General features: G+C 47.1%; 12 protein-coding genes and 3 long non-coding RNA genes across 50 annotated transcripts; 6 read left to right on the forward strand and 9 right to left on the reverse strand.

Moving 5' to 3' along the window:
• Positions 1-12,220: 12,220 nt before the first annotated feature.
• On the reverse strand, positions 12,221-28,939 carry pfkpa (phosphofructokinase, platelet a). 10 transcript variants are annotated; one of them, XM_058060220.2, is made up of 23 exons: positions 28,692-28,938; positions 26,899-26,972; positions 26,352-26,429; positions 25,888-26,077; positions 25,557-25,722; positions 25,448-25,492; positions 25,252-25,360; positions 24,396-24,491; positions 23,226-23,318; positions 22,885-23,010; positions 22,561-22,625; positions 22,346-22,415; positions 21,722-21,868; positions 20,523-20,593; positions 20,367-20,454; positions 19,687-19,839; positions 18,898-19,050; positions 16,268-16,432; positions 16,001-16,062; positions 15,790-15,901; positions 14,869-14,968; positions 13,531-13,636; positions 12,221-13,226 (listed from the first exon to the last, which is right to left on the reverse strand). In XM_058060220.2, the coding sequence occupies exons 1-23, from the start codon at positions 28,783-28,785 to the stop codon at positions 13,070-13,072; spliced, it is 2,520 nt and encodes an 839-aa protein (XP_057916203.2). In that variant the 5' UTR covers positions 28,786-28,938; the 3' UTR covers positions 12,221-13,069. The 10 variants fall into 10 exon arrangements, 8 of the variants coding, with proteins under 8 accessions (XP_057916203.2, XP_057916199.2, XP_057916198.2 ...); XR_013627359.1 differs by lacking the exons at positions 18,898-19,050; positions 24,396-24,491 and adding exons at positions 14,680-14,779; positions 24,755-24,850 and having other exon boundaries at positions 13,077-13,226; XR_013627360.1 differs by lacking the exons at positions 18,898-19,050; positions 24,396-24,491 and adding exons at positions 14,592-14,779; positions 24,755-24,850 and having other exon boundaries at positions 13,194-13,226; positions 28,692-28,939.
• Positions 28,940-64,158: 35,219 nt separating this feature from the next.
• Positions 64,159-73,634, reverse strand: LOC131109024 (uncharacterized). Its single transcript, XR_013627361.1, has 11 exons — positions 73,500-73,634; positions 73,125-73,259; positions 72,991-73,040; positions 72,711-72,909; positions 71,871-71,993; positions 68,629-68,742; positions 67,503-68,421; positions 65,508-65,555; positions 65,180-65,250; positions 64,443-64,475; positions 64,159-64,328 (listed from the first exon to the last, which is right to left on the reverse strand). It is a non-coding gene; the product is annotated as an uncharacterized LOC131109024 (long non-coding RNA).
• Positions 73,635-74,141: 507 nt separating this feature from the next.
• Positions 74,142-75,381, reverse strand: LOC144898492 (uncharacterized). The gene is made up of 3 exons (XR_013627362.1): positions 75,059-75,381; positions 74,635-74,672; positions 74,142-74,549 (listed from the first exon to the last, which is right to left on the reverse strand). It is a non-coding gene; the product is annotated as an uncharacterized LOC144898492 (long non-coding RNA).
• Positions 75,382-83,760: 8,379 nt separating this feature from the next.
• adarb2 (adenosine deaminase RNA specific B2 (inactive)) lies at positions 83,761-178,538 on the forward strand. 2 transcript variants are annotated; one of them, XM_058059849.2, is made up of 10 exons: positions 83,765-84,105; positions 152,035-152,121; positions 153,542-154,473; positions 166,159-166,273; positions 171,189-171,357; positions 172,551-172,702; positions 172,778-172,946; positions 175,399-175,580; positions 175,816-175,997; positions 177,409-178,538. In XM_058059849.2, exons 1-10 carry the CDS (start codon positions 83,793-83,795, stop codon positions 177,583-177,585), a joined length of 2,478 nt encoding a protein of 825 aa, XP_057915832.2. In that variant the 5' UTR covers positions 83,765-83,792; the 3' UTR covers positions 177,586-178,538. The 2 variants fall into 2 exon arrangements, with proteins under 2 accessions (XP_078646652.1, XP_057915832.2); XM_078790526.1 differs by having other exon boundaries at positions 83,761-84,105; positions 172,551-172,946.
• A 758-nt stretch (positions 178,539-179,296) lies between these two features.
• On the reverse strand, positions 179,297-189,835 carry LOC131108614 (WD repeat-containing protein 37-like). 5 transcript variants are annotated; one of them, XR_013627364.1, is made up of 18 exons: positions 189,124-189,286; positions 188,443-188,689; positions 186,238-186,334; positions 186,012-186,107; positions 185,646-185,710; positions 185,353-185,491; positions 184,779-184,850; positions 184,651-184,695; positions 184,513-184,583; positions 184,199-184,433; positions 183,854-183,995; positions 183,392-183,526; positions 183,015-183,129; positions 182,768-182,944; positions 181,301-181,510; positions 180,078-180,134; positions 179,784-180,004; positions 179,297-179,691 (listed from the first exon to the last, which is right to left on the reverse strand). XR_013627364.1 is itself a non-coding variant. In XM_078790536.1 (15 exons), exons 2-14 carry the CDS (start codon positions 188,593-188,595, stop codon positions 182,813-182,815), a joined length of 1,497 nt encoding a protein of 498 aa, XP_078646662.1. In that variant the 5' UTR covers positions 188,596-188,689; positions 189,124-189,286; the 3' UTR covers positions 181,178-181,510; positions 182,768-182,812. The 5 variants fall into 5 exon arrangements, 3 of the variants coding, with proteins under 3 accessions (XP_078646662.1, XP_057915732.1, XP_078646661.1); XR_013627363.1 differs by lacking the exon at positions 181,301-181,510; XM_078790536.1 differs by lacking the exons at positions 179,297-179,691; positions 179,784-180,004; positions 180,078-180,134 and having other exon boundaries at positions 181,178-181,510.
• On the forward strand, positions 189,569-192,043 carry idi1 (isopentenyl-diphosphate delta isomerase 1). Of its 2 annotated transcripts, XM_058059753.2 has the most exons (7): positions 189,569-189,699; positions 190,091-190,249; positions 190,703-190,845; positions 190,931-191,023; positions 191,103-191,233; positions 191,304-191,408; positions 191,526-192,043. In XM_058059753.2, the coding sequence occupies exons 2-7, from the start codon at positions 190,104-190,106 to the stop codon at positions 191,736-191,738; spliced, it is 831 nt and encodes a 276-aa protein (XP_057915736.2). In that variant the 5' UTR covers positions 189,569-189,699; positions 190,091-190,103; the 3' UTR covers positions 191,739-192,043. The 2 variants fall into 2 exon arrangements, with proteins under 2 accessions (XP_057915736.2, XP_078646663.1); XM_078790537.1 differs by lacking the exon at positions 190,091-190,249 and having other exon boundaries at positions 189,594-189,699.
• A 283-nt stretch (positions 192,044-192,326) lies between these two features.
• Positions 192,327-198,927, reverse strand: cpne3 (copine III). 2 transcript variants are annotated; one of them, XM_058059748.2, is made up of 17 exons: positions 198,743-198,927; positions 198,130-198,270; positions 197,844-198,023; positions 197,293-197,367; positions 197,159-197,230; positions 197,009-197,089; positions 196,752-196,841; positions 195,569-195,667; positions 195,353-195,439; positions 195,215-195,274; positions 195,017-195,150; positions 194,866-194,920; positions 194,747-194,798; positions 194,543-194,676; positions 194,188-194,424; positions 193,309-193,421; positions 192,327-193,083 (listed from the first exon to the last, which is right to left on the reverse strand). In XM_058059748.2, the coding sequence occupies exons 2-16, from the start codon at positions 198,259-198,261 to the stop codon at positions 193,311-193,313; spliced, it is 1,599 nt and encodes a 532-aa protein (XP_057915731.2). In that variant the 5' UTR covers positions 198,262-198,270; positions 198,743-198,927; the 3' UTR covers positions 192,327-193,083; positions 193,309-193,310. The 2 variants fall into 2 exon arrangements, with proteins under 2 accessions (XP_057915731.2, XP_057915730.2); XM_058059747.2 differs by lacking the exon at positions 193,309-193,421 and having other exon boundaries at positions 198,743-198,916.
• Positions 198,928-199,185: 258 nt separating this feature from the next.
• On the reverse strand, positions 199,186-205,891 carry LOC131108611 (copine-3-like). Of its 6 annotated transcripts, none has more exons than XM_078790529.1 (18): positions 205,648-205,891; positions 204,576-204,732; positions 204,318-204,502; positions 203,778-203,960; positions 203,517-203,591; positions 203,373-203,444; positions 203,075-203,155; positions 202,896-202,985; positions 202,489-202,587; positions 202,290-202,376; positions 202,144-202,203; positions 201,937-202,070; positions 201,623-201,677; positions 201,476-201,527; positions 201,129-201,262; positions 200,820-201,056; positions 200,571-200,685; positions 199,186-200,492 (listed from the first exon to the last, which is right to left on the reverse strand). In XM_078790529.1, exons 3-17 carry the CDS (start codon positions 204,498-204,500, stop codon positions 200,575-200,577), a joined length of 1,653 nt encoding a protein of 550 aa, XP_078646655.1. In that variant the 5' UTR covers positions 204,501-204,502; positions 204,576-204,732; positions 205,648-205,891; the 3' UTR covers positions 199,186-200,492; positions 200,571-200,574. The 6 variants fall into 6 exon arrangements, with proteins under 6 accessions (XP_078646655.1, XP_078646656.1, XP_078646659.1 ...); XM_078790530.1 differs by having other exon boundaries at positions 204,318-204,505; XM_078790533.1 differs by lacking the exon at positions 204,576-204,732 and having other exon boundaries at positions 203,517-203,577.
• Positions 205,892-207,480: 1,589 nt separating this feature from the next.
• LOC131108421 (copine-3-like) lies at positions 207,481-213,919 on the reverse strand. Of its 2 annotated transcripts, none has more exons than XM_058059350.2 (16): positions 213,720-213,919; positions 212,820-212,995; positions 212,567-212,746; positions 211,891-211,965; positions 211,671-211,742; positions 211,514-211,591; positions 211,353-211,442; positions 210,316-210,414; positions 210,160-210,240; positions 210,032-210,091; positions 209,770-209,903; positions 209,628-209,682; positions 209,500-209,551; positions 209,283-209,416; positions 208,756-208,989; positions 207,481-208,181 (listed from the first exon to the last, which is right to left on the reverse strand). In XM_058059350.2, the coding sequence occupies exons 2-16, from the start codon at positions 212,976-212,978 to the stop codon at positions 208,074-208,076; spliced, it is 1,611 nt and encodes a 536-aa protein (XP_057915333.2). In that variant the 5' UTR covers positions 212,979-212,995; positions 213,720-213,919; the 3' UTR covers positions 207,481-208,073. The 2 variants fall into 2 exon arrangements, with proteins under 2 accessions (XP_057915333.2, XP_057915332.2); XM_058059349.2 differs by having other exon boundaries at positions 212,820-213,023.
• Positions 213,920-214,278: 359 nt separating this feature from the next.
• Positions 214,279-220,281, reverse strand: LOC131108423 (uncharacterized). The gene is made up of 8 exons (XM_078790527.1): positions 219,058-220,281; positions 218,383-218,439; positions 218,240-218,304; positions 218,090-218,164; positions 217,770-217,923; positions 217,119-217,226; positions 216,992-217,040; positions 214,279-216,607 (listed from the first exon to the last, which is right to left on the reverse strand). The coding sequence occupies exons 1-8, from the start codon at positions 219,238-219,240 to the stop codon at positions 215,553-215,555; spliced, it is 1,746 nt and encodes a 581-aa protein (XP_078646653.1). The 5' UTR covers positions 219,241-220,281; the 3' UTR covers positions 214,279-215,552.
• A 3,175-nt stretch (positions 220,282-223,456) lies between these two features.
• Positions 223,457-226,539, forward strand: rmdn1 (regulator of microtubule dynamics 1). The gene is made up of 10 exons (XM_058059352.2): positions 223,457-223,760; positions 223,870-223,981; positions 224,053-224,137; positions 224,340-224,499; positions 224,576-224,665; positions 224,737-224,792; positions 225,119-225,206; positions 225,275-225,305; positions 225,378-225,511; positions 225,618-226,539. Exons 1-10 carry the CDS (start codon positions 223,635-223,637, stop codon positions 225,657-225,659), a joined length of 924 nt encoding a protein of 307 aa, XP_057915335.2. The 5' UTR covers positions 223,457-223,634; the 3' UTR covers positions 225,660-226,539.
• Positions 226,540-226,742: 203 nt separating this feature from the next.
• On the reverse strand, positions 226,743-238,895 carry LOC131108419 (NEDD4-like E3 ubiquitin-protein ligase WWP1). Of its 2 annotated transcripts, none has more exons than XM_058059335.2 (25): positions 238,615-238,895; positions 236,885-236,941; positions 236,481-236,572; positions 235,616-235,754; positions 235,232-235,356; positions 234,986-235,138; positions 234,501-234,573; positions 233,929-234,110; positions 233,315-233,708; positions 233,024-233,119; positions 232,681-232,855; positions 232,498-232,552; positions 232,186-232,270; positions 231,479-231,607; positions 231,240-231,312; positions 231,090-231,161; positions 230,880-230,968; positions 230,464-230,623; positions 229,973-230,106; positions 229,402-229,542; positions 229,198-229,318; positions 228,613-228,717; positions 228,291-228,387; positions 228,137-228,209; positions 226,743-227,981 (listed from the first exon to the last, which is right to left on the reverse strand). In XM_058059335.2, exons 3-25 carry the CDS (start codon positions 236,548-236,550, stop codon positions 227,882-227,884), a joined length of 2,841 nt encoding a protein of 946 aa, XP_057915318.2. In that variant the 5' UTR covers positions 236,551-236,572; positions 236,885-236,941; positions 238,615-238,895; the 3' UTR covers positions 226,743-227,881. The 2 variants fall into 2 exon arrangements, with proteins under 2 accessions (XP_057915318.2, XP_057915319.2); XM_058059336.2 differs by lacking the exon at positions 238,615-238,895 and adding an exon at positions 238,446-238,597.
• LOC131108418 (partitioning defective 3 homolog) lies at positions 237,845-421,003 on the forward strand. 5 transcript variants are annotated; one of them, XM_058059327.2, is made up of 26 exons: positions 237,845-237,888; positions 239,738-239,831; positions 241,023-241,405; positions 255,496-255,597; positions 282,744-282,918; positions 294,270-294,454; positions 297,030-297,167; positions 304,968-305,071; positions 305,763-305,846; positions 308,908-309,033; positions 309,933-310,130; positions 310,247-310,434; positions 312,933-313,072; positions 313,337-313,465; positions 321,477-321,665; positions 321,992-322,162; positions 327,491-327,635; positions 332,987-333,173; positions 336,475-336,623; positions 340,721-340,942; positions 344,090-344,306; positions 362,085-362,216; positions 368,374-368,685; positions 410,277-410,397; positions 414,713-414,828; positions 418,369-421,003. In XM_058059327.2, exons 3-26 carry the CDS (start codon positions 241,286-241,288, stop codon positions 418,739-418,741), a joined length of 4,023 nt encoding a protein of 1,340 aa, XP_057915310.2. In that variant the 5' UTR covers positions 237,845-237,888; positions 239,738-239,831; positions 241,023-241,285; the 3' UTR covers positions 418,742-421,003. The 5 variants fall into 5 exon arrangements, with proteins under 5 accessions (XP_057915310.2, XP_057915315.2, XP_057915316.2 ...); XM_058059330.2 differs by lacking the exons at positions 237,845-237,888; positions 239,738-239,831 and having other exon boundaries at positions 240,458-241,405; positions 321,483-321,665; XM_078790538.1 differs by lacking the exons at positions 237,845-237,888; positions 239,738-239,831; positions 241,023-241,405 and adding an exon at positions 249,980-250,368.
• A 33,134-nt stretch (positions 421,004-454,137) lies between these two features.
• Positions 454,138-502,691, forward strand: LOC144898455 (uncharacterized). Its single transcript, XR_013627328.1, has 6 exons — positions 454,138-454,622; positions 454,700-454,766; positions 454,927-455,018; positions 494,115-494,542; positions 495,186-495,266; positions 502,637-502,691. It is a non-coding gene; the product is annotated as an uncharacterized LOC144898455 (long non-coding RNA).
• A 1,521-nt stretch (positions 502,692-504,212) lies between these two features.
• On the forward strand, positions 504,213-572,372 carry LOC131108420 (neuropilin-1a). Of its 9 annotated transcripts, XM_078790540.1 has the most exons (24): positions 504,213-504,296; positions 504,415-504,591; positions 506,649-506,793; positions 508,318-508,359; positions 508,425-508,484; positions 508,573-508,696; positions 510,535-510,612; positions 516,375-516,792; positions 518,147-518,321; positions 536,193-536,374; positions 542,376-542,603; positions 544,275-544,430; positions 547,199-547,365; positions 556,402-556,557; positions 557,764-557,908; positions 560,274-560,605; positions 562,286-562,430; positions 565,525-565,635; positions 566,380-566,433; positions 568,059-568,202; positions 568,560-568,837; positions 568,898-568,994; positions 569,175-569,228; positions 570,506-572,372. In XM_078790540.1, exons 8-24 carry the CDS (start codon positions 516,726-516,728, stop codon positions 570,790-570,792), a joined length of 2,778 nt encoding a protein of 925 aa, XP_078646666.1. In that variant the 5' UTR covers positions 504,213-504,296; positions 504,415-504,591; positions 506,649-506,793; positions 508,318-508,359; positions 508,425-508,484; positions 508,573-508,696; positions 510,535-510,612; positions 516,375-516,725; the 3' UTR covers positions 570,793-572,372. The 9 variants fall into 9 exon arrangements, with proteins under 9 accessions (XP_078646666.1, XP_078646670.1, XP_078646667.1 ...); XM_078790544.1 differs by having other exon boundaries at positions 508,318-508,484; positions 565,525-565,614; XM_078790541.1 differs by lacking the exon at positions 508,573-508,696.
• The last annotated feature ends 3,559 nt before the right edge of the window (positions 572,373-575,931 follow it).

Genomic DNA, 575,931 nt, shown 5'->3' on the forward strand with positions numbered 1-575,931 from the left:
GATCCTTATTGATCCTTATTGATCATTCAAGCTCATTGCAGCAAAGCAGACCTTCTGGTCTGGAGCTTTCATTGGTTCTGATCAGGCAAAACACTGCATGCAAGAATCCATGCTGAGCACCAGTGAGGGGGGGGTAGGAGGGGGTGGACTGCAGGTTATGGGATGTTGAGGAAATAGGAGTTTTAGGGTGGGGGGGGTGAGAGATGGCAAGGGAGTATTATTTTAGAAACTACTAGCTGTAGTCCGTCAGCATCAGCATCAGCATCAGCATCAGCATCAGCATCAGCATCAGCATGAGCATGAGCATGAGCATGAGCATCAGCATGAGCATGAGCATCAGCATCAGCATCAGCATCAGCATCAGCATGAGCATCAAGTGAGGTTTGTCCCTCAGGAACACGAGGAGGACTTCATGAATCATGAACCTCCCTACTAAGCTGCAACCTTTCTAATGGGGCGGTAAAGCAGAAGAAGACAAAGGAAGCAGCTGTTCACCCCATGCTGGCCGTTGTGGAGGACAAGGGTGGAGGGTGGGGGGGGGGGGGTATTATGTATTCTACACGTCTGCAGAAGGTGATTACGCGTCATAATGGCGTCCCGTGCAGCCGGCTAATTCGTGCTAATGCCATTCACATCTCGACATGCTGCAAAAGTTAAGGAGGACTTAGAGGCATCGAGTGTCAACGGATGAAGGAACAACGAAGATCCAAGATGCTGCTGCCAGTGGGGGTCAGGCTGCCATCGGGGGACACCTGCAGACGTGATGAGTAGTACTCGTGATGCGAGTAGTACTCGTGATGCGAGTAGTAGTAGTGAGTGCTACGTGTCGTCAGCCCCCATGTTTGTGATTACCATGGCGTGAGCGGCGAGGGCAGCGTCTGATTGGCGGTGTTATTTCCATGGCGATTAGCACCATTGTGATGATGTCAATCACTTCCTGATGTTCCATCCTGCCTGGCGTCTTCTCGCTTTTACAGTACAACTACTTTTTAAAAATTCATGCTCTCCTCGCCTCTAGTGCTATTACCTTAGCCGTGGCTGGCTCATTCCAAATGACTGAGGGCGTGTACACACCCCCATCATCATCATTTTGGTGGGGGGCAGTAATAATAGAATCATATAATCATATAATAATAGTTAGGTTAGCTCAGGGCTTCTGCTTTCATCTAACTACTTCCTGGATTATTCATGTCATCTCCTGGCTTTGACTTTTCTCACACAAGCCTGCATTTATAGCCAATTACTACAATTGCCCCCCCCCCCCATTTTCTTCATTATCATCACCACCGCCATCATCATCATCATCTATTTACCCCTTGATTCAATTAGTGAGCCATCAGATAAAAGGTCACGCTTGTAATCAGCCCACTGAGGGCATGTTTTCCTAGCTTAGCCACCTTGCTAACCAATCAAACTCCCGTCATGGTATCCATCACAACATCCAACATGCCGCTGGCAAGTACGTTTCATACATACATAAATACAGTATATCTCATACATTCATATCTGCACTCAGCATTCAACTCCATCATGGAAGAGCGTTACAGTGGAAAGTTACAGGCCCACTTGGAGGCTCTCACTTGGCAGAAGTACAAGCAAAATAGTGCAATCATTCGTCCATACATATACAACATACTATGCAGTGGGACAAGGGCTGACAGGACGGGATGATTGGGCAATGAAGGGGGCAAGAAGGGGGCAACACTAGGACAGGGGAGGGGAAAAAACAACAACTCCAAACCAGACTCTTCAATGAAGGAGCACATTGTGGGACCTCGGCATATAATTGGCATCCAAGTAAATACATTGTTCACACGCATGGACACAAGACCAGCACCACCAAGGGAAAAATAGCCCAGACGAGCAGCAGCCAGGCTACCTGCAGCCACTTCATGCAGGTGGTTGCTTGCTACTTCTACTTCCCGCTGTACACGCGCCCTCATACTTCTACTTCCCGCTGTACACGCTCCAGTACAGCAGCAGCAACACGGATATGAATATGAATAGCAAAATGCTAAATACAGATTGTACTCACCAAAAGTGCTTATGATTGACAGGCCAGTCTGCACTTCTTTGTTGCTTCTTACCTTTTATTATTGGACTGTCCTGCTGGGATAGGCTCCAGCATTCCCCGCCACCCCAGGGAGGATAAGTCACTCAGAAGATGGACGCTGGATGTCGGCCCGTCCACCAGGCCGGCATGCTAGCATGGCTGCACTGCTAGCATGGCTGCACTGCTAGCATGGCTGCACTGCTAGCATGGCTGCACTGCTAGCATGGCTGCACTGCTAGCTGCAGGTGAGGTTTCCCTGGTTAGAGCAGGAAGAAAGAAAATGTGTTAATAATCACTCATCTTATTACTGGCTTTGGTCAATGATGATGAAGGTGAAGGTGATGACGATGGTGAAGGCGATGACGATGGCGAAGGCGAAGGATTGTCTTCGTCGTCCTGCTTGCTGCAGTCCTGAGGCTCCCCTGTCAGCACACCTGCATGCAATCAACCAGGGACCATGGATACGGATATCGATTCCATTGATACCAGCCCTTCATGCCTGCTGTCAAATCCAAATGTCGATACCTCTGATACTTCCTTCACTCAAGCTCAAGTTTGTCTGTCCAAAGAAGGAGGGATCACAAACGCCGCCATGTGTGAATTGTCAATAAAGTTATGAATCAACCATCATGTCTTTCTGTGTTTTTATTGTTTCATATTTCATATCGTGTTCGCATCATTGATATATGATATGATATGATATGATATACGTATATTGTACATCTGGACACCCAGTTGGTTTCCAATCAATCAATACATGACTTCCATTCATGATTGACGGGTGTCATTATGAAACATTCTTGATTCTGTGATATTTAATAACTACCATATCAAATTGAAAATTGAATACCAGTATCACCGATACCAGTATCACCGATACCAGTATCAGTATCAGCTCAGAAAGGAAAAGGGTGGTATTGCACATCCCAAACGTGCACAGCGATACGGAGATGCCGATACCACGTCAGGGCGGGAAAGTACGTTATCAGTCTGGAGAGCATCTTAGTTCATCTGACATCATCACAGCATTTCATTGGTTCAATCATCTCCATGGCAACGTCTACATCCCTTCATCAAACACAACCCATGCCACATCTACAAAGTGTGTGTGTGTGTGCGTGTGAGTGTGTGTGTGTGTGTGTGCGTGTGCGTGTGCGTGTGTGTTTTGTGGTGGTGAAGAAGGCAGGGTGAGGATGACGATGGTGGTTCAATGCTCTGAGAGGCTAATTCCATGCTAACGAGTCCCACCCGCCCTTGCCTACAGCCCAAATGGGCCAATTATACTGTATACAGTATACAGTATACAGCATACAGCATACAGTATACAGTATACAGTATACAGTATACAGCATACAGCATACAGTATACAGTATACAGTATACAGCATACAGCATACAGTATACAGTATACAGTATCCTGGAGACTGTATAGTTGAGGATACTTCAGGTGCAGTCGTGGAAAAGACAACCACAGGTAGATTTGGCGGCAGCAAGAAAGCCGAGAAGGGAAGCACACAGCTGCAAATCAATAGCATTCTTGCTCGGTCCCAAGTCACTAATCCCTGGTGGACGGAAGGAAGCACTTGTGGCGTAGTCTTTTGACCTTTGACCCCAGCTGCCGCCAGCATAGAAGATCAATAGCGTTCTTACTGCGACATGGAGGAATTACCACAAGCGTTTGAACACCACTTGGGAAGTACCCGCTGGAGTGCTGACAAGAGACCTCTTTGGATGGGGGCCAAATCCTACATAATCCTGGGGGGGGCATTCAACGTCTCACGTCTTCACTTATTCACGGATCCTTATTGGCCCTGCTGGCGGGCCCCTCCTTCACAAGATGGCCGTGCTCGCTACCTGGGCGGGGGTGCCATGCCCACACGTGCCAACACACCCCCCCACCATTACTACCCGTGGGTGCGTCCATGGGTGCACCCGTGGGTACACCCGTGGATAAACCCGTGGGTGCGTCCATGGGTGCACCCGTGGGTACACCCATGGATAAACCCGTGGATAAACCCGTGGGTGCAACCATATATAAACCCGTGGATAAACCCGTGGGTGCACCCATATATAAACCCGTGGATAAACCCGTGGGTGCACCCATATATAAACCCGTGGATAAACCCGTGGGTGCACCCATGGATAAACCCGTGGATAAACCCGTGGGTGCGTCCATGGGTGCACCCGTGGGTACACCCGTGGATAAACCCGTGGGTACACTCATGGATAAACCCATGGGTACACTCATGGATAAACCCATGGATACACCCGTGGATAAACCCATGGATAAACCCGTGGGAACACTCATGGATAAACCCGTGGATAAACCCGTGGGTACACCCGTGGATAAACCCATGGATAAACCCGTGGGTACACCCGTGGATAAACCCATGGATAAACCCGTGGGTACACCCGTGGATAAACCCATGGATAAACCCGTGGGTACACCCGTGGATAAACCCGTGGATAAACCCATGGATAAACCCGTGGGTACACTCATGGATAAACCCGTGGATAAACCCGTGGGTACACCCGTGGATAAACCCATGGATAAACCCGTGGGTACACTCATGGATAAACCCGTGGATAAACCCGTGGGTACACCCGTGGATAAACCCGTGGATAAACCCGTGGATAAACCCGTGGGTACACTCATGGATAAACCCGTGGATAAACCCATGGATAAACCCGTGGGTGCATGCAAGTGAACATCCAGCAGGTGCGGAGAGCAGCGCCCGAGCGCGTGTTCCCTTGAAATTGTTGACATGAATTTGACAAGCTGCAGACGGAGGAGTGCGAGCGCGAGTGCGAGCGCGAGCGTGGGTTTTACGGCGGCGTCACACGAGCGAGTCGAGCGAAGACGCCGCGTGCTTTTCATGTGCTGATTGTGTGATGTTTACTCACTGAAAGGTGACGGAGGTGGGTGTTGGCAACAGAGAGCCCCGTGGGACGGCGTCCACGGGGCTTGTCACTTACTGTCACTCATGTGTCAGCCTGCCCCCCCCCCACATGAATCCCAGCCTCCCCTGCTCCTGTCACTCCAGCACTTCCAAAGGAAAGCGTGTGCAGGCCCAGCAGCTGATCCGTCATTCCTCCAGTATTTAACCTCTGTTAGCACTTCCCTTTGCCCCCCCCCCCCTTTTCCCCCCTTCTATTTTCTTTCCCGCCTCGACTGAGACTTACCGTCCATGACAAGAATCATGCTCCTTTATTTCCTGGCGGCAGCGCGGCCCGGTTCCGCCAGCACGTCGGGCTGGTATTACACTCTGATATTCAAGCGCTCTGTATTAAATATGCATGAACCCTGGAGATGAAAATTAATTTTGGGAATGTTTTATCCCCTCCCCCTTCTCTTTTTCCTCCCTGTGCTCGCTCTTTGAATTTTCAAATACGCCTTCATGTGCCTTTGTGCCAGGCGGGGAATTCATGATGCGCATCGGCGGTGATGCTGGCATCCCAGACAATGTGCAAAATAATAGACGCCATATTCCCAGCTCCTCTTCTCCGGCAGCGGGAAAACAAGCTGGCCAAGGAAGAACTTCCCAGCAAGTCCGCCTTGAGCTTTTCTCATTCATGAATATTTACTTCCAAATCTTATATGAAATGGAATTATGCATGGATGGAACCGTGCTACGGCACTTTTCCTGCAACTCATCACTAATTCCACTCCTGATCTTGGAATGGAACCTTCAACCTCCACGTTCCAGCCGCTCGCATCCCACGGCACATGGCACCATGAAGATGATAACCCACCCTCTCATGAAGGCAGCATGACCCGTACGGTGCGGGTGAGCAGATCAAGCGCTCCTTTTTCCTCCGGCCTGTGTGGTGATTTCCCTGAGCTCCCTCGGAATCAAACATCTACTCTAAGAGGAGGACGTTTGTTGGACCAAATGCTGGGGTTGAACTGCAGCGTTTGGAAAAGGTCAAAGGTCACGCCGGCTGCTGGGAGCATGTGCCCGAGTACAGCGCACATCGCTGGACCGCAGCAGTCCTTCTGACCTCCGGGGGGTCATCTCCATTTCAAAAGGGGAACCGCATGGCATGGGTCTTGAGAAGTAGGAAGTGGGTGGGGGGTGGGTGGGGGGGCGTGAATAAAGATATGGCGAAGATGAGGAGATTCCTCCTCGGGTCAAAGCATGAAAACACTGCAGACAAAAACATGAAGGCCAGTTAGACAACAATCCTTTCAGGAAAAACTGCACAGCACTAAGAAATACACTTCACACCCACGCAAGCTTTCTCCTCCAGCCGTCTTCATCTTGGCTTTCATTTGCAGATGAAAGCCTCCTCAGGTATTTATTCCATGGAGGACATCTTACACCTCCTCCTGCTTTCTACGCACCTTTTCTTCTACCTGGTCTATGCTTACAGGCCAGAACCAGTCCAGCTTTTCCAGAGATCATTAAGTGTGTGTGTGTGTGTGTGTGTGCGTATATGTGTGTGTGTATGTATGTGTGTGTGTGTGAAGAGGAGCCATTGGCTTACTGGTGATCATCTACCAACCTTTGCCTACCTATGGAACGGAGGTGCTGGTGGGGTGGGGGGGTGGGGGGGGTCCACTTGAGGGTTCCATGGAAACGGCAGGAAGCGTTTGGGAGGAGGAGGCGTGGCCAAAGCGCTCCATGGGCTCCACCTCAGCTGGAAATGAGAAGACATGGAAATAAATGTCAGCATGGAGACAACCATCCTGGCAGGTTAGCCCGTTAGCATTAGCATTAGCATTGCTGCAGCATGTAAACATTGTCAACAATTGATGGGATTCATCTTTCTTCCACCAGATTGTTGCAACGTCAGCGTCGTGACGCTGTGTGTTGAATAAAGTTATTTCAAGGTGCGGGTACGTGGAGGAGTAATGGGAGGAGTGGGGGGGCAGAAAGAAAAGGGAGGTTGGGCCGGCATCTCCCATCCCTCCCTCACCTATGTGCCCCCCCCTCCCTGGGGGATCTGTGTCAGCAAGGAGAGAATGTGCCACTGGTCGGCGTTAGATGACCCCCCCCCCCCCCCCCCCCCCGCTGCTGTTATCAGTGAAGGAGGTTTTGATTGGTGTTAATGGCTGCCACTAAATAACCAGCAGCCATTGGCTCCTCCTGAGGTGTGTGTGTGTGTATGTGTGTGTGTGTGTGTATGTGCATGTGTGTGTGCGTGCGTTCAAGGGCATGCTAGCCATCCGTCCTGCTGGGAAAGCCACACACGCTTAGCAGCGATGAACACGCTACGTGTGTCAGCAGCAGTCGTCCTTTGCGGCCAGAAGAGGAATGAAGATGAAAAGTCAAAATGGTGGAAATGTTGTTTGCATCCATCCATGAACATCACCTCATGGCCCCATGATGCAAGGATCCGTACACCATTCTTGTCATCCATGGAGCATGTTTGGGATGTGCTTGATTGGCGTATACGACAGCGTGTACCAGTTCCCACGGTTGGTTATCCAGCAACTTTGCACAGCCATTGAAGAGGAGTGGACCAACATTCCACAGGCCACAGCTGACAATCTGATCGACTGGATGCCAAGAAGATACGACAAATGCACCGACTGGTTCTGAGTGAAGGTGTGTGAGCTAGCCAGTAGCGCTAGCTGTGTTAGCAATGTACCAGTGATATTTGTGGCTGAGTGAAGGTGTGTGAGCTAGCCAGTAGCGCTAGCTGTGTTAGCAATGTACCAGTGATATTTGTGGCTGAGTGAAGGTGTGTGAGCTAGCCAGTAGCGCTAGCTGTGTTAGCAATGTACCAGTGATATTTGTGGCTGAGTGAAGGTATGTGAGCTAGCCAGTAGCGCTAGCTGTGTTAGCAATGTACCAGTGATATTTGTGGCTGAGTGAAGGTATGTGAGCTAGCCAGTAGCGCTAGCTGTGTTAGCAATGTACCAGTGATATTTGTGAAGGTGTGTGAGCTAGCCAGTAGCGCTAGCTGTGTTAGCAATGTACCAGTGATATTTGTGGCTGAGTGAAGGTGTGTGAGCTAGCCAGTAGCGCTAGCTGTGTTAGCAATGTACCAGTGATATTTGTGGCTGAGTGAAGGTGTGTGAGCTAGCCAGTAGCGCTAGCTGTGTTAGCAATGTACCAGTGATATTTGTGAAGGTGTGTGAGCTAGCCAGTAGCGCTAGCTGTGTTAGCAATGTACCAGTGATATTTGTGGCTGAGTGAAGGTGTGTGAGCTAGCCAGTAGCGCTAGCTGTGTTAGCAATGTACCAGTGATATTTGTGGCTGAGTGAAGGTATGTGAGCTAGCCAGTAGCGCTAGCTGTGTTAGCAATGTACCAGTGATATTTGTGGCTGAGTGAAGGTATGTGAGCTAGCCAGTAGCGCTAGCTGTGTTAGCAATGTACCAGTGATATTTGTGAAGGTGTGTGAGCTAGCCAGTAGCGCTAGCTGTGTTAGCAATGTACCAGTGATATTTGTGGCTGAGTGAAGGTGTGTGAGCTAGCCAGTAGCGCTAGCTGTGTTAGCAATGTACCAGTGATATTTGTGGCTGAGTGAAGGTGTGTGAGCTAGCCAGTAGCGCTAGCTGTGTTAGCAATGTACCAGTGATATTTGTGAAGGTGTGTGAGCTAGCCAGTAGCGCTAGCTGTGTTAGCAATGTACCAGTGATATTTGTGAAGGTGTGTGAGCTAGCCAGTAGCGCTAGCTGTGTTAGCAATGTACCAGTGATATTTGTGGCTGAGTGAAGGTGTGTGAGCTAGCCAGTAGCGCTAGCTGTGTTAGCAATGTACCAGTGATATTTGTGGCTGAGTGAAGGTATGTGAGCTAGCCAGTAGCGCTAGCTGTGTTAGCAATGTACCAGTGATATTTGTGGCTGAGTGAAGGTGTGTGAGCTAGCCACTAGTGCTAGCTGTGTTAGCAATGTACCAGTGATATTTGTGGCTGAGTGAAGGTGTGTGAGCTAGCCAGTAGCGCTAGCTGTGTTAGCAATGTAGCAGTGATATTTGTGGCTGAGTGAAGGTGTGTGAGCCAGCCAGTCCTAAACGTAAATAACGCTAGCAGACATGAGGAGTGAAGCTGCTCAGACTGAGCGCCATCTTTGGCTGTGATTGCCTCTCGCCGTAGAAAGACAGCTTGCGGCGGCAGCTCGCTACATCGTGTGGCATCTGGTGCGGCAGACAGCCTGGCATGCTAATGCCACTTGATATTATTCTTATGAACTGCCGGTGACTTTGCATGTTAGCGAGTGCTGTCACATGAACGTCACTGCCATGAACGCGCCGCATCCACCGCGTGCTGGCATCAGGGCGTGGCCCAGGATGAAGATGCAGGCCTGGGAAGGCCGTTTTTGCGGCACAGACGAGATGGGGGGGGGGGGTTTATCACATTGCTACAAACGTCCGGATGCGGTGAAAATGTGTGGTGAGGAGCATCAGGCAGATATGAAGTCCAATGCATCAAAGCCAACTTTGTCATTTCCCAGCAAGTGTGAGCATTCATCACCCCGGGAAAGTCAATAAACACACAGATTCCCATCTGAAGCCACGCACGGCAAATTCCACCAGCCCTTCTGCACAGTGGGGGGGGGGTTCTCGTGGACTTTCGCTCATGGCTTCCCCAACAAACGCGGCAGGCTGCTGCTAATCAGCAAGTGAAGGCTGAGTGGGCAGATAGCGAGGAACAGCGGAGACGCTAATGGAAGCTTTCATGGTGCCGTGCTCGCCTGCAATGGCAGCGCCACCCCCTCACACCCGACACTTCCTTCACGCCAAGCGCCTCTCATTTGCGTAAGCTGGACCAAATCCCTTCCTCGTCCCTTTGGCCCGTCTTTAGTCCTTCAGCAAAGTTCCTGACGCCGCCCGATGGGGGCGCACTTCATCAAACATGTCTTCCTGTCTTCCCAAACACCCTGAGGCACACCGACACAGTCACATGACACATGCACATGCCACATGCTACATGCTAAAGCTAGGCCACGTCTACAATATACTATATGTATGTACGTACATGCTAAATATAGGCCATCTACTATATACTACATGTACATGCTAAATATAGGCCATGTACTATATACTACATGTACATGCTAAATATAGGCCATCTACTATATACTACATATACATGCTAAATATAGGCCATCTACTATATACTATATGTACATGCTAAATATAGGCCATCTACTATATACTATATGTACATGCTAAATATAGGCCATCTACTATATACTATATGTACATGCTAAATATAGGCCATCTACTATATACTATATGTACATGCTAAATATAGGCCATCTACTATATACTATATGTACATGCTAAATATAGGCCATCTACTATATACTACATGTACATGCTAAATATAGGCCATGTACTATATACTATATGTACATGCTAAATATAGGCCATGTACTATATACTATATGTACATGCTAAATATAGGCCATGTACTATATACTATATGTACAAGCTAAATATAGGCCATGTACTATATACTACATGTACATGCTAAATATAGGCCATGTACTATATACTATATGTACATGCTAAATATAGGCCATGTACTATATACTATATGTACATGCTAAATATAGGCCATCTACTATATACTATATGTACATGCTAAATATAGGCCATCTACTATATACTATATGTACATGCTAAATATAGGCCATCTACTATATACTATATGTACATGCTAAATATAGGCCATCTACTATATACTATAGTATGTACATGCTAAATATAGGCCATGTACTATAAGTACTTTATATATGTACATGTATATGTTCCACCTCTCATGAACCCTTCAGACCTTGGACCAAGACCTCGCCTTGTTGTCCCTCATCCTTTTATTGTAGCCATGGCGTCAGGCAGGTGTAGAAGAAGAGGATGAAGTATGGATGGCAGCGTGATATTTGATATTCTATGAAGATGAAGCTGGGGGGGGGGTCGGGGGGGGGGCTTTAATCAGCCCAATGAGATGGCATTCATTGAGGCTGGAGAAATAAAATGCTAATTAGTATTGATTACCAATGTGCATATGACCCTTAACCCCCCCCCATCCTTAAATCAAGCCAAATGATAGGCTGTACTAATATCATGGGGGGGGGGGACCACGTGGCGAATGGACATCTTATTTCAAATAATTCCATTCATTCCTAATTGTGCCAGCACACGCACGCGTAATGGAGTAAAGTGGGGAGGGGGAGGAGCCAAAGCGGACGCGGACTGATGAAGGAGTCACGACGGACCGGATGAACCCACACACTAGGCGCGTGCGCTGGTGCTTTGGCGCCACCTGGCGTCTGCTACTGGATCTACAGACACGCCACAGGCCCCCACTCTGCTGTTTGGATAGCTGGTCTACAGGCCAAAGTACTACATGTTACTACGTGTACTTTTGGAATCATGTACTTTTGGAAATCATATCCTTGTCAACATGACAATTGCTGGATTCATACAAATTCATTCATCCATTCATCCAATACATTATCACACAATACAGACGTAGACAAGATGGACAGATACATATACATAGACTATAGATAAAGACACGATATACATAGAGAGAGAACATACAGGTAGATATACAGTAGATAGAGAATATAGAGGTAGGTAGATAGATAGATAGATAGATAGATATAAGGGAGATCGAGCGTTACGTTGCTCCCCCAGGATGCAGACAGCAGGACCACATGCAGGTAAAAAGTATGTTGATACTTTCAACAACCGGCGTGAATAAAACGAATAAAGACGACAGCCAAGGATCCATGGAGGAGAGAAGGACGCACCGGAATCCAATAGACAACAGAACATTGGAGGCACGTGCGTGAAACAACAAAGTAAAGGCAGGAACAAGAAAGGAAGTGGCTACAAAATAAGGGCATGTCCAGTAGATAGACAATATAGCGAATACAGCGTGTACATGTATACGTGTGTACATGTGTTTGTTGTGTACCTTTACACAAGTCGCTGACGAGATCCCCAATGGTGTGATGCATGAATGTACACGCCCACACGCCCACACGCCCACCCCCACGGATGCCTTCCTGCATGTTTATTCCCACAGCTGAGTGCCAGTCATCATAACATAAATATTGTGCTGTCATGTCTTCCAGCAGCCATGTTGTCTTCTTCCTAAAGATGCTAATCTGTGCTTGTGCTTGTAGTGACCTCCAGTCCAGGTCTGAGGTGGAGGTGCATCATCCTAAGAGGAGCTTTAACTGAAAGGGGATTATTCAAAACACAATCATCATCCACGGGTTCCACGTCCTTTTTAATGTGTGGGGAACATGACACGTCTAACATGATGTGCAATGTGACAACAGCAGCGCATTAATAATTCATAATCCGTCATCATACAGGTCATAATATTCATAATCAATCATCACACACGTCTTAATATTCAGTCATAATATTCATAATCCATCATCATACAGGTCATAATATTGATAATCTGTCTTTATACAGGTCACAATATTGATAATTGATCATCATACAGGCCATTATATTGACAATCCGTCTTCATACAGGTCATAATATTGATAATTGATCATCATCCAGGTTATGATATTAATAATCCATCATCATTTAGGTCATAATATTGATAATCCATCCTCATCCAGGTCATAATATTGATAATCCATCCTCATCCAGGTCATAATATTAATAATCCATCCTCATCCAGGTCATAATATTAATAATCCATCCTCATCCAGGTCATAATATTGACAATCATGATGATATCATCCACATGGAGATAGAGCATGTTAAAAAGATAAATATCAGATGTCAGTGGAAGCCTGGCTAGCAGTGGTGTTGCTTTGCAAGGTTAGCCATGTTGCAGCAGTCACGTGCACACGCACACACACGTGCACACACGTGCACACACCCAGACCGCAGTGGCAATGAATGCGTGAAGGCCTGGCCAGGCCCCTGCAGACGTGGACAAAGTGCAATGGAGAAAGGAACATGACACTAATAAACACCCGTGTGTGTGTGTGTTATTAGGAATGCTGAGGTCAGGTCAAAGGTCAACAACGCTGTCCAACAGGGAGGTTCTACATGACCACATGGACTAGGCGGCGGCCAGACGTGTTCACATGGCGACGGAAGCGTCGGTGTCTTTGGGCCGATTGTGCACCACGTGCTCCAGCTGCCCCGAGTCCGACACGTCGTAGCTGGTCTTGTACTTGGCCAGGATCTTCATGAGAGGACGAAGTTTCAACCACCACTGCTCCTTGGGAATCCTGTGTCTGCAAACACGCAACCCGGATCACCTCATCACCAACCATTCCCTCCGACCGCGCATGGTCATCACCACTACCAACCATCTATATCATATCTATATTATCAATATCAACCCTCTATCAAGCATATGAACTATTATTATTATTTATTAACACCATGTGTTCCGTGGTGACATCACAAAAGAGCCAAAGACAAAAGAAAGCTAGTGGTAGAGCTGAAGTCCACCAGCATGTGATGTCAGCATGATGACATCATCAGTGTCTCGGTGTGTGTGTGTGTGTGTGTGTGTGTGTGTGAAGCGGCGCGTACACAAAGTCGGTGTCTTCCTTGAGTTGCAGCACGGGCTGGAAGACGAGAGCTCTGCGTCGCATCCCCAGCAAGCAGCAAGTGTCATCCGTGTTGGCGAACACTCTGCCTGCAAGGACAAGCATCACATGCTGAGGAACGGACGTAGATAGACAACATATAGAATCCTAATGTACACCAGCCCATAAAGGTCTTATTCCATATCAGCATCATCATACAATGTAAACATAGCATCCTTACATAACATACATAACACTTACTTATGTCACTATCATGTCTTATTTTATTTGCTAGAGTACTTACTTACTAGTGTACTGTGTATATGAGGAAAGATGTCGGCATACAGTATGTGGATATATGTAGTGTCTTCTTCCTGTTTGGGCTTTTCGTCTCTCTCACGTCCTCCTTCACTACATCCATGAAGCTCCTCTTTGGTGTTCCTCTACGCCTCCTACCAATATGTTCACTATCTCTCCTCTGGACATCCCAACCATCTCAGTCTGGCCCATAACTGACTTTGTCTCCAAGGCCTCGAACATGTAACGTCCCTCTGATGTACTCCTTCCTGATCCTATCCATCCTGGTCACTCCCAAAGACAACCTCAGCATCCTCATCTCTGCTACCGCCAGTTCTGTCGTATGTGTTTACAGTAGACACACTGCATATACTGTATGTATTGTATATACTGTAATACAGTGTTTACAGTATACACACTACACATACGTACAGTGTGCATGTCGTGTATAGTGTATAGTACTGCAAATAGACGAGTGTACTGCAGAACCAACGTGTGGTCCATCATATTGGCAAACGTGAGGTGACGATGTGTGTTTGGAGAGTTGGGGCGTTGCTGTGAGAGAAAGCATGAGTACTGTACATAGTAGTACTACACCAACACAGTACATGCCATAAGCATTGTGAGGTAGCGTGAGCATCAACAATGTCCTGTAGGTACAGTGGCATTCAGGTGGCTATGGTGGTTGTCATGGCAACATGGTGATGGACAGAGAGGACATGGAAACACGGAGATGGAGCCGGCGTGAAGAATAAAACACACATTTACCTTCATCTTATGTCATCCGTGTGGAAATGAAACCCATATAAGAAAACAGAAAGACATATTTGGACTTTAGTGAAAGCTTGAAACGTACGCAGTGTCCCGTGAACGGCTGTTAGGACCCTTCTGGTCCTTGAAGGAGCCAGTTGAGGGAGAACTTTCATGTGGGCACGTCACGCTGTGGAAAGCATTTCCTGTCACATGATCAAATAAAGACGCCAGACCTCACTGGTGGTGGGGGTGTGGCATGGACCAGCACGGACGGAAGGCATTGTTGGCTGACCTTGTCTGAATGTCTCCCGCAGCTTCTTGGTCACCCACTGCATGGCCTTGGCTGAGATCTTGGTTCCAAAGTTGCGGTCAAATGGAGATGGAGCTCCTCCCTTCAACACATCAAATACTTGAGGTATACTCCACAAATGTCATGCTTAAGTACTCCATAGTACTCGCGTCCAGGCAGGACATATTTCATGGCATCTGGACAGCACTCTGATAGGATGTAAAGTAGTCAGTGTACAGCTTGTGGAAGGGCCTACCTGTGGGACAGACACACCTGCTCCACTAACAATGCCAACAATGGGGTGTACTCACTTAGTCGCCAGCGGTTGAAGCACGAATGCTTATGTGGTGATGAGCTTTGAGAAGAAAGTACTATAAGCCTGCACTGCCACACAAGCTGTACATAGACTACTTTACCTTATACTAGAGTATGGACGTGTCATTTCTTCCACATGAGTTGGGACTGTTGAGAAATGGTGGATAATGAAATATCCGTCCATCTTCTGTTATGCTTATCCTCACTCGGGTGGTGGGGGTATGCTGGAGCCTATCCTAGCAATTGAGGGAAAATGGCATGCACTGCTTTGCTGCCACCAGCAGAGGCGCTGTTGTTTGCCAAGATGATGTCAGCTACTACTAGTTTAGACAACAGTGTTATTGACATATACCTTAACCTATACAATACAATAGAGTGCACGTGTGGCTGGGAATGTTACTGTAGAGGAAGGATTGCAATAGCGTGCATCTGTGGTTGTCAAATGTTACTGTAGAGGAAGGATTGCAATAGCGTGCATCTGTGGTTGTCAAATGCTACTGTAGAGGAGGGAGTGCAATAGAGTGCAATAGAGTGCATCTGAGTGTTTCATGAAAGCTCCAGAGCTGGAGGAGATGCTGATGTGATGATGACCATAGAAGAGCGTATTACCTGCTGCATGTGTCCCAGCACATTCTTCCTGCAGTCAAACACGCCTTTGCCTTCTTCCGTGTACAGCTGGTAGATGAAGTCTGTGGTGTAGTTGTCATTGCAGTTCTCATTCCTTCAAAGTAAAGGTGAGGTCAATTACGTCCTGTCATATAGAAATGTTTTAGCAGGCCCCAACTAGTACATTTATTTATCAAAAATATCAGTGTATTACCTGAGTACCAGGCCTCTTTGAATGCTGGTCTTCATTTTCTCTGTCAAGTGCTCAACGTTGGCCTGTGAAGAAGCAAACAATCAATGCTGGCAAGATGCCACCTAGTGGGTGAATGAGAAGAAACAATAATGACGTTGAAAGATTGGACATTGTTATGTCTGACAGAGCTGGCGTGATGCTGCATCTCGTATCTGTACTGTCTTGGACATATCATAAAAACACGACAAGGGAAAAGTGGATGACCTCAGACAAGAAGGTGAAGCTCACCTGCAGGTCCCTGATGTCAAAAGGCTCCTCATAGATGTAGGCGGCGTCGGCGCCAGCGGCCAGGCCAGCGACGGTAGCCAGGTAGCCACAGTAGCCCCCCATGGTCTCGATGATGAACACGCGCCTCTTGGTCCCGCTGGCTGACTGCTTGATGCGGTCGCAGGTCTGATGCATGCATGCAGAGGTGCAGTGTTAGTCAGGGAGTTCATCACCTGCTGTCGTTCAGCCTCTACGTGTCTGCACGAGTAATTGCATGCACTGTAATAGCTTTCTGCTTCTCGGCAGCCATATGATGCTAACCTGATAGAAATGCCCACAACAAGCATCTAACATGCATTTATTCATGCGGTTGGACATTGCAGACCGAGTGGAAAGTTATTCTTGGATGAAGGTTTTTCTCGGTCAGAGGGGGGGCTAGGCCCCATTTGCTACTATTGTAGTGTGTTTAAAAGGCTGGGAGTGCAGGAGGGGGCAGCGCGGTAGGCAGCCTGCTCGCCTGGAGTCTCTTTGCGACACGCAGGAATCCTGCATTAACAATGTAAAACACAAAGGAAATGCATTTAAACACGCAGGAATTGGATGAGGGAGTGTTTGATGAAGAGACAAAAGAAGGAACGCAAACTTGTTGGTATGAAATATTCTTCTCATTAGAAAACATCCACGCTGTGGTGTACGTTGTTGTTGTGCTCTGGCAGATTTGGACATTCTTGGCAAACACCACGTGGATTTTACATGCAGACAGCAATTTGTCTACCTTTATACATGACTCAATCTGTTTAGGATGTTTGTCATCTATTCTCCATGTATCTACTCCATGTTTGCCACTTTTACTTCTCCGTTGTGTCGTTTCTAGATAATACGGAAATGGCTGAAATGGCCTTGGAGTTGGGTGCTACCTCACCACCAGTGTGCCAGCCTACAGACCACGTTTCTCTTTCCGCCCACATTTGCTACAGTGGGGCAAAAAAGTATTTAGTCAGCCACCAATTGTGCAAGTTCTCCCACTTAAAAAGATGAGAGAGGCCTGTAATTTTCATCATAGGTACGCTTCAACTATGAGAGACAAAATGAGAAAAAAAAATCCAGATAATCACATTGTTTGATTTTTAAAGAATTTATTTGCAAATCATGGTGGAAAATAAGTATTTGGTCACCTACAAACAAGCAAGATTTGTGGCTCTCACAGACCTGTAAGTTCTTCTTTAAGAAGCTCCTCTGTCCTCCACTCGTTACCTGTATTGATGGCACCTGTTTGAACTGGTTATCAGTATAAAAGACACCTGTCCACAACCTCAGACAGTCACACTCCAAACTCCACTATGGCCAAGACCAAAGAGCTGTCAAAGGACATCAGAAACAAAATTGTAGACCTGCACCAGGCTGGGAAGACTGAATCTGCAATAGTTAAGCAGCTTGGTGTGAAGAAATCAACTGTGGGAGCAATTGTGAGAAAATGGAAGACCTACAAGACCACCGATAATCTCCCTCGATCTGGGGCTCCACGCAAGATCTCACCCCGTGGGGTCAAAATGATAACAAGAACGGTGAGCAAAAATCCCAGAACCACACGGGGGGACCTAGTGAAAGACCTGCAGAGAGCTGGGACCATATTAACGAAGGCTACCATAAGTAACACACTCCGCCGCCAGGGACTCAAATCCTGCAGTGCCAGACGTGTCCCCCTGCTGAAGCCAGTACATGTCCAAGCCCGTCTGAAGTTTGCTAGAGAGCATTTGGATGATCCAGAAGAGGATTGGGAGAATGTAATATGGTCAGATGAAACCAAAATAGAACTTTTTGGTATCAACTCAACTCGTCGTGTTTGGAGGAGAAAGAATGCTGAGTTGCATCCAAACAACACCACACCTACTGTGAAGCATGGGGGTGGAAACATCATGCTCTGGGGCTGTTTTTCTGCAAAGGGACCAGGACAACTGATCCGTGTAAATGGGAGAATGAATGGGGCCATGTATCGTGAGATTCTGAATGAAAACCTTCTTCCATCAGCAAGGGCACTGAAGATGAAACGTGGCTGGGTCTTTCAGCATGACAACGATCCCAAACACACCGCCCGGGCAACGAAGGAGTGGCTTCATAAGAAGCATTTCAAGGTCCTGGAGTGGCCTAGCCAGTCTCCAGATCTCAACCCCATAGAAAATCTTTGGAGGGAGTTGAAAATCCGTGTTGCCCAGCGACAGCCCCTAAACATCACTGCTCTAGAGGCGATCTGCATGGAGGAATGGGCCAAAATACCTACAACAGTGTGTGAAAATCTTGTGAAGAGTTACAGAAAACGTTTGATCTCTGTCATTGCCAGCAAAGGGTATATCACAAAGTATTGAGATGAACTTTTGTTTTTGACCAAATACTTATTTTCCACCATGATTTGCAAATAAATTCTTTAAAAATCAAACAATATGATTATCTGGATTTTTTTTTCTCATTTTGTCTCTCATAGTTGAAGCGTACCTATGATGAAAATTACAGGCCTCTCTCATCTTTTTAAGTGGGAGAACTTGCACAATTGGTGGCTGACTAAATACTTTTTTGCCCCACTGTATGTGTCAGTTAGCTGGGAATTGTATAGGCTTAGCATAATTAGCATGTCCAGCAGGATAGCACCACCTTACCTCCACGATGGCATTGAGAGCCGTGTCAGCACCGATACTGAGATCGGTGCCAGGTACATTGTTACTTATGGTGGCGGGCAGCATACACATCGGGATGCAAAACTCCTCATAGGCAGCACGCGCCTCGTACAGCTGCAGCAGACTCTCAAGCGCCTGAAGCGGCAGTGTTTGGAAAGGTGTTAGAGCCTTGCTAGAGAGGCAGGTTTTTCCCAGGTTTTTCCCATGGTATCTGCCGTTCCGGCTCTTGGGGAGTCATAGCAGCTCTGGCGTCCCTTTGGCAGAGAGTGGCAGTGAATGAGCAAAGGATGAGGAGAAGTCAAGTAGATGGACAAGAAGAGACCAGCTCAACCAGGCATGAGCTCTGAAAGAGCTTGGTGGCCATGTTGGTGTGTGAGGTCGTACTGATGGAGCCTGCATACACATGAGGAGGTGCATGTGCACGTGCGGCATATGGAGGCACAAAGACTTCCAAGATGGGAAAATGCTTGACATGAATTGAAGCAGACGTATTGCAAGCTGAAGGCAGCATCATCAGCATGCCGTCACGCCTCGAATGCAGGACATGTTGGAGAGATGGACACGCTGCAGCACGTCGCGCTGCTGCTACAGCACGCCGCGCTGCTGCTACAGCACGCCGCGCTGCTGCTACAGCACGCCTTACGCTTGGCGTGTTTTCTAAAGGAACGCGCCCTGAATGAACATGATCCCATTGGAGTGTAGAGTGTGTGTGTTTGGTACGCTTGCGTGGGGCTAAATTCAGCTCCTCCGTTAGCGGGGCCCGTGACTTACAGTCGTAATGGCATTGAGAGCCGTGTCAGCGCCAATGCTGAGGTCTGAACCCGGCACATTGTTGGACACCGTGGCAGGGACCATGATCATGGGCACACAGAACTCGTCATACTTCCCACGCGCCGTTAACAACTCCAGCAGCGACAGGAAGGCCTGCAGGCAGAGCCCAGTGCTTTAGTGTCGGCACGGGGGGGGGGGGGCTTTTGGAGGGATGGTTTGAGTGGTGCTACTTGCCACAAGGAAGGGGAACACACAGGTGGGGGGTGCCAAAGGGGGGGAGCCAAGCCTATGATGAGCAGGAAGGCAGATACCACTCGACATCCATTCCAAAAACACACCTCATCACACGGTACACTCGCTCACAACAGTCAAGAAACCCCATGAGCGACAGCGTGAAATGAAATGTCACCTCAGTTCCAAAATAAAACTTTAGATTAGATCATTACTAGCTTTACCACAAAATAAACCCACCTGAACATTTGCTCGCACTGCAGTCACAGAACATAACATAACGTCAGTCTAGTAATACTAGCCTACATCCATCTAGCATTAGCAGCAGTAGTAGTATTCCTCCATCAATCTAGTATTAAAGTAACTGACAGGGATGATGATGAAGTGGCTCATGATGGGGGAGGGGGTTGTACTGTAGTACTGTACTGAAATGACATGATGTAACGTACCTCAAAGCCCCCGATGACGAGCAGTGCGTTTATGTTGTGCATTCGCATCTGCTCAGCAATTTTGCCAACATGCTTAGCGGGGAGCGTTCTAGGGCAGAAAACATGAACACACGTTAACACACGTTGGCAGACTGGTTCCCGTCGTCATCACGCTACCTTTTAGTTCCCAACAGAGACCCCCCCTGTCCTGTCCAGCCTCCAACGTCAGCCCATTTGATCTCCTTAATCTGGGGGATTAGAAAGGAGCAGCAGGTAAAATACAGTATGTAGCAGCCTGGGAGACTTTGTCTTTCGCTGCGGGATTGCTCAGTTATAAAGCATGCCATCCTGGGGGGGGGTCACAGAGTTAACAGTAAAGGGTCTTTTTCTACCCCACAAGGGCAGCGCTGCGGTAGAAAGAGCTATTACTCCCTGCTGCTCTCATTTTCTTTGGGCCGACTGGATCGGCATGGCGCGTGAAAGGGAAGTTTAACTAAACCAGCGACGGGAATTAGCGACGGTTTGGTGAAGATGAATGGCCACATTGTTCATTATCATGCTGGCCTTTGCATCGGCTGCCACTGTGTCTGCGGAATGAAGCTAGCGGCTGGGAAAAGGCCAGAAGAGGATAAAAGAGGAGAGGTGTCCAACCAGTAAGCCCAGTAAGCACCTTTACCAGTCTGGAACACAGGACACACAACAACAACATTAGCATCCGTTCTCCTGTCCTCCATCATTCAGAATGTGTGCTCGGCGGTCTGTTATGCTCTGACGCCCTCTACAGGCTGGTTGGAACGCTACACTGGATGTGGCTCAACGGCCAAGAGGGAGATGATTACTGTCGTTGTTCATCCTGGGTATTTTCAGGGAGCTAAGAGTGACTGCCAGAGGCCATCTTTTCTCAGTTCCTTAGTGAATAAAGTGTGAATGTCACACATTAGATGGTCCCACCTTGGTGGAGACAGACATCTTAGTTAAAGGATCTTTGACATTTGACCCCAGTGGGACGCTATAGTAGGTTTTTTTACTAAAATATCTTGTGATATCTTATGTCAAGTTGCGTACAGAATAATCCGCATTCTTCTCCTCTTGGCTGACATGTTTGATTCCACCGCCTCTGCTCTGATTCAATTGGTCGGGGTGGAGGGTCCACCCCTTAAAGACATTCATTTACTTCCTGTGTTGATACAAACTACTGAACCAAACTGAAGACAAATGTGCAAAGGTGGAGGCAAGGAAGAAGCCAGTAAAGGCGTGGATGTGGAATATTCTCCAAAATGAGCGTGAATAATGGATGACTTGGACGTTGATCCCAGCTTCATTTCCATTCCAAGATCAACATCTCCTGCCAAGGCTGTGAGGAAGTCGGTACTGACCTGACCTTTGTAGAAGCCCTCGAAGCCATCACTGACAGCAAACATCTTGTGCCCCTCCGTGATGCCCACCCTGACAGCTGAACGGACAGCTGCGTTCATGCCTGCAGCGGGGGCGCCCACGTTCAACACCGCCACGTTGAAGTTACTCTAAACGACAGAAAGAAGCAAGCCTACTTTAGCTACCGTACGCCACAACCAGGCTCGTTTTACGACTGAATCAGCCGACCCATCTGGAGCGACTTTGTTCCAACTATCCGGGGACAGGCGCTACTGTCGATAAAAGAATGGATAAATACGGCATGTTCTGCCCCCAGGTACACGCTTGATGCTTATCACAGAGGGAGTGCACCCCCCTGATGGGAGCTCCGCAGCACCAGCCTGGCAGTGCTGCCTCCACACTTCACTGATTTTTGCTCCACGTTGCCGCCATGGCGAGGCACATGGCTGGCATGGCCGAGTCCTCACGCATCAGGGCTCATTGATCTACCTGCAGTTAATATGCTTTGACGTTGAAATGCCTCATGACATGAAGCTTCCAGGTTGAAATCCCGCTTGAGGACACGCGCCACAGAGGAAGGAATGAGTGACAGCAACGTCCAGGTGACGCATGCTGGGGCGACTCACCTGCGGCAGTTCAGACTCTGGCTTACGATGGGCCAGCAGCTTGTAGGTCTTCAGGTTGTTCTCAAAACTCCTGCGGTAAAAATCAACATTAACGTGACATAGACACGTTAATTCCTGCACATTAAATAACAAAGCAGTGTGCAGACTGTAATTCCCAGGGATTATATAATCCATACATGTTCAAGTGATCACAGACACCACGGTCGTTAAGATACCTGCCCCGAAGCTTCACTGCCTCCTCAAACCTTTTTTCATCCATTGCCTTCTGCACCTCCTGGGTCTGCGGATAAGAAGCACAAGTACTACTCGTAGCATACAGTACACATTGTATCATAAAAACTTCACTCCAATTTGTCCCCCAAAGCATTGGATATATAAATAAAACTGATCTGTTTTTTTCTACTTCCTAAGCCATGCAAGAATACACGTTCTGTTGATGGGAATGAGGGAAGCATGCACTGACACAGTAAAAGCACGTCTGCACACTAAGCTGGCTGTAGTACACGTTGGGATACTACTACATGTTGGGCCAAGCCTACCATCTGTACACACTCCATCAGAGGCAAGCGCACTGACTGGTTCCCACACAGAGACACCACACAGGCGGGTGTGTTGGCGGTGGTCTCCAGCAGGGCCAGGACGGCCTCCACACCCATGCGACTGGCCTGCAGACAGACACACACACACATGCGGTAAGACAACGCTGCATGACTAAGACCAGGCTCTTCTCTTCTTGGAGGTGTGCAAGTCCTGCGCTTTCTTCATAAGATGGCTCCAGGTTTAACCTAAAAGCTGGCACACTTGGATTAAGGGGATCATGCCCCGCACTGCTTGACTTTCCAGTCATCACACGGCTTCAGCATGCACACTGCAGACATACCAGAATGCGATCGAAAGCGGATGGGGTCCCTCCTCGCTGCACGTGGCCCAGGATTGTCACTCGCGTGTCGAAACCCAAGCATCTGACAACAAGCTAGAAGGATGGAATGATAATGAAGCTGTAACATACGTACTTGCTAATATACTAAAATACAGTGGAACCTTACAACACCCATCAAGCTATGCATTTACAATCATTCAGTTTTGGAGGAAATGTGTGATGATGACCATAGTACTTTCATTGACAATCCTTTTTACACTTTTTATACACTCATACATACAGTCATTAACCCTCATTTGCTTATTGATTATTTTAGGCTTTGTTTACCTGAAGGAAACTGAAATTATCAAATGTGAGCGAATGAAATATTGTATAAAATATGGTGTGAATGAAATCCTCTTTGGGGACCTCACTGTACACGTCTGAAAGAAATGAACCATACCATCGCAGCTCTTACTCTGGAATATCTGACTAGTGAGTGATGCAACATCTCATTAAGCTACCAGCCATGTTTTGGGTTTCTGTTTACTGCAGCACCGACCAAACTAGCAAAGCACAAGTGTGAAGGAAGCCGCAACAGGCAGTGCAGCCTAAAGTGAGGGACACTGAGGGTCCCGTGAGAGGTGGAGGTAGGTTGAGCGGTTCCACTGTAAGGTATGATGCAGATACAGTACAAACAGCTGAAGAGGAGGGGAAACAGCAAAGCACAAGCAAGCCATTCTCATTTTTCAGTCATGTTAGTCGTGTGAGGGGGGACTCGAATTCAACATCAAATTGCAAAAACACGTTTGGATGGTGGAGAAAAAAACATTTCGAGGAGAGAGAGTGCGGGGTCAGGATAGGATAGGAGCTTCTGCAGTGAATGAAAAGAAAATAGTCCTTGTTTTGTACAAAAGCACATGTGCTTTGTTATGGCGGGGCCTAACTGCAGCGGTCTCACTGCAGCGGTCTCACTGCAGCGGTCTCACTGCAGCGGTCTCACTGCAGCGGTCTCACTGCAGCGGTCTCACTGCAGCGGCCTAACCGCAGCGGCCTAAACGCAGCGTAAGAGTCATACCCTACAGTGTCTGACAGAGCATTCCAGAAGGACAGGGACAAATGAAAGTCACACCAGGGCAGCAGCATAGTGTAGAGGTCAGAGGTCAGGAGGGAGCGCCAGACTGTACTTACATCCTTAATGGAGTCAGTAGTAATAAGCTTGTTGTTACGATCAATGGCGCCTTCGGCTACTATTATGATATTCAGCCTTTTCATCCCTGCTCGGTTCTACAGGTGCAGCGGAGAGACAGCATGACAGAAAAAATGAGATTGTGGCTCGAATGTGGGCTTTCAGAAGCACAGGGACCAACGCTGAGTTGACATTTGCAAATGTTGGCTCTTTCTAATGATGGACGTCCTGCCCAGCATATCGCGTGCCACCAGGACACGGTGGATCGTCAGCTGCCGCGGTGATGCCTCTTTTGGCTTGCTGTGCTTCAGTCAGGCCTCTGTGCTTCTGGCTTCCCCTTTCTTTGCATTCAGATACTCACATCCTTGACATAACTAGACGTTATAGCCTTCCCGTGCCTGTCAATGGCGCCCTCTGCCACTATGATTATATTCAGCCTGGTGCCCCTGGAGCGGGTCTGAATCATACAACAGTATCATTTTGCCAAAGCACAACAAGACATGACATATTAACTCCATCCTAATTCAAATAGCAACAGTATCAGTGAAAGGTTTCCTTTTGCTCCCATGTTTTAGGACTGGACTTAAAGTGCCTTCTACTTTATACCAATTCAACTGGAAAACAACAACAATAGGAATGAAAAAGTCACATGAAAATGTTGACCATAATGCTTTGGTGTCTCAGGTTGGATTGGTGTGAGCACCCCCAGCCTTCGGTGTTGACAGATGATCTGAAAGCTTTATAGGTTCAGGTCCCAACTTGAAGATATTTGAATACAATTCAGCAAATGGGAGCAAAAACCTGCTGCTATGTGTCTCATTAGGTTTGAGGATTGGAAGCAGGGCAGAGTGGCGTTACCGCAGACAGTTTCTCACACATCTTCTCTTCCCAGCCGTCATCTGGAGGCATCTCAGGGATTAACACCCAGTCTGCACCACAAGCCAGAGCGCTAACCAGGGCCAGGTAGCTGAGGTCACATGGAGAACAACAGCTAACTAGCTAACTGGCCTTTCAGTTCTACTTGTTAGTCATCATGTTAGTCTTTCAATCTCACCCGCAGTGTCTGCCCATAACTTCCAGGACAAACGTCCTCTGGTGACTGAAAGACAACACACCATACCTTCATGCAAGCGCGAAGATGGAGACCGGAGTCAATGTCTCACCTCTGTGCGGTCGTCATAATGGCATCAACCACCTCAATGATTCGGTGCAGGGCGGAGTCTGTGCCAATCGTCATGTCCGTTCCACAGAAGTCGTTATCGATGGAGCCAACCATGCCGACAATGTGAAGGGCGGAGTAGGTCTGAACAGACTGGGGCTCAATGGAACCTGACAAGATCAAATGAAACGGCGTCGTTCTACACTTCTGCTTGTTGTCATAACAGGACAGCTGAGGCCGCCTAGCCCTGGGTCCTGCTGGGTCCTGCTGAGCTCAGGAGGAATGCATGCTGCTGTGAATATAGAGTAGATGAGCTACTACCAGCACCACGCTACCTTGCTCAACCAGTTCTGTCAACAGTCCACTCCATTCCTCCCTGAAGAGGTTGGCTCCGGTCAGGCTGCCGTCTCCGCCAATCACACACAGGTTGGTGATGCCCAGAGTCACCAAGTTGAGCGCTGCCTTCAGACGTCCCTCGTGGGTGCGGAACTCTTTGCAGCGGGCACTGCCAATGACAGTCCCACCCTGACCATCGTAAAACACAACACGTTATTGTTTACCCACATCAGCAGTTGCATTGCAGCATATCTTTTCATATTATAGACATGAAATGCCTGGAAGTCAGAGGTTTAGCTTTACTATCCAGTTACTATCCAGTGAAAATGCCAAGGTGATTAAGTCCTTGAGAGCCTGTGAGGCATCCTCAAGTGGAAGGTGGAGGAGAGCAACACTCATACACAAGCTGTGGACTGACGACTCCAAATGATGTCCAAGTGCTGTGCTTTGTGCTGGAACTCACCACTTGGAGCATGCTGGACACACTTTCCCATGTGGCTTCCTTGATGTTCTCCCCACCATCCACCATACCCTGATAGCCCTGAAAACACAACGGGATCACAAGAGGGTTGCCTCAAATATAACAATTACTCCATTTAAAATACCACAAATACGGTAAGAGCTGTTCAGCCTGAATCATAAACATCTTGCAGGACGAAACGCAGTCCTCTAGCAACTCCTCCAAAGAGTAGAAAGCATAGCTATTCTTCACTAATGAAAGAAGATTTCCACATTCCTTGGCAGTGGAGTATGAGCTAGGCAGATTTACGGGTGTTGCCAGTGATGAGAAGATGAGAAGATGAGAAGATGAGAAGATGAGAAGATGAGATGCAGTTGTCATGCCTAGCCTGCTCTGCATGCTCTGCAGCAGTGTTATCATCCGCTCCCGTTGCTCAGGTCATAATCAGCAATGGTGTGGGCCTACAACACGACCCGCTGTAACAGACCGCCCCCTCCCTTCCCAGTGCACGGCCTCCTCAGACAGGACCAGGGATGCAGTGTGGACTCACCTCCCGAATGAAATAAACTTTAGCTCCCACGTATAAACCCATTCGGACCACGGCACGTACAGCAGCATTCATCCCTGAAAGGACAAAAGCAATACAAGATCTTACCAATAAGCTTACACAACTACAGTAGCATTCATTCATACAAGTTCAGATCTTATGATGGATATTTATATTTGACAGAGGCAGTACTGCTTGGCTATTGCTATTGCTATTGCTATTGCTATTGCTATTGCTATTTACATCTAGCCTATGGGTGTCACAACATCAACTCATTACTTTCATATGGCCTCACTTATACTGTACACCCATAAGGGATTATTATTATTCCACTTCTTATTATTCCATTTTGGTGAAAAGCTTCCTTGCTCCTCCTCCAGTCTAGCAGCTCCGCCTCCTGTGCTCCTGTGGCGAGGCAAGGGAGCAGGGAGCAGTAAGGAGCTGCTGTGTGACTTGAATGGAAATGGAAGGTTAGTGTAAACGCTGTCAGAGTCAGGATGATTCCAGCAGGAACTCGGGGGGGCCAGGGGAGACACACAATGACACAGGAACTTTTCCCCAAGCAGAATTGGCTGGTGAGGTGGTTACTAAGCAACACGATGGCCATTAGAGGACAGGCAGGAGACGTTGTGGGTAAAGGTCCGTGGGAAAGGAACATGCTGACTGGAAGCGTCGGGAAGGTTGCTCATTCTGCATGAATGAGACTTTGTGGTGCAGAGTGGCTGTGAGGGCCAAGTTGCAGTGACATAACGCCCTCTGACACGACTACTGTTCATCTCCCATCAGGCATGTCTATCCTCTTCCTCTCGAGACGCAACAAAAGGAGAAGGCAGACAACACCGAAGATGGGGAGATATGTAGAAGCTGTACATAGGATACATCCTTTTATATAATATCTAGGATCCCAATACTTTACGGTACCAATAGCCATTTTGGATTTCTTTTAATGTTTAGATGGAAGTGTAGTTTGTGCACAGCTGGAGGTAGGAATGACTGGAAGGAATGAGGATGTGATCCCAGGGCACATATAGACAAACAACCATTCCCACCCACATTCATCCCTAAGGACAATATGGGGGGTCAATGAAGCTAGCATGTTTTTGGAAACATTTAGGTATTGGTACGCATTGTACTAAAGTTACTTACAGTCACATTTTGTGTGCAGCATGAGCTGAAAAGGCCGTTGAGGCAGTAAAACGCCAAAAGGAATACATGCCACATTTCTACTGTAAATGCTCTAATAAATAAACCACAAATGACAAATACCGGTTCAGTAATAATGGCTGATATTAATATCGTCGACAAGTATTTATTTGCGATTGCAGCAGTCCAATGAAAAGCTAATAATTAGCTGGTGGGATGCTGAGGGTTTCCTGTGACGTCATCAACAGAGGCGGACATCACGTACACAGGATCCACTTTTCCACAACACTCGGCCCCCCTCGGGCATTGCAAACCACGAATGGCATCCCCCACAAATGCAAATATTCAGGAGTGGAAATTCACAGTACGACCCAGCATCCCCGAAGGCGACCAAAATGCCACCAAATGACGGCACGATGCCTTGGCAGCGTACACGCACACTGGGGACGTGTTAGCTAGCTAGCCGACGGCTCAGCAGGACGAACGAGGGCGGCAAAGGCTATAAGCAAATGGCGATAGCAAAAGTATTTGAGCTCGCCTTTCACTGCTGCGCACTCGCACTGTATTTGGGTGAAATGACGTGGGAGCTTTGGTTTGAAGTCCGCAGACTACGTTGAAATGTTTGATATGAACCACGGCGTCACTGCAGTTACCTTGAGCATCACCTCCGCTCGTCAGCACGGCGATGGCTTTCCCCGCTCCAGACAGGTTCTCAAAGAATATCTTCTTCGTGTCCGGCTGCGCCATCTTCGCAGCTTATAGGTATACCTCAATTATATACAAATGCCACAAAAGTGTACAAAAGTGTGCTGAAATGACCGTGAAGGGCAGCGGTCCCGCTAAGCTCTCCTTCTCTGTGTTCCGCATCTATTCGCTGATTTGCATAGCGTGAATGACAGCGGAAGTGATAGGCCCTTGCGCCAGCCAATCACGTCTCAAATTGAATCTTCGCCACAACGTCTAAACCAATACAAATAAGGATTGCGGAGGTTGTGGGCGGTGCCTTTCGGATCTCACGCATGCTGTGACTTTGAGAATCCTTGACAGGAAGCTACTTGGCATGTTTACATTTAGTATTGTCACCATAAAGTCATATTTGGCATACATTTGTATTATATCATACATGTTACTGACTGGCAATGTATTTGAGTGAAAGAGTCAGAAACATTTCTCTTCATGGTAAAGTGCATTTCTACGTCAATGTAAGATTAGTTGTAGTAGTAGCATGTGACCACAAGGCGGCAGGCCTCACCAAGTTGAAAAGAAATGTTACTGTTTACACTCAAGTCAAGCTAACTCATTGATGACGTGGTTGCTCAAAAATTGCAAACGTCGTTGATCATAATGAGTTTTGAACAACACTTACTTGGAACAAACGCAACATATTCTATACTCATATTATTCTAGTTTTATTGACAGGAAATCTTCACCAGAACCGGAAGTGGCAACAACATCATCTTCCCTTGAAGGGGCTAAGCCCGGGTGCTGTGTAAAACCATCATTAGATCATTAGAAGAGCCAAGACAGAAACAGAATCACACCCTCCCATTTGAAGTCATGTTCCAAAGGCTTGGAATCAAATGTTGTCATTATGGAAATGTCTGGGCTGACATGCAGACATTGCGTGTGGACACAAAGAAGGGTCAAACATGGCAAGCAAGGCTAGCACCTCCTCATCCCGCCACGCCAACAGTGCTGATGAACTCCGGCTCCAGAAGAACCAGGCGCACTTCCTGCTTGGAATTGAGCAACCCAAACATGCTTTCTTGTCCATCCTGAGGGAAATCATGTCCCGTGTTCCTCTGGGATCTCGTAGACGCCTCACATTGATTGGTTGCTGAGCAGCCATGTCAGGACCGCTTTCTTATGCTCCACTGGCAGGAAGGAAGTTCATGTTGTGATAAATGCTGTAGTCATTGTGTGCTTCCTGTCCACTCTTATTTTCTCTTCACAGTGTGTACCATTTGAAGACAAATATTTCAACATGGCTACTTACTGCATGTTTCATAGTACTTGACTCTTGCATCTATCTACTATATTGTATAGTAAAAAGGAACTCGTGGCATATTTTATACACCTTTCATACGCCATCATCCTCCTAAAAATAATCCAACATTTCAGTCAAGGAATCACACAAGAGGGGCTTCCATAGTGAAGCCCACAGATGATTTATTATTGGTTGTATGAATGATATCACCATGATTAGATGATTTATTATTGGTTGTATGAATGATATCACCATGATTAGATGAATTATTATTGGTTGTATGAATGATATCACCATGATTAGATGATTTATTATTGGTTGTATGAATGATATCACCATGATTAGATGATTTATTAATGGTTGTATGAATGATATCACCATGATTAGATGATTTATTATTGGTTGTATGAATGATATCACCATGATTAGATGATTTATTAATGGTTGTATGAATGATATCACCATGATTAGATGATTTATTAATGGTTGTATGAATGATATCACCATGATTAAATGATTTATTAATGGTTGTATGAATGATATCACCATGATTAGATGATTTATTAATGGTTGTATGAATGATATCACCATGATTAGATGATTTATTATTGGTTGTATGAATGATATCACCATGATTAGATGATTTATTATTGGTTGTATGAATGATATCACCATGATTAGATGATTTATTAATGGTTGTATGAATGATATCACCATGATTAGATGATTTATTATTGGTTGTATGAATGATATCACCATGATTAGATGATTTATTATTGGTTGTATGAATGATATCACCATGATTAGATGATTTATTATTGGTTGTATGAATGATATCACCATGATTTAATACTGCTGCCAATCATGTTTACCAGTGTACATAAAGTAGGCTCCTCAACTCCTCCTCCTCTTCCTCCACCTCCTCCCTCCCCTCCTCCTCTTACTTAGCCTCCACCTCCTTCCTCTCCTTCCCCTCCTCTTCCTCCACCTCCTCCCACTCCTCCTCTTCCTGCACCTCCTCCTCCTGCTCCAACTTCTCTTCTTGCCGCTCCTCCACCTCCTCCACAAGTGCAAAGATTTACAGGCTGTTTTCCTCCCCACTAGCCACTGACTGACATTAAAATCAATAAGAACTCCGTTGCCTCCTCCTCCTACTGTGATGATGATGATGATGACGATGATGATGATGATGATGATGATGAACACAACGTGGGAGCAGACAAAGATGGACCTGCTCCTTCTGATTGGGTTAATCACCTCATTGTCCAGCAACACTGTGACACTGGACTAAAGCGAGGGAAGTAAACCTGAGACCCCCCCCCCCCACCCCATGCACCATTACCCCCATGCCTCCATGTGTCATCCATCAACTGGCTTTAATGGCAGCTCATAATTATTTCCATCATTATGTGTTGCAAGCCATTTAGCATGCTCAATGACATATGCTTCATTGGTTTGCTACTGCTACAACACGCTATAGTACATGCTGTATACAACGTACTATATAGGACATACTGGATAGAACGTACTATATAGGACATACTGTATAGAACGTACTATATAGGACATACTGGATAGAACGTACTATATAGGACATACTGGATAGAACATACTGGATAGAACATACTGGATAGAACGTACTATATAGAACATACTGTATAGAACGTACTATATAGGACATACTGGATAGAATGTACTATATAGAACATACTGTATAGAACGTACTATATAGGACATACTGGATAGAACATACTGGATAGAACATACTGTATAGAACGTACTATATAGGACATACTGGATAGAACATACTGGATAGAACATACTGGATAGAACGTACTATATAGAACATACTGTATAGAACGTACTATATAGGACATACTGGATAGAACATACTGGATAGAACATACTGTATAGAACGTACTATATAGGACATACTGGATAGAATGTACTATATAGAACATACTGTATAGAACGTACTATATAGGACATACTGGATAGAACATACTGGATAGAACATACTGTATAGAACGTACTATATAGGACATACTGGATAGAACGTACTATATAGAACATACTGTATAGAACGTACTATATAGGACATACTGGATAGAACATACTGGATAGAACGTACTATATAGAACATACTGTATAGAACGTACTATATAGGACATACTGGATAGAACATACTGGATAGAACATACTATATAGAACATACTATATAGAACATACTGTATAGAACGTACTATATAGGACATACTGGATAGAACATACTGGATAGAACATACTGGATAGAGCGTACTATATAGGACATACTGGATAGAACATACTGGATAGAACGTACTATATAGAACATACTGTATAGAACGTACTATATAGACGTACTGTATACAACGTACTATATAGGACATACTGGATAGAACATACTGGATAGAACGTACTATATAGAACGTACTGTATAGAACGTATTGTATAGAACGTACTGTATAGAACATACTGTATAGGACATACTGTATAGACCATACTGTATAGACCATACTGTATAGGACATACTGTATAGACCATACTGTATAGAACATACTGTATAGACCATACTGTATAGAACATACTATATAGACCATACTGTATAGAACATACTATATAGACCATACTATATAGACCATACTGTATAGATATAGTATGATCTATATAGTATGTCTATAAGAAGAAATGAAGGAAGGAAGGAAGGAAGGAAGGAAGGAATGTTTCTTGGCCTAATGGAAGGTGTCTCGTTGAGCGCTGAGCCCAGGTAGGAGAAGGTGTCATCGGCCAAGCCATCAGGATGTCATCCTGCACACAAACACGCATGCTCTATTTAGCATCAGGACCAGTCCAGTCACATCTGGTGGGAATGGTCTTCACACCTCATCAAATACTGTTTGCCCGATCCTAAACGTCCATACAGTACAGCGGGGTGATCAGCAGGTGCAATATACTCTATCACCACAAGAGGGAAGTATTACATCGCTCATAGCAGCTCTCCTTTCCTGGCTCCAAAAACTACATTACTGTCATTACTACAAGATCTACATTCACTCCTTATTTTGTATATTTGGGTATACTGTATACTGTATACTGTATACTGTTACCCCTATGAAAAATGAAAATTCCATATTTTACTGCTTGGATTGAAGTATTGTATCCTGCATGCATCCCGTCCACGCTGCAGCGTTTCCTCATCACGAGCATCCTTAATATACTTCCTTTTCTTACACGATACACACGCACACGCACACGCACACAACTTCTCATGTACGTATCTGTACGTAAAAAAAAAGAGTACATATTTGAAGTAGTATAGAAGAATAGAATAGAATAGTCCATATAGTCTATAGTCTATATGCTTTTCATAACAATAATAAAATAGCACAGCTGTGGTGAACTGCTGGCCAAATTCCTCCAGCGTACATGAATACATCTCTCCATCTCTCCATCTCTCCATCTCTCCATCTTTCCATCTCTCCATCTCTCCATCTCTCCATCTCTCCATCTCTCCATCAACATTTGAGGGAAGCCAACAGGTCCCTTGGCAACATCTCAAACTGAAGGATTCAGGCTTCATAGCAAAGAAAATATAGCACATGTCGTATGTATTCATATGCAGTCATACTTTAGCCTTGTTGGTCCCCAAAATATGAAAGGAAAAGGAAAATGCTCCCTTGATACTTGATACTTTTGGATCATTATTGGAAAGGAGGTCAGGAAAGGAGGTTGCCGCCACGGCTTTTCCTGCAGGTCAATGATATTCACACTACAGCAGGTTATGTAAACGCCATACATACATACATACGTACATACGTACATACGTACATGCGCTATATAGTATCTATGAAACATCACCTAATGTGTTCATCCCTTGGAGCATCCCGCCAAGCCACACCCCTTTTATGACTGCACGCCATCCTGTGGCGCCTTTGTCTTTATTCTGACCTGAACTCAACAGCAGCACAATTCCAACACCATGTCTGTACTACAGTATGCAGCATACATGTACAGTACATACTAGCACATACTAGTACATACAGTATATACTAGCATAGTATGGCTCATCCTGTATGTACTTTGTATGTACTTTGTATGTACTTTATGTTTCTGGAGTTGTGGTATATTCAGGCTGAAGAGATTTCTAATTACAAACAGTAAGGCGGCACCAAGTGAGTCAGAGCTTTTTTCCTATCACTCACACCCAGCATGACCCGCTGAGACGTGCGGGATGAGGAAGAGGTCATTCAAGGTCATTGTCATTTGACTTCCTAAAAGGATTTCAGTCAAAGGCTGATTACCTGCCAAAGCAAGGAGAGCACGGCCAGCATAAGTGGGGGGGGGGGGGGGGGGGGGGCAGGGCGAGGTGTAGGTGGTGGCGTTGGAGGGGGTTTTGGGGGGGGGGTTAAGTTGAGTGCAGTATTGCTGATGAACAGGATGATTTCTATTAACCTGTCGTCTTCGCATGAAACAGACTTCCCATTCGGATGCTGAGCAGGAGGGGTGGGGGGGTCACGGGTGGGAGGGAGGGGGGGGGGGCTGATTTTTCCAGCAAACTTTATGAGACAGAAAGTGTGCATAATGGAGCGGGAGATTCTTTCATTCCACTCAGTGCGGGAATAATATGAACCTGCTCAGTGTTGAGGAAAAATGGCTTCTCCCACTTTGGTCCCTCGGAGGATTGGAAATTAGGAAATGATTAGCAGAGTGATCAATCATGGACGAGTACGTGCCAAGGCATGAACCTTCCCATTTCCTCCCAGATGGCTTTGGGAGCATGGAGAGAAACTTCACCTGAGCAATTATCCAATCATCTGCCTCGTGACCTCCGGCTTCTTGCATGGACCCCTGGACTTCAGGAACCATGGACCCCAGGAACCATGGACCCCTGGATCCATGAACCGATGGACCCGTGGGCCCGTGGACTTGTGGACCCATGGGGGATTCAGACTTGGGAATGCATGATACCACATTCTTGGATGGGTTTGGTTATGGTTGGGGTTGAGATTAGGATGGATGGATGTTTGGTGGATGTATGTATGTATGGATGTATGTATGTATGTATGTATGTATGTATGTATGTATGTATGTATGTATGTATGTATGTATGTATGTATGTATGTATGTATGTATGTATGTATGTATGTATGTATGTATGTATGTATGTATGTATGTATGTATGGAGGAGGGATACACGATGCTGTTTAAAATTGGAATGACAAAAGGATTTTGTTTTCCCCTTCTTTTCCTTAGACAAGGTGTGTATGTGTACGTGTGTATGTACGTGTACGTGTGTATGTATGTGTACGTGTGTATGTACGTGTACGTGTGTATGTACGTGTACGTATGCTAAAGGTGTTTATGAGCAGAGTAAGTAGTCAGGCAGGGATGAAAGTCGGCCTTGTGATGAAAGATGTTGCTTTGTATAAATACTCCGTATGGAGCCAGGATGAGAGGTGAGGAGACTCAGTGCGAGTAATGGCTGGAGAGCTGCATGTGTGTGCGTGCGTGTGTGCGTGTGTGTGCGTGCGGGCGTGTGCATGCATGTGTGACAGTGCACTGATCATTCATGATGGCACCTTAGAGGCCGTCCTGTAAGGAAGAAAAATGAAAACTATTACAGGCTGGCCGGGTTGTGTTGGCTTTGATGTGTCAGCAGTTATTAGCTGGGGACGCCAGGCTTTACGTCCTCTCACACGGCCAAGAGGCGAAGAGGCGGCGTGCAGCAGAGCAAGGAAGGATACGGGAACATGGTTTATATTGTGAAACCTTCACACTGTGGGGTTACTGAAGGTAAATCACAGTCAAACTGATTTTTATAGAACATTTTTATAAAAAGTGGGCTTGGGGATTATTGGGCCGATAAAAAAAGTACTTTACAACATGGTGGCCTGTGATTGGCTGGTGGTCTACCCCAGCTCTCGCTAGGAATGAATGAATGAGCAAACGAATGAACAAACGAACGAACAAACGACTCCCTGATTGGCTGGTGGGCTTGTGGGGCCTGGCCCTTTCGGAGGGCAAACGGCTGTGAAGGAGTCTTGGGGTCTCCAGGACAGTTTACAATTCAACTCAAATGCACCAATTGCAGTTTCTGCTGTTTTTAATAGCTTACAATAAATTGTGATGGTGGGTCATGTTTCTGCATGTGTTAGCATGTTCAGCGACACGGATGGAAGCGTGACCATGAACGTACGGCCTGCCGCTCATATTCATACGCCGCATATTAAATGTCAACTCGGTATCCTTGGATCCTGGCAGATCCCGAGTGGACAGACCTCCACCACTTTGGGTCATGTGCACGTTTCCTCAGGCTGTGGGGGAGGCGGGCCTTAAAGGGGCACCGCCCCCTCACGCAGAGCGCTCCAGCTTTTTATTGCTAACGTTCTTCGCCGTGTGGTCTGCAGGGCTGGTGGTTTCGCTGGGAGAGAGACAGAGTTAGCGAGAGTAAATAAAGCATGTTTAGCAGGAAGGTGATGCACGAGGTCAGCGATGGTAAACGTTGTTTCCTGGGACGCGGTTAATCCCTCAGGCAGCGCATCCCAGCATGCATCAATCACAGTGGTGTGTGCGCTAAGGTGAGCCAACACGCATTAACCTTCAAGCACAAGTCACAGCCTGCCTGTTCCACACCCTCACCCCCCAGCCATGACACACGGTCCACACGGCCCACACGGCCCACACGGCCCACACGGCCCACACCGCCACACGCAATATGATGAGTGGTCATGTCACATGATCATACTGCATGCTTGTCACCTTTAGCGTTATGCCCATCCATAGTCAAATATTCATACTCTTCACGCTCTGACCTCTGTTCTCCTATCAAATACTAATATCCATACTTGGATACTTGGGTACTCGTCATTTCAGGTGATGTTGGTATCAAACAATGACTGATCATGTGTACGTGTACGTGTACGTGTACGTGTACGTGTATGTGTATGTGTATGTGTATGTGTATGTGTACGTGTACGTGTACGTGTGTACAGTATGTGTGTGTTATTGGCATGCATAGTGTTTTATTGCATGGAAGCAAGATGAAGAACGAAGGTAAAATCAAAAAGTAAAGAAGGTAAAATCAATAAGTACGAGCGTGATCTTCAAGGTCTGATGTTAGAGTTTTTCCTGTTTTTTCTACTGTAAGAATTGTTTGGCCTGAGGTGATTTCATCAAAAGTACTTTATTGCTGAGACGTAATCGTGTTTCCTCCAGCATCTTATCAGCACGGGCAGGCGGAGGAATCATTCCCAGCATCTCCGATCATGGGAAGGAAGGGGGGATACACAGCTGGAATTGCAACCGGGTACGGAAGTGTGACGGCATCAACCATTTCAGAAGCTTTAACTTCCTACAGCGTTTGAAGAACAAACACTTGATGGAGGATGGGGACTTTTGGGGTCAAAGGGCAGCGATGGCGGCCAAAACACAGGTCAACACCCGTGCGAGGGTGAAGGTCAGAATGCTAATACGCTAATAAGCCAATCAGTCCCAATCAGACGAGAGCAGACCTTGTCACCAGTGGAAGACAGCGAGCTCACCAACCGCTTGGACGTGCTACCAGGAAGTCCTGCTGGAGCTCCACCACCCTATTCTACCATGCTTCCTCTTCTCGTATCCTACAGCCAATAGCAGGGCTGCAGCTTGGAATTTTGGGCGCCATGAAAAGGACCCCCCCCCTTTCATTTATAACAATTAGCTACCTTGGAATTGGAATTGTCCACATCATGCCGCACCCGTGGACGATATCAGTGGTCAGGAATAGTGAAGAAGATGTACAGTTCGTCCACGTGCTTGGGATCGGGACTCATGGAGGATCCATGTCACAATTGGCAGCATAACACCAGGATTGGAGCATCCCTGCACAATAGCTGCTGACCTGGCTTGACTTCCTTCCTTCAAACTCTTAAACGTGGTGTGCAGTACCATGTACTATACACAGTACATGCAGTATTCATACTGTATGTACATCACAATATTGCAATCACCCGATGACATAAGATTGGATCATAGATTGGTGACGGACTGGCACTACACACCCACACACACGTGCACTACACACACACACACACACGTGCACTACACACGCACTACACACACACGCACACGTGCACTACACACACACACGCGTGCACTACACACACACACACACGTGCACTACACACACACACACACGTGCACTACACACACACACACACGTGCACTACACGCACACACACACACGTGCACTACACACACACACACGTGCACTACACACACACAGACACACACACACACGTGCACTACACACACACACACGTGCACTACACACACACAGACACACACACATGCACTACACACCCACACACGTGCACTACACACACACAGACACACACACATGCACTACACACCCACACACGTGCACTACACACACACACCCACACACACATGCACTACACACACACACACCCACACACACATGCACTACACACACACACACCCACACACACGTGCACTACACACCCACACACACGTGCACTACACACACACACACCCACACACATGTGCACTACACACACCCACACACACGTGCACTACACACACACACGGACACACACACATGCACTACACACCCACACACACGTGCACTACACACACATACACGTGCACTACACACCCACACACACGTGCACTACACACACACACATGTGCACTACACACACACAGACACACACACATGCACTACACCCACACGTGCACTACACACCCACACATACACACAGACACACACACACGTGCACTACACACACACACACCCACACACACGTGCACTACACACACACGGACACACACACATGCACTACACACCCACACACACGTGCACTACACACACACAGACACACACACATGCACTACACACCCACACACACGTGCACTACACACACACACGTGCACTACACACACACAGACACACACACATGCACTACACACCCACACACACGTGCACTACACACACACACGTGCACTACACACAGACACACACACATGCACTACACACACACGTGCACTACACACCCACACACACGTGCACGACACACATGTGCACTACACACACACACACGTGCACTACACACACACAGACACACACACATGCACTACACACCCACACACACGTGCACTACACACACACAGACACACACACATGCACTACACACCCACACACACACACACACAGACACACAGACACAGACACATGCACTACACACCCCCACACACACACAGACACAGACACACAGACCCAGACTGGTGCAGACATTCATTGAGTGGTATTGATGTCAACCTTTTGCACGGACTTATCACGTGCACGCAGGCATGCTTCATATGGAATCAGGAGGACGTGTGGAATAAAAGTGGAAGCCTTTCACTTTTAATCCCATCCAGCCTCCAACTTGCACGCCTGCGCCAAAGATGGAGGAGATAAGAAAGGCTTTGCTTCTGTGCTTACGTCTTTTAGGACGTTTCCTCCACTCCCCTCCAACATTTTCACATCATTTTCTTACCTCTCAGCTGTCCAGCAGCCATCTCCTGAAGCTGCGCCTCGCAACGAGTCATGTGACACGTCCAAGCCTTTCCAGCGAGGGCTGCATAAGACAGAAGACAGACAAGCTGAAGAAAACCTGCTGGCGGAGTTGGAGAGGAAAAGGCTCATGATAGCCTGGTAAAAGCATCGGGAATGATGCTCTGTATTGATTAATAACCGCTCAATGGATTGCATTTGCCCCCCCCCCCACCCCCCGGGGACAAATGTGTTTCACTTGGGCGAATCCAATCCTGCACTATTGTGCTGGTGTTTAGTGTTCCCTCGGCGCCACTGACTGCCTGCCTGTTTAGACGCCAATAAACGTACATCACACCTGTTGGCGTCCATCCAAAAAGTACCACTTCCACACGTACCCAATACCACACCAGACGCCGTGACGGGGTCCCGGCAGTGCAGACACACACACCATGTACACAAGCACATATACACAATATATACACAACAACTTTCATTTCAATACACACATGAGCAACACATTTTGTCCACTGTTAGAACCAAGGCCGGACCTTGGAGAACCTTAGTCAGAGTCCAAACGCTGGAAGGGAACTTACTTTGTGTGCTGTGATTCCCGTGTTGGAAGAAAGGAAACCGGACTACTACTTCCGGGTCAGTTAAATACTTCCTGTTCACGCTGATTGAATAATAGTAGGTGGAACGCTGAAGCCCGGTGGGAGGGGCCTGGCATTTATGGGAGGAGCTTGTTCAGTCAGTTAGAGGTCGACCAGAAGTTGACATTAAATCCTGTATACTGCAGCCTATATCCTATATACTGTATCCTGTATCCTATATACTGCACCTTATATCCTATACTGTATACTGTATCCTATATACTGTATCCTGTACCTGTACCTGTACCTGTGTGGTGTATCCTGTAAAAGAAAGAAAGCGTATTTGTTAGTCATCATTAGTGTCTATTTTTCCTCTCGATGGTCTCTCGGCTCCAAGATGTGACCTTTGCAGTCTACCAGCAGCGAATCGATGTCACCTCTGGTGCTCCCATTTGTCCCCTCGCTGCACTCGAGTGCGAAAGATAATTACGCCTCAAATGACGCTTTGCACTTTGTGTGTTTAAAGCTCCCTGTCGCTCCTTCCCTCCGCCTTTGTGTCTCGCTCACAGTCAATGGATGCTCCTCTTATTTACAACATGCGTCTTTATCTAATGCGGAACATAATCAATAGCTTAGCGGCTGGGAGGAGTTAGGGCTGGACTCGCCATCCTTGGGAACGACTCGACGCCGCATCTGCTGGTGCTTTAGTGGGCGTGAAGGCAAGCGACACGCGTTCTCATTCTTCTCAGTCCAACTAGGAACCTTCAACTCCTGGCGTCTGGCAGCTGTCGGCTGGAGAAGCGGCTCTTTTTGGGGGTTACTGCTCTTTTGGTGGAGTTGCCATGGCAAGGCGTGGAAAGTATTTCAAATATCGCAATAGAAAATCTCACCGACTTATATTTGTTTAGCTTTGCTTAGCTTTGTTTATTTTGAGGAAAATAAGGAGAAAAACAGAAAGACGCCATTCATGCTTTTTATTTTCCAGGACCTTTGCTTTCTCCACTCAACCTGCCGTTTCAAGACTAAAATGCAGTGGACGTCACAAAATAAGCCCAACACCAGCAAATCTTCCTCCATTTTGGCTTTTTTCTGGTTCTTTGCCATTTGGGCCATTTTGTTAGCCTTTCATGATGACCTGATGATGAAGCCCAGGGAACAGAAGCAGCAATCATTCTAGCTTTTTGCTTCTGCATGTTGGTTCATTGACATGCTAAGAGTACAACTGCTCTCATTAGCACTGTTAGCTGGGTGGGAGGACCCCATGTTTATTGGAGGCGGCTGATAATTGGACGCTTATGGCAGAAATATTCAATGCCATAATGCATAACAACTTCATTCAGTCACACCAAGAACAGCTGGCCACGCATGGGAAGGTCGACTTGGAGACTGGAGTACACACAACACCTCTATGTACTACACTTGCATGTAGTACATTTGCATATACTGCACTTGCATGTAGTGCACTTGCATATAGTACACTTGCATGTAGTGCACTCGCATGTAGTACACTTGCATGTAGTACATTTGCATATACTGCACTTGCATGTAGTGCACTTGCATATAGTACACTTGCATGTAGTGCACTCGCATGTAGTACACTTGCATGTAGTACATTTGCATATACTGCACTTGCATGTAGTGCACTTGCATGTAGTGCACTTGCATGTAGTACACTTGCATGTAGTACACTTGCATATAGTACACTTGCATATAGTACACTTGCATGTAGTGCACTCACATATAGTACACTTGCATGTAGTGCACTCGCATATAGTACACTTGCATGTAGTGCACTCGCATATAGTACACTTGAATGTAGTGCACTCACATATAGTACACTTGCATGTAGTGCACTCGCATATAGTACACTTGCATGTAGTGCACTCACATATAGTACACTTGCATGTAGTGCACTCGCATATAGTACACTTGCATGTAGTGCACTCACATATAGTACACTTGCATGTAGTGCACTCGCATATAGTACACTTGCATGTAGTGCACTCACATATAGTACACTTGCATGTAGTGCACTCACATATAGTACACTTGCATGTAGTACATTTGCATATACTGCACTTGCATGTAGTGCACTTGCATGTAGTACACTTGCATGTAGTACATTTGCATATACTGCACTTGCATGTAGTGCACTTGCATGTAGTACACTTGCATGTAGTACACTTGCATGTAGTGCACTTGCATATACTACACTTGCATGTAGTGCACTTGCATATAGTACACTTGCATGTAGTATACTTGCATGTAGTACACTTGCATGTAGTGCACTTGCATATAGTACATTTGCATATACTACACTCACATATAGTACACTTGCATGTAGTGCACTCGCATATAGTACACTTGCATGTAGTGCACTCACATATAGTACACTTGCATGTAGTGCACTCGCATATAGTACACTTGCATGTAGTGCACTCACATATAGTACACTTGCATGTAGTGCACTCGCATATAGTACACTTGCATGTAGTGCACTCACATATAGTACACTTGCATGTAGTGCACTCGCATATAGTACACTTGCATGTAGTGCACTCCAATGATGAAGGAAGAAGAGTCGAAGATGGAGTTGTTGTTGACGGTTGCAGGCCCATAAAAGCGTGCGGTGGGCCAGCAAGGCTTTGAGGACGTAATGGAGCAAGTGTGATGAAATTCAATGACATCTCTTCATCATGCGCTCCTCTCCCTTGACAAGGCGGGTTAATATCCTCCCCTCTACCTTATTTCCTGGTTCCTTGCACTTTGAATAGATCAGCACTTAGGAATGGGCCTCAGCTGCTGTGCTCACGGTGTGTATCATTTAGGTCCAAAATTCACTTTTCCCCCCCAGTAAGCACTATCTGCCTCCGCCCTTTGGTGAACCGGGACAAAGACCTTGCCATCTGTCTGTGTCGTTTGGCGCAAAGTAGCCGGGATTAATTGAAAAACAATGACAGGGCCGTGCGGGAGGGTCAAAGCAATCAGCGCCGCGGCCTCGCCCGGTCACCCCCCCCATTTCCTCACGGTCACAACGCCTCGTCCTGGCATTAGCGGGGAAGCCGCAGCGTCACTTTGCTTTAGCATCATCCCTTCTCAGCCTGCCTGAGGATTATCAGGTGAACGCATCCGCCGCGGCCTGCGTTCCCATCGCCGCATCCAACGTCCTCATCGATGCCACGGGGGCTGCGAGCGGCCCCCCACAGAGCTGCTCGGCGTGAGTGACAGAGGTCAGACCGGGTGACTAAAGAATGGGAGCACCTCCAGATGTTATTTTCAATCCTCCATGAATCTCAAACACCTCGGCCGGCCGACTTTCCCTTTCCCCGCCTCCACGTGATGGCCTTTCCATCCCGGCACATCCCGATCGTCCTCCATCACGTCAGGCATGAGCGCCCGGCCTCGTATAATATACCGTATATACTGTATACCTTCTATATCTATACACTATCTACATAGTCTACTGTATAATATACCTTCTATATCTATACACTATCTAGTCTACTGTATAATATACCTTCTATATCTATATACTATCTAGTCTACTGTATAATATACCTTCTATATCTATATACTATCTAGTCTACTGTATAATATACCTTCTATGTCTATACACTATCTAGTCTACTGTATAATATACCTTCTATATGTATACACTATCTAGTCTACTGTATAATATACCTTCTATGTCTATACACTATCTAGTCTACTGTATAATATACCTTCTATATGTATACACTATCTAGTCTACTGTATAATATACCTTCTATGTCTATACACTATCTAGTCTACTGTATAATATACCTTCTATGTCTATACACTATCTAGTCTACTGTATAATATACCTTCTATATGTATACACTATCTAGTCTACTGTATAATATACCTTCTATGTCTATACACTATCTAGTCTACTGTATAATATACCTTCTATGTCTATACACTATCTAGTCTACTGTATAATATACCTTCTATATGTATACACTATCTAGTCTACTGTATAATATACCTTCTATATCTATACACTATCTAGTCTACTGTATAATATACCTTCTATATGTATACACTATCTAGTCTACTGTATAATATACCTTCTATATCTATACACTATCTAGTCTACTGTATAATATACCTTCTATATCTATACACTATATAGTCTACTGTATAGTATACCTTCTATATCTATATACTATCTAGTCTACTGTATAATGTACCTTCTATATCTATACACTATCTAGTCTACTGTATAATGTACCTTCTATATCTATACACTATCTAGTCTACTGTATAATATACCTTCTATATCTATACACTATCTAGTCTACTGTATAATATACCTTCTATATCTATACACTATCTAGTCTACTGTATAATATACCTTCTATATCTATACACTATCTAGTCTACTGTATAGTATACCTTCTATATCTATATACTATCTAGTCTACTGTATAGTATACCTTCTATATCTATACACTATCTAGTCTACTGTATAGTATACCTTCTATATCTATACACTATCTAGTCTACTGTATAGTATACCTTCTATATCTATACACTATCTAGTCTACTGTATAGTATACCTTCTATATCTATACACTATCTAGTCTACTGTATAATATACCTTCTATATCTATACACTATCTAGTCTACTGTATAATGTACCTTCTATATGTATACACTATCTTGTCCACAGTACTTAGGTACTTATGTACTTCGGTACTTAGGTACTCAGGTACTTATGTACTCAGGTACTTGGGTACTTATGTACTTCCATACTTGTGTACTTAGCATGAGGGGGTGCGGTGTGCTGGTCCAGGACCAGTGTGGAGGCCCATCAGGGGAGGAGGTGAGGAGGTGAGGAGGTGAGGAGGTGAGGAGGTGAGGAGGACCTCAGGTGAGCATCAGATTTGTCAGAGAGAAGAAGCTCACGGCCGAGGGTCAAAGGTCAACGGTGGTGGTGATTCCGGCCAGCAGACATGAAGGTTTTCCTTTCAGATCGGGGCTATGCATGAGGACCGGCGTTCCGACGTCAAGATGGCCGCAGCGCACTTTCATCCATCACCGCTTTCAGGGCGGGGGTGCGCCTGAGAAAGCAGCTGGGTGGAACTTCCACGCAGGCCAGGGATAAACCACGCTGCTCACGCTGCCATCCCAGCCATCCCAGCCATTGTTTTTCTCCCGTATGGATCGCCATCTGTCAACCTTACAGCCAGAAAGAGCCAATGATTTTTTGCTCGCTTGAGTGAACATCCAGCAAAGCAATATTTCACACGGGGGCTCGGAAAAAAGTCCCATCTTGGGGGATTTTGCTTACTGGAGTGATGTGTAAAAATCAAGAGTGATAGTGGTGCCCGTGGGATGGGCAGGAGCTCCATCATGTCTGCTTAGGCGGCGGGGGCCAGCCCGCCAAGCGGGGCTTTATGACTGTGTAGGCGTGGCTTCAGTGCCGTCTTCAAGCGGCCAACCAGTACAACATTCCCAAATGCGTCAACCTGCCAGTCAATGCAATACATCGCATGTACCGTGAGTAGTGTGGAAGTGGTTTGATGGCACAGACGCAGTACCATGGGAAGTTGGAATATGTATGTAGCGTCGTGAATGTGAGATCCGTCTCTTCTAAATCCTAAATCCTAAACCTCATCCAGTGCTCATCAAAACCAAAGACGCGGTGCCTGGAGAACTCACAGAATTCCTCACGGAATACAGCCCAGTGCCTTCTCCAAGTCCCCAAACGTCCACAGAAGACGGGCGGCCAAAGACCCTGCCAAGGAAGAGCGCAGCGTCGTTCCTCTGGTCAGTTTCCCCCATGAGCGAACTTTGAACCGTGCCAATGTGAGGTGTTCTTTGGCGGGAACGCTCTCATGCCCCGCCCATTGGCGGCGCTCTAAGAGGGTCTTTCTACGGCTGTAGGCGCAGGCTTGGATTTATGTACTTCTAGAGCGTACACCCTCAAAGTGACCCCCCAAAACAATATGTCACGCTGTCTGGCAAGTTGCGTTGGAGGTGGCGGCCCCGCATGAGGCCAAGGTTCGAGCATCACGTCATTAAGGAGGCCAATGATCATTTGGAAGGAGTAATGAAGTATAGAAAATGCCTACATTACAACTTCCACGTGTCAGGAAGGACACTTGGCAAATTGATGAGCCATTAGCTAACGGGACACAAATAGACCGAGGACCACATGGCTTCTCAGAAGAGCAGAATGTACTACCTTATTGTGTTTTTACAGTACACGTAGCAATGTATGTAGCATACTGTGTACTTGTAGTTCTACCGTGTGGATGTACTGCTGACTCAGTGCTGGGGCAGCTGACATAATGACGACTTGTCATGTTGTCACGTGTTGTTCTATGCACGTGGGCACAAGTGGAGCAAACACACATTGCGCAATACTCAGTGGGTGTCTGCATCATGCGTGGATTGGTTTTGGAGGCCTGCAAAAAAGGTCAGCGTTGTTAGTCCAGCGAATGGCATCATACCACGTCCATCACGTCAACGTCTAGTTAATGTACATATGTACTATATGTTCCCATTTCGTAGACCAGGCGCCAACGGGGGCCACCCTGCACCACCCTGGGCCACGCTCCGCCACCCTGCGCTGCTCCATGAAATTCGAGCCCATCATCTCAATTTCAATCCAGTGGTCACAAAGGGAAAGTTGATTCTCGCCACCTTCATAGCCTGCTGTGGTGTTCTCATGACCTTACGACCAGCAGATCGAGAGCGAAGGAAATCAAAAGCATTTGAACGTATCACCTTGGACCTGCGTGTCTAGGTCTAGCCCACGTAGACGATGCCACGGTATGCTCCCTTCTGGCTGGACTTTGCACGGGGAGGTCTTATCTAAATGATGGAAGTACAGGTGTACCTTTCTTGGTGCCAGGCTAATGGCATTCATTAACCTTTGAAAATGTTTCATTGGAATTTGCCATTTCTTCCTCAAAGGCGCCTTTCATTCCCAAAGCTATTCATCTACTTCAAATACCAAATGCTACGGCTTCCAAAGTCTACTTTATGGATGTGTATCACCTTACCTCATTACACCTAACATCTGGATACGCACGCACACACGCACACGCACACGCACACGCCAGGGGAATGGCGTGACAAAGAGTGTTTTCCTGTTTGGTCCAACAAGAGCAGCCTGGGCCCCATCGTGGAAAGGAAAGGATGCGACCTTGATATTTTGTAAAGAACATTATATTTTTTGTACTCGTACTTGTATTGGTACGTACACTTATTTCAAGAATAAAGTAGGTTATTCATAAAGGTTATTGTGAATATCAAGTTCAGTCTTTGCTCCTTTCCAAATATGTCAGCCTTCTCCTTCAATAACTTTGCTAAATGTTCTTTTCACAATATTGTGACTTTACTGTGAGACATAATCTCATTCTAACGTTGGGATGATCTCCGTCTAATTGTGCTGAGTAACTAATGAGCTGCAATTATGCCAGCAATGAAGTCAAACTATCAAGCTGGGTTTGATTTCAATGATCTGACTTTGTCAAGCTAAACTTCCACTCCACAGTACGTGTACCGCATACAAGAGTCTGGTGCCTGAGGCAGCAGAAAACGGGTAGAATAACATCAAGTACGCGTGGGGTGTGTACATACACATAGATACAGTATACTGTACATAGCTAGGGATGCTACCCCCCCCATGTATTACAGTGGGAAAGACTTGGCGAAATAAAAGTCTGAATCCAGACCTTCTTGTCCTTTGCTGACCATGCGTGCATACGCGATAGCGCTAGAAGGCTAATGCTGTAGGAGCTGAGAGCCAAATGGAATAGAAGACGAGCGAGTCGGAGCCCAGGGTGCAAAGACAATTAGCGTCATGTGTCCCATAAAGGTGAACTCTCCGAAGGCTTTCATTCATTTAGCTTGGCTGATTTGGCAAAACGCTGTCACATCCTCGTCATTGTCAGCCACTAATTGCGTTTGTCAGCGACGGCGGCTAACGAGATGCTGATTAGATCTTCATAAATTCACTCAGAAGTGATTTGCTGTTATTTTACCACAAACATTTGGGATGATTTGATGGCATGAGTTGCTTAGTAATTATCCATAACTGCTTCATGAGGGTGCTGCCGCCATGCCTGCATAATCATATCAGCATCACACACATCTTCGCCCGCCACAGAAGCAATTGGTCCAACTGGTATCACAGAGAAATACATCATATGCAGTACACTCTACATGGACGTGTACGCATTCTGTACTGTACAACGTGTTCATATACCAGGTATGGCTTCATCTTCATGGCCATCATACCAGGTATGGCTTCATCTTCACAGCCATCATACCCGGTATGGCCTCATCTTCACGGCCATCATACCCGGTATGGCCTCATCTTCACGGCCATCATACCAGGTATGGCTTCATCTTCATGGCCATCATACCAGATATGGCTTCATCTTCATGGCCATCATACCAGGTATGGCCTCATCTTCACGGCCATCATACCAGGTATGGCCTCATCTTCATGGCCATCATACCAGGTATGGCCTCATCTTCACGGCCATCATACCAGGTATGGCCTCATCTTCATGGCCATCATACCAGGTATGGCCTCATCTTCACGGCCATCATACCAGGTATGGCTTCATCTTCACGGCCATCATACCTGGTATGGCCTCATCTTCACGGCCATCATACCCGGTATGGCCTCATCTTCATGGCCATCAGAAACATGGCCGCCATGGCATCTGCAATATGATGTGCTATTTCTAATATAAGTCCTGTCCACCGTGTCGGCCCACAGTCCTTGACAATAGACAATGGATTTCAACGAATCTCCGTGAAAGGACACGGAGCTCCACAACTGCGAGAACTGAGCAGATGCAGTAAAAATGGTCGCAACTTGTCGTTCAAGCAGCCATGCAGCGGGAATCAATGGAAAGGAAAAGCAGAGTCCCCACTGTGGGGCTTAGCGGTGGAATGTCGGAGGCTGTTTAGCAAACACCGTCCCCCTGCGGAAGATTCCACGCGGCCCGGTGGGCCTGAACGCAGCAGCAGCAGAACACGGGCTACACGATGTGGGTGTCTGTGAATGACGTGTGTCACGGTGACAGCCGATGAACGGCGACGATGACCCGTTTATGTCATCTCGGAGCGTCCCTTTCCCAAGCCGGGCCTGAATGCTCGGACCATCCTGTCCAGCCAACGGGTGCCGACACTAACAGTAACGCGGACGGAAGCGCTGGCGAAGGGGCCGCCCTGCGCCCTGGGACACATCCAGCCTAGTTTCACCAGAGCAAACCTTGTCTGTCATCGCGTATTAGAGCGGACGACGCCCTGTCTGATTTTACGGCCAGAAAAGTGGCCGGCTATTCAGGAAGCCTGTTTTTCATTTGACTTGCAGCAATCTATGCTCCTTTATGCGGGCCATACGATAAATACCCCAAACTGCCCCGTAATGGGCTCATTTACAGCCACCCTGCCACGGCTATTGACAGCGCTCTGTTCTGTGGCAAATGTCTGGCATTTAGCAAATCAATGGCATGAATTATGAGGCGCCTCTCGCTGCTCTCCATTCTCCTCCATGACAAAGAGGAAGTGCATTAAATACAAACATTGATGGGCTGCTGGGACGCGCAGTCGATGACTTTCACATGAAAAGCCTCTTCTGGTGAAAATTGTTTTCTCCGCTCGTCTGTCACCTGCTGAAGGATGATTAACGAGGCGCTAAAAGGCTAAGGAGTAAAAGATGCCACTGAAAACTTTCTTCCTGATGAATGAACGGCGGTCCGTGTATTTATCCCGGCCGGCCGGGAGGTAATGGCGGCACTTGGGCCTTGACCAAGCGTTATGGCTGCGGTCCATAATTTCATCTGGAGAATAAGCATGCGGTGGATCTTCCTTATAGTAATTGAGTATTGATTAGAAAATAAACAGCGGCAAGAGTCCGGCTGGACTGACAGGCCCATCTCTGGGATGAAATGGACAATAAATGGTTGCCATGGTTTGAGAGAGCGTTTATAGATCAGGATGATGCAGGGTCCATATCGGATTCACATCAGCCCTTTATGGCCCCCATGCGGAAAAGCAGACGCGGGGCCGGACTTGGCCGAGGCAGCTGGACGCATCAGGCCACAGGCACGGCGCGTGCTGGGGTTTGAACACGATTCCGCATTATTACTCATAGACTGTATTAACTCGGAGAAGAGTACGAGATAAATGTCACTGGACAAAGACTGATTGAAAGCTAAACACTCGGAGTGTCAGCATTTCTAGAGACGGAATATACCAAATATACGAATATTAAATGTAGACTAAATAACAATAACATACCATAATGATGCATACTTCATCATCTTTGACATTATTGTTATTATTGTCATCTTTCACTTAGACTTTGTCCATTTTCTCACCTGCAATTTCTACTGTTTAACATTTGCAGCATTTCTTGAAATGCTGACTTTGAGCATTTCTGATGACTGAATGGTGTGATCCCGTCCTTCACCTCAGTTCTTCTGTCCGGGGTAGGCTCCAACTCCCTCATGCCATTTACGTTACATCTCAGGTTTCTGCTCCGGACTTCATCGAGAAATTGGGAAATGCAGACAAAGTTCGAAGTGATCGGAATGGTGGGGAGGTGATGGTCCAACGCCTGAACATCTAATGTGGAGCCCGGACGTTAACCTCAGCATAATGGCTGCTGAACTACGCTCACACGCTTGGCCCCTCCCCCACATGACCCCCGACTAACGACATGAAAAGGCGCTATTTGCTTTCATTAACCACAACGTAATTTTTCATTGTGGGGGAGAGTGGGTCACCCTGGGGGGGGGGGGGGGGGGGGGTCACGGTGGAGGAGGAGCAACCTGGAGGTGGCGGCTGCTGGTGTGGTTTCCGCCATCTCCACCTGCCTCATTAACAGCCTGATTGGCATGGCAAAGCTTCCTGCCAGGCCGCCGCCATGGCCGCCGCACGATCAGCCCGTCTATATTTATCTTGTCCATTATTGATGGCGTTTCCCACCGAGCATTATTATGAATTTGACGAGCGTGTGTCAAGCCGGCTGTTAGTCATATTTAAACAGATAGCACAAGATAAAATCAATTCCCCATTATCCTTGAGGTTTGCCGTATCCGCCGAGTGCACTTGAGAAACGGCGTACGCGCGACTGAGCGGATCCTGAGCAGCGCAGGGAAATAATCATCTCATTTACGCTTAATAAGGAAGCGGGAGAAAGACGGAAGCCATGGCTGTCATTTGTTGCTTTCTAACCTCTCAAAAGTCATTTCCACTTGTTGCGGCCACAGACCATCCCGAGTGTCATCAACACTCCAACGCTCCGACACTCCAAGATCTGTGGAATGACTGACGCCTTTCTTTTGGCTTCCACGCTAAGCATCTCTTCCCAGGAACAAAGCAGGCCGCTAAGGAGCTCCGGGAAGCTAATGATGCGCTAGCAGCCCCTGAGAGGATCCAAATAGCTGGACTTGAATAACGGGGTTGGAGGTTGCTAGCGCGGTGAGATTCATGTTCAGACAAGCCGCCTTTGGTGCACGGACATCGGAAAGCCCATAAAAGCTAGAGAATAAAATACTCCGCCATTGCTTGCAGCTAATAGGATCTCAGGGCTTCTGGAAGGCACATTTAGCATCCGGCTCACGGCAGCGGTCTCCACTTCACACCCGACAAACTTCACAAGTTCAGGACTTTTGCAGGACAGGAAGCGGCCGTTTGCTTTGGAGCCTGCCGATTGATTGCGCAATCCTGCGGAGGCCGGCCTGGATGGCTGGTGGAGCCGGGGAGAACATGCAAACTCCGCACACAGATGGCCGAGGGGGGAATTGAACTCGGGTCTCCTAGCTGTGTGGCCACAATGTGAACTAGAAAGCAGCCTGTGTGACATCATCATTCCATAAACGTACCAGAATGCACTGGGGGGTGAGGGGGGACACCTTGTACCCAATTCCCTTTGGAGGGGAAGCCAGGGAAGAGATGTGAGGACAAGGCTGACCCTGCCAGTGGCGTTGGGTCCATGGAGGTCTCGGTGCCCTTGTCAGGGAACCAGCTTCCCTGCATCCGCCAGGCTGAGGGATGAGGGATGTTCCTCGGGTGGTTGAAGAAGGTCTTACACGGATATTTCATCTTGGAATACAACTTGTGTTCATAAAGGAAAGTAAAAATGGGAGGAAGACTCATAATAAATAGGAAGAAGTTAAGGATGGTTAAAAAGACGTAAATCAGGAAAAAATAGCATTAAAAAATATTCACAAATATTGCTAACAAATGAATATGTTCATATTGTTGGATTTAAATAGGTGAAAATGGCTTTAGGAGGAAATGAATGCTAAACTTTATCCAGTAGCGCTTTCCGTGTATATTTCTATATGTACTTGTATATTTCTATATGTACTATATGTACTTATATTTTCTGCAACGAAGAGAAGGATGGCTTCATCTGACCTGCAGGAACGTCTCCAACTTTTAAATCAATCTTTGGATTCTGCTCATGAATGTCACTGTCCATAAACACACACACACACAGACACACACACACGCACATGCACACGCACACGCCATTGTGTAGGAATGGAGCCATCCAGCACAAGTGTGTTTGTGATGCCCCAAGTGTGAGGTTAGCGTGTCCTCCCCACGTGGGCATCAACATTCCATTTGTTATCTCCTCAGCAGGCGGCCGCCTCGGGCAAACGCGGCTGAAATGGGAAATTAACGACACGGAGGGGAGCGCGCTCGTTGCTCTGCCGGCCCACGGGGCTTTACGTAAATAGCTTTAACAGGGGGATCGATAACGCTAACTTGTGATTAAATAGATTATTACATTGAAATGAGCCCCCCCCGGGGGCCGCCGCGTGTTTATGGCGCCAAAGGAGAGCAGACACGCTTTCTTAGTCTTTAAACGACAGCTAGTCAGTGCTGTGATGGGAAAGTAATATTATGTCATCACGAGTGTTTCCCTTTGACCCCCCCCCCACATGCATCAACATCGGCTTGTCTCAGCGTCCTCGCATTGTTAGCATCTTTCGCTAACCATTCGGGGTGGACGTTATGGCAGGCTAGCGTAACGCGGCCCATACGAATACAAAAGCTTCTTCTGCCGTCCAAACATCAGACCTTGTGTTGAGGTCAGTGCGGTCCCGGCATGGGGGGGCGGGGGGGGCCCGAGGCCTGGCTTTGCCTTGAGAGACGCCCCCGTTCCTCCGTGCAGCACAGGGAGAGCTTCACTCTCATCCTGGCAGAAAATGGAGAGTTGCTGTGGCGTAATAGCGAGCTTTTTTCTGGGGTGCTGATAAGTGGAAGATAGAAGTTTTACACTTGGCCGGAGCGTATCAGTAATAGCTCTGGGAGCAGCCGTGGACTCACTCCACTCCAGGACTTGCAGGGAGACCAGGAGCTGCCTGTCTAGTTCAATGCTTCGAGATGGCCAATGGGGCTCGTGCCCGTACCATGCCATACCATACCATACCAGACTATACCATACCATACTATACATACCATACTATACATACTATACCATACCAGACTATACTATACATACCATACCAGACTATACCATACATACTATGCCATACTATACCATACCCTACCATACCGTACCATACCATGCAAGTTAAACCCTTTTCCCAAATGTAGCATCCACCCAGACATCTGTTACACAACTAGTTGCTAATTTCAGTCTTTTATCAAGAACAAAGCATCATTAAGATGTTAATTGTGTACATATACATACAGTATATGCATACATTCATTTACATAGATACATTTCTTCCATAAGGTCTTTGCCTTTGATGGCACATTATTTGGCATGAACTGGCGCCATGTTTATGACAGTGAAATGAAATAAACTCTGCTTCTTCCTGCTCCTTTTCCCTCAGGTTGGACTGAGCAGTAGAGCATGTCATCTTCCTTTATTATCCACCTTTACTTCCACCAAGAAACATGATAGATTCTTTTAGTGCAGGAAAGATATTGAATTAAAACAAATAAAATGAGAAGCTCCACCCCCCCCCCCCCGTCATGACAATAAAAGGGAAAAGATGTGAAATGCATACATGAATGACTTTCCAGCTAAACTGCAAATATTAAAGTCAGCATTTCATCCCGTCATCCTTAAGCACGCTGTCCAGAAGTGCAGCCATTTGCACTTTTTATAAGCTTTATCCCCACCTCGTTATTCCAAGATCTGCTGCTAAATTTGTCCCTCAGTCGCTCAGCCTAAGCTTTAAGCCGTCAGCCTGCTAATGCACATCTCCTGCCAACTTATTTATTTCTACGCGGGGCGCGGCGTCAAGTGCTGCTGCTACTTCAGCACCATGGCCAGCGTTACCTGTGGAGCATAGACTTGCTTGATGCCAAAGACATGAATACTCTCCTAATATTGATGTATTATTGACAGAGGAAGGGCGTGGCCTGCATTCTCCACGCTGTGCTATGAAAGACACGTTGTCATATCGTATCGGTATCATATCTGCATAACCGATACCATACCCGATACCTGAATATGACCCAGTATGGCTTGGCTGACCATACCTTCTGGCCACGCCTGCTCGGGTGCGACCAGAAGATTCAGATCTTCTGATTCAATGTGTGCTGTGTGCACGTTCCTCTCATTGTTCTTCTCAACGAAGCACTTCCTGTGTCGCCCTTCCCTTCCCCGACACGTGTGATGGCAACATGGCCGCTGTGCGTGTGGCTTCCGCCGTCACGTCTCATGCTGTTCGTCTTGCCTCAAAGCACGGAGGTAATATTTTGGTAGCTGCGAGGCGGGGAGGTACAGCACCAGGAAACACCACAGCGCCCCCGGGGGGGCGTCAGCGAGCATCACGTCAGGTCTGGCTTCCAGTGAGGCAAAGATCTCCAAACCAATCAGCTCTGGACTCTGCACACTTGGACACAATGAGGTCTGAGGAGGAAGACTTCCTCTTCGCCTGAGCCAACCACGGGACTAGCCAATCACGGCCCAGGCCTGCCTCCAAAAGCCTCACGGGAAGCTGACAACTATCTTCTGTGGTCCACAGTCTTCTGGGCCACGTGACGCCCACTGCACTCTCACTGCATCACTCACACAACCACGACACACAAACACACACAACTAACATGGCCGACACCCCTAATACACTTATACAGTACATGTACATACTGTGTGTTGACATATGCAGTACATGTACATACTGTGTGTTGACATACAGTACGTACAGTATACAGACATATGCAGTACATGTACATACAGTACGTACAGTATACAGACATATCCAGTCCATATAGAGAAAGTGAAAGTGAAAGTAGCTGAACCAGGCCAGGCTTTGTGTTCCCACTGAAGGATAAAAGGGGGCGTTTGAGGTCATCCAATCGTGGACGTGAAAAGTTATCCGTGTAGTCAGGAGGTGTATGAGCATGTTGCACGGCCATGATGTAACATGCTAATGCAATAATGACTGGACTCGGCTAACGTTCAAGTGATGGGGGGTGGGGGGTGAGGCTGCGGTTCCTCGCCAAGGCAGGTGGCCACGATGAAGTCATTAGTGACTGATTACTAATCACTCCGCAGCATGTTGTAGCACATTTTAATCAACAACTCAAAGGAGGAGCATCACATTTGGATTGTAATTAATATCTAGGTTCATATTCATATTCATCATTGGCAGAATACATTACCATCATTCCTATTTTAATAAAGCACATTGGAATAAAGGTGGAATTGTTCCCTGATATTTCATGTGATCATGTGACATCCCTGATGGCGGTTCACTGCTTCCACGGCCCACTACGGTCAAATTATTTCATATCATATTTCATATTAATTCATGGAACATGTTCACAGAAAACGTGTTTACAATCTTTATATATATATATACAAATACATACATACAGTATAGATACATGCACATACAGTATACACAGACATTATCAAGTAGTACCATGGACAGTGATCATTTGTCCAACATCCAGTGAATGAAAAAAGTCAATTCTAGTCAATGATGGACTTTAAAAAGCCCCCCCCCCGGCCCCCCCGGGCCCCCCCGGTATGTTGTTTACTCATTTCCAAAATGGGCAATAAATCTGACATTGCTGATCATTTCTTGCGATGATGCGGAGGCGCAGTAATGGCGATACTTTAGTGTGTTGTAAATAAATAGTTGGTCATCTGTCAGCCCTGCTCTCCAAGATGGGACACTCCCTCTAGGAAAATAATTCAGCGTCTGGATCTCCAGCCACCGATTATCCATGCAGCCCTAGAAAAGATGATTTAGCGCGTTCATAATTAAATGTGTGATTCTGGTAGTGGGGGGGAGGGGTCCCAGGCCATTTAATCAAGTCCAAAGGGGCGGTGGTGGGAGGGGGCGGAGCTGGGGAGCTCCTGCTGCCTTTTGGTGGACGAAGCCTACTGAGATACCAGGAATGCTGGCCATGTCAGCATGTTGAATAACGGCTGAATGAAAGATTCTCCTTCGTCCAGGACCAGCGGATCAGTCAGCTGACCTCCATCCAGAGCACACAATGATGTCACAAGGAGACAGGCTCCAGCTTGGTGCTCCTCACAGTGCTGTCTTCTACGCCACTTATCTCCAGAAAGCAGCTTTGTAGAGCGTAATTACGTTTGGTCAGTTCCAGTGTCGAACACGTCCTGTACGTGTCCCATCACTGCCAGCACATTTTGAAAGGGCAAGAAGCCAAGCAAAGGGAACCTCCTGCCTTTTGGAAGCAGAAGAAATGAAGCCCGGCGTCGAGGGGCTCGGCCACCACCTTCGTGTCAGCGTGGCGCTTGAAGCCGCCAGTCTCCATGTTGTCCTGCAGTGGCAGGAAGTCAATACCCATGTTCAACACGCTGGTTCATCCAATGTCCACTCAAGCTCGTCCTCTGCAGTTTGGGAGAAGGTACGTACGTAGAGTCGGCGTCTAGGGTACGCCGACTAGGGTACCTCCTCGCAGCTTCTTTGTCACGTATGGAAACCTTGGTCTGATCCGCTTCTCTACGCTCAGGATGATCGCTGTGAAGATGGAAAGATGGGATTGGCAGGAAAAACGGGCCAAACTCGATTCCTCAGTCAAGTCATGAACGGATAGTTTATGCTAATCAACGAGCTGAGCAATTTACTTCTGGCTCGTACGTCTTTAGTCAAACGCTCCTGATAATGAGATGCGGCTCATTAGCATGATTCATCAGCACAAACTACCGCTAGTCTGATCTTCAATTCATCAACATCTCATTTCTTCTCGCTCTTTCAAGTCCTCTTTGCAGCCGTACCCTCACATAGCAAGGGTACCCTAGGGTACCGTGGTAGAACTTGGATCACTTGATACCATACCATAAGGAACTATACCCTATGATACCATACCCTATGATACCATACCCTATGATACCATACCCCATGATACCATACCCCATGATACCATACCCTATGATACCGTGGTATGACTTTAGAGGACAATTTTTTCCATCAAATATTGCATACATTCCAAAACGTAAGAAGCACTTGAGCTTGGGTTCCTGTGTGGTTCCTTTGTGTCTCTGCCTCTAGATCTCCGCTTGGGGGTCATCAAACTATGCACACCCAAGCCACGAGTGGGGTCCGTGAAGTTCGTGAAGTCCCAAGCATGTCCCGAGGCAGCGTGCATGTTGTTGGTGTTTTCACTCAGCTGGTTGCCAGCCTCAGATGGTTAATTATCTTTGGTCTGAGCCGTGATGGCATCCCTTGGGGCTCAGCAGCACGGCTCCGTATCACAGCCGGCCGATCCGGCATCGTCTCGGCAGCACGCCGGGGTGTCCAACTGCCGGGCTAATAACGATTCATGCAGCTGCCAATCTGGCTGGACCGTGCCATGGATGTTCTTGTCTGAAGAACACCATCAATTAGCAGGCAGGGAGGTGAGCATTAGCACGCTGGACAAACATCATCGGCTGCGTTGGAAATGGCAAGAGACCACGGAGGTAATATTGAAGCCTAGCGTGCCAAGGATGCCAACGCTCCGCTTCGGTTTGCAAGTGGTGGCATGGAAAAGAAAGCGGTCTTGATGAAGCGGTCTGCCACCATCAAGTAGTTTTGGTGTCACATGACAAACACGAAGGAAAGACACTTGGGATGAAAGTCAGGTAAATGAGACAAAGGAGTCGGAATCAGCGGCCATCTTAATCATGCCGAACAGCGGGAAATGCCTCGGAGCCCCGCTAAGTTAATGACAGCAACAGTGGGGGCAAGAATGTGACAGAAGCGACCGGCAGGGACCCCCAGGCCCTGCGACGCGGGCCGGGGTTATTATATGCAATTACCCTGATTACTGAGCCCTTCATTTCAAAGACTAAGGTGAAACTCATTTGTTGCTCTTTACCAATCAGCACATTCGGCCCTGATTGAATTTATTGTGAAAGGGAACAGGATGTGCTACTTTCCAGAAAGTACTACTGTACTGACTGAGCCTTGCTTCCTTTGGCTTGGTACATTTATTCCAAACATTGACCTACTTATGGCCTTCCTCAAAGTCACATCCTAAAATAGTTCTTGCTAATTCTCCGTGCTTGCTCAGACGAATGTTGCCGCACGGGAACGCCGCACGCAGTGATCGATCAAATCACCTCTCTGGGCCGCCAAGCAACTTTTGAAAGTGCTGAACAAAAGGAGCGAGGATACATTAAGTCCAGAAATGTGATAGGAGCCAACCTGACATGGTATCAAGCTAGCTGTTGTGCGTACATCGACGTCACAGGCCCCTCAGCCAGTGACGGACATCTCGTTCCTTTGTGTCATCAGACTCTGATTTGGTCTTGACTAATTAGTCTTTACCATGAAGATGACCCTCGTGTCTCGGAATGACTTCTGTGTGGGGACACGAGGGACCGTACTATGCTCCTTCTTATCATTGGATTTTCATAGAATTATGGAATTCATGTTCCATCATTAGCATGCGCTCGGCCTCAGGCATTATTTGCCTGTTTTCCTTCCGAGCCAGTTGAAGAAAGAACAGCAAGCAATAAAGCCCATGTAGAACCGTCACTGTGCTCTTTGGCTGCAGTGGCGACGTACAAGACTATTGATCCCACGTCACGTCTCTTTCCATTCCTAGCAAAATGCCAAAAATGTACGAGCAAAGGACATTGAATAGTCGCCATACTTATGAAAGTGATCATGGGAAATCAATGCCACCACCAAATATACTTACTCATATCTGCCACACGACCTTTACAAATACAATTTGACATTAAGCTAATGTGTGCTTCATCAATATGTATTTCCCAATGTAAACACAGCATTGATTGGGGGAGTACACTAGCAGCGCAGGACGTGGCAGGGATTCTATTTGGAGACCAGGAGGTTCATAAAACGACATTATTTCATGGTCTTTCTTTCTGGTGTCATCCGACCGCTTCCTGCTCTTCAAAATATGATTTTGTCTCTCCTGCAAAAGTCAATTTGTTGAAAACAAGATGGAGCAAAAATCAATATTTGATTAAAAAATGTGTATTTCTTATCTATGTTGTGACAAAATTGCGTTATCTTGAAAAGCTCAACCTTGGCAAGGTTATGACGGATTTACTGATGGGGTGAGCTTGTGTTCTGCTTGTTTAAATCCAAGGATGAATGCTGGACCGGGGAGACTATGGAGCAAGGACGGAGCCGAGGATAAAGTCTTGGAGCCTAAGCACCATGGCTACCAAGCATTTGAATCTACCAACTGTACACAGGTACAGCATCCGCTCACTTGGTGGACCGTATGGGGGAGGGACTCGCCGCCACTTCATGTTCGTCTGTCACATTTCAGCTCCTGGTTTCCTACTTTTGTTTTCAGTGGCACCCATCACCTTCCTCCTCCCACGACATCGCCGTACTTCCAGTCATATCAGGATTCCTCACCTCCAAAAATGAACAATTTCATGACAGCGGCACAAAAGCAAAGGCGGCGTCTGATGGAAGCAAGACGCCAGGAGGCCAAAGGCAGCATTTGTAAAAGCAATCAGTCAGCCACACTTTATGAATTTCAAAGATAAAGGAAGGCTTTGCTCGTCTCCTGTGGCGCACAGGAAGTCATGCAGCCACATTTCAAACGCTTTGCCCATTTCCGGGCGGCGTCTGTGTGCCAAAGATACCGAGAAGTTCACGAGCGGGTGGTATCATCGGCGCAAGGCCGGCATTTAAGTAGAAAGAACCTTGTGATCCACGTCTGCCGGGGAAGGAAATGCTGATGAGCCGCCATGCAAACTCCATCTACCAATTTCCTCTTCCGTCTTTGGTGTCTGAGATCGGTCGCCCAGTTCAGAGCAAAGCTTGACTGTCGTACGTTGGCATTGATGGAGGCACCTCAAAAAGCTGCCAGGACCAAAGAACCCATTCATCAGCATGCTGATGTTCCAAAGGCACGGACAGTCGGCATCCTGGGGAGTTGGATGCTGCAACAACAAACCAGGAATATCCAGGATATGAAATAGCGGTAATACGTATGTTTGGGTGCCATAAAGTGTGGCTTAGTATTGGCTGGAGAAATTCTCCTTAGCGAGAACAGAGGTCAGACATTTATTGTAGTTGGGGGGGGTGGGGGGTCACATCCTGAAAAATGAAAGGATTTGGTGACCATTTTGATCATCAGGCTAACAAAGCCCTTCTAGGAACGCTGAGTATGCTTAAAGCCGGCATGTCAGCAGAAGGATATAGTAGCGTGCATTTACGCTCATGAGCATGGCATCTTTATGGCTAGCATGAACCCAATTAAGGTAATCTCCTCCATCCTTTGGTTTGACGACAAGCTGACGAGACCTTCCCGTTGCAGAAAGGACAAGCTTGCCTCATCGGGAATGTTTGGGAGACCTGAAGTGGTCCTTGGGGGCACCATTAGGACGACAAACTGATTCAGGGATGAGTAGTCGTCAGTGTCCTAAAGACGCGTCAGTAGCTTGAATGTTCTTTTTTACTGCCACCAGCCAGGTCCTTCAGCCAGCTTCCATGATGGCCATCGCTTGGAAAACAACAGTTAGAAGATTGAGAGCCTGAAGCTGGTCCTGCCCAAACCTGACACGCTGTCAAACGCTGTGGCTCAACCGGAGCTAAAAATCCACGTTAATCCCCGTTTTAAGCCCTTCATTTTGCACGGGTTCTTTCGCTGACAGGTGAGGAAAAAGATAAGGTTCTTTTGAGAGACACGGCTACATATCATGCGTTTATGTTGAAGAACGTCCTGCCACTGTCAGAGGACACCTTGTGCAAGGCAGGCCATAAAACTGACCAGAAGGGTCCAAGTAGAGTCCAAGTAGAGTCCAAGTGTGTCTAGTGTGGCAAATGGTTACAAGTTGTCATAAATGATGTATTGCGTGTACATTTATGTCATTTATGACAACACGCGAGTCTAAGGACAAAGAGCAACGACTAAGATGATGCTGTCAGGAGAAGGTGGACTCCAGGTCTTGACTGGAGTCGCTGCCATGCTGCCACCTGGCTCAGTGTGCCACCAAAATACCAAAGACACTCGGTCTTGAACACCACTCCTGTCTGGCCCGTCAGACCAGAGCGCTAAGACGACACAGAACCTAATTAAAATATTCCTGTCCCACGTGTCAACTGGAGAGGAGTCCCTGCTCTCTGGGCACCTTTTGGACGTTTTCCTTGCGGGCTGCTTGCCAGGAGCAGAATGGGGACGGCAGCATATGACCTTGGTGGGGGCTGCTACAAGGTTATCCCGAGGCCAGCCCTCCTTGCTATTACTTTATTTTGATGTCTAAAATATTCTCACCGTTTGGGACAAAAGTGTGAAGAGCGCGAAGGTGCGTTGGAGAGGTCGACCTGACGCTGACGTACATGCACGCTACAACTGTGACGTTTTCCAGGACCTCCGACACGGATGGGGCATGTGTGGGTATTTTAGGTTTCGTCCTAGTTGTGCTGATGTTGAGGCTGTCAGCCTTTCCAGACCGCAGCGTGCTGATATTTGCACGGCTCCCTCGCCCGCTCTCACCTAGCAAAGGAACGAGTGCTGCTAATGTGTAAAAACCAAGCTGGCTAAGAAGGCACTCGTATTCTACATCATCCAAGTTAGCTGGTCCATCAAGAATATTCAGTGGGCCGTGTTGAGAATAAAATGTGTTTCCAGGCAGTGTGAGATTAGGGTGAGGATCTCACACGTCTGGAAGGAAATGAGAGTTTGTCAAGAGAAGGAGCCAAGGTGGTCATGGAGTGTGATTAGGATGCCTCCTGGTGCTCCGCTGTTCCATGCATGTTCAACGAGCAGGGCAGACTGAGGACATGCTGGGGCGGATTATGCAGCTCACAGGGCATGAGAATGCTTCAGGCTTTCCTGGAGAGCGATATTGGGAACAGGGTGCCTAAATCACCCCATGGAGGTTTCAAAAATGTTGAAGAACTCGATACATTTAATCCATCTTGTGACAAGCCATTCTTCCTGCCGACGACGTGTTTACAACAAAGAGCAGCCGAGAAGGTAGCTTTTGCATCCTGATGAAGACACGGCTTAGCGTCAGCTTTCCCAATGCAAATCCGGAGCTATCAAGCTACTAACTGCAGACAAGAACTCTCATGCTAGGAGGGTGCGAGGACCTCCAGGAAAAGCAGCCGTAATCGGGGTGGATTTTCATTTCAAACAGCACAGAGCTCATCTGCAACAGTATTGGGAAGCCTGCAAGAACACATCCGTTCATTCATTCATTCATTCATTCATTCATTCTACGTATTACTCCCTTCAATCAGTCATGCATTCATCCATGCATTCTATTTGTTCATATTACTGGAATTAAGCCTGTGACAATAACACCAACTGTCCTAAATTATTTCTGATGAATCATATTATGAAGAAAAAATCCCACAATGATAAAAAATGAGGGCAAATGTGTGAAAATGTTCAAGAATAAAAAAGCTAGTCCATGAGTCCATAAAAGCATTGCAATAAAATATGAATCTTAGGAACTACTATAAGAATGAAAAGATGGCTGCCGTAACCATCCCCTTTCCCACAAATATCACCTCCACGGACCGATGTGATTTTAGAGTACTGCTCAGTGAGAACACGAACTGGACAACCATTGGCTGTCTCCACATGCTCAAGTCTCAGACTGCAGAAAAAGTCACTGGATTGCTCTCTAGTTGCTTGGCAAATTTACACAACACAAAATACAATCCATAAAAGAAAAACATATACTATATTTACATAGTCTCCATTTATTTTTATAGGGATGTTGTCGCTGCCTAAACGTCCCTAGAAGGTGGATGTGTGGTCACCTTGCCTTCTTTGACAGGAAGATCTCGACAACATCTGTATAGCCCAGCTGACATGACACGTGACAGGACCATCACATGACCACTCTGATGAAGACCGCGAGCAAGCATTCGCAACTGTCAGTTAAACTGTCTGTTAAAGGGGACCAATGATGCTATTTCCACTTTTCTGACCTGAAATGTAGTTAGAATGTTGCATTCAGGTGTTAAAGGATTCCAAAGTGTCAGATCATTAGGTTTGTGCATTTGAAAGTGCCCCTTCCATCTGTCACGGGGGGGCGGACTTCCTTCTATGGTTAATAGTTAGGAAGCACTTTGGGCACGTGACCAGTCACAGCAGAGTGGGAGGGGGGGGGGGGGTGGAGGCGGGCCGTGGGTGGAAAGAAAATACAGCTGGAATAGGCGCAGACTCTGCTACATCTAAAACGTTTTCTGTGTGGGTTATTGTGTGGAGCCGCTATAGAGCAGCAACACACCTCCAGCATTGAGACCACAACTCAATACAAAGGGTGGAAAATGAGCATCATAGGTCCCCTTTAAAAAGAATGGCTAGGAATCGATGTAACATATATTTGAGGCGGCGTGGCTAGTGGAGGTCCCAATGTGTCAATCAGGCCCAACATGGCAACAGCCAATGGAAAGCTGTCCAGCTCTTGAAAGACCACCTGGCCTTCAATCACGATGCCCATGTCATCCGGTTTTGAGTTGCAGACTGCTTTTAGGATGTAAATGCCAACATGGATGTTTGCTTTGGTCTGAACTCTAAATGTATCCGTTTTAAAAATAAGACGAGCTAAATTTGGGTGATGAATATGCAACACATTCCATGTTTTAAATGTGCTTAAATGTGCACACTAAATACGTACATGGATAACGGCTGGTATGTCCAAGGTGTGGATACTTGCGTTTAGAGTGGTTCCGTAATGCCAGTCTCCTACCACTGGGCCCAGTTTACGCTGCCACATACACTGGTGAAAGAAAAAATGACATCTAAGCGGGAGAAAATGAATGAATGAATCAGAAAATTATCAAAGTGATGTAATGAACTGAAGATAAACAATAATTCCTGGAGACATACTCACCACAGCAGATCTTGATGTCATGTGCCAGTACTGCTGAGAAGAGGAATCATAAAACCTGATTATGCTTTAGCAAATAAAACTTACTCATCACATATGGATTCAGCAAAATCCTATCTTTATGTGCACAAGAAAGATACTTAATGTGTTTATGTATCTCATTTGGCAACACCTGAAGCCTTTTGGTGTTATTTTACCCCTAAATGCCGTAACGTACCAGAAAAATAGTACTAGTAGATCTGAGACAGTCAATTACTCTGTTGACTAAAAACAAAGTAAGACCTGCTGTTTATCTGTTTCCCGATACAAATCCAGTGTTTCGATATATAAAATTACATCAACAATAATTAAAAAATAAAGACATAACGCAAGTCTCGACCACAGTCTCCCTGAGTCGCTATCTTTATTACAGCTTGTTCTCCAAACAACATCGATTCAGAGTTATCACCTGGCAACTCCGTTGACGTCAATACGACCTAAATGCAGTCTACAAAAGTACGCAAAATGGCATAATTTGCGAATATATGAATTAGACAAATCGAGGTAGTATTTCACAACTGTTTGACAATAGCGAACGGTAATTAGCGATTAGCTCGTGGTATCACAGCTAGCTAGCTGGCTAGCTGGCTGGCTAGTCAAACTGAGGAAAAATATAAATGGAAATAACACAGAACCAACCACACGAGATTAAGTGTGCCATTCTCTCCAATACAAGTTAATAACAGTTGAGAGACACTTGCCTTTTTTACAGTAGCCTGGAGATTTACACTTGAAACGCAGGATGGATGCAAAATGGCCAAAAATGGACTTCCTGTTGTTCTCCAGGGGGCGTGGTTTGTGGGAGAGAGCATGACTGTTTCACAATGACATTTTCCTAAAGGGTGAACATCCTCCAAAAATGTGTACAAGTCGAATGCCAAAATGATATTTACTATTCCAACATAAAACAATCATGTCAAATGGGAAGGCTACATTCATCTAAAGCCCCCACCAGACCTTTTTCAGTGTACATATATGACATGTTGAATAGTGAATTCTTGGTGAAATGAAGACATTGGTTTCACTCACCTGTCCGCCTGCCTGCTGAGATAGGCTCCAGCTTCCTGATCAGCCAGCCTGGGGGGCGGGGACAGACATGATGCTACATGAAACTGCATGATACCACATGATACCGCACAATACTGCATAGGATGATATCAGTCGCCCGGATAAAATGACTCCCATGAAGCGGAAGGTGCAAGGCAAAGCTCAAGGACACATGTGGGCCACGCATGAAAGATTCTTTGCTGCAACATGCAGCAGTGAGATCATCATTTCAACTAATTGACTTTTTCTCTCCTGGAGATGAATGGGATGCTGGTATTGTGTAATGTTGTGTGTGTGCCGCCCAGCTGTTTATGCAGTCCACAAGCATTACTTTGCTGCAAGAGTGGGAGACAAATGTGGAAAGACACCACACCAGAGGGTGATTTGTTTAACTTTGAAAGGTTCTTTGCTTTGTGTTCCACTTGCTGGGAGCCAAACAGCAGTGGATCATCTCGCGTGTTCTCCCATGTGGGCAGCAGCCAATGGGGCCTGGGCGGCAGGCGTGGGTACACCCCACCAGGGACCGCATGGCAATCCTCATTTACACTCTCACTTGCTTATTGCATATCCATATTTTTAAAATAAATGACGAGGTTGAACTCTCTCAGGAGGGGAGATGTTCCCTCAGCAGCAGAATGAAAGACTTCCAAGTAGCTCATGAATCACATTAGTCGTCCTTTAACCCTCTCCAGTTCAGCTCTCGGGAAAGTGAGGAACAAAAACAAACTAAAGGGGTGTTAGGTTAAAAAAAACAGCAAAATAAAGGCCGGGGATCCAATGTTCAACCAAGTGGAGCAAGACCTCCTCAGTACTCTCCTGCTAAAGTTGTCCAATTACTCTTACTTGGTTGAAAAATAATGTATGTACAGTCACCACTCATTGATCACACTTAATTGGTTCGTCTCAGCAGTGGAACGCTCATCTCAGCCACGGCGTGTCCGTCTCAGCCACGGCGTGTCCGTCTCAGCCACGGCGTGTCCGTCTCAGCCACGGCGTGTCCGTCTCAGCCACGGCGTGTCCGTCTCAGCCATGGCGTGTGGACTGGATCTGCTGGCTCAGCAGCCAGCCTCCATGTTATGTTAAAGGTAATGCCATCTGGCGTCATGTCTCATAACAACCCTGATGCCTGCTTCTGGTGTAAAATATGTGCCTTGGCTAAATAGAGCTTGGGAAAGATGGAGGCACAGGCAGGCACGCGGAGGTGTGTGGTGTCAGGCTGCACAGCTGGATTGAACCTTTTCCCGATGGGGTGACTGCTAAGGAGCTTCCTCAACCATGCCTCCTAATCCCATCTAGGCGGCCAACCGAAGAGGGGCGGTGGAGATCTGTGGGCGATGAAAGCCATTTCAAGTCTTAAGAGGGGAAAGCTGATGTAACAAATAGAGGTAGATTAGCGGTAAAGACCTGACAGATGCTAATGGATGCAATCAGAGCAGGCATGCTTGTACAAAGTGCTGCTGCTGGAGGGGGGGGGCAGTGAGGATACGCGCTCCACAACAGGGTGGGCGCTGCCTTAATCTCGCAGGCCCGATGTGAAATGTAGCATAGGAGCGTATCATCGCTGCTCATCCCAAGCAGCCATCTTTCAAAGCACACGTTGGAGATGGACTTTGACAAGTCAATTGCTTGCCTCTTTGCTGGCGGCCCCCGACTAAAATAAAGAATTGTTGGTAATAGCTACACAAATAACACACAGCACGGTGACAAGCTGGAAAGACTTACGACTGCCGTGGACACTTTTAGGGATCCATCCTGAAACAAAATCAATCAGCGGACGCACTAAAAGCATCGCAGGTGAAACAAGGACAACCTTTGGATTTATTCGTCAGAGCGCAGCTGGATTATTGGGAGGACGAGGGGGCATTTTCGCCCTCAGAGCCCTCTGGGATATTTCCCAATAAGATAAGAGTCTCTCAACAACCTCCACGATCCCAAACACGCTGCCAACATGTACACACGTTCCTAGGTATTTCACACCTTGGATGCACTTTGCTGCTCTCCAGGTCCGTCGTTGCACGTCCCTGCTTTCACTCCAGTCCACCCCAGGGAAGCTCATGTCTCTGTGACGTGCTCCTGCAAGCAAAAGCTGAAGTCTGTGATCGGTCGCCTTGTAGTACATTATTTCCTGTGAAGGCATACAGCCCACCCTTCTCCACAGATTTCAGATCAACATTAGTAATAAAAATGAAACTCCATCCAAAACCCCCCTTCTCTCTTTAAACACCATTGCTTATTGGCTAAGGACGATAGCAAGCTAAACAGTTGCTCTGACAGAGAGCTCTAAAATCATACAGTAGAAATATGAATATATCAGGCCTGGGGGTCCGTGTGGCCTCTGGCTCCAAGGACCAGTCCCATATGGTCAGATAGAAATCTATACTCTTGTTTCATGTGCGACAAACATTGGAAGGACTGCATCTGCTGCAATAGCAGTATCTTTAAAGAATATTCAACTCATCAAGATTGCTTATGAGAAATAAATGACCAGTCATTTGCAATTAAATTTAGGTTATGGGATTTAAAACCATCAATGATCTCCAGTTACCACAATGAGGTATTATCTCTGGATGGGCGATATGAAAATAATCCACATTAAATCCATTAACCTTTGCATTCCAGATCTAATTTGATGTCATTCAAGTTAGACTGCATGCGATACAACGTCTTAACGACTTTATCATTATTACGACATCAAAGTATCTGTCGTAAGGTAATGTCCGTGTTTTCTGGACTACCGAAATAGAACCCATCTAATTGGTTTTTATGGTGGCGGCATCCTGGGTGAGTGCTTGGCAGGTCTGCCTCACAGTCAGGAGATGCTGGTTGAATTCTCCCTGGCGACTGGTTCAAAGACAGCTAGGATCGGCTCCGGGGTCACCTCTGCTCGTTGACCTTTCTTTTCACGAATGGGAAATAAAAGACAAGAATGATTGGTTTATTTGAATGTCATTTTGAAATACAGAAAATAAAACTGGAATTCAACTTAAGTTAACTGAGCTAACTTCACTTAAACCTTAAATAACCTAACCTAAGTTTTGCTCTTTATTTGACATTTCATATAACAAAACCTTTTAGAGTAGAAAAAAAAGCTACAAATCCATGCCTGTGTTAGGAGATAATGGTCCCAAGCTGGACTGGAGTGTCCGAATGCTGGGTGGTCTACGTACTTTGAAGATGGAGGCTTCTGACACAGCATCAAAGACTTCCCAAAGAGACCCTGAAAGAAGAGTTGGAAAATAGCTGGAATTAGCCAACATGAAACAAAGGACCCATCCTGCATCTCGCTACCAGCAGCCCCCTCTGACTCCCAACGCTCTCATTCTGACATGAAGTGGATGATGACACTATTTTGCTGGGCCCCAGAGCCACCAAAAACCTCTCGAATATATTTGTCTTTTACTTTGATTTCCTTCTACGGCAGTATGTGGTGGGGGGCTCGCATCATTATGTTAAAAGATACCAACATGCAACAGTCAGATTGTATGGCCCAAATGAGCTAAATGTTGATGTATTGCATACTTAAATAGGATGAGTACTTCAATTAAAGGAGCAATTACATACACGTATGTGCTCCTACATGCAATTTTGGGTGGATGGCGAGCAGCACGCACGTGAGTGTCCATGAGTATGTCACGCTTGCAACCTTCTTCCTTTATGTGCTGGCTACCGCCAACCCATTTCTACGTCTTATTCGGGAATAGCTGATAGGAATGCTGCTTAAAGCCATCCTTCACACTTGATACTCTTTTTCATTTTCATGTACGACATGAAAAACAACCACCCGTATTTACTTTTCCCCTCTTGTTGGTCTCGGAAACGGCTTGTGGCTCCTTCTTTGTCTGTTGTCTCTTTCTCCAAAGAAGACATCGACTTAGCGGCGCGGTTTGTACAAATACTCGGTGTCGCACATCCCAGGGGGGAGGTGTGGGTAAAAAGAAAGAAAGTTGAGTTTTATTGCTTGAAAGAGAACCGACCTGCAAAACACCAGCTTCCGTCCGGAGATCACACACAGGCAGTGTCACAAACACTTCAAACAAGCGCCGCGTTCCCTGCAACGCTTCACACAGGCGACGGAAGTAGTTAGGGAAAGGACTAGAAAAGGTTAGAAATAGGACTAAAGAGGGAAATATGCGTCAGAAGTGGAAGTATTGGCTTCTGGTGTTACACAACCTGCTTGGCTTCAGCGTCTAACAAGGAGCCGACTCTCCTGCACGGCTTTGCACTTTGATTAAAGCGACGTGAGCGCACGCTGTAATCCTTGAATCCCTTTTAGTCTCGCTGGGATTTAAGTGAGAACGATTTGCTCTCAGCAGTGAGACTTGCAGCTCGCTCGCTCTCGCTTTGGGATAACATTTCAATGTTTATTCCCACTCTTCTTTGGCTGCATGGCCGTCTAGTCGAGCGGAGTTAAATATCAAGGCTGATGGGACTTTACAAACGTGCAGCACCGGGGTGGCGATGCAGCGCAGTGTCTTTGAATGATACGTCATGCTAATTACTCCGCAGCGCTAACATGACAGAGGGGCTATTTGGAAGGTTCAAACACGGCCAAGCGGGGCTGCTCATTGGCTCCCAAGTGTGATTGATGGCGCCTCACTGCAGGACAGCGTATCTGCGTGTCTGTTTGCAAATGCTTGCTGGGAATAAATAAGCTTGACTCCTTGACACGACTCCAAACATTTCATCGTGATTAATTGGAGCATGTTGAGCGTACATTTCCCAACAGATATGTCGTGTCTATCATCATGTCTCTCAGAGGCAGACCTCGCAACGTCTCGGTACGTCTGTTGAAGAACACGTCGACTGTGAGAGGAACATCATCAGATGGGAATTCTACAGCAACAAAGAGATGGCACATAACCATTGACACATTCCCACCCCTGGTTGGGCCGCCCATACAGAAATCCCACAGTACTTTCTACAGGGGCTACTGTCTCCCCAATGTCACGATACTGACTCCTGGGGACCAGTGGAGAGTACTGCATATCATCATCTGAATGCCTTAAATTTCTATTTCATTTTGTCATTAGTATGCTTTAAAAGGCTTCATTCAGGCCACAAATACACATCAAATGTGCTGAGCCGCATACATTTTGTCCCAATAATACACCACACAAGATAAAGGAGCTGGAATAGAAGGTAGAGTAACGCCAGGGAATAGTGTGAGACCAGACCAGAGGGGCCTGCGAGTCCAGCCTGGTCTTCGACGGACTTGTTGACTACAAGTGTGAAAAGGCCACCTGTAGTCCCACCAATCCAGTAATGGTATTGTCCAGGCTGGTCATTCATACAGCGATGTGTGTTAGTGGAAGAGTGCTGTACTGTGGATTAGTACTGACGGGCGATACTGCATGGGTATACAGTACATCAGCATGTAGAGTACAAAGCGTATGTGGGGGGAGTTTAGTCAGGCTTTGCCTGCGGAGCCTCGTCATTTTAATGGAGAAACATTTTTCTTGGTGAAATTGTGGACTTCCATTAGGACTTCCTAAAAAGCAGGATGAATAATTGAAGGTGCCGTGATGAATCCGCTGGCAGAAAGCCTTGCTGAGATATAAGGTCTCTGAAGGTAATGTTAGCCCCAAGAAAGATGAATGAGAAGGTTTGGCACAAAGAAACCTCATCTCACCACCGCCGTAAATCTTCCTGGCAGGGGAGAAGTTCATCTTTGGAGCAGACTTTTACGTACAGCAGAGTAGAGTAGAGTAGGGTAGATTAGAGTAAAGTAGAGTAGGGTAGAGCAGGGAAGGGTGGAGACGCTGCGTGGTGTCCAGTGTGTAATGCTGCTGCGTCTACTTGGTGGATGAGCCTGCCGGGCCTGCAGTGCCTTAAAGACTAGCGTGCTGTCACTTTCTTGTAAAGCTTAGTATTGGAAAAGTTTCTCAAGGTTTGGACAAGTTGGGGGATTAGAGCGCTAAGCGCAGAGAATTCCTTCCTGTGAAGGTTGGAGTTGGAAGAGGGTGCACGTTTTCCCCCAATAAATACAGATGGCACCCAGGGAATCGGTCTATTGGTTTACAGCATGCAAAACACAGCCACAATCAATTTCACAATTAGCTACTTCAGTGTTTTAATTAAAAAACAAGTGGCCTTTGAAGAAATCAATTCCAGCTAAAGAGGCAAAACAGACAATTCCCTCGACACGTCAACGTCCCTCGGCTCCATCAGACACGTCGCTGTTGGGCCTCCGTTATTCATCTCCAGCTCGATCTCAGCACCACCGTTTCATTTCATAACAAGTATTTTCCAGCAGACATAATGTCACGATACTAACCTTCATACACGGTAAAGACCCCCCTTTACTTGGTTTATTCCACCTGTCCACTACCTTTTACTGAGGCATACCAGGGCTGACTCGGTGATCTATCCATCATCTGTTCCATGTCGCATGATGAAGGCACGCATGTCTTGGCAAGCCACTGTTATGATGGCGGGGGTAGCGTCCACGCAATCTAACTCGCTTGTCACCTGAACACATCTCCAGCTGTGTCCACCAAGACACAGAAAGCCATATATGTGCATATTCCCATCTCTCACTCAGGAAAACTGGGATGCAGTCAGTCTGTGTTTCATGGAGCGGTGTCTGCCATGAAGTCCTAAGACCTGATGAAGCTCACGATGAGATGTAAGTGACTCATTCACTGATTGCACAGATAGAATTTTCCAATGTATTGTCTCTGACACAGACGTGCTTGCTCATTTATTGATCTGCCAGCTTTAATATCCATCTGCCTCCTGCGTGCCACATGTACAATGTTGACTACCACCATCTACTGTTCACTCTGAGAACTTGTCCTGTCCCCGCTAGGAGCCTGTCTCCTCATCTCCACATGAATTCAATCACGGAACATGATGATGCTGCAGTGTTGTAATATTATATTGCATACGTCCCAATCAAGGATGCACCCCATCTTCATTGACATCACATAAAAAGGTGCTGATCCTCCTGCAGCTTTGTGTTTCTCATGAATTAACATAGCATCATCTCTGTGATGTTTGGAACTTTTATATTGTATCACAAGTTTTCACCTCGGGAAGTTTCATTAAAACTAGTCTGGCGTTGTGAAATCTGCATTCTTCTCCTCTTGGCCCGAGGCCCCACCCCCCACAACCACTCTCTTACGATTGGTCAGGGGTTGTGACGGGAGAAATTCAGACATCTCATATATGAACGTGAGCGCTCACCATATTTAGGAGTGGCATCAAATGAGTAACAAGAAAGGAAGAAGCCGGCATGTTCATCTTCCCACACCCCCACGTCCTGAGGGACAGCGGAGGGAAATGGAGGCTGGCCTTCCTGGGTGTTCCACAGCATGGCTGTCCCGCCGCCTCTGTTAATCCAGCTAGCTTGGACGGGTTTTACGCCTTTGGAAAGCATATTGGGCTGGAAATGGCAAATATGAAAAGTTATCATCCATAAAGTCATGCCCTCTACAAAAGTGTCACATTGGGAGGGGGTTAATACCTCTTTAACCACATGGCAGAGTCCAAATTAGATGATGTTGCAGTGGCGTCCTGTTGACGAACATCCCATACGGTACAAGATAGTACATACGGTATATAACACTACTGTTACATGTTCGTTCATTCATTTTCTACCGCTTATCCTCAGGAGGGTCGCGGGGGATGCTGGAGCCTATCCCAGCTGTCTTCGGACGAGAGGCAGCGTACACCCTACACTGGTGGCCAGCCAATCCCAGGGTATATGGTCCAGTATATAACACTATTGTTGTTCTGTACAGGAAGGAAAGGATAAAATGGCAGAAGGTCAAATAGAGGCTGCGTGGAAGTCACCTTCTCGGATGAATTTGGTTATTTTGTGGTGAAGCAGGAAATATGTCCACTCCTCACGCTTCCCAACCACACCCTGCTCCTTACCAGCCTTTTTGCTCCCCCTCATCAGAGTCCCACAGAGACCTCGCTGTCAATCAAACACACTCCCACCCCTGATTGGATTAAACACTGATCACACACCATTTACTCCGTGTCGTCATGGGGGGGCAAGCCGATCAGGGCCGGGCAATGGGGGCTTGTAATCAGTGCCAACGCCTGCCAGGAAAACCAGGAAAATCACACACAACTGATGCATCATATCCTGTATAATGCAAGGTAGATTTCTTACAGTCAATACATTTGTAACATAGAAGCTGTACAGTCATTCCTCCCTATATAGGATCACGGCTACAATATTGCTTCTTCATCGCGTTTTTTAAAAAAATAATTCATAAATATTCACTGTCTGGTGGTAGACCGTGGCCTATTGTTAGTCCCAAAACATTCAAAGACCAGCTCTATGTTATATGCCATGCACTGAAAAAAATGTGGAGGGCCATTTACTTGAAAAAAGCTAGGTAACAATTTGCACGCACAATTCCCAAGTAGCTGTTACCTGGGAAATATTCAAGTAAAATGTACTTGTCAGCAAGGATTATTTGTTTAATTAAAAATACTCTTTAATATTACTTGAGATGTACCTAACAATCCATATAAATATACTCACCTTTCAGGATTGTTTAACTAGGTTTCCCTTACTTCATTTGGAGCAATTTATAAGTAATATTTACATGAGATTTAAGCTACCACCTACACCACTTTTCTAATATGATTGTGTTGTGAGATGACCTTCTTTGAATTAAATGAAATTATCTTAACACATATTTTACAAAACATTCTTTCAAACCAGAACACCTTTACTACATTTGTAGTTGTTGTATTTGCCAGCCACATTGAATGAAAACATTTGGCAGAGGGGCTGTTTATATATGTGGTCACCAAAAGGAAGGACATACTTGATCACGGTGCACAAAAATACAACACATCCACAGGTTGAGGAACCTGTAAAATAAATTAAACATTCCATAACTAAACCAAAGACCTGGCTTCGATTCTGCGTTGCATCTCTGTGTGGAGTTTGCCTGTTCTCCCCGTGCATGTGTGAGTTTTGTGATTGGCTGGCCACCGGTCCAGGGTGTGCACCGCCTCTTGCCCAAAGTCAACTGGGATAGGCTCCAGTATACACACACCCTAGTGAGGAAAAGCGACATAGAAAATGAATGAATGAATAACTAAACCATATTGGTGTTATTCAACTGCTGTACTGTAATCTTACCTCGACCAAATTCTTGAGCGTCAACATCCTTCAATATTCTGTGAAATGGATCAAGAAATTATTTTAATTATGACAACAATACAAAATCTAAAATCATCACAATGGTTTCAGATTGCGTGCACATTAGTCTAAACTACAAAGCTGCTTGACAATATTTGTTGTTGTTGTTTTTTTAAACAAAACACTCAAAATCAACTTAGTTTTTAATACAAATATTTATTCATCTGTGTCTTGAAACCTAACCTAAACAAAACTACAACTTTCAAAATAACAACTTATGGGTAAATCTTTTTTCCTCACTGTTTAGGGGATATTGTTGAGGAACTCCATTATCCAACTCTTTCAAATCAAACTAAAACTTAACAAAAGGCTAAACTGCCATTTACAGATTCAAATAACCATATACGTATTATTGTAATGTTACCTTCTCAGTCAGGCGCCTTTGTTGGTGCAAGCGGCTGCTTTCCTAATATGTCAAATTAAAACAAACGTTTATTTGGTTATACTTGGATCATTGGTCGAACACTGATGACACATTGTTCCCGTAAAATATTTTTGACATTAAAATGACCACAGATGCGGGAAACTAACCTGGTTCCAAAATGTCTAATCCTTCCAGGCAGGTTTAAGTCATTATTGATGTCAGGGCCTGAAATTTTGCAATGTTTCCACTTTTTGGTCAATGGAATACTTGTCACAAACCAAAACTCCCGCTCCCCCACGGTTTCCACAAGACTCAGGTCGATAGCATACTTCAACAAATGTTTAAGCTACACGCCGTCCCCATGGCTTAGAGGACACTGCTGCTGCGCGACCGCCAAAATAATCAAATAACATATATGACGAATTCATCCTTACAGATTTAATAAACATAGAAATCTCCTGTTCTGCAACCGAAAACACCTCCACAAAGCTCGCAGTCCATAGCTAGCTAGCTGGCAGGCTAAAGGTAAGCTAATGCTAACGTCGAGTATTTCATATTACAACACTAACTTAAACAGATGAAGAAAGGTGACAGAAAAAAAGTCAGGAAAGCATATGACATACCCATATGGCTCCACATCGATGAATTTCCTTGTTCAACGACCGTCCATGTCGTCTTCCACCGTCTTCCCGTGAAAACATGGCGCCCTCAAACTTTGCCTCGGGAAGTCTGAGTGCAAACGATCCTCTGACGCATGCGCACAATGACCACAAGGTGGCCAGGTTCACTGCAATTACCCAAGTACATTTTACTATCTGGTGTCAGTGATCAAATTTACATATAAATGTGAGGATACAAAGTTACACACAATCATCAAGTAAGGCATTAAATAAAGAGTGAGATTTTAGAATAAAAGAAGTGAAATAATAAATCCTTGTAAAATTAAAATTAATATTTGAGGTAATAATTACAGGGCCAAAAAAATCATTTTTTTCAGTGTGGCTGAGACGGAAATGCCATGGCTGAGACGGACCTGCCATTTGTAAAATTAAAATTCATATTTGAGGTAATAATTTCAGGGCCAAAAAAAAACATTTTTTTCAGTGTGGCTGAGACGGAAATGCCATGGCTGAGACGGACCTGCCATGGCTGAGACGGACCTGCCATGGCCTAATATTAACTCCAACATTGTGAGAATTCACTGATTGCAGTTGGGTGTGGAACCAATGAAAAGGGACGACTGTGACGCAAGCCATGGGACGTGATGGCTTCTTGCTGTCTCCACCCAGCATAGGCCGTGACGCCCCAGTTGAAGACACAACCTTTTCCAGTAGCGGCGCCCATCATAACCATCAAAGCCTCATCTGTCACATTCATAAATCCACAGCAGTGGTTTCTGGAGGATTTGCAAAGCAGAGCAGCGCCATATGCTGCCATTCTGTACGTGCACGCTCCCGTGAACAAAGACAGGGGAAATTAATTAAAATGGTGCCTTGCAAATATCACACTGGGACAACTGCAGCTCCGCTCTGATCTCTGTGCTTATTCCAAGAGGTATTAGATGGCTCACAAGCAGCAATCCACAAGGGCCTAACCCCCCCCCCCCAAAAAAAAAAACAGCAAATCAGTGCACATGGTGAGATTAACCAAGTCTTTTCCATGAGAAGCAACATTGTTGATCCGGGTGCTTCCTGCCATTCACACAACGGCGACTGTGTTGTACATCAAACGAGGCTCGGGTAATTCAGGAAAGCTTTAAAGTGCTAATGAGCTGGATGTTATGTCGTAAAGTCGGGAGGGCCGGCTTGACTTGACGTGCAAGCTTTAGCGGCGTGTGAGAGATGAATGGAGGCTCCCTGAGACTGCCGAGCACCAAATAGAGGCACTTCCAGAGATGAATGTGTGCCGGGAAAAGAAGCCATTCATCTGCGTCGCCTCCAGGAGATACAGCAGAGGTTCAAGGCCTTCAGGATGAAATGATGAGATTGTGTTTACTAATATGTCTGCTGATGCGGGGAGGGGGGTCTTTTACTGTCTCACCTGATCACCTTCATCAGTCATGCATCGGGTTGCCAAATGTCCTTGGAAAACAAAATAAAAGTAAGCGTCCGTATCGGGTTGACAAGGGACGCACTTTGCCTCTAATCGCCCTGAGAATGGCAAATATCAAATGTCCAACGCAATGATGGACAGCCAATCAACGACCTTTGGGTCTCATTCCGTTCCACTCTTTGTTGACACGCGTTGCCTGGCTGTCCCGTCTGTAGCTGGCGACTTACTGACCCTCCTGGTCCCTGCGCTCGCTTTCATACTGTCCTCTGTCATCGTATGACGTAGAATAATTCTTCTTTGGTTCTGTCAATTGTCTTTTTCGAAGTCACTATCTGTGTATGATTGAAGAAACCATTTGCCGTGTATTGCATTCTTCTAAAACAGGCATCACATCCAGTCAGATACGTGTCAGATGACCGGCCAGGCTCAGCGTGGACAGCCGAGTCAGCAAGGTGTCCTTATTCATTCCAGAGAAAGTTGCCGACCTGAGTCAGGCATGGCGGCTTTTGTTTGCTTTCATTGTTATATATTTGTTATATATATCTCATATACGGCCGGTTCCTGGGAGCAGGATCAGATTGAGCAGGATGTTTGTTCAGAACTAAACCGTCCTGCTCTCGTCCCCCTCTGTGGGGTCTCATGTGCACGCACCACAGATACCGGCACTGAATTATGCCCACAGCATCATAGCGGCGGCGCACGGGATTTGAATTTCATAAGCTGGACGTGGGTGACGTTTGCTATCCCAGAGGTCAGGAGTGCACCCGTCTGACACCCCCACCCCTCCATGCACGATTCAGCTTGATCACAGTTGGCACCGCCAGCCGCTGCACCTTCAGGCTCTAGCCACCTGAACGCATCGCTAAAAACAACAAGAAAGTACTTCATAGCTCTGTGTACTCATCCCTCGTTCACGCCAGCTGATTGGTAAGTGAGTAGGATTCCTTCTTTAGGAACGGAACATGTTGGTAATTACAGCACGGAAAATCTGTTTACCCAATACTCTTTGTAACATCATTATCCATAATCCATAACTCTACCGGTCCATGCCACCCGATTCATCAATCAATTGTAAAAACACTTTTCAATGGCTCATATTGGTCATTTTTAGACTTGAATTAGGTAAAAAAAAACTATGTATAGTTTGGTTTTCTTTCTTTTGCTATTGTTTGTCGCATTCACACATGAAGCAGCATCCATCCATCCATCCATCCATCTTTTATGCTGCTCGGCCCTGCTAGGTTTTTGAGTGCAAGTCAATGCTGAGGTTTTTAACGCCGTTGCGTTGGATGCCTAAAATTCCGTTGAATTCCTAAAACATTGTGTTAGGAATGGAATATTTACAGTCTGTCTGAGGAGCGATTAGCTGAGAAGTGTGGCGCCTGGCATCCTAACCGCATCATGAATGAAGTTGATAGCCATCCTACCGCCTCTCGGACAGAGGCACCACAGCGTTCCTCTTGGAAGATCGGTCGGCCGGCCGCTATCGTGCAATCACTCGTAGCCACTCCTGTTTGCATTCAATTGTAAACTGTCCTTGAGACTCATTTCAGAGCTGTTAGCATCCAATGTTTTCAAAGTTTGTGTGGTGAAAAGCACAAATATGCAGCAACTGCTTTGACTTGCAAAAACGCCCTTGGTGATTTCATCATCCCAAGTTTGGGAGTTCATCGGTACCAGACTAGGGTTTCTGAAGAATACTATTTGGAGAAATCTCTTTTCAAAACAGAGATGGAATTGACTTTTATTCTATTCATTTCTCCTTTCCTGTCTTTCACTGATAAGCCCCCCCGTCCCACTCAGCACAATGGCTCTATTGTACTAAAGCACACACATTAAGGCCAATATGTTAGCTTCTATTCACACAGACATTTTGATTGGAATACAAAGAGCACATAGATTGGGAAATGAAAAAGTCCCACATACAGCAGTATCACCACAGATCTAAACAATTAAAAGGGATTGTATTCATGCTAATACAGCTGTAATATTAAGATGATCTCCAAATACAATTGTGGAAAGACTTGTGCTCCTAATGTGTTCATTTGAAACCTAGCCTGCCAATTTAGCCACACAAAGGTTACAAAAAGCTCTGACATTCAGCCATCCTCAAAGAACTCATTTGTTTTCCCTCTTTATTGGATAATGATATTCATATTCATATTCTCCCTAAATGCTGACCCAAGAAAAAAAGAGCTATTTCAGAGCTGTCAGAGCATCATCTTTATCTTCACTCTCCAAACGTTGGGGTCAGCCAAGACGGGCGCCGGGCGCGCCATTCTCCCAAAGACTTCCTGTGATTAATGGGTGTCAATTAGGGAGGGTGGGGGGCGGTTGCAGGGAGAAAACAAGCCATCCAAAGAAGATTGGAGCTGAAGAAAGGCTGGCCCAAGAATGTCTACTTCCCCGACTGCAGTGACAGTCTCTCAAAATGAAGTTTTCAATGTCACGTTCCCAGTTTTCCTTTGGAACCAACTATGACTTGTTTGAGCACAATCGCCTTTACAAGCTGCTGAGGAGTCCAACAGGCTGCTGGGGGGGGGGGGTACCTAACACACGTAGCGGCCTTACAGTCAAGTCAACCTAAAAGGTGCACCGTGGTTAGCTTCACTGATTAGGAAGAGTACATTTAGCCAGTAAGCGCTCATGGTGGAGGCTGGCTGGTTTGGTTGGGTTTTGACTTCTTCCTTTGGAACTTGACTGTTTCTTTGTAGTATTTGTTGTACTCCACAAAGCTGCTGTAATGAAGGATATGAAGGTATATTCCAGTATAGAATGATTACTTTGGGGCGGAGTGTGTTGGGGAGATGAAGGTACGCGTTTCTCCCAGTTGGCCGTTGGGGAGATGAAGGTACGCGTTTCTCCCGGTTGGCCGTCTGAACACATGATAAGACCACAGCCAACTAATCCCCCCCCCCCCCCCCACCATCACCACCACCGCCAAAGCCCCACCTTGGAAAAAGCAAAGCAAAGCTTCCAGTCAATATACTCCCAAAGACTAATGGGGATGGGGGGGCTCTCAGGCTTCCATCTCTGCAACTTGGCTGCAAGGTTTGATAAGCAGACACCCCCCCCCCACACAACAAATAGAATATGTTGGCATTCTGCTGTTTGTGGGATTTAGAAGAACCTTTGGAGCAACGGCATCTTCTCTTTGGTTTGCCGATGGAAATGTTAGAAATTGGTGACATTTATTGTTAAGCGCTGAACTGTGCCTGTATGATGTACGACTTGATGGGGGGGCGGGGGGGGGGGGGGGGGGGGGGGTACATCAGCCAGCATATAAACAGTATGCCCACCATCTATTTCACTTGGCCTAAATAAATGAAAGAGGGCTATATTTTCATTGGAACGTTCCTTGGAAATCAAATGGGCTGTAGATGTGTGAGCGGAGCACTGATTGGCCCCCTTATCTTAGATGGCAGGGGGCTGATTTGACGATGCAAAAAAGCCAGCGTTTCCACCATGCGTTGACTTTAATCTCACTTTAACATCTCTCTAATCCACAGATATGGCATCAAACCAATGGCTCAACACAAACACGACTTCACAGCAACAAATATGGGCTTCCTCGTGTACTCCATCACGCTGGCGAGCAGAAACAGAGTGTGCAAGCACTCCTCATCCAAACGGTCAGATCACCTGACCGGATCTTGAGGAGCTTCTAAGCAGAGCCTCAAAATGCAGAAAGAAGAAATGGGAGCCATTTATTGCAACCAGGCAGTCAGGTCAAATAGGCTGGTCATTAGCTTAAGACCACAGGGCGAACCCCCCCCCCCCCGAGCCCCTAAAACAGAAATGAAATGTACATGAGGAGTAATGAGTAACTTCCTGGTCATGACGTAAGAATGTCTTTGGGCATGCTTGATGCCGGTGGGAATGTTGCTCCAGGTGCTGACAATGGAACTCATGTCCATGCCAAATGTTCTCCACTGGATTTAGATCCAAACCAGTCTGGAAGAAGTCCTTTGTGAAGTGTTGAAGAAGCCACTTCCATTTGACACACCTGCACAACCTGCAGCTCCATTGCGGCATTGAAGGATCATGATGATGCCCATCCTACTTTGCGGCATGGAAAACATCTCCTCATCCTGCCAGTAATGCTGGAAGCCATCAGGACCACCATTGCTCCATACCTTCTCATCAAGGAGTAAAACTTTGTCCCAGGTTGGGTGGGCTCCTGCAAATTCCAAAAGGCCAGTTTTTCCAGACACTGACGGACACGTGTAAGGAGACGTCCGGGTATTTCTGCTACCTTGCTTGGCGTTGATGGAAGAACCAGTCACCTTGTTGTGTTGTGTTGTGTGTGCATGTGTGTGTAACCTGCCCCACCCAGCCTGTTTGCCGTTATCTATGTGCACTTCAGGCCCCCCGCCAGCACACCTTCATTACTGTCCCAGATAGCGGCATTGGCAACTTGTCACTCGTATTGATTTCTCTTAAACTGCAATTTACATGGATATTTGTGGGTGTCCTGGGGGCAGGCGGCAGGCAGGCGCACGGCCCGACACCCCCCCTCTTTTTGCTCTCCTGCCCGAAGGCCCGGGTGGGAATGTTCCCATCCAATAACGGCTCCACAAAGTGACTTTTTAGTCTGACATCAGCAAACGTCCTGCTGTTATTTCTGCACAGTGGATTGACTCTTCACGTGATGAGTGTGCGATGCCTTCCAGGAAACTTGAAACTTTTTGGTTTCCCGGCCAATACGAAAGCATAGAACGTGTACGTGATGTTTTATTGAGGACAGGACAAAAACAAAGCCATTTACGGCCACGGCCGAGGGCATGTCCGGCAGTGCCTCCTCCTCCCCGCACCCACCACCTGACCTTCTGCATTAGAGGAAATAAAACAATAACCTCCAGCGAGGCGAGCTGCAAATGCTTTGTGATAGCTCTGACACGCCGCTTTCACACAACAATGCCAACATGTCAGGAAATTGCAAGTTTGCAGCTGCAACGCACTGTCCACGCTGTCAGGGGAGTTCGGGCCGCACATTGAACGTCACATGCAAACACGAGCAAAGCCGCGGATGATGGCCATACGTACGCTAGCCGGGCTTCCGCTCCAATCAGACGCCGCCGTGATGAAGCTGAATTTGACTACATTTGATTTCTGGAGAATATCAAACATCCATTTGATGTAACCCGTTTGTTGCCGGGGGAAATGCTCCATTGAACATCATTTCAAGCTTCCTTTGTGGATGGAAACCCCGTGGGCCTTCACAAAAGACGCTGATTTATTTCAAATCCATAATCTCACAGGACAAAAGCTGAACAAGGCGAGAAAAGCCTCCATTGCTGATTGTGCTCACAACTGTCCACCGCATCCTTTCCTCCTCCGGCTTACGTCTCGGTAGGGATGGCCGAGACCTTTCCTTCCGTAATCATCGCAAAAATAAAGGCCATCGATGACCGTGAAAATGGGCCGCAGCGGCAACCGCAGCGACGATGCAACAAAGCAACTTCCGCTCAAACGGAAAGGAGTGGCACAGACCCAGGCTTAATGGTAACCATCGACCATCCATCCGACCATCCATCCAACCATTCATCCATGCGTCCATCCATTCATCCAACCATGCGTCCAACCGTCCATCCATCCATCCAACCGTCCATCCATCCATCCATCCAACCATTCATTCAGCCATCCATCCATCCATCCATTCATCCAACCATGCGTCCAACCGTCCATCCATCCATCCATCCATTCATCCAATGTGTCCATCCATCCACTTCACCCCAAGGGACCGATGCAGAGTCCGCATCACTGCAGGCGTAGCGCCAAAGTAGCGTTAACCCAACTAGTAGAAACCTACTCCAGCTTGCTGATTCCACTTGGGAAATAGGATCTTGTCCACGTGCTCGGAGATGAGACGAGAGCGCAGCCTAGCGGCGAGCAGTCCAGCAGCTAAAACAGCTGACACGACACTGGATGCGATCAATATGTACATTCTCTCTCGTCCAACGGTGCTGTCAATGGTAGACTGAGGCGCTCAGCTAAGCTCTTTAGCTCTCACACGCTAGCTTACCCATGCAATTCCAGACGAGCTGTTGAATGCAAAAATACAAGAAATGCTGAAGCATTTCTATTTACATTAGTAGAGCCAAACCTAAGAGCCAAAAATGCACCACTTCCACACGGGATGAGTGGATGACCTTTTTCCCTAACCCTAACCCACTGACCAACTAACCAGTGTGCCACTAACCAGTGTGCCACTAACCAACTAACCAGTGTGCCACTAACCAGTGTGCCACTAACCAGTGTGCCACTAACCAACTAGCCAATGTGCCACTAACCAACTAACCAGTGTGCCACTAACCAACTAACCAATGTGCCACTAACCAACTAACCAGTGTGCCACTAACCAACGAACCAACTAACCAGTCTGCCACTAACCAGTGTGCCACTAACCAACTAACCAACTAACCAGTGTGCCACTAACCAACTAACCAGTGTGCCACTAACCAACTAACCAGTGTGCCACTAACCAACTAACCAGTGTGCCGCCCCCCCTCTGACCTTGCAGGGATGAAAGTGCGGGGAAGGTAAAAAGGGGGTGTCGGTAAGTAAGTGGGTGTGCTGGTGACGTCACAGCTCCCAGGCAGGAGCCTAATTAGGAAGCCGGCAGAGGACGAGATAGGCGTCACAAGTCGCGCTCGATCGAGTCCAAAGTAGCTGACGCCGAATGCGCGGAGAGGCGAGCGGAGGACTGCGAGTGAGAGCTGCCGAGCACACGCGGACGTCCGGGGGGGGGAGGGTTGCGGCGATACCGACGACTCCGACGGCACCCCGGCTCGTCTTCTCCCGAGGCGGGGGCAGACGCCGCAAGTCGAACGTCGCTGAAGAAGAGTCCGACCACAAAGTTCCTCCGACGAGTCGCTCCGACCGAAGGCGGATGGCGTCCGTACTTGGAAACAGCAGCCGCGCGTCGGGGGCTCAGGGCGGCCAGGTGAAATGCAAGCTGAAAAGGAGACGGAGGAGGAGATCCAAGCGAAAGGGTAAAGCATCCAACTTTTCTTCGTCCTTCCGACCGTGCTTTCTGGAACCGGAAGAGACGCGGAGGTCGTGCGCACCTTGACGGCGCAGCTGAGCGAAGCGGCCGGCGACCGTCCGCGTCTCTTTTATTGTCTCCTGCAAAGTTACGAAGAAAGAAAAACCTCCGATGAAAAGGAACGTTTCAGGGAATAAAGTTGAGAGTAGCTGGTCCGTGAATGCCGCATGTGGTTGGTTGGCCAAAAACAAACCTTCTCCATCCGGCAGATAAATGTGCTTTTAAGTTGACCAAATCTCAGCTTCGTCAGCAAATGAAGCCAATTCAAGTCCCAAATGAAGTCGCTTGACTAAAATGAGCTCTTAAAAGGAAAAAAGGCCGCCGTTGTTGTATTTTAAATGCCAAACAAGCAATATCCTTTTTAATTAGCAATGTGTCATAATTACAGAAAACAACTGCGCTTAGCCCATTAAAGCCTCCCGCACTGAAATCCAGTCCGAAGGCCTTCAAAGAGACGGGGACAATATTCTAGTTGACACCGGAGCCTTTACCGGGACCCGGTAATTCCACACCTCATCTGCTCTATTATATACTATATTATACCTCATTATCTATATGTCTATATGTCCTGGTATCACCCGCCCGGCACTCCAGCTTTTGGGTGGATATATGATGTACATGTACTGTAATATATGATGTGTAGATATACTGTATATATGATGTGTATATATATATACTGTATATATACCGTATGATGGTGTTTATCATCCCACATGTCCCTAAATATTTCATCCACCTTTTGGATGTATATATATATATATATATATATGATATGATGTTATGTATGAATATTTGATATCATACATATCACCCCACATGTCCCTAATTATTTCATCCATCTTTCGGACGAATGCATGATGATTTTATGAAATATCCTGTGGGACATATCCCATGTCGCGGTGTGTTCAGGGCATCGCTTTTCACACACTTTTCTTCGTTTCCTCCCAGTAAGAAAGTGATATCAATATCAGAGAGTAAAATGTATTTTGGTCATATTTCCATGCCCTCCCCCTTCCCCCCGAAAAAATTCTAGTGTAAATTAAATCCACTCTTGTGTCCCAGCCAAATGAAATGACATCACCTTTACCCCCCCCTTCCCCCCAGATCATACACGAGTGCTAAATAACCCCCCAGGCCATCCTCGCAGGCGCCGGGCGTGTTGACATGTTCCGATGCAACAGAATGTGTAACGAGCTTTCATAAACACTTAGTAGATGTCGTCAAACTGCAGCTCATTTCCATAACCTCTCGCTTTTTAATAGCCCAAATAATTGAGACAAGGGAGACAATACATTAAAATATAGCACTGAGGCAAATGTATTTACATAATGGAAATGACAGAATCGGTTCCACGACATTAAGCATTGCATATGAATATCAGACAATCACGCACATTAGCTGGCAGGCCTTCACAGCGTCTTTCCCCACCGCTCATTTATCAGCGCTGCTGATTCATTCTGATAACACGGAACATTAGGGGCCGTTCAGGCACCCCGTTGGAAATGAAGTGTGTCTACGGGAAGTGGCCGCCGCCACGCCGCCACGCCGCCGCCGCTGAAACGGACGCCGGTACATACACGGCGTGGCTCGTTCCAGTCAAGGTTTTGGGAAGGATGAAAGCACAGCTCATGATTTGTTCTGTTTGAAGGCCACCAAAAATAAGACAAAGCTGGACCCCCCCCCCCCCATCTTTATCTTACTGGCCGTGGACGGACAAAACACCAAATCATCTTCATCTGCACATTATTACAATCATTTTCACGGACCCAGAAAAGTCCTGGAGGATTAGCACGTGGGGTTTAATCCCGTGAAACGCTGCGGATGATTTAGTCGATGGCTTCCCGGGACGCGGCGCTCCGCGTGGATCCCGGAGCCGGTTTCCAACTCCTGCTGCTCTGCTCATTTCTTGGCTTCTCCTTTCTCTGGGAGGTTGCAGGTTAGGGAGCGGCGCTGCGTTCCCGCGGTCTTGGTTCAGGATGACAATGTTCTTGCTGTTCTTGGCGCGGACGCACGTCACACGCCGGCTGACCCCGGAGCGGCACACGCGCGTCCTAAACAGACGTGCTGCATACCTGCCGGTAATTGGCGGCAGGCAGGGACTGATGCTCACGTCCCCACGGAGAGCTGCCGCCGTATTGCTGTCACAAATGTCCAATATGTGACAGTCTGGTGACGCACGGGAACATCTGGGGGAAAAGTGGCGCAAAGCCTGCCGGCGCAACGCAGGGCGCAAGGCAGGGCGATGTCTGCCACATCCTGTCCGTCAACCCCGTCCATCAGTGACCTTTTTTCCTTCCCTTGCCTGTTATCGCATGTTCTCATACGGCATATGGAGCACATATTCATGGCTTTTATAAGGGAGCGGACGCACAGCCCAGATTTATAGACTCACATTATTCTTTTACAAGCAGACTTAGCACCCTGCCCCCCCCCCCCCCCCCCACGGTGTACAGTACAGTAAATCAGCGTATCATCAGCAGCGGCGCCGGTGGGGGGTGGGGGGGGGGGAACACAGGAGAATATAATTCATGTTGCAATTATTGTTTACACTCTTCCTCCGAGCGAGGGGCGGCGGGGGGGTCGAGTGTAAGAAGGCAGGTGTGGGGCAGGGCGAGAGGACGGGGGTCATTGCTCTCTCAAGAGGGGTCACAGCCACAACCATTAGTGGGGAGGGGCCCGCGTTCCCGTTCACGCACGAGCGAGGATGTCCATAAGCAAAGAGGGTGTACACGCCGATGTGGGAACGCCGGCCACGGCAACCAAGACCATCTGATCCGTGCTGGTCTTCCGAGAACGGCCATCCATCAAATATTGGATGATCACTGATGGCTGATCAATGTTTTGGCTCCACCGTCAGCCTATGAATACGGCATGGCTGCATTCATAAAGGCTGGATGAACATGAATATTTATTATTATTATTAATGCAGATAGTAATATTTATTATGAATAAAATACTGCAGATAAGAATGCATAAATAACATTTATTATTATTAATAGTAATAATATAGATAGTAGTAGATATTTATTATGACTAATAATCCAGATAGTAATACAGATACTAATAATTAAAAAAATATATAATTATTATTATTAATACAGATAGCAATACAGATAGTAATGCGTATTATTATTAATAATAGTAGTAATCCAGATAACAATATTCATTATTATTAATAATAATAAAGATAAAAATACCACGCTCACAACTCATTGACAAATGTGGCTCCTCAACTTGCGGAGGTGGAACTAGCCTAGGTGCTGAAATGATGACTTCATTGTGCCGCTCTGATAATTACCGGGGGTGGGGGGGGGGGCATGTGTGTGTGATGATGCTGCCGCACAACAAGATTATTTTTATCCAAATACTCCAAGCGTTTTCTTTACTGGCTTCAACTGGTTCCTTCCAAACATTTTAACCACGCCCTTTGTGGGCGGGATCACGCTGTCTGCGTAAACCACCAGCATTCAGTCCCTGTGAGGAGAACAAAGCTTTACCAACGTTGGTAAAAAGGCAACTGAAAGCTAAAATGCTGCCTTGCCGCGACGTGTCGCCACGTGTCGCCACACCCAGGATGCCGACTTCCTGCCCTTTGGTCTTGTTCCCCAGGCCACGGCGCCATCTTTGAAATGGAGAGGCGGTGCCGTGCAGTCAAATTAGAACAACATTGGCGTCTTTGTGGAAATATTTGGGGAGTGTGTGATGAAGTCGGCAGCTTTTGGGAAACGTATGCTGTGTAGGAATAGCGTTGGAATAAATCAGACTCCGAACTTTTGGATCAGGGATCAGATCTCATCCTGATGCTCCATTTGTTTTTCTTAGGGTCCTAATTGAAAGGACAACTTGGCGGCTTACACAAACACAGCAGGTCGGAGTTGTCACCAGGACGGTCCAATGTCAGACGGCCTGTGTGTTGTGGGGGGGTTGGGTTGGGGGGGGGGGTGCTCTCATAGACGTAAATCTCTGCTTTCTGCCCTGAAACTCTTTAGTCACATGTTTGTTTGTTTGTGCTGATAAAGGCATTAAGGCAGAACGACTGGCAGCATTTATGAGGTTAATGAAGGTCAGCGCCAATGGAAAGTGCACGCCGCTCTTCCTGCGTGCGTGTGTGCGTGTGTGTGTGCATATGTGTGTGTGTGTGTGTACAGCATCCTGATGAACGGGACCGGTGCTAGAATAATGCAGCTCAGGACAACGTGTCCTCCAAGTGACGGAGTGTTTGGCTGAGGGGGAAACGCTTCCGACTGACTGTGGTCTCTCGAGGACGGATGATTAAATGACCAAGGAGAAGAAATAGCAAACACATTAGCATAATTAGTAATTATCTTGTAATAGTCCCTCTTGGCTTTTTACAGCACAGTCGTCAGAAATGTACGTTTGAAGTCAGCCAAAAAGGAAATGTTGAGGTGCTGCAGTCACGTGCATGCCCCCCCCCCCCCCTTTAAAAGGTGCAGAAGGTGACACTTGCGTTAATTAGTCTGTTGTTTGATGACTCTCAGACTTGGAGAGATAAGGCTATGACTCGCATCTCCTGTTGCACGTGTTGCCATGACGACAAGACAGAATGCTGTGCGACTTCATCAGTCCAACCTGACTCCATCAGGAAACATGGCTGGACTCCCAAGAGCGCGCACGTGACGCGTGATGCTTGCCTCCGCCGGCGTTGGTACGGTGCGTGCCGCCGTGTTGGACTTCACAGTGAGCTGTCAGTCTTCATAAGGACAGACGTAACACAGCCAGTCAGCGCCATTATTGCCTTCCGTCAGTGTGTGCGTGCGCGTGCGTTCGTGTGCATGCGTGTGCGTGCGTGCACTCCGCCAGACACAACACTGAGGAAGAGAACGGAGCCGCCCGGAGCGACTGTCAAAAGCTTTGGGAGGTGCTGCTGGCTGCAGGGAAACGTGGTCGTGTCAAACGCCAGCTGCTTCCTGCTCTTTGACTCACACTTCAACTCATTTGTTCAACTCGGGTCTTTTGCTTTGCTTTCTATCTGTTCTATTTCTATGGCGTCTTTTCCCTTCTGCGCCGGCGGCATGGCTTCCACTTCCACTGGCCTACACCAGTGGACTTGGACATGGCCGTCTCAGCAGCGGTGTGCTCTAAACCGGTTCAGAAATGTCTTTCCTGTGTAAACACGGCCAATGCGAGCGGTACACTCGGCTACCCGCGGCGACCAATAAAAAGCTTGTGTTGTCTTTGAACGCTTGCCGTCTAGCCTGAGTGGCCAAACGCTCCTCCCGTTTATGATCCTAATTAGCTGTAACTGCGCCATCATCCCGAGTCATCGGGCCTGGAGACCGGCCAGATGCTTTGACGGGCCGCAGCCCGACTCTTTTATTGCCACCTTCGCTCTGCCTTTCCTCACTCGCGCCCTTCTTCTCGGCAGGAGGTCTGCCACTGTGCTAAAGAGCATATTTCAAAGGCAGGAGATGGCACAGGGATGGGATTAAATATGAAATATGTACTCTGCAATATTTAAAAACACCAAAAGAAAATCAATATACGCTAATTCCTCATTGATCAATTGTAAGAAATGGAATATTTCTTTGGAATACTGCTGGTTCCTGTACGGTACTTCCTGTGCTGGCTGACATAATGCCACCTAGTGACCAGGGTGGAGTACTACATCCCCTAGTGACCAGGGTGGAGTACTACATCACCTAGTGACCAGGGTGGAGTACGACATCCCCTAGTGACCAGGGTGGAGTACTACATCCCCTAGTGACCAGGGTGGAGTACTACATCCCCTAGTGACCAGGGTGGAGTACTACATCCCCTAGTGACCAGGGTGGAGTACTACATCCCCTAGTGACCAGGGTGGAGTACTACATCCCCTAGTGACCAGGGTGGAGTACTACATCCCCTAGTGACCAGGGTGGAGTAGTACATCCCCTAGTGACCAGGGTGGAGTACTACATCCCCTAGTGACCAGGGTGGAGTACTACATCCCCTAGTGACCAGGGTGGAGTAGTACATCCCCTAGTGACCAGGGTGGAGTACTGCATCCCCTAGTGACCAGGGTGGAGTACTGCATCCCCTAGTGACCAGGGTGGAGTACTGCATCCCCTAGTGACCAGGGTGGAGTACTGCATCCCCTAGTGACCAGGGTGGAGTACTGCATCACCTAGTGACCAGGGTGGAGTACTGCATCCCCTAGTGACCAGGGTGGAGTACTACATCCCCTAGTGACCAGGGTGGAGTACTACATCCCCTAGTGACCAGGGTGGAGTACTACATCCCCTAGTGACCAGGGTGGAGTACTACATCCCCTCGTGACCAGGGTGGAGTACTGCATCCCCTAGTGACCAGGGTGGAGTACTACATCCCTCAGATCGGCAGAGGGATGCCGTTTGTTTCTTTACTGCGTCTAGATATTTAGGAAATACGTAATTTGGGCTAAAACATAACATTTGCTGAGATCTTTGAAAGCATCGCTTTATGAATGAATTTACGGTCCCGCAGGGCGAAGCAAAGTGGCGAGGGATGAGCGTACGCACGTTGATCAGCAGTGATGTCGTGTCTCGCCACACGGCAGCGCGGCCGCCCGCCGGGGTCTGCTGACACGGCAAAGACAGCGGATACCTCACCTCGTGGCAATCATCCAGTCGGATGAAGCGCTTAACCGCCCCTTCCCTCGCCGTGGCGCGGGGCGCCTGTTGGAGATAACGTTAATGAAGGGGGCTTCAGCCAAGAATAGACGCGTCTTGCTGGGAGGGGCGGGTGCCGAGGGCGTGGGGCTCTATTTCCACGCTTTATTATTTGGCTGAAGAGCATCCCTGAGGAGGCCAACAAGCCAACACTTAGCCTACACTTCTCCACCGGGACGGCCTGCAGAGCCAACCGCACCAGGTCCCCGTGGGGGCGTTGCACCGTCACACATCTTCCATTTGATTGGCGGCCTTAGGCTCCACCAACGCCAACAGGTCCGGGTCAAAGCTCCGGGAATGCTTTGCTTCCGTCCATCCCTCCATTAGTCATCCTGTCGGGGTCGCTGGGAAGCTGGAGCCTATCCCAGGGGACTTTGGGACACTGCCATGCTTTCACCTGATTGCGCCCTTCAGGCTGTCGATGAGTCGGTGTTGGATTTCCAGGTGAGTGTGGTTGATGGATGGCAGATGAGCCCGTTATTGATTATTATGATTATTAGTAACTAATAATCTAACCAACTAATAATAAACGATTCTCTGTGGACTCCAGCATCCTTGGAGGCTCCTCCTAAGGGAGGCTGACGGGCTTATCTTCCAAGTCCTAGAAAAAGGTCCACACCCTGGTCCGGGGAAGGGACCGGAAGCCGACTTGGGAGTTTTCATGACCTCCAGGCCGTTCCGTGTGATGCACACAATCCTTTCCCAGTTGGTTAACAGTCACACGGAATGCTGTTTATTTTCCCTCCTTTCCGCCCTGCTTTGATTTGTACAGCTTGAAGTGCTGGAGCGGAGTGGATGTGTTTACCTTTGCTGGAAAACGCAGAGTTCCAATCACCCGGCCATTGCCTTTGATAGCTCAGAGTGGATTTGGTTTGGCCAGATAAGACCCGAGTCCACATCAGTTGAGATTCAGCTGAATTGTTTGTACGTACGGTCCATGCTTGGATGGATTTGGCATGAAGGTTAGGGCTTTTTTCCTCCTCTGTGGGGCGGCAACCTTCGCTGATGGGGGGGGGCGGCAGGACTCTGGGCGATGAATGCTTCCTTGTAAAAAGGACAAAGACAGGAGAGTCTTCATGTGCGAGTCCATAGTCGGCCTCTGGATCCCTTTGGCAGCTTCAAACCTAGTAGGCGTATCTGCAGGCCAACTGCTCCAGACTGGGGAACCAGACTGGGGAACCAGACTGGGGAACCAGACTGGGGAACCAGACTGGGGAACCAGACTGGGGAACCAGACCTGGGAACCACTTCTACCGATCAGTGGCGTTAGTCTGTCAGAAATGATTGCCAATAAACGCTATTATTGCCAACATAGTTTAACATAGACATTTTATGTAATGATAATATTTACCCTAATAATGCGAGTACGCCACAGATGAAGGGAAATTCCACGTGCGTCACTCTGTGTGCTCACTCGCCAGCGGCCCCGCCTCCACCCACTGGGACAAAGAGATGTTTGGTAGAGAGAGGAGGAATGTCCATTCACTTCCTTTTCCATTGGCGTGCGGTTAATTGATTTATTGATTATCAGTAGGCCTGACGCATACAATATATTGATCATTGATCAAGTGTTTGTTTCTCTTTGATTGGCTTGAGTGCCCCCCCAGCCCCCCCTTGATCAGACTGATTGATCACATGTGGACAAAGCATAACCCTTAATACACGCAGGATCAATACCCCGGCATCAAACAGCAATTGATGACGGTATTATGGCCATGCCTGTCTGATAGCTAAGTGATTTTTACATAAAAAGCCAAATGAAGCTCATTACACGGTCTGGGTCTCCTATATGAATAAATGCTCTTCCTTTGAAAGATGCTGCTTTGTGGAAGTCAGAAGCGATCATCTGTGGATGATTTCTCCAAGCAATAAAGTGCGTGTGTTTGCAGTGGAAAGCGAGAGTGGCAATTGGCTTTAATGATAATAGCCCTGACGAAAGCCATGATAATCCCGCTGCTTTTCCTGCAGAACGCACAGAGCCGGCGCTTTGTTCTCCACTCCTATTAGCGCCAGCCATGACGCTAATTTGACGCTTTAATTTGAAAGGAGCATCGGTTGGAGCGGTGAAGTCGCGCGTGGCGCTGAGGAATACACCAGGCTACGTGCGTGCTGCTTCTGCGAAATTCCAAAACAAGGCAAGAATAGGCCGACGCCCACCGGTCAACGTGTTGACCTCCGTGGTCTGTGTGGCCTTCACGCGCTTGGCCGCGGCAGAAAAGACTAGAAAAAACCTGCAATTATTCTCTCATGGTTTTTCAATTTGTGGTTGTCTGAAACAAACAAGTTGGATTTCCAGGATTTGAAACTGCTTTGGTTTGTCTTCGTGTGGTTGGACTAAACGGGCGGTACCGCTGCATCCGCAGCAGGAAGTCAAAAGAACGCAGGCATGGATGTATCCCTTCACACCCAAAGCATCGAGTCCGTGGCTCAGCGACGCCGTCCTGCGGCGGGCGGATGCCGAGCGTATAAACAAGACCCGGTCCCCGTGTGGCTCGTTTGTCATGGCTGTGACTTCAGGGCTATCTAAATAGCAGCACGGGGGCGTGTTCATCATCGCGCTCATCCTCGTCAGGGCGAGAGATGGATGACCTCGCGGCCCACCGGGTCATGAGTTATCACACACCGGGGGCGGGTGGGTCATTCAAAGGTCAAGGGACTATTTGTCTTCAGGCAACGCGCGCACACTCGCTCCTCATCCCATCTTTTTACGATCTACGTGTCCCTGGAGCGCATCTAGCGTCAGTAGAAAGTCAGTGGTGTTATGGAGTCAGTCAGGTGTGTTTGTGTACGTAGCATGGAAGCTAATGAATAATTCCCTCAGCTATTAGCTCCAGACTATAACGTTTAACAAATACTTCATTCCATGGCATGAAATGACCACGAGCAAGTAAAGAGCGTTTCATTTGACTAGCCTGGGTGTTTGCAGCTGTAATAGGTGACGCCGTATTGCAAGCGTTGCAGCGAGCACAATGACCAAACGCTTACCGTAATGAAGCGCATGCAAGCAGCAATGAAAACAAGAAGGCCATCAGACATGAAGACAGCATAAGCACACAAAGCCATCTCCTGCTGAGGCACTTGGCCGTGCTGGCTAACGAGCGTGAGGCCGTTGCGTCGACCGACTCGACTGACTCTTTGTTAAAAGACGGAATGCATTATCATTAGCGACGTGGCAGCCATCCCCGAATGGCCAACAGATCCATTGTCTTTCAGTCTCACTCATTAGACTCCCGTAACCAAGACCGCTTGATTCCCGCCGCAAATGTTCCTCTTTGACAAGAGCCACCAACATCACCTGTTCCACAAAGATCACATCACATGAAAGCTTAATTATGCCTGCGGGGGGAATGAGAGCGTTACGCTGCATGAGAATCAAGAATGGAAGCCCCGGGAAAGTGGGACCAATGAAATGAGCCCAATCTTAACATTATCGTTCAATACCTCATTGCTGAAATATTCCCTATTCATACCTCGTACATCTGTACGTGCTCGTGTACGGCGACATTGCACCTGCTAGATTGCTCCCACCATGACGCATGTTCTTCATGACAAACCTGTGAGCATCCCGGCGGTGACCAAAGGATTTCCAATCCAGGGGAACCTTGGTTAGCATCCTTTGCTGGTGTTAGAGGGATGCTAACCCAAAGGGATGCTAACCCAAAGGGATGCTAACCCAAAGGGATGCTAACCCTGAGGGATGCTAACCCAAAGGGATGCTAACCCAAAGGGATGCTAACCCAAAGGGATGCTAACCCAGACTGATGCTAACCCTGAGGGATGCTAACCCAAAGGGATGCTAACCCTGAGGGATGCTAACCCTGAGGGATGCTAACCCTGAGGGATGCTAACCCAGACTGATGCTAACCCAAAGGGATGCTAACCCTGAGGGATGCTAACCCTGAGGGATGCTAACCCAAAGGGATGCTAACCCAAAGGGATGCTAACCCAAAGGGATGCTAACCCAGACTGATGCTAACCCTGAGGGATGCTAACCCAAAGGGATGCTAACCCAAAGGGATGCTAACCCAGACTGATGCTAACCCTGAGGGATGCTAACCCAGACTGATGCTAACCCAAAGGGATGCTAACCCAAAGGGATGCTAACCCAGACTGATGCTAACCCTGAGGGATGCTAACCCAGACTGATGCTAACCTAAAGGGACACAAACCCTGAGGGATGCTAACCCAAAGGGATGCTAACCCAAGGGGATGCTAACCCAAAGGGATGCTAACCCAGACTGATGCTAACCCTGAGGGATGCTAACCCAAAGGGATGCTAACCCTGAGGGATGCTAACCCTGAGGGATGCTAACCCAGACTGATGCTAACCCAAAGGGATGCTAACCCTGAGGGATGCTAACCCTGAGGATGCTAACCCAAAGGGATGCTAACCCAGACTGATGCTAACCCTGAGGGATGCTAACCCAGACTGATGCTAACCCAAAGGGATGCTAACCCTGAGGGATGCTAACCCTGAGGGATGCTAACCCAGACTGATGCTAACCCAAAGGGACACAAACCCTGAGGGACGCTAACCCAAAGGGACGCTAACTCAAAGGGATGCTAACCCTGAGGGACTTAAGTCCATGAAGAGAAGTACTCTGTTGTAGTAGTACCCAGAGTAGTGCCGTTCGCAGCGGTAGCGGGTGCTTGGCACGGAATGAGCAAGGCTTTCCAGTCTCGGCTGCCCAAGCCTTTCCCACAGGAACCGAGTGGAGCGGCGGCCATGACGGCGAGTTAAACAGGTGTTGGGACTTAGCGCCGCTTCATCACAACGCACATCTTTTTTTTTTCTTTTTTGCGGAGTGGCGCATCAAGCAATCCATTTTTCAATTTGGTCTCCTGCCTGGGATAAATGAGCAGATGTCCATTGATCTTCCTTCCTGCGCGAGCGTGAGCCTTGTTTAGCGCTGACAGACGAGCTGTTCTACCTGAGCAGTCCTTAAGAACCAACAGCAGCCTTTTAATTAGCCTGCAATTGCCAGGCCAGCGAGTGGCTTCACGTTGCTGACGGCCAAGCAACTGGTTGGTTGGGGAAAGATGGACGCCAGGGCGTACCTGCACACGAGCAAGCGCCAGAATGAAACACGACGCTCCTCTTTGGGCGGATGCCGCAGCTTCGACCCCCCCGGGCTTTGACACTCAACTTGATGCAATTGTGAGGCCCCCCCGGTGCTTTCACAGCTACCCGTGTTCACCAGCTGGTTATTACTGCTAAAAATATGCGTGTAAAAGCGCCGTAGCCTGGCACCATGGCGCCTAATGATTGGAGTCAAGTGGTGCGCGGCAGATATGCCCTCGCCCTCGCATGTGCGCTGTCACAAGCCATTGGAGCCGAGTTGAGAAATGGGGGCCGGCATTGATTTGCTCTGCGACCCCGCCTCTCGCTCACATGCGGTTTCTTCACTGCCGTCTTCTGATCTCCGTGGTCGCCGTGATGCCGCGTTGGCAAGTGTCAAGACCTGCTTGTCTTTTCTTTGGGGCTTTCACTTGGAATGGCGCGCCAAAGTAGGGCTGAGGGCGATACTGCAGGCCACGGCAAAAACTTGGAGCGCATCCTTGAAAATGTTCAAGGATCCTTCAACATCTGACTAATGAAATTATGGGATGGTGTTTGTAACCACGAATCGCCATCAGCCGTAACGCCGCAAACAGAGTCCCACGCGTATCAACTGAAAAACAATGATGTCATCAATGTGATACTGGTACTGATACTTGGTATCAGTACTGTGGATATTTGCATGGATCTGCCCCCCCCCCTATTTTAATTGTTGATTGGGAATGTAAAAATGACATGATGGATTGGGAAGCCTTCCATATTAGCCACAGCACAGCAAACGGGGGGGGGGGGGGGGGGGGGGGTAAACAATGTCAACACATATTTTGAAATGCAATTCCTACAAGAAATTGAATGCGGGTGGTCCTCCCTTTAAGACCCTCCGTGGGTGCGAAGGCAGTGCCATGAACTCATCCCAAAGGTAATGATTGGTGGGGAACATTTACAGCGCCGCAGTGGGAGCGACACCAGGAAGGATAACTTATTACTTATTGCTTATTACTTCGCCTATTGACACCCCCCCCCACCCCCCAGCGAAAGGCAGGCGCTTCTATGTGCAAAGCTGGAGGGGGGGTAACGTGTACGGTTAGCGTGAGGTGTGGCTTATGTTCTGGGAAAAGTCCATCATCCACAATCCTTTGGCCAGACAAGAACACGCCTTTCTTGTCTGTGCATTCTAAAGATATAAAAAGCGGTAAAAGAGGCAGCTGATGATTGCAGGTAATGAGACGCACCTGCTCTGCCTCCAAGGGCGGCTATTCGAAGAGCTCCACCAAGGTCTTCCATGTGGAAGTGGAGTCTTGTTGCCGCTTTATGGAGGTTTTTTCCAGAAGGCTGCAGAGGCGGGATGGATGTCTCATCACGTGCATTCTTAGCAGCCGCTTTTTAGCCGTTTTTACATCTGGAGGAAGACGTGTGTTGGTGCCTCATGAAGTTTGGGATGTTGGGCCTTTAAGGTTGAAGGTCAAGCTGCAGGTTGGTCCGATCGAGCGTCACATGAGTGAGTTTGGTCACTGACATTCCGGTGCAGGTTTTCCACAGCCAGGATGGCTTTAGCAGCATTCCCCGGTCACCGAGGGGACTTCCAACTACGTCCCAGGCTGCACTGAGCGGCATTCCACAGAAGACGGGAGGCGGCGTGCTAGCTGGCCCCCTCCCCGACACCAGAGGAGGCGGAGAGGCTGAGCCAGATCAAGATGGGAAGTCTCCCAGCTCCTTTGTTCTTCCCTGTTGTTCCTTGCACAAGTCGGCGCCGTGGCCAGGAAAACAAGGATGTCGGGATTAGCTTTGGCTGATTTGAGGCCAATTGCCAGTTTTGCGGCACGTCAGATGAGAAGGGGGCGGGATGAAAGTGTCAGTGATGATTAGAGGGTTTGGAGGACGAGTGAAGAAGAAGACTAAAGGGTGTTCTTGCCGGGGCTCAGCGTGAACATGACAGACGCCGCCCCCCCCCATGCGCGCTGCCTGGCTGCCGGTGGGCCTCGGAGCGGGTGTTCTGGATCAGTGCCCGCGGTCGCCTTTTAAGAGTCTGCCGCCGCCGCCGCTGCTGTCACTGCGGCGTATTTAACACTCGGCCCCAAAAGCGGGCGCACAGCCGGCTGGTACCGGCTGGTACCGGCAGACACGGCGCTCCTGCCCTCCTTTCTGCTGCTCCCAAATAATAAGGTCAGCGTTGTTGTGTCGGATCCAAGCGGCATGTAAACCAGGTTTAATCCCTGCTGCCAGGTGCTTCCTGTTAGATGCTGACCTCTGACCCCTCATTAGCATTAGAAGAAGAACAAAGTCCTTCCCTGCGTGTCGAGGCTGCTTCTACGCTGCCTGATCAGCCACACGAGCAGGACGTGTGAAAGAGGACGCCACGCCGTCAGCGGCTCCCGGTGACGCTTTAAGTCGACGATACGCTTCGGGAAGCTGGCGGCATGGCGGACCCTCCCCCGACGCTCAAAGAGAAATCAAACGTAAAAATGGAGCACTAGAGCGAGCGAGCGACAAATACAGAGCAGATGTTCACAGAGATGTCAACTATTTGTTTGGCCTCATCAAACCTCCTGGAAAGCCACTGGGGGAGGGGGAGGGGGAGGAGGAGAGAACAGGGAGGAGCGGGTGAGTTAAAGCAGAAAAGGGAGATGGGTGCTGTCGCTGGAAGTCAGTGAAGGGGGCGTCGGATGGCAGGAAGTGGGACAGCCGCACAGCTGTGTTTTGGCGTCCAGGGACCCGAGATTGGTGTCGCTGTATTCCGTTGTCAGACAAGAGGAAGTGGGGGGGCGGGGGGGCACTTAAGGCACGGAAAGGAGATGAAGCAGAAAAATGAAGTTGAAGAGTCGGACCTTCTTCCTCATTGATGGTTGGCAGAACCTCTAAAGGTGAACGCTGGCCATGTTTGTGTATCAGAACTGGCATCAGAACTGGTATCAGAACTGGCATCAGAACTGGTATCAGAACTGGTATCAGAACTGGCATCAGAACTGGTATCAGAACTGGCATCAGAACTGGCATCAGAACTGGCATCAGAACTGTATCAGAACTGGCATCAGAACTGGCATCAGAACTGGCATCAGAACTGGTATCAGAAGTGGTATCAGAACTGGCATCAGAACTGGCATCAGAACTGGTATCAGAACTGGTATCAGAAGTATGGACGTGCACCTTAGGAGTGATCCCCACGTTCTCCTGGCCCGATGACATCCACCTGACAGTTTTGCTTCCCACCAAACAACAAACGGGCCGTTTGACTTATACGCCATCCTCGCTGATCCGCCCCAATTTATGATCCGCCATTATTTCTCCGGCGTGCTGCCGACCAGCGTGATATATTCCCGTGGCAGCAGTCGCCGTGGGAGCCATGCTCCTCTTCCTGTTGCTATTTCATGTTTATTCACGCTTATCTGGGGGGGGGGGTCGCTGTGTGAGTAATGCCCCTGAAGGAGAGCAAGCGGGGCTGCCACAGCGCAGGTCAGCGCCTCCCCAAAACTCTTTGCAGCCATAACAGGAAGACCCTCCCGTGGCTTGCAAAGACCCCCTCCACCCAAAATCATCATCGCTGTCCTCAAACGTGCGCTGCAAATGCAGGAGCAGGGGGCGGGGGGGGCAGTAAATGTGGTGTCATGATTGCTTGCTGGCACTCAGGGGGTTCTTAAGCGTGAATGATGGCATCCATGATGTCCTTGGTCGGATATATGGGACAGCTAAGGTGACCAACGTTACAGCAGACCCTGAACGCCTCGTCTTAAATCAACCCTGATTGAGACCTGCCGGCCGTGTTGCAGCACGCCGCTTCCTGTTGAGCCGAGGGGTGACGCCTCCAGAAATGTAGTCAAAAGTACAAAGGTATACTATCTAGGTATACTATACTATAACATACTCAGGTATACTATCAAAGGTACATGATCTCCCCGGAAGATTCCTGTTGTTTGGATTTTGGATTCTTTCCCCACATCATACATTTTACATGATACAGAATTATACATGATACAATATTATACATGATACAATATTATACATGATACAATATTATACATGATACAATATTATACATGGTGACATGAGAACTGCTATGTTGTCATAAAATGATGCATAGCAACTTTGGCTATTCTCTTTTCCGTGGAGCAACTTTTAGCTCTAATTGAGATGTTTCCATCAGCGTAATGATGATCTACTGCAGTATAGTCATCAAAGAAATAATAATAATAATAATAACCATACATCCGGAAATGTGAGAGAAGAAAGGTGAAAGTGAAAGTGAAAGTACAGCCAGAGGTAAAAGGTGCAGGATCAAGCAGGCTGCAGGGTTTATTCCCACCGTTTATTTAAGCCCCAAATGGGTCCTGATGGAGTCTTCAGCCCCCCCTTGCTGTCTAATGCTTTAATGAGGTCCATCTGGAGGAGGCCGGGGGGGGGGGGGGGGGGTGCGCTAGCATTGCTCTCCAGTCGTTCTTCTGCTCATTTTTCTTGTGGCGTGCCACAGACTGGCACGTTGATGGTGCGAAGATGCAACCAAGCGTTCTTATGGAGATTCATGCCACCGTCTGTCTGGCGCACAAACCTCGCCCCTTCCATACCGGAACGCCGCTTAGCTCCGCCCTCATCACGGGATGGGAAGCTCCACCAAGATGACGGTCCTATCTCACCCAAGGGGGGCTTTCAGTCTGCCGCTAATCCTGGATTTGTTGTCGTTTGTGTTTGCTCTACTGCAGAGTGTATCACTGTGTGTGTGGGGGGGGGGGGTGACCAAATTGGAATTGGACTGATTGATAACGAGGTGTACGGACGATAACGAGGTGTACGGACGATAACGAGGTGTACGGACGATAACGAGGTGTACGGACGATAACGAGGTGTACGGACGATAACGAGGTGTACGGAAGATAACGAGGTGTACGGATGATAACGAGGTGTACGGACGGTAACGAGGTGTACGGACAATAACGAGGTGTACGGATGATAACGAGGTGTACGGACGATAACGAGGTGTACGGATGATAACGAGGTGTACGGACGATAACGAAGTGTACGGATGATAACGAGGTGTACGGATGATAACGAGGTGTACGAACGGTAACGAGGTGTACGGACGATAACGAGGTGTACGGATGATAACGAGGTGTACGGATGATAACGAGTTGTACGGACGATAATGAGGTGTACGGATGATAACGAGGTGTACGGACAATAACGAGGTGTACGGACGATAACGAGGTGTACGGACGATAACGAGGTGTACGGACGATAACGAGGTGTACGGGCGATAATGAGGTGTACGGATGATAACGAGGTGTACGGACGATAATGAGGTGTACGGACGATAACGAGGTGTACGGACGATAACGAGGTGTACGGGCGATAACGAGGTGTACGGACGGTAACGAGGTGTACAGACGTACAGCATCCTCGTTAAATGTGGCCCATCGCTTCGTTGGTGCAACACCATGATGGGCGGGGCTTCGGCGTCTGAGGGCCAACATCATTGTGTCTTGGCTGGGCCAAGGAGAATGTTTTTGTGCAGTGATACGGCCCGTGGAGGAAGACGGGGTGGGATGAGGCGGGGGCGGGGGGCGCTCCAAGATGGCAGCCATCGGGGAACGCTATCGGCCTCAATTATGATGGGCAGTGGAGCGGCGCTGAGGGGGCAGATGAGCTGCGAGCCGGCCACGGCGGGAAGTCGGTAACTGATAGGCGATAATCCCCAGAATGAAGCCGGCCGAGCGGTCCCAGATGGAGCCGTCCCGTGGTCAGGTGTGACGCTGCCTCATGAGCGTCGTATTCCAAGGAATGTCCAGGCATCCACATGGATGCTTTTTCCCTGGTGGTGATGTCTTTCTCCGGGCTGTTGTGTTTTTCCCAAATTCCGGCGTATGAAATGAAGTCAGTGGAGCGCAGCTTGAGATGTCGCAGACAGTCCATCCATTTGTATTTGCAGCTGCTGTCATTCCACCGCACACTTCCAACCTCCAAAGGTTTTTCCATGTACGCCACCTCTTCTTCCTGGGCCGTGCTGGGACAGAAGGTTCCCCAGATGGATCGATAGAATGTATCGTGTGTATTCTGATGGCAGTACGTGCATTAAGCGCCTGTCTTTTTTTACCTGTTTTTATATCTTTAAATCATGCAGTAAACAGAAATTCCCCAAAATTGATCCAGACTTTGAGATAAGCGTGCAAAGCATCAGTCCAAATAAGCATACGCACAAAACGATGAAAAGGCAGCCCCTCTCCTAAGATGATTTGGGCTTTTCCTTGCCCGGATTGGCTGACATCAGCGGCTTCTCCCGCCTTTCCGAACCCTTCCAGCTGCCGTACGTAGTCAGCCCCTTCCGAGCGTCCTCACTCGTCGGTGGAACACCCGTCTCACAGAAGCAGGCCTTCGATTGGCTGGGAGGGTTCTCTTCCTGTAAGTCTTCTTTAACGAGCCGGCCAGCACAATGAGACCTGCACACTGTACCGGCGTGGCTAATGCAAAGCTAGGCGTGCGTGTGCGTGCGTGCGTGCACGTGCGCGTATGAGATGGCTCATCATGGCCAGATGCGTCCTGATTAAGGGCGAGCAGAGCAGTGACAGAAGTGCATTAGCGTGATGTATGTGTTGTTAGCCAGCAAGCAGCTAATTCCAAATTTAACACCTGATTCATACAACACAGTCGCACCTGAGTGCAAGCCAAGATTTAGTGGCCTTGTCAGGACACCGATGGCTTTTAGAAGTATTTTTTCCTTCTTCCGATTCATTTCCTCCGACACGCGGCTGATAATGAATTATGATTCTGGGTCAGGTTTGGGCTTAAAAGCCGAGTGGTTTAGAAAGTGGGTTGGCATCAGAGAGTGCCTTCGCTGGAGGGAAGCCCCGCTCCCCAGCCGCCCCCCCCCGAGGAACCTAGAAAGGAAGCCGCCACTGTTTTCACTCTCAAAAGTGGCATCAGACAGCCAGCATCAACACGCGGCACAAATAGCCGGCGTTGCCGAGCTAACAGGCATCACAAAGCCGGCCCTGTTTAGCGCTCATTTCCAGTGATTCACTGTGACAGCGTGCACGCTCCTCGTGATGGAAAACAAGGGTGCCATTCATGTCAGCCACTGCGGGCTTTTGTCTGCTGACAGGTTGTGTTATTCCGAACAGGTGTATGTGCTGCCTCGGCCCATCTGGCTTTGGTATATTTCCCAGCCTCCCATTTCTCCTGCTTGACGCCGCTCACAGTCAAAGAGGCGTGCGTGTGTTTGGATGCAGTAGCTTGTGGTGGTGTTCCAGGTCCGGAATAGTCAAGGTCACCCTGACAATGACCCGGACAATTTTCCAATGTCTCCGTTCACTTGATTTTCACGTTCCCTTTCCTCGTCTTTGCCCTGCAGCGTCGTAGCCGGCGACGCCGCGAGGAGGAAATAAGCAGCATTGGTCAGAGGACGGCCTCATGAATGTGACACCAGCTGCTATTAAAACGCTGCTGATGAACTTGCTATCTAGTTAGCGTACACTTAGCCCATCGGGCTAATGAAATGTTTGTTAATGTGTGTGTGTGCTTGTTGTGTTGCCGTGCATGTGTGACTGTGTGTGTCGTGGGTTCCAATCTCATCCAATCAGAGCGAGCGCAGCTGCATACCACTCCAACACTCCTCCGATGCACACGCACACACACGCACACACGCGTGTGTCCTTTTGTGTAGGAAGTTTTTGTGCAAGTGAGCGGGTTTGCATATGTGCAAGTGCGTGTTTGCCTGAGGACAACATCCATGCTCCATTAATTAGCACAGCAACCTTCTGACTTTCAAGAGGCTGGCAAAATTAGAGCCGCGTGTCTGATACCAGCCAGCAAAGGCTCCGTTATTCCAGCCTTGATTACCACTCTTATTACTTGATTATGTTGACGTGGGTGCAAGCGTGCGCCAGCGCCGTGCACGTATGCATGCGCGTGCACGTGGGCGTGACGTGCCAATATCATCTCCCAGCTGGAGGTCCCCTGCTGAGTGACTGAAAGCATAAAAAACAACCTCAGACTGACTTTCCTTTCGTTAACAATCCCATCAGATTGGAAAATGTAATCATAACAAAGTGGCTGCTAAATTGTATTTTTTCCGGGGGGGTGGGGGGGGGTGTTTGGGAGAGCACTGGATATGAAATAAACAATTCTGATGCATGCAGCCACGGGAGAAAATGAAATACTTATTCATGAACATTTCAAACACATGACTGTCTTCCCACCATGATGGTACCGATGCATGCATCCATCCAGCCATCATCCATCCATCCATCCATCAATCATCCATCTATCCATCCATCCATCCATCCATCCATCCATCCATCCATCCATCAAACCAACCATCCAACCATCCATCCATCCATCCATCCATCAAACCAACCATCCATCCATCCATCCATCCATCCATCCGTCCATCCATCAAACCAACCATCCAACCATCCAACCATCCATCCATCCATCCATCCATCAAACCAACCATCCATCCATCCATCCATCCATCCATCCATCAAACCAACCATCCATCCATCCATCCATCCATCAAACCAACCAAGACGTTGTTTTCATGGCATGTGTTGTTATCGTGTCCGCCATTGTTTTGGCACATGAAGGGAAGTAGCAGGAGGATGCTAACTAGCCCAACTTGGTGTTTGGACTCTGGGAGGAGACCCGGGGGGGGGGGCAGGACTCATCCCCCATCCTCCTCAAGGTACTGGAGGTACTCTAAGAACTATGGCTGAAAGGTGCAGTTCAGCTGCGGAGCCACAGAGTTTTTGTGCGATGAGACACTGCTCACAACACCCCCCCCACCCACCAACTTCCCACTCCGCCAGCCATTGGTTAAGCCGAGTAGGGGTTGGCTTTCCTCAAGCATCATCTGACCGTCGGGATGCGTGTTGGCCTCACACTGCAGAGCAGCAGTACCCGCCCGCTAGCCCCCCAGCACCGCGGTGGCTGTGGTGGGTGGCGTGGCCGCACTGACCCCCATGGCCGTCTGGCAAGGCACATGTGGGGGTGGTGGGAGGATGGAGAGTGCTGATGGCAGCAAAGGTGGAATGGAAGGGAAAGGCCTCACATGAAATTGCTTCTGTCAGAGAGCTATGATTTGGCTTTCTTGTTTATGTTCTCGGGGGAATAATGTTGGGGGGGCGAAGGGACGGGGGCTCCCAGGGGGTCCAGGGCGCCTACATTACTTGTGAGTCATGGAGGAAATGTGTTTGGTATTATTTGCCTTGAGTCTTCCACCTTTGAACAGCCTGGTCTTTGTGGTGCTGAGCAGCCATGACGTGCTCACGTTTATTGGCACTGTCCATGATGATTAGAACCCAGCCTGTGGCTAGCCGAGACAACGGGGTGGTTACAAAGTGGGCGGGGCACCGAGGCTTGAAAAGCCTTCTGGCGCCGCTTGAATAAACGCGCGCCGTTCTCGTCCCTCAATTGACGCCATCTTGCCATTGGGTAAACACTGTGGGCGAAGTCCAGGGAAGAGAGTGGCCTTACGTCACGGGGTGACGTGTTTGGGAGGAGACGTGAAATATGAGGTGTGAACGTGGCGGGGAAGCTGACAGGAAGCGAAGGCGCGGGGAGGCGGGGCTGTAAAAATGGAAGCCAGAGTGGACTTGAGAGCGCCGGACTCCTTTGCTGTTTGGATGCCGTCTGCTGTCATCAGCGGGATCCCGGCTGAGTGGCAGTGACAGTGGAGCTGGCCCGGTCGCTGTCACATGTCCTTGTCACTTGCCTCCGAGTATGAGGACGCACCTCGCCGTTGTCAGCTTCCATTACCTCCTCCCACCAACGCTGGAGTGCGCGTTACGACGGGACCTCGTGACCTTCCTTGTCCCGCGCTTCCTGCCCCAGTTCATGTTAAGTGTCAGCTCCTGCTTCCTGCCTTCGGCTGCTTCTGCCTTCGGGATCAGGACGGCCACGCCGGACCGAGTCCTGGCTCAGTCGGGGGGGGGGTTGGGGCGTTCCATCGGAAAGCGGCTGCAATGGCCTTTCAAGTAAATTGTCTTTATTGTCCGACAGCAAGAAGGAAGAGGCCCCGGGGGGGCGGGGACGGTGCCCGGAACGCTGATTGAAACAAGAAGGGCTTGGTTTGCATGAGCCCGAGCTCCTTCCCGGGATGTTTTGCATCCCGGTCCTAGCCCGTCCCCGGTGGAAGAGAAAGCGCCGCCCCGTCTCACACTGACAGCGGCGTTGTCACATGCAGTCTCGGGGGGGTCAATAAGGCTGTCAGGCGTTTCACGGGCCCCGTCACTCATCACATGTGACCATGGACATTTAGCATCATCATTTTTACGTGTTGGGACTGTGGAGGTCAGCACGTCTGGCTGCACTTCTGGACCCCCCCCACCAGCTCAAACGACTTGCTGCAAAGGATTTCACTCCGACAGAGAACCGTAGTCAGCAACAGCAAAACACTCCAACAGGCCGTCTGGGGGGGGGGGGGCGCTCGGATGTCCCACTCTTACCTGATGTAGAGAATGACCTTCTTGCTGACGTTTGGAGGAAGCCACCAGAGGCCAGAGGTGTGCTTCCCAAATAATATACAGCATATTTTTGCCCCCAAGTAATATACAGCATATTTTTGCCCCCAAATAATATACAGCATATTTTTGCCCCCAAATAATATACAGCATATTTTTGCCCCCAAGTAATATACAGCATATTTTTGCCCCCAAATAATATACAGCATATTTTTGCCCCCAAGTAATATATAGCATATTTTTGCCCCCAAATAATATACAGCATATTTTTGCCCCCAAGTAATATACAGCATATTTTTGCCCCCAAATAATATACAGCATATTTTTGCCCCCAAATAATATACAGCATATTTTTGCCCCCAAGTAATATACAGCATATTTTTGCCCCCAAATAATATACAGCATATTTTTACCCCCAAGTAATATATAGCATATTTTTACCCCCAAGTAATATACAGCATATTTTTGCCCCCAAGTAATATATAGCATATTTTTGCCCCCAAGTAATATACAGCATATTTTTGCCCCCAAGTAATATACAGCATATTTTTGCCCCCAAGTAATATTTAGCTATATATAAAGTCAAGTCAAGTCATCATATTAGTTAAAATCCCGTCTGGTTTTATGGATATGTTCATGGAAGGCGTCTCGGTCTTTAGATTGTAGATCTCAGCAACGGTATCAGCGCTAAGGAGAGACAAGCCAGTGTCAAATAAGAGGGGAAAAAACACCCCCCAAAGCGACATCCCAATAATTAGCATAGCGGGAGCGTGAGAGGCCCGGTGCGGGGGGGGGGGGGGGGGGATAATCATAGGGCCTTAATGTCTGCTGAATGCTATTAATCAGCAGCATTACGTATCGTGCCCTGGCTTTATCTCACAATGCCGGCCAATGAGGAGCCTCCCCTGTTGGTCCGGGGCCATGTCAGACACAGCGTGTGTGTGTGTGTGTGTGTGTGTGTGTGTGTGTGTGTGTACGAGTACATAGACAACGAAAGGGAAGAGAACACGACTCAACCAGTGTGAAGTGGAGTGGACTGCAGGGCTGTGATCCCAAAGACAAAGTAGAAACCTTGAACATATGTGGCACACAAAACTTTGCTGTCCTAGACGTGAATGGCACGTGAACGCACCGCAACCAAAGCCATCCTCGGTGTGTCCGTTTCTCTATAGCGTCTCGGACCTCCCTCGTCGATAGCGTACGATCGTGGTGCCCGAGACGTAACCATTCCTTCATCTTGTGCCGATGCTTTTCAAGCTCTTCACGGGTGCCTTGTGGACAACATGGAGGCATCGGAGTCGGCCTCTCAGGAAACTGAAAGTGTTCCATTCCAGCGATCTGTCAGTTTGCAGCATCGCCATCTCAACTCTACCAAGATGTCAAAGCTTCTCTTGCATCTTCCTTCCTTCCAAACACAACCTGTTGGGGGCCGAGTCCAGGGGGGCCACTTGTCACTCTCCCATTGTTTTCTTTCATCTTAACATCTTAACTTCCTGTCTGATGTCTTGCTGATGTTTCCCCATCAACGCCGTGGGGGGGTGTAATCCAGTGGTGTCAAACTCCTGCCATGGAGGAGAACCTACAGGCTTTCTTCCCAGGTCGCTAAAGCAGCTAATTTGAATGATGAACCTCCTTTGGTTTGAGGAGGAGATGGCAATGACGTCACCTGCTGGGGTCAGTTCCAGCGAAGCCCTTCAGGGGCGGGTTCAAAGACGTCCGTCTGCTCATACATTATATGAAACCATCTCTTCCGTCACGGTCGGGGGGGCCTCGGTGTCCATAATTGCAGAGGAGATTGAAAATAAGCCACTAAAGATTTTGACCTTTCCTTTTAGTCGTGCCACAATGTCCTTTGGAGGCGGGTTCCTCCGGAATGATTCCCAGGCAAAGACAAATCCTTGTCCACTCGGCATGTCTGCGTTTCATCACACCTTTAGCTGGGGGGGGGGCACGTTAGCCACAAGTGAGCTAAATACTTCCCCACGTGAAGGTTCCGTCTCCTCATGATGACATCATTTCATGGACATGACATCATTCCCATCGGCGGCGTCTTCCTGTTGCTGGGACATGGCCGAGTGTGGAAACGGAAGGTTTTTAAAAAGTGTCTAAATCCTGTCGGATTGCTTCCCAGTCTCAGGTAGACTCCAGCACGATGGGATGGATAGGATGATGCATGCATTTTACTTTCTAGCGGAAGTAGCATCTGATTTCACGGTGCGGTATGGGGGAAGCCATTAGCATGCTAACCTTGTCTACAAATGTCATTTTTTTATTGGAAGAAAATGCCACCATGTAGCGCAATGCGAGGAAGGCTTATCGGGATTACCGCCTCATGTCCTCCGGAAGTTCATATTTGATGTGGGACAAGTTTAGAACATGTATTTAAGAAAGGGTGAACTCAAACAGGCCCCCCCGCCCCCATCCTTCTCAGCACCGTGGGGTGGCGGCGTCCATCATTCTTCACCATGAACATTGCTCGTTGCTCCCGGTGCAAATATGCTCATTGTGGCCGCCCCCCCCAGGCCAAGCACTGAATGGCTTCCCTCCCGTTGTCGGCAGCGAGCGTATTGTGAGCCAATCAAAGCTATTTCAAGATAATGGACTGATGGAGGAGAGAAAAACATCTCCCAACATCTCCAAGGTACAAACATAATAGGAAGTCAAACAGAATGCCTTCTCGCCCCAGCTGTTGTAAATTCCCCTTTTGTCAATCTCGCCTCGGCCATGGCGGCCATTGTTCCGCTTTTTGGAGAAGGAATTGGATTTTTTTTCCCTTCCTTGTTGCTGACTTCCCTCGCTCACCGATGGCCGGATTTAATTAGGACGTTTGTGAGTGATTTATTCACGCTAGCTGTTCCTCTGACCAATTCATCTTGACGAAGAAAGTACAATGGCCTCCGAGCATCGCTAATAACGCCCCCCCCCCCCTGGAAAATAAGCAATCAAGCCGCTTGCCGATGAAGCAGAAAGACTTTTAGTTGTTGCATCATGGATGGAATCTGATGTGACGGGTCAAAGGATCAGCGTTCAAGGGAAGTCTACTCTTTTTGGATGTGAGACCTGAACACACAGCGTTTTTTTTTCCATGCCTTCTAAAGATATAGAAACAGATAAAAGGAGGCTGCTAAGAATGCTTGTCATGGGACACACCTATTCCGCCTAAAAACATGGTGTGTTCCACGACAAGCATTCATGAGCTGCCTCTTTTACCTCTTTTTATATCTTTACAACACTCATGACGTGTGCTCATGTCTCATATAAGACATATTGAAACAAGTCAGCTGGGGTAGGCTCCAGCCTGTCTGTGCTCGGCAGGTAATGGAAGAAGGAAAGAGTTGGGACTACGGTCAATTGAGTTAGTGTACATTTTCAAAGTCCCCAAGTGACATATTGGCCTTTCCGTCACCATCACACGCTAGAAAAACCCAATCATGCAAGTTAATGCAAGTTATTTGCTCCTTTTTCCCAACACCCCCCCCCCCCCACCAAGGGAAAAGGTCAGAATTTTAATGGCTTTGCCCACTGTGGTAATCGCCTTTTTGTGTTAGCCTTTCACAAACTAAATGAAACGGTTAACCTATGCCGCTCCATTTTAATAAGTGATGTGCCATTAAATAGCCCCCCCCCCACCCCCCACACTGACTCGTTCCGCTGCCCTGCTGGTGGCCGCACATTCTTCTATTCCCATTTCGCCGTCTTGTAGCAGTGACTACAGACGTGGAGACGCACACCAGGCGGCCTTCCGTGGGTCCTGGTAGCGTAGAGTGGCTGGGGGGGGGGGGGGCACGTCTCCCACGGTGCAAAAACTACATCATCATACCACAGACCTCTGTGGGGGGTGCTGGCACAGGAAGTCGCATACTTCGCTCCGCCTTTGATTTGACTTCTGTGTGTTGGTGCTTTGTGATTGGCCGTGTGATCCGTGATTTAGCACGGCTTGGTGGAGCGCTACGTAGCGCTCATTCCGCTACGTAGCGCTCATTCCGCTACGTAGCGCTCATTCCGCTACGTAGCGCTCATTCCGCTACGTAGCGCTCATTCCGCTGCGTAGCGCTCATTCCGCTATGTAGCGGAATGAGCGGAATGAGCGCTACCGAGCGGAATGAGCGCTATGTCACGGAATGAGCGCTATGTAGCGGAATGAGCGCTACGTAGCGGAATGAGCGCTACGTAGCGGAATGAGAGCTATGTCGCGGAATGAGCGCTACGTAGCGGAATGAGAGCTACGTAGCGGAATGAGCGCTATGTCGCGGAATGAGCGCTACGTAGCGGAATGAGCGCTACGTAGCGGAATGAGCGCTATGTAGCGGAATGAGCGCTACGTAGCGGAATGAGCGCTACGTAGCGGAATGAGCGCTACGTCGCGGAATGAGCGCTACGTAGCGGAATGAGCGCTACGTAGCGGAATGAGCGCTACGTAGCGGAATGAGCGCTACGTCGCGGAATGAGCGCTACGTCGCGGAATGAGCGCTACGTAGCGGAATGAGCGCTACGTAGCGGAATGAGCGCTACGTAGCGGAATGAGCGCTACGTAGCGGAATGAGCGCTACGTCGCGGAATGAGCGCTACGTCGCGGAATGAGCGCTACGTAGCGGAATGAGCGCTATGTCGCGGAATGAGCGCTACGTAGCGGAATGAGAGCTACGTAGCGGAATGAGCGCTACGTCGCGGAATGAACGCTACGTCGCGGAATGAGCGCTACGTAGCGGAATGAGCGCTACGTCGCGGAATGAGCGCTACGTAGCGGAATGAGCGCTACGTAGCGGAATGAGCGCTACGTCGCGGAATGAGAGCTACGTAGCGGAATGAGCGCTACGTAGCGGAATGAGCGCTATGCCGCGGAATGAGCGCTACGTAGCGGAATGAGCGCTACGTAGCGGAATGAGCGCTACGTCGCGGAATGAGCGCTACGTAGCGGAATGAGCGCTACGTCGCGGAATGAGCGCTACGTCGCGGAATGAGCGCTATGTAGCGGAATGAGCGCTACGTAGCGGAATGAGCGCTACGTAGCGGAATGAGCGCTATGTCACGGAATGAGCGCTACGTTGCGGAATGAGCGCTACGTAGCGGAATGAGAGCTATGTCGCGGAATGAGCGCTACGTAGCGGAATGAGAGCTACGTAGCGGAATGAGCGCTACGTAGCGGAATGAGCGCTACGTAGCGGAATGAGCGCTACGTCGCGGAATGAGCGCTACGTCGCGGAATGAGCGCTACGTAGCGGAATGAGCGCTACGTAGCGGAATGAGCGCTACGTAGCGGAATGAGAGCTATAGCGCGGAATGAGCGCTATGTAGCGGAATGAGAGCTATGTCGCGGAATGAGCGCTACGTAGCGGAATGAGAGCTACGTAGCGGAATGAGCGCTACGTAGCGGAATGAGCGCTACGTCGCGGAATGAGCGCTACGTAGCGGAATGAGCGCTACGTAGCGGAATGAGCGCTACGTAGCGGAATGAGCGCTACGTAGCGGAATGAGCGCTACGTCGCGGAATGAGCGCTACGTCACGGAATGAGCGCTATGTAGCGGAATGAGCGCTACGTAGCGGAATGAGCGCTACGTCGCGGAATGAGCGCTACGTCGCGGAATGAGCGCTACGTAGCGGAATGAGCGCTACGTAGCGGAATGAGCGCTACGTAGCGGAATGAGCGCTACGTAGCGGAATGAGCGCTACGCCGCGGAATGAGCGCTACGCAGCGGAATGAGCGCTACGTAGCGGAATGAGCGCTACGTAGCGGAATGAGCGCTACGTAGCGGATTGAGCGCTACGTAGCGGAATGAGCGCTACCGAGCGGAATGAGCGCTATGTCACGGAATGAGCGCTATGTCACGGAATGAGCGCTACGTAGCGGAATGAGCGCTACGTAGCGGAATGAGCGCTACGTCGCGGAATGAGCGCTACGTCGCGGAATGAGCGCTACGTAGCGGAATGAGCGCTACGTAGCGGAATGAGCGCTACCGAGCGGAATGAGCGCTACCGAGCGGAATGAGCGCTACGTCGCGGAATGAGCGCTACGTAGCGGAATGAGCGCTACGTCGCGGAATGAGCGCTACGTAGCGGAATGAGTGCTACGTAGCGGAATGAGCGCTACGTCGCGGAATGAGCGCTACGTAGCGGAATGAGCGCTACGTAGCGGAATGAGCGCTACGTAGCGGAATGAGCGCTACGTCGCGGAATGAGCGCTACGTAGCGGAATGAGCGCTACGTAGCGGAATGAGCGCTACTGAGCGGAATGAGCGCTACCGAGCGGAATGAGCGCTATGTCACGGAATGAGCGCTACGTCGCGGAATGAGCGCTACGTCGCGGAATGAGCGCTACGTAGCGCTCATTCCGCTACGTAGCGGAATGAGCGCTAGCAGGCCTCCATTAGCCATTCGTTCGGCTATTAGCGGACCTTTGAAAGTCTCCCAGCTTCAAGTGTCAACACGATACTCGGCTCATTTGTGTCCCGGTCCATACGTTTGTTGAACGTTCTCATCGGGGGGGCTAATGTTGGCTCGCTCTTCCATGCCGCCAGAGTCGGCGTTTCCGTCTTCCTCTTTCACGAAGGAGTCCGGCGGCTTCCAGACAAACAAGTCAAGATTGCTTCCCAAATCAGCATCCAAGTTTCAGGGGAGGCAAAAGAGGAGTTAATAGGAGTAAATAGACCAACTGGGTTGAAGAGAGCGCAGCTGCTCCCCCCCCCCCGCTGCGCCCCCTGATTGCTTTAAGAATGCACGCTTCCACCAATCATCAGCATAAATTCACCAGCGAAAAACATTCACACCACAAGTGTGTCCTTGAGGGAGGAGAGAGGAGTGACGACGTCGTCAATGTTGTCGCCACTCTTCTCTCCGGCCTAATCCTTCCCCCTGGAACGCGGGCGGCGCTAAACTGCCAGCAATGAGCGGCGTGCGGGGAGTAAATGGAGGGAGACCAGCGACCACAATGGCCCCGGAAAGTGGCTGCTCTTGTAAAAGGGAGGATTAGAGGAAGAGGGATGCTCTGGTGTAGGCGTGCCCACCGAGACAAAGTCCGCCTGAGCACTCCTGAAGTTGGACGCTGGGGCTTCCTGGGGGCTTGTTGGCTATCCATGCCATGCCACGAGTGGCTCGTGTTGATGTTTATGTTTGTGTTGTTTATGTTTGTGTATGGAGTGGCATGCTTTGTGTGGCGGGGGCATGCCCACCAACACAGCAGTCATTGGGTCTCGGTGCCTCTCGGCGGCAGAAAGGCTGTCTGTACATTTGTAGAGGAAGATGCCCTGACGCTGGTGCTCCTTTTATGACTTCCCTTGCAAGCTTCCGGTTTGCTCTTCCGGTGCGTCGGCATGGAATGGAAGCTGGGAAGTGTTGACTGCCTTCCAAATCGGAGCAGACCTTTTGTAGAGCGGCTTGTCGTCTCTCACGCTGCAAACATTGACGCTAAGATACAATGTTGATTTATTTGCGAGTGCGGCGGTAAAAGGGGGGTGGCCACGTCGTGTGTGTTTAGGTGTGCATGGGGGGGCATTTATGGGTGATGGGGCTCCCAGGTAATTATAAGAGACAGCTGCCATGACTTCATGCATCAGTCCCGCGTCGGCGCCACACAAACACACACACGCCCCCCCCCCCCACATCAACATGGTGTCGTTATTAGCGGGCTGATGCACATAAATGTGGTTTTACGCAGCAGCTAAAATAAGCCCGGACACGGAAAGATGCGCTTCACCTGGACAGAAGCGGGAGAACGGCACCCTGCATCACTTCCTGGCAGGGTGGTACCCGCGTTGACTAGATGATGGACAAAAATAGGTCTCGCTGGTTATCATCCACCAAGCTGGCCTGGTCCCCACAATGCCGCCCCAAACACAGCATCCGTGTGCCGGCGTTCCCACTGCAGGCTGTCGTGTCCAATTTGGATTTGTTTCCAAATTCCCTTCTTCCTGCGGTCGTTGCGTTGCGTGTTTTGCTGAGTGTTTAGGGAAGTAAAGACGGCTGCGGCTCTCCTTTCATTTCAAGCATTTAGTTGCTATTTTCTCAAGCAAATGATTCCGTGTCGGAGATCAAGACGCTTCACTGACACACAAAGGTCCTTTATGGATGACAAGGAGAACCTTTCTCCACGTGCGGCACGGTCAACGCCGCCCTTCCATGACGTGGAATTGGGACGCGTGGTCAGATACATATCAGCTGGTATCTCCATATGAACCTGATATGGGATGGAATTGCACTGACATTAAACATCTCATTCAGTCGGCCTGCGGTGTGAACCTACCCTCGGAGTTGGGACACTATCAACAGATACCAGCAGCGGAATCCTTTCATCGTTTTTCATCAAGTTTGTGTGCTTTGTCCGTCCAACTCACACAGAAGGATGGATAATTCCCTGGAGCACCTCTGCTGGGGTCCACACCAGGAGATGGGGGTGTAGTTTGTTCCTGATCCGTGGGCGCCTAGTGTGTGTCGTCTGGCTCCTGTGTTCTGTCTCCGTGTGGTGTCATGGCTGCATGCATCACGGACCCGCTAACAAATTAGGTGGAGTAGCCACTCCGCTCCCCCTCTCACTCAGCTGTCAAGTGGAAGCAGCCAAGCGTTCCCCTTCCTCTCCACTCCACTGTCATCTCGCCATCTCGCCAGCTCGCCTTCCTCTTCTTGGCACGCCCGCCATCCCCCATCATTTCCCATACCTGTCCATCGGGGATGCAGGAGTGACCCCCCCTCCATCATTCTCCTTCATTAATCCATCCGTCCCCGTCCCTCCACACACAGAAGATATCAAACATGAGTACAGCCGTACCGTGGAGTACAGTAGTATTATGATACTTGCAGTCCTTTGGGGAAATGTATGAGTAACACTTCTTAGTCTTATTCTGTAGTGGGAACATCTTAAGGATTTTAAAAAGGTGGCAAACATTAAAATAGTCTCAAGCTCCAAAGAGAGGAAGGGACACACACACACAATACCACACACACACACACAGTACCACAAATACCACACACACACAGTACCACACAAATATCCTTAAATCCAAGAATGAATGAAGCTTGGCGGCGTGCCAAGGATGGACGCTCCGCCCGTCATGGAAGCTAGCGTCAGCTAGCAAGTACATTTCAGTGTGACCGTGACCCCTGAAGGTCGTCAGGTTTTTATCTGTTTGACGAGTCACATGAGCGCACACATCGCTAAGCGTACACAAGGACGCACACATAAGCACCGAAACGCACCGCTGCCTCCGCTCCGGGCGGGCAGGGCCGAGGTTGTGTGTTGTTATGCTAGCTCTCGGAATGCTTGGAATATCAACTCTACCGCGAGCCGAGCCTGAGTGACGGCAGGCCAGCCATCATGAAGACGACGCAGACACGGATAATAGCCTGGATCAGGCGGGGCTGCGTCCGCCAGTCACGGCAGCGGATCCATCACACCTCAGAAGCCGGCCTGCCGACAGGAAGTACCGATCCAGACTGGAGTTTTGTCTCTGCATAACGTTCCCATGACATCCAAAGCCCACGGTGTGACAAGCAGCAGGTGTATGCTGGAGCCCACACTGGACACTAGGTGTCAGTAATGTCACATGGATGACATCATAGCCACCACAGGAAGTACTGCATCCAACAAAAATAGTCTTATGTTGACTAATAGGAGTGTAAAGATGACTATAGGGCTGTTATGTCATGTCGGGAGGGTTATATTATTATTTATATAACTTTATTTTCCATCTTAAATTCATATTTATATTATTATTTATATAACTTTATTTTCCATCTTAAATTAATATTTATATTATTATTTATATAACTTTATTTTCCATCTTAAATTCATATTTATATTTTTATTTATATAACTTTATTTTCCATCTTAAATTCATATTTATATTATTATTTATATAACTTTATTTTCCATCTTAAATTCATATTTATATTATTATTTATATAACTTTATTTTCCATCTTAAATTCATATTTATATTATTATTTATATAACTTTATTTTCCATCTTAAATTCATATTTATATTATTATTTATATAACTTTATTTTCCATCTTAAATTCAGATTTATATTATTATTTATATAACCTTATTTTCCATCTTAAATTCATATTTATATTATTATTTATATAACTTTATTTTCCATCTTAAATTCATATTTATATTATTATTTATATAACTTTATTTTCCATCTTAAATTAATATTTATATTATTATTTATATAACTTTATTTTCCATCTTAAATTCATATTTATATTATTATTTATATAACTTTATTTTCCATCTTAAATTAATATTTATATTATTATTTATATAACTTTATTTTCCATCTTAAATTCATATTTATATTTTATTTATATAACTTTATTTTCCATCTTAAATTCATATTTATATTTTTATTTATATAACTTTATTTTCCATCTTAAATTCATATTTATATTATTATTTGTATAACTTTATTTTCCATCTTAAATTCATATTTATATTATTATTTATATAACTTTATTTTCCATCTTAAATTAATATTTATATTATTATTTATATAACTTTATTTTCCATCTGGGTTACACTGGTCCTGAATTGAAGAACAATAGCCTTTGACTGATGGATCAGCTTTATGGGGGGGGGGGGGGCTTTGGTACAATTTTTAGTTGGTGCGTGAGCGCTGCTAACCCTGATGAAGGACAGCCAGGCGGAGACGGCTTGAAGACGGGGTCCTGCCCTCTTGGAGGTGTTGCAATGTTTGGTCTTCATGCCTACCGTTGGAGGAACCGAGCCAGCGAGCAGGAGATGTGCCGCCTGCGCCAGCTAGCATGTGGCGTCCAGTCACGGGCAGCCATTTGTGTCATTTGCATGAATTCAGAAAGCCGGGCTCCTTCTAATGGCGTCCTAGCATAGCAATCAAAGCGGTGGCACACATGGCAGCTAAATGGTAGCTTTCAAACTTCTCAAGATGATTTGGAGCGTTAGCCCCTCCAAACCTTCTGTGTCTGAAGCTTTAATTGCAGCGGAATGATGACTTAACGAGGCCTCGTGAATCACCCCAAAACCACGCCAGCGGCCATAATCCTGGTACGCCACGTGGAAGGTGTGAAAATGAGACTTGTTGACCGTCCTGGTGACTAAGCCGAGAGCAGCGCCACGTGAGGCCAGGACGCTCACATGGGCGAGCGTGCGGCGTGCGGCGTGCGGCGTGTGGCGTGCGGCCGCAGGTAGCGATGACTGATTAGGCTGCTGGAAAGCGGGGACAAATGCACATCATCAGCGAGCCCATTCACGAGGGAGCGTCTGACAATGGCTCCTAATTAAGCAGATAATTGCTGGAGATGGCAAAGATTCCTGCACTTCTTTCTTATTTGCATGTCTTCTTGTACACTTTAGCTCCTCCCTCTTTGCCTCGGCAGCGGAACAGTCACCAATCATAACACGGGGGGGGGGTGCACGGGGTCAATGGCGATATTTGGGTTGACTGTCTGAACGTCGTTGCCCTGTCTTGATGTTTGCTCAAAGTTGGGTTGCAGCCGAGTGCTCGCTGAGTAACGTTCGATTCCTTTCATTGTCACCAGGTGACTCTGGTGATGCCGTTTGGCTTTTGATGCTTTAGAAGAAGATGATCTTGCCTCGTTTGTGTTTATTCTTCCATGGAGTCCACTAATGGGGCCTCCACAGCTCATTTGGCATGTGTAGTCCATCTACACAAGAAAGATGTTTATCTCTCCTTCCTCCAATTATATTTCTCAGGATTAAAGCGTTACACCGGCACCTGTTTCCTAGGCAACGCCAGCATTATTACGCTTTTACCAAAGCATATCAGTACATGGAGGAAGCCAACCTATGCTGACGGAGAGCATGGTTGTTGGGCTCATGGCTGATTATGGCTGGTTATGGCTGGTTATGGCTGCTTATGGCTGGTTATGGCTGGTTATGGCTGGTTGTGGCTGGTTGTGGCTGGTTATGGCTAGTTATGGCTGGTTATTGCTGGTTATTGCTGGTTATGGCTGGTTATGGCTGGTTATGGCTGATTATTGCTGGTTATTGCTGGTTATGGCTGATTATTGCTGGTTATGGCTGGTTATGGCTGGTTATTACTGGTTATTGCTGGTTATGGCTGGTTATTGCTGGTTATTGCTGGTTATGGCTGGTTATGACTGGTTATGGCTAGTTATGGCTGGTTATTGCTGGTTATGGCTGATTATTGCTGGTTATTGCTGGTTATGGCTGATTATTGCTGGTTATGGCTGGTTATGGCTGGTTATTGCTGGTTATGGCTGGTTATTGCTGGTTATTGCTGGTTATTGCTGGTTATGGCTGGTTATGACTGGTTATGGCTGGTTATTGCTGGTTATGGCTGGTTATTGCTGCTTATTGCTGGTTATGGCTGGTTATTGCTGGTTATTGCTGCTTATGGCTGGTTATTGCTGGTTATGGCTGGTTATTGCTGGTTATGACTGGTTATGGCTGGTTATGGCTGGTTATTGCTGGTTATTGCTGGTTATTGCTGGTTATGGCTGGTTATGGCTGGTTATTGCTGGTTATGGCTGGTTATGGCTGGTTATTGCTGGTTATTGCTGCTTATGGCTGGTTATTGCTGGTTATGGCTGCTTATGGCTGGTTATGGCTGGTCATTGCTGCTTATGGCGGGTTATTGCTGCTTATGGCTGGTTATGACTGGTTATGGCTGGTTATTGCTGGTTATGGCTGCTTATGGCGGGTTATTGCTGGTTATGGCTGGTTATGACTGGTTATTGCTGGTTATGGCTGGTTATTGCTGGTTATGGCTGGTTATTGCTGGTTATGGCTGCTTATGGCGGGTTATTGCTGGTTATGGCTGGTTATGACTGGTTATTGCTGGTTATGGCTGGTTATTGCTGGTTATGGCTGCTTATGGCTGGTTATTGCTGGTTATGGCTGGTTATGGCTGGTTATTGCTGGTTATGGCTGCTTGTGGCTGCTTATGGCTGGTTATGGCTGGTTATGGCTGCTTATGGCTGGTTATGGCTGGTTATGGCTGCTTATGGCTGGTTATTGCTGCTTATGGCTGCTTATGGCTGCTTATGGCTGGTTATGGCTGGTTATGGCTGGTTATTGCTGCTTATTGCTGGTTATGGCTGCTTATGGCTGGTTATGGCTGGTTATGGCTGGTTGTGGCTGGTTGTGGCTGGTTATGGCTAGTTATGGCTGGTTATTGCTGGTTATTGCTGGTTATGGCTGGTTATGGCTGGTTATGGCTGATTATTGCTGGTTATTGCTGGTTATGGCTGATTATTGCTGGTTATGGCTGGTTATGGCTGGTTATTACTGGTTATTGCTGGTTATGGCTGGTTATTGCTGGTTATTGCTGGTTATGGCTGGTTATGACTGGTTATGGCTAGTTATGGCTGGTTATTGCTGGTTATGGCTGATTATTGCTGGTTATTGCTGGTTATGGCTGATTATTGCTGGTTATGGCTGGTTATGGCTGGTTATTGCTGGTTATGGCTGGTTATTGCTGGTTATTGCTGGTTATTGCTGGTTATGGCTGGTTATGACTGGTTATGGCTGGTTATTGCTGGTTATGGCTGGTTATTGCTGCTTATTGCTGGTTATGGCTGGTTATTGCTGGTTATTGCTGCTTATGGCTGGTTATTGCTGGTTATGGCTGGTTATTGCTGGTTATGACTGGTTATGGCTGGTTATGGCTGGTTATTGCTGGTTATTGCTGGTTATTGCTGGTTATGGCTGGTTATGGCTGGTTATTGCTGGTTATGGCTGGTTATGGCTGGTTATTGCTGGTTATTGCTGCTTATGGCTGGTTATTGCTGGTTATGGCTGCTTATGGCTGGTTATGGCTGGTCATTGCTGCTTATGGCGGGTTATTGCTGCTTATGGCTGGTTATGACTGGTTATGGCTGGTTATTGCTGGTTATGGCTGCTTATGGCGGGTTATTGCTGGTTATGGCTGGTTATGACTGGTTATTGCTGGTTATGGCTGGTTATTGCTGGTTATGGCTGGTTATTGCTGGTTATGGCTGCTTATGGCGGGTTATTGCTGGTTATGGCTGGTTATGACTGGTTATTGCTGGTTATGGCTGGTTATTGCTGGTTATGGCTGCTTATGGCTGGTTATTGCTGGTTATGGCTGGTTATGGCTGGTTATTGCTGGTTATGGCTGCTTGTGGCTGCTTATGGCTGGTTATGGCTGGTTATGGCTGCTTATGGCTGGTTATGGCTGGTTATGGCTGCTTATGGCTGGTTATTGCTGCTTATGGCTGCTTATGGCTGCTTATGGCTGGTTATGGCTGGTTATGGCTGGTTATTGCTGCTTATTGCTGGTTATGGCTGCTTATGGCTGGTTATGGCTGGTTATGGCTGGTTATTGCTGCTTATGGCTGCCCATCCTTGCCATGGAGTAGAGTAGAGTTTCCTTTAATGGCCCAAGCAAACACGGTGCGTTTGTAGAGGAGGGATGGGGGGGGGGGTGGGGGTGGGGGGGCTACCTCTAAACTGATGAAGCATGAAGGCTGTTAATAATGTAGAAGGTTTTCAAAATTCAATCTTGAAAAGGTGCACCGTTAAAGAAGGAAAAAAAGAGTCGGACACGGAGCCGAGTGTATATTTGACAGGTGACATGATTCTTTTTCATGTAATTGATTTGCTCTGCCATTTGTTTTCCCCTTTTTCCGTGTTTTGTGGAGCATAGGAGGCAGCCGCTGTGATAGATGAACCTGATGGAGTTCATTTTTTCCTCTCCACACGGCCGAGTAGCCTCCAGTGCAATGAACGTGCTGCTTTCCTGGGCAGGTTATGGCGGAATAATAATGTCCCCGCTTACTAAACATGTTGCTGCTCCACGCTTTCCAGGCCTTCCGCGGCCAAACGGGAAGCAGGGCGACGGGCAAGGCCGTTATTCCTCCACAAGCCCCGGCTCCCAATAACGGATTTCCTCATGACTTTGGAAGCCGGGCTGAAAGAAGACCTGGCCAGATGAAAACCTGACAAGTCTTCTCGTGCTGCTTTCACTGCTTTCAGCACCTCGCTGCTTTGTTCCATAGAACAACAGCATGAACGGAGTGAGCCCTTTTGACAGGCATGCGGTCTGGGCGGGTGGAGGCGGGGCCGCTAGCGTACACACAGAGTGCAACCTGGTAGAAATGATGGCAGTACGTTGGCATTTATTTGTTGCATATTTTCATCAAAAGTCTCTTAGTGTGCGTGTGTGTGTAGCTGTGTGTAACACTTAGTGTGTGTGTAACACTTAGTGTGTGTGTAGCTGTGTGTAACACTTAGTGTGTGTGTAGCTGTGTGTAACACTTTGTGTGTGTGTAGCTGTGTGTAACACTTAGTGTGTGTGTAGCTGTGTGTAACACTTAGTGTGTGTGTAGCTGTGTGTAACACTTAGTGTGTGTAGCTGTGTGTAACACTTAGTGTGTGTAGCTGTGTGTAACACTTAGTGTGTGTGTAGCTGTGTGTAACACTTAGTGTGTGTGTAGCTGTGTGTAACACTTAGTGTGTGTGTAGCTGTGTGTAACACTTAGTGTGTGTGTAGCTGTGTGTAACACTTAGTGTGTGTGTAACACTTAGTGTGTGTGTAACACTTAGTGTGTGTGTAGCTGTGTGTAACACTTAGTGTGTGTGTAACACTTAGTGTGTGTGTAACACTTAGTGTGTGTGTAGCTGTGTGTAACACTTAGTGTGTGTGTAACACTTAGTGTGTGTGTAACACTTAGTGTGTGTGTAGCTGTGTGTAACACTTAGTGTGTGTGTAGCTGTGTGTAACACTTAGTGTGTGTGTAACACTTAGTGTGTGTGTAACACTTAGTGTGTGTGTAGCTGTGTGTAACACTTAGTGTGTGTGTAGCTGTGTGTAACACTTAGTGTGTGTAACACTTAGTGTGTGTAGCTGTGTGTAACACTTAGTGTGTGTGTAGCTGTGTGTAACACTTAGTGTGTGTGTAACACTTAGTGTGTGTGTAGCTGTGTGTAACACTTAGTGTGTGTGTAACACTTAGTGTGTGTGTAACACTTAGTGTGTGTGTAACACTTAGTGTGTGTGTAGCTGTGTGTAACACTTTGTGTGTGTGTAACACTTAGTGTGTGTGTAGCTGTGTGTAACACTTAGTGTGTGTGTAGCTGTGTGTAACACTTAGTGTGTGTGTAACACTTAGTGTGTGTGTAGCTGTGTGTAACACTTTGTGTGTGTGTAACACTTAGTGTGTGTGTAGCTGTGTGTAACACTTAGTGTGTGTGTAACACTTAGTGTGTGTGTAGCTGTGTGTAACACTTAGTGTGTGTGTAGCTGTGTGTAACACTTAGTGTGTGTGTAACACTTAGTGTGTGTGTAGCTGTGTGTAACACTTAGTGTGTGTGTAACACTTAGTGTGTGTGTAGCTGTGTGTAACACTTAGTGTGTGTGTAGCTGTGTGTAACACTTAGTGTGTGTGTAGCTGGGTGTAATATTTAGTGTGTGTAACACTTAGTGCGTGTGTAGCTGTGTGTAACACTTAGTGTGTGTAACACTTAGTGTGTGTGTAGCTGTGTGTAATATTTAGTGTGTGTGTAGCTGTGTGTAACACTTAGTGTGTGTGTAGCTGTGTGTAACACTTAGTGTGTGTGTGTAACACTTAGTGTGTGTGTAGCTGTGTGTAATATTTAGTGTGTGTAACACTTAGTGTGTGTGTAGCTGTGTGTAACACTTAGTGTGTGTGTAGCTGTGTGTAACACTTAGTGTGTGTGTAGCTGTGTGTAATATTTAGTGTGTGTAACACTTAGTGTGTGTGTAGCTGTGTGTAACACTTAGTGCGTGTGTAGCTGTGTGTAATATTTAGTGTGTGTAACACTTAGTGTGTGTGTAGCTGTGTGTAATATTTAGTGTGTGTAACACTTAGTGTGTGTGGCTGTGTGTAATATTTAGTGTGTGTAACACTTAGTGTGTGTGTAGCTGTGTGTAATATTTAGTGTGTGTAACACTTAGTGTGTGTGGCTGTGTGTAATATTTAGTGTGTGTAACACTTAGTGTGCGTGTGCGTGCGTGCGTGTGTAATATTCATTGACTCTTGACCGCGGTGTGAAAGCGAGCAGCTTGGCGGGCGGAGTGCAGTAATTACCACGGTTATGTGAGGCGGCGTTGAGGAACATTGCCTGGGGAGGGAAAAGGCGGCTGTGTAGTGATGCCCCCCTGAAATGAATGGAGAAATGAAATGAATCAATAACTAATGAAAATGTGTGTTCCGTCTATTACCGCCTTCGTGACGGCGCTAGCCTCGGGGCCAGGACGCCGTGTCCACGGGCGACACGGCGAGTGGCGGCGCCCGGCTACGTTTCTCCCGTTCTCCCTCTCATCATCTCCGTGTCTCCCATTTTCCTCATCATTTTCTATTCCGGCGAGTCGCGTCCCGGTTTTCTTCTCTTCTGCTAACTGGTTTTGGTGCAAAACTGCACAACTCATCATTTGGTTCAACTTCAGGCTTGAACCAAATGCCGCACTGGCGTCAGGAAGTACCTTCCTGCTGCCCACTGATGCCCCCCCATGATACTTCTTCCACTCCCCAGTGCTGTGTCTACCTTGCAGGGCTGTGGGCTGCCAAAGTAAACAAAGCTGACGGCTACGATGAAAACCAAATGTGGTCCAGATTAGAAAACTGATGTTCGAGTCATGCTCACCTGGAGGTCAGGAGGCCAGGAAGAGATGAGGATGTGAGTAAGGGTACCGGAGTACTAATGAAATACTACGGCATGACGACTACAGGAGAAGCGGAGCCACCAGCAAGGTGCGCTGTATTCAGGCACATGCTCCGAGCAGCAGGGCGACTATTGGAGAAAAAAGAAATAAAATTAAAGAAATAGTCTCCCCTTAATCTCCCTTGGCTGCATCACCAAGGTACCGCCCCTTTGTCTGCCATCTTGAACCAGGAAGTAGCTTGCTGTTAACTCATGAAGACATCTCCCTATGCGTTGGAACATGCTAGCATTTAGGAAGAAGATAAAAACGTGTTTTTTTGAGGAAAGAGGACTCGGTGTTTGGGCGCCATAGTGGAGTTGTGGACGTGGGCGTACTCCACTGTACTTTCCGTCCACGTCTCCAGTGGAGGGACACAAAGCTCAGTGCACATTAGTGGACCGCTCCCTCAGGATTCACAGATCATTTCTCTTTCCTGACACGGAACATGCGGTTCTACCCCGGGGGATCTGACACACTGTGACATCACCTGTGTGTGTGTGTGTGTGGAGAGGAGAGGGGGGAACGTCGGTCCGTTGAAAGCCGAGTCAAGTCTGCTCCTTGTCCGACTTGTCTTGTCTGTGCTTTGGTGGTTGCATCATCTTCCACGCCTAAGAAGAAGACGACAAAGGATGTCAGCGGGAATGACCATGGGATCTCATTCGGCATCCTCTCATCTTCATCAAGGCCCGTTTCCAAGTGACGTTTATTCGATTACAAGTGTGCCGCACGCGTTGAACAAAAGCCGGAATTGGCAGAACTCCCGTGGGAATATGTTTTTCTAATCCATCCATAATGAGTGAAAGTTAAGGAAATGGGAAGCGCTTAGCGGGAATAAGTCATTGGACATGCTGAAGCAGGCCGGGGGGGCCGGGGGGGCCGGGCTCCTAAATGAAAGTGACGTGACAGCGTTAATGAGACGCCTCACAGTACGCCCGCTCCCGCCAGGGGGGCGCATTAGAAGTGACTCCGCGAGGGGCCGTATCGTACTCATCCGCGTACGAGGCGGGGAAGGAGGGCGCCGCCGGCTTTGCTTGCGAGGTACGCGGCACGGCGGCGTGGGAGTGCTTTGTTCCCGCCGCTGACAGGATGGCGACGTCCAATGATCAATGCTGAGAGCGAGTCATGTGACTCCTACTGTACTTGCCAAACGACACTCGGGTTCACATGAGTCAGTGGAAGTGGAAGTGGAAGTGATAGGCTCCAGCTCGGCGCCACTTTAGCGTCCCTGCAAGGCTTTCCGACCGCAACGCTAGCTGGCTGAGAACAATACTCTCCAGTCGGCCTTGAACGCATCGCAGCAACACACCTACCCCAATTAGCCTGTGCTATCTCTCGGGCTGACGCCTTCTCTGGAGGCGGGGCTAAAATCAGGAAAGGAAGTGGAGGAGCTGGAGCAACGTGATGGAAGATGCATGTCCTCCTGCCACATACAGGAACCGGCAGCAGACATGGACGCCCGGCCCGAGACGCCCGGCCCTTCCTGTCCTGACACATGTGGCCGGTACATTTGAAAAGGGAGACAGCCACATCGGCTGCTCGGAGCGTGTGCCCGAATACAGTGCACCTTGCTGGGCCACAGTAGGCGGCTCCTTCTATACTCTTCTACTTCTACTTTTCCTGGTAGTAGTCTTGTAGTACTAGTACTTATTTCATGGCCTCTATACTCTGCTTCTCCTGATAGTACTCTTGTGGTAGTAGTACTCACTTCATGACCTCTATACTCTCCTTCTCCTGGTAGTAGTCATGTAGTACTAGTACTCATGCCACGGTATTTCACATGGGTGTGGTATCAGTCTGTAAAAGAAGCTTGAATATGTATTTGACATATATTATAGGTACAAATACACATACATATAGTCCATATACACATACGTGTACATCCACATATAAAGTGCGGTGTGTATAAAAAGAAGGAGCGTGTGATTCGGCAGCCGCGTGCTTTCACGCCACAGTAAACATTTCACGGCCACCCCAAGCAGGTGTTTGCTCCCCATGCAGGCGTGGCAGACAGCAAATACTGTAGTAATATTGGGTATATCTGAGCAAGGATGAGCAGAGCGAGTGCTAATGTATGCATCGCTACTTCAACTTGTCGCCGCTCTTCAGCGGCAAGGATTTAACTTCCAGTGTGAAGAGGATGGAGGGGGGGGGGGGGGCAGGAGAACGGGGGGACTTAAAAAAAAAAAAGCAGGAGAATGTGAGCGTGATGCAGCTCGCAAGTGCAAGCGTGGATTTTCCACTTGCTCTCTGACCAAATCCCACCATTTCAGGAGATTAACCTCGGCATGCGATAAATGTTGGACTTCGTCTTCCCCTCCAATTTCCTTGAAGCAAGAACCTCCAGAAGCCAGCGTGGCATGTAAGATAAAAAATGATCACCTAATTCACTCAAGCACAAAATACAATTTTGGAAGGAAGAGGAAAAAGGCAGCAGAAGTCTGTGCCCCCCCCCCATGCCCCCCCTTCACAATACTCCTCATCCAATTCTTATTAAACAAAGTACTTATTCAAACATGGCAAATGGGTCACTCTGATGGTCTGTGGCGTTTCTTCCTTTTCTCTTATCCTGTGGGATTAATGGCATTGTTCCGTGCTCGCCACTACCCATAATGCACCTCACACGTGGCAGCCGGCGCTGTTGATTGCTGAAGGTGCCCTCTGCAGATTGCCGGGATCCGCTAAGCCACTTAAAATGAGCTGCTAAAATGTTGCAATGATTGCCTTCCACTTCCTCCCCGTCTCCGCTTTGACAGGGAAAATAGGAATTTTCTAAATGTCAAAATTCCACTTTGTGAAATGCAGCGTTTGAGCGAAGGTCCCCCCCCCCACGGATGCTTCAGCATGAAATAACAGTTATGCTACCCAAAATAAGAAAACAGCAGGTTGCTTTCGCCGAGGACGCTTGGAGCAAAGTCACATGGTGATGTCAGGCCCCGCCCCTTTTTCTCTGCCGTCACTTCATCCTGGTTTTTTGTGTCGCGGTTGAATGCGGCCTGGGATCATCCAGAGAAGCAGTTGTGATGACATGTACTGTAGTACTGTAGTATTGTAGTACTGTAGTATTGTACACCGGCCACTAGGTGTCAGTAATGGCGGCTGAGACACACAAGCACCAGACTTAGAATGATCCCAACACAGGCTGCTCTTGCATCTGTAGCCCACTCCAAGCTAAAACACAGCTCTCACGCCCCTGACTTCACTTCCTGCCCCCCAACCCACTCAGCTCCCCCAGCACCCAAACACATTCACAGCAACACGTCTTATATTTTATATTTTATATTATACTGATGTCTCATATTTTCTCATGATGTCTCCTACACTGAGTGTCAAGGTGACTGTAGGGGTGTTATTTCATGTCTAGAGGGCTCTAATAATATTTCACATTGCATTTCGATGGTGGTGAACGGTTTTCTATTGCTTTTAGAAATAATCCTACTTGATGGAAATTGACTTATGGTGGTTTGGCCTGGAACCAATTAACGGAGATAAACGAGGGATTTGTGTATTGATAAAGTGATCAATGTGTCAATCTTTACAGCGTTCCCAATTGACTCAAGAAACTGCATGTAAAGCATTAGCGCGTCACACCAGGGTTTGTTTGCTAGTGCGGAAGGACCTAATCCACTCATGGCCGCTCATTCTTACTTTGGGTGTCCAACTGTCAGACTGGCAGTTTGTTGAGTGATGGCATCAATTCTTAACGGCCTCTTCATATTCTGGCCTAATCTGCATGCAGCAGCAGCCAATGGCGACTGGCATCGGGCCTCCGCACTCCATCTGAAAGCTCACTGGGGATGCTAGCTACATGCACACGTCGTCCAAGACGCTGGGATCTGCCAAGCGTGGCCTTGAGTGATCCATTAGCGCTCCACCATCTCCTGTATTTATCCCTGCATGGCATTTGTTTACCTGAGGGATCCTGCTAGCGTACGCATTGTGGATAGCCTTCCCGCATGAACTTCCCGCCTGCAAGACGGCCACGGGACTTTCTCTTGGGTACTTTTGACCCGACTGCAGGTTTTCCTGAACAAAACACGCTAATGAGCCCATCGCTCAGTCGGCCGGTGTGGAGGAGGTGAGTTATGATAGCGAGTGGGTGGGTTATGATTATGATGACAACCTTTGGGTCACCAGGGCTCATTGAATTGTCATCAGTGCCCACGAGCTAGCGGCCCGCCGTAGTGCCAGTGGGCAGAGGCTTTTCAATGTTGCCGCTGATGAGAGCAGCACAGAAACGCTCCATCTTGTTGGCAGGAAGTGTTTGTCTGTCCCTGCGGAGCGCCGCCGTATGCCGCCGCGGTGCCGGCCTGCATCCTGCTGATAAAAGCAGGGAAAAATGACAGGCTCTTCCCGGCCGGACCTCAACATATTCATTAACCGGGAATACGCCGCTACCTCTTCCCGGCCGGACCACAACATATTCATTAGCCGGGAATACGCCGCCACCTCGTCCTTCACGCTAATGACCTTGGAGCGTGTGCTCCATGGTGGTGGGAGATGTAGGAGATGCTGGGACTGAGACTGATTCATGGAGTCCATCAAGCTGGAGCCTATCCCAGGCCTTGCCTTTTTGTCCTGGTTTCACCCGTCACTCAAGGCGGCCATTGCTCTCCATCCCATCCGGCCCTTTCTCCCGCCGCTTCCTCTCTTCTCCGTCTTGATTTATTCACCGGGCTCAGGGTTCATTTGCCGAGCCCTCTTTGTAGATTTAAGATGGCAAACAGTGCTGCAAATCCACCAGAACAGCGTTAGACCAAAAGACATCCTGCTCCGCCGCCTGGTTAATCGGAAAGACAACAGTGGCGGATCACAGCTAAAGACGCGCGTCTTTAGGCGCGTATCGTGCGGCGGCTCTCTCAAGTGTTTGCTGGATGTCACATGACTTCAGAGGAACACTCCCCTCTCTCCGTTATTATTTATGGAGACCCGCACAACACCGCCGGATAACTCTTAGGGATGGGATCCTAGACCTAGAACATGAGAACACGCATACATAGAACCCTGGTGCTGGTTCCAGGTGGCTGATGGGGTTTTTGTGCTCCATGTTTCGCCATCCTGGAGCATTCGGGACATCCAGCACGTGAAGAGAATGTTTACAGGTGAGCTCAGGGGACGTTGACAGGAGAAACAAGGAGTGCTTGATCTTGCCTCCTTTTAGTAATGATGGCTTATGGGAAATATCAGGTTCATCGCTACGATGTCATAATCCTGATGATGATCTGCGGCCATATCATATTTTGAGGTGCCCTGGGGGGTCTCCCTTTGATAGGAGCTGATATTCCCACCACTCTTATCTCCTTAGCTACCAGTCGCCTCCATCCAGCGTCGCGTCCATGTGGCCATGCAGTCCCACGCATGGACATCTGGAGGAGCTGCAATTCCAGTCCAAAGTTTGTGGGATGAACGCACATCGGAAGAGAAGACGAGCTGCTGAGCCCAACGCAGGAACGCGCTGGAGGCAGGAGACGGGCTATTAAAAGATGAGACGGAAGACGACAATGAGCCGAGGATGGAAGTGTGGGTTGGCCTGGCGCAGACTCAAGAGCACAGATTTAGAACGGCGCTTTGCTCCAAGAAACGATATTAAAAATGCTTTGTTATGGTCAGCCAATTAGCTCTCATGTCTTGAGTCAGATATGAATGAGTGCCATGCGCCTACTCGCGCTTGTATATTTAGCTGGAAAAACAGATTGTGCGCCACGCTACAAGTATTCAGTGGAAGCCTCCTCGTGCCAACGTGATATGGAGCTGGCAGCCATCGGCGGCTGTCATCATCTTCACTAAATACATCTTAAGGTATCTGGCCCAGCGGCTCCCGTATTAATACCCCAGTGATGGCCCCCGAGGAATAAAGCAGCTATGTTAGGGTGACGGGACTTGGCAGGTGGCGGCTCAACTTCTCCAAAGTGTGAGCCTCCGCATGAAGTTACAGCAGGTCCGTCTCCGCCGTGTCGGCTCATGGACAGACACAAGCCCCCCCCACCCAAACTTAGCAGCATGACAGTAGTCACGCTTGGCGGAAGGTGGATGTTGCTGTCAAGAACCAGATGTTTGCGTGGGTGGCGTCCATTACCTTCGTGTTCGGATGGTCGCATTTTAAATATCTGACAAGCTTGGGTGTCGCCATCCGTCCATCGCATCGTCCACCCATGCGTCCCTCATTCATGCATCCTGTCATCTCCGTGACCTCACGGATTCGTCACCTTGTCATCTGCTCACGCGTACCTCCAAGTCAGCCGTGCGTACGCTGTCTCCCATCCGGCACGCACACAAGCATCCACCCATCCCGGCTGGAGCACGAGCAGTGACCCAAGCCGGAACCCACGCCGTCTATTTGCTACCTTCCTCAACTCGCAGCAGGAAGAAGCCTAAAGAACATTTAGTGAGGATCTGGATACCTGATTTTAGTGACTATGACATCATTGGAAGTGTCCACCCCCACAGTCAGAATGGTACGAGCCGTGTGGGTCATCCTTCCTCCAACAGGAAGTAGGTCCACTTTTTACCCTTTCACTCATAAATTGGAGTCCTGGTGGAGGTCTTAGCCGTACTGGCTCAGCGTTAAGTTGGCGGAGATAAAGATCCATGCGTTCCCACGCCAATCCCGGCTGGTGTCCACTCATCTGTGCTGGTATTTAACGAGGTGACATCGCTTGTCAGGTTTCATTGGCTGAGTGCATACAAACAGATTTAATTAGGCTCCATGCTCGCCCTCACAAAATAATTGACACGTTTACACGGAAGCATCTCGCCGACTGTAATTAGTCAGGCTTTCTTGTGTTTTGGTGGTTTTTCATCGTTTTACAGCAGAAAGTCGAGCAATATGACAAAAAGCAGATGTAATGGCGGTCGTCGGAACCAGTCCTGATTGCCTTGTTTGTTTTCATCCATCTTCTCTTTGGACCCCTAATTTGTCGGAGCGAGCCGGCGTAAGTGAGCGCAGCGTTGGCAGCGCCTGAATGCGACTCCTTGTGGCTGGCTTGGCTCGGCCGCCGCTCCTCCAGGCAAGCCAGGTTCTGTGTGGAGCAGATGGCGGAAGAATGGGCCTTCCTCTTGGTGCCGTGCTCGGACACATACAAATGGCCGCCTCTCATCATGGCTCATATCATATCCTGAGACCACGGCTTCGGACCGCCAGGCCGCCGTCCCATGTGGAACGTGTCGCTGACGTATTGATCCCGTGTCTGGTCTCCTCATCCTCTGCGGGAGCTCTGCTGTGATGTCATGAAGACTGATTGACTTCCATGTGCAGTCCTGGCCATCGATACGTAGTTGGTCAGCCTGGCGGTTTATGGCGTTGGACGGAGTTGCTGGGGTGGACTCTGGCGTCATTCCATGCTGGGATGAGCGTTCCTGTTGTCATCTTGGAGTCTTCTCGGCACATCGGCACACGGTGAGAAGCCGAGCCGATGCAGAAGCTGATGTCTGCACGTGGTCGCTAGCGTGTGCGTGGAGAGCAACATGTGGCAGGCCGGGGAGGAGCAGGAAGGAAAAAAGGCGAGTGACAAAGGCTGGCGTCTTTGAGCGTCTCCCTGCCAAAAGAGGAGGGAACATGAATGGCGGCATGATTGAATAATGTTAGCACAGCTCTTCGGGTGTTGTTTTGTCTTGGAGATGAATGGAGCAGCTCAGCGCCGCCGAGATATCTGTGTCGCCTCGGCTATGTGTTGTGCACACAACCTCACCGACGGTAATTAGAGCGCCGTGTCGGCGTCTGGCTCGGCCTGCCAATCAAATCATGAGAGAGTTGTGCGTAACTAACAGCGCCGAAACGCCTCTGCTGAAATGCTCTCAAACGCTTTTGATTCAAAGTCAAAAACTCCACAGGCTCCCGTTTCAGCTCAGAGGCCATCTTGCCAATGTTCCTGCTGAAATGAGGCCCAACGCATGAAATATGGCCGCCATGTCAACACCACCTCATTCTCACACAATTGGCTGAAGGACAAGGCTTGGCTTTGGACCGGACACGGGGAACAGGGGGCACCCTGGGGTGCTCCTCCCAGGAAGGGAGGAAGCAAAGAAGGAAGGAAGGAAACTTGTGTCACCTGGTGGGGTCTTCAGGAAAGCAAGGCACATGTTTGTACAGATGTGATCCACATCTGGTGGGGGGCGGGGGGGGGGGTGTTTGACAGACAAGTGTGAAGGCTGACGGCAAACTGCTGTTCATCTTGACAGCTCGCACCCGTTTTTCCATTCCGTGTGTCGACGCGGAATGGCGTTCCTGCCGTTCCTTCGCTGTTTTGCACGTGTGGCGCCATCCTCGTGTGACTTGCCCCCACTCGCTGCTTTCACAGCGCTATTTAGCTAGCTGGCGGAGTAAACGATAACATCGCTGTGGGCGGTGCCGACAGCAAGAAGCAAGAAGCTAACGTTCAAAGCGGATGGTTGAAGCCCCTCCGTGTCCAAGACCTGGTCAGACCGTGACAACGTAGTCACCCCCCCCTTCCTGCTTCGACTCCCGCAGAGACAACTGCAGTGGTCGAAGGAACGGGGCTTTCCAAAGATGGCGTGCCGTGGCCGAGTGGCACCTGAAGGAGCTTCCACCTGATAAAGGCCATTATTTTGAAGAGCAGCATTGTTTACCATGCAGGGACACGCCGCCCCCCCACCCCCCCCACCCCCACCCCAAGCAGAAGAATGGGCTTTTGCTGCTGTGCGGTGTTATCAATGTGCTAAACGCTGATAAGGAAAACTTGCTTCAGGACACCCGCGGTAACGATAACCTATGCCAATCGTGCCAGATTGTCACAAATCATGATTGAAATCTCCGGCTTGTAAAAAGCCAATCAGCATATCAAGGTTTTCCTGACGTCTGCCGCTCCCTCATTCCATGATGGAAACGTTTGTTTTGCGGCATGCCGGATGTGGAGGAGCTTTGCAAAGGCGGCTGCAGGCGGGATGGAAGGCCAGATTGTTGCCAAGGTTAGAAATTCCCAGGAGCAAATTGTATTGATGGATGGATCTATGAAGAATTCAGGTCTGACCAACGGCAGCTGGCTTGCGGTCTGCAGGATCTTTGGCTTGCGGTCTGCAGGATCTTTGGCTTGCGGTCTGCAGGATCTTTGGCTTGCGGTCTGCAGGATCTTTGGCCAAGATGACGGTAGTCAGCATTCGAGCCATAAAAGGCAACATGTTCTTCTTCTCTGCTTTTCTCTTGGCCTTTTTCACACAATGACCTCATCCACCCTTAGTGGCCAATCACGGGGAAGAAGAGGTTCATGTGAGCGAGCAGGAGTGCAGCCTCAGTCCTCATAAGTATCAGTCAATCAATCAATCGATCGATCATTTGTGGCTGAGATAAAGATCCTCATCATCTCAGCCATGCTTTCATTTGTGGACATGAATCCTAAGATTCACTCTTTCATCACACAACGCTCACATGGCCTTCATGAGCCAACTTGTGCTTATATTAACCCCCCCACGTCACCCAGGACCCTTCCACTCCCCAACCCCCCCCCCCCCCCCCCAACCCGGGCTGCCACTTCTTCTTTTTTCATTCTCTCCTGTCTCCATGCTGACTCTGTCAGGCAGGTACCACTATTATTAACTCTCCTCTTCGCTGCCTGTGTGTGTGTGTGTGTGCGTGTGCGCGTGTGCGTATGTGTGTGTGTGTGTGTGCGTGCATGTGTGTGTGTGTGCGTACAGGGTTTAGCAGGAGGAGTAAAGCCGGGTCGCACGGCGTCTGCAGCTGATATTGGTGCGGCCGGGGGGGGGGTCATGCCGGGCTTACAGGGGGCGCTGCTGAAAGTAAATGAATGATGACACATGCTCACACGGCCCCCCCCCCAGCCCATTTTGTCAGCATGTAAAACTATCAGATGAAATGCTCATGTTTTGGGAGCGTGGAAGGGATGAATGGGATTGCAGGCGTTATTCCTCCCTGTGGGAAGAATCCTCTTTGTTTCCGAGGTTTTGGAGGAAATGACTCCTGAAAGCCGAGGTAGCAGGGTGTCCCGCTGGTACGTCCTCATGCTGATACGTATGATATGTCATACATATGTACATCATGATATGGACATGCTGTAGTACAGATTCCACCAAACGGGTCTATATTGGACGTACGTGTAGGAAGTTTGCAGTGTAATGTAGTACTATGTGGTACTCCATGTACTACTACGCGTGGCCAGGACAAGTAGTTGGCTAAAATGAGATAAGATAAAATGGTGTGATTGAGCGGGAAGGGAGGGGGGCTGGCCTTAGCTCGCTATTAGCTTCTAATTGGTAAAGAAATGATGCAATTAGCTCCGGCGTGAGGATGTGGGCCATGAGAGAGGACGGTGTAACCTTCGTTTCATCTGTTCCGCAGCAAGGCAGGCGACAGGGCGACCCGTTTAATGAGAGAATTTCTTAGCCCGAGTGTCTGAAAGTGGCACTTTAGCTTCCCTTTGAGTGCTTTATTTTTCCTATTTATTTCTCTAATACAGTGAAGAAAATAAGTATTTGAACACCCTGCTATTTTGCTATTTCTCCCACTTAGAAATCATGGAGGGGTCTGAAATTTTCATCGTAGGTGCATGTCCACTGTGAGAGAGATAAACTAAAAAGAAAAATCCAGAAATCACAATGCATGATTTTTTAACAATTTATTTGTGTGATACAGCTGCTAATAAGTATTTGAACACCTGAGAAAATGAATGTTAATATTTGGTACAGTAGCCTTTGTTTGCTATTACAGAGGTCAAACGTTTCCTGTAGTTTTTCACCAGGTTTGCACACACTGCAGGAGGGATCTTGGCCCACTCCTCCACACAGATCTTCTCTAGATCAGTCAGGTTTCTGGGCTGTCGCTGAGAAACACGGAGTTTGAGCTCCCTCCAAAGATTTTCGATTGGGTTCAGGTCTGGAGACTGGCTGGGCCATGCTAGAACCTTGATATGCTTCTTACGGAGCCACTCCTTGGTTTTCCTGGCTGTGTGCTTCGGGTCGTTGTCGTGTTGGAAGACCCAGCCACGACCCATCTTCAATGCTCTGACAGAGGGAAGGAGGTTGTTCCCCAAAATCTCACAATACACGGCCCCAGTCATCCTCTCTTTAATGCAGTGCACTCGTCCTGTCCCATGTGCAGAAAAACACCCCCAAAGCATGATGCTACCACCCCCATGCTTCACAGTAGGGATGGTGTTCTTCGGATTGTACTCTTCATTCTTCTTCCTCCAAACACGCTTATTGGAATTATGACCAAAAAGTTCTATTTTGGTCTCATCTGACCATAAAACTTTCTCCCATGACTCCTCTGTATCATCCAAATGGTCATATGCAAACTTAAGACGGGCCTTGACATGTGCTGGTTTAAGCAGGGGAACCTTTCGTGCCATGCATGATTTCACATCATGACGTCTTAGTGTATTACCTACAGTAACCTTGGAAACGGTGGTCCCAGCTCTTTTCAGGTCATTGACCAAGTCCTGTCGTGTAGTTCTGGGCTGATTCCTCACCTTTCTTAGAATCATTGAGACCCCACGAGGTGATATCTTGCATGGGGCTCCACTCCGATTGAGATTGACCGTCATGTTTAGCTTCTTCCATTTTCTAATGATAGCTCCAACAGTGGACCTTTTTTCACCAAGCTGCTTGGTAATTGCTCCGTAGCCCTTTCCAGCCTTGTGGAGGTGTACAATTTTGTCTCTGGTGTCTTTGGACAGCTCTTTGGTCTTCGCCATGTTACAAGTTAAAGTCTTACTGATTGTATGGGGTGGACAGGTGTCTTTATGCAGCTAACGACCTCAAACAGGTGCATCTGATTCAGGATGATACATGGAGTGCAGGTGGACTTCTAATGGGCAGACTAACAGGTCTTTCAGGGTCAGAATTCTAGATGATACACAGGTGTTCAAATACTTATTTGCAGCTGTATCACACAAATAAATTGTTAAAAAATCATGCATTGTGATTTCTGGATTTTTCTTTTTAGTTTATCTCTCTCACAGTGGACATGCACCTACGATGAAAATTTCAGACCCCTCCATGATTTCTAAGTGGGAGAAATAGCAAAATAGCAGGGTGTTCAAATACTTATTTTCTTCACTGTATGTGTGTGTGTTTCTCTTTTGGAAAATACTCATGTCCTTAAAACAAAGAGGTAATTTGTCTGTGCATATGAGATAATATTGTCTGGGGAACAGAGCGCTTGCCCCCCCCCCCACTTGTGAAAGTGAGGGGAGGTGATGATTTCAAGGTGTGTGTGCATATTGTGTATATTATTCCATGAAAACACTGGCATGGAGGACGTGTCATGAAATAGATATTCGCTCCAGTTGCATGCCATCATGTCGTGAGATCCAGTGCGGGTAAAGATCCAAGATGGCAGCCGAGGCCGAGCCGCTTCACCAAGGCAAGAAAATCTATTTGCTCCAATTTTAAGCTTTTTTCCCCACATTGGACACGCTGGACAAATACGCATATTGACTGGACAGCCAGTGTTGTTGTGTTGGATTGTGACGGAAGTACACCACATACTCATATACTGTACTGCTTATACAAAAACAAAAAGCTCCAATTAGTCTCTAGGTCACTACGCCAGTAAGGTAGTTCTTGGGCATAATAATACTACCAACTATGTACTTGATATGCAGCTCACGTGATGGATGTGGAGCCTTCTTGACTCTTTTTAGCTGTTTTTATATCTTTGGAACACACGGAGAACTCGCATAAGGATTGTGAATGGTGGCCACGTTCCCTTGAAGTGATTGCAGTTACGGTGAAGAAAAGCGTGGATGGATGGTGGACGCATCTGGTCACCATGATGGTGGTCAGCTCTTATTGTTGTCAATATTAGATTTGTCCTCACAAATAGACAAGAACAAGAATCTAAACAAACGTGACTGCAGATCCTGAACAAGCAACGTGATATCAGATGATGATGATGATGATGATGCCCCCAAGATGGCATTCCTGCCATGGACAGCTCGTTCTCCGCTGCTCCGGAGAACGAGCAGGTTCATTTTTAAACGCGTTGCTGTAGAAGGTGTGTCACGTTCATCCCCTGACGCTGTGAATTGTGGCGCTTGACGGTAACTATGGCAACTGCAAACAATACAATCTTATGAGCAGCCTCTCAGACAAGCGACCCTTTGATTGCAAAAGCCGTGCTTGTGGATCGGAAGCCGGCGTGACGCGTTCACAGGGCGATCCACAATGGAGCCAAATAACGAGAGCTGACCTCCTGCAAGGCTAAACATTCGTCACCTGTGAAATCCATGCCTGAATAGACGGGGGCTGAAACTTGCTATCGCCATGGCACCCGCCCCTGCTTTGGGCAGACTCCTGCACCTGCAACAATCCGGCTAACGTCTGAATCTCCGGGACGGGATTTATACCTTCAACTCCAACCCCGCTAACGCACTTGGCCGTACGACGAGGTGGCATCATCCACAACGCTTTTTTGTCATGGCGTGGAACCCTCACAGCTTCCATGCATCCTGCGCTCCAGCGGTCCCAGTTTGAGGTGGTCTCGCCGTGTTTCCATGCTGTGGGAATATGTTATCATGGAAATCTTTCCGATGATTATCGATGTGCCACATGCTTCCACACAATGGAACGCCCAAAGACGTCTATTATGTGCCGCCGCTTAATTAGAAAGCCTCCTTTCATTGTCATGAAATCCTGGCACAAAACCCCTTTCACCATTCCGACATCACGCATAATTGTATTACGGACGACGGGACATTGTTCCCGTTTAATTCACAGCCCGCAGCTTCCAGCGTGCGGGACAAAGACGGGAGCATATGCGGGTTCCACTGCTGCTCAGCCTCACTTTGAGCGCGTGCGAAGTCGTTGACGCTTGCCTCCATTGGCTCCTCGGACATGGACCGTGGCCGTGGAGGTCGTCCGTGGGAACATTCCAACAGGGGCTTGTTTCACGTCAGTACCATGTCAACATCATCTGGCGGTCAGTCCTCGTGGTTAGCATGGCTTGTCTGAGTACTCAACATCCACGACCGTGTTCCAGGGTACAGCAGCACAGGAGACAAAGACGCCGACTCCCATGAAGACACGTTGTATTCCGAGAGGGGGGGGGGGGTAAATTGTGTAAATGTGGAATATTAACTTTGCTCTCAGCTTGTTTGCTTGTTGTTGCCCTTTGGAGGAAATGCTTTGCCAGACTTGATTGATTATTCCTCATCTTAACAGCTTTTAGGAAGTCGACTTTTAAGCTTTTATTGCTTATTTACATTTTGGAAGACAGACTTTTCATTAGTCTTTAGGAATATGAAGTGACTGGCGATGTTGCTTGGTCAGGGTCTTTCATTCACCGAGGCGTTAATGCGTGTCTCGCTGCGGGTGTTCCGCGGTTGATTGACACGACGCTCCATGCTGGGAAAGAAAAGTGATGAGGAGGGTCTGTTTGGCGAGGGCATCGACCATCCTAACCTCCGACTTCACACTCGGCCGTGCAGCCAATGTCGCCTTTTGCACTGCCAGGACAACTGGACAACTTGGACATCGCCATCCTACAAGGCCCTGCACAGCATAAAGATGGCCGCCCCCAGGTGGATGTCACCAAAGATCTCCAAAACCCAGCTTGGTAAAACCCAGCTTGGTAAAACCCAGCTTGGTAAAACCCAGCATAAAGCTGAGTCAAATCGTAAAAGAAATAAACTAAGCGTTCCGTGTCAGCGCAGACGCCATTGGCTGGACACCAGGCCCGAGTGGACCCCGCCTCTGGCCCAAAGACAGCTGGGATAGGCTCCAGCATACCCCACCCTAGTGGGGATAGGCGGTAGAGGACGGATGGATGGGATTAAAGAATTCATTCATCAAAGCAGGACTATTTTTTTATTCTGAACCAGAAATGTTTTAGTCTTGTGAGACCTTGTGACACCCGGCGTTTCCAAGGACATTTCCAAGGACATTTCCAAGGACATTTCCAAGGACGTTTCCAAGGATGTTTCCAGGATATTTGTAAAAGAGCGGCATGTCGCCTTAATGCGACAGGCGTTTTTCACCAGCTGAGGGTAAAAAGCAAAAAGCGGCCCCTCGGAAAAGGACATTACGTCTGCCAATTATCACATCCTGCGTGCAGCACGGCAGCGAGCAGCAGATCATGTAACAGCTTCGCCTCCCCGCGCATGCCGCACCACGCCAGCCGCCAGCATCCAGCGCTAAGACACATCTGGCACCTCCGCATTTGCCACTTAGCCAAATGACATTACTTCTAGCTTCTTGCCTCTAACAAGGTGCTGCGAGTGTTTGACTGGGAAAATACGAGAGGAACACGGCAAGAGACAAAGAGGCAGAGCAGCTAATACGCTGTTAACGATTGCTCATTGAGTTCCCCTGCTTCCCATTACACACACCGTGCACCCTTTAACCTTGTTAGCGGCCCACGGCTGCACGCCGCCACCGAGCGCTTGTTGCGGGATGCGCCGTGGCTCAGGTGCTCCATTCGTGGAGATTTACCGGCCTGTAATTAAAATAGAAATTTCATTCTGCTAATCTGGCAGAGGTGAGGGAAGAGGAATAATGACTGGGGGGGGGGGGGTGTTGGCTAGCCACATACTAGCATTAGCGGGAGATACTTCACACACGCTGTTCAAACATGACTTAAAACAGGCTTATCTTCACAAAGGTTAATGAGGAGACACGGACTGCGCCTGCTACAAATGCACAACACACGGCTCATCTTCCACTGCGCTGCACGTCTATCACATGCACGCACACGTGCACGCACACACACACACACACAGGATAAGCTCCAGGCGTCACACGATAGAATCCTCAATTCCAATGACATCCTCGGACGATTTAATTACTTTTTCTTTTGATACAACTCACAAGAATCAGCAGACTAGATTTTAATCTCACTTTTCTCCATCTGTGTGTCGCTGCCTCATCAGACAAGGCTGCTAATTACGCTGTGGCATTTCTGGTGACGGGGCAGGACTCCAGTGTCACCGTGCAGGTCACCGTGCAGGTCACCGTGCAGGTCTGTGCTTTTATGTCTACTAGATGGCTGCAAATACGGCCGTCCTGCGCTATATCACAGTTTCAATATCACCACCAAACTATATCGCGGCCAAGACGGACATGCCATGGCCGAGACAAACACGCCATGGCTGAGACGAACACGCCATGGCCGAAACGGACACTTGTAAATGACGCATGACGTTACCACAGATGGCAGCATCCAAAGGAGCTTAATGTGTTGCTTCTATCATCATTTATAAGCCATAGAACATATCACGGTATATGTTATGTTACACATGATCTTGAACCCGGGTATGTCTACGTAGCAATACGGTCCCACCTAAGAAGTTTTGGGTTTTCCTGTACCGTACCTCCCAGTGCCACACAGCATTGAATATGAATGTTGTTCCTCTGCTGTGCGTATGCACCCCCCCCCCCCCCGGAATGAATAATGCCGGGGCATTAAGTCATGCATATCCTGACACGCACATGCTGTAGATTTATGTTGATGCCACAGTGCTTTTATTGTAAATGCAGCACGCTGCGTGGGGCCCAGTATCTGGGCGTCCACCTTGTTTTTCACCTGCAAGCGGCTCCTCTGTGTTATCAGCAACGCAGGCTGCTGTTTAGGGCTGGGGGGGGAGAAGGGAGAGTGGGAGAGGGTGGGTTGTTCCCATGCAGAGTGGCTCGCCGATAGTGAAATACTCTGGCATATTATATGAAACGGCGCGGTTAGCACAACAAATCAACCAACAGCTTGTCCTGTTCCTTTCCAGGAGTTTTTGGATGGCCGTTCCAGTGGTCAGCACCACCCTTTGTGGCGGCCCCCGCAGATACAGATGCAGCAGGACCAACTGACCCTTCCTTTTCCCAAACCAGCCACTTGCTGGTCCACATGGAAATCAGCACCAGTCTAGAAGCCGTTTTCCAAGGAAATACAGTCCCAGGTTACCCAGAATGCCGTTTGAAGCAACCAAATACTTTCGTCTGTGACCCGAGAGCGTTTCGGTGTGGATATTCCCCCGAATGTGAAGGTGACTGGGGCCGTTTGGGGGTCCTCCCAGCATCAGGAGTGCACTCCCAGTGAGCGGCGTCTCCCGGACGGGTGGGAATGGCGTTGCTATGTGGCGGAGGTTGCCTGCCGCAGAGATGAATAGCAGCCCGCCCTCAGCCCACGAAGTAATCCAGCCAATGATAAATCACCCCCTTGGCTGACACCCAAATTACAATCATTGGGCAAAGTTGAGGGGTAAAAAATAGGGCCTTTAGCCGCGGCGTGGAGTCATCTGTTACCGTGTCGCTCAAGGGCTCCAATAAATAGGAAAGACAAAAGGCCGTTCAGGGATGTCACACGGATATCCTTCCCTGTTCAAATGGCGCCAACATGAGTTTCGTTCCCCCAAAAGCATGCTGGGATCACAAACATTCAGGTGCTTTATTAATATTTCATTAACCCCGAAGCCTAAATGCTTAATGGTGTCTGTGGAGTCTCACTTCACCTCCATTCTGGTGGGGGGGCTCCAGTCTATTTGCAGTGCATGTAAAACAAATCCCCCAACACACGGAATGACTTAATGAGGTTTTGTAATTACAGCGGGAAGTTAGCCTGTGTCAAATGGACCACTTCCTGCCGTTCTTGACGTGGATTAGCCGCCAGGCTATCACATCCAGACCCGCGTCGGCGCCGCCCAGAGACGCAAAACCTTGTCCGTCATATCGGCCGCAGTTTGTCTCTGGTGCATTCAATGACCGTCAATAAAAGTAGGATAAATCGCATTTATATTTATGTAATATAATGATGAATTTGAATGTTTTAAAAGAGAAATGAGAAATGAAATGACATGAGGTTTGTCATTTGGATGAAATGCGTTATGACTATTGGCCTATGTTAGCTATTTTGAATTGTACGTTTCATGCATTGAGGCGATTCTTTAATAATAATCCTTTCTGAATCACAAACATTTAGAATGCTTGAATGTTTTTTGAGTTTTATTTTAGGAAGTCTCATTTTACCCCAAGAACCGGTCTCCTGTCGCCGTTGTTCTTATTTGCTTGCCATGTCGCGCGTCTACGCTCTGCCTCCGTGTCTGGCGTAGTGGGGGGGATAATTAACTTTGTCATCATTAACACATGAAATGTGTGTATTTCAAAGTCATCGTTGAAGTGATATGCTTAAAGAGTAATTCATTTGAAAAACATTCCATGTGTTTGTTGTGGAAGTCAGTGCTTCCTCCGTGGCGGTCCAAATCCTTTCTGTCGCCGCAGCTCCAATTAACTGACGTGCTGCATCTCCTTGCATCCTTTGAGGATGTAATTATCTCAGCAAACAGGCTGCGGCTGTGCTGAACATACAGTAGCATTCTAGCAGGTTGCAGGCTAGCTGTTTCATTGTGACCACGGTTGGCCCGCCTCCTGGCACCGGCACAAGCACAAACAAGTCATGATGATTTAGTGGGCTTTAAAAGAGATGATGACATTTCATCAGGGGGATCCTGTCAATGACTGTGTGATTAATTTGAGGATAACGGCGCACCTTATGTTTGAGATATGTCTGCGTTCCTCTCTTGGCAAAGGTTATGTTTGTGATTGGCCATGTGGGATATGTTGCATTTCTTACGCTGGAATTGGATCTTTTACCGTGAGACACCGGTCGCTCTTGGCTCAGATGGGCGTGTCATGGCTGAGAATGGAAAAAAAGGTTGTCCTCTCATTCCATGTGGAAGTGGTTTGAGAATAGGTACATAAATTGGAGAGGCTAACTCGTTAGCTTGCTACAGTACGGTACCAAATGTGATGTAAATGTGCGCTAACTATGAAAACATTGAGTTTATTAATATGAAATTGTGCTTGGAGGGAATGCACCTATCGCGGTGGGGCCTGCAACCAATCAGCTGCCATAAATGAGACACGACGTCTCCTGGTTTGTGGCGTTTAAAAATACAGCCATCCCGTAAAGTCCACCATGATTATCAGGTGGCACCATTCCACAGCAAGGCAAGGGGGGATCTGAAGGTGTTTTGACAGACGAGGCGGCTGCAACACACACACGCACGCAAACTGATACACGCCTGTTTTGCACAAAGACAGCATGAGCTGCTGGGGGATTTTCTCGCCAGCGGAACCCCTGAAGGGAAGGGGGCTGGCATAAATCAGCTGGTGTCAGGGCGACAGACACCCACGGCTCCTTATCGCCACATGCAGGTGGCCACGCTCAGATTGATAGGTAGATAGTGGCTCTGACAGGCAGGGCGACACGCAGCCAGGTAGAGGGGCTTAGAGGATCATGTGACCAGGATGGAGGCGATGAAACACGACAGCACACGGCCAAACATTGCCGGGTGATGGAAAGTCCCGCTTTTTCAAAGCATCCGTAGCCCAAACCTTTGTTCTTTGTCATATCATAACGTCATGGCGGCCTGCTTGGGGCTAGCATTGTGTGTAATAGTAGCTGATGCATTATGTCAGGGGTGTCCAAAGTGCAGCCCGGGGGTCATTTACGGCCTGCATCTGTTTTTTTTATTGGCTCTTATTGGCGGGGGAGTGTAGCCATTGAAAAAGCACTCGTTTTTCTCCTTCCTGTGACGTGAACGGGAAGGAGCGTCTGCCCTAACTTCCCTGAGCTTCCCATCATCAAACATTCACATGCCGAGGAAGACATTTTGCATGCTAGTTGTACCAAATGTTCCGTGATGAGGGACAAAAAACCCACGAAGAACACAAAACACCTTACCAGCCATACGGAATACCATCGGAGCGTGTGCCCGAATACAGTGCACCTTGCTGCCTCCTCCACTTCCGGCCATCTTCCTTCTACATTTGATAAAGTAGGAAGTTGTTGGTATCGTATCGCTGCTGGTTATAAACAAGTACTGGAGCTGTATGTTGTGTCCCGTGTGTTGTGTTAATATTCCATGTCAATACCAAGGGACGAGTGCCAATACAATTTAGGAAATCCTTGGCGCAACAGGGGATTGATATTTCCAAGATTATACAAAGTGTAAACACAAAGTAATGAAACAGGAAGATTCAGGCCGGGCCAATACAGCTCAGGTTCAGATAGATTGCCCCCCTCCCAAGTAGAAGAGAGGCTTAAAGGGGGCCTATTATGCTCATTTTTTACCCTTTGTGATGAGTTGGGGACTCCAACGGAGCAGCTACACACAATAACCAGCACAGAAAGCTTTCTAGATCTTCCACAATCTGCACCTATTCCGGCTGTATTTCCTTTGTGCTGCCCGCCAATTTAATTAGACCTCACTCACGCTACTCAGGTTCACTCGGGTTCTATCCGCCCCAACCCCCTTGGACCCCCCCCCCCCCCCCTCATGGAGCATCACGTTGAAATGTCTTTGAGGCCCACATGTGAATCATTTAGCATCTTTAGCTAAAAGTGGAAAGGAGCGGGAATGGCAGTCATTCCACATCAGGTGTGCGCTGCACTTCAACCTGGAAGAAAAGAAGTTGTGAATGTTGCCCAAATGAGGCCTCCGGTGGCGGCATTGAAACACGCAGGCGTGCGGATAATGACCTCTCTGCAGCGTGATTGCTCATCTTCAGCGACACCCCGCCGGGGTGGGAAGGTGGGGGTGTCGTGTGAAAGGAAGCCATTTTAAGGATTATGAGCATGACTTTCCCCTTCATGACTCATTCTTACAATAATAGTCTCTATTGTTCCAGCCACGTTTGGGCGTCTTCCATCGCCAGTAAACTTCGTAGCCTTTACGTCTGACTTCGTTTCCGTGGCTGACGTTGGATTTCTTTGCCCTTCTCCGTCTGCGCTCCATACTTTGTACTCCGCACGGTAGAACTGATCTCAGGTCTTTTTGACCACTGCTTGGCCACGCTAGGACTACTGGAAAATCCTGGCCTGCTATTGGGAACCTAAACGTTACATTTTATACTCTATTCTATTTATTCATAGAATGCTAATGGATGGATGGAAAAGTAGCATTTTTCCACCCTCTTTGGCTCCCCCAACAGTTACGGAGCGCATTGAAGTATTCCAGGCTAAATATCCATCCTGCTGTAACGTACTACATCGGTATAGTACATGACTAAAATAGCGTTTGTATTTTTGTGTGCAGTTTGCCAAAGGTTATTAAGGTCATCACGTGATGCGTTGGCTTTAGCTTTCTTTGGTGACCCAGTTTTCCAGCACCTTTTGTTGGATGATCCTGGAATCTATTGCCATAAAAATTGGTTAAAAGTACCCCAAATTCGGTGTGCATAAAAAGGCTGTGAAATAAAGTGACAAGGGAATGAAAGATTGAAGAAATAGGAGCGTTTTAGCGCGTATTAAGGTTGTCACGTAGCGCCCAACACACCTGCATCTTAGCGGCAGCAAGTCGCAGAAATACAGCAAAAACCTTTTATGACGTCTGAATGCTCCCGTTCTACCATTTCATTATTTAAGCTACTTCTCGGAAAGCGGCGACAATTTGAAAACTAAATATACTTTTTTCATTTCGGGCTTTCTCTCTCTCTCTGCTCATTGGTTCATCCCTGGCTGGTTTTTCCAGGAGTGAAAGCGTCCTTGAACGCTACTCGGAAATATCCTTTACATTTATGACGTGGTGTCCAAAGTGTGGCCTGGGGGCCATTCCTAGACAGCAGCATTTTTGTATTGGCCCCTATTGGTTAGAAGGGCCACACGGCGGATGAGTGGTTAGCATGTAGGCCACACACTCAGGAGATGGGAAGACCTGGGTTGGAATCTCCACCTGGGAATCTCTGTGTGGAGTTGGCATGTTGTGATCCAGTCCGGATTCTCCTCCACTAACCCGACCGGATCATCATTTCCAGATAGTCGGGTGTAAATGTTGCCAAAGATGACCTGAAGGCCCGAAGCATGCTTGTAACGTCGGGATGGAAATGAAGCTTAAAGTTAATCAGAGGAAATGTGGAGTGATGTAAAGTTGCTTTGCAGCCTCCATCGCCATGGCAACATCCCTCCCCTGCAATATTCATTTCTTCTTAAGTAGTCCAGCAAAGTGCTTGTCAACAGATAAGAGGTTTTTTCTTACACGTGAAAGATTGTTTTTTGTGCAAGCACCAAGTCATTAATGTTCCACGCAAAGCAAGGATTTCCACCCGCACTTTCGGTCTTCTGGGTCACATGATCACAAAGCAAGGAAAGGCCGGAATGTCATCCTGGGAATCCACATACGGATTTGAAAAATGACAATGACTTTTTCTATGCATTTGGTATTTCCCTCCATGCCTTCCACATCCATGCTGAAATACTGCATGTGGTCTACCTGTCGTGTATTCTACCTGTCACATGGTCTACCTGTCATGTAGTCTACCTGTCACATGGTCTACCTGTCATGTAGTCTACCTGTCACATGGTCTACCTGTCATGTAGTCTACCTGTCACATGGTCTACCTGCCATGTAGTCTACCTGTCACATGGTCTACCTGTCACGTAGTCCACCTGTCACGTAGGTAGACTTCAAGGTAGTAAACATTCATCAGCATCAGTACCTTGTGTACATTTATTTATATTTATATTTACTATATAAGACGGCTGGGATAGGCTCCAGCACCCCTCGCGAACCTTGTGAGGATAAGTGGTAGAAAATGAATGAATGTATTTGATATATTGGATATATTTCCCCCCACTCTTAATGCCCCCCCGTGCGGGTCCCAAGCGGTCCAAACAGCCAGCCTGCCAGGAACCTGTGACTAAGCACGTTCCTCCAGCATCATGGCGCTACCAAAGCATGGCAGGATGACAGATCGCCCCCCCGATATATAGTGACAAACAAATTAGTGAAAAGATGCTTCTCGCTGCCGACCAGATGTGTTGGGCTCCGCGATATGGAACCCCCCCATGAAAAAGTGTCCGCGTCCCATCTGTGCTTTGCCCAAGACACGGGAGCGGTGCTTTGCACAGGGGACGGGAATCTAACGTGCACACGCGTCTATCTGGTACGACAGGAGGGGGGCCACGTTGGGGAAATAAGCATGAATTCATCACGACGAGTTGGTGGGGGGGGGGGCCGAGAGATGCGTCGCTCACAGAAGACATTCTCATGCATGAGCACGTGCACAATGCAGACGTGTGGTATAATTCATGCCATCCTTCCTCCTGCCAGTTATTAATGCCAGCTGCCGACACAAGCAGCAGAAAGCTGGGGTCCTTAGTTACTATTACTATTACTGTTACTGTTACTATTACTGTTACTGTTACTGTTACTGTTACTGTTACTGTTACTGTTATTGTTACTGTTACTGTTACTACCAGTAGTTAGCTTGGAAAGTCCAAGATGTTGGAAGCGGTGAGAAGAAAGTTAGGAAAGAGTGTCAGATTTCGCTGACGGTAATAGCAAGTTAGCATTTGATGGAGTAATCAGATTACACAGCCTGAGGGCCCCCGTGTGGGGACAATCGTCCCAAAGGAGGATGAGATTCTGGGGCCTCCCTGGGGAAACAGAGCTCCATTTTATTGTCTGACTTTTGACAATTTGGTCATGTCCCACTGGGGGTACGCGCTCCCCTGGTTGGGAATCACTGGAAACGGTTGCTATGGATTTTAAAATATGTTTGGTATTATATCGGCACCATTTGACACACGATTATAGTTTTCTATTGTTATTATTTTTATTGGATGCGTCTTCTTTGGTTTTTTCCATTCTATGGACATTTATGTCTTTTTCTATTTATTGGCTTTAATTTGCTGACCCGAGGACATGCAAGCCTGCGTTTACATCAAGCAGCCGTGGTCCGCAGTCCACACGTGGCGAGGCATCGGTGTGGCGTGGCATCGGTGTGCCGAGGCGCAGACATCCCCGACCCGCTTAGTGTCGTTACGCCGCAGACTTATCTTCCTCACGCTGCCTTGTAAATACGCTGGATTGCTTGTTATCAAACGAGCGAGGCGACAAACCTCATCCAGGTTCCTGACTTCCTTCCGCCGGCTTGTAAATGAGTCGTTCTCATGGATGGCAGCCTGCATGAATATTCCCTTCAGCAGGAGACGGCGTGCATGATATCTGCCACTTATCGGGCGGAGATCATGCTTTGTGCTGAACTCGGCTCCTCGCTGCCAACGTGACTTATCTTCACACGTCATCACGCGTTCTTTCTGACGTTTCACCTGCAAGTTTCTTTATTTTTAGTTTCGCCTTCCGTCCCGCTCGCTGACACGGCAGACGGAGGTCATGTCATCCAAAAGACGCCAGAAGAAACACGCTGTGAAAATTCCAGTTCCGATGCTGTGTCCATCACCGCCCCTCCTACATCAAAAAGCCTTTAGCGGCCTTTTTTACCCGTTTGACCTGAGGTCCGTGCCAGGAGGCGGGGCTCCGTGGGCGTGTACCACGGGGATGTCCACATTCAAAATAAAAGACAAACGAACAGCACGTGACATCTCCACACGGCCAACATTTGTCTGAGGGCCTTTGTCTAACAGCCTTTTGGCGTCTGCTCTATGCTGATTGTAAACGTGCGTGGAGATGTTCTTCAATGTCTGACGGTGTTTCCATCATTAGTTCCTGTTTGACTTTTAGTTTGTAGTCCTGTTTCCTGTGTTGGCTGCAGCTCCCCTTCTGTCCTCAAGCTGGCAGCGCAGCTGATTCTTATTTGTAATTAGCAGACGAGTTGACTGCTTCTCCTCAGTTTGATGTCCTCCTGTGCCTGGCCTGACGCTCTTTGCCTCCACTAAGTAGTAGCCAGTACTACAAGTATCTGTGTCGAGCAGATTTGTGTGTATGGTCTAAGAATCGACCGATACATCGGCCAGCCGATATTTGTGTTCTTTACTTGAATCGGTATCGGCTGATACGGGCGTGGGTTCGCCGATATATTTTTCCGCTGCATGATTTACAAACAGGCATCCGCCGGGCAGCTATGTGTTGCCGGAGGACCCTGCAATACACGCAGTTGCGGCATCGCTGCAACACCATAACAAGGGTAAGTTTGAAACTTTTAATTAGCCTCTAACAGTTAGGCTTGGTTGAAATGTTGTCACCTGCTTTGAAATAGGTAACATGCATACATTATAAAAGAATAAGCTTGCTTATTTACGCCATACTAGCCTTTCACATTTCACTCGGTGATCGCTAGGCATAACAGTTTAAGTCATGTATGACAACTAGAACTCCCAAAAACATCACATACCAACGCAACAGACGAATAAAAGCACTAGTTGAATGAACAACTATGCAACTTTAACTACAAACTGACGAACTATTTACATCGACGGTGCCGCAAAGCACGCCGGGAACCAGGAAGTGCTCCCAGCGACGCTACTATATAGTTTAGTTTGGGTCTGAAAACCAGGAATGCTGCTGAATGCTTCATCTTTAAAAGTGCTTATCGTTGGAATTAGGGAGCTGTTGATGTAGTTGGCAGTTCAGTTCCATGATGTTTGGGGGCGTTTCATCCACCGAACGCCGGGCTCAGGTGAATGCGTGTCGTGTTTTGTGTGTGTGCTCGCTCCGAGCACGCATACACGCACACACACACACACGCACACACACACAGAAGTAATTGGAGCAGCCGTGTCTGCTTATGAGAGGTCTTTAGTGTGCGAAACGAAATGTTTTGCACATGGTTGAATATTTACTCCTTTTAAAGTTGATAATGCTGTTTAAATGTGTGTTTAAGAAAGCTGAATCCTACTGTGTTCAGTGTTTACATTTCAATAAATATTTGTTTAAACATGAGACCTGTAATATTTGTTATCATTGTCATTTTTTCATATAAATTTAGCTAAGGGTGATGGGAAAAAAAAAAAATATATATATATATGTCATTTTCATGTGTCCAGGAAACGTGCCTTTGGAATTATTGTTGAGAAAGTATGAAAAATTTCCCGCGCGTTCAATCATCCACAGCCTCAGAGGGTTTTGGTAACGTGATTGGTGATTGAAGGAGAAGCTCCACCTGCCCGGCCCGTGATGACGTGATTAGTGCCAATGAATATTTTCCTGTTGGGGCTGCTCCTGCATCTACGAGGCTTGTCAGGAGAGCACGTGCGCTCGATGATATGCGGCACGCTTGGGACTTCCTGTGGTGATAAATGTACACAAGAAAGATACTTAACGCCGCACGGCCTTTCCAAAGGAACCAGATTAGAGATGTGACAGAATCTGGTTTTAAGTGCTGGGGGAAAACAAAGCAGCCTCTCATTTAGTGGCTCAGTGGCTTTCGATGTGAGGCTTGCAGAAAGACATTAAGGAGAAGTGAGCGGGGGGGGGATGCGGTGGGGGGGGCAGGCAGTCAATGATTTCCCCCAGAGCCTGTTTCAATAGTGTCTGCCTTCACTCATCTGACCCATTCGTTATGCTGAGCCATGGGGAAATCTGATTGGGCTCATTACCCTCTCCTCACCACGGAAACGGGAGGGGGGTGGGGGGGGGGCAAGGAGAGGCTCACATTGTGAATGGACACACATCACGAGTGTTGTCCGTCTGCCAAGGCTGTCCTCCGCTTCCCCGACTTTGCGTGGTGGAAACAAATGAGCGTCACCTCATCCGTCTGCGCGGCGAGGGGATGGACGCAGCGAGCCGGGACGTTATTGGCATGCATTGTCTCCTTCATTCATCCACTGATGAATGAGACGGGATGGATGAGAGATAGCGTGAAGGGCACGCCAGGTAACGGCTCCACATCCGGCCCCTCATCTGCTTCCACTTTAGGAGAGGCCTTGAAGATCAATGTGGGCTCTGTCTTGGGTTAGGAGGATGGGACTGACTGAGGGACAGCAAGTATGGCTGCCCAGAATCAGGCTATGTCAACACGTTGGGGGTAGGGGGTCGGGGGGCTACAGGGCAGCCGGCCCTTGGAGCTTAAAAAGCAAGTGCTGAGTAGGGGAGGGGGGCTACAGGCCGGAAGCGCCAATAGAGCGGCCCCTCGTTGATACCTGACTGTGATGTCCAATGTAGGATTCAATCCTAATCAAGGAATCTTTCTGTAGTTTGAGCATTGAAAGCATGGACTTTCTAAATATGGTTTGTAACATCATTAGAGTCCTGCAGACATGAAATAACACCCCTATAGTTACCTTTACACGCCTGTTATTCATTGTTTACACCACATTGTAACTCTTATGCTGCAGAGACTGGAGACGGCCACAGGCTAGCACGTTAGCAAGCTAATCAGTTGACCTTATTAATGGGAGGGGAACCTATTTCACTCGACGATGTGGGACGTCCCATGGCTGGCTTCATGCAGTGTTAAGGCCATGTCAGCTACGGTCATTACTGCCACCTAGTGGCCACAACACTACTGAACAAGACGCGTGCAGCGGGGGCGCCGCAGACATGACCTGTGGGGCGGAGCTAAAATATCTTCCGATGTGTCGGACGGGGAAGAATGCGAGCAGAGCTCTCCAAGGGCTCCTTGTTCTTCTGACGTGGAAAGGGCTTTGGGGACGGTGTTCCACTGAACAATAACCTTTAGCAGATGCACTAGTTCTTCTCAACAACAAGAGGGACACGTGGCGAGGAGGTGGATGAGTCAAGGTCCTGCTGGAGTGTTTATTTACTCGGACCGAAAGATCCCTGAACAAAGAAGACCTGAAGAGGATTATCCGTGCAAACTTTTGGCCATCCGAATGCTTGGCAAATCTGGTGTGGCTTCGTTAGGTTGTGGGTTTGATTACAGTAGGGGGAATACTGAGAGCACTAAACTCTGGACTTTCAGGAGCAGATATACAAGTATTATATAACAATGATATTTTTGAAGGTATGCTTCCAAAACTCCAAGACCGCCTGAACCTTTGGCCGGCCTCCAGCCTGCCTCCCTGTTTCCTCCCCTTCCAAACGTTGCCTTCAGATCTGGTTTACCGATGATTAGCTGATGCTCCAAACAGAGGGAGTGTAATTAAGGAGCCAGACCGGTCTGTCAATGCGGCTCAGTACTCCATGAAGAACACCAGACTAAGTGTTTGCTCTAATAGGCCTTCAAACTGCAAACAACACGCATACCTGGAAAGCACGAGTCCCTGGGGGGGAACAGGCGAGAGCAGCTGTCTGCAAGTTAGCTCTAATAAGAAGCAAAGTTTATCAGCAAAAGTGAAGGCTGGCTGTTGGTGTTTGGCAAAGCCTGGCCTTCCCTTGCTCGTCTGTGACCAAAAGCCGTCATCTTTGTTTCCTCTCCTTCATGGCCGCTCATCGATTCCGCTATCAGGCCGTCGCTGGTGTTGACTCTGCGTGTCTCCTGTCTCCTCCAGAGAAAGTCAGCATGCTGTCGGCATTGATCGCTCCCTTCAAGTACATCAGCCCCGGGACCAGCGGCACCGAGGACGAGGACAGTTTAAGTAGGTAACATCCTGTCTCTTTTCGCTCCTTCTATCAGTCGGCACCGGGGGGGGGGGGGGGCGGGGCGACACCGTACATTTTGGGGACATGTTCCTGTTCATGTGTCCGTAATCAAGTCAATCAATTAACTGCACAAAAAAATAGAAAAACCCGCTGATGTTGCCACCCGCAGTCAAGCATGTTGACACGTGTTTGATTTCCTCCTCTGTCTACCAAACAGGCTGGAAGACAGGAGGGTTCACTCTGTGCATGCGTCTCACCATCGGCCATCTTGCTCTATGGCGGAATGAACCCTCCTATCGGCCATTCAGTTCCTTTGTCCCACAGGGGAGGGGTGCTGTCCATGGTAGCTTGGCTGCTAGCTGTGTGCCTGTTGTGTATATGTGTGTATAAAGCCCCATCTGATGTCAATCTGTGCATCCTCGTTTTGTGACACATCCAAAGCAACGTCCCACAAGGCCTTCCACCTCATTAGAGGCACACGGCGTATCGCACACACTACGTGGTGAAAAGTCAATCAAGGCGGCGGCTATGCAAATGAGCTGCATCGACACACAACGTCGCCGTCAGTATTTCTGCTTGTTGTGGTTTTGTCAATATCGGACAATAACGAAAGTGAGACTGATTCAAAAGCAGGAATTATCCTGCAGCCAAATTTGTTCTGGTGACCGACCGAACGCGCGATGAAATAAAGTCAATGGTGTAAAATAAGTAAGCAAAAGACTCGGAGCGGCGGAAATGATTGCTCTCATTTGGGCCAAAGCATGTGTACGAGCCTATGAAAGCAGGCCGTTCCAAATGAAATGTGAAGGAGGACAAATGATGATGAATGAGCCGTGAGACAGGTGTGTGCAAGGCCGCATACGCAACCGTGCAAACCATGGAAGCCTTCCAGAAACATCCTTGTTGGGAGCTTTCCTAACGCAATCCGCCACCGCTCGCACGACTCGGTCGGCGGTGTATGGCAGCCGCTCAGCCTCTGCTTTCACGGGTGGAAGTGTGAAATAAAGCGGGCCGCAGACATTCCTCTCATCCTTTCTCACTGGCGGAATCCCCACCCCGTTACAAATAGGATTTCTGCTGCGCGTTGGCCACAGGGACCCATGTTTCTCACTTACAGCACAGATTCCCAAGCAATTTAGAGGCAGATTACAACATGATTTGGCAGATAGCGTCCCTTTTAGGGGATTTGTATTTTAAAACACTTACATATCATCAAGCCCTGCGGTATGAAGTGGGCTCAGCCAACAGAGATTTGTTCATTATGGTTTCATTGTGTACCAAGTGCTTCAATCTGCCTGGGGAGATTTCCCTTCATTCCTTTTGTTCAGCAGAGATGAGAAGAATATCACACACATCATTTCCTCATCGGGCGTCCCATTAACCACGTGGGTTTGTGTTTTGGGGGTGTCTTCTCAGGTACCAGCAGTGCCGAGGTGAAGGAAAACCGCAATATTGACAACCTGGAGGAGTGTCACTCACGGTTTTGCTCCGACTCTACGAGGAGCGGCGGCTCTGGTCTGAAAAGGAAACGCCCCCTGGAGGAAGACAACAACGGCCACCTGAGCCGCCTGCGTCTGATCTGTCAGAAGGTGTCCTGGTCGGAGGCGCCCAAGAACGCTTTGGTTCAGCTCAACGAGCTGCGGCCGGGCCTCCAGTACCGCGTGGTGTCCCAGACGGGGCCGGTCCACGCTCCGGTCTTTTCCATCGCGGTGGAGGTCAACGGGCTGACGTTTGAGGGAACGGGTCCGACCAAAAAGAAGGCCAAGATGAGGGCGGCAGAGCTGGCCCTGAAGTCATTCATCCAGTTTCCCAATGCTCCTCAGGCCCACCTCGCCATGGGAAACATCTCCAACCCTTCAGCCGACTTCACTTCAGACCAAGCTGACTTCCCTGAGACGCTGTTCAAGGAGTTTGAGTCCTCGCCTTGCTCTGACGGCCTGGCCTTCTGCAACTCGGGAGCAGAAAGTCACCTGTTATCCAGTGAGCTCCTCAGACACGGACGCCTGCTTCGCCACACCCTGGACCTGATGGTCCAGGCTCAGCAGAGGCTGGGAGGCCTCGTTCCGGAGCCGAATGCAGCCAAGAGTCCCGTGGTGCTGCTCAATGAGCTCCGGCCGGGCCTGCGCTACGCTTGTCTTTCTGAGCGAGCCGAGGGCCGACGGCTACGGAGCTTTGTGATGGCGGTGCGCGTGGACGGACGGATTTTCGAGGGCTGCGGTCGCAGCAAGAAGGTGGCGAAGACCCAGGCGGCCCAGTGTGCTCTGGAGGCCCTCTTGAACATCGGGGCGGGCCCTGAAGGGAGGCCAGGTGTCAAAGGCAGCGGGAAGAGATGTCCTCATTTACCCCAGGTGAGTGTTTAGCTTCTTTGGCAGACGCGCTACTTCCTGCTGGGGCCTGGAATGACCGGCAAAGTCAGCATGCCGCTAAAAGCAAAACAGTGCTAACAAAGACCCCGAATGTGAGACAAAGTATGTTTTGGAAGAATAGTTAACACCGTAAGTCACTTTTAAAATGTCTTTTACAAACTGTGACCAGTCAAAGTGCTGAAAAGCTTTACTGGGTGGGAGTGGAAATTCTGGAACATACTGGACTTCTTCCTCTAGTCTCAATCAGGATTATCAAGGATTTGCAGTTAAAAAAACATCAGTTTACTTCCCATTTCCAACCTTAGAGGCTTTCAGCTTCGACGGCTCCATTGTCGAGGCAAAATGAGGAAATTCATCACATGACCATCTGCAGGTCTACTGTGGAAACACTGCAACATGGAATTAGCGTTGAATACAGTCGTCCTTGGTGTACCGCGGTTACGTGGTTGATTGGCATGACAGAGGCTAACCGTGGACCATTGATGGTACATTGATGGTCTAAGATGGTACATTGTTAAACACCATATCATTTCAGATATGAAATGGATTGCAACCTACGCTATATTTGAACCCAGCCCATGAGCGTGTTGGCCATTTTCCACAGCAGATGCATTAGAATGGAAGGCCGGAGAAGATGAATGTTTGTTTCCTGCTGCAGCGTCACATTGACGACTAACAGAAATTCAATCGGTTGCCCAAAGCTGAAAGAAAAGCAAAGAGAAAGGAGGTAAACAAAACACTGGGCCCATCTCGTGCTCATTTACCCAAATGCCCAAAATTGCAATCAGAGCTGGGAAATAGTTTTTGAGGAACTTGGAAATTGGATGCCTAAAGTAACAGTTGCGAGATTGTTTGGCACCTGTGGACGCTCTCGCCAGCTTCATTTCGTCTGAAGAAAGCTTCCCTAATGACATAGTTGGGCTGATTTACTCGCTTCTGTGGGCAAACTTATGGGCGCTGGAAGAACTGAACGCTGCCTGCCCGCATCCTGCCGGACTGAGCGGACTGATGGAGGTGTCGTTGTTAAATCCTGTTGTTGGAGCTAACTTTGTTGTCGTGACACGCTTGTTATCCGAGCTGCTGCTGGATGATTTCTTGGACGCATCCACAGCCTTGGGGGAACTTTTTATTGACACGCGCTTGTGTCGGACTCACGTGCTGCGGTATTAACATCCTTTTCCAGCCCGGCGAGTGTCCTTCCCCGGAGCATGACATCAACCCAGCAAACCTGTACGTTTGCCTGGGAGAAACCTTTCCTTTTCTCCCTGCTGCCACGGTGTCTAAAGGGATTTGAAGAGGATTTGCTGCACCAGTTTAGTTCCAGGGAGCACTCCTTTGTGGAAATTTCTTGAAAGTCAGGCATACTGTCTGCCAGACTCTCAGGGAATTCATTTCCGGTCCTGAAGGAGAAAAGTTCACCAGCATGGGTGCGTACGTGTGGCGTGCTTGGGCCTGCAAGTGCTGCTTTGCGTCCTCGGGCCGGGCACCCATTGCACAGCCAGCGGGTTGAGATGTGTCGTAGCTGGGGGGGGGGGGGGGCAGCGGTAGCTTTGGGGGAACGTTATGGAGCGTTGCCAAGTCACACCTACCCAAGGTCAGTTTGAGGACGAATTGGAGAAATCCTGGTCCTGGTAAACATCGAAGTTACCACTTGAGAAAGCTGTTGACCATATCTTCACCGACACTACTTTATTTTAGACAAGGAAACACCCTCACGGCTCCAGGACACCGCCGTGACCCTCGTGAAGATAAGCGCTCTAGAAAAGGATGGATGGAAAGCAGTCTGCCACGTACGACATGGGAATCATCCTTTTTTCCTTTCCTTTAGTGAACGTAGCAGATTACAAAGACACGTATGATATGAAGTAGGTTCATCCAGAAGAGGACCGGTGTACCCTCGGGGTACCGAGTGTTTTGAGTACTGTCTGTAATTGACTGCAAATGGCTGGGAAGTTGAACCACAGCTTCAACACCACCAGGAGTTAATATCAGGAGCACATGAGTAGAATGGAAGGGAAGAGAGGGATTATATCCTTGGCCAGGCATTAACCTCAACGAGCCTTTTCCAAATCATTTTCCTAATTGCCTCTAAAAATACCGTGACTTTTTCCAATGAATCATCCTGCACTATTTGCCCTATTAAAGCCTGCACACTGACTGAGGAAGTGTCGGAGTCATCCTGGCACTTACTTGACCAAGTGGAATGATTAGCCTCCCGTTCAGCCCATGATTGGCCACTTCATCTCCCGCCGCCGTGTCGCCTGAACCTGAGACGTGCGTGCGCAAGGACAGCGCAGAGGCGAGCGGCGGCGGGACGCTGCCCTCTTCCGCCGCGGAGGAAAGTTCATGGGATTAGGGAAACGTGCTGGGCAGCAGAGCCCAATGCCAGTTTGGGTTAACGGAGGAGAAGGTGAAGAAACACGGCAGGCCAAACGCAGACCGTATCACCCTCTGTGTAAACAAAACCCGAGCAGCCAATGTTTGTATTGGCGCTGATATCATCGGAGATGAAATGTGACAAAGTGATTTGATTCACTTGTCTCCTCTCCAGAATGGTCAAGTGGAGTCATTTGTCTGCCTCCGACACAGCAAATGAAATATGATTTCACATACGTGAAGGTGACCCCTGTCTTCTGCAGATTGCTTTCTTTGTCTAATCTCTCCCACTTCTAATCTGTCTCACTATAAACAGCTGTGACAGGCCCATCATTAATTAATATCGCCTCAGCAAATTAGAGACAGCCATCGCCCGGCCGAGCTGCCCGGCCTCTTCCTAAAAAGCCAGAAGACAGCCGCTCTCAGAGGGAGAAGGTGAGAACGACTCGTGATGGCTGGTGGTGCTCCAGCCTCGGCACGTGGACGGCCGTGGCAGCGTCAGCTGGGGTTGACACCGGCGTCTTGCACTGCAAACCGCCCGGCTGAATATGGGGGGCCCCCTCCAGGGGCAGCATCCAGCATCCTGATGATGAACATGGCGGTCACCCTTTTGCTGTCTTACCCCAGTTTGTCCTTCTCCCCCGTCCGCTTTCTTCAGCTGACAATAAGTCAATTGGAGAGGCTAACCGCTTAGCTCGCTAGCTTGCTATGCTTGTGTGATCCCGTAGCCTATGCAGTGCGATGTAAGCCAATAGGCGTGTGAAAAGTGATTATAGGGGTGTTATTTCATGTCTGCAGGGCTCTAATGTTAAAAGACATATTTAGAAAGTCTAATATTCCGCATGTTAACATTGAATCCTACTTTGTGGAAAGTCCAATTAACCGTGATAAATGAGGGATGACTCTATAGTATTTGGTTAGCCTTTTTGCCAAATCAGAAATGTACACATAAATATCAAAAGGGTCGGGCATCCATTGATTTTTTTACGTGCAGCCCTTAGTGGAAAGTTTGTAGAAGACGTGTGTGCGGTCTCGAACCTGCTGCACCCCTCCTCCTGTTCAAGGACATGTTGGCGAGCCAGGCCGGCCACAGAAAGCCGCTTGCTTCCGAAGCATCGCTCAAATCCAAAGCTCATAAAAACATAGCATGTGTTCATCTGCGTTTCAAAAAATAGGGGCGTTAAAAATGATGTCAAATGACTTCATTAAAGTTAATTAGTCATAAAGCGGTGAACTTAACAGCCCTAATCAAAGCTAATTATTATCTGTGACCTCTATGATTGAGTAAAGGGGATGAATGAGGCGGCATAGTTGACATCATCTCCTCCACCTGCGGACCGCCAGTCTGCCCTTTCGCTCCCGTTTGCTGTTTAAGAAGCAGCAGCATGAAAGAGTGCATTTGTGTGTCAAAGCGCCAAACGCAAACATTTGATCCCCGAAATAACACAGAAAGGTTAGCCACTGTCTAATACGTATGTCAAATATGAGCGATGAAAGCAGTGTAGCGCGTCAGCACGCGGCTTGGAGGGGGAGTCCTTTCACGGTGCAACCAAAATGTGGCTGGGGTCACGTCACTCGCCAAATCAAGGCAGAACGCCCCTGTAATCTTCCTGTGACTTGCCTGCACTCAGTCTTCATTGTTTGGGAGCGGCCTCCGCTCCTCCTGCCCTCCGCAGCCGCCCTGCCCTCCTGCAGCCGGTGCCCCGGCACGGCAACAATCAATTCCGAGGAAGCGCTCACACTCCATTAAAAGCATAACCAAGTTCATTACAATTTCATAGGCGCTCAGGTAGCAAATGGCCGCGGATAAATCACGGCTATTGGTCCTGCGTGGCCTCTGTGGCGGGGGTTTATCTCTGCCTCTCAGGACCCGGTGTCTGGCCTTTAAACGACCTTCCCGCCTCCGGCTACGGACGGCTATGCACCAAGGCATCACAGTCGGGAAATCAGGGGTTCATGAAGGCAACATGTAACTGTTACATGAGCGGACATGCAACAAATAGATGGAGAACACGGATGGATAGATATCGATATCATACGATGGAAATACCACGGCATTGATTTGATGGATCTGAACCTCGGAATAATAGTTTTCACTTGATTGACATGGCTGGTATCAGCGATACCGATCCAGTTCTCATACTTGGGCAAAGTCGGGCTGGTACCAGTGATACCGATCCAAAAGTGATACTGAAACGGACCTGGTGTCTGGTAAATGAAAATATTGTGTATTTCATATCACAGCATAAAGAATAGCAGACATTCAGTCAATTGATGATGAAATAGATGGTTATTATTCCCAATCAGTGAATCATTAGTTTGTTGAAGCCTGAAGGGTATTGATGGTGGTGATCCACCATAGAGTCCAGCTCATCCACGGCAACAGAAATATGTGAAAATGGTATCAAACGATAGGAGTCAAAGAACCAAAGCCCTGAAATAACCATTCACGGCAGGCTGCCTTACTATTGGTCATCCTTTCAACAGACAAAGATCACATGACTGAAGTATTGATGGTTTGACAATGGAGATAGGAGGTATGGATATCCATATGGATGTGTACATTCACGTCTGCTGCTTTGTGGGACTGGACTGTGTGGGTGATGGAGGGGGTAGGGAGAGAGGGGGGTGAAAACCTGGCTGAATGGACGGGGGTATGGACAGCATTGGGGGGGCCTCAGCGGAACAAAAGACCTTCAGGATTAATTAGGCGTCACATTGGTTGCAGGGCATGGGTGGGGGGCGCGGGGCGCTTTAGCATTCTGGAAAAAGCTCATGTCCTCAGCCTTCATCTTTCACAGCCCGCCCGCCCGCCAGTCGGCAACAGCACTCAGGTGGGACCGGTGCAGCCCCCGAGACCCCTGGCTAGTAGACCAGTCACCTGTTTCCATCTTCATTCTTCATGCATCGTTACTCCGTGGCCCTGGCTAATAAGCAAGCTTCCTTCTATGATGTATGATATGATGGACGTTACATTAGATATTACACACGATATGCATTCTGCTTCTCATACCCATACGTACCTTATTAGTTGTTAGTTGTGTGTATTCCCATGTGACATGTGTCACGTGTGTATTATTGTGTCTTTTGTATGTTGTTGCGTTTGTAGAGAAATTCATGGTGGGATGTTGTTTTGTTTTCCGTGCAGGTCAAAGGTGCCACCTTAAATATACAGGTGGCGCCACAGGTGTCTGTTAATGGCGTGTGTGTTGTTATCGTCACACAGCATCGTGTCTCTGGGGCGACCTTCAATGCGACGCATGCCGGCGACAGCTCGGCTTGCCGGCGACAGCTCGGCATAAAGTTCATTGATAATATTCCATCCCTGCTGCAGAAGCACTTAGCAGATCACATCCTGGAGGCTGGAGCGGAAACACAGGACTATTTATTGATCCATCAGTTGCCGGAGCCTATCCCAGCAGGAGCGAGAGGCGGGGTCCACCCTGGACTGGCGGATGTAGGGATGTAGGCTTTTCCCTCCTTGGAAGCTGACTGGGCCTTCAGCGTGTTGTCACTCATCTCCTTCCTTCCTGGGTCGGCCGCTTGCGGCTGCCGACGATGAGGAGGCGGAGCATGTGCAGAAAAGGAGGCCAAAAGGAGCAGAGACATTTGTTCCAGTCGATCTAGCGTACTGTGCTGACGCCACGTATAATGGATTTTTAGTAAATGTTAAAAGAGCAAGGGTCGGGTAGTTTTTTCACATATACAAAAGGCTTTCTACATCATTTCTCGTATTCTTCCTCAGGCTGCAAATTTTATATTTCAGTGTGCGTGGGTGTGCGTGTGTGCGTGCACGCTAGTGAGCGACACCATGCGGGTTTGAAGTCGCTTCTGTCAGGGGGGGTTTTGTAGACGTCGTGTTCATCAGCGAAAGAAAAGAGCAGGGCTGCTTTGTGGAAATGGCAGGTGTAAACTTCTAGCGTCTGCCTGCAAGATAAACATTGGTGTTCCTGGGAAACCCTTCCAGCTCCCAAATGTCAGCTGAGCAGCAACGCTTGCAGCTTGACGTCTTGCGTTTGCTTTGTCCTGAGGCGTTCAAGGGTTGTCAGAAAAGTCAGCTTTTTGACCTCCACAGATTCTCAGGGTCTTACACCTAGTGACCAGCAGGGGGAACCACTGGAAAAACGTACGGTCGGAAAGCAGAATCCAGTGTCGGAAGAAATGATCTGCATCCGTTCCTTCCATGTTTGACTTTCGGTATTAGTTGAGTATTTCCTGCTGGATTTTTGTTTGCTCAGGCAGCGATGAAATATTGCAGTTTCCATGCGCGACTTCTCTGCAGGGAGATCTCCAACAGTATGAGACTGATAAAAGTGTGAGAGGACACAACATGGCAATATATATGACTTTTATTAAAAAACACCCATAACAGCCGGGAGGCCCGCCTGCCTGACCACAGCAATATCGTGTGTACACTTCTTTTCTATATTCCGTATCTGGCCTCAGGTACCCTTCCTGGCTTTCAGAGAATGATCTGCCTAAAAGCCCCCAGGCCCCCACTTCAGTGTCCATCATTTTACCAAAACGTTCCATTGGTTAGAGACGATAGAACGCATGAAGCCTGGTGTTTCCCACTGGCGGACACCAGGATGTGTGTTCCCGTTGTAGGATCGTCAGAGGGGATTTATTCTCCACGAGGCAACCACTTTTCTTCCCGTCGTTTCCCGTGCCGTCCTTTGCAAGAGGCTCGGCGAGCGTGCGGAACGCAGGCCCGTATCGGGCGGCATGAATCCCAAGCGGCTTAGTTGAAGACGAACCGCAAACAAGGACGCACGGCGAGTGTTGACAGGGAGCGATGGCGGGCCCGGCATCCAAAGCATCCAATCCAAACACCATGTCACAGATGGGCCGGGTATGATAGCGACTCTTTTGTGGTAATTGGCTCTGCTTGTTTGATTAGATGAATAGAATTTAGATAATGGCTTCCATCGTCTGCCATGCTTGACGTTTGCAGTTTGTGGTCATGATTCATTGGCTGTACTTCCTGTTGGCTTCCATGTTGGGGGGCGTGCATTTCCCTGATGGATGTTTGCTGAACAGCTTAAGAGCACTCCTGGATTTGAGCAGATGTGGCCAGTCAAGCGACGTACGAAGTTAGCTGGGAACAAAGTTGGAGTGCATTTGATGGCATCCGCTGCCTCACACCACATCTGACTTCCACGACGTACGTGAATAATGTCAAGAGTCACTTGGACTGCAAAGATGGCCGTAATGATCTTTGTCAGTCAAGCATCGTCGTTGCATGTTCACTGCTGGAGGTCTGCCGAGTCCTTTGCTACAGCTCACCAGGCATTTAGGTGGGAGGACACGGCTGGAGGTCTCCACTCTGGCTGCAATGACGGCCTTGTGTGAGTCAGGTCATTAGTGAGACATCCTGGGTTCTTGGATGCTTTATTTACTGCGTGGCGTTGATCATCTTTGACTTTCATCCCAGCTCAGGTTCCAACCATGCTTAGCGGCTCGGTCTTCCAACCTTTCCAAGCTAATGAGGAATCTCTGCTTGAGTTCCGCTCGGCTTATACGGAAGCCTGCCGCGCGTCATCCAGCCTTCCTCCACGGATGGGTGGGGTGAGATCCGGCAAAGGCGGATTAGATCTCTCACCGCATCTTCATCTACCTTTTGTTCCGCTCCTGAAGATCAAGCTTAAAAGGAGGCATCGGCATGGGGCGGCCTGGGAGCTCCATGTGACTGACGGCTTCGGAGGAAACGCTGGGCGCTCGTACCGAGATGGTTATTGTCCATCACGCAGCCAAAGGTTAGTTCGTGGTCAGAGCTGTGTTGGCATGGTCCGCCTCCGCTGATTTGCGTTGGCCTCTTTTCACGCTGAGAAGACCAAAATAGCCACGTATCTGCACCTTCATCTCGTGACTGGCCGGCGTGGGAATGAAGCGGGAGCAGCGCTACACGTCATGTGGAGAACAAACACCAGGGAAATCTGTGGCACGGCGCGGAGGCTGCCTCTTTTTACATTTTCAAAAGCCCCCAAAGGCAACGCTTCCGCCAAATGAATAGATATCATTTTCTAAAGCCTCTTGCTCGCCGTCAGACGCTGAGAAGGGAAGGTGGTGTTGGTGCTGCTAGGAGTAGGAGGGGAAATATCCGAGCGGAGGGCAGACACTATTAAAACTCAGGAGAATGAATTGTTAAATACCTCCATAAAGAAATAAGACATGGCCCCGTTTTATGCTGCCTTGGCCGCTCTGCAGGCGGGTGATAAGAGGGTGTGTTGGGTTCAAAGTGTGTACGTTTGTGTGTGTGTGTGTGTGTGTGTGCGTGCGAAGGAGGTAAAATCAAGGCAGCAGTGAACATGAGCAGCAATATTCATAATGGAGTAACACACATGGTGATGAACATGATGGCTGCACACTTAATAGTAGTACCCAAAAGCAAAGCATATGCAAAATGTAAAGAGGCGTTAAACCATCACCTGTAATAAAGCACATTCCTTTTCATCATTCAATCCTTGTACCCTCGCTTGTAATGTTATCTTAGGACACGTGTACTCCTGCGTCTACTTCAAGGCCCTCCGGGGCCCCTTGAGAGTTCTATATATACATATACTACATATGTGTGTGTACATATATACAGTATGTGTATTTATACATGTGTATACATATGTGTATATTTGTTGAAGAATACTAATCTCGACCAGGCTACGTCAAGTGATGTTGAGGAGGTTGTGTGTGTTGTGGGGGGGTGGAGTTGTTTTGTTTGTCTGAAACGGCCACGAGTCATTCGTGCGGTCACGGCAGGTACGGCTTCCTCTGAGCGACTCGTAGGACGGCGCGGATGTCAAAGAAAGGGCGGTGCTGTGACAGATGGATAAGAGCTTTGAGGTGACATCCCGTCAGTCATTGTGCTTCCTGCATCTTCACCATGGTTACTTTCCAAGGCCGTGTTTCCCTCATTTACTGGCCTACTTGGACGCTCCTGTCAATCATTAAAGCCCAGTCACACAAAAATGAGATGATCTCGGATATTGCCGATTGAGGCACCACTTAATATTGTCATCTCCTGATGGCTCGGGAAGTATTTAGTACTATTTTGGCACAAGGGTACGCCGGCAGAGAAAGCTCAGCCTCTTTGCAGGACATCAGCTCTCCTTACTCGTTTTTTATTCATCGCCTTTTGGAGGAAATGTCAACGCAAACACTAACCACCCACAATATTAGCAAGTAGAAACTAATGAGAAGGTCTCCCTTACTAATGTGATATCATAAAAGCTCCTGGATTGGATGATTAGATTCTGCAGGTACTTAATGAGGTTTGTGGTGAGCGTATAAAATGTTTCACGTGCTTGGAAGAAGCCCATCTAACAGCCAATATTTCTCACTTGACAAATGGAGATTATGAGTGTACGCCTTAACGCACATGTGTTTATGGAAGCGCTCCTCCAATAAATCCTCCCGTGCCGCCATGGCGGTGACTAAATAAATCCTGCAGCTTGTTTTCTCCATCCTGAAGCGGCCCGAAGGGATTGCTTGTTAAACTGTTCAGAACTAATGCAGCAGAGACGAGAGACGGCAGGTGGGGCGAGGCACACAATGGCCGCCGTTTCTCCACTGAGCCACGCAGCTGAGACCGCATCACTTCACTGGAAACCACTTTGGAAACCAAATAGCCGCCCTTTGCCACAGGAGGGGGAGGGGGGCGAAGACGGGTGTTCAGTGGAGAGGAAGACGGCCAGGCAGCCGGGCACGCCACGCCGCTTCTCACGCTTTGCAGCAGGTTGCCGTGACGATCTTTGTGACTGTGGAGCGCGATCCTTGGCCCCATTTTTCTGCCACATTAGGCCCTCGGTGAGGTCGCACTCAACCTCCATGAAGGAGGAACGGGGGAGAAAAGAAGTCCAAATGAGACATCAACAAACGTGTTGTTTGCGTTCAGTGGTGACCCAAAAAAGCACCGTTTCCTCAATCGCACTCTTCCTCTCTAGAACCTTCTCGCAAGGCCCCCAAGGGCAGGGGCCCAAACCTTGCAACCAAGGGTCGCAAACAAGACAGCCAAAATAAATAGAAATAATTAAAAAAATTAAATGACTCTGCGAGTGAGCAAATCAAGCGCTCCTTGTCCTGCCTGGTGCCTCATAACTTCCCCTGAGCTCACAAACGTTCACTCTCCGAGGAAGTCATTCTCCATGCTCGTTGTACCAAACGCTCCAGCAGCCTTACCAGCCGCCTGAAACGCTGCTTGGAGCGTGTGCCCGAATACAGTGCACCCTGCTGGGCTGCAGCGGGTGGCTCCTCCCCCTGTATACTCTGCTTCTCCTGGTAGTGGTCATGTGATGATATTTCATTAGGACCCATCAACATTACCTCGTGTAATGTGTACTCGTTTGTATACTAGTGTACCAATATTGTGCATTCACGGCAGAGATGGAAACGTGCAGGGTGCTTGTCTGTTACTCGGGAGGCTGAAGGCGAGGAGCAGAAACGAGAAGGTGGACGGGAGAAAAGGAGAGGCGGGGGGGGGGGGGTGGAACAGCTGCTCCGTTGGCCGGGGTCTATTCCGCATTTGCTCCGCAGGCCTTTTAGGAGCCGCCACCCACCCTCACCTCCGGTCTACCATCAATGGGAGGTCATGGAGGACTTGACTCGGGGTTCAGGCTGTGACGGACAGCAGCTGATGCTGGCAAGCCAGGCGGGGTTCTGTAAGAATTAATTGCATGTCACTTTGGGGTAGAAGGAACAAAGGCTGGAAGGAGGGCTTTTTTTCTCCCGCACGGAATCTTTCCTGTGTAGAAACACAAAGAGCAAGGAACATTTCACCAACACCTTTTCATTTCACAGCCAACCATGCTAAGGAAATCTACGTTTTATCTTTGCTAAGTCAGAGCACCGCAGATCACAGCAACGCGTTTGCATTCACGTCTTCCCAGCAGCACCCTCACGCCGCCATCTTGCTTTCAGTCTTTGGCCCTATGAGTCTTTAGGTCTTTAGCCCTATGGGTCCTTGGGTCCTTGGGTCCTTGGGTCCAGCCTTCACTTGCTTAAAGTCCACACAGAGGTGGAAGATATCACTCAAGTGATAATAAAACTACTGTACTCATTCTTAGTGTCCACTCTACTGCTACTACTATGACTACAGACTACTACGACTTGTACTACTACGAGTACTTGTAGCACTACAGCACGGCCGAAATGGTCTACCCTTAAAAGAGCGCTAATGAGTAGAATGTTAAACTGTGAAATAGTACATATTATGATTAGTCCAATGTTAATAACGTCATGAAGTCGTTTCTACAAAGTTACGTCGAGTAGAAGTAAAGGTAGTGTTGGCTTTTTTTCCAGGACTTTGCTGATTGGATATTCCACTTGGTGAGGGAGAAGTACCGGTCACTGGTGGGCGGCTGCCATCCAGCGTACGTACGTCAGAAATCCCTGGCGGGCATCGTAATGACCCGAGGTATGGAACATTTCATTGACTTTTTCATATTTGGCTTTGAATTATTGAGGTGGTGCAATATAACGAGCGAGGGGAAGGAAACAGAAGACAAGGAACTAGCACCAAGTCTAGACCGGAAGATACTTTATGAACTGGGAGATTTCTGCCAGTTGTTACCCCGCCGATGAATTATTGAGTGCCAGTCGGTCTTCTCCTGCCGGCTTGGTGGACTTTCCGTTCTCCGCTCAGGCAGCGATGACACGAGTCAGCCGATGCCCCGCTGGGAATGTTAACAAGATCAGCCGAGGGCCGACTGTGGGATGCGGGGAGGCAGGGGGGGGGCGGAGGGGGGCGGAGGACACCTCTCGCTGTGATATGAAACAATGACTTCTGACTGCACATTTATCTTTTATGCTTTATTCATCTCTCATGTGCTGCTCCACATCACGTCAGGAGCTGCCACCCACACCAAGCATCATCTGCCTTCGTAGAGTAGACTTGATGCCAAATGTCACCAGGTAACGCTTAGGCTAAGGCTATTGTTAGAGTTGACAAGAATTCAACAGTAGAAGTACGCTGGACCGAAACAATGGATCAAAGCTGCTAGATGCCACTCACACTTCCCCTCCATTGGCCCAAGCTGGAGCCACAGAGACGCCGACACGCAGCCGAACACCCCCCATCTACGTAGGGGAGGGCTCGGGAACAGCACGACAGGGCAGGCACTTCCGACTCGGAGCGCTGAGCTTTGTGCCATCTTCCAGACAATGACGTCGCTACACATTGAACATTGAGAAAAGTGCGTCCAACTGATCAAACGTTCCACCATTTTTGGTTGGGTCAGCCAATCTAATGGTGGACTTAGACCGGCTCCGTGGGTCTCCAAGCAAAGTAGTTCATATAAAAAAGTGGATATCATTTCAAAACGAGGGTGTAATAATACATTCCCGCCCACCCAGAGCGTTATCTTCCTCTGGTGGCTGCAGGCGGTGGCGGGGGGGTTGCAGGGGTCACGGAGGAGGGATGGGTATCTGTGCAGCCTTTGGAGAGCAGCAGCTCATCAGTTTAGACTTCAGTAAGAGCAGCGGCGCTCATCCTGTCCTAATCCAATCCCTCTCCTCTCCTCCGCCTGCCAGTAATTGCTTGTGTTTGTTTATTAATAGCACACGCTATCTTCAAAGATCCAGACAAACTGGCTGTGCGTTTGCAGAGAGGTGGCGGCGCCGCTCGTGCAGACACACAAGTTGACAGGAACACTGGGGAGTCCTGTTCTCTGCTGCCCCCCCTCCTCCCGTCTTTTTGTCTCCTTCCATGTGTCTGATGCCTCGTCTTGCGCCTGGAGAATCTTAATCAGGGTCCATCTTTGAAGCGCAGACAGACAGCAAATCCCCCGTCCGCGTGGCGACTGAGTCCTGCTGAGGCGGTTGAGATCCAATGCGATGGAGATTAGCCCCGCCGTCTCAGGGTGAGAGTGGCGGGAAGCGAGTCCCAGTAAAGTGTGACACGGTCTGATGAAGTCCGCGCCGCATCAGATGGCTTCTTGTTGCTGATGTGTTTGTCATGTGGCCGAGCGGCGAGCGCGTGTGGCGTGCGCTAATGGGACTTAAGCAAGACGAGGAGCAAAGGGCTGGAAATAAGTTGACGACAAATGACGGTTAAGTTATGGTGTTTAGCCTGCGGATCCATTTCCAACAGGGATTTTTTTAATCTGCTTTTCAAGCTGCCTGAAATGTACAAGTCAACAAAACTCTCTCAAAGTGAAAAAGAAACAAAAAGGCAGCGATGCGCACATTGTGTCGCAGCCCAGGGAGAGATTTGGGAGCTTGAATAGCTTTTCACAAAGACGCCCTTATGTGCTCCGAGCAGTTGCCTGCTAAAGCTAATAAACAATCAACAGGGTGCCGCTTCTATTCCTGCCAGCGCTTTGCTTTTCTATCCCTGACAAAACATCAGCCGGCATGGAGGAACCCACGTGATGAGCCCACTCCGGTATGGTAAGGACGGCCGTGGTCGGACCGCGACTGAAACAACGGTTGTCCACAACGATAGCCTTTATAGTCAAAAGATATCAAATGGAGGAAGAATCACGTCAGCTGCCTGGGTCGACCTTGACCTTCAGGCCTTTGGGATTGGCCCTTATTGTGATTGGTGGGTCATGAGGAAGTGTGTGCGTGTGTGGTAGTTCCATCCCGTCCAGCGCCGTCTGTCGGACGTTTGTACGTGAAGCCTCGATGGAAGATCTCCTGCTCAGGAAGCGCAGCAGCACGGCTGAATCAGGACGCCATCTTGGACGCTGCCGTTACGGCCATTCCACCTTGGTGCTTCTCACCTGCTTTTTGTGTTTGTGTGCACGCCGCCTCTGGGTGTGCTTCATCCTTTACTTCTTTCTTTGCCCCCTCCCCGCCCTCGCGCTCTTCTGCCAACCAACAGCAACCTGGCTGCCAATTTCATGGCAGGCTAGCGAGTAGCGCTGCAGAAATTATCCACTGCAAAATTGATCTAAACAATTGCAAAGTGGAACGGCGAGGGAAAGCAGGAGAGTGAAATTGGGAGAGTCTGTTACCTTTTTGAAGTGACTTTATTGCTGTGAAGGAAGGCTAACTGGGAATGCAAATATGGAATAAAAGCATTCCATAAAAGCATTCCTGCCTGCATTCAGGTTACAAATAATGTGGGGATTTTGTGCAGGGGACCGGCCGGCTTTTTGGGATGTTTCCTAGCCTAGCCTGTGTGGGGAAGAAAGGCAGCAGACATCGGTGCCTCTTTTTGCTGTTAAATTAATATTTACCATTCATTCATCATGAACTCATAAAGTATCGTTCACTGACTGGCGGCCAATGAGGGACGCGCTAATCTCTCGGCTATGTTGCTTAATTGGTTCCAGACCCCACCATGATGAGTGACCACCTGCTAAATATGCTTGTTAACTTGATTAGAGCCCTCTAGACAGGAAATAACACCCCTATAGTAGACATCATAAGAGAAAATAAGACATAATATCGACTTATACGTGTCAGTATTGGGAGAGGTCCTTGTTGTTCTTTTTCCAACTTGATTAGAGCCCTCTAGACAGGAAATAACACCCCTATAGTAGACATCATAAGAGAAAATAAGACATAATATCGACTCATACGTGTCAGTATTGGGAGAGGTCCTTGTTGTTCTTTTTCCAACTTGATTAGAGCCCTCTAGACAGGAAATAACACCCCTATAGTAGACATCATAAGAGAAAATAAGACATAATATCGACTCATACGTGTCAGTATTGGGAGAGGTCCTTGTTGTTCTTTTTCCAACTTGATTAGAGCCCTCTAGACAGGAAATAACACCCCTATAGTAGACATCATAAGAGAAAATAAGACATAATATCGACTCATACGTGTCAGTATTGGGAGAGGTCCTTGTTGTTCTTTTTCCAACTTGATTAGAGCCCTCTAGACAGGAAATAACACCCCTATAGTAGACATCATAAGAGAAAATAAGACATAATATCGACTCATACGTGTCAGTATTGGGAGAGGTCCTTGTTGTTCTTTTTCCAACTTGATTAGAGCCCTCTAGACATGAAATAACACCCCTACAGTCACCTTTACACTCCTATGAATAAGACACAATATCGACTCATGTCCATGTCCTTATTGTTCTTTTTTCTGCCATGATTAGAGCCCTCTAGACATGAAACAGCACCCCTACATAGTAGACATCATAAGAGAAAATAGGATTATAAAATAAAATACAAATATTGACTCACATGTTCGAATTGGGAGAGATGTTATTTTTACTTTTCCTGCGGTGGCTATTGTGTCATCAGTGTAACACGACTGAGGCCTCGTGACCAGTGTAGTACATACAGTACATAAAATAATACCACATAATGACCTGCCAAAAGCAATTCTGCCATTTGCTTGAATATGTCTCATCTTTACCAACAATAGGTGGTAATCAACCACAAAAGATTTATTTGTTCCTAGATTCACCTTCATATGGTTTGATAGTGAAGCCGTGAAACAGGAAGTTAAAAGTGTGGAGAGTACTGCAGTACCTGTTAGTAGTTAGTGTAGTACCTGCAGTGGTGAGGAAGACAAGCAGGCCACAAATGGACATTTTCAATCCTCTCCTGTTTTTCCTCAAGCCGCAGCCCCCCAACCCCCCCCCCCCCCCCCGACATTCCATCCTCATCAGGGAGGTGTCAGGTCTCCTGCAGGACTCCTACCTTCCACGGTGCCGTCTGCGTCCCAGCTGATAAAAGCCGGCGTGCCGGGCCGGCGGTGCCCGCCAACACAGCCTGACTCGGGGGGGCGAGGGGAAGTGATGCCAGGCCGCTAAGTGGCGAGGTGGCGCCGTCATCTGTCAGCTCTCCCGACTTGGCGTTTTCCATTTGTCTTGTTTTAAGGGACTGCCGTGCAGCGGAACCCGCCTCCGTCCGTCAGCAAGGTGGGGTTCATACGCGGTCTCCTTATTACGACGGAGTATGCGGGGGGGGGTAGTGGAGGATAATGGAGTGAGTTGCAAGGAGTGGCGTGATGAACCAGAGAGGGAAGAGGGAAAGGTGGCTGGCAAACGAGCGGGAAAGCCGGGAGAGGCGACCCAGGAAGCAGGAACTTGATGATGAATCCCACCAGGAACAGGAAAGGCTGAATGCCGTCGCCACGGACAATCATCTGGCCCAAGCGAGGGTGGGAAGCCGGCTTGGAGGATCAGGTGGGAGGGAGGAGCCGGGCGGTATCCTGCTTCTGCTGTTGGATCATGGCAGTGTGCGGATCCACGGGAAGGGAGGATGGAAGCCTGACGGGTCCAATCAGGCAGAAGACGCCTGCTGACCTTTAAGAAGTCAGAAAGGTCTTCCGGTTTTTGTCTTGTGGTCCCGTGTGCTCCTTCTAAACCTGGTGTCTGCTTGAGGAGGAAGGCCAACGTCAGCTGCTTGTGTGTTGTGCAGGTCTGGACATGAGCTTGGCCCAGGTGGTGGCGCTGTCTACAGGCACAAAGTGCATCAGCGGCGAGAACCTGAGCGACCGAGGACTCGTGCTCAACGACTGTCATGCCGAGGTGATCGTACGCCGAGCCCTGCTACGCTTCCTCTACTCGCAGCTGGAGCTCCTCATCAGGTAAACACCGCCTCCCGTGGTGGCGCCCCGTTCAATCTCCCTTTCCTGGCCCAATCGCCATCCCGGATGTTCTTCAGAGGGGGAGCAGGTTCAGCGTCGTAGCTAGCGTAGCTAGCGTAGCTAGCGTAGCTCCGGGGTCACCTGCAGCAGTGGGCTTTTCTTCTTCAAGTGAAAGCTGATGAAAATGCTCACATGTCTGAGCCAAAGCGTGTTTACGTGGCGGTACTTTCCAGAACGCCTGCAGCAACAAGACTGTGGATTAATAGCATTTAATAGCATTAATAGCATTTAATAGCATTTAATAGCATTTAATAGCATTTAATAGCATTAAAGATGATGCTTGGCGTGACCTCCCACTGCAGATCTTTCTTCTCCAAGGAGCTCCATCACTGGTGCCTCCCCCCCCCCCCCCCCCCCCCCCCGGCTCCATGGCCAGGTTGATTGATCAGATTAGTGTAAGAAGTGTAGACAGCAGAATGTCATATTTGCATACGCAGCACTGACTTCCTGGTCTCAGCGGCGGGCTGGACGGCGGCGATAGGGACAGCACGCCACAGCAAAAAGGCGAAAGGAGGAAATAAGTCCTGATGGAAGGAGCCAAGAAAGGACGTGCAGACACATGACGCACCAGTTCAGGCTTACGTTTCGCTAGCATGCACATATTCTCTACATTTGATACTACTTTAATATTTGTAATATATCAGGCCTTCAGGAAGGCCCTGAAGGCAACGTCATCTTTCACTAATACATCTGGTATTTATTATTCATCTATCACATAACATGACTCAATAGCCCAAGGCAGTCAAATAATAATATAGATAGTGTAGAAATACTTCATGTGTTAATGATGAAGAAATACATACGTCCACATTCAGAAATACTGTAATGCAGTAAAACAATGACTACATATGTACATAAACACATGAAGTAATGACTGAAGTAATACTGCAGTTTTGCATACTCATAATATGTTTGTAATACTATGGGGGGTGATATTTAATAAGAATAAAGTAGTAATACTACAGGACAGAGTACTTTTTAAGTAGCAATAGCAGCAGTAAGTCTATAATGGAAATTAAATGTCATATTTTGCCTGTTAGGCAGCCCCCCCATAATAAAAAGTCAAATGGAATACACAGAGCAGCTGTGAATGGTGCCCCCCCCCATGACGATGTCTGTGTTTGCTGCCCCAGCAAAAGGCCGGGCGACTGGGAGGAGTCTATTTTTGAGCGCCACAAGGAGCGCAGCTACAGGCTCCGAGACGGCGTCCGCTTCCACATGTACATCAGCACCTCGCCGTGCGGCGACGCCAGGCTCAATTCCCCCTACGAAATCTCCACCGACCGTAAGTTGGCCTCATCTCATCCTGCCTGCTTTAGCGTCCAGGCTGGAGCCCATGAGTACTACTTCCTGTTTGCAGTACACAGCAGCAGACGGCTGGTGAGGAAGCACCGCTGCCACCTGCGGACCAAAATCGAGTCGGGCGAGGGAACGGTACCGGTCAGGTGTCGGGGGTCCGTGCAGACGTGGGACGCCGTTTTACAAGGGGAGCAGCTCATCACCATGTCCTGCACCGACAAGATCACCAGGTCAGCCGTCACCCGTAGGAGTCCATAGCAGGCCTTCTATGAGGTCTATCTATTAGTAGTGCCAAGGTGACTGTAGGGGTGTTAGTCCATGTCTACGTGGCTCTAATGGTGTAAAAACGTGTATTTCCGAGATGGTAAGCAGGTTTTCTGTACTGTAAATAGCAAAATATTCCATCTCTAAAGAGGAAATGGACTGATGACGCAATGAATCATCCATCATTCTCCCCCTGATATTCATCACGCAGCCTACTGAGCAGCAACAGCAGCAGGCATGGCAGCCGAGGAGATAAAGCTCCACTCTGTAATAATGGGGGCGGGGGGGCATGGGGCAGGACGTGGAGGGATGATGACATCATGCCATTCATCTCATACCAACCATTGTAAAAACATCAACATGGCTGTGCTGTACGCCCCCTTTTGCTCCGGCCTGTGGTGCTAACGGCCTGGCGGAACTTCCCTGAGCAGACATTCCCTTTGATAAGAATTGGAATACTACTACTAGTAGTACTAATAATAATAGCAAATATTAATAGTGATAGACAAAGCTGGAGAAGGTCTGGACATCCGCTCTGGAGTACTTGTCATATGTAGAGCAAGGGACATCCATGTGTCAAGTTATTGTGGTGGGGGGGGGGGTAGCCTGTGGAGGTGAAAACTCCTCCTGCGAGTCTTTGGTTCATTTCACCAATTTGATCCAGTTGGAGGAGGCTGGTGGTGAGATGCTGCCATTAAATATAGCCAAGTCACTCACACGAGTGAAAGCAATTACTGTGGGAAAGGCTGGTGTGTGTGTATATATCTATATATATATCTATATACTGTATATATATATATATATAGATATAAATATATATAGATATATAGTGGCAGGAGAAGGGCCACGCTGGTCCTTCCATCATCACCATCATCATCTCCACTCTTTGCTCTGCAGCCTCGGCTTGATATCGCCGTAAATCATCAGTGTTCATCGTTAAAGCCAGTGGGTCACCAAGGGCCACTTTATCAAGGTCAGGCTGGGGGGAGTGGGGGGGGGCACACACTTGGCTCCTGGACTGATCTTGGATGCTGTGTTTCCTCTCTAACAAGCATCCTGCACTCCTATGACTTTGTGGTCCCCTCTTGGTCCAGGACCTGAAGACTAGTGAAGACTAGTTTAGGGGCCGCCAGGGTTTTTATCAGGGTTTTCCTTCATGCTAACGATAAACATTAGCTCTCAGCATAGCGCCATGACGCAGCCGTGGATCGTCAGCTTCTTGCCTTCGGATGGTGACAATGGGAGGTGCAGGAGGTGCAGGAGGTGCAGGTCACCATGCTTGACTTTGTTGTTTGCTTTTTCTGAGCTAAGTTCTAAGGAGGGTTTAGCAATCTGGCTGTTGGCCGTTTTTACACTCCAATCTAGCTAGCTCCTTTTTAGCCATTGCAGGTCCAGTCTAATTAAAATAAGACGTGATTTAAGGTCCACGAGAGTGTGGACTCCACGGGTTCATGGACGCGCGCGTTGCTGTGCCGATGGCGGCCATCTTTTCGAAGCAAGGCGGTGACTTGATGCCCTGATTTGCCAGCTGGATCTGACCAGGGTCCTGAACGGCTCATGATGATGATGATGATGATGATGCAGTTGCATGCAGCCCATCACGTGACCTGAAGAGCAGTTCAGCGAGGGTGGGAGGAAAGGGGGGGGTGGAGGTGTCCTGGCTCCCTTGGCTCCCTTGGCTCTTTAAATTCCCAGGCCAGCAGATGGCTGCCTTTTCTTGCATGAGATTAGAAGATGTCTGTGATTCACCGTGTCGCTTTCCGCCTAAATTAATATTTCAGCCTCAACCATTTTGCTTTGGGCGGTGCTTCCCTGAGTGTGTGCGTGCGCGGACAGATTGCAGGTAACTGTGGCCGCCGCATGGTGAGCCCATTTAGCGATTCCCAGAAAGCCACTAATGTTAATTGACTGCTTAGGAAGTGAAAGGCGGCGTAATGAGTGATTATTAAGTCAGCCGGGGAAGCAAAAAAAACAGTCGTCACTGTAATTGCGCCTGTGATGAAGCCGCGTCCATGGCGCCCGTTTCATCACGCTGGAACCGTACGCCTGCTAAAACATACCTGTTAGCTTCTTTACAGACACCGCATTAGCCGGCATGTATGTATTCTGGAAGAACAATGTTGACATATTAGGAACATTACATGAGCAAAAATGGGGGGGGGGGGGGAATCGGGACGGCCAAAGGAAGCTTGGTGGGTCCATAAGGAGGAGGAGCTAATGACCAGGTTGGGCTCCTGGCTCCAAGCTCACCAACCCCGGTGATGGCAACGCTGCAGTTGCATATTCCTGCCAGCAGGCGGCGCCACTGCTCGTTTTTCTTCCCCTACTTCCTGTGGAACACCAACCCAAAGCATCTCCTCCATGCCTCCCGTGTCCTCCATGGAGCTTCCGCTACATCAAGACTTGTCTTCTGCGCAGGTGGAACGTTGTGGGCCTGCAGGGGGCGCTGCTGAGCCGCTTGATGGAACCCGTGTACCTGCACAGCGTGACCGTGGGCAGCCTGCGCCACCCGGGCCACCTGGGCAGAGTTCTCAACCAGCGGCAGGAACGTCTGGGCCCGCTGCCTGCCGCCTACAGACGCAACCAGCCGCTGCTCAGTGGTAACGTGCACACGCGCTAAGGTGGAATAACATGGGGAATATCGTGGAATAGATTGGTGATATATCATGGAATAAAGTGGGGATATATCATGGAATAGATTGGTGATATATCATGGAATAAAGTGGGGATATATCATGGAATAGATTGGTGATATATCATGGAATAAAGTGGGGATATATCGTGGAATAAAGTGTTGATGTAAATGAGTGAAGCCTTTATGTGTGTCTGCTGCAGGTTTGAGCTGGGCGGAGCCTCAGCGTTCGGGGAAGGCGTCCTGCGTCAGCATCAACTGGACGTTGGGCGACACGCAGGTGGAGGTGGTCACCACGGTAACGGGAAAGAAACGCGACTCGGGGACGCCCTCGCGCCTCTGCAAACACGCCCTGTTCACCCGCTGGAGACGACTTTACTGCAAGGTGAGGACGTGACGATGAGTCTGGCCCCGCCCCCCCCCTGCCCCGCCCACTTCTTTCCTGCTGTGAGGTCAGATGACAGCTCATCATGGCCTCATCATCCCAGGCCACAGCGTACATCCTTAGCCTCACGTCCACGCGCACCGTGAGCGCTCCGTGATGCGCAGAGGGAGCACGCGTGAGCCGTCCCGTTTCCACCACAAACTTTGACCTTCTTACGCCCCCCCCCCGCACCCACCCCCACCTTTGTCTCTCTTGCCGTCAGAGAGGAGAAAGCAGAGAGGATGTTCAATTGCTTGTGAAATTTAAATAGGGGAAATTACACAGCTGTTGAAGACCGCCCATCAGCCCCCCCCCACACACACACACACACACACACCACCCAAATGCATTGGTACCACTTCTTCCTCTCCTTTCCCTTTACCCCTTTTATTACACATATTAGTGTATTATTATATTATTATTACATCTTTTATTACACATTGTTATTCACTTATTATTATTATTACATCCTTTTACTATTACACATTGTTATTCACTTATTATTATTATTACATCCTTTTATTATTACACATTGTTATTCACTTATTATTATTATTACATCCTTTTATTACACAGTTATTCACTTATTATTATTATTACATCCTTTTATTATTACACATTGTTATTCACTTATTATTATTATTACATCCTTTTATTATTACACATTGTTATTCACTTATTATTATTATTACATCCTTTTATTACACATTGTTATTCACTTATTATTATTATTACATCCTTTTATTATTACACATTGTTATTCACTTATTATTATTATTACATCCTTTTATTACACATTATTAGTCACTTTATTGTTTTGTCCTTCTATTACACATTATTATTATTATTACATCATATTAACATATATTATTATTCAGTTCTTATTCTTATTTCATCATTTTATTACCTATTACAATCATGTATCATTACATAATACATCTTTTTATTACATATTATTATTATTACATATTATTCAATTACATCCTTTTATTACATATTACATATTATTATTATTATTACATACTAGTATTTTTTTCTTACAATGACATCCTTTTACTGCTTATTATTGTGATGACATTCTGCCACGGTGTGATGTTTTTATTGCCTATGTTCTATTCTTTTATAATATACTGCATATGATATTGTTCCCATTGCCATAAAACAACCCACAATATTTAATAACTAAATCCATGTAGTATCAATCTGATCCCAATGCTAGCCTTTGTATCAATATTTGAAAGGGACCCCCCCCCCCCGCCTCCTCCTTGTCAGAGCGCACGCTGCTGCTTGCACGAATGTTCTCCATGTCAGACACGCTTTTATTTCCCTGCATCGGCTCTCACTCCGCTCTCCTCTCCCTCTTTTTGTCCAGCTGGGGTTCCCGCCGTCCTGCTCAGACGACGGCCATCTTGTTTACTGTCAGGCCAAGATGGCGGCGCGTCCTTACCAGACCGCCAAGCACCAGTGGTTCCGCTCACTGCAGGAATCGGGCCTTGGCGCTTGGGTGAAGAAACCACCCGAGCAAGAACAGTTCCTGCTGGCGGACTAAAGAGTGTGTGTATGTGTGTGTGTGTGTGTGTGTGTGTGTGTGTGTGTGTGTGTGTGTGTGTGTGTGTGTGTGTGTGTGTGTGTGTTAACCTTTATTTTTTTATTAGGGCAAGGTAGGGCCATGATCTTTGCAAACAGCTTTATAACTGCGAGTGAAAGCTGCAAACTCACAGCTGTCACCCTCGTGTGTGTGTGTGCGTGCACGTGCACGTGCGCGTGTGTGCACGTGTTTCTGAATGGCCCACTCCCCCACTCGATAGAAAAGCCGGAAGGTCACCTGGACGTGCTGAAAGGAAGAGGAAATAAAAAGGATGGTGTGTTTTTCTTGGTCTCCTTTAAACACGCGAACACGTACACACACGTAAACACCCCCCCACCCCCCATGCCCCCGCCCCTCAGGTGTGGCGTCCGTCAAGAAAGGGTGGGGTAACCTTGAGCGAAGTGAAAGGCAGCAGCGGCTATCTTGTCATCAGCTATTTCCGGGCCCCGAGGCTCCCGTGGAGCGCCGGGAGGAGAGAGCGAGACAGAAAGGAAAGAGAGAGACGACCGCGTCCAATTACCCGTCCTGTCAGGGTGACGGGTGATGGGGGTGGGGGCGAGGTGGGGGGGGTTGTGAAGAAAAAAGCGGGACAGACGATTCAATGCCATCTCAGGCGACCCGCTTCACCTTTTTCTAGCTTTGTCCTTGTGCCCTTTTTCTAAAGATGATGGCTTTAACTCCCTCGCTACATCCCAATACTACGTGATGACGAGTATCCGCAGTACATAGAAATACTTCCTTATTTGGCATCTCACTTTTGAACCTGAAGGCCTCCTGGAGCCCACATCACGACTATTCTAAGGGAATGATGTTTGCACTCCTCAAAGATCCTCAAGATGACAGGACATATCTGCTGGTTGTAGAAATCACTCGTCAAAGATCCTCTATGACAGGAACAACTGACTTCAACAAAGCTTTTTTCTTCAATTCGTGACATTTTATGAAAGGTCGACTGGCATGTAGTTCACCTGTTTTACCACCAGGTGGCGGAACTACATTGTAATTGTCATCTCATTCCTCCACAAAAGACAATTTGGGCCTCACTGACAACACACACGGAGACGCATGCATACATACATACACATCGGCAGGTGGCGCCAAACTAAATAAATGACATAAATGCACAAATGTTTGCTTAAGGGAACCGTCAGGTCTTGAACATCCAGTCTTCATGATTTCCAAATCATCATTACTTCCCGTTTGGTGGGTTAAGGTCGGCCTGCACGTTGATTGGCACCAGCGAGCAGCCAATCAGCTTGGCTCAGCTGACAAACGTATGGAAGATGCAACAGTGACATCTAGCGGCCGTTCTGTGCTAGGACATGTTCACTGCCTCCATTAATAATCGGCTATTAATAAGCCTTACATATTAAGACTCGCTGCTCTTTAGGGTGCCAAACAAACAATATTTAATATTGATATTGATCACTTCTTGATCTGTTTTATTTTCTAAACTTAACATCCTAAGAATGGTCACACAACATTGAGTATTATTTTCATACCTGATCAAAAATGTAGCGGTTGTGTCATAAAAGTATTGTGAAGAACGTGGTGATTATTATGATTACTGCATTATCGTTTTCCATGATGATAAATATGATGATAAATATATATGATTCTACAGCCTTATCAGGAGAGTACACCCAAGCACCGCTACTGTATATGACATATTACCATATTATCATATTACCATATTACCATATTACATATTGCTGTGGTGCAGGCCAGTAAAGCCATCAAGTTGCTTTGACGTCCTCTGCACTCACCATAGTCTTTCACTGGGATTGGGTGTGTGTGTCCCATTAGACGGAGGAGTGTACATATTGTATGTAACAGAGGAGGATGGTGTACATGTAGTACACCATGTACAGCATGTACTCTGAAAGGTCAATGTCTGTACTTGCATATGTGAATAAAAGCACAGCATCCTGATTTTTATTCTGCTCTGATTTGCCAAAAGTAGCCTGAAAAGGGGGGCCACTCGTCCATGCTGCCCGACCTACCCCCCCATGGGAAAACATCGGAATCCATCGGAGGTCTCATGGCAGATGTCTTCAGCCTGGACGCCTGGGAACGTGGGGGCATGTACACACTAGCATCTGGTCTCAAATAAGCATTTGGAATAGAAATAAAAATACATGAAATAAATAAAAATAAACCTTCATCGTCTCTGTCTGTATCCTGATCATGACCGCCGTTAGAACATCATGGCAGACTTCTTATTTAGTCCTGGTCATCACCGGCTGGATGGCTCAGGTGGTAGCAGCAGTGGCGCACGGTGCATGGGACCAGAGTTCAATACCCGATGGTTATTTTGCCATTTCTTCAGATCCAGCATGGATCGTCATCATCACCTCATAATAACACCTTGCATGGCAAGCTTGGGGAATAGAAGAGGTGGGTCATGGTTCAGACTCTGAGGGTTCAATACCAAGTCAGGGTAGACTTCTTACTTTGGTGTTTTGCGATTTCTCCACCAAGTCATGGTGCAGGGGCTCAGGGTTCAAATCCTGGTTAGGACAAATATAAATGTTGGTCATTGTGTTTTTTCCAGGTCCATCATGCATCGTAGTCATCACCTCCGTTATAACATCCTCAAGGCTTGCCGGCTGGGTAGCTCGGCTGGTAGCACCACAGATTAATGGTGCAGACGATCAGGGTTCAAATCCTGGTTTGGACAATCATGGCTGGTGTAATTTTTCCAGGTCCATTATCCATCGTACTCATGACCTCCGTTATAATATAGACATGTTTGTCAGCTGGGTAGCTCGGCTGGTAACACCGCAGATTCATGGTGCAGAGGATCAGGGTTTGAATCCTGGTTTGGACATATATGGCTGATGTAATTTTTCCAGGACCATTATCCATCGTACTCATGACCTCCGTTATAACATAAACATGTTTGTCAGCCGGTTGTCTCAGCTGGTAGCACTGCAGATTCATGGTGCACTGGGTATGGGGTTCAAATCCTGGTCATGCTCACAAGAAAAAAAATAAATGCTTAATTTTATTAACATTTTTTTTTGTAATTTTTTTTTAAAAGCCAGCTGACTAAGCCTATCCAACCCGCGCGCGACCTCCCTCACGACCGCCATGCCCCACCCCCCTCCCCACCTCGCCACCCTCCACCCCTCCGGCCATCCCCCACTATACGATTTTGCGCTCACTTAACTCCACCTACTTCTCATTTTATGTTGACTTCATCCAGTTGAGGCACATATTTATTTAACAATCCCTCTGGAGGCGGGATCAATTTGGAGGCGGGATCCCGCATAATTTCAAGTCGAGGGGGGAAGTTACACACACCCCTCATTGTGCCGACTGGGAAGGCAACGCCCTAGCACTTTTGTTTTGTTTTTTGGACCGACTAGGATTTGAACACAGTACTCCAGCACCATGAATCTGCGGTGCTACCATTGGAGCTAGTCAGCTGGCAGACACTCATGATGTTATAACGGAGGTGATGACTACGACAGGTGCTGGAACTGGACAAATGGCAAAATGGCCTACACCTGCCCTGGCCGGGTATTGAACCTCACACCCCTGCACCATGAATCTGCGGTGCTACCAATGGAGCTAGTCAGCTGGCAGACATCTGTGATGTTATAACGGAGGTGATAACTACGATAGGTGCTGGAACTGGACAAATGGCAAAATGACTTTCAACTACACTTACCCACGGTGCATGGGACCAGAGTTCGATACCTGGTCAGGTCAAATAAAGTTTCTTCGGTTTGCTATTTCTCTCTTTTTTTTCTTCATGTTCATGTTCTTGATCACCACCACCACCATTATAACATCTAACCTGCTTGCTGGCTGGGTGGCTCTCATGTGACAGCACCGCTAAGTCATGGTGTGGGAGTTCCTGGTTCAAGTCCCAGCAGCACTTGTTCAAACAAAAGAAGAAATTGAAGAAAGCTTACTTAAAGATTTTTTTTTTGGTTTTTTTTTAAGCCAGCTGCCTAAGCCCCTCCACCCCCCCGCGCGAGGGGACCCAAACAGTTGACATGGTTTCACCCTTCACGGTGAAGGGGATAGTATGAAAGATGTCAAAGTGGAAAAGGAAATGACATTTTTATTGGAAGGTGTGGAAGAGCACAATAAATGATGCAGAGAAGATCAGGTAACAAAGCCGCAGGTGAATACCACCTGCCATGGTCAAGCTTTCTGAGCTTCCCAGCATTCCATCTATTAGATTGCATCATCGTCCCTCCCGGGCGGGATTCAGATGGGGGCCCAAAGTCTTTTTTCCACAGGAGAAGAAGTCAACGCCCCGTCTGCAGCGTGCAGCCCAACACACAAACTTCTTTAGCAGGAACGTACGGCCGCTAGCTTCCTCTAATGCACGGCAATACGGCATTTGACTTCACAACCACACACATCTACAGCTAGCTCATGTGATCAATACTTGCTAACCTTCAGTGTTTCTATACAAGCAGTAACCAGAGGATGGAACAACAGCAAAAGGTTCCTTCAATAATAATAATCATAATCATAATAACACCTAACATGAACCCTTCTTAAAGGCGTACAGTACTTGAAGGCAGCGTCAAGACAAGACACGGAACAAGGCAACTTGCATGGGAAGTATTGACGTCAGCGTGTGGGGAATGACGAGAAGGAAGAGGAGGAGCAGGTCCTCATGAGGTCCTCATGAGGTCCTTTCACAGACAAAGGACCCCCCCAAGCGCCCCTCTGAAATACACCTCTTCATACCACAACCGCCTAACTCTTACAGTACCTGTGCTGTGTCACGGCATGTTATGTTTTCATGTTTCTATGTGCTGCCGTGTCATCGGCATGTTATGTTTTTACGTTTGTATGTGCTGCAGCAGGGCATGCTATGTTTTCATGTTTCTATGTGGTGCCGTGTCATCGGCATGTTATGTTTTTACGTTTGTAGGTGCTGCAGCACGGCATGTTATGTTTTCATGTTTCTATGTGCTGCCGTGTCATCGGCATGTTATGTTTTTACGTTTGTATGTGCTGCAGCACGGCATGCTATGTTTTCATGTTTCTATGTGCTGCCGTGTCATCGGCATGTTATGTTTTTACGTTTGTATGTGCTGCAGCAGGGCATGTTATGTTTTCATGTTTCTATGTGCTGCCGTGTCATCGGCATGTCATGTTTTCATGTTTCTACCTGGACTACTTGGAGGGACGCGTGCATGCATGTGTTGGCCAGGCTTCATTTGTCCTGCAGCAGGGCGGCGATGTTGATGTTCCATCCGATGGCCTGTCGGTCGAAGCCGCAGGTGAAGAGGTTGCATGTTTGGTTCTCCTCGTTCCACGCGGTGCAGCACACCATGCGCCTGTGGCCCTGCGTTCACGGACACATAGGGTCTGTGGCTACCATGTGCGCCACGATGAAGACGTGCTGCCTTGCTTACCATCCTGTTGCTGCGAGGCAGTCGGGCCAGCCGCACGCCGCTCATGTCAAACAGGCGCACTTGGCGATTGTCGTGAGGCAGGGCGATGATCCTCTGGTTGGTGGAGACGCTTATCCTGAAACGTTGGACGTTCATCAGCACTTCCGCTTCTATCAGGCCTGTCAGGTTACTTCTACGTTGGCAGAACGCATGCTGAGGTCGCCTTGGTTATTGTACACTGACTTGGTTTACATCCAATCTTGCGTCTGTTTCCCTGTGCTCTATCAGGCAAAGCAGCTGTTGCTGACGGTTTGTGACGTCGGTTATTTGGACAAATGGCTCTCATCTTGGTCTTTGTAGAAGCTGAGATAGCACCGTACTAGCATGACATACGCTACCTGTTGACAGCGGAGTCTGTGCGGATGGTTGCTATGGGCGACCTCATGTTCTTCAGGTCCCACACCTTCACTGTGCGATCATCACTGCCCGAAACCACGTTATCCCCCACTGTGAACACTGCCGACGTCACCGTGCTGCCAACACACACACACACACACACACACAAAATGGCTGTTCAGATGGTTCTTTAAGAACTGGCAGTTCTTTATTTTAAACTTTGTTACTAAAATGTTATTTTTTTATTACAACTCTTGTGTCTTAATGTAAAACGACCCTGGCCTGCCGTCTGAGTGCACTCAGTGAGTACACACTGCATGTGTGTGTTTTCCTAAGTGCACACACTGGCTGTGCTGAGTGGGCGAGTGAAGGAGGAGATGAAGGAGGAGATGAAGGAGGAGATGAAGGAGGAGAAAGGACTGAAGGAGGGATGAGGAACGGTGGTGAGGACGTGTGTGACTGACTCCGTGTGTCCCTGGAAGACGTTGACGGAGTGTATGGACGGATCTCTGAAGTCCCACAGCCGGAAGGTGGTGTCCCTGGATGAGGTGACGACCAGGCGCTGGGTGGGGTGGGTGCAGCAGTGGGTGAGTTCCTGGTCGTGGCCTGCACACACACAGCAACGCCAAGGTAACGGACCGATATTCATCCCTTGCTTTGTTCGCTGGAAGATGTTTGTCTTCCATGATAAAACTAAGACGGCTCATCAACGTCATTATGAAAGATGACGATTATTAGAGCGTCCAAATGTACAGTATGTACATGTACACACTGTGCATTCATGTGTACAAATACGTGTACGTATTTACCGGTGAGCGTGTGCACCAGTTCAGACGTCTCCACCTCATAGAGGTTGGCAGCACGATCCCAGGAAGCCGTCACCGCCTGCCGGCCGCCCACCAACCAATCGGCGGCGATGACAACACCCTGGTGGCTTTTCAGCGTCGCCGTAGCGACCCGGACCGTGGGGACCTCGCACGGGCCCTCGCCGTCCGCCTCGGCCTCTTCTCTGTCTGAGGAATCCTGCTCGTCCTCGCACGGCGCCTGCACGGGACAGCAAGGTCAAGCTGCAATGTCAGATCCTTCCGCTGGGGTCGTCCACAATGAAGTGACTCTCACTGACATCTGGCGGGGGCTGGGGGGCGGGTAGCTGCACCATGTAGCGCCAGATGTGAGCCGTCTGGTCCCCGGAGGCTGAGGCGACGCAAGGACAGTCCCGTGACGCCATGCACGTGCACAATAAACACATGGGAGATGTTACCTGTGAGGGCCATCTGCTCCGTGGGATGGAACTTGATGGAGTTGACTGTGGAGGCGGCAAACAAAAGCGACAGACGTCCCATAAAGTGACTTTTGATCATCTTCCGAGGATGAATGATGGAGGACTACCTGATCCTGCATGGCCTCCGTACTTGAGCAGACACTTCCCGGTTTCTATGCTCCAAAGCAGGGCCGAATGGTCTGCAAAGGGAAGCAGGGCCTTTAACCTCCTATTTCATCCTCACCTCAGAGCAGAAGAGGCGAGGCTCACAACGGAACCATTTGAGGCCTTCGTCTCCGTCAGGCATCAATGGCAAAGAAATGCATGGATGCTACTTAGTGCAGGTGGTGCGCCCTCTAGCGGCAGGGAGCAGGATGGCAAGACGGGAAGGCGTTACGTTCCGGCATTCCCAGTCTTTCCCCGGCTGTTCTTTCTCAGGGCACATACAATAACTACACTTTATATTGTTACACTAGCTATACTGTCTACTAGTACACCAAGTATACAGTGATAGTAGTACGATGGCTATGAGGCGTCTTTAATGGAATGAGAGCTGTGGATTATGTCAAGTCTTTTATGAGGAGATACTTCATATACTGTATGTACTATGTAGAAAAGGTACTGCTATACTACCCATATGTTACCAAGTCTTTTATGAGGAGTTATAGTAATACTTGTACAAAGGTGGGAGTATTGGGGGACCTGCTGATGCCGTTCCCAGAACCACGGGCTGAGTTCTGGTCACACTCAGGTCCCAGATTCCATCCCGGTGGGCGACGTACTCCTTCTGGAGCTGACACAACGCCCTGGACCCTGTGGTGGCCTTGAAGCTGGACACGATCTGGACGGGAACACAGACACAGCCAATCAATCACGGGACATTACCCGCCTTTCTCCTCCCTCCAACTCCCAGGTGGCCCCGCCCACGTTTAGCCGCAGCCTGCTACGTAGCTGCTACACAGTGGCACCTGGAAAGAGAAGAAGGAGTGGCGTACCTTGCTGGTGGAGGCTTTGTAGGTGGTCTTCAGCTTCTGTGACAGCTGGCTGGTGCTGTGGCTGGCTGGAGGACACACAAGCAGCAAACACCGCATCAAAAGGCGAAGAAGTGATGCAAGCAGACGGTGGACGTTTAGACACCTGCTTTGAGGAGGCTCATTCAGGTTTAGGTCTGTATGTATCTCATGCAAGGCCTAACGTCAACTTCCTGTGGCATAATTGTGACATATTTCCGGTACCAAATAGATCAAAGCGCCCAAAAGCGTCTTCCGCTCCACTAGTTAGGTCATCTATTATTTACGAGAGTCAGATCCGTCAGATGGAGAAGATCATGACGCCAAGAACTCCCACAGGAAATACCCGACCTTTAGTCTTCAGGGCTCCCTTGGATGCATCTCCTCCCTCCACGTTCTGGCCGTCGCCGCTCAGACGTTCGTTGAGGGATTCAATTTCCCGCCGTACTGTAATGTTAGCACAGAGAGCGGGCTTCAGTCTGCAAACACTGACGTCATCCTGGTCAACCAATAAAAAGACGCGGCCATCGTGGTGAGGATGGACTCTTCCAGCACATCCCAAAGATCATGTACTCACGTTCAGTGTTTTCCATGTACAGGTTTTCAAACTCCCGTTCAATCTGGCCAAAAAGATCCAGAAGATTGTTACGCAGGGAGGGGGGCAGCTTCGAGTCCTGTGAAAAGACACGAGATACACCATCACTCACACTTACCAAGCACACTTTGTCAGGCACGCCTGCCGACCTAATGACAGACAACCACGCTCAATGCTGATTGGCTGTACAGTAAGCCCTAATTTCTTTCATAGAAAACCTAAATACAGGAATAGAGCCCTCCAGACACTTCATAACACCCCTATGGTCTTCTTTATACCCCTATTATACCTCAATATAGCAGACCTAACAGACAAACAACCATTCCCACCCACATTCATACCAATGGACAGAAAAGCCACGCATGCACAGGGAGAACATGCAAACTCCACACAGAAATACCCAAGGGCGGAATCGAACTCGGGTCTCCTAGCTGTGTGGCCTGCGTGCTAACCACTCATACTAATAAGCCATATTCAACCATGAATTTTTCAAACCACGACAGAGTGAAGTTTGATGGACTACTGTGCTAATACTAACACTAACACTAATACTAATACTAATACTAATACTAATACTAACACTAACACTAATACTAACACTAATACTAATAACTTAAACAATGCACAGTGCGGCGTCCCACTGAGGGGTGTGCAGGGAGGCAGTGTGTGAAAGAAAAGGAAAGTGAAAGTGTCCACATGGGCTGCAGGCTCATCATCAGGTGGAAGATGCCAAAGTAAGCAGCAAAGTGGTCTCCCTCCCTTGCAACGCCCCCCCGGTATGCAAGACAACCACAGCAGTAAAAGAAGGCAGTACCATTACTGCTGGCCAAGGCGGGACGTGTGACACGAGATAGCTAAATGTTGTGACTGCTGAGGGCATGGAAGTAACACGATGCAGCACAAGCAGGGTCTGGCGAGTTGGCCTACCTCCATGGTGAGAGCTGGCAGCTACCGGGTGACCCCCCCAGGCTGGGCCAGACTAAAGAGACGACTAAGCAAACCTCTCGGTGAAGAAGAGCGTTAAGAAGACAAGGAAAGCAAGTACTTCTTCTGACACCAGCTCCAAAGCAAGTGTTCTGTCAGCACCACATGCCAGTAAAAGGGGGGGCAGGGGGGGGTCAATTAGGAAACAACAGGCAGCCATTATGTATTAAGCTTCTTAGTTGTTCCTCCAGCATGCTGCGTGTTATTTGTGAGTTCATGAAGATATTTATGGAGATTAAGGGGTCAGGAAAAGCCTAACCAGACGTGGACATGAAGCCCACATGAAAGTTTCATGAGGCAAGCTGAGCTCTCTTGGAGGGAGGCTGATAAGACCCAAAGAAGAAAGTGAAGGCTGAACGACTTACGGAGTACAAAAGCAACTACACTGATAACATACCAGCCCATGACAACTACACCGCTTACTACACGTGCACAAGATCTTGATTTCACACACCCCGACGACGTTTTACTTCTTTGAAACGGGGATGGAAGTGGAGTTGCTGCTCCCCTGGAGGTGAGAAGGACTGGGGAATTTTTAATGAGATGAGCAAATCTCTTCCTGAATGTTGTGAGCCAGTAGCGCTTTGTGAACATGCCTACAGTAGGGTAGAGTAGAGTAGAGTAGAGTAGAGTAGAGTAGAGTAGAGTCTACTACTCCATAAGATAGCTAAGAACTAAGACAGCTAATTAATAGCATACCTAATTGCTATCGTGCATAAAACAGCAATGGAGGACGGCTTCTTGTCTCCGTCTCTTCTTGACTCATTTGCCTGACACTTTGCAAAGTCCCTCCCGCAACCCCTGGTCACCTTATCAAGCAGGTGACAGCGAAACATCTCCACCTGCCTAACAACCAGGATGTGCTTGATCAAACAGAGACTGCAAATAAGGAAGCCGTGGTAATCAATCAGGTGTCATAGTTGACCACCAACTTGGTAGAGCGGGGGTCTGTGGAAGAAAACAGCAGGTTTGTGAACCTGACATGGTAGCGCTGGACTGTTTCAATCTTATCCTGAACGGGATCAGAAAGCGGCTGGGAAGAGAATGCAATCCTTCCAGGCGGAGCATGGAAACAGCCGACATTGCAACAGAGGATAGAAAATGAGAACAATGCTGCTCTACCGGCCAGGACTCCCGATTCGCTGAACGGCTCAACCGGGTGACAGCTTGCACTCGCCAAAATATGCACGAGGAGCTCCTCACCTGTCCCTCCAGCATGTCTGCTCTCTGGCTGCCAGGCGGCCTCTCCTCGGTGCTGTTTGTGCGTCGAATGGACAGGCTGTGAGCCTTGCGCTTTTGTTTGGGGTGACGAGCAGCCGAGGCTGAGCCGCCGCTGCTTCCACCCTCCACGGGCATCACGCCTACTCGGCGGGGTGGTCCCGCCCCCTACCTGAAGAGCAGGCAAACACGGGCTGACGGTGGGCGGCGCCAATCAGCTAACACCATCTGCCTGCAGGTGAAAAGAGGAAGTTGAGCTGCATGACAAGTGCAGGGCGGGACTTCCCTGAAGGGATGTCAACTGGCAAAGCCATGTTATATAGAACTTATATAGAACAATATGGCAAGGATTTTCATCTTCCATATGAACATGTTTATGTGCATTTTCTGTTCAGTTAGTTTCCTACATTTTACACACTTCTATTCAGATTGCTGACGTTTGTGCAGGTGTGAAAGGTAAGCAAATAAATACGCGAATAGACTGATAAACAAGTACATGGATAATAGATTAACAGTAGTTTCATGTCGATCTGGAAGAAGTCGGTGTCATAACAAGACCGAATGAAAATGCGGCAAAGCACATCTGAAGTCTATCCGAAGAAAACCGCAGAATTCATTTATTTACGTTACCCGAAACACGGAAGAAGACGCAAAGAACAGACTCACCGCTGCCACAGTCCACTGCCACATTCAAGTACACCAATACTGTGGCAATGAAATGTCAATTATACTTTTAGCAATCGGAATACATTCACACAAAAGCCGAAAGAAACAAAAAAAACAATATATTTAAAGGCACAATGACTTCCGTGTCGTACTTTTAGTAGAACCAATCAGCACTCACGCCCTTGATATGGCAGCCAATAAAAAGGCAGTGGTGTCAGAAACAGGGGTCAAGTAAACATAGCCCCGTGGAAAAAGGAATTAATAACACGACCTGTGGGCACCGGTCCAACAGAGCAGTACGTGAAATGTATACAACCAGAATACCTTTACATTCTTGACACGTCATGTATTTACATTGTATATGCTTGAAGGTGCAGTAACTTCCGTGTCACGTCACGTTTTACTACGACAACCAATGAACGCTCGCGCCGCTAATACGGCAGCCAATAAACATGCAGTGAAGGCGGACGCAGCGGCGCGTAGTAGTCGTGCTTCGCTCTGCTCTGGTCGTGGACGAAGGCGAAAGAGGACATAATTAAGTGCTTAGCTGTCCAACACAAGAAGAAACACGGCAAAGTAATTGTTTTCATTTAAGTTTTATACGCCCTCGATAAATGAGATATTGACATACTTGAGTTATCAGACGCTTGGGTGGAGCGGCCCACACTGGATGCAGTGGTCCGATGGCGTGTTGACGAGCAGGGGCAGGCGTAAAACCAGACACTGTTTTTACAGGAATGGAATGATAGCTAGTCTTACATTAAATTTGATCTAACGCATCACTGCACTCAGGTTTATCTACTACATATTTACTGAAGTTATGATATTGCAACGTAGACGTATGAAATTGTGAACGTTAATGTAGAAAAGTATTGCCCGGTGGGCATTTCGGTTGTGATCCGACCGGGCGATATGATTCCGTGTTTTAGCTCCAACCAAATGGTGAACGCCTGTGATTGGTTTGTAGTTTTGGTCACCCGATGGTGCGGGCGGCGTGGGTGGTGCTGCGGACGGTGGCCTGCCAGGGAGCAACTGCGTTAAAATCGAACGTACCCGCTCGCACGCGCACGTCTTGGAACAGCGCTTTTCGTCCACCAGTGACTGCGTCTTTCCGGGCTTTATCCAGGTAAGCCTCCATTATGTCGCCCGAGTTACAGAGTGTCACAAAGTCCGATAATTATTTCCCTCCAAGCTCAGAGAGAGGTGCAATGCTTCCCTGTTTGCAGTCCTCCTGCCACACTGCGCGGTGGGATTGGGTGGATCGATCCAAGTAGGCACAGTAACGATACCAAGGACGGTATCGGCAGCATTTAGTTATTTTCAGAATTTGTTGTTCATAGCGCATTGTCTTGGATTGTATTTATACATTTGATTTGTCCTACATCATCAGCAACAAATTAAAGGCAAAATTACGGAGGTTGGGAGGGAAAATGGGGAAAAAGGAAGAAAGTTAGTTTGAAAAGGATGAAGAAACAAGAAGAGAGTATGAGCAGTTCTGCCAGGGCTTTCCTGGGCACTGCAGTGTGTAGTTCCGGTGTACACGAGTGTGCTAAATGTTTGGCCTGGTGTCTTCTGCCAGGATGCCTGAGATCACGGTGGACCACCTGGACCAGAAGCAGGTGCAGCTGCTGTCCGAGATGTGCATCCTCATCGATGACAACGACCAACGGGTGGGCGCCGACACAAAGAAAAACTGCCACCTCAACTCCAACATCGACAAAGGTAACGCGTCCCCTGCCTGACGCCCGCCTTGCCTTGCTGGAGGACGGCCTCATACCGAACCTAAAACGTGTGAACGTGTGTGCAGGTTTGTTGCACAGAGCTTTCAGCGTCTTCATTTTTAACAGCGAAGAGAAGCTGCTCTTACAACAGCGCTCTGATGCCAAAATCACATTTCCAGGTTGGTAGCGGGTCTTCTACTGCACCTAAACCTGCCGTGGTAGTACCCCGTGTAGTAAGTAGTATCCTGTATGTTGCAGGCTGTTTTACCAACACGTGCTGCAGTCACCCCCTGCACACAGACAGTGAGCTGGAGGAGAGGGATGCTATGGGAGTCAGGAGAGCTGCTCAGAGGAGACTCCAAGCCGAGCTGGGTATCCCCATGGAAGAGGTGGCGTGTAGGAGGAAGAAGGTTTTAGGAGTTTTCTCTAATCTAATCTAATCTTTGTTTTGCCGTGCAGGTGACCCCTGATGAAATGACCTATCTAACAAGAATCCATTATAAAGCCCAATCAGATGGCGTTTGGGGAGAACACGAAATAGACTACATCCTCTTCATGCAGAAGGTACGTGTGTCAAGATGACTGCTGTTAAATTGACACTGTTCTGTGTTCTCCCGTGGACACATCAAATATTGTACTCACCGCTGCATCAGCCCAATATGTGTATTTATGTTTTGAAAGGATGTGGAGTTGAATCCGGATCCTAATGAGATTAAAAGCCATCGTTACGTGAGCAAAGAGGAGCTGAGGGAGATGCTGGACGAGGCCGGGCGTGAAGAGCTGCAGATCACTCCCTGGTTTAAACTCATCGCAGAGACCTTCCTCTTCCAGTGGTGGGACAACCTACAGAACCTCAAGGGCTTTATGGATCACTCCAACATCCACCGCATGTAAGCGTAACTAGCCTAACATTTCACAGCTGATGTGCTTCACAAAGACGCAGAGGAGCTGATCCCACAGCCAGACAACCGCTGGCCTGAATGCTTTTTACTCCAACCTTCTACAACCACCAATGTCCTCCTAGTCGTAGTCATGGAGGAAATGGTAGCCTTATTCATAGCATCGTGATGAGGGAAGTATTTCTAGAGTAAATGAACTCTTCACACATCATTAAAATGATATTATTACAGTTGCCTCCATACTGGATGTATGGAAGTTTATCTTTGTACTTTCACATTAAAGTGGTGTGGCTCCATGCAGTATGCTGTACTCTACTTCCTGTCTCATGCAGTATCCTTCTTACCCCAGCAACACGATTGCTGCTAAAATGCCCAAACCCTAACAAGAGTCCAATATACCTACAGTATGGGTTTGCAGCATTTTGGGCTGCATCCTGGACCCTGTACAGTAAGACCATGTCAACGTTCATCCTGCCTCTGGGAAGATGGAAGACCTTCACACGGATGCTACAAATTCCAAAGATCTTTTCTCATCAAACATTGATATTTTGCAGCATAATGACTAACAAGTGTGAAGCACAAACAAGTGTAGCATGGCTTTATTTCATTTCTTCTACATGCCTACTGTATATTAATACTGGTTGATGTCTTCTACCGCTATGACATGTCATATTAACCACCTCCTGAGACCCAGAAAGACGTGTTTCTTGTTCCTGGGTGTGAGGAGGCTATGTGCAGTATTGATAGTAAATCATAGTAGAAGCTATTAGGTAATACAGGCACAGCAGTAAACTTGCATAATGGTGATATTGGTACAAAACAGCATTACAAATATACTTGAATGTTTGCAGAGTAAAAAGGCATAGCAATGCGACAATATAGAACCTCTAGCGGGTCGGTGTGCAGGGTAGCTGACAGCTATACGATGGGATAAGTCAAATGTAGAGCTAACTGGCTGTTTAATGCCATCTATTTGTGGCTTTGTCGTTACCCGTTTGCCCTGATACTTAGAGGAAAAAAACAATCTGATGATCTAGTGAAGAGACTTGGCGACCCTAACATGAGAGCACGTGTCTCAATGAGGACTGACCTGTCACCTCCACATCTGGATTGCAGCCCTGAGGGAAACGCTGTACACGTATATTGGCATCATGGCGCTCTAAGAACAGTGGCAGGATGTGGTATGGAGCCGTGGCGTGTTTGCTGCTGCATCAGATGGTACCTGCAGGGTTCGGGGCAGGATTGGTGTTGGGCGGAGCCAGCTTCATGACGTTGCAAAACTCCACAAGCTGCCCTGGAACCTCGGCCAACACGCTCTTTGCCAGTGCTTCCTTCGGGGCCTGCCGGAGCCACAGGGAGACAGCATCAGTAAAGACCAAAGAAGGATGAGATGGGGGGGGGTTATGTTAGGAAATATGGACTTAGGATGTTAGCAATCAACATGCTGACTTGGATGTGAAAAATCCTCACAAGCATGCCAACTTGGAGAAGCAAAAGGACAGTGCATGCTGAGATCAGCGAGGCAGAGGTGACGGATGGGCTTATTGAGCAAATAGTTGGGGTACCCCTATGAAGGATGGGGCTCATGGGGAGGCTTCAGTTGGAATAATCCAAAGAAGGACGCCACTTGCTGAGGTAACTCTGCCAATACGCTTTGCGCGAGAGCCTGGCTGGGGGCCTGCAGAGACATAAGGCACAAAGGTGTGCTACTATGAAGGCCATGGACACCCTGGCTGCGTGTGGCCAGGAGATGGCGCTAAGAGAGGACACTAAAGGCGCTCGTGAAATGCTCCAACTAGCTGACATATCTGCACTTTTTAAGCAGCAAGTTAGTGAGAATGACCCGTCATGCCGCTCGCAGCCTGCCATTTACATCAGGGGTGTCCACTTTCAGCCTGCAGCTTATTTTCTTCACACAACTGCTGTGCTGAGATAGCTTGGCATACACTGACACCCTGGGTTGCCTTTAGCATCTTTAGCATGCAAAATCTGCCAATCCTTTCCTTTGTGGATGGAGCTCGCTGCAGTTTGGACGCCCCCGATCTAAATCTTGGAAGAAAGAAAACATCCTCCACAGTCCTGAAGTGAGAGATGAACACACGTCTTTCTCTTTTCTCTGCCTTCTAAAGATTAGGGAACCTCCTTCCTGGGTGCCTGCATAGGAACATAGGAAGGAAGGAAGGAAGGCTACACCTAGCCTCAAAAAACAAAAAGCTCCAATATGCTTTTGGCTGGTGGCCTGAGCGCGGTGTCACTACAGTTCCTAAGATGACCTGACGGGACTGGTGTCCCACGATGTGCATTCTTAGATGCCTCTTTTCATCTTTAGAAGGCCCAGAAAAGAAAAAGACGTGTGTGCTGATGTTTCACCCGAGGGCATCATTTCGAGGGCGCCCCTTTCCGTCAGGTGTTTGTGTACGTGAGGGTGGGCTGTGTTGGCTTACGTTTTTAAACTGCCTGAAGGGAACAAACTGGACAATGTCCCGCATGGCCGCCTCGCCGGTCATAGAGCGAAGACGCCCATCGTCTCCGTCCAGGAACTCCATAGCGGTGAAGTCGGCCCCGCCCACTCCCACGATGATGATGGACATGGGCAGACGTGAAGCGTTGACGATGGCGTTGCGGGTGTCGTCCATGTCTGTGATCACGCCGTCGGTGATGATGAGCAGCACAAAGTATTGCTTGAGGGTGGGGTGGGTGGTGTGGAGAGGGCAACAATGAGAAGCCAATTTCCGTATTTTGGGAGAAACGGTGTAAGAAAGTGAACTTGTGGTTATGGAGAGCGAGGCAGACACTCACAGATGCAGTGCTCTGCTGCAGGGCTTGCTGTGCAAAGCACGCTACGTGGTTGATGATTGGAGAGAAGTTGGTGGGGCCGTAAAGTTTGACCTGGGGCAGGCAGACCCTGTAGGCCTCCACGATCCCTTCAACACCTGCACACCAACAGCAGACTGGATCAGACAGGTCCTAACTAAGTCACAGCATGTGTGTCTACGTGTGTACCTGCACAGAATGGATTTGTGGGGTTGAAATTGAGTGGGAATTCGTGGGAAACCTGTTCAACAAATCACCATGTCAACACGTGCACACATCACACAGGGGTCATTCAAATGAAGTCGGACCTGCCACGTCGGGGGGATCTGCGCCCCAAAGCCAAAGGCTGGAAACATCTTGTCGCTACACAGCAAAGCCCACGGATAGGAAGTCACCACTTGGCATTGAGACGGTGCAAAGCATCACATGACTGGATCAAGTCGTCATTGTCATGCATACCTGTCATAGTCCTGGATGACGTTGCCTACGGACCAGATGGCCGAGAGGTACTCATTGACCCCCTGCGGGCTGATGTAATGCAGGGACTGGGGTGATCTGGGGTCCCCGTTGGAACCAGTGAAGTCCACTGCAACCTAGCAAAAACAGCCAAGTAGCATTGGAGCTGTGCAGATCCAGGATGGAGATGATCCAACTCACAGTGAAGTTGAGCTGACAGCCTCCCATAATGTAATCCAGGAAGGTGTACTCCTTCACCACCTTTACATTCAAACACGTGTTGGACGTTAGAGACACCATGATGACATGTTGAGTTAACATAGACAAACAATGACGTACCTGGCATTGTTTCACGCTCACAATGCCGGAGTTCTTGTAGCCTTTCTTCTTCTGCTTCTTTTTACTGTTGATGCATTCAAATTCAGCCTGTTGGGGGAAAACACCATCCCAGTCACCATCCGGCACTACACCATTAGCGGTACAGTGCAGCCCCATCACGTATTACAGCAGCGTAGTACTCCCATGGTTGTACAGTATACATCAATATGCTCAAACCGGAGAGGTGCGTGCTGCTTCCTGAAGGCGTGTCATCGTGGTCTCAAAGGTCCCAATCAGATCGTGTGAGCCGTCGTTGTCGTAATCAAAACAGTCCACCTACAAACAAGCACATTAGGATGAGGAAGCTACATTCATATATGCATAGAAATATTAGGGCTGTCAAAGTTAAGCCCGCTGTTTGTTGGAAGCACGTTGATGTGCATGCGTCCTGTTATGGTGCTTTCAAGGACCATTGGACAAAGTGGGACAAGTCTCCACTCGGATTAAACATTTGTGTTTCAGGTCATGGCCCGTATTTCCACATGTGATATCCCTTTACAGAAAAACACCTGAGGGTTTCCTGCGGCCCGGTGGTTGGAGACGCCTGCCCCCCAGCAGGCTTGGGAGGGTTTATGTTCTTTTACACATCTCAATACTTTATATAATGTATCATTCATGGTTGTGTCAACGTCTCACTGTACATGGTATTGTTGATACAGTATTGTTTTGGAACGCTATGTAACCCCCCCATGTATCTCAATGCCTGGCATTATTTTCCACAAAGATTTACACCCCTTCTTATTCCAAATAACTATGATCTGTGATTAACGACGGAGGAAAGGCAACAAACTGCCCTATTTTCATCGATTGACAGGCTTAATATAGTACATATAAATATAGAAGTAGCACACAGGGAAAGAAAGGCAGTGCTGTAAAGGGTTGCTCCACCCAAAATAAATGCTGGTTAAGTGGCTCATTCACATGGCTTTGTACAGACATGTCATTTAAGAGTGAATCAAGTCTTTAAAGCAGAAAGACATGCAAAAGTGTGTCTGAAGGCATGAGTACTGATGTACAAGCACGCAGTACAGCAGTACTTCCCCTCAGACCAACGCTTCCCGCTTCCCATCTACTCTACTCACACCCGATGTTAGGATGAACAACAGCAAACAAGACGCTCTGCATCCCAACTCACTTGTCCTGCCTGCTCGGAGGCAGCTTCCGTCCTCGCATGTAGGCTTACAAGTTGAAAGAAGGCGGAACATCAGGCTGAAGGCACTCATCAGGTCACCAAGCGTGCCAAGTGTGACTTAAGACGCCATATTCGTTACAGCGCTACCCCGCCGCACAATCTTACCATGACCATATCCTTCCCACTGATGTTAACTTGTATATACGGTATAGAATCATAGAACAGTACTTTGATAGCTTTGTCCATGTCTCCTCCACAGAGAGACTGCAGGGGGATGCGGAAGGGTCTCCACGTGGGATTCAAGTTGTTCTTTACCACCTGTGGATAAAACACACGACAAAAGCATCACCACGGAACATGTGCATGCATCCCTGTGTGTGGAAACTGTCCACATTTGCTAGCACAAACATGCTGCATCCTTTGACAGTACTGGTGATGGTACCGGTGTACTAGAGTAGTACTACATAGTAGTGTACCTACTGTACCTCGGTCCTGTGCGCCAGCTGCCATCCAGTTGGGGTCTGCTTGTAGAATTCCAGGTACGGGTCAGACTTCCCGAAGAAATCCTGGACATGATTTGTCAGAAACAACGTATCAGAACATTTCCAATCATTCCGGTCACATGATCCAAATACCTTGTTGTCCAGTTTCCTCGCCTCCACCTCAAAGTTGGCCACCCTGTTGTCTTTAATCTCTTCAGCAGCGATCTGCAGCACAGCAGACAATCCTAAACATGAGCGGCCAAACCACCGCAACACTCAACACTCACTGTGATGGTGCCTTTCCCTGCGGGGGATTTGTTCTTTAAGACCAGCGGACGGGTCAGCTTCCTGCTGGACACCACCTGGATGGCATGAGAAGACACCTAGGTGTAAATATGACCTCATCCTGCCGCACGGTCTACCACACACACACAACCCATGGAAACACATCATATCCATGCTGCACCATAATCCACGAGGGAATCATCACGTCATCCTGATGAATCCAGCAATGTGATCAATAGATCCCACTTTGCAAATGACTTTACAAATAATAAAATACATCACCATTTCTTTCAATAAAACTAATGCGCAAAAAACACAATCTGAATGAAAATACAAACCTAAAATAAATAAATCAAATAACAGCAGCCGTGTGTGTGTGTGTGTGTTCCTGCAAGAGCACTTGTGCTTGTGGAAAAACGTATTTTCTAGATTAATCGATTACAAAATTTATCGTTGAAGCCAGCCCTAGTGTAAATATACAGCTAGTATTCGCAGTATATATTATATGATTATGGAATAACACAAACATGCAGAGGGGGTTGGGAAAATGTACCTGGCCCAAAGTACACTCCAGCTCTCCTAAGAAGTCGTCATCACTCAGATCAATGGTCTTGTTATCAATGTCATAGATTCCAAATTTTAATTTCTGCACCATCTCAAAGTAGTAGTCGATGACAAACTTTTTGGCAAACTTTGGGCAAAGACAATTCTGGACCTTCTCTGTGCGTTCCACCTGGAGAGAAATTCATCATTTAGTCATTTAGTCCTTCTCTTCCAACATTCCCCATCAGCTGTCCTTCCAAGAGCTCCAAGCTGACTTGGCAGCAGGAATAACTGACCTCATACCAGCGGGAATCCGGGCTGCTCATCAGCAGCACACACAGAGGGTCCGACTTGGAGCCGATGTCTTTATCCAGGAGGTTCTCACAGGACACCGTCAGCTCCACCTTGGTCACACACTGGGCAGCCATGTTGGACTGCTGGGGTCAAAGGGCAGCAAGCAACACGCCGATTCAAGTCACTTATTAAATGCTGAAGACGAAATGGTGCGGCTCACAGGAAATACTGCAATATCCGTGTAATACATGAGTTACCAACAGTAGGTTTGTTGTTGCTTTGATTTGGGACGACATGCACGCACGGAGCGTTTTGACTGTTTAAACATGAAAGCCTCCAAGTGTTGCTTTTATATTATGTCAACTTTATCGCTGCTTATAAGCGCTTAGTTAGCAAGCGTGTTTTAGCATAACAAAGTACATTTTTCCTTCCCAACTATGACGGGGTTGGTTTAGGTGTAGTCAACATGTTGCAATATGGAAAACGTGACACAATAAGTTAGATTTACCGAAGCTTCGTCGTACTAGCATGCTAATAAAAGGAGTTTTAGTGCTAGCTAGCTCGCTACTTGGACTCTACGACCGTGATTGAAAGTCCATTTACGATGAGACGTACCGTTAATAAACGCTGTCAAATCCAGATGAAAGCTAATCGTGTGTGTGTTTTCCGAGGCGTGGCCGACAGCTAACGTTCTGCAACAAGATGTTCCCTTTTGCTGTCAACTGCCACAACGTTGCATTGCTGGGTTGTAGGTATGTCTTGAACGAACTGTTAAAAACTCGGAAATGCAATACTGTATCGAGACTCACGGGCACTCGTACCGGTTCCACCCGGCCTCGATCTTAAGTGGAAAATGGGTATTACTCACCTCTGGTGCAGGCCATGCAATGTGTCAAGGCGCGATCAAATGCGGGACAAGCAGGCGGGGGGTGGAGCCTGTCTGTCTCTGTGACGAGTGAACTGACGACCGGTTGACTTCAGTGAATGACCCATAAGGACTCGGGTCAGTAAAAGGCATCGGATGGCCGGATCGAGCCAAAAATCGACACACACGCTGCCCGTGTACAATTGTCTAAACGCATATCTTTATATTGTTGAACATACACTAAATCATATCCAAATACATGTAGTGTTGCTTATATTACATATAATTTGAGGTGACGCACCAATAAAGCTTGAAGGTACAAGTATCATTTCATTGGTGTGTTCTTTTCAAATGAAAGATGAAAAAGATGAGGTAAAACACTAATGCATGAGAAATGACACATGAAGCAGCTTGAGACATGTACTGAATCAGAGAGTCACGTTAGTATCTCTTTCATTTCACGTACAACGATGTACACTTCCAAACATTAATCACTCATATTGGTACATATAATGTGGCATAATAAAGTGTTTACATACTGTATATATTTCTCATTGAGTCAAAGTGCAAGGTTGAAATGCAAACAGTAGAGTAATCCCTGGTTTATCCTGCTGGGCTGCTTCCAGGCCTGACTGATGACGTGCAAAATACCCTTCCTCGTTCATATACGGAATAGTTGTGTAGAAAACCTACTTAGGGGTTCCAAAATACGGTTCTAAACATTATGAGAGCCCTCGAGGCATGGAATAACATTTACATGAGGCTATTTAGGCATTTCAGTTCAGCCTTACCTGGGGTGAAATGTGGCAACGTTGCATAACAAATGGCTTATTCATCCAGTGAAATGAGGCCATTGGATCACGCTGACGAGTGCTGCCTTTCTGGTTCTGTTCTTGTTATCAGCCACATTAGAAGTGGAGGTAATGCAAACTTAGCTGTCCAGTGTCTGTCCCAGATGGACAACACAGTCAAAGAAAAGTCCGTCCATCACAGCATACTTCCATACTAAGAGGTATACATTGTGCAGTGGGTGTGTAAACATTTCCAAAAGGCACGCACCTACTCGTACTTTTTTCATGAGGAAAGAAAAACCAGGGGCACTTAAAACAGAGATGAAAAGTACCCAAATGGGCAGCACGTTGGCAGGAACTCCGAGATCCTAAAACATGAACAAATTGAGCGTGTGCCCGCATACAGTGCACCTTGCCGGGCCACAGCAGGTGGCTCCTCCCCCTCTATACCCTCCTGATAGTCGTCATGTGATGTATTTCACTAGGACTCAACACACGCTCATTTCTTCCCATCCTTACCTCCAGGTGTGCCCCAACTACACTTACGTCGAAATACAGAAGTTATTGGCTATCGGTATCATTTTGGTCTTGATAAACAGAAAGTTATGGGTATTGGTTTGATAAAAAAATATCATACATTGATTGATTGGCAAGCACTTCAGGGTGTAGCCCACCTCCTCCCGGGATAGGCTCCAGCCCAGCTGTGTCCCTATTGAGGATTAGAAAAGAATGAATGGATGAGTTGAGTCATTCTCAGTAAAAAGGGGGCGCAGATGCTGGCGCTCACATTTCTAGGTAAGACTGGCATCGCTGGGGGGCTTCAGGCCGGAGGAGTTGAAGAAGGAGACGACTTGGTGGGGTAACTCTGCCAGGACACTTTGGGCAAGGGCAGCAGCACCCGCCTGAAAGCACACGTGTCCACCTTAAGATACGTCACTCATCCCCCAGACTGTTCCAGCAGCGTCATCAAAGCTACATAGCACGAGAGCACGTCTGCCACTAGAAAGCCTCCAGGCATTAGGACGAGAGTACTTACGTTTCGGAACTGTCTGAATGGGACAAACTGGACGATATCGCGCATGGCAGCGTCGCCTGCGGCAGAGCGTAAGATGTTATTGTCGCCATCCAGGAACTCCATGGCGCTGAAGTCAGCCCCGCCCACTCCCACGATGATGACGGACAGGGGAAGACGCGAGGCCTGGACGATGGCGTCGCGAGTCTGATCCATGTCGGTGATGACTCCGTCGGTGATGATGAGCAGCACAAAGTATTGCTGCCGACGACAAAGATGCACGAGAGACGATGACATCGGACGCCGTCATGTGACTCACTCCTTTACACTCACCGAGGCGCTCCGCTGCTCTAAGGCCTGCCTGCCAAAGCGGGCAACATGGTTGATGATGGGGGAGAAGTTTGTGGGACCGTAGAGCTTCACCTGAGGCAAACACTGCTGGTAGGCTTGGACGACACCTTCTATACCTGCATGCACACGCACACTCCAATTACTCAACAAAACGGCACAATATGACAACAAAGCATAACATAAGTTATTAGTTGCAATTTTAGAAAAAAAAAATAGCCACCACACGTTGGCTGGCTATCACGTATTAATGATAATCATCATCATCAATCCAAGATGGTGTGCAGGTGAGCGTCCTACATTAAAAAGCATGGCCTCCACGTCATCATTACCTTCACAAAAAGGATTTGAGGGGTTGAAGTTGACAGGAAACTCATGGCTGACCTGAAAGAACCAAACCACCACACTACTGAGATACTAATGAGATGTGATAGGAAACGTTGGTGCAGTGCTGAGGAGTCAAGGAAGAGGAGGATGACCTGCCACGTCGGAGGGATCTGAGCTCCAAAGCCAAACACAGGGAACATCTTATCACTGTCCAAAGCACAAAGACATCACACATCAGACATAGGATAGATACCTGATAGGACTACCAAGCCCTGCTAAATGCTTCCTGTGATGCCGTCTTATTCCGATTTCATTCAAGCGAGACAGTTGTAAAATGAGAAAAGGTTTGTGTGCTCCGTGTCAAACATGATGTGTTTAGTGTGGTTTCAAGTGGAAAAAGAAATGTGGCCCTACGTCTCAGTGATAGATGGACTTGATCCCTGCGGCCGCATGATGTTCCACCTACCTGTCATAGTCCTGGATGACATTCCCCACCGCCGTGATCGCCGACAGGTATTCATTGTAGCCGCCAGGCTGGATGTAATGCAGCGACTGCGGAGTCCTGGGATCCCCGTTGGATCCCGTGAAGTCAATGGCGATCTGGCCCAGGGCATCGGTGATCTCATGTCATCCAACACCGGCCTCAAGATATATTCACTCAACGTGTACTCACGGTTACGTTGATCTGACAGCCGCCAAAGATGTAATCCAGGAAGGTATACTGCTTCACCACCTGCAAGGAGACATTCACCCAGAAGGTCCAGAAGATACAACACTTGGGATGAAGCCCAGGTCGTCAGGGCCAACAAACACCACTACCTTGCATTTTTTGATGATTATTATACCAGAGTTTTTGTAGCTCCTCTTGCTCTCTTTCTTCTTCCTGTTGATGCATTCAAACTCAGCCTGAGGATGGGAATTCCACACCATTAGTGGGATGCCCTTGCTTCCTATATCCACCTCTATAACACTATACTCAATGGAGGGATGACTGGACTTTGAGTAGGCGGGGCCTCACCGCGTAGGTCTGCGTCGCCTGCTGCGTTTGGCTGAGTGTGGTGTGGAAGGATCCTATGAGGTTATGAGAGCCGCTGCTGCTGAAGTCGTAGCAATCAACCTGGAAAGACAACAGACGCAAACCCTCACTGAACCCTAGCAGATAAACAATCAGCGTCTTCTACTCGTGCTGGATGGCACCAGGTCACACCCCCATGCAGAGCATCTGATATCACTGCAGAATGGGCTAGAGCTGGGATAGGCTCCAGCATAGTGAGGATAAGCGGCATAGAAAATGGATGGATGGATGGATGATGAAGCTTGCACGTGCACAATCCAACATGTCGTGCTCGGAGTAGGAAGACTCCATGTTGACCCCCTGGTTTGAACATGCATCCATCACATGTCCATGTGCTTTCCTTTACGTACCTTGATAGACTTCTCCACATCACCTCCACAGAGTGCCTGCATTGGGATCTGGAAAGGCTTCCATGCTGGGTTGAGGCTGTATTTCACCACCTGCACAAACACATACCCAAATAGCATCATCCTTTGGACAGACATGGGACAGCCGTTCCACCAACAGGAGATAATGCTAATAACTGCACCTCTGTCCGATGAGCCAGCTGCCATCCCGTGTCCGTCTCCCTGTAGAATTCCAAGAATGGGTCGGACTTTCCAAAGAAACTCTTGAAGGAAACGACACACAGTTGATATTCTTACACCAGCCAAACTCACCAAGCGCAGGTTCAACCTCTTTAAACGCCATGCATGTATTTGCCACAAATGAGGAAGAACTACACTCCGGTAAAGACACTTTTGGACTCACTTCCACCGTCAAGGCAATTTGGTCAAATCCAACAAGTGTCCAAAAACAGAATATGGAGCTTCAACAACAGTTGGTACCTTCTTGTCCAGCTGTCGACCTGCAACTTCAAACTGCACCACCCTGCTGTCTGTTCGTTCCTCGCCGTGTATCTATCGGATAAAGCACCGTGCTGACTGGACAATGGGAAGAACTCCATGCTGGTGTCGGAGAAATGGACTCACAGTGATGGTTCCGCCTCCTGCGGGCCTCTTGTCCTTCATGACGAGTGTTTTTTTAAGATTCCTGGAGGACACAATCTGGATGGGTGGGTAACATTAAGTCACCAGAAATCAATCATAACACCTTAAAAGTAGCGTGGACTATTGGAATTCTCTCTTGAGAAGACACAGCAAAGAAAGCCACGTGTGTAGCATTGACTGCTTTCGTTGCGTTTTCTTATCTGCTGAACTACCAGAGAGGAAGGAGAAGTCGGAATAACATACCTGTCCCAAAGTACACTCCAATTCTCCCAGGAAGTCGGCGTCTTGCAGACTGCAGGTGACATTCTCGTCAATGTCGTACACTTCAAATCTCAACTTCTGCACCATCTCAAAGTAGTAGTCGATGCAAAATGTCTTGGAAAACTTGGGATTGAGGCAGTTCATGATCCTCTCTGTGCGGCCAACCTAAAACAAGAAAACTCCTCATGGATCTCTCCTTGTGTACGCAACGCCAGCTCATTCCAACAGTCCTGTTACAGGATGACCGGAAGCATGAATTGTTTATGGCAAAACAGACTTCACAGTGCTCAGTCATCACCGCCGCATCGGCCAGTGAAACACCGCCATGTGTGCTGATCACATGCACCAAACACCACCCGTGTTTGGTGCACGTGGGGGCCTGATGCCATGTGCAGCCTGCACCTTGCTGTTTAACAATACCTCAGCCAAAGCACCGACGACATGATCTTCTTGCTAGAGAGGCCACAGCCTGGCAGGTACTTCACATCCCAACATCAGACACGGGTTTGGATGCCTACTGACCTCCGTCCAGCCGCTTCCGGCGGTGCTCATGTAAAGCACACACTGTGGGTCCGACTTGGAGAAGACGTCCATGTCCATCAGATTCTCACAGGAGACACTCAGAGCCACGCTGGTGACGCAGCTCGTCATCCCAGAACCTGGGACGGCAGACCCCACCATCGGGGCAGAAGGACTCACGTTCATAACTACTGAGACAAAAACACTAATTACTATCCTTATTGCACACCAGGATGCAGCTTTTCTTTTAAGATACCATACATGCTGTTGTGTTCCACAGTGGCCACTAGGTGTCAGTGATGTAGCATTAGGTTACATTGACAGCCAGCCAGAAACCAGAACCAGGAACTGATGTGTGGACATTGAGCAATAGGAACCTGTAGGTGAGGTCTGGGTGTGATTCCAGGTCTATGGGGCTCTAATAACGTTAAACAGTGCCGTTGGAAAGCCGTAAAAAGGTTTTCTATACTCTTACTTCCTAAATAATCCATTTATAGAGGAGTCATAGTTTGCGTAAATTCAATATTGCTAATACTGAGTTTTTACATGTACTTTTTCAAGATCCTTCAATTATTTTGTATTTAATCATGATTATGATAAATTAAAATTACACAGGACTATATTTTAGGGAAACATTTGTCAACAATTCAACATAAGGCTCAAGAAAACTATCCGTTTGGAATCATGTGGCCATTTTTATAAACCATAAACATGAAAAAAGTAACAAAAACCTACAGCAATGCTTGTGGCACCGAAAAAAATCGATCTCATCACGCTAGTGTCGAACCGACGGTTGCTCCAGCCGATGGTATCGGCATCGTCGATAGAAGATTGGTTCCACTCCTACTTGACAGCGCTTCCCCGAGTTGAACCTCCCTTAAACGAGCCAAGACGTCCAACTGGGCTGCTTATTTGTCCGACATTGTATTTCATGACGAAGTAAAGCCCGGCCGATACCGACAAAGTACACCAATCTGGGAGGATTTTGAACCTTGCCATTGATACCTAAAGCAGAGAGCAAGTCGACGATCTTTCGGTTCATAATATTCAAACTAAAAGTAAAACAAGCTTTCACTTCATGTTTTACAGTTTTGTTTAAAACTCAATGCATCAGCATTGCTGAAATAAGCCAGCTGCCTAAAGTTGCCATCTAGAGAGCCGTTAGTACTTTTGATGAAGTTTTAACGTTAGCTAACGCTGGCTCCACAAACGGCAGTCACGTGACAAGGCAAAATATTTATCGGCCAAATGAAACCAAATTCCGTTCCGCTAATTTAACACCACTGACACCGTTATGTTACTAATGCAGTACCCGTATTCAATATGTACTTACTGATATGTACTCAAAATGCCGTACAGTACATAGTACTTGAATTTGACGTGAATGTTGTGTTGTAAAGAAAACTGGCGTCGCAGTGCAGATCCCACCCAAAGCCAGGCTGGTCGTTTACAGGGGTGGGTGTGGCTATGTGCGCTCGTTTTGATACACGGGGTCACCCGTTTCACTGCCCCGCTGTTATTCCAGTTGCATTAAAAGCTTAAAAAGTCTGCCTTTTTAAAAGTTTCGAATAAAATGCTATGAGATGGGATCATTCCGTAAACAGTTATTTTATTATTTTAAATAAACTACTATCAGAAGCGTTTAGGCAAGACTCTGGGAGAGAGGAGAAATGACCCGGATACACAATCTGAGTTTGCTTATGCAGTGTATTCAATATTTACATGCATGGGCATAAACCCCAATACAACCAAAAAGAAAATACAAGATATATAGTTGACAGTTAAGGTTCAAAGTTCAAGTGCTCAAGGTTGTACATGATTGAACGGCCATTCAGTGGGTGCTATTTACAAGAATATACAAGGTATGCAATGTGTGAGATTGACAATGTTTTCCTTCAGCTGATACCAACTAGTCCATCAAGGCTTGGTGACACCATAGTGAAAACCTCGTGTGAGAGGCAGTGACCAAAGGGGGAAAAATTGGGGAACAGTTCGGCTGATCTGCTGTGCAGCCAGCCTCCTACCAGCCCTTAAGGAGCAGGTGGGTAGTCAGTCCATTCCCGTGGAGTCCAAGGCGCTTCTGGCTCTCTGGCTCCTTTGCTTAGCGCGCCATCATTTTCCTGTTCAGGGCCACAATCAATGAAATCAATCAACACTGACTACAGGCAGTAGATGTGTTATTGTCAAGGGTCAGTGTGCACACAATACTCATACTAATTGCATAAGGTGTCTAGAATATAACAATATATTTAAATCTGACATAATATTGCACTCCATTATTCATCCCATAATTCTATACAATAGTGAAGTGCATTCATCCATAACTCATTCACAAATAGTGCTTATGTACAATTGGTTCAATAAAACCTTTCACAGAAATGTAACAATTCTACCATCAACATGAAAGTGGATGTTTATTCCATTTCCCCTTTGACAATATGACATTTGCTGTTCATGCTAACCAGCCCACACAATGAGGCTGGGTGGCTAAGCTCGGTGAGGCCAATGTTAGAAACACTTACCACTTCCGTTCAATATATCGTACAGGCAGTGGATGCCTACAACGTATTTAAAGGCAGCAGTGTTAAAACATATTATTGCTCTGAAATAAATTAGCACACCTACCTGTGCAGCAAGTGTTTCTCCATGTGTTTGAGAGGCTTCCTGTTAGCTATTTATTGGTTATTGGGTGTCATGTGATCAAGGGGTGGAAACCCTGATAGGGTTCACACAATCACATGACTCAAATCACATAATTCAAATCACCTGATGCTGAGTGTTCATTTATTGAAACATTTTATTTATACTTTATATATATACATGTGTAATTATATGAAAGGGTATTATAAATAAATAATATATAGTATAAAAGTATATATAAATAAATGATATTACCATTTTCACTTGGGTTACACTTCACATAAAAATGGTTTGCTTGTATAAAATGAGCCCACCATCAAGACCCCTATTGAAATAAAACGTCTTGATAGGGAATCTATGCAAGCTTGTAGTGGTCATTTAAAACTTCTAATGGTAATTTAGGATATATGGCCTACTAGTCTATATCTAAATACAAGGAGTAAACATTGTCGCATAGAGTATGCCTACATACCACAACATAACAAGTACAAATACATTTCTAAGGAGACAAAGGAGTCATTGAATAATAAACTTTTCTTTTCCTTTTTATTGTGTTAATCTACATGTCGATTTTAACACTTTCACAATGCAGCTAAGTCAACTAAACTTACAGAAATAAATGAAAGAAATATCATGAAATTGTATATTAGAGTCTGACATGTGCAAAGCTAAAGAACAGTTTCTTGGTCAGAGGTAATATGGAAGTATAATAACTCCTCCCATGGAGTCAAATATCAATATAATTAGTGGTACGGTAAGACTCCAAGTGGGAAGTATGACTTCATAGGAGAGTAAACGTTGACAAGTATCGACTATCGATACTGGGATGAGGTGAGTAGGACTCCATAGGAGAGTAAACACGTATTAATATCATTAGTGATATTGGTGAGACCGTATATGGGTGATGGAAATGTCATCTTTTGGCTTCCGGGGTGGCTTCAAATGTATTTTCTGCCAGCGCCACTAGAGGGCTAGAGGGGAGGACAGTCGACAATCGGTTGTGGCGGCCATTACGACAATCCTGTCCATTCTAGTTACAAATATGTTTCATGCGATATAAGAGACACAGAGGGTGATGGGGGGATGCAGACACACTGGACCAGATTGATACCCAAATTCCTAAGGGGCACATACATTGGGAGGTTTCAGCTTGTAGGAGTTGAAGAAGGATGACACCTGATCAGGAAGCTCTGCCAGGACACTGTGCGTTAGCGCCACACTGTTTCCCTGCAAACACAAATTGATAACAATAACGGGTGACCTGAACCCCCAACACGGAATGATCCTTACCGAGGCTCTGTCATGCATCTGAATAGCTTTTTGTTACTCACACTTCTATTCATACCACAGCCATGAAAGTTGTGTTTTGGTCAATTGTAGCCTAAATCAGCACTTTAGTCACAGAACCAAGAAGGCCTATCAAATGTAGTCATGAAACATACAGGAATTAAACATTCAGAGGAGAAGAGAGAGACCTCCTGGAAGTGACAATGATGCATACAGTGGAACCTCCCAGGCCCAACACGACCCATCCAAATCATTACTGGAAGTGAAAATGGTCCGTCCCAGGGTCAAACCATTGCCACCACAAAGCACCCAAGAAAGAGCAAAGCATTGCAAAGCAGTAGTAGTTTAGTGCTACGTCTGTGCAAATTTAGATGACTCCCCCAGATTCTGATTTATACGATGGAGGGCTGGTAATTATGTCCACCTGGTGATTGGCATGTCCTACATGCACGTGTCGCAATCAGACGCCATGAAACATGCCAAAGCAGAAACGCTGAGGCGGGTTGCCACTTACGTGGAAATGTCTGAAAGGCACAAACTGGACGATGTCTCGTGCCGCTGCTTTGCCGCTGGCTGAGAGCAGGGCTTTGTCATCGCTGTCCAGAAACTCCATTGCGCTGAAGTCTGCGCCGCCGACGCCCACGATGATGATGGACATGGGCAGGTGAGAGGCCTCCACGATGGCGGTGCGTGTGAGGTCCATGTCTGTGATCACGCCGTCTGTGATGATGAGCAGCACATAGTACTGCTGCAATGGGGAGGAGAGAGAATACATATATCCCTCAAGTAGCTGCTAGCCAACTTCCTGTTAGCCTGGCTAATGTCTGTTTTGTCCCTCATGCAGTTGTTTTTGCAGCATTTTTCTTTTGCATTTGTTTTTCATCTTGCCGCATTTATGCAATTGCAGCTTTTTTCATTTGCAGCATGTTCCCATTGCACGTGTTTCACTGTGGTTATGGATCATGTCTGTTTTGCTTGATGACCCGTATGAAGAGATGTATGACTGATAGCATAGTGACGCGAGTACTGAATTGTACTTACAGTAGCTTTGTGGTGGTAGAGAGCTTGCCTGGCGAAGCAGGCCACGTGGTTGATGATTGGGGAGAAGTTGGTTGGACCCCAGAGTTTGAGTTGGGGGAGACACTGCTGATAGGCACGCACCACGCCTTCAATGCCTGCAATTGCACACAGTCACCACTAGGAGCAGCGCACAGGCCGGGGGACCATGCTCCTTTTTAATTGGCACACCAGAACTTACCATCGCAGAATGGATTTGATGGATTAAAATTGACGGCAAACTCATGGGAAACCTGTACACATATGAACGTGAAAAAGAAGAACTGATTTAGTGGCACCATTTGTGCTAACGTGTCTTTTCATCCTCACCTGCCACGAGGGAGGCACCTGGGCTCCAAATCCAAAGACAGGAAACTTCTTGTTACTAAAGAGACGCATGGAAAGAATCCATGACTACAAACTCCGGTGCTGAAGAGCCATGCAACCCAAAGACGCTTTTGGCAGAGTTTACCTGTCATAGTCCTGGATGACGTTCCCCACGGCCCAGATGGCTGACAGGTATTCATTGTAGCCCTCAGGGTTGATGTAATGGAGGGAGCTGGGGGACTTTGGGTCACCATTGGAGCCAGTGAAGTCAATAGCAATCTGGTGTCATTCCCCAAAACAGCAGATGTAAATCAGATACTGTATTTGCTTAAAATAAAACAAATGTCCAAAATGGCAGTCTGCTACATATCATGGCAAGTCACAATCTGTGATTGAAAGGATCTCACAGTGAAGTTAAGCTGGCATCCGCCCATGATGTAATCCAGGAAGGTGTACTCCGTCTCCACCTGGTGGCCGTTATCATTATATCATCACATTTACTGTAAAACAAAAGACATTTAGAGGCACCACATACCTGACAGCGCTTGATGCAAATGAGCCCTGAGTTCTTGTAGTCTTTCTTGACCTTCTTTGGGTTGATGCACTCACACTCAACCTGCCAGTGAGAGCATGAGCGCTGTGAACTCTACGATCAAACAGCACAGCCAGGAACATTCCAAATACGTCTTACAGGGGAAACGTGCGTTCCGGTTTGCATCTGAGCCAGGGTGCTCGTAAAGCTCCCAATGAGCGCATGGGAGCCGTTGACGTGATGGTCGTAACAGTCAACCTGAGAACAAACAACAAAGCTAAAAGAGCATGCATGCCGTTTCCATTTGTCAGTGACAAGCACGGGCGAAGGATGACAGCCCAATTAAATGTAAGTATGAGACCGAGTCCATGGTGTGGACCACAGTAGAACCTGCTTATCTTGGCTGGCTAACAGCCATAAGCAGGAGAATGGCTGATATTGTTTAGGATTATTAGGGCTGTCACGAGACGATACAAAGGATTTTAACATTACATTCAATGAAAAACATGCTCTCAAAATAATGATAATAATCATTTGTGGACCAATTAGTGTCCAGCAAAGGTTGTTGGTGACGGGCCAATCAGTATGTGTACTGGCTGCTCATATGTCCTTTCCTTCTTCATCAACATACATGTGTATCCTGAACGACGACATTGTTGGCATTACACCTTTTTGAGCAACCTCCCAAAGTTTCCTTTCCTGCTTCCTTCCTTGGCTGCACCCCACCTAGCCTCACATCCGTGACGTATTCAACCAATCGTACAGTGGGCTGGCGTATGCTCCAACTTTGAATGATACCACCTCAGGAAGTATTTGTGTATGCATTCCAATGTCAGACACACACACACACACACACACACACACACACACACAGTGCATGCAAGAAAACCAAGTGAGTGAAAGGAAAAAGGGCAAAAAGGCAGACCTTTATCTGATGATGCGGTCAACTGTGCATACACACACACATCCAGCTGGGCTGCAAGCACCCCCTTGGTTTTAATTTGGGAGCGTTGTAAGATGAAGGGACAACAAAACCAGCAGATGACTCATTAGTATCATTATTAGTACGTGGCTGTAGGATGATATTTCAAACATAAGTCGAGGGAAAATGTATCACATTCCACAGGAAGCCTTGATGTAAAAGTGTGATGTTAATAGGCTGCATTTTAAACACTCAGTAGAACAAAACATTTTACCTTTATAGTCCTCTCAGCATCTCCTCCACACAGAGATCGCAGAGAGATGCTGAAGGGTCTCCATGTGGGGTTGAGGTTCTTCTTTATCACCTACATCAAACACACAGAGATAGCCTTAAAATATATTTCTGTGGAGGCAGGAGTAGTTGACACGTGGCTACCTCCGTCCTATGAGCCAGCTGCCATCCGGTCTCTGTCTGCTTGTAGAATTCCAGAAATGGGTCGGACCACCACAAAAACTAAATTGGGAATTTAGATGATTGAAAAAAATTATTTCATGTCAACTAAAAAAAAAGTCTTTCCAATGAGCCTTAGTACCTTTTTGTCCAGCCTGTGCGCACACACTTCAAAACGTGCTACCCTGGTGTCTGTTATTTCCTCAGCACTGATCTAGAAACACACAATTACCTATCACAACGGCTGCAGAAGCGGTAGGCAGCACAGGGGTACGACACCGCCGGCTCCCGTTGTGCCGTTCACACTACTTGATGGGTGTGGATGGCATGTTGGAACTTCCACAAGTGTTGAAAACACTTACTGTGATCGTACCACGACCTGCAAGCCTCCCATCCTTGAGCAATAAAGGACGAGTCATCTGCTTGTTAGAAACAATCTGGACACAAGGCGAGCAGACACAAGATTAACAGTTGGTGCTAGAATGCCAAGTATCAACAGTATGACACTAGCATATACATTAGAGTAGTCAGTGTACAGCCTGTATAACATAACATATATACACTGTCCACTGAAAATGACACAAACAGCCATTAGTGTCAAGCCTGGTGGTGGCATCATGGTGTGGAGCTGCACGAGTGCTGCTGGCAGACAGAGCTGAGGTTTACGGGCCGTGACATGGTGAGGCAGAGCATGACCCCTCCATTCAGGAACTGGGCCACATGATAACAACCCCAAACACGCCTTCTAGTGTCCTCCCAGGGAAGCTGAATGTGAACGTGATGGAGTGACCGAGTACATCTCCACGGCTGTACCCGACTCAGCACCGATGTGGCAACCTCAGGTGGAGGCTGGAGGAGCATGAGGTTGTGTTATTGCTATTTTTAGAGGACAGTAAATGTATACTGCTGTATACCAACTACTCTAAGTGATATCAAAGTGTCATTTCTACAGTGTTATAGTTATGACAGTATTTCTGTGAAGATAAAAATGAAAACAGCAGAAATGTGAGTCGTGCATTCCCTTAAGACAATCCTCACCTGGCCTAAGGTGCATTCGAGCTCCCCGAGAAAATCATCATCCGCCAAGTCGTAGGTGTCGTTGTCAATGTCGTACAAGCAAAACTTTAACCTCTGCACTGTCTCAAAATGATAGTCAATTAAGAACTTCTTTGCAAACTTTGGATTCAAGCAGTTCAGGATCATCTCCGTGCGCCCTAACTGCAAAAAATAAATAAAAAATCCTAAGCGCGCAGCTGAAGGAATGGAATGAATGCTTTCATAGAGTTCACACCTCATGCCACTGTGAGCCAGAGGCATTAATATACAAGGCACACAGAGGGTCGGATTTTGAGAAGACATCCATATCCATGAGGTTCTCACAGGAGATGGTCAGCTCCACCCTGGAGGGCCAGTAGGAGCCCCCCACTTGTGGGACCCCACCGTAGGCCATGGCAGCTGGTTGATGATCTTAGGAATGCAACACCAATAAAAGTCACTGCAGATAGAGAGTGGCATTTGGCATGGAAATATAGGCACTCATGCTGGAACATTTCAACATTTCCCTGTTTTCATGAAATGGACAACTTTAAGTCATTGCATCAGTGAGACCGGTCTTTGGAAATATTTTGTATAATTTAGATCAATTCAGTTTAATTTTTAAGTAGCTCATTGTTCACGTATTGCTTATAATTAACACGTGGAATATTATAATTATGCTAACGACAGTTTACCGATAACTAGCTAACATCCGGGATATTTCACAGTATACTTAGCTATGTAGCTGAACGTTAACTAGCTAACATCCGGGATATTATACAGTATACTTTAGTTATGTAGCTGAACGTTAACTAGCTAACATCCGGGATATTATACAGTGTACGCCAGTTATGTAGTTGAACGTTAACTCGCTCACATCCGGGATATTATACAGTGTACGCCAGTTATGTAGTTGAACGTTAACTCGCTCACATCCGGGATATTATCATTGCGGTAGCTGAAAACAGTTTAACGTTAACTCGCTGTAACATCCCGGAATTTGGCGATTTTACCACCTCAGTAACACCCTTGACATTATCCTTAGCGAGAGACGGTTAGTTCTGGACAGCTGAGTGGGTGTGGTACGCCCATCCACCGTCATTATACAAACAAACTCTGGCATTCCATAAACTGTTAGCGCAAATGTCTGCATTACCTGGCACGTGGTTCCGTAACGAGCCACTTCTGTTTCGGCCCTAATGGTGACACAAAATGGTACACAAAAGGTGAGGTATGTAGGCCGTAATGGTAACGCTAGCATACAGTTGGTGAGATGTCTAGGCCGTAATGGTTAGGCTAGTATACAGTAGGAGCATTGTCGGGGCTATCTGACAACAACAGCTGAGCAACCAAGCCAGTGGGCGGGACCCGTCACTAAGGCCTTGGACTAGCTCATGGCTGGTGAGGAAATCTTTTTTTTAAGTTCACAGTTGTTCGTAAGGAGAACAAGGACACTAAGTGTTGGTTTCAAATGGCAGAACTCAATCCAAATTAGTTTACATCTTACAGGTAACATGTTACATTTATGACTAATTTGATATTTTTCTGATTCTTTTTTTCAGTCATATACCCAACACTGGCCTCTAGTGACATTTTCTGGTCCTGCTGGCCTCTTTTGGAGACTAACGTGAAAGAACTTGTGGCTCTTCTCAACGAGCAGCGGGTCTTGAAGTGGACGTTTGGGCACCCCCCATTAAGGAGTGACTTGACACAGGTCCCGTCTAAATCTTTTATTCATCCAGTAAGTTTAAAACACACATGGAAGATGATTCAGGCTCTTCGTGTCTCTTTAGTGTTACATTGCAGCAAAAGTGAGTGTATATACATAGTATACAAAGGCAGATATACAGGAAATATACAGAATAGAATGTACAGCGTTCAGAAAAAAAGTAGACATGAAATTCAGTCAAAGCAGTCATACCAACATAGTCGTGTTCAAGCTGAGAAGGTAACAGTGGGTCATAAAGCATGAAGGTATAAGGAAACAAGCTGTTGAGTGTTTTGTCATCGTGGAGAAACTATGAGACCATGTCCCCCGGTCTGACAAATATTTCCATCCCCTTTTATCGATTTCTGAGGTGTGCAAAACCCCAAGTGTTGGTAAGAGGACCTCAATTGATTTTGTCTTTCCATACTTATCGTGGGGAAACATAGGACATATCTATAGAATGGAAAACTGGATTCTCTTGCACATTAAGGAGCCATAAAAGTTCAAGAAATTTGATACAAAAATACATGTATATCTTTTTGGAAAACTAAATTTTTTTTGCACGTTACGAAGCCATAAAAGTTAAAGAAATTTGATACAAAAATACATGTGTATCTCTTTGGAAAACGGAATCCTTTTGCACATTACGGCGCCATAAAAGTTAAGAAATTTGATACAAAAATACATGTATATCTCTTATATCAAAAATGCAGTCATGTGAAAAGTTGACAGATTGTTTTGCAGCTGAGCATACAATTAAAAACATATTAGAATAAAATGGAAATTACAACCTTACGTTGTACTTTCCGATGCGTACATACGAGGAACGGTTAATGACAGATAGCAAAGTAACACTACTGTACATATTCACAAAGCTCAAGCGTTCTATTTTACATTTGAACAAATCTGCATCATTCATCTGAATGACGACTCACCCAATTTCCAGCTGCGGGCATCATCCAGTTGAGAATATTCCATTGAAGGGTGTTCATCCCTGGCTTAGTGAAACATAGTAAGGAACATATCTACTGCCTGTTTTCCTTCAAATAGCCGAGCAGTCAATGAAGCTGATCATCTACTCCAGCCAATATCTATTTGAGGTTTTCCAATGTGTGGGGCAGGCCTCTCCTGGGTCACCTTCTAAGCGAGCCTGTGCCTTGTTAGTTGCCGTGATGGACTCCTGGTGTAAACATCGGTGCATTCCTTGTCCCCACGTGTCCCGCATCAACAGACGCAAAGCCAATCACAACTTCATAGACACTCCATCCTCCAGCAGGACACTTAATGCAGCTCAGGAGATAACTGTAGCTCGTCACCAAGACTCAGACACTGGAGGAGGTCTCCCTCTCTTGACTCTTCTGCAGCGGACAGGCTCTGGAAATATGGCAGTGGTCCAGAAAGGTTTTCTAGAGACTGAATGGATAACCTTATTTTCTGACTCTGCACAGGAAGTTTCTCTTCCTTAAAGCTCCATGACTGTCCAGCAGAGGAGGTAAGTTGATTGCCGACATTCCCTGTTGGTATTTGGAGATCTTCGTCTTTAATGGCGAGACTGGCGGACTTGGTCTTTGCTGCGTGGTAATGCACAGCATGGGCAATGGACATCTGGGCTATTTCCTGACCGTGTATGGCGAGGGGCAGTTGGGCATCTTCCTTTACACTGACTGCCATGGAGGCAGGAAGTTCCAGATGTTCCAGTGGTATTTGGACATTTACCTCGGGTCTCATGGCCCCTGCCACCATCCTTTGGCTGTATTTGCTCAGAAGCTTGGGGGAGCCTGTTATGGCGTGACCCTGCACAGCCGGGCCCAGTTGAGTTTCTACTTTTATGTTCCCTGGTAGCGCAGGGTTGTCAAATAGCTTGATGATGAACTGCTGGGATTCCTCTAAACCCAGAACCTTACCGGACTCCTCAGTCTCGGCATGTAATGCCAGGGGCTCAGGCTCAAAATGTTCCAGTAACAACTGGAACCCATCCCCGACGCTCTGAAGCTCTATCTGAGACGCAGGGGACAGAAGCATGCAATCTAGGAGATTGAGCGCCTGATCATTCTCTAGAGCCTCTCCCTGCGTCTGTCCATCAGGAGCAATCGGAATGTCATCGTTGACGCATGGAAGCTGTGTAAACTTTTCTTCCAGCGTCGCCGCATCCACCGACTCTTCAGAACTGAGCGCCGAAGGAGGCTGGGAGCTGTAATGCATCGTCTCCGGCGTGTCCGCACCAGTCGTCGCTGAAGAAGAGTCCAGTTCTTCAGACCCCATCAAGCCTGACTGCACCGGGGCAAGACACATGCTCATACTGTTGGCGTGTGGAAGTTCAGGATCCGGCGTATCCTCTGCAATAAGAACATGCAAGCCAATCAACCCACTGTGATGTTTGCTCCACCTACTCAACCTGAAAGCCAAAGGAAGTTGCAAGTGGCAGCATTTTGAGAAACAAGGTGAGAAACATTGAATTCAAGAAATGACTCGGTCGGTTTTGATCTTCCTGCCATATCATGTCTTTGGCAATGATCAGTGAAGATCCGGTGAAGGGAAAGGAACGTTAAATGAGCATTTATCCTTTTCACTCATCATTTCTACGATTTAACAATTCTATAATGCATGTAAAACTCCAAAAACCTGTTACCAAAGACTGTTACCATGTATTAGCCAGCTAATAGGCTGCTAACGTAATAGACATCACGTAACCGAGGTTCCACTGTATTGATACCACTTACTTGAAACATTGGTGGGAAGTTTGCTTTTCCGCCGCTTCCTGCGTTTCCCCTTTTAAAAAAGGAACAAGGTGTTATCAGTTTCACTCATTGGTTTGTGTTGACATACAGAAAATCAAGTTGCACTCACATAGTTTTCACACGTGGACCAGCGAGGATATAGCTGAGCGTGGCGTCGTTTCTGAGCATCAGCCTCTTCGTAGTATTTATCCCGATCCGCCTGCGGCAGCAGCTTCCACTGCGTACGCAGAAGAACTTACTCAGCCGTGCCCAAAACACAAACCACACACAAAGTAGCGTGACACACTCTCCATGGTTGGGTATTTAACACAAAATAGGGTGATGCACCCTCCATGGTTGGGTATTTAACACAAAATAGGGTGATGCACCCTCCATAGTTGGGGATTTAACACAAAATAGGGTGATGCACCCTCCATAGTTGGGGATTTAACACAAAATAGGGTGATGCACCCTCCATGGTTGGGGATTTAACAAAGGATGACGTTAATATTCTTCTCTGGGACTGCTTGTGTTTGCCAGCGTTGCGACGCTGTCTCTTTATACGTAGTTTGCTCTTCTCCAGCAGGCGTCTGCAGCTGTGTGTCAGATGGATCGCACCTCGGACATGGCCCACACGTCATGGTGGCATAGCCAGCCAAGAGCACATATTTTGGCCAGTCTAAAGTGAGGGCGTAACAGCCCTGACTGGTCCTTATCCCCAGAAGTATGACAATGGCATATGATATTATGAAATGTGTGCAACTGAGGTGAGCCAACCTACCATTTTACCAAGAGCCACATGAACAGATGCGCTGTCTCTCTTTTCCAGCTGCATGGTGACTATTTCTCTGTACTTATTAGCAAACAACATGAAAGCATTTGGCGGTTTCTTTATGTACGGCCGATCCCGCACGTGCTCGGTCTTCCTGGAATTACTGAAATAAGCGTAGCAAAAGGGTAAACATTATTTGTCATTTCTCAGGGTGCCGATTAAGTGTGTCCTAAATGTAGACTGCTGCGTATTACAGTTTGAAACAGACATCCATCACTTAGCAGCCAAATAGCTTGTTGCCTTCTTTCTTTCTTCCATGGAAATCTTACATTGATGTGAAGATGTTTTGGGGAGGAGCTGCAGACATTAAGGGATGTACCTGCTCAAACAAAATCTCTCCATTCCTACATGGATATGAAATAGAAAGGTCAACAGGGAGGCTAAGAATATTCCAGTACCAGTTTGAGGCTTTGACTCACATAAAGCCAACAGGAACCATCTGAGGGGTTCCAGGCGTCATCATCATCCCAGACGGCGCCCTCATCTAAACAAACACACAGGAAGTGCTCAGCACCAACGCTAGCGTAGTTTTCGAGTGCAGTTCTCGATAAAGGAGGCCTACCATTGGTTGAGGGTGTGGTCCCAGGATGTTTTGGACTGGCCATTGATGCTGCAGTTGCTGTCGTTTCAAGGGGATATGAATTGTGACATAAGTTTCAAAGGCTTTAGCATGTCATGTTTGCAATGATGACCACACATGTTTACATCCATTTCCTTTCTGATTTCCAGAAGAATATACTGTCATACCATTCTGGCTCCATTTGAACATATTACAATCCCAGAGAAAAAGGCACTTCCAGGACGGCCCAATGAAAAAATCCAGTATGTTTAAATGCACTAAAACTTTTGTTTGTCTCGCCATTATACACGCCTATGTAAATGCAGTCCACAGGCAGTATCTGTATCTGGCCAAGGCATGTTGTAGAAGACAATGCTACGTGGGATGTGCTCAGGCTTCTTCTCAGATATTATTACTGAACGACAGGGCAGCTGTACCTCCACAATAAGAGCTCATCTTATTGTAAATCTTTTCAAGCGATGACTTTCTGACAACAGAGCCACCCCCTGCTGCCCTGGGCCTCGCCAAACGTGGCAACCATGCTTGCCACCATGGGCGGTGGCTGCTGGAGACTGCTGGAGACTGCTGGAGGCTAACGCAAGCCAACCTCCACAGGACCAACGGGCGGGCTGCCAATAGGGTAGTGATGGACTGGCTTGGCAGGGATTGGTTACTCACCTGGCTGTGATTATGGAAGCTGCCGTGACTACTGAGGTGAACCGCCGGCCTAATTTGCTGCGGTACGTTGTACATGTTGGGGGTGGTCATCATGGTAGCCGGCTGCGGAAAGCGGGGCCCCACGGGGAAGGTGGGGAGCAGAGGTCTAGAATGACAGTCTGGCCTGATGGGGTGCATTGTCATTCAAATCCTGTTAGAAAAGCCTGATCTTGATCCTAAACACCTGCCGCCGATCGATTCAACCAAGTAAAGATACCTGAGTTACGTAACGCTGCTAAAAATATGACGGGAACTTTGCCAAACGCTCATTTTACTACGTCTGTGTCGCCTAAAGCATGCTAAAAAGAGTAAACAATGGAGTCTCCAATGCCATACCTGTTCAAAGTTAACCAGCACTGCTGATGTAACTGGATGTCTATGCGGGCATGATGTTTAGTGACATTACAAAGGAACCAAGGTAACAACATAAAGCCATTACCTTATGTCAAAGCCTCCAAAGAGGATGGTTTTTTTCTACCCTGAGTGGCAGGTGCCAGGTCAAGTGCAGGGCAGCGTTGCCAGGTCTGCTTCCTGTAAGCCACCTTTTCTTCTTTGAAAGCCACTTGCAGGAGGTATGGACTGTGGTCTCCTGGGCTGGCTTTGGACAGCGTGGTTGCTTATTTGAGCTTTTCTGTGACTGTGAATGCCCCCGATAGTCTCCCAGCTCCCCACAATAAACACAACATTGTTTGTCCTGGTCCCAAACGATGATGGCTCTTTGGCGGAGGCCGGATCCTGAGGAGGCCTTCAAAAGACTTAAGGCCATGTCCACACAGAAGTGGGGGTGGAACAAAACGTGCATCCTTGCTGTGCATCCAGATGGGAACTTGATCACAGTGAGACAAGGATGTACTACACGAGGCACACACAACGTGTGGCGCTGCAAACACAGACGCCACCATGCAGCACAGCCGACAATAGAAGCACAAAGTCCGCTTTCTCAGGCTCACCTGGACTAGGACCAAGTGGAATGACCTCTGGCTCGTTTAGGAGTTGGAGAATGTGGAATATTCAGATATTACGTTGCCGACGGGTCATTGACGTCATCGTTTTCAGAAACAAGCGAGTTGCTTGTCTACATGGAAACTACAGATTTTGAAAAAATACCATTTCAGCTCACCCAGTGTGGATGAGAAGCTGAAAGCAGGAAATACCTTCTTCTGAAGAGCTTTCCCCGTGGATTAGTTCATGTATTTTGTACAAGTTTTCTTTTGCTCACGGCTGCAAAATAAGACAAAATGGAGCCAAGAAAGTTGCAAGTGGCAGCACTTTGCTAAAGAACAGGACTAAACACCTAGCAAAACACCAAGGTGGTGTCATCGTTGATCTCGCTACCACATCGTGTCTTCAGTGAAGGTCAAAGTAACCTTAAATGTTCTTTTATCTCTTTCATTCATCATCCATATGCACGGCCAGTTGTTGTATGCATGTCAAACTAAGAAGGACCCTGGCCAAAGAAACCTGGAGGCTCTTGGGTTCAGTTTGCCTACCAGTTGATTCTGGCCGTGACCTTGGTAGGGTCCAAGAAAGTCTGGTGTCAGTGGGCTTCACGTGACACAGATCCTTAAGAACTTCCAGTTCATCTGGAGGAAACCAGATAAGACCATCTTTACTTCGCATGGTATGGGTGGCCTGCATCAGACATCCATCCATTCCATCCAGAACTCCACACAGCGATGCCCGACACGCAAGGTTTCTCCTTGGAAAACCTAAGCATTTAAGGATACATTTAAACAACCTTTCTTAGCAAAAATAAACACAAAGCATACCGCATATTTGCTCACATTGGAATAAACACACTCAATCATCATCATCATCATAACTCATCATAACTTTTATTTGGAATACCCTTAGGGTATTAAAGGGTATGAAAGTTTACGCAAACCATCTCATTTTGGGAAGGGAGGAATAAAACAGGACAAGCAGTTTTGGTAAAGTCACAGGCCCTATCCCCTATAGTCTCGGGGTGTCCCCCATGGTCCTAGTATGTCCCCCATGGTCCTGGAATGTCTCCCGTGGTCCTAGGATGTCACACATGGTCCTGGGATGTCCCTCATGGTTCATGGGGTGTCCCCCATTGTCATGTGATGTCCCCCATGGTCTTAGGGTGTCCCTCATGGTCTTGAGCTAACCACCCCTCATAGTCCTGGTATGTCCTCTATGGTCCTGGTATATCCCCCATGGTCCTGGGGTGTCTCCCACGGCACTGGGGTGTCTCCCATGCTTCTGGGATGTCCCCCATGGTCCTGGAATGTCCTTCATGGCCATGGAATGTCCCCCATGGTCCTGGGGTCCCCTTCTTGGTCCTGGGGTATGATGTATAATCTACTTAAATGTGGATGTAAGTGTAGTGTAAGTGTCGTGCACCGCTGGAGGTAAGAAGTAGTGGAAGGAATGAGGACGTGAGTAAGTGTACCTGTGGATGAGTGTTTAGGAGCGTGCACTGTATTCGGGCACACGCTCCGAGCAGCCGGTGTGCCGCCACAGAGTTGTCTGACAAACCTTTTGCCCTTTTAGGGGATGTTTTCCGTACTCCGTGTTGGTTTTTTTCTTCTCATCAAGGGACATTTGGTCCAACCGGCACACGAGTGCCTTCCTCAGAAAGTGAAAGTTTACTTAGAGGACGTTACGACAGGCCGTTAACGTCACAGGCAGGGGAAGAAAGGAGCGCTTAATTTGCTGACCTGTCAGGGCAGTCTGCCCTCTTTGGGGTCTTTTGTAAATGATCAGCTATCTGAGCTATTTTTACTGTGGATGTAATTTCCTCACATAGGTCTGATAAATATGGCACAGATAAACAATACAGCAGAGATCATGTGGCCTTTTGGGGGGAGGCCCCCACCCTGACATACAAGATGAGACATAGTGAAAAAGTAGAAGATGACAAACGACTTCTTTATGCTTGCTAATCAGCAAATCAACTGCAAAAACTTGGAATTGATCTTTAAATTGGTGCCTTGGTCTGAACTGAACGCCTGAAGTCAAAAGTTGCATAACATTCATAAGTTGCATAACGTCTTAGAAGCATGCAGACGCAGGCATGTAGGCCCCTTTCCAGACATCTATTTTTGTACTTGTACCTTCAATAAGTAGCAGCTGTGTATTCTTGCTGATATTCATCCCGCAGTAAAGCTTGGCAGGGTTGTTTTGTTGCATCGTCCTGAAGTCAGGAAGTAGCGTGCAACTCAGGACCACCAGGATCCATCCACCTGGATGAAGTGGATGAAGGGGAATATTGTTCCGCTTACCGGCGTGGGTGCTTCCTGGGCTCCTGGGCTCCATGTGCAGCAGCCCGGCACAGTGCAGCGTACGTCAGAGTACGCCGTGTACTCTGCTATTATCACTCATCAATGATTTCATCATGTGACCCATCAAAGGGCACACGGTGCTCTCTTTGTGACTGGGAGCATAAATGTTTTGAAGCGGGTGGCCTGAGATGATGGGATCGCATCATCGAGGAGGCGATAGGCTCGATACAAAGGGTGGTATCACTGTCGGATCAAAACTAGCGATGCAATTGATATTTGTCACTTCTCTTCTCTTGTGGCTATTGTTATATTTCTAATGATGCTTATAGACTGAGGAAGCAGTATCTGCGGATATTCACCTTGGGATTCATGTGATTTGATGTTCCTTTCCAAATGTTTCCACTGAGGGTCAAATGCAATTAAAGGATGCAGGGGAACTTTGATATTCTTGACTTTAATTGATTTTTTGTTTTAAATGAGACTATGCTAAAAGCGCTCCAATATATTTCTATAAGAATTATTAGTGTGAAATTTTCATTTACCAATAATTAATATTTCAATGTTTGTAAAGTCCCATGTTTAATTTGATACAATATTCCCATCGGAGAAATGGGCCACATAAGACCCCGGGGTCACAGGTTGTAGAGCCCTGTGTTAACACACCCAGTGAAAAGGTTATGTACAGTATGTACGGGTGTTGCTTGTTCTGCAAATTGTTCAACCTCCAGTCCAGTCATTTATTGACTTGTTTTACTGGTGTAGTCACGGTTTCTTTTTAACCGTCAAAGGTTAGTGAGGAACTTTGGCAAGGCCGCCCAGTGTTTCTTATCGACTGCTTTAAAAGGGGGGGCACGACTTTGCGGGATGCGTTCAATGATGCCACACTAACTCGTCTTCGTCCGAACCAGAGTGTTATACTATTTAGCTGTGTATTTGAAATAACTTTATACAACAACATTAGTTTGGTGGAAGCTGTTTGATTTATGTTTTAGTTTCATAAAGGGAAGCAAGCGACAAACGTTTAAACATCTTTATCACCATTTGAAAGTACCTTCAGCACATTTAAATAGTTTTTTTTGTTTGGTTTGCTTTTAAAATTTTTATTTTGCAAAAAACCCCAACAGCAACAAAGAAAAAGAAATACACGTTAAAAACCGCAGTTCGTTACATTTTATAACGTTTTAGGTTGTGTGATCTTGAACGCCTCCCTCGTCGGGGACCGGTCTGTAAATAAGGAACAGGTTGAGCTTGCAAAGTTCCTCACTTAGCAGGTTGAGACTTTTCGAGGTGATGGCTGGCATCGTTTGGACGCGGTGTGTCAACTGGACCTTCATGAAAGCTCTTAAAGGCACCCGAATCCCGACAGCTCGTCCGTTTTACCGGGCAACGTCGACCCGGATGGCCGGCGTCCTCACGGTAAATATTGTTGCATTTGACCGCCGCCCTTCGCCGACTCCACACTCGGTGGGTGTATTTCATTCAACCAAGTAAATATGTTTGATTTGTATGACTTTTTTGTGAGCAGAGTGGTCGGACAGCAATGGTGGTGGGACTGCCCGCGCTCTCCTGCCTGCTGTATGGATCTGTATGGATCCACAAGGTGCGGACCTCTGCTGTGGTCCTGGCGCTAGAACAAGGTAAACATTCCAGTCTGTGACTTCCATTCAAGTTTGAGGCGGTGAAACATGTTTTTTTCTCCTGTGAATAGAGGAGGTTTTGGAGCAGGCGGACTACCTTTACAGCTGTGCCGAGACAGAGAAACTCTACCAGCTTCTACTGCAGCACAAGCACAGGTGAGGACCACCTGATTCTCTGGTGGACGTTCATCTGAAGAACACCTCAAACCGCAGCAATACACTCTCTCTCTCTCTCTCTCACACACACACACACGCACACAGACGGTCATGTTTCATGTGACATCCGGGCATGAGATGAAGATGATATCACATCCTAAATGTTTGTCCATTCACATGCACGCCGTGTCAACGTGCACAGCGATAACGCCGAGTTCCTGTGGCGGCTGGCCCGAGCGTCACGTGACATGTCGGTACTCCCTGACACGGGTGCGGGAAGGAAGCAGCAGTTGATGTACGAGGCCTTCGAATACGCCAAAAAAGCTCTGGAGAAAGACGACACGTGTTTCGCAGCACACAAGGCAAGGAGACTGGACCTCTCCACCTTTTATTTTGGACCTGAATGAGGACGTGGTGTAAAGATGTTCCATCCCACAGTGGTACGCCATATGCATCAGCGATGTGGGGGATTACGAGGGCGTCAAGGTGAAAATTGGAAATTCCTACATCATACGAGAACATCTGGAGGTGAGAGACATGTCGGGGGAACATGTTCCATGCCCGCATTCTAATCCTCTTTCGCTGTATTCTGCTCCCAGCGAGCCCTGCAGCTCAATCCCAAAGATGCCACGTCGTTACACATCCTGGGATACTGGTGAGGCTCTTTTCTAATTGGCTGGCTGGACTCACCTTCAACTCACCTTCAACTCACCTTGTACTCAGAAACATTCTCTAAGTGACGCTTGTCAGCAGCAGCTTTTATGGTGCAATCACACTTTTATTTTGAAAGGTGAACGAGTTCAAGCAGGAACACCCATCCTGTCTTCTCTACACATGATTAAGACTTCTAATAATAACAATCAAATATGATGGAATAGTAATAATATAGTATATGATATAGTCTAGTAATAATCTATGATGGAATATTAATGTACAGTCTGTGATGTAGTCTTAGTAATCATGTCCATGATGTACTTGGAGGTGTTTTGCTTTTGCCGAGCTGCCGTGGTACCAACGCAAGGTGGCGGCGGTGATCTTTGCGTGTCCTCCCACGTCCACGTACGAGGAGGTGAGTGTTGCGTTCAGGCGGCCGTGAGAAGTGACTTTCACAGACGTGTTTCTCCCGCCCCCTTAAAGGCTTTGCAGTTCTTCTTGCAAGCTGAGCAGGGTGAGTAAGACCTGAATTGACGTTTTGTGTTGCCGGCAAAGCGTGAACGTTCCTGTGTTTTTGTCTTCCAAGTGGATCCCAACTTCTACAGCAAAAACCTGCTGATGCTGGGGAAGACCTACATGGCTCTGAAGGACGAGCGGCAGGCTGTGCTGTGGTTGGAGAAAGCTAAAGATTACCCCGTGCACACGCTGGAAGACAAGGAGGTACATGGAAATACACATCACCATGCCTGACCTGACGATGAGGATCTACTGGTCCTCGTGTTCCACATGAGAAGATGTCAGGTGCGTTTGTGTTTGTTGCATTCAGGTCCACAAAGAAGCTGTTGACCTCTTAAAGAAGTTCAGATGAAGCTTTGATGGGACCTCTAGGACTTGAACTTGATGTCATTCCTGCCTTGACGACACATGTCCAAACATCTCCAGCTTTCCACCGTCGTGTCACATTTCTACAACGTAAAAGCCCAGTCATGCCAGGGGGCGGGGTCATTCACATATTTATTTCTCTCTCGTCTTCAAATGGCTCAAGCTCATAATATACAAAGGCCCTTCTGTACAGTGGTGGCTGTTTACATGGCAATATACACCCAATGTTAAACTGGGGGGGTCAATGCAGCCCCCGCCCCCACCCCCGAAACGCTCTGTGATGTGACAACAAGGAAAGGGTGGCTCTTGTACTTGGTCATCGTGGTATAAAGTATGTAATCATGGAGTGAAGTATGTCATGTAGTTTGTACGATGGAGAGTATGTTCATCCACAGGAAGTACACCTTTGATCCAATGTACCGTCCGTGTCATCATCCCTTCCTTCCTTCCTTGACTGGAAGCCGTTTTGCTTTTACAGTGGAAGTCCCTAATGTCAGCAACGTGGTGATTCAACCATTAATCACTGATTAATCCATTATCCACTTAATCAACCACAAATTTGGTATTTGAGTCATCTTTATTTGAAAAAGTAAATATCCTGCCTACCCAGCCTCTGTAATGCAAGTCTTTCTTTCCTGCGTCATGCATGAAAGCAGCCATGATGGTTGGCGTTTTAGGGAGAGGAGATACCAGCTATGACTTTGGATAACAGTGATGGCCGTTTTGCCTCTTCTGTATCGGATATGTTACCAAGCGTCCATATTGATTTGGTAAGAGCCTTCCTTCATCCAAGGAAGAACATGCTGAGCATTCACACCAAACGTCTGGAGGACTGTAAACCTTCCCAAGACTTTTTCACATCCACCGCTACGTTGTAAAGGCCTTCAAGACCCGAGACCATCCTCTAATTCAGCACAGGGGTCGGTCATGGAGGAAATGAGAGCAGCCTCGTTTCTTCAGGTTATTCATCCATTAGTGGCAGGTATGTTTGGACAGATGACGCCTCGCTGCAGCACGCGCACCTCGTCACCTCTCTCAGATACCTTCAACATGTCCCAGGAAGTGTTCTGTCCTCCATTCCTTCGTCTGCTGGGAAGGGATGAGAATGACGAGCTGGCACGTGCGTGTGTGTGTGGGGGGCTGGGGGGGCACAGCAGTCTTATCATCTGAGGTAGCCATGCAAGCGCAAACAAAATACTTGGAAAAGGAACGAGTGGATAAAAGAGGAAGCTTTTCCCAAAAGGAAATAGAAATCAACACTCCCTTGTAAAATACTTTTATCTGATGTAAAAGGCTGACAATCATTTGGATCAACACAATTTCATTCCGACTAAAGTAACGGGGTTGCACCCCCCACCCCCCAGGCTGTCCAATCACATTCAATAAACCATCAATAAGGATAGGCATTCTGTGCATTAGCGGATTCCCACCGGTAGGGGCGCTGTTGATGGTGGGCTCGGTATATTGTAAAAGCTACAATTTATTAATAAGCTATTTATTGATATGATACTAATTCGGTGGACACACACACACAATCTTTCAAATCACGTGAAAGTGCAGATTATTCTTCAAACGAGAATATCGATCAATCAAAGCAGATTTATGATTGCCAATATTGACTTTTCATGCTAGCGTTTTCTAAGCGGAAGTAAACATGACCCCGCCTTCCTGTTGGTGGGACTCGCCCATCCATCAAAGCTGGTTGGTTCGGGGGGGGGGGGGTAATGTAAGCCAACACTGCCATCTCGTGGCCAAAAGATGCAACTTGGCATATGACACCGGGGGTGCAACTACGTTACTTTCTCATGTTTCTGATTTTTGTTGTAATATATATCCGCTCTTGCTTTTATGGGCAAAGGTAGTATTTTACAGGGAGCTTTGACTTTATCTTGTTTATCCTGGGGGGGGGGGGGGGTAGCTTGTGAGCGTGTCAGGCACCAGAATCCTCCACTCTCCGCTTTTAAAGCTCTATAGAACTAGAGCTAGAAGTCTTTGTAAAGGCCGTCCATCTTTCAAATATCCATGATTTCTGTGGTGAAACAGAAAGAAGGGCCGGGATGCTTGCATATTTCCAGAGAGGGTCTGGTAAAACGGGATTTGGTTTCAAAGGCTAAAATAGCTTATATACATCGGTGGCTATCTTGTGCAATTATTGGATTGATTTGGGTGGAACACATCAGTGACGGCCAGGAGGAGGGCCAACTCGCTCTACTCTTGGCCGAATCCTTCCGTTTCCTCGATGGCGAAGAGGAGCTTCTCTTTGAGCTGCTCAAAGCTTTTGTAGGGGGGCAGGTCCAGACGGTTGAAGCTGCAGACAGACAGACAGACAGACAGACAAGGGTCCAAACCAGTCAGGAGCAGCGTACCGTGATTGGCCCTCGGATACAGTCTGTGGCTTATTCATCCATCAGGCGTCCGCCCTTCAAGGTTCCACTGTATCCTCCACAGGAAGAATCCACTCACCATGTGTGGCTTCTGGGGAGCCATGTTTCCTTTCCCACCTTCTCAATGCAGAACTTCTGAGGCCCGTTGCTTCCTACAGAGGAAACCAAAAGCTTAGCGAGGAGACAAAGGAAGTGTGTAATTAGCGAGCGGGAAGTGCGTGTCCCCGGCTGACCCATGAGCTCAGCGAAGCCGCCGAGAGGAAGCCTGCAGGTTCCAGTGACGAACTGCATGAGGCGCAGACGCACTTCGTTGTCCACTTCTTTCACCAGCTGCCGGCGAGGAAGGAAGAGAAGACGCAAACATCACTTGGACTCAATGCAACAGCAACACTGATAGCCCCATGCTTCTCCATCTGGTCCACAATCGCCAGAAGACAAGAACTACTCCATGGGCAGGACTCCCAACGTTGGAGGCCGAGCACTGTTTTAGCGTTCCTGAGCATCAGCAAAGGAAGATGTTGTGGATTTTGGACTTGGGAAGGTGTGTGACGGTACCTGCCAGAACCAGATGATCTGTTTGCTGTTCCTGGTGTAGTGGCGATACACGGTGTTCCTCTGCCAGTCCTGCAGGTCAACCTCTTGCATGCCACACAGCATCACCTGGGGCACACGTGCAACGCATGAATGACAAGGGCGACACGAAACAGCGACCAAAAGGGAAGCCGGGGACTGGCTGTGTTTGCCAAGGGCTGGTGGAGCGTAACAACGTGCTTCATATGCAGCTGACATGATGGAGGTGGAGCCTGTGTCCCATTCTGTGCCGTCTTGGCTAACTGTTTTTCCATGTTTACAACACACAGCAAAGACAAAGCCATGCCTCCCATCAGGATTGTGGATGATTTAAAGTGAGCAAGGATTTTGCAGGCTGCTAATATTATTATTATTATTATTATACAGCACCAGTCACGAGTGTTTATACAGCATTTGCTTGTCCAAGTAGGACATCTGGAGTTAGGGCTCCAGTTCCAGAAGAGAAGACTATGGATGAATCCAGAATGCTAAGAAGTTAGAAACAAGTCCAGTGGAGGACGTGGAGGATTATGAGGGCGCGGCCCAATCAGGAAAAGTAATGGCGCTTACCTCCAGCTCCTTTTCGTCAAAATACTGCAGCCACTGAAGCGGCACCACCTCATTAAAACCGTCCAGGAAGGCTTTGGTTTGACCTTCAACGCCACGGGAGAACCTCCACTCGGCCATTAAACTGCAAGCCACATGTCACACGTCACATGTCACATCACACGAGAGGATGCATTCCTGCAGCCAAAGAGGAGCTAGGGTCTGGACCTGATGTACTCTTCCTTGTTCTCCTCCGTAACCAAGACATTGGCGCCGTCGGCTTTCAGGTCATGGGAGGTGATTTTCCCCAAGATTTCCATGTCCACTGAGAAGTACATCTCCAGACCACACTCCTCGATGTTGTTGTCCCTGGGGAGGAAGAGACTGAGCATCAAGCATGACCAATGGAAACACAAACACGTCAGCAGATGCACGCTAGCTTTTCTTCTCAAGACCGATGTGGTACCTGGAACCTTTATTTATTTAGATGTGGAGGTAAGAAGGACTGGAAGAAGTCCTAAGGAAACATCATGACACTACTATCAGGAGAAGCAGAGTATGGTTTGTCTGGAATTTGATGTCTGCAATGACAGCTCCATTGATAATAGCATGGTTTGTGGCAGCCAAGCTCCTGGTGCACTGTATTCGGGCACACACGCCGAGCAGCCGGTGTGACGCCACAGCCCTCTTCAAACACTGGCCTGGTAATTATTCTGTTTATTTGTAAACCTGCAGTCAATCTACTAAGCGAAACCTTGACGGTCACCCATTGTCATTTTCTGCCAGAGACAATACTCACCTGATCCATATGAGGGAGTTGTAGAACTCGGGGTCAATGGACTCCAAGTCCTTGAGGAGGAGCTTCTTGTTGAGCATGCGTTTGTAGAAGGGGAGGGAGAAGCCGGTGTCGATGAACTTTCCATGGAAAAGTGCCTGAGACGGGAAAAAGCCAATAGAGCACCTGGTACTTTTGATTCACACTACCAACACTCAAGGCTAACGTGGAAATGATTGATGACACGGCCTTGACTAACTCATGGTTCAATGTTCAGCGTGTCGAGCAGCCATGTTCCCGTCCATGGGGAAATATTCCTAGCAGCTCTTTATGCTCCCACATATTTACTTTTGCTGCTTCAGGCATGTGAGCCGAGTGTCTGTTGGAAGACGTCCTGTGGTACACGCAGCCATGAGGGAATCGTCAATGACGCCAACCTTTCCTTTTTATAGTAGTTCTTAATCCCGCTACGTTGTACATCAGCCATGTGATGAGGATTGGTTTTGCGTGCGTACCATGGCAATAAATCGTCCGATGAAGCAGAAGTAGGAAAGGTGGTCCGGGTTGATGGCAGAGGCCGGGTTGATCTGCAGACAGTAGTTGCTCTTGCCAGCGTACTCAAACAGGCAGTACATGGGGTTCAACACTTCATGGGACAACAGGAAGAACCACTCCCTGAACAGGAGAAGGCACAAAGCAAATAGCATCATCGTCTAGGACGGATGGAATGTACGTTTACGTCCCTTCTGCTCTGCAGTCATGCTAAGCTACAGCATGCGTCAAGTCCTACGGCCGCCGGTCCAGGCTCTCACGGTGTGGCTAGTCTTGCCATGGCCGCTGCACGTCTCCACCATCCATTCATCTCAGGATGTGTGGCTGATACTTAGGCATAAGGATATTATTATTATTATTATTATGATCATAGCATTACCGTGCTAAGCCTCCATAGTCAAGACCCTCCTCCCCTCTGAAGATGACGTAAAGTCTCCGCCTCAAGTCGTACGGTTTCAGGGCCATGATCTACAAGCACACACACACACACACACACACAGCGTTGGTGACACGGTTACTGAGCATGTGTGTGTTCACAATGCTGGACAGTAGCACTTGTAGTACTACAGCAGTACTAGTATGCATTGACCTGCTGGAAGGAGTCCTCAAACAGCGTCTGTCTGGAGACGGTGATCTTCACGTGGCTCGGGAGAGCATTGGACTGACAAACAAAATGAGAGGACGTTTCATTAGGATGAGGTTTTGTCTGACGTGGGAAAATACGGAGAGGAAGACTAACTTGGCACAAGTAGCGAAAATGTGCTAGTTTCCATCGGAAGCTGCGCTCATACGCAATCTGTGGGCCTTTGGTGCTGAACAACGAAAACCATGGAAAAAGTTAGTATGGATCCAGAAAATGGTTGTGTAACATGCTCCTCAAGGAGATGGCCGACGTTACAGCCTGGCCATTCCGGCAACATCCTTCATGAGCTTCTCATGGAAGATGATGGCCTTGGTGCCTTTGGAAGGAGTTCTTACACAGAAGACTTTCCGGTGCGGGGATCACTGAACGTGGTGGTTCTGGTGTTGTGATCTACAAAGTATCGAACCCCTTCCCTTGTGTAGCGGATCTCCCAGCCCTCGGGGAGGGGGTCTTCATTCTGGAGCCTGAAACAAACACAAAGTAGAGACACCCTTACTGAAAGTCCATATTTGGACCTGGACATCCAGCTGGTGATCAAACAAAACAACACGTTGGAACTAAATAGGAATTGATGGAAACAACTGCGGGGGTGCTGGAGCCTATCCCAGCTGTCTTGGTAGTGTCAGTCTATGTGATGGATGTCTTATTTTCACTGATTATTCATACTATGTTGTCAAACAATAGGGGTGTTACTTTACATCTAATCATGTTCAAAACCAGATGTAGAAGATTGTCAACAGGTTCTGTTTGCATTAACTACAAGCATAATCTATGTATTAATACGGAATCATAAATTCATGTATCGCGGTCGGGTCTGGAACCAGCGACCCAGCACAAAGAGGGATTACTGGACTTTATGAAAGTACATGGAGACGTGAACACAGGCTTCACTAGTCCGTGTGCAGATAACGTCTGATGAACGCTTTGGTATCCAGGTTCATGATGGGAACCTGGGAACAGATGACCTCATTCCCTGTGGGAACAAGGTATCAAACAACGACAATAGTGTTGAATCCACGGTGATCGTTTTGGCTGATCTCACCCTTGAGTTCGGGGGTCTTCCCACTGTGTTGTCTTGGTGTTGTGGTTGACAAAATACACTCTGTCATTGGAGTCCACACGCCTCTCTGGAAATGATCCAAACAACAAAAGCCGTGAGTATCCAAAAGGGACGCGACAATCTCATTTGTAGACATCAATGAAGGGGGAAGCAACGTTTCAACAGACTGATGATGCATTGCCAATCGCCGACATTCAAACAAAGTAACATAGCGCCACATAGTATATCATATATATAGACACACACACACACACACACACACACACACACACACTACTTTTGGCCTTCACTCACCCCAACCGGGAGGAAGCGGGCCAAGAGGATCATTCTCAGCCGACATCATGGATGCCTGAAAGGGAGGGATGTACACATACTATTTACTGCAGTTTAGATGTTATTACTGCATTTTCTACATCCCTGTTGAGTAAGGTTGAGTAATGACGGAAATGGAAGCTACTATCAATAAAAGCGTCTCACGGAGTAGAGGTATCTCTGGTTAAACTGGTGCATGGCTCCCTGCAGCTGGCTGCGTTGGCTCTGCCACTGTTCAAAATTGCGGACCGACTCCATTGTGGGGCGCTGCCACGTGGTGGTGCGGGTGTTGTGGTCCACGTAATAGATCCTGCCCCGGTCATCTACTCGGCGCTCCCATCTAATCCAGAGAGAGAGATTTGAGTCTTTCAAGTACTTGTTCCCCTCTGTGGGCAACATATTCCATGTCCCAATGGTTCTAGTGTTGCAGTGATACACACACAGTACAATCTTAAACGTGCTGGATCCAATGGAGTGGGAAAAAAAGAAGCTGGCTGATGAGGCTTACCCTGGTGGCAGTGGCTGTGGCCTTTCCCAGGTAGTGGTCCTGGTGTTGTGGTCTACATAGTATGTTCTCCCATGTGGGTCTTTCCTCTGCTCCCACCTGAGAGGCACAACATGGTCAACGTTGCCAAGAAGAAGCAACGTTACTGTGCAAAAGATGCAGTCTAAAGCACTAAATGCTATTATCCTATTATGGCTGGAGGATATGATGATGATAGATAGAACATCATGGATGACACTGTACAGTTGGGACTAGAATAGGAGCAAATAGATGCAGTGGAGGTGTCATTTTTACCCAGGTGGAAGAGGGTCTGAGGCCCCCCCGGCAGGCACCTGTTGTCTGGGTTTGGCTCCGTCCGGTACGGTTGCAGCGCTACTATTGCTCCCACTGGCAGGCGACACGTTGGTTTCTCCCAGTGCTGGGGGGGAGGACAAGGATGACACTGACGTTGTTGAGGCGCTGCCGCCCTGTGCTGAGGAGGCGAGTGCGGAGGCGGGGGTGGCGGCGGCCGCAGCGCCGTCACTCGGCTTGGCGGCGGAAGAGGAGGCTGGATCTTGTGTGCTGGCAGACGGCGGCTGAGAGGCGACATTTGGCCCCATCTCAGAGTCGGGCTGGAGGGCGTCCTCGTGGTTTTCCGTTTGAGGCAACACATCTTCGGTTGTGTCGCTGGACTCCCCGTTGACTGCAGCTGGGAAGGATGAATGTTGGAACACTTCATACAAGTCATCCACCATGCCCATGTTTCATGTTGCCAAGGTAACAGAGTTTTGGGGGCACTCACATCCAGACCAGTTCAACTGTAGCGGATACTACAATGTATGAACTCAGCAGAAGTAGTATGTGCGTACAGCACATTTTACAGCCATTAAATATTGCAGTATCGTTCAGTACAAAGTGAGCATACTCACGAGTCCTACTGGCTGCATCACTGACTGCGGCTTGGTGGCTTGGGGTGGAGCTGGGCGTGATGTCGCCATTGACGACGTGTCCTAGAGACGGGCTACAGGAACTGGAAGGGACCCGACTATCCACACCGTTAGAGGCCGAACAGGAACCTGAGCGCAGGCCCGAGTCTGTCCCATTCACTGTGCTGGAGGTGGAACATCATGAGCACTTGTCAGTAGTAGCCCTTTAGCCATTTGTATACATACACACACTCAGCACTATCCTGCTAAGTGTTAGCATGCCAACATTAGCATAGCAACCTTTTTTGTTTTAGTTGAAAATATATATATCCATTTAAGAAATAAAACACTCCACTATCTAAATAATTCAACCAATTGCTCCTTCATGACTTAGTCAAATGTTTGATTTTTTTTCTTTAAACAAGCAAAAATATGTTTTATTCGATTAATCGAGAAAAATTTTGGTAGCATTCTCGATTACTAAAATATTCGATACCTGCAGCCCTAATTAGCATAGTAGCCTTTGAGCCCAAAGAATGATTTGCGTGAGGAGATTTTTAAAGAGCACATTTTACCTGTTGGCAGCCCTTGTAGACGAGGAAGAGGAGCCTCCATTTTCATGGATGGCATCACCATTCTGTTGGACTTCTGGAAAGAGTGGAGGATATTAAGACAAATAGAAGACGGGAGTGAGTGAATAAGGTCATCAGTCCCGCTTGAGGTGCTAAATAAAGCCCAGCCATTGTTGTGATGATGATGATGATGATGATGATTCAAGTGCGAGTGCATCCCGAGTGTGAAGTGTGAATGTGGTGAGCCCTGGAGAGGTTGAGCAGTTTTATCAGAAGTGAAAAAGCATGACAAAAGGCAAGAGAGGAAGGGCACCGACGGATGGGTCCTGCTGCGACACGCTGGCTGCTTGTTAAAACATGTGGTATGGAATTCACGCTCATGAAGTCCCCTTTCCCGCGGGTTTCCCAAATGACTTCTACTGACTTGCTCCCCAACTTAAACGTACTCTTCCCAAAGTAGATGACAACACGAACGCTGCTTAGCTTACTGGTGCCATTGGGTGCATTTCCATTGGTTAGTGGTGCCTGGTCCTCTGGGTCACCGTCGGTGAGTCCGTCTAGGTAGATGGTCAGCTCCCCTGCAGGCACCACAACTCCCTTGTGATCCACACTCAGCTTCAGCACCTCCTTGACATTGTCCACTGAGAAACAAAATCCCATGCTGTATGTATACTGCATATTATGATCCATCTCCCAATCAGGAGGTGACGCTGCTGCGTGCCTCGTCATCTTACATTTCCTGTCATGCTGCTCCAAGGCTTGCACCAGGTCCAGCGTGGCTCTGCCCAGGAGAGCATCTGCTTTCAGGGTGTGGTGACTCCATACTTTGAAGTCCACTTGGCTCTGCGGTGTTACATTCCTGGCGGTTCAGGAGCACGGTAGAAGAAAGGTTATATATAGCATTTGCAGGATTGACTTACATCAGAAGAACTCCTTTGAAAGTTTCAAATATAAGAATAATTCTTCCAAGATTAGGAGCGTGAAGAAGGCAAATGTCAGCATGTCTGTGGTACCCTTGCATAGTGACTAGTTGTGGACGTACTACGTGAAATGCCACGTCCAATGTACGACAATGCTGACACCCGTGTACCATCAGAGGTGGAAACGTTGCTTCTTACAGAGTTAACCTTTCATCCCATTTGGGACTGGAGGAGCTGTGGGACTTGGCTGTGCGGCGCGACTCCCCGTCTACCGTCACCTCCACGTAGATGGCCACTCCAAACAAGCTCTTCTTCCTCTTGATTTTGGCACAGGAAACTGGTGAAGAAAAACACACACACGGTTGAAGGATAAGATGTCAGTCACAGTCCTTATGTGAGACATGACCACGTCTGGCTCTTTTCTGTGCGTTCGAAAGATATAAAAACAAGTAAAACAAAACTTTTTTTGGAATGTTGCCCATCATTCCCAATCCTTATGTGAAACATGGACACATGTAGAGGGTTTCTTTAGAGGGATCCATAGTAGAACTAGGTGTCTCCCCATGACAGCATTGTAAGCTCGCTGAAATTAACTCCTTTTCTTGTGTCAGAATGCACCGGAAAGCGAAAGATGAGAACATGAATGCTGCTTAGCTTACTGGTGCCATGTGGTGCATTTCATTGTTCATGTTTCACGTAAGGGTCGTGCGTGAAAGACGTGCAGTTCCCCTTTAAGGGGACACAGTCAAAGCTTTTCAAGGTAGCGATGACTCCAACAGATACAAATGGTTTACCCCCAATGAATAAGTATTCAATAACACGGTTGTTGGCAATTAAGGCAAAGTGTATCCCTGTGTCAGTAGATGCTAAAACCAAAGTAGACATATAGAATGTATGAGGAAACGTGTACCATCCAGTCACGGTGCAGTCACGCAGTAATGTATGACCTCCCCACAAGCTGTATAACAAGGCACTTATTGAGTGCACGTATAGTATAGTATAGTATAGTATAGTATAGTATAGTATAGTATAGTATAGTATACTCAGCATAGCTTGGACCTACCAAGTGCATGGAGCTGTGATGTTCCTCCGTGGTTAGGGCTCGACTCTCCTCTGAGCGAGGCTGTGGCCATGTCCTACACCACACTGGGGAACCTTCACACACACACACACGCCACACTGACAACAGGGTACATGTACTGCACATTCTCCTCACCTCCCTAAGAGTGTAGTCCAACTCTGCAACTGTATTGCATTGCATTGGATAACCGCTAACGTTCATCAAAGTTAACCCTAGCATGGCCCCCACAATCCACTTGCATCAGCGAAGTAAAGCACAGCCATAGAGCATTGTGGGACATGTGAGCTCCCAAGTAGGGCTATAAAGGTAGCATGTTTAGCTAAAGAGTCATTCGGCTGTACCGTAACTGGCCAAGGTGTCCTGTTGGGATACAGTGACATACTCACAATCGCTGTATATGACTTGATGCTCCGGATCAACCCACGCCGTGTCCCATGGTTGGTCTAAAACAGAAAGAAGGCATTTTTAAATCCACCCAATCTGCTCAATGCACAGATGAGCAAAACTATGATGAGCAAAACATATGCGCATTGAAGCTCATTTGACATTTAAGCTAAAATACAAACACAGTGTGAGGCATTAAAAGATGTTGACTTGATGTAGTATTCAACACAGACCACTAGGTGTCACTCGTATCACACACGGACTACAATCATCTCACAACAGGCACAACAACAACATAATAATCATAACCATAACACGAGCTACTACCAAACAAGCTACTGACCAAACAATATCACTGATGCCAGCTGCTGGTCCTACGGCAGACGGCAGGAAAGTGACCACACGTCCTTGCTATTGTTGGCACACGCACAAACAAACTATTATGTGTCCTAGCTTTTCCACCCTCTCTGGAAGGGACTACCTGCTCCTTCTGCCCCACTGATGCTTCCTCAATCCACAGGCCAGTATGTGTGTGTTAATTGGCCCTGGTATGAATGTACTCACTAACCCTAACACTAACACTCAATGACCTTTGGTAATAACCCTGCTCCAAAAAACAAAGTGATCTCCATTCCCACATTTGTCCTCTCCACTTTGCCCATTTCTTATTCCTATTAAGAAAGTCCTGTGCCAACAGTCCTCCTTCCGGGGCCTTCCATGAAGAACGCCGGAAATGTTCTTTAATGCAAAACAAGGAAATGAGGAGTCCAACAATGACGATGACTTTTTTAATATGATTAAAGTAAAACACTACAAAAATGTGTGTGTGAACAAAACCAAGCTAAGCTCGGTTTTAAGCAAAAATAAAAATAAATAATAATCACATCAAGAAATTCACACAATCTCTTAAATAGTGCAGCCCTTCTGTTGCACATGCGCAGTGTACACGACATCCTGTAAATAAGACAAATAAGATATGGCTATGTTTGTTGTTGAAAAGAACAAGGTACAGACACATTTTATATGAATTATACCCTTTCATTACTTCGGTTGTTTTGGGCGCTATATAAAACATACAATTTAAATGAAATTAAACCCATGTTGTGAACACTGGTGCTAACAGTCGTTTGCAATAGTTTGGACACAAATCAACTGACTGCTAACATCAACTCTCACTGTGGTTTTCATCTGTCAGCGTCTTTCCCAACACTCCGAGGGATCATTTTGCAAATGTGAACCGATGTTTGAAGCACCTTTGCCGTCCTATTGTTAGTAACTGTCAAATAAGGCGTGCTAACCACATAGTGGTCGGCAACGAAATATAATGTCACCCAGATAGCTCGCTAGTTAGCCACATAGCTCGCTAACGCTACATAAAAGCTGCTTCATTTTGCTCCCCTGTGATCAACTACATTAATCAATGGCTACCATTTGTAACCTACGTGGTGATGTGTATCAAGGTGACCAACTGAAAATATATCGTCATAATCGAAGAACAAAAGCCACAACTAATGGGTTAGCACACAGAGCTAATGTGACTTAAAGCCAGCCAACGTTACTTACGAGACAGCTAGCCGGCTTGGTAGCTAGCGTTAGCAGAGGTGCTAATGACTGGTCACGGTACGGCGACTCGAATGATTCGCTTGGATGTGGAGGTCAGTCTTTGACAGCAATAAGGACGCCGCAAGGCAGTCGTTTGGTAACTACGAGTCAAACGTAGACAGCAGCGTACCTCGCCCGTTTGTGTCTGAGCTCTCCCACACGCTGGGTCGGCGTCAAAGGCTCCTTATCGGCGCTGTTAAAAGGCCTCCGTCCGTCTGCTACGGTTCTTCCTCCATCCTCGTACACAACACACTAAAAGCTGCACAACGCGACACTCTCCATGCAGCAAAACACAGCGCTGTGTAATAGCGGCACACACAACGCGTAGCGGTCGCTGCAAAGCCTGCACAATATGGCCATGCGGAGATTACACAAACTCATGGACTTTTACCGTGCTCCACTCAACTTTGTGTGCGTGTGTGTGTGTGTGTGTGTTTTAATGCACACTTGCAGCTACTTGCCAGAGTAAACACTGAAAGATCAAACTACTACAAAATATAAGATTTTCTGCAAAACACACTGTAAACTTAAGAGACCCTCCATGATGTGCACCTACTAGAAAAGGACAGATTGATCCAGCCCATCAATAACAAGGGCAGTAGCAGTATCAAGTCCTGCTTACCATGTTTGGGTCTGATGGGGCCCCTGAGGCTGTGGGATGTCCCCCCACCTCCTAAACCCCGAAGTGTGCTACAAGCAGAAACTTAAAGAAAAATGGCCTTTTCTGCCATATTTGGGTCCAATAGGACCCCATTAAGGGTGTGGTATGTTTACCCCATCTCCCCGACCACAAAAGTGCAGTGGAACCAAAGTGGTCTTTTCTGCCATTTTGGGGTCCAAAAGGAGCACAAATAACGGCGTGGGACAGTGGGACCATGTCTACTGGAAAGTACCATTGTCTGTCATTTCAGGGTCCTGCCTGCCAATCACACAGGGGCTTCTTGATGCGAGTGCAGGTTACGTATGTCATATTGGGTGGGATATGCATGTCATTGTATTTCACACTGCTTGGTTTTGCCTTGTCATGTCAATAGATGGAGATATGTAGTTGTACATATACACAGTTGTGGTTTTTATATTGGTAGTCTTTTTGCATGCTTTTTATTTGATCTTATTGCTAGACTGTGTTTTATGTTGTTGCACAAATCCAATTTCTTACTGACAATGGCAATACATCTATTGTGATCGTGGTATTTGTGATGTATACGTGCTGCATTATCCAGTACATACTGTGTCCGTTAATGTAATTACAGACTGCCACCACCAGAGGGAAGTGTTTGACTGATGCACTATCTGGAGACCTGCAGCTTCAGTCAAGACTGGACTCGGACCTCAGTCATGGTGTAGGTATGGATTTCAGCTTTCAGAGATTTACTGCTTTAGAAACACACGTAGAGACACAACAATATCAAAATAAACTTGTGCTTTTTAGAAAATGAGGTTGATAAAAAGATAATAATACGGGAATAAAGTCATACTATAACAAGAAGAAAATGTACAAAGATTATTTAAAAAGAAAGTTGCAATATTTGGAAAAAAAAATCGCAAACATGGGCAAATGTGGCCCTTGCTGGAAACCGTGAGGTCTTTGCAATGGTTGTACATTGTTGTAACATGCCAGGATGGATGCATGACATCACACCCAGCATGTAACAACACCAACAGCAAAGTGTGTGCTTTACATCCTATTTCACCCTTTGCTTCCTGCACCCTGCCGGGGCAAGTCTGGAAACCTGCATAGGACAATAAGTGGATAAGCGTGGAAAATGCAAATCAATAGAAGAGTGGCTACAGTACCCACCTGAATCAGTTTCCTTTCCTGTGGGAATGTTGGCTAATCCCTGCAAGGGAGTTGGTGCTGTCAGGACACGCTGGCAGACTGAAATAGCTTTCATTGCTCTTCACTGCCAACTATGCACATTGACACACGTATACATGTATACATGTATACATGTATACATGTATACATGTATACATGTATACATGTTATTTTGGTGTCGGTTCACAGTGGGCCTGGTCCTTCGCCCTTCACTTGGTGCAAATGCCCTCATGCGGGATAAATGCATCACATGTCGCCTCTGATATTCCAAAAACCTTGCATGCATTCCTGTAAATTGGATACACTGTACAGCAAGTCTGTCAATATACTTCAATACTTGAAGGTACTGTACGCATTAATAATAGGACATTATCAGTTGAATAACAATTTCAACACTTTTGACCTTTACATTGAAGTTTGGTTCTTTCATGTTGTGACACATACTGTACCGTATTGTTTATTTATGTGTTGTTCACAAACAAATTTGTTGATAAAAACTTGTTTACCGTTTGTTGTGATCATCGTCATCAAGAAAAATCACAAAATCATTGCAAGAAGTTGAAAACATTGAAGCAAGAAGTATCGGTGTCGGCCATGCCCTTCCCAAGTATCAGACGGATACCACCATGTGCGGCACAGTATCGCCCCCAGACGGGGCCTCGCGAGGGAAAAGGTGTCATTAAAGTGAGCATGGTGCGTTTGAGTTCTTCTTCCTGCAGGTTGTTGTGCACCGGAGACATTCCTGCTGCTTGCTGCAACATGTGGACGCCCTCGCCGCGTCACGTCAGCTGGGAGCCGCTGGGAAGTTTGTCTCAAGTGAGTCAACACGGAGAGGACGACACCCACCAGGCAGTCACCGCTGGATAACACCGCCGGCTGCACGGCCACGCAGGACAAGCCGTCACGCCGAGCTTTTCCCACGGATTCCCACTCTTCGCGCAGCGCCATGTATGCCTGAGTGTCGTTTTGGAGGAATTAGGAAATGAAAGTGACCGTGTGTTTCGGGCGGACGCGGGTGGTGGTCCCTTGCGGAGACGGGGACATGAAAGTGAGCAGCCTCGTCGATCAAGCCGCCATGAGATACAAACGAGCCATCGCCAAGGTAAGAAAGCGTCTCGCTCCGGGGGAGGCCGACTCCTTGCACGCCGTAGCCGCAGCCTGGCGCCTTTTTTCAGGCAAAGCCGGTCGGCTTGGGTGCTGACTTCCCGGTCAAACAGGCAGGGGCCGCTTTGGAGTCAACCGCGTTGTTTTGTTACATCATGGTAGGATCACAAGTGGCCGGATTGTTTGTGGTGTGAGTTGACACTGGGGGAGAGTTTTTAAGACTGGTTTGTGTGCAGGTGTGCCATTGTATTAGATGTGAAGCTGGCCTGGAACTGCTCTCCTTGGAGCAGGGGAGCAGGGCATGGTTTGGGGCTCCTTTCAATGCATTTTATGGCCCAAATGCACAAGCTCTCTAAGGTTCTGCTGGGGTTGTTGTCCAGACCATGGTGCTGTCTACATCCTCCACGACTTCAGAAGAATATCAGGGCATCATCCATCAGGTTGGTGGGGGTAGGTTGGAGCTGATCCCAGCTGACTCTGGCCTGGTCCACCAGGCTCAATGCAGGACAAAAAGTACAAGATAGAGATGTAAGGTGAGCGGCTTTAAGTTATGAGGATATACTAGAGTGGTAATTAGAGGTGCACGGTACTGTATATATTTTCTCACCGATACCGATTATTTATTTGCTTCTCAAGCCCAAGAAGATGGATCTACATTTTCTTATGTAGATGTAAGTAGTTTGCACACGTGGAGGGAAGTGTACCTAATGAAATACCATGACATGACTACTACAGTGGAAGCAGAGTACAGAAGGGGAGGAGCCACCTGCTGCGGCCCAGCAAGGTGTGCTGTGTTCGGGCACACATGTTTTTTTTGTTGAGAATTTCTATGCCGTACGTTTCCTTGACGTCCTGTTTAAAGATCGTGTCGATGGATACTTCATGAACTCATTGACTGCCAGCCATCTTCAGAGTAGAGAGATCCATGCTGCCAGAGTTTGGGGCATTTTTGCTGAACTTTACAGACCCACAGAATATAAAAAATAGAATATAATAAAAGATAGAAAAAGAAGGTCGACAGACGTAGCGCGGATGGACCTTCATTGTCAGAGGGCTCTTCCTGCAGGTCACAGGTCTCTCCACCATAGTTCTCAATGGCTCAGCAGAACGGAGGCGACTGCTCCATCGATCCGTGCCTTGCTCGTGTAAATGTAGAAGCGTAGGCTCGGGACAGAATAGACATCTGCAAAGCAAGCAGCAGAGCCCTTTGGACCTTTGGGAGGCTTGATGACTTGTATGAGATGTTTGATGCTGTAGCTGACAAAGCATTCAAGCATAATTCCTTCTCTGAAGTGTTAGAAGTAGATGCGTACTAATCAGCATGTAAGAAATGCACCACCTCTGCAAAGCCAGCCTGAATCATACACACTGATGATTAGCACCGTAGCTGGACGGCCGATGTGAAGGAGGACCATGTCATGAGAAGAAGGCCTCAATGAGCCACTCAAACGTCATCAACTTCCAGAGCCGATCTTGTCTTCTTTGTGCCGTCACGAAGGGTTCAAGCTAAATTGCTTTGCTCGTCTCTCACACGTTCCGTGGCTGAAGTTGTTCTTCGCTTGGCCCACCAAGTCATCATGGAGATCCCAAGCAGGAGAAAGGATGTTATTTTGTGGGACGTGCAGCTGCCATAATAGACCACGTGGACATGCTGGGCCAGGGCGGGCCGACTGTGGTAGAAATTTGGGTCATCATCAGACCCATTTGGGGTGAAATCTATGCACGGAGACAACCATGCTGACGTAATAACGTAATAAGAATCAGCTATTGCACAGTGTCGGGACTTTATGATGAACAGAAGAGCACAAGTTCACTGAGCACGGGCTGGATGGGAAGCCTGGCCTCGCCAGCCTCTCATCATCTGCTTGTCTTGAGATTCTTTGTGTTGCAAGGCCTCTTCTATGTTTAGCCGTCTCCGGGTGTCCTCAGAGTAGCGGCATGCTAGCTTTTATCTCATGCTGCCTTCACATTTGTCGTTGGCGGCCAGTCTTGGAGTCAAACATCCCTTCTGCTTCATAAGGCGTATTATGCTGGAGAAGCGCCATCCTGCATGCCTGCTTGGACATGAAGCATACAAGAGCTTTCTCCCCTCTGGACCCGTGGTAGTCAATGCCTGCCAATCATCTCTAACAATAATCTTCTTTTTCAATGACTGTGTACCGTCTCTTACAATATGGGTTGGATTTGCATAAGATGGACTGAGAAGCAGTTCAATTCATGTCCTGAATCTCTTACGTCTCCCTTCACCGAGCGTACGTGTAACGTGTTAACGTGTTGGCAGTTTGTACTTTGTAATAATATTTACTACTGGTATACAGTAAACCCTCCCCGCTTCAACTTTCACTCTATGTCAGAAATTTAGTATAGTTATTCATAAATGATGCTTTGTGGTCGAATCGTGCATATTTAAGCAAATTGTACTTTTTTTCCCCCAAATGAAGCATTTTCAATCACAGCCATGGCTAAATGCACTCACATACAAATATATATATATATATATAGAAGTAAGGCATTGCCTCTAAAGACATGATGAGATGTAGTATGGTACTTACTGTCCTGTTGGGTGAGACACACAAGCACCAGACTTGATTGCTGGAACAACAGGCTTTTATTGCAGGTTTGAATGATCTCACAACAGACACAGTCATCACTAACACGGGCTACTGTTGTAGATACGATAAGACACCACTTCCTGTCCATCCCCGACTTAGCTAGACGCATGTGGCCTTTTTACGTCCTATACAGTATGCCTCATTTTATATCTACTATATTGGGTAATAGGAGTGTAAAGGTGACTGTAGGGCTGTTACATGAGGGCTCCAATATTGTTTTAAAGTGTATTTAGAATGTGGTAAGCAGGTTTTGTATGGAACCAGGTAACTGCAATAAACAAGAGATTACTGCAATCTATCCAAAAACACCTTGCAGTCATTTTTGATGCATGGAATGTTGAGGCAGATGATTAGCACCATGTACACATGATCAGCCGACATCCTCATGTATGCGTGTACGTGTACTACAAAGGGAAGTTATTTGGGTGGAATTGTGACACAAGGTCACATTGATGCTTTTTGGGAGTGTTTGTAGCACGGGGGGCTCATGGTTGGTGTAGACGGGATTGTTGCTTTTGTGTCGTTATGTCATGACGTGGTGTGAGCACCAAACATTGAGATCAGCCAATAGCAAAGATGAAGTCTTGTTTGGGTGAGGCAACTCCATTTTCTAGCCCAGCCTGATTTCATGATGTGTGGCGGTTTTCCCCGCTCGCCCCACTGACCCAAGAGTCAACGGCACCAGTGAGCACCTTATCTCGATCAAACAGTGCCTCTGTTCAGGGTCAAGGGAAGGTCGGGTCTAGAACGCTACTCAGGTGTACAGACAACAGTTGCACATGTGCAGCGTAGGCGGCGGGGCGAACGCGGGCATGCAGGGACGTGTACGAGTAGGGGGGTGCATCAGGGACTCGGAGCTGCGGGCCAAGCTTGAGTATTGCATGCAAAGCTGCAAGGATTTCCTGCAGTGCTTGCCAAACAGCGACAGGCAAGCCCAAGCCGCGAGTGCCGGTGCCAAAAGCCGCTGCCATGCCAAGCCGCTGCACGGCTGTTTTAAGGCTACATATGTCAGGGTATTAGCGGCTAGCTTCTTCCCTCCTTGTCATTGCCACATGACACGCATCAACTTCTGTTACTGACAAAGATTACGGTTTCACATGCAGTCTCATGCAAACCTTTGGGCACCTCGTGAATGCATGATGTTTGGATCTACATCACATAACCCACATGAGATGTATTAATAACGTAATAATGCTGGTATTTCACACGTGAAATAAGCTGAAATGTTCCTCTGTCCATCACGTATTTCATTCCATTAATGAAGTAGTACGTTTGTAAACAGCCAAGGATCTATTCATGAAAGACAGGAAGTGCCAGGGCTGCATCCGCCTAGCGTAGCAGGGTAGCTCCGAGCGGATGATGTCCTCCTTGGGCCCACAGCTCACAGGTTAAGCATCCAGTTAATGATTAGCTGGGACGGTTGGAGCGTTACGATAGACGAGACGTGCCACACCTGATGTTGCATATGTTGAATTCTTTGGGCCTCGGTATTTGGGAGCAGGCCCAGATCCCAGACCTCCCTGGCAGACCCCACCGTTGCTTTTGAGCAACGTGTGTCTTTTGTGATGTAAAGCAGGAGGAGATGAGCATTTTACTTCCCGTCAGTGTTATCATGTCCCATCACTTTATTGGATTGGATTTATTTTGCTGTTCCGTTTGTGTATAGCCGCTGTAGTCCCATGCCGTAGTACCTGTTTCCCAGTAGTACTGTAGTAGTACTATTTAGGTGAAGTTGCATTACGTAGCAAGAGCTTTATGTTTTATGTTTTATATTTTGGCAGGTCTAGTCAAGCCAGGCGCCCTCTTCGGTGCCATCCAGTGTTTGGCCAACATCTTTCATCTGTGGCTGTGATTGCAGTAGCAACAGAGGCCTCAGCCAAAGCATCAAGGACATGAGCAGCGTATCATGGTTCTGGATCAACAATATTTATACTTTTTATTTTTATTGGAGATGCACAATATCTTTTATTTTTCCAACCAATACTCAACATTACACTATATCATCATACAAGACAGACAACCCATTTGACCTCCTTTTTTATTTAGAGGGCAGTGTAGTTGGTGCACATCTGGAGGTAAGAAGGACCGGGAGAGATTAGCATGTCAGCAAGTCTACCAAATGAATGTCATGAATACCATGACGACCACTACAGGAGAATTACAGTATAGAGGGAGAGGAGCCACCTGCTGGAGCCCAGCAAGGTGCACTGTATTCAGGCACACGCTCCGAGCAGCCGGACGGAGGTCGCTGGCAAACCTTTTGCACTTTTCAAAGACCGCGGCACTGGCCAGTTGAGGTGCCCCCCCCCCCCCCCCCCCCCAAAAAAAAAAATATATTCCATAAGCAATAAAGCACCTGTGGTAGCGATCGGTGTTCTATAAGACAACTATGGCAAGGTGGGATACACCAAGATAGTCAGTACAAAGGTCTGTTTATTTGTGTATAATTGTGAGGATTAAGAAGGATTAAGGCTTACTTGGAGGTCCTGTTAATAAGCAGCGCATGAAAACAGAAATGGGGCACTAATTGGACGAAGTCATGCTGCTGGACACCTGAGACCGTCTGTCTCATACTCCCATTTGGCAGGACCTGTTTCAGCCTACCTTCTATTCTCCATGGGCTGAAAAGGAGGAGGAAGGAGCGGATGTGATTGAATCCCCGTCTGTCTGTTCACACTTCCTGATGGTTCACTGACTTCCTGTGTGGCGTTTCTCCTGACGTTACCTCTTTGGGGGTGGCGGGTGGTGGGACGGCATCGACACAATCGCTCCTAGCAACCAGTGATACATTGGGGACCGCACATGTAAATGGAGGATTTGCAGCAGACATTCAGGCTTCCTGCTTGTAAGCGTTTTGTACTCATTTGGTGCGGTCCAACATGCCAGGAAGGGGGGGTGGATGTAAGTTGACTCTGGTTGTTGAGCAAACAAGCTCCTTTCCTTTCTTCTGTGCTCAGATGACTGATTTCTGTGCTTTTGGCTCACCGACATACACCACACTAACTGAGCTTAGCTAACACCTCCCAGTCCCTGGGGGGGGGGGTACTGATTCAGAATGTTGCCACACTGCAGGGATCCTACTGGTGTTCTAGGCACATATCATTTTAGTCATACGTACGTATCTGCAATGACAGTTGCTCATGAAAACAAATGCCAGATGTGTCCCACGGTTCCCACGCCTGCCTCTCAGGAGGGGGCAGGGGGTTTTGGGGGCCCAGCTTTAGTTCACCTGGATGGAGCCTCTGGTCAACCTCATCAGGTGGAAGCAGGGTAGCTTATACGTTCTTCATTAGTTGGTGTCAGGAATGATCACACGGGTGATCACCTTGCTGGGCCACAGCAGGTGCCCCCCCCCACCCTGTATATCCTGCTTCTCCTGATCGTAGTCGTATGCTCGTAGTCATGTCATGATGTTTCATCAGGTACTCTTCCTCATTTCTTCCAGTCCTCCTTCCCTCCACGTGTGAACCAACCACAGTCAACTCAAAATGAAAAAAGTTATTTGTACTGTAAAAAGTTATCAGTATGGGGTTGAAACCAATGTATTGCATGTCTAGCTACATTATGATATGATAGAGGTTGATTCTCTATTGAAATGGACTGCCTTTTTAGAAACGGTGTTTGTTCATTATTCATTGAGTATTCAGTGTTCATGATCATACTTGGGAAGTAGTAGAGAGACTCAGGAGGCATTTTTCAGGTTGTTGATAAAGTCCTCTGCTTGTAGTTGCATTATTATCTCCAATTAGCTTTTCTCTGCAAGCCATGTATTCATCTAATGAAATGGTGTGGGATGACACATGCACGCTACAAGTGTTACTCCTTGATGGCGCTGCCTTGCTTGTTTACACAGAACCATGGCAAAATGCCACGCAGCATTCCAGCGTTGCGTAACTCATGTTGATGCTTTACATTCATCCCTACCACCTGCACCGTCGACAACCTCCGAACCCTTCAGCCATCTTTGCAGGGTCCCCGCATGCCTAAATGTGTTATACAGTAACTTTACAACGGTAAAGTTGCAAAAATGACATTAGCCTCATTTACAGATGTGACGTCATGGGGGTGACACCACTCAGCTAAAGCAGAGGAAACAAACCCTTGTCCAGGTACATAGATGGTGGACTTGGTTCAGTATGTTTTTCATCCAAATAGTTGTCATGGCAAAATGTTGTGTTGCTGCTGGATGTTCAGAGAAGTCATACTGTAAGGTTTTTTCTTTGGATGAAGCAAAAGGACTCTGGTTCTGTCTACACAGAGTTAATACGTGTGGGGGAAGATTGTGGTAGGTTCAAGCCTGTTGGAGGAAAATGACATACTATATGTAATCTGGATGATATTCCGTGAGTGCGCTTGTGCGCTTGTGGGCGTGTGTGATTGACCCGGACGAGCCGGTTCCTCCTTCACTGTCAGCCGCCACTATGTCTTTCTACCAAACACGTTTGCAGGCAGCCCGCCACTTTGCAAAAGACTGCAGCGCCCTGCGGCACTTCCAGCTTCCATTGCCTCGTTGGCCTCCAACCTGCCGGCTCAGTTTTTATCTTACGCTGGAATCTAGGTTTCTCTTTCTAGTTGCAACGCTCAAAACCACGACTCCTGAGTGTACGCATCTGTGAACTTACTCCACCGCTCGTCACACGTACCTTTCATTCGTTGACTCCTTTCCATTTCTAAACAGCTTTTCATGATGAAATGAAATGAAAATGAAAGCTAATAGCAAGGCTTGGGGGGCACGCACTCCACTGGTAGCACACATGGAATCCTCCTTGGACTCCTTGGCCGCTTGCTTTGTTAGCAGCAAGCCACATGATGTAACATCTCTTCTGAACTACAGAGCGTTCTGACCAATGTCTCAAGAATATCAGCCAGATAACAAGCTGCTTGTTTAGAAGCCACGTCCAGGCCCGGAGCCGTCACAACGTATTGCAAAGTGAGATATATTCTTTATGTGTGCATATCAGGATGTCAGCACATGAATCCAGCATGGACGCAGACCAGCGGAACCGTCTTGGCTGTCTTGTGATCTCATGCTGCCCCTCTCACAGCTGCTGCACATCCGGCCCGGCAGGCCCGGCAGGCCCGCATCCTCGCTTTGATCGCTCCACACTTTCATCCCGTGTGTCGCAGCATGTCATTATGCCCCATTATTGGCCGATATTGGCATCAAAATCAGACTTGGCTTCATTTTGCTATTTGTATTTTTCGCCTGTAATATTGCCGTGCGGGCGAGGACATAGGCCACACGCCGTACTCTGGCCGGGTGTTGTGGACGACAGCTGACCGCCGCGTCATGGTGATGTGGTGCTGTTCACCGTGTGGAGGGGTTCTGGTGCTTGGTGAATGAGCGGCCCACACGTCATTGGACGCAGGCTGGCCGGGACGCTCACTCCTCAATGAATGCTCAGCTTGCAGGAATGAGTGGCCTACAGCATCTTCTGCCATCTTTGTTTTCTCTCCATATGTCCCTCTTACCATTCCTTGTACTTTCCCAGCCCGCCTATTTCTTTCCTTTTTACTATCTGGTCCCTCCATTGCATGTACGTTCCCCCTCACAGGAAAATATGATGGGAGTGATTAGACGGACACTTTGTGATCATCTGAGCTTGTGGATTGCTTGGTGACTGAAAGAGGCATTTAGGACGCTGTGATGAATGAAAGAGGAGCCCAGGGCGAGGTGCTTATGTTGGTGCATGAACTAAAGTGGGACAACGAATGCCGGGTGCACTCAAAGGTGGAGAACAAGTAAGATGCTTGGATTAGCGTGATGCTGTGTTTAATGTAAGCCATTTGCAGAGTGATGTCAGGACCTTTCTCTTGTTGTTTTTCTAACGTGCCCAATGATCACCACCCCCACACAGGAATCTCTTTCCTTGGATGTATTTTTACCTTTGATCAACTCCTGCTCTGGGTCCAACCAGGAAAGCCATACTGAAAGATTGTAGAACCAGGGGGCGTCCGTTGCTGTCAAGATCCAACATGTCACCCTCCAGAGTCTAATCTCAGGAATTATGGACGGGATGACACGGACTAGGACATTTTCCTTTGGATTCATGGAATGTACTTTCATTGGCAGGCTGTGCCCCCATTTAGTTGCCAAATGTTTTTGATTGAAATGTGTATTGACTTGGCCCAAACCCGAGGGAACTGTCCTTCATGTACTGAACAGGAACACAGGAACACCAGCCAAGGACCACATGGAGGGGCCCTCCGTACCCCCCAAACGGTGTCAGCCTTTCATCCACACCAAACGGCGGTCCGGGTGACCTGGAAGTACCACCCGCCCTTGGCTGTCACGTGACCAGAAGTGAACTTGGGGGACAAGCCAACCTGATTTGGAATGTTTCCACTGGTATGACCCCAGTCACCCCAGTTCATGTTCTCCTCATATTTTATTGCCTTATTATTATTATTATTATTATTATTATTATTATTATTATTCCCCAGAATGCCCAGTAGACGGAAGTCTAGATGATCCTGAGGCAGTGGAAGATGATAGACTACTGCCTTCCTTCTTCTTCTATGGTTTTGTCTTTATGTGGGTCCGCCTCTATTGTTTATGGCGCCACACGTAGGTGTGTCTTGTGTATTACATCCTTTTCCCCAAGTCCTGCCATGTTTGCATGTGCCACAGTTGCTCTGCTGGTCTGCGGCGTTGGCATCAACCGGTTTCCCTCTTGGCCGCAAACGCCATCCCTGCGTGACGGCGGCAACACTCCTTCGTGGTACTCGGCTTTGTGAAGACAATAGCTGGCCTAAAAGGCTGCCGCTTCCTGCGGCTTTTCCCTGCTGCTGGCGGCTCTTCATACTTCAGGCGAGATGCAGGATGGTGGCTGCGTGTGGTTTCTTTGATATCTTTGAACGTGAGCTAATATTGGATGCTAGCTGGGGTGCAGATGTGGCTGCGGCCGTGCGCTGCCTGAACACGCTCGACCAACGCGCTGCCACGCCCTCCTCCCGGGATCCCACGTCTGCTGCACACATGTTCTTCTTCAGCCTAATTTGCACTTTGTACATCACGCACGCCGTGTCGTGTCCCTATTGGACGTGTTCTTTTATTAGTCTTTCTCTGGGGGGGCATGTCACTACGTTACTTTGACTATATTTAGTAGTAAGTAAAGCTGCAGCAAATATTCATTCATTCATTTTCTACCGCTTTTTCCTCACGAGGGTCGCGGGGGGTGCTGGAGCTTATCCCAGGCTGCAGCAATCAATGATTAATTGCTTATGCACTTAATCTGCAACATTAGTCATCTTTGAAAGCAGAGCTATTTTATGTTAGGTCAAATATACTTGGGGGAGGGGGGGCGATGCTCAGCCGTTTGGACGACATGAGAAAAAAGCCAAATATTTGTTGTCAATTGTGTTTTTCTTCTTTTCAAGTTCTTGACCCCCCCCCCCCAGTATTTGAGCGGTCCTGTTGCGGCTGTGAGGATGGACAGATGGCTTGAATGTGGTGTTTCCCTCAGGGATCTGACGCTGAAACATCTCTTTGTAACATGACACCCTCCTTCGGCCTCGATTCTCTCCAGCAGCCACTTAGTCAACGTATTGTTCTCATGTGAGGACGTTTCCACCTGCCGCCTCCCAGGGAAGCGTGCTGCCAGGAGATCATGGAAGAAGGGCCTGCTGGAAGCTCTCCTGCAAGGTGCTCACGGCGGCTTGAAGGTGTCCGGCTTGTGTGGAAGCAAATGAAAAGAAAGAAGTAACGGTCCCTGACACGATGGGGACAGGAAGCCTTGTGACCTGGAAGGCGTGGCGGCACGCGTGTCTTGTGGTGTGAACACTACAGCATGTCGTGTTCCTGAAACTGCTGCCCACAAGGAAGCAACGTGACGCCAGGCCCCAGATGATTTTACCAAGAGATGAACCTGAAATGAAAAGCACGGCCCTGACAAGGTCTAATTGCTTTATGATGCATCATCAGCAACCACCAAATGGTCCTCACGTCATCATCTCCGTTGGATGGCAGACGCTTCTTGCAGCAGCACTTCTGTGGATCAGGACCAGATGCTGAGCTCTGATAGTACTGCTGTACTACTGTAGTACTGTTGTACTGTATATATGGATGTGACGTGCCCTGTGATTGGCTGGCACCCAGCCCCGCCGATGAGGACCGTAATGACCCTAGGACTGTGATGGTGAAATAAACACTAAGCTGTAGCGTTGCTGTCACGCACACGTGTACAAGGACACGTCCATCTTGTTGTTTAGGTCTCTGTGGGCACATGCTCTATTTTTACCAGGCTGAGGTGGAATAGTCTTTATTTCTGTTCCCTTCAGCACTGTGCGCCCCCCCCCCCCCTTAGGGCAGAGTCTTTTTAAACAACTTATGCAGTCCTGTTTGTTACTGTTGGCGTCATGGGACTTGTTGTTGCTGCTATTTTTGTCTCTCTCTCTCTACAGTCTCACCCCCCCACCCCCCAGTTTTTCTTTTTATTTTCTGTGTCCCTTCTTGCTCCGGTCCGGCCACTCCAAATTGGCTTAACAGAAACATCAAATAAAGCCAAATAAAATTTCTTAGAACAGGGAAGGACCTTTCCTGGCAGAGCAGCTGTTTAGCATGAAGGGCATTTACATCGACAATACTATCTGGCCAATGGCTGGACGGGACTCCAAAAAAAAAAAGCATATCAATGGTGAGTTTAGGCCTCCGTCCTAGCTCCTCCGTCCTAGCTCCTCCGTCCTAGCTCCTCCGTCCTAGCTCCTCCGTCCTAGCTCTGGTTTTTAGATTGGATTGTGTTAGCATCCCCACAGCAGCCATTGCCGCCCTGGAGCCTGAAGACATGAGGTTTTCCCATTGGCTGTTTGCTGGACTCAGGATCATTAGAACTGGTGTCATGTTGTTACAAGGCTAAGGCAAGTAGATGGTACTCTTATGGTTACAGTAGAACCTTGGTTAACACCATTAGGGGGTCCCATCCCGGTAGAACCTCGGTTAACACCGTTAGGGGTCTCAATCACGTTAGAACCTCAGTTAACACCATTAGGGGTCTCATTAATCACGGTAGAACCTCGGTTAACACCATTAGGGGTCTCATTAATCACGATAGAACCTCGGTTAACACCATTAGGGGTCTCATTAATCACGGTAGAACCTCGGTTAACACCATTAGGGGTCTCATTAATCACGGTAGAACCTCGGTTAACACCATTAGGGGTCTCATTAATCACGTTAGAACCTCGGTTAACACCATTGGGGGTCTCATTAATCACGGTAGAACCTCGGTTAACACCATTGGGGGTCTCATTAATCACGGTAGAACCTCGGTTAACACCATTAGGGGTCTCATTAATCACGGTAGAACCTCGGTTAACACCATTAGGGGTCTCATTAATCACGGTAGAACCTCGGTTAACACCATTAGGGGTCTCATTAATCACCGTAGAACCTCGGTTAACACCATTAGGGGTCTCATTAATCACGGTAGAACCTCGGTTAACACCATTAGGGGTCTCATTAATCACGATAGAACCTCGGTTAACACCAGTAGGGGTCCCATCACGGTAGAAATGAAAATGTTTTTGAGTTATTTGCTTGCCATTGTCTTGTGTACAGTAGAGATTCCCGACGTTGGCAGGGATGAAGTGAATATTCCCCTTCCAGCCGATGTCCATAGGATGTAACGATGCAGTAAAGGGCCACCAAGACTTTTGGCTGCTGTTGCCGAGCGGTGAAGTCTGCTAATGCCGTACTTGTGCTGTCATGTTTCCCATGGCTTGTAAGTAAAGCTCCTACATCCCTCCAAGCAGCGTCTGCTAATGTTCTTGTAGCTTCACCAGTGTGTCTTCGGGATTATGTTTTTGTGGCTGAGCTGCTCTCAGAAGTAATCCATCTGAAGAACAGGCTGGGATGATGTGGTTGCCAAAGCGACATGTGGCGGTTGAATATTTCCATTTCTTCCCTCAGCCTTTCACGTTTGGGGCACCTGGATGTCACACCCCCACGATGCCGCTTTCAGGGCTTTGTGGAAGATGTTGGCTCTGGGAATCCAGAACGTCAGAGGTCATTGACGTTGGATCCTCAGTCCTCCCTTCACCGACAGGCGAATGGCCTGCAAAGTTAATCCTTGGAATGTCATTTGATGACATTCCCATAATGGCCTTCATTTTCCTTCATGTTTTCAGAGGATTGAAAGTGTTGGCAACTTTTTTTGTGTGGACATGACTTTCCCCCTCCAGCTGTTTTTCCATTTCTCATGTCTCCATGCAACCGTATCCACAATAGTTTATTCTTTTAACATACGTTTTACACAACGTTTTCTCATATTCTGACTTTTAAAAATGACATCTTTTCTCTCTGTCATTGCTACAAAAATCACATTTTTGGTTACGTTTCGACTTAATATTTTAATTTTATTCTAGTAAAATACTGCTAATATTGCCAAGTTTGTGGTTAAATGACATTGTTAGAATGTGCTGCAGCAACTAAAGAGGCGCCAGCAGCCCCCGGGCCGCGCCTTGGACACCCTGCTATAAAGTCAGAGCCTGTTTACCAAGCGGGCGAGTGCATGGTTGAATATGAGGAACACCCTCCCACCGTGCTGGTCTATATTCAAGGTGACGTGGAGCCGCCTCCTCTCCCTGCTCACGTTCTTCTGGTCCTTTTCTTCCCTAATAACGTCCAAAGGGGAATACTGGCTCGCACCAACATTCCCTTTGTTAGTTGGAGCATTTTTCCTGGTAAGCCACAGTGGAGTTAAGTAAAATGGAGCCTGAAGGCATCTGACCACAGACCCAAAGATAGCTCCTTTTTGGGAGAGGGAGAGAGAGAGCTGAGGAAAACAGAGGGAGAGAGGGAGGACACAACATAGAGGAGGAGCCAGGAGGATCTTTCCTCACATGATGGAGGGAATGCTCTTCTAGCTCCGTGCTTTCTTTCCTCTTCTTTACGCTTTCTTTTAGGAACTGCTTTTTAAATAAAAACACTTTTTAAAAGATTTTTAGAAAAGTAGGCACTGTAAACCAGGCATTTAAGGTGGAAGTATTTGTGAAATAAGGGGGGGGCATAGACCACAGGTGATGGTAATTATCTTTTTCACCTGCTGTGTATGACAAAGCCGGGATGAGGGTTTTCTTTGCAGCATCAGCCAAAGATGGCTTCCATGGACATCCATGCTTTAGCGCATCTGCAGCTGATGCTTAGCAGTCAATCGATGAGCCCCCCCCCTTCCTGAGAAAGGCATCGTGCCATACTTGCGTTCTATCCCAGGCTTAAATATGACAAATCGTGTTTCATAACAAGTGCTATGAAGCCAGGTCGCTCTACCAACCAGGTGATCAGATCAGCTGATTCAATATCTCGTGGCCTGGCATCCATCCATCTCTATAGCGCTTATCCCCTGTATAGCGGGTGTGCTGGAGCCTATCCCAGCTGGTACACCCTGGGCTGGTGGTCCTAGCCTGGCAGTGATGATGTCTCTGCTAAACTCATCATCTATCGTCGTCGTATCTGATCAAATAAAACCTTATGTTTCAGGAGCCCAGCTACTGGGTCCAGGTCCACCGCTTGGAGCACCGTGATGGGGGAATCCTGGACTCGGATGATGTGCTATGTGACGTCGCAGACGACAAAGACAGGGTGAGTTTCTAATTTCTTCCTTTTGCTGCCTGGGTGGTCTTATATTGACATCATTCTATAGTAGATGACATGTACCTGAAGGGGAGGGGCGTGGGGGGATGCCGTCTGCAATGCTTTCCTGTTTGCTGTCATATGACCTACCGTACCATAACATGCAGTATGTCGTACCATAACATGCAGTATGTCGTACCATAACATGCAGTATGTCGTACCATAACACGCAGTATGTCGTACCAAACATTGAAGCCCATGCTCACGCAGCCAGCCAAGCTTGACCTGCTGTCTTGACGTAGCGTTGCCATATTTGGTAGATCTTCTTGGGGAAATCAAATGTTGGATCGATGTTGTCCACCGTAACATCAATCAATCAATCAATCAATCAACTGCAGCTATGTATTGGCTGCCATGGTTCCACACCAGTCGAGATGACGTGTCAGTACCAGCTTCATCCACCAGAGGCCGCTGTTCCCCCGTCCGTGCAGCCAAGGACCAACGGAGCCTGGCAGCTAATGAGAACCAAACGACATGCAAGATGCTTGGAAGAGTTGTCCCACGCCAATATTTATCCTCAACAGCGGCTCATTGCGTAAAGGTCAAGGGGAACTACTGTTTTCTCTATGGCTTGTTTGACTCTATGTTGATGCCTTGTTGAAATGTGTGCACAACAGTAGAAGTTTGTGTGTACACTGTGTGGGTGTTGACTTCCTCCTGTGTCTAGTTGCAGTAAATCCAGTCTGTCCAGTTCTTTGTAGCAGCCCTTGTCCTCGTTTCTCTGTATCTTACAAACTGTTCATCCTTTGCGACTGATGCCGATGCTAAGCTAGCCGTGGTGGTCTGGTTTTGATTGTCCATCCATCCGTTTTCTATACCGCTTACCCTCATTAGGGTGAAAAGGTGTTGTTTAATTTACGTACTAGTCGAGTTTTTCCGCAAACTCCCTTATTGAAGCGGTTATGTAATGTATTTGTGTACAATGTGGTCGTATAATATCAGTTAAATTATACGTTTCAGCGTAGACTTGATACATTTCTTCCTGGTCCTTTGGTTTTAATATCCGGTATGTGGAACATTGCTTCCATCTGCTGGACAACCTTTAGAACTGCAGGATGACTGCTCCCTACCTCCAAAACGTTTGTGGAACACAGTGGCTTCATTAGGTCTATTTTAGGGGTCTTGATATTTTTTACTTTTTTTTTTTTTTTTTTTACAACTCATATCACATTTCATATAATAGGGCAAAAGCAGGTTTATACTAGCCTAGTAGTGGTAGTAGTAATCAGAATGATGATGGTAATTAATAACATAATGATTATATCATTTATCCCTGTCCACTGGGAAGAATGGTTGCAGAGCTTGAGCAGCAGTTTTGCAGTGTAGATTGTGTGTACTTGTGTACATTTAATGGTGGCCTAAAACAATTTCTGTCTACTAAATCTGTCCAAAAGTGGGAAAGTTATATCCTGGTTCTTGTTCCTTATTTGTTTTTTGGATTTTTTTTGAACGTCTACTACATTCATATCCTGTGCATCTCCATCTCTGAACATAAGACGGTACAACCCAGTGATTTTTCTCCCGCTAAGCATACTACAAATGTAGCATAGTCCTATGATTGTCAATAACCTTCTTTGGTCATGCAGGTGAATATTTCAATGAGGGGTCTAACACTTGATTGACAAGGGGGCGGTGGAAGGAGATGCCGAGTGGGGTGCCACCCAGAAAGGAAAGCAAACACCTTCCAGTGCTGTGGGAAGGCTGCAGGTTGCGTTTATGTGCTTAATCCTGACGGCAGGTGGCAAAGTGACAAGCGAATGGGCCGCTGCTTTGAAAGCAGCCTGGGGCGCCACATGATTGCATCATAACAGGACTTCATAAATCAGGTAAATTGGAGCGAGATGCGGAATGACATCATTTGGGAAAGCTGTTATTGTTGTAACACTGACTTATAGCAGCGCTGATTACCAAGCATGCACACGTAGGATTTAGTATTCATAAATGGAGTTATGGTATAGAGGGCCTGTTTCACAATCTTCTAAATATTAACATTCTTAGAGCCCTCAAAACATGAAATAGCACCCCTATAGTCACCTTTACATTCCTCACATGTTGACAGTTTTTTTTTCCAGCAGTGTACTTTCTGGCGGCTTCAAACGTCGTGACTCCGGTGATTAGCCAATAGGGTAGACGGGTTCAGTACGCCATCTAAGATGCTGCTGGAGCAGTGTCACGGTACATGTGTTCCCTCGGGAACCTACGGCCTGTTTCTCCAAACAGCAACACCTAGTGGCCAGTATAGAATACTACATTCACCATTAGGATGCTTCTGCCCTGTATTTGTACTGTACTTCATTTAGTTTGATCACGCGGCATGGTGGATGAGTGGTTAGGATGTCGGCCACGCAGTCAGGAGATGGGAAGACCTGGGTCGGAATCTCGGTTTGGGCATCTCTGGTGTTTGCATGTTCTCCCTGTGGATGGGTAAGTCATGTAGCCATTTCTATGCCTGGTGATGCTTGACTTAAATATGTGTGTGTATATAAGACATAGTATGTCTTATATACATGTCTTACTATATATATTTATGTGCAAATGCGGCTTCATGGGAGTACGCTGGGCCTTGCAGTGACATTGGCATCATTGGTGTAGCCTTAATTGGTGTTTATGTCTGCCTGATTACGACTCCCCGCGGTGTGATGGGATGCACGGTGCAATCCTCGGTGGAGATAAGGAGGACATGTTCAGTATTGCACAAGCTAACGATGACTCAGCGGTTCAGTGTGGCTCGGTTTGCCAGGCTCCCTTGCCTGGCGTGCAATTGCGCTTTTAGACCACAGGAGGGCGCTCAAGTCCTTCATGTTTACCCCAAGCAGCCAACACTTGTTTGGTTGGGAAGTGTTTTTATTTGCAGACGTTAGTCTTTTCTGGTTTGTTCAGGTTTACTTGTGTAGTGAAATACCAAATGAATTTCAACATATCCATAAACTCAATAATACATCAACATAATCAGCGTTTCCTTTTTGGTCCTGACGTGACCTGTTGGGTACCGGAACCGCATGCTGAGCTCCTGTTCTCCCGCCGTGGTCAATTTGCAATTTCTTGAGGCCTGAAGTTGGTATTGCCATGGCAACGGCTGACGGGTGCCAAGTGGGCACCTGTGCCGTGTGGAGATCAAGCCGCGAGTGAAATTGGCCGAGGCTAAAGCAGGGTCCCATCAGCTGCCCCCCAGGTATGAGAACTAATCACCACGCATGTCGTGGTGATTAGTGTGAATCTATGTACACTATTTCTATAATTGGTGCAGTAGTGATCAAACATGTTTATTGTGGTACAGTACATGGATACACGGGTAAGGACAATAATTGCAATGCTCAAACAATCCAAGTATTTAACGCTCAAACATGGCGGCATGTTGCTAAATGAAGTAAAATACGGCGGTGAAAAGACGCACCCAAAGCAATGCAGTATTCTACGCTGGTCACTAGGTGTCAGTAATGTTACATTGATGAGAGGATGTAGCTGGTAGTTGGTAGCGTTGGTGTCTTTGATTTCCCCTCCATGACAGCTCCACCCCCACAGGAAGTGTCTGCCAAATCCCTCCTGATGATTTGAAGTGGCTGGCAGCGATGGCAGCGATGGGCGTGGCTCGCCACAGACTCATATTGGCAATGCCAACATAAAGCAAAGAAATGCTTTTTCAACACGGTGAGCATCATGGGCGTCCCGCAGCGGGGTTGTCCTATTGGACAGCTGTCGGGGCTGCTCGGGTCTGGTATGGCCTTGGGGGGGGTGAAGATGTGGGTCAGAGACGACACATAAGCTGAGGTGACAGATGCAGACCCTTAGTGGACTCTGGGCACCTTAGTGGACTCTGGGCACCAAGACAGACCAAGGCGAAGGACGTAAGCCGAGTCTGGCATCGGCAGCACCGTTCACAGAGTTGTCGACACTGGCGCCTGGCGAGAGAGGCGGTGCCAAGGCGGAGACGCTGAGCTCGGTTTTGAGCACTCCAGGCTGGCATATCACGGAGGATGCTGAATCCCCTCCAACTGCGGCGTGGTTGGCGCTCACGGCGCCCCCCTGTTCTCCTCTGAAAAGCCTCTTCGGATGAGCTTCTCGACTTTAATGCTGCTCTTACACGCGTACTCACGCTAGCGCCACCAGCATGGCGTGGTGAAACGTCATCCTTCATTTGTCCTCAGCTACACATCTTCCATTGAAGGGCATCTGAAGGTCAGTTTAGACATGGGTTCATCCTTATTACCATACGGTACCCCAAACGGCTCCTAGGTGAGGGACTGGACTAAGGGCACCTCAAATGATGAGCATATCAGGACCAAGGATGGGGGTCACTGGGCCTAATGGAGACTATGCTTGGGAGGACCAAGTCCTGGTTGGTTAGGGTCGGTAGGTGGATCCTAAGACGGCGTAGGCCCATCCTCCATGTGATGGCGGCCATGGTTGCCCTGAGATGCAGGAGAACACTGAGAGCCCCCTCACTTCTCCGGCATGGATGATGTGTTCCTACCTCTTCTACTTTTGGGAAAAACTTTCAATGCCTTCTCAGCGATTTGACGTGCGCTCGGTTGTCTTTTCACCCTCCGCCACGGTTTCAGTTTGTTCCGCTGCCGACACGACGGCGTGTTTTCTTGAGATCAAACCTGCTGCTAGATTTCTACGCTTGGCTTTTATGTGGCGTGGTTATTATGTCTGGGAGGGGGGGGGGGGTGGGAAAGGGAACCAGAGCTATTTGATTGGAGTGTGGAGCTGCAGGTTGATATGAATATCAAAGACTTATTTTCCTGCAAGCAGCCGATGGAGCCTGTGGCGCTCCTGCACGCCGACAGGTGGGCTCATCCGCTGCGCGTCTTCACGTTCCCCTCTCCTTTCCCAAACTACACACACACACACACATATACTGTGTGTGTGTGTGTGCGTGCAGGTTAACACGCCACATCAGATTGTGGCCTGTTTTTTTTTTTTTTTTTTTTTTAAGTGTGGCATCTCATCCATTTTAAGCAGCCAGGTTTTTTTTTTGGGGGGGTGTGTATACCAGGTGGAACGAAATGTTCACTCTGTGCATTTCACAGTTGCTTTGGTGGAGATGACATTTTTATTCAATTGTCTCTGACTTTCTGGATCAGGTTTGTGTTGAATTATGAAGAATAAAGACTGAAATATTACCCAAAATTTGGCACTTGTTAAAACCATATTGGCAGCGTGACCCCCCCACCCCTCTTTCCACCAACCCCGACTTTGCAACACATTTACACAAAACATACAATGCACTTAGTTCAAGTATATGCTACATTTAGCAGAATATAAAGAAGCTACGTAAGTAATCCCTCGCCACTTTGTCGCTTCACTCATGTTTTTACCAAATTGTTCATGAATAAATCATTGCTATAATTCCTATTAGTCTAATATATATATATATATATATATATATGTAAGCACATTAAAAAGTAAAAATGGCTAAATGGAATCAAATAACCAGATATCCAAAGATGCTGTAATGTGTAGTATTCCACGCTGACCACTAGGTGTCAGTATGGAGACGTTGGAGATGAGATATAAAAAAGAGGTGTTCAATATTGTAACTACCAAAATATTGCAAGTATAAAGGAGCAGTATTCCTGCTTGGGAATGGTCGGGTGATGTTCCCATTGAACCCAAACGACGCTTCCGTATTTCCATATTTCTCAGGTGAGAGTGGAGATGTTTTGGGGAAGTGTTTTTGTATACCAACCACCCCCTCAGGTGACGCTACTCATCAGAAGAATGAGCATCTCACCAGGGTGTCCCAAAGTGGCTGTGCATTGATGATCTTGAGCTCTCCTGGCCTGTCATGCCCCTAAAGCCCAGCAGGGGGCACTGTGGCGACACCGCAGGCCAGAAGTGCGGCCAGGTCAGCCGAGTCACTAAAGTAGTTTCGCTTGGAGTCGACTCTTTTTGGTGATCATCCTGATGAAGGGTTCCATCCAGGGCGGGGCTACTTTGGATATTCCCTCAGCCCCCCCAAGCCGAAGCCGGGTAGTGGTGCTGGGTAGTAGTCTGAGATGTGCTGGAGGTGAGAACCTGCTGCTGTTATGAACTTGATGTTGATGGATCCCTTGATGGACCTGGTCACAGCGGGACCCTGTGATCCATCTCCTGGCCTGACGTTCTCCCAGGCAGCGTCGTTTACTGTAAAGTTCAAACCCTGACCAAGGCAGTAAAGTTGCTCGGGACAAACTTTTGTCCAAAGATCCAGTCAAGTGTTTTCATAAGGAAGGAGCGCAACATGCGTGAAGCCTCGGCATCACGGTGACGGGAAAGCGTGGGAAGATGCATTCCTTCTCCAGAGGCAGGCAGGAAGAAGGTCCCATTTATTATCCTCTCCCTCAGCGAGATGCCTTCCATCATGCGTGAAATGGCTCCAAATGGCTTCCTTTGTCTAGTGAGAGGATCCATCTTCTGCTTTGCACGTGAAGCCTGGCCTGCTGTGGAGCGAGCTGTGCGGGATCCACCCTGCCTACTGGGACGCCCCAACCAGCAGCAGGAGACGCAACATGGCCCCCGAGGCTTTCCCAAAAGTCTGAGAAACAACTTGGAATGTGCGCACGGCTTGGTATTTCCATAGCCACAATCTGGTGAATAAACTTGCAGTACTTGGCAAAAGTACAACAATGTACAAGTTTAAAGATGGACATATTCAAAATGTAGTTTTTAACATTGGAGCCCGGTAGGCATGAAATAGCACCCCTATAGTCACCAGTATATAGTAGACATAACCGAGAACTGGTACTAAATGTGCTCTGGTGCTCGGGGAGCTGAGCGGGAGTTGAGCAGGAAGTGACATCAGCTGTCCAGAGTAGAGTATCTGGACCTGCGTTATGCCTGTGTTGGTATTAGGGTTGTTGGGCCTGAGCTCATTCAAAGCTGCCCTAGTGGTCATGACTGGTGCTTGTGTGTCTCACCCAAAGTTCCAGCTACATTACTGACACCTGGTGGCCAGTGTGGAATACTACTTATCACGGCATCTTTCAATTGTCTTCTGAAGGTCTTTGGATTTGACTTAATTCAGCCATCTTTATTGTAAAATTAGCGACATTTAGCATATTTATCATATTTCCTTACCACTTCCACACGGAATGAGAGGTTTTGTCTTTCAATACATTTTGACTAATCAACCACACAGTAGTCGTCTTTTCTTTCATTTCTGATATTTTTGGGACATGGCGTAGTGAGGGGGTGCTGTTTGAAGGACGCCTGTAGCCTTCTTCTGCAGACCGTTGGAGACATGAGGAAGTCTGGTGGACCAGGGAAGACCTACCTGACAGGAAGTGTCCTCGTGCTTCACAACAGTTAACTATTCTGCCCTGCATCCTGGTGGCTCTAAATTCTACCGTACAAACTGTTTGCCTAATGCCCCCCCCCCCCCTCACCCCCCCGGCGCTGCTTTTCAACATCAGCCAGCGGAAGCGGCTATATCTCCTTAATCGAGTTGAGGAGAAGCAGTAGTTTTGTGCCCCTGGCGGATGGGCTTTATTGGCCCTCCATGAGATGAGCTTATTGGAGGCCTCTTTTGTATGGGGGGGGGGTTATGGCTGATTGTGTGGATGTGAGCAGTCATAAAGCTAAGTAGAGGGGACCTGATGTTATGATCTCATTGGTGAGATCTAACACGGCGTTTGGTGTGTATGCGTTTCTTCAAGAAATGGCTTGTTTGCTCAGAGGACCTATGGTAGTAACCCGCCCCCCCATCCCTCACCACACACCTAAAGGTCACTGTTTAATAAATATATAGAAATGTATGGATGTTCTACCTAGTAAAAGTGCAGGTTAAAGGTCACATGACGTCATGTCCATATGCTCCCGTGTACGTGGACCACAGCATCATAGGATGGAGTTATCCTGTCGGTGTCATCTCGGTGACGTAATCCAAGTGGTGGGTGGTCGCTGGGCCTTTTTCTGGAGCGTTGCAGGACTTGGCCTGGGCAAAAAACAAAAGTATTGTCATGACCCGATGTCCGTGAACACATCTTGCATTCTTGTCAATGCTATTGTTGGTACGCCGCCATGAGGGGCGAACATCATTGCGGCTCGATGTGCCGTCTGTCCGACACACGGCTGCAGATACCCGCTGGAGAAGAGCTTCGTACTCACGCCGCAGTGATTAAAATGTAAAAGCAAACACGGCAGAGATTTATCTTGTATCTGAAGATCAATAACACTCCTGTCAATAAAGCATAAATGATGGAAGGCGCGTGAGAATAACCCGTTGGTTATTAATTCCATCCTTTGGTGTTCCCCGCACGCCGACACCGGAGTGGAGTGGCTAACATGGTGCGGCCTTTGGCATCTTTCAGGCAGATTCCGGCGACCGCAGCGCCTGGAAGATTTGTGCGTGTTGTTTATGAGTTTGCGTTGCCGGTATTAGCGGGCATCTTCACGGGAAATCCTCCACACCTCATCCTCCGTGCCCACGCAGCCGCTGGTAGGAGGCTCATTATGCATCAAATGGCCCTAAATGGCCCCCACATCGCTTCCTTATCTGGATGAGCGCTTTTCCTCAGGCTTTCTAATCCAAGTGTTTTACAATCTGGGCTCACCAGCATCCAGCACCTGTTTGGTGCCCGCTCGCGTCCTTGATGCTCATATGTGCTTCTTTGTCTCCGCCGCGTCACGCCGTATGTATGGATGGCCGCACTTGTTTACCACACGCTTTGTACACACGCACACACACACACACGGCAGATAGAGTGCTGCGATAACGCCCCTATCACATCAAACGAGCCGTAGAAGGGGATTGAGGGGAGATGGCATCCTTCTTCCCACCTCTTCCCTCTCTTATCTCCCTTCCCTGCGTAGCCATGTTAAACCAATTAACAGTAATTACCAAACCACCGCGGGTGCAGCGTCTTTCTGCTGCCTCCACTGTTTTGTCCTCATCACCATGCTGACATGAAGGGAGGCTCTGAGACGTGTCGGGAAGCAGGTCATTACTGTTTATTAGCTCAGGGAGGTTGATTTCCCCTGATGAGCCCTGCAGGAGCCAGTAAAGTTGAGCCGTTCGGTCAGGGGGCCGACTTTACGAGTCGGTTTCACGTCTTCCTCGCCGGTTCGAGTGACTTTCACGCCCGTGTTTAGCAATGCCGGCTCGTGTATTCTTTTCTTGGGGCCCACCCCCAAGAAGTGACGGCAGGTGTGGTTGAGCTAATGGATGTCATCAAGCGTGACAGCCTGGCTGTTCCTCCATCTGCTTTTCTCCCCCCAATTGGAGTCGAGAAGAGAAGTCGACCTCAGCCACGCCAAACTCTTCCACTCGGGATCGATGCCAAATAAACACCTTAGTGGAGGCCTACGTCTGCCATGAAATGTACAAACGGTTTCTCAACACGCCTCTACCATCACATCAGGGGTGTCCAAAGTGTGGCTCGGGGGCCATTGTGGCACATTCTAAAAATGGAATGTAACAGCACAGATTGTAATTTTACACCAGTAAGATGAAAATGTGTCATTCTAATAAGGAAAAGTAGTTTTAGGAGTATGATATGGTCTTGTTATGAGGTACAATAATGTGATGTTTGTGGTGTAAAGTAGAAATAAAGCCATTTTTAAAGCGGTAGTGCCCCCTGGGGAGGGATGACTGCATTGTTGTTCAATCTCGATGAGAGCATGAATCCAAGCGGCTTTGAGACGGAATCTCGAGATGTTGGGAAAAGGATATTTCTGGCTTTTCCAGGGTTGAGCCATGAACTTTCCACTCCAGCACATGCATCCCTCCATGCACATGCCGGAGTCTCGCTGACAGTAATCCTGCTAACTTCCAGCCTGTTCACTCAGCCTTTCTCCATCTCCCCGGGCCGCACCATTGGCCAGGAAAATAAACCATACTTGCTCCAGTCTGATTTGGTGATGTGCCTGCTTATGAAAATGTACCAAGTGTGATATGACTCAATGACGTGGAAATATGCAAACTGCTTGGAATGGATTTGTCGTGCACGGGAATGTTGGCAGTCTCAGTTGAGTGGGGGCAAATGAGATGGATATCTTCATAGGTGCCGGAAGTGGCCGGACTTTTGTATCCATTCAAGAAAGAGTTGATGTATTCCGATGATGTTTAGGCGGCTATATGGTAACATGGTAACATGCCGATGATGTTTAGGCAGCCATAGAGTAACATGCCGATGATGTTTTATGCGGCCATATAGTAACACATAGTAACATGCCGATGATGTTTAGGCGGCCGTATAGTAACATAGTAACATGCCAATGATGCTTAGGCGGCCGTATAGTAACATAGTAACATGCCGATGATGTTTAGGCGGCCGTATAGTAACATAGTAACATGCCGATGATGCTTAGGCGGCCGTATAGTAACATGCCGATGATGTTTAGGCGGCCATATAGTAACATATAGTAACATGCCGATGATGTTTAGGCGGCCGTATAGTAACATAGTAACATGCTGATGATGCTGAGGCGGCCATATAGTAACATAGTAACATGCTGATGATGCTGAGGCGGCCATATAGTAACATAGTAACATGCCGATGTTTAGGCGGCCATATAGTAACGTGCCGATGATGTTTAGGCGGCCGTATCGTAACATAGTAACATGCCGATGATGTTTAGGCGGCCGTATAGTAACATAGTAACATGCTGATGATGCTTAGGCGGCCATAAAGTAACATAGTAACATGCTGATGATGCTGAGGCAGCCATATAGTAACATAGTAACATGCCGATGTTTAGGCGGCCATATAGTAACATAGTAACATGCTGATGATGCTTAGGCGGCCATATAGTAACATAGTAACATGCCGATGATGTTTAGGCGGCCATATAGTAACGTGCCGATGATGTTTAGGCGGCCATATAGTAACATAGTAACATGCCGATGATGCTTAGGCGGCCATATAGTAACATAGTAGCGTGCCGATGATGTTTAGGCGGCCATATAGTAACATAGTAACATGCCGATGATGTTTAGGCGGCCATATAGTAACATAGTAACATGCCGATGATGTTTAGGCGGCCATATAGTAACATAGTAACATGCCGATGATGCTTAGGCGGCCATATAGTAACATAGTAACATGCCGATGATGCTTAGGCGGCCATATAGTAACATCCCATAATCAGCACGTGAGGCGGTTTGCTCATAGGAGACTACGGATGACACTTTACACGTGTCGGGGGGCACACGATGGACTCCCACGCTCATTAACACTCAAACATGCCCCCACCCTCTCCAGTGTTTGAGGTCCTGTGACCTCATCATGGTAGACCCGTTCCAATGACTTTGCATCGTGTGCTTGAATTATTTACAGACTCTGTCTAGTTGGAGTATTGATATTAGTATCTGCCCCCCCCCCCCCCCCCCCACGCCATGATGTCAGCTTTAATAATAAATGACTGGGGCACTAGAAGGACTCAAGCATGGGCGGGGGTGCATGGTGGAGGGCTGGCATGGAAACATGATCGGCCTGTTAGACCGAAACCGGGCGCGTACCAAACGCTACAAAAACCATTCCAGCCCCAAAGGTGATTTTTGAACGTACGTCTGGTACCTTAGACAGTTCCTCCCGCATCCGGCCATGTTTCCTCATGCGTCCGAGCTGTTGGATCACGTGATCTTCTGATTGGATGTGTCCCAGCTGCAGGGGGGGGGCTGACAGCCGCCGTGGCTGCAGGGCTCGGAGGGGTGGGGGCAAGGGGGGGGGCAGTGACCTGTGAAAACCTCCACCCTCAGACTGCTCACTCTAATTCAATAAAGCCATCGAGTCAGCAAGAAGCCAGCGTATGCGACCATCCATGTCATGGTGGCCCCCACACGTGCGGCAAGACGCAACCCCCATTCGCCACTTGACTTCCACTTGAGTAACGCCATCCCTCATTACGTCACGCCTAATAGAATGTCCTATAATCCACCTGGAAGACATTCAGACGCACTGGCAGACGCTAGATGTGGATGAGGGGACACACAAGCACCAGACTTGATTGCTGAAACAGGCAATTTGATCTCGGAATCATCCCTCACGGACCTTCTGGACAGCAGCGATCAGGTTAACCGAGGAACGCACCACTGAAGGCCTCCGCCCCGCAAGTCATCCACCTACCGTTCCACCTGGTCACCAAGACTCTTGGACCTGTGGGACTTTTAGGGATGCAGGAGGACGTTTCAGGAGGAGGAGGATGATGATGATGATGGTGATGATGATGCTTCTTGCCTCTCCTGATTCCCACTTGTCATCTCCCACGTAAGAGGCAAAATGGCAGCCAGAGGGAATTATGTTTTCGTCTGGGGATGGGGGGGCAGTGTTGACAAAAGGAGGCGTGTGTGTGCTTGTGTGTGTGTGTGTGTGTGCTTGTGTGTGTGTGTGCTTGTGTGTGTGTGTGTGTGTACGTGCAGGGAAAAAGGACGGAGGAGGTATCTAATTACCTTCATCTCCCCTCTGCCTCTTATGGTTGTCTCCTCCTCATATCAGTCCTTGGCAGCTCCAAATCAAATTTGTCCTGAGAGGGGATGAATGGTGGGGGGTCCGGGGGGGGGGGGGGGGGGGGGGGGGGCTGCTGGATCATATGAAGGAAGTTGAGCATGCTTTTCTCCCTTTGTGAGACCAGTAGGTCAGTGACGATGACAGGCCAGATGCAATCTGTGTGTGTGTGTGTGTGTGTGTGTAAGACAGGAGAAGCCCATCACGGAGATAAACAGGGTATAGCATCAGTGGGGCCCCCAGGCCGTAGCAAACGTCCACTTCCTGTCTGCTCTTCCTGTCTGCTCTTCATGTCCACTCGGAATTGATTGTTCTGCTGTGCAAGCCGACTCATCAATATGATCTTTCTGGGCTGGAGATTCCTGCCTTGATGGACGTCGCTGGGCAGTAAAAGTCTTCCTGTCTGTGGACTGACGCCCCAACTGAGAGGCTCGGTTAAAAACAATGAAGGATGCTAACGCTGCCCGTCACGGTAAATGAAAGGATAAATAAAAATGAAATCCATTTTGCCAGCCTTGATATATTGACCCGTGTTGTCCTCGTCTCTTCGCCAAACAGGCTGGATGACATGAGGGTTCTCATGGGCGTCTGACCCACACCTGGGCGTGTTGGTTCTATAGCGGAATGAAACCCTCCTGTCCGTCATTAGTGGGATAAGTTTACAGAGTGCACTTTCACTTTCCCTTGAACACTTGCTTCATTCCTCTAACACCCCCCCCCCACCCATCATGTGATCATGTCTTCTGTCAGACTCACTGAATTCATCAACACACCTTTGTGTTATTTACAGTTAGGTTTGGAAGGCAACAGCGGGGGGGAATGTCAGCGGTTAGTGTCCGTGTGTGTGTGTGTGTGTGTGTGTGTGTGTGTGTGTGTGTGTGATAGCTGCTTGCTTTTTAAATACACACATGCTCTGTTTGAGATGATTTAGTGCGTACTTTCATAGGAAGTGAAGAAAGGCCCCATTAGCTCCGTTTGACTTTGCAAAGCATGACAAAGAGAATGATTCATAACCTGCTTTAAGCGTGTGTGCGTGTGTGTGTGTGTGTGTGTGTGTCAAGTTAAGCAGCCTATAGGAGGAGGGAGCCCCCTTGGGAGGTCTTTTATTCCAAGCTAAATGAAATCCTACATCAAGCACGGTTTCAAAAGCCATCCCAGAGGCCTGCTTAAGAAAATATCACTGCCCCGTGTTGCCGATCCTGGGAGTTCTCAATTCTGGGAATGCCCCCCCCCCACCCCCGTCTCCCTCTCCTGTTGTTGTTCCAGAGAGCCTAAATGTGCTTTTTTAGCGGCTTATTAGTATTGCTATGCTGTAATTGCGCCAGTGAGGCTGAGCAGTGGTTGACATGTTGCTATGCCGCCATCGTTCAGCTTTTAGGATGGAAGAATAACAAATGGCCAACGAGGCTCACGTTTGACTCATTTGTGTGTTCTGTCCATCTTCTTCACGCATCAAATGTGGATGTCAGAACGTTCTGCTTCACGTAGACTTCCCATGATGCCGCTCTCAGCTCGCGGCAGCTGCGTCACGCCTGTTGGAAGCCTCGGAGGAAATGGCGGACTCTTGCCTGAAACATGACTTGATGCTGGAATGGGGCGGCGGAGGGCGGAGCCAGCATCTGCTTTAGGAATGGTGCTCCAGCAGATGCGTCAGTGTGAAACTGTGAAAGCGATTACGCTGCTGAAGTCCACAAAAGATCTTTGTGCTCCTCCTTGGTGTGAACCTCGTGCTGCTGATCCTTTCCTCCGCCAGCGACCCAGACCTAAAAGCAGGGAATATTTATTTTTACCGCTTGCTTTTTTTCTTTTGCTGCGTCTCAGATGAAACACTGAAATATTTCCCACCAGAAGCTCCTTTTTAAGGAAACTATCAAAGATCCAAGGTGGCGTTGCTCTCCATGAAAGAACTGCAAGTACAGAAGAACATCATTTTGCAGCCGTATCAAAGAAGAAACTTTTCATTTTTGGTTTCTAGCAAAGCTTATTGCTACTGCTGTGAAATTAAAGAAGTACAAACACCAAAGGCCTTCCCCTCACATGGATAACATGGCCCCAATAAAAGGCCTCTTTCCAGTTTCAACTTGATGCAACTAAAATGGTTTGCCATCATAAGCTAGCACGCTCGGCTGCTAAAGCAGAAGCTAAATGAGCGCCGTGTGCCAAACGACGTGACGGGTAAATCAAACGGCTTGTGGCAGAGTGGCGGCTAGAAATAGTCATTAGAGCGCCCCATTGTCGGGGTGCCAGCTCCGGGACGGCGCCCTGAGTGGCATTCATCAACATCTATTGTCCGTTCTTCCTCGCTGGAGGTAATTGAGTGGCGAGTGATGTCGGGTGATCAGCGTACCTTGGCAGATATGAGCTGGAGATTGATTGGCTGAATGGACGCGTGGTCGGCTCCATTGTTGTTTCCAGAAACGCTCCGATGACGCTGGACAAGGAAGGGTGATCAGAGGGGGTGGACCGGAATGATGATGATGACTGCGGCACCTTCAAGCAGGGTGGGCTGCTTCGGGCTGCGGGGGCGGCAGCTCACTGAGGTTATTGTATTGAAATGATGATGATGATGATGATGATAAGCAGGGTGTTGAGGTGAAAGACCAGACACGCCCGACCGGAGCAGGCAGCAGCCCAAGATGGATCCCAGTTTCTGGTCTTGGTGTCCACAGCCTGAGGGTTGCTATGATATGCTGTGATTTATTAACCAGGGTTATTATGTATTGTTGTATTCTTCTATGTACACGGCAGGTGTCAAACTGGAGGCCCGCGTGCCAGAATTGGCCTGCCGTATCATGTCTTACGGCCCCAGAAAGCTTAGAAATAACGCACATCATCAAACGGGACACTTTTTGAAAAGCGTTTTATTATCTATTATTAGTTTGTTTTTATGTTTAAAATATAATGTCTTGATATCACGTGAATATGGTCACCCTCCAAGTACCGTGAGGCTCATGTGACCCAGGAGTTTGGTACTTAGCAGGCCCTAGGATGGTATCACTTGGTATCACTTTGAGTAAAGCATACTTGTTGGCAAGTTGTGTAAGTGTACTTTCAACATCTTCTTTGTTTTCAGCCTGTAATCAGATTGGCTTGTAATGAGCCTGTAAAGGGGGGGGGGGGCACAATTATGTGTACAAAATGAGCTCAGCTCCTCTGTTGAGAGCGTTTATATAAAAAAAGGTGGCTGGAGGAGATGCAGCTTGGAAATGGCCCAGATTGCTCCCCGCGGGGCGGTAAGGCCGGTAACGCCGCTCGCTGCTGATGGCGCCGTGTGATTGCAAACGGCGTGGGGGTTTGTGTCGCTCGTGTCAATCTAGAAACAATAATGGACTGGCAAAGCCGAACCCCCCCCCCCCCCCCAATACATGACCCACTCTCGGCACTCGCACCGCGGGAAGTCTTTCCGAGCCACAGCCAATGCAGCAGCACTCGTGCACAACCATGAACGCCCCACACCACTTTTTTACATTTCTTCTTATTATTATTATATCTTTGCACACTAGTTTTATGAACTGAATTTTCAAACGTGTCTTTTGTTTGATTTTCTTCAGTAAAATCTTTGACTTCATTTGATAAAAAAAAAATGTAAACACAAATTGAGTGTGAAAAAAACGAATCTTTGCTAATGAAACAAATGAAGCTTCATGTAAAGTTTACATTGCTAAGTAAATCTAAGTGATCATCTAGCCAACCATCCTGCCCAGTCGATACGTACATTCCACTTCACATCACCCCCCCCCCCCCCCCCCCCGCCACACACCCACCCATGGACTCACCAGGCTTTTCCCCTTCTATAACCTATGCCAGTTTCCAAGACAACCGCTCCATCGGCCTCGCCTGGCTTTGCTTCCTGGAAGATGCTGGAAATAGGTGTGTGTGTGTGTGTGTGTTCGAGTGTTTCTGCTCTCATTTGTATTAATCATACAAAAGCACAGACAGAAAAACGTGTTCAAGTTGAGCCTGTAAAAATGTGACTACTACTACTGCTCTACTTGTAGTAATAAGGTGGTATTTTTCCACCTTGTATGGAATACAAATACATTTACTGCATCCTGTTTTGGGAGTTGAATTTTTCCATTTGAACATAATTTGCTGCTGCTGCTGAGAGAAGAGCACCAGTTTAAAAATATTCAACGTTTTGTACAATTTAGGATTTTTTGAGATTGAGATGGGGGGCTCTGCTGCCCCCTTGTGGCTCCTTTTGGCCATGACCGTGATGTAAGCCAATAATGGATGTGACATCTTGTGAGTTTGAGGTGAATTAAAGTAAATAGATGTCACATCCTCATCTTCACCTGCAGGTGACTTCTTACAGCGTGCCAACGCCACGCTAAGCTCAGCAGGAATACACCAAAAATGCATACATCATCAGTATCGGTGATGACAGTCCTGTATGAAGAGCATCAGATTTGATATTTTACACTAAAAGGACTCCAAGGTTTTGCAAATTGCAGTTCATCTTGCTGGATTGTGTCTGTTGTATAAATAAAGACACGCTAGCTGTGCCAAATAAGACTCGGAGCATGTGCCTGAATACAGTGCACCTTGCTGTGCCACTCCATGCCCCCCCACCACTCCTCCTGATAGCAGTCATGTCATGACGTCAGCAGGTACACTTGCTCACATCCTCATCTCATACAGTCCTTCTCACCTCCAGCTTTGTATTGAAGTAATTATAATGTAAATATAATATAATATAATAATAGTATCATATTGGTCTGTTATTGACATTGGTTTGAAATGTTTGTGTGAAAGGATGGATATTATTTCTGCATTCATCATCGTCAGGATGTGTAAAGTTCATTGTGAAGAGTATCCAAGTACTTTGCATTAGTATATTAGTATATTAGTATATTATTAGTATGCGGCTTCAGCACCCCCACCTCCCATTATAGCTACCCCCCCATCCTGCCGCATTAGCAAATATTTGAGTCTCCAGTTAAATCCTTCATTAGAGCGATGGATGCTGCCGTTAAGTTCCTGGATTTAGAAGTCCTGCTATGCTTTCCCCTGGTGGACACCCACCCTATCCACCCGATCCACCCGATCCCCCCACGTTGGCTAAATATGACCTTCCTTCATGGCGGATGATGACACGTAAAGCTGTCGGGGAGATTGACCGTCGGTACGGATTCTTTCCATCAATTTGTTGTAGTCAAAGTGCAAACTATTCCGAAGCTCCGCTAATGGCGTCTGAAAGGGCGCCCAAACATCAACTCCAGAATGTTTGGAGCAGGAGAACCCCAGCATGGCGTGGCGTTTATGTCACCAGGCTAATTAGGCAGAGCCAGGCATCCTGGATGCATAGCTAATGAGAACCTCCATCTCTGCCGGGATCTCCCGCCACGTCTAACGCTCACATAAATTCTCATTTATAGGTCATCATCTGCCATTTATGTACACGGCCGCCCAATTACAGACCCCGGCCCCCACGCTGATTCCTCCCTTGGGGACGGGGGGCTCTGGCAATCCTGGTCCAGCGTCCTGTTAGTGGCAAACGCTGGCCTGGTGTCCCAGACAACCCTTGAGAACTTTTCCCAACTTGGCCCATAAATCTGGTGGCCGCTAATGATTCCATTCCAGCTGCTTGTTTCCAGTCTTTCTGTCCGTTAATGAAGAGGAACTGACGGACGCGGCATTGAACGCAGTAGAGCTGAGAAGTAGCCAGGCTACGAGTACCAGGAGGCTGCTTCTCATCTTCTTCTCTTGCCGTTTTTGCCAGATCGGTTATGAATAGCCGCAGGTTTAATAAAGCCGCTGGGCCGAATTAGACTTGGAAATGGAGCATAAAGCTGGACGGTCTGACTTTAATTAGAAGAAAGGATGTGAATCACCAATGAATGGAGACATTTAACTCCGTCCCCATGGGCTCCCCCAAAGGCCAAGCAAACACGTTCTTCTGGTGCCTTTGTGGAGGCCACATGACATCCTGGCATCCTGGAGTTTGGACGCCACATTTTACCTTTCTTGCAGACCTTTCTCCAAACTTCTAATCATCACTGAAGATCAGATCGGCAGATGATGAAGGTCTCGCATCTCAACATTTTCGAATCGCTCTCAAAAGTCCGTTACTGAACACATCTCCTAATCATCTACCTCACTTATTAGACGCCATTGCTACTGCGATAGGTGCCCCACGCTGGCCACAATAAAAGACCAGGGTGGTCATGCCCCTGGGACGGACATAAGGACGCATGGCTGGATGGCGATGGTCCAGTTTGATGATGTTGCTGAAGATGTCAGCCCAGCGGGAGAGAACTTGTACTATGCTATGTGCTAACTGCGTGCTAACTATGTGCTAACTACGTGTTGTGGTTCTCTTCTACGTTTGTATGAACAACAGAGAGCGTTTATTCCAGGTCTCTTCCCCAACTTATTGTTCTTTGAAGGAGCAAAGGGCCTTGCTGTGCCATCAGTCAGATGTTGACTGATGAAGGTTTGGATAAATGAAACGACCTTGAAGTAAAAGTACGTGATAAAATCCAAGGAGTAATATTCACGGCTAACTTTGAGACGGTCAAGAGTTTCCTGGCACTCGGTTATGAGCTGACAAATCAAAGCTGGCATTGTTTGTTTTTCTGGTAGCACTTTGCTAGCTGGCTATTTATGCATTGCACGGAAGTCATTGAGGTTTTTGATGCGGCGGGAGGGGGGGGGGCGGCGCTGCATTATGCTCCTGTTGACATGCACGGTGCGCATGATACCAACGTCTCCGATGGTTAGTGGGGGCCTCTGAATAATACATATTAAGTAATGAGCTCCCCAAATGGATCGCAGGACAGTCAGTTAGGCCGTGCATAAAGCAATCAATTATTGGATCAATAGCCCTCATTAGGCCATCATATAGTTAAACTGGATGCATGGCGCTCTGGATGGAATGAATTATTGACGATGCACAAAAAGAAAAGGAGACGGCTGGTCCAGTTCGCTGTCACCATGGTTTCTAGTTGGATGGGCGGGAATAAAATGTTCTTCCTTGCCACATTCCCAACTTCCACAACCACACACGCTAGCGGTCTTGGCTTCGGACTACAGCACATGAACATTTATGGAACCAAAGTAGCCTACTCCTCCACTGGACTCGTCAATAGGTGTGCTTGTCACAGCCTCATTTCCTTTATTCCTTCTTACCTCCAGGGGTGCAGCAACTAAGCTTGCATAGAAATAACTTTTATATAATATCTATTTTTTAATTGGTCCAAGAGTAACGTGGTGCAGGTCCAGCATTTCCAAAACGCCCTGTCAGACCTCATCATAGGTCAAAGTTTAGTAATGAAGTCTGTGATTCATGCCGAATACAAACCTGCCCAAGGGTGCCCCCCTGGGGGCCAAACCCAAACCGCTGGCGCCAGGCCCACGTAGCCGTGGTGCTAATAGGACGCAGCCAGTGGACATCAGAGTCCAGAGTCACCTTCTGTGACCCCCCCGGGACCCTTTAAAGGAAGGAAAAACAGGTCTCACATGAAACTTGTCACAAACGGTGACATCACTCATTCATTGGATATCTGCAAAGAGTCCGCCGCCCAATCGTTACCCTGACATAGCAGTCGTCACAATTCCCCGCTTGTCCTCCATCCACTTCCTGCCGTGCTTCCTCTCTAATTGCAAGCAGCTACTGGGAATTGGACCTGAGTGCTTGTTGAGGTGTTAATTGCTTTGAAGGAATGCTAGCAGCTCGGCGCTGCAAGGGTGCTGTCCCGGCCTGGGAAACTTCTTCTGGCTTCTGTTGTCCATCAGGTGGCCCCGGAGAAACGCATGCAGACGCGTGAAAAGACCTGTATGCTATTCAGTAGATATGCAAAGATATGCAGTATTGTGGTGGCTAGTCAGTAATAACACAACACACTGACCATTACCTGAACACTCCCGTTGCGTGTGGAAGTGGTACTTTTTTGGCTTCAGTTTAGAAGATGTAAATTAGAGTTAGCTTGCTAGCTAATAGCCATCTGAAATGGTGTGATGAGTAATCATGTAAAGGCGACTATAGGGGTGCTATGTCATGTGTACAGGGTTTTCTAAGCTGGCCTGGGAACGCCTTGGTGTCCTCCCTGTGGAGCTGAAGGAGGTGACCGGGGACGGGAAGTCTGGGCTTCCCAACCGAGACCGCTGCCCCCACCACCCGGACCCGAACAAGCGGAGGAGAATGGAATGCTCTATGAAAATATTGCATAACATTGAATTCATGTGTCGGTCTGGACCCAATGAACCGCTTGAATGGAGGAAAACATCTGATCAATGAAAGTCGTGAGCTTGTCGGAATATTTCATCTCCAAGTATGAATCGGTATTCCTTCACTCGCTGTTTGAAGTACCCTTGAAGACAAAGTTTGGCCTTCAAAAGCCCAGGATAAGCACTTTGCTTTAATGGCTTCAACGTATCTGGACAGGTTCTCCACACTCTTAGTGTCAGGAGTCTGGCTTTTGAACGACTGTCAAGGAGTTGGTAGCAGCTGTTTTTCATGGGGAGAAATCTGCTGATTCCGGCCCTTTAAAGCTGCGGCTTACACATCTTCTGAAGAGGGAGATTATGCTCCTTGGGAGGGTTTTTACATCGCAAGTCAAGGCTCGTCACGAGCCAAGGCCTGTTTTCTACGCAGATCAGCTGTCCACCTGCTGGAGGAGCCGGCATTTGGCTTTCACTGGAGGCTGGGCTCTCCAAAGGAACCTCGGAGACCAGCTTAGAGGATTTGCATGTGTGTTACAGTCGAGGGGATCTCCAGCTGGTCTCGGTATGGCGGGCCAGCAGAGCAGCGCCCCGTGTTGCATACAGATGGGTGATGAAAGAATCTTTCTTCTCTTCCAAGCCCTTTGCTACATCCATCCCGTACGAGCTGCGAACAAACTGTTGATGTGTGGAAATCTGCTCTGGATGTCCACCAAGCCGACCTCCTGTCACGTCACATCAGGAAGGCCATGAGCGGTTCCCACCCCGGCCTACCAGGAGGTATTTGGTAGGGCCGTTGGAGGTTCCAAGGTTTCGGATGAAAGAACCCGAAGTCGAGGGTTGTTCTACTCGACTGCTGCAATGATGGCAGGTGATTAGCGCTGCAGACCAACATCATTTATTGCTCGACATGAAGATGAGCGGATGTTCGCAAATGGGAAAATGGCCAAGTGGCGGGAAAAGTAGCACTCTGTGGAAAGTTGCGATGGAGTGTGATAGAAGAGGGCGAGCAGGAGGAGGTTTGCGTGGTTGAGTGTGGATTCTCGGCTTGTAGACGGTGGAGAAGTGCAGATCCTCTCCAGCTCCTTGACAGCCTGATCCACGGGCTGATTTGCATGCACGCCGCCATTTGCGAGGCGGCGCTGAGCTGCCGAGCCATCTTGTGAAGTGCAGATCTCTATTTTACCTCCGCATCTATCTCTCCTTATCTCCCCGTCATCCTGTGGCTAAACTCTCTTTGGTGTTTCGCTTAATCCTCCGAGTTTTCAGCGGAAACACTTTGGAGAACTTTCTGCATGCGCTCAACTCTGGCGAAGTTTCGTGTTGTTTATGAAAGTGAATTTTGCCTCCAGGCTGCTCTTCCGACTGTTTGTTGAAACTCGGGTCAAAGCTTCTTTGACGTTGACGATCTGAGATGACCTTGCAGACACTTTGATGCGCTCACTTCACTTCCTGCTCTTGCTGTCCTTTGATGGCTGCTCTTGACAGACATGCAAAAACATGCCCATCAAGTACGCTGGCAAAATATCACAACACCGTCGCTTGGAAGTCGACGAGGACGCAATCAAGTAGACGTTTTCATCGGAGGACGTTGCTCTAACTGGCAGAGGGAGGAGGAATAAAGCGATGTCTCCAACATCAGCTGACGCCCACGTGGTCGTGGTGCTACCTCATGGAGGCCTTTGTTGCAGGAAGTCGGACAAAAAGGCTCTTTCACACTTTGTGTACTTTTGGAAGGCCTTAATGGTTGGCTGTGATTGGCTGTTCACTTTCTCTCCATCTTCTGCTCGACTTTGTTGTTGTTGTGTTCTGTCAGCTGTTCCAGCTGATAAGAATCCAATATTTCCTCTTTGCTGCCGTTCTGTTGTAGGAAACACTTTTATCACTTGTTTGACGCTGACGAGTGTGAGAAACATGGAGGCAGACATGACTTCTTCCCCGGCGCAGATTTATTTGTTTTTGCTGAGGTCAGAGCGGCCATTCGTGTCCGCTTGGAAAAACAGTTGGACTGAGCGAATACCTCAACACCAGCAATAACACCCACCAATTAGTCTCTCTCTGCATATCTGACGGCCACAGCGTTTCCTTTCACGTGTAAATATTGTTGCTCCTTCTGGAGGAGTCCCAGTCATGGGAAACCAGCAATGTCAGCCTCCTTCTCTCAAGGTCACGGACTCAAACCAACCACTCTCCTTGCCACCCGCCGACTATCTCCACTGGCGTGACATCTTCATCTATCACGGCTTGATAAGGGGTATCTTTAATTACACCCTGGTCCCCACCAGTGGGTCTACCCCCCCCCAACAGACTCCCATCCATCGCTCCCAGAAAAGGCTATAGCATGTCACAGTCCCCGTGCTCGCGACTCAGTAAGTCGATCCAACAGGAAATCAATAGCGGAGTCTAATGCTGAATAATTGAGGTTACGGGAGTTCAGGAGCACTCCCCAGACTGACCCCCCCCCCATCATGTGGCCTTCCGTAATGTACAGGGTGGGGCACACCGTCCCCTCCCCCCCACAACCCTCTTTTCATGGGAGCGGATATGTCAATTACAGAAGACATAGTAGCCATGCAGCGATGTGTTGCCGCCCCCCCCCCCCCCCCCCCTTCATCCACGGAGGACGCACACACCCGGGTTGGCGTCTAGCTAATAACTCCATTGACACGATGGTGGGTGTCCATCTTTGTCTGGCCCCTACCGTGTCCATGGATGCGGGGCAACAATTGGTATTAGCCTTCCTCCCGTGGTGGTGTGTTCACCAGGGGGGGGGCGAGCTGCCTTCTAAACACGCGCTGAAATGACACACAGCCCACAGTCACGGGAGGGGGGGGGCAACAAGACCTTCACATTTTCTATCCCGTTTATCCTCGGCTGCATGGAAGCTGGAGCCTATCCCAAGAACCCTAAAGCAGTCAGAGACCCACAACTACTGATGCTCACGTCCCCCCTGGGGGGTCCTCAGTTCGGGCACAGGCCCGTCCTTTCTAACCTTGAAGAAGCCAAAAACAGGGTTGTCTCCTGCATTCCTGTTACTGGTCCCAAGGTCGCTTCCAAGGAGAAGGTGGAATCAGTCAGGATTCAGTCATTGATCTCCAAATGCCAAGAATCGACATCCAGTGGAGGTTTTACTTTCACTTTGGTGGCCAAGTGCAGTAGTTGCCCTTATTGCATCATGTGCCTGCAGCCCTGACCATGTCGTCATGACGCGTGTGTGTGCGTGTGTTTCCCCTGACATAGCGTGTCGACCCAGCCGCAGTGTTTTCCCGTAAGGACAGACCCCCTCCCTGCCTTTTGTCTCCTCTGCCTCCAGGCAGGAAGCACTCAGACCTGCAGATGGCAGATACTGCTGGCCCCACCGGCGAGTGGCGTGCACGTGGGTCCGAGAGCGTGTGTGTGTGCGAGGCGGATGCTCTGCGCCACTTGGCTGGCACGCCTTGCCGGTGGATGTATCGTGGTTTCTCCAAGTGGCGTGTACACAGCGATCGGCTCTGCACGGTGTCTCAGCGGATAGCCCATTTGAACCTTTGATGGGCTCGCAGAACGACTCACTTCCTTAACGGCTCAGTAGCTCGGACATTAGCTGGCTGCCTAGCCGACTTGCTTATTACCTGACGCAGGCTGGCCGTGCCGGGGGGGGGGGGGGCTTGTGGAAGATAAGGTTCCATATTGAAATGAAAGGTCTCATAACCTTTTACCTTCACAAAGACATCACAACGTTTTCTAACTATGCTTGCCCAAAGACACACGAGGATTCAACCCCTGCAGCAGTCATCCTACGTTTCTCAGGCTGGGGGGGGGGGTTAGCATCCAAGCTATAACGGTATTTGATATGCACGTAAAGGCAGGCCAGAGTGCCTGACACTTCTTCTCTAAATATTTGATGGTCTTAATGAGCAGGAAAAGTACAGGACTAAGCACTTTGCTTCTTTTCTCCAATTGGAATAAAAGACGTAAGGAAGGATGAAATATTAATATTACCAGGCACAATATGGAGGAGGTGAGGCCGTGTCCACTGATGTTGCTGGAGGTCATGACAACTTGGAGGTATGGATGCATGGATGGATGGATGTTGCAGGTGAGATGGTCAATCATGGCCTTCACACCTTGGCGTCTCTGCTGGAGTTCTCTTCCGTCTATGTTAGTATTACTGCAGCAGACTTCATACTGGTGTATTATTGGTCATGTTTCCCACACCAGGCCTTACGTGGATGCAGTACAATGGCTGATGTTTTTTCATTTATGAGTATTTTTAGTTCTTTAGTTATTTAACACTGAATGCTTGATGTTGGGAAAGGAATAGGAAGCAGCAGAGCGAGTATTCCTGCAGAGCGACTTATGTCATCTTTCTGCCCAAAACAAGCAAAGGTCCTGGCGGACGGCGGCCCAGGTATTACGTGTCTCGTGGCACGCTAGCCAAGACTCTTGATAACGTCCGTTGTCTGCTTCTTCATGGCGCCGCTTGGTGAGCGCTTTGGACAGCTGTTTTGTAACGCTGCCAATCGGAATGCCCGGCTTCCGTGGCAGATCAGAGCTTTTGGGAGGTGGCGGGCGTCTTAGGACGAGGAGGAGGGCTGGAGGAAAGACGCCAGGGATTGTCAAAGCAGCTCTTGGTCTCCTTCTCAGCTGCTTCCCATCCATCTCGGCGTTGCTGCCAAATGCGGGGAGAAGATTAAAGAGGCCAACATGAAAGGCGTCTCTGACATTCGCTTTTTTTCTTCCTGAGGCCCGTCTTGCTTCTCTCGCTCTTCCACACATGAAAAGCTGGGATCTCTAATGCAACCTTTAGGTTCTTCACCCTGGACGTCTCATCATCATCATCATCACCTCCCGGCAGTTGGTTGCTGGACGTTGGCTTGGATGGTGACGGACAGGCAGCTGTTGTGACAGGAAGTGGAACCTGGCGAGTCGGAATAGGAAACTTCCAACCTTTCCATCACGTCCTTTCAGCCAGATAGTTGCTGCTGTCATGCTGCTCCTGACAATTAGACGCGCTCTTCCCAAACGTGCACCACAAAGCACGTTTGAGTCTGGAAAAACAATAACCCAACGTGTCGTGTGCACAAAGAGGAAGGCGTGAATGAAACGGTCCAATTTCTAAAGCGTCTGTGACCGATTCCCACTGAGGGGCGTTTGTGTGAAGGCGGCAGGAAGCTTCGCCATCAACTTTTCCCTGTGGCCAGGAAGGACCTCGTGTCCACGGCTCAGACAGGCAGCGCTGAAAGTAGCTTGAAGACTGAAAGGGCAAGGAGCGTCTGGGAAGGGAATTCCTCACGCCGGAGATAACGGAATAAATCAAACATGAAAGTTGGCGTTATTGCTCACTCGGCTGTAAAAGTGGTCATGTGACCTCATACCAGATTTCTGACAAACGTCTGCCCTAAAAAGCAGCGTCGCTCAGCAGACAAGCTTATTTCTCTACAGCGCCACCTGCTGGATCTGGCGTGTCGCCGCAGCTTCCGGCATGAGGACAGCTGAACAGCCATGACCAATGAACCGCTTTGCATGATGGGAAAAAGTTAAAATAGTTTTTATTGATATTGGTTTTTGTCTTGTATATTTCTTATCTACCTTTTGAGTGTGACATTCCTTTTAAGATGTATATTGTGTAATGACAACCTGTGATTGTGATGTTGATAATCTGATAATCTAATCTGCCTCCTGGTCCTCACAGCCGTGCTACGATATGTCGTTTTATGACTTACACGCCGGTGCGTCTCGTACACCAGAAAGTACGGCGATGCTGTTCTAAAAATGACCAGACTTGTAAACGGAGCCCATTTGGGCACCCCGAGAATGCGGTCCAGTAAGTCCCATCTTGGGTCTTTCATGGCGTCTCTGAGGGGACGGCTGGCAGGCACAACCCATCCAGTTGCTAAATACGGGCAGGAAGGCAAGAGGAGGAGGCAGCTTGATTAGTTGTCACTAATTATTCATTAGCTCATCACAGCCACTTGGACAGTGAAGGCTCCTGTGGGGGCAAATGTCTTTCCTTCTGTCTTCTACTTTGGTCTGGTCTTCACACGGCTGTCCTCGTCGTCATTAGCTCATCCTGGACGCCCCGACTGCAGCCTGATGCTATGATTAGCGTGTCTCTAATTCCACACCTTCCTCTGGCTAACGTCTACTACAGGCACCGCTCATCAACAATGGGGGGGTTTGGGGGGGGGCTGTGGAAAGCTGCTATTCTGATTTGGCGGCATTGCAGTTGTGGGTTCTGTCAGAAGGCTGCCCGTCACTGTGACACCATGAGAATGTATAATAGCCTCATGATTGGATTATTATTATTATTATTATTATTATTATTATTATTATTAGTCCTATGGGCCGCTGGGATGCAGGTGAGTCTGCCTAGCAACAAGCGACATGGCCAAGAAAAATAATTCTGCTGATAGCTTCCTGTTTCCATAAAGAGCATCTGTGTTGTTTACCACATAGAAATGAGAAGAAAACTAAGATGTCACATAAAATGTATTAATTTCTATTCTATTTTCCTGTCATCAGTTGGTGGCCATCTTTGAAGAGCAGGATCCTCACAACGGAGGCGACGGCACGAGCGCCAGCTCCACGGGCACGCAGAGCCCGGAACTGTTTTCCGGGGAGCTGAGTTCCACGTCGGCCTTCCAGCCTTACCAAGCCAACAGCGAGATCGAGGTCACCCCGTCTGCTCTCAGATCAAGTGAGTCTCAGAACCCCATGTCGTCACATGGTGTGTCCATACATAAATACATTCCAAGAGCTTGCTGACGCTTGGGTAGGTAGGGTAGGGTAGAGTATGGTAGGGTAGGGTAGGGTAGAGTATGGTAGGGTAGGGTTAGGTATGGTAGAGTAAAGGTGCAAACAAAGCTGACGTCGACGTGAGTATCGTCGTGGATCAGCTTGGCTGTCAGATCGTCAGCTGGAGACAAAAGGAAAACTTTCCGCCTTCAAGTCAGCCGACGTAGAAGGATGGTCGGACTTGTCATGCTTCAGGTGCACGGTGGCGATCCGCCCGTCTGTCAAGGCTGTATCGTGCGCAGAGCCGATGCCGATGTTCCCATCCCAGTGTCGCATAAAAAGCGAGGAGCCGAGACCCGGTGGAGGCGCTCAGTCATGCGTGAGCACGAGCGCACGTGCCCGAGCGAGGCGGACGCGCACGTAACCCTGAAGCGCCGTGGAGTGTGAGGTTGCTACACTGGTCTTGACGTTGCGTGAAGTGGAACAGCCGGTTGATGTGCTGCCGCCTTCAACTTCAAAGCGCATTCACGGCGCTCGCTTCTCACCTGCACTCGGCTAAAGTTCATTCCCGAGTCCTGCAACCTCTCTGCAGCGCAAACTTTTACTCAGACAAGGCCTTTTTCTTGGCTAGGAACCCTTTCACGGTGAGTTAGAAGGAAGTTCATCTTCAGGCAGCTTCAGTCTTAAAGGTGCTGACTACGGCCCAGAGGACTGGCTGCCATGGCAGGGTAGCGACTCTGCTTGCTGGGGGGGCTTTTCCATGGCCCAAATACCTGTGGTACCAGGACACAAGGTGCTAGTTCTAATACCTGGTCAGCTGGTGGTCTACTGCTGGTAACTCATAGATATAGACATATGACATATGACATACGGCAAGAAAAGAACACGCATAGTGTTATACTTCCCTCTGCTGCCCCTGGTCTCCTCAGATAAAATGTCTGAAGACCCCTCTTCTCCTCCATTCTTAAGATGGAAAACGGTCCCAATTCCTCCAAACATCACCAACAATCTGTCTCAGTATGTGTTAAGTTCTGCATATTAGTGTCCTTTTACTGTGGCCAGCCTAAGGCACACGTGTGCACCAATCAGTTGAACAAAAAGAATGATTTTCATATGAACACAAATGAAATTTAGCGTGTTTAGACGTGACGCTGCTGAGATGCAAATGAGGAAACTACTGGCAGTGAAATTGCTTCTCCAGCATCAAAGTCTTTAGCACCTGTAGCACCTTTGCTAGCGATGCTCTGAGGCAGGGGGGTAGGGGGGGGGGTTATTTAAAATGATCAGATTGATTTCCCTGATGACTACTGGCAAGTGTCCCCTTTCACGTTCCTTGGGAGCCCATTTTCCATTAGCATGCTAGCAGGAGCAGTGCAGGTGCTAATGTTCATAACTGGATTGGAGATGAGATCTAAACGATAATAATGAATGTCATTCATGATTCTGCCTCTGCCCATCATGCTAATCTCTTAGCGAGAGAGATAATAGTCCGTTGTCGCTTTTTCTACCCAGATATGATATTTTATTACAGTAGATATCTCCTGCATGCGTTGTTCTTGGGAATACGACGCAGATGTTCCAGGCAAACACCTCCTCCAAAAGTTGGAACTGCACTTTCATACAATAATGTGGTGTATTAATACTCATGTTTGATTGATGGACACACGGACAGTGTGGCTCTTGGAATGGCCTCCTCTCAGACGCAGGCCTTACTTCGAATAAACGCTTGGCACGCCCTCATTTTTGGTGGTAAATTGGGTCCAGTCTCCCAGTCCCCGTCTGGGTCATGGCATGGGGGCTGGGCATATATTTTTACTACTAATATGCCATAGTCAACCGTGAAATAGACATTGCTTATTAATTTTGATTTGAAAAAAAAGTGATATAGCGACGGATGAGTGTATCGATAGCCGTATCATTCAGTATTGAGTTATTTATACAAGGTAAATAAACATCTGTAATGTAGTAGCAGTACTCTCAGACGGGAGCATCAGTAAAGTATCATCCACCCATGCCAAGTCCTAACAGGGTGGTGCGGTCATTACTGTGATTGTGTGTGTGTGTGTGTGTGTGCACTTGTGTGTGTGTGTGTGTGTGTCAGGTGTCTTTTAAAGAGAAGCACTTTTCTCTAATCCAATTTGTCTGGGTGAACCTCCACTAAAAAGACGGGGTGCCCTCAGCCAAGGCCGTATAGAAGTCGTGGAGATATAAACACAACACGTGACATGAGTGCCCACCTTGGCGTCGTTCTTGCTTCGTGTTTTGCTGTCATGAACGTTACATTTCTCCTAAAGGTGGCTGTTGTGACTTTACGTCAAGGTTTCAGCTGACGACGGGCCTGCTGCTCCAGCTGAGCGTCTCCCAGTGGATTTGGGGGCCTTCCAACGGCGCTGATTGCTTATTATAGATAAAAGTAGCAGGTTCAGGTTTTGGAACCGTGTGCTGCTCGGTCCGATAGCAGCCACCGATACTTATCTGTCATCTGCCCTCTCGCTTTATCTGTCCCTGGTCCAGAACCACGTCCTCAATCTCCCCCTCTACCAGTGAGCTGCTAATGCGGTGCAATCGCTGCTCTCATGTCGGGCTGACCGAGCTCATAGCTTGAATTATGGCTTCTGGGTTTGCTGTGCTTATCCTATGGATCTCAATGAAATCAGTCCGCTTTCATTGAAACTAGTTAGGAGAGGATGGGAGGGGGGGGGGGCATAGGACACGTTCTTCCAACCTGCTGACTATTACAGCTTTAAACCACCTCTACATCATACAACATGGACAAGGCTTTAATGTACGTCAGTGATAACGATTGTGATGATGGGACACCACTGGACACCTGAGCAACATGATGTAACAAAGAATATAAGGCGTGTAAAGGGGACTATAGGGGTGTTAGTAAGGTCTACAGGGCTCTAATGTTAAAACCCATATTTAGAAAGGCATCCAGGTTTTCTATGCTCTGACAATATTCCCTTTATCAACCCTGAATCCTGTATCGTGGAAATGAATTTAAGGCGGCCGAGTCTGGAACCAATGAAGGTTTTATTTGGTAACTTCCACATTTGCCCAGTTTGGAGTGGCTTTCAAGGCATAAAGGGGACGCTTCCCTGTGCGGGATGCTATGTTGGAAAAAGTTGAAGAAAATGACACCCAAACTGTGCCCCAAGTCAGGACTTGACTCCGAAATCAAGTCCAATATGGAGACTTCATTTCCGGACGAATCAGCATCCTCAAACTGGGCAGGTTCATCCCGGCCACAGTGATGGCCCTTTTAAAGCCTCCCTGCCTCCCGAGCCCCATCCTCCGCCCCCGTGAGCCGAGTGGCTATTAGCTGTGCTCACACCGACTCCTCCCCACTCGTGCACAGGGAGCATCACGGCTCTAAAACTGCTAACGAGTGGCTGCCAGTTCACACTCATCGGGACAATTAGTCATAAAAACACTCGTAATATCATTCCAGGACTATTATAGCTCATCATTGAAACGGCCATTGAAGACGTTGTTTGGGTAATCAAGTGGGAAAAGACCCCACTCAGCACTGCTGGGCTCGTGTTCCCAGTATCAGGCCTGCATTCCTCCAGCGAGGGTCCCCACAAAGCCGGAGCCGAACAGCTGAATCATGCAGACGTGAGTGGGTTTGGGGGGTGGGGGTGGGGGGGTTCTGGACACTTTATTGCTTTGGTTGCGCCGGCCCTCGCTCACTCGGAGCAACACAAGACCACGCAGGCCGGAGTGGAAGCATGGTCATGTCCACTGTGACACGCAAGCGTGGACTTTAAATGGCCGGCCCCCGTAACCCCGGGACACGTTTGGGTTTGTTTGCTCCGACTTGGGTGTCATGCCAGACACGTTGCAGAGGGACGTTCCAAAGGAGGATGGCGTGACCTTTCCCATCTGAGCTACTACATTGGACTCCATTAGTGGAGCCCTGTGGGATGTTTCCTGCATGCTTTCATTAACTATGTAAACACGTGTAGTCCCAAGATAACGTATTCACAGGGGGGGGGGGCTATTTTGGGGAGCCGTTTTGGTCTGTTTGTGTACGGGCAGGGAGTGGGAACATAACTGACGATTGGAGAGTTTTGTTTTTTTTTTTTTTTACAATGAAGAAAGTCACAGAGCATCCATCTGCAGACTCCCGGACGGAGGGGGGGGGGGGGGGCTGAGCACGTGGTGGTCAGCAATGTGCTAGTTCGTGGAAAGGAAGACGTAGCAGGACTTTATTCCTCAACCACCAACAACCCCATGGCTTACTAGATTATTTAACTTTAATTAAATGAAATGATTAACTAAATTGTGATCATCATCATCAAATAGGTGCATACCATTGCATGAATCCTCAGCTGCTGTTTTAGCTCTTTGTATGTCTTTAGAATGCTCCGTATAAAAGACGTGTTCCATGTGTCGCATAAAGTGGGGATTATGGATGATGGGGAACGTTCTAAAAAAGGTGTACTTTCCCTTTAAACCACATTTAGAAAGAAAAGACGGCAAAATGTGACCTTTGGCCTCGCCTCCCTCTCCTGGTGCAGCACGAGCGCGTAAATAACGGATGAAGCCTGAATGTGGCATCATGGTGACATCATTATTCCCGAGATAAAACGAGGAGGAGGAAAGGAGAACGCCTGTGTGATGCAATCATGATGTGTTCATGTTGCCGTGTTTATGAGCTGGTGTGTATTCTTGGGGGGGGGGCCGTGAAAATGAACAAATGACCAATGTGGTCATGTGACGATGACATTATGTTCAGACATTTGCATAATTAGAAGCTTGGTGTCCAATGTTGACAGCAAAGGATTCTCCCGTTCTGCCAGCAGGCGTCAGATGCAAAACATGGGTAGCCCCCCCACCCACACCCCCCCTTATACGGCGTGCTGATAGACTTAGCAAGCGACCTCCTGTTAGAAGACAATGGGGCAGGTCAGCGCAGGAAGTGGAAGGAGGGGAAGAGGAGGGGCGTCTCACAAAGGGACTAACGATGGGGGGGGGGGCTACTAGGTCCACAGGGATGAAGAGCCTGGAAGAAGAAGCTAACCACCCAAAATGGCTTAGTGGACTATGTTGATCCTCTTTGGTACCAACATCAACCTGCCAACCTTCAAGAGCTTTTAGGAGTATTTATTTATTTTGGATGTTAAAAAGGCTTACTGTTTAGCTATTAGCTATTTGCTATTAGCTATTAGCTATTAGCTATTAGCTAGATGAAAAGAGATGAAAAGAGCAACAAGAATAAGCAGTTGTTCTTCACACGTTCTGGTTTGGTGGCGTGCCTTGGGATGTAAAAAAGGCGGCTCGGCTCATCTTTCAGTACAGTACATGAAGTTCCCAAAATACTGCAAGTATGACATGTTATAATGAAAGTACCGGTTCCTACTTGCTGACAGCATGGCTAGAAAGGCTCCTTGCTGGAGCTCTTTGAATAGCCGGCTTGTTAGGCGGGATAGGTGTGTCCATGACGAGCATTCCTTGCTGTTTTTCCATCTTTCTATCGGAAGCGCAGGAAAGAGACTGGTGTGTTCGTGTCTCGCATAAGGACTGCATGACGGCAACATTCCAAAAAAAAAAGAACTTGACAGTAAAATGAGAAAGGTAACATTTTGTAGGAAATGATGAAACATGTGGAATACGCTGGTAACTTTTCTCTAAAGTTTGGAAAGTATTTTCCTTGGTGCATTGTGATGCACACACACACACACACACACACACACTTGAGTTAGCTTGGAAATGACTCCAGCAGGTTGTTCCGTCATGCTAACATCAAAGTCAGGTCAGTATTTTATTGGTTATCCACTTTTTATTCTTGCCGCTTGGCACACGCGTGCACACACGTGCACACAGACTGGAAGGTCAAATCCACGCAGGAGTCAGTCATTAGAAGCAGCAATCTTGAAGCATAGCGTGAAACCAGTCGACCCTGCAGCAGGGCGTTAAATACGAGTGGAATGGAAGCTCAAAAAGGTCTGTACACGTGTATACCTGGATACTTTCATACCTGGATACCTGCATACCTGTATACATGTATACCTGGATACTTTCATACCTGTATACTTGCATACCTGCATACCTACTCGTGTTCTGGCAGCACGTGTGCTTGAACGCATCACCAGCGCAGGGCACACGGTGCTTCACGTTTGTGCGTCCAGTGAACAAATAACGTAATTAAAGGAGTTCCTGTCTGGAATCTGTCTGTAGTGTCCCAATGATGGTCATCCTTTGTGGACTTTGTGGGCCATACCATTCCACACAATGAAAACATCTTCGGCAAGACGTCTTAAAATGATATCGGCGATGAATAAAAATGGGCTGCCGGTGCTGCTACTGGTGCTTTTCCATAGCTCAGACCAGTGAGACCATAAAACCAGTCAGGGGTGTTTTATGGTAAAACAGGTTTCCAAACCTTTGCTTGGGTTAGCTACCCAAGTTTGACAGAGTAGCTGCTGCACGGCGTCGCGTCGGTTTCCTGCGCCGGCAGAGCAGCAGTAAATCAGGGAGGCGTGTGAAAGCGCGTTGTGTGATCAAAGCTGTGATCGTGGGCCAAAGTAAGTACTTAGCGAGCCGACTTAGCGAGCCATCCTGTGAGTGGGAAGATGGGAATGTGGCAGGGACATCGCCCCGCTTCTTTGGGCCACTTTGATGAAAAACAGGAGGATGAAGAGGCATCTGTGAAATATCTTAAATGGCATGCAGGGAAGGAGTTGATGGAAAGAATATTCCGTATTCCTCCACACAAACTTCTACTTTTGAAATTCCATGCAAAAACTAGTCAGTCTACGGAACCTGGTTGGGGATTTTGAGGGTTCAAGTTCAGATTTGGTTCCAGGGTGCTGCTGGGGCTCCCTTGAGCAAGGCATTAACATGTAGAAGCTCTGTTGGTGAATTAGTTCCAGAACCGACGGCAATTAGTGAATTTCCACCATATTTTTTAAGCTTAACCCGTTTACAGCCTTTTAGAGACTTTAACATGATTAGAGCCCTCTAGAAATGAAATAACACCCCTATAGTCACCTTTACTACCCAACATTGTTGATAAGACATAATATTAAATAAGACATAATATTCCTGCACAGCCGTCTGACTCCGCCCCCTAGTATCCTGCTTTTGTTCTGGCCTTTGCATGAGTCACGTTAGCGTCTGCCCCCCAGGGAGACTAAAAGGGCGGCTGCTGTTCCAGCCTTATTTTGCTCCGGTAAGGAAGAAAGGAGGATCTGGGCGATGCCACCCAAGATAAAGACTTTCCTTACTAATGGTGTCACGGCCATTAAGCTTGCTAAGTGTGTTTATTTGTCTCCACTCCAAAGGAGAAGGCAACCTCCAACATGTTCTCACCAGACACCTTATTATGGAGGAGGGTCTGGCTGACGTAGGAACCTGCAGAACTTCAAAATAAACACACCAGGGTCACCAAACGGAGGACTTGGCTGCGTCACCTTCCACCTGAAAGACCTTTTAGATCTTTCCCTGGACTGAAGATTGGCCATGCTGTGGAAATGTACCCTTTCCACAGCATGGGAAGTCATTTGGCCCACGATCCTTCCGTGACACACAAACTACTTTCTTTTGAGAAATGGATTATTTGGATTAGTTATTTGTATAAATATGAAACCTTCCTATTGTTGCCATATGGTCCTGCATTGCATTTGGTTTGTAAATAGAAGTTGAGAAAGTTGTGTTCATGTCCCCACTTGGCCTTGAGTCCGTGTCCTTTACATATTTCATCCCTATTGCCACGGTAACACCCCCCCCCGCTTTCCCCAAAACCGCCTTGCTCTCACCTCAAATGGAGCCTTTTGTCCCACGTGGGCGGCCGGGGTCAGGATGTATTCAGTGGAAGTCCTGGCTGCTCACGGGGGACATGAATATGTAGTCAGCGGTTGGGGGGGCACGGGGGGGGGCTAAATGGGCCGCTGCCATCACTTATTCAGCTATTCCACTGATTCAAAGTAACCCGGGAAAGAAAAGAAAGCATTTAGAGAATTTACAAAGCCACCATCGCTTGGCATTTTTATTCAAATCAGTTTGAAGGCAAGAAGGGAAGGGAGGAGGCCACTGGGGACCCGCAGGGAAGGGCTTTTATTTATTTATTTATTTATTTCATTTATTCATTGGCGGCATTTCCCTCCAATTCATTCAGCTATCGTGGAAATGATCAATGAGAGGAGGCCCTCAGGGTACGTACAAGTTCCCTTCCGACGTACACCCAAATGACCCCTAGTGTACCCACGGTACACACGCACTTGTGTCCATTACATTTGCCGAATATTAGTTGTAGTTATTTGTATGGTCAGATGTTTCATGCCGTCATGATGATGGCACTTTAGTCGTACTCCCCATTGGGCCAAGTGATAGATTGATATCGTCCATTGATTGAAACAAGCTAATATATAACCCCCCCCGACCCCCACCAAGGTGAATGAAAACGTAAGGTCAAACCAATAAGAGGTAATAGCCCCTGTAGACTGACCCCCCCCGGGTCCCCTGGCCTTAATCCCCCCCATATATATACGGGCTGGATCAGGGCTCCAATTTATTAGCCAGGGGCCACCCCCACCAGCCTCGATCGATGGCCAACTGGGGGTAGGAGTTATTAAAGCGAACCCTTGGAGCCTCCCAAATGCCCCCCCGCCCCCAAAAAAAGAGTAATTAATACTAAATGTCTAACGCGTTTTGTGTGCGATAGAATCCTCACGTATAGAATAATAATAATATATAGAATCATAGCCCTCAACCGAATGTGGGGGCTTGAAGTCCATTTAATGTAATGGGGGGGGGGCACTAAGAGCACCCCACTCCACACATGACCAATACATTTGCATACGTTTGTGACAGGAGATGACAAAGGAGATGACAAAGGAGATGACAAAGGAGATGACAAAGGACATGGCTGTGTGTAGAGGACAGGAAAGTGAAAGTGAAAGCTAAAGTACTTACAAAAGAGTTATTAGAGGTATTGAACTGTGATGTGTGTCGCTCTATCGGACTTCCAGAGTAGCGTGTCAGTGAAGCTGCGGGATCAGACGTTGGCCAATCCAAGTCCTTCATAAGCAGACGGAATAAGCACAGGAAGCCATCATGGCTTCCCGAGGGATGGCGAAAATAATCAAAACCTAATAGTAGCTTGAATTTGGATTCAGATTTGAGTTCTTGCTAATTGCTAGCCCGTTGTCATGTTAGCACCTGTAGCTAAATGCTAATCTTCGTCCAGGTCGCTAAGTCAAGTCTAACCCGGAAGAGTTGCGTCCCCTCCAGGACTGCAGTGGAGGTGCCAAACCTTCCCATGGTGTCTGGGCAGCTGCTTGTTTAAACTCCTGTGACGTGCAGCAAATGAAGTGAAACAAATCCAAATGTTTCATGCTGTGTGACGGCAACAGATGCACGGTTGGGATATCGGCACGTTTCTGGATGCTTTTACTTTCCCGACGGCCCCGACGGGACATAAAGCATCAATCAGCACCCTTGTAAGTGGAAGCATTCCAGACCTTTTAACATACATCAGCATTGTGTGCTTCCCCTTAGGACAGCTCTACTTCCCATTCCGACGAGAATAAAAGTCCCTTGGAGGCCAAGACATTCCATGAATGGACTATAACAGCATTTCCTTCAAAGCTGATCAAAATGGATGATGTTTGGAAAAAAGCACGTCATGGTGAAGGACTGAATGATTGAATTAAATGGGAGCCAAGGCCAAACATCCAAAGTTGGAAAACTACCAAATACTCACAAAGGCCTGAATTTTCTCATTGGGATTCGTTTCCCTGGAAAACTTTTTTTTCAATATAATTCCGATTTAATATAAGAATTATATATATCATATATTCACGATGTCGCTTATAAGGTGTTCCTTCGATGCGGTCATCAGTGTAATGATCACTCCAGGCACTGATGATGTCTCCTTGTCATCATCCATGGGTGAAAGACAAATGTTCAAATGTTAAACGGACTATTAGCCAGGCATCAGCTAATGCTAACGATGGCGGAAGGCTGACTGTGACTGTTTGTATTTCCTGATACTGGAACTGGACTGGTAAGTTGGTAAGTCCATACGGGTGTCATGTTGTATCCTCCTGTTGTCTTTTTAAGGTGCCTGCCTTGGATCAGATGGAATTGACGGTGATGTCATGTTGATTGATACGCTATGATTAATATTAATATGCACATCCTCATCAAATAGAGTATCACTCAGCTACTTTTGGTGCGACTGCTATTTTGATGAAAAATACACGGAAGCACGCTGCTTTCATTGAGAGCCCCCCCAGCCCCCCCGATGATGGCACTGCGAGCGCTCGTCCATCATGGACGTCACCACCAAGCCTAAATATAATTTTCACCGTTGCTTAGAAAATGGGTCAGTGTGGAAGATGATGCTAAGCTAGTAGAACATACTTTGGCAAAGCTGATGAATCACGTCAGGGATGCTTTGAGAAAAAGTATGGAAGAGGATACAGGCTCGTTCCTGGAGGCGTCCACAACAATCACTTCACGTTGCCTTTGACGCCGTCTCCTCTTGTCGTGGCATTAAAGCGGAGCCGAGTCGTTTGGAGGATGAGATGGAAGCTCAGCAGCGGCGTATGCGCACGGCGGCGATGCGGGGATGGATGACAGCTGGTTAGCAAACTGTTTGCATAGCCATGGACGTGTTGCTCAGGCTGCTTCCACGATCCAAGAACACATCCACCGGCCTTTTGGGAGAATCCTAACAAGTCACACACCTCAGCCGGCGCTTCCATGTTCTTAGCTGACTTCCCTGAGAAACGGCAGAGTTTCCTTCAGCTACTTGCTTTGGCAGCCGGGACGCCAAATGTTGGCCGTCTTTTCGGAGTCTGAGTTGAAGGGTGGTAATTGTGGTCGCTCTCACACAGCGGCGTGTTTCCGGTGTAGTTTACTGGCACGTGACTTCTGGCACAGTTAGAATATATGTTCCTGTATGAATTATGTCACAATGACCCCTAACTTGTGAGTCATCTGCTTGGAACGTTGGCCAAGTCAAAGCTTTCACAAGTGTGCTTTTACTTGTGCAGTTTAAATTGTTTGTAGAGGAAATCTACCTTTTCCATATTTTAGTGTTGTTGAAGTTACAGGACTTCAGCCAAGACAAACCAGCCATGTTGAAGGCGTGCAGTGTTTTCTTGGACAAATTATTGGAGGAAAAAAACGAGCCTCATTGTTGGCTTTGACATAAAATCCAACAACCCAGTTGCTAAATTATGGAATCCCACCCGAGGAACCTGTGACAGGCTTCCTCCATTAGCGTGTCCATCAGCAGGTGGATTGGAATTGCTGCCGTTTCCTCAGTTTGTCTTCTTTTACGCTTTCCCTCCCTAGACATGCCTCTCCATGTCCGTCGGAGCAGCGATCCTTCCCTGGCCGGCCTTCCCGCCGGTGAAATTCCACTTGGCACAGAAGAACCGTCCAGAAAGAACCCGAGTCGCTGGTCCACAACCGCTGGCTTCCAGAAGTATAACCACAAGCCCCACACGGATGGCGGCACCAACAGCCTGGAACGCAAGGTACCTCTAACTCTGACTCCTCTTTTTTTTTTACATGGAATCTGATGTGTATCAAAAATACCGAATGATCACTTTTGGCACCCCCAAAACGACACTATACGACTATACGACAGTCGGACTATAGTACCAGTTTTTGGCAGTTAACTGGTTCTAGAACCAACTGTCAAAATGGAATTTCCTCAAAGCAGGAGTTTACCTATTTATAAAAGGAATATTTTGGTGATTACAGGTGCTTTTAAATGTGATTAGAGCCCTCTAGACATGAAATAACACCCCTATAGTCGCCTTTACACTCTTATTACTTACTTAGAAGGATGCTGCCAGGTAGGTTATGTTATGTTTTTTATACTATTTGACTGCTAGTTGGGGAAGACACTGTTTGCTGGGTACTGCATCTTGTGAAGTAGTACTGTAAGCACAGTACTACAGTTGGACTGGAGCAGATTCCTCCAGGATCCATCAGACCGCATCCTCTCTTCTTCACTTTCACCCATTTGCTCCCAATGTCTTCATCCTTAAGATCATCTGATGAGGAATTTTCAGCACATAAAACCTGAAGCTGCACCTTCCATGTGGAAGGGGAGCCAATTATCATCCTAACCCCCCCACCCCCACCCCCCCCAGACCTCTACTTCTCTCCGGGAGGACAATGCAGTGCAGGGATGTGACACAGCAGCCTTCCATGCGATTAGCTTGTCGGGCGGCATCGTCCGCTAATCCTTTTTAAAGGCACTCCACTTGTCCGAGCCTCAGCGATGTTGACAGCACACTTCCACGCCAGGGGAGCCACGGGAAACGCCCATGAAGCCTTTATTTTGGGGGGGGTGTCCTTTCCGGCCCGTGTCAGAGTGCCGTCCTTTAGACACTGAAACCTGGGCATAGTCCTGCGTACATAGTTTCACTAGCGTGTCGTACGTGTCGCCTTCATGCGCTCCATTTCCATGCTACCGTGTTTAGAACAAGAAGATAGGAAATGACATCACACCAGAGCTCTAATCTTAAAATCGGAACATTTTACTTCCAGTATTTCTTCATTCATTCCTTTTCAATGCTGTTGATTTACTTCTGGACGATGGAATCTACCCAGCATGGTGCACTGTGGTCGGACGCCCCCTACGAGCGCCCCGGTGTGCCGCCCCGGAGGTCAGTAGAACCAGGCTAGAGAGCTAGGGCCGCCTGGTGTGGCCCAGTATGGTGGACTGTGGTCGGACACCCCCTACGAGCGCCCCAGTGTGCCGCCCCGGAGGTCAGTAGAACCAGGCTAGAGAGCTAGGGCCGCCTGGTGTGGCCCAGTATGGTGGACTGTGGTCGGACGCCCCCTACGAGCGCCCCAGTGTGCCTCCATGTTCTCATGCCGGAAGCCAGTGTCGCTTCTTCAGATGTTGACGTTCCTGAGGATATAACTGCACCTACTGGTCACATTTGGTACTACAGTCGACTGCATAGAATTGGTATTCCAGTATCCATCCTCACATCCTGAATTTGAGCCTTGGGACTATCCCACAGGGCTCCAACGGCGTGACGTGAATGGTTCTTTCTACGTTTTGATAACAAACTCCACGTTGGGTATGTTGTATTGGTAGCAATGACTTTAGCATACTGGGCTGTCAGGCAGCGATGCTGGGGCCAAGCCTGCGTCTTTCCTGTCCATAAAGACCACATGTCCAATGTATTAGTCCATATATTTATTCCCTTGAGCGCAGTCTGAGGTTACAGGAATGCCGTGTAAGCAATAAAGAATCCAGAAGGGATTGTGGAGTCCAAGCGGGCGTGTCTTCCATTGTCAATGTCCGTGATGCGTCCCTTGGGGGAAGGATCTCCTGGTTGAGTAAACCCACCACTACCTTCTAGAACTTTTAGCTGTTCTGCTACTTCTCCACTTGGATTTTATGAAGTGTGGTAAAAGCTGGCGCTGTGTCGCAAGTTGAAGGTCGTGCAGAGGTCATCCGTGTAGAGTCAAGTTTAACAATCCTGACTGCCAAGCTTCCTCGCCTCGTCACGCCACATTCTGACCTGCGAAGACTTGCTGTGACTTCTGGCCTGTGACTTCCTGTTGTTTCCTGTTGTCCGCCACTTCTATAACTCGATGAAGGAAAATGCATAAATACATAATATGTCTTATTGATGTCTTATTGTCTCATAATGTATCGACTTTATTGGGCAATGCAGATGTAAAGGTGACTATAGGGGTGTTATTTTTTGTTATTTGTTGAGAGCTCTAATCATGTTGATCACAGCATTTAGAAGACGGTAAACTAGTTGTTTATGCCATAACTACAAAATATTTCATTCCTGAATTGAATGCTACGTCATGGACATGGACTTGAGGCTCTGCAACCACCTGAGCGCCATAAAGGAGGCTTATTGTTTGTTGGTCATGTTAGCATAAGGACTGAAGACTGTTAGCATCCCGTCTGACTGTTTCATCATCTGTGCTAATTAAACATTCTGTTAATTTCATCCTTTCCCAAACTCGAGCGAAGACCGTCCCCTGATCATCAACTAGGTTTTTGGCATCCCATAATGTCTTTGAATAAGCTCCACCTTTAAGATGCTGTTGTGGTGTTCTGTGAAGGGCCGGGGAGTCCAGGCCTACCGGAGTCTTCCTCGGGATGCAAGTGGGTGGACCACTCGGTTCCAAAGAGAAATGACGAGATCCTCCCTCAGCACCAACCACCCAATGGTGGACCGTTGGCTTGATCGCCAAGAACAGGTACGCCGCTTTTGGAAAACGTCCCAGCCTCTTCTAGTGTGGAGCGTTTGTAGATACTCCATCAATGGTTGCATCATACTGTACTTCCCAAGTACGTGAGATAAAAAACACATACAGTACATGCGTCCTAAATCTGGGCCGCCGTCTTTGGGAAGCTACAGTTCAACGCCGATACGAGTGAATGACGTTCCGTCACCGCCATCGATGTCAGACTGGCTCCTCCGAAAGGTTCCAGGTCTCCTGGTCCACGCCGCCATGTTCCGTCTGCACTTGGTGACTGTGTGGCTTCGCCACCGGTCCCCCTTCTGCTCCGCCTGTCAAGGGGAGTAAAGTGTTCCATTTGAAAGTTATCGAAAGTGACAGAAGGCTGGAGGCAGAATAGAAATGACCTTGGGACGGGACCTTGTGTAATAACTAACGGCCCGACCTTGTCTGACCCACGGAGGACGCTTTTGACACGCCCGCTTCATTCACCTTTGACAGTAAAGACATGGTTTTGTTACGTCCCACTTCCTCCTGGCCCCCAAAACACCCATGCTAGGCTGGGTGCCAGTGAATTGAAAACAAATTGTATCTGAGAGACGACTGACAGTAGTAGTAGTAGTAGTAGTAGTAGTATTAGTAGTAACATGTGACGTGACAATAACGGCATGGTCATGTGTGAAAGTCATTGATTAGATTCCCCATTATCGCTCGTTATTGGTAGACAGTAATGTTTATTATGATTATTATTCATTATAAACAAATAATAGTAATCATATTACCACATTAATGTCCATGCTGTTCCTGTTTGTACCGCATCATGTTTCCGGGTACTTTTCAGTACCTGAAGTCCATCTTCTCTCCTTTGGTGCCGAACGCCAGTAAAGCAGCTGTTCTGCCTGGCGACGCTTAGAATGCTCCAAGTGCTTCAGCCATTTATATTTGATCAGGCTTCCTCCGCCTCCATGAATAGAAAATGAGGCGCACAGGAGGACTAAAACGGCGCTTTGACTTTCAAAGTAAAACTAAGAGCGAGCCATGCGTTTGAGGATGTCGCTGGGAATGATCGCCTAAGCAGTCGCTCAATAGAGCCCATGCATGCCGATTTCAACATGGACCAGGAGTACACAGATGCTGTATGATTTTCCTTGCGGTGAACTTTGTTGTCGTTCTTGCCGTTCTTGGCTCGGCTAAAAGAAAAAGCAAAGTGTGGGTTTTATCTTATTTACTGGATGTCTTGTTTTCTCTGGTTATATCTACTCGATCTATATCTACTATGTTGGGTGGTACAAATGTAAAGGTGACTATAGGGGTGTTATGTCATGTCTTGAGGGCTCTAATAGTGTTAAAACTGTAACTATGAAAATGTACTTCTTAATATTGAGTCCGACTTTGTGCAAATTGGCTTGCCATGGTGGGGTCTGGAACCAGTTACCAACCAGTTTAGGATGTCCAATTGACCCAACCAGTTCAAAGGTGGCCGGTTCAGTTCTCCATCGGTGGCAGCTCAGCTTCCGCCCGTTCTACTGAGATGCCTTCATTGAATCCTCTCCATCTGCTGCATGTCCTTAGTTCCTTGGCTGCAGTCCCCTCCGTGCCGCAGCTTCTTCCAGCGCTAATTCTTGATTAGGGTTCATGCGTTCGGCTTCTCCGATTTGCCCCGTGGAGTGAGAAATCACTTTCTCAATGAGAATAATTGAACAGGGGGTGCCAGCTCATTACCCGCAGATCACTGGGAGAAAAGAGGCACCTCAGCTCCAGACAATAATGACTTCAGGGAATGAAGTGGGGGGGGGGGGGGGGGGGGCAAATCCACATGGACAGCGGTGAGCAAAACAGTTCTTATTTGGTAGAGTGATCAAAGGTGGTAGAGCACATCTTTGTCCTTTCTCCTTCTCTTGGACTTATTATTCCAAACAATTCCACACTCCACAGTGGGTCAGATGGGTCCACCCTGACACAGCACGCTCCATCAGCACAATATGCTGTCCTCACTTCCTGTGGAGTGATGCTTTTAAGGTGCAGGAGAAACATAACGAGGCCCGGCCAGCAGCGTTAAGTGGAAGGAACGGCCTCCCCAAATCGACCCATTTCATTGGCCTGCAGAACAACGCTGGTCACCGCCGGATGCCGATGGGCAAACCAGGTGTATTTCATGAGAAAGCATTGGCATTCTCTCACCTGGAAGACCTGATCCACGGCAGTCCCTCACTTCAGCCTACGAGATTGTCAGAGGCTTTTGGGACTTTTCTTCATTAGCAGTCCTACCGGGACGCTCATTTCCCAACACATCTCTTCTTTTAGCTGGCTCTGAAAACGGACCCGGCCAAATGACTTTGTGTTCCTCCCTCATCCCAGCGTCTCAGCTTCCAATTAAAGCCCAAATGGAATGACCCCCGCCATCAGCGCCACCTTGATCCCCCTAGCTTCCATTATTCCAACACGACAGCAAACATTGATCCGGCCAATAGACTGTTGAGCCCCGTAATCACCAGCTCAACTGTGTACCAGCGCTTTACTGGCTGCTCAATAATTCATAGTTCAGCATCTCCTTCCTCTCGTTGGTCAAAACCCTGCAGCCGCCGTGACGAGTCGCTACGGTGTGGTCCCATTCTACTTCCTGTTGGCGCGGGGAAGAAAAAAATGTGTTCAATCACAGTCCGTATCCAGATATTGGACGCTCTCGGGGAAATGAACATCACCGACGCTCACTGACCTTCACTGACCTTCACAGGATAAAAGATGGATTCCACATTCCACGCAGTGGGAAGCAGACTGGCCTCCTACTTAATAAGCTGAAAATGATGATGAATCTGAGAACCACCAAGCATCTCTTAATGCACTGCGATTCAGACGGGGGGCCGCCCGCTCCACAACCCCCACCCCGCCCCCGCCCCCACCATCACAGGATTATCTCTTCTGATCAGCCATCACACGTCAGGTGGAGAAGACGATAATATCCCCTTTGACGTGTTCTTGTCTGCCCCAGAAAGTTGTAGATACGCCTGCCAAGTCCTATTTGAATGTTAATTCACTTCTGCTACATTCCCGTTCAAAAGCAAGGCGTGCTCGGACAAAAGCCACGGATAATAACTCCATAATAACTGATAATAACTCCACTATTCAGGCAGAACTTCTCCCGAGTCCAAAAGCAGTCGGGTCCGGTGCTGCGGTTATTGATGAGGTTTGTGACCGATCCTGGTCCTCTCGGCCTGTTGTGGGTTCTTCTCATTGAGCAGGTGATTGATTTAAGCCGTCATTAGTCGGCCTAATTCAATTGAAGTGCAGTTGAACAATACAGTAGGCAAAGGCCAGATAACGGCGGCATTGATGGATGGCTCCAGACCTGCTATATAAAACAGAACACATTGTGGATGAGGGACCACCAGGGAGGAAGGTAGGATGTCTTTTCATAAATTTTCAATAAGCGCTGTTGTACATCCTTTAACCCCCCCTGCCCCCCGCCCCCCACCCATCTACAAGCCACGATTGGCTTCCCCGACGTGGACAAAATGCAAGCCCACATCTGATTTCATTAGCCTAACTGCATTAGGAACCTGTCTGCCGTTTGCCTCAAGTCAATCCTGGTCGGGACGTTTACAAGCCAGAAGCTTCTTGCACATCAAACGCAAGCACGCTTTCATTTCTGGTGTGCAGAAGCAGAAACCGAAATGTATTCACATCAACATGCTTTATTTAAACTGTTAACATCACATCTTGGTGACAAGTCAACATTTTGATGAGAAGGAAGGATCCTTGCTTTGGACCCTGTGATCACCTGCTGAAGGTGACTCGGCTTTGCTGGCTCACAGATGCAACCCATCATATTATTATTATTATTATTGACTGGCTTTGTCAAAAAGCAGATTGCCAGATCAGCAACCATTGCCGTGGTCACCACTGCCTGTTAGGGTGATAATAATTCAAGCAGACAGAAACAGCTTTTTTCCTTGTTAATGTCGGCCATTAGGTTCTATTGAGGACCTTGGGGTTTGGGTAAATAGGTTGTGATGTCATCCGCAGATCAGGTTCCATCTTGTATAAGGTTCTGTCTTCTCCAGCGTAAATGCAAATTAGTGTCTCATGATCTCAGTTCCCGTGACATATTACTCGCTTTAATGGCGGCGCGGCACGACGAGCTGGCGGTGCAGGAAGGGTTAAGTCGTGGCCAAAGGGGCGGGGCTCGGTTGTCGGCTGCAGCAATCACGTCTTAACCGAATCACGGAGGCCGCATTGGGAGCCAAATTGCCTGTAATGGCAGTACGCTCCTGGGTACACGCTAGCGTACGTAGCTGACCCAGCTGGGGAGACGCGCTACTAACAGGAGAACACGCCTCCATCTATTGTTGGACTTTGAAAACATACTTCTTGGTTTCATGTTGCGTCAGATCACACCATCCATTGGTTGGTTCGGAAGAAGCAGAGGGGATTGAACCCTCCCACTTCTCCATCTCTACTTGCAATTCATTTGCACCAACTTCTGCATGTTGACACTTTCGTCATTTCACTTTGTTCTCTTCCTGTGTGAAAAGGAAGGTGTGAAGATATTAGGATGCAAGGCAGACTTGCAATAATTGACACTTGAGCAAAATAAGGATGCTCTACCATTCAACTGGAATGAATGTGATGAAATAGGAATGGATGAATCCGGTCTTTGCCGCTTGTCCTCACCCGGTTGCTGGAGCCTATCCCAGCTGGTGAGAGCCAGGTTACCCAGGTTAATAAATAGAATAACATAGAAAACCTGTCTGACTTTCTAAACAGGGTTTTAACATTAGAGCCCTGCAGACATGACATAACACCCCTACAGTCACCTTTTTCCTTGCTAACGTCACATTGCACAGCATATCAATATCCTTGAATAGCAAGGATAGCAAGGGAATATGTCATGGAACAGCCATATTGTGAGGGAGGTCTGTGCATGAATTAATAAATAATATGGCCTATTCTTCCTCAAAAGTATGCATATTTAAGGCACAATAATCCCTGAAAATAAAAAAGCTGGAAGTCAACTCAAGTCAACTTGGCTCCCCGGCACCGGAGCACCTCCTATTTTCTCCTATGTCTACTACATTGGGTAATAGAAGTTTAAAGGTGACTATAGGGGTGCTATTTTGTGTCTAGAGGGCTCTAATCATGTTCAAGTGTAGAGGTTTTCTATGCTTGAACTGCCAAATATTTCCTTTGAGTAAAGTATCCCACTTTGGGAAAATTCAATGAAAGGATTCCGGGAACAAACGTTCCTTACGTACGTCTGCATTGTGGCGTTAAAGCAGGACGATGAGGAGCCATTACGGGCTGCTGGTCTACTGCGTCTGAAGTCCGTTGGAGTGGTTTCTGTTTTTCAGTCTTTATTCTAATTGCAGAACTCATGTAGGCTCCTTCACGTCTCTTATCTATTCTTTTTTTCTCGTGGCTATTGTTTGTTTCCATGTGACCCCAATGTCAGGTCACACCATGAAAGTGGTACGTTCAAGGTGGCGGTGCAGGCCGTCTTTGTAAACATGTCGCCAAGCCAACGCTTTGGCTAAACTGCTGACTTCCTGTGGTTTTTCCATGCGGTGAAGGCAGCCTTTCTCCCTTCCAGACACCCTGCTCTCTGGCCCCCATTGTTCCAGAGGAACACAGTGGTCTGAGTGGGGGGGCGGGGGGCGTTCAACACATGAAGCTGTCACTTAGGCGTATGTGGACCTCAGCCTTACAGGGGGGGGGTGGCAAGAAACTCGCTGTGCGCCGTGACCTTTCACCCTCTCCTTGTTAAGCTGTTGATGCCAAAGATGGGCTCAGGAGGGAGTCCCTTCCTCCTCCTCCTCTTCCTCCCCCCCTCCTTCGTCCCCTAACAGTGACATGTTGTACTCGGCCATGGCTAATAGCACAACACACACACACACACAACACACACACACACACACACACACACCCTTACAGTGGGTTTCCTTTGGCACACTAGCTGATGGGGGGTGACAGCTCCTCAACACACACTCTATCCCTGCCCCCTCCAGCAGTGGACTTTATTATACATGCCTCATCCAGACCAGACAGCTGCCCCCCCCCCCCCCCCCCCCCCCCCAGCTCTCAGCTTTCTAACCTGCCAGCCCATTTGAAGATAACAAGACTTTGCACTTTGCGGCTTTCTCTCTTTCTCACCCTTGATGCTGCAACCCTTCCCAATGTCACAGACCTGCCAGATTCTTATGAGGGCCCAGTACGGAGCTCTGATCCCTCCCGGCTCTGTTGGATGAAGGAGGTTGCCGGGGAGGATAGGATGAGGCTTTACGGGGGGCAGGGAGAAGGGCAAACGAGTGAGTGCCACAGGAAGCAGAAAAAGCCTTGTTGTTTTCCCGCACTGCGCCGGTTACCATGGGATCAACGGGGCGCTAAAAGCACTCAAGGGAAGGTAGAAATGGAGGCCGAGCCAAGGAGATGCCCGGAATAACAGCAAGACAAAGCAAGGCAGGCGGGGTGAGGGAGAGTTGAAGGAGAGAGAGGTGAACGTGTGTTTAGCCATTTTCGCTCTCCTTGTCGCTCGGACCGCCGCGGTGCGCTCTTGGCAGTCGATGGCGGGGAGGGCTTCACCTTCAGCCTCGGGTCACGGAGGGATTGTGCCCAAAGCTCTGCTGTGAAATTATACATCGTATTCATACACTTGCAGCAGGCTGAATTCTTTATGGCGGTTCATTTGCCCAAGCTTCACTCAAACGCACCGTCTTGTGAATCGGTGTTCAGTGAGGAATGGCCGACCTTCACCTGAATAGTTTTTAATGACAGTCAAATTGGTCAACAGTCGGAAAAGTCCCTCCATCCTGGTGGGTCACACCCACTTTAAACATTTCATACTAACTCCATATTTCCAGGGTCCACCCCAGCACGTCGAGCAGGTGACACCCGCATAGATCAGGAACTCTTTGGGTTTCTGGGACGGATTTGTTGGATTTCCGTGGTTTCCCAGGAGGAACATTGCTTTGCTTTTCATCTGACCTTTTGGAGGAAATGAATACGGAAACCGAGGTGGAATTATTTCTCCAGTTTATCATTGCACAAACGTCCATATTGATGGATTCCCACAGGGGGCCACGTCCTTTGTCCCCACCCCTCGGGGGTCTTTCTGAGAAGCTTGTGAATGATGGCCCCACAAGGGCCACATCATGAAAGGCAAGTCTGCTGTCGGCTGATTCCTTTCCGTACTGGATGCTGAGGGGGGGCGTCCGGCAGGTAGGGGGGGGGTGCTCTAAGAAATAAATAGGGACCGGGTTTGCGTGTCACCAAAGATACCCTTGCTTCTAAAAAGGGTCAAACCATTTCCATAAAGACATCTGAAAGCCACAAGACCTTTATTTATTTCTTTTTTAAAGACGTGTTTGACATTTGAGTGAGAAACGGAGGGGGGGTCGTTGGGGGGGGGGTGAAGGTGAAATAGCAGACGCAAAGCGAAGGCTCCCTAGGTGAGACCGCGTCCGCTTAGTGAATGCTGACACGCTCCAGCACGTCCATGGCTTTCTTTTACTCAGTCAACGTGATACAAAATGGAGTGTTGGGTGTGCGTGCCACTTGTTGAGCACCTGCCCTACTTTTCCATGAGCGCATGTGATCAACTGCAATTGTTCTGGCTTATTAAACGTCTCCCTCCCTGCAAGCCTCTCCTCCAGCTTGTTACTTGCTTGTTCCGCCACATAATTGAGTTAGAAGGCAGTGGAAGGAAAAACGCTGCCAAGCGGCAATCCTGACACGGCGGCAAAGTCTGGACGCTTCCTTCCTGTTTTTCCCAGACAAAGACATCCATTCTGTGACGTACTCCTTTACGATTTCTCTTGTTTCTAGGAGGAGGAAGAGGAGAGACGAAAACATGAACAAAGAATCGAGCGGATAGAGCCAGTGGGAAGAGCCGACTCCTCGTTGGACCATTCGCCGGTGTTCCGTCTGGAGTGAGTAGCCGCCTAGCGTAGCGTCCCCGGCACCAGAAGACATTTACGGTGGAATTTTCTCTCATGTCTGCTATGTTGGGGAATAAGTGTAAAGCTGACTATAGGGGTGCTATATCATCTGTGGAGGGCTCTAATATGTTTAAACTGTATTGGGAAGGTCATAAACAGGGTTTCTATACAAAAATATTCCTTTTCTAAATAAGGAATCTTACTTGGCGGAAATTCAAATATCCTGGTTGGGTCTGGAACCAATTACCGTAATTCCCGGTGTATAAGCGAAACTACTTTTTTGCATGCTTTGGATTGTGTGCTTGCTTGTGTTAATTTGTGGTCCTGTCTTTATCTCCATAAATCTCCTACTTCTCCTCCTCTTCCTTCTCCTCCTCTTCCGATTCTCACACTTTTCAATGAATCTGATTTCTTTGAGCACAAGAATCTGATGTTAATCACTTAATTGGAATCTTTGTTTGGGTCCTCAATTGACCCTGAGGTCCACCAGCGTTACTTTAGTAACGGACGACACAAGCAGCCAGCTTTGACCCTCCCCCCGCCCCCCCTTCCAGAAATGCCATCCATCATGTTGACGCCGTCCTTCTTCTTTTCTACGGCGTGACGTTCATGTTATTTTTAATTGATGCACGTCTCCTCCCCATATTCCCTCTTCTCCCCACCATCCATCATCATCCTGCAGAGCGATGCTCCAGCCCGTGGAGGTGTCCAATAAAGGCGGGCCCCTGGGGATCCACGTCGTGCCTTTCAGTTCGCAGGATGTCAGGTAAAAATCTTACCATACGCAGCAAATCTTGCTTTCAGCTCATGTCAATCAAATGCCTTATTCCACAATTTGGGAACACATTCAAGGGGTTTTACTCCTGACGGTACAGTTTTTAAAGGTTTATGTTGTGGTGGACGTCCGATATCAGGGACCTGTCATGACGTAACGATAGACCTGATAACACGAGACTGCCTGTACTGTAGAGGTGAGCAAAACAAGCACTCCTTTTTCATCCTGCCTGTGACATGAACGGACTGTTATAATGTCCCCATGTTCACTTCCGCGTGCCATGATGATGATGATGATGGCTGAAAGGCGATCACAACTGCCAAGGTTTGCCAAAGATCTCCGTAGCGTCATGCCGGCTGCTCGGCTCCTGTGTCTGAATACAGTACACCTTCACCTCCCCCTCCATACTCTCCTGCTAGCAGTCATGTGATGATATTTCATTGGGACTCAACGGGTACACGTGGTCACATCCTCATGTCCTCCAGTCCGTCTTACGTTCAATCTGAACTTTAAAAAGTAGATATCAAAAAATCGTTATAGATATCGGTATCAGCATGGAAAACAAAATGGTACTGCATCATGTAGTTTGCGCCAAATGGGAGCTTCCTGCTACTCAGGAATCCATGTTGGTTAAAGAATAAAGTCCCGCTGCAGAAGTCCCCCCCCCACTGGTGCCCCCGCCATGTTTTTTTCCTAACCTTCCAATCCTCCGTCTTGAAGGTGACGCAGCTTTTTAAAGCAATGCGCTGACGGAGGACAGGAGGAGCAGTATATCCAAGTTCATGGTTGCTCCAGCGGAAAGATAAAGGGGGGGGGGGGGCGTAGCCAAATGTAATCAAACTAAAAGCTCACCCATAACGCCGCTCGCCAAGACGCGGCACCAAGGTGAATGTGACGACTCAGCTGGGCCAGGAAATGAGTTGGAAAGCCGGAGCAAGGAGATGAAGTGGGATGACATTTGAGGTGGGGAGGCGTGGCTGTCATGAAGATTGCCGCCTGTCATTTCTGTGGGGGCCACTCACACCCCCCCCCCCCCCCCCCCCCCGCTGCTCATAAGCAGGTGTTGAGAAGCTAAATTTAACTTTGACCTCACGTCTTTGCTGCCCTCGGCGGCTGCGACACCTTGAATGGTGGTTCATGTTTTACAGGATATGCAGTACACTACCAGTACACCTAGTACTAGTACTACGACTCTGTCTGTCATAAGAAAGAAAGACAACAATAATAATAATATGACTAATTGGAATAATATAACAGTAGTACATTGTAGTAGTACATCCCCTTCCTAATCCATGATGAGCACTAATAGCTCAGTTAGCCATGATGACTTTGGTCCATGGGATGATGCCAATGGCCTTGCCCGGCCCGCTTCCGGTTGATGTGCAAGCAAAGGAGGCTTCTAGGCTGACTAGAGCCGTGTCATTGGTGTCTAGACCAGCGTCACACGGGTCAGACCACTCTGCCATCAAGAACACGCGGGTCAGCCTCAGTGACCTCAAGTCAAAGTCGTGCATTGGCTCGGTCACGGCAACATGCTAGCCGGCATGCCGTGCATGCAAGGGCGTGGATGTAGACGTTGTACTTGCCAAGGAACACGCCATAACCGCCACATCCATACCTGAGTATGCTGCACACGCAAACGCAGGCAGATGCATTCTGTGCCTAATGAAGCGCTCATTCCATGGCCACTTGGACTTGTAAACAAACCGCCGACATAATTGGTGTGCATAAATAGATCCTGATTGGATTATTATTTGATTAAAGGCAGAAGATGGGACCAGGTGGCCTACTTGAGATCATTTCTGGGCGTCCACAAGATGGAGCGGCGCCGCAGCGGCGTGCTGTTTTTCATGGAAAAACGACTTCATTTCCCTCAGAGTCTGCAGATAATTTCCTAATTGCAACGTCCCCGTGCCTCCGCATCTGATCAATTCACCAAGTAGCAGGCTGCCTTGAAGCTCATTTGGATGGACCTCCCCTGGTTAAGTGGGAGGAGTGGGCATTAGAAGCATCACAGCAACGTTTGGTGGCTGATCGTCTCTGAAAAAGTAGAGCACACAGTAAGAACCCTGATCAAGGATGGAGCTCTCGTCTTTGGTCCTGGTGGAGTCATTAAGGTGTGCCAGGCTGTCATTTGCATGTATGCAACACTTTGTTTACCCGGATGAGGGGCAATCATGTCTTCCTGCGAGGCGCAGGCAATTACTCTTATGTTCAACACCGTTAAGATGACCCGGCAACGCGGCTCCAACCGAGAGGACCTTCAAAGGGCCTTTCTTCATCCTCATTTGCCTTAATGTCGCTGCTTACCCCCATCGGGCGGCCGGGATGAGCGTGCCGCGCCGGCGTGGACGTCCACATGATGGCGCCAATTAAGGCAATGTTCCAGGAGTGGCTAAACCTGCCCTTGACATTTGCATGAACGGGTCGCCCGCTAGACCGGCGCTTGTTTAGGTCCCAAAGGTCATATCCTTGAACAAAGCGACGGGGATAGCTAAGCAGCGTTACGTCACCAGGTGCCAGTTTTTGTCTTTTTAAATGGTTAGTTTTAAAATGTTTCCAAAAGTTTGCTGTTCTGCAGAAAAGCGACGGCGTGTTTGGTGGCTGAGACCGACTTTGTTGATCGGATCTTTCGGCATGAGCTCCCTGATGTTGTATTCGGGGCTGATATGCAGAAGTGAAGGATGTCTTTTCCTAAAGGGATTGCTGAGATGGCACAGGCGTGGCGCTTGGGTATTTACTACACCATCAGCAGCTCATCTTAAGCTGCGGTGATGGCAAATACACAATTCCCTCAGAAGCCTTGAGATGATCTCTTTGAGGTGTTGCTTTGCCTCACGGATCCCGCCAGGCCTGCAGACGGCGTGGGTGTGCAGGGATGGGCCGAGGATTAACGTTTAGTCAGCAGCGGCGTGTTTTTCCAGGTCACACGCTGGAAGAGTAAACTTTGGGAAGTGTTTAATGAAAGAATGATCATCGTATAAATCATCACCTTGCATGCTGGTCTTGTGTCTGTCTTACAAATTCCCACACGGAAATGATTCCTTTCCAGGACTCAGGGTCTGCTCGTCAAGCGTCTGGAGCGCGGGGGCAAGGCGGAGCAGGAGCGTCTCTTCCAGGAGAACGATTGTATTGTCCGGATAAACCAGGGAGATATACGCAACCTCCGCTTCGAACAGTAAGTTCTTTTATTTTGAAATGATGCTGCCTTCTCTCCTCTTCCTGTTGAGTCATATGCCATCCCTCCTGTATTTGTGCGTGGTACCGCCTTGATGGGGACCCCCGCTTGGCAGCCACTTAAAGGCCCCTCAGCCGATGTTTTGTGTGGGTAAATATTTGGATGCTTTCATCCGACTGACGCATTGATGGGCTAATTTGCCCTTCAATCAGGCTGAGGTGGCGACTGATTACTGAAGTGATGCCGGCACACGCGGAAACACCAACACATGTATAGACGCTATTTACCAGACCAGCATTACCCACGCGGGCGGGACAGCGCCACATTTGCATGTGAAGAAAAAGGGGAGGGACGTCTGTGCTCGAGTGTGAGTGAAGTGCTGCCTTCTGTGGCGGAGTCGTCTTCGCCGTGACATTGAGGGAGAAGCAGCGTGATAGTCCTGATGTGGGGACCCCCCCCCCCCCCAGTCACTCGCTACCGGCCAGCCAATATATATGCTAAGTGCTACTGGAACACCTGATAAAGTCTTCTGTAGCTAAGACTTAGCTTGTTTGGATACGTGTGTATGACTCGTGTGCAAAAACGTGGAAATCGCCGCTGCTGTATGGTTCATCATCAGCGTCTTGCTTATTCATCCCAGACTCGCCCATAATGGCGGTTATGGCGGCCATTATTCTCGTAAAATCACAACTTTTTTTTTGACTTTTTATTCAGGTCCAATTCCAGCTGCTTTCTCTGTGGGTTTCTACTTCAATAATACTTTTCCAATGTGGGCGGTTCTTTGGACCCCCTGGTCTTACCCTGGTCCCAAGAACCCAGACCTTTGGTGTAGCTCTACCACTCTCTTATCTGCATTTCTGTCCACGTCACCCCCCCACCCACCCCCACCCCAACCGCAGAGCTCAGAACATTTTCAGGCAGGCGATGGGCTCCTCCGTCATCCTCTTCCACGTGGTCCCGGCCGCCATGAAGAAACAGTACCAACTGCTTTCGGGCAAGAGTGAGCTCAGCTCGCCTCAGTCCGGCAGGGTCCGCTTTAGTCAAGACTCCCTGCATTCAGGAGACCGGAGCAGCCTGACGGGGGGGCCGTCCTCCAGGTTAGTGCCAGATGTTGTTGAGCTTCTTTCTTCTACAGGAGATCCTCGGTCGTAACACCAGGACCTCCTGCACTGCTTGTTGGGAAAAGTCGACCCATTTTGCCCGCCTGTTGTAGTCAACAGGGCTCACTGGCAGGAAGCACTCCAGAGCCACGACGGAGATACGCCACGCTGCCCCCGTCGCTGGTGTCCAGCACCTCCTCCACCTCCTCACCCTCGCTGCAGCGCAGGATCAGCACCACCCCGTCCAACAGCTCCTACGTTAAAGGCAGAGGACGCACGTTCACCATCCAGCTGAAGAAAGGTAACCAGCAACATCATTTTTACCCATATAGGAATTTATATGAATATATATGAATATAGCTGACTATGAAGGCCGTGGAGTGGTTGCTGGTTCCATCCTCGGTGCCCCTTGAAGATGTTGGGTATCTTTGGGAAAGATGCCTCAGGCCTCCTGGGTGCACCGACGGACGAATGAAGCGACTATCAAAGTGTTGAGGGGAGACCATTTTCCCATTTCGGATTTTCTGATATGCTGACGACCTCAGACAGGAAATAGACGTCCAACAAAGGAAGTCTTGGAAAAAAAAAGAAAAGCTGACACTTTCTCATTAGGATGCAGAAAGCTTCTTCACCAGCTCGGCTCTACGGGCTGGCAGCAAATCAAGACGAGCCCAACTCCTCTCCTTTGGACTCTGATGCAGGGTCTACCAACACCCTCATGGAGCCTGCATTGTCACCTTGAGCAAGGCACCGTTATGTGATACTGTTTAATTGTCTTACTGATTGATCAAATGCTAGCGATGCTAACGGGAAGCATGAGACAAGTCCTGCTGGCTTCTTGGAGGCCATCAAGGATGGGATCTTGCACCGGGCAGGAGTTTGAACCCACTTCTCAGGCGCCGGTCTGAGGGCTCCGTCGTTCATTAGCGGGTGTCGTACTTCCATTTTGGATAATCTCCAAGGAAGGGTCGGCATGGCAGCACGTGTGACACTCTATCTGCCATTTGATATGAAAAAGTGACGCACGGAACGTTCTCCATCACGACCCATTTCTGTCTGCTTGATGGGATGGAGGCGATGTCGGAAGCTCACCAGCATCCCTCAACTTTGCTCAACTTTTTGACTCTATAAGCAATCTCTTTGAACGTGTTTGTTTGGGCGCTGAAGCCTTAAAAAAAGTTTCCAGCCGCGCTCGGCTCTCTTTGTGCTTGGTCTTCATCAAGCCAATCACTGTCAGCCGAGCGGTGACAGTTGGACAGACTGCAAGGGAGACAAAGTGGGGAAACTGGGTCATGATGGGCTACCAGAGGGACTGACGGCGCTGGGAGATGAGCAGCTACTTGGGCGTGAATACTAATCAGCGTTGTTGGCGTCGGAGAAAGCCCCCCCCTGAAAGCGCGTGACGTGATTTGACGCTCCGCTGCTGGGAACGCAGACGGACGGATAAGGCGGGCTTGCATCTGTCTCTCAAAACCTAATTACTCATTTAGGAGCATTATGTTGCTGCTATGAAATATTTACTAAGATGTCTGTCAACAAACGGCTTTGCTGGAAAGCTGGAGATCTTCTGGACGACAAATATCTGCAGAAAGAAATGAATCCTGGACTCTTGGCGAAAATATATGCGCTGGGAATGTTGTTCTTCCTGGTTAGTGACCAGCGAGAACTCCTCAGGTCTTCAGGATTGACAGATTTACAGATTGCAGATCAGTGGCGTCTTTTATTGCATGAAAAAAACAAATAATAATGTACATTATATAATAATGTAGTTTATGTATACTGTAATATTAGGAGGAAAAATAGCTTCACTTTAGTTGCATAAGGTTGACATCTTCAAGAATGTTTTTTTAAAAGTTGTACTATCCAAAACAAGCAAAACAAATGTTGGATCTTAGTTACAGTTATTACAATAAGATGAAAACTCAAGAAGAATGTTCAAATAGTTGGAAAAATAAACGGGAAAGCTCCTTTTTGATGGCAAATATTAAACTAAATTAGTTGTGATATTATGAGAAACTACCATAACAAAATAAAGGTGTCATTTTTTGAATTTTTGGTTGAGGAAAATGTTCAATATTATGGGAATAAAGCCAAAATAATGACAATAAAGCCAAAATATTACGGGAATGAAGTCATAATACAAGAAGATTTCTGAACATTATTTAAGAAGAGGGTCATGTCATAATTTAGTCGTAGTTTACATCTACATGTGCCACATGCAGTCATTTATCCCACGTTGGACATGTTCAGATGGAACATGACGCTATGACGGTGATGGTTCCTCCATCACATCCATGTGATATATCGTTTGTTTACCACCGGATTCGTTTCCGTTTTATGAAGATTTCTAAACATATATCTGGTTCGACGGAACATAATTAGAAATACTCGGCTGACATTTGAACATTTCTTTCTTTCATTTTATCTGACAAATTCAAATTCCGTCACTCAGTGGAAAAGGTCAAGTCTCGGCACGGCTTATTGGTCTGTTGTTGTATTTCGCCGTTTGACCCGAGACCCGCCATTCATATTCATCGGCTGAACCTTAAAGGTCACCAGCTTGAACTGTGAAGACCAGGTTCTCAGACTCCAGTGTTGGTGTGGGATCATCCTGGACAGCCAACATCACTGGAGCCTGGACTGGAACCTGGACTGTTCCGTTAAGGAGCGTCACGGGAAAAGGAGCCATCCTACCCCTTTTCCTCGTCATGACTCGCGTGATGGAAACCCAACATGGACGGAAACTCAGGATAAAAAGTTGAAAGAATGAACCATCAACCATCTTTGGTGTGTTTGCAGGTCCAGAAGGTCTCGGCTTCAGCATTACTTCCAGAGACGTTCCCGTTGGCGGCAGTGCTCCTATTTATGTCAAAAACATCCTCCCTCGGGGGGCCGCCATCCAAGATGGCCGACTGAAAGCGGGAGACCGTCTTCTAGAGGTAGGACGCCATATTTTCAAGCAAGCCTCTACATTCTTCCGAAGCGAGCGTGTGTTATTGCAGACATGAACTACGCTCTTATTTTGGTGACTGGTTCCACCATCTAATGAGTCTTTCACCTTTGGCTTGCATCCAGATTGAAATGATGGATTAATAAATGATGGATTAATAAATGATGGATGGAAGTGTAATTGGATTTTTACCAGTCAATTACAGCCAATCGTGTCCAGTGTTTGTGTTGAATAAATAAGGTTCGTGATGCAGGTCGGCGGTGTGGACTTGAATGGAAAAACCCAAGAGGAGGTGGTAGCGCTGCTCCGAGCCGCACCCATGGGCGGGGTCGTGAACCTGTTGGTGACCCGCCAGGAGGAGCCCCTGTTGCCTCGAGAAGTGGTCAGTACGCATCCGCCATCTTTTCCTTCCTTTTCAGAGACATGAGCTCGTCTTTCCTTTTCAGTCTGGTAAATATTGTTAGCCGCTAGCACGAGGCCGCTCATAATGCCATGTCAACCAAGGTGTTGTGGTTTTCTATCCATGCTGTCAGCATGTGGTAGCAGCCTTGACGATGCTGACATGTCACTCTTGGAATATTTGGGGAACTTCCAGGAGTTGCCACTTATCGTTGGGCCTTTGAAACGTGGACGATACGGATATCTGAGAGGTTGGCTTTTAGGACAGGGCCCCTCTAAGTACATCCCTCTACAGCTGAGAAGGTGAAGCATATGTGATGTGGAGTCTCAGCCCTTCCATGTATGCATGCACACACACACACACACACACACACACACACACACACACACACACACACGGGTATTTCCCATAGACCAGGCTCGGGCATCCAGACACGCAGCCTCGTCGCAGGGTGACTTTGGCTGTCGCGGACCAGATGGTGAGGCGATTGCCCCCGTCCGGTCTGGTCTCCACGGCCCTGACAGCAGGAGAACTTGTCAGAGCACCTTGGCAGACCAGAGGCCCCCCCCATGCCAAGCCCACTCCCACCCTGCTAATCCTCACCCTGGCTGCTGAGCTGCTAAAGCAGACCTTTGACTCGGCTCGGCCTGGAAGATGCCAGCCGGGTAGCCTGCCTGGAATTAGGGAAGTTGGAAGGGGGGCGTCCCGCTGCGAAGGTTCGCCCCCTCGGACACTGCGGTCCATGCGTTCCATGACCATGGCCGACCGAATGTCGGAACAAGGTCGTCAAACCGACTCGTATTCTCATCAGTGACCTTGCTAGCCGTTGATTGCTAGGCGTTAGCAATTAGCGCTAATGAGTCGCTACAATCTTGTTGGGAACCACCGTGGGGGCCATGCGAGCGTGGGGGCCCTGCTCTCGGCTCCTCGGGCGTGACGGAAGAGAAGGGCTGTCATGGAAAAGACGGTCCAAATCATCGTTCTCGTCTTTGTTTTCTCTTGGCCAACTTTTCCGAGACTGACTTCTATTTTTCATCACTTCACTCCGGAGATTAGGATTGTCTTTGCCTCACCAGCCGTGTTATTTTGTTCTCTCTCTCGCTTTCTGTCACACATCAGCCGACACGCCCTCACAAATCTCAATAATCCCTGCAAGTATGTTCATAACCAAAATCAGATAAGGAGGCCCAATCTTTGCTGCTGACAGTTATTGCAAAAAATGGCAGAACAGCATGGAGGGGAATTGGTGTGTGTGTGTGTGTGTGTGTGTGTGTGTGCACGTGTGTGCGTGATTGAGATTTCTGGCATGTCTTCAATGAAAATGCAATTATGCTTCAAATGCGAGGCAAACAAAGCAAGCAGACCCTCGAAGGTGTGCTTGTGTGTGATTGACAGGTGCTGTCTGATGTTAAATGTCAGTGCACACAATCCCGCCATGAGATCCCTTCCTTCACGTGCTTTGGTGCTTCCTGCATGCCTTTGAGCAGCCACAGGGATTATTGCATCTTTCTGCTATGTTTATAATTACTAGAGTGTATTTTTACTTTATTATTATATTATTATTATTATTAGCAAATGTTTTGCTCTCTGAGTGAAGATCACAGTGGAATCGAGTATAAAATATAATAAGAACAATATTTAATTATTCTAATCCGACACTATTTTATTGATGTAATAAAAAAATAATCAAGAAAATGAAAATGGTAATAAAATGTCGAATAATAATGTTGAATAATATGAAATATTAATATTGTAATAATATTAATAATGACTGCTGTTCCATCTGACTTTGTATTAAAGTTACAATGGGGTGTAACTGCAGCACCTCGTATAGATCTGGACGACATAGATTTTCTCTGATTACTATTCTCAATTCCTTGGTGGAGTTCTGCAAAAAGACAAAGGTTGCGGTTCCAATCCGTGATTTTCCGGTACTGGAACCCTCGGACAAAAGCTCGGCGGTAGAAAGGATGTGGAAGTGTGCGCTTAAAGCGGGATTACAAGAGACTACAAGAAGAAAGGGAAATGATTTGCTGGCCCCCCCACGGATTTAAAGGTTAATTCCCAAAGACTCGAGGGTGACGGACTTGAAAAAGGTTGCATATGAAAAGGGAGTCAGAAAGTTCCAATCCAAATTACAGCTCAACATGAATATCTATACATTGGATTTCTGTTCTGAAGCCCCCCCCCAACACTTCTTCACCTCCCGATTCATCACACAATAGCAGCGTATCACAATAAATACACAACCAAGGACATTTTTAACACTCCTTTACGGACGCTCAACCAAAACACGGAACGCCCCCACATGAGGGGGGGGGCGAGTCAGGGGCCCGCTGTTGCTCTTTGCTCTTCCATCATTGGCTGACCTGCAGGAGCACCCTTCTTTTTCCACTTGATCACTGCCTGGACCGCGGAGGAGGAAGGGCTTGGCGGGGCTGCGTTCTCCCACATAAGAGCAATTAAACAGTACATTAAAATCCCTTTTTATGATGCTATCGCACTTGTCACTGATCCATTAGGAGCTATATCTGCCAAGCAACGACCGTCTTAATTGCACAATTAATTCCAGCCTCTGATTGATGTGACAGATGGATTTATGGCTGGCGAATGGCGGGGACACGTCAGACAAATGCATGTCATTGTTGCTGATAATTATAGCCAGCTAACGACCCCTTTCACCGGCGCCGGGCTCGTGGCCCGCTTTAGAATACCCATATTTTGCTTGAACAGCCGCACTGTGATTGTCTCGCTGATGAATCGTGAATGGATCTTGGAGTCGTTCACATTGTTGGAGGTTGGGGGTAAGACACCCGGCTCTCGAGACGGGACGACGCACGAGAGCGACGGGAGATTTCCATTCATTATAGGAAAAGAAATGAAGAATATGGCAGGATAAAGTATGACTGGAATCTAACAGAGTCGTCAAACAATGCAGGTGCCTTTTATGTGCTGGTCTATGCTGGTCACTCTGGTAGCTGGTCTTAGCTGGTCTATGCCGGTCACTCTAGTAGCTGGTCTTAGCTGGTCTATGCCGGTCACTCTGGTAGCTGGTCTTAGCTGGTCTATGCCGGTCACTCTGGTAGCTGGTCTTAGCTGGTCTATGCCGGTCACTCTGGTAGCTGGTCTATGCCGGTCACTCTGGTAGCTGCTCTTAGCTGGTCTATGCCGGTCACTCTGGTAACTGGTCTTAGCTGGTCTATGCCGGTCACTCTGGTAACTGGTCTTAGTTGGTCTTAGCTGGTCTATGCCGGTCACTCTGGTAGCTGGTCTTAGCTGGGCTATGCCGGTCACTCTGGTAACTGGTCTTAGTTGGTCTTAGCTGGTCTATGCCGGTCACTCTGGTAGCTGGTCTTAGCTGGTCTATGCCGGTCACTCTGGTAGCTGGTCTTAGCTGGGCTATGCCGGTCACTCTGGTAGCTGGTCTTCGCTGGTTTATGCCGGTCACTCTGGTAACTGGTCTTAGCTGGTCTATGCCGGTCACTCTGGTAGCTGGTCTTAGCTGGTCTATGCCGGTCACTCTGGTAGCTGGTCTTAGCTGGTCTATGCCGGTCACTCTGGTAGCTGGTCTATGCCGGTCACTCTGGTAGCTGGTCTTAGCTGGTCTATGCCGGTCACTCTGGTAGCTGGTCTTAGCTGGTCTTAGCTGGTCTTAGCTGGTCTTAGCTGGTCTTAGCTGCTCTAGGCCGGTCACTCGGATTTGTTGGTGTATCTTCCATGAAACACAAAAGGCTTTCTGAAGCGTAGGAGATGTTGCAAGATTAGAACGTTATCATAACGACAATATTTTAAGGCTATGGATAATTGATTATTATAAGAGTATGATAGTATGTATGATAGTAAGTATGATAGTAATAATAGTAACTTTTGTACAAGTAAGGTTTTGAGTTTTTTGTTCTTCCTTCCCGTTGGTCTTTGCTTGTAACGTCTCAAATAAATGCCATATAAACCTTTTAGCCCTGCCACGGAAGTGGAGAGTCATCATGGAAGACAACGGCAGCCCGGCCAGACGCTTTCCGAGCACGTCCTGTCAATGCCGACTGTTTTCATTTAGCACTTTTCAGCAGCTGTTCCCGTAATTATGTTTGCTGTCAGCGCAGACGACGGGAGCGTGCGCGGCCGCGTTGTGCCGACAAACAAGGTTGTTAACGGCCACTTGTGGCGGCAGTTACTTTCCCCCTGAAGGGGCTTCAGTGAGTTTCAACAACACATAATATGCTAACGAGTCCACGTGCAAACGGCACGCGGCTAATACATTCCCAGCCTCGCTTGTCCTGCCATGATGGCCGCCTGCATTGTCGTTTTGCAGCTGCTCTTCTATTTAAACATTTTTTCATCATCTCTTTCCAGATTTGATTTCTTTATATATTTTTACAAACACGAAGCGCTTGATCACAGCCACATTTCTTTATTGTCATGCTAATGTTGATGGGATCATCAGAGCTTTCAGGACAGCAAGTTCTTGTTTGTGACGGTTCCTTGCTTTCAGATCCAAGCGAGCAGTGGATTGCAGAGAGGAGGCTTCCGGATTTGTCAATGGGATATGGAAGGATGGATATATTTATAGGAATAGTGTAGAAAACTGATTACGATCTTCTAAAAGCATTTTTTGAACATTTAGAGACCTCTAGGCGTGAATAACACCCCTATAGTCACCTTTACACCCAATATAGTAGACATAATAACAGAAAATAAGACCTAAATAAATGACAATGTTCAGATTGTTTTACTTCCTGGACGCTATCATCACATCAATGTACCACGACTGACGGTGTAGAATACTGCATATCATGTTTTTGAATGAGTCTTCTGAATGCCTTCCATTTATATTTGATATAATCTATATTTTAATATAGGAAGTATAACCCCCCCATCATGGCGGAACAAACGGTAACTTGTAGTTGAGAATACTTTAAAGCCACTCCTGGGTTCCCATCAGAAGCCACCTAATAAATCCTGGATTTCTTTTGTCTTTGTGGCTTAATATCTGCACCCTTTGTCAGAAAATATTCCAGCGCCTGAAGGAATTCCGTGCGACAATAGTTATCACACATGCGCCACTTTTGCAATTACACCCATGGCTGACTTCTTTTGGCCGCTTTGAATTTATTTCCAATGACCTTTATGTCACCAAATGAGACCAAGTATGGAAAGAAGTTCCCAGCAGTGTTAATTGTTTTAGGCATTGAGCTGCAAAAGAGTTGGGGGGGGGGGTGTCGGGGGTGTGTGAAAAGAACTAATTGTGATTCATTTGTCTGTTTCTCTCCTCCAAGTCGCTCCTGTTCCTCGCACCTGTTCGGCACACCTTCCTCCTCCTTCGCATGTGACGAGTGAAGTCGTGTGGAAACCAAATAAAAGGCCAATTAAGCAGAGAAAGGAGTGGGGGGGTTGGGGGGGGGGGTTGCTCGGCTAATGAACACCAATCTGTAGTAGTTGTTCTCCTTTGTTGGTGTAGTTGTGTAAGAGCAGGCCGTAATGAGGGGGGGTCTCTGGTTGCTTAACGTGGGGTTGAGGATGCGTGTCGGCTGGGATTGCATCATCATGGAACCAGGCTGCTGTTCGGGGGGGGGGGGTGCTGATTCATTCCTCTGGTCGCCATGGAAGCCAAAATGAAACAGTTGGTCTTGGTCTCATTTTTTTCCACAGCTTTTGTGGACAATTTGTGTTCCCAAAGTCGAACTTCCAAATCAGTAACGGTCTTTTGAGGATTACATCGTGTACTTCCACAACTGGAATATCAGGAGAGGCTTCTGGGGTGAATAAAGGACACAGACCGCAAGGAGTTTTGTGATTCCCTTTGGGTTTCCTGCCTTGTAAGCTGATGTTTGCATTGTGGTTGCAGTTCGGGTAAAGAGTGTTCCTGGCCCAGCCAGCCAAGATGGCGCTGGGCAAGGACATTGAGGATGCTGAGCTCGCTTCTTTGGCGCTTTGGGATGTGTGTACCGACACATCCTAAGGGTGTGGATCCACGGATCCGGGGAGGAAGACGTGGTCCTGCAGAGCGGCCAGGTTCTTGCCCCATAAAGGGCGGCGTTGTTGACATTGTCATCATGGTGTCCAGAGACTCGGCAGCTTCTGAGCCAAAGATGGTGGAAGGTGGATCGGGACCATTACCAGCATGCGACCTCCTGTCTTGTAAAACCATCCATCCACCTTGGAGGCTTCAAGACACCTGATGGGGAACTGGAGCATGTACCAGGAGTGCAGGGCGAGAGATAGGTGTGGGAGCACCCTTTGCCAACTCATTCCCAAAGAAGTCCCAGGGTTGTGATGGTTTATCCCAAAGATGCTGAGATCCTTTTAGTGTAGTTCCGTTCCCTTGGCACCGACAGGACGCACACATGCAGCCTATAAGACCAAATCCAACAACGTCAGCAGTTCCTAGTTCTGTGTTCCTGTCGGTTCGGTGTATCGAGCGTTGGAAAAAATGTCTTCGGAGGAAGAAAAGAGGAAGAAAAGGCGAGTTTAGGCTGGGCTAAATTGATGCAGCGAGGCCTGTCAAGCAGCCTGACATGCTCGTTCTGGGCTGGCCGTGTTTTTTCCGTCTAATGAAAATGTTACACTGCTCTCTCATCCTGCTGCCGTGGCCCGCTATTCCCGGAACACGGCTCCGAGTGGGCGGTTATTCTGTCATCATTGCGGTGGGAATGTGCGCTCCGGCACTCACATGCACCTCAGACGTGCACACTGAGTCAGGTCTATCCAAAGTCATTTTACTATCTTTAACCGCTGCCTAAAAGCCTTCTTCTTTATTTATTCCTTTTTCATGGCTCATATTTATTCCAGGTTTAATTCAGACTTTCATCCTTTGTTTGTTTTGTCGTTTTGTTGCAATGGGCCACCACTTGTCCACCGCTCCAATAAGGGCCCGCCCATGAAATTGGATGATGCAAATTATGATGCAATCGTCAAACATATGCCGTATTATTGTTTGATTCCATCCTATTTTATTGTCTTGCATTTTATTTAATGTATTTTTATGCTATGTTGATTATTAACAGGTTAAAGTCACTCCAGTGAAGGTCCAGATATGCTAAGCTGATAAAAATATCATCATATATTTTATTAGAAGTGTTCAAACATTCACCATTTCCATATGCCATATTATTCCAATGTGTTCTATCAAACATTCAATGTTGTCGTTATCACATACGTGATTATTCGTTTTGTGTCTGGTGCAGATGTAACGTATTTAATAGAACACATTGACGGCCAAATTCACCTTCTAGTCCTCCGTGCTGGGCGTCACGGCCAGACAAAAGCGGCGGCTTCTGGAGGTGTTGAGGGACATGGGGATTTAACGGATTCTGGTGTTCTGAAGGGTCTGGGTGCGGACAAAGCCCAGCTGGCGGGGAGTACAGACAGGTGTCTAAAAGGAGAGGAGAATAGCACAGCAACAAGGGGGGGCTGTCTGCCATATTGGGGCGCCGTTGAAAGGAGCTTTCACCTGAACGCACCGCTGCATCCTAACAATTCCTCAGCCCGCAGAGAAAGGAGGAAAAGACACCTTGTGCTATCTTCCCTGTGCTTAACTTCATCCCAGCAGCTGTGAGGGGCTCACCTGGCGGCCGCCCATCTGGCGGCGGGTGCCCGTGCGTGTCCGCGCGTGTCTGTGCTGATGGGAGTCCATGTAAATGGGTCCTGCAGTGGGGGCTCCCGGCCTGATTGCTCTCACTGCCGTTAATCTTGGGCTTTATCTGGCCAATCACGATGTCCGAGAACCGCTCTCAACCTCTCCGTCTCGTCTGCTAGCGGTGAACAAGACATCTCGATACGCAGAAGCTCCTGGTCTCGTTATTTATTATTACCGACTTGTGGTGGCAGGCTGATTTATCGTCACGGATTTAGCGTGTTGTGTTGCATGCAACGCTCTGACGCTTTCATTGGTCTTTTGCATGTGGCATACCCCCCCCCCCCAAATAATACATTATGTCTTATTTATTAGTATTATGTTTTCCGTGCCTCGAATCCCACGATCCTAACTTGTCCTCAGCAACAGGGGGAGGACGACCTGGTCCTGACCCCGGATGGCACGCGGGAGTTCATGACCTTTGAGATCCCACTCAACGACTCGGGGTCAGCAGGCCTGGGGGTCAGCGTCAAGGGGAACCGATCCAAGGAGAGCCACGCCGACTTGGGCATCTTTGTCAAATCCATCATCAATGGCGGCGCTGCTAGCAAGGCCAGTAACTTTGCTCCGTTTTGCAGACACACACGTTAACGTTTAAGGCGTTAGCATTGTTAGGTGTTAGCATGCTATTTTCGATAGTATACACTTATGTGGTTTTGGGGGTTAGTATGCTAACACTTTACATATTAGCACTGCTAATATCTTACCATTCGTGAGTAATGTTTCCCAATTTTTTTAGGTGTTATCTTACATTATATAACAAAACTTGACTTGACATTGACCCTATCATGCTACACGTTAACATGCTAACCTACAACCTTTCAGCACCAGCGTTCACACACACAATAACAAGAGATAAATAAACTATCCATCTCCAGGATGGACGTCTGCGCATAAATGACCAACTCATCGCCGTCAATGGAGAGTCTTTGCTGGGGAACGCCAATCAGGAAGCCATGGAAACGCTACGCAAGTCGATGTCAGTGGAAGGCAACAAACGGGGGATGATCCAACTCATCGTGGCCCGGCGGTTGGGCCAAAACAAAGAGGTAGCTAGCTAGCTTAGTTCATTGCTTTTGTTCACGGATCCCATTGCCTGCAAAAGCTCATAGTCCTATGAGGTTACTGTTCAGTTTGGATGGAAACCGCCAGTGGTGGGGCTGTGGAAAGTCACCCGGATGCGATGGTGGATGTGTGACAGCCCCGCCTCTCGACTACTGTATGGGCCTTAATCCATCCCAGACATTTGAAATAACTTTTATGAGATGACCCGAAAACCATGGACATCTTCAAACAGTCCCATTTCCTCCCAGATAGGTGATAGCATCTCACATTTCTCCCAATCCTTGGTGTGATTTGCTTTGCCCACAGTGGGCCTTGATCTGATATCTGTGATTGACAGCTTGGCTGAATAACACTGCATTGGGTTGCCAGATAAAAGAATATGTCTGGCAACCGGGTGGAGATTTGTCCTCGGCAAATAAGTCCGACTTTGTCAGCCTTATGAACGAACACTTTAAGTACATTTACAACCTGGTCAATTACAAATGGTATTCTTATTAGATCGTGAAATGTACATACAAACCATACACACATACGTACACACATAGTACGTACATACATACACACATAGTACGTACATACATACACACATAGTACATACATACATACATACACACAGCAGTGGCGTTTTTGGCGTTGCTCGTTCATTGGCTATGTTTTGTTGCACGCGCCCATTTGCTTCTTGCTTTTTAAAATGAACTTTCTATTCAAGCCTCCCGGTACCATTCCAACCCCACCCCGCCACCGGGCCCCCACACCCCGTCTGGAAAGCCCAGCCTGGAGGTTGAGGGAGCCGTATCGCTTCTGTCCAGTCTCTCTTTTTCTTAATCCCTGACTGAGACAGGCGGACATATCTGACATTTCTATATTTTGATTGACTTGGAGGGGGGGGGGGCTTGGGCCGGTGGAGTATAATCTAACATTTCCTCTTGCATCCCTTGGTATGTAGGGGTGCTTTGTAGAAAGCTTTGTACTCGGTTAGTGCAGAAGACATTGGATTTCATCGTTAAATGAAACACAGGAAGTTGGTGTTGAGGAAGGTCATTTGAATAGATGCCATCATGCCGCCTGACCGATTCCAAAAGTGGAAAGAATGACTTCATTAAGAATATAAGATCGGTGGGCGACATCTCCTAATAGCAAGTACCACCCTCATCCCCGCTGCCGGACCCCTGGCCAGGCAGATAGCATGGAAGGACCCGGCGCCAGTTTGCCACTGTCACCCAAGCCAATGGGACTGAGCACTGGAGGCCACCATTGAAATGAATCAGATCCATCACTGTCTGCAGGGGAGAGGAGCCCCTCGCACACGCTAATGCATCAGAGGGGGGGTGGGGGGGGGGGGGGGGTGCAGCACATCCAGGCCGCCCCGCTCCATGAAAATTACACCGATTTCATCATGGCTTGCTCCTGCAGGCCAAAGCGTCACGTGAGCAGTGGAACATTTCTTTGGAGTTTCAGCTTGTTTGGCGGCACACTGCAACAGCACACAATCGTTGCAGACATGGCTGCCGGCTTCTTCGCCATGACGCCAAGGATGCAAACCTGGAGGTGTCAGTACTCGTCAATGTCTGAGGTTGAAATTGAAAACGTTTTCAGATGGAGAATGAACTCGAAACAACGCGGCCCGGCAGCGTGTCGCACTGTCGCTTGCCTTCTGGAGACCATCTGGCAATCGGGTATTGGCATTGATCACCCAGTTGAAATGAAAGGTTTTCAATTGGGATTACAAATACAAGCATTATATATGCTGACAGCACTGGACACCAGCGTCAACAAGGAAGATGCTATGACTTACTAGCTTGATAACCTTGGCCATTTTGGATTGATGTGATTTGATGCGATTGATGCCCCCCTCACACTCCATTCCTCTGATGGCACCATAAATCATCATAAATCACTAACTCTTTGGATGCTCGTGGAGCTGAAGTTTGAGGAGTCACGCATGGACGCTACCACCTTACTGCTGGCGGCGCGTGTCGCCATGCGCTAATTTAGTAGTCGGAGTTCTCATTCTGGAGAGCTGCTGTGATTGGTGGCCTGGGGTCCCCTCAGATGAAAGGCGTCATGATGGCCGTCATGTATTTGCATGCGCTCTTCAAAGCACGGCACCATAGAACAATTCCTCACACGCCGCACTAATTGAAAAAATAACGAATGAATTAGTAGGGAATACTGGATTTGGCTAAAGATGAGTGTGAAACTTTATGAAATCTCATTAAAAGTAGCGATAGCGGATGTTTTTGTGGTTTGGCTGTGAGTTGCTCCGCCAAAGACACACTTTATCTCTGCCAAATCTTCCCCAGAACAATCATTTGTTCTCTCGACGGGCTGGTCTTTGAAAAAGTAGCCTCCTGCCCCCGATAGTCAGGGGAAATGATCGCTGGCAATTTGTTTGAAGCATTATAATTGCATGGCCGCTTCTTGAAAGCGCCTCCTCCGTCTTTCTCTGTTTCTCTATCTTAGTTGTGTTAATGCGTCGTCACGTGTCTTCCTGGTAAATTACAATTCCACAACTTTTCCCACTTTGGCATTTCAGCATGAATATTACTTTTTGGAAGGGATGCCGTTTTTGATGAGCGCGGTATTGGATGTGGATGAAGTTGGGCTACATGAAATGAAGCAATTTTCCACTGACTTGAAAGTAATGTGCTTGGGAATGTGGAATGACGGCAGAAGTGGGGCAAACGTGAGCACAGGAAATGTCATTTCTTGGATAGATAAACAGCAAATTGGGAACAAGCAATTTACTCCAACGTCGTGGACTATGGTGACACGCCCAACTCGCTGATCAGGGCACAAAGGAAAAACACAAGATCCAAAATGCAAGCCCAACAATTACGATGCAAGAATTTTGTGGTTTTGAGTATAGGGGCGTGCTAATTATCAGATTGATAATTATCCAGCTGATTATGACGTTATACCGATAAATCCGATAACATTAAAAACAGCTGGCATAGCTAGATAATGAGGTGAGATTACCTGTATTGTGCAGGGGAGGAGATCTCCGTGCCGGCACAGGGGCTGCTCGGAGCGTGTGCCCGAATACAGTGCACCTTGCTGGTTACCCCTTTACACCCTGCTTAAAATGGACATTTTGCCCAAACCCGACATCAGAATAACGTATAAAAGACACAAGTCATGAAAATGTACAAATTACATTTCTCACGTTTTTTTGCGCATGGCCGTCGGAGCTTGCACGACTGGTCGTGATTTATGGGCGAGTTGGAGCCTACCCCACCCGACAGGGTGCACCTGGACAGGATGTCAGTCAATCACATGGAAATCATTCACACCTACGGACAGTTTAGGCTGACTTGCATGCAACTCAGACCGTCTGACCGAGGCAGCCTTGCTATCCACTACTCCACCGTGCAGATTCATTGCTAGATAAAGTGAGTTATTACTGAACACTTGCAGTCCCAAAGAATCTCCCTGGATCCTTTTTTCTATTTTTCATCAAGTCTCCGTCAGCGGGCAACATCTGTCTGTCACACAGCCACAGTTCACGTCAGCCGCAGATATTAATCACACGTTTATCCATCTGCAAGCAGACAGTCTGATAATGAATATGCTTTCGTCTGGCTGATTTAAAATCGACCACTAACCGTAAGCCCACGCCTGTCCGCACATTTGTGGTGTCATTTATGTCCGAGATCGCCGGCAGACATTGACAGACACTATTGACAAGCTGATGATGGCGTGTGTGTGTGTGTGTGTGTGTGTGTGTGTGTGTGCTGTTTGTTCACCACCACCAAAAGAACTCAAACCCACGTGGAACCCCGCCACACCTGTGTCCTCCACTCTGGCACAGACAGGTAGCATCCTTTTATATATAAACATTATATCTCATCTCATCCCTGTCAATGTCAACCAGGAAGTGAGAATGTGGTCGGCCGTGGTCGACACGTTTGATTGGTTAAACAGTTGATGTGCGCGTCTAAGGGCTACTCGGGGACACAATCAATTAGCAAAAATGACCATGGTTGGCCCTAAGTGTGCTGGGATTGAACCAAAGTGTGCTGGACGTCAAAGTTAGAAAATGGAATACACACCCAGATACAGTACTTTGTATATACACATACTGTATGAATATAGAGTCCTCCTGAGTGGTGCACTCTGGGAAATGCAGTTTGCGGGGAGGGTGGCAAATAGATTACAGTAGAAATAAAATTGGGCTGCCGCCGCCCCGTCAATTCCCAAGCTGTTCTCTGAGGGCTAATTCGTTTAGGAGAAGCAGGGGAAACTCGGTCGCACCAATTGAGGAATAATATATTGAATCTGGTGGCTAAGTGGGTCCAGCGTTGGACTGCAGCCATGGTGCTTTTGTCTCTGAACACGTAACCGACAGCCAGTTGGAGAGGACGTGCGGCCAATGCTTGCCTTATTCCCCCTCTTATTTCCCCCTCTGTCTGTCAGTAGGATACGGGATAGACTGCTAGCATTTTGGCTAACATGCAGTGTGGCATCCCACCGTGGGATGGACCCCCTCTCGTCCCACGGCTGCAGCCAGTCGGTGTGTTTACCTGCGGATGTGGAGGACCTGCCCAAAGAGGTTTAACCAAGAGGAAGCGATGTGAGAAAGTCAATGAAGATGGGGTATCTGTGTGCCCGGGGCGAGAGGCGGCAGCTTAAGGACTGTAATTACAGCATCATGGTGGAGGTGACTGGATTAGAGCGGCGGTAACAGGCTGAAGCCGGGATAGAAGGCCGGGGAATGGCAACAGGCTCCACATTATTAGCCTTTGGTGACAGTTTAAGACTCACGGTCAACACTCGGTTTCCTCTCCCTCGCCGACACCCCAAGGTCATGTGATGCTGACAGAGGCCAAGGCAATTTGTGCAGTTTGCGTTTGATACAAATGTGGCCTGAGAGAAATGCAGGTATTAGGCAAATACTTTGGCAAACAGTGGTAGTTTCCTTCCTCCGGGGTAATCCACTGTGAAAACAACCAGATTAAGGTAGATTAAACACTTGCTGAGGTGATGAGAGCTGATGGAAAGAATGGCCTCAAAGGCTTAAAGGAGCACCTCGGCTTTTGGATAAACCATCGGCTTGCTGTTGTTTAGGGATTAAATCGCTGCTGTGACACTTCCAGCCTAATCTACTCTGACATTTTTATCTTGGTGGCGCGTGCAATCTTACGGGATACGCCCCCACAAAATCATGCTTTCATTTTCGGAAAATGTCTGACAAGGTCACCGGAATTTGAGGTGCGTGTCTTCTCTCCACGCTTGTGACGCATTGTGGAAAAGTTGTCTTTTTGGAACTTGGAGATGTCCTAACTCTTCCCTGTCTGTTTGTTTTTGTGTAGGAACTCCCTGGCAGCCCCCCCGGGACGGCCCACCCTGACGGCCTTCAGGATAACCACGAGCGCCGCATCTCCCACTCCCTGTATGAGAGCATCGAGGGCTTCAACAACATCTCCACGCCGATACCCTCCTCAGTTAGGCGCATCGGTGAGTGCTGGCTTATCGCCTCTCGATTTCTGCTGGTCTTGGTCTACGGTTTTGGCATCGGCATCTCTGAATGAGTCTTGGATCAAGACACGCCTCTCTGCTTGCTGGTTAAATCCCTGAGCAGCATCTTCTCCCATCCTCGCCCTCGCTCTCATCGCCCCGCATCCCAAGGTACACACCGTGTCTCACCGTTCAAACCCCTCAGGGATTAACGTCATCCTTAATCTCCACTCCTGACTGCTTTCACTCAAGCCAATTCTCAATCTCGCCAGCTGACATCGGCCGGCTAGCGTCTGGGCTCCACGGGCGTATCGGAATTGGCAATTCAATCCTCCAGCAGTCACCGCTGTCATCTGGCTATCGACGGGCCGTTAGCATGCACGCACGCACGCACGCACGCGTGCACGCAGGATGAGCTGGGCGAGGTTGTGCTCGTCTGCTTTCGTATTGCTTCAGTCCAGGTCACAGGCGGTCATACGGGTTCCCACGGCCGTCCATGTTCAAAAAACACAATAAATGCACTGAGGGCGCGTGTCTGACATGCTGAGTTTGGAGCTGCAGAGGTTCTGTCACGTCAAACTCTCACATTGTTCAGGTTGTCTGTAATATAGATATGTAAATATCCAGCATATACTGTATTGATATATAGGATTCCTGTAGCATCGCATATTTAGGTGCCTGGTTAGAACGTGCCGTGTATGCCTGTGGTGCTTCTGTTCCTAATCAGATCACTGTTGGTGGATGAAGACCATCTCCAACCTTCCCGTTCCCACTGCAGAGTGACTTTGTGATCGGTCGATGATCTTCACCTTCCTGCCATTGTCACGTGCGCACTCTCGTCCTGGTTCAGCCAGAGCGGTGCCTCTCCGCCTCCCATCGTAGGGGATGGGAGGCTGTGTCAGATAGCCTCTTGTGATGCTTAATTAAGCCCCCAGATCAATAGGCCTCTTGACATTGACTCAATCCCTCCGACTCCGACTCCGACTCCAGATGCCTTATTTTCTCTTCTTTCATGCTTTTTATTCTAAATCAAGTCATTCCAGATTGGTTGGCTTTTCCTTTCAGTTAAATTCTTTATTCTACCGGCTGCTGGTGCTCGCTTGGCACAATACAAGTGGGCAAACTTCAAGGGTGCCCATGCGGTGCCTGAGTGAAATCAGCCAAGTGGAGAAGTTTTAAGGTGGGGGGGGGGGCATGTTAAAGCTGTAAATTGTTAGACGTGAGTAAAAGAGTTCCTCCCCTGTCTTCAGGCTGCCTCGGAGTCGTGCCCTCATTACCCCCCCATGCCTCCTGGCTGTGGCAGGTCTTCATCGCTACAAGAAAACATCCCTCGTTTTTGGCACTAAATGCGACTTAGCGTGCACTCAAATTTCACGTCGTCACTCATTACACTTTTTCCAAAATGTATTCATCAATAAATGATACTTTAGTGCTGGAAAACCAGTAAAAAGTATGCACATAAGTATTGTATACGTTGTATTCTACATGTCACCAGGTGTCAGTAATGTTACCTTAAAGAGACGGAAGCCCCCACAGGAAGTACAGCAGACAAACCAAGTTCAAAAAGGAAGTCTCCTAATTGGGTGGGTCTATATTATACTTTAAAGGCTTCTTTTATTGTGGCTACTCCATTGGCTAATAGATGCGTACATGTGACTATAGGGGTGTTAGTTCATGTCCAGTGGGCTCTAATGTTATGCAGTAATTATAAAGATATTCCACATGTAAATAAAGACTCAGTCAGTATAGTCCTTCTGATTCCCTGTTGGGATATCGTCAGCTTCAATGTCACACGTGCGTGCCGTGCATTTCCACGTCATGGTTGGGGGCTGAATCATAACCGGCGGGGGGTGAAGTGCAGCGTACTGTACTCCACTCCTGATTGAAGTGAAATGACTTCCTTACTTTCCCTGCGTTCCTATTCTAACCACCCAGCCTTTGGTTCTCGGGGAGGGGACGGGATGACCCCCCCCCCCCCGTCCCCCGAGGAGAGAAAGGGACCAAAGAAAAAGGGGAAGAAGGGCGATGTACGCAGTGTGACGGTGAGAGCCAGGGTATAATGTAAAGGTCGTCATCACACTCGGCTTTACCTTCCGTTCTGTCCAAGTGAAAAGGTGCTGGGTGTCGCATCCTCACGCTGGGGTGAAAATTGAAACCTGCGGACCGACGCCGTCTGGGAGTTCCCAAGATGGGCGGGGGTTTGGGGGCGGGGGTTAGGTGAGAACAACGTGAGTGAACTTCCTGCTTTCACACAGGAAACGTGTTCCTGTCGTGTCATGTTGGCATGAAAGTGCGGTCTGGTTCGGTTATGCTAGCGTCATTAAGCTAGCATAAATCTGTACTGCAGGAGCTGCTTCTGTGGAGTCGAACGTCCTGTACCTTCTTCCCAAATAGAGGAACTAGTGAAGCTAGTACGGGAGTTGCGTGCCGAGCGTGATTTTTGTGTGAACACAACACAAACGGTGTGCGACCTCGTCATCAGGCGTGCCGTCAATCAATCAATCAATCAATGCTGCACATTGCCATGGCTAATTGTGGGACATTTTTCGAAAAACACACAAACCGGGACATATGCTAACTGAGGATTGTTCAGTGTTTTCGACTTCGGGTGACCAATAAAGGTTTGAATTCCAGACACGTTTTTCCCCAACGTACCCCAACGTATAAATGTTCCCTGCAATTCCGTTGATTCCGTTGACCCCACATGGAGTAGGTGTTGGAATATTGGGCAACAGTCCTGTGAATACAGTACTACTACTATGTACTACACTTATGTACATATATACTATATATGTATGAATACTAATACAGTACTTAGCGAGATGACCTCCGCCTATGCATGTGCGGGTCAGATATCCAAGGTTAACTAATGATCCCGCCACCAGCCTGATCAATAGGCCATGAAGAATCCAAGATGGAGAGAGCAGAAGGGAAGAATGAGAAGCAGGAGCAGAAGGTAGACGTGATGGACACAGATGGAGGCACCAAGATGGAGCAGTTCTATTAGCGTGACCTCTCACCTTACAGCTCAATGTTTCAGCAGGCGATGCCTTGCTCAGAAGGCGGAGAAACAGAAGAGCGAAGCACCGATCCATCTGAATGGATGTTGCCAGGTGGCCTCTCCGACCACCGAACTCATTTGTCTCCGTCTGCACCTGCCGCCATCGGGACCAAGAGTCTTTCTGCTTCCACCCAGCTGACCGCCAGCGGCCTCGGGGTTGCATGTCTTACAGTACGCGTGGAGAAACGTTACTTTCCACTGACATTTATAACCAGCTAAATTTCTTTGTGTCGTGCCATGTGGGAATTCTTATTGGGAAAGTCTGAATGGTATGCTAATGGTCTTGTTAGAGATGGTTAGCTTTGGACAATGGAAGCACTGGAGAAGCCGACAATGAAGGCACTAATGCTTGAACTTTGCACAGACAGGTTGCTTGACAACCTTATCGCTGGCTGCAGCTTGCTTCACGGGGACACGCACGCACGTGCACACGCACACATGCACACTTGAGGCTACATTACAGCCACATTGAAAAGTTCTGCAGACATAAAAACCGTATTGGTTACGGGTACCATATTGGACTTGAGAAGAACGTTATCTCTGTGGGGAATAAAATCAATGCAGTATAAGGTCCACGCCACTTTTAACAGGTCCGTTATACATTTTCTTTATTTCAGTCTCACCTGGCTGGAAGTTGCAGGAGCAGCCAAAGTGTGACATTCAGTGGCGTTGGGAAACGGCGGCGTTTCCCGCTGCAATGTTGTCAGGTTCCAACTGCAGTGGCACAGACGGCGGACAGACTGTAATTTTTGTGATGTTACTCGGAGCAGCCGAAAAGTGCTGCAGCGTGGCTAATTATGTTCATCTTTCAAAGCATCAACCCACCACTTAATTATACCTGTTTCCGTCTCTGCGTGCGCCTCGTTTCGACATGAAGAAAAGATTAAGTGGGTGCCATTAGTCTTTCTTTTTTCCACCACCCTTTTACCTATCTACATTTGTCTTTGGTATTACTTGATGTATAAAATCGACTCTATATCCTCCTAGCTACTGTATATGTATTGCTAGAATATTAGCACTATGATGAAGTGTGGAAGAGCCATAGTCATATTCCATATTGTGTTATTTTTCAAGTATATTTTTAGAATGTGCCGTTGGCCAATTAGAAAACAGCTGTGTGCCACAAATGGCCACCGGGCCGCACTTTGGACACCTCTGACATAACATGGGGTGATTTCCATTCCATTCCCGGCTAAGTTTTAGATTTTAAGTTTTGTTTTGGTAGTTTTGTGTCTGTTTTCTGCCCCGTTTTACGTTCCCTTCGTTGTGACAAGAAAGCAAAGTGAATGACGCACCTCGCACTTCAATAATTGGCGTTGAGAATGACTTCCTCCACGTACATCTGTCATGTGTTGGCTCGGTGAAATGAAATACCTGTTGGAGTCATTCTGGGGTCTCGCCAGGGCAAATATGATGTGCTGCTTGTCCCTCAGCCATAAATCATCCAAATGTTTGTGTGGTAATGAAAACCACAGCTCTCGCTCTTATCAGATGTGTGCTTGTGTTGACTTTGTCTCCAAACTTGAAAAAGTCTTTTTGGGCACGGAGACGATGCAGAAGAACCCCCCTCCCCCACCCTCGTCCTCAGCGGCACATCTCAGAAGAGCACCTCTTGTGCGGCTCTCGCTGGCGAGCACCAACCAAGGCAGCACGTCTGCTGTTGACTTTGACTGCTGAGGAGATGGAAAGGAGCAATTGAAAGAAGTCTGCTGTGGGGAAGGTCATGCAGGCCTGCATACAAATCAAGGAAGCGCTTCTCCTGTGAGTCTTTGTCCTTGGAGGAAGAATGAAGGATAATGCATAGCATGACTTATACCTCCAACTTTGCTTCAGCGGTTGCTTTCGTGTTTTGTCGGGACGTCTTGTGTTATTCAGCTCTGCTGCTCAGTCGCTGCTGCAGCCTTTCAAGACGTGGAATATTTGATTGATGCCCGGGATATCATGGTGACAATGTCACAGGGTCAAAATGTGCCAGGATTTGTGTCTCAAAATCAGACAAAGTGGTTCGCTTGTGGTGCCCGAGTGTGGATGTACCGGATAGCCAACATTTAGGAATGGAACATTTTCCCTCTGCTTTGAATGAATGAGGGCAGGATGGCACGCAACATGGACAGGCGGAGAACTGCGGCGTCTGCAATTCATCTTTCTCAGAGCCCAGGGAACATATTCCATTCCGAACACGTTCATGTACCAGACTCCATCTGAATTTGACAAATGTTTACGTTTACATGTGAATATGTCAAGTCCACGTTTGGAGGTCATTGTTTGTGTCCGATTCCGTCTGTCCTAGGTCAATATCAGCTCTCCCCCACCGTCAACATGCCCCAGGATGACATCGTGCTGATAGAAGACGACAGGCCGCCCATGCTTCCTGCCCACTTCTCCGACCAATCCTCCTCCAGCTCGCATGAGGACTTGGGTTTTGTGGGAGGGAACCCGGGACCGTGGATCCAGGTGCCATCCAATCAGAACGAATGGTGAGTATTGGACTATGGGTCAACCATCACTTTCAAAGACGGGGAGCCTTTTTGGATTTGCCATCAGGTGGAGGTGGTGGTGGTCTACACGGTGTGAAATACCGATATCAGATACTCAGATATTACTTTAAACTTTGTCTCAGCGAATTCAAAGGCAGTTTTTTAATTTACAGACACATTATTATTGTGGTGGAAAAAAAAAGATCTTCTCTAACTCTAATTCATCACAGCAAATCATAGCAATGACCAGATAGGAATGCAAGAGTGCAGCCTTCACATCCATGTTGTTTCTCTACTTTGGCTCTGATTGGCTCAAGGTTATTCATGACTTGGCTGCTTTTTTCCTGCCTCTTACTTTTTCCTCCAGGAATAGAAGTAGATTCCCTATTCCTGTACTTTGTCGCAGTGGATTAGGTCCGCAACGTACGGCTGCGAGGCGCTCACGCTTCCTGTCTGCCGGTACGTGCGCTCTGTGCCACTGCCCAGGGTTACCGTGAATAATTCATCTCGTCAAAGTCACATACGTGAACACACGACAGGCACACGTTTCCTTGGCTCAAGTGCAAACAGCTGCTCAAATACTCTCCTCCTGACTGGCGCTGGTTCTCTCGCACGTGCCCACAACATCCCAGCATCAACACGCCCTGCATCAACACGCGTGCCAAGCTGCAACTGAACTTTTCATTCATTCTTCACGTACAGGGCAGCCGTGGAGGCCCCGCGTACGTCTTGAATATGTATTGTGCTGCGTTTCACCTCTGGCCTTCTCAGTATTATGCAGCCCTTCTCGCTGGTGGGACATGCTTGGCTGCTGCTTACCTGCTGGCCATCACGAAGCCCACCGAAGCCCACCGACTCATCCTCAGTAGCATGCTTTTCCTTCTACACGTATGCTTTCACTTTGGCTTTTTCCCCAGATTCCAATGTTCTGGTAGTGGAGCAAGTACTATATACGTAGTTGTGCTGGTACATGTACTTGTGATGTATGGTACGCGTCAGCCAGAGGTCCAGCGAGCCCACAACTTGTGTGCAAATTCTCCATGAATGGAAAGCGAGTGTCGTCCGTCACGTTTCACTGAATGCATCATGGTTGGAAAGCGTTCCTTTGTAGGAATGCTGGCCTGCATGTTTGCCGCCTCGTTGCTTTTGTTCCCCTGATGGTGTCCACCACCTCCTTCTCAGATGCCCAAAGTAGCGAATCCTTTCAAGAGGAAAAGATAAGCGCCGCCGCCTGATCAAGTGGCTTAGTGAATGCACGGGATTAATAACAGCAGTACTCCGGAATGGGATGTAGGATTGGGTTGGAAAGTCAACTTAGTGGAACACTACAAGCACGGAATGACTTTTTAAATACACATCTTCAGTAACATCTACACACTCGTGCCTCATCATGTGCCCCAATACAGTGCACCTTGCTGGGCCACAGCGGGGGCTCCTCCCCCTCTATACTCTGGTTGTCCTGGTAGTAGTCTGGTAGTACTCGTACTCGTGTCATCACCTCTATGTATACTCTACTTTTCCTGGTAGTAGTCATGCAGTACTAGTACTAGTATTTCATGAGGACAAGTCAGCAGGTCCACTTGGTCTCATCCTCATCTGTTGGTTTCTCCCAGCGGTTTTCCTGGTGCTCAATGACATCGGTTTGGATTGTGGCGGAACGGAAAGGAGATGTTTTCCATCGTTACGTCTGTGAGATTCGCCAGTTGTGATGCTGTCTGTCAAGCAGCCAAAATTGAAAAGGACTGAAGACAAACACACACACACACACACACACACACCCTTGTATGCACTGACATCCTCTGTTGCACCGATGCTCTCAGTCTCACGGGTGTTTAGATACACATTGGCTGGTAAACAATATCACAAATTAACATATAAAGTGGAAAAGGTCCACATAGACATGAGGAAAGTTCCAGGCTAATATTGCAGCCAGACGGGCTTCTTCCGTGGATCCCTAATAGACTTTGCCACGGAGGATAAAAGTAAGAATTACACATGCCTGCGTGTTTTCCCTTAAATGCCAATGGTCCCTCCTCGCCTCATGAATATTTACCGTGTCTCAGTGGTGCGCCGTCGCTACAAGCATGTCATACATGCTCCCTTTCCTCCTCACCTTGCATGTGTTTGATACGAGGTCGGTGCCTGCTTGCATGTCTGCACACCCGGCCCTCGGTGGAAGGTTTGGACACCCTGCTGCCGTGCAAGCGGACGACCGGAAGGTGCAGGAACACCTTTGCTGCTGTAAAACAATAAAAGCTTTTGGCACCGCAGGGACGCTGTGAGGAAGAGGTGCCTTAGCTTATCTCGACTTGTTTGTTGTGCTGTAAAAACATAGCGGACTCACCTCCAGTCTCAACAGTCATGGTGAGTGGAGGAATTGTGGCCCCGCCCCGTGTCTGTCCCGAGATATAGACTCGTCGAGAGAAAAAGGAGAAAGTGTTGTGTGAACTTTGAATGATACGAGGTGAAAGAAAGGGATGATGAATGAAGGAATGAATAATTCATCCGTGCTGTCATCCCTGCTCCACTTTCTCGCCTTCCCGTGTCAGCCAGGCTGAGCTCAGATGAGAGCGTCGGGTTGGGGTGACAGCAAAGTGACGTCTGACACCTGAAGCGGGTCTCGTGTCGAACGGGCTCGGCAAACCACATCGGTTGTTTACATGCAGACGGGTGTCAGCGGGTCCGCCTGTGATGTGTTCCAGGAGAATATGTCTTATTTTGTTGTCAAATGGAAAAAAGCCCAAAAGCAACACTTGCAACGCACGCGGGGAGACTTCATTAGCACCACATCTATCTCCTCCAATGGCAAGGTGTTCACCTTCATTGGAATGCAAATATCCCCCAAACTCCCTCCTCTCCTTTCCCACTTTCAATTAAGATCCAGACAGAGATAGAGCATCTCAAAGGTAAAATGCCAAGGAAGCTAGGACTCCAGCCTCAGACGGACTTATTGAGTGGGCCTGACCCAAAAGACCCGCACGTCAGTGTGTCACAAATAGAGCCGAGCTTGTCCTGAACCCGGCCGGCGGGCGAGGCAGCGAGGTGCCCTTGAGTAGAATCCTGGCTGACATTGATGGAAAGCGATTGTCGGGCGTGTTCGTGAGTTCATCTGCATGTTGTACTGTATGGAAGGGAGCGTATGAATACTAATTGGGAGGTTTTTATCTCCTCGGTCTTTTTATCAGATGGTCTTGACATTATAGCGTTAGCACATTGATGCAATATCTGCACAACGTAACGAAATCCTGGCTTGACAAAGATGACCACTCTAACTACTATTCAATATGTTCCTCTCTTGCAGCTCACTCAGTCCCGACGCAGACCCGGACGCTTCTTTCCAAAGGGAGGGCTTCGGCCGCCAGAGTATGTCTGAAAAACGCACCAAGCAGTATGACAGTGCCGCTCATCTGGACATCGTCAAGTCACGCAAATCCAAGAGCATGGATCTAGGTACCGTACACGTTTGGCTCCAGACTTCCGTGTCGGCCTGGAAAATGTCCAAAAACAAAAAGCATACATGAGAAACTAACTTCACTAGAAGTTATCCTGCCAGGCATCAGTGAGGGTTATGCCCAGAAGACAGTTGCTGGGATGAAAGTGCGTTTCATTTATGTCTCGTTAAACACGTCAGAAGTGGTTGCTCTAACGTCTGAGGTCTGGAAGCTGCGGTGAGGTTAGTTTTGGAGCGTTTGGACGTTGCTGTGAGTTTGTTCCCATCAGCCACCGTAGATTCCTGTGGCCCCGAGTTCAGGCACGGAGCTCTGAACCCTGAACCCAAAGGCGACAAGGGGTTCAGGGCTCCTCCCCATGAGGTGGAAGTCAAACCTCTGAACTTTTATCCGCCAACTCCATTCCTCAGCGAGAGAAATGCAGCAATGAGCCCAAGTCCAGTCTGCCCATTAGGGGTACTTCCCCACACTGGGAGGCGGTCGGACTGTAAGTTGATATTTTGGTGTATTTCCCTGAACTGTTAGTCCAGTCTAAAGATATGATCAGCTGTATTTTTAGTGGCAAATATAATGAGATTTGTCAGAGGAGAGGAAGTGAGCAAAGTGGCTCATTGCTGCAAATGCACGTCTTATCTTTGGGTTTGATCCAAACCAAAAACCCTGATGGCTGCGTGATGTTAGCAAAGTGATGTTAGCATTTAGGTGCATTATTTGATTAGCTGTGAAAGGAGATGGATTATTGCGCTCATCAAAAAGCATCCTTAGATAAACCGTACTCGTCCCTTCCCAGACAAAGACCTCGTTTGGTCCACTTGGTCAAATGCTAATTTGTTCCAGTCCTTACCTCCAAAGCAGCAGGTAAAAGATACTTCTCCAAAGTTCATTTAGTCCATAATGAAGCTTCTCTGCTTCAACGCTACCTTGACCAAATGCTAAGCATGCTAAGCATGCTCAACGGCATCCGCTCGCTGGGCTGGCCGTGGGGATCTTTCTCCCGGTGAATTCTTCTTCCACGTGTTCCAGATCACAGCAGCTGCTGGGTTTCTTGTCTCTGAAGGCGTCGTGTCGGAATATGCTAAACTCAATCAGACAGCCCGTCTTTCACTTTCATTTAGATGTGGGCGGAGATTGGCCAAACCAAAGCCTCAGCTTCCGCAGGAATATCTCATCACCTTCGCGACACTGCACCTCCGAAGCTTCATGCGGGAATTTGAAATGTGTTGTTTGTTTTTCATGTTCATTGAAATGAACTTTTGCTATATTTCTACGCATTATTGGTACGTCCATAATAACTTCCACTTGGTATGTCGGACCGGACCATTTTGGCCAATTAAGAGTTTGTGTTGATGGAAGGCATCCTTCCGGCCGCATAGCGAGACGTCGCTGTGAATGGCGTTAATGATGATGACTTGGTGGCGCATGTCGAGGGTTTGAAGGACGTCCTCCGCCATGCTAATGATCCACATCTGGCGGAGACGTCGGAGCCTGGCTGACCCGGGGACGTACCTGGACACGGCCTTCGCCTGACCACCACGGAGGCTATTTTTACCATAATTACCCTTTTACCGCCCCGGCTCTTTGAATAAATTGTGTGTAATGGAGCCCCCGTCTGTACACAGATCTTTCCACGCACGGCCCCGTGGTGAATAATGGCGGAGCTGCATGGCTTTAGCCGCGCTAATTATAGCATGTGCTCCTGTCCCTCTAATAACTGCTGCTGATTTATTCATGGAGTTTGCCATGCCGCCCCTTTAACGCTTAATGGCAATGGATCCTCTCCAATTACCCGTCCTTGGCCTTAATCCGCCGTAGGACCGCGGCACGGTGACCGGATTCCGCCTCCGGACGTGACACACTTTCAGGTGCATGGGAAGATCTTCCTTTGCGTTTTTCACTGCGCTGATTTGATTCCTCCTTCGGGCGTGTGGGGAGTGGCGTCCCTTGTCTGGATGCAATAGCGGAATATATTATATATATATTTATATATATATTTTCATGGCTGTGAATAAGAGAGCATCAAGGAGCGCCGGCTTCAGTCGGGAGATAGGAATCACATAATAGACTGGCGTACAGAGAGCTGTCCGTCAAACTCTCCCCAGAGAGTCGGGGCCTCTTCTGATGAAAACAAAGACAGGTTGGACTTTGGGCAAGCTGTCTCTCTCCGTTCCTCGCTCTCGCTCGCCCGTGCTCTTTGTCTCCGTGCTCCTGTCGGTGGTTCAGCGGACTGTGAGAAACAATGGCCGAGCGGATCGTGCCGAGTGGGAAGATAATTCCCTGATTCCAAGTACAGCAGATGTCCTTTTGCTTGCCTTCAAGTGCCGCATCCTGTACGGCTCAAGCCTGCAATCCCTTTGTGTGGGAAACACTCTGGCTTCTGCCAGTCCGCCCTTCGTGGGGGGTGTGGGGGGGGGGGGGCGTACATCCAGAGTTCATTCAAAGTAATGACAACATTTTCATGCTCGCTTGGTGTTCATCTATTTCCTATTGTCCTGCTTTCAGGACTCCATCCCTCCCTAGCAGGGCTGCCCAAGTCTTCAGTCAAGTCAAGTGTTCTCCAAAAGAGCCGAGAAGGCCTCGACAGAAATGAAAGTTTGCCACTTTGACATTTTGTAAAATATGTAATGTATATATGTAAATCTCCAAGATCTCCAAGATTGTTACTATTGCACATGACTTACAGGCAGACGCGGGTTCTATTCCATCTGTCCTGTCCCGTGCGCTGCGTGTCATTTCCTGGCTGTTTGTTCGAAACCTCTGACATTGTTTTTGTTGAGCTAATTTCAAATGTAAGCAAGCCTTATTCCACTTCCTGCAACCCGACGCCAAGCACCCCCCCTTGACATTTGCAGCACACCACACCGTTCAATGTTATCGTTTAAGACCGCCTCTGGGATGCGGCATTATAGGATTGTTCATTTATTTGGAACGCTGCTGTTGGAATTGGGCTGTGGTTCTCCCGGGATTGGACGAGTTTGCTAGCATTGATGAATCGGAGGACGGAGGACGGAGTTTAAAAATCATGACGTGCATTTAGCAGCCTGGAAAGCAGAATCGGATGGAGAACAGCTGACCTTTTTAGCCTATTTGACTGGTTGGACAGCAGATGGAGAGGAAGCGAGGATGGAGGAGAATAACGTTGGCCGCAGATGTTGAACGCGGGCGGGCGTACCATGTGACCCAAAACACCTTCTTCCTTCTTCGCCGTGCTCCCACACTGGCATTGGCCCTCGAGGTCTGAGCTAAACCAAACTGATTGTTTTCTTAAGGCTAGTGGCTGGGGGGCCGTTTGTGGTCATCCAAGTGCGATGTGAAGAAGTAGAACGTTATCGCTACGTCCGCCGTGGTGACGTGTTTCGTCCACCATGGTGAAGACAATTCAGCTCGGATCCATAACGGATCGGATCCAGGTTTTGCCCTGAGGTCAGGCCCCCCCGAGTCATTGCATGAAGAGCGAAATGGTGGTTAGTGAATATTTCCCTGTCGAGCACACGGAATCCATCTTAATACGTTTGACAGCACCTCGCTGCGAGCTCAATGCAGGAAAAAATTGACTGGAAATCAAGCGCTGTGTTTACCAACTGGCAGCTAATGTAAGACCTACAGGGAAGTGATGGATGCCCTCGCCAAATGAAATAACAATACTGGCGTTAAGCTCCGCTTACATCGCCCGAACACACGCTTGAATATTGGGAATCCCATCACAACACAGCAGCCCTGCAAGTTTACTTCATTACAGGCTGCCCAGCTGTACGTTCTTATCATGCCGCTCATTGGATGCATCGAACCAATAAAACGGCCTGCTGAAAAACACTTAGCCACGGCAGGAAGTCCGGAAAAGGACTCTGTGCTGACGTGTGAGTTTATATTACGTCTTATTTTCTCCTATTATGTCTACTATATGGGCTAATAGGAGTATAAATGTGACTTTAGGGGTGCTATTTTATGTCTAGAGGGCTCTAATCATGGAAAAATATTTCGAAGGTGGTAAATGGGATATTTTGAAAATATTCCAGTTCTAAATAGGGAATTCTATTTTTGGGACCGGAACCAATTAAGTGCATGCCTCACCGACTCCAGTTTCTTTTTTTTTCTTTTCAGGAAATGCCGTGGGACCTTCGCTGGGCCTCAAAAAGTCCAGTTCCCTTGAAAGCCTCCACACAGCTGTTGCTGCGGCAACCCGGAACACCGAGATCAACGTCGACAGGCCGCGCTCTCGAATCCTCAGAGGCCGCGGCTGCAACGACAGTTTCAGAGCGGCTATCGACAAGTCGTACGACAAACCACGCCTCCACGCGGAAGAAGGGAACAGCATGGAGACCGGTACGTATTTCCCACAATGGCGGCGTACACGGGAACGCCTCTCGACTTGCTTGTTCCCCCAAACGCAGAGTGGGTCTTTGTTTTGCCTTAACGTGTCATCCAATGCCACCTATTATCCATTTCCTCCTGCTTGTGTGGGTTCCCTCCATAACGACCCACTCCATGCCTTGGAGGTTGCAGTGTGGTAATGTGTCCCTTGAGTCCACAGAGAATGTCGGATTCCCGAGTAAACGAGGTTAGGGATCCCCACTTGCTGGGGAATAACATAGCTCAGAGGTTGTGAGTTCAAGTTCAATTGTTCATCATGTTTCATCAAAAGATCTTCCATTCAGCATATTTCCACAGCATTTCAGTCCAGCTTCAGCTTCCAAACTATTCCTGCATTCCTTCGTCATTTCACCTTTCATACTTTTTCAAAGCATTTCACTTTATCTTCAGCGTTGACACGCAGCGACAGCTGGCATTTCTTCAGGAAGTTAGCTAGCATTTCAGTATCATTCTGGCTAAAGCTCAACCTAGCTCGCAGCACATAGACCGGACTTCAGTAATGAGGCAGTCGCTTCTATCGCCACCAGTCAGGCTTGGCTTTAGCTCTTTGTTTATTGCTTTAATGCTTTATTGCTAAACTGGGATTTGCTTCATTGTAAACTTTGAGAAGAAGCGGAAGCCCACCCAAAGAGTAAAGGTATCCATTCCTACTTGGTGTCTGATGATAAAAAGACGCGTCAGGCAGGTGTCTTATGTTTTGCCAACAGGTAATAAGAGCGCCGTGCTGCAAGAGTAATTGCTTTATGAACATTTGCATCCAGCCAAGGAGGATTCCATTAAAAGGGAACGGGGGGGGGCATGTAAGGAAAAGGGGGAATTATTTGTCTGAAATGCTTTGTTCTCATAAGCTCTGTCAGCAAGCCACTAAATACAGTCTTATCTCAGCAAAGGAAAATGGGGAAAGCAGCTGATTTCCTCTCTGCCGTATATTGCCCCCCCCCCCCCCCCCCCCCCCCATGATATTCAAATAACTGCTTTTCAATTTAGATAAAAGCAGCCGGTTTGTGCTCGTCACTGAGGTTAATAGTCAAAGTTGACAGATAAGCCCACGCTGTCCTCTGCTCCGAGACTTTTATTTACATAAAATACAGATTTGGTATATTCTACGTCAAACGTGTCCCCGGCAGATAGCCTGCTGGGGACACGCCCCCCTCCTTGTCCAACTCGCTCTTGCAAATCCTTCAGAGAAAGAAGTGAAAGGGGAACATCAGCCCTCCTAATAAGACACGCCTTTTCACGTCTGGGCTAACCTGCGCTGACCGTCCGCTTCCATGGGCTTCCTTTCAAAGTTTCACACGGGCGCTTCATATGTGCGCTTCACACGGGCGCTCCACACGGGCGCTCCACACGGGCGCTTCACATGTCCAAGTGGTCAAATGATTGCCTGACGCGTTCCTGTCAGTTGAGACGGCCTATCAGGTCCTTTCTTCTTCTCGCATCCTTCAACTCCTGAAGACGGGCTCACATCACCTTCCTGATGTCAGACTCCGGCGTGATTGCCTGCATTTCGTGGAATTATCAGGAAAGGAGATAAGTCTCCTGTGCCTTTTCATCGCCACATGCCGCCTTTGAGAGACTACATATCAGGCACACACGTGCACAAAAACACACAACAATGCTGGAGATGATGCATCATAAGACACAGCGGCGTTAGCATTGCTAATCTCCGATGGAGGAGAGGCCTGGGAATAAGGATGACGCCCTCTCAGGTTGATGCATCCGTGGAGGATGACATCCTGCTCGTGACAAAAGGACAACTTGGAGACTCGTATGAGCTGAAAGTATGAAGGATCCACGTAGGCAAGGGCCGGAATGATGACCTTGGGAAAAATATCACGCTTTGACGTTTCACCGTGTTACAGTTCCAGCTCTAGTACATTTTATTTTGAAATACCCTCAGTGAAAACAGTCATGTTTAAGGCATCTAATATGATTTGTATGTAACAACTCCAATGAGGCCCGATGACCTGGACTGGAAACTGCCGCTGACTCGTCTGTCCGCCGCTATCGTAGCATTCCAAGAATCAGAGTCTTGTCGTAAATAGATGCCAGTGGCAAGCACACCTCCCGATCCGAGATGACAGCGTGCATATTTTAGCCGGATAAAGCCGTCACTTTTATCTCCCTTCCCTCCATATCGTGTTTCAGTGCTAACATTTTATTGGCATCTTTAAAATGGAAACTGATTTTTCAACAGATTAGAAGACAAAATAAATCCCCCGACTCCTCCTCCTGGAAATACGACCCCATCCCATCCGCCCTCTCCTGTCCCATCTAAGTGGGAACTCATTCTTGGAGTATTTTGGGAACTTCCTGTGATTGTTGTGTCCCATTACATGCGTTAGCTAGCTGTCTATTTTATGCATTATTATGTATGCATATTTAGTGTGTAAACAAATGCCATAGCACGATGTAAAAGCCATCGATGGAGCAGGTTGTGGTGTACAGTATAATGTACAATGTATATAAAGTATATATAATATGTCATGTATCGAGGAGGCAGGATCATGTGATTGAAGAGTACGCCACATTTGAAAGTCTGATCCCCGGAGCCTTTTTTCATGATTACTTATACGTTTAATTAGTGACAGATTAATTACATTTTGCACATCACTCCTCATTAGATGTGATGGGAAGTTCAATCAAGCGTACGTTTATCACCTAAGGAGTTTGATGCCCGGCTTCGCATTCGGCTAGCATGGAAATTGGGAACCCGATTCACATGAGCGACATCGGATCTGGATCCATGGTTTATATGAAATGGGTTGTTCAGTGGTATGGAATGTACTACGTATATTCCATATTTAGATACGATAATAATACAATATATACTATAGTCCATATTCATGTACTATAATAATATTCATTCATCTTCTAGCGCTTATCCTCACGAGGATTGCAGAGGTTCTGGAGCAGATAAGTTCCAAGCAAGAGTTAAAGCTGTCTATTGAGAAAAAAACAACAAATTAGAATCCGCTCGTAGGACCGGAACGTTGCTAACTGAGGACTTTTCCGATGAAAAGCAACAGGAAGATGTTTTTGCTGATGTTTGTTGTTTGGTGCTAATATTGTTATCGCTCCTCTGTGTCCTCATTCAAGTGGACGAGGACACGGATGGAAGCTCCCGATCCGGCCAAGACTCCACGTCCGCCAGCGGGGACCTCGTCGTTAGCCCCGGACTCAACGGGAACATCTCCAAAGAGGACAGGCTGAGAGATCGGGACAAGGCGGAAAAGAAGAAGCCCGAGCGGGATAAAGACAAGGAGAGGAGCAAAGCCAAGAAAGGGGTGCTGAAGGGCCTGGGCGAGATGTTCAGGTAAGACCTCCACCGTCTTGGAGTTGGGAGTGTCCGTGTCTTTATTCGTTCTTCCGTTGTTGACATTCACGTCATATTCGCACCCTGCTTTCACAAAGTCACATGACCATCAGGAGCTCCTCTCCTCCGACCTGCTTGGATGCGGGGAGAAGGAAGAGGTGGATGTGCTTATGTCCAACCATCCATCCATTCTCCATCCATCCATCCAGGGGTATGCTGGAGCCTATACCAGCTGTCTTTGGGCAAGAGGCGGGGCACTCCCTGGATTGGTGGACTGTTATTGCATGAGATTATTTTTAATAAGGCATTTTATTCCTGAAACACTATGGCCACGCCCCCTTTTAGTACTTTAAAAATGCTTTTTACTCCCTTTTTACTGTAATATATATTATATTACTGTAAAATTATATGTTATTCCATTTGAAGCATTTAATAGAGTAACCAACCTACATGGCTTCCCTCATGAATCGGATGTTAGGATATTTGGAATTGGAATTGCCACCATGCTAACATCGGGCCTCGCTGTCATGAAGTGTCCACTTATCCACTGTGTCTGCATGCGTGTGTGAAGGTCGGGAGCGGGGGGGGGGGTGACGGTAATCACTAATTGACTATGACGATGTTGCTGATATTTTTGAGGTAGTGAAGTGGCAACGACATCATGTGGGGGGGGGCACACACCGTCCCTCGCAGCAGCTTCCCTTAGTTTTCAGCAAAGTGCCAAAAAAGAAGGGGGGCAGCGGATTGTGTGCACACTTTAAATGGAGCAGAACTTGGAAGCGCTGCAAGCCTTCTTGTGCCTTAAGTTGCTTCCATGTGGATTACTTTAATGGGATTAGCCGGCGTAGCGCATCACGTGACTCACGAGCGAACAATAAAGACGACAAGTGTGTTTTGGGGTCACAATGGAGGCACGCTGCAGGGTTGCTTTCTCTTCCCGTTCCAGGCTAATTTGTCACCAAAATATACTTTTTCCACACCAAATGGGAGCGCTTTGAAGGTTTGGATGCTTTCCAATGACTTCTGGCTGCAGCGGGATTTTTGTAGGAGCCCACTCCAGCCCTCCATGTGCCCTGGGAGGCCTCGCCATCACACCTCATTGTCCACTGTTGGCACACAGTGGGCTTAGCGTAGCCCCCCCGCGTACAGCCATCGCCCCTCCTATGCCTTTAAAGCAGGAGTGTCCAACTATGGGGGACACCCGGGGGGGGCATCTCAAGTACATCTGGTCCAATCTTCTCAGTCTTTACTAATAGCAGCTCAGAACCTGGGCTCCTGGACTACTGTTCCTGGGAGTGCTCTTGGATGCCCAGCATGTCTTGCGGAATTTAGAGTTCAAATTGTTGTTTTATTTTTATGTTCACTTCCTGTTTCTGATTGCCCAATTCAAGGTCAAGTGCCTTTGGCCAGCTTTTGTGGGACTCGGGTAGGGTAGGGGGGCACCATAACTATCAGGCTGATATGATTTGTTTTTTCTCCTGCCTGTGGTGTTGAGGCCTGTCTTGACTTTGCCTGAGTTCGCTGGTAAACAAACGAAGGTCACTTGAAGGTCATCCACACGGAAACCTTTTGAGGTCCAACAGCAAAGTGTTTCGTGGTTTCGGGAACGGCCAACTGAAGACGACAGAATTACGCACATGTTCTTTCTTCTTCTATGGTTGGTGTGTCGTGTGCTTCCGCTTGCTGCAGCACGCGTACGTGTGCTTGTGTATCATTGTCCCTATATGTATCGGTATATCGGTATCACATCGGCCTCAATACAGAAGGCTATGTTCTTGGTTTGTATGTTCATCTGTCATATTTAATATTGTCCCAAATTGCCCAGCAACCTTTGATGTCGAGGAGGCTGCGAGTTTGAGACCTTTGCTCGAAAGCTTGAATGTAAAGAAGCTTCTTGACGAGCGTGTCTTTGGATCTCGAGGCTTTGTGGCATAAAAACTTTTGACAGCGCTCTTCTATTCTCCTCATTTCCACATCCAAGTTTCTAAAGTTAAAGATGGAAGATACCACGTGAACGTTTGCATCCCAGCGGATTAAATAGCAACTTTTGTGTTCAGAAGAAAACGGAGTGGTAAGAAATGCCAGAGGTAAAAATAAGAACGCAAAGGATCTGTGATGTGGAAGATTTTAGCAAAGATTTCCACGGCGGTTTCAGATCCTGTGGCTGATGAAGGCTTTGTCTCGTCAGTCAAGTCTCAGGCTTCCACGTCTCGCATGGCCCGTACATTAGCAAGTTTAGCATGCCAGCGCTATGCCGTGGTATCTCCACTTCAAAAGGAGACCCGGTGAGGTTAATCCTTTGTAACGCTTGTCTCGGTGCTTTTGTTTCCGTCACTTTTTATCCCGGCGCTCCTCTCACATGCCGGTCTTGTCTTCATCTCCCGCTTGTGCTGATGGTTTGCATGCGGGGCTTTTGGACGGCCTGATGAATGTGGATCTCACATCCACTTAATGGACTTCCTGATTGGGAGTGCATTAACAGCGGGAGCGAGACGGAGGTTAGATAAACCTGGTGTGGAAGATTGGCTTATAGTTTGTAAAAATGCCATGGAAGGAAATTAGGATGTCTTCAAACTGGGGATGCTCCGATCGACCGGCCAACGACCAGTATGGGTGGACAAGCACTTTGTAAAAGGAATGGTTAATCACCCTGATCAGCACATACCACTTCAGATCACCACCATGACATAGAGTAAATCTTCTAAGGTTCTGGGATTGGTGGACTTTTATTTTGTTAGCAATAAAATGGAAATGAAGCTAAAGGGGCGGGCTTTGGCTTCCAGTCTTGGTCTCGAGCTTTACTTCCTGAAGGGAGACATCCTGCAGTAAATCGCCGATGATCATATCAATGGATAGACCCGTGTTTGCATTCCAAGCTGCTAAAAAGCCCTGGGCGGCTGGATGCTTGATGCTTTGGTTATTTCCAGGCTGTTGCATGCATGTGTCCACGTCGGCATGCAGGGCGGCGCCAGGCCCGGGAAGCCCTTTATGTTATTATTCATGTCCTCTCTAGTGGATAGCACGCCATCATTACTTTCCAATCCTATCACTTGTGTTTGGATGTTGGAAGCATCGCCCTGGGCTGTGTTAGCATGCTAGATGGCAGCGGTGTCTCCGTGGTCCGGCCCGTGAGGCTCCCTTCAACGTTCCTAATGAGGTGTCATTTCTCTTCCGCATGACTGACTGACTGCCCCCCCCCCCACATCAAAGCCACATTCCCATTATTTCATGGCCCTGTGTATACAGATGACTGTTAAACTGATAACTAGACATCACTCGAGGAGCTCAATTTCTGCGTAATACCATCTCGTGAAATCACATTACAATGCTGGTTTGACCTTATTAATATGATTTTTCACCATCATACTTGCTGCCATTTTGAATCCTATTAGAGACATTAGTGCCACATTTGCTTTCCCTTTATGGAACTGGTCTATGGATACCTCAGTCCCACGCACAGCACGATGGATGATGGATGGATGATGGATGCATGGAAGCATTCGGCTTCCTCCTGCATTCCAAGAACATGCATGTCAGTCTAAGTGGAGATGTCCTCAGTCTTTTGTGTAGATGTCCTCCATATGATCAACTCCTCATTTAGTAGATGGCCCTGGGTGTCTAGGCATGTGAGTCTGACCATCATCTCGATTTAAAATAAAAAAAAAAAAACCTTCATTCATTCTCCAGGGTGTAACAGGATAAAGGCGTATAGAATATTCCCTAAAATGCTAAATATTCCCAGATGGTGAGTTAACATACATGGATACTTTTTCCAACCAGAGACGATCGGGTCAAAAAGCGGACTCAAATGATGGAGGTGAAGTATCTTTTTGTATATTTAAAACGACCAATTGATGCACATTGTGTGTTTGTTTTTCCAATATTGTGTGTGTGTGTGTGTGTCAAGTCCATAGCAGTATAATTGTACATAAGTATAAGGCCAAATTGTTTTCGCCAAGCGTTATGCAAATGCACCACACGGCTGGAATAAAGGAGCGTAAAGAGGATGAGCTGGTGGAGGCTGCAATATTGAAAGGCCTGGCCAGGGAGGGGAAGCGGGGGTGGGAGTGGGAGCGTGTGCACTGGAGTGAACTGGGGCACTGGGGGGGGGGGGGGGGGATAAAAAGGAAAGGGAGCAAGGCGATAGGAAAAGAAGCGGCACAGTCACGGCATCATGAAACCGTCCGCCTGCAGGCTGAGGCTTAACTTGCAATTTAGCCTTTTCTTCTTCTGTTGTTTCTTTGTTGGTCTGCACTCGTTTGCGTGTCACTTTGCATTTTTCAGACGCGCGTGAATCCTTTTTTGTGTGTGAGGCATGTTTCCTGGTGTGCAGATGAGAAGACATGTTAATGGGATCTGGCATCAGTCTCACCAATTCTCAGACGCGGAGGCGCACGCAGACGCCCCCCCCCCTCTCTGATAAGTACCATGCCTGACGTCGAGCCATCAGCCGAAATTGGAGCTCGGTGTGACAGCCGCGCATCCCCATCTTCCCTTACCTCCTCAGCCTCCATCACAGGGGGGGCCCTTGTGTGCTGGCCCCTCCCCACAGATGAATTCCCACTCAGGGCTGCGCCAAAAGGTGCTGGAGAGAAGGCCTTCCGTCTTTGTTTATTATTCCCGTGCAGCATGGAAGCGCACGGGGAGCACTTGAGTGTGTTAGCAGGCTCTGGTGAGTGCTTGATGGTGAGAATACAGATGCCATGCCACAAAGGCACAAAGGCACAAAGGCACGGCCGCCTTAGACGTGTAGCATGGGCCTAAGTGGTTAGCGTGTTCCTGCACCATTCTATGTCTTCAACGCGCACGAATCCTTCTGCTCGTATGAGTGGGGACAGCAGATGTCTGCTAAGCCAGTTTGATCATGAGCACACCGACGTGACACATTAGCCTGGCTGTTTATACACGCACACGGCCGCCATGCACCCGTCGTGCGCCCGCACGGTGGGTAAAGATACATTCCCCCCCCCCCGTGCGCCTCTGTTTGCCTATATGCCATCCCCAACGCACATCCACATATGCCGGGTGCGTGGTGGCACCGTCACTTTGAAACCAGCAATTAGACACCTCCACATGAGGGCTGTGGCATCTGCTCAGTATAATCCGGGCCAAAAGGATAATTGTTCCTCTTTGGGAACACCTCAGTCATCATCATGTGTCCCGTGGAAAAACCAGCACAGGACTTGGAATACAGACATGGAATACCAGCCGGTTTAATGTGGGAAAATAGGACTGGAAGAAGATAATTGCAGGTAAACATACATCGTGCATCGTGAGGGCCATGCAGACGCCAACATGATGGCCCCCCGCCTGCCCAAGTCCACCCTGACACTGGACCTCCTTTTAAAGGTCCCTTCATCAGCTCTGCTTCAATATGTTTTATATTGTTTGGGATCCTGTTCTACATTGGGACTGTACATTTGGAAAAGTGACATTTCTAGTTCATACCCCCCCACCCCCACCCCCCCATGACGAGCTCGCCCTCGCAGTGATGCCACGGGGGGGGGGCTGTCGCTCAGGCAAACAAACATAGCGGTGTACGAGGCAGAGGATGTTGACAGTTTACAAAACAGCATCAGTACCATTTTTTTGATTGATTGATAGCCCCTACACTTGAGGACCAAAGTGCGTGTATAAAGCATTATTATTATTATTATTATTATTATTATTATTATTATTACCTACATTTGAGGACCAAAGTGCATGCTATTATTATTATTATTATTATTACCTACATTTGAGGACCAAAGTGCATGTATAAAGCATTATTATTATTATTATTATTATTATTATTATTATTATTATTATTATTATTACCTACATTCGAGGGCCGAAGTGCATGTATAAAGCATTATTATTATTATTATTATTATTATTATTATTACCTACATTTGAGGGCCGAAGTGCATGTATAAAGCATTATTATTATTATTATTATTATTATTATTATTATTATTATTATTATTATTACCTACATTTGAGGGCTGAAGTGCATGTATAAAGCATTATTATTATTATTATTATTATTATTATTACCTACATTTGAGGGCCGAAGTGCATGTATAAAGCATTATTATTATTATTATTATTACCTACATTTGAGGACCAAAGTGCGTGTATAAAGCGTTATTATTATTATTATTATTATTATTATTATTATTATTATTATTATTACCTACATTTGAGGACCAAAGTGCGTGTATAAAGCATTATTATTATTATTATTATTATTATTATTACCTACATTTGAGGACCAAAGTGCGTGTATAAAGCGTTATTATTATTATTATTATTATTATTATTATTATTACCTACATTTGAGGACCAAAGTGCGTGTATAAAGCGTTATTATTATTATTATTATTATTATTATTATTATTATTATTATTATTATTACCTACATTTGAGGGCCGAAGTGCGTGTATAAAGCGTTATTATTATTATTATTATTATTATTATTATTATTATTATTACCTACATTTGAGGACCGAAGTGCGTGTATAAAGTGTTATTATTATTATTATTATTATTATTACCTACATTTGAGGACCAAAGTGCGTGTATAAAGCGTTATTATGATGATGATTATGATTATTATTAGTGATTATTGTTATGATGATGATGATGATTATTGCTTTGACTTTCATTTTCGTATGGGCCAAGTGTCCTGGTTTGTGGTCATCAACTACGGTCACCACGGTCATGAATAAAGGTTTTGAAGGAAAAGGAAGTGGTATTCCGGTAACGCCTGGGCCATTTCTAACCAAAGCGTCCTTCTGTAGCAGGATGAGACAGCCAAGCTCGGCCGTCACTTTCAGTCCTGGGGGGTAACCCGCTTAGAAGTCAGAGGAGACCAGAGCGATAGCATTAAGGTTGGGGGGGGGGGGCTCTCTTTGACTTTATCCACCACAAAGGAATGAGAGATGACTGTTGGACGTGGGGGGGCTCGGCTCCCCGCTTGCTCTTCAAATGCTTTTGTCCATTTGATGCAAATGGGAGGGGGCAGCAATGGGCCTCCGTCAGACATCCCCGGAGTGATTAGCTTTGGAATGATGGTGCGTCTGCGATGCGGACCTTGAAGCGGAGGAGAGTCTGGCGTGGGTGTCGGGAGAGGCGGAGCTTGCAAAGAGACCAGTTAATTGAATCTCAGATCTTGTCGAGCTGAAATGAGATCCAGAGATGTCTCTCACGCCGACTCGGGCGCAGAGCTGATGTTTGTGGCTCTTCTGTCTCCGACATCATAAAGTCCGTTATTAAAGAGCTCAAATGAAGTGAATGGCGGTGCCCCGTTCCGACTGGCGGGCCAATGACTACTAATGATACAACCCCCGTGGGATCACAGCAGACCCGCCAATGAAACCTCTTCCAAAACTAGATCTGTGACCGCCTTGGTAGCTCAGCCTGTAGAAGTCTCATTCCAGCTCCTTTGTGGCTGTGCCACGACATCAGAAGCGGGAATATTGGCCGGGCGCCTTTCATTTATTGAATCTGCAAAGCAGAAAAACAGCACATTAAAGCCGGCGCATATAAAAGCGGTTAAAGACTACTTGGATAATTTGATATCAACACCAGAGAAATGATCTGAGTACAGTACAATACCATCCAGTATTACTCTTGTCACTTGGTCAAATGTGGTATTTAATGGTGGACTCCCATCAATGACTTAAACGTGTTATGAATACAGTCGTGCCTCGCAGCATCACGGTTGGAATAACACTCCCTCGCTATATTGCGTTTTTTCAAAAAATAATGAAAGATAAGTTATGTATGTTGTGGTCATCGAATCAGTAATGTGATGAGACATGGCGTGGCGGAGGCGGGCACACCGTGATTGAGATTGAATGATGCATTTTTGGCGTCTTTGTCCTTCTTCCCCACTGCGTTTGAAACACTTTATAAAAAGTAGAAGTAGTACATTGGAGAGGCTAACTAGCTAGCAGGCCGTCTTTTGGCCCTGCAGTGACTACGCAAGCTGCACAATGTGATGTAAACAAAGAATAATAAGAGTGTAAAAGCGACTATAGGGTTGTTATTTCACGTCTACAGGACTCAAAGGTTAAAACCCATCTTCTATGCTCTACACAAATATTCAGTTCATTAATGTTGAATTTTGTATTATGGAAATTCACTTATGACAGCTGGGTCTTGAGACAGTTAACGGATGAGAGATGACCTTGCTAACGAGGGAGATATCCCCCAAACGACGGGCCCCATTCCGCTGTCTCGTAACGACTATCGTTTTGCACCACAAAGAAGAGAAACCATTCTTTTTGTAGAGGATAAATTATTTGGATTTACGGTCCCCAGAGACTGGAGCTGTCCTATCTGGTCTTTGAGCTGATGAAGCCTGCTTGGGTGAGAGGCAAGAAGACTTGAGGCGTAACAGTCCAGGTGCCATGGATGGAGAACACGATGAGAACACCTGAGAACTGCATGTATGCTACATCTGGCTGAAATGCTCCATAAATACCCTCGAGAAGAGAGAATAGAAAACAAGGGAACGTATTTGGTGTGACCTCCATGGCAGGAACCCCTAAGCCTCTTTCAAAGCCAAGTGAATGTTCATGCAAGCAATCTGTTGCTTTTACTTCAGAAAGTGACTTTCCTTGAAACTCCCCTTTTTATTTGTAGCGCAAAACATGCACGATTGTAAAGGCAGATAAATGCACGCAAGAATCGATCTATGTGCTCCGACTCACCTCCTACTGTAGGACTCATTGCTAGTCCGCTCAGCGTCCATAGGGCTTAGCATGTAATGAAATGGGGGCTTCGGCTGAAGTGACCTTTCCCATCAGTGGGTTCCCACCTGCAGATGTGTGCGCACATCTTAACATGTAAGCGAGAAGATGGCTGACGGCGGGAGGCGATAACGGTGCAGGCAAGGGGAGAGTAAGCTGTGAAATTGCTTTTGAATGACTCTGCTAATATCAATCGATGTTGGATGAGGCTTCTGATTTCCATCACAGGCGCCCAATTAGAGGCGGTGTAGCGCTCCTCGTGTTCCTTTGGTGTCTCGACATGTGTTGCGCATGTAAAGTGGTGTTTTTTTTTGGGGGGGGGGGGGGTGCTCATTTTCCACCTTTCTTACTAGAAATCGTTTCCACTTCATTCTTCCATCATGCCAGTCGACTCCAAAGGTCTGCTATTTTCTAAAATGGATGTTCAAGTTCTTAGTTGGAGCTTGGATAATATCCTTGGTGTCTGGGCATGTGGGTCCGCCCTTTGTATATAGGGTATCTATTGATGGGGTACCTATTGATCATTACAATCGACGCTGCAGAGGTGTGTCCAAGGTTATTACTCAAACCCTGCTTGGGATGTGCAGTCACTATCCCTAAGATTCCTTCTGTCTTTTATCCTCACTTTACTCACAATTACCGTCACTCCCACCCATGCCCCCCAACCCCCCCGTATCCACACCCATACCCCTCCCATCTGCCCTGGAGATTCATGGTAGCATTGACAGAAAGACCTCGCTCGTCTCCCTCTGGATGCTTGGGGGATGTATATCACGGATCAGTGCTTTCGCTGTCTTCTCTCTGACACACTCCAATGCAGCATTTAGACGCGCACAAGTGTGTGTGTGTGTGTGTGTGTGTGTGTGTGTGTGTGTGTGTGTATTCCAAAGGCAGTCGACAAGACACAAATTTTTTTTTTTTCCAAAAGCATCTTCGAAATGTGACATTTTAGTATTGATAAGCACATCTGGCTGCAAGTAAAATATACACCAAGGAAAGAGAAAGCCGTGTGTTTACATCTCATGTGTGGATTGGGGATGATGGCCAAAATAAAAAAAAGTGCCCTTTTCCTGTGACAGGCAGCAACTGGTAGCAACTGGTAGCATTAGACCAGTTACCTAACGTCGTTATTTTCCTCCACCTCGGATACATTTGACTGTGAGGGATTTCATTCCGGTAGGAATACGTCACCAACATCGGTTCTTTCTGCCGTAGCAGTAACGCTACTACAATGCACACGGAGTCCGCTCCCCTTTTCCAGCCACCGTCTCGCCAACCCTCGTTCCAAAGAGCTGAACATCCAGTACTTTGGTTGCTACGTTTGCTGAATCCCGACTTCCTGCGCTCGAGACGAGCGGCAGCAGCCGGGCTGAGGATAAGGAGAGTGTCAGTGATCAAAACGGACCATTAGGAATGCAGTGTGCCGTGCGGAATCTGGGTCACAGACTGAAGCGTCGACTGCAGCGCCTCAACTAAGGAGGCGTAGCTCCGACCCCTCCCCCAACTAGCTCATCCCTGGTTTAGCATCTTTGTGCGTGAGGTTTGTTAGGCATTAATGAAATATCTCCAGTGCGGTATCTTTATGGAATTTCAGATGTTCTACCGTGCATATTTGCATACAGCGTGTATGGGTTATCAATGTGCTAATTCATAATGCGTGTCCACAATCTGAACGCCAACGAGACCTTCCCTCTCAGCTGAAGTGTTTCTGCATGAATCCGTCGTCCATCACTGCGCTGGCTCACTTTAACAAACGGATGTATGAATACATTTGGACTGTTTATTTGTGTTGTAATGAGAGGCTTTAATCAGGGGGTGTCATGGATTTGAAATGTCCCTCATAGCCGACACACAAAAAAAGCACCCAAAGAGAGACACGCGCGTCTGTGCACACACAGCGATGATTCATGACAAACATTAAAAGCAATTACGTTGAAGTCGGCCTCATATTTTGTATTGTTTACATCACAGAAAGACGAGTCGTTCATCGGCGACAAAGACAACACAAGCCACAGTGTGTGTGATTTTGTTGCATAAAGAGCAGAGGTGATGTTTTTATTCATGGAATGCATGTTAAATGCCTTGAAATAATAAATCTCATGGGGTCCCAACACCCCCAAAATACATTTCACCAATAAACACGGTTTCGTGCAAATCTAAGACTGAGACTAAGATTGATGCTGCAATAAGCAGTGGAAGTGTAAACAATGTCATGTTTTTGGTTGCCTTTAGACCCGACCAAACCGTCATAAAACAATCATGTCAACCAACATGACCCATGTTCAAGTAACACATATCAGTTTACACTCCAAAGTACGAATAATTATTTATTATTTATTATTTATTATTTATTATTTATTATTTATTATTTATTATTTATTATTTATTATTTATTATTTATTATTTATTATTTATTATTTATTATTTATTATTTATTATTTATTATTTGTTGTCTTTTATCTTGTATTTTATATTGGTGTTTTTATCTCCTGTACAGCGACCTTGGGTGTCCTGAAAGGCGCTTTTAAATAAAATGTATTATTATTATTATTATTTGGAAAGCTGTGTAAGAAGAAAATATGAAACCCTTGACTAATAAATCAGATAAATAAATGATAAATTTAATAAACTAATAAATGATAAACTGGGCTTGTTCAACACGTCTCCCGTCACTGATTTAGCTGTAGGTACGCTAGCTGGGTGTGACGCTAAGTGATTGTTCCTGAGGTGTGATACTATATTAGAAGTACAGTCGTCCCTCACAATATCACGCTTCAGTTATCTGTCCCATGCTCTACTGAATGTTTGCTGGTGGATGATGGTGTATTATTAGTCATTGGAGTACTGTGATATGTAGTACTGTGATATGTAGTCACTAGGCGGCAGTAATGATAAAACATCGAGACTTAGTCAGCCATAGCATGTCCCTAATATGCAACCTCTCAGTACTGCAACATTTGGAGACTGCAATATCTGGATAGAAAACATGGCGTGTATTTGCCTCCATACGTTTCCATACAACAATCTCCAAAGCAGCTGGAAGGCGTGAGAGAGAAAGGCTTTAAATACCATAATGGGAGTGGTAATGGCATCCTACACGTGTCAAGTGTTGTTTGTATTCATGACCGTAGCACACAAACAGACCACATGGAGCGCCGCTGAAATGGAGCACGTTCCAGTCGTCTCAAACGTTCTCCGCTGGCTGATGTTCAAGACATTTCTCAACAAAATCCGCCATTTTGCCCGCAGCTCCGCACGCACGGCCTGGTCATGAATAAATGCATGTCATGTCCATGATGCAGTACATGCTGGTTTGCACTCGGCATGAAGCATCTGGAATCCCATTCCCCCTCCTTCATGTATGCCGCCCTACTGTGTCCTACCATTACAGAATGCTATTTAGCTAGCTCTCCTCCAAACAGCAGCCATAGTCCTGCAGCTCCTACCAGAGTTGGCTTCTGTCGTCATCGCTTTAGCATCGCTGTTTCATGGTTGCATACGGCCTATGATTAGTATGGAAGATGTAAAAGCATGTAATGGGCCACACCCATTCCACCTGCCGAGGCCGCTATGAACAATCCGATGCTTTTCTGCTTTTCTATCCATTGCTGTGAGCATGTAGTAACGTAGCATGTACATCCATGATAACGTAGTATTGTATGGAGTATTGTGGGAACTCCCAGGCTGCATAGGAAGGAAGGCATTGCGATGACATGTAGTATTCCACACTGGTCAGTAGGTGTCAGTAATGTAGCATTGATGCCACCACAGGAAGTACTGGACAGACCAGGAAGTAAAAAAAGGAACAACGAGGAAGTTTTCCAATGCCAACATTGCAAGTTTATATTATCTATGATCGACTATATTGGGTAATAGGTCACAATGGGATGTTATTTTATGTCTGGAGGGCTTTAATAATGTTAAAACCCAAATTAGAAGGTCCTAAACAGGGTTTTTAAGCTAAATATTGGCGATACGCAAGGAATGATTATATAATATTTCTCTTATTAGCACACAAATAGACAACAAACCAGCAGCTGTTGTGACGTAAATCTGCTTCCTTTAGTCCCTTAGCCCCCGTCATGTACGGTCGCTAATGTAGTACGCAAACAGATCTCAGGGCAGTTTTACCGCAAAGCTCAAACTCCAACTGCAAAAATAAACATAATAAATGAATACTTGTGTGGCAGCTACAATAATAAAGTGGGTGGGAACCAGCAGTTGAAGAATTGAGTGAAGTTTTTCACCCTTGACTGCAGCGAATGCCTGAAATGCAAGTGGAAGCTGCGGCCCGGAAGATCGGGATTATCTTTCAGGTTGGCCAAGCAGAAACCAAAGTGATGCTTCCCTGGCTGCCCTTCAAATGATCTTCAGTACTGATAGAGGGACCCCCCCACATTCCCATGTCAACTCGGGATAGGATGAGATATTCAGTCGCTAATGTGATGAAAGCTGCTGGGGAGTGGATGGAGCTTCAAGGTGTCCAGATGAACGAAGTCAGGCGTGCAGCATGAATGGCTGACCAAGCCTTTTGCTTTGCTTCTCGTCGTCGTCGGACTGTCAGCGGTCCTGACAACAACCCCAATATTCCTTTGGCAGCCCCGTCATTGACGGAGTCAAGCGGCATGTCCTGGATCTGCACACCTGTAGGATCTGGTGGCGAGGCAGCATCAAACCTCAAACTGTCAAACGAACGTTTCTTCATTCCGTGTCATGTCAAGCAAATTCATGTGCCAAGAGGCGGGCCTTTGGTGATTGACTTTGACCTCAGGCTTCGTGAGCGATGCATGACATCTTTTGTCAAATACTGATATCTTTTTTTCCAAATACCGATATGGTACCGATAACGATCTACTTTGAGTAGTTTGTGTACACTTGGAGGACTGGAACAATGCAGTATTTGACCAACAGTACCCGTTGGTTTGTCCTTTGATCGATTGTTTGGTTTTGGTTTATTTTCTCATATTTCATCAGCTCTAATTATCATGCACTCCTAAGTCGTATTATTAATATTAATAAATATTAATAAAAAAGGGTTGGTCGAAAATGAAATTATCAAACTCTAGGGGTGCTATTTCATGTCTGGAGGGCTCTAATGTTAAACTGTATTTAGAACGTCTTCCTACAAAGGTATGTGATTGAAATCATCAGCGCCCCCCCCCCCCCCCATGGAAATGTACTAAACACGGTTGGGTGTGGAACTGTTTGAGCGGCAAGAGCACAGGAGAAGACATGAACTCGAAGATGCCATCAAAAAGTCAGCTTCTGTCAATGTTTTGCTGAGATGAAACCTTTTTATTCTCAAACAGGCTCGGAGGTTCGGGATTTGCGTGAAGACTTTCCTCCAGTTTGGCAAACTCTTACTAAGACTCATTCCTCCCCCGTCGTGTTCCTCGCTTGAAGTATCATTGGCCTTTAAATCAGCGGCAATGATGCATGAGGCATCTAGCATCACTTGGAACCCCCCCTCCCTGTGATGAATGGAGTGGAGGAACCCCTGACTGCCTCCCCAGCGAGTCGCCAGGAATAAAGCTCATGTGTGACTATATTTGAAGGATATTTATTTCACGGGCGGCTGTCAGTGGATGTATGTGAGCCGTGACTCTGGAATTGAACGCTGCTATGATATTCCTGGTGTTTCATCACGTCGGCGGCCATCAAAGCGTTGAATCCACTCAACGTGACTGACACGTGCAAGATTGCACGGCATCCAAATGAGGTTTGATGGCCATTCAGACGTTATCAGGGTGACTGGTGATGAATGGCGCGGGGTCTCGTCGAAGGCAGAGATATCCTCCACGCCTATCTGCATCCACTCCTCCACTATCTCATTGATCAAATGCGTGTCCCGCCTGTATCTTTCCATCCAGGTGAACCTTGCTCACTTTTTCATTGTCTTTTGAGGAAGGAAAACGGTGCCTGCGTGCATCCATCACGTTGGCTTGGCTGCTGTTTGCCTCAGTGAGATGGATGCTTAAGAACGCGTCATTAAACAGCGCCGCGCCCAGTTAGGCACGGGCAGAATAGCAGATCGGCGCACGATGAGGACGCAAATGGTCTATTTATTAGTGGATAATGAGGAGCGATGCTTTACTTGATTTCAACCAAATGTAACGTGAAGAAAAGGAGGTCTACTTGGTGGTTTTACAAGCGAATACGAATATTCATAGCTATGACGCTAAAGAGCCAGGAGCTTCCAGGCAGTTTGGGAGCCCAACACAGTCTAGGACAGGGGTGGGCAAACTTTTTGACTTGCGGGCCGCATTGATATGACAACATTTACGGGGGGGGGGGGGGGGGCAGACTATATATTTTACACGTAACAGTCCACCTGGTATTATTGTATTATTGTATTATCTGTAAAATTGTCATGCAATCTGCTATTATTTATTATTTTATATTTATATTTAAATATTTGAAAAATAATAAAATATTATAATAATTACAATAAAATTAAAAGAATAATTATTATATTATTATGTAAAATATGCAAATACAACAATAATATTGTATATAATTAATATAATAATTAGCATTAATATAATAATTATAATAATCATAATAGTTCTAACAATAATTATAATAAACTAATAATAATAATAATAATAATAATAATTATTATTATTATGTGCTTGTGTCCCTTTTTTCAGGAGCACTTTGTAAACAACAGACCATGTCAAAAAAGGAAATTGATAAAACCATCAAAAGGTTGGCTCAGGCCATGATGCCAGGTTGTATGTTGAGTTTAAATGAAATACTTTGGAAAGATTGGGCGGGCCGTATTCAAACACTGGATGTGGCCCCCGGGCCGTAGTTTGCCCACCCCTGGTCTAGGACGACCAGGTTGAAAAGACCAGGTTGACCAGGTTGAAAGACACTATTGTCATTCCAGCAAAGTATTGCTACCAATCAATACGTTATTACCAGGCCTTGTCAGCTTTATGAATGCGAAGGTGCCAACAGGCTTCGTACAACAAATGACTGAGCTCCCCCCCCCCACCCCGCCCCCCACCCCCGGGCACCGATTAACCCAAATCTTTTCATTTGTTGTTGTTTTTGGAAATGACAAGCGGATGCTATGCGGCTACATACCACATAGCTCGCTTTGACTTTTTGAGACGCAGCGAGGGAGGGGGCGGGTGGTGGTGGGGGGGCAACCAGAGACCATTTCTTTGTGTTGCTGCGCCGCCCTGGTTCTGTCTAACATGTCAATATGTTTGACAATAGCAAATCCCCGAGTGTGCCGAGGTTGATTCAGAAGATGGAAGTGGGTGTTGTTATTTTTTTAACTCGCTAAAACGGCTTGATTTCACGAGATGAAAGCTGTCACCTGCACTCGTGATAAACGATGGAATCACTCCCTCATGCGCCTTACTGGGGCTATTTGTTGATGAATTAATTAGGTAATGTGTGCACTCCGGGGAAAAGAAAGCAAACATCCACCTCTCCGGAGCGGAACCGCAAACTCTCCAGGCTGCAGAACTTTCAAAAAAAAAAAGACTCATCCCAAGCAGGCACTCCCAGAGAGGAGACATTCTCACATCCTGATGTTCCTCCAACGTAGAATACTAAACTCCATGAGGGAAACATCCTCCCAATTCATGAATACATTCACACCCTCAGGCCCAAATTCAGCTTCCCGGGAAAGTTTTCAGGCTGTCAAATAAAGCTCAGCTAAGAGGGAAGGTCAAAATAAACTCCAGCGGGCTGTGAGACCATTCTCCATTCTCCTCTTCCTGCTTCCTGAACTCCAGGACTGGTGGAGCATCCTGTTTGGTCGGTATGTAAGTGCATATGGACTACTAACAATAACATAAATGACTTGGATAAGAAGGCGTCATTCTGGCATCTACAGTTGTATGGAAAGGTTTGGTCACCCCCGACATTTCTAAATTATTGGGTGTCAATCACAGGTTGATTTGGATGTATTACACATGTATTACTTGTTACATGTAGTACAGTAAACCTCGGATATATCGGATTCAATTGTTCCCACTGGTTTAATATAATATATATAATATATATAATATAAGCGAAATCCGTTATATGCGTATACCGGAAAATGTCCGTTTTACGCATATATGGGATTTATATCCGGTATATGCGTAAATGGGATTTTATCCGTCATAAAAAGGCACTTCCTTGACTATGTTTCCAATGTACCTGGACGCGCAGGCAACGCTGCAAACGCTGCAAATGACGTTGTATAGCGGCCTGTCACCATTCGGCGAATCGGAGCGCCACGATGCGGCCATCCGATATATGCGAGGGAAATTTCATGGAAATGCATTGGAACGGGACTGGAGATTTTGTCCGAAATAGGCGAAATCCGTTATAAAAAATCCGATATATGCAATGAATTTTTATTGGAAATGCATTACAGAAAAATTGGTTCTTTTTTATCTGTCCGTTGTGAGTGAATTTCCGATATATCCGAGTCCGATATATCCGAGGTTTACTGTATTACATACTGCTGGATGGAGTACGTATCAGGGGTGAAAGGAGGTTTATTGGACGCATAGCGGATGCTTCTGTTGTCCGTTCCACGCCTTCTGCCCGTCATTCTCGGTCGACCTGAGGAATTTCCGAGCACCGACTTCCCCCAGCGAGCTGCCGTGGATTTAGCGGCGCTGGTGTGGAACCGCTGCGATACAAATGTAAAAGTTTGCAAGAGAAAGTTGCACCCCTCCTGGCGATCCTGGCGTGTGGCTTTCATGCTCGGCTGTCATGGTTGTTTATCAAGTCTCAGGAAGGTGACAGGAATGCTGGAGGCCTTTTCCTCTTTTAGCTTCATGAAATGATGCTTTAAAATGCTAAACATTTTGGGATTGCCTGGGATTGTTCACATGAAGGAGACGGAGTTATTCTTTCAACAGCACACACCCAACCTGAAGACTTTGACAGTTTGACACTTTCATTTCCTTTCCGAGCATTTTAACCCGGATTATCCCGTACGGAAGAGGAGGAGGAGGAGGAGGAGGAGGAGTGTGGTTGCTGAAAAATCCGAGAATTAAAAGCATGTGCTGTGCTCTTTGCTCAGGTTTGGGAAGAGCCGCGGTGCCGAGCAGCCGGCGGACGGCCGAGTGGAGAGGAAGGCCTCCAGCAAAGCGAAAGCCGAGGATGTGCAGGCGTCTGAGGAGGAGACCCAGAGGATGAGGCTTGAACAAGAGAGGTGAGTGCTGAGGGAGAGGACTTCAAGGTCAAAACAAGGTCGTGCAAATGACAGAGACTGGGGACAAACATACAGGGGTGGCAGGGGGGGGCTTTTTCCCCACACCAACATTCCTTCTCCTCGTGTCGTTACCATGATGGCACTCCCACGAGATTCCACCTTTAACGGTAAATTCCGTGTCCCCTCATTCCCATTCATTCCAAGAGGACATTAGGTCCGCATGGTCAGCCTCAGCTCTTATGGACCTTCCCTGTTGGATTGTGTGGAGCAGGGGGGCCAGGGGGAGCGATATTAGTGCAGGCTGAATGAAAAGACAGCTTGCCGCCTCATTGTTCTCCACCCGCTAAATGAACCCGGCGATCAAACAGCCGCTGGTAATGACGGCTAATTGAATAGAAACAATAGAGCTTGATATCGCTCCCTTTTTCCGCGACTGAAGAGACGGGACGGCCGTGGAAATGCTGCAAACCTCACATGGTCTCCCTGTGCTGAATGGAACATCTGGAGGCCCTGCTCCGAAAGCTCTGCCGCCCTTTCTCTCTGGTATTTGGCTCCGACATGCAGGGATGGCGCACCCCCCCCCCCACTCATTTCCCTGCGTGCACCCCGGGGACCGGCAGGCCCGGTTCTCCATCCAGGCTGCCCCCCTTTTGAGTCGCTCCCAAACGACTGTCATGCTAAGCAGCAAAATCAACACAGGCGCACACAGCGCTGGAGATAAGTGCAATTCCCTCCCCGAAAACGCACACACAAGGTTCGAATCCTTTCAGCGCCGTCACACATTTCTTTGTCTGGACGCACATTCTCATTCCCAGTCCGTTCTGCATGAGCTCCGGTCCCAGCTCCCTGTGCACCAGGCACACCCGATTCTTCAGTTCTTTTGTACCTGCTGGCAAATCCTATCACTCAGGCCGGCCCGGATTGTCCCTCGGTTAATGGAAAGGCCATCCTCAGGGAAATCAGGGTGGGTAATAATAAAGCCGCTGAAGCCGCGGCCGTATTCCAAATATTCGGGTTGAGCTGGGTGACGGCCCAGAAATTTCTTGTTAAATAGTTGAGCTCTAAGATTTGTTTTCATGGCGCCCTGAGGGGGCTTCCAAACTCAGCAGCTGGGTTAGTGCGGCCCGGCAACAATCTAGCACTCGCTAACTCTGGCTTTATCGGCCCAGATGAAATCAAGCTGACACGTTTGAAATGAACTTTTGTGTTCCAAACAGTAAACCAACGAATGAAGTCACTTTTCTTTCGTACTCGGAACTGTGACCTTGATCGTGTTGGTCCGCTACTCAACAAGGTTAGCTTCGGCTGATACGTCATTGAAATTCCGGTATCCAACATGTGGAGCATACCGTTTTGCAACACTTTTGCAAAACAAAAGGGTAAGAGGTAGGAGCCCAAAAAAAAAGGATGTGCTATAGGGGTGCTATATGTGTTGGGATGCTCTCCAACTCCATTGTCCTTCAGGGGGACACATGGGGGTCCATCTTTATATCGTACATCTGGTAAAAAACAGGAATTTAGTGTGATTCCTGCCATCAACGGCACTGTTTTTTTCTGTTTGAACTGGACTAAAATACAATAGAAATACTAATTAACTTACCAGTAGTGAGTACCAGTACTGAGTACCAGTACTTGCACGCATCATCCCAGCCATCGGTTGCAGAGTTTGTTTTCCTCACCTCGTCACACTGGAGCTGATGAACTCTTTGTTGTCTCATCAAGGCTGCCCTGGAACCCGGGGGTGGGGGGGTGGGGGGTTGGGGGGGTAGCCTGATCTAAATCTGTTCAGTCCAGTACCGGCAGCCATCACTCAGGTACTTTCCGCTTGTGGGCACCTCCATCCGATTGGCTCCTACTAGGTAGACTGTGGAGAAATCCAGCCTCCTGATTGGCCCTGATCGAGGTGGGAAGGTTGTCACCCCCTCCCATGCGAGGACCGTGGGGGAGAAAGAGCATGTGTGGTGATGTTGGAGCGTCTATCAGTCTCTGACTTATCTGTGCACGTTAGCCCCCCCCCCATATAGATTGTCCTGCAAAGTGGCGGCACACAGAAGACAAGTTGACAATGTTGCCTCTTCATTTGACGCCCGGACTGGACCACATTCTGTCTTTCTTTGGCGCGGCTGATTATGATGTCCATTCTCTCTTATCTGCTCGGCTCTGCTTGGTTTCTAATCAGTGGCCAGCACTCCAGCGTGCCACTCCCCCCCCCCCCCCCCCCCCCCCCCCCCGGACCACCGTAGAGAACACTGCTGCTTTTATTCCACTTCCCTCAGCACTGGCGCTCGGCTTCGCGCTTTGACTTGCTGACTCGGGACGTACTGTATAAGACCTAGCACGTCCTTTTGCAGGCTATATGCCAGGCCTTAAAAAGTCAGAAATCCCAAACTTTGAATTAAAAGTCTGAAATGTAAAGATTCTCCACCATAAAATCTGATTTTAAAAAAAATGCAGCTGCATGGAAACACAGAAATGGATTTTAAATTGTTTTCAGTCTTTAAAAAGTATTTCTTGGAGTCTTGTTGCGAGGTGCCATGTTTATATAAAGTCTTATGGTTTGCTTTCCTTTGTTCCCTGATAGTTCCTTTTTTTTTGATACAGTATTCCCTTCTTTATCCTGGGGATAGGTTTCCCAGATGTACGCAGCCATGACGATGTCACATGGACCGTCACAAGGTTTCATAGAAAGTGGTCGTCTAGTTTATGTGTGACAAACCGGCGTCAATCAAACACTTTTCTCCCTCCCGACGTTGTGCGTGGCCAAAGTAACAAAAGAAGAAAAATCGTCCGCTAATATCAGCGTTATCATTCCCGTTCTTTTCCACGGCAAGTTCAAAAGAAGCGTGAACTTCCTGATTGCGATCCCAATGCTAGTTCCACTCATACCCACAGCAGGTGAATGTGATTATACAGTACAGCTGCATGGCTAGTCATCATTAGAGGGGGGGGGGGTCAGCTGGAGCCTATCCCAGCTGCCTTGAACGTGCTTATCAAGGCGGCGAATGAACGGCCCCAAACTGGGCCAATTATGCGGCGTGATTGCGTGATAGGATTACGGGCCAAGTGTCAGCAGAAAAGATGGGCTATCACGGAGGCTGCAATCCCGCAGACAGCTGCACCGAGTCATTTAGCGCACGTTGATTGGATTCAGATACACACACCCGCCCTCCATCTGCTCTTCACAACAATAGAATATGTTTTGATGAGGGTGCAGTCAAAAGAAAAATCCATTCAAGGCGGATGAGAAAGTCAGAGAGCAACGTTTCTTCTTCTTTTTTTTTTTCCATCCACCCTGGGAACAATGCATACTGAAAAGGCAGAACTTCTAAGTGTGTAGACTTGAAAATAAAGGTCTGGGAGGGGGCCGTGCGCCATCTCCTGCCCTGACAACCTTTGTCAGAGTAGAAAAGTACTGGCAAAGTAGAAAAGTAGAAGGTGCGTAAGCTATTTTGCTTTAAACTACAGATGTATGATATATGTTTTTAAAAACAATACCCATAACTTATAATAGGAGTGTGAAGGTGACTATAGGGGTGTTATCTCATGTCCGGAGGGCTCTAATGATGTTAAAAACGGTATTTAGAAGGTCATAAAGAGGTTTTTTATGCTTTAACTACCACATATTCTTTATATAAAAGGAATCCTACTTAAGCGCAATAAACGAGGGATTGTCGTCGTGTACTCATAAAGTTGTTTCACTCAAACTAGTAACCTGGTGAGGTGTTTCAGGTGGTGCAAAGTTGCATTTTGGAAAGTCAATCCAAGCAGTAAAGGCCAAAGAAAGAAGCGAAGCGGTAAATGTCAATAGTAGAAATAATAGCATCTATATCATCGTGTTGACTCGTGATTGTCCTGACCTTGTGGATTCGTGGTTGAACTCTGCCCGCCCCAAAAGGCTCATCATTATGCCGTCTAGACTCGCTGCTCGCCAAGAGGAAATGCCATTGTGCTGCATCGCCGTGTCATTCCAACGTGGAGCGCAGTGCAAAATACCACAGCCGAAACTATAAAGTCAAAGCCAATCAAACTATGAAATTAATGTGCTGCTTCCAATAAGTCAACGCTATCCTCCAATTGTGTTTTCTGTTCTGGTAATAATGTTGCGTTTAGTGTCAACGTGTTGATCCATGAAGCGCCTCATGGAGGATGGTGTGGTACGAGCGTGCCGGGTGTTTCTTTGAGAAGAACGCGGGAGAAGGAGAAGAGTTGGCAAGCCGAGGCGGGCTGGCCAAGAATAACAAAGTTAGGTGGCTGGCGTACTTTTACAAGTACACGTACAGTAAAACCAGCTAGAAGCATATATGTATATTTTATAGACTAATTATTTGGTTGGATTGGAATTGGTCTGCAGCAGCTTTGTGGTGCATGCGGTTGCTATGTCGGCCTTAGTCAGGTCTTAGGCTCAAATCCTGTATGCCATTCCCATAATCCTCGCACTTGTACTTCCTTCCACAGTCAAAAAAATACTTGTTAGGCTTATTGGAGACTCTCTGATAATTACTATTACATTATTCCCTCATTTATCCCTCATTTATCCTTCATTTATCACTTGTCTTTTTGTAGTTCGAACACATAAAACCTTTTATTAAATACGTTTTAACATTAGAGCCCTCGAGACATGAAATAACACCCCTATAGTGAGTAACCTTTGCACTCTTACCCAATATATTAGACATAATAAAAGAGAATCCAACACTAATTAGACATAATATAGACTCACACATGTTCCTTTATTACTTCCTGTTGTGTGCAGTACTTCCTGCGGTGGCTATTGTCTCATCCAAAACAGATGTACTATACTGCACATAGAAGAAAAGCGAGAGTGACACCATGTATTTACTCGTTAATACCGGTTTATTGATGTACTGTAAGAGTATTCTCTGCGGGGAAGTCTGCGTATTTCAGCTTGGTGTCAGCAGCCCAGAAAGGCCATTATCTCAGTCCCAATGTCAATATTGTCATTTTTATGAATCTGATTAGTTCATAAAACGCCTGAGGGTTGGGGCTGGGATCCCGGCGGACTTCTGTGAACCTCGGCTAACATCATTTTCCAGTCCTTCCTGGCAGAGATCTGACATGGCCTCAGCCAGACGGCAGGTGAAAAGGATTTTTGGAATTAGTGTTTTCCCCCCGTAGAGACGTGCCGATAAAGGACAGACGCGGCGCCGTGTGCTGGGAATGAATATTTCCATACTGTACCTGCGCCGTGGCCATGTCAACATACACCAGACCTGTTTAGCGGCTCTGCAGTCTGCATCTCATGCGACATCACATCAGGTCTCCATCAAAATCTCATTCCGTAGATAATGCTGAGAAAATAGGATTTGGGATGGCGAGAAATAAATAAGAGCGTCTACGGGTAGGATGTGGGAATTGGGTTAATCCGTCACTGAGAAATGGTGATTGTTTGGAATGTGATTACTGTTATTAAAATACGCAGACGTGGACCGGCGAGAAAGGCTGGAGGGCCTTCAAGCCCTGTTCCAAACCTGTCAATCATCTGTCAGCAGCCACCTTGTGGGGTGGATGGGGGGGGGGGGTGTCGGAGGTCAGTTATGACCTTAGGTAATTGGGACTGGTGGGAGGGAGCACCCCACGGTGGGTATGCAACATCTGGAACCTGTGAGCGGTCTGGTGGCTTCTGCTGAGGTCACTTCACTGGGAGGTCAACTCCCACAAACACCCTGCTCATCCAGGCCCCCCCCCCCCCCTCCTCCGGGGCTGCATCGTCTTGTTAGCTGCAGACACGAGCATCCACATGGAACCGTTCTGTGAGACAGAAAGAGCTTGTGAAAGGCTCTGTTGTCCCAGGGACAGGAACGTCACGGGGGGGGCGATGGGGGGGGGGTTCTCTCTTCCTTCCACCTCCTCTTGTTAAAGAATTTGACAAGTAAGATGAGTACGGTTGCCTGGTGGCTGGAGTAAAGCTTCAAATTTAAATAATCCTGCTGGGCTTTACTTTTACCAAAGACCTTCTCTCAGCTTTAGTCAATTTGAGGAGAAGAATTTCTTTTAGGTCTTACCAGAACCTACCTTAGAATATTTGTATTATATTATTATTATTATTAAAACTCTAAACTGTAGCTGCCTGTACCCATTATTATACACCCCAGAAACAGACGTTTCAATAAAACATCATCTTTTTTTTCCTTTTTAGAATACAGGCCAAGATGCGGGAGCTCCGGGAGAAGCAAGCAAAGGAGCGGGAATACGCGGAGATCCAAGATATCATCAGCCACACCACTCTGAGCTCGGACGAAGAGCACACCTACGCCGGCATCGGATCGTTGGACTCGTCGGTGGACGGCGGCAACCTGGATCCTTACGGCAGTCACCACCACTATCATCTCCCTCAGAGTCCCGAGGGCCCGCCCCCTTCCTCCAGTCCTCAGAACAACGCCCCGCCTCCGGAGGCCATCTACGCTCAGGTCAACAAGCCTCGTAACGGACGCCCTGCACCTCCTAGCAGGTAAGCACAAAGGAAAGGTTGAAGGTGACATGCAAACCTGCTCGAGGGCAACAGGTAGACCAACGACCATCAGGTCTGGAAGTGTGAAGTATGGGGAACATCTACACGGCTTTGTGCCCCAATACGCACCATTTCCTCTCATGGATTTAAAGAATGCGTAAACAGAACAAACACAAAGCATCAATTTTCTTTACCGCTCATCCTCACGAGGGTGGGGGCATGCTGGAGCCTATCCCAGCTGTCTTGGGGCGAGAGGCGGGGTACACCCTGGACTGGTGGCCAGCCAATCACAGGACACATATAGACAAACAACCATTCACACTCACATTCATACCTATGGACAATTTGGAGTCGCCAATGAAGCTAGCATGTTTTTGGAATGGGGGGGGGGGTACCCGGAGAAAAGCCACCCATGGGGAGAACATGCAAACTCCACACAGAGATGGCCGAGTGGAGATTGGAACCAAGATCTTCCCCATCTCCTGAATGTGTGGCCTACATGCTAACCACTCGGTTAGCACACAGTGCACCCCCCCCATAATTAAATAAATAAATGACATGAATTGAGGGACAATGTGGAAGCTGAATCCATGTGAGCGTAAACACCGCTTTACCAACTGGACTTGGAGAAGACCTCATACGTAGACTAAGGATCTCATACATAGACCAAGGACCTCATACGTAGACCAAGGACCTCATACGTAGACCAAGGACCTCATACGTAGACCAAGGACCTCATACGTAGACCAAGGACCTCATACGTAGACCAAGGACCTCATACGTAGACCAAGGACCTCATATGTAGACCAAGGACCTCCTGGAGCACTTAAGTATTTGCTCTGATAAGGACATCTTCTAGAATAGTCTCTAGAAGATTATTATAGAAGTTTCTATAATAGACCGGGTCTCGAGTCAAAGGCCTGTGACTGGCGGCTGTGGCCTCATGACCTTTGACCTTTGGCTGGAAGGTAGATTGGCTATCTGTGTTTCCATGTTTGTGTCACCGGGACAGAACATATCTATGGTACGTAATAATGTTGCTGGAAGATCAGCGGAGGTACAGTCTCCATCTTGTACCCCCCCCCAGCCCCCCCCCAAGACAATCACAGTAGATATGACATGGTTATCTGGCCAGACGGATGACTAGTTGAGTCTCGGGTTCACCGGGCTATGGAGGGAGACATGCTGTGTTTCCTCAGGATAGAATCACCGTCTTGCAGCTATCTTAAACCCCCCCTATCCCCCACCCCCCCACCACATACACACAAAAGCAGCCACTGACAGTGGTGGTTTTTTTTACAGCGGCAGACTTAAAGATTTTGGGTCAGTGATAGACATGATGCTATTAAATATCAATAGACGCTGCAGGGATTGGGTATAAAAGCTGATTTTCCGTCTTTATTATCTCTTCTTCCGTCCCAAAGAAAATATGAAGAGTGATCTGCTGCGGGGCTTTGACTGAAAACACATTTGGCTCCTTCGCTAAGAGAAGTCTAATTGTGTTTAGTGTATTCACATTACATTTATTATCATTAATTCCCCCGGCCATCTGGCTAATGTTTGTCTTTCTTCCCCCTTTCAAATGTTTTCCAATCCAAATGAAAATACATGACACAGGTTATTACAGCGTATCTGAGCGTAATTGCTTTAGAGTAAATAACTGGAAAGACGAAGCTTTCATTGCTTTCCTTTTAGGACTAGTTTGACGTCACCTTACTTTTTGGTGGGATCAAATGCTGTTCATGATGAAAATGAGGTCTTTTCTTCAACTTGGGTCGTCTGTGGCGTGGGCCGGGATGTGATGGGTAGTACCTCGTGTTTTCAACATGGCGCCCCTTGCTGCTTTGCATATCGTCCGTACGCCAGCCTGGCTGCGTGCCTGGGCTGTTTGTCTTATTGCTGCTTTCCAGATGTCATTCTTATTCCGCTCACAGGCCTTCCATTGGCAACGTGGGCTAAAAAAGCAGCTTGAAAGGCGTCCGACTGCCAGTCGTAGCAAACATACATCATTTGCATGTCTCCGTGAAACGCATGGCCAAATACGATGAGCCCGCCGTGGTGTAGTGGTTAGCGTTATGGACTTTGGAGAGGACTCCTCAGGTTGGAATCTCCATTTGTAAGCATCATCTGTATTCGTCAGGAAGGGCTTCCGGAATAGGAAGGGCTCAAGAAATCATAATGCGGATCAAAAAGATCTGCTGTGGCGATCAGGGAAAAAGACGAAAAAAGGAAAAAACAAACAATGGGACCTTGGAAATGGAATTCATCTCCCAAATTGGGGAGAACGTAAAGAAAATAATAAGAATCCTGGAGCCACGTTGATGCCTTAGCTACATGAAAGATGCTAAGCTATAATAGCATGTATGCTATACAAAATAACTTGGTGACAGCATGAATAATGTACTCGTAGGATCTCTTTTTATTATTCCATGATTTCAACTGTCAGCATGAAAAGTGAGCTGCAGGCTGAAAATGCCCCCCAGGTCGCATGTTGGACACCCCTGCTTTTCATGACTGATTTATGTGCTTTACATATCCACGGAATTCTTATTTTCCATGTTGAATTCTCTATTTGCTTCTGTGAGGCCCGATAACTTTGGTTGACGTTGCCAAGGACGCTAATGATGGTGGCGGTTTGTTTACCTTTTATTTGCAGCTAAGGATCAAATGTGTAACAGTAAAGTTAATAGTTAGAAATAAGCAAAGGAGGATGGAAGAATGTGGACAATGATGGCAAGATAAGATGTCAAAGGAATGAATAACTCCATAAAAGCTAAACAACTGAAAGATTACACAGAAATGTTATTTATAGCGTTCCTAAAAAAGCTATGGTAATATCAATTGCTTCATTTGCTGCCATTGCGTGTTCTCTCTCTCTCTGTTTGGTCCATTTCACTAATTAGTCACCCAGCAGACCCTGGTTCTGGAGATGAGGTCCACATGGATCCAGCTGGGTGGACTTTTGGCTGTTTCTCCAACTGTATTCATTCAACGCTATCGTAAAAGCATCCATCCATGACTCAAAACGGCTTTCAAAGCGCCACACTTGTTTGTCCACCGTGGATGGGAACACCAGGCCGCAGCTGGATAAATTAGCCGGATCTACGCCGTTCCCTCTAATAGACCTCTGGTAATGGAGCCCTGATGGGAAGGTCACCATGACCGTAAAGGAGTGAGTCAGACCAGAGCCTATAAACCTTGGACATACAAAGACCTCAGCACCCCCGGCCCCCCCGGCGCCGTGCTCCTTGTGTCGTGTCAGCTTTTACTCTTCTTCGAAAACAGGAGCTCATTTGGCGACTTGGAGCTGGCAGCGCGCTGGATACAACTACAGGGCTCCAAAGGAATCAGCATTCTTTATTTGTGTCCACTTGTCTTTGAGACCGTTATTGCAGGGGTGTCCAATGTGCGGCCCGGGGCCATTTGCGGCTTGCACTGATTTCTAAAAATCGCGTTGAAGAAGAAAACAAAAAAAATGACAACAAAATGTAAAAAAATGTAACAATATTACAAGAATAACATCAAAATATGAAGGAAAAAGTTGTAATTTAAAAAAGAATAAAGTCATAATGAAGGGAAAATAATCTTGTTGGCATAAAGTAGAAATATTAAAGAAAAAAGACGGTGGTGTTTTAAAGCTGCGATGAAGGAAACAAACTAAATCAGGTTGCAGAAAAGCTAGAATGTTATGAGAATAAATGTTTTGTGAATAAAATCATAATTAGAGACGAACGTTTAGAAGAAGAAAGTTAAAATAAAAAATAACGTGAACATGAGAGCTCACGCTAAACGTCAGCTCCTGATTGGAAGCTTTCCGTGACAGGAGAGCGGAAGCAGCAGGAAAGTCGCTTTTGGATAGCTCGGCGTCTCCTTATTTAGGAAAAGACAAGCCTAGCAAAACGGAATGACCTCATTTTTCGACAGGAAGCTGAGAAGTTAACCGTGCCATCTGCCGAGGGACCCCGGGGTTCGGGTGACTGGCACCGCGTGGTGCGTCGGAGCACGCCAGCCTGACAGGTGCCAGCCTCCGAGGGATTTGTGGGAGGCGGGCGTGAAACAAAGCATCACCTTTTGAAAGCGTTACTTGATTGACTGGCGCTCCCATTACCCAGTCAGGTTTCCAACACTGCTCCGACTGAGCGCCGCCACGCTGGAAGGAAGCGGCGGGCAAAGCCGGGAGGAAAAAACAAAAAGAAATGGAGCCGATGGAGCTCGGTGGTTTCAAAGCTTCTGAAGTTGTGAGAAACCGGGATGCTCCAGAGAGTCTAGCGGGCGGCAATGAAAGGGCGAGAACTCAAAGATCGACACTTAAAGGAAGACTTTTGCAGCAAACTCAAATGCGGGCAAAAGCTTCCCTTGGCACGGACGGGAAATTGGATCAGGAGGTCGCTCATGCATGTTCCCCAGCACATTGAAGGCTCGGTTAGTAAGACTAGTAGTACTATCTCCTGGAAGATGGTTGGAGTTCTGGGTGGCTTTGTCACTGAGGTACTGCAAAAGAGTCTTAGGACTGATGAGTTATTTTTCATGTAATCAGATGGGGCCTGATCGTGTTCTTTTCAGTGCTCGTCCGCCTCGGAAAGAACCGCTGATGCCGCCTCAGACAGCTTTGCTTACAGCTGCCCATGAGCATTAAAGCCCATTAGCATGTGGATCTTCATCAGTGTGTTTTTAAAGCCTACATGGTCTTCATACGGACCAGATTGAAGCGGCACCAGGCCCATCATCATTTAGTCGGATGGCCTTCATTGTCTCCATGGAGCAGTAATGCAGATGCAGACGAAGCCGCTATGATCCGTAATGTTCCGTCTCAATCACCCGGCCAATCAGAAACAAACATTTGTTATGTTTTCTCTCTCTTCCTTAGTTGCTTAATTAAGTCTGCAATCAACAATCGCTTGTGTGATTTTATTGTCTCCACTTCATGATGGGGCATCAAAAAGAGATTAACAACACTTTGTGACTGCGACATCTGTAGCTTTGATTAAAATTCTCCCTCTCAATAATTCATTGGTAAACAAATGAATCTTTTACCAGCCTTGCCTGCGTGTGGATTTAAATAACAGCTTGTAAGTGTCTAATAACGTTTCTTGTTCCCAAGCCATACGATGAAAAATGGATGGTCTCGTCTCACGGGGCTTTGCCTTAACCATACACTCCGTGTTACTGCAGCCGGGCCCTGTTTGGGCAGCCGTGGCCTGTTCCTTCATCTTGGGGGGTGTTGCAAGCGAAGGAGAGGAAGTCTTGACTTCAAGATCACTGTACATTTCATCGGAGTTCAGGAATGCCATCTTCATCCTTGGACCACTGAGTCTCCTTACATTTCACTTTCACTTTCTTTAACATGGTTTCTCCAGAGATGTGGTGCTAGTCTGCTAGAAGGTGCAAACCAAAGCTCCTCACGGTGTTTTAGTTTTAGTGCAACTTTGGGAAAGTTGTCGTCGGTACGAATCCAAATGCTTTGGATTCCTTTACATACGTCGGCTTTCCACCTTCTCTTGCCGCTCGCTCGGTGCCGTGATGATGCACGCCAACGTTATCGCAGGGCTTCAACTCCGATAGCGATGTGTATCTCCGAGGCAAAGCAAGTGAATTATTTCTGTTTTCATTCCCCGCCACCCGCTTCAGAGAGAAGCCCCCGTGGGATGGATGTGATGGGATGGAGCACACACAAAGCAATTTATCCCCGTTTGTACCATTACGTTCATTTAAGAAAGCAAACAGCCTGAAAGCAGAGCAAGAAAGCGGGTGGGGGGTGGGGGTGTTGAGATGTATCGGCCCACCTCTCCTTCAACCCAACATGAAGTGGATCAGGCTGATTAAGCTTGTACAGTATGTCTTTTATCAATACTCCAGATGAAAGGCCTGGAAGACACGCGTGTAATACGTAATGACGTTCACAAGAAGATGAGGGGGGGGGGGGGTGATTCCATCAGCACCAGCCTCGTTTTGCATAAAATAAAAAGGCTTAAGGGCCGGTAGAGTTGGACAAGGGTGCTGCTCTGTTGGGTCACCTGAGCCAAACCCGTTTGAGCTCACCGTGGGACCTCATGAAACATGGGCGGGGCCGGCAGACACACGGCTGTAAAAACGCTCTTTGCCCGCCACGGCCATTTTAATGACAACACGCTGTCTTGTTTGTCTGCCGTAATGGCCCATGATGTCATCACACATCATCTTGGAGCCGCAGGTCTCCAGGCATCCGTCTCAAAGCAAATTACGTAAACGTCTTTTTGCTGTCCCCGCCGTGATTACCGCCCAAGGAAATAACCCCCAACGTTAATCACAGGAGCCATTTTAACCTGGTCAAGCTCACTGAATCCACAGTGCTTCCCTTCTGTATCCGTGTACTGTATCTGTGTACTGTTGATATTGTTATGGCATCGTCTCAGACCTCCTCATTTATGGCCAACTAAAGTTGCACAACATCACACTCACACTTGTAGTACTTTGAGCAGTAATTTGAGCAGTTTTTCACTTTGGGGAGTGGCCCAGCAACTACAAGTACTACAGGCTAGACCAGGGGTGGGCAAACTTTTTGACTCGCTGGCCGCATTGATATGACAAAATTTAAGGGGGGGGGCAGACTATATATTTTACACGTAACAGTCCACCTGGTATTATTGTACCTGTAAAATTGTCATGCAATCTGCTATTATTATTTATTATTTCATATTTATATTTAAATATCTTAAAAATAATAAAATATTATAATAATTACAATAAAATTAAAATAATAATTATTGTATTATTATTATGTAAAATATGCAAATATAACAATATTATATATAATAATTAGCATTAATATAATAATTATAATAATCATAGTAGTTCTAATAATAATTATAATAATCTAATAATCTAATAATAATTATTATTATTATGTGCTCGTGTCCCTTTTTTCAGGAACACTTTGTAAACAACAGACCATGTCAAAAAAGGAAATTGATAAAAGCATCAAAAGGTTGGCTCAGGCCATGATGCCAGGTTGTATGTTGAGTTTAAATGAAATACTTTGGAAAGATTGGGCGGGCCGTATTCAAACACTTGGCGGGCCGGATGTGGCCCCCGAGCCGTAGTTTGCCCACCCCGACCATAACGGCAGAAGCGCTCCTGGGCGACTGGGCTATTCCGAGGCTCCCCAGCATCTTCCGCTGATGGTCTGTAAATGTCACGGTGAGAGATGGCACCCAGGAAACACTTGTCTTCTCGGCAGTGATTAAATATAAAGTATAATCCTCATCTTGCAGTTATATGGCGGCCATTAAGGGCTCACTGTAAGGCCAGGCTGCCTTTAGCCCGGATAATGGTCGTGTTTTAGTGCTAGTTTGGGACGTCAATTAAACCCGGCGTTGCTTTTACAGCTTTTTGAAACAAGTTGTTGCCGATCCATTTGGTGCCAGCGACTCGGTGATAAACCTATCATTTTCCAAGCAGTTTATCTTTAATGTGATGATTGTACAAGTACCATATTTATGCCTGGAGGCCGACGTGGCTGCGATCTGGGATCAGTAAAATGTCGATAATATTTCTCTAACCAATGTCACAGCCTGTCGTTAGTCATCGGCGACCCAAGATAAGATGAAGATACGATTGGAAAATGTCTTTAATGGACTAGAGGGGCGTGTCCATAGTCTGTCCTAGTCACCTGATTGCAAAGGTCATGGCTGGGTTTGTAATGGAGTTCCATGTTGACATGGTTAAACGTGTCTGGGAAGGAGCAGGAGATGACTTGGTATTGGGTCTTGATCAGGAATGGAACTTTCCAATCATTGATCGGGTCTGCAGAACACCGAGGCGCTATGATGCTAACAAACTAGTATTCCGTCCATCTCCATCCATCTCGCCAACCGGACTACAAAGTCAACCAATATGAGGGAAGAAAAAAGTTCCCTGTTTGATTTAGGTTATTGTTTGAAGAACCATGTTGCTGCAGTGGGGGTGTGTGTGGGGTGGGGGGGCAATCTTGATATCCATCAAGGTGGTCATAAAAGTTTGATGAAAAGGTCAGGCCTCGGGAAGGTTCTCTAACCGTGGCACAGTTAGCACAACCTAATTTACAACGTAGCACTTTGTAAAGTACCGCGCCCCCGCACACACGCCCCCAGTGTGTACATCATGGATGACTTCGGCTGCCGCTGTCTAACCTGAGTGGCGGCAATCGGCAACAGCATCCTTCTGGCTTCTGGCTTCCATATTTTGTCACGTCGCCTCTTGCACTCGCTGCCTTCCATTTCCTGTCTCACCTTCTTTAGTTGGAGACATGGAGAAGATGACAGCATGTAAAGCACTGACGCATGAGAAGAAAGAGGTGGGGGGCTTGGGGGGGGGTGACAGGGTAGACACTTGAGTGTACCCTTGAATGGCTTTAGACTGTAAAATCCCACTGCCTGTATTTTCCCTAATAGCCTCTTGGGCTATTTCTGTCTGTCTTTATCTTGGGAATGAATGGGAATGGTAAAAGTGTGTGTGTGTGTGTGTGTGTGTGCGTGTGCATGCATGTGTATACGGGGTCTTTGTTGCCCCTCCAGATGGGGGAACCACGCATTCACACAAACACACCCTGAATGTGGAGCCTCCAAAGCTGATTAGTCCGAGTTGTGGTTTCCAATTTCAAACCCGTGACACAAATCCCACTTTTCATTTTCATGCAGATGCGGTCGGGCCCCCTTGCCGTCCCGCGCTGCTGCCGCTGCTGCTGCTGAGTTGTGGGCTGGTGGGTGTTGACGTAGAGTCTGTGTTTTAATCAGCTCAGTTAAGAGCAGAAAATGAACAGTTTTTCCATATTTGATAATATATTTTTATATATAAAATACATTTTCATCCCGTTTTTAACTAATTTTGAATGACCAACATTTGTTTCCCCCCCAAAAGTGTCGCTACAAAACATGACAATCATAAAATAAAGTTAAAGAATGATCCAAATAACAAAACAGCTAAAGTTAAGGCAACATTAAAAGTCCTATACTGCAGTCTATACTCCTATATATCTTATACTATTTAGGCTGAATTTCAAATAGAGATGAAAATACGGTTTTGCGTGCGTCTGGAGATGCCGCCGCTGATTGCTTCCGCCGGTAGGAATATCACGGGTGACTTTGATGTCGGCTGACAGACATCACGCGACGCCGGTGACCTGGGTTCCATAATCGTTTGATTCACCGTGGCATTGAACGGACGCCACTGTATCGATGGCGTGGATGCGCGTTGGAATGGAAACCGAGAGCGTGTTCACACCTTCACGGCATCGCTGGAGAGAAAGTGTAATATTGTTTTTACTGCAAGCCCATTTGTGATGGACGTCAGGCTGGTCACAGCTGATGCACAGACAGCACACACTTTCTAACCAGGATTAGGGCCTGATCTCAGGCTTTGTTTTAGCCAGTGGGAGTGGAAGGAGGCTCGGCTGTTGGTGTGACTCCTCCGTCTTGTAATCACGCTGGTATGTTGTGTCCTCTCCATCCCCGTGCAGGGAGGGGAGGATGAATCAAGGGGAGCAACAAGGAGATGAATAGCCAGTAAGGAGAGTCTTGCTTTCACTTTTGGAAAAGTTGATGCTAATGCATAAAAACTAATATTGATCAGCAATTATTTTCCATTCGTATTCGCTTGCAGGAAAATATGTTGACTGTTCACCACCCCCACTTTGGGCCTAAAAATGCTTAGAAATGGTTCCCACCAATCAGTAGAGTTTGGTTACCTCAAAACACAACATTGAGGTTGTTTCTGGACACCATGAAGTACGCTTTGCAGGAAGTACATGTATGCATACATGGTTGACTTTGTGCTCTGTCTAATTTATGTCTTATTTCCTCCGATTATTGGCTAACACGAGTGTAAAGGTCACATAACAGGACAGAAGAAAAGAAGGTCTTGTGTGTGACATTGTTAGACACCAATGGTGTAATTCCAGACACTGTTGCTATAGCAACCATATGACTTATATGTCAGGTATTTGGCACACCTTCTTCCTTTACGAAGAAAGAATTTGGAAAGGAGAATCAGAGCAAAGGCAGCTGGCAGAATGTAAACACACGAGGATAGATGAATAGACGTGAAGTGGGGGGGGGGGGGGACTGGGAAGTGTGGGAGACCAAATGAAGCCGAGGTGATGGAAAGGACAGAGTGGACGAGGGAGGAAGAGCACACGGCGAAACAAAGTGGCCCCCGCCTCCCGCAGGCCGAGAGCGATTGTAACGAACAAGGCTTCGCTCCTTTGCCTTCCTGTTTGGGAACGCCCCATCCCATCATTCATCCCCGCCTCCGTGGAGCTGTGTGAGGTGTTTCCAGCCTCTGCCGACGCTCCATAACTCAAGCCTTCCTCTCCAAAGAGACACTCCTCAAACACCACCTCTTTCCACCTCCTCCCAAGCGCATCCTCCCTCCCCATCAGTGCCATCAGTCTGCCTTTAAAACAACCACGGAAGAACCAACAGCCTGCGACCATCGGGTAACGCTGCACATCCACTCGCCTCATTCCTGGCGGCCCCAGGCGGGGGGGGGGGGGCATGGCAGACGTGGCTGCTGTTGCTCCTGTGGGAGACTTTAGGAAAAATTGCAGCAATAGAGTCTGGGCGGGGGCTATAATTTGGGTGATGCTGTGACATGGTTATTAGCCATATAAACTCCAGCTGTCACTGTCATTATTGCTCACGTTCACGTGAGACCGTCCTTTTATTTACTCATTTCCCTCGCAGTCAACTGTTGCTTCCGCTGTTCATTACTGCAGCCTCCTCGAGAAGGACGTCAACCTGACCTCGGATCCCTGTCCAGGTGGATGCTACCCCACTGGAACTTAGCAGCCATAACATTAGATCTGATGTGTTGTAGACCTCGCTGTCATTCGTGAAGTATGATTCCCTTTGATGATTTGAGTATTCTGTAAAAGCATCAAAAACCTGTTTACAACCTTCTAAATACAGATTTTAATAGTATTAGAGCCCTCTAGACATGAAATAACACCCCTATAGTCCCCTTTATACAAATAAGACATAATATAGACTCATGTTTGCACTGGTACTTCCTGTTCTGTGATTGGCTGGCCACCAGTCCAGGGTGTACCGCGCCTCTCACCCGAAGACAACTGGGATAGACTCCAGCACCCCCCGCGACCCTCGTGAGGATAAGCGGTACAAAATGAATGAATGACTTCCTGTTCTGTGACCTTTACGCCCACATTAGCCAATATAGTAGACATAAGAGAAAATAAGACATAATATACACACATTTTTTTGTTAGTTCTACTACTTTTTTGTTACTTCCTGTTCTGTGACCTTTCCTCTTGTAATAAAATAATATAAGACATAAGACATAAAAACATGAATAATATACCCTCTCCTCCCACACACATACCCCTAGCCTATGTGTTATTTCCTTTGATACTTTGATACTCTGATACATGCTTGTATAGTAGTAAAACCGATGTACTTGTACATTATTTTACACATCTCTTTAACCTGTGAAAATACTGCAACTTTTTCAATGATGGTGGTGATGAGGCGTTTGAAAAGTGTAAAAGGTTCGCCGGCCCTCTGTGGCGTCACACCAGCTGATCGGGGCGTGTGCCCGAATACAGTGCACCCCATATACTCTGGTTCCCCTGATAGTCGTGATGTGCTAGTAGTCATGTCATGATATTTGACGAGGACAAGTCAACAGGTACACTTGGTCTCATCCTGGTTTGTTCCAGTCCTCCTGACCTCCAGGTGGGCACAAACTAGACCACACTAAGCTAGTTCCTGGCTATCGAAAATAATACATTGGTCACACCATAAAGGAACATGCAGTCGGAGCGCACAGCAGCACGCATCAGCGCCCACGCCAATATCGAATTACGCCGCCAGACCGTTTTGCCGTTTGAACCCTCGGCCCATCATTTAATTACCTTCCCCGGTCCCGGTCTTCTCTTCATCTTCAGCAGGCCCCTCCATGTCACCTCATCCCTCTCCGTCTCGCACCATCTCACTTCCGCCCTCCCACTCTTTTAGCACCCCCCTTCACATGCACGCCACTGGCATGGCGGCGCCCTGAAGAGCAGCTGTCAATCACCCATCAGGCTCCCAGGTCAATTTGCCAGGCTGCCAAATGTGTTGTGTCAGCGTGCTTCTCCGTGTCAAGAGCCCTCATTATAGGCCAAAGGCTAAACCAAGGAAGAGAATGAGTCTCTCCTCTTCATTATTCCCAGTCCCCTGTGACCCCCGCCCCCTTGCTCAACACCCCCCTCCCTACCTGGCCGTGACAACAGCAGCTTTAAGCGCAAGCTCTTTCTCCCTCCAGGCGCTTGCTCTGTGGATCCACTCATGCTCCTAACTTCCTATTTCTCACGTCTGTTTCTCTTTCACTGGTGGGTATTCCCCCGGGAGCGCTGGAAATAAATGAAAATGGCTTGGCAAGGCGCCTCACAGCTGTCATTCCGCTGTGCGGAGCAGGAATGTTGTCCATTTCTTTCCTTTCTAACGTCTTTCAGACACACCGGACACGTGAATAGTGGCTTCAAAGAAGTTTGTGTCTCAAGGAGAAGACGTTCTCTTCCAGACAATATTCAGTTTTTTGTTTTCCTTGCTACTTTGGCTGTGAAAATAACAACCGCTTTCCCCATCGCTAATCCCCAAATCTATTTACTGTCCCGGTAAGATCTTACTGGGAATTAGCCTGCAGGTGGAACACAGCAAAGGCAGCACGTCTGTGGTATGTATCAGCCGTGTGCTATGATGACCAAAGAAGGTCAAAGGTTAAGCGCGTACGTGGCTTAGGAAGGCACCGTGGGCAGACCCAACCCCCCCACGTGTGCCCGGGTGCCACGGAGTGTCTGGAGATGTCAAGTGGTTTCACTGGAGGCCCATTCATCTTTTCCGTCTTCGCAGTGGTCCATCCATCCATCCCAGCTCATGCCAGTGTCAGACTAAAGGCTAATCCCCCCCCCCCGCGGATACGCCTCATTCAGTCCAACACATGGTGCTTGACCACAAAGGAAGGAGAACAAAACAGGAAGTGTGGCAGGAGAGATTGAAAGACAGGAGAGCATTCTCCAAGTGCTTTGGGGCCAGGCATGCTAATCCCGCCTCCCTACCAGGTGCTGAGAGAGGAGATAACCTCGGAGACAACGGCAACCATCAGGGCTCTCCTTGTGGACCTTGTGTGTGTGCTCCTAAGTAGCGGGGAGGTGGCCAGGCTTGGGGGGGGGGGGGGGCTGGCAGCGAGAGGGATAACAAGAGAGAGTAAGAGGATGCGAGGGGACTTTGGCTTTGTTTTGGGAGAGGCTAAACAAGGATTAGTGCTTTGCTGACATTTTCTGTCAGTTGCCACACTGGGAAGTCTGCTTTGATAGGCTGCAGCTCAATGAAAGTGACTACAGTGGGAGTCCCCCCCCGAACCCCCCCGGTGCTTTCAGACCTCAAAGGGGTTGATCCCTACAGCTGTGGAAGACGTTGCAACCTCATGCATGTTTGGAAGACGTTGGACATTAGATTAGATTAGATTAGATTTAGTTGTGATGCAGGGGTGTCCAAACTTTTTCCAGCGAGAACCACATAATGAAAAGTGGAAGGATGCAAATGTTGATATTTTTGAAAGGAACACATGCAGATATGCTAAAGGTTTGATGAATATTTCTGAATATTTTATCACTGTTCTTGTAAATTCTGTTCTTATTACCATCATTTTGAAAAATTACAACTGTCAAATTATTTTTTCATGAGTTTGTTCTAATAAAATTATTTTTTTTCACTTTTGAATACAATATTTTCCCTTTAATATTTTGACTTTATTGTCACAATTTTTTCCCACTTTTCTTTATTCCCATATTACTATACATTTTTCTGTAACCTAATTTTCCATTTTTTTTGCCTTAACATTTTGATGTTGTTGTTTTAATTAGCCATTTTTAATACTATTATATTTTCTCTGATATTTAGCAGGTATTTAAAGTAGGGTCCGGACATATTGAAGACCATATAGTACCTGATGTGTAAATATGTCAGATTCTATCCAATGACTAATTTCTAAATAAATGATGCAGCCACGGGGGCTCAAATGGCCCCCACGCTGCACTTTGGACACCATTCCTTGCTATAAGGCCATTGTAAAGAATAGCAGTCCTAAAAAGATCACCCAAACCATCAGACCCTTAAAGACGGAGCCAGACTAGCAGAAGAATGCGTTGCGGGTGAATGAACAGAAAGCCACTTGCCGCAGTTTGGACACCCCTGTACTAAATATATGAAGAAAGAAAAAGAAAGAAAGAAAGAGAAAGCACTACAATGCAGCGTGTTGTGTTCAAGGACCCGCTGTCACGTCTGCGTTTTGCTCTCCTGCCAAACTACAAAGAGGTGCTGAATAATTGAGGTGACGCCTTCACTGCTGTGGGATTGTCGCATCCGGTTTACGGGCAAGTCAGTTGAAAGCGTCGCTGCCGTGTTTTCCTGGTCTGCTGGAAGAAAAGCGAGGCGTCCGAGGGGGCGGGGGGGGGGTGAAATTGGGAGGGAAGACCAGCAGTGACAACAAGATCACAGCCATTTTTATTGCCCCAAGAAGAGTGTTGTTTATCATGCACTTTTCTCTCTTGGAGATGATGTTGGTGATAACCCCCCTAGCCCTAACCCCCCCCCCCCCAACCCCCCCAGCAAGACAGGACATGACACTGCTACTTTTCTCACTGACACTTTGAAGAGGCTTTGTTTGTTTTACTGCTTCTTTAGAAATATGTTCCTTTCTCTGCTGAGAGAGCGTGGGTGGGTGTGGTGGGGGTGTGGGGGGGGGGCAGGAGGTGGAGGTTATCAGCCGGTTGACCCGCACGCCTGATGTTGTTGTTACATACGTGATAACCGCCTCTGCTTTTGCTAAACTGTTGATCCAATTGCGGCTGCTTGTGCCTGACATGAGGAACACGGAAGCACGGAACGCCGCCGCTCCGTCATCAAGGCAGGCTTTGTTTGGACGCTGGGGGGGGGGGCAATAACGACTGAGGTCTGGAGCTCCACTTGAGTGCGCTCCATGAGATGATGCCACAATGAGCAACTTGTCCGGCCTTTGTGGGAACGCCGGGGCAAAGCATGTCGCAATTCCACACCAAACGCCTTGAGGTGTTCGACAAACACAAACCACAAAAAATGCATCGCATGGCGGAGTGTGGAAAATGCCGATGCTTGGGAGAATTACTTCCTGTACGACTCATGAATTTTCTACGAAATGTAGTTGTGTGTGTCCAGGGAAAGAATCATCTCTACGTGCAAGTCGGGTATTTTTGTCACGAAATATAAAACAATGGTAAATTTGTGTTTCAAACTAAAAGATGCTTGTTCTTGGTTTTCCTACCGATAGTCATGGCCAAAAATCTTGGCCAATGGTTTTGGGCGTGGCTGTAGTCAAGATACTGGTGTTGTCCAGCACTTAAATAACAATACATTATCGATTGGTCAGCTGATATTAGCGACCACTCAGAATTTATTATAATTCCTAAAAAGAAACACTAATATTTACAACAATGCTAAAATGTTTTATTATATTTAGTCGGAATGCTTCAATTCGTGCATGCATGGCTTTTCTCCAGGTATTCCGGTTTCCTTTTTTTTGTTTTTTTCCTCCCACATTCCAAAAACATGCTAGCTTCATTGATTTGTCCATAGGTCCAAATTGTCCATCGGTATGAATGTGGGTGGGAATGGTTGTTTGTCTCTATGTGCCTAAGGTCAGCTGGGGTAGGCTCCAGCATACCCCCACCCTAGTGAGGATAAGCGGCATAGAAAATTGATGGGTAGTTGCAACTTGCAAAATGTGAAGTCTTATTGAATATATTTTAGTTGTTCTTTTTTAAAGTCTGCATCTTTGCCACCAAGTCAAGAGATAAGCGAATAAATAAACGTGGCCGGGCTGTGCTTGATGCCAGCTTGTTTGGGAATATTAATAGTTGAGGTGTTGATGCAGCAAAAAGCAGGTTGACGCGTGTTGGTGTTCTGCTAGCCCAGCGCTCCTTCTCGCCGGGTTTGATCTCCGGTGACAAGTGAGGGCTTGTGCAGACAGGAGAAGAATCAGCAGCCTGGCGCACCAAAGAGGGGCTTTGATAGTGGAAATAATGGGGCTGGATATGTTTGGCACTGTTCATTAGGCCTGCACACAGACCCCAAACCCCGGGGGCCCCCGGCTTGGCTTTCTGCTTTGGTGCCGCCATCTCTCCCGTCTCCTGATTTAGAGCCTCCTCAACACTTTTTCCCCCTCGTCTTTTCCGTCTCCACCTGAACCCCCTCCCCGTTTCTCAAAGGCCGTGTCTGCGGTGTGCGGGAGCGAGATAATATAATCAGCCGTGCATGGTGAGAACAATAAGCGTACCATGTCGGGCTGACGAAAAGCAGACGCCTCTTCAAAGGCACCTTAACATTCCACTTCAGCCCAGGCTGCGTGCACGGGAGGAAGGAGCCAAGGTGTTTCCTCTCGCTGTCAGCGAAAGCCACCAGTTTTACGGCGGGGGAAATACATTTCATCCCCAAGCAAAACCTGCTCTGGAGAAAGGCGCGTTGGCAGTCACGGAAGGTTTGTTTGTGACAAACGTGGCCAACGGATCCATCAGCAGTTCCTTATGTAAATGAAACTGTTAAGATCCAAGACTCTTGTTTCGCTCGTTGGCACGAGGACGCCTCCGAATAGGGAAGAAAAAAACACAACACGTTTCAATCTAAGCTCCAGAAGGAGGCCTGGTCAGCGTAACCGGCCTCAAAGTCCACACTGTGTGTGTTTGTGTGTGTGTGCGTTTGGGGTTGACGGTCCCGAGGTTGGCTCCCGAGATAAGGCGAACATCTGTTAGTTTCTCTTTATCTCTGGCAAAGCTCCTGACACACAGTAGTAGTAAGAAGCTCCATCTAATCAGAACAGGCCCGGTGTTGTTGGGGGGGCGCCGCATGACCACCAGCTCAGGGGGCCATCCTGTCTGGGCCCTGGCACCACAATGCAACCCCGCACCAAAAAAAAGACCGCTTCAAGCACAAATGGATGCACAGATGTTACGTTCTGATATTAGCCTTCCCATTCTTCCCGTTTTGATGTTTGTCTGTTTCGTATGCCAGCCTGGATGTGGTTGATGCCAGGGTTCTTCTAAGTGTGGCACAGCGAGCCGACCTACCTTGGAGAATATCAACTGACTGAAGCCGCCCTGCTTCCCCAAACATGGACTTCATGGACCATAGTTCATGGTTCGTAATTATGCCCACACCAGATTCAGGTGCTAAAATCAGTTCATCGGTTAGTACTAATAGCTTGGGGTGCACACTAAGAAACCTCCAATAACCGATCATTAAGAAAACACACGTTACTTTGCACGTGCTTGTCGTCCCAAATGTTCCGCAATGAAAAGGGAAACAAAAACATCGAGTACACAAAAAAGCCTCACCAGCCACCTGAAATTGCAGCAGCTTAGCCAGACACTGGCTGCTCGGAGCATGTGTCCGAATACAGTACACCTTGCTGGGCCACACCAGGTAGACTCAGGCCATATTGAGCGGTGCTGATTGATCGGAGCATCCCTAGTTGCTACGTACTGTCATCCACCGGCGTCGTTTGGGTTGTGGGATACTAGCACAGATTCCGTTACCTTAGTATTTCCTGTCTTTACACAGAAACAATGTCTGAAAGACATTAGAAAATACCAACAAAGTGTTTTGCATCAGGATCGAATGAAGAACAACTTAGACTAAATGGCCCCATAGTCTAGCTTAGATCGGGATGCGTATTTACCGCCACTTGGGGCGTTACAGTAGCGAGGCTTTCTCTGTCAGCTTCCAAATAACATTTGTCTTCCATTCCGGCCTGAACATCCCATTATGTCACCCCTGCCTTGCTGCTCTTGGCTTTTCCCAATCTATTTCCCTCCGCTCCGAGCGGTCCTGACCGTGTCAACTGCCGCCAACTTCCAAGTCACACCTAATACTCGTTCAGCTCCTTGACACAAATTGGCTGATATCGACTGCAAGCAGTCTCGCGGTGTATCAAAATTGATTTAGTTTTCCTTCCTCGCTTCTCAATCGGACGTTTGTTTGGCTGGGCTTCTGCTGCGTACGTTTGTGTGTCACTTTGTTCAAGGTAACAAGCAGCGACACCAGCCTGCAGTGCTGGATGAAACCGGTCCCCAGGAGGTCTAATGGATCTCGGTGGGCCTCGTCGCGGTGTGCCCTCCACCCACTTCCCCTGAAGATCCTGTAGCTGTGGAGGCTACGGCGGCCAACCGTCTATTCTGTCCTTCACTGGCCGGGCCGTAGAAGAGGTCTGAAGCTGTTACCATCTAATAAGGACAAGAAGTAGGAATGCTAGTTTTCCTCACGTCTCACTCAAACCCTCAGTCAGCTACCAATTTAATTGTTTTGTATCTTCAGCGCTCTCCATTCAGGCCTTCATTTTCATTTTAATGACCGTCTGGAATAACATGAGCACCTGGAGATAGCATCTCTCATATGCTATGAGTCCAATATTGTTCTTCCTGCCGCCTTTGTAATGAAAATGCGCTTCAAGTAGTGCAGATCTTGTTAAAGGGAGTTAATTCAGATTTCAGAAACACAAACCAGGAGCCAAGTTGGACCGGCTCTAATCAGGAATGAAATGTCATCAACCAGGCATAAGCATAATCTTCTCTGCATAATTATGCCCCGAATAGAGCTCCTTTCATTTCACATTTGGTCCTACAATGAGATGAAAAGCAGATAAAGCTAGAAAATGACTCCCACCTGGAGCACGTCTTCTCCACACATCTGGGCTTTACCAAATATGGGCTGCTGATTCATGCCACATCTATTTCAAAGTCAAAAGTCACAAAGCAAACTCTCTTTAATGGCTTAATTATTTGCTGTTTCCAGCCCCCCACCCCCCCACAGCCTACCCACAGAGGGAGACCTTTGACTGGTCAAATCCACGCGGCCCCAAAGCTGCGACCGCCTTTGTTATGCTGAGTCTTAACATGTGTCACTTTCACTGCTGGGCCGTTTCCCGCCTCCTTAGATGAATGCCAATTCCAAGGAGTGCATGTCAGGAGAAATTATGGCATCACATGTCCTGTTGGACAAAAGCCAGACGTTGTCTTGTTTGCACACGTCATTGAAAGCAGCCCTTGAAAAGACAAACCCCCCGCCGCCTCGGGAGGGGCTGAAGAGGACTAAAAACACAGGAAAGATAAGTCATGGAAAGTTATTTCAGGAAAAAGACTTAAGTGGCTGGAAAAAGCCAAACAAGTCTCGGAAAGCTGTGTTCTGTGTCCATCAGGTCTGGAGTGCAGGGAAAGAAACAACAGACCAAAAGATTACTTTTTGGCTTTTAGACTTCCAACATTTGGACAGTCTAGGATCCTAAAACCAGACCGGACCAGCCAAGGTCCTTGGAGAATTTGGACACAATATCAGGAAAGAAGTTAGACAATCCACTGTTAATATTAAAATCCAAAAATTAGGAGTTTTGTTTCATCCTGGCTATTGCCTTTTGGGAAAGTCTACAAGGGTTCGGGTTGTTAGGGTATGTTGGGGTTGACCCTCACCCTACCGCTTCATAGACACAGGACACTGAGGTTCGAACCTCCTTGGTGGACTTGGTATGTTCTCCTTGTCCTTGGCTTTTTCTCGACTGTTCTCCTGCTTCCTCCCTGCTAGCCAAAACCATTGATGCTAACTGGAGGCTCTAAGGTGTTAAGGTGACCTCGTGTTTAGCATGTCCGCCTCCTTGTTGACTTTGCTGTTTTTCTCATGCGTGGGTTTTCTGTGGTGGCCTCCTGCTTCCTTCCCGAAAAGGCTGCATGGCTGGTACCGTTCAGGAACCTTTGTCCAGGTCTGGACAGAACCCTCTTCTGTGGTTTGCTAAAAACATGGTGTGGCTACATCCCAGCACTTAGAAACCACCAGTTGTTGTCCCATGATGTTTGCAACGAGCCAAGTCCTGAAGGAGCGTTATGCCCCATGGTCATCTTTTGGTACGGCGTCATGAAGCCACGAGTCTGGTACAACCGATACGGGCATGAAGTCCTGCAGCTTTTTTGAACTTTTTTTGAGCTTCCACCAGTTCCAAGATGGAAAAGTCCATACCTTGTAAGGCAACATCTCCAGATAAAAGGGCCATTATTAGCAAGAACCACCATGGAGACCCGAGCACAGCATGGATGCAAGCTGTTGCATTCACGTCCTCCATGACGTTTCTATGGGAACACGCTGTTTGTGGTAGGATCAAGGTATTTGTCTGCACGGTGAACTTCTCTCAACATATTGCTGCTTCCTCTGTTTGGAGAGCGGAATAAAACATTGTAGCAATGCTTCCTGGCATTACGGGGATCTTCTCAGTTTGCTTGGGTTTTTGCTACCGGGGTGTGATGGAAGGCAGCGCTGGCCTTGGCGTCGTGTTTACAGAATGCACCAGATTGATTTGTAGAGCGAGTGGATGTGTGTTGACGGGGGGGGGGGGGCTGGTAGCTGACAAAGGTATGACCTTTGCAGAGCCTCATGTTCAACTTGGTAAAAAATATCTTTTTAAAATCTGGGCTTCAAATTCTACTCCATCCAAGTCATCTATAGGACTTCTGTTTTGGAAAGTGTGGAAGGATAACCTCTTGGTAGCATCCCACATTAGCATTCAGTCTAAATGATTGGGACCAACTGGTGGGTTGTCAGTTCCATGGTGGCGGCTTTCCTTTTCTTTGGCGCACTGCCACCTGGGAGACGTAATGAAGTGTAAAAGGAAAGCTATGTTATTCTTCCCCAGTCGACTCTTCCTTAGTTTTTAATTCATGGATGGGAGCCATCAAATGTCCGAACACGGTAGGACCATCTCTACCGATCTACAGTACTTTGGCTTGGTTTTATAAAATGTATGAAATGGAGATGCACTGTATCTTTTTTCATAACGTTGTGCTTCTCAAGACCATGTTTGCGATTTTTAACAGTCCGTGGGAATATCCAATCCATCGTTTGTTGACCGTCCTCACAAAATGGGATGATGTTCCGATGCTCTTCTTACCAGCAATTTGACCTCATTAAAACCTTTTTAATTGGTTTTTACCACAACAGCGGAAGTCACATTTAATGACATTTTGTAAACCCTTGTGCTTGACGGCGATTTCTACATCCCTTAAACGCATCCATTTTCTCTCCCACACCTTCTGACCTGTTTGGCACGGTCAAAGACGTGCTCGTTATGTTTTAGATAATTACACGAGAAACGATCACTGTCATAAAGTCCAAAATGACGTTTGCAACATTGGCTGGCTGTGCTTCAGGCATTTGAGTTTTGTACTCAAACGAGCAGGTTTGCATCCAAAAGCGTACTCCAGCAATGCTAATATGCTAACGTGCATCCGGCCGTCTGAAGTAAACAATTTCCACTCGTGCACACAAGTATGACGCAGCGTGCCATAGGGAAGAATTCGGTGTGTGCTGTTTGGCGGTCCAGAGTGGCTTCCTAGCCTGTCATTTAATGGTCATTTTCTTGTCTGCCGTCGCATCCCCTTCCATCGCCCATCGCCCATCGCCCGGCACCCGGGGGCCAAATCACAGGCTTTAGGCTCCAAAAGAGTCCAGGCTGGCCTTGAATCATCGCCACAATTTGAGCGATCAAATCATAATGGAAGGATACCATGGCTTTTCTTTTTGTTGTGCTTGTATTGTAGGTGACACATGGTGGGGGGCTGGGGTGGGGGGGGGGTGCCTAGCAGGTTTAAATGACAGCCAATCCCTGGAAATTGTTTAGTTTATTTTGTGACATTCATAGTGGCGTATTATCCAACAATTGATTAGAATTAAGGTTTGTTCCCAAGCTGTGTCACCACGCTCCAGATAGAACATCTAATTCCGTCCTCCCATTCCGAGGACGTGATGGACTGCGCCAACACGAGAGTTTTTGGTGTGTGAATGGATGCTCTTTGCCATTAGTACTTTCAAGCTAGGGTTTTCTCTTCTTCTCGTTGCTCATTGATGGAAAAATGGCCACCGTGCCTTTTACCATGTTCTGCTCGCATTGATCCCCCCCACCCCGCGTATTTTCACACAGTAATGGACGGCGTCGGCCCTCCCTCTCCACTGTTATTACAAATAATTGCGAATCAATATGCACTTAAGGCTCTGCATCAGAATTATATTTTAACACGTAATTTATTTGCCCAGTGCTGAGCGGCGTCCTCCCTTTTGCCCGAGTCAGCGGTGACCAACTCCCTCGCCGCGTTGCTCGATCAATTGACGCAATCAGCAAAAGAGTCAACGAGTTCTTTGAGTCAGGAAGCGTTGGTGGAGTGTGCGTTCACGGCTGCTACGTTAGCTTGACGTGTAAGGCAGATCCCCGCGGTTCACAGGAGTTGCGTCACACGGCGAATGGCCTCCTGCTAGTCGACAATAAAAGCGAGCTAACCGTGTGCGTGCGTGTGTGCGTGTGTGCGTGTGTGCGTGTGGTCCATGCGTTGGTGTCTATTGGTTGTCTCTGCAATGTAAAAGCGGGTTTGCCTTCTTGGAGCTCTCGGGTCATCACTCGCCTGTCCATTTCATTTACAACGTGGTAGCAAGAATCCGCTTGATTTTCACTGACGTTGACAAAATGGCCGAGGTAGCTGCAGGTCAAAGGTTAAAGCAGTCCATGTTCGCCGCCACCTCTTCAGCGGTTCTAATGTCACAGCTAGAAGAAGAAAATAGATTTGCAAGGATATCCGATCCAAGAGGCCCGAGGCAACTGGGTTCAAAGGTCACGTGGGGTGCATGTGTTTTGTCAGTGGTGATTTTCCTGGTTGCTAATCGGTGCCGGTTGCAGGGGGGGGGCGCGTTGTTGCGTTGTTGTCTGCCATTGTTGTTGTCAGTTAACTCTGGTAAACGTTCTCTCTGAATGAACGTCCCAGAGAGATCATATCTCCGTCCTCATGGATGGATTTAGACTTTGTTGTTTGTCATCTATGAATATGGCAGCAGCCATTTGGGATTCTCTCTGTGGAGAGAACACGGGGGCCACAGTCATCACAGACGAGGGCAGCGGTCCCTCAGCATCTCCCCGCTTGATGTCCGTCCATCTTTAGTTGGCAGACACGCATGAGCCGGGGGGGGCAAAAGAAAAGAGGACTCAGCCTTACTGAGGGTTGGACGACATGAAACACGACAAGAGTTGAACATGCAAGCCAAGGAGCCCATCCCTGGAAATGTTGGGGCCCCAGGGGGCCCAAATACCAATTAATAATAATTAAGCAGCAACCAGAAGAGTTGCTGATTAAAGTCCATTTAATAGTTATTAAAATAGTTATATGATATTAAATATAGTCCCAGCCTAGTCCTCTTTTTATTTTCCCAGATCTCCTTGTAACAGCGCTCAAAATCCATGACCCCCCGTAGCATTCATTAGCATCCAATGTTTACCCTTAATGATGTTGGAGTGGTGCAGTGGTGGGCGTGTCTCCGCTCTCGGAGCCTTTTATGTTCACTGAAAGTCTTGCATTAGGGGCCGCGGGTTGGTGACCACCCAATGGTGGAAAGCGAGGACTACCTGTACATGTCAACTAGTGCTGATTTTAGTGACTTAGTGCATACGTTCTTCTGTGTGACTTGTTTGCAGCGCCATACTTAGGTCCGCCTTGTGTATTACATCCTTTTCCCGTCTGGATGCAACTATTTATGATCTATCGCGATGGGGACACAAATCTTTTTTCAAAGCAACCAAAAATATGAGAATATATGATTCATTTTTCTTGAAGCTATTCCATCCCAGAAGCACCAGGACGCTTCCTATGAAGCCCCCCCAGGCTGTAAATGATAGAATGTGGATGTTTTCTTACAGAGTAGAGGACGAGACGTCAGAGAAGAGATTCTATTTTTATTGTGATAACCCCCCCCCCCCCCCATCACTTTTTCTCCAATCATGGCGTTCACCTCATTATATTTATCTCAGTGTTACCATGACAAGATCCCAGGACGATAAGTGAGATCATTTCTTCCGGCATGGACCCCCCCCCCCCCCCTTTCATTTTTGGCGCCTGAGCCCTGAAGCGAAACGAGCCAATAAAATCCACTTTTCTAAAGTGATCCGAGCACCCCAAAGCTCCTGTGACATTCCGTCCGGATAAAAATCTTTGGGGCGGAATCGACTCCGGCAGCCTCAGCATTTCAGCACCAGAAGGAAAAAGCAATAAAAGTACGGCGATAAGATGAGCTGATGGGGGGGGGGGGGGGGGGCGTTCCCGGCGCTAATGATGCTGCCGCTGGTTGGTGCTTTTATTTGTCGCCTCCACTGCATGATGGCTCTGTTACTGAGCTGCAGGGGCTCCTCACAACTTCATCATAGCATAAATCATCAAGTGGCTTGGGTAACTAATAATTCATGACCAAAAACGCTACCCATACTGTGTTGGTGAGCAAATCAAGTGCTCCTTCTGACGTTAGCCGCCTGCTGTAACGTCCCCTAAGCTCGCTTGTAAACAACTTCTTGAGCAACCGAGGCGTTTGGACAGTGCTGCTCGGGGCGTGTGCCCGAATACAGTGCACCTTGCCGGGCCACAGCAGTGGTTCCTCCCCCTCTGTACTCTGCTTCTCCTAGCAGTAGTGGTGTCATGATATTTCATGAGATCTCATCAACAGGTACACTTGGTCACATCCTCATTTCACAAACTCCACTTCAATCTAAAAATTATCATAAATATAATAAAAAGGTTATCAGTTATTGGCACCATATTGGCACCAATAACTCCATAATAAGTCTGGATCAGTGATAACTTTTAATACGGTGGATGCAATACTCATTTTTAGCACAGAGGCTGCTTCCTCCTTGAAAGCCTTCCGCTTCAGACACCCGGATGGTAGATTCAAAAAAGTCTCCATAAAATTGCTTTTCTACCCATCAAGACAATACAAACGCTTTTTAGCAATTGCCATTTTGTTTCCCTTTCTTCTCGCAGCTTTTCTGACATTTTTATGATCCAGCTGCTCCAACAGTCGGAAAACCGCAACGTGTGTGGGCACTTCTGTTTGGAACCATCATCCTGCCGGGGCAGATGAAGTCATTGTAGCAGTTTGATCACGCCCATGCCAATTTCATTGACGCTCTCTTTTCTTGTTGCCGTAGTATTTCCCATTTTTAACAAATCAATACATAAATACAAGCAGCCAAAATGCGTATGGAGGTGCCAAAACAACAGGATGAAAGTCACATCACTGAAGTTTGCACCTGAAGCAGAACAAAAGCTGATCGTAAACAATAATACATTTTTCATTTTCCAGTCTGGTCTTGCCTCCCTGCTCCAAGTTCATGACAATCATCCACTTATCCTCCTGATGGTTGCATGAACAAACACGATACGCATCATCTCCTCACTGACTTGGGAGCAAGCCCTGGCTGTGATTGGCTGGATTGGGATTTTAGATGGATTAGTAAACCGCAAATGAATGCAAATGGCTGAGTCATTCCATCTTGGTTAGCAAATGAAACGTAATGAATTTGATAAAAAAGGTTCTATTCCTTTGTTGGAATTTACCAAGACCGTCTTTGATATGTTTCACGTCGTACGTGTTTGAGTTATTCTGATCCTGTTAGATGAAAGATTTGGGGTTGAAACGTAGGTTCCAAGCCCCCGTTTTGTCAAAGTGCTGAATGAAGAGCATTTGTCTGCCCCCTTGTTAGTCCTTGCCAATGCTTGCAGCGTCTGAGGCAGCATGAGACTAAGTGCTTAGTGGTCTCCTTCTGTGTTGGACTTCCCTCCACACCGCGCCCTCCCAAGCACTTCAGTGGACCCCCCATCCTTAGCACACAAAGAGGGGACAGAGTTGGCCCGGGTAATTGGGATGATAATTATTTCTGCATTTAGTGCCAGCGGGGGGGGCCATGGAAGGTCAGGGAACAGCATGAGGACCGCCTTATCTGCCTCCATGTTGGCGCTGGCGTCCATAAGGCAGCAGACAGCAGGAGCGGGTCTTGGCCCAGGACTCTGCCGCATGGCACAGACCCACCTTCCGCAAACCAAACACAACAACGGCACAGTGGGCATCCCAAATGGGATGAATGGCGGCGTAGTGGGCGGGCAATAAAAGCCAAATGGAATCGGAGTGAAAGAAAGGAAGCCATTTCTATTCAGAGTGAAAATCATGAACTTGTTGCTTTTAAATCCCTGCCTCGTTGCCGCCACCAGAGGCTGCGGCCTCAATGAAAACAATGAGAGCGGCGTTCATAATTTACGACCAGGATGTTGACCTCACTATTGAAACTCTCCTTCATGCGCCAGCGTGGTAAAGGCTTGATGAACAGATAGCATTCAGATGTTAAAAGTCTGCTTTCTTTCACCCCCATTTGACCTTCCCCTTCACTGGGTTGCCATGGCACTGACCCCCCCTTAGCAAACCACCCGATCTTCATAAATCCAATTTATGCAGCGCTTTTAATCTACATCTACTGACGGCTCTATTTCAAGGCTTCCAGCGGTCCGTGTGTCAGGACAAAAGAATGCCGCTGTTGCTGCGGGCGTGTGACTGCACGGCCGTGAGAAATGTTGGGGACTTGGCCTTCTGTTGCGTGCGTTCCCCTGTTCGCCTTTCGCTTAGATTTTAGTACACGCTACATGCAGGAACCTGCACTCGCATGAATCCGGTTTTATGACAAATCGTGAATCCCTAAACTCCAAATGGGGATCATCTCTCCTGCCCCCTCTTTGCACTTTTTATGTGCAGCCCTGACTTCATTTGATTAAAAGGGAACTTGGCAAGAGCCGAGCTGAGCAGACTCCTGCCGTAAAAGTCATTTGGTTTCCATGCAAGCTGCTAATCAGAGGGTGAGATAACAAGACCTCCTTCAGGCATGGCGACATGGCCAAACTATCAAATTCATCACTCATACTTCATTCATAAGACGAGACCTTTGATTTGCTCATCTGCAGAGATGACATCCCCTCCTGATGTTTTACATTTAGCTGGCTTGTGACAAAGAAACCATTAAAAATAGAGATGCAACATATCTTTTGGTCCAAACTCTACCAATAACTCGAGTACCGATAACTGAAAATTTTTTACATCTTAAATATCATGACATGACTGCTAGCACATGACGACAGAAGCAGAGTATAGGGGAGGAGGAGCCCCAGCAAGGTGCGCTGTATTGGGGCACATGCTCCGAGCAGCCAGCGTTACGCCATGGAGGTCTCAAACATGCAGGGCTGGCGTTTCAGGTGGATGATAAGGTTTTCATCTGCTCCATGGCTTTTTTGTCCTCATTGCAGATAATTTGGGAGAACTTGCATGTCAAATGTTTTCCCATGGGTCCCAAGTGAGAGATGGTACTAATAGGTGGTCGATGGATGGGAGCATCCCGAGCACATATACATATGGTTATATATAACCACATATTATTTATATATATATATATATATATATATACATGCCACTGAGTGGGGGGCAGAACTCTGGCTAGCTGCAACCAAAGTTAGGCCAGCCTACCACGAGACCGAGTCTTTTGTCCTAAAAGTAGAGCACAGATCTTCCCTGGGTGTCCTTCCGCGTCCTTGGCTGTTTTGTGAATGTTGGGACTTGGTAATAAGAGTCTATGACGGCCATGACAGTAATGTCCTCACTGTCTCTCCGCATGGATTTCATCCAAGGAGGGGACTAAAGGTCTAGAGGTCATTATGGGAGATTTTCCTCTTGAAAGGGCACAGCTCCAGTTGGAGAACGTGGCAAGCTCTCATTACGACCATCACAGTCACATAATCTTTGCCCTCTTACGCCCCAGACGGAGGCAGCTCACTTGTCTGGACCGGGCCGGTTCCACGTTCATATTCAAATCCGAGTGAGGAAATGAAGCTGAAATTGCCTGTAAAGAAATAGCCATCTCACACCATTAGCACTTGACTTTGGAAAGACCGCCATGACTGATGTAACCAACGGAGCGGATTTGACTTTGCGGAGAAATTGCCAATTTATGCTGTGCATGTTTGGAAAGCATCCATTTATAAAATGCGAGAATGACCTGGAAAAAGGATGCCCGGGAAATTATAACCTGCCACAAGTAAAATGACAAGATTGGAGTTGGTAAAACACGAATGAAGGGAAGCATCATCTGTGGGCAACACAAGTCAAGCAAATAAATGTCCTCATGCTGAAGCTTTTTACGCCCACTTGTATAAAAAACTTTTATGGGCCATTTTTGTGGGGTGCAATTAAGTATTGAAGGTTTTCTCATAGATTTATAGTAACGTAAATGTTAATATTTGTCCCTTGGTCCGATCCGATTCCGCCTTGAGTTCTTTTCTATCTGTTGCATTTTAAGTTGCATGATTTCTTCAAACCAAACCAAAAGGAAGGCAACTTGACTTGTCTCTGCACGGGGGGGGGGGTTAACATTCTATGAACATCAGCCAGTTGGCAACCCCTGTTTACTGCTCCCAGCTGTACTTCCCTCTCCGTGGACTTGCGCTCTTCTCTCCCTTCTCATGAATCTTTACAAGATCCCGAGTATGGCATAACTTAAGCTGTGTCTTATTGGATGAAGCTATTTTGGGGGAACGCCTGTTTTGATGGGGTGACGACGGACGACAGGAGATACCACTTGTAGAGCTGATTTTCTGATGTCCTTCACCTCTGAATCAGCCTGTTGGCGATGGACTACACTGAATGCCCCCCATGGGTGGTGGACTCCAAGAAAGATTGGGAAAAGGTTTGGCTACTCCATGATTTTGGGACAAAAATGTAGCATACATATAACTAGTCTTTCAATATGTCTTATAATAAACTAATCAATCATCCATCCGTTTTCGATGCCGCTTATCCTCACTCGGTGGGGGTATGCTGGAGCCTATCCCAGCTGCGTTCGGGCGAGAGGCGGGGTACACCCTGGACTGGTGGCCAGCCAATCCCAGGGCACATATAGACAAACAACCATTCACACTCACAATCATACCTATGGACAATTTGGAGTGGCCAATGAAGCTAACACTCCGCAAGGAGAATCGAACCCAGGTCTTCCTGATTTCCTGACTGTGTGGCCCGGAACAGCAATCATTTATGAATATTTTTTGGAAAGAATGCGATATTCCCTTGGCGATGTGGGAGGGATGACTGTGCTTTTAAAGTTGAAGGAAACTACTACAGGCTAAATCACTCTTTGCATATCGGCTGTTGGAAATGTGGAGAGGAGGGATTTAGGGGGGGCAGTGAGAAGGCACGAGAGGATTCATTTAGTTTATTTTTCAATGCACGGCCACTGGAACTCAATCCAATTTAGCAGCCAGTTTGTCCTTAAACCCTCCACCACAGTAAAACCTGAGTCATATGACTCAGGTTTGTCATCCTGTCACGTATCAATCAAATCGGTCAAATGGTACAATCGTGCACGTCGCCTTACAACCTTACAACTACCACGCCTGAGAATTGTCCAAACACTGGCCTTTAATTAAAAGGCACACTCCTCGTTAATGTTTTTGTTCCCATGTCCCCCCGCCCCCGGCCCCCTGCCCCCCAGTGCAGAGGTGGTAATGCGAGTGTCTATCTGGGCCGATGTAATAACAGCATCCTAATTTCGGTCGGACTCACTGGTGCATTCATTCACACGTCACCTCCCGCATTCACCATCTGGGGGCAGACCCATGACCGCTCGGCATCTTTAGGGAACGCTGGGGAGGGGGAGGGGTTAATCCTGTGTGGTTTGTCTGGGAAAAACGTCTTTACTCCCAGCCGTTCCTTAATCCACCTGAAGGTGACAGTGTTTTGTCATCATTGCCCCCGCCTCGTTCCAATTAAAGAGCAGAGTCGACCCCGCCGAACCAGGCTGGATTCCTTCTCACGGACATTACAAGGCACATTACTGGAGCTTGGCTGAGTGCTTTGCTGTGTCTCATATGAAAATGGGACGCCTTATTGGGCTTCTGCCCGGGAATATCAAGTCTTGCCAAATGGAGGTGAAAGGAGGGGCCATGCCGTGAAATGAACTGGAGACACACGGCTCTCAGAAGCTTGGGAAGTCCTCACAAGCTCCTCTCGTGATGCTTCGGTTTCAGTAGAACACGTTCAAAGCCTGTCATGCTGCTTGGATTCCCAGAGGAAACAACAGATAGCATAACTGGCCCCACCACTTAGCCGTTCGCTGGGAACGCTGCCACCAAAGCATCTAAAAGCATCTGGCCGTCTACCTCATTGAGTTTGGACCCTTATGACCCCCCCGCTGTAGGGGAGCGGCCCGACTAAGGACATCATTTTAAGTCCAGACATTTTCCCCTCGGGACTTGATGGAATAATATATTGTACCACGACTGAGTGCTTCTTTTCAATGTAGTCTGGTCTTTTACGTAATATACACGTCCTTTCTCATAGAGTACATACACCTCATAAGCCGACATCGTATATGCTACCATATACAGTAAGGGACTACTGTATATGGCAGCATGTGTGGTAGCTTCATCACGGTCAATTGGTTCCAGACCCGGCTGTGATAAGGGAATTTCCACAAAGCAGCGGAATTTTTTGTAGTTGTATTTTGAAACATGTTTATGCTTTTTAACATCGGAGACCTCTAGGCATGACATAACACCCCTATAGTCACCTTTAGACTCCTATTACCTAATCTGGCAGACATAGCAGAAAATAAAATGGGGATTCATAATTGAGTGGACAGTAACTCCTGTTATTAGGATTATTATTTTCTTAAATATTTTATGACTCAACCATACAACAGCGTGATTTATTAACTCATATTCATGAAAAACCATGAGCGTGAAGCTGACAAGTTCTTACCACTGCGTAGTGATTGATGACTCTATGTCATAAAAGTATTAATGTTTGATAAACATGAGACAAACTCAATGCGACATTAGCTCTCACTAGTCCACCTGATGGCGGCCATGTTTTCCCAGCAGCCTTGCTGCAATTGGACCGACCTGTTTTTTCCAGTCTCGACATTTCAAGTCAATCCGACTTTTGGGTTGTGTTTCTTTCTGCAGCAGCTCAGGAGTTCCCGTTCCTAATGTTTACCTGCGGCCATATTGGACACACCTTGGGGTCGTGACCCCTGCATGGGAGCGGCTCTTCAGGTCCTCCATGGTGTTGCTTTCCCGGGATGAGCTTTCAGCATGACATGCTGTTCCAACTGTTCCATTGGACCCAATCCCGTTCCGTTGAACCAGCCCATATTAAGATGCCATCCAGCAACTTTACACCTCGATGCCAAGATATTAAATATTACTCATTAGCTACTCATTAGCATGCTGGTGGCTGTTCTTGGGAGAATTTAGAGGGTGCCAAGACCCAGATGTCACATGGGACTTTTGATTGATTGATTGATGCAAGATGATGCATGTCCGCTCGCACTGAGCGCAGGGACAGCCATGTTAGGCTTCGCCGCAGCTTCGGCCGTTCAAGGCAGCATGGCGGCTTCATTAAGGCAGAGTAGCGGTGCGGCCATTGATCAAAGCGGTGACAAGCCAACATAATGTCTGCTGGGCTCGATAATGACGCCATGAATGCGAGGGTCGCGGGGTGAAGAGGCATTAACATATGTTAACCTCGGGATGTTGATGGGAGATTGCCTAATAGAAGCATTTCTTCTTCCCTGCCATCATTCCGGGACTTTGTGGGCTGGTCCAAATGTGCTGTCATTGCATGGCTTGGCTCTTGGTTCAGCCTGCTTGTGGGCAATGTCATCATTTGAGGCAGCTAATATAGTTGATCACATATGATGTCATCATGTCAGTCTCCTCCAACCCACAGATGCTTGTTTTTACAATTGAGTGCTTCGGAGGAGACAATGGAGAAAGCGCTTGAAGACAGGACCTAATGATGAAGCCGTGTTGTCATTGGTTGTTTGACTCCACTGTTTGACAAACACTAGCAAAGGTCAGGCCGTGGCTGGGTAAATTAGGCTGATTTGGTCGTACAGTCATCCCTGGTTCTTTGTGCTTAAGCGGTTCCAGACCCGACTGCGGCCACAACTGTAAAACAGACATGACATTTTATTCATAAAGTCCTGGATTCTTGGAGTTATTGCGGATCTTTATTGTGTCAAAACTGATTGGATTTTCAAATTGACATAATGAAATTGTCTGCCACATCACCAATTTGTGTTTGTCACCCATCTGTCACCATATGCCAACCTCTTGACCTTCCCATTGAATATTACACGGCATTGATAGCCTAAATTGAAATGGTACCGCCGGCCCCATCTTCCCCTCTGCTCATCTGTCTGGGTTGCCATTACTGGAGGTCAGGACCCGCGACCCCCGGCCTCTTCCTTCTTTCCCAATTTTGCTTTTCAGAATACGGCCCCAAGACTTAATCCAGTAATGGATGCTGCCCCTCCTATTTTACTGCCTTCTCAGGACCGCTCCCCACTATTGGAAGTGCCACCCACTAACAGCCCCCCTTCCCGGCTTCCGCCACTTAAAGCTGGGCCCAGCTGTGCTGGGAACAAGAAAATCATTGGACTCCATCTTTTTTAATTTAGCTTTATTACATTCTCTATCAATATTTCTATTGTTTAAAGTGGCTGTGACCCTCGCCGGGCTCTGACTGACAGGCACCCCCCCGCCGCGGCTCTTTCTTGAACCATAAATAGAGGAAGCCGTGGCGGCACGTGCGTATTGGACTGCCATGTAAATCGTTTACCTGCGGCTCAAGGCTCACCTGCGCAGTGTGAGGCAATGACATTTCCAAAGTCAACAACTGTTTGCATTTACCACAGAAGGCTGGCATTGTGCTGCCGTAAATGAGATGCGGTCCAGATGCAGGACTTGCCGAGGCCCCCTCGGAGACCTCCCTGCCCTTGTTATTCACAGGATGCCGGCTCTGCTTGGAGCATCCAAAGTGGACTTTCAGTTATTCCACGGACCGGAAATGTTACCACAACAAATTAGAGTAGACGAGGTTGTTCCCTTAAAAGTTGTACAAACCGCTACGTTGTCGGAATGTTGTTCATTCATCAAAAAGCCAGACTGATCATCGGCAATGGAATTTTGTAAAGAAATGCACGGAGGCGCTGTTGTTTTTTTGGGTCATGCTGGCACAACACAGAGAATAGGCACTTGATTCTATGCCTCTGTTTTCACAACCGACAAGGTTTGTGTTGAGAAGAAACGGTTAAGATGAGGCCTCCAACCCACGACACATGAAAAAACGAGATTTTAAAGAAAAGTACAATAAAAAATATCATAATAATAATAAGGCCAAGGTCTTGGTGATGTTGCTCAAGGGCTGGGCTGCATTCTAAAGGTTTCCGGGGGCGGAGGGCATTCCCACCCGCCGGCTTAGCTGCCCTGTTCTCGCGAGAAATATTATGTTTTAATGTCGTCACAGATCTTGCATCCCCTCTAACGTTTTGTCATATTTTCTCTCTTTATGGCCAAATGATTCACGTCCTGGTGAGACAAATAAGTTCCAGACAGGGTTGGGGATAGATTCCCTGTGGGTGCAGCTGGAAGATGAGGGAGTTTCAGGTTGCAAATTTGAAAAGTTGCAAAGTCAAGTGGGCGGCAGGGGTCAAATCGCTGTGTGAAGCTCAGATGGATCTGACAAGGCGGGTTGAAGCTGACTGACAGTTCAAATGAAGGCCAGCATTTCAGTCCCGGTTCCACAAGAATAAAATGGTGTGCTACCTTCTCCTCATGTCAGAGAGCTCGGCCTGGATAAACAGAGAGGGAGGTGCGTACGTACCCAACCACAGATACGTAAGTGAAAGATGATGGATGAATGGATGGATGACATTTGAGAAGAACCTAGAAAGGGAATGCTATTTAAAGGTTTATCTGGATTGGGTGCCAAGCAGGTCGGTGGGATCCCTGACCTGAAGTAGCGCCTACTGACCTGCTTGAAGGACTACAAGCCGTTCTAAAGTGCTTCAAGAGAGTAGTGCTGTCTCACATTCAAAGCAGCAGATACCCCGCACCCCCTGCAATATGCCCACCCGCCCAACAGATCCTCTGCTGCCCAGCCCACCTGGAAAATAAAGACACCTCCATGAGCTAGCTCTTTATTGACTCCAGTCTAGTTCTAACGTGGTAATCCCCCACAAAGTATCAGAACTGGGACTCCAGCCCACACACTGCGACTGGCGCCCAGACTCCCTGGCTGGTAGGCCACAGTCTGTCAGGATTGGAAACAGAACTTCATCCACCACCACAACAAACATTGGCACCCCACAGGGTTGTGTCCTCAGCCCGTCCTAGATGCACACTATTCACACATGACTGTGTCCCCTCCCGTGAGGGCGCCACCATCTTAAAGTTTGCAGATGATTGGACGGCTGGGACAAGGAGGTGCATAGGAGGGAGTGACCGGTCAGGTGACATGGCGTGAAAACGATTACCTGGCCCTCAGCACGAATGAGACCAAGGAGAGGATGGTGAACACAAGGAGGACAGAAGAACTTATTGGTCACTGAGACCACCCAGCTGGTCAAGAGGGTTCCACAGTGGCTGTGCTTCAGAGGAGGCGGAGGAACGTTGGCATGTCACCTCAGATCCCCAGCAACTTCAGCAGCTTCACTGCGATGCAGACACTCAAGAAGACTGCTTTGGAGATCCCTAGGAGTGAACCGCCCTCTCTCCAGGACACTACCAGCGTAGAGTCCTCCATCCTTAAAAACCCCACCCACCCCCAGCACTCTTCACACCCTCAGGCCTTCGATCTTCCATCAGACCTTTAAAGAGCTAAACCTCCATGGAGTCTATTTCCCTGCTTCAAGTGTCGTATTTATTAGATCTGCTCCTGCTCTTTGGCCATATCCTATTGCTTGACAGTCCTTCACCACTGCACGTATGCATTGACCATGGAGGTGCATTGTTGACATTTCACTCACAAGAAACTCTACTAGAGAGCGAGACTTGACATGGACTTGGAGTAGGTAAGAGTCTCTCCCACAACATGTCCTTCAACCATTGAGCATCTCTATCAATGCTGAAGGCAAAACAAAAAGTCATAGAAATGTTTCCTTCAAGGGTCACACCTGTTTCCTTGAACCAGAAGCTCCACCCGTGCCAGAAACAAAGGTGGCGTTGATGATGGGGGGGGGGGCACAGGCCATAAAAGCTATGAAAAGGCCCGACAGAAGGCTGCCGTATTGTTTTTGCCTAAATGGTGGCAGCTGGAGGGTTGACTCCTTGCCTGGCTTGTATTTACACAAGCACTCGCTGCTAGGATGGAATCACGGAGAGAAGGAAGGCTTTCAACTTAAAGGACTTTCAGCGCGTTTGTGTTTGTTTATTTATTTTATTTGTGTTCATGAGAAAGCAAATTTAGGTGACGTTGGTGTTTTGGGGTTCTTGTTCTTCCAAAGATAAGACTTCGGATTCTTCTAGTAATTTATTGATGGCAGCTGCTAAAAATCCACCATGGGGCCAAAGGAAGTTCCTTTTTGATCATTGAATTCCATCTCGCCAGGATGTACAGGAAGTCCACATCATAACTACGATTATTATCTTGAGCATTGGTTTTGTTCTTGCATGTAAAAATATTAGTATATGCTAGTCTCTGTTCTCGATTCTCGATTCCCTAGTGTCTGCATCTTGAATGTTTTGGGTTTCCGGGACAGACTCATTGGATTTCCATGATTTAGTGTTGCCTTGGTTTTTCTACATTTTGTACATTTACATTTTTGTCAAACCTTCTGCAACAAATGAATTCTTAAAAATAGGCACCACCGTGTTGTTGTGCTACTAATTCCTCAAATGCATCCTCCTTAAAACGGGTCTTAGAAAGAAGAAAGTCACCCACCAAACATTTAGTTTCATGTTTACCAAGTTAGGATTCCCTAGACCAACTTTCCATGTTCTATATTCTGTATATTCATATTCTTTGAATATTCTTGAAACTGTGCTAAAAGTGTTTCTTCTGGTAATGGGTTCCCAATGCTCCCCAGGCCTCGGCTTTGGCAGGCATCCCAGCCGATGCCTCCAAGGACCCCCAAGGACCCCATATACCCGCAATGTATGCAAACACGCGGGCCTTCATAAATAGCTCCATAGCAGCAGCCACTTCCAGGAGGGGAGGGGGCTTCGCTGGCGAGGCGCCACCGTCGGTGCATCAGTCACAGGGGTACATTGGTCAAGTCAGAGCCTGACAAATCCAGGGTGTTATCGGGCCTTTGTCCGGCCTGCAGCTGTCACTTACCAAGCTCGTGGGAGAGGATGGGGGGGGGGCAGAAGGGAATTCATGACCTATCCCTGCAGCCACAGAGGACTACTGAGGCATTTAGAAATGACACGTGAGCTAAGAACACACCAAAAAAGGAAGAAATCCAATCAGATTTCTTTGGGAATATGCAGGAAGAGAATATGGAGAAGTTGAAGGAAAGGCGGAAAGAGCAAAATATGTCAAACTCTTCCTTTTGATTGCAAAGTCAAGGCTGATTCAGCGATACCAGCCTAAAAAACATTTCATCTGCATTCTCTTCCCTAAAAAATGACCAGAAGTAATAGCAATCTCATCTTTTGTGCTGCCCTCACAGAAGGTCTCGTATCCTGTCCATCTCTCCCCAAACCTTTATCTCTCTGTCTTTGAATTAAATGTTAGTCTACAGTGCGATGAAATAAAGATGAGCTACGCCTTTGACTTGATTCAAGATTGCCAAAGGGCCCCAACTGAAGAAGGCCACGCTATTATCTGCTGCATTGAGGTACCGACGCTCGGGCAAAAGGGAATTTCAATCAGCACGGATCAGATAGCGTGCTGGTTTTAAAGTCATACCGGAACGCCACAGTTCTTTAGTTCGACTCCCATCGTTCCATCAAACTTCTGACTTGTTGGGATTTTATTCTGATTGCAGCCTTCTGTTGCTCTTATTGTGATTAGTAGGGCCTGACCCCTGACCCCTGACACACACGGGCTCATATGACCGCTGTTCTGCTCTGTGATTGGACGACTCCTTTATTAGCTGCGCGTCGGTGTTTATCGGCCAGACTGAGACTCAACATGTGACACAAGCAAGTGCAGGGACGGCGTTGTTTGCCTCCTCGCTCTAAGCCCCGTGGTGTCGGAGACATCTGCCAAATCCTCCTGGATCAAAGGATGACTATTACACAGGCAGGAATCCGCAGCCCCCCCAACCCCCTCTCCCCAACTGCAGCTTTGGAGGACTCATGACCCCTGTCAACAGTTCAGTTAAAAAACACAGGTGGGATGGGAATCAGACGTATGTAAAGCTGCAGTCCTCAAACGTTAACTTGCATCATTTTTACATTTTAGAGTCCCTGACATGATGGATGAAATCTGCTTAAGTATGTTACATTTTGTTTGTCGTTAGGTTCTACATTGTTTGAGTTTTGAAAGCTAACACGAGACATTTCGACTTGATGACAAACGAGCGCAGAAGTGACGCCATGACGGTACGGTCACTCGGGCAAACCAACGTATTTATGTCCAGTTGAAGAATCTTGTGTGCTTGTCGGTCAGTATTGGAAACCGCTATGAGGTTGTCGATTACATGCATTCAGGAGAATCTTACCCAACCTGGAACACCAGACGGGACCTGGCACCCCCAAAACCAAGCCATGGTTCTCTGTCAAAAATTGTGACAAAGAAAGTATGTAAAATATAAAAAATGTGATCAAGAGAAGAGAAATAAGGATCGGATTCAACAAGAAAACATTCCTCTCAAAGCAGAAAGGAGACTAGCAAAGGCCAAGTCGAATACTCGAGACAAAGCAGCAGCAAACTAAAACACGGCCAAACAGCTTGAGTCATTTTCCTCCAATCTTGTTATGGCGGCAAAATAAAGAGTCTGGCCTTAGAAGGTTGTAGCGCACTAACTTTATTTACCTCGTGTCTTTTCCCCGCGATTGTATCTCTTCCTGCGGCAAGTCCCACTTTGAACAAGATAAGCAGAAACAGACATTTGGGACCGAGTCCTGTCAGCTCATTTGCTCAGGATGTGGCTCGCCGTTGGGCATGTATGGAAGCGTCACTTGATACGTGGAACCTTTTCTCTGATGCACAAACACATGGCTTAAATTCCGCAAATATAACGCTTTCTCCTTTTTGCTGTGACACTTGAATAATAATAACCACTAAAACTGGTAGCCATGCCGACTAAATACGGTACCCAAAACACAACTTGGAAACTACTCAGCTATTCTTTTGACTGCAGACACCATCCATCCCTGTCCTCCCCAAACGCGGATCTGCCTGAGCACGTGATTTGAAGAATCCAGTTGCTGCACTTCAACGGAGGGAGAAGCCCTGCAGATAGTCTGGATATTACTGAGGCCGTCTTTGAACTTCCATGTCTAATCCCCACTCGCTGAAGTCTACCCCCACTGCCAGATATCTCTTCAGGCAATTTCATTCACATTGGAGAAATGTATATTGGATTGCTATGCCGCTGTAGTTCCCATTTGGTGGAATCGCTCCCTCGCTGATGGTCGCCCGGTCCGCACTCCGCCATCGTGGAAGCAAATGTTGCTAATGAGCGAAAGCAAGCCTTGTCTTTGATGGGTGTGTTAGTGTGTGAAATGAGGGCGATGGATCTCATTGTGTGTGTGTGTGTGGGGGGGGGGGGGGGGGGGGTGTACGCCGCCTTGAGTGGTCTTGTTAATAGCCGAGGTCGGGCTTTTTCTGGGTCAATCATCAGCTTCTGGTTGCGTGGCTGCAATGCTTTAAAACGGGGCGGGAACCTTTTTGGCGAAGACAAGAAGAATATAATTAGCCTATGAATGTATTCTTTTTCATTGTGTTTTAATGAAGCTATCCTTACAGTAGCCGTAAAATACTTCTTACCATGATTGGGATTTCCGGTGCCTGGGATGGTTTTGTCTTTTCGCCATCTCTTTCTCTAAAGCAGAGGTAGGGAACCTATGGCTCGGGAGCCAGGTAGGGCTCTTTTGATGACTGTATCTGGCTCTCAAGCATTTCTTACCACAATAAAAATGTATTTTTGCTAACATTTTAAAGTAAACATCACAGAAATGACTGTTAAAAATAATATTCAAAATCAACAACTTTTTTATGCATTTTAATTGGTCCATCTATATTCTGCTGCAATACGGCCAACCATATCTATCTTTCCTGATGATATTTTCCAGGTCAAACACCAAAACTTGATTATTACTGGGTAATGCTGTAGTCTACCTCGGTCACTGAGATGTCAAAAAAACATGTAAATGTAAACTTTCCTCCTTTAGTCAAATAGTCACCTAGCTAAAGCTGCAGAACCAAGCCTTCTGACGAAGATGGCCTAAAGAATGAAATACGTCTACGGAGTACGGTGCAAAACTATGCAGCAGCAGAAGTTGTATTAATGGCAACAAGTATTTGATTTATTATTAGACACTGCGCTGCTCACGAAAGTGTGCTGGCCACACCCCATTGGCGTGGGGTAGTGTGCCTGGTCTACGTAATTAGAGCCCATTATATCTAAAACTGTTGGTCTTACATAAAAATGCACACATTTTATTGCATTCAATGTTTAAAAAAATGTATATGGCTCTCACAGATACACATTTTAAAATATCTGGCCTCCATGGCTCTCTTAGCCAAAAAGGTTCCCGACCCCTGGTCTAAAGGCTTGGCTCCACAGGATTAGCTAGCTGACTATTTCACCAAAGAGGGGACGTTTACTTCTTGACCTTCTTGACCCATAAAAAAGCAGGAGGACAGCTAGCATAGCTCTGGTAAAATGTATGCATGGATTCAAATGCATGAGCATATTTTGAGAATATTTCCAATGTTGCTGTTGGCGTAATGTAAAATAAAATGTCAAATAAAGGAACTGTACAGCGCTAGGAAGTACGTGCGAGCCAGAGCTCTAACGGCTGATCTTGAAAGCACTTCCATCCTTGCTGCAGGGTCCGAGAGCAACAATTAGAGACAGAAGGATGAAGGTAATGGCGTACTCTGGACTCCAGCTCTATCTTTGTCTGTTGTTGTTGCGTGCATATTGATCGGTATCGGGAGATGACCGCCACCCCGTTCTGCAGTCTAATGTCCAATCATGACTGATATTCAGATAATAGCAATAATAACACAGGACTTGTTATGACAGTCGGGTTGAAGAGGCGTTCTTGAGAATAAAGGAGGTTTGAAAGAAGCTGTAGGAACATATTAGCGGATGAAGCCCATTGATTTTCTAATGGGCAGCTCTTCACATAACTGGAAGCATTAGATTCCTCACACTCTAGTGAACCACTTAATTGCGACCACTGTATAAAGTGACTACTTCCTGCAGTTGTGTCCACATAAGCCATCTGAATCAAATGGGGTATAACTAATACAATTGATTTTGGCAAGACAGGAAGAAAGAACACGATAACCAAGTGCTGCTGAAGGCCGGGCGCTAAGATCTGCGTGTCGTCCACATGCGGACGTTTCTTGTGCTTTTAATAAAGTTTGATTGGCAGCGTGTCCTGCAGCCTGTTATCACCTCGGGGATGTGCACACTCCTTCTCCGATTGTTGTCATAATTGCCCCCAGAATCCTCTGGGTCCAAATGGAGAATGGCGTCAGCGCTGACGTGCGTACCCCCCGTGTAGGCGCTCCTCACAATAAGAGTGGCAGGTCCTCAATGCGTGTTAAGTGTTCATTAAAAATATACATTCCGGTCTTTCTCTTTTATTCCCGTCCATTTATTGTATGCTTTTCTTTGGCGGGCGATGGGCCACCTTTGTCCTGACTCACGTCTCTTTTCTCTCACATGCTCTTCATTAACCTTTCACTCCTTTCACTCGGCAACCCCCCGCTACTTTTATCTCCCTTTCCGTCCCTCACCCTATCTTCTCCACTCCGACATCCCACGCCACCCACCCCCCATCTCTGTGGAGCCCAAATTCCTAACCCTTGGTCGCATCCCTGTGGTATGCATAAAGCAGGCTTATTATCAGGCGGCTTGTCTCGTCGTAATCGTGTGTTGTTGGCCGCTGCCTCTGTAGCTGCTGATAAAAGGGGGGGGGGGGGGGGGTGATTAAACTGAAGGAACGGCTATTGATCCCTATTGACAGGCCTCTCCAAGCCCTTGAGTGATGGGGATGGAAATGAGGGATTTCCACCGTGTTTAAAGACTGCGTGCCATAAAAACGTACATTCTGCTGTTGGAAAGAGACATGCATCACTGCGAGTGGTTCACGAGGGACACGTTCCCTCTTAAAGCGTGCTCAATCAAATCATGCAGCGCTACCGATCCATGCGGCCGCGGTGCTGCACACGAGCCGGCTGATGGCGATAGCTGCCTCAGCTATGTACAGGTGACATCATCGCGTACCAGGAGTTAATTAAGTCCAACACGGTACCTTGGGTGGATTGACTCCCCAGGCAGTACGAGTAAGCAAGCAGACAATACTCTGCTGAGCAGTCGTGGACAGCAGCGTGTCGAGCGTATTCTCGTGATGTCTTCACCTCGGTGACTTTTTGTGAAATTGCCTCTTGGGGATGAATAAAGTGTTTCAAATCCAAAGATTTCTGACCTCCGTGGCAGCACACCAGCTGCTCTGAGCATGTGCCCGAATACAGTGCACCTTGCTGGGCCACAGCAGGCGGCTCCTCCCCCCTTTATGCTTCTCCTGGTAGTCGTCATGTTGTGATATTTCATGAGGACGAACCAACAGGTTAAAGTATCACCTGTGATAACACCCTGACTCGGGGCCGGGCCACAATGACCCGTTACCCGCAAATGTCCACCTCCACTACTTGGATTGAAAACAGCTTGTTCCCCTTTCCTCCCCTCAGCAATCAGACGGCTCCCAACAACCATGACCGGATACAAAGACTGAGGCACGAGTTCCAGCAGGCAAAGCAGGACGACGACCCGGACGGCCACCGCCACTCGTACAGCTTGGATCAGACTGGGGTGAGTATCTGGTGTGGTTCAGGCACGGAAATAAGTGGACAGAAACGTGGCCTCGGAATCAACCGCAGCCATCATTCCGTGACAAATGTCAAAGCATCGACCTTTAACTCGGAACTAATTGCGTACGGGTCCGTCTGAGAAACATAACACACGTGCTCTTGGAACGCGCACGGAAGACGTTTGATGTTATCTGAAATGTAGCAAGGGAGGGGGGGCAAATTGAAGACATGCTGCTCATTATGATTTTCCTTCGACGCGACAGAAGTCATTTTTCAAATTAACGCTTTTAAATTGCATTTTTTAAGTGGTTGGCTTACTGTTTGATTGATCGGCACCAACAAGAGGATTTACTTTTCATCATTGGAATAATACAAGAAAGTTAATTCCTGACGCAATTTCATCTTTTATTTCTCACATTTAGAGTTGGGGAAAAAATACTTTGTGATATTAGTCAGTCGGTACTATTGTCTGTGTACTTTTCATGTGCATATCTGTGACGGATACCAACTGGTGCGGCTGTGAGGTGGTACGTTGGTAAACCTCCATCCCGGACGCCTCGGCATTCTGGGTGGCCTGAGTGGTATTTTCTGAAAACAAGAACGCAGTCGTGTTTGCTAAATGCTAAATGCTAAAAACTGCAGGTCAACGTGTGAAAGTAATTCACTGCCATGAGATGCAGGACTCGGCTGACATGGCAACGATCGGCTCTTGTTTTTCTTACTGGTTCCTGTGAGCCTGAAGAACACCAGCCCTGAAACCCCCACCCACCCTGACAGGGCTAAATGTATTTCCTCTGGATTTGTTTCCTAAATCTGAAATTGGGCATCTTTCCCTGTCGTTTTCTGGGTCCCTTCCCTCCCCAGCTCGCTGTCCAAATGAGATACCATCTGTTTGTGCAGCACTAAGCAGTCTCCGCTTTCCCCCCCTCAACGTCTGAGCTTCTAATTGCGTGTGATTGTTGACATTGTTGAGTATACCCCCGTTACTCTGATGGTAATAAGATACAGGGCCGGCCTGGGAGTCCTGAAGTCTATTTTATTAGTCGGCTTTCATGTTATTTCAGTCATCCCCGAGCAAGGAATCACGACGGCTAAACTTGTTTGGGATAGACGCAAGCCCGTCTGTCACATTTTGGCAGCGATCAGGGGAACTCCTGGGAAAACTGACTTGAAGCTGACTCCAAGCTCGAGTCTGGATCTCGAGCCAGGATCCTGACTGCTTCAACAGATCAGTCGTACTCCTACGGACTGAATCAGAGACTGCTTTGGACAGTTTTACCTTGATCTTTGTTCTGATGGATCTTCTAATAGAAACGTCTACTGAGTCACAGTGTGGGCTGTACTCGACCTGGTCTCGATTTGGAGCTTATTGTTACTGAGCATTCATGTTTAAGCGTGATACAAACCATTCTTTGACAATATTGCATTACGTTTGGGCAGTAGAGCGGAATAAAAGCTCACCAGTCCAAAAAGATGACCTGCGTTGTAAAAGCTAGGGGTCACGAGACCAGACAAGACACGAGATTGGGTCTACGAGAACGAGACCAGATGAACATGACTTTTAGGAAAAGTACAATGACAATGTTTGGAAGTTAAATGTTGACGGCAGATTAAATATTTGGGAAGCAACTGGTGGGCCGGATTCAAACGCTTGATGGGCCGGATGTGGCCCCCGGGCTGCAGTTTGCCCACCCCTGCTGTATGTGTATTGAGCAGCCTCGCCTCCACCCAAGACATAGAGACCAAATCCTGTCTTGTCCAGTGATTCATTAATTAATAAATTCATCCATTCATCCACCCCGACTGAAAACTGGCCTGGTGATTCTTTCAGCATGAAAACAAGTGAAAATGTGGAAAAGCTCAGAGTTTGCTCCCCCCCGATGCGAGTGATGTCATAGGCCACATAGGTCAAGCAGTCAACACTCACAATTAAAAGTTGACACTTGTTGTTTTTCTGCTTCTCACGCGGTTCGGGGAGAGGAAGTTTCCAGATGTTGCCCATCAAATGTTCGGCGTTATCCAGAATTGTTTGTGTCTCTCCGAGCGCAGCAATAAAATCCATTTTGGAGCTGTTAGGTTTGCGCACCAATAAGCACGAGCAGGCAGATAAGTCAGAGCGCCATGCACAATAACTGCAGCTTTTTCCATTCATCAACGTGGTCTCTTCCACCGCTTGGATAAACGGGCCGCTAATGCAACATTTAGCTTGGGAATATTTGCAAGCCAACCAAAGAAAAAGGTCAAATTTTCCTAGCTGTGACGTTATTTTGTCAGCAGAAAGATGGCTGGTTCCCGACGCTTCTTTACATTGTTTTTATGAAACGTTACTTCAGTGTCATTTGTATTTTTCATAGAATTATCTTTTTATTGGCTGGGAGACGTCCCATGGTTCTCCTCCTGTCTCATAAAATGTGTTTTAATGCCTGATATATAAAATATATCAAGTGTCTGTCACTACCTATACATGTACTGTACATGTCTATGTACTGTAAAGCCACAGTGCTTTGCTCTTTGGGGGTTGAATATGGCCCATTATTAACTCTAATCACATTTGACATATTTTTGCCTATATAAAGCATTGGCCATCATAAAAATGGGTAAATGAGGTATAATACAAATATAGGGCATTCAGAGATGCATTTAAAGATGTTATGTAGTATTCTACACTGGTCACTAGGTGTCAGTAATGTAATGTAATGTTGGATGAGACACACAAGCACCAGACCTGATTACCAGAAGTACGGGTTTGTATTGCGGCCTTTAATGATCTCACATCAGGCACAATGATCGCCAACACACTAACCCGTCCACCCGGCCCCCCCAGGCCGCTGTGGTGTGGGGAGGTGTCACTACGCCAGTCAGCGACTCGTCAGCAAGTTATTATTATCCAACCCTACAGAACCACAAACATTGTAGCACGACCTAATCCCACGTCAAGGCGTGTCCAAATCCATTTAACAATCCATCAGCTGCCGGCCCCCACGTTCGATCCCCACAAAGAATTTTCATAACGTCTCTTTCGCTCATCTTCACCGCCATGTTTTAGCGCCCTGCAACCTGGGCAACAAGTGTTTCATATCTTCATCATTGCTGACATTATTGGATAAAAACAAACACGGACGTTCCTTGATTTGATTTGAGCACATGTCCTGTTTGATACCACCTTTTATTCCAAGATCCAAGGTGGAATAATCTGATTCCCCTTCCCGGTCTAATGCCATTACGTTGACTGATTTTCTCTCCTGGTAATTTGTCATGCGTCCACCCGTGCATGGCGTCATCCGCCCCAACCCTTCTTCTTCCAAGCCAATTGTCACATGCCCACATTCCTCATCACTTCCTCCCAAATCACATTAGGAGCGTTCAGGCAAATCAGCCTCTTTTTACTTTTCCAGTTGTGGAGACTTTGTCACCATATGAGTCCAATTTGCTGCACAATTGAAAAGTGAGGAAAGGACCTGCTGTTGACGCTGAGTGAGATGTAATTGCGTTGTTATTGCAGCTGTCCGAGCCGGGAGAAAAGACCAGACGCGTCCAACTGGCCGTCTTGGCTGACGGGCTCTCCAAGTGCAGACGCCACTTTCGCTCCTAACCTTTCGCTCCTTTCCAACGCCACCGCGACAGCAGCAACGCGGCGCCGACTGCCCACAAACGATCTTTGTTTTTAGCATTTCACCAACTCGATGATTGAAATGTATGAAAAACATTTCCAATAAATAGGATTCAAAAGGAATACATTTTCACCTGTTTGACTAAATACAGCTTTTAATGAGATTAGAGCCCATAGACATGACATAACACCCCTATAGTCACTGTTACACTCCCACTATTCTTTGTTTGCATCATATTGCTCAGTCTACCCTCCGCATTCTTTCTTTTGGAATCACACCCTCGGCCGGCGAAGGCTTGCCAATGAGACCCCTCCGTGTGTTGCGTTCAATTGCTTTGTCATGTTCTCCTTTCAGCCGGCTTGTTATCAGCGCGGAGTGAGCCGACGTGTCCGTGTCGGCCTCTCACTGAAGCACAGCAGCGCCATGGGGACATATGGACGTTTGTTAGAGCTTTTATCTGGCATTCTGATCCCAGTTCAGCGGAATATTCCATGTCAAGTCACTTTGCTAACATGGGGGGGGGTCTGTGCTAGCCCTTTCTAAGCCTGTTTTTAGGGAGGAAGTCAACAATAAACAATGAGCGACATGACCTTCACGTCATAACACATTTTCTTTCTATTGTAGTAGTATAGTAGTACTACAGTAGTACTAAGAGTAGCGTTTGTTATTGGCATTATAATTTATGGAAATTCATGAATGTCACAGGCCGCCAACGGGACGGACAAACCGAGCGGGCGCCATTCGGTAGCGGTGGAAAAGCAGCATCAGGAGGACCATGGCGGTTTCCACCAGGCACAACGACAATACAGCTCCCTGCCACGGTACGTTTGAGTCCATACCCGCGTGAAGACAACGTTGACCCGCTCCGGGTCATCCCATCCGTGCCTTGGTCCTCTCCAACGAGGACTTTTCCTTTTTTCTGTTCTTTGCCTTCCTCATCCCACCCTTTTATTTTGGTATATTGGTGGACGGGATGCTGAGCGTCGTTGCTGCTGTTTTATATCGCTGGTTGCACTTCCTGGCCGTGTCAAAGGAGCCATATTTTACATGTCAAACATCATATTTCATGGACTATTTTATTTTTAGTTCATAAAATTAAAGATTGTTTATTTTTATTATTATTTTTTATTATGGAATCAATGACCCGCCCAAAATGGATGCTCGTCCCACTTTAGTGTCCCGACCCACCAGTTGAGAATTGTGTGTGTGTGTGTGTGTGCTCTTGTCCAAAGTGACTGCCGTCTTAGGAGATTTTGATCTCTCTTTTGTCAAACGCCAATCATTATTCCCAGTGCCATCCCGTTTCCCACCCGCCTGTCTCGCCACGGTCACATTTGGGTCGATTAAAACATGTTTCTGTCCATACTTATGGATTTGCGGTCCACGCGGACGCATAATCGATGGCGTCTGCACAAACCGGAGCGATCTTTGCCTTCCTTTCATGGAAGTTATCTGCTGGCATCTCATGTGACGTGACAGTTGATGTTCTTCTGTGGAGAAACTGGCGGCCGATTGTGGCTGATGTTCTATGATCTCGTGTTTTCTAGCAGACACTCAGATGTTTGACTGTGTCTAAAGTCTTCCATCCCCAGATTAGTCAGCATAGTTCTGCTCGGTTCCTCCGGAACCGTGAGACATGGAGTCCAAACAAACACAAAAAGAAGTCATGCTAGCTGCTTACGTGTGCACGGGGTTAAGATAAGATCCTTGACGCTCCGCCTTCCACTCAAGGAGCTCCTTTACTCCGCGATGACGTGAGGCACTGGCCACAACATTAGGTACACTGGTAAGCAATGGATGGCAGGTTTGTCACATCCAACGCATATGTACCAACAGTACATACAGTAGTGTGTACTTTCACCTTTCATCCCGTCTTTGCACTGCCGCAGTCATTTATGTATATTTTTGTATTCTTTTAGTTTTATTGAGGCTTTTTAAAGTAGCACCAACCAACCAGAAGACAGTCCTCGTGTGGTGTGAATGACACATGCCAATCAAGTAAGTAAGTTGTGTTGGTTGGAGGGGGGTGGGGGTGTGGGGGGGGGGTCAGGAAAACGTAACTGACAGCAGTGTAGCGTCCAGGTGGGAGCAGGAAGTGACGATCTTTGGCTCAGGTTGATATTATTAGTTCCTAATGTATCAGCCGGCGAGTGTCTATGTGAAGTCATTCTGGCGTGTGTGCATGTGCATGCGTGTGCATGCGTGTGCCTGTGTGTGTGTGTGTGCATGCGTGTGCGTGTGTGATTCTTCCCAGCTGTTAGAAAGAAACACGCAGCCACCTCATGTTTTTCCTGAGAAGCAAGTTCCTGGCTGTGTTTGTTATGTTCTGTCATTCTTGAGCTAACCCCCCCTTTGGGGTAATATATTTCCCCCACCACCGCACCCCCCCATCTGTAAATGTAATCTACTTTGTGACATATTGAGGCTCGGGAGAAGAAGTGATAAGAGCGTTAACTCCACCGATGCATCAGTCAGACATTCCTGCTTTGGTCTCCTCCCCGCCAGAAAGAAAAGCTTCTCAAAATCTACTTTTCTTCATTTGCTTTTGGAAAAAGTCGACTGTCGCTGTGGAGTTGCGGATGGCCGTGGTGCGTGACAGGCGTCCCGGGTTTCCAAACAAGCGTGTCCCTCATGAGCGGGGCTGGCTGCTCTTGTGAGCCAAGCCGCCATGTTAAATGCATGTTGGCTCGGCCAGACAGAACGGGCCTGATATGGAACATGCGGTCCGGTTCTCCCGCCAGTCTGGCCTTGCATCTGCCGAGCTGCTTGTTTACCCGCGCATGCATGCTGCATGTACTCGTACTCGCACACGGGCACAGCAGAAAAGGGTAATAAGCTCAGCTAGCATGTGGTCGGTACATAAATGCATTGGCAGCTGTTAGCACGTGCATACATGCACGCTAGCTGCTATGTTGTTTTTCCATGTTTTCACCCGGCATCATTAGGGCCGCATGAGGGAATTAGGACGTCATACCGATCAATCCGACATTAAAATAGTTCAGATAACCCATCATTTTTAATGATATAGCAAGTTATTGGTACCATATCGGTCTTGAGATGCAGAAATTTACAAATATTTGTTACCAGTTTTGGAAATATCTCTCAAAATATTTGACATAGAATTGCATGCAGAAGACTCATTGAAAGACTTTGTGGTGATATGTAGTATTCTACACTGGTCACTAGGTGTCAGCAATGTTGCTGTCATGTTGGATGACTGCAACAAATGACTTTTATTGCAGCTTTGAATCCTCTAATCCCTCGGTAGTCCCCAGCACGGCCTACTGTTGCGGCGCTGACCCACCGAACCATGTCACTTCCTGTCCGTCCCCCACTCTGCTCCCCTGGCACCGCCAACATGAGTCTATTTCATCTTTCATGTCTACTAATGGAAGTTTAAAGATGACTCAAGCTTTGTTATTCCATGACATGAGGGTTCGGATCATATTAAAAAGTATATTTAGAAGGTTGTAAACAGGTTTTTGACCAAAATATGACATTTCTAAAGAAGGTATGTACTTTCCTGTAATTCACTACCAATCCCATCAGACGTTCTCAGTATCTCCACTAACAATGTCCTCCATCATCACAGACGTTCTAAGTATGTCTCCGCTAACGACAATGGAGGTAAAGGCTCAAGGGCAACGGTAATAATTTTGCAGCGATAAACACCAAGTCAAATCAGATGTTCACTGTAATAAATTTATTTTTTTCCGATTGAAAAGCCGGCATTAGACGTTGACAGAAATCCAAGAAAAAGCCTTTAGAAGCTCTTGGTTTCTTTCTTCATCTTTGTATCGGCGCAACAAAAGCCTTTTAAGCTGGCAGCAGGTCGGTTAGTGAGGTGCGAAAGGGATTTTTCTTCGCAGGCTGACGTAAAAAGCCCCATCGCAAGTCTTGCCAGGCATGTTGGCTTTAATGGAGCCCAATAATGGACACGCAGGCCTTCCACTTTAGCCCAAAACCCACCAATTGTCCGTAATAGCTCCCTGCCCAGCTCTTTCAATCGGAAGAGGAGGCGTAGATACAAAGTACTGAATGCGCTCATTTTTTTGCTGCCATGGAGTGAATGACGTGCAATTTTACAAAGAAATGACATGTATGACAGTTAGCATGTTTTAATGCACTTTGACACTTTAGCTTAACCAGACACTGGTGGGAATGTTTGTCTGGGACTGACTGGCGACCGGGCCAGGGTGTCCCAGGGTGTCCCTGTCCCAAGTCTTTCTTTGGGTTCTTTCTTCCAAAAGGTCCAAGCAATCCGGGTACGGAAACCAAACCAATGATTTTGCATAGGAGATCATGTCCATTCAGTGAAGATATTGTGTGTCTTTAACATAAACGTGTGTGTTTGTGTTCAGGCCACCGCGGAAGACCCCGAGCATGGCATCCCAAGACGCATGGGACAAGGCCTACCCGCCCGCGGCAGATGCCAGGGATGGCGTCCAGGGACCCCACAACGGCTACCTGGGAACATCCAACTTTAACGCCCGTGTGGTCTTGGAGACCCAGGAGTTGCTCAGGCAGGAGCAGAGGCGCCGAGAGCAGGAGCTCATCACGGGCCGCCCGCCCACCACCCAGGAACCCCCCGGCGGTGCCAGCAGAGACCACAGTCAGGAAGCCCCTAAATCCAAGGGTCCCTACAGGCAGGACGTCCCCCCGTCCCCGACTCAGCTGGCCAAGCTCAGCAGGTTTCATCAGGGCTCCGAGAAAGGGAGGCACTTTTACTCCTGAAAGCAACACAAGACACTTTTTGAAAAGTCCAAATGCTGTGATATTTTTTATTGGAGTATTAATATTGAACTTTTTTACTGGCGTGGACCATAATCCTTTTTAGCAATTTGTACAATATTCATTTTCCTCTGCACAATATGTCAAGAAGTGCCTTTTTATTCCATTTATTCCTCTCATGCTGGTACCTGATCAGGTTTTGGACCACCTGTAGGAGTGAAGCGGTTTTAGTTTTTTGTTAGTTTCCGTTCCTCCTACTTTATCTTTCATTTTTCTCACCACAGTTCCTGCTGCTGAAAGAAAACATCTTCACATCTCCGTTACTCCGATCCTGTGTGGCCTACCCAGGAACCGGCATCATAAAGTGGGTCAGGTCAGGGTTATTAATGAATGTACCTCATTAAAAATGGAGGCGTTCTGGGCTTTTTTGTTGTCATGTGCGGCGAGGAGCGAGAACCGGCAACCTTGCTGGCAAGGTTTGGGGCCCCGGCCTTGTCCACAATGATTGGGATGGAAGTGAGGCCTGCTGGCCCCGAGCTGTCAGAGCCGCCCCCTTGCTGAATGTTGATCAGGTGGTCGCAGGCCGAGCTGCGGCACCGCGGGGGGGCCCGTTTGTCAGCTCATCTGGTTTTTGTCCTCCATGATGGCGTCCGTTCACCGAGATGGCTTTGGCTCTACAGTAATCCCTCAAAAATATGTTAATAAACCATGCTGTTTCATGGTTTGATATATCTGTTAGTTAAAAAAAAAAGCTTATTTAGGTCAATTTGACTTATTTTTTATCTAAATTCCCTGAATTAAAAAAGTATTCTTCATGAACAATGCAAACATAAGACGCCTTCAAAGATGTGATGTAGTACTCTTCACTGGTCACTAGGTGTCACTAATGTTACTGTAATGTTGGGTGAGACACACAAGCAACAGTGTCGATCCCCAACTGCTGTGGCCATAATCTATGCCAAGCTAAAGAACCCCTGACATCACTTCCTGTCTGTTCCACAAGAACACACTTACAGCAACACACGTGCACACGTTTCATTAGTCTTATTTAAACTATATTTGGTGATAGGAATGGTGACTGTAGGGGTGTTATTTCATGTCTAGAGGGCTCTAATAATTTTTAAGAAAAGTACAATGAAAATCGTTTCTAGCAATTTAATTTAATTTCTACTCTCTTACACTGTTCTGCACTGTGCGTATGCTAGCGGCCCCGCCTCCACCCACCGAGACAGAGCGTATGACTGACAAAAGGTCTCACTTTGTTCATGCATTGTTCTATGGAGCTAATGTGCCAAAGTGCTGAAATGCAAGGCACAGACTGAACCCTCGTCCTGCACGGCCGCCAAAATGATCAAGTTCATTTTCATTTATTGTGTGATGAATGAATGAATTCATCAACGAGCCAGGCCCGGCGCCCAAGAGACTTCCTGTTTCAGTGTGGCGCCGCCTAGATGCCACCAATGAGGGATTACTGTCGTCATCAATATTTGATACTTTTGGAAATGTGCGTGTAAGGGAATGTTTTTGAAACCAAAGAATAATAATATAAATAACAATAACGGGGATGTAGATTTTTTTTTGTAAAGAAAATGTGAAAATGGGCCGTTTGAACTCCAAAATTGACCCTCTGTTACCTTTGCATTGTTTTTATGACGAGCGTGGTGGATGAAACCCAAGCGTGGAAACATGGAAACACAAACGCCAGCTAGCACCCGTGTGATCCGTTCACCCTGCAGCGTGTGTGGATGAGCACGTCTAGTGCTGCACCTCCACGGTGGGAGGATAAGAAGATGGGAGCTGTGACCTTGTGGTTGATTCCGCCAGCGGAGTCATTTCTCACTTTGCATTAGAAGCTCAAGGTTAGCGCTCTCCACTTTGCTGGCTCATGCCGCCTTTTTCATATTTGCTGTCCTTTTGGCCAGTTTGTGTGCTCTGTGTCTGTGATTGTGTTACGTAACAAACAACGAGCGCCTGCGTCGCGCCTGCGTCCCGCCTGCGTCCTGCCAGAGTCCTATGCAAATGTCCCTAATGCGTGTTTATTGGACTGCCTCTCTGATGCGTCGTTGCATCAAGATCTCGTTTCAGGGGTTTGTTGTGTTTGTGTTCCTGGTGGGTTTATGATCATCCTTGATTATGTTGTGTTATATTACGGTACTACAGTACGGAGGTATAAAAATGACTAATATGTAAGCACAGTGCAATTTTCCTTTTTATAACAAAGTCAACATTCTGCTCTTTTGTGTACAAGCAATAAAAAACTTTTGGAAGTAATTGAATCAAGGCTCGTTTCCTTTTCTTTTTTGGGGATTATTGCACACAAGCTTTTTTATTTTTATTGTTGGTTATGCTCCTTCATCTTACTTCAGTAGCAGCTGACTGCTCAGGGGTGTTTGGCTTTTGGTGTCACAGCAGCAGGCCATCCCTGGTGGCAAAGTGAAACGCTACATTAGAAAGCAGGACTGGACTGGACTGTCCGCCCCCCCCTTATCGCAGTTCCAGACCCGACCGTGTAGGACAGTGTGGCTAACTTCTAAACCTCTAAAGCAGGAATGCAGACTGTAGATCTAAAAATGTCCTTTCTTCTCCCAGTTCACATATGTCACTCAGGAATTGAACATAAATAATGTCTGCTTCCATGGCTCATAAAATAAGGATAGTTTTCCCTCAAGGAAATATTTGCTGACTGGGTCATGTGACCGCCAAGTCCTCGTGTAGATGTTCCCTCTCCTACTCAAACGTCTTACAGCTTGGCCAGTGCTGTCGGTCCAAGGGTCTGTCGGTCCAGGGGTCCGTGGTCTGTCGGTCCGGGGGTTCGAGTCCAAGCATTTCTAGGCTGGAGCAGCAATGAAAATATCCAATAAAACATCATCATCATCATCTCGCTAATCTCCATTCCTGAGAGCAGATTTGGCTTCTCAAACGCTTGCGATCCCTGAGATGGTGATGAAGACCCAAACGTTTAAGCGAAAGGCAGCGTCAGGTTTTCCTTCTTGCCAAATCTATTTTCATCTAAGCGCTTGAAACGATCCCTGCGCTCATTTAGTCGATACATTTTTCCTTTGATGATGGCGCGGCTCCGGATATCAGCGTTGGGAAGATTAAGGGTCAGATGAAAGTGAAGCCAGAGAGGAGACCAAACAGTAGGGGGAGGGGCATCCCTGAAGGAGCTGGGACGTTGCTCCTCCCCCCTGAGCCGCCATCACGGTGCCCCAGTGTTACCTTGGAGTGATTGGGAGTAAAGCCTTAGGTTCAAGTCCCGGTCAGTCGTCAGCGTGTCTGAAGTCCTGCTGGTTTTTATGCTCCAAACGGAATAGCAAGTTTTTGTACCGACCCAACAGGAAACACTTTTATTTTTGTTAAGAAGCATAGAACCTTTTATTCATTCATGAAATGCCATTACTTTTCCTCATAGCATCACGCTTTTATTCTCTTAAAATGCAACTTTCTTCCTCATTAGACTTTTCTTCTCTTCATATTTTATTCATATTTTTCTCTTTGTGTTTATTTTCCATTCCGGCTGGGAGTTTTTATTCCAATTTTCCAACTATTTCAGCTTTCTTCTTCACAGAATATTTGGAATTTATTCTTGTAATATTCAAACTTGTTCTGCAACCTCATTTTCCACGGCCAATAATAAAGCATCCGCTTTGGTGACCATAATGGAATGACTTGTCTTTTTTCATGACTATTTCAACTTGATGCTACCAAAGAGACGTTATTCTTGTAAAATGACAACTTCAAAAGCATCCAATTGAGTCATGGAATGGTCCCACTGAGGATCCTGAGGGAACTCCTGGACAGGAGAGCAATGAAATGTGGGCGTGGTGTCCAACATGTTGGGTGCTCGTCTAAAACAGCTTCAAGGTTTCACATTTTATTGTCCGCGGGGGAAATAAAGCTGTCCTTGAGTCCCATTATCTCTCCTGCATAAAACAATACATCCTCGGGATCTGTAGTCCAAAATTCCTTCACTAATGGAAAGTCATGAGTGAGCAACAGCAGACGAGTCGTTTATGGAAGGAGGAGATACGAAGCAGATGCCGCTGGATGACAATGCTCGTGTTTCTGGATTCAGGAGATGGTTTTTATAGCCTGGGTCACCTGTTGGGGGTGGAAGAACCGCTCCTCAATCTGGCTGGGAATTTGAAAGCGGAAGGCGGTGCTATTGCGGGATAAACGGTGGTCGTAAATCCTGATGTGCAAGGAAAGTGGCGAGCTGGAGCGAGGATGACCCGCACACGGCGGCTCCAAGCTTTGGCCAACATCTGGTGATGCTGTGTGTCGTGTTTTGTCATATGTGGGAAGACCCAAGACCAGGAGGGCCCTCTTTGGACCATGAGAAGTCTAAGGTGTGTCAGACAGAAGGCGGGAGACATAACACACATTTGCTGAAAAAAGTTGACACTTTAATATTTTCTAGAGATAACGTAAAAAGATATTTATATTATTTGTGTTGCTATGGCTTTATTCTTATTTTAATCTTTTTTCTCCTAATAAAAATAGAAACAAATAGTTTTACTTTTTTCTGTTAAAATTTGGTGTTTTTTTTACATATTTGCTTTTTAAAAATTCAGAGTAGTTGAACTTTCTCATGAAATTCTTTAAGAAATTATGATTGTGACAGTTGTTTTTTCCATTGATGATTTTTTTTTATTATTTTCTTTTTCCAACAATTGTAAATGTTTCTGTTGTGGTCACCCGCCTCGTGGCGCTCGCTCTTTCTCTCCCCTGCAGTTGGCCGCCGGCAGGAGGCGGGACAACCGGGCGCACCTGCTGCTCGTCATGGCCGCCTGCCGATTAGGCTGAGTCGGAGCAGCTGGGAGACGCCGCTTCCTGGTTTCCTGTCTTGGCTGAACGGCTCGTCTACGATCCTTCCAGCTCGGTCGTCGCTCGCTATCTCCAGCATCTCCAGGTCAAGGTATGCCTGGTTGTCCCGGACCTCCTTGCCAAAAGGTCTTTGTATGGTCTGGTTATTTTCCATGCTTGTCTCCTGAGCTCTGCTTGAGGTCTTGGTCGCCGCCATTAATCTGCCATTAATCTACCATTAATCGGTCATTAATCAGTCATTAATCGGAGTACGAAAGCAAAGAAAAATTGGAAATAAATTCCATCAAAAACCAAACAGAACAATAACCGAAGTACTTAGTACTCGGTGTCCCGTCAAGGTTACGACACAAGACGCACGGAAACGTGTTTGTTCAACTCCAAAGCCTCGGAAGCGTTCCATGATGAGCAATTTCACTCTTGGCTCATCTTCAGCCGTAATAACCGGCGGCCATTTAGTGACGTTTCTGCCGATATCCAAAGTGCTTTGCCGTGGAGCATATTAGTGGAGAATCACAAGCTTTAGAAGACGAGGGGCTTCCCAAGTGGGCTTCACTTGAAGGTAATGGGACCTGTCGTATTCTGCGCTCTCAAACACGGAGTAAGGCAACGTTCGGGCCCCTTAACTTTTCAAGTAGCCTGTCAAAGCGGCAGATTGAAAACAGAAGGTGTTGTGAGGGCCGTTTGATTGGCGACACATGCTAAAAGACGCCATTAGCGGCGACAGAAGTGGATTCTCTTGCGAAAGCGCCTTTGATTCCTCAGAAGCTCGTCTTGAAGGCATCTGCCCCGCACGAGGCATCAATCTCCCGCACATGCGAGTCACCGGGGAGCCGTCCGGCATCCACTGCAAATATGTACTGATGTTGCACGTGCGCTCCCGACGGCCAGCAAAGTAAATATAAAAATAAATATTATTGCGGACTTGACCAGCTTTGAAATGCTAATGTATTGTTTGAAGTGTTCTGGTGCCACAAGTACAACAACACGTGTAAATATTTGTGGCGCTCCTTGTTTTGATCTCATCATAATCTTGCAGAATAAATTCAAGCTGAGCGGGTATTGAACATGAATAACACTATTCCCTTCTCTTTGCCGGCTTTCCCAAATTTACCTTTCATTTTATCCGTGGCACGGGGCCTGCGGCTTTGCTAGCGATGTGATATCCATGATGGATGATGGGATTATGGATGTATGAATGAATGATGATTGGATTATGGATGAATGAATTTGACTGCCTAAACTTTTCCAACAGTTTTACTACAGTATCAGTGTTTTCTGGGTAGTACTTCATGTACAAATACAGCATGTGGGTGGTTATCTTTGACACAGGTGCCAGATTGATGTTTCCTCGTCGCTGTGAAAAGACAAGCTCCGTGTTTATGGATCCAATCCAGAACGTTCCCGACTGCACAATCGGCTGAATTGCTTCAGTAAAGCGTCTCAGCATAAAATCTACATGGGAATAAGTCCTCTAATCTCTCAGCCTTTTGTACAGTAGATACAGTAGAGTGGCTCAAAGCAATTACTCCTGACGCTCCACCCCCCCTCACCCCTCCCTCGCATGCCCTGCATCGCCTTAATCCTCCCAACTTTCCGAAAGATCTTCCTCTGCTCTCGTCTTCTTCCCCCAGATATGCAAACAATGGAGACCACCCCCCACCACCCCCGCCACGCCCCCACGCGCACACACGTCTTTGTCTTACCTGACCCCCCCACACCCAAGAGGCCTGAGGTATTATCCTCTCAGTGGGATGCTCACAGGTGCTGAATGATGGGTGCAAGGGAGGATGGGAAAGGGGGGTGGTGGGGGGAATCAGTGAGGGAGGGGGGGTGTAGAGTGGATAAAAGTGAGAAATGGTGTCTGTCTTTTGTTTTTTTTTCAGGCAAGCCGGAGGAGGTGGGGCGTGCAGGCCAATACTGGTGATTATTTAGCAATAGATGGGGGTGGGGGCCCGTTGAGAGGGGGGGGGCTGCCACCTGTGGGGGGGCTACCTACGCCATCTGTTGCAGTCACAGCCGTGGAGTCCAGAGACATGGACAGCCTTCAACCCGGTCCAAGAACATTAATGGTGCGGCACTGATGCATATTAGACATCATTAGATATGCATCTGTGTATCTTTCTGACATGATGCCGAGGGTGTCCAAGGTGCGGCACGGGGCCATTTATAATATATATATATATATATATATATACAGTGAAGAAAATAAGTATTTGAACACCCTGCTATTTTGCTATTTCTCCCACTTAGAAATCATGGAGGGGTCTGAAATTTTCATCGTAGGTGCATGTCCACTGTGAGAGAGATAAACTAAAAAGAAAAATCCAGAAATCACAATGCATGATTTTTTAACAATTTATTTGTGTGATACAGCTGCAAATAAGTATTTGAACACCTGTGTATCATCTAGAATTCTGACCCTGAAAGACCTGTTAGTCTGCCCATTAGAAGTCCACCTGCACTCCATGTATCATCCTGAATCAGATGCACCTGTTTGAGGTCGTTAGCTGCATAAAGACACCTGTCCACCCCATACAATCAGTAAGACTTTAACTTGTAACATGGCGAAGACCAAAGAGCTGTCCAAAGACACCAGAGACAAAATTGTACACCTCCACAAGGCTGGAAAGGGCTACGGAGCAATTACCAAGCAGCTTGGTGAAAAAAGGTCCACTGTTGGAGCTATCATTAGAAAATGGAAGAAGCTAAACATGACGGTCAATCTCAATCGGAGTGGAGCCCCATGCAAGATATCACCTCGTGGGGTCTCAATGATTCTAAGAAAGGTGAGGAATCAGCCCAGAACTACACGACAGGACTTGGTCAATGACCTGAAAAGAGCTGGGACCACCGTTTCCAAGGTTACTGTAGGTAATACTACAAGACGTCATGATGTGAAATCATGCATGGCACGAAAGGTTCCCCTGCTTAAACCAGCCCATGTCAAGGCCCGTCTTAAGTTTGCATATGACCATTTGGATGATACAGAGGAGTCATGGGAGAAAGTTTTATGGTCAGATGAGACCAAAATAGAACTTTTTGGTCATAATTCCAATAAGCGTGTTTGGAGGAAGAAGAATGAAGAGTACAATCCGAAGAACACCATCCCTACTGTGAAGCATGGGGGTGGTAGCATCATGCTTTGGGGGTGTTTTTCTGCACATGGGACAGGACGAGTGCACTGCATTAAAGAGAGGATGACTGGGGCCGTGTATTGTGAGATTTTGGGGAACAACCTCCTTCCCTCTGTCAGAGCATTGAAGATGGGTCGTGGCTGGGTCTTCCAACACGACAACGACCCGAAGCACACAGCCAGGAAAACCAAGGAGTGGCTCCGTAAGAAGCATATCAAGGTTCTAGCATGGCCCAGCCAGTCTCCAGACCTGAACCCAATCGAAAATCTTTGGAGGGAGCTCAAACTCCGTGTTTCTCAGCGACAGCCCAGAAACCTGACTGATCTAGAGAAGATCTGTGTGGAGGAGTGGGCCAAGATCCCTCCTGCAGTGTGTGCAAACCTGGTGAAAAACTACAGGAAACATTTGACCTCTGTAATAGCAAACAAAGGCTACTGTACCAAATATTAACATTCATTTTCTCAGGTGTTCAAATACTTATTAGCAGCTGTATCACACAAATAAATTGTTAAAAAATCATGCATTGTGATTTCTGGATTTTTCTTTTTAGTTTATCTCTCTCACAGTGGACATGCACCTACGATGAAAATTTCAGACCCCTCCATGATTTCTAAGTGGGAGAAATAGCAAAATAGCAGGGTGTTCAAATACTTATTTTCTTCACTGTATATATATATATATATATATATATATATATATATATATATATATATGAATATAATAGTGGCTGCACAGTGGTTAGCGCGTATGCTACACAGCTAGGAGACCCAAGTTCGATTCCACCCTCGGGCATTTCTGTGTGGAGTTTGCACAAGAGGTAGAAAATGAATGAAATATAATACCGATACACATAATATTTGACATATACGACAAAGCTGAGATAAAATATAGATAACATCTTAGCATATTTCCATGTTTTGCTTTACCAAAGATCAACGTGAAGAAGTTAGGGCGCCCCTGCATGTGCGCCTTGACCCGCTTCATTATTGTTTCATGATTGTGTATGGATTCCTCCTTTAATTGTGTTTAACTGTGTAAATGCCCCAAAGCTAGCATTCCATACGCTAACTGACTCCAATGTGATTTTTGTGTTTAAACATGAATCTGAGTTTGATTGGGGGGGGCAACGGAGCAGGGATGATGAATTGTTTGCTTAACAGCAACAAGGTCACATGACATGAAAACAATAGTTAGCTAAGGGGAAGGTTATTGGATGGAAAAGACTTTTACGGGCCAGTAGCTTATTTGATTATACGATGTTTGTTTTTCTTAACGACATCTTCCAAAATCATTAAGACATGATAAGGATGAAAACCTTTTGGTTCATGGAAGTCAGCGGCCTTGAAAGTAAACGTGGAGTCTGGCTGCTGTGCTGCGATCCTGTTTCAGTATTTCTTTCTTCGGTCTCCCAAGCTGAGGGTTGCGGGTTCGATCCTCAGACTCCCATTTTTCCAGAAAACGCATGAGATGGCGTGGGACTCGTCCTTTGATGGAAGTTTCTTCCTTCCTGAGTCTCTCAGATGTTTCAACGGGAACATTCCACGCTCTCCTCTTTGAGCAGCGACAGCACGCATCCTTAATGGTGACAGTGTTTTGTTCTTCCTGTCTCTGGGGAGAGATAATAGGAAGCGCCCCCCCTCGGAGGCGAGCGGGCCGGGCCAGAGGAGGCTGTGTAAACATGAGGGAATGAAGATTAATCACACGCTAGAGATGGTGCTCCCGCTTTAATAATCGCTATTGATTACTGTCACCTTACATCTGCAGCAACAGCTGCTGCCACGCGGGCCCGTCGCCCGAGGCGGGTCCACTTTACGCTCCCCTGTTGGATCATTGCGTGTTCCGTGGAGAACAGCTGGGTTATTGTCAGACGCACCCGATGAATATCACGCTTTCACTTTGAAATCATAATCCAAGTTTGCTTTGTCGGTGTGAGTGTTCCGCAACTGGACAACAGGAAAGATGGATCCAAATGTCCATCCTGGCGATACCGAGGCCGGCATCAGGATCAGACGGGTGCTACTGTGATGAGATTGATTTTTTTTTTACTTCTTGTCCACATTTATTCTTTTTACATTTATTCATATATTTTTGTATGTTTTTCATTTTACATTGTTGATATCGGAACATTGTTTACAGGGATTATTCAGGGAATATTCAGGTTCTTGGACTCTGGAGCGCTTTGGCCATATTTCATTTTTCATCAGTTTTCTAATTTTAAAAAAATCACAAAATCATTGTAAATTGCGATGGCCTTGGTATCGGTACAATCCTAATACTAGCCTTTGTATCAATCCAATCCTATGTTGAGCCGTGGTATCGGTACAATCTAATACTAGCCTTGGTATCAATCCAATCCTATGACAAGCCTTGGTATTGGTACAATCTAATACTAGCCTTGGTATCAGTACAATACTAATACTAGCCTTGGTATCGGTACAATCCTAATACTAGCCTTGGTATCAATCCAATCCTATGATGAGCCTTGGTATCAGTACAATCCTAATACAATCCTTGGTATCAATCCAATCCTATGACGAGCCTTGGTATTGGTACAATCTAATACTAGCCTTGGTATCAATCCAATACCATGATGAGCCTTGGTATCAGTACAATCCTAATACTAGCCTTGGTATCAATCCAATCCTATGACGAGCCTTGGTATTGGTACAATCTAATACTAGCCTTGGTATCAATTCAATCCGATTACTAGCTTTGGTATCAGTACAATCTAATACTAGCCTTGGTATCGGTACAATCTAATACCAGCCTTGGTATCAATTAAATCCCATTACTAGCCTTGGTATCAGTACAATCCTAATACTAGCCTTGGTATCGGTACAATCTAATACTAGCCTTGGTATTGGTACAATCTAATACTAGCCTTGGTATTGGTACAATCTAATATTAGCCTTGGTATCAGTACAATACTAATACTAGCCTTGGTATCAATCCAATCCTATGACAAGCCTTGGTATCGGTACAATCTAATACTAGCCTTGGTATTGGTACAATCTAATATTAGCCTTGGTATCAGTACAATACAAATACTAGCCTTGGTATCGGTACAATCCTAATACTAGCCTTGGTATCAATCCAATCCTATGATGAGCCTTGGTATCAGTACAATCCTAATACTAGCCTTGGTATCGGTACAATCCTAATACTAGCCTTGGTATCGGTACAATATAATACCAGCCTTGGTATCAATTAAATCCCATTACTAGCCTTGGTATCAGTACAATCTAATACTAGCCTTGGTATCAATTCAATCCGATTACTAGCTTTGGTATCAGTACAATCTAATACTAGCCTTGGTATCGGTACAATCTAATACCAGCCTTGGTATCAATTAAATCCCATTACTAGCCTTGGTATCAGTACAATCCTAATACTAGCCTTGGTATCGGTACAATCTAATACTAGCCTTGGTATCAATCCAATCCTATGACAAGCCTTGGTATCGGTACAATCTAATACTAGCCTTGGTATTGGTACAATCTAATACTAGCCTTGGTATCAGTACAATACTAATACTAGCCTTGGTATCGGTACAATCCTAATACTAGCCTTGGTATCAATCCAATCCTATGATGAGCCTTGGTATCAGTACAATCCTAATACTAGCCTTGGTATCAATCCAATCCTATGACAAGCCTTGGTATTGGTACAATCTAATACTAGCCTTGGTATCAATTCAATCCGATTACTAGCTTTGGTATCAGTACAATCTAATACTAGCCTTGGTATCGGTACAATCCTAATACTAGCCTTGGTATTGGTACAATCTAATACCAGCCTTGGTATCAATTAAATCCCATTACTAGCCTTGGTATCAGTACAATCCTAATACTAGCCTTGGTATCGGTACAATCTAATACTAGCCTTGGTATCAATCCAATCCTATGACAAGCCTTGGTATCGGTACAATCTAATACTAGCCTTGGTATTGGTACAATGTAATACTAGCCTTGGTATCAGTACAATACTAATACTAGCCTTGGTATCGGTACAATCCTAATACTAGCCTTGGTATCAATCCAATCCTATGATGAGCCTTGGTATCAGTACAATCCTAATACTAGCCTTGGTATCAATCCAATCCTATGACAAGCCTTGGTATTGGTACAATCTAATACTAGCCTTGGTATCAATTCAATCCGATTACTAGCTTTGGTATCAGTACAATCTAATACTAGCCTTGGTATCAATCCAATCCTATGACAAGCCTTGGTATCGGTACAATCTAATACTAGCCTTGGTATTGGTACAATGTAATACTAGCCTTGGTATCAGTACAATACTAATACTAGCCTTGGTATCGGTACAATCCTAATACTAGCCTTGGTATCAATCCAATCCTATGATGAGCCTTGGTATCAGTACAATCCTAATACTAACCTTGGTATCAATCCAATCCTATGACAAGCCTTGGTATTGGTACAATCTAATACTAGCCTTGGTATCAATTCAATCCGATTACTAGCTTTGGTATCAGTACAATCTAATACTAGCCTTGGTATCGGTACAATCCTAATACTAGCCTTGGTATCGGTACAATCTAATACCAGCCTTGGTATCAATTAAATCCCATTACTAGCCTTGGTATCAGTACAATCCTAATACTAGCCTTGGTATCGGTACAATCTAATACCAGCCTTGGTATCAATTAAATCCCATTACTAGCCTTGGTATCAGTACAATCCTAATACTAGCCTTGGTATCGGTACAATCCTAGTACTAGCCTTGGTATCAGTACAATCCTATTACTAGCCTTGGTATCGGTACAATCTAATACTAGCCTTTGTATCGATCCCATCCCAAGACTAGCCTTGGTATCGATCCAATCCTAAGACTAGCCTTGGTATCGGTGCAATCAGTTTTTAGATGGACCCGCCCACTCCTCAACAGGAAGTAGAGTGGTGCAGGTGGCTTTGGAGCAATGGAGGCCACCACTGAGACCTGTGTACCCCCTCTGGCTCCACGTCACCTGGAATCGGCCCCAGCAGACCAGCGACCGCGGTGAGGACAAGCACCACAGACAATGGAGGATGGAGGGATCTGACAGCATGGCAGCTTCCACGCTTGTGAGTTAAAAACCTTCCTGCTTTGTTTGTCAGGTGTTTGGCTTTGCTAGCAACATGTTGCTTTGGTAGCGCATGAAGAGCTCAGTGTTGATTGTTGACAGTAATTTGTTGGAATGGTCGGCCAGATGTGCGAGGAGGCTGTATGAACTGGTCCCAGTCCCCTGGTGGTTGAAATGCCAAGACTGGGGCGTATGGAAGGCCTACGTTTAGTATCCATTTACCGTCAGTCATCTCCAAGCCTTGCCAGCCTCCCTGAAGGCAACCTGAAAAGTTGGTTTCCATGCAGGAACGCATCCCAACAGCTTCCTGAGCGATGCGTCCCAGGCGTGCATCAGGCCCTGAAGGCGAGTGCATTTCCACGTGGAAACACAATTGATGCAACTGTGGCGATACACCAAGAGAGAGAGAAAAATGGCGGCGATAATATCTGAACTCTGACCCTGAGGCTGATGTTTGCTGCTTGGGCTGCTTGGGAGGATGTCGGTAATGAGAAAAGAGCAAGAGTGATGTTTCTCTGTGACCTCCGGATGACCTCTGTCTGCCTTGAGGGCAGCTGGGCCCGTTGACTGGCGTGCGTACACGCTTGAATGCGGACGTCTGTCTGACGGGATGAAGTTGTGGAAAGGGAAAGTCAATCATTCCTATTGCAGGTGAGGTAAACGCAGGATGAGGAGGGGCGCCATCGGGCCCGTTTTCACACCGGGCACTGCAGACATTGGGATCGCACCCTCGCTTTATTTACTTGTATTACACACAAGTTCACTTGTTCAGTGCCAAAACAAATGCAATTGTTGCACATCAAGTATATTGTTGCTGGATATGGATATGGATATAATACTGGAGTTCTCCCTTTTATGTCTCAGCAATATTTATTGATTAAGATTGATGAAGTCAATGATTGCTTCTCAATTCTATCCTCTTCTGATTCATAAGTCATATTAATGGCTGCAGCCCAGAGCTGTGACCTTTGCCCTTTGCAAGCAGGTTGCCACTTGACCAGCTGCATTGTTCTTCTCCTCCTGAGAGGACCATGCAGGCGCTGCCGCCGTGTGAAGAAAACACCACGGAATGGTGGTGGAGTTTTTAAAAAGATTGCCTGAACTGCAACTGGAGTCTATTTTAATAATAGCGCTCATGCCCCCCCCCCCCCCCCCCGCCTCGCTCGTTCCCTCCCTCCCTCAGGCGTAAACAATATGAGTTGTTGTCACCGTCATGAACGATGCTTCCTTCCTGGTTTAACGGTTTGAGGGCACAAGTAATGATAGGTTACCTTGTTGCCAGATGCTGTTATTTATGTTCTACATTTATCTCTGATTTCAGGGCGCCACTCAAATCAGAGGTGCAAAATGAGTGACGAGCTTACGGCGTTTATGGAGCCGACCTTTTGTAAGCTTCTGCTGTATTTATGCGGATTGATGCTTTGCACATTTTGACCCTTTGATACGCTTTGCTGCCCTCGAGCCTTAAGCATTTCCAAGCATCAACATGGCTAAAGATGTATGTAGTAGTCCACACTGGCCACTAGATGTCAGTAATGTTACCTTGACGAGAAGGAACTAAGTATTACTGTATTACAATTTCCGCTTTATTCTGCTTTTTTGCAATTTTCTTGTTCTTTGTGTTAATTTTATTGTTTAATTGTATTTTCAAAATGTGTGGAGGAACGATTAACAAAAATGAAGTAAAAAAAAAAAAAAGAAATGAGGTGCAAATGGCCCCCAGGCGGTACTTTGGACTCCTAATCCAGATAGTTCTGACCTGCTGTGATTTCTAAATCTAAAACAGTGACCTTCAGACTGTCATTTAAGGTCATACAGTAAATCCAAGGCTTTGTTTATTTCTTACAGTACATGGTTCTACATGAACATGGGCCAAAGTTTGCGTGTCCGTCCAAGGAAGAAGAAGCTAACCTTTCATTGGAGGATGAGGATAAGCATCCAGTGCCCTCTTTAGGCAAAGTGATCCAGTGATCACACATGATCCCTTTGACTAATCCACCTTCACGTGGGCCTCATAATAATTTAAGGCAGGCAATCAGCAATTTGCAATGGATTATCCTTCCACGGTAACCTTGCCAACCGTATGAATCTATTACCAGTCACCCTGGTGTAATTTCATATTAAAGCGGGTGACAATTCATTAGGTGGGTGCGGCCGCTCCAGAGTGCTGGACGTGCTGCAATTACAGCCCATCGTGGACCCTGACCCTGCAATGACTGCACAGCCCCGCTAATGGAAGCTGCGCTAAAGGACTGAGGGGACAAGATGGCCGTCACACTCTGCAAAGGGCGTGACCGCACTGACGGGTGAGGATAGGCCACTGGTAATTAGTTAGCCAGGACATCGCCCGGCGACCGGAGGAGGCGATGAGTGGACGCTTCCTTTTTGCTTGGTGGTTCCTGGCGTGAAAACGTCTGACATTTCAACACGAGAGCCGAACGACTTGAAAGCCGAGATGAATGAAGGCAATATAAGTTTTACAGCCCAATAAGAGGGAGACATTGCACCAGCGTAATGTGATAATTTATCATTAGGCATGGCGATATTCCACCCAGACGGCGTTTCATGGCTTGTTTGTGTCAACTGCTGTCTGTAATTTAAACAGTTTAACACCCTTTGCTAATACAGATGCACGATATCGATGACTTCCTAAAGATCCATGTGATACCGATAACTGAACTTTTTGGGATCTATTGTTTTTAGAATGTAGATGAAAGTGTAGTTCTTTGACTCATACAAAAAATTAAATATTAAGAAAAATTACAAAATGAAGTAAAATGCAAATATCAGGCTTTAGGAAGAAGACCCATTCAGAGATGATGATATGTAGTATTCTACTCTGGTCGCTAGGTGTCAGTAATTCACTGATCAGACAATAGCCAGGTACTGTGAGGAGGAAGTACTGAACAGGAAGTAAAAAAAAACAACAACATGGAACTCTCCCTTTGCTAACTGTTATGTCTGTCATGTCCTATTTAGCCTAGCTTGTCTATAGGGGTGCTATTTCTTATTTAGAGGCCTCTAATAATGTTCAAAAGCATATTTAGGAAATTGTAAAACCACAATTCACCACATTAAATTAATTATTAAATTAATTTGCATTGGTAAACATCCTGACCCGTCATAGCCGTGCTGGGGGCCGTGCAGACGGTCCGGAGGTGGCCTCGTGTGCTGGACTCTCTTCCTCAGGTGACTTGGGCTGTCCATCATGGAATAAATGCTCGCTGTATATGATCCTGTATTGATACATTCCTACCAGCTTCAGCTGGGTTGAGACCGTCGCGAGGCAGGTTAGTTCTCGACTTTGATAAATCGTGTGGAAGTGATGAATTACCAGAGGAGCCGTTGTTGTTTGCATCACCAGTTTCTGGTTGAAGTTCACAGGCAGGCGCCCATCGGGAGAGACATGCCACAGCACCTCAGGGGGTGTTGAATCTCACAGGTTAAACATAGAGCGAGAAGCGTGGGCTGCCGCTCCACCTGCTATTCCCCATCACAGCGGGAGGCCTGAGTCAGACCCAGACACTACCTAGACGGAGACGAGTGGGTGGAAGTACACCACACGGAGACAAACCCATCTAGCTGGAAACTTTCACTACTGGATGGTACGTCCCAATCATCTGATTATCAACTTTGGTTCCGTCTTTGCATCAAGCAACAATGGAGGAACAGGAGAACGTAAAACACATTTTCCATCCATTGGCATCCAACAAATGCTGAGAACATGATGTCTTCTGGGTTGTTACCCCAAGGTAACCCTCTTGACCCACAGACGGACTCGTGTTCTCACAAATCTCCAGTGGGGGGTGGGATTGGTGATGTAATTATCACAGCAGGTGCTCGGAGCGTGTGCCCGAATACAGTGCACCTCATTCGGACTCAGTCCTTCTTATGTTCTTAAGTAGATATAAAAAGGTGCTTATCTGTACCGTATCAGTCTTGAGAAGCATAAAGTGATGGGTATCGCTTTGAAAACAAGATATTATGCATCTCTATTGAATTTGCATAATAAAGAGTGATGGCGGAGCCATTATTCCAACAAATGCCGTGGATATTTTGAAATGAAACTATTCGAGGTATAAAATAATTTAGCGTGTTGCTTATCACAATCAGCCACTCTGCCATTCGTGATTGGCATGCCACTATTGTTTGGCCGGGTGTCTAGCACGCAATCTTATCAAAAGCAACACAACAACACGAGCCCGCCATGATGGCCGACTGCAGGAAATAAGCAAAGCCATTTATTTGTGCCTTTAGGCAAGGTCCAGATCTGGTGTATTTCCCAGCGCTGATGAAAGCACAGCCGTTGGGGGAGAAAGATGGCAACAAAAACACCTTTCATGACGGAAGTACACGGATTTGGACACTGACAGAACTTGCCTGATATCCGTCTGTGTCGTGTTTGTACGAGGTGGGACGCTAACACCGGAATCCAAGCTAACCACGTTTATGGGTCTGCAGAGGCAGATGTTCTCTCACTTTGTGATGTTGGGATAGTCTAAGAAAACCGAATGAAAGGAACTCCAGACTAATGCTGGAACGCTTAAATCACTTCCAAGAATGCAGTTAAGTCAGTCATATTTTACATCATGTGACACGGACAACGCCATCGGGTGCGGCCAGATCCAATGAAATGCTGTCTTCGGTGATTCGGAGCCCCGCTTGGTCCAGACCTGGAGTCATGTGGAGGGGCTTTAAGGCTAGCTGCTGCATCGCTAAGCTTCCGCGGCTGCTGATCTGTTCAACAGGAACATGGCTGCCACTCGGAGCAAAAAAATGAGCCGAGTGGGGTGACAGTGATCCTGGGATTAAGAAGATGGATTTGGCTGCTGGGGAAGCGGAGCCCGATGGTGAGAATTAAGGCGCAACAATGAGCAGTCAAGCCTGAGAGATTGTGCAAGACCTGGAAGTCCTCGGTAGGATACTTGGAAGTTTATCTCGGATGCTGCTCCGCCGAACCTCAACAGTATTGAATTGGAAGTTTTTATGGGTAGACTGCTATTTATGAGTAGTCAACATTGCGACTGTAGTTTTATCTTGTCTTTTGCATATTTGCCTCTTTTCCTGGCGTTCGATATCACTGGCCGCTAATCTAGACCTTCAAGGACGGGATCTAGACGGCCTTAACTGAGTGATCAGAACAGATTGAGGTACGTTTGCAGGAGTTGGGATAATGCAGAACATTTTATTTCATTTATTTAATTTATATCCGACATCAAGTTTGCCATCTTGATGCAGGTGGAGCCACAAACCTCTGGTCCCACCAAAATAAGATGCCAACTTCCTGTGATCCATAAGCCAATCTGGACACAAATGTAACGTGGGTGACCAAAGTGTGGGTCGGGAGTCATTTTTTAGGCTAATAGCTTGTTTTTTATTCTAGCAACAAAATTAAACGACCAGCGTTAAAACATTCCCAACCCCCCCAAACTAGCCCCTGCGAACCAAAACAAGTGATGAGTCATGTGTCTTACAGGATATAGTCTATGATGAGTTGTGGGAATCCTCGATTTTCACCACAATGCACATGCTCACCGGATTTGGGAAGTCTTCAATTAAAGCGCTCAGCAAGGTGATTTAGTGGAAATAATAATCATCTTTTCCATCGTAAGCGTGGTCGCCTCTGGCCTAAAATACATTTATGAGGTTATTAACAGAAGATAGAATCCATAACAATGAAGAACTGTGGCCATAGGCACCTTCCATTTACCAGACTTTCATAAAAGAATGAGTTTTTAACCTTTGGCATGCAAAAGGCATTCCTTCAATGGACCTGTCGTCTGAAGCTAAAATACGGAATTTCAATCACTGCTGCTTCCGACTGCATCGCAAACCCCGACGTGGCCCGCGAGTATGTCACATGCAATAATTCCGACATGCAAATGAGCATGCCTTTTAATATCCACCTTGCCTGGCAACTAAATCAAGAGTGTTAGTTCATACCTGGAGGCGCACGGCAAAGTCATTTACACGAGTGCAATGAACAAACGTGTCAGGGAATTAATTACGGCGTTCCAGGTGCAGATAAAAATGCTTCCAATGCCTTGCGAGAGACGGAAAGAAGAGACGGAGATTGGTGGACGTTATCGCGGCCTTGGAGCCTAATGGCGGCGTTAACAAAAGGATAGTCTCGTGGTACGTGGATCACATCCGTCCTCACTTGCAACGTTAGCGGCTTGAGGAGACTGAGTTGTGCGTGCAGGTGTGTGGGGGGGGGGTGGTCCCCGACTGATTGCCGGGGCTTTATTGCAGTGACGAAGGGTGACAGTAGCCGTCGCGGCTGTCAGACGGCTCAGCCTGCAACGTATCAAACTGCAGTTTATAGCGCCGCTGCTGACATGCTCAATCGGCCATTAAAGAGAAATGGCTGCCAGCGCCAACGTTGCGTCTGACAATCAGTCATCAGAGGAGGAGCGCTGTGGGTCCAGGGTCCACGGGGGAGACCGCAGAGTCCTTTCCATCTTCAGGCATTGAATGGAACAGATTTGCACACTTCCTTGTCTTACTGTGATCAGTATTGGGAATACCTCGTTAATCCCTCGTTTATCACGGTGAAGTGGTTCCCGCCTCCACCACCAGGTATGATTCCTGAGTCCTGATTTATAGATGGAATATTTTTGTAGTTAAAGTTAAGACATCTACATGGGCGTTTTAAGATGATTAGAGCCCTCTAGACTCAAACATAACACCCCTATAGTTACCTTTACACTGCAATTAGCGAAAGTAAAAATAAAATAAGTCGTCAGGTGTTCAGGTTTGAGTTCCAGTTTGGCATGGGTTACGGCCCTAGCACGTTTATTAGGGATTATTGTGCCTGTTGTGTATAAAATAAATCCAAAATAAACATCACCAAGGTTTCAGGTCCCCAGGTGTTGCGGTAATTAGCCGATAAACAAAACAGGCCCAACTGAGGAGTAAAGGAATGGAAATGGCGGTCAGCACATAGTTGTTGGTTTCTGGGCGCCTGTCAAGGAGAGGAGCCCTTGCCCTTTGGACGCCTCCAGCAGGAGGTGGACGCCACCCACTGTCCTCAAGAGAGGGAGGCTTGATTGGAAATGGCCGAGCATGTGGCGTGGAGGTGGAGGCAGGTCACCCCTCTCGCTGGGAGGCAATTTCAGCTGGGAGAAGGAGACATCTTTGATTGGCTTCAGGCAGTTTGGATCAGAAAAATAAGAGAAAAGTAAAAAACATTTACACTTTTTTTCGCAGGAGTTAAGATATGGGGTAAGTGTCGTTTAGCCACGGGGAGGGCTCGGGGCGGTGTTTCCTAAATTAGAGACCAGGATGTGAAATATGGATAGATGTTAGTCTCCAGGGAAAAGCCGTAAGAGTAGTAAACATGTCATCGTCACGGGCGACGATGGCGATGGTAGCGATGGTAGCGATGGTAGCGATGGTAGCGGGACATCTGCCCAAACACTAAACTTGCCATAACCTCTTGATGTTAACGTTGCAGCAGAAGGGAAAGATTAAAGGTGACATTTCATCCAAAGTCGTGCTCACGGTGATGATGATGATGATGATGATGATGGTGATGATGCAAGAGGCTGAAAGGAGCTGGGCTGTGAGATTGAGTGGTGCTTGGCCCCCGCTGGAACATTAAAGTGATTGTGTAACGCCGCACACGGAGCCGTGCTCCTCATAAAACATGGACGGGCTTTCACAACAAGTCGGGTCTAAATTGGCGATTCGGGGCCTCGTGAAACGGCGGCTTTACTGTTTCAATTTAGGGAACACACTGCAGACAGTAGGTGACAATGGAGTGAATCCCATGCGGGGGGGGACTACAAAGGTGTCCGTCAATCATATCAGAGGGCTCATAAAAGTTAATTCCGGGGTCAACAGCCGGCTGGTGGAGAAGAAGGTGACAGGAAGGCGCGGCGGCAACAAGGCAGAAAGGCGATTCGCCTTAATCCCCTCAACTTCCTCCTGAAGGCAGCACTTTTTTAATTCCAGATTTATCCTTTCCCTGGGGAGGGGCTGTTATCAGCTGATGCTTTCTTCTCCCCCTCCTCCTTTTTTCCTTGTGCCCCCCCCTCCCTGTGATGCATCTGCCAGGTGTGATAAGGCGGACAAACTTTTACCTTTTACAAGGCTATTAAAACCATTTCCCCCTGCAGTTTTGAAATGATTATCGCCTTTGGCCCCCAGTTCCAGGTTAGCTGATAGCTCCCCCCGTCTGGCCGTATCTGGGTGACTCTTTGAGGTTCGTGGCCGGCTGGGTGGTTGAAGATTAAATGCTTTGCTAAACAGCTTGACTACGGCGGGAAAACGGCAAGGAATATGATGTGGAGAAGAAAAAAGTCTGGGAAGGAATGAAAAGAGCAGGAGTTCTGACATCCACATTGCTGCGGCGGACGATAAGGGCCGCAGTGACAGCTCTTCCTCCTGCTGTCCGACTTTATGTGGGCCACATTGTCAGCGAAAAGGCCAGTTGCATGGCTTTTTATGTGCCGTGCATCGGAATAAAATATCAATCCGAGCACCTTTGGTTGGAATATTCTTGCAGGAAAGCTGTCCTGCACCGAAAAGGAGACCTGATACGCCATAAACCAGAAATTGAGACTACAGACACTTAAAACTGCTGACAGGAGGCGTTTATTAACGGTAACCATCCTCCAGTCGGCTTCATGGAGACGTCGGCATCCCCAGTTTGTCGGACCGCATATCCGGACTTACTCCTCAATATTATCCCGGCTAAGCTTTTCAGAACAGGTTTCCTTTTATCCCTCGTGAAGAAATGCTTAATTTTAAACTCATTAACTCTGTTAAGGTGCGGGGAGACCTCCTGGAGCAACTTTCTTACATAATAATCTGACGGCGCTCAGTTATTTAGCCAGTAAAAGATATATATTAACATTCAATTAATTGCTCTCTGGGAATTCCCTCTCCCGCTGACCTCGGATTCTTTCCAGCGTAATTACAAAAAGGATGTCAGCCAGCACGTCCTGTAAGGTCAGCGACCTTGCAATCTGCATAAAGAATTAAAGCGACGATAAAGGAGGGTTTACAACATCCTGATTGACGAATTATCAGGCCGTGGAAGCTGCAAATTCCCTTCCTGGTGCAAAGCAGGCGGCGTGCGGTTAATAAGACCAACTGGGAGGCGTAAAGGTTGCTGGAATCCAAAGCAGCTGTTGCGAAGGCGGCGCGTTACAGCCGACATGAATTACAGATAAAATGTTTTATGGTTGGCGCTAAATGCCACATCACTTGCTACTTTGGCATTTTAGATGCAAACGGTGGCCCCTTTCGGGGCCGCTTATGGAGCCGCAGGACAGATGGAAGTCGGCTAAAGATAGACATCAGTTAGGATCCAGAGTTAAATTGGAGAAGGCATCGTAAAAAGAATAAAAAGCCGCATCCAAGCTGTCAGAGTCGAGACGGAGCCCTTCATTTGCGCTGTGAAGACTATTTGGTGCTGGCTATGTTCACCGCCGCTTTGACCTTGAGGGAGGCGCCTCCTTGTTATTCTCCACGACAACAAACCAAGGCACCTTTGGCTCCAGCGGCTCCTTTAACTGGAGCGTGATTGCGACGGCTCGGCCGCGTGGTCGAGAGCTCGCAGAGAGCCTTTCAACGCAGCGTTTAATGAGCTACTCCGTGCTGCTCCACGCCATCGCTGTCCAATGTTGGCTCGGAAAGGCTCTGCCGGAGTATTTAGCGTGCTGGTCTATTCAGCCAAACGTTCTTGCTGATTACGTCGTCTTTTCAACTAAGTAGCTGCGTGCAAAATGGCATCATAATGGAATAAGTACGCTATGTGCACTTTGCAATTGATTGTTGATTTTATTATCATATTTTTTCTCTCAATTCAATTTAGTCAAAATGAATTCTGGTACCTGGTTGCAGCCAGTCCGTGTGCTGCTGGTCCTGTCCTGTCTTAAAGGAAAAGTGCACTTTTGGCTCATCTTGCACATCGTGGAGTGAGACATGAACACACGTATTCTCTTTTTGGTGTGTTCTAAAGATATAAAAAGAGGTAAAAAAAAAAACAAGCAGGTAATCAATGCACGTAATGGGATGCTCCTGTTCCGCCGAGAAAGTCAGCCATGTTTTCATTAAAACACAGGAACAAGCTTCCGGGATTAATTGGAGACCTCCGCATATGTTGAACGTGTCAGAAACCCACGTCAGAAACCCCAAGGGTGGAGTTGTCTCTGCTATTGTGTTACAGAGACATTTCCTTTAGTGGGGAGTTGGGGGGGGGGGGCTGTTTGAATTTAGCCAGTCGACTCGTGCTTCCTCCCCAGAGAGGTAAGAGTCTTATGAGCCCGACCTTTCAATAATGGAGTTCACTATTAATCATCTTCATGTCTCTCCTTTGCGATATTTCCTATTTCAGTTATTTTTCCTTCCTATTGCCCCCCCCCCCCTCTCAAATAACGACGTATCTTCCCTCCTGCCTTATAACTAGAGATTATTGGCAAATGCATCTCCAGCCTGACTGTGAATGCCTGGAATGCATGTCGTCCATCAGCAATTAAACGCCAGCGTGACACAGAATGCCTCAGCCAAGAAGCGCTGATGGTTGCGTTGATACAATTATTTCATTTTGAGGAACACATGCAATTGGATTAGGAAGCACGGCCCTCGTGGAAATTGGAGAAAGCAACGGCGCAGCCTAATGTTGGCTCCGAATTCATTTTGTGGAGAAGCATGTAGATGTGCACATCCCAAAGTAAAAGGTGGTGGAGGAGAGGTAAGGTAGGGAATGTCGCGGGATCGTTACGCTTAATCACCGATTGGCGAGAAAGGGCTTGAACAGACAAAGACACGATTGGCCGGCCGGCCTTGACGTACGGTAGGTATGACATCGACATAGAACAGGGTGGCCATGCCTTCATTATGGTGAGCGAGGGAGAACAATGCAGCCATTGTGTGTCCCCCAGTGGCTTTCCATTGGTTATCTGAGGGCTGTGTAAGTCTTGTTGTGCTATGTGAGTGTGTGTGTGTGTGTGTGTCCTGAAGGTCCGTGGAAGTCGTTATTAAACTGGAAATACACCGAGCTAACAGACTGCAAAGGTTTAGTAACATCCGTTGGCCACATGGATGTTTTTTGCCCCCCTAACGTTGACATACGTCGACATACGTCTGAAGTATTTCTCTTGATACTCGTTAGCCTCCTTAGCCATCTTTAATGAGCTTGTTGATCACATCTAGCAAGCATACCTCAACTCTCTCTGAAAGCTCTGGAGTCATTGAACTGACCGTGCTTGAGATGACGGTACCAAAATGCCGAAGTAGAAGGCAGCAAGTAGCGGTGTTACTGTCCGCTATATGTTATGATATGTTATGATATGTTATGATATGCTATGATACGCTATGACACGGCCGTCATTGCTCGGCTGGGCTTTTAGCTGAATGTGTGTCAACAAGTCTGGGTCATAACTTATTTACAGTGTTTACTCTGGCGCGCCCCCAAAGCAAGGGCGCCACGAGAGAGGCGGGGGAGGGGTTGGAACAAAGCAGGATTTGACATATTTATAGAGTCAGAGGTGTCGCCTCGCTGTTGCCGCCCCTGAGCTTGAATGAAGACACGGTCAGATTGTTGCGTGTCGTCTTGGCTGGTTTTCCCACTCATCCATAAGACGGTAGAAGCATTAGAATTCGGCAAATCATTCCTGTTGCGTTTGTGTTGCCAGATTCAGTGTTGCGATGGGATGACATTTGGGCGACCACCCCAGATTCATCAATTCCATGTTTTTCATGCGCACGTGGTTAATATTTGGCTGTGATTCCACTGTCTGATTCCCAGACAGCAGATATCCCAGAAAATTCCCGACCTTGACAGATGAATACCATATTTAAAAAACAAAAAGGCAGATCTTGTCGACACCAAAAGTATAACTTAATAAAAGGATATGCATAGATTTATAGATTTGAAACTCTTTTGTCATGTCCGTGTAGTTACCAGAAGAACTGGAGTCCATCTGGAGTGACGACGTGTACTTTGAACGCCTCATGTCATTTTCTTTGAAGGAACATCTGAGTAATTGACATCATTCCCCCGTTAAATGGGCACTTTTCAAATGGTGGGTGGCGAGGTGCCAAATAGGGTGTGAGAGGCAGCAGGAGTCTACTACACTACGCTCGTCTCTCCTTCATCACCATTCGTTGGTTCCGGACCGACTGCGATAAGTGAATTAGTGTGAAGTAGGATTCAACGTTCATAGAGCGAATATCCGTCCATCCACTATGTTGTTACATTCTTTGTGTACTTCTTTTGTTTTGTGTGTTTGTTTATTAGCGCCGTAGCTACTTCCCTATCAGCCTGTACTATGCACTTCTTAGCGCCATTTGAAAATGCTTGGGGCTTGAACAGGGTGACAAAGCATGCTGGCTAATGTTCACCCACTTAATCTATTGTCAGGCGCCGTTACCTTGGTGAGCCAACCCCCGCTGCAAGAAAACACGCCTGATGCATTATTAGTTCCCCAGCATCACGCAGAGCACAATGGGCTCCTTTGCGTCTCGGGATACAGATGCAGAAAAAGGGAAGACGTTTCTCGCTCAAGATGGCAGGCAAGATAGCGGGCGACCTTGCCATCTGTAAAGCACGCCATCGGTCTCTCATCTTTGCCAATTAAAAAGCTGGAAAAAACAGTAGGCTCACCTCTGGGCTTGGACTCGAACAATAACGTTTGCATGAAGGGAAACCATCTGTTTGCAACCTGGCAGTCACCAAACCACCACTTGGTTTGCAGTAGCGGTATTTGATATCATGCAGTACTCATCAGGTCGTGGTCCTGAGTACTTCCAGGCTGGCCCAACATAAAACACGAAAGATTTCATTTGGCTTGACTATATCATGTATGCTATGCTAGCATGAATTAGAAGTGGTCTTTTGGAAGGTACATGACTTGTAGTACGCAGTAGTTTCTCTGATATTCCCTTCAGTTGATATATTTTTGATACGTAAAGTATCTGTGAGTATTACCAGTCATGCTGGTCATGGTATTCTTAATTATTCTTTATTATTCTTTATTATTCTTTATTATTCTGTCTTCATTCAACTGGTGGCGACTGGACGGATTAGGTTTGTCCTAGAAGACATTCCCTCTGTGCTCAAAGACTGGCTAGGACAGCTCTAGTCAACCAGTACTTGTAGGGGTGGGGGGTCCAAACGTTTGCCATCGAGGGTCGCAGCCTGAAAAATCAGAAGGATGGAACGTTTTCCCAACTTACTTTTACCATTTTTTAGAAAATAACATATTTTTTCTTTTTTATGCTGCAAAAATTCAACTTTATTTTCTTAAATTATGATTGATTTTCCCGTAAAATGATTTTGGGCCAATTTTTTTTCTCCTGAAATTCAAACTTTTCCCCAACCTAATCCAAAGTTTCTTTCTCATAATGTAAAATAAATCTTTTTTTCTTCCAAGTCTATTGGAATACTTGACTTCCTGTTGACGTGTAGCTTGGTCGTGGATGGCGTGGCGGCCGGCTCGTCACATGGTCTGCCATCATTGGACCTCCCGCAGCAGGCTGCTGGGCCGATGAACGGGCTCACCCAATCATTGGTGTCCATCTTGTGGTTTGCAATCCAGCTGATGCCTTCGCTGAGACTTTAGTGCTTTTGTATTTATTCATCACAACAAAGGCCCAAGTTGAGATCTTTTCTGCCACAGTTTGACAGTCCTACATGTGTTCTCGGGATATTTGAGTCGGGACGCCCCCCCTCCGCAAGGCCCCCTTGTGGTATTGAATGAAGCCTGCGGTGCTGTTTATTGCTAGGTGTTATATTTATTGCTGAGCTGTCTTATTTGTTGAATTCACCAGCATGAAATTACCGCAGGACGTGATTCCATGCAAAACAATTTGGATATTAACACTGACTTTTAGCGAGGAAACAAGGATGCATATCATCGGGGTGGCACTCCATTACGAGATTGACTTCTCCGCCGGCCTGTTGGGAGCAATTCCATCGCCTCTTAGTTTTGCTGCGGGGAATAACGGGAGTAGATAAAAGTGCAACACACGGGGAACTAGCGAGACACTGCTGCTATGCTAAAAAGTCAATAAAGGCAACAGCATGAAAGAGAAAAGTGATTAGCAGTAAAACTAATAGATTGTGGAATATTGTACTCAGCCGGTCTACTGTTTTGTTTGGAGACTTTTTAGGAGACGCTTTTTGCCCGTGTTGGTTGGTGCAAGCCTGTCATCATCTGGCTTTTTGGCTTCTGGGCAGTTTGCTGCGTTTCCACCTCTATGTCTTAAGATCGTCATCATCATCATCAGTATGTGCATGGTGGTCGGGAATAATGTCCACGTGTCACCTCGGAATTCACATTGTGAAGAGCACAAGGAGACGAGTGAATGAGGCCAGTTTATAATTTCACTCGTTTGTGTACGCCAATGGTGTCCAAACTGTGGCCAGCGGCTGTTTAACATGGAAACATGGACTATTACATAGAAAATTTGATGGAATTTTACAAGCATAAAGTCAAAATATGAAGAGAAAAATGTAATAACAAACAAAGCAAAATAAAGTTATAATTATATGAATAAGGTGAAAATATTATGGGAATTAATTGTAAAAAAAAGAAAAATGTTTAAAAAAATTGACCCGCATTATTTGACCAAAATGAGTTTTAAACTACAAAAATGGTGGACAAAAGAGCAAAGCTGATGCTAATAAGTCTTTTTTACCGACATTACAAGCTGAGATGCTGTTTTTTTTTAACTATATTTCTGGTCCATCATAATCATGATGAAATGGTTTTATATGTACGCTAAATATCAAAATATGACGTTGAAGTACTCCCACCAAAACACTAAGATCAGGATAATATTCCACAGTTCTTTTTTCCCACAATGTTCCATATTTCCCAGGACCTGCTGATCTTATCTGAGTCCACTCCCCAAATGCAGATCTCATTCAGCACCGCATCCTCGTCTCCTTGTCTCCTTTCTCCTTATCTGCCAAAGCTTTTCTCTTTGGAAAACACACGGGGAGGGGAGGTGGGGTGGGGCGAGAGGGGGGGGGGGGTCGCTTCGCTGCTCAGAGCGATAACGTGGAATAAAAATAGAAGGAGATAAGTTTACCTTTGCTGTTTTTGTTATTGTGCCAGCGCGAGGGTATTCCGGCTGCCTGAGACTGGAAGTGGTGGGCGTTGGGGACGGCCTCCTCTGTAATGCAATATTCAGACAGTTCTTACATAATTCATTTTTTCTTTTCTGTTTTTGGGTGAGCCAGCCTCAAAGTGTCACTGGCAGGCCCTTTTTAATTTGACGAGGCTGTGAGGCTGTCACACACAAATTCTTGGCGGCTCGGCTTCTCAACTTCTCGCGGGACGCGTTGATATTGGGATGATAACGAGACACGCCTTTCAAAAGAACAGATGAATTAATAACCAGCCGTCTGTCTGGGTGGAATAGTTCAAAGGCCGCCATAATCCCTCCGCTCGCATCACAACCAGAGGTAGCGGGAGCCATTCAGGTCAGACACGCCGGTTAATAAATAAACATGCTAGCTTTTGTTGTCGGAGTCCAAATAGGAAACAACCTCATGGAATGGTGAGAGAGTTCAAATGGAGGACCACATTCACCTGATCCAAAAAGAATGTGTACCACTGCAGGAGTTTGTGTCAGCCCAACACAGGACGCTCACTTTGGTGTCCAAATACGGGACGGGACAGTTGGCGACCTTGATGCTCGGTGCCCATCCTGATGGTTCCACACATAATCATCAATTCCACCCACGGTAGAAAAAGGACTAACAAATGAGTAGCTGTGCCGTTCTTGGTTTTGGCCATGCGAGACACCAGGAACAACCTTCATTTGGACCGAGGAGGTCCCGTGTCTTGACGGACAGCCAATGGGATCATTCAGCTCAGGGCCAGGGTGTACACCACTTGACCTTTTTGTCCCATGAGCCTCAAGATGTTCCAGTGGAGAGGCTCCTGCAGCTCAACAATCCCACCTTGGAGATCATGACAGTATGAATACCTGACATTTCATCATTTCCAGGATCAGGAAGTGAGTCTCAGATGCGTATTTTGTCTTGTCTCGCTGTGAGTTGAAGCGGTTCCGGTAATTATTGGTCCCACCTTTCAGGTACATTGGCCCAGGTGGACCTCTGTGGCGCCACCTTCCACCATTCAATGACCCCCGCATGCATCGTCTCATTTGTGGGATGGCACTCTGCTTTATTATGAAAGTCATCCTGACGCCCAAAATACCATTTGGACTCCAATTGTTTGCCATCGAGCCCCATGGTCCTGCTGCAGTCAACCCACGGTTGGACGCATTGTGTTGGCCGCGATAGCGATAACGATGTTTTGCAGATTTGCCATTCCTTTTGATTATCTTTTTACTAGCTCGGGTGCGCTAGTTCTGATTTTCATTCCAAACATTCACGCTCTCTTCTCCTTCTGCACCCCAGATATTTTTTTCTCCCCCTCCATTCATGTTTTCTAGGTCACGTTGCGATAAATCACTTGCAACTGGAGCACATATCTTTTCAATTCTCCTCACTTTTCAATCATTCATCTCCTTAAGAAAACAACAGAATTAGCCAACACCCAGCTTCCTTCCCAAGTGCTCCAACAGACTACAAATGTCGCCGTCTCCCCAACTTGGTCCACGTCTGTTTGTTTTTGGCAACCCCAGCTGGCCATTAGCGAGGTTTGTTCACCCCCCCCCCCCACGACCTTGTCATCTCTTCAATCAGCCAAAAGTTGAGTTCGAGTTGGATACAGAGTTGGATACAAGTGCTCTGGCATTATCATAGCATGTCTACCCCCCCCCCCCGTAGGTCCTGGCTTGTACGCCTCATAGACTCTCTGGCAGTGGAAAACCTTGGTTTCCGTAAAAACAAAACATTGAGTGCATACAAGGTTGACAGCACTTGGTTTATTGAAGCAAAGTCTCTGCTCATTCTTCCACAGACGAAGCAAATGTTGTGTAAACGCTGCAGTCTGGAAGCCAAGCAGGGATGCGTTCGGTTAAAGCGGTTATGCAAGATACACCAAATGATATTGCTCGTATAAAGAAGTCAGAATTTTCACAAATAAATATATTGGTGCTTTGGTTGCATCATTAATCCCAAAAGCAATACTAGTTTTACATGCAGAAACTGCCATGAGTGTTTTTATGCCTTGCAGGCTACCGGAGTGAAGGATGAACCGTCCAGGATGGCTGCCTCTACAAACCAAGCCCAAATCCAGCAGTTTGTTACGTGCCCCATATGCACACCGACCGAGCGGGCCAACGCAAGCCAAGGTGGTGACGCCCCCCCCTGCTAATTTACCCTCGGTGGGTGTCAAACTGGGTGAATGGAGGTAGTTGATGCTGCTGAATTTGCATTCATTCCCATGCTTGTGCAATGAAAACAGGAGTTGGATTACAGCTTATTTATCCAAATAGTAGAGCGACTGAAACCTTTGTCTTTGTTCACAGTAATCCCAGCTCCACACGTCTCCGCCATGGAACCATGGAACCATGGAACCATGCAGATGTTCCATTTTGTGTGTGACAACGACCAGAACGGGGCTTAAATTGTCCTTTACCTTGCTGCTGGGAATGTGATAAGTCCCTTCGGTGCAGCGGGACGCCGCCGTCCTAACACGACTCGCCTAAATATGATAAGATGAGTACATTTGAATTGAGATGGAGTGCCTCGTTGTAGATGAGTCTTCCATTTGTCTTTGCAACATTGTTCTCCCAAGTTCAACAAAAGGTCAGAGTGCTGAAGTGTTTTATAATCCTGCAGACGCACGGATGAAAACATTACCTTCCTTTCGGGTGTGTTGCCAGGCGCTGATATTGTGAAAGAGGAAGCAAGTGCGTTGGCACGTATGAACATTTGGCAAACGTTATCTTGAACACCAGCGTTTCCCCCAATTCTGTGCAGACATGCTGTTACATTTCCAGCCTGTCATGCATCAACATGTCAAACGCGGTCGCCAACCTATTGATAACGTACTTGGAAGGATGTCGGTGGCGGAGAAGCTTTTTACACCACGCCATCAGCGTGTGACTGCAGTTTTATAAATACATATCACATGAGAAGTCTTAAATGAACTTAAACTGCAATATTTTTACTGGCATCGCATCGGAACGCCATGAAATTCCAACTTCTGCTTCATTGCGGCTTAAACATAAAACATAAACCGGAGTATCCGGAGAAAAGCCACGCATGCACGGGGAAACATGCAAACTCGACATAGAGATGGCCGGGGGGGGGATTCCAACCCAGGTCTGTGAAAATAACATGTGTAAGCGAAATAGAAAGTATGCATGCTTGGAATCTGCGTTCTTATCAAACGTTGCGATTTGTCCCACTAAAGGCGTGTCCAACATGCCACCCACGGCTGTTGTTGTTTTCATTGGCCTGCACGCCATTCCATGCTAAGCTAAATTATAAGTTATAATCTTAAGGGAATAAAGTCATAATATTACAAAAAGAACATTCATGAAGATTATTTAACAAGAAAGGTGAAATATTTAGAACATTTTTAATGAAAAAAGAGCAGAAAAAAGAGTGTAAAACTGTATTTTTTGATTTTAGGTTCGGCCCCTGTCCTTGTGTTAATGTCTCCTGTGATGAGTTTCTCATCCATGCAGCCATCAACCCTGAACGATGCAACGTCATGAAGCCAAAAGAATCACAACAGGAAGTAAGAAAAGAGAAGCTCAACATGATTCCTAAATTAGGGTGCCCTGCTATTGACCGGCGACCGGTCCAGGGTGTACCTGGGTGAGGAGACCCCAGCCCGTCCGGGACCCCAACGAGGACAAATGCTCTAGAAACTGGTTCAGACCATTTAGCACTCACAGCAGAGCATTTTTGTGTGCCGGACTGGCAGACGAACCAGCGAGGAACCCACGATGCCGACATATGCTGCTTTCAAGCGTCCGCTCTGCCAGTTAGCGCTCATGGAAGCACTGATTGTTATTCTCTTTTTTCCCTGCAAGAGAATGGTGGATTACAACATGAATAATTAGTGACTGTGATAAATTGCAGTGAGCCGGCTATCCCAAGAGGCCAGTGGAGAGGTCTTACTCAAAGACGACAGCCTTTCGCTGTCTCTAAATGAGCTATTTTAAATATTCCAGTCAACAGGCAGTTGGGGGATTTCTCTATGCTCTGCTTAGTCTTTGGAAAATTTCTTTATAATTACTTTGTGCCGCATCTGTGTGCAAATGAAGATATCATGTCCAATTAACGCTCACAAAAGGCAGACATCATATAGCGCCTGCTAGAGTCTGCTAACTGAATAAGTGCAGCGCCTTGGCTTCAAACGGTATTTCATTGGTGAGGCCAGACGTCATCTCCCCTTGAAGTTGATGCCTATAAGTCATGCAACACAAGGGACAAAATACAGTGACATTTCCTCCCTGTTAAAGATGACGAGTATTCGACAGTAGAAGCACTGTAGAATGAAACAGGTTGTTTGAACAACCTGAACTTCCTGCTGCAACTTGCTCCTCGTAGAAGACACACACCCATACCGATACTCACAAGGACTGGAAGCAGTTAGATGCCACACCATTGATCCATGTAGGGAGCAGTACCACCCCTGCGAGGGTGGGACCCAAGAATAGGATATTAGAGCAGGCACTTCCTGGTTCGGGGTTTCATACTCTGAACTCTCATACTGAACTGAAGCCCTGAGCTTTGTGATGGATGGATAGATGGATGGATGGATGGATGGATGTATTTGATGTTTGTGCTTTGTTATTCCATTTTTTCATCTTTGCTATCTTGGCCAGAATTACTACTCATGACTGATGTGCCGTACATTATGTTGTGCAAGGTGTAATACACAACATAATTGCATGTAACATGTTTTATCATTATGTGTGTGTGTGTGTGTGTGTGCAAGTACGAGCTGAGTTCATTTGGTTATCATCACAATTCCCTGACGAGGCGCACAAAGGAGATAAATCAGTTGAACGGTATTCACAAAGGGAGCCGCCCGGTGCCACGTGACTGATGAATACGCTCATGCGTGTGGACACCTGGCTGGCGCACAGAGAATAACAGGGAGGGAATCTGGCACTTCATCAAGTAGACCCACTCGTGGGAAATCGCTGTGCGAGAGCAATGAGGACCATGCGTTTATCTCGCTTCCTTTGTGATGCATAACTGGCTCTGGGGTCCGCTCTCTCTCTGTCGTAGTTCACCAGGACGCATTGAACGCGGCGTAGTACTACTGCAGGGGTTGTGATGGTAATTGATTCATGACTGGTCCATTTATACATGACTCTTGCAAACCATGATCGGTCTGACGTGTGTTTAAATGCACAGGTAATGTGGTTGCTGGGTCATCTGGGTCATCCGGGAGGAGCTCAGAGAAGAGTCGCTGTTCCTTCACATTGAGAGAAGCCACTTGAGGTGGTCCAGGCATCCCGTCTGGATGCTTCCTGGACGCTGCCATGGTGAGGCGTTCCAGGCATGTCAGGTAGTAGGAAGCCGCAGGGCAGACATAGGACACGCTTGGAGGGTCTCATTATGTCTCATAGTTGGCCTGGGAACGCCATGGTGTTCTTCTGGTGGCCCGAGACTAGGAATCTGGACTGCTGCCCCCCATGACCTGGATCAGCAGGAGGAAATGGAGCGGAATCCTGAGCAAAACCCAAAATAAAAGCTTGGGCTCGTGTAACTCGTGTAACTCCTTGGTCCTTTTCTTTTCTTCTTCAGCACCATGACGTCCTCCCAAAACATTGATGCCATATAACCCTCGCCCCCACAATCACAAGCAAATGTGTTATTGCAAAACACATTGGAAGGCATTTGAAGATGCGCATAAATTACGCATGTCGGTCCTGATCTGTAATGAGATTACAGCTGAAGGCGCATGCAAAGTCATTTGTGCCAAGTCGGTTAATTGGCAGCCAAAGGACGTAAAAAGAGAAAGCCCAGTAAGAACAGCGAGCTAGATCCAGGGCAAGACTAATTATTCTAGGATGTCTGCCAAATTCATAATGTTACAGCTTCACAAAGACATTTGGTTCTTGCACTTGCTCTGTGTTCCGTTATATGGCAGATATATTCATTTTGGGACAGAAATAATCCAGAGTAGTGCAGTCAACACGTTGTATACCTGTACGCCTTTTAGGGGGGTTCATGTGACAGCGAGTTCTAAAAGTTAAGCATCCATTATGTAGTAAAACATGTTTACGCCACTGAAGATGAAACTCGAAATGAAAATAAGAACCATTCCGCACACAACAGCTTTTGCTGAGGTTTAGCCGGAGGTATAAATGTGCTGGCAAAGCTCGACAAGCACCTTTTACACATGATGATATTCATGTGATGATATATTCAACCAAGATATGCCTTTATTCCATACCAAGCCACCTTGGTTAGCTTTTTCTAGCCAAGAATTACCAACAGATTGTTTGCATTGTGGCAAAGCAACAATAAGAGCCTTGCTTTCTGCTTCAGCGTGTGAGCTGCAACCGGGTGAAGAAATAGACAATGGCGAGGAAAGAAAACATGAAAGTGACATAAATATGGAATTCTGGGAGAAGGGGGGCTGCTGGGGAGGCTGAATAGGGATGAAAATGCTGCGAGGTAAATAAGATTTGCCTCCATTTCTGCTGATAGCTGTCAAAACACTCGCACTCTCGGCTTAAGATACGGTGGAAGCTCAGCGTGTGTGTGTGTGTGTGTGTGTGTGTGTGTGTTTGTTATTATCCTTTGGGTGGGGGTCTCATTTTAGTGAGGAGATGAGTGAGAAGGGAAAAGAGGGATGGGATTCAGCCCCCAACCCATCATCACTCCCCACCGTCGTCTGCCATGCCTGTGTTGCTAATAGAATAGCAGTGATGCATGCTGCTTGGAGAGCCTTTGATCAGCGCTCCCCTGTGACATCAATTAACCATTAATGTACAACCATAGAGGGGGAAGATGGAGAGTTGCTCAGGGTCACCCCCCCCCATACAGCTTAAAATGCTGGTGATTTAACCCACTCTAACTGCACCGAGTTTCAAACGAGATAACTTACAGATAACTTTCCGCTTCTAACGACCCACTTGGTGCCAATAACAATACCATTTTTATAACTACTGTGGCCCAGCAAGGTGCACTGTAGTCGGACACATGCTCCGAGCAGCCGGAGTGTTGCTACAGGAGTCAGGAAAACGGGCGTATAGAGCAGAATGAGCTACCTGCTGTGGCCCAGCAAGGTGCACTGTATTCGGGCACACGCTCCGAGCAGCCGTGTGGCACCACAGACATCAACCTTTTGAACTTTTCAAACAATGCGGCACTGGCATTTGATTGGTGAAGGTTTTGTGTACTCAATGTTTTTTTCCCCATCATTGCAGAGCACTTGATACAATTAGCACGCAAAATGTCATCCTGGGGAAGTGAATGTTTACAAGTGAGCTCAAGAGGAAGTTACAGCAGGAGAATAAAGGAGCACTTGATTTGCTCACCTGCACAGTGCAGACAATCTGGTGTCTGGGGCGTTTTTTTTTTTATTCATTTATTCATTTTTATCTTAATCCTATTCATCCTATTATCATTTTATGATCTATTTCATTTTTTCATTTTTATCATCAGGTATTATTTATTTAATGTTTAATGTTATCAAAGTATCAATCTGATGTCATGATGCCCTCATAGTTATTGTGTACCCCAAATATTAGTAGTCCACTTCATCATAAGGCAGGTTGGTATCATCTGACAGTTTTCCCTCCTGAATACACAACAAACTACAGCTAACATAAATATCATTGTAACCAGGGTTAAATTCCCATATTTTAGCCCCATAGTGTTTTCCCCCACACTCTCCCTAGCCCCTGAATGCACCATGCCATGACATGCTCACCTGGGTCCAATGAGCCAATCAGCAGGCCCAAGGCCTAGGGACAGCAGCTGCAGGTCAGTGTCTCCAAAGCTAGGTCTTTCAAACATCTTCTGCTTTTTCTTTCAAACATTTGATGTTTTCTTGTCAACAGACCGTTGGCTTTTTGCCGGGGAACGCTTTATCCTATATCCTGGCTGTTTATGGAATCTACTCAACAGGTGAGGGACAAGGATAGCCTGTTAGCGTTAGCCCCAAGGCTACTGTGCTAATGCTAAGATGACTTGTGTATATAAAGCACACTGTTTGCTTTGTTTGCTTTGCTAATGTTCATGTAGCATTAGCCTGAGTGATTTGAAGTGGATTGTTGGGTCCATGCAGGCCAGGCGCCCCCCGCCTGTGGGATCCGATCCACTGATGGCGAGCTAAGAAGCAAGGCCGGGAGCCTGGACATTCACCGTCTGGATGGTCTGGTAGGAGGCTCTGAAGCCTGTCCTTTTCTCCAACCTCTCACATGGAGTGATACAACTTCACTCCCGTCATATTCCGACATGATCTTCCATCATTTGGACATGACCTCAGTGTATCAGTGTGCAGTATGCAGTGTATCATATCATTATTATTATTATTATTATTATTATTATTATTTACCTTTTATTTACCCAGGCAAGCAATTTAAGAACACATTTGTATTTACAAATGCATATGCTGGCAGCTGGCGTGAACGAGAGGTATACTTCCCCCAAATATTGTTTCATTACAATTTGTACTACATACTGGCCATTCTACTGTAGTACAGTCACTACAATTACTTAAAGGTTTTGGGTGGCATTTCTGAAATGATTTACTTGATACTTTAATAGTTTTCATTCTAATGTATAGCTGGGACGCGTTTACAAATATTTCCGGATATTTCCCCTCGGTGGTTGTAGACATGCAGTATTTGCTGGCTTTTCCAATGGCTAATAAACCACCGCCGTACGATGAATCCTTTCTGTTCCAGTCTGAGCATTCTCCTTCCTTTGTTTCACTGCAGCCTCTGACTTTCTGTCATCTGTCTTACTCATTTAAGCATTGACATGAGACATCTGGCACCAGCCAGACATTCCTGAGCCGATGACCAATGTCCTCCATAACAAGGATATATGGCTCCATTAGCCTCCATGTGATTATTTAATCACTTCTCGATGGCTTTAATTGAAATGCTATGATGGATCATCAAGGGCTTGGCTCGCCACAGAGACGTTTAATTGGGCTTCTGTCCTCGGTGCCCCACCTTGGATCTGTCACCCACTGGTAGCACTAGTCAGGGGGTCAGGAAGGCTCTTTGGACAAAGTTATACTGCTGTGGTTCTGAATGATGGCGTATTCAGGCACAATTCCTTGTTTTGCACCATGTGGTTAGAATATGCAGCATCTTTTCTTTAGTTGCATCGTATTTCATCCTCTAGCTCCTGACAATCAACCTCAAATATAAATTAGGAAGAAATTGTTCATTCTGCTGCATCAACAGAAGTTCCAAAGCCTTTTGGAATTTACATGTTATCTCATAGTCCCACGTTTAGCTTTAGGCAACAAACCCATCGTGAAAAAAAGGTTTTACCCAAGTTAACTTGCAAATGTGGAACTCTGACTCAGTAAAGCGACAAATGAAGTTGATGTAAGTCTTTGGTCCGGCATGCTGTATCGTGTCCAGGATTATAGAAGAACTCGATGCCACAGGAGTAGAACCCCGCAGGTTAAACACAATCATTCTTGGACCCTGGCCTATGAATTTCCAATAAGAAATAATCTTAAAGGGGTCGGCAACCCACGGCTCTTCAGCCTCCTTGTCTGTCTCTGTAATGCTTGAGTATTTTTTTAAACATCCGAGTGGGTAAAATACACAGAAAAGGCTTTCAGTAAGACCCTGAATGCATCATGGGCGAGTTCTGACTGGTGATTGGATGAGCACAAGGAAGGGAGCGGTGATTTATTTAAAGCAGACTTGCATGTATAAGAGTGGTCATCCCTGTTACAGCCCAGCCACGTTTGGCGGCTGATTGATGGTCAAGCTACGTTAGCCAGCGAGCTAAAAGAGGCTGTCAATCACTCTGCTGCACATTTTAGTGAGGCCTCCTCACAGCCTGTTATACATACTCTATTGAGTACATCGTACCTGACGTCACACATAACAGTGCAAGTTTCCTGTTCTTGGGTGTGAATGTGTGGTCTGGGATAGGCTCCAGCTCACCTGTGATCTTAATAGTATAGAAAATGGACAGATGGACAATTGCAGTCTTTGAATTTCACTGTACTGTTCCTGTCCCGTCTTGGGCTTGGACCTTAGTGGGTTTGAAGACAGAAAAAGGAGACATTGTCCAATGAGTTTCCCTTGCAAGTGCTTCCACTGACCTTGCTGGATGAGTTATGTCCCCAGTCTATTGAGCCAATGGGAATGTTCTCCAGAAGTCTCTCTACGGCCTCCTACTTAAAGCATCATCAAAGGCAGAGGCTGTGTGTGTGTGTGTGTGTTTGTCAGTACACTTAATGTGATGCACTTCACGGATCCCTTCTCAGACACCACAAGGGGCACAAATATAAAAATATTTCACTAAAGCCCCAAATGAAAAAAAATGGGGGGGAAAAACTCCTTGAAGACGAGATCAAGGAACCAATTTCTTTTTGACTTTCCACCGTAACCATCCATCATATTTCATTCCGTTTAGTCTGAAGGGCTAATCTAATAGTATGCTTAACCTATTAAGGCATTGCTCAAATATGATCCTACCTAACGACAGTTAAAGGGTAAATGCCACGGACAAGGCCTTTGTCGTCTATTAGCTTTGCACACAGACACTGATGAGTTACTTGGTAGATGAATGAATGAGTGATGTGGCTTTAAGATGGTTTCATGAAAGAAAATCATGAATTCATGAAAGATCTGTGGCTGCCATATTGATTAGATTGGCCATCTGGTGGGAAAACGTTGGTTTGCAGATTCAATGGCTGATGGAGGCTAAGTCTGGTAAAAAGACCAAATTCTTGTTTTTTTATCCATTCGGGTTTTCTCCATTTTTTATTCTTTTTGGTCGTCTTCTTCACTTTAATCGTACAATTACTTGAACATGTCAGGTAAGCCTGAGTTTGACTTCTGGATTATTCAGGTTATTTATTTATTCTGGTGTATTGTTCAAGATTACCAACTACAGTTTATATATTTTATGTTAGCTTTAGTTAAAATGCAATCTAAAACGATGTCCCACATTGTTTGCACTCTTCCTCACTGACCATTTGCAAAGTGTTGATGCTAATGAACAAGTAGCGTTTTCTCTGATTGTATGACGGAACACGTCATCTCAACCAATTTCCCAGGTCTACACTTCATTGTCGCCCGCAAATTGAACTTCCACCGATGAAAAACGTAGCCAACATATACTAAGCTATACAGCACAATAAAACAATCACACATTCAGCGTAATGACGTTTGCAGTTGGAAGACTTGATTGTGTGACCCTAATTTAAATATGTATTGTATATTAAACCCATGCATTATGGACTGATCAACAATCATTCTGCTTGACTAGATTTATTTAGTTAAAATGAAAATATGCAATATTAGAATGTATGCATAGGAGGCTCATCATTCCGCTCGACCTGATGGAGATTCGCTCAAATCTCATCTTAGTTTTTTGACATCCATGGAGGTGCTGAAGCGATACTGGAGGGGTAAACGCCTTCAATGTCAAGCCAGTGTTAAACACTGACAATATTCTCCGTACGTTATAATCCCAATGCAAACAGTGGTGATTGCATTTGGGCTGTTTGGGTACTGTTGTTATTTTAGGGATTCGAGTTTATGACCTATTTGCTAGCATGCTTGATGTTGGTTCTGTCTGTCTGGTAAATTTCTTTAAAAGTACATATGATAAAGGTTATAAGCAGGTTATTGGTATCGGTTCTACAAGGAAGATATCATGCATCTGTACATGAAACTATCCCCCACATGCCCATTTTGTCATAACAATTGTTGCAGACTGTTGAGCGATATCCACCACATTCCACACTACAAAATAAGAGATACAAGCATATATGATTGGTGATGATATCAGTATCGGGTGATATGCAAGAGATGTCAGCCCTCCCAGAGTTATTAGTTTGTCTCTTCTCCTCGTATTTTCCAGTGTTGCCCAACTGTGATTGTGCTACGTGAGTGTCACGAAGGCTTTTTATCGGATTGAAGATACACTGAGCTAATGGAGGTGTAACAATTGTATCTACCACCAGGAATGTGTGATTAACCACCCCCGCCACCCCCAAAAATCTGAAAGGGGCATAAACTTGTCAAGGTATTTCTGGGATGCACAGTGTATCCAAGCTGTTACCATGGTGACACCCCATTACTCTTGCTTTGCATAAAAGAGTCAGGGTAAATTAGAAATCCAATTTGTATTGTTTGCTATGCTTGGAATAGATTACCAGTGTTTCAAGCGGCTGATGCTAATTCGGTTGGCTTCACTTGCTCCCCGTTGTTGTGATGAGAAAGGAGAGAAGTGAGGGGGCGGTATTTGTAGTATGTGTTGCGTTGTTTGTCGTCTGTTTTTATCTTGCAGCCACTCCACGGGCTCCGCACATACGCTTTATGATAATTATAGTCCGTATCAGGTCTCCCTCTCACCCTGAGTCATTCTCACATTCACGCCGCCCCTTTATTCACTTTCAGCGTGCACCTCCAAATCCCAGTTTCAACACATTAGCATACCGCCAAAGGTTAAAAAAAAATAAACCCAAAGTATTTCCTTTGTTTTGCCTCCAACTCCACAGGGTCGGCGTGCAAGGAGGGGGGGTGGGGGCGCTGTTGATGTGCTGTTTGTAATGTTAATTTTATCCCCCAGTGGAATCTGATACAGCAGTTTCAGGCCTCGCTACATCAAGGACTCTGAGCGCTGGTGGAGAGAGAACAAGTCACTTGCATGAATTTTCCGGTAAAGCATGTTTACCGTCTACCTGCATGCAGTACTTGGTGGCCATGAACGTGCCGGCGCGCTGCTTTTATTTGCATGAGAGCAGAGAGCACAGGATTTCATTAAGTTGTCATCCTGGGTGGCTACACGGACTCCATGCTTGTTTAGTTATTGCTCTGCTGTTTCACAAAGACAATACATGCACGTCGGGAAGCTAGCTGAGCTAAAAGATGATATACGGTCGTGGAGAAAATGATTAGACCAGCCTTGTTCGGTTTTTGTTCACTTTAACGCCTGCTACAACCAAAGGTACATTTGTTTATCCCAATATGTCAAAAAGCCCATAAGAGTGGAATTAATATTTAGTCATGGTTTTCTTAACCAAAGTTTATACATGAATAGCTATGGTACTGTACTACACAAAACTACTTGTCGGCATCCCATGTTGCCGTGTTCATTGTATTCTTCAGGTAACAAACTCCTGGTGGCACCAGCCATTCAAATGAACAAGAAATGGAAGAAACAAGGCCGGTCTAATTTGGTCAGGGGTGTGTAAACGTCGTCCACTGGGGGCCACATAGTAAAAAAGCCACATGGATAGTTTGAAGCAATACATTAGTTGTGTAGTTGTGCTAAGAAAAAACTGCATCGCATCCTTGACAGTCCGTCAGTGTGCTTGGGCAAAACACTGAACCCTCGTTTATCCTGATTTTGTACCCTCAGTAAGTAAATGTGGTAAATTTGGCCTTGGAACTGCATAGTCATTGCAGATGAGAAATCCCAGACCAAGACTTGGTCCAAGTAAGTCATATTGTAATATCATACATGTGAGCAGCAGTGGGACCACACATGAGCACATGAACACTGTGCCATACACAAGCCGATGCATTGTTTCAAGAAGGTGGAATTTTCTATGTGTGATTTTCCCAGACACCCACCCCCCCCTCCACCCGTAGGCCTACACAACGGGACATTCCATTCTCAGGCCACAGTATATATCCACAAACGCAAAATTCCCTTTAATCAGTTGAGTTGTCCAAACGCCAACAACAACATTGAGACCAAAGTGAAAACATTTGTGAAGTGGAGTTCTTGGCAGCGTAAGCAGCGTTCTATTCTTTCTACTGACAGCAGCTCAGGTAGTGTCTCCCAATTGTCTTTCCTGGTCCGTGACCAGACTTCATGTTTTGAACTCGCTGTTGTGTGTATTGGAGCAGAGTGTCTTTAGATTGCAGCGGCTGGTGAAGCACCGACTTTATTTCAAATTCTAGTGCCGTAACCAATGTAATCCCGTTTGGAGTATAACCTGGAAATACAAAATACTTGGCTGTAAACGTCCTCCTTATTTTAGTTTACTTTAAACAATGTCTCGGCCGCATTGCTGTCTGGAGGACGGCAGCGACAAGCACCTCCCATTGTATGACATTTCTGTGCAGTTTGTCTGATTAGCAGGAGTAATGGTGTCACGTTGCAGTAGGACATTACACGGTCTGGAGGAAGTCGTGGTGTATAATAAATGGTTTACAAGCACAGCACAATCGGGGGAGGCTCGGGTTCTGTCCTGTATCAGGATATTTGCAAATGTAGCCATTTGATGATCAATTTTTACGATTGGAATCATACAGAAACCGTTTCAAAAACAGTTCAATCTGCAAATAAATCCATCCATCCTTCTGTTTAACTCGGTCTGGGTTTGCCTTTCCTTTGCTTTGTTCATGTATAAACATTTTTGGGAAGTGAACTTTTGGCTCCTTGCATGACTTCCCTTCCCTCCATCTCGGTTCACCATCAGGGTTGTTCTAACCTTTTTGGTCTCCTGATGGTCTAAAACGTAAGGGTACTGCAGACACTTGTCGTTTTAAAATCCCAATAACGCGTTGGTATAGCCCAAGTGTGATTTTTCCTGGTAAAATATAAAAAAGATCCAATCATGGCTCAAAACACCAAATGTGCTAAGCGCTAGCGTTTACATTTCCTTCATTATTCCCGTCACATCCAGTGTTAAGTTCTAAGCCACGAGGGAGACCCGGTACGTTCTTCAGCACTAAGTGGCTCTCAAACCACGGCCGGCACAAAATAATCACGGTTTATGAGGTCAGACATTCCGGTCATCTCACACGGTCTTTTCAGGCAGTCGTGGAACATCATTAAAGGTCAGGTGTCTTTTTGCCCCTCCCCCTTTGCTCCCTCAACCAATAGAATGTGCTTAGAATGTGTCACATGCCTGTGCTGTCTTCTATGGCTGGGGGGTTAAACACAGGTTAAACACAATTGTAACTGAATCACAATGATTGCAATGAAATTAAGATTAAATTATAAGAAATGGTCCTAATTACGGAGGTCTCTCAGGTGGCTAAGTTGAAAATGTTTTTTTGTGCTCCATTGGTGTTTGTTTACGAGTGAGCTCAGAAATTACGACTGACCAATAACGTCACAGTACGGGTGATTTCGCCTCATTGGAGCGTTATCTGATTTATCTGTATTGTGTCATAATCCCCACCCCCCCATATCGGGCCGACAATCATTGCTCTGATAATTATCGTGGACATAAAAATGGAGTGAAACCTTGGTTGTACCGTAAATGCGTAGACCAGCGCCAGGCTGACGGTTAACACGCCCCAGCCGACCAAAGGAATCCAACGGTCCAATCAGAAGGCCGATTGACGCTCTGCATTCAAAAGCCAGCCGAGCGTGCCAGCGGCTGTCACTTTTGACACGTGCAGGTGCGCCCAAGTGTTGGAGGACAGATTGTGCACTTGTTTGTCGTGCACGCAGGTGCCCGCACAGAAATAGCAGCACTTGGCGGGCATACGGATGCCGTGTACCAACCTGCCACCCTCGGCCTTGCCAGGGGAGAGAACTCCACCTCCGTGTGAACTCACTCAAGACGGCTCCTTTCATCTTCTTTGGTCAACTCCTTTTCTCCTTCACCTTAATTCCGACGGTATGGATAGAGCAGAAACGTGAATAAATTCATATGACAAAGTTCGAAGCCTAATGAATTATTAATTATTAGTGACGATTCTTTCCACAAAGATGGCGGTGTCCCCGAACATGGCCAACAATACTATCATGTCAAAGGCTGTACCAATTCTTACACAAGCGCTGCAGCGTACCACTATTAAATATGGATGTAACTACAGGTGCTTGTATTCCATTCTTATAAATAATTATGTGAAATAAGTCATGCAATCCATTTGCGTGAGATAACGGACAAAGGGGGCACGCTGTTCAAGTCGGACGCTTTTCTCAACAATCCTTAAAATGATGGGTAGCTTATTTTTGCTGCAGGTATGCTAACTCCGTGTTCCTGAAATGCGATACGAGATCATCGTATTCATATCCAGCGCCTCAGTGAACCACCATGATAGTCGGCATGTGCCACACCGACCCACCGATTTCCTTCTCCGTGACCTCGGGCACGAGGATGCAAACAATGAGATAGTAGACTTAAGCTAAATGAGTTGCGGGGGCACTTTTAGTCATCAAAGGACTTTGTAATTACTCTTGATAGTTAAACATGTTGATGAATGGCGAGGAGGATTATGTAAGAAACTAACTCTCCCTCACCGGGATGGAGAATGGGTAAGGACATACAGTAATCACTTGACGCATGCAATTATAAAAATAATTACAATATGAATTAGAATTTCTCATTAGTACACCCTGATGTTTTAGGAAATGAGTTTAATGATAGGGGGGCCTCTGGTCCTCGTGCTTCCTCAGCAGGGGCGCGCTTTGCCCTGAGAGCAGGAGTTAAGGCCCCGGGAAAGTGACGGGACATACTGTGAATTTAAATGAGGGGGGGGAATGGTGCGTTGCATTTAGGAGGGGCCTTTTTTTTAATTGGAGTGCTGTTGGGGTATTTACATGCTTAATGTCTAACCCAGATTTGTAAGCACAGCGTTATGTCTACGTTCCCGAGCAGCAGGGGGAAACTTTGTTACGCGGGCGTATGCTTTCAGTCGTGGCGGAAATCAAACCTCACTTTCATTTATTATCGAATGTGAGACACAGATTAGGCCATCTATACGTATGTAACGTACATCACCTTCCTGCTTCGACGAGACGCTACGCCTGACATGCGCACTACTTTATCAGCTCATGATAGCAATTTGGCTCGATCGTTTTTTTAGGTTTAGCACTCATCAAAGGATTGAGTCTCTGTGGTTAAAATGTTGACTGTTCAGAAAATCCTTGAATCTTTGCAATAAATGTGCCAACATGGCGGGATGACCAATTAGGGTGATGTTGGTGCATCGTGTACCGCGTTGTTTTCCGCACTTCCCCCTTGCACTGCAATGTGAATGACGTTGGAAGGTAGCCGTGGCTGCCAAACGGCATCATGACAGCCGTGACGCGTTATATAGTTACACTGGATATTGATAGCCTCGGCACAGCAGCGTGTCAGCATCCATCCTTGGATTTCACATCATATAAGCCCGCATGCAAACATCGCAGCTCCCGCTCCACTTGACTTCCTTTGTGTTTGACAAATCAGCCCACACGGGTAAACGGGTGCCCCCTCCCCGACTGTGAATGTATTAACTTTGCCAATTTGCATGAATGACTTAAGGTGTCAAAACAGTGAGGAAACAGAGCCCTGCCTATTCCAACATGCTATTGATATGCAGCCTTCCATTTCAAATGCCTTTCATCTTTTTGTCAGGGCGCACAATACGCCGTGTATTGAATGACTCTGACTCTGAGCAGCAGCAAAAGCGGGAAAGATCCATTCCAAAAAATCCATTGTGTGGTTTTGTCAGTTTCTTTCCATAGGTTGCTGGCAAACGCTGACACGGGCCTCCATCCCTGGGAGAGCGTGGTCTCGGACTGCGTACGTATTCAGGGAACGGATGGTGATGCAAGAATGAATAATGTCCCTGCCTGAGGGCGGCATGCTCTGCAATATCACGCAGCGGATCCCCGACTGTTCAACAGCCGCAATGAATGGAGCGCCTAACTGCATTTCACCCTTTTTCAGGCATGCCGACTCCCAGTAGCTGACAGGTTGAGACCATGCAGACGTGGTGACAAACAATGTGGGATGCCAAACGTACACGGCAATAGAAAATAGCCTTTCCTTACGCTGGAGTGTGGAGAGTACAAAAAGGAGCTCCTACATTTTTTCCTAGTTATTTACTGTAAAAACTATAACCTTTTTGAGTTGTTCTCATTGTTCTGGTTCTGTCAACAACCCTTTCCAGTCTTCTGGTTATGAACGCTAGGCTAGGGTTACACCCAAGGGCTAGAGTGTTAATCCTAACCACAACCAACCCATTAACCTAGAAGGCAATTTCTATCCAAGAATTGAACCTGCTTCCTCTTTCCCCTTTGTTCAGCTCCACCCAAGTGCTGATCAGGAACATTGGGTGTCCAATTGGAGACCTTTGCAAAGTCCATCCATCCCCCCACCCCCCTTTGATGATATCAAGCAGAGCAAGAAACATCTCCAACATACTCCATCATTAACATTTCCATTCTGAGAGCCTGTCCAAGCCCATTAGACGCGTGTCAGACGACCTGGGAGCATCGGCGAGGGGGAAGGTACCTGGTGTCTGATGTCAGACCTGTCAGCTCAAACCAACCCCCCCATTCTGCTCCCATTCTTAATAAAAAGGGACGTTCTGTGCTTCAAGGGAAGCGAGGCAAGGTCAGCATGGAGACGGCTACATTTACAAGATGTTTGCGAGTGGGGCGGGGGGGTTGAGGGGCTGCAGAGACGAGGTGTTAACCTGCTCCACTTCTGCTTTGCGCTCGGATGTTCAGGGTCAGAGTGCAGTGATATGATGATGGAGGTCAAGTGTCACGTTATTCACTTCTCAAGCTGCTCGCCGTGTGTTGCCGGTATTAAGATACTCAAGATACTAAAGATACTAAACTAAAGATGCTAAACTCTTTCATCGCTTGCCATTTGAAAATGTTTTCATTCCATCGATGAGTCCTGATGATCAGTGAATCGTTTACTTTTAATGAATTCTTGGCTTTTAGTACATTGGAGTATTCAGTCCTGCTTTTCATGATAAAAGATCTGGCATCAAGTTGTTTTGATTCAACCAAACGGTTGTTTTGCTTAGACACTGTTCAACGTCTACGGAAGGGTTTACCTTCATAGAATCTGTTAACTGCATTGGGGGGTGCACAATCAGTTTTAAGTAGGAGATGCTGTAACATAAAGACTAAAAATGGCGATGTTAGTAATTGTCTTTTCTGATGCGGACGCAGTAATAAGTTATGTTACAAGGAGCATATAAAAGATGTATCGATATAAAATCTTCTTCTACTCGGACCACGTTGCTCTTGGAGATCAGCCCAGAATGAATAGCAGAAAGGTACTTATTTGTAGAAGTGAAAGTTAAGTGTGTGTGAAGAATGACATTCATCCATCTATTGGGGTGGTGCCTTTACTTCCACTATTTTTACATCAGTCATATGCAAGTGTTCAATTCTGTACTGTGTGTGCGTCATGGAGGGTGAGTTTGAGCCGCTATGGGAAGCTATTAGGCGAAGCACGGAGCTATTACACCAAGTCTAAACGTGTAATAACATTATCTACAACCGCATTTCTATAAATAATAATAGTATAGGATACTGATGGACGAATGTGAGGTCGCCCAACGGTGGCAAATATGAACCAAGAGACCCCAAATGAATATCGGGTTTACTGTACAGGTTAAGCTAAGGTATACCTCCAATGTCAAGAATGTTGAAGCTGTTATTGGGAGAAACCATTTCAATGAAAGTAAATCATATTTTTGGTGGAGGCAGAGGGAAAAAGTGCTCTACCAATCATGAATTAACCACTACCACGGCCTCTCTGATAATCTGTTTCCTTGGCTGGGGGGGCTGCAATGAAGCAGGTTGGGCCTCATTGCCTCAGCTACTTTCTTTCAGCATGTGAGAGGACGAGCAAGGTGGGTGGGTCAGCTTTGCCGGCGGGCTTCTGTAATTGGGCCATACGTACGGTCTATGTATGGGACTTACTGGTCCTGCTGAATACAAATTGGACATGTGTTTTCATTTTTAATACGTCAGATGGGAATGAGAATGTAAGAGTGGTTCTTTTTAATGATAATGTAAGAGCTTTGCAAAGTGTGATTCATGACCACGACAATCCAGCGCGCATTTGTCATCATTCAGCAGTCCAATGTACGGATTTTCTCCGCTGTGAATGCGCGGAAGCGTCCGACCTGGACCACACAATTGATTGTGGAATAAACCATATACCTCTGCTGCATTCCTTCGTCTGCAGAGTCAAATTGTGGAATACTGCAGGTTGCTATTAGAGAAGAGATGCTCCATATGGCCTTCTTGACAATGTTGTCCAGCACTTCATCACCAATATAGCCTGGTCTAGCTTGGCTCTGACTGGAGAACCACTGGGGCCATGTCAGAAACGAAAAACTGTCACATAGGACAAGTACTGTAATAAGCAAGGAGGCCTCCAGTCTTTGCTATAAGTGAAACTATTGAGCTATTATCTCCTGTACTGTGAACTTGTCTTCTCGGAGTACCCTTGCCCCCCCACGTGGTGACAGGTCCTTGACCCCATGCCGCCCCCGACGCTCCAAATGAAGTCTGATTTCAATATGAAAGTGAGCTTTGCATGTCATCAAGCGCAGAAGGGACCAAGAAATTGGTCACACACTGGTGGTCCAGACCCACAGCCTTTTTTCATGCTGATGTCCCAGTTGGGTGTTTGGACTGGAGGTCCACCCTTGGGAATAGGCTTCATGTGGCACATTCACACATGCTCTTTTGCTTCTGAAGCAAACGCTCCATGCAGGACCAGGTCATTCAATCTTTAATTTGAGTAAAGATTTTACCACATTTTGATTAAATAACAATATTTACTATTTACAGCACTTGCTACATTGATCGCGATGTGATTTTCCTAACATTAAATATCATGACGTCCGCTAAGGCACCGTCTTGTGAGTACTTTTAATTCCCTCCCAACTTTACTTCTTAAATACATAAACATGCTTGCGATCTTTAAATTGATCTTCTCAAGATGTCTCTAGGTGCATTTGCAGCATTTAACCGGATTTTTGAAGGATTTTCTCTGGAACTCCCTTAATTTAGCGCAGTCCATAGGAATAGAATTAGCCTGGGACTCGCACGTCACCTGCATGTCCGGTGCCTTTATTAAACTAATTCCTCAGGGGGTTTTATATATAACAGAAATGAATGTCAGAGCAAATAGCCAGGCTCTGCACAAACCCAGCGGGGAAATATTTTTACCATGACAGGATTTGCACTTGTGAATGATTTTTTTTGTGTTTGTCTGTTTATAGCTGCACTATAAAATGTTAGCGAGGCTGTCGCTCTATAGAAGCTTTGTGGGGTTGCTGGGCATGTGACTGCTGATACCATGGAGTTGATTCCCTGAGGGACAGTCGGTGAGAACAGAAGATCTTCAAACCAGACACAACTACCGTATGTTGTCAAAATAACACATGACGTTTTGTTCATGTAATAAGCAATACTCCACAGGAATGTTATTACTAAAATGTTGGTCAAGCTGGAGAATGATGGAAGTCGGTCACTCCGTCATGACTAGGCTCCCATAGCATCGACCGGGGGACAATTCTTTTTGGACTTGAAGACTGCAAACACAAACACACTCTTCTGAGCAGACATCCATTCATAGGAGATACAATGATACGGATAGAATGACTGGGTTGATTAAACGGCACTTTGGGGAATAACAAGTCTTGGTTGTCGGATATTTTAAGTTCCATTCCGACATTGTAAGTGCATCAACAGTCAAACTATTCATGCCATCATTTTTAAAGAAGATGAATGCTCTCAATCAGGGCTTTTTCTGGCACAGTGGGCCTCCCCTCAGTGTTTGGTCCCCAAAGCAGACGGAAGTAAAGTCAAAAGTAGGGATAGACACGGAACGCTAGGATCCCCACAGACTGCAGGCTGCAGTAGTATGAGCCAGAGGTGATCAGCGCTGAAAGACATATGGGCGTATGGTGGTCACATAATATTGATCGATGGCTGGTTCCACGTAAAAGGGGTCAATGAACAAAAAGGAGCATGTCTACCATGGATACAAACGGGAAGCAAAGAAGGATGAACCACAGGTCTCTGCAACACAAGGTTTCAGCAAGCTAGTTGAATAAAACAGCAAATAGATGTTCTCAAATCCAAGCAGCAGATATACTTTGAACAAATAACTCGGCATGTAGTCTGAACAAGTTTGAACAAGTGTGTGAAACTAGGCCATGTGACATTTGCTTATCATTTTGTGACGCCTCAAAGTAATTTCACACGCCCCAGACGGCAGTTTCACTAAACTCCAAGACCTGTGCTCTTTGGCAGCGGCCATGAAAATAAAATAAACAGCAATAGAACACATTTAGCTCATCTGCAGGATCCACTCCTGCCTTAGTGGGAGTTGCAGACATTCCCCACAAAATTCCCCTTAATGCTCGTGTGGCTTGTTTGCTGGAAGCGCGGACTGATTTGCATTGGTGAACATGCACACGGCATAAATATTACATCAAGTCAACACATCCACAGGGCTTAGTCCTGAATGGTGTCGCCAGTTGGCCTTTACCGCGTACACTGATGCCACGGTCGCAGTCTTTGCTCGAGACTCGATACAAGGGAGCGAGGGCGGGGGGGGCTTAAAGCTGCTTCTTAACCAAATATTCACCTTGCACAACAAATGGCAGTGGATCCGCACATAGTCTCCTGAAGTAATTAATTGAAATGATGTCTTTTTATTGGCGCGAGGACGCTCACAGCAACGTCCCAGACCACCCATTGGTATCTAGAGTTCCATTTCCAGGGATCCCTCACACCCTGACTTCATTACAATTGAACCCTGTACATTAATGTCCTCTCTAAAAATTAGCCTGATTGTAAAAGCCCAGATGAGAACCGACCCGCATCCCCCCCCGCGGGGGCATCCAGTATCGGGTGTCAGTGAGTTTTAATGGCCCTCTACATCAATGGGCTCCTCCGACGGCGGACAGGCTGCCAGCGTTTGGTGCTGTTTTATTGGTTTCCTCAGCCTGGAGTTGTCCCCGGTGCCCGTGTAATACGGCAGCTAACATCGGTAAAGGGAAGGGGCCCCTTGTGGATGAATGGGGAGTATATGTTTCTCAATGCTGCATGCTCATATTCCATATTTTCTAATGGTTATGGCCGCAGTCGTTTAAAGAGCTGCTGTGGGAGCCATCAGTCAGGATGTTGTGCGGCTGATGTCGGTCCCGGCTGAGCGTTATTGAGCGGCGCCTGCGAGCATGAGCGCACGTCTAGAAAGAAGGTGACAAGGGATGAGCGCCCCCGCCCCGCCCCCATTTTCTACAGTCTTAAACTTTGAAATTAATGGTTTGAAAGCTCTCACCAGGTAATAGTTAGATCGTGGATGTTGGCACGTACTGTATTATGTCATGACTTCCTGTGGACCAAATATTACAGGCCATACAGAAACGTTTTTCATTATGATCGGTGCCGTCTTCATCAGCGATAATGACGTTTTTCATTGATGCATCTTGTTTCATGACAAACGAGATGCTGAGCTGCTAAACATGGATCCTCGATGACTAAAATGTGGCTTTAGCTGACGAGACTGGACAGTGTGTGGTCTATCACAGTGGCCCCCAACTTTTTTGGACCCACAGATTGGCACGTGTTCCCACTAATCGCTGGTGGATTATAAGATTATTACGTTGCCATTTGATGTGTGGTAAAAGGAAGTAAGCTAGCATCAAGTTCACTGGGGGTTTTGGACCAACAAGAATGCGTACTAGCATTCATTGTACTTGGAACGACTTAAAAGTACTGGCATTACTTGAAAATAATGTTAAACTCTGGTCTCGTTCTTGTAGACCCAAACCCGGGTAGTTTTTGACACCCTGAGTAGATAGTGATACCTCACTCCTGCCCTTGTTTCTTTACATGACAACGTTTGTCACGACTCGACATCTGATGCTTAGTACACCAGTGGTTTTTCTTCTTCAGGACGTTCCAAATGGTTGTACTGGCTCTGACCAATATTTGTGCGATGGTTCTGATTGATTTCCCACTGAAATTGCTGGTTTTCCCCACCCGTAGACGCTGTCACAGTTGACTAGAATGAATCAATTGAAGTACTGTAGAATTAAACAGTGGAGGCACTTTTACTTGAATTTTGTAGAAACAGGTTGCCGGGCAACCTTATCAAGCCCGCCTCAGCTTGCACACGTAAAAAGCAGACCCTTGATTGACACAAGTGGGGGCCAGTTAGATGCAGACACATCACTGATCCATATGGGACTGGAGAACAGCATAGGAATAAGGACTTCCGAGTTCCAGACTTCTTCCTTGTCCATTGGGATGGGGTGAAATCCAATGCTGAGCTTTGGGACATCTTCCAGACACTTACTGAAGTAAAGACTGAAAATACCCTCTGCCTCTATTCCTGATTACACCAAACGAAAGGAATTGGCCTCACTATTCCAATACTTCTGGAGGACACCAACGTGTCATGAAATAAGCAGTTTGATCTGGGGTTGCCGTGGCAATGATGACTGTATTCTCCCACAAACTGGTTGGAGGGACGTACTGTACCATGGGCTCAAATAGGATCTATCTAGTGTAAGTCAATGTTCGGCTTTTGCAACCCAGTTCTATTTATTCCATTTTGTCAAGCATTTACACGAGAAAAGATCAAGATGGGGAACATGCATCTAAAAAAAAAAAATCTACTTGCGGTAAAGAAAAGGTGTTTAGCCTTCCTATTATATATTGAAGTATTGTGTTTGAGTAAAACTGCTCTACCAGTATACGCTGACTTTGAAATACAATTCTTGAAGAGATAGAAATGTTGAATATGGCTTGGTAAGTGTGAGACGGACAAAGCAGGGGGGGTCTGTAGCGCAGAGAACATGCTACAAATAATAGCATTTTAACTCTGTAAAAAGGCGCCTGGGTTGTCCACCCTGGAGTCCAAATCTACTCGCTTCACCAGTCCTCGCAATCTCCCTTTCCATCACTGAAAGCAGCTCTATAAATCCTCACCCTGCTGCCTTCATTCGCCCCCCCCCCCCCCTTACCCAGATCAGCTACAGCAGGGTCATTGGAATTCCTAAAACATTGGGGGCGTCCATGCAGAAAATGTGCTTCAGATATTGCCCTACTTTGGTCAGAGGTGATGCCAAGGTACTTTGTCTTACGAGATGCTGAAGGATGCATTGGCCAACATCCCGGCGGGGGCTGTGGGGGCTCCTCGGCTAGCGGAGACAGACGTATTCAACACCTCCCTCTCTCAGGCAGCCGCCCGTACGTACACGCATGAAGACGTCCGCCATTGTTCCAATTACCTGAAGGTGCCAGAATGACGATGGTGCAGGGGCCTTCACGCTGATTGGACTATTGCAAGGATGAGGATTGGGTTGAACTACATCAGAGACACCACCGATGTCCCTGTAGGCCCTCACTGATATGACGACAGGAAGTACCTCTCCACTGACGATGCCACATTTGCACATCTTTGGTAATTCAGTTGTAGTAATTAGTAAAGTAATTGTAATAAATGTAGTAAAGTAATTTCTGGATCAAATGGATTTACTGCAGTAAATTTGACATGATGGTTCCTCGGAAAATGCAAACTAATTTTCCTGGGCTAATGTAGTTTAGCATTTTTTATGTATTTTTTATGTTAAGCATTTTTGTCATCATTCCACTTCCTCCCCCCACCACCCGTCCCTGGTGCTGATTGCCTTGGCGGCTATCTCCGGGCAGCAGTTGTTTGTGCAGTGCCTATGTGTCAGAAAAGAGCAGGCTGTTAATTTTATGATCTGTCACACGTCTTGCCTTGCCGTGACGGCCAGTGGGCGACAGGGTCTGGACTTCCTTATCGCTGCATTCATTCCCGTCCGCCCCTGCCAGGCTAAAGGATCATCACACACGCGCCCATCAGGACTCGATTGCTTTCCATGTGCTATCGAAAATGGCTCCACTCTGAGTGGAGATTATTTGGATACTATGACTTCCAGCTTCGAACCTGTTCCTCAGGGGAAGTTTTCAGCAGAGATTGGAGGTGGAACTTTAAATGTTTTACATTATACGTGCGCTTTATGTTTGTCAAATCAATTAGTGTGAAGGAACCCGATTGAACTAAAGCGTGATACTGCTCCTTGGCCGTGCTGGGTCAGTGAGGGCTGGGTCTCAAAGCAAGCTTTCATCACAAGAAGAAATGAAAAAATGATCTACCTGACACTTCTTCTGTCACCGAGCCTCCGAGGAAATGTTTCATAATGCCTGTTCAACTGTGTGTGTGTGTGTGTGTCCTATTTTTCCTATATTGTCAGGAAGCAAGGGCCCCACTGGGGTGTCACAGCCTTACGCTGGTCAATACTGTCAAGGAAAGGAGCCTCTGCAAGCTGCGCTGCAGAGCATTCAAGTACAATAAAACCTATTTTCAGCCATCAAGAAGCCTTGGCAAAGACTTGCTAAATAAATAATAAATCAGTGCTCTTTTGTGATGACTAAAAAATATGCTAAGTGTACATAAATGAAGCATAAAGATGCATACATGAAGTACTCCAAATAAGGCATGAAGAAGATGCTTTCAAAGACGTGTTATGTAGTATTCTACACTCACCACACGGTGTCAGTAATGGTACATTGAGACAATCCACAACAGGAAGTACTGTACAGAAACCGGAAGTAAAAAAGCAGCAAAACGAAGTAACTCTGCCAGAGCTAATGTGTCTATTTCACATCTTTTTTGGAGGTAAACGGACAGAAAGCGGCTTGAATTCCAGCACCTGAATACGGTTCATAGTGTGCATAGCGTGGAAACGTGACTGCTGGCTTCCGGAGTGACAGTCGATGACTGAGGAGTAAAAGTCAACTTGTGGTTTTGTGCAACAGGCTGATGCTTTGGAGAAGATCTGATGGATGACTGCCTGGGGAAAGGGATGATGATATATTACAGGTCCTTTTTTTTCTCCTAAAATGGCTCAGATGCAGTAACCACGACTCTCTGTGCCAGAAAACATCCCCTCTTCCTCCCACTCTTCCAGTCTAAGAAAACTCGGAGGGAGAAAAACAAAACAAAAAAAATGTAGACTGGGAGGAAAGATGAGAACTCTCCCACCCATTTCACAGCAGTTCCCACATGCTGGGCTTTCAGTGGGAGGACTGGGTTATTACAGTAGTTTGTCAAGTGTTTTGTTTGGAACTTTAATTGTTGGAGAGCAATCCTGTATGATGGCAACAAGTTCAACTCCACAAGCAATTTCAGCCTTTCACCGGCAACTTAAAAAGCTCTGTGTTCCACGTGAACCATAGGCAGGTTGCACGCTAATGACTAAGCGTTGTTTTTGAATGACCTACCACAAAGTATGCTAGGGCCAGTATTCTGGAATAGTCGCTCAACCTGGCAGAGTGGATGTTTGCTCGTGTTTTACGGTTTGGAAGCAATAAGCTGCAAGACATCAGTGGAGGCCATAACAAAGCAATGGTCGCCTATGAAAGAAAATACCATAGCCTTTTATAAGATGTGCTTACTGTCGTCTGAACTCATCTTTGGGAGGGGGTCGAGGGGGTCTTTAGACTCCAAACAGAGGGTGGCACACTTAAGACGCCAGATGGGGAAATATGTCAAGCAAATAGAGCGGAAATGGTATTGTTGCTGGTAATGACTTTCCCTAACATGCAGAGAATATGAAAGTAAGCCCCCATCCTTTCACCTCACCCCCCCTCCTGTACCCCTGGCTAATTTGCAGTGTACACACAAATGGCCTTAAATTAAAAGGCACAAAAATCCACGGTGAAACAACGTGCATCGTTAATGTAGACTTGTACTGACTAAATATGGCGCTCGGTGCGTAATAAGCAGCTGGCAGCCCGTTGGGGGTCGCATTAGTCTTTCTTATTATCCCGTTATTCCCGTGTTAGACATTCACACGGTCCAAGCAAACAATTAGCGTGTTGTGGGCTCATGATATTTCGAGTGCGGGGTTCAGGACGCATGCGGCCAACCCACAGAGGTTTGATCCCAGGTCCTTCAACATGTGACAACTTAACCAAACAGCACGGAGAGAGCGGTCACCTGACTGTTCGATGCCCTGATAAAGATAAGATTTTAAACGAGCAATGAAAACAAGTCATCATAAAGAAAGACGTGACCGAGTGGCCCCATGAGACCCCCATGAGACCTTTAGTCAGTAATCATCTATCAATACCTTGGGGCATCATAACGACAAGTAGCAGGCAGCATCCACGATGGCGATCATGGTTTTTGGTTGAGGGTAAATAGTAAATAGTTGTCATATCCTACAAGAGATGAGGAACCAACGGCAACGTTGGCCACAGCGTTGTGTCTAAGTTGGAAAGCCGCGTGTTGTTATTGTCGTTAGTCGAACTCCACCAGTGCTTCCATTCAAACGACTTCAGTGTCAATGTTGCCAAATTGCCGTGGACTACTTTAACTGCCACCCCAGTCCTCTAATTGGCACGTTTCTCCAACACAAGCGACGGATGAGCTCCGATGACAATGGAGACGAAATTAGCACGGCGTGCTGCAGGTGCCGAACACTCCAATCCGGCGATGAGGGCTGGCGCCGCCGCTAACGATGCAGTATATTGATTAGCCACAATCAGCAGTTAATACACGGGAGAAATGATCCACATCTGCAGCCTCTTTTCACTTTTGCATGGTTGCCAATTATCATAAATCATGGAAAGTTCCTGGAGAGGACTTTTACGTTGGACGGCCTGCTCGGGTTTTAGTGTCTTGCCATGCTTTGCTGTGATAATGGTGGTCTGTCTCTGAATAGTGCGGATGTTTCTGTGGAAGTGGAGATGGCACTGAGGGGACTGAGGTAGACCCCCTAAGACATGGGGGCAGTGACTGGGAAGTGACCAGGTGACCTGAGGCTCGCCAGATGAGTTACATGAATGAAAACATTAGAGTATAAATTATGCATTTTATTCCATTATTATTCTTTGTAGTGGGGTTTTCTGAAATACATATTTATCTGATTTCCACGTGCGAGAACGGCTAATGTATGCAGCACGAGTTAGCTTTAGTTACCCGTGTTTGCAGAGCCGACTGCCACAGCGGCCTGTCACATAATACGGTGAAACATGAGCTGGTGCCACCTCAGCGAGGACAAATAAGACATTGTGGGAGAGGAAGTGCTTATTGTCTGCCACAGCTTGTGTGCCAGTGCACCAGGCTGATGCCTATCTCCCACTGTGGGGATGGTTACCGCCATCCACAAAACACAAAGCGAACACCTCCAGTCAGCCACATTCCATATCGGAGTGGTTACATTTACTGAACCCCTGAAACCACTTGTTGCATGCACGCAAGGCTGCAAACCAGCTATCAAATTTCCTAAAACAATTTTTTTTTTCCCATCCACTACCATATGTATTGTTTGTTATTATTATTGCACCACAAATTGGAAGTGAACCGTTCTGTATAGCTCTATTTATTCATGTTTTCTTTCCTTATCCCGCCTGTCTCACCTTATGACTTTATTATTCGTCAATGAACCCACCGACCCAACAAACGACAGTCATCGACAGACATGGGAACCGTAGGTTTTATCTTTGTTTTTGTCTTTGGCCTAGAGGGCTAAGCTAGCATGACATTTGGATGTGATGTATTGCATCCAGTCCATTGGACCCTTCCCAGAATGGGGGTCAAGATAGACGTAGCACTCGTGTATACGTCTTTATATCTTTATATGCCTTTGCTTCCACTTTGTTTCCAGTGTTGATGTGGAGTAATTAAGTCAGGGAGTGACTTTATTCCTGATCAAACAGCACCAGGAAGCCTAGCATAGCTGCGTTCCCCCCACAACATTCTTTCACTTGGTTGTTCCATCTTCCAAAGCGTTGTGATGTTCAAGGCTCTCCCAACTTTGATGGGAATTCTTTGATGCTACTATTTTAGGTCATGTTTGTAATGCGGAATATGTAAATGCTGGCTGTTTACTCAGATGATGCACGTGTGGTTTTGTCTGGTGGAAGGAAATCCACAGAGGATGAGGAGGAACCCCATTAAGCACGCTCCAGGATAAGCACGCCAGGCACCCAGGGGAGGTCATTATGAAGATGTTTGCTAGCCTGGTATATGTAATTAACAATGCTGATAACTACATTTCATGTTTAACCTTTGCTACATGGAACCGCTTATGGAGAATAAAGTCCCTGAAGTTGGAATCATTTCCAGACTGGCCGCCAGATTGGGCGTACCTGCCCCGTGCAGGCCCCCCCAGTAAGACCACTCAGTGACAATTTAAAAGAACAATTGTTGTTTTAATTATCTTTTTAATTGTTTACATTCCATAGGCAGCTGTGGTTTGGAAGAAGGTAGTAAAAAATGAAACTAGGACTTCCTGTTCCTTGTTTGCACTTCCTGTTTAAGACTAAATTATTAAGGTGCGTTTTGCTTTGAATGGCAGGAAAATGGAACCGGAAGCAGGGGGGCATATGTGCCGTATCCCATATTTCCCATGTGGGAGTCTTTGACAAACTCCTGCAGAATTCATATTTACACAGGGAGACCCCCCCCCCCCCCCCCGCCCCCATACGCCCGTTGATTAAATGGAAAATGAACTATTTGTGAGTTTTTGTGATGGCATAGCACAGCAAATATTTCATTCTCGGGAAAAGGAATATAAAAGGGATTTGTGTACAGGCTGAACTCCAAGGTTGTCCTTGAGCAGCACTCTTGATAACGTTACTTGGATTTGCACTCGCTCCTAAATCCCATGAAGTCACCAGAAATGGCAGGAATAGTTTGATCAGAAATGTTACTCGGTAAAATGCATTGAAATGTTTCTTCCAACTATTTGGAGAAACAAAGCAAAACTACTGGTGGGATTAGTGATTACTTAGTGGTTACTTATTAGTGATTACATATTCCAAATAAAATGCTTGAGACTTGGTTAGCATTAACTTAACAGGGGAAATTAGAATCCAATCTGAAAAAGGCAGAAAACAAAGTAATGATACAAACAAATCACCAAATGTGCCTTTTTGTGTGGACATTTACACCGCGGCTCATCGTGGAGAGATGAAGCACAATGAAAGCAGGAGAGCATCGAAGGGGGTCCCCTTCCCGACGAACGTCACACGGCATCTCTCCTGTCAGACCACCCAGGTATAAATTACTTCTTTCCAACTCTTTTGTTGCTTTTCATTGCCGAGCTGTTGAGCTGCAAGAGAGGCAGCGGTGGAGACGCAGCATGGGCCGGCTTTCATGTGACAAAGCGGGACTAAATTATTGTACGGCTTTCTTTATGGTGGCGCCCAACAAAAAGCATTGGTCACACTGGAAATGGTATCCAAACCACTGAGCAGTAATTGCCGTGCACACATCCATAAGCTCAGTCAGCTGCTCGGCAGGGCATGATTGTTACCGTTATTAGTGCGAGTCGTAGTCCTAATTTGTTGTTAAAATGTAGTTTTTAATGATGGAAATTAAATTACAGGTTGTCCTCGGTTCATGGTGTTACTGCATGCCCATAAATTCATTGAAAATACATTTTGGTATACTTTCTCTGGAAAACCTGCACCAATTGCACGTGTCATGTTTTAAGTAACGTTCCAATATCCTTATACTTGAATGATAGTTAAGTTAGCCACTGGAATTCTGCAAAAAAAAACGCTAAATCAAGGACATTCAGTCTCTCACCCACGCTGAACCAAATAATTATTTCCCATAAGTAGTACACTTCATTGCTTTCGTCTTTTGTTTGTTGCTTCTTTCTTGCGCGGCAACTCTACAAACGCTGCCGCCATTTTAGGCCCTGGCTGCCCACAGTACTTTGCACGCCTGCTGCAAGTATCAGGATTTTGCAACAAGAACAAGGCAAGGAAATTTCTTAGCAAACATTTGGATGTTAACCGAAAAACTGTGTTGTGCATTAACTAGGTGCTACCTGAGTGGAAAAACTGCATGGAGAAAGTGCGGTGACTGCAGGGAGTAGGTAAATACTGCATAAATACTGGCCTGCATTTTTGGCTCCGTACGGCCGATGGGTTGCGTACAAGAGCTCCACGGTAGCCAAGGTTTCCTGCTGCTTAAAGTGCGGCGAGCCAAAGCTTTGACAAGCACGGTAGCAGCTGGTCAGCGCCTGTTTTCATTTGGAAATAGAAAAAGCTTTCATGCTCGCACACAAAGGAGTTATCAAAGAGCCTCAGGTTGTTCTGAAACTTCCAGATGAGTTTTGAAGTTTTTGGAGCTGTTAATGGTGTCCAGGTTTTGCACCGGGGTGGCCTGGAGTCCGTATCGGGCTTTTGATGATTCCGTACCTGATCCAAAGCGTCACAGGGCTCATGCTGGACTCAAGCAGCCAGAAACCGTGTTAAACGAGGAAAGAGTATAAATAAATGTTTTCTTTCTCACCTTCTCATAGCTTTGCTTTGAATCTCATTTGATGGAGGGGAACGTTGCTGACGGGGTCGGGTGTGCTTGTTTTTCTGCAGGTGCATCACACAAGTTGCACTTTCACAAAAAGACACACGTGGGACTCCGCCGGAGCTTTAGGGCATCGGGGTATTTCATCAGAATGCTGATCCAGTCAAAGCAGCCTGGAAAAACCCAAACCTGGAGGAGAGGGGTCGGCTTGCCTTGTCAGGGTTTTGCATTCATCCTCCCAAGAAAAGGCCAGTCACTATACATCCTTTGGCTTTCTGGCTTCTATTGTTCTGCATCTTGAGTCCTCAGCGTTTTCTCCCTCTTGGAAAGTGTGGGATTATGCAAGAGGGGCAGCATCAAATGATAGGTAACACCCCCCCCCCCCCCCCCCCTTTTCCCCGCTCTAAGTCTTCTAGTTGCTGAGCATGTAAATCTGTCAAGCTTGGAAAAACACAACAGTCCAACCTGACAGGTAGCAGTAGAAGCATCGCAAACCACAGTGAATGGCACTAAAACTGTTGTGATGTGTTAATTAGCCTGATTATTCTCCGCTTAGATTATTTTCCTCCGCTTTGGTTTGCCAGTGGATGTATTTCTATGCGCTCGGTGTGCAGCCAATGATGGCATGCATGGAACAGCCAGCGAAGAAGTTGCTTATTGACATCCCAGGCCGCGTGTGCAGTGTCCCAGAAACTCAGCTGATGCTTTTAAACTTCAAGCGCATTGATTATTTGGTGTCGGTGGGTGAACCGTCTCTGAGGTTTTGCGCCTTATCTGTGGCAGCGGGTCATCTTTTCAGTCATCACGCCGTTTCTATTCCTGCCGGAACTCGCTGTCCTTTTAGCTGATGAAATCTCTCCATCGCTGCCCTTTCAAAGGGATCCCGTTCAATACTCCTTCCAAGCTGTGGAAGTATCTCATCCTGTGATGAAAGTCCACCCTGCGTCTCCAACTGGAGTGTTTCCACTAACCTAATTGTTTTATTCATTTCATTGCTTGTGTTGCTTGTTACTGGGAAATAACGGAAATGATGCCAATATAGCAATCCACAGACTCACACGCCAATAATCCACTCAACACATCAGCCCATCTATTGCATTCAACTCGGTAAATAAAAATTTAATAACACGATTAAAGTTAACTGTGCGATTCGTGGCAACACTGGAAACCAAGTGTGCTGCAATTTGCAGCACATTATTACCGGTGCTGTTTTACTGTTACTGTAAGGAGCCATTTTGGCCAGCAGCTGGTTAATGTGGGTTGGCCTGCATCAGCAATCCAAGTTGGGGTGCATAGTTGGAGTTGCAGCATTACCAATGCATCTGCAAGATTGCTGTGCTTCATGAAATGCATTTCCCGAGCCGTGGGACATGTCATCCTCTGTCACCACGCATTACACTTTGGTGGGTTGCACAGCAAACCTAACAGACGCCAGCCAAGCCTTGCAGGAAGCCGATCTGCCCAGCAACACCTTATCCCATGCATGGCAGATAGGAGTGGGGGCAGTGCAAGCAAAGGGTGTTTGGGGAAGGGTGGGGGGGGGGGTCGCAGGGCTACTTGAGCCTCTGGAGTGTGATGCATTTAGAAGGTAGTATTAACTTCTTGCTGTTGTTTTCTCCTCTTTTGTTGTCATGTGGAGTTTTGCATAGATGCATATGTCGACATCTGTGGGTTATTATTTTTACTACCGTGGAGGTTTAAACTATTCTGCTTGTTCGAAACACCCGACCTGGCCTCATGACGGCAAAACTTACTTTTGCTGTGAAAAACTGCATTGAATATTTCCTATGTTAGATGTGCTCAAATGTTGATTGTAAAGGTTTTGTCAGTGAAAAGTCTCCAAAAATATGAAACCAGCACTCAATAAGGTCCTCAAAATGTACTTTTATGCAATCACATAGTATCAGCATTTGGGAGTCAATATGAGGTGAAAGAAACGCGCTAAAAGTAGAATAGTCTGTGTGGCGTCACACACAATGGTGCATTCAAGGACTGTTGAACCAAGTCTGATCTGGACTAAATCTATCACAAATAGAAATGACGAAACGGCGACTAAAACAGGAAGCATTTTCATCCAAAAGAGTAAGACTACAAATAAAATGGCGACCACGAGGGTGAGCACAATGGCCGATGCGAAGCAGAGCAGCTGAGGCTGAGGAGGACCGCGATGAGGAGGAAGTTTCCATCCGTGACAGGTTAGGCCACAAAGGGGAGGCAGGTGGTTCGGTCATGATAAGAAATGAAAGCGGCAGCCAGACGCGCGTCGACGGGTGATGGCTTATTCTTAAAAGAGCCGGACAAGGGGAAGCCGTGATTGATTCCGGTTGCTAGTTGAAACACATTCACGGATGAAAGAGAGCCAGGGAGTTTGTGGCGTGTCACTGATGTCGCACTCGCGGCCGAGGCTCACCCGTATTCCCGTTTCCATCTTTCTGCCTTTTATGGGCGACAGAACCTGATTGCCAATGAACCGGTCAAGGTCTCGGCGGACTTGAACCCGGTCATGCCAAACAACCATCAATGACTGAGGGAGGAAAAAAAACATTGTTGTGTTTTCTAACCTTGGCGGCCATTAAGGGCCAAATGGTGTCCATCAATGCATTTGAGTCAATTATTCAATAATCCCCAGATTAGGCATGGGTCGCTATTCTGACAGTATGAGTACTTTGGGTAAAAATATTATAGTTTGAAGGTTTCACTGCATCTGCACATAAGTAATATGGTACGTCCGCCCACAACATCGAGAACATACCAAGCTGCTCTATGCTAACGGCTTTGACGGCTGCGACACCGGACGTGACAAAGGTTGTCCATGCAGCGGTCGTTGGCCCGACACGTTCTCTAAAAACGTTATGACGCACTATTTTGGTGGTTTTAAAACGGACTTTTTCATACCATGGTGTACCTTGAAACCGGTAACAGCCCACGTGTACCCCCGTTGATGGTACTACTCTGCAAGAAATGTTTGCGGGAATGTTTCGGCCATATCGGAATATCTGGATACAGCGAGGGACGACTGTACAGTATCAGTCAAGTCAGATTGTTTGTTTTTGTAGTTGTACTTTGCATTGGCATAGACCTGCAAGGCATTTTGGGAGGTGTGATATTGGTCATTTTATACATTTATCGGACATTGGACCTGATGCGATGCAAACTGCACCCACAGTGATGCTAAGTTTCCAATTACCAGCAATAGGACGGTGGCAATCAAGCTTCGCATCCTTCCACAATTGTACTTGTAACGTAATACATAACACAATGAATTCAGAAAGCTAAATGGCTTTTTCTACCTTCAAGCTCCACAAAGCGCTTTGACCCTGTTAGCACATTTACCTACGATGACGCAGCATCAGCAGCATTCCTTTTCTCTCGACATGCTGGAGAACGTCCCCAGCTATTATTCCCCCAGCCAAGCTCTTATTAAGTGAGTTGTAATCCACAGGCTACAAAGACTTGAAGTATATTTATTCCTCTCTTCTGTTTGTGCCGTAGCCTGGAGAGTTGGAACAGCGAGAGATTTCATTATCCCATTGTACCGCCGTGCAGCTAGCAACCCAGTCACCAGGCAACAAGGCCGCGCGGTCCCGGTCTTCAGTCTTATTTGAAAGTGTTTCCTTCATGCTTTCACGGGAACCACTTTTGTACACAACTGCGCACTCCGTTTTTTTTTTAAGTCTCTAAATCAGGCCTAATCCTTTTGGGTCCGACCAAAGTCCTTCACACCAACATCATGGACAATCATCAGCGCCGCAGCAGCGTGTGTGTTGGCTTACTCGGTCATGCTCAGATGAACAAACAAAGGGGTTTTCTTCTTAAAAGAAGCGGATTTATTCATCTAATGAACTTCGGATCGTCTGCCACACACACACACACGTTTGTAGTCCATCAGCAGCTCATCTTCTTACACCTCTCGCCATTTCAGTTTCTCAGAAATGATTGAATGAAAGAGGATTGCGGTTTGCTGGTAGACTTTGGTCTAGTATGAGACCCCCTACTTTGGGGGTTCAGGGTTTAGACTTGTTTTAGCTTGGTGTGGCTTACTGGTGCTCGGCGTTGCAATGTGTCGGCGATGAAGACCGGAACATTAGCGGTCTTAAAGTTACAAGCAGTACCATTACTGGCACCTAGTGACCAGTGTAGAGTACTACATAGTGTATCTGAGACATTTATTTGGAAATGTAATGAAATGGTAATTAAAGAGAGAAGTTGTTTACTTGAATTGATTGCCTAGCAGGGTGCATTAATTTTTTTTATTGGTGGTGTTGCATTTGATTGCACTTCAAATGTGGTCATATGCAGGATCATAGTTGGCGACGTCTCCTTTGGTGCTGATTGATTGGGCTTCCTGGGTGTCGGTGTTGTTGCACAAAGGCAAACCATATTAAAGATGGTCCAAAGAATTTCAGCCTCAGAGCGCCCCCCCCCCTTTCTGTTCATACCTGTCATGAGTGAAGAGGCCCCCCTCTTCCTCCCGGGCAGGTCACCTCATGGAAGGTGTGAGAAGAATCCATTACAGCCACCTTTAGATTCTCAATATCTCCACGCTCTTCCTCCCCGGCTGCGAGGATGGAACCATTCCCCCCCCCTCACCTTTCCTCTCACCACCGCTATTTATTTGTTGGGCTTTTTTTTCCTCCTAGCTAAACCAGGGATTCTCAACTGGTGGGTTGTGATGGGCGGGGGGGGTGTAATGACACGATGTCTGTGAATGCACCTCACGTTCTCTGGTACCATTCAAGGACAAAGAAGCCAAAAACTTTGTCAGCCCCAGCACGTCTAATCGAACGTTGCTGATTCCCAGTGAGCTCATATTACGTAATGCTCGTCTTTGGAAAATATTCCATTCCTAGCACAGATGTTGTGTTGCAAATAGTTTTTTGAGCAGTTTGAGTAGAAAATGTCATTTTGGATGATGGACGCTGAACTAAAGTACACAGCCGACTTGGCACCTTGACACAATGGCAGAAAGGAGAAAATGTATGATTAGCCGTCTCTGCAGGCTCGATGCCGCACGGAGGAGGAAGATGAACACGGATCATGTGTAGCTGTGTCACGTTGTGCGTTTGAAAGCACACTCCCCGTGCTTCCAATTAGCCGATGTGTTCATTAGCGCTGTCAAGAGATTAGACGTTCAGTCAGTCAGGGTGACGACCAAAACCTGACCCGTCTCTCTTTCAATTACGCCAACTTGCGAGAGAAGCAATATTTGGACCAATCAATGCTTGTGCTTCAGTGTTTCTCGCACACAAAAATGTCAGGACAACTTTGAGGATGCTCCTTTTCTTCCCGTCAAAGCCTGCGGTGCTTTGTTTGATGACCTTGAAGAAGCAGGGTGCGCTACAAACTCCCCACACTTAAAGTCAAAAGAGTGATGTTTCAGTGTCGTTGGTAAGAGAGAAAAGAAAGATGTGGCCCTTGTGTATCCATGGTTACATTGGCTTTATTGCTGTTTGTTTTGGGCCGTCGGTGCAATAAAAGTCCTGTAAGAGAAATGAAGGGGGGGGGGTATATACGAAGGGGGTATACCATCGCTCTTTCTGCCTCACAAAAACATCATAGAATTCTGAGCGAAAAAATATATCTCCTTTTCAAAGCCATCTGCTTTCCAAGGGCCTGGTGATTGGATTGCTCCTGAATGCATGCGTTCATCATGTTTTAGTTTTCCAATTAAGATTGGGGGTGCAAGGACTCTCGTGTCTTCTTATTAAAAAAAAAAAAAAAAATTCAAATGGAAAATTAAGGGTCTCTCGGAGCAGGCTTGATCAGGCTTGACCTCATTTGCGTGTTAGTGAAATACAGCAGTGACGAGTCACGCGTGCATTGGGGGGGGGCTTGTAGGGGGGCCTGGCAAGCTCCGTTTATCAGACAGCAGAAATGACACACGTCATGGTTAGAATGTTGCTACACCCTTGGGTAGTTCATATCCTGATAGGAAAAGTACCTGGCAGCTCGGACAGAAAGCAAAAAGTCACGTCTCCCCCACCCCACCCACCACCCCCCCAGACGGAAGGCCGATAGGGCATTGCAACACGCTCAAGTTGACACAAAAGAGCACAATCTTGTTCTGCAGTAACAATATTGAATGTTGCTTGTCACGGAAATGGCAGCTTCCAGGCGATATTTGGAGACGATAGACACTTGGGAGAGGTCAAGGGGTCAAGGCCAATCGATTTGCTTTCTGAACCGTAGACACCTGAGACACAAAACTTAAATAATTCCAGACTGAGCTAGCAGGCTTGTCTTTCGGTACTTTTGGACTAATGGGCCATAGTCAGCCATGAAACAGCAGCAAGTCGGTGGACTCCAAGCCCCCCAATGGATGGCTACTATTTTCTCAGGCTCAGTTTTCTACTCTGACGTCAAAGAAGACCAACTTGTGGCCACTAAATGAAGGCACTTCTCTCACCGGCGGCTCGCTATTGTTCGGGTGGGGCCTCATCATTGAGAGTGCTACCTGTTTGGGGAAGGGTACCCCCTTGGGACCCCGAGGAGAGAGCATGACAATGGTGCACATTATCCGCACCCCCTTGGGGGCCATAACTCCCCGACGTCAAGGATCCTGATGAGGAGCATTGTCTCACACTGCAGGTTCACTTTTCTTTCAAAACCTACCCAGGTGCCTTTGTGGGCACTTAAAGGTAAAATGTGTTTTTAGAAACAAGATTTGAACCTTTGGCCCTTTTTCATTCATCCAATCGTCAATATTTGATAGTCGTGAGTAGAACAGAATGGAATAGAATAACTGGAGCTCCAAGTGCTCGTATGCACTTCCTTCAACAGGGACTGAAATTGGGAAGCGGTTTCACCCAAGTAATCCTGCTAAGCAATCAACAGGCAACCGTGTGCCACGCTTTCAGACGGACGCCTTGGAAAATAAACTCTCCTGGCAACAGAGGACATAATTATGCATTTGCAACTTTGTCTTAGCTCTTATCAAACAGAAGGCTGCAGTCCTGCTTTGCTATATTGCAGTTTTTCTAAACATAGTAAAATGATGGCTGCTTCCTGACTGTCAATTATTAGTCGAGGAATATGAAAGATGAGTTATATGGAGTGTTGTGGTCACGAGGAATCAGTAAGGTTAGATTACATCACCCTTCACACGGCATTGAGTGTAACAAAAGGTTCTCCTCTCGTTCCGTGTGGAAGTGGTTTGTTCCTGTCTTTGTTCGGCTTCCCCTCTCGGTTTCAAACACTTGAAGAGGTGAGCTAGTTAGCTTGCTAGCTTGCTATGCCAGCCTTGCGTGTCCTGCATGAGACGTAAACAAAGACTAACTGGAGAGTTAGAGTGACGTTTGGGGTGTTTTTTCAATAATAAAACACATATTTAAGTCAAACAAGTTTTCCATGCAGTAACTACAAATATTCAGTTTATTAATATTGATTTGTACTTACGTATGAATTACATATTCACTTATTGCAATCGAGTCCGGAAGCATTTAACCGCAACAATCGAGGGATTACTGTACACAACTCTTCTTTTCAGTGTAGTTCTGAACATTTGATGTATAAAAGGAGTACTTTGAATAGAACAATATGGCTGATACACAAGCTTGATTCTCAAAAATATCCCATAATAATGGAACTCCTAAAAATGTACCCAAGCAAGAGCGAGCGTGATCATCCCCAGTGACAGGCCAGCACTTATCCAAGCTAATATTCATCATTCAGAAGGCATGCTCAGCAAATGAGTTATTATTTAGCAGAGTGTGATGGGGTGCCATAAAAGCTAAATGCACCGCGAGCGTGAGTTGTGCTGCAAACATGGAATTAGCCACACATTAGCATCCAAGGGCATACAAATGAGATGATGAAATGCATCGGAGCATTGAAATGCTTGCTTCTCAACAACGGCTCTGCTTGGAATATTCCTGCCATTGATCGACCGTGCCGGTCTTTTTATTTGGAGATGGAACTCACAATGCGGGGTTGGGGGGGGGTGACAGATGACACCAGATGCTTTAAAAACCTCTCTTGATTCATTAAAAAGTCACTGTCACCAGAGATGAGGCAGGGACGGGGTTAACCCCCCCCATGTGTGTGTGTGAGACACAGCTGACTGATCCTCCTCACGTCTCCAAGGGGTAATTAGCTTTGGCGTGGCCTGTCGGTGCCCTGCAAGCCTCCCCAGTCCTGGGACTCAGCTGGCTGCGTCTGTGGGGAGGAGAGCAAGCGGTGGGTCCGTTACAGTGGACGACCGCCGGGGGGGGGGGACGGGTCTTGCAGGAATAATATGCTCGTCAGTCTCCTGTCTTTGTGCAAGGAATAAGTCTGTCCTTTATCTATTCTTCTTTTCTCTTCTTTGTTGGTTTTTATTTTTATTTCCTTCAGTTTCAACTCTTTGTTATTCTTTGCTTCTGTTATTTTTTTTATCGTTTTCTACTTTCTACGTTTCAATTTGTCTACTTTTCACTCATATTTTCCCATTTATCTTGTTCAAGTTTCTTTATGCTTTTTCCTGATTACCGAGACGCCACTTCGGATCATTTTTGGATTGAGCCCTTTATATTCCGGATGCCCTTCCTGACGAATACCAATTTGGTGTAATCCTAATCTACAACTTGACTTGCTTTGCATGATGTCTACATGAGATGTTGATGAACAGTCGAGGGATTACTCTAAAGAGAAGTAAATTGTGCCTATAGAGTATCAGTAATACTCAGTGGTGTGTTTTCATTTTAAAGTAGATACATACATAGAACCAACATACGTACATATTGCCTGAAAAAGAATTGATGCCATATAGGAAAGGGCATCCCTCATGTTGTTGCAGGTAGGTTTCCAAACAAATCCATTTTTTCCAATTTTTCCTTGTTTGCTCAGTTTTCCATCAGTCCTTTGTCTCTTTCTGCACCCTGACATTGATTTTCCCCAACACGGAGCATGAAGCCTATCAATATTCCCGCTGAAGAACGGAATCAATATGCTGCAGATTCTACTGTAAAAAAACCAGAAGGTTGCGGTCGGCCATCTTTCCCTGCATGCTCCACCACAGCCTGACTTGCTAATACAGTAGCTGGATGGTGACTCGTTTAGCTGTAGCTTAGCTTAGCTCCATGCATTTACAGTCTTATTAGAGTCCACTGGTGGATAATGTGCAAGATTCCTAAATACCATTTTTCTGGGTCTGCCTGGCACATGTGACACGAACGCCTCCCCAGGGAGCCACCAGCCACCTCATCTGGTTCCTCTCTCTGTGGAGTTTCTCCCGGATGACTGTTCTTCTCACCTTATCTCCAAGGGGAGCCCAGACACCCTAAGGAGAAAACTTATTTCGGCCGCTTTTTGGTCCTGCTAATAAGCCCGAAAGACTCGTTTGCAGTGAGGGTGAGACGCCATCAGGGATGTCCATTGTCACTGATTCTGTTCGTTACTTTTGGGACAGAAGTTCTGACCGCCGTGGCCGTGACCAACTGATCTGTTAAGCATCTGCGATGAGAATCAGCTCCTCGAAGTCGTAGTCCGTGGTGGAGTGCCATCTCTGGGTTGGGGATGAGATGTGGATCTACGTTCCTACCCACACATGTGGTCAGAATTTCTCCCAGGTAAAAGATCTTTTTCTTCCCAGTTCTTGGGACCGCATTGCTACCAGAACCAGTCAATGATCAAGGAGTCAATTGTATGAACAATAACGGCGATGTATGAGGTTGCAGTGGTGGACTCCAGCATGGATGAGGAAGACTAATGAAGTTCCTAGCATGGTGGTGTACCGTGCATGTCAAGCAGCCGCCAAGCCTGTGGAGTGGAAGCCAACGTTTGCGGGTGAGAACATTGCGTCTTTGGTGTGTCCGTATCTCTTCCAGTATTTGTCCATCAGTCGTATGTATGTGTTGCACGACCAAGCCTTCTATGCACATCTGACTGAATCTAAAAGTGTAGTAATCGTAGCTAACCAGCACCAAGGTACACAATTATTTTTATTGTTGCTTTATTGTTAAAGTCCCTGCCCTCGCCACGAGTACTTTCTAATGTTCTCTCATGGATGGTCACGATCGTGTTTTTGTGCGATTGACACAATTGATCGGTCAGTGCAGACTAGCATCAATACGTGAAGATGCGGAGGCCTCAAGCTATTTAAGAATGGATGTTCTTGGAGAGAAAGTGAAACTTAAAGAACAAGAATTGAGTTGGTTTATTTAATGAAGGGGCGAGGGCTTGCCAAGCCTCATTAAAGCCTCATTAAGAATCTGACTTTTATTGTGTCCCTCAACAGAGCCTGGGAAAGCATCACAATGCCATTTTGCTAATGATCAGGTCAGCACCTTATCTATAACCCCAAGCTGTCAATCAAACGCGCTGCTTAGCTCTTAGTGGGTGCTTGGCTGAGCGAAAGGCCACAGTCTCGGCTCTAGAGCCGTCAGGACGCCGCAGGAATGGCCGAGCTAAGACATCCCAAGGAAGTAAGAAGGTGTCGGCCATCCGGGTGACCTTTTATTGGCTGTCAGGAATACTCGGGAGACTCAACCTGGAATTTGCTGTTCACGACTCGTCTACACTGCAAATGACAGACGCATGGACCCATGATGTAAATAAATATGCACAAAGCCACGGATTCATGTTAAGCAAGGCACCAGTGTATACTGTATACTGCAAGTGGCAGGACAAGAAAATACAGTAAATGACACCCAGCCCTATTTCCATGCAGTACCTGGAGATGCTGAATGTGACGCATGTCAGTCAAAGTGACGTACGTATGTCACATCGAGACGTCTGTAAACCATCTTGTTCATTAGTAGCGTGAGGCTAGTGTGCATAGCGGATCTTGAACCAATCCAGAAATAAATGTGTGTATTTCAGCTCGGGCACATCACCAGACGGCTCCGGTCTCAAAGGATGACCCCCAGACCGGGAACCCCGACCCCCAGGCTGGAGCACGTTCACTCATCTCCATTCACAGCAGACAGAAAGAGGAGCTGTCTGGCAAGCCTTAATGAACCTGGCATTTATCTAATATTTACATGCCGTGCATGATGTTAAATTAGCATGCTGGACCGCTAAGCTTCAGATTAAACAAAGCTTATCAAATGCACACAATCCATCATGCGGAGATTTACTGCAGGTGACCCATGTAGCTTAACCAAGACGCCCACTTAGTCCTGCTTCCTGTGTAACCTTCATTAAAATGTTGCACATAGGACTTATTTACAAAGCGCTGGAGCGAAACGCAGCATCTCTGCGGAGAGAAACTTTCATTCCCATCCATCACTGGCTGAAATTGCACTGGTGACAAGAGGCGAAATATCAATCAGAAGTAATTTCTTCTCACCGCCTCGGTTGTCGGAGCTGCAGTGGAATGTTGGCCTGCTGTCGTTATACATTTGTTTTGCCTTTACATCATCCTACATGGACTACAGACACGGCGAGATGTGTGAATGCTAAGCAGCCAAGGTCGTTTTGTCCCAAAAGTCCGTCTGTGACGGAAAAGGCAGGCAGACAAGTGATGTTGCATTGATCGCTTGTTCCATTAATCATCTAATAAGGCAACCATCAACGCCCCTAATGCTCATGGCACCTGAGTGGCAGTAATGGGGCTCGCGTCGGCGTGGTGGGGCCCCAGACGGCCTTGGAGGCCTGCTGTCAAGGATGGAACTGATTGCTTTTACTGGTTCCAGTAGCATGAACATCATTCCAGTCAACGCGGCCTCGTCGTACGTGTCAGACCGCATTCAGCTCGCGTGTCGCCTGCAGACACAAACACTGAAGCGCCTCGGAAAGGATTGCATCATCTCACGTGAAAACACTGCAGCCGTGGTCGAATATGAATAGAAATGTCAGGTCATTAATTAGCATTATCACAGCCGTTTTGCATATTCCATACCTGAGGCACAGCGAAATGTAGTTAGTGAATTGACCCCCCCACTAGTGGGTCACCGAGGCGTGGGCCCTGGAGGCTGGGATGTGGGCTCCGTTGATAAGACGTTTAGTATGTCTGCATTTTCACAGCAAAATATGAAATCAGACAGCTGTGTGTGTGGCGGTGTTGAAAGTAGGGAGGAACAATAATTATTGGATCGGAACGATGTCATTCCGATTGGATTAAAAACAGCTCAGACAAACCATCGTTTAAAAGCCTCAATGAGGTGAGGTTCCCCGTACTGTGCAGGTAAGCACATCAAGCGCTCTTTTCGAGTGCCTCGCAACGTTAACGGCCTTTTGGGACAAACACTTACTTTGAGAGGCATTTTGAATGCCAGTTGTAGCAAATGTTCTGATGGGGGGGGGAATCAGCGAGCACACAAACCTTACGAGCCACCTGAAACGCCAGCGCTCTGGCATTTGAAAAGTGCAAAAGGTTTGCCAGAGACCTCCATGGTGGCACACCGGCTGCTCGGAGCGTGTGCCTGAATACAGTGCACCTTGCTGGGCCACAGTCACTGATAGCAATGACAGTTGTAGTAGAAGTCATTTTTCATGAGTACTAATCGAGTGTTTTCAGAAACCTATCAACCTTGTTGATATGAAATTAAAAATGTTTGGAATGCCACTGCAAAGAGGAGAAAATGTGACGATAGCCACAGAACTGAAATGTATTGCGGGATACATTTAGGGGGAAAAAATCCCATTTGCTGAAATGTTTTCATGTTTCTGCAACTCATACCGTGGTATGTGCAGAAGATTGAATATGGAAATTATTATACGACTCTTAATAGTATTTAAAGTCAGGAGGGCGGGAAATAAAAGGTCTATTGCCTGGATGGGGGTCCGACCACAGGCACGGAGGGTCCAGTTATTTGTGCCAATGATGAAGACAGCAGTGATATGATATCGGTCTATTGTACCGGCTTACATGGAACCCCCTTCAGGTGTGTTAGTGTGCGTGTCGTGTATGTGCATCACCCACTCCAAGGTGTCTGGGAGCTGAGGGGCCCATCTGTGGACTTCCTCCTGAGCCTCTCGAGGGCCACAAAGGCTTCTAATTATCCCTGACCTTCTGGCTCCCCCCTCAGTCCGCCTCCCTCTCCGGGCTCCCGTGGCTCGTTCAGGACTGTTTTCTCCTCACGGACCCCATCCTCCCTGGCTTCGCCCCATCTCGCATTCAAAATAAGCTCTCAGCTTGGCCCCAGCCGCTAATTGCTGCCATTTCCGAGACAAAGCGGGTGTTCAGTGCGAGGCGATCCTGAAGGTCAGGCAAGGACGGGAGCACCTGTGTGCTGCTCAGCCACCATCTTTCATTGGCGGACAAAGAAGATGGTAGCTAGCCATTCCATTGTTTTTCATACTATTACCACTTTTTGAATGAATACAAAATGGAAAAATCATTTTTTTTAATACTTCAAGTTGGCGGGACTAAAATGACATAATTCGTTCCTCCATGAGTTTGTAAAAATGTGACTTTTTTCCTTGTTAGAATATGGCTCTTCTCTCCTAATACTTCACTTTATTTGGACTTTATTCTGGCAAAATGACAGCATTTTTTAATTTCTGCTTTTTAAAAATGTTCCAAATATTTCAGCTTCCTTCTTTTCTTCTTTATTCCCATAATATTTAGACTTTATTACTGCAAAATGACATTTTTCACAACCTAATTTTAAAACAATTAGAACTCCATCCATCCATTTTCTATCCCGCCTATCCTCATTGGGGGGGGGGGGGGGGGTTCTGGAGCCTAAATTACAACTTGATTCGTTTAGTCGTCATGATATTAGAACTTACTTATTTTTGTAAATTACAACTTTCTGGTTAGACTACAACTTTTTCTCAATCATCTTTTTTATAAAATTACTGCAGATTTTTCAATTTTTAAAAATTTTCCTGTTAAATAATTTTCTGACTGTGCAGCGGGCCAAGGAAGAAAATGGCTGCAGGCTGCAAATGCCTCCCAGGCCACACTTGGGACATTGGGACAACTACCCCCCCCAATGTACTGTCATGCATGAATGAGGAAAAGTGAACACAGGCAGCCTTATTGAATGTTGGATTCATCGCCCTCTTAAACGTGGACTTGCTGTTTGCCAGTTCCTAATCTAATGACCCCAAAAAAAGAAAGTGCTTTAATTGATATGGCGTCAAAGCACCTCGGACTTTGTTTTTAAATGCTAGCAATGATTTCCAACTCCCACAAAGCATCTTTTTCATCCCATGTCATTGCGGTGCATGAAAATGTCCGGTGAGTAACTGGACCGCAAACATGGGAGGCGTGGAGGCTGCAATTATGTCCCTCCTAATGTGGAGGATGGAAATAGACATGGCGGTAGAGAGCACGGCAGTTAATATCAGCGTTTCAGAACACTGCAGTAAATAATGACTCCACTCTTGCTTGCTGAAGCCTGTTGGTTTGCGCAGAAAGTGTTGCCAAGGAAACGGTGAATGAAATGAATCTGCAGTTTCATGGCAGGAGGTTGAGGCGAAATTGGACATGCGAGACAGGATATGATTTTAGACGGCACGATGGCAGTGATGTCCCGCATGCCGTCACCAAAGAGATAATTAATGACTGGAGAGAGTTGACCTTATTCTGAGTGAATATTACAACATTTCCATGACTGTAAGCACAAACTAACGTTTGACAGATCAAGCATCATCTATGACCTGTCGAATATATACAGTAGAATATGCGTGTTGAAGCTGAAAAACAAGAGCTAGCTGGTGGCTGGTGTCGTTTTTCCAAATATACTGTTTGCTTCCAAAATTTGAACAATATGGAACATATTTCCAAACAATTGATAAGATATTTGGTGACTCATGTCAGGGACCCTTTGTTGAATCTAAACTGGTATCATTGTTTTAATCTGGGTTGCAATTTGCAAATCAGTTTCCTTAGCGATTGCATCAAAGGGATTATCCACAATTTTCCTTTCCGACATTGCAGGAAGAACGTGAAATCCATTGAATCTAAAAAAAAATAATAATTCAAAGCCATATTTGATTTTTTCTGGCAAGAAGCTGCTGAGTAATGAAAGGCAAATCCTTTCTCCAGTCCTTCAGTTATGGTGGTTATGCTGGATCACATTTGAGCTTCGAGTGTTTGTGTCGGTGTCTCGCCATCAAACAAACCAGTTCGCAGGCGCTTCTTTTCCAAAACCTCCAATTGAATGTTTGGAGACGTACCTTACATATTCAGTGTTGACAACCGTGTCACTTGCTGCCTTGCACCGAGCTCTAAATTGGATGGATCCAGAGGGGCCGTCCTGGTGTGTGTGTGTGTGTGTGTGTTTGTTTCCAGGGTGTGAAGGCACCTTGTGGTTTGCATGTTTGTTCTTCCTGCACCAATGTTATCTTGTTTTCCCCTGCAATTACAGGAAAACAACACAACACGGAATTCCCCGCTTCATCCATAATGGATCAAGGGATGTCCTCACTTCTTCTGGATCACCTCCGGAAGCAGGCCTCAAACAGCCCGCCGTGTCCTGACATCCCAGGGAGAGGAGGGGGGGCCCCGTACGACAAGGACCGTGCAGCTCAGGCAGAACAAAGCTGCTCAAATATTGATCAGCGGGGCCGTCTTTGGGCTGTTTAGTCTCAGCCAAGCGGCCGCCCGTGGGACTTGGCGGCGGCTTTAAACGGCTACGCAACCAAGAGCGGAAGAGCTGGCTGGCTCGGTGGGCTTCATCCACCTTCATCCACCTTTCGCTGTTGATTCAGGCAGAACCTCCGAGGGAGGGAGAGGTGCCGCATTGATTGGCGAGGATGTTGGACGCACTTGATGGCTGCCAGCAGGCTATGAAAGGTATGATTCCACAAAACATTTTTGTTCTTTCAAAATAAATGCGTTTAAAAGCAAACACCAGCCAGGGCACACCACCTGTACCTGTACCTGCACCCTGAAGATGCTGGTTGGTTCTCACAATTAAGAATGATGGCTACAACATACGTATGGGAAAGTGGCCGTTTGTAGACCAATCACGTTGTCTGTGGTTTTGAATGTGCAAGAATGAGATGTCCTAATTGTGTCAAAATTGGAAAAAAGTAAATTCTAACCCAAATTTACTCAAGCACTTGATTTTGATGACACCGGTTCTGCGTATCAGCCCCTGCAGTAGCATATGCAGCATCGAGTGACTATGAATGGTTCTAAATCAACACAAACTAGACATGCATGATATCAAACCAAAAACAACTTTCTGATTTGCAAGAATAAGATAACCGATAATACTTTTAATGTCGATGAAAGTGTAGGTAGGAATTAGGATTAGACCAAACGTACTTGCTGATTTGTCCCAATCAAATATCATGAAATTACCACTAGCTTATCACTATCAGGACAACCCACCATCTGCTGGCCCAACAAGGTGTGCTGTATTCGGGCACACGCTCCGAGCAGCTGGTGTCTGATGAGTTTTTTTTTTTTGAAAGTGAATGTTTGTTTACAGGTGAGCTCAGGACGATACGACAGGCCATTGTCAGCAGGAGGGAAAAAGGAGGCACTTGATTTGCTCACCTGCACAGTGTAGGTAATTTGACCTCATTTTTTGCCTATTTTTGCATTGTTGGTTATCTGGGCTATTTTTCATGTCATCAGATGTATTGCTATGACATCATCCCCCCATATCAGCCACCATATGCTGGGTGATATTTTATTGGAATTGAATATGTCCCAGGCTAGTCTCCACGTTATGACATCAAACAGTCCTAATGAAGATGTGATGGCCTCAACAGTTGTTTCTCGTCTGTTTCTCTTATTGATCAAAACAAAGGCATTTTGGCGTGTGCTCGTATTTCTATTGAGCCGTCACTTTTATGGCAGCGTCTTCAGATTTGTATTGTAATTATTGATAACAGCTCAGTCCGGCTGGAGGGTGCAACGTTGGTGAGTAATGACAAGGGAGAAATTCCTGTTGGAGGGGAAAAATAAATGTTGCAAGGATTTAGCCGATGGTTTCCTTGCCGCTAGATCATTCAACACGCTCATACTTTCAATTCACTTTAGCGAAACCTTAGCAATGATGGCGCTGGCTGCCAAAGTCCTTGTTTACTAACATGTTCATCATTTTGCAGTGATGGAGTGTTGCACTATACGGATAGGTATATACAGTATGTGTGTGTGTTTGTATATGTATTGTACAGTACTATGTATGTACAATATATCTATACATGTACAGTAAATGTGTGTATGTGTATACATGCATATAATGTATGTGTATTTGTGTGTTTTGTTTTAAAGCTTACAGAGATAATGCAAGATTGATGTGGGGGGGGCAGGCTCATCTGGCCAAGTGTCTAATTAAACAAAACTTTTTTGATGAGCCTCTAACTTCAACTTCGCCGAGGTAAGCTGCCAAACCCTCTCACTCGCTCTCCGCGCTCTCCGAGCTTATTTGGATGAGCGCCATGGATTCCCCGCATGTCAACACAGCATCAGGTGCGTTTCCACTCATTCCTTGCCCATTCCGGTTTCCCATCGTCAGACCGCAGGCTGCCGAGGGGCCAACGGCTGGCCAAACACGGCCGCCTTGCCAGAATCCCGACACGAGCTGCAGATGCCCAGAGTTCCACAGGGTCCCTTCACCCTGCCGGCCATCTGGTGTCTCCGGAGCAGGTGCCAGTCGGCCATCACGCCCGCCCTCCTGTCTTCCTGAAAGACGCAGACCTCTAACACCAAAGTCCTCGCACCTCGCTTCCGCCAACACGCTTATCTCCTGCTGGGGACGCGGCCAACATGCTATGGCGGAGCCAGCGTGTTGAAGTTGTTCAGAATCAGCTGGCATGCGTTGGTCGCCCAGCGCCGAGCGAGGGCGTTTGGAAATAAGTGAACTCCGCTTGTCACTCGGGCTGTTCCCGACAAAGAAGAATGTCGGTGAAATGCGCAACTACTTGCTTTGTCTTGTCCGTTGGTGCAATTGCTTGAAGAGGAATAGACGTGTCGCCGGGGGAAGACAAGCTTGTGTAGACGCGCGCATCAATCCTTCCTGTCACTCAAGGTTGGCCTGAAAGAAACCTGGGCCGGGAACAACGGCTGAAGGCCCCATTTGACGGATGACATTGCTGTTGGACATTAGCGCTTTAGCGGCCGTTCGGTTAAGCCCATCAATATGGCTGCCTGCGTCTTTCACACCGACAATACTTTATCTGTCTTCTGTATTTCTTCTTTCTATTTCCGCAGCTCCACTGAGATGAGTCTTGGGATGGCGAGCTGACATTTCTAAGGACGCGGGCAGTCTTGCCTCCGCAAAGGAGATCTCACGGTTTGACACAAGCGGCTTTCATAGCTGGCACTTGTTGGTCGTGTTTAATCAAGGGTCCGGTTCAGGTGTCAACTGTGTTTTCCTTGCGTCTTGTAAACTACGCAGTTGGTGTCAGGATTCGGGATAGTCGGGTCAAGGATGATGGCGTCCGTGGACGCAGTATGGGGGCAGTCCAGCGCTTCACAATTGTTCCCCGAATCAGAGGGACCCAAAACTCCATTGTAGAGTCCCCTCCTGGTGGTGCTGTGGTGTCCAGTTTTGGTCGGACAACAACCAGGTTTCACCCTCAGCAGTGTAACGGTGTCGTACGTACAGGCGGAGAACATCCTGGCTTTTTGTTGGGGAACTGTACGTGAGAAGTCGGTATCTGTCATGACTGACTGTGACTTGTACGCAAGTAGGTCACGTCACGCACCATCAAGGGTCTGTGTCAGACGGGCGTGTGGTTTGAAGCCACAGGCGGGAAAGCTGACGTGCAGCTGTTCTTTTCAACCCGATGCAAACGTCACCGAGGTGGCGTCCGGGAAGACAAATTGGTTGCGCGTCCCTCACGCAGACGCTCACCTCATGATTTGTGATCTGTCGGTCAGTGTTCAGAAGGTTAAAGCGTGCTTGACGTCACGTTCTGCAAACCACTGCTGGTCTTATCTCGGAAGCGCTAAGTGCTTCCAGAGCACCTATCCGTTTTGCCGTCATGGCTTTAATTGGAAACTTGTGAATGTCTTTATGGGAGACTATGATCTCACCTCCGACTGGGTTGTCGTTCCGCTTCTGATCTTTTAGTTGGTGTTCTTAATATACGTTTTGCACCTGGACCGAACGCCGTAAATCTCACTCTGCAGAAACCCTCTTCATCTTCTCAGCAGGACACCGGCGCTCATTAGCATTGTCATCGTTCTGCTTCTCCAGCATCATGTTATATCTGAGCAGCTCTTCAAAGATAGACGCCGCACGCTCCTTCGCATCCCGACGTGATAAATGCCACCGCATTCCCCTTCATCCCCCTTCATCCCCCTCGCTCGGAGATGAAGGCAAACACCGATGAAAACTTCTAAGGAAAACCGAGCAGGGAAGAAGTGTTTGTTGTTTCATAACGGTGACGGAGAGGACAACTGGGGTGCGAGGAGCAAGGCTGAGGAGGTGCCTTCAAGCCTCATATTTATTTAAGGACAAACAAACCGCTTCCTTCATCACGCCGGTGAATCTTGGCACTTTTGATCTGAGAGGACGTCATCTTGGTACTACAGTCGTCCCTCGTTTAGTGCGGTCAATCGGTTCCAGACCAGACCACGATAAATGTAGGATTCTTTAAAAAATCATCAAGAATTGAACCTTTTTACAAACTAACTATATGATATATACATATCTATGCATGTCTACCACGACGTTACATCCGTATAGTCACCTTGACACTCGTGCAGATAAGCGGCATGGATGGATGGATGGATGGATGGAAAGAAATCCATACATAACCCATGACCCATTGACAATAGTTTGTGGTGAACTTCGGTGTTTGACTTTAAGTTGATTTATTGCTTTGTAGTCCGTGATATTAGACTTTACAGAGTGAAGGGCAGAACTTCTCCAAGCGTGCCAAACTCAGGTCTCATAAAATGTGATTTGCACGTTTGTGTACGCCGTGAAATATGAACACGGTGAAGTCTTCATTCAATGTAAAGTGCAAAAAAAGTTTGGCTTCTGTTGTTTGAAGGAATGTTGCATGTCTTCATCACTCCTGATCCGAACACCAACGCTTCCCTCAATCAAAGCGTTCACGCTTAACGATTAATAGAGCAGGCTTCGGAATAAGCAAAGAAGGTTAACTCGCATGAACAAAGAGGAATATCCTCATAAATGAGAAAATATTGATAGAAATGATCATGAAAACCTTAGGGGTGCTCAGATCTTCTTCATTTAAGTGGACCTTTTTGGATCTGTGGGCCATTTTAGAAGTACCTAATTGGCAGCCCTGGTGTACAGAATACTCCAACATCCTGTAAGTCACATTCAAACCCAAACCAGACTCCAATAAGCTCCGTTCCAGCCCAAAATAGGACGGCAAGGAGGGTAAAGGTGTAAACACACGAATCACAAACTAAGATGAACGACTTCATTTGACTCGGTTCAAACATCGCTTTGGTTTTCATACATTTCAGTTTTTGTGCGACTTTTGTGATAAATTACGAAACCCAAGGCGCCGCTTTGCAGTCATGTCCGCCGTCTTGGCCCAGCAGAAGTCCTTCACCAAATCATGAACACAAGGTCATTTCAAACATTTGAATAATGGTGTTTTTTTGGATAAAGGACAATCGCAATCCCACACTAAATGAGAGTCAGCGTATCATAAATAAAATGATTGCTTTGTGTACACGCTGTGTCCTTGGCCAATGACTGAGCGTAACGGCTATTAGGGTTCCCTAAGTCTTGTTTTCGTCAAGATCACCTAGGCGATCAGTTTGCATCCTTGTTATGGTTTATGCATGACAAACGTGCGCGGGAAATGCTCTCTGCAATCAGCTCTTGATCTCTGAAAAAAGCCAATTTGCTCTTTGTTTTGCTTCCGCTGCATATCAAGCGAGACGGGAGTCACTTTGCTTTTTCATTTTGATCATCAGCACCAGTCAAGAACACTTGATTGTGCCCGACGACTGAGTCATTTTCAATCATGATATGAGAATCGTATTGTTTCCGTCATGAATAAACATGGCGCGCCTCCTTTCCCCCTCACATTCTTCTAATTCTCACCTGCTGTATTAAAATGCCTAATCTTCTCACAATTGCAGCCTGAGTGATGTGTATTGTATCAACAATAGCATAGCAAGCGACACACACCTAATTACTACCTGGCTGGAAATGATGAGGAATAATAAGCGCCATCATGGAGAGGCAATGACTGCAAGTTCATGAGCAACACGCCGGGATCCGTTCATGAAAGGAAACAATAAGCCTCCTTCAGAGTTCTTAGGAATATGTGCTTACATTCTTGGCGCGTGCTTTTCAAAGACATGCATGAAATTAACATGTTGCGGTAAAGCCTCGGTCGCAACCTGCCGTACGCACGTCTACGTGCACAAAATACAGAAATTCACGGACATGCTCATTTTTAGCGTAGCTTGTCATGTCAAACTTGTCAGGTGCGTACGGGCCCTGTGATGCGGCCAGCATCCTGTCCGTTCATTGGTTGCTCCACGAAGCTCCTGACAGCAATGAAAAGTTGAACATTTTTCAACTGGGATGGCGTCGCAAGCTAGCATCTCGCCACGTTTAACATGCGTGTCGCTAGGACTGGACGTCCTGCATCATGCCGGTCCATTTCATGGCACGAAACAAAAAGGGTGACAACCACCAGAGGATGTTTGGTCACCAGTAGCATCATTTCTCCAAATGTACAAATGCATCCGGCGGCACGAGTCTGTGTATCGGATGGCGAATGAATAGCTTTATCGGTAAAAAAAGCCCATCTCGCCACGTGGAGTTTTAGGTGCTAAACAAGCCCACCAGTCCCTCACCCCCACAAGCCCTGCTTGACTATGCAGAACATTTTAAATCTTGCATACAGATTGAAATATTAATCCAAAGTGTACTTGCTCCAGGGGGTCCGGATGCCCCCGGCAGATCCGTGCAGCATTTCTGTCCTTCACGGTGGCTGAGCAAGACTACGGACCGCTAGCATCGAACAAAGCAAGCAGACAAAAGACTTGAGTGGCAGGAAGGGAGGAAGGTGTTTTTTATGATGACATTTCTGTCTATTCATGCATGTTGAATGCATGGAGAGACGATGCAAGTCATTTCGTGCGCCTTTTATTCCAGGCGGAAAAAAACTTAGCATATTGAACTGAAAACAAACTTTCAAGTTGGCCGTCATCGCCAGGAAAATAGGAAGTGCAATTGAATTGTGAAGGGCCAGTTGCACTTGCAGATGAAATATGTTAATAAGCCGTCACAGCACAAGCGCAACCTCTGGCTAATGGCGCAGTGTTGCAATGGGGCCCTCCACAGGGGGGGAGAAATGAGCATCTTCATCACGGAAACTCCCTCCCTCAGAGAGGAAGAGTCAAGCTGACAGGCGGCGTTAAAAGACGGAGATGGGCTGCCTGGGCCCGCCTCCCGTGCAACATTATCCTTTCAAGCCGAGGAGAGGGAATATAGTCGAAAGAGGATGGTTTCCTTTTAGTGTGAAGATTAAGAGAACATGAAAGGACAAAAAAACGACACTTATGGGAAGAAAAGGATGGTTGCTGCACTGTTGGTGAAAGTGGAACATCACGTCTCCAAGAACCTGTAGATGTAGTGCACACACACACAATATGCTGTTTGAAAGCCGTCAACCAGCACCTCAAAGACCCCCCCCCAATCCCATCTCATCCCATCACGAGTGTGGCTGGGCTGAACCCCAAAGACGAGGACACTGAGAGGTCACAGGGACTCCTTCAAACGTCATGCAAATGGGGCAGGGGTGTCCAAAGTGCACCCCGGGGTCCATTTACTGCCCGTTTTACATTCTAAACATATCATTTTCAAAAAGAAAACTTTTTAAAAATGTGAAAAGTTAGGTTGTGTTGACAATAAAGTCACGATATTACAAGAATGAAATTTATAAGAAAGTTGAAATATGAAACGGCAGAGATTTTACCAAAAAAACCCAAATATTAATGCAACTAAAAGACATATTACATGAAACGAAAACCAAATTTGAAAAATTAGCTTGTGAAAACAGTATTATTATAGAAATTAAGTGAAAATTTGATGGCAACAAAGAAATATCGCAGAAGAAAACTGGCAGATTATTTAAGAAGGTCGAAATATTTAGAAAATGAAAATGGAAGAAATGGGGGTGGGGGGGGGGCAAAGTCGATAATCATAGGCTTGTTCTTCTTAGCATATCTACGTTCCAAAATATCAAAGTAGCAAAGTTGCATCTTTTCATTTGTCACTATGTGCCCCCGATGGGAAATTTGGACGCCCCTGCTGTAGATCAGCACTGCACTCTGGATGACACACACACACACACACACACACACACACACACACACGATATGCTGTTTGAGGTGTTGGCTGATGGCTTTCAAAGAGGCCCAGTCCCCCCCTCGGGTCCCTTCAGAGTGAAGCATCATCCCATCACGGGTGTGGCTGTGCTGAATCCCGAAGACGAGGACACGGCGAGGTCACGGGGACGTCTTCACACGATGCAAATGGAGGAAGCGAGGATTGCAATCACGCCGCCACTGTTGGTTGGAATGACGCATTTGTTTCTCATGGAGTTGCAGCACGAGAAACGGCCTCATTAAAGTGGCGTGCATTTGGTGGCGCTATGAGAGGAGGGGGGCGGGGGGGGGGGACAATATGCCTTGTCGGTTATTTAATGAAACGTCTCACCACGGCACATCAATCCAAGTGGTGGAGCGTTCTGGAATTTTGTTATTGTCAACAAATCTTCCTGAATGAAAAGGTCCAGTATTTCCTGTGTGGAGCCAAAGGCTGCTAGTGTTATTGTTTTGTGTCGTAGAACGTTATTAAACACGGTTTTAGGTTTCAAGTTTTTTTTTCCAAAGTTCTAGAAATTGAAACAAAAGGAAGAAAAAAGCAAAAGGAACAATGTTGAAGAGAAAAGGCTGATTTACTTTTCTTTTGTTTACCAGTGGGCGAAGGGGACGTTTGGACATGGCGTGAACATCACAGACTGGAAAAAAACAGAGGTAACGCTTGATTTACTCACCTTCACAGTCCAGGTAATTGTGATATCTGGGCTGTTTTGTCTTATTCCAATCAGCAGGTCCTCATCCTGGATCCCTAATATGAATCATTGATGCTGATGAGGACGGCCTGGATCACCCCAGGACGCTGGTGTGCATATTCCGGGTATTGTGTCAGCATCAGAGTAACCTTCATGACTGTTTTAGTTTTCCGTTCTATTTACGGCCCCTCGGCCATTAGCATGCTTACTCATTTGCACATTTTGATGAGTTCCCCCCGCAGCACTCCTCAGGCTGGTATGCATCCTAACTTCAAGCGTGCCCGTTTTGCTCACGTGCAAACGGCAAGTGAAAGGACGTTTAACGTGCCTTCATGGAAGGTTGCTTGTGTGTCTTTGTCGGGGAGGCGTGCGGCGTTCCCATCAGCCTGCCGGATTGGAAATCTGAATGATGGCAAACAGTGGAGATTGCAATCGGCCTTTGGTGTGTCCCCACTTGATTGGGGGGGGGGGGCGTCGGGGCCTGTGTGCATGCCGATGAAGAGGATAAAGATAAAGACGTTTATAATCAATACTTTAACAGCACTGTTGACTCTTTTTGCCGAAAGATTTGAAGCGAGAGCGTTTAAATGAAAGTTATTGGATCTGTGTAAGAGATCCCTGATATTTCACGCTCATGCTCCCGGCGTTCCAGTTGAAAGAGAGAAAGATGAAGGCGGAAGGATCCAGCTCAAACTCTCGTCGGCTAATCAAAAGATTTAGCACAGCACCGGAGTTGGAGACTGGCCATGATGCTGTGCCGGTTGGAATGAGGACACTTAATTGAGTCCTGGGGGGGCAGTGGGCTTCCTGCTCGACCTCTGCTCCACTCGTACATCCAGGCGATAAAAATCCCAGCGAGGATCAATAAAATGGCTTGAATTTATGAAGGAGGTGTTAGGAATGGCATATTTTCCACTGAGTGATGGATATGCACAAACATGTTGCCGTGCTTGTGTAAAAAAGGTGGAAAATATTCCATTCACCTTCCAGCATCTTTTTGTAATCAAATGAATCCAAAATCCAACCTGAGCTCGATTTAGACCATCATGAGACGGGATAGTTTTACCCTGCGTATTATGGGATGTTTTGCTGCAATGATTAATGATCAATTAGTACATGTTATGTCATGTAAAATGTTCCATTCCTAACCGCCTTTTTAATATAAGCATGAGGCGGTTTAATTTTACTAATACAGTAATAAATATATTTTAGATTACGGCAAAATTTGTGCTTATCTACCATGAATTGGAAAATATAACATTCTTAAGACCGTTTTAATATAATTATTAAATGAATTGAGATTTAGACCACAGTGGAAGTTTTACCCTGCACCCTGTTTGAGATGAGTACAGCAACACCGTTGTGCTTATCCACCGCAGAGAGGATAATGTTCCATTCCTAACAAAGCTTCCATCTTGCAGTGAAAAGGACCAGAAAAAAGGTTGGCTCTGTCATTTATTGATTTCCTTCTTGGGCCGCTCCACTGTTGCGTAAATGCAGTTGAGTGTTTTTGGTCATGCGGCTCATGAACAAACAGTGATGAAAACATCACCTCCTTGAGAGAGGTAACTATCTCACACGCACACACACACACACACACACACACACACACACACTGGTGTCAGATGAGCTTGCCGCTTGTTTACAATGTCCGGACATCTTTGCTTGTACCTCGTCACACAGGAGCCTGTTAGGCCACGGAAGCCAGGTGACAGATAAAGCCGCTGGACGCTCCACAACCACGGCGCCGGTGACCTCGGTAAACACGGACAATCAGTGACTCATGCAGCCCACCAGCACACCAGCGAGGTTATCTTCAACTAAAAGTGGAGTCTGGACCCGCGGGCGTGTGACAGGATGGTGAGCTTACGTGACCTTGTGAGGCCGCGGCTCCAAACAAACGCCAACACGGCCCCTGGTTAAAGGTTAACACCCACACACGATAAAGGAGCTTTATGTGCGGGTTAACCTTTCCAACGCGTTGAAAGTAGACTCCAGTAAATAGACGGCATGGTGTTTTATTCTTTCTGTATCAGGAATAAAAGCTGTTACATATGGAACAATACGGTTCAGATCTTGGCTCAGACCTTTTTGCGTGGAGTTGGCATGTTCTGTTTTTGCCAACCTCTTTTTCCTCCGGGCTAACTCTTATATTTCGCCCTTCTCTCCCATTCCTGTATTTTTTAACTTTTTAACAATCCTCTCCAGTCCACTTGGTACTAAACATTGGTGCAACACAAATGTCACCACTCCGCTGCAGGTCAGGACGGTGACACATAAGGGGGGCGGGGCCTGTCATGTGATTCCTTTGACTCAACCAAAGCCAAGTTCCCTTATTTTGCTCTGAAATATCTACATGACATATAACATATGGCATGTACGTTCTCAAAAGTGAACTTTATTTATGAAGGGCGATATGGTTTCATCACAGTGCAGACGTCTTATAGTTATGATTCAAATACGTGGAATACACACGTGTAACATACATTTAAATACAAATGTTTGTTCCTACTTCTACAACACTTCATCATTTTCCAGCGTTTTCTTAGGCAAAGTGGCTCCTCGTGCCAAGCATAAATATCTATATATATATATATATATATTCATATTGAGCAAGAGCAAGGCGTTTTCGTGCTCGTGTCTGTGACCTCCGGGCATTTCATCACGACTGAAATCCATGACTTGATGTGTGCAATATTTACACAGCACAATGGACAGCCTAACTCTCCTTTCAGAGCTCGGCGTCCAAACGCAGCACTCCAGATCCTATCTATTTGATTTCTCACAGTCCCAATATAACCTCCTCCACGCCAGGCTTTTTATTACCGCTCAGGGAGGCCAGCTTTATTTGCAAGCTGTTTGCTGTAGCAAATTGTTATTGCTCCGTGGCATTTCAATTGAGTGAGATATCAATGGATTGTGTCATTCACTGGCCAGACGTGACTCCAATAGTAACATCAAATATTGGGGTAGGGATTTTAATAAAGGGGGTCGACGCCGTGACTGTAAGAAATAGTCAACCGTCCGCTGACCATCATAAATCCCCGCCGGTGTCATGGTGCACACCTTCGTGACGGAGGCCGCGGCTTGTAACGGGAAGGGCACAGCCCCCCCCCCCGGGGTGAAACCAAAACCATGCATGGGATTGACTGGCTGTGGCGACCCCTGACAGGGAAGAGACCAAAGTGAAAACTAAAGACTGACCCAGCAGGCTTAAGGCCAAACCAAACGCTCACAGAATCTTTCTTGGGTTTGATGTAGATTCAACATCACGGCAATGGGGCACTTAGGACCCCCCCCAAAATAAATTATTTCCGTTCTGTGACATTTGTGCTGGCTACCAAAGTTCTGACTATGCAACATAACATTCACTTTAGAATGGCACAACAATATTTTCTATCGTTACGTCCTTCAATAAGCGCCATCGTCATGTTACATTTTGCATCTAAGTGGTTGCCAGCACGGTGCTTTTACTCTATTTAAGTCTTTCAGAAAAACTACAGTATCAAATGAGTTTACTCCTCGCATTTTCCGGCTGTGTTTGATTTCTTCACCAGCCGATCCCAACCGGTTCCATCTGAGTGGTGAGGATGATTTATATTCCGATTGCAAGCATGACCCCATTTAGGGTTTTACATAATACAGGCATTTGTCATGGCTCTGAATTCTGTTTTTAATGTTAGGAAAATGACTATAATTGCGACTGATGCAGGAATATAGTGTGCATGTACGTAAACTTAGCTATGTGTCAAGGTCATGTTGAGTCACCCTTGGAGGGAAATGTGCGGAACGCCGTCTGCGAACGCCACTTTTCTTCTGGGTCTGACCCTCCCTGATCTCTGGCTTCTGTTTCTTTGTCTCGCTCCTCTTTGTTTCGCCTGCCTGTCTTCATTAAACTTGTCAAGTTCTCGCTCCAGCTTTGCCAGTCTGCTATTATGCTTTGCGGCGCTCATCAGCGTGCCCTTCAGTTGCCTGGAAACTGAGCATGACGAAGACCTGAGGACGGCAGCAAAGTACATCAGATGGAGGTGTATCGAGTCGGTGAAAAGTTTCAGAAGAAAGGTGAGGTCAAACGGATGCATGTTGCCGGGAATGTGTACCTTACGTATCGATGGTACAACCGACCAATCGGGTCAAAGAATCACGTAGAAGCCAAACCCATACACTCATCAGCTATACAGTAGGCGAATAGTGACATCCAAGTACACAACCATCCAGGGAGACGTTATAATATCTTTATCGTGTTCACCAGAGTCCAGTGTTAGTTGTGTAGTTGCGTGTATTCTTCTGCTGTAACCAGTTTTCCAGGGAGCCTCATTCACTTGAAGTGGACATGAATTTATACAGGTAAGTGCTACATAATTATACTTGGATGTGGCCGTGGCTTCTCTTAGGGACATAAAAACATTCTGTTAAAATAATAATACTAATAATACATAAAATAAATTTAAGTGCAATGTTCCTGAAGCGTGCATCGTAGATAGCCGTGTCACCAGTGGCTGACTTCCTGTCTGTGGAGTACAAAAATAATTCGGTGTGTAGCAAACATTCCAATGAGCTTTCATCCCGTTTGGAAAAACCAGAGCAAAGCAAGCCTGATTCGTGCATCACCGCCAATCAATGTGGTGTTCAATCAATACCTGGGGCATGTATTTGTGCGCCCCTTTGGTCACCGAGCTAATAACTGAAGAAAACTGATTGTCTGCCGTATATATCACTTTATATACGTAAGTCATTCATTGGAAAAGCTTTTAAATTGTGTCGTAGTCGTTGGTCATACCCAATCCAACATTTGACTTTAGTTCCTTTGGCTAACTCCAGTGAAATAGTTGTTGGGATCTCCATAATCTTTTTGACACAAAAAGTAATCACTTTGAGGAGGATTAGTAAAGAATTCCAAGCTGACACGAAAGCCCTTCCAGACTGGGGCCCACTCCTACGTACCTACAATTAGAACATCGTTGTAAATCTGACAAAGTAACATCTGTGCAAACAAAATATCTGGAAGCAAAAGCAAGCAGGAAGTCATAATCTGGCATCAGATCCGCTTGGATGAAGCCGGGCTCGGGGAATGCCGGAGGTGTTTCACACTTCAGCAGATCCTAAAGTGAGTGCGTCCAATGGCAAATTAACATAAGATTTAACAAGAATTCACTGAGCTGCAACCAGCGTGTTTGTGTTCTGGCGCCGGGACGCCATTTGCACAAACCTTGTGACGATTGTCCCCAGCCGTGTGTCTCGTCTCTGGCTTTATAGCCGCTCTATCTTCAAACGCTTCATACGGTCGTTAACCAGCACATACAACGTGGAACTGGGGTTCGTCGTCTGCAGTCCAGAAACGTCTTATCTGCTGATGTAATCAATCTTTACAGTGAATGGAAGGAAGAACACGTGATGTGCTAATCCCATTCCAGAGCTGTATTTCACCCACGTCTGCTTGAGATGCTCCCGTTTCTCACCTGTAGCCCCCCCCCCCACACACACTGCATTTGACTGCAAATATTTCTGTTCCTGTCTCTCCTCTCTCCCTCTGCCCTGCTGCCTCTCTTTGTCTCGCCGTCCGTCTCCATTTGTCTCTGCGGACAGGAAGCTTTCTCTGAGGGCTGCACTCTGACACGGTGTAAAGAAGTAAGTTTGCTCCTGCAGTGACAGCAGCACTTTGCAGTCAGGATAACAACTCGGGATATTGACAGAGTGGAGGGAAAGAACTTCAGGGGTCATCGTGAGCTGGCAGCCAGGAGACGGGAAGCCTGGTATGTTTGTCCAGGGTTCCAATAATGGCGGAGAAATGCTTCAAATTAAGTGCTTATCAAATAGTCTGTCTCATCTTTGCACCTTTAGAGTCTGCTGGTGTCAAACTGACAGGATTCCACACGTGGAGGTTTGCCACACGGTTGCTCGATTACCCAAAACCAAGAGTTACGCAACACAGGGATGTTAATCATTTGAATCACAGACACTGAAGGTGGCCAATCAGAACACACTTCAACCTCGCCTTTGTTGACATCATCTGATACTGTATCACTCCTCTAGTAATAAGGTTAAATTAAAGTAGTGGTACATATTATCATTACACCTTTGGATTCCGTCAATCCGCTCAGCCTGTCATAGAAGGCCATCTGGACATGCACTCACGCAGCACAACAAGACATAAAAGTAGTGCAGATCAACATACTTCAAGCCAGAGTCTCACACAAACGTAACTTTCACTTTCCTCATTGTTGCGGTATAGTTAATTAATAATTGATTGTTGCTTTGTGGCTAACTATCGGCTATTCTCGGTCCAAAAATATAGATAAATATGCAGCATTGTGGTTCTCCTCTGATATTGTGTGGAAGTGGTAGGTTTTGTACTTCTTTCCCCACTCTGTTTCAAAGAATTTATGAAGTAAATTAGAGAGGCTAACAAGGTAGCTCACCAGTTTGCTATGCTAGCGGTAGCCGTTTATGTCCTGCAGGGATCTCGTAGCCTGTGCAATGGGATTTCAACACAGAATAATAGGGGTGTCCAGGTGATTATAGGGGTGTTATTTCATGTCTATGGGGATCCAATCGTGATAAAACCGGTATTTACTAAGTCATGAACAGGTTTTCTATGTTCTAAGTACAAAGCTGTTCCATCTATAAATGTTGAATCAGACTTAAAGACGTAAATTCACTTATCACGGTCGAGTCTAGAACCAAATGAAGGAAAACTGTACTTTCCTTCTGGGCTCTTCCTTCATCCTGGATGACGGAATAGAATTAGAAAAGCTTGTACATCGTGTGATTGGCTGCTCCTCCAATAGCAACGCTGTCCACCAACCAGGAAGAAATAACCTTTCCAGCCGTCAATACCCTGCACACTTCCCAAGGAGCAACCGCGTGGTTAAAGATTCAAAGAGCTTCAAAGAGTGAGAATATTACCAGTTGATTTAAGCACTTGAGTGGCGTTACAGTAAGACGTAATGAAAACATGTTAGAAAAACCCTTTGAGCAAAATGTGTACGAGGAAGGTCAAATATTCATCTTCATTTCTCTCTTTGATAAATGTTTAAATACCCTGGAGACGTGCACACATGAATAAAACAATGCAAGTTATTGTTAGACCAGATGCTTTCAAATGTAGACATGTAGCAAATATCAAATATGAACATTGATGAAAAATGTGGGTCAGACTTTGTAGTAAATCACTGAAGACTGATAGTCAATGACTTTGACCGACAAGAACCTGCAGATCCAAAATCAGAAGGTCCGACTTGAAGACGACACACGCCATATTGTACGCAAACTGAGGCGTCGGTTCATTGTCGAGGTTCATTGTTTGACCTTGAAGGTTCCACTATATTTTGGGGGTGGTTTAAAGTTAAAACATGACATAACGATATTGTTTGAAAACATTCAACGCAGCATGTCCGCCATGTTTGTTGCCGCCTGTTCTCTTGTCGGCAATTGATGTTGGTGGTAAAAAAGTGATGTGGACATATGTTAACATATTTTTACAACGGCACCCGCTGCGACTGAAGTAGCAAGTTTACTGGGACACATTCTATTCGGTTGTTGAGATTAATGCATAATTAATCGCAGCTCTGGCAAGCCATGTTGGACTTGGGTTGCTGCTCTGCTGGGGAATTTGGGCCAGCTGGGCGGACGGTACTCAATTTGGACCCACAGTCCACTGATTGGGCTGGGAGCTTTTAGGTTACACTTGGCAAGTGTTGCCAAACCTTACATCTTCCGAAGTGGCGCTGTTTGAAAAGATGTTTCGTAATGAGATGTTTCGTGATTGGTTCTAACGTTTTTGTGTTGTGTTCTAAACGCTAGGACCACAGAGCATCGTCTCGCTGTAGGCTGTCCAACATCCTTCACCTGGAAGAGTGCTGCCCGACCAATACCGTCCAGGTAGGACATCCCCTGTGCTGCTTGCTGCTATTCATGTAACGTGTATTTTTTTATTGATATATATTGTTGCTTTAATGGGGAGGATTTGTTGTGCGGCTCTTTGATACGGTGCGTTAGTCGAATTTGGCGAGGAAGAGCACAGATACTGTACGTACTATATCCACTCCACAAACACACTGACTGACTGTGGCCCCTCCCACCCCTCCAGCAGCGCACCCATACAAAGCCCGGCGTCTCATCTTCCTCACTTGCCCGTCTCACCATTTCAGCTTATCTTTGGCATCAAGGCAGGTCCGCCATTGTTGGGATTTCCTCCCCTTAATTGCCGGGACTCTGGGCTCACTGCGCTGCTGTTTCAGGTTCCATTTCGCTGGATGAAGGTACACGGCCAGAGGCGGGGTTGGGTTTACCGCCTGTTGAAGCTCCTGGCACTTAACAAAGCACTTTATTCATTTCGTTGTCCTCCTTGGGACATCAGCTATTATCCCACTCATGATGAAGATGATTGGTCAAGGGGCAAATCTGTCTTGCTGAAAGTTGACCGGACGCATTGACAACCCATCATTGGGGTGCTCGGGTGACAGAAATAGGACTTGTCAACTCGGAACACCCATTGGCTACGTACGCTACGACATTAAACTCCTCTTGCTATGAGGACAATTTCTCTTCTCTTGATATTCTGACATTACTCTCCTCATTCTTTTCTTGCTCAATATTATGTTTAGAATGTCCCGAGGGCCACTACAATAAGAGCCGTGGGCTGCATGGCCCCCCCGGGCCACACTTTGAACACCCCTGATAGACGACAATCAACATTTTATTTAGCAGCGTCTGGTTCCAAGCAATAAGATCCCAGTGCGATGCTTCTCTGACCTACATAGCTTTTCCCTCCTGGATCACACTTCCCTCATCTCTGGGGCTGATGATGATGATGATGATGGGCAGGACAATATTCATTATCTCTTCCTGGCAAATGAACTCAATGCAGACATTAACAATCTTAAAAGTAAAAAATAAAATAAAAAAATTCCAAGCTGCGATTTTTTTTTTCCGACATGTAATTAAACATCAAATTGGTGCCTGGAAAAAAGAGGAAAAGATGGCTTGATTAGGTATCAAGGATTGGATCGTTTCCATCAGCGATGATGTGAAATTGGGGTGCTGCAAGAGTGAGTTTGTGTGTGTGTCTGTGCACGCACACACACACACACACACACTGTTAAATGGCGTCACATGTGCGGACTCACATGCACAGGCCGAGACTGACAGTCGGCTGCCTCATCATTAATTCAGGAGCAGTCTCTCGCACCCTCCTCTACCCCTGAGAAGCTCTCAATGCTTCCCGGCAACATTATGCATATTTATTCATACATCTTTGCTGCTTGGCTAAATGTCACTGTAAATGTGTCTCCTTCCAATCAGGCCCTTTCTTTGTTTTTGCACTATGCCATCTCCCCACGCCCCCTCGTCTTATGTTGCTCCCCCCCAACCTCGTCTTCCAACCCCCATGAAATTGTTTCATGCTCTTGAACTATTACCATAATGTTTCCAAAATTCAGATGCACTTTATTCAGCCCTCTGCTGATTTGATTCACACTTAGTTTCACCTCTCGCTGTCTTCTGCAGCGTGTGATATCACTGAGGGGTGTAGCGCCTCCTCCCCGCACGCCCGCCACCTCCGCCCCGCGATTTGTCACCCACTCGGGTCTCTACTGGCGCCCGGAAGCTCTGCCAGTAAACCAATATAGAATCATCCTCTCTACTTTGTTTCTCCAGCTTATCATTCACCCCCCCCTTTTTTTTTTCTAAAACTCCACATGTACGCTTGACATTCCTCTGGAAAACAAGATCCAAGATTCCCAGCTTGAAGCCTTTTGAAAGCTGGTGCGTGAAGTATTTCTTTAGTAACAAGCAACATGTGTCTTTGTGCTGGGACGGCTTTATGGACCATGTCCACGCCATCCGCCGTGCTTGTCATGGACGACGCGAGGATGCTGTGACCGACTGTCATGCAGAGACGTCAGTCAAGGGAAACAAGCCTCGTGGGTGGATAGAGAGAGAGAGCCGTCCCTGGCCGCTCCGTAGGTCTAATTTCACGGCTTCACTCTGTCATGTTTTTAAAACATACATGAAATCATGTTGCTCCATGGTGGAGTACGGCCTACTACACGCGTCCCTCGCTGCTTCGCACTTCCAACCGCCCCATAAATACTCCCAAAAAGTCATGAACTACTAAATGATGGCTGTTTGGTGGTGGACCAGTTCTATGGAGTATTGTGGTCACGAGACATGACGTTAGATCACATGACTTTCTTACCGCATGGCGACTGAGCCAGCACAGCGCAACGGATGTGCCTTGGCCGAGACGGACACGCCATGGCCGAGACGGACGCACCATGGCCGAGATAAAGGGGGTGGGAAAAAAGGCTGTCATCTCCTTCCGTGTCCAAGTGATAAGTTTTTTCCTTTTTGTCTTTCCTCTCCAATCCATTTGAAACACTTGACGTTTGGAATAATTATATAGAGGCTAACTAGTTAGCTTGCCATGCTAGCAGTAGCTGCAGTGATCCTGTAGTCTGCGCAATGTGATGTGAGCAAAGGAGTGTAAATGTGACTATAGGGGTGTTATCTCACATCTACAGGGCTCTGCAATTCCGTGGATATTCTTAATAACATATTCATAAGACACCAAAACACAACTAGTCAAAGTCAAGCCCACCCGTTTCCGTGATAGACACACCGCTTCAGTCATGCAATCACTCCTAAAAATAAATGGCAGACATCCGTGTGCAAAATGACTCCTAAACCTTGAAATAATCCACAAAGTCATTGGAACTGCAGCCAAACGTGAGAACGGCTGACACTGGGTCTGGGAGGGGTCCAGGTGCTCATTGAGTGCACAAGGGAGCACACGGGCCAAGGTAGAACCCGTGAAACTGGGGGCGGGGTGCAGATTGACGTCACTGGCCTTGTTTTCCGTTCATCCCAAACCTTGGCGTAACCTCTCATCCCAAGTATTTCCTTGCATCCAGGTTGTTGGGATGCGTCTGAAAAAGTCTATATTTCAATGGGAAATCCAGCTGGGAATGTTCCCGCTGAGCCAAAGACTTCCAACCTGAACAGCTCACTTGCCCAAAAAAAAGCTAATGAAATCAAACCCAGCGCTTTCAGCAGCAATAAAAATGTCTGCTTTTTTACCAGAAGTAATTATTCACCCGGCTCTCGGAAAGATTATTGGGGCCATGTAAGACAGAGCAAATCCTTGAAATTGCTCTTTTATTGTTCCTGGACAATCAAGCCCCCATTTCGGATATGGTCCCCTTGTGAAACGACTGTCGGCATTATTCCCGTCTCATCCCAGGACACCAAAGGCTGCCTTTGATAGAGATGCCGCCTCCATTTTAACATTGGCCTTATCGGGAAGACGGGAGTTATTACAATAAAGTCGCTCTCTAGGAATAAAAAAACCGCAGCCTTATCTTGCTCGATTGTACCGCAGTAGTTTTTTTAATCTATCATTAACCCTTTGGAAGAGTCTACAAAAGCTGGAGAGGGTCTCATCCATCAAGTGGGTTCCTGTCGCCCGCATTATTGACGCTTCAACACGTTTGGCCGTGTAGGGTCCGATTAACACGCATACAGGATGTAGTCTTTAAGCTCCAGACCCCAAAAATGGCGAACGCGCTTGTCTGGAGAGCAGCTGTCAGGCAGCCGAGCTGCACTGCCTCGGACGCCCCCTGCAGGCCCCCACCGGCACAGCAGCTAATGACATCATTTCCCAGGAGGTCAGGAGATGGTGTGACAGCTTCCAGGAGTTTTACCTGACCAAAATATGGGCTGGATGCTGGACGTGACCAGACATGCTCCTGGGGGTCCGCACGCAGATCCAGGCTGCAGAGGGGGATTTCAGGAGGACACTTTCATTATTTTATTTTCTTATTTGAAGCTGAAGGGGGGTGTCTGACCTCTGATTTATATTTATTCATGTTATATATATATTATTTTTAAAGTTATACATTTATTATGAAAGCTGTTATGAGCTGGAGCAAAAACACTGCAGGCCCATAAAATGAAACAACAATTTATTCATTCATCACCTCCATATTTTGACCACAGGAGTTGACATAAATAACCAGATTTTAATGACGACACTTTTTTTCTTGGTAATAAATAAATATAAAAAGTGTTGAATCCATTTCCGGCCCGTGGGCCATGCTACATGACTGTTGGGAAAGGATCCTCTGGTGTTCCGATGGCCTTGAAGTATTCACTACATTCTTAGAGTAGCTCGTATTAAAAGGAGCTGTGGGCCTCAAATGGCCCCCATGCTGCACTTTGGACACCACTGTCATAGAGGTTGAAAGTGCACATTAGTGTGTGATCCAAAGCAAGAGATTCCGTTGAATGTGCCTCCCGACCTTTAACAGCACTTCCTTTACCTGAAAGCTTCGAAATGCTTCCGGGCTCCTAAGAAGGCAGCTGCGTGAACTCACGCACCCCCACGCGTGTGCACGGCCGCGTACTCATCCCTGGTAGAAAGGGGGTGTGTGATGCTGGCAGGGACTCAAACCCTCGGCGTGTTCCGTCAGTGCGAGCAGCGGCTGCGGCGGCGCGCGGAGGACAAGCCAGACGGGAGGAGACCGACGGTTTGGGAGGTCGCAGGGGACTCATCGGTAACTTTTTCTTGTCAATTTCAGCCTCTCGGTGGCTTTTGTGGCTCGGCGTGGTCGGCGGAGACGCGGCTGAAGCGGGAAGGAGCGGGAGAGCTGAAGGAGGCGACCCCGCCGAAGCGCGTCTAAATGCGGGGAGGAGAGGGAAGGAGTCCCCGGGCTTTGGTTGCGTGTCTTTACGCGGGACTAAATAGAAACGGAACCCAATTGTACTGTGGTCCTCCTTCGGAGCAGGCGAGGCAAGGAGGCTAGACTTGTAGGAAGTCTCTTTTGCCTTGTTTTGAGGAAGACTTAGCATTATTTGTGGAGAAATTGGAAGAAGGTGGATCGTACGAAGGCGCTGCAAGACAGGTGAATACTATTTTTATTAGTACTATTAAAATACTATAAAGGCACGTTTGCTACTTTTGTGGGCACGTAAATGATGAAATGACAAAAAGAGCATGATTTTTCTTTAGAATTTTTGAATTTAGCGTTGTTGAATTAGCGAACACAGGCCGTTTGTGTTCTTATTCCGGAGTAAAAAGGCGAGTACTGTCATTTGTTCCTACATTATGAATGAGAAAAGAGTGCTTTTGGTGTCCGCTTCTGCCGTCTCCCGTCTTGGGAACTACCGGTGCGTGTAAAATGTGGCACAAAGATGCCCATTTTATTGGTTCAGGTGTACAAATTGCACATTTGAGGTTTCGGACGACAGGCGGACCTTTTTGATGGATTATGTCATGTGTTGCTTTACAGCAGTTTATTTTAGATGGACGGATGGACGGTCCGTTCTCCGATATTGCATGGACGCTGCCTTGCTGGTTTTAGTAAAAATGGTACGGAGAGAGGCATCGCACCCAATAGACTACCTCTGCTCTGTTGGTCAGAGCGCCGCTTTTACGCATAAAAAGACACATTTTTGGTTTCCACGCACTTTGGCTGTTTGTAGCCAGGCCGAAAAGGCTCATCACCCCGTAAAGGAGCCTTTGTTATTTTAGGAGAATGTCTTTTTGGGAGTTTTGACTGATTTGGGGATAAGAGGAGCGCCCTTTCCAACCTGCTCTCACCTCCTTAAACCTGTCTCTCCTCTCTCCTCTCTCCTCTCCACAGCTCAGGAGTGCCTCCTGCCAACCCGTTCATTGACTAAATAAGGAGTCAAAGTGGGAGTGGATCATTTCTTGACATATATACAAGGTGTGGGGAGAGGACATGGCCCATTCGGTGCTGGAGAGAAGAGCCCAGCCGGCTGATGCGAGAGGGAAGAGGATCTGAACGACAGGATGCTGGAGACCTGAATCTTGCCTCGACTGCTTCACGTCAAGTCGCACTTTTTCATTTGCATCTTTTCTCGCCTGTGCCCCTGCCAAGGGAAAGGGGGGCCGCCAAGACGCCAAGGCTTCTGGGGGAGTTTATCTGGGATTTCTCTTTTTCTCTTTTTATTTTTGGGGAGACAAACCAAGGATGCATTGTGGATTAGTCGTTATCCTGTTGATGGGAATCCTCTCGGTGGCCAAGGCTTTCAAAAATGGTGAGTGTGACATCTGATATCTATATAAATAATCCCTTTATGCACTCTGCCAGGCAACTAATCCCAATATTTCTTTAAAAGATTAGCCCAGTGTGATCCACGCTGATCCCCCTGGCAAACGCCCACCTCACCTTCTGGCAACTAGGACCAAAAACACTTCCTTCCTTCAGGACGACATCCTCTTTTATTCGGATAAATTATGAATTTGAATCATATTTAAATGTTTTTCCTCAATTCCAATCAGACGCAATTCCAATTTCCTTCATAATTTCATCACAAGAAGTATTTGAGTCCTTGACCCTGCACTTAACTTCCCAAACTGTGCGGCAGACTCAGAATTTCTGCGTTTATTTGAGACATTTTACAGATTAAAATATAAAATAAACTAAAACCTTCCTGAAACTAAAAATGTGAATCAGGTTTTTTAGCAGAATAATTCTAAAGAGGCCACCCTCTTTATGTGGTGTGTCAGTTTTATGGCATCTTTCCTTGGCTACTTTTCATTTTTTTATGTTTTCTGACATTTCGATGAGATGGAATTCTAAGGAATTCTAACCTTGATGAATTGTATTTATTAGAGTATTTCATGTATAAATGTACCACATGAAGTACTACACTCTCAACCTCCTCAACTGTGCAGCAGTCTCCTCATTTCCGCCATTTATTTATTCAGATTCAAATATCAGCTAAAATACCCCAATTGGGAAAAATTCCCCAATCCAATGTTTGATTGCGGAATAGCTTCATGTGGCCTTTGGCCATTTTATACCTTTCTTTGACCTATCTAGCAGGCCTTTCTTTGTCATTTTTATGTCTTCTAACCTTGCCCAATCGTATTTAATCCCAACCAGAAGCACTTCCCTCCTCATAGCTGAGCAACTCTATCGGAGTATTTTATGTAGAACCTTGCCACATGAAGTACTCTCAACCTTCCGAACTGCAGCAGGCTGAACGTGTGTTTTTGTTTCAGCTTTTAAGCCATTTTTCACACTAAAAATAATCCCTGAATGATCAAGCTTCTACCCTCTTTATGTTGTTTGCCTTTCATGGCAGCTTTTCCTTCGTTATGTTTTCCTAATTCTCCTTTCATTCCCAACGCGTTCCTCTGCAGACTACCATGTATTTCATGTCAAAATGGAAGCGTTGTAGGAATGGATGCGGTTAATAATAAAGTCCACATCAGGTCTCTCTGCAACCCTTCACTGCAGACGCACGTCACAATCTGACGTCTCCCTCATAATCCGAACATGGAATTATCCCAAGTGTTTATTCTGCCGAACTCGGATCTTGTTGATTGTTTGCGTCTGCTGATTGTCTCTTTGTGTCCACGGCATTGATCTCATCTCCTCTGCAGACAAATGTGGAGGCAACATCCGAATCTCCAACGCCAACTACCTCACCTCTCCCGGGTACCCCATGTCTTACGCCTCCTCTCAGCGCTGCACGTGGGTGATCACGGCCCCCGGCCCCCACCAGCGGATCCTCATCAACTTCAATCCACATTTTGACCTGGAGGACCGGGAGTGCAAGTAGGTTCCTTCTACACTTGCTTGTATGCTTCATGGAAGCTTCGGAGGAGCTGAACAAGTCAGCCTGGGTGTGAGAAATATTGTGTCAACATGTGACAGCTAAAAGTGTGAGAGCAGGATTGATGAGAGTTCCTTTGTTTGGGACCTCCTATGCTTGTTGGACGTGGAACTACGCCATCTAGCGTTCATGGAGGGTACTACCACGACCCCCGAGCTGCCGCTCCCTGGAGTGGCTCACAAAGAAGGTCTCAGCAGGGCTACTTTCTTTGTGGAATGTTCTCACCTCACGTCTTTGCCGAAAATCACTTGCTGTACTTTTACTGTAGTGGGCAATGGAATCATCAATCAGAAAATAAAAAAGAAACTTTGTATGGATACTCGCTGTAGTTGGCTTTCCAGCGATACAGGATGTGGAAGATGGATGATATTTCATCAGAAGAAACAAAGGAAGAGGGTGGCGTTATGTCCATGCCTTATAAGGGCGTACTCGGGCTGGACGAGGGTGCCATCCTGATCCATTTCTACTTCTATTCTGCAGTATTACTGCACAATTTCTAACAAATCCTTTTTAGTCTTTAATCATTATTGATGACACGCGAGAGGAGCGATTGCGTGAATAAAATAGCGCGTCCTCACAAAGGGCCACAAATGTACCTGGGATCACTGGGAGTCACTTTCATTGTTATCATGGAAGGTGGCGGTTAGCACGAAGAACTAGCGAGGAGCGATCGCATTGCAGGCGGTCCCGGGGCTCCGTATGATGAATCGGCGGTGAACGGGGGAGCCAGTCAATGGACAGCTATGATTGGCTGGTGAAGTGGTGAGCCTCCCGCCCGTCAGATGTTGAAGCTGATGAAACGAGAGACAGTAATGTGATGAGTCTTTGTCATTGTGGCTGCCCCGAGGTGAGCCATGCCTTGCTGGGCTGCCTTGCTCTGATTGCCCGTGTGTGTGTGTGTGTGGGGGGGGGGTTAGTGTGTGTGTGTGCGTGGTTCAGTGCGCGTGTCGGAGCCTCTACCCCGTTCTGTCTCAGCTGTTTGTTTACGCTGCAGGGCTCAAGAGAGTACAGGGCTTTGCCGGATCCTCTTACTGTATCCCCACTCCTAAAATCCTGGACCCACTCCTCCTTTGTCCCTCCCTGAATGGCTCCTGGATCCGTTTCCCAATCCTGCATTTTAGCCCCCCTGTAAAACTCCCCTTCAGATTCATGGCTGCGCGTCTTTTAAAGACTGGAGGATTCTTCCATGGGGTCCCATTTCAGTGCCAGAGGAACCATAAAACTGTCCAAAAAAGCAGAGGGGGGGCGGGACAATGCGAGTACTAATCAAATTAGTGAGGAATGAATTTCCTGTGTTTAAAAATACAAGCGGTGGAAAATGAAAGCTCGTGGAAGATGGCTTTGCAGGAAGGCAAGACGGTGGGATTTTAAAGGACTTTATTGAGAAAAAGTACAGATGTCTTTTTATCTTATTGACGCCGATACGTTTGTGTTCGGGAGATGGTACTGATATTTACTTTGTCTAGTTTGTGCCCCCCCAGAGGCGAGTAGGACTGGAGCGAATTAGGATGTGAGCAAGTGTACCAGTTGAAATATCCTAACTACGACCAGGAGTAGAGAGCCGAGGCATCCACCTGCTGTCGCCCAGCCAGGTGAACTTCAGACTGACCCCCCCCCAGAATATGGCATGTTTAATCGTGCAGATGGAAGATGAAAAGTTGAACATGGTCCCGTTCTTAAAGCACACAGACCCCAGACGCCTGAAAGTCAACAAAATGTGCTTGACATGTGTTCATCCAGCATCAAAGGACCAACTTGTGTGTTTTGTTCTTCTTGGGCTCATACAAGAACAACAACTTTCACCAGACGTTGAGGCTCTGTTCCGATGTGCCATTTCATCACCGCATAGTTTGGACTTTAAGAAATTAGCATGCTTCCACATGAGTGGCTATATTTACATAGCAAGTGGCGGTTTGTCATACAGAATAACTATGGCAGGGTTTGTTTTTGTTTGTGTCGTTGTTTTCAGCTTTAATGGGGGCTGTTTGTTGGCAGTCCATTTCAGCAATTTTGGTAGAATTTGCACGTAAAACGTCAAATGTTGCAATGGCATACACACGGTGGGATCGAACCAGCAACCATCCGTTTGACTTGAGAATAGAAGCAGAATGTTACAGGTTAATCTCTCATGTGTTGCTGCTCTTTCTCCGCTTATGATGATCACCAAGATGAAAAAGTGAAAAGCATCATGACTCCACCTACATCAGGAGTTAGTTGGTGTTATTTATGTACCGCCAGATACCGTTACCACATCAGTACTTTAAAACTTCATCAGGAGTTAGTTGGTGTTATTTATGTACCGCCAGATACCGTTACCACATTGGTACTTTAAAACTTCATCAGCAGTTAGTTGGTGTTATTCATGTACCGCCAGATACCGTTACCACATCAGTACTTTAAAACTTCATCAGGAGTTAGTTGGTGTTATTCATGTACCGCCAGATACCGTTACTACATCAGTACTTTAAAACTTCATCAGGAGTTAGTTGGTGTTATTCATGTACCGCCAGATACCGTTACCACATCAGTACTTTAAAACTTCATCAGGAGTTAGTTGGTGTTATTCAAGTACCGCCAGATACCGCTACCACATCGGTACTTTAAAACTTCATTAGAGTTAGTTGGTGTTATTCATGTACCGCCAGATACCGTTACCACATCAGTACTTTAAAACTTCATTAGAGTTAGTTGGTGTTATTCATGTACCGCCAGATACCGTTACCACATCGGTACTTTAAAACTTCATTAGAGTTAGTTGATGTTATTCATGTACCGCCAGATACCGTTACCACATCAGTACTTTAAAACTTCATTAGAGTTAGTTGGTGTTATTCATGTACCGCCAGATACCGTTACCACATCAGTACTTTAAAACTTCATCAGGAGTTAGTTGGTGTTATTCATGTACCGCCAGATACCGTTACTACATCAGTACTTTAAAACTTCATCAGGAGTTAGTTGGTGTTATTCATGTACCGCCAGATACCGTTACCACATCAGTACTTTAAAACTTCATCAGGAGTTAGTTGGTGTTATTCAAGTACCGCCAGATACCGCTACCACATCGGTACTTTAAAACTTCATTAGAGTTAGTTGGTGTTATTCATGTACCGCCAGATACCGTTACCACATCAGTACTTTAAAACTTCATTAGAGTTAGTTGGTGTTATTCATGTACCGCCAGATACCGTTACCACATCGGTACTTTAAAACTTCATTAGAGTTAGTTGATGTTATTCATGTACCGCCAGATACCGTTACCACATCAGTACTTTAAAACTTCATTAGAGTTAGTTGGTGTTATTCATGTACCGCCAGATACCGTTACCACATCAGTACTTTAAAACTTCATCAGGAGTTAGTTGGTGTTATTCATGTACCGCCAGATACCGTTACCACATTAGTACTTTAAAACTTAATCAGGAGTTAGTTGGTGTTATTCATGTACCGCCAGATACCGTTACCACATCAGTACTTTAAAACTTCATTAGAGTTAGTTGGTGTTATTCATGTACCGCCAGACACCGTTACCACAACGGTACTTTAAAACTTCATTAGAGTTAGTTGGTGTTATTCATGTACCGCCAGATACCGTTACCACATCAGTACTTTAAAACTTAATCAGGAGTTAGTTGGTGTTATTCATGTACCGCCAGATACCGTTACCACATCAGTACTTTAAAACTTCATTAGAGTTAGTTGGTGTTATTCATGTACCGCCAGATACCGTTACCACATTGGTACTTTAAAACTTCATCAGCAGTTAGTTGGTGTTATTCATGTACCGCCAGACACCGTTACCACATCAGTACTTTAAAACTTCATTAGAGTTAGTTGGTGTTATTCATGTACCGCCAGACACCGTTACCACATCAGTACTTTAAAACTTCATTAGAGTTAGTTGGTGTTATTCATGTACCGCCAGACACCGTTACCACATCAGTACTTTAAAACTTCATTAGAGTTAGTTGGTGTTATTCATGTACCGCCAGACACCGTTACCACAACGGTACTTTAAAACTTCATTAGAGTTAGTTGGTGTTATTCATGTACCGCCAGATACTGTTACCACAACGGTACTTTAAAACTTCATTAGAGTTAGTTGGTGTTATTCATGTACCGCCAGATACCGTTACCACATCAGTACTTTAAAACTTCATTAGAGTTAGTTGGTGTTATTCATGTACCGCCAGATACCGTTACCACATCAGTACTTTAAAACTTCATTAGAGTTAGTTGGTGTTATTCATGAACCGCCAGATACCGTTACCACATCAGTACTTTAAAACTTCATTAGAGTTAGTTGGTGTTATTCATGTACCGCCAGATACCGTTACCACAACGGTACTTTAAAACTTCATTAGAGTTAGTTGGTGTTATTCATGTACCGCCAGATACCGTTACCACATCGGTACTTTAAAACTTCATTAGAGTTAGTTGGTGTTATTCATGTACCGCCAGATACCTTTACCACAACGGTACTTTAAAACTTCATTAGAGTTAGTTGGTGTTATTCATGTACCGCCAGATACCGTTACCACATCAGTACTTTAAAACTTCATTAGAGTTAGTTGGTGTTATTCATGAACCGCCAGATACCGTTACCACATTGGTACTTTAAAACTTCATCAGGAGTTAGTTGGTGTTATTCATGAACCGCCAGACACCGTTACCACATCAGTACTTTAAAACTTCATCAGGAGTTAGTTGGTGTTATTCATGTACCGCCAGATACCGTTACCACATTAGTACTTTAAAACTTAATCAGGAGTTAGCTGGTGTTATTCATGTACCGCCAGATACCGTTAGCACATCGGTACTTTAAAACTTCATTAGAGTTAGTTGGTGTTATTCATGTACCGCCAGACACCGTTAGCACATCGGTACTTTAAAACTTCATTAGAGTTAGTTGGTGTTATTCATGTACCGCCAGATACCGTTACCACATCAGTACTTTAAAACTTCATCAGGAGTTAGTTGGTGTTATTCATGAACCGCCAGATACCGTTACCACATTGGTACTTTAAAACTTCATCAGGAGTTAGTTGGTGTTATTCATGAACCGCCAGACACCGTTACCACAACGGTACTTTAAAACTTCATTAGAGTTAGTTGGTGTTATTCATGAACCGCCAGATACCGTTACCACATCGGTACTTTAAAACTTCATTAGAGTTAGTTGGTGTTATTCATGTACCGCCAGATACCGTTACCACATCAGTACTTTAAAACTTCATTAGAGTTAGTTGGTGTTATTCATGTACCGCCAGATACCGTTACCACATCAGTACTTTAAAACTTCATCAGGAGTTAGTTGGTGTTATTCATGTACCGCCAGACACCGTTAGCACATCGGTACTTTAAAACTTCATTAGAGTTAGTTGGTGTTATTCATGTACCGCCAGATACCGTTACCACAACGGTACTTTAAAACTTCATTAGAGTTAGTTGGTGTTATTCATGTACCGCCAGATACCGTTACCACATCGGTACTTTAAAACTTCATTAGAGTTAGTTGGTGTTATTCATGTACCGCCAGATACCTTTACCACAACGGTACTTTAAAACTTCATTAGAGTTAGTTGGTGTTATTCATGTACCGCCAGATACCGTTACCACATCAGTACTTTAAAACTTCATTAGAGTTAGTTGGTGTTATTCATGAACCGCCAGATACCGTTACCACATTGGTACTTTAAAACTTCATCAGGAGTTAGTTGGTGTTATTCATGAACCGCCAGACACCGTTACCACATCAGTACTTTAAAACTTCATCAGGAGTTAGTTGGTGTTATTCATGTACCGCCAGATACCGTTACCACATTAGTACTTTAAAACTTAATCAGGAGTTAGCTGGTGTTATTCATGTACCGCCAGATACCGTTAGCACATCGGTACTTTAAAACTTCATTAGAGTTAGTTGGTGTTATTCATGTACCGCCAGATACCGTTACCACAACGGTACTTTAAAACTTTGAGTTAGTTGGTGTTATTCATGTACCGCCAGATACCGTTACATCAGTACTTTAAAACTTCATTAGAGTTAGTTGGTGTTATTCATGTACCGCCAGATTCCGTTACCACATCAGTACTTTAAAACTTCATCAGGAGTTAGTTGGTGTTATTCATGTACCGCCAGATACCGTTACCACATCAGTATTTTAAAACTTCATCAGGAGTTAGTTGGTGTTATTCATGTACCGCCAGATACCGTTACCACATCAGTACTTTAAAACTTCATTAGAGTTAGTTGGTGTTATTCATGTACCGCCAGATACCGTTACCACATCAGTACTTTAAAACTTCATTAGAGTTAGTTGGTGTTATTCATGTACCGCCAGATACCGTTACCACATCAGTACTTTAAAACTTCATTAGAGTTAGTTGGTGTTATTCATGTACCGCCAGATACCGTTACCACATCAGTATTTTAAAACTTCATCAGGAGTTAGTTGGTGTTATTCATGAACCGCCAGACACCGTTACCACATCAGTACTTTAAAACTTCATTAGAGTTAGTTGGTGTTATTCATGAACCGCCAGATACTGCTACCACATTAGTACTTTAAAACTTAATCAGGAGTTAGTTGGTGTTATTCATGTACCGCCAGATACCGTTACCACAACGGTACTTTCATGCCGGCATGGAAAGCAGGGCTGTCCTGACCTCAAAATCTTTCTATTTTTAACCCGACGTTTCATTTTTAATGGTTTTCTAATGGAGTGGTTTCCATGAGCGCCACATGACTTTCCAGCGTGTGTGGTCCGCCGTTAGAATCATCCAGTTGAACCAGCAAGTCGTGTAATTTGTCACATGGGCGGCGGTACTGTATATTGCTTGTGCTTTTGTAAACTCCAAATCAGCCTTGATTCATCCTGGAAAGTGACGAGAGCCAGAATGGCCGCCTTATCTGATAGACTGGCAGAGTGGGTGGAGGCGGCGGAGACGTTGAGGGGGTGCGACAATGCATGCTTCAATGCACTGCCTTTGCAATCTAATTAGCGGGCAAATGGAACACACATGCGCCACATGTTCCCCAACATGGCCGTTATCAGCAAAGCAAACAAGAAGCACTCACAGCACACCAAAAAAAACATCGTCTGAATGAATTGGTGGTGTCGTGCGTGCACGCTACCTTTGTCGGGTTTGTTTGGGGAAGTGCACGGGCCCTTATCCTTGGAGGAGGGGGAGGAAAACACTTCATCACAGAGATAAGGAGACCAAGCAAGCCCTGCGATTGTGAATGCATGGCGTGTTTACCTTTCACGTAGCGTTGTCGACTTTCACAGAGTGGAGCTTGAGGGGACGACCCTCTTGCAGGAAATGAAGTTTGAGGCACGGCGAACATTAGCAGGGGGAGTATTTCAGCCAGAAAAAAGTTTTTTTTTTTTTGGCCGGCAGCAAAAATGGAAAAATTATCTGTAATTTTTCAAGGATCAATTTGTCAGCAAAATGTCATATATTCTAATATTCATAATAAGTTGTTGTTTTTGGAAAATTAGGCTGCAGTAAAAGTTCCAAGACAAAAAGAAAAGAAAAAGTTATAATTTTGTACGGATAAACTCGGTACAAAAGAAATATTTTTTAAAATTCATAATGAGAAACAAAAGTAATAAAAGTAAAATAAAATAAAAGTAACAATATAGGAGTAAATTCAAATATAGGAATAAAGTCATAATATTATGAAAATAAAATGTACAAGAAACATAGAAACATTTGGAAAATAGCAATGTGTGAAGTCGATATGAATTATGGGCTTTTTGACCCGTATGACAAAGATGGTGAAATTTCTCATATCTTAGCATACTACATAACTACAGTACTTATGTATCTATATATCAATATCCATGTGGCAAAATTGCATCCTTTCATTTTTCACGACGTGGCCATGGCTGTACAACACTAATCCCCCCCCCTCCCCAGAAATGGATGAGCCCACCTTTTCTACCTGCTGCCTGCACCCCAGATCTATAGATCTATGTGAGATAGACCACAGTTGTGTTTTTGTAGTCGTATTCTCTGCTGAAAAAGTCTGCTCATGTTTAACCGATACAACACTTTCGATCTTCCATCTGTAGCTGCAGGCTGTTCAGACTTGCCCCCCCCCCCCCCCCCCACGCTGAGTCATGAGAAGCAGCTTTGGATACATATGATCCTGGCAGAGCTCCTGAATCATTGATTACATCACATTTGCTGACCATTCCCCAAAACAATGTCAATTGGAGCCGGACAGCATTTCTTTTATAGGTGGGGGGGGGGGGGGGGGGGTCTGGACCCCGTGGAGAAAACTTCTCAGAAGGGTCCTTGCAGTAGATGAGGGGGTTGTCTGAGATATATGGCAGGGTGGTACGAGGGGAGTTATTTGAAGAATGCTTCTCTCAAGCAGCCTTTTGTGTGGGCCAGGAAGACCAAAGCTTCCCGCCTCGCCACGGTTCAAAAGTCCGCAAGAGCCCCCCTGCCTTCAGGTGCCTGTAACTCAAAGCACCCTTTCCTCCGTTTAATTGTAGTCCTCCTATTACTCTGCCCCCCCCATTCTGATCTCCTGCTGTGATGCTCCCGTGGAGCTGCTCGGCATGCTGGGAAGGCCACCACTCGCTGCTGTGCGTGGATCCCGCCCCTCCTGGTGTTCCCGACCAGGTTGGGCCTCCACTGCCCAGGAAGGGGAGGGGGGCCGGGTATTACTGTACCCTCCAGCTATTGTTAGCTCTTCCTTTGACATCTGCCATGCCGCTCACCGGGAGAGACGCCGGTCCTGGGAAGTGAGAGTTCCGAGGACAGGAGGGGCTTTGGGCCACACGCCCCTCTTGGGCCTTTCCAGCCCCCCAACTTCATGATAAAGGGAGGTGCAGCTTCACAGCTTGTCACTCCACCACCCTGCGCCCCCCCGTCCAAACCAACTAATAACTAAGACGTGGTCCCATCATGGTAGACCTGTCACCCCCTCCCTTGTAGTAGTGGTACGCAATATTTTAGGTAGAATTTCAGTCCCCGCATGGCTAGAGATGACCAACATAAACTCCAAGCCATTCCCCATGTGCGTTGCGTCCATGGAGTATACGCTGAGGGAAAGCAGCAGATCTAATTAGGATGGAAGTACAATGGAACATTGGCCATGTTTTATTTCAGTCCGAGACTGTGGGCCGCCTCAGTGGAAGTTGTTGCCACGGGGGGTGTCCTTTCAGAGGTGGGGACGTCTTCATGGAAACCATGCGTGGCTGCGTTTGATCACGATGGAAATGAACCCGCACACACAAAGTAGCCATCCACTTGTTCGCTCCTCGGCGCCATTGCTGCACGCATACTTTGTCGGTGCGGTGAAACTTTCTACTTAACTTCAAACTTATCCCTTCTGAATGCAAACTGAGGAGGCAGAGTAGCCGCGGAAGGCCGATGAAGGCCGACGAACGCTGCGGTGCTTCTAAATGTGCTCACCTTATCAATTAAACAGGAGGAGGAGAAGAGTCGGCCATACAGAAAGGCGTTGACCTTCACTCCCATTACTCTTTCTTCATCACTTCAAACATAAAAGGTTGTTCCCTGGCTAATGAGCAGGATTAAAGCCACCCGGCCCAGAAAGCGTGCAGCCGTGCGAATGACCGTGGGTGCTTTTTAAAAACGGCTGCTGAAGTGTTTCACCTTGGCTGCGACTTGGAAGGGCAGCCTGATTGAAAAGCTTTCTGGCTGTGGCATCTGCCATCCTCCCTGCTGCTCCGCCACCGCTTTGATTCATGCACAACCTGACCACAAGCGGGAGGTGAGCCACTCTGCCTCGCCGCGGGAGGAGGAGCGCTGCACAGCGGAAGAATATCGGAAAGGGGGAGCGACGAGGGGGCAGCGTTCATAAATAACCTTCTGCATTCCGAGTCTGTTTGGTTCTTCTTCTCCGTGTAGGAAGTCGCCAGTCATGTTTGCCGGGGATGGAATGTTGCTAAGATGTCAGCACACTGCTGATTAATTCCCGTTCCCTTTCATCTGATTTGACTTGTTCCCAGCTCCAAACCAAAGCAGGCCTGCATGGAAGTCTCCTCTGGAAGAAGCAGCTCTTTAAATGACTTGGAGATGTTTCTTTTCAGTCCAAAAGATTTTCAAATATTGTATTGACCTCAAGGAATTCTTATTATGGGTCTGCCTCTTGTCAGGACTGTTGGACTTCCCCGTTCCATCCAATGTGATCTCAACTCGTAGAAGTCTCATTTAATGCGGCCTGAATGCTGCGTTCCTAATAATGTGGCCCTTTTCAGCCTGGTCATCAGCTACATTGCTGTGGTTACACAAACTATTACTCCTCCCATCCCATCAAGACCCTCACTATGGTGGGGGGGTATGCTGGAGCCTATCCCAGCTGTCTTCAGTGGCCATCCAATCACAGGGCACATATAAACAAACAACCATAACGTGTTTTTGGGATGGGGGAAGGAGGAGGGGGGTGTTGTCCAGCAATTTAACCGTAATTGCATAGCTTGATTTTGATTGAAGTGGCGCCCGTTTGTTTCCAGAGGTCCCCAAAGGGGGGGGCACAGCAGCGATGCAAACGCTAGTGTGAAATGGAGTTGCTTTGCAGGGACGTAAGAGGGTCGGCAGTGAGAAAATGAAACCCGGGTCTCTTGTGTCTCAGACCCAGATCCCCGGGGTCGTTTCGGGCTACTGTGTTTTCACACAGCAGGCTCCGATTCGCCGGCGGTTGTCCTCCACTCAACGCGGCGTAACTCGGCCACAGGACAAGCAGACAGTGATTGATGGGGCGGTAGCCTGCTACGCTCTGATTGAGTTGGAGCCACTCACAATCTCTCGCTTTGTTTGCTCCTTGCTTGATCTCGCCTCACTTAAGTGCTCCTTTCTTTTCCACTGCAGCTGCTCACTTTGTTTTTACGGCCTTATGTCTTTTGGTGAACCGCAGCAAATGTGTGGCTAAAAAGGACTTTAAATTCAACATTGGGGCAACATTGTGTTGCCTTCTTGGGGGGGTGGAAGCTTATACCCGATAGTATCATCAATACTAAAGTTTCAGAGAATACTTCAATAATCCATCATTCAGAAAGATGTAGTACTAATGGATTTTTCAAGTTTTAGTTTTTTGTCCTGCTGTACTATTTATTTATTAAGGTTTGGAATGTCCAAGTGTTCCAACGCATGCTCAATAAATGTTGAAACGTGAAATATGTACATAAAGTCTATCATCATCCCTTTCCGCCGTCCTGTAAAGAACCAGTCCTGCATCCATGTTGGGTATTTTAAAGCTAGAAGTGTAAAGCCACAACGATCCCACACTCCCACACAAGACGCTTTCTCATGGCCTGACCGTCTACCGCAGTCCCGGCCAAGTGTCCTCATGTCCATCCAGATGACCCGGTCATGGAGAAACAAGCCCAGACGGATCTCTGATACGCCCACGCTTTCCTTCATGCAGACTCCAAAGAGCAGACTAAGTGCAAACCTGGTGGTGAACGTTTGTTTCCACCGTGAGGACGGCGGCTAGGAAGTACTGGTCCAGTGTGGCAGTGGAATAGTCTTCACTAGAAATATCCACATATGAAGATGGTATATCTTTTTGTACGACCAAAGGCCATCAAACCTGGAGTAGAAATTGCATGCGGGCTTTGTATGACAGTTAGTTGGTATTCATATTTGTATTAGTATTTGTATAATACTTTATATTATGCTGTAAAATATGCTGGAACATATTTCTATAAGATTTATGCTGGAAGCCAACTGTCATCTCCATCTCGACATTCTTTTGTTCCTCTCAACCGACGCCTTCACTATCTTTCTCTCAAAAGGTCCTTGAAAGCACCCCAAGCCACCCACAACACCCCCTTGTCCTTCCTGCCCATTGTGCCAGGAGAGATTTCAACAGCACCCAACAGCCTCTCCCTCCCGTTGACCTCGGTTTCAACTCCCCCTCCTCCCCCTCACACCCCCAGCCTGTACTTTGAGCAAGGCACGTTCTCCACAGTTGCATTACCGCCATGGAGCGTGGCTGAGCGTGAACAAGCAGGAGAAGTCATAGGGAGGATCTCGTGTATCTTTAGTGGTTTCACCAAAAGTTCAAGTCTGGTATCGACTGGAAGAGAAGATCCAGATCCTGAGGAGGTTTAATGTCACCCCCACATTTGATTGATTTGATAATCCTGCATTTTGGTGATCGTGATTGGCTTTTCACTAGATTGTGTTCATGCTGACCGCGTGAGGCTTTGGTTAGGCGAACCCGAACCCGAAGCCTTCATTGAATGGTTAGATGTCTTCAGGAGTGATGACATAAAAGCTGGATGACACAAGCATCAGCGTTCGCCTCCACGCTCCCCTCTCGCCCTGTTATTTCTACCCTTGACCTCTCATTGCGGCAACAATGGCCAATCATCTGGGTCGTGTCAGCCAACCCCGGGGAGAGTGCTCTCTTTGCTCACCTCAGCCTGCCCCTCTCTCCCGTGCAATCACAGATCCTCTCAAGTGTCAAGGTGGGACAAATGGGAGCTATTCCCGCCCGTAATGGACCCCAGAAGGGGGGCGGCGCTGCTCTTTGCCTCATATCTCTTTGGTCATATCTCTTTGAGCAACAGTATTCCTTTCAACTCTTCAGCTTATTCATATTTTCTTCTTAATGTCGTGCATTAATGTGTTTAAAATAAATAGGATACAAATAAACATTGTATACGATAACAGTAACGGGGGGGGGGGGGGCATGATTCTAATAGTATTTGTCCTAATGTCATTTTTGCGGAGCTGAGGTCACAATACAAGAAAATAGTGTATTACTGTTCCGGATTGTACTTTACACAATGACATAACACATACAGTAATTGTGCCTCAGTGCAGCCGCTGCGTAGAATGGATGCATTCACCATTCACACGCGGCGTTAACCTGCACTGTGCTCCCTTGCGGCAGAAAAGTCCCCTTGTCGGCGGCAGGCCATATATCTAAATAAAGGATGACTGTGGACGTTGCATGCTGAGGCCGTAGGCCCATAATGGAGTCTAAATAGCCAAATTCATTAATGGGATTGTTGTCGGCAACAGATCACATGACGGCGTAATTAGTAGGACGGCTAATGGATGGAGGCCCGTCACATCCATCAGTGGTAATTATGGGTCAGCATGCGGGGCACTGCCCTTCTTAATAGTCCTCATACTTGTTATGGGCCTGCATGCGGAGCGCATTATATCTTAATAGTCCTCATACTTATTGTTATGGGCCTGCATGCGGAGCGCATTATATCTTAATAGTCCTCATACTTATTGTTATGGGCCTGCACGTGGAGTGCATTATAGCTTAATAGTCCTCATACTTATTGTTATGGGCCTGCACGTGGAGTGCGTTATATCTTAATAGTCCTCATACTTATTGTTATGGGCCTGCACGTGGAGTGCATTATATCTTAATAGTCCTCATTGTTATGGGCCTGCATAAGTACATAACATCTTAATATTCCTCATACTCATTATTATGGGCCTGCCTGCAAAGTGCAGGCCCATTCAAAATGTCAGTGTCAATTTTTCTGGTGACAATTGCTGGTTGGGGATATGCTCACCACAAAAAAAGCATCTAAATGAATGTATATGTAGTGTATCTAAAAGTGAACCTCATGGAGGACAGCTGTGCCCCTTATCTTTCCATCCATCCTTGTGGTGAGCGGGGTCATCACGCCCTCGTTCCCGCACTGACGAGGAACCACTTCTAAGCCCATCAGCTCTGATTGGTGGGTGTACTTTTCCACATGCAGATATACCACTTGGGTTTGGGAGGGGGCACATTTTGTAACGTCAACTTGACTGGAGAGTGATGACAATAATAAGCTATTATTATACAGTATAAACATTTGATTCATTTGTGTATGTGATTTCCCAATGTAAAAGTACTTCAAAAAACTTCTAAAAATGCAAGTTGCCAAGGTTAAAATAGCTTGGAGACACCTTCTCATTCAATAACATGGTAAAGTGTCTCCAATCTTTCGACTGGGGCTTGTTTGATTTCTTAGGGGTAAAAATGATGAGACTTTTGTACATTTTGGGTTTTGACAGACCCTTTGGAACGGATTCATGACAAAAAGTAGGAGTCCACTGTATTTGGTTTTACTAACAAACATTTGTTTTTAATTTAACAATATAGAAATGTACTATTATGAAGGAAATAATACATTTATAATACATTTATTCCATCTGACGACATTTGAGAAGAATAAAGTCTACTGCAAAACAAAGTCAAATAAAACAAAAACTACTTTAGGCTTCCAAATCCTTTGGCCTTTTCTCTTGTGGACAAGAAGTGATTCCTTGAGATTGTAAACAGTATGAGCACAGATATTTGTGAAGTATCCATGTCATCATGCTAGCATACTGATCCCATCCCCGGTGTAGGTCTATCCTATCCATGTACACATGGCTTCCACGCCGCCTTCACGGAGGCCATCCCTGGTCGCCAGCTGAGGATATTTCCATGGGAAAGCTGCAGGACGTCCAAATGTTGCATTGCTAGGCCGTGGGCTTTGTTGCCGTCTTATACTAATGTTCTTGTCCAGTGCCGGCCATTGCTTTCTCTCTCCGTGCGCCTGCAGAAAGACGACAGGCCTAATATGTTTGAGCCGGCGGAGCGAAGGTGGTGGAGTATTACTTTCACCCCTAACTCCTCCTGAGCAGGCCTTCTTTTTTCACTTGAGCAATGCTCACCTTCAGAAGAAGAACGGCTGCGGTGATGCGATGAAGACCTTCAGAGGTTCCACTTGGCAGGTTGGAGGAGATTGTTTCAGTCTGCTGACAGATAAGGCCGATCAATGGCCGCCGTGGTTTGGAAAGACCTGGGTTGTGTACGTGTGTAAACGGCGCTACATCAGACAGGAGAGGCTGTTTCGAGGCGTTCAAGCAATGCTGCTATGATGTCTTCCAGATGTGAAGAGCATCAGCATGTTGGCAAAGACCGGAACCACTGATGGAGAAGTACTGGTCTATCTGACACCCCCCCCTCACGGCTGCATGAAGACATTTGGAGAACGCTGGCTTCTTCAATCTTCAATTGAGGCTTTTTTTACATTGTGGTTGTGCAGCCATTTTTTCATCTATTCGGAAAATGAGCACATGTCAGTGTTGTCCGATGCCTCGGGCCGTGGTTGGTTGTCTTTTGGAGTCCTAAGCTCCAACCCTTTGGCCCTAAGAAGCATTGCTTCGACATGGAATTTGCCCTGTCATTGTCAGGAGAAGCAAGGTGCACTGTATTCGGGCACATGCTCCGAGCGGCCGCTGTGCCGCCACAGAGGTCTCTGGCAAACCTGTTTCCGACACCGCTGCCAAAAGGTTTTTTGCGTGCTCCGTAGGTTTTCTTTTCCCCTCGTCGTCGTACATTTGTTACAAGCAGCACTCGGAATGTCTTCCTTGGAAATGTTTGTTTACAAGTGAACTCAGGGGGACTCTTTAATGTTGGTATTTATGAATATGACCCCAATACTCTCATGTTGGCCCCATAGTTATTGGGCACCCCAGTCATTGAGGATTGGGAACTCTAAGAGTAAATTTGCCAACATACACGAAGTCGAAGGAATTCACGGTGTCCTGAAAGTCTGTGTGTCCATAAATGCCACACAGATGACTTTGCAGGAAGGAGAAGTGACATAAATGTGCTGATCAATCATACTATCCTAATGCCAGGAATGTGAAAAAAAATAGCATCATTCCAACCAGAATGATTCCCTGGTTGAGGGAACCGGGATAGGAGGAATATCTGGAGCCTCCCCGGCCATGAAAGCTCATTACAGCCGAGAAAGGCCGTAAAAAGCGTGTGAGGCTAATAATCTTTTTATTGCCGAGCAGCTGATAAAGAAGCAGAAACAAAGACGTGCTTGAGAACGTTACACGAGTGAAGATGTTCCCACAGCTGCTGGGAACCAAACAAAGAAGGCCGAATGCCGGGACGGGGAAAGAATGAAAATAAGTGAAATGCCGAAAGAAGAAAAGAAAAGAAAAACCAATCACTTTTTTACTCCCAAGAGGCCAACCATTTCTATGATAATAAGCCACGCCATTATCGGCTTTACCTTGGACGCTCTCTGCTTTTCCTTGACTGCAGATCCTCTTCAGATGCCCCCCGTGGGTGCCCAAAGTGCGGCCCGAGGGCCCTGGGCATGTTGTAAAAATAAAGAAGCACTAAGCTGTACTGTAGCATTAGCTTAGCATATGTTGACCTGGGATAGCGTTCAGCATCTTTAATGTCAGCACAGTCTTCCGTCAAAAGGACGGTGCAAGAAAGGGTGCATGCAAGTCTGGCCCCCACCGGGGGGATTTAGTAGCCCACCCTGAGCTTTGTTGTGCAATGGCTTTCATTTGGGCGAGTCCAGAATGGCTGAAAAGGCCTTCTGTTTGGACAATCATTTGGGAATCAAGCCCATCTATGAAAATATGCGCCCACAGGGTGTCCAACAAGCATGTCGCTACACTCATTGCAGTACACACAGACTCACAAACGGCGTGTATATGTGTGTGTGTAAAGTACTGGCCAAGTATATTTTTGGTTTTCTTTCATCTTTATGCTACAAAAATGACTTTCTGATAATATTCCGTCACTTTTTTGACTTTATTTTCCACTTTCATCCTCTTACAAATTGGCATAATTATGACTTTAATCCCATAATATTTTGACTTTTTTTCTTTTAACATAACTTTGTCTGCAAACTAATTTTCAAAAATTCCAAATATATTCATTGTTTTGTTTTTATATACCAATTTTGGAAAAGTCTTATTATTATTATTATTTTTCCACATAATGGTGCATTATTCTCATGAAGTTGTCATGATAGATGATCATGTTTTTCTGCAAATATTTTCACTTTATTCTCGCAAATTACAGTTGATGTTTCTCTTTGCTGTCTTCAAGGCCGCTCATGTTGGATTAGGATTATTATTTTCTTGATAATACTAATATTCACAGGGGGCAGCCAAGTGACTTGTACTACGGAAATGCAGTACACATCTGGGAAATGCTGCTACGTTAGGGCAACAAGTACTGAGATATGTTTTACCCTGCTCTTTTTAATATTTAGCTGCACTAAATCAGGTAAACTATTCCAAACACATCTGGCTGGGACTGCCAGTGAAATAAATGCTGTTAAATTAAAAGCAGTCTGCCAAAATCAATACCCCTCATGCACACGCTGACAATGGCCGGTGGTCTCAGCCAACCTTAAACAGCCCATGCATCACCCCCCCACCCCCCAGGTCCTATTTCCAAGCTTCTAAATCTGCTTCTGACTCAATTAGTCTTCCGTTTCCCTCAGGTGCCGGAGATGTAAATTCCACCAGCATGACGTTTTTAGCGCGTGAGCGTCAGGAATAGATTCTACACCTGCTCCTCCTCCGCTGCTGATGAAACGTGCGTGCGTGAGCGCGCCACAGAGCAGATAATAATAGCGTATGATAAAGGACATAATGATAATGTAGACGCCTCCTCAACCCCAGACCTGGTTTGTGTGCTGAAGCTCCTGATGTCGTCGCACTAAATGCTGCTTATTACCGTGAAGACGATGCTGCTGAGGCGGAGGAAGGCTTTTAAAGATCCACTCAAGCCGTTTCAAGACCAACTCAAAACATTAGAAAATTTAAGTCACTAAATTTTTATTATATTTGTCATGTTCTGTTATTCCTGAATGCATCACAGGAGGTCATGGCAGGAAGCATAGCGTTCCATTTCCAGTCCACTCTATTATCCAGTGTTTGGTCTTCTCTCCCACTCTAGGAATGAAAGTGTTTTTCTTGATTTGTCTGAAGCTGCAGCACCTCGTCCCATGCCGCGAGGAAGCTGAAATCGCTAACATCTGGCGTGTCCTCCTCTCAGGTACGACTACGTGGAAGTGAGAGATGGCGTGGACGAAAGCGGGCAGCTGGTTGGGAAGTACTGCGGCAAGATCGCCCCGTCTCCGGTCGTCTCATCGGGGAACCAGCTCTTCATCAAGTTTGTGTCGGATTACGAGACCCACGGGGCGGGTTTCTCCATCCGATACGAGATCTTCAAGACGGGTGAGTGACCCTTCTGTCAGTCGTTCAGTCTCGGTGGGGGGAGGCGGGGCCTTCTGCACGCAATCTTCTGCATCATCTCGTCTTGTGAACAGACTGTCTCGTGACACCCTGAGCAAATACTGTGCCGAGCTCCATCCCACTGCAACAAAGGGGTGCCACAGGCCATCATTTAGTGTGATGTATTTGGAAGATCTCCGTGGGTTTGTCAGAGCCTCCCCTCATTTCCTGCTTTGTTGATGTCTGCAATATGGCCAGCAGCCCCCCCCATATGTTCCGTCATGCTGCCATATTGGAAGGTGCGTTGGCATCAGTTGTCAATCGGGCGGCTGCTTAGCGCACGTTAGCTGAACGGCTTTTAGGACAAAGCTCAAAGGGCTCCTAGCTGGAGCCTCGGATAGCTGTTTGCCCCTCATCCATGTCCCAACACGGTACTGGCGGATTGCCGAGATGTAAAAGATTCCACCGTACCCTAAAAACGCTGCAATGTGGTCCGGCGTATCGCCGAGCGAGTACAGCGAAGAGGGAGGAGGGTGAAGACGCATATCTGCAAAGTGACTCGCAGGCAGACTCCACTTTCATTAATTAACCTTAGCGCCAGTCTATGGGACGGCCCCCGTTGCCCCCGAAGACATGATGAATGGTCCCTCAGGGTCCCCTCCTTGCTTTTCATCTGGTGGTGTGTGTGTGTGTGTGTGTGTGTGCGTGTCCAGCTGGTGGATTGTGGATCCATTTAGGAGATCAAAGTGACACTCCATCCCAACACAGACTGATCATGCCTGATCCCCCCCGCCCCCCCGCCCCCCATGATAGACCAGTTAAACCCACACATTCTTGCTTTGATTAGCGTGCTATTTTCCAGTGGTGTCTATTATCATAGATTAGCATTGGAGAAGGGTCGGGGGCCGCCCGTACTGCAGAGTACATAGAGTACACGAGGACATACAAGTAATATTACATTCATGACAACCCGAGTCAGGACTATGCAGCTCAAGCCAGATTAGAATCGGTGCTTTTATTGTGGAATACTGCGAATACTACCAGAGTTTGCATCGTACTGCAACAAAGGCAAAATTTGATATGGCTCATGTTTGTGTGTTACTGTAAATGTTCTGGTGCCGGACAGGAAGTGACGCCGGGGGTTGGGAGTTGAGTTTTAGTTTGGCTTGGGTTGTGGCTGATCTTGCAATTGTTCTAAAACCTGCAATAAAGGCCTGTTGTTGCTGTGGCGATCAGGTCTGGTGCTTGTGTGTCACATTACTGACACCTATTGGTCAGTGTAGAGTACTACATACAGTAGCATCACAGGTCTTCTGAATGCCTTATTGTACTTCATCCAATAATAACACACCATATCCAACCCTGAAATACTAGCATGGTTTTTAAACGCGTTAGCTAGTGTGCTACATGTTAGAATGACAAGTACTGTACATGTACATTCTGTACATCCAGAAATATTCATCCACAGGATGAGTTGGGTCGCTGTGGCCCGGTTGCTGCCGTCTCCTTGAAGGCGGCGTTATTTCCACAGCGGACCAAAACCCTCATTAGGCTTCTTCGTGGACTCCGTGGAGCCGCCAGGAATGAGGCCCTGAGATCAATTAAGAGTGCGGCTTCTTTGACGGAGACGGAGAGCGAGGAATCCAAAGCTAGCTGATTAGCACGTCTTATCAAGAAGCGGGGTATTAGCTGGGAAAACATTGTGTTGGCAAACACGTGTAGTGTTAATGATGATGCCAGATGATCTGATAATGGAGGAACTGCAGGCTGGAGCATGCCGATGAAGTCGCATGCAAAGAATGCTGGCGCTTTATTAGTGTGATTACAGGAGATCACCACACGTCCACCTCTGGGACGAGCACCGCCTTGTGGCACGGGTTAAACCCAACCGAAGGTCACTTTGAAGCTAAACGTGCTCTCCTACCAAATGATGTAAACATGCTACATGGGACGTGGCTAGCTTAAGTCTGTGTAAAGATACGTTCACGCGTGCAGACATTGGTAGCCTGGCCTTCGTCAGTGGGAGGCTGGGGGGGGGTCTAATTGGGAGAAAACAGGTTGTTTTGCTGCTCTCGATGGCTGTTTCCTCATCCGCCCCTCTCTACTCCCTGATCCCATCCAACCATCTTAATTAGCACGGACTATTTATTTTATGGCCTGCAAATTGGCAACCACGCTCCAGTGGCGACAGAAAGGGAGGGGCAGGGGAAGTGAATAATCACCAACTCAGGAACAGAGACGAGGGTTGGATGGTATTAAGGTGGTCTGGTGTCGAGTCGCTTGGAATGGAGGAAGGAATGGTACGACCCAAACACCACATCTTTATTAATAGACTGAACCTCCCAAAGGCTAAAATATTGTACTTGAACCAAATCGTATGAAAACCGGGGTGTTTTTAAACCAAGGTCTGACTGCGCTTTGGTTGTGTGTGGATGAGTGGAAACTTCCATCAGCCCAAAAAGGCAACCGGCAGTGAGGGCTGCAACATTTCCAAAATCCTGTTCCTTTTATAGCCGACAGAAGTTTTATTCTTTCAGATAAAATCCCCTCCAATCTGCAAAGATTAGCGTGATGTGTTAGCATGCGGGCTCGACATATGCTTTCCTTTAACAGCTTGGCAGCGTACACGGAGCCACATCAAGGCTGGCTGAGGGCCCGTTGAAGTGGGCGAGGTGGCTTCCATGCTGCCGTTGAAGACCAAACCCCCCCCCACCGCCCCCGCCAACCACATTCAAACTCATCATTTGCTGTTACTCAGAAGGATGACTAAAAGTCTGCTGGAGGGCTCTCGAACACGACTCTTATCTTGAACAGAAAATAGGCCGCTTTGTTAGCCTTTATTAGCCTTGGCAGCCAAGGTGCTTTTCTCCACGCAGGCACCTGTAAAAACACTTTCAAGGTGTGTGTGTGTGTGTGTGTCAGGCGGGGCTGGGAGGGGGCGATTTTAGCGACTTTGCTTGACGACACGGCCCAGTGCCGTAGGTCACATCTGGCACGGAGACGTGCTGTCATATGCACACAAAGAGACGCTTGCCTCATGGAAATATAAGACACCCAATCTGCGAGAGGGCAACCAGAGGGAGAATGCCTTTACCTCCAGACCCCTTCCCACTTAAACGTGGTGTCATCCCTCATTTTAGTGGACCGGGGGGGCGGTTTGTCACCATTTTTTAATTTCTCTCTGAAAGAGTCCATTCTTCACCTGTGATGTCATCTGGGTTAGCGTGGCAGGTAGAAGAGGTGAGGGGTGGGGGGGGGGGTCCCAACATAAAGGTTGCTAATGATCTGCCAGCGGACATCATGGAACATAAACATTTTCATTTACTTAAGCCCAGGAACAACACCACCTCCCGAAAGTCCCAACTGGAGCGCAGCCATGAAGAAATGGAAAAAGAAAGAAAGACTGAAGCCCCTTCACACCGCCCCCTTCCGCCCAGAGAAAGACGTACAGGGAGCAGTGGAATGTTACAGCCTTTAATGATGGGGGTAATAACGCTGTGTTCGTGGTCTGGGAATTGGACAGCTGGAATGCTGGGAGAAGTCGTTACTGAACACCTGACCAATGGAGCTGCCCTTTAAAGGAGAGGTAGACTTTTTTAGGAATGTTGGCCATCAAACCCGATCCTGATGCGACACATCTGTGAACACGTGTCTTATCTTCTCAAAATATAAAACGGCTAAAAAGAGGCAGCTCATGAATGGTTGGACTTCCTGCCGGCAGTAAAGGTTGGAGGTTTGAGGTTGTCGCTCGGCATTAACTTTTGTTTCTTCCTTTTTCCTGTCGTAAAAATGTTTGTTTAAAAGCGCTGCTGCTTTGTCTCGAACACGATGACCCATCGGAGCGTGTGTGCCGCTCTGCCATGAGCTTTGCCTGAGTCAGCCCGACTAACTCCCTTTCTCTCTTATTTTCACCCGCCGGGTAAATTCCACCGGGGCGGCTGCAAACGTCTTTGGTGATAAAACAAGGAGACGCTGAGTCAGTTGGGGGTGGGGGGTGTTTGGCTGACGGCAGGATATATGTTTCCTGTTTCTTGTCAACGCAGATATGCTACACATGGCCGAATGGCAGGACGATGGAAGCGATGGGAATTTGCTCAGACATTAAAGAAGCCACCTTTCATAAAGCTGGCATCAGATGCTTTCTCTTGTGAGGAGCAGAGACGATGAAGGGCAGACTCGCATGCCCAAAAGGATTTTTAATCCAAATTGTTGGTTGTGGAAAGGTATGTTACGAGAATAATAAATAATAAAATATTATGGAAATGTAGTAATGATGTAAATAACATTTACGACAAGAAAGTTTATCATAGTAATTTTATGAATATATTAAGAGGAAAAAAAACAAGACAAAATTGCAGTTTTAGGAAAATAAACATGTACTTCTGTGATATTATTATATATTATATTTATATATTATATATTATTTTTAATATTATGAGAAACAAAACCAAATAAAGTTGTATTATTATAATAAGATGAGGTTGGGGATAACATTTTAATACTCTGAGAGTAAAGGGTTGGGCCACCCCCGAGTTCAGGTTGTGTTTGCTGAGAAGATGCATGTTAAATGTTTGGGGGGGGGGGGGGGGTGATCAGCACCATAGCAGCCATCTCAACATGACTTGTGTTTTTTTCCAAAGCCCACATGCGCTCCAGGGAGTCGGGGGGGCCCCGTCAGAGGAGGATGTAATGGATACAGACGGAACCTCCAGCGTGGTTTGTAGGATTTAATTGGAACATTTTTGCCAAATTGGTCCAGCTAGCACGGAGAACCGCAGCACCGAGTGTAGGAATAAATGCACCTTTCTTTTCTCGACGTCTTAAGCCCGTTTTCCAGACCAAACACGAGAAGGTGAAGCTGTGAAATTAACAGCACCTGCTGTTCTCAAAAGCCACGCTTTGGCTGCTCCTCCAAATGTCAACTCCCTTTGGAGCTAAAATGCTCCTCATAAAGCTTTCATCTTGGATTAAAAGCAAATGGACGCGGTTCTCCCTCCACCGTCCCCGCTAGCGGACGGACTAAAGCGGGTCTGATGGCCTGAATTTGCAGCCCAGCACGATGCCTGAGTGGAAGAAGCAGTTTGCCACATCCACTTACGCTACAACAACTGTAGCCTGCTGCTTTTCATCAAGCAAAAACTCCTTGCAATTATGTTCTTGCACAACCCCATCTGCAGCCATCATGCCGGCTGTCATGTCAGGGCGGGGGGAAATGATGTTACCCTGGACGCGTTTCTGCCACTAATAGCTGCAAATGGCCGCCCTGGATGACACGTGGCCGTGTTCCCAGTCAAGCGGGATCAAAGGGAATCTGCATGGAGAATATCTTTCCTCCAAACTTCCCGTCACTTGCTGAAAAGTTTCCTCTAGCTGTCGGCGCCATTTTTATCCTTTTATTTTATCTGCCACTCGCGCTCCTCAATCCTAATCCTAGGCTTCTGATGCCGAAGGCAGGGATGAAGCCGGGAAGGTATGATGATACCGACCTCCAGGTGTTCGGCCATTTTGTTTTGGGATGGTGTTAATTAGCTTCCTGGTGTGGCGTGTTTGGTTTTGTTGAGAGGAGCAGTCGCTCTGGTTTTGGTGAGTCCGTTTGTGTTTCCCTTTTTGTATCCTTAACTCCTTCACTAGTTCTACATCCTGGTTTTGAGGCTCGTCTCCTGTTTTGTTTTGGGGGGGGTGTTTCTGTTATCCTGGGATGAAATACTCCATTGTCTTTCACCTCGCAGTGGGATGCTTTTCCCTGCCCGCCATTTTCTTTTCATACTTTTGTTGCGTCCCATGCTACCCTAGATATCTTTGGGATGTAAGAGGAAGGAAATTATAATTGTGGAATAAAATCCAAGAAGAAAGTAGAAATGGTGATTGTGGTGTTGCAGAAACATCGAGCTCATCGGTGAATAAATACATCTGGGAAGCGCTAGCGTTTAGGAGGCTAACCTCCTCACCAAAATGTCCCATCGCTCATCTTTGTCCCATCTCACGTTTTCCTCCTGTCCCGCAGGTCCCGAATGCTCAAGGAACTTCACGTCCAACAGCGGCGTCATCAAGTCCCCAGGCTTCCCAGAGAAGTACCCCAACAACCTGGACTGCACCTTCATGATCTTTGCACCCAGGATGTCGGAAATCATCCTGGAGTTCGAGAGCTTCGAGCTGGAGCCGGACCCCACGCCTCCCGCTGGCGTCTTCTGCCGCTACGACAGGCTGGAGATCTGGGATGGCTTTCCTGGAGGTACATGAAGTTTGGCTTGCTGTCTTCTCATTTTGGTTTATTTATTATGGAGAGAAGTCGTGTATCTTTAAATGTGGCTACTTCATTTCATTCTTTATTTTTTATTGGGCATCAGCCATGACAATGCCTACAAGAACCAAGAATATGGACAAGTACTGTAAGTTTACAGTACTGTTAGTACTATTTAATATAATAATTTACCATTGTATGAAATGAAAGGCTTCCATCAGTCGAGCGATGGCGACGTGTTTAGTGTACATGCCGCGTTGCTAGCAGGTTTGAATATGGAGACAAAGGAAGTAGGAAGCAAATGTGTCCTAGTTCTGCGTTCAGTCAGCTCGCCGAGGCCGGGAATCAAAGGCAGGAAGTGGAGCCAATCAGGTGAGGCTGGGAGATATCACACCTCTGAAGCCTCATCCAACAATAAGCAACGGGAATAAAATGATTTGTCTTCTTGTGTTGGGCATCCCGACATGCCCGCTGGATCAATATTGCATTAGCCCCCCCGCCCCCCCGCCTGGCACCGTGGAAGAACCTCTGCTTCTTCCTCCAGTTGGAGTAAAGACGAGGGTTCATACTGACGCTCGTTAATATTTCATTGGGGTGGATCTTGGAGATGGCCTTCATGCATCTTAGCGTGTTGACGAGCACACGTGTACTTTCATGTACATGCGGGCGGCTCATGAAGATGAATCGGGGCCGTCATGCTGCGCCCCCTGAAATCCCCGTGGCCTGGCCTTTGCCTTTCATTCATCAGCGAGAGGGGAGGGGGGGGCGCTGTGTTTGGATGACAGCGGGCTGCGGGGAGGCTGCACTGTCACTCGCCACTGATCACAGCGTTAGCAACCGCAGATAAGCCGCAGCCCCCCCCCCCCCTCCTCACCCCCCCCGCGTACCGACATGGATGCATGCTCGGTAGCGTGCACGGATCACAGCGCACGTGCAGCAAGGTCATTGTGCCTGCTTGCTCCGACATTCCGTGTATTCTTCCAAGTCTGCTAAGTGGAACCGAGCCCGGTGAGACCTTTTGTCTTTTACTTTCTATTTTGTCTGCTCACATTCCGCTCGCTCACAGAAGAATAGCAGGTTGGGCGACGGGGGAGGAAGGTCGGAGGTATTTACGGCCGGCAAGCAGACGGTGGTCTCGGTCACCGCTGCTGGTGGACGTGGAATGTCTGGTTCCAGCGGCGTTCGGGGGGGGGGGCTCTCGGCATGGGGTCGTAGCTGCAGTCGTTGAATTAAATTTCATCTAAATAAGAAAAACTAGACAAGCTCCAGCTTTCCTACTGATACTGTCCAGTACTACTTTGCAGATATCTACCGATACCAATACCAATAACGATACTGGCAGCAGATCTAATTTTGACTGTTTTCCGACTATTTTCATATTTGGAGCATAGAAAACTTGTTTACACATTTCTAGATACACTTAACTTGATTAGAGCCCTCCAGACATGAAATAACACCCCTATAGTCACCTTTACACTTCTATTTATTCCTTTATTTTTTTCATATTCAGCCATTTTGTATGCTGCTGGAGCCTACACTTCTTCTGGGTCCTTCTCGTTATAAGTGCTTGATTATTTTCCCAAAATGTGAGCATGGTGGGGAAGGGGTTTAGTGTGGTCCCGATGATCCAACCCGGTCTTCCACTCTCTTTCTTTTTTCTAGTCGGTCCGTACATCGGAAGGTACTGCGGTCAGAACACGCCGGGAAGAATCATCTCCTACACGGGAATCCTGGCGCTGACCATCAACACCGACAGCGCCATCGCTAAGGAGGGCTTCTCCGCCAACTTCACCGTCATGGAGAGGACGGTTCCAGAGGGTGAGTTGGCATCCACGTCCCAGACAATCCGACAGATGGAGAGGCCGACGTAGACGCAGCCAACACTGCTCAGCAAAAAATATGTACGACTCTTAGGCGTCTGAATCTGAACTATGTCGTAGAAGATGAGAGGGCGGTAGAGAGTAGAGTAGGAGAATATTACACAAATAAAGTAGCAGATGTCATCCATGGTGCTTTTTATGGATTCTCACTGGATTAATAGGCTTTTTAAATAAACACCTCCTGGTTCTTCATTAGTGGAATGTCTTTTACTAGTCCTACGTTAACACTCGACAGGCCCAGACGTGCCCCAAAAGGCAGATTCTCCCAACACACACACACATACACACACATACACACACCTCAGAGGTTGCAACATGCGGCAATACCATCACAGGGCTCGACCTCTTGACCCCATTTTGCAAAAACGCTCCAACTAAACATTTCATTAAGAAAGACGAGGGCGGCTCGGAGTCATAAATCTGTCCAGAGGCTAAAGACCACCTTAAACACACACACACACACACACACACACACACAGTCAGCCTTTGACTGGCAAAGTCAGATAATCACAAATCCACCAATCAAACAACGTTTCCACTTGCACACGTTTTGTCATGGCATTACGTGTTATTTATTTATTTATGACACGCCTGAGAGGTGTGAAGACTAGCGTGTACTGTTTATGCATAAATGATGCATAAATGATGCACTTGGTACGCAATTCGCCAGGGCATAAAATGGCCGCTCTCCCGCACGACTTATTTACTCCTTGCCAAGTCTAGTGGACGGCACTCGTACGTGCGCCACACATTGTTCCCGTGTGGGCATTCATTATCTCCACCACTTCCTGCACGGGTGAAACAGTCGTGGCGTTATCTGGTCCCACTGTGTCCCACTGACGCCCGTCGCTTCATGACCCCATATTTGCAAGCTAGCTACACCATGTTAGCTCAGTCCATATTTGGAGAATGGCCAAAGAGCAAGAAGGAGGCAATAAAGGAGAAACAAAACCGCGTGGGAGGGAGGAATGCTGACTAGAGGACACGGCTTTGGGCGTTATGGTTATGAAATCCGATGCTGCAGAAATGACTTGACTTTATCCCGAATCGCTCCAAGAGGTGGTGGAACGGTTGCTCGGGTCTCTGATGTTGTTTGCACACAGATCGTGGTGCGGTCACGTTGTATTCACGACTCGTTCACAGGAAGTGTGTGCGCCACAACTTTTGGACACTTAGACTCCACCCCCTTTTAACACAAATGTGTTAAAAAATGGCTTCCCACTGCAAGGACAAAGTGCGTGCAAGTGCAAGCAAGGCTTTACTCTGAGGCGACACAAACTGCAAACAAGGAAGTCTGATATCAAATCACTGATTTATTTAGAATATATTACCACAGGAGAATGCTTTATTTGTCGATGAGCCGGACCAAGACTGTCTTTCTTGCCTCCGCATGGCAACGGTAGCGGTTGACTGCAAATAGCTGCAAGTCGGTGATGAAGGTGATAAGGTGATGAAAGAAGCCCTCAGATCCTGCTTATCGTCATCGATCAGCTACCTTCCAGGCTTGAGCGGCCGCGATGCTTGGCAGATCATGTGATCGGGTTGTGCCAGTGGTTCCCAACAAGCAGCTCTTTGTCTTCTCCCGGTCGGTGATGGGCATTCAGCTTTATGCTTGAGAAGTCAGATTGACGAGCGATACGGCTCTTGACCGTGTTCTCGATATCAGCACTCATGAGTGCTTGAGTGAAGGCTAATGTGAAATGGCGCTGGTATGTGATAGTGATGCGCGATACCAATGGTGTTGTTTTCTATTCAATACCAATTCAGGCTGATATCGGCAGTACCGATGCAATACCTAAAAAGTTACATATTTTATATCTTAGCATAATTTATGTAAATAAATCCTGTATGTGGAAATTGTATTTAAGACGAAAAGTAAACAAAGTAAATTAATAATAATAAAGCATTAAAATAAATGATTAAGAAAACTTTATTCACAATTCCCACAAGGCTCGGTTTACCATCCGTCATCGTTTCTACAAACATTTCAGGGAAGCATTACCTCAAATGACTGAAGTATCCAAAGTATCGATATTTGGATTTTAGAGCATGAAAGCTGGTATCGGGGGTATCGTATTTCAGTATCGACCCACACATCACCAGTGTGTGACGGAGTACCTGTGTGTAGCTTTTCCGGACGTTACCGCCACTCCATCCTCAGCGGTGGCGTGAGGTCTGACCTCCGGGGATCAGGAGTCCGCGGACGCGGTGGAATTTGTAACCACGGAGCCCGGCATGTCGAAAGGGCCGCCCCATGTCAACACAAACATGAACCCCCTCCAGCCTTGGGCGGAATGTCTTTGGAGTGTGATTTATAACCTGGAATACAGATCCTAAATACAGCTAATTTGTCCCCAGAGACCAAGCCAAAGAAAACAAAAACCCAGCTATGAACAGTTCCAGTCCAAGGGGGAAAAGGGTGGCATGGAAGTCACTTTCACGCCGAAAACTCGCCAGCCTGAATATTTTATGGAGACATTTTTACTTCTTAATGCAGAACACTTCCATTCTGCATCCATTAAAGCAGGGGCGAATGAAGCGGATTTACTGAGGCGTCCCTGATGTGGAGGTCTTGAGTGCTCGCCATTCTCCTCCCCAGAGATGAGCTGTGAATCTGGGGGATCGCACACTGGCTAGATTGTGGAGCATATATATCATATAAATATCTGAAGCCTTTCCATCAATGTGTCATCATTCTTTTTGTAGACTTTGACTGCAGCGACCCTCTGGGAATGGAATCGGGTGAGATAACATCTGACCAAATCGTGGCCTCGTCCCAGTACAACCCGAGCTGGTCCCCGGAGCGCTCCAGACTCAACTACTACGAGAATGCATGGACGCCTGCACAGGACTCCAACAAGGAGTGGATACAGGTATCGCCATTTTGTTATTTCTCCGAAATACCTGTACTGCATTTCCAGGGAGTGTCGGCGCTCGGGATCAGACATTAGCGTTAAATGTTAGCGTCAATGGACCAGATGAGTCGATTGGAAATAGGTGGACGCTTTCTGAAACTGGTTACTCAAACAAAGCAGCGTACGTGTTGGGGACTCACTGGGTCAATTTGCTAAAGAAAGTGAGAAACATTCCATCTTACCAGGATGTACAGGAAGTCCACGTCCATAATGTCCATCCATTTGTCATAAAAACATGACTGATTGTTTAAAATGTCTTAGACCATATAATTGGGTATGTAGTACTTGCATTTACATTATTTCCTATGGGGAAATGACCTCACCCACGTTTTCCTACACTTCGGTTTTCATCTCATCTTTTGGAACAAATGAGGAAGTCTGAGGTTCTTCTGTACCCTTTTGGAGCCCTCCACTCTGGAACATACCTGCACCTTATTTGGGCAAGGTACAGTTGAGCCAGACAAGGGTTTTCCCTTCCTAGCGGTATTAAGGAGTATTAAGGAAAGCTAAAACAAACAGTTGGGCTTCATGGAAACAAAATACTTCAATCTTTCACTGTCTTCACATCTCCCCTCTTCCTTGACAACAAATATGACCATATGTCGGCCTAACACACAACCACCCCGGCCCGTTGTGGAGTTTTACATGGAAAGTTTAACCCCCCCCCCAAATTGAAGCAAGTTACACAAGCACGTCCGCTCCCAGCACACCCCCCTTCAGTGATCCAGAGCACTAGCTAGATGCAAATGGGGCGTGTTTGATTTATTATCTCAGCTCCTCCAGGCCTTGTAAATTCCCAGACTTGCTTTACTTTTTTCGGCAGTAGTTTTTTTTTTTTTTTTCTCAGCACTCGCTGCTGAATGGTTTGGCCCTGGCGTATTCCCGAGGGCATGAATAATGGAGCCAACCCCAAGCCAAATATTTACTTGTGCAGAGCCATAAGCAAGCTTTTCCTTTATTATTGCAATGAAAATATTGTCTTGGGATCCCCTGGTGCTTCTTCAGACTAATTTAATCAGTGAGAGAATGTTTGTGTGTGTCGATTTGTGGGTGACTGAGCAGGTCTGGAAGGAGTCCAGCGACTTTTAGTGGACCAGGAAGCAAAGATACTTTCCCTTAAGGCAGACATACTGGGCTGGATGATAATTATTGGAGCGATAGGAGGGACAAGCGAGGATTTAAAAAAAAAAAAAAAACAGCAAAATGGCTACTCCCCATACTGTGCGGGTTGAGCAAATCAAGCGATCTTTTTTGATAACAGCCTGTGGTAACTTCCCCTGAGCTCACATGTAAACAAACATTCACTTTTAGAGGAAGACATCGGTTGTACCAAATGCTCTGTGACGAGGGGGAAAAAACCTTCTCATCCACCTGAAACACCAGCATCACACCGGCTGCTCGGAGCATGTGTCCGAATACAGTGCACCTTGCTGGGCCACAGCAGGTGGCTCCTCCCTCTCTATACTCTGCTTCTCCTGGTAGTAGTGATGGGCTAGTAGTCATGTGACCTCTATACTCTACTTCTGGTAGTGATGGGCTAGTAGTCATGTGACCTCTATACTCTACTTCTGGTAGTGATGGGCTAGTAGTCATGTGACCTCTATACTCTACTTCTGGTAGTGATGGGCTAGTAGTCATGTGACCTCTATACTCCACTTCTGGTAGTGATGGGCTCGTAGTCATGTGACCTCTATACTCTACTTCTGGTAGTGATGGGCTCGTAGTCATGTGACCTCTATACTCTACTTCTGGTAGTGATGGGCTAGTAGTCATGTGACCTCTATACTCTACTTCTGGTAGTGATGGGCTAGTAGTCATGTGACCTCTATACTCTACTTCTGGTTGTGATGGGCTAGTAGTCATGTGACCTCTATACTCTACTTCTGGTAGTGATGGGCTAGTAGTCATGTGACCTCTATACTCTACTTCTGGTAGTGATGGGCTCGTAGTCATGTGACCTCTATACTCTACTTCTGGTAGTGATGGGCTAGTAGTCATGTGACCTCTATACTCTACTTCTGGTAGTGATGGGCTCGTAGTCATGTGACCTCTATACTCTACTTCTGGTAGTGATGGGCTAGTAGTCATGTGACCTCTATACTCTACTTCTGGTAGTGATGGGCTCGTAGTCATGTGACCTCTATACTCTACTTCTGGTAGTGATGGGCTAGTAGTCATGTGACCTCTATACTCTACTTCTGGTAGTGATGGGCTAGTAGTCATGTGACCTCTATACTCTACTTCTGGTAGTGATGGGCTCGTAGTCATGTGACCTCTATACTCTACTTCTGGTAGTGATGGGCTAGTAGTCATGTGACCTCTATACTCTACTTCTGGTAGTGATGGGCTAGTAGTCATGTGACCTCTATACTCTACTTCTGGTAGTGATGGGCTAGTAGTCATGTGACCTCTATACTCTACTTCTGGTAGTGATGGGCTCGTAGTCATGTGACCTCTATACTCTACTTCTGGTAGTGATGGGCTAGTAGTCATGTGACCTGTTGACCAATTGAACATTGAAGCCTCGTAGACGACCTGAGCGTGGCTGCCTATCATCCCAGGAATAATCACGGCCGCCCTGACAGCGAAAGATGTTATCTCGTAGGAAGAAGACGTACTCCCAGTTGCCAAGGATGGTAGCAGCTACTTAGCACAGCATCCCAACATGCCTCTTCACTAACGGAAATCGGTAAGACCCCCGCAATGATTTGTTGTCACTGGAGACTCCCGTCGCTAGGCGCTATTGATCGTATCGATGATTTGATTTGGCAGTAAAATGTGGATTTTAAAAGGGATGCACACTAATGGGCTGGCTTATTTACCCGATGCTAATCGCATCAAAAACCTTTCAATTGCAAAGCCAACGAAAGCGCCGCGTCTGCGGTTGCCACGTAATTTATGTCGGAGGAGTGCACGGCACTTGTGACAAGCACCCTGAGCACTCGCCCAATTATCACAAGTGCTATTAAAAGAGTGGAATTTGTCATTTTGCTTTCATTAGGTCTTTCTGCGGCGGTGCAACCAGCTCAGATCCCCTCACGGCACGTACCAATCATCTCCGCGTGGCGTTCATTCATTATTTATTTCATTATTCTTCCCCGGCCGTGGTTTCAGGCTGATGCTTCCATAATGCATGGGAGGCCACCTTTGGGTCCACTCATCCACTTGGATGCCGCGCCATTTCCCATGCAGGGAGGGGTGGGTGGCAGGGGGTGCGTCCTCTTTGGGTCATTTGGGGGCGGAGGTGTAGCTCATAACCAGCAGTACATTGAAATGGACGTACACTAATCCCTCCGTTCTCGCACTCAATTGGTTCCAGACCGAACCGGGATGGGGGAATTTTGCAAAATAGGACTCATTTATAAATGGAAGCTCTTTACAACCGTGGAAATATGTTTTGTTGTAACATTAGAGACTTTTAGACTTGACATAACACCCCTATAGTCACATTACCTGCTTATGAGCAAATATAGCATCTATAATGAGAGTAAAGTGAAGTATAGATTCTAAGGGCGAGTGCTTTGCGTGTGTTCATTCTTCACTGAAAGACGATTAAATCATCGAGTAACCATCGTGAAAGGGTTTAGTTGTTTAGCCTGGGTCATGAATATATACTGTAGATAATAATAATGTTGACTAAAGCATGCTAGCAGAAAGATGACAAATAACAGCGCGGGCTATTGAGGCTAAATTATAGATGTGATTCATACATTGGTATGCTGCTGCATGTAATGTTGCTATTATGAGTTGTTCAATAAAAAGGCTTTTAAGTATCGACAGTTGGTCTCTCTCCAAGACATGTCAATTATTCATGTTGTGTGTTCATGCAATCAATGGCGGCTCGTGCAGCTTCCACTGAATCATTCAGACACTCCAGTGGCTCTTTCAGGCCATCGGATCCTCTCTCTCCAATATGCTGGCAGTCTTTGCAGTTTCTCCCGTTATGGCCCCCAAGGAACCCTTAGTTCTCAGGCCGCTGAGCTCACATCCACAATGTGCAAAGGCAGGTGTTTTCCTGACCATGCTAATGTTAATCAAGCTTTTACATACTGCCGCTACCCTGACTCCATAAATCCCATCATTTGGGTCTTAAGCCGCCCGGTCTTGGGGCTTCGCTAATTCAGTTTCACTTCAACCTGCTGCAGCGACGCGTGCTGTTCATCCTCTTAGGCTTCAAAGAACTTGAAGAACCACTCCCACCTTGATGCTCGGAAGAAGGCGGCTGGCGAGAGAGAACTTGTAGAAATGCTGTGAAAGGACAAACAACCCAGGTCTTGTGTGGCATCCCTCCCTCGCCACTTTGTTCAATAATGTTACAAATCCTGTTGACAAGGTGAAGAGCTTTTCTGTAGACTAGACTAGTACTGCATGTCTGCTCCTGCAAGTACTGCACGTCGTCCTCCTCGTTCTGCTGCATCTTGTGCACACAGGTCCTGGTTTACAAGGTGGTTGCGGCAGAACTTATTTGCTGAGTGCTGATCCGGAAAGCAAACAGCTGTGTAAAATGCCTTCCACTTAGCCAAGATAACAGGTTGAGTTCCGCCGGCTAACCAGCAATTGCTCACTTCCCCAACAAAACGACACAATTATGGACGGCGCGTGTTCTCTAGTCTGCTTTGAAGAAGAGCGCAACCGAAAGCAGCGTTCCCCTTTCATCCAAACCCGCGAGCCGCCATTGTTATGCCTGCTGCTGGAGATGATGCAGACGAGCAGCTTATTAATAGCAGCTTCTCACTGGATGGAGTCGGAGAACATGACTTCCAGTATCATCATCGTGAATGCGGCGTACAAGTGGAAACAATGGAAGCCGTCTCCGCTTCCTTCCCTATATTGGAAAATCAATGAAGGGATGGAGAATCCCACTTGAGTGGAGTCGCTGAAAAGTAGGACTCGGAATCAGGCCGTGACGGGACAGCCTGATGCCATGAAATGAAGCGGCTGGATGTAAAGACCCTGAGACCAAACCTCAGCTCGTAATTGATCATCATGATCGCTAATGGGTCCTCCTCGGCCGCATTGGTCTCGGATGGAGTCATCAGGCAGCTGCCAGACGTGACACATAGCGCCGGCTTAGACTTCCTTTTCCTGTCCAAGGACCGTGTCATCAACAGTTACAGTCATGACTCAGTCCTGCGTACAAGTCTGGCGATGATGATGATGATGATGATGAACAGGAAAACCAGTCTAGCTCCGCCTAAGAGATGATAATTTAGCATCAAGAGTAGTTTGAGTCGGTGAATACAAGCACCTCATTAACTTGATTTCTTTTTAAACTCCCAGAAAGCACAATAATAAAAAAATATTACGGTGTAGGAAGCGTTCGATTCCTAACCTGATGTGGAGTGTTCACTGCATAGACGCCACCCGTTGTTCAAGGCTTCCCAGGACATGAACACTAAATCCTACATCGGGAAAATTCATGCATTGTGGTCTCATTAACGGCTATAAAAATACTAACAGCTATAAACGAGGGACAGCTATATATACATGTCTCTGGAGGGTAGGGCCCCTTTAAGACCCCCGAGAGGTGCCATGACTAAAAATAAGCTATGGTGATAAATGCGAGGTGTGAGTGGAGCTTATGGAGGTCCTTGACTCATAAAATTCCCGATGACGCTGTCTGGTCATGGAGATGTTCCCCAAAAGGAATGAACGCCTCACGTTGTGTTGTTGAGAAAGACGGCGTATTTGTCTTATTGCCATGAAACAAAGATGCAAATGGGTGGATTTGATATGATGATGTGATTCCATACGGCCCTTTTCACCGAGGCGGCATCATGTGACTTGTTCTAGCCGCCAGCCACCAACGGTTTCTTCAGTGCAGGAGCATTTTAAAAGACTATTTGACAACCGTCTTCCCGAGCTCAGACCTGCCAGCGTCTTGGCAGCTCGATTATAAGCCAATCAGGCGTGGAGAGATATATCGTTGGAGAATTTGCTGGGCTGTGTTTGATTTTTATTCCTGCGAGCGTCCTACTTTACCGTGTTTTCTCACCACAGTCACGCTACAGCGACCGTGTTTCGTGTGAAAACACATCACGCGGCCTGGCATCAGACTTAAATGGTGTACACTGTGCTCAGGCTGATTATCCAATTACACTTAATTGCCTGGAAGATAATAGATGTATTTTTTTATATTGCTGAATGTACTTTGTTCATCTAGCGATGGCAGTAATGGAGGCAGATAATGTAGTATAATTGTATCTGGGGGAAACGATTGGATCACGTACAGACTTGTGTTCATACTGTACCTGATGTCAACTTCCTGTTTGGATCTACTTGCACATTCTTACAAGCTGAGCACATATTTAGTATGTATCTTTCACTGTCGTCTGGCAGTTGTGCAACACACTCAGGTATCCGTTATCAGGTATCACTTTGGAAAAAACACAATAAGAAAATACTACCATCACTACTACCAGGAGAACGGAGTATAACGCAGGAGAGCCCCCTGGCGTGGTCCAACAAGGTGCACTGTATTCGGGCACACGCTCCGAGCAGCCAATGTGAGCCAGGTCTTTCGCAAACCTTTAGCACTTTCCCAGAACAGGAAAAGTCACCCCCCCCCCCCACAAACACACACACAAAATCAGTATGATTGAGCCCGTCGAGGATGCCGAGCACTGCAAGTCATACATAGTCATCGTCACAAGTCGTTTGTCAATCCTCCTCGTTGCTCTCTGCTCTGGGAAGGGCGGCCGGCGCCGTCCGCAGGCTGGAAGAACTTTCCCTGCTCGTTATCCGCCTTTGTTTGTTGTTCTGCGGCCTGTGGAATTCTTCACATGCAAAGCACTCCTCTCATCCTGACCCCCGTGACCTTGGTCTGCTAGCTAGCGCAGCCTGGGCCGTGTTGTTGTGCTTCTAACAAGCAGCCATGAATAAATCACGCACCTTCTTTCCATTACCCGGCCCTACCGGCTGCCAGTCTCCATGAAAGTGGTCCACTCTAGACCTCACCTTCTACGTCTTGGAATCCATCCAAATATTCCAATTGACTTCACTTTCCGGTGTTACGGGGTCACTTGGAGAGTCAAGTCCAGAAACCGTCTTGATCTTATGTTTCAGTGAACTGGAGAACCTTCACAGGCTAGAAAAATGACCACACCGTTTTCAAAGTGTGAAAGGAACCGGGTGTCCAAACTGTGGCCCCTTCTATAGTTTGTACCTCCTTTTATCCTGATATCAGATATGCATATGTTATACTGTATAGCATTATTATTTATGTAAATTCCAGACTTGAGATGTTCCTGTGCTCGCTGCAAAGCTCCATTGCACCCCCCCCACCCTCCCCCAATATTTCCCATCCTTTTTGAGGAGCATGTTCTCCTTTAGCACCATGTTGGTGATTGCTGGTATTTATCTTAGCATTGAAACGTAAATGCCATCCTCCATCCTGCTTGTTTAGTCGGCTCTCTGCTTTATGAAACGGGGACGGATGAAATAAAACCCTCGAGCTTTTTCATGTAATCTTTATTTGTGGACGCTAAAGACGTTTGGGTTAGTAGCTTAAGCGTGCAGACGGCGACACGGGCGTCTCCTTGACCGTGCGTGTAATTCCTTGGACATGAAGATTCCGAGATTATAAAGGTAGAAAATTGAAATTACTGCTTTTTTGTTGTTTTCTTATTAAATTCTATTTTAAGGGCCAATAAAAAACGGCAAGGGGCCACACTTTGGACACCCTGCTGTAGAGGCTACATGAGGAGAGGATGCAGGATAAATGTTTTCCTGACGATGCTGGCGTTGAGCCGCCTCCGCTTTGATTTTCAGAAGGCGCACGTGCATCTGTGTTCCATTTTGGTGTTTTTTCCAAAGACCATATTGACCGTTGAAAGCGGACTCTCTCATCGGGATTTGGAAAGCCGCTCCGCTGATGGGCACACTTGCTGTTCTGGGGCGTCTGCATGCAATTACTCCTCATGAATGTCAGCTCAGCCTGTCAGCGATGGCGTTGGCGCTTATTAAAGCAGCTTCTTTAGACAGCATATGTTTAAAAGTCTCTTTTCACTTTGCCACTCACTTGTGGATTAGGGGATTGTACCCTGGGATTATGGCCGCCGTAGAATTCCAGGCGTGTGTGTGATGTTCCTGCCGATGACTGAATGATTGTTGTGGCGCTTCACCGCAAGCCTGCAGTCACGTCAGATAAGGCACGGATGTGCTGTCCATACAAACAATATGGTTTTATGATCATGCATGATGGTTAGCAAGCACACGCTGTGGTGCTTTTTAAGCGTTGAGGAAAGCCAGCCACGACGTTGCAGAGCATCTGCTCGGAAAATGTACACATGTGACAAATATATCCAGAACAGACGTCCGCCCACACACACTTTCACTATCTGGCCTCACTAACCTCCTGTGGAATAAAAATGGTAGTCCGACAGTAATCAGTCACAGTTCAGCGCTGCTTGGTGAAGATGGTATTTCATATTTAATCTGCATTCATCCTAACTCTGTCAAGATTGACTTTAATCCAATAAGCATCTCAGGAAATGAGCTTGTCATCCTGCGTCCTTTTCACTCCTTGGCTGCTTATTCAATTCCGGCTAGCGTGGTTCTGATCGTATTTCATCAGGTGTCCAAAGTGCAGCCTGGGGGCCATTTTCAGGCCACAGCTTATTTATTGGCTCTTGGTGTGTTTCAACGCTAAATGAAGATTATTGTTAGGTGTTGCCCTCATTTGCTTTCACACCAAGATCAGATGTTCCAATAGTTCCAATATTGGTCATCTGCGCCTTGATACGTTGTCGGTGTCTGGATCAGATGTCTCTAGTTAGCAGCATGGCAGCATTAGCAGCATTAGCAGCAGGTCTCCCAACCTGAAGGTTGCTGGTTCCCTCAGGTGCTGGTGATGCTGCATCACGGTCTGAGCTCCTTGAGTACCTTGAAGGTAGAAGTGAGTCCAGGGTTGTAATCAATATCTTGTCAGTCGTGGAAAATCCATCAGCAAAGAGAATCTTTTCAATCTTTCTGTGTGTTTCTTGTTCTTCTCAGGTGGACCTTGGATTCTTGCGATTTGTCTCGGCCATCGGTACCCAAGGCGCCGTTTCCCAGGAGACCCAGAGGCCTTACTTTGTCAAATCCTACAAAGTAGACGTCAGTTCAAATGGGGAGGATTGGATCACGCTGAAGGAAGGCTCAAAGCAAAAGGTACCAACTTTTCCTGCTTGTAGACCAGATCTACCAGAGAGCTGGTTTTTGGCTAAGACCTCCACAAGTCCGCTGCACAATAATAGCCGACTAGATGATGAAAGAAGTTTATTTATGCGACTTCCCAAGGCGCAGAAAGCAGAAACATTTGGAATATCCTGCCTAACACGGGCCAGCTGACTCCAATTGTGCTCCGCTGCGTGTTGCCTTCAAGCGCCACAATCTGGGAAATACCCTGTCATCTGCCTCGGGACGTGCAATTATGCACTCTGCTCGGCGTGGCGATGCAGCCGCTGCGTGTGTGTCGGCGGTCGCTGGTAGGAACTGCAGCCAGGGAAGGAATGCGGCTTCTGTTTGAGTCCAACACCGCCAGCTTGTAAAAGCTACAAAGATGACCCCAGACTTGACAAACGTTTAATGGGGCGTCCTGTTGGAGCAGCTGGTGGAGGCGGGACCCAAAGGGGGGAGAACGGAGGGGAGGGGCGGCGTGCTATTGATTGCTGATCAGCTAAGGTTTGTCCATCTGGATGAAAGCACCAAAGTGCGGGGTCGTGTTTGGCGTGTAAATACTTTTCAACAGCAACCGTCGTGTTTGTGCACGCCGAGCGCCGGGTTTGATTCCTTCACAGTAAACCGTCATGTATCTGTCCATCCGAGCTGAACGCCTCCCTTCGCTCTGACCGCTGGGTTCAGGAGGTCGGAGGATGGTACGGTCACCAGTGTGGGTCAATTACCCAGATTGAACCGTGATGGACTGGAGTTGTTTGGTGGTCAGCCGCCAGGACCCTCGGGGGGGAAACGGTGACATGCCCGACCTTTAAACAAGATTCTGTCGTAAAACATGAGATCTGTTGGACAGGAAGGGGGGGGGCGTCTTTGGTCATTTCTGTTGCAAAAGCTTCCTCGGGTTTCACAGGCCAAAGCTGACTTGGTTTTCAGCAGACAGGGAAAGTCTTTATGAGCAGGACAAGTCGGGTCTTTTAGGGTTTTGGTTTCACTTTAACACAAACTGACAGATGAGTGCAACCGCAGTCCCTTGGTGTCATCCATGCATCCATTTGCTATGCCGCTTATCCCAACTAGGGTGGGCGTATGCTGGAGCCTATCCCAGCTGAGGTGGGGCACAATTTAAAGTCTCCAATCATCTGCTTTTTAAAGGGACTATTTCCATTGAAGTATGACAGATAATCCATCCTGACCCTGCAGGTTTTCCAAGGTAACACCAACCCCACAGACGTTGCCAAGACGATGCTGCCCAAAGCCACCCTGACACGCTACATCCGCATCCGTCCTGTCAGCTGGGAAATTGGCATCGCGCTGCGCTTTGAAGTGTACGGATGTAAGATATCAGGTTAGTATGCATGCACACCAGCACGTTCGCTACACAAATACAGGTTTCAGTGCAAAATAAGTTATTTCGTATCAGTGCAGTCTGCGCTGTTTGGAGGTTTATTTTGAAAGCTTGGGATTACTTGCATTCTTAGCGGCCTCTTTTTATAGCTGTTTGTACGTCTAGATTAGGTATATGTTAGAGATGCTGGAATTGAGCGTTTTACCAAAACAGATATCAGCTGATACGGCCGGTGGTGTGTGAAAGTGGGATAGTTGTACACCATCATGGCGCATCCCTCCAGCGTGTGTAATAACAGAGGACACGGTACCATCGGCGTCGCAGCTGCACGCTGTGTTTTGGGGGAATAGAACCGCACCACGGCACCGAGCGAGTAAACACATCACAAGATGGGAGTCACCACATGGCCTCCGGATGACGTCAGCCACCCCGGGTGCAGCCCAAGTGGTGGGAGACCGGCTCCGAGTGCTGCATTCAACTCTGTGACTCACCGTTTGAAGTGCAAAATCCCTGATAGCGGAACTTGCTGAAATATCTAAAAATATCAACTTTTGTGGTGAGCTGAGCCTGTTGGTGCGTCCTGGGCTTTTATTTTTTTCCTGAAGAAGCATGAAACATTCATAAGAGGCAATTCAAACACCATAAGCAGGCACAGGGGCATGACGTCACGGCGGGTTGTTAATATCAAGATGCAGCACCCTGTTGTTAGTAAATACACCACAGTCTATAAATATCCACCAAGAACCACTCTTGGTCCACCCAAACCAAAATGTGGCCCACAAGCCTTTGGATCGGCATCTCCGCCAGCGTGTTTGTTCCTCTGGGTGTGTGCCGTACGGCTGAAGACCAGAAAAACAAATCCAGATGACCTGAGCCGCATAAATAAGCTACACGTTCTGTGTTTGGACTTTTCCGCCAAGCAGACGTTTGCCTGCACGAGAGTTCCTTCAAGATAAGCGGAGAAAGCGTCTGAATGACGCCTTGTTCTTCAGTCCTCGCTCTCGTCTTCCCGGCTCCGCCACTTAGTTGTGCTGCAGCACAGTGAGCACTTTGTCTCCTGCTGACGCGCAATATGCAATCACATATGGACGTATGCCTCCGTGGGGGGCGGGGGTTAAAAGCGCCCCCCGCCTCCTCGTCTGGGCCTGAAATGTCAGCAGGTCAGGGATGGGTGTGCTGGACTCCAGTGAGTGTCATTCCTGACCTCCTGTAAAGATGGGAAGACGTTATGGCGGCCGGTTTGTTCAATGGGTGTATTGTATGGATGCCTACGGAAGCACCGACACATCTGCTGGGAAGGAACTCGGAAATCCAATCAGGTCCCTGACATCCCAAGGCGGGTGTGTCAAGTGAAGAAAACGGCAAAGAAAGACCAATCAGCAGTCATTTGACAAGAATAGCTTAATATTAGTCCTAATATTAGAGACGTTACAGTCACAGTATTAGTAATATAAGAATGAATATTGGGGGAAAACATTCTAATATCTAATATAAAGTCAAAATATAATGACTTTATGTATAAAATAAAAATAAAAAATGTAAACACCCCACCCCAAATTGTCCATAGGTATGAATGTGAGTGTGAATGGTTGTTTGTCTATATGTGCCCTGTGATTGGCTGGCCACCAGTCCAGGGTGGACCCCGCCTCTCACCCAAACACAGCTGGGATAGGCTCCAGCGTACCCCCACCCTCGTGAGGAAGATGTGAACACCCGTTTGGACACCTCTGCTCTTATCTTGTCATGAAAACAGCCACTTTTACTGCAAATGTTGATCCAAAATCAGTGGACAACGTCGTGCTAGCAGGAGGCTGTGTGTTAAAAAGTGAGATTTTTAAGTGCGTATCAAATGACTTGTTTTTCTTCTCCTGATGCTGGTGGTCCAGGAATCTAAGCCCCCGCGGGGACGGACTGTCATCTGTGTGTTTTTTAAAAGAAAGGAAAACTCTGATCTCTTTAAAGTGTCGGAAAAGCAGTTTGGAGAAGAACATGGCGATATGTGTGAAGAAAGGACGAGGGATGAAAGGCGGCGAGCAGCAGATGTTCCCAGCTGCGGCGCAGAAGAGTGCGGCCGCAGTTGAAGACAATGTGGGTTTTTGTGTGCCGGTCTGTGGAGGAAAGCGGAATGAGAAGCAACAGTGGATGCGGGAGTGCGAGGAGAGTTTTAATTGGCTGCCTGGAGACAAGCGCTTCGGGGCGAAATAATTAGTATGCATGAGATCTGTGGAAGGAGAGAAGAGAAGGAAAGATGATAGAAGCATCACAAAGGGGAAGTGTTCCCCGTCCAACCACTTTGACTATTCCCATTACCTCCACACAAACTTGAAATATGTTGGCCTGAGCTCTCCAACCTTTTGTCTCCTAGAGTACCCGTGCTCGGGAATGCTGGGCATGGTCTCGGGCTTGATCACCGACAGCCAAATCACCGCCTCGTCTCACATCGACCGGAGCTGGGTGCCGGAGAACGCTCGTCTGCTCACCAGCCGCACGGGCTGGAACCTCCTGGCTCAGCCGCAGCCGTTCACCAGGGAGTGGCTGCAGGTGGACCTCGGGGAGGAGAAGCTGGTCAAAGGCTTGATCATTCAGGGAGGGAAGCACCGTGAGAACAAGGTCTTCATGAAGAAGTTCCGTCTCGCCCACAGCAACAACGGGTCTGACTGGAAAATGGTGCTGGACACCAGTGGGAACAGACCAAAGGTACTGCTTGAAGGGGCTCCTGCCTTTGCTTGGATATTTATATATTCTTTGTCAATACGTTCTGCATTCTTCCGTGTTTTACATTTGCAAACATGACATTTATAGTTGAAGGCGCCACCCATGACCAGCTAGCTCTCGCTGTTCAGTCTAGATCCTGGAAGTGACGCCGTCGAAGTGACGCCGTCGAAGTGACACCTCTCGGCTAAAGCAGACGTTGTGTTGCTGCTGGATGTTCACAGTATCTTTGTGATACTGTAAGTTAAATGTGGAAACTGACGTTAAGCATCATCTGTCTTCTCCTCTGAGCGATAGTACTGTTGGCTTTCAAACATGGAACAATGCAGAACAACATGACAAAGAATATATCATATAAAATGATGTTTAGATTTAACATGGATGTTTATTATTGTTCGCTAGTAGCAGTCGTGTATGTTAGCTACCTGTGGCTGTCATAGTTATGTTATGTATTTGTGCTCTGGAGGGTGAAACAGTCCAATGGGGTAGAGAACATGGAGTCTCTTCCATTTCCATGCATGCATGTCAAGTCTGCAAGAACCCACATGGGACGAATCCACGTGGTTTAGGAAGTCCTTCTCCAGCCAATACGCGCACGTTTCACTGCTGCCTTGGATGAATGGAGGATCAGTATTTCCCATCACCGTCTTCCCGCTTAGTATTCCACACAGCACGCTCACTCACTTTTCAGTGGAATGGAGAAACTTCACCTGGGGGGGGGTGGGGGGGCACTCGGCATACTGGAGAGACAAACCATTTATATTCCTTCCAGCATCGCCGAATGCACACATTTAATAAACACTCACATAGCACACATGTAATGGATGGCAGTCTTCCACTTGTGGCCTTGCTGCGTGGATTCAGCTAATTTAGCTGTTTTTTTTTTTAAGTTGTAATATAAGAAACAAACAAAACAAACTGGGTTGTCACTTTTAGAACATGAGGTTGAGTACTAATATTATGGGGACTAAAGTAGTGATATGGAAGAACATTTTCAAAGATCATCTCTGAAGAAAAAAGTTTAGGGATGTCCGATATTGACTTTTTTGCTGAAAACCGATATGCCTATATTGTCCAACCCTCGATTTCTGATATCAGCCGATACCGATTCCAACATGTGTAACATGACATATATATGACGTATACAGCATTTAGATTTAGATTTAAAAAATCAGATGCCGATATCAACCGATATTGCAATTTCATGCTGATACGGCTGATACGGCTGTTATGGTACATCCCTAAAAATACAGCAAAGGGCTGAGATATGAAATATGCATAACTTCTTAGCATATCAAAGTTGGAGCCCCCTGCTGGAGATGCATTTTGCCTGATGAATAAATCTCTCCAGTTAGAATATTCAGATTATTTGAATGCGTGCTGTATGTTGCGGGGGGGGGCTAGCATGTCGGAGCGCACACGCCAGGACGCTGCCATGCGGCGCTGCAACAGCTCGACCCCAATTACAACGTCCATGACAGGACATAAATCTGATCCAGATGGGCTGATGCTTGATTTATGAAGGTTTTGTATCCCCTCCCTGTCTTAGTTAGCTGCCGTTCTCCACTTTGGAGGGGGGCGGGGGGGGTCTTCATGGAGAAAGTTGCTATCTGTCAACATTCGGCACTAATCTTGTCCGGAATGTCACTTCTTTCGCTCTCTCAGCTTTTTGAAGGCAACAACAACTACGACACTCCCGAGCTGAGGACGTTGGATCCCCTGCTGACCCGCTTCATCCGAATCTACCCGGATCGAGCCACGCCTGCTGGAATGGGCCTGCGACTGGAGCTGCTGGGCTGTGATATTGAAGGTAAACTGCTTTTTAGGATCTATCCAACGACGTTCAAATGATCCATTTTCAGCCTGGCTGCGTAAAATGCAAAAAGGAAATGGGAATATTAGCTTCTTCCGAGCGGAAACAAACATTTCCATCCCCGGTGATGACTTGACTAGCAGCGGTAATGACATCGCCACCAATAGAGCTAAAGTGCCACTGACAGTGCAACCTTTCCCCACGCATGCTAATGGCTTTTCCAGCTGCGCTAAGGTTTCACAGTAATGACGCTTTCACTCTCCCTGACCTTATCTCTCTCCCGACCATGCTCCGTGCCCGCCATGCCAGCTGCACTCGTGTCCTGGCCATACGTATATTCACCTAATCCACATCAACTACATCCCCAACCTTCCACAAGGCCCGACTCCGACCAAAACACTCATCGCAAATCATAGCAATCATCTCATCTGAAAAATGCCAAACATGGTGACACATATTTATAGTTTTACAATAACAATAAAACATGTTCATATGAATGCATCATGCTGTTTCTTGGTTGGATTTGGCCTATTAGGAAAACACAGAAGCACATTGGATGCATTTATGAAGCATTTGAAGCAATGAAGCGTTTCCAAGCATAGAAATGGCTAAACAAAGGAAAATACTAGACATGATGTAGTAACGTTCATTGGTCACTAGGTGTCACTAATGTAACCGTAATGTTGGGTGAGGCACACAAGCACCAAACTCACAATAACCCTTAACACAGGCTACTGAACCCATGCCAAAATAAAACCAACATCCTGTCTACTGACCCCATGCCAAAATAAAACCAACATCCTGTCCGTCAAACCACTCAGCTCCTCTAGCAAGGCAGCACGTTTATTTTCCTATAATACAGGATGTACTATATTGGCTAATAGGAGGGTAGAGGTGACTCTCGGGGGCTCTAATGTTTTCAAACAGGTATTTAGAAGGTTGTACATAGGTTTTCCATGCTCTACATAGAAGAAAAGGAATATTCCTCTCGGAATTTGCTTATCAGTGGAACCAGTTAGCCGCCATAAATGACTGCATTGTATTGATAATACCACAAGACATACTGTCTGCTCACTGGAGAATGTACGCAAAGCCACACGTACGCTAAGTGAGGTTGTTAGCATGCATGCATGCAGACGAGGTGTCTGTCATGCTAAGGAATAGCATGGCCTCGTGTCCTGGTTCTCAAGGTGCGCTTGGAGGCTTCCTGTCTTCATCCCGCAGCTGTCCGGCTTGTCTCGAATAAAGCCAGCAGGGACACTCGTCGAGCTCGCACTTTCATCAAAGCTGCCCTTATTGCACGTCCCTTCCGGGGGGGGCAAACAGATGCCCACCTTGCTACCCAGCTACGCCGGAGCAGCCACGCACGCGTCCATCAAACTCAGGCTTTGTTCTCTCAAAGCGCTGCGCACCTTTCCTCTGCGCCATGGTTATTTGTTGTGCTGGTCTCCGAGCCGATAGAGAAAGGGCTTAGCCACGTAGCAGCGTGCTGCCGGCCGGCCGTAAGTGGATTTACATATTGAATTTCAGGGCGCCACATTCCGTTGTAAGCCTCATTGACTCCCACCAGCAGCTTTAGTCACATGATAATGCTTGTTTTCACTCCTGATGCCAAACACGCAAACGCCGATGGGCTGCCAAACATCCATGTACGCACGCGCACGCGCACACACACACACACACACAGGTACTGTTTAGTGTGTGTGTGTGTAAACCAGAAGCAGGAAGGCTAAATCCTCATTTCTGTGAGAGGCTCCCCCGATTCAGCGCTGACCCCATTTCTGACCTCCTCCACCCTGAATCTGACAGAGGCTGAGCTGCCTCATATTTCATCTGAGAGGACGCGCGCACACACACACTCATATACACACACACACACTCATACGCACGCACACACTCATACGCACACACACACACTGCACAGGCACTTTTCAGCTATTTATCTATGTCTGTGTCTATCTACACCTCCCATCTTTCCCATTCCTCATTCATGGCATACTGTAGCCCGGAGGTGCCCAAAGTGCGGCCCGGCGGCCATTTGTGGCCCGTGGCTGTTTTTATACTGGCCCACGACTCATTCTAAAACAATAATTTAACAAGATAAAATAGCAGCAGCGAAAATGTAAAAAAAACAGAAGTCATTTTATAAAAATAAAGCTAAAATATGGATGGAAAAAAGTATTAATTTCACAGGAATAATGTGCTAATAACAGCGTTGTAGTAGCATGAAGTGGAATTACTAAAGGCAAACAATTTGGGGTTTTTCAAAACTGTAAAATTATGGGAAACAACAAAACAGAATAAAGTTGGATTTTCTCAAATTAGGTTGTTTGAATGAGTTTGAAGATTATCAGAATAATGTCAAAATATTACATCATTATTACAAAAAGAAAAACTACAATTAGTGTGAAATTTAAAAAAAACGAATGTTTTATGAGAACAAAGTCATACTAAGATCAAGTTGATTTGCTCAGCAGAAAAAGTCAATAAACTGTAAGGAAAATGTTATTTTAGTAGCAAAGTTGAAATATTCAAAAATGTATTTTAGCGAAGTCATAATATGAGAAACAAAACAGGTTGTAATTTTAGGAAAATGACGTTGGGAATATGATGTAACAAGTTGATATGGAGTATAAATAACTTGGAATAACTTGGAAAGCATGTGTTGCTTTCCAAAATATCAAAGTTTGTTTTTCACTATTTTGATGCTTGTTGGAAAAAGTATGGACAGAATCACACACACACACACACACACACACACGCACACACCAGGACGGTTGCCCACATCCAAGTGGGACAGGACGTTAATAAGAGGCTGCAGTGGCAGTTAGGGGCCCTGGGTAGCCATCCCGTGTCCTGTTATGAGCTCCAGCCCTGCTTTTGATTTGCCCCTATTTATACATCACACCTCCAACCAGGGAGGGGTTGCTAAATGGACGTTAATAGCTCAAAGTCCTCGTTTAAAATCCAGATGAATCTTTGTAGTACAGATGGTGTTTTGCTGCCGAATGTCGTCACATCGGAACGGCGGACGAACTAAAACGTAAACCTTCATATCTCTGATATCCCGTTCTCATCTTCCTCCTCGCAGCTCCCACAATCCCTCCTTCCACGACTCTTCCGGCCACGACGCCGTCCGACGAGTGCGACGAGGAGCAGGCCAGCTGCCACAGCGGCACAGGTGATGACTACGAAGTGACAGGTGCTAACATCGCCCTCGTGAGGCTCGCCCCCGCCCCCCTGTGAAGCACGCCACTCCCGTTCCTTTCCAGCCGCACCGCACTCCGCACTCTGCAGCGGCGTTTGCACCCGCATGCGCTCTCTGGCTTGTTTCAACTCCAATTAGCTGTGCCCATCTGTAATACCCCCCTCCCAAAAAAAAACAGGAAAGGCCGATCTGCTTCCACACTTCCCAATCCTTTTATCTGTCACCTAGCGTGTCCCCTCCCTCTCATCCCTTTTCCATGCACGCCTCTTGGCCTCATTTCCCACTAACCCAGTAACACACTGAGCCTGCCACCCCCCCACCGCCCCACCCCCACTAACCTGCAGTCTCCAATGAACAGCATGGCACCCTGTAGCGGGGGGGGTTGTTGTACAGCATGTGTGCATACAGTGCATGGGAATCAACAACAGTCAACCCGACCCAAAGTGGCCCCCAGGCAATTTTTTTTTATGACACCCCCCCACCCCCACTTTGGCCCAATAATTTCACAGGAAATGTATAGGTCCTGTATGTATGGAGTTTGCGTGATAAAAGTACACCGTACATTACGGTAATTATATCAGATTAGAATTTCATGATGTTTTTGGCCCCCCCTGGAGGCCACAGTGCCCTTGGCATCTGCCTGCATTGCTAATGGGCCTGCTGGCGCTGGGAATCAAGCCTGGCTAAAGCATTGGGAATGTGTGTGTTCATGTGTTGTGTTGTGTTGTGTTGTTGCAGGTGCTACGACAATGCCGGAGACGACAACATCGGCTGACGTGGAAAACATTCCAGGTTAGTTTCTGGACCGCTATCGGAGTACCGGGCTATCATGCTACCATGCTACCATGCTACCATGCTACCATGCTACCAGCAGCTTGAAACTCAGCACGTTCCAAGTCAATATTTATCTGCTCATCGTTGGCTTTGAATTGTGTTTTATCATCGGACTCTCATCTCTCTCTGATGTATGTGTTATTAAAGTTGATGATAAGCCCCCAGGAGGCCCCCCACTGATGCTAGGATGATTAGCACTGGTGCTCTGCTGCTGCATCCTCAGCATAATCGCTAATCACCAGGCTAGCACACACACGGCTAAACAGGCTAGCACCATGCTAATGACCCCAAATAACAGAATGTTTTGGTTTCGTACTCCTCCACGCTGCCGATAGTGGATGATCCACTGAGAGGATGTGGCCCGGTCTGACCTTCGCTAATGGGGGCGTCCTGTCGGCTCCACTCAGCCTGCTAAGCGCTACTGTAATATACTCTTTACATTCATGCTAATGATGCTCACATAATATTTCATGCACACTAACAGTCCACCCGCCCCAGCGTGGCACCCTAGGGGAGATTTTAGTTGGCACCCCCCTCCTTCGCTGATTCACGTATCCACACAAAACAAAACTGGAGTAGCATTGTTGTTAGCGCTGTTTTAATGGCGAGTTTATCACAAATTACAAATACGTACAAAAAATGTGACTTAGTTTTTGGCGCCCCCTGGAAGCCGCCCCACCCTGAGCGTGTATTGCATAACGAGCCAGTTGGCATAGAGGATGATGGGAGACGCAAGTCATCATGTAAACATGCTAGCAGGCATCGCAAATATTTTAATTGGCAAAGTGGGGAAAAATGTTGAAATGGTAAATACAGCCCCCCCCCCCCCCCCCCTCGCCCCCATCCATTACGGGAGGGAATGTTTTCATTCCATTCTCCGGCATCTTTCTTTATCCAGCGTGACAAAGCACCAATGCCGTAACCCCCCCTCCCCTCCCACACACACATCTTGCCGCATGTGTTCATGGAGAATGGCATTGTTGGGGAGCCCCCCCCCCCCCCCCCCCCCCCCCGGCTCTTCTACCATCCTTGTCTTCCAACCTCAAGTCCCCACTCTCATTAAAATCCACAAGTCTCTGTGGGGAGCTCGAAATCAAAGTAGCCGTGTGTCCCCTTTCCTTCCCCATCAAGGGATCCTTGGCCCCCGTATTTTTACATCCCATCATTTCCTTCCAGAGGAATGGAATCACCGGCATGGGTGGGAATATTGTATCATCATCATCATCAATCGGGATGGGATGAAATAAATGAATTGAAATGATGACTTGAATGGGTCAGAAATGAAATCATATTGGAATGAAGTGTTGTTAAATAGGTTATTAATTATTAGTATTAATTCATTCAAATACGTCCCAGGTGAGCCTCCTCACCTTCTGTCCTGAGAGCTAATGGAACGCTCCTGGTCCCAGCCAACTTCCTGCGGTTCTTTGCTGCCCTCTAGTGTTTGCAGCTCAGCTCCTGAAGCGCCTGAAGCGCCTGAAGCGCCTGAAGCGCCTGAAGCGCCTGAAGCGGCTGAAGCGGCGCTCTGCCTTCACGTGTGAGCCATCAGTGGACTGTCGTCTCACGGCAACCTTCTCTTGCAGATCTGATGTGGTTTGCCTGCGACTTCGGCTGGGCCAACGACCCGACCTTCTGCAGGTGGACCTCGGAGGACACCGGTTCTCCGTGGCAAATCCAGTCGAGTGGAACGCCCACCCTCAACACTGGTCCCAAAATGGACCACACAGGTGAGCTCTGCTCTTCAACTTCTATCTACAGTATGTGTGGGCATGTTCTCCAGACCTGTTGAGATGTTTCCAAGGACCTTCTGTTCTATGTGTAGATATTGTTAATGAATCTCCGCTTGGGGAGGAGATCCCGCCCCAAGTGGAGGAGTTTAAGTACCTCTGGGTCTTAGTCTTGAGTGAGGGAGGAACGTGACTCTGCGGTGGTTCGTTGTGGTGAAGAGTAGAGCCGAAAGGCAAAGGTCAACTTAACGTTCCTACCCTCACCTAGCTTCAGGAGCTTTGCGTTACGACCGGAAGGACACGACCACGTCCACCAAGTGGACTCTGGACTCACGCTATACCTGTCATGTCCACCAGGTGGCTCAGGAAACTTCATCTACACCTTGACGACGGGTTTCCAGGAGACGGAGGTGGCCCGGCTGGTCAGCCCGCAGGTCACGTCTCCAGAGTCGGACCTGTGCGTGTCGTTCTGGTACCACATGTTTGGCTCCCACATCGGAATGCTGCACATCAAACAACGCAAGCAGACCACCGATGGCCCGGCGGACATCTTGCTCTGGACGGTCAGCGGCCACCAGGGGAACCGCTGGAGGGAAGGCCGGGTCCTGGTGCCACGCACAAACAAGCCCTACCAGGTAACGGAGACCTTTGTCCAAAGTCCACTCAGATCGGAGCTGAAAGGTGACTTGTTGTAGGTGGTGATTGAAGGTCTGGTGGAGAGGAAGAGCTGGGGAGATATTGCTGTGGATGACATCAAGGTTCTCAACGGCCTCAGTGCAGCGGACTGTAAAGGTGAGATTGGGAATCCAACACCATCCCCGCTTGATGTTTGGGAACTCGGATGTCGCATTCGAGAGTTTAGAGAAGTTCGCCTGGAAAGGTCGTGGAGCGTTTTAGCTTCAGACCACGGTTCCTAGATTTTAGCGAGATCATTGTTGGCAGAGCTTTCAAGTACGTTTTCTGTTTGGGCAGATCCAGATGTTCCCACCGAGCCCATGCTACCGGAGGACGGCTTTAACGAGATCAGTAAGTCCTTTCATTTGGTACACTTGGATCTTGGCGCCTCCATCAGTTCATGCTCAAAGACTAGATAGGACTGCTACAGACTCGATAGACGCTTTAGTGCTATTTATTAGAAACTGTCTGGAGCAGTCCTATCTAGTCTTTGGGCTCCAGACTAGATAGGTGCTTTAGAGCTGCCCTAGTCTGGCTTTAGAGCTGTCCTATCTAGTCTTTTAGCATGACGTGACAGGTAAAAACATCTTCCAGGGCATTCTGAACAGTTGACTTGCCACTAATTGGCTAGAGCTGTCCTATCTAGTCTTTTAGCATGATGTGACAGGTAAAAACATCTTCCAGGGCATTCTGAACAGTTGACTTGCCACTAATTGGCTAGAGCTGTCCTATCGAGTCTTTTAGCATGATGTGACAGGTAAAAACATCTTCCAGGGCATTCTGAACTGTTGACTTGCCACTAATTGGCTAGAGCTGTCCTATCTAGTCTTTTAGCATGATGTGACAGGTAAAAACATCTTCCAGGGCATTCTGAACTGTTCATTAGCCACTAGTTGGCTAGAGATATCCTATCTAGTCTTTTAGCATGAAGTGACAGGTAAAAACATCTTCCAGGACATTCTGAACTGTTCATTAGCCACTAGTTGGCTAGAGCTATCCTATCTAGTCTTTTAGCATGAAGTGACAGGTAAAAACATCTTCCAGGACATTCTGAACTGTTCATTAGCCACTAGTTGGCTAGAGCTATCCTATCTAGTCTTTTAGCATGAAGTGACAGGTAAAAACATCTTCCAGGGCATTCTGAACTGTTCATTAGCCACTAGTTGGCTAGAGCTATCCTATCTAGTCTTTTAGCATGATGTGACAGGTAAAAACATCTTCCAGGGCATTCTGAACTGTTCATTAGCCACTAGTTGGCTAGAGCTGTCCTATCTAGTCTTTTAGCATGATGTGACAGGTAAAAACATCTTCCAGGGCATTCTGAACTGTTCATTAGCCACTAGTTGGCTAGAGCTATCCTATCTAGTCTTTTAGCATGAAGTGACAGGTAAAAACATCTTCTAGGGCAATCTGAACAGTTGACTTGCCACTGTTAGCTAGCGCTGTCCTATCTGGCCTTTGAGCTTGACCTGATGCTAAGGCAGGCCAAGGCAAGACAAACTGAACGCTCCAGTTGATATCGGTTTACTTGGAATATTAAAGGTTAAAGGTCAGACGGTAAAATGTATTGTGGTCATTTTTAGGATTACAGTTTCTAATATTTCCGCTCACATTTGTTCTCGTTCCAGTCGAGGAGGTCACGGAGTACCCAGACTTCGTGGAGACCAACCAGATCAGCGGGGCGGGCAACATGCTAAAGACACTTGACCCGATCCTCATCACCATCATCGCCATGTCCGCCCTGGGGGTCTTCCTGGGCGCCATCTGCGGCGTGGTCCTTTACTGCGCCTGCTCTCACGGCGGCATGTCCGACAGGAACTTATCAGCCCTGGAAAATTACAACTTCGAACTTGTGGACGGCGTCAAGTTAAAGAAGGACAAACTCAACGTACAGAGCTCGTACTCGGAGGCATGAGACCGCGATGGACTCGAGCGCGGTCACGTGACAACGAGACTCACTGTAGCGACTTCTCCTCGTTGACCCGACGAGGAGGCGGACTCTTCGGAGCGCCATCACCCTCCACCTTTTGGACGGGGGACGATTTCAGGAACCAATGGGAGGTTTGAATGAATCCACGCTTTTCTCAGGAGCTGCAGTAAATACTGTAGAACCTACCAGTAGGGGGCACTGTGTACAAAAGAAAATACAGGAAAAAAAAATGTACAGATAATTTAGATGAAATTTTAATTTTCTATTTTGATTTTCCATTCATTTTTACAATCGGATGCTGGTGTTGAGACCAATTTATGAATAATCTTTAGAGTATTTATCATTTTCTGCAAAATAAAAGATTTTTTGTGGAGGGGGGGGGGTGAACGGGGGAGAGTTCATGGTGGTTGCTTTTCAAGTTTTGAAATCCAAATCCCGAATGAACCATATCCGGCAAAACTGCCCGCACTTGGCATACAGGGTGAGCTCCTCAACGATGAATCTGATCCAAGTCCCCTGTTGGCCCACTGAGTCACGAGGCCATGGTTGTGACAGTGCCTTTCGTACGAATCCCACCAGGACTGGCTTTTTTACTCCGCTCGGCTTAACTTATGATGGATGGCAAAGACGGGATCACGTGATCGTGGAAGTAGCGGAGAATGCAGCTTTGTCTTTTTTCCTCGTCTGTGTCCAACAAAACCACACGCTGTAAATATCTTTTCATATATTTTATTGCCGTTTTTTTAAAGAAAGTGAAAAGGAAAACTTCAGACTGTTTTGTGGATGGTGCAGTGTTCATGTTTCATTTTCAAGACCACGTCAGCAATTTCAATGGGTGTGCATTCAAGGCCGTCTGTCTGTACGGCGGCCGAGACGGGCAAACGTTCAAGAGCTTCGTGCACAGAAATGATCCCAAACCAAAAACACGCAGCGGGAATCTGGGTGGTAAAAATGCTTTACTGTATAATCTAAAATATTGCGTTTTAAAGCGAGGGTGCTGATATTCAAACATACTGCAAGCATTAGATCCCGCCTCTTCCTGCTTTGAGTGCGAGCGCTAAGCCCACATTGTCAGTTAATGATAGCAATTTGGCAAAGTTTAGCAACTAATGTTATCAGTCATTGAATGTAAATTATTGAGCGCCTCTCTGAGACAGCCTTGATATTATTTTATTCAGGCACAACATTTTGGTTTAATCTGTAATTATGAAAAATATTTTTTTTGAACTCCAACATTTTAGTTTTGGGGCTTTGTGTGTCTGTTTGATATTTGCAGCACATTTAGCTTTTTTTTGCAATGTCTGTGAATGCATCATTTTTAATATGCAGCATTTTCATGTCGGTGGTTGCTTGTTTTGGTTTGTGATCATTTCTGTCCAGAGCGTTTGGACGTTGCTGCGTTGCATTAAAACCACCAGTGGATGAATGAGTGAAAAAAAAAACACGATGGACTTCCGGCGCTTTCTGACAACCAGCTAACCATTTCTGCCTCATGTCCGTCATGTAGCTGTCATAAGTCATGCGCATTGTGATGATAAGAGGCGCCAACATACCAAAAAAGGCAATCATCTTAGCTTTTGGCTCCTCTGGATGTCACTGTGGATGCTTCAGCCATGTGGGAACACGGCTGGAGTGCTTTGTTTGGGGACGTCTATTAAAGGAGGGCTGAACTGAGGGGTGCTGCCATCATACTTTCATCATAAACGTGCTGTTCACACGCTGTATTGTAGCTTCTGGCCTGCTGGCCCGCCAATCACTTCTCATGTAGCAGCCGCCATGATGTCACAGCTGATGTCGTTAGGGCGGCCTCATGGAAGCCTGCGTCCTGGGGGCTCAACGCTCCAAGGAAGAAACCGGCAAGATGCACAATCCTTCACGGAGAAAAGCAACGTGTCTGCCGAAAGCAGCAAGAGGCCCAAATGTGACCTTGAGGTTCTCCAGTGGGGGGAGCCATCCTGCTGCACAAAACATGCTTTGCAGCATCGTGAGCGTTCGTGGCAGCACGCAAACAAGAAGGTTGCCATCTTTTTCACTTGTGATTTGTGTGTTGCGCCGTGGTGAACATGTCCCCTCTCGGCGGCTTGCCATTGCTCAACCGCTACGCCGTCGCCTCTTCAAATCGTTTCAATGAAAAACTAAGACAAAAGTTTGGCGCCCGCAAGGTCTGCTGCTCAAGCGGTGGGGAAAATACAAAGGAAACAAGGTTGCACTGATGAATATGATGCTGAAAAGCTTACGTCTTTATGACGAATACTTGGAAAAAACAGGAGAAATGTGTTCATATTTTATAGCTAGAATTTCAGGGTATGTGACATAACTCTGAAATGTAAAAATACCAAGATGTTTTCATTATCGAAAAATGCATTCTAGATTCCCACCCAGTTTGTACTGTCGTTACAATCTTTGTGTTTTGTTTTGGGAAGAAAAGTCAGACTTTTATTTTCAATACTGCTTCTGTAATCTGCTGTTGTAGAGGAAAAAAGAATAAACAGCAAAACCTTTGTAAAAAAAAAAAAAAAAAAAAAAGGGCGACTACGGACTCAAGTTAATGACGACTCCAGCTTCACTGACTCACGGGTGCTGGACAAAGACTCGCTTGTGGTTTGAGGAGGACTCGGGTATTACTGACTCGAGACTTTAGTTTCACTGACTCGTGTGGTGACAAAGATTCAAGTTTCACTGATTGACAGGAGCTCAACAAAAACTATTGATGACTGGAGTTCCACTGACTCACGGGTCGAGGATGTCTCTGGTTCATTACCTTGTGGGTTCTTGATGACCGGAGTCAGTAAAGACTCAGCTTTGACATATTCACTTTAATTGTTTAATTGTTTGGGAACCACTGTCACAGCACACAAACATATTGGCATGTGTTGTCTAAAAGTGTTAATCGGTTCCATCTCTTACTAGTTGACTGTTTTCCTGTAGCAATAAGGAGGCTAAGGAGAGGGCAGAATGATTGCATGGTGACGAGGGCGGGTGCCGACCATGAAGGCAACACTGATGTGGGCTTCACTTGCTTCCAGAGAAGCCTGTCATTAGCTCCAATCAGGCTGAGGCTTCATTTTTAACCCCTCCAGACGTGTGGTCTTTGCTGGCGATACCAATCACTTGAGGTAAAACTGGTCTTAAAATAGCATTCCCCTAAGTGCTGTTTGTGTATTTTACTTCTCGTACCTATAAATGTGGCGTTTGTAGCCCACAGCTGCTATTTTATTGGTCTTTGGTTCTTCGAAAAGCACAAATCAATCGGAAGTTCGGAACGACACTTCCTGATCGTCACGAGACTGCTGGGAGATGCGTTCAGGAACACTCCGAACATCATGTATGTGTGGTTCGAACAAAAAGAAACACTGCAAGGTGTTGGTCCTGCGGGTAGGACCTCTTGGGTTCGAATCTCCATTGGGCATCCATGTGTGGAGTTTGCATTTTCATTTTCTTCATTGTCTTTTCCGGTTCCTCCAGTTTCATCCCGCATTCCGTGAGTGATTGTTTGCCAATAACTGTACGTGTCCTGCGGCCAGTCCAGGGTGAAAAGCTCCAGCATACCCCCGCGACCCGAGTGAAAATACATGGATGGATGGAACTCGTATAATACGGTAGGTACTGTACTCGGATGTAGTACTTCTTACTGGCCACTAGGTGTCAGTCATTTCACTTATTTACATTTCCCATAGCTAACACCTCTGAATCTATATTGTCACTACTTATTTGCTCTTACGTTTATGTTTATTAGTATTTAATTATGTCATGTCTAAGGCTTTCAGTGCCCAAACTCCTAAAATATTCTATCCATTTATAAATAAGGAATCCTGTCATGAATAATCCAATAAATTTAATGCAAGAACAAAGGTAGGACTGAGAGTAACGCACTGGGATACCTTGTACGTGTAACTCTAAATGTTGCCACTAGATGGCGCCTCGACAAAGCAGCACAACATAGCAGGAGTGATAATAATTGACGTTATAATAATTGATGTTATAAAAGGCTATCCTGGTGACACAGGGTCATATATTGCAAGCATTTGTTAGTTAATAATAACTGAATAGTTTCCTAAAGAGCAGTGCATGTTAAAAACAATATTTTTGTGTTTTTAGTGTAATTAGTTGACTTTGCAGTGACCATTAGTGACCACGGGGTGGCTCTAGAGTTCACGATTTTTCATTGAAAAAATCATATTGCATTATGTGTGCAGTACACACATTTCCGAAGTGAAATGAGGGCTATGATTAAGTCCAATACCAGATTAATGAAAATATATTCTGTTTTCATTTGCCTGAGCAGTGACTGCTAGGAAGTGATGACGTTTGACTTCCTGCTTGGCATGATGCATATCTTTATCACATCCTGCTGCTCATCTAAGCAAAGTTTTTATCTTTCCTCAGGCAGCTTATGATGTGATGTAATGTGCTTATCAGATGCATTGTGGGTGGTGTGATATGATTCCTCCTGTACAAACTTCCCAAAGTAAAACCTCCGAGGCCTAAACCATGCCGGTCTAATCCTGGAAGGACAGGCAATGCTAATGTAATAAGTCTAGACTTTTATTTCAAGTGCAGATTTCGCTTTGTGAGCGTCTCAGGGGGCTCTGGGGGGGGTTAAGCATTCCCTGCTTAAACATTCACTGGAGACTAAACAGGATTCAAGGCCCTTCCGGACTTGATGCTTTGTTTTTTCATGTGTTTTCTTGTGTGTGTGTGTGTGTGTGTGTCCTGTGCTGAAGAAGAAAGATTTTCCATGAAGTTGTGAGATAATAAACATGTCAGCAAAATAACAATTCCATGATTATATATTCTGAAATATATCACAGTAAAAAGATGTTATTGATAGTCACGCAGGAGTAGTTCCAAAGAAGATACACAACAACACAACCACGACAAATTATATTAGAATTATATATTATTATTATAACAATTGTAGTTGAGCCAACAAAACATGGTGGTTCATTTGCACCTTTTGCCCAAAGACTAGGTGGACGTTGATAAAGTGTGAAGACTCCATAGAAAACATGATAAAGACTCAGTTTTTAGGACATGAAGTGAAACTTTAATCCTAAATACATATGTATGTAAGTATAGACAAATGAAAAATAAACAGAAAAAAACATAAAGCTGTCAATTGTG

Source organism: Doryrhamphus excisus, linkage group LG5 (genome assembly GCF_037039965.1).
Source record: "Doryrhamphus excisus strain RoL-2023G ecotype Guam linkage group LG5, RoL_Dexc_Guam_v1.1, whole genome shotgun sequence".
Taxonomy (NCBI): Eukaryota; Metazoa; Chordata; class Actinopteri; order Syngnathiformes; family Syngnathidae; genus Doryrhamphus; species Doryrhamphus excisus.

Coding starts and splice junctions, on each gene's coding strand:
- pfkpa (XM_058060220.2), bottom strand. CDS start 28,785: ATGGCGCAGCCGGACACGAAGAAGATATTCTTTGAGAACCTGTCTGGA. Junction 25,361..25,447: donor GTTATGGGCAGACACTGCGG/GTGAGATTGAAA, acceptor ATGTGACCTCAG/CTACCTGGCCCTGGTTAGCG. Junction 13,637..14,868: donor GCGGGAGACATTCAGACAAG/GTCAGCCAACAA, acceptor TTGTCCTTGCAG/GCAGAGTGTTCGCCAACACG.
- adarb2 (XM_078790526.1), top strand. CDS start 83,793: ATGCGCGGAGAGGCGAGCGGAGGACTGCGAGTGAGAGCTGCCGAGCAC. Junction 154,474..166,158: donor GATGTCCTCATTTACCCCAG/GTGAGTGTTTAG, acceptor CTTTTTTTCCAG/GACTTTGCTGATTGGATATT. Junction 172,947..175,398: donor TGCACCGACAAGATCACCAG/GTCAGCCGTCAC, acceptor TCTTCTGCGCAG/GTGGAACGTTGTGGGCCTGC.
- LOC131108614 (XM_078790536.1), bottom strand. CDS start 188,595: ATGCCCGTGGAGGGTGGAAGCAGCGGCGGCTCAGCCTCGGCTGCTCGT. Junction 184,851..185,352: donor TCTGGGAACGGCATCAGCAG/GTCCCCCAATAC, acceptor TTCCCTTTGCAG/ACCATTCGGCCCTGCTTTGG. Junction 183,527..183,853: donor GTCTTCCAGGGACACACGGA/GTCAGTCACACA, acceptor GTGTGTTGGCAG/CACGGTGACGTCGGCAGTGT.
- idi1 (XM_058059753.2), top strand. CDS start 190,104: ATGGTGCGGGCGGCGTGGGTGGTGCTGCGGACGGTGGCCTGCCAGGGA. Junction 190,846..190,930: donor CAACTCCAACATCGACAAAG/GTAACGCGTCCC, acceptor ACGTGTGTGCAG/GTTTGTTGCACAGAGCTTTC. Junction 191,234..191,303: donor TGGGTATCCCCATGGAAGAG/GTGGCGTGTAGG, acceptor TTTGCCGTGCAG/GTGACCCCTGATGAAATGAC.
- cpne3 (XM_058059747.2), bottom strand. CDS start 198,261: ATGGCTGCCCAGTGTGTGACCAAGGTGGAGCTGACGGTGTCCTGTGAG. Junction 194,921..195,016: donor GTCATCCAGGACTATGACAG/GTATGCATGACA, acceptor TTTGCTGTGTAG/CGACAAGATGTTTCCAGCCT. Junction 194,799..194,865: donor AGATCCCCCCGACGTGGCAG/GTCCGACTTCAT, acceptor TTTGTTGAACAG/GTTTCCCACGAATTCCCACT.
- LOC131108611 (XM_078790528.1), bottom strand. CDS start 204,500: ATGAACGTGAGTCCTTCTGCCCCGATGGTGGGGTCTGCCGTCCCAGGT. Junction 203,156..203,372: donor GTCGACAGCTGGACAAGAAG/GTACCAACTGTT, acceptor GTTTCCTTCAAG/AGTTTCTTTGGAAAGTCCGA. Junction 200,686..200,819: donor CATTCAGACAGTTCCGAAAC/GTAAGTACTCTC, acceptor GTGTGCTTTCAG/GCGGGTGCTGCTGCCCTTGC.
- LOC131108421 (XM_058059350.2), bottom strand. CDS start 212,978: ATGGCCTACGGTGGGGTCCCACAAGTGGGGGGCTCCTACTGGCCCTCC. Junction 210,241..210,315: donor CCGGAACGCACGTTTCCCCT/GTAAGACGTATT, acceptor TCTCACTGGCAG/GTTGAGTGTGAGTGCATCAA. Junction 209,683..209,769: donor GTCATCCAGGACTATGACAG/GTAAACTCTGCC, acceptor GCGTCTCTTTAG/TAACAAGAAGTTTCCTGTCT.
- LOC131108423 (XM_078790527.1), bottom strand. CDS start 219,240: ATGACAATGCACCCCATCAGGCCAGACTGTCATTCTAGACCTCTGCTC. Junction 218,440..219,057: donor GCTTCCATAATCACAGCCAG/GTGAGTAACCAA, acceptor TTGAAACGACAG/CAACTGCAGCATCAATGGCC. Junction 218,165..218,239: donor ATGGTTCCTGTTGGCTTTAT/GTGAGTCAAAGC, acceptor ATATCCATGTAG/GAATGGAGAGATTTTGTTTG.
- rmdn1 (XM_058059352.2), top strand. CDS start 223,635: ATGGCTGGCATCGTTTGGACGCGGTGTGTCAACTGGACCTTCATGAAA. Junction 223,982..224,052: donor GGTCCTGGCGCTAGAACAAG/GTAAACATTCCA, acceptor TCCTGTGAATAG/AGGAGGTTTTGGAGCAGGCG. Junction 224,793..225,118: donor TTACACATCCTGGGATACTG/GTGAGGCTCTTT, acceptor ATGTACTTGGAG/GTGTTTTGCTTTTGCCGAGC.
- LOC131108419 (XM_058059335.2), bottom strand. CDS start 236,550: ATGGCCACAGCCTCGCTCAGAGGAGAGTCGAGCCCTAACCACGGAGGA. Junction 230,969..231,089: donor TTGAGGACTCCTTCCAGCAG/GTCAATGCATAC, acceptor GTGTGCTTGTAG/ATCATGGCCCTGAAACCGTA. Junction 228,210..228,290: donor CGGCTTCGCTGAGCTCATGG/GTCAGCCGGGGA, acceptor TTTCCTCTGTAG/GAAGCAACGGGCCTCAGAAG.
- LOC131108418 (XM_058059327.2), top strand. CDS start 241,286: ATGAAAGTGACCGTGTGTTTCGGGCGGACGCGGGTGGTGGTCCCTTGC. Junction 294,455..297,029: donor CCAACAGCCTGGAACGCAAG/GTACCTCTAACT, acceptor TGTTCTGTGAAG/GGCCGGGGAGTCCAGGCCTA. Junction 333,174..336,474: donor CCATCCAATCAGAACGAATG/GTGAGTATTGGA, acceptor CCTCTCTTGCAG/CTCACTCAGTCCCGACGCAG.
- LOC131108420 (XM_078790540.1), top strand. CDS start 516,726: ATGCATTGTGGATTAGTCGTTATCCTGTTGATGGGAATCCTCTCGGTG. Junction 556,558..557,763: donor AGGAAGGCTCAAAGCAAAAG/GTACCAACTTTT, acceptor CTGACCCTGCAG/GTTTTCCAAGGTAACACCAA. Junction 560,606..562,285: donor CCAGTGGGAACAGACCAAAG/GTACTGCTTGAA, acceptor TCGCTCTCTCAG/CTTTTTGAAGGCAACAACAA.